Source organism: Macrosteles quadrilineatus, unplaced genomic scaffold, assembly GCF_028750875.1.
Source record: "Macrosteles quadrilineatus isolate MER2022 unplaced genomic scaffold, UCM_ALF_1.0 Scaffold_5__1_contigs__length_97177068, whole genome shotgun sequence".
Taxonomy (NCBI): Eukaryota; Metazoa; Arthropoda; class Insecta; order Hemiptera; family Cicadellidae; genus Macrosteles; species Macrosteles quadrilineatus.
Genome location: NW_026542598.1, coordinates 18,959,485 through 19,536,200, shown reverse-complemented (window position 1 = coordinate 19,536,200; position 576,716 = coordinate 18,959,485). Strand labels below are relative to the sequence as shown.

Genomic DNA, 576,716 nt, shown 5'->3' with positions numbered 1-576,716 from the left:
ATGTTGGATGTGCCGACTCGAAACTTCTAAAACGATAAAAATCACTACTGAATTGTTTCCTTTTTTATACATGAACAATAACACAATGTTAAGGAAATAGAGGCTACTTAACAGTATTTTTAACCCAAATATGGTTGGACGAAGAGGGTGGTGTAAATTAAATGCATTTTATTGTTGCCATTTTAATGATCCTTTGATTTATGCTAGGACTATTGTTTAAATGTTCAACAATCAATGACTACTTGAACCAGTTTCTAACCAAAGTTTCTGCCTTTTATCAGGACCAAACCCGTGACCATCACCTAAGAGAACAACATATTTAAGTAGATCCAAACCTTAGTGGGCTCCCAACCATTTGGATCGAGAGCTATAGCTGGAAGCAATTGGGATGAGTGGAATTTGAACCATAATTTCCAAGGAAGAAATCTGCTGGCTAAGAGACGATCTCAATTCAGTTTTATTGAGTTTAATTAATCTTTAACGAGTATATTCAACATCAGGTCAATTTAATGATTATGCCAAGTTGATCCTTCTTGTCAATGTGGTTTAGGACATACGTTTTTAAAATTTAATTAAACTACATACAGGTCAAAGGAAATTTCCCCAAATTACAAATTCATTTATTGAAGACAAGTTGCGTTCAATGACATAGGTTGTTCAAATGTTGTCTTCTCTTTGCGTTCTGAACACAACCCTTATCAGAGAAAATTCTTCTTCAGCACAGAATGAACTTACTTATCAAATTTACATCTTAACATTACTAGCTAAAAGTTTCGTTACAGCAGATAAAATTGAAGCTATGTATCTAAGCTACTTCAATAGTGAGTACTCCAGAGCTCCGAACCATTTTCCACTCTAGCGCCTCCCAGAGCACCTCTCGACAGATGTACTTGACCACGTATGATTGATATATCGTGTGATCCAAGGTGTGGACAGGTCGCGTGATCTAACCGGAAGTGCGGTTTGCAGATGCCCGCCGGAAGCCACAGCCACACGAGTATGTTGCCTCCAGTGCCTTCTGTATCTGTAATTGCTCATTTCCTCGCTGGTAAACTCTCTTGCACTCAAGTAATGACAGGGTGCAGGTCTGGGGCAACGGTTGATGCGTTATTTCCAACTAGGATTCCTAATTTGTGAATGTTAATGAATCCTTCCCCTGGGCTCGACTGCCAAGTAGTTCCGGAACCCCCTGGCTAACGAGGTTCCGGAATAAGCATGTGGGAATTGTGTGTACTCTGGACGGGTAAACTAGATGGTTCCACGGCCAAAGCCAAAGTCAAAGCTAGTTGTCACCGATTGTCTTCGGGGACGGTCTTCGGGACGCGTCATTGAACTGACCGACGTTACAACGTTGCATCGATCAATCTTCCGGACAAGTAGCATTGTAGAATTGTTGATTTGTAGCTTGTCTCGAAAATGGATTGCAGCATCAGCAACGTCTGCTGGTATTGTAGACATTCGACGACGACGTAGTGATCTCGAAGACCGTGATTTAACAAGTAGGACTGAGTTGTAAGAGTTAAAGGAATGGAACTAGCTTGTAACTTAATTTTGGAGTAATCTTAATGCAAAACAAGTAGTGTTACTTATTGGGATAAAGTTTTCAACCTCAATTTTAACACTTAAAAAAACCATTGTTTCATTCTTACTAGACTTGAAATATCCCTATCCTGTTATGTACAAAAGGATATTTTTATCGTTCAGTTTTTAGTAGCGTATTCTATTGCCTTTGTAAAATATTTCACAAAACAATCCATATGAACGACGGGTATGTTTTTGACTTGTTCAGCAATAAAGAACGTTATCACAAAAGAACCACAATAGTTCAAGGATGTGCTATGTTATTAATTATGAAAGTAATACAGTAATAAATTTTTTGGGAGTACCTGATTTAAAAAACCCAAAAATGCATTTGGAAATTTAATTCAAATTGTTTTATGTGCGAGGCTTACACGGATAATAGCTTTGTAGAAAAATAAATTTAAATTACTTTTGCTGATTGTGGTTAATTTGACAGATATAAAATGCGGTACACCAATTATTGATATAACAATTCAGGGTGTAAATATGATTTAAAATTATTAAGGGAATAATTTGGTTATAAAATAGAATGTGTGCACAGAATAAAACCAAATCACAATATTTTATTTGCTACGAATAGTTTTTATATTCTAATTAATCTAAGGTTTCGTTTATATTTCTATCACATCGTGAGAAGATATTAAGTTTGTTTTTAATATTTAAATATAACAGTACTGATATTCTGAATACCTCTTGGAAACCTTTATTTAAAAAATATCTTACTTTATACTTTGATATCTGTATTTTGAGTTGCGTTTCAGGAAAACAATTAATTTATAATCCTCGACAAGCTCTTGCCTGTGAAATAATTAACAAGCTATGCACAGGATGCATCCCGGCAATAAGTAATTTACTAAGTGAATCTAGTTATATAAATCTAACCTGTAAAATTATTGATCGTAAAATAAAATTGCCAAACCAGTTGTTTAGTTAATTATACGGTATTGTTTAGATGTGCAAATATTTTGCAAAGTGGGGATACAAAATTATAGGTTTTTAATTTAATTCAAAATAAATATCTAGTGTTAGTCTCTGCGTGTATACAATTTTGTCTCAATGTTATTCAAGGCTCTACATGTGTTATACTGTAAAGTGTAAATCATTTTGTAAATTAAAATATTAAAATTTGGTTTCCTTTAGGAGAACCCACTTTTAATAGAATATTATTTCCAATTATAAGTTTAAGGCCAAACACAAACCGAATATGGTCCGACTTTCAATTTGATTATAGTACATTTTAAAAACAAGGAAAAGTGAATTATGAAATTATTAACTGAAAATGTACTGTCTATTTGCATCCGTATGTTGTAAAGTGTCGTGTGTATTTGCTAAAATATAGCAAATAAACTAATATAATTGTTACTCTAATAATATAACTAGTTTTAATCCCGAATAACTGAAAATAATTACTTACACCAATTTTTCTCAAAGGCTTAACTAAATAGGTCCGACGACACTTTAAAGAGTTAAATTACCTTTTTTAATGCTGGAAAGCAAAAACGTTATTAAAAAATATTCAAACTATATAGATTTTTATTTGTCCCACTATCATTGACAGACTCAATGGTTTAACAATAATTATGATAACTAAGAGAGTGAATTATAATTTTTTATAGTAATAAAAGATTGACTGCCTTTCATCATAAATCACATACAATGTAAGAAGTATAGGTTTAAATTTACATTATGATATATAATTATTTCTTGAACAGAATATTTATTTATACAGGGTGATTGGTACTCAGTGTGACAAAATTTTTTTGGTGTAAGTACAAAGTAAATGCAGTATGATGATGCATATAAAATGTTCCAAGTCTAAAAATTAGCTTCCCAAAGAATTATTTTATGTTTTTCAAAAATAACAATGTTTTTAAACTTAATACAGCTATTTCTCAATTACCTGTAAATGGATTTGAGTAGACAATGTCATTTTCGTGTTCTACATTAAATTTTGAATAAGAATAATACAAAATGACAGAGGATCAGTTGTAAAAACTCCATTGTAAATAGATTCAAAGATAAAAATTAAGATGTTTGATAAAAATGTAAAAAATATTGGTCAATTGCATTTGTTCACACCCTGTATACAAGAAAGCGTCGGAATATGTTAAAAACTGCGCCATTTTATAAGCTTTCCAACCATATGCTACACCATTGAGCTTTATGTCTGCTTATGTACGCTTTAGTGGTTTTAAGACTACAAAGCATGGTGTCTTTAACATTTAAAACATAGAAAGTCGGCATGTAATAAGCAAAAGTTGTATTTTTGTTTCAGCTTGAACAGTAAAACATTAAAAAAGTTCCCTGTTTTCTGGCATTCAAACCAATAAAACAAACAAAAAATAGCTAAACCTCAATACTGTAGCATATGGTTGGAAAGCTTATAAAATGGCGCAGTTTTTAACTTACTCCGACACATTCTTGTATACAGGGTGTGAAAAATGCAATAGACCATTGTTTTTTAAATCTTTATAAAACATCTTAATTTTTATCTTTGAATCTATTTACAATGGAGTTTTTACAACTGATCCTCTGTCATTTTGTATTATATCTTATTTAAAATTTAATGTAGAACACGAAAATGACATTATCTATTAAAATCCATGTACAGGTAATTGAGAAATCGCTGTATTAAGTTTAAAAGCATGGTTATTTTTGAAAAACATAAAATAATTTTTTGGGAAGCTAATTTTTAGACTTGGAACATTTAATATGCATCATCATACTGCATTTACTTTGTACTTACACCAAAAAAATTTTGTCACACTGAGTACCAATCACCCTGTAGTTTGGAAACATAAGATGTTTAGTTGCATTTTTCTTTGTCCACAATACCATGCATATACTGCCTACGATCACATCAACTTTTCAAAGGAGTAGCGCCTACTCCTGTACAATATAAAATAATACTTATCTTTATACAATTATTTTACAAAATTCACACCAAAAGTAACAACAATTACTCTAATTTGTATTCAGAGCAATTAACATAGTAAAATCAATTTTCCATCGTATAAATATTTATCGAAAACACAGGACGTCCGGAATATTAATACTTTACACTTGTGTTAAATATATTCTTCCTCAATTAGCGGCGTATGTAGCAAGTAATTGGTCTAAATATAATTACACAATGCAGTTCGCCAGAGCCGAGAATTTCCATACTAACAACCCCAGGTTTGGTAATTTAATATGTAATTTATAGTCGAAGACGTTTTGTTCGCAGCAACACCGTTCGACAACTTCGTACAGTAATTAGTAAAATTCCCATGCAAAAATTATTATTCATATTATTATACTTTCGTAGCTATTGTTCGATATCAAACCGAATTGCTAATCTATGTAGATTAAGGTTTGTTATACTTTGGTGTACAGATGATCAACATTTTACAGTGTTGTACAACAAAGTTATTAATAAGAATTTAGTTACATAATAAAACGCAATGTGCTATTTTACAAGGTACACGATTCCGTTTGGACAACATTTAACCTATTAACTTTCAAAAAGCATGGTACGTTAGGAAACTTACAAGAAAATTTAATTTACTTTGAGTGACGTTTTCGACAAACAGCTAATAGCAGTCTTGTAAGAAGTACAATTTGGTTACGTCACTAACAAGACTAAAAGATCGCGCCACTTATCCTACACTCATCATTCACTCATATTTGGATTAAAATATGCACATATGTAGTGGGATAATTGATGATTAATAGTTGAAGGTTTCAAGCAATATAGGGAAAGAAAGTTGTCTCGCAAATTGTATTGAAATACTTCAATATATCCCATATCCCATAGCACATATCCCATTTAATCTTGACAAAGGCATCAAACTCCCTAAGTACAGCTTCTTCTTATGATTTACAGTACCTCAAATCAAATCATGGGAGGGTGGAAAATCAAATTTCCAATCATAGAGAAGACAATCATGTAATTTTCTACTAGAATGGAATTGTTTTAAAGTGTGTTATAAATTCATAAATCTACGAGTTTTTAGGATAAGTTATTGTAATCGTTACCAGTTTATTAATTTTCCTTGTGTATTCTTTGAGGTTTGAATACTACCAGAGAATCTTAAATGTTTTATATTTTCAATTTAAACTAATATTACTGTTGAACTAAAATCCAATTCAGGTGTCATACAAAAATACTTTTTTCGTGATTACCAGGCTTAATATATTACAGTAAAACGATACCTTATTTTCCTTGGTCAAATAAATACATGTTTGAACCATCCATAGCTTAAATAAGTAAAGACTATTCTTAAAATCTTTTAAGACATATAAAGCGTATTTTGTGAGACTGAAATAAATATTCAATTGGAAACTATTAATTATTATTGATAATGCTAAATTAGTAAGCATCTTGGTGAACATGGACAAATTGCCTAAACACATATTCCTGTTTTATAAACAAATATTTTGAATACATCTAATATATTTTAACTTTAACCTTGTTCACCTTCACAGTTTAAATACATAAACGTTGCAAGTTGATCAACGGATATTTATTATTCACCAAAAATCTTTACAACTTACTCCCTTTATCCGTGTAAACGATGGTATTCAATTTTACAGATTCACTAATCGTCAGCAATTAACAATGTTTAAAGAGAAAGATCAAATTAGTCAACAATGTTGATATAACAAACGCATTTGAATAAGAGATATGATAAGCGAGTACAGTCAGTGTTTAAAGCTGCTCACCACCAGACAATAGTAATTAGTTAACATGGCCGAGGTCTATTATAAAGTGACCGAACAGTACAACAGCTGCGATGGTCGTTGCGTTATCAAGATCCTAATTATCTAGTGATAACAATCCACATTACCTTAAACTTTGTGACTTCTAGATGAGATAAGCAATAATTACATGTAATTATTTAGGGCTAATGGATAAACTAGTCAAACAGTCCAAGTTTGTAGAGTTATGCTTCGTCTGCATTAGTTTGTTTACCAACTGATGCAGTTGGGATGTCTTGATAAGTCTGATGTGGTCATTTCTTAACGGGCTTTTAATATACTTCTAATGATAAATATCGGATTAATTGCAAAACGCATTTGAGCTAATTTTTATTAGGCATAAGCTATGAGAATTGGTATTTAATTGTTGGCTATGTTAACTATTGATTGTAAACAAGCAATATGTAACCCATTTAGACATAAAGTAACCTAACCTATCCTGACTCAAAGTAGAAAATACTCATTGGAAGGTAATTGAGTTACAGTATTACGACGTTACTCGCGCTTATTTCCATTCGCACGAGATTAAAACTACCATTTTTGGTTACCAGAACAAAGCTAATAATCAACCATATACGCACTACATCAGTATAACCAATAAAATCAAGATTAAAATAAAATAATATTTTATCTATAATAATAGGAGAATTTTAGTAATATTTGGAATTTTAGTTCCTCTACAATAAGCAATATATTATAATATAATAGAACTAATTATACTTCTATTTCGGTTTCGAAAAGCACAATCACTGTTGGTAAATCAATATACATTTTTTCTAACGATTTACTTTTTAAAATAACATAACCTGTATACAATGTATACTTTAAAACAAATATTCACTAAATAATCTCTGTGTTTAAAAACTGATGAAAGTTTCCTTTCAGTTTTGATGCCCAAATAAAAAAGTGTGTATTTACTAATTACCGGTACTGAAGATATTTTTCAACAATAAACAGACAACAGTACGTCTACAGTAACTTTGACAAACCATGGAGCACATATTTCGTTGAATATTTCGTTATATAATAACAACATATTTCGTTGATATGGTAGAGTAGGAGATATCCTACTTTTCTGTGGGTAGGCTAAATGATACCACAGTTTGAGTGGTTATATGATTCTTAATCTTGGAGAATAAGAACCTTATGACCGAGAGTTCAGACATACCAGGAACTGTAAACCAATTAATTATCCTGTTTGAAAAGAGGATCTCGAATTGAACTTGTATAGCCTTATCACCACTCACCAGAGTTAGCTAAGCAATACAATGTATAATGTACAATGTATAGTTCCCCATCATTTAGTTTTTACTGTATAGTACGAAGAGATTAGCTAACCACATGTTTAAGAGTATTAAGCGCGTAATACCAAGTTATGATGGCAATTTATTTCAGAACATTTGCTTTACTTTACCGAGGAGATGAATTACGGTTACTTTCATTACAGTGAAATATATTTCTTGAGAGAAGACAAATAAATGGTCGGAGTGATTTATATTAACCTCATAACCTACAATCGACAACTTCAGATAACTTATAGGAATGGTTCAGAATAACTGGCAATTGATGTTAAGGAGACTTTTCAAATCGTATTTTTCAGTTCCTTTTTTACTAAGTAAGAATCTCTAGCTGTATTAACCACTAGATCCCGGAGAATTTTTTATATTAATATTAATCTTACATATTAAACAAAATTGTTTTTTTCTTTTCCGAGTTCGTTTGGCTCTTCTACCCGACCGATTTTCATGACTGAGGTCTCAAATTGAAGGTATGCACAAAAAGATTTACATCAAGCATCTGCATATATTTATCTCCTGTATTTCTGCACCAAAAACATAAATTTGATTTACTTTCGAATTCTTAGTTCAATGTAAGGCGTATTTCATCAGTTTAATTATACAATTCTATATATTTTGGTGAACCTTCAGTGAAATACCGGCTTTCATTTAAGCTATTAGTTATTCAAATCAGACGAGTTTCAAGCAAACGCAAGGTAAACAAACAGACTATATCAGATTAGTTCACCAGGGGTACCGATTTTGTTTACTCTCTTACAATTCAGTTTAATGAAGTATTTTCGATTACAATTATACCTCGGTTGAATACTGTACAGTACATTGCAATTTCCATTCATTATCTAAAATAATAACATTAAGTTAAATTTAATATTTAATCTTCTTATTTTGATAGATGTTTTTTAGACCATTGACAAAAAAGCTCTTCCATTGGAATAGATAAATCCAAACTTATAAATAAGAATAAATTGACATCTAGCAAAATAAATAAGGAATGTAAATTTTACTAACTCACATGATTAGCAAGTTATTGCATGTTAGAAAAAGTATATTTCAAGACTAGGGCCGAGTTGACCCTTTTTGCCCGTGTGGTTAATATATTTTTTAATAATTTTTATGTGAAGATAACGTCTCAAAAAGACTACCAGCTTGTTTTTAATTCTGCTGATGCAAATAGGCAGCTGTTTAGTATGTGATTCAATCATTTCGTCTATTAAGATTGCGTTACAATACATTATTACCATCGATATGCGAGCGATCGACAACAATTAATAGCCTAAAACCTAATAAATCAATCGATAAATAATTTCGATCGATTTGACTGCTACAATCGAATGATTTTTACTCCCTAGAGTAAAAATGCTACTTTCGACCCTCAACGCATGCATTAACTACGACTGTTTTTGCTGCAGTCTGACGAAAAATTTATTTTACTGTTAAATTAACATACAATACGTCCACTACGTAAATTAAATCCACTGATTCTTATGCAACTGTAAGAAATCCCTTGTTGCTGTATTATATGTTTTCTATATACAATAAAACTATTGGGGTCAAATTGTACAATTTTCGATGGTAGTTAAATTTTTTTATATTTAAAATGAGTATTTATTACCGTAAAATGCCCAAATAGCGTGAAAACATGACCACGTGAATCTGTAATCGATAAACATCAATAATAAAAAGTCGTTTAAACTCGTTTCAACTGGCGAACGATCCAACAATGATGTATTTATATTATTGTTACCCGCTACAAAAGTAACCGTTCGTAACCTGGGGACAGGTTGCACAATGATTGAGCAGTTAAACTATTCATAGCGGCGTGCAAAGCAGGATTTATAGCATTTAATTATGGTGGCACAGCAGATAAGTTCTCAGCAGTAAATTGTGATACGCTTGCGCGGGGCTTTTCACACGTGATCATGCGCGGTTGTGAGGAGATGTGCGCAGAACGTGTAGTAAAACTGTATAAATATTGTGTTGATTACCGTTTACTTTTGTTCTTGATATACGAATATGATAAGTGGAAATTATCAGTAGGCTATGTAAATATTAAACAATGTACCGGTAAATACAGCAAGGAAGGTTGATTTATCCGTTTTCTAATGTGTACACCCTATGTCCCTATGTTTTAAAATAATTAAAAAAATTTTTAGAAACAGAAAAATAAAAAAAAATATTTTTTTATTTATGTTTGTTACAGGCTGAAGGTGAAAATTGAAAATGAAGTAGCAAAATACATAAGGAAGGTCTACTATACTGTTAAAAAACTACAACAACAAGTCTTCCAAGTGATATTTTTAAGATTCTTTAACACACTCTCTGAACAATCTAAATAGTAGGCTACTATTGGTGTGTGTTTATTTATTTATGTTCTTACCACGAGAATAGGAATTACTTTAGGCCAAAGTATGTATGCTATAAATTTGTCAAGAAAAAATGAATAAATTATAACAAATAGCAATGCAATTTTTAATTGATCAACTACCAAACACGAAAGTTAAACAAAACTCAACGGAAAACGTCAAACCCATTTCACCGAGAGATAATTTTCCCTTATTTAATAAAGTGTTTGCTACTTTGAACAAAACCAGTAAACGCAAACCAATATATAAAAGCAACATCGCAAATTGAGGTTAACTGTAAGAAAGTACCGCTAGGTCCTTAGATTTCCTTAATAAAGAAGGATATTAATTTCAAATAGAATGGACACAACGCTCATCAACATTCGTAGAAATACCATTGACGCGGCGAGGTGAGGTTCCAGTAGCCAAATATTTGCAAGGCGGATAACATCTCCCCAAATCCGCCGCGGATAGACGTGGTCCACCGACAGATTCCAATCAACCAAAGACGTGCATTCTTTTAGAATCAGCAGTGCCGGAAACTGAAAGTAATTAATATTCGGTTCCGTCCGTCAAACTCGCATACATTATCGGCCGGCGGACACCGCTGCCGACATATGTTCGGAATTTATAGCTGGTGGGAACGACGGACGCAAATGTGTTAATTATCGTGGCTTACCGCGTGAGACGCTCGAATTTTAAATTCGATGGTCATGGTCGAGGGTTCCCAAAAAGTGAAGTGACCGTTGGTGTTTTAAGAAGCTTTGGAGGGTGTAAGTGCAAAGATGTTAGTTGTAATGCACTGAAGTATACATGCTATTCTCATTTTGAAGTAGCCTTGCCTTTTAGACTATTTATGGGAGTTTTTAAGCAAATTTTAAATTTGCATACACCATAGTAAAGCAATAAGCCACTCACTGAATGAGTTATGGTCAATCAAATTTCCTCTCTCGGTTTGTTACATAATAAAGATGTGTTTTCGTTTACATTGTCCTTCGAGTTTGACTAGGGTTGGTGTATGAAACACAAAATAGTTATAGAAAACAGCACATTCTATAGGAGACTCAATTAAAGTACGATATTTTTCTAAAACTGAATACAACACTGATACAGCAGTAAAATATAAATTGTAATTCCATCCATGACCAAAGGTTGTAGCTAGGTTTAGAATAAAAAAATAACGTTATTTATGAGCCTACGACAGAATATGCTATTGTTAATTACTTGATTTCCTTGTACACAACAACTTTTCAACCAAGAAAACTGAGAGGAAAATTAATTGGCAACTTTGCCTTCTTTGTTGCCCATCACATATTAAAGATAACTTAGAAGTAAGAATTTACAATTAAGCATACTCTGTCAGAGGGTCAAATACTGTAACTATGTTCTTTTTGTGTAAAAACCCACCACATCAGTTCCCAGTATTTAAAGTCAATGGTAGGATTCTGACAGTATTATCTTTAATTTAAATAAATGCAAGAAAGGGATATATGATTTGTTATATCCTAGATAAATTCTTTACTAAATGTAAAATTATGTTGACTTTTCCCGATGAATTAAAATATAAATTAAAATATAAAATATAAAATATAAAAATGTATTACTCATAGCCGGCAAGCAGCATTCTATAGCAATTCCAATCAGCAGACAGAAAATCAATTTTTTTCATAAATAATCTCTCGATAATCCACTAAAGATCTAATATTCTTAATTAACATTCACAAAAGTGAACTTCATTGAGTGAATATTTTGATAAACACCATCTAAATAAAAAAGAAATAGCTTTACTTCTTGTAAAACCTAAATAGCTACAGAATGGATTTAAAATGTTTCTCAGTATTGAAAATCATACCGTAGTTACTATTGTCATGAATTTATTTCGACGAAAATCTAATTATTAAGCATTCCAAAAGTCCTGCTTAAGTTTTCTTTTAGCTTTGGATGGAACAAAATTGGTCATTACAGTATTCAATTCCTACCTTTGGGTAAAACTTACTCGTATAAACGAATGCACATAACCCTCCTGAATAAGGTCGGTTATTGTTAGGAAGCTAAATCGTTATATCAAACAAGAAGAGTACCTCTATTGTCTGTGGTGGGATATACATTTTAACACAGGCAGATGTATAGTATTTAGATTTACAAAGCTCAATGCAACAGGTACGACAAACATAACGCAGTCTCAGGTCTAGACAATAAATCTAACTTTTATTTCATTTGTCCCTACATTGCACATTGTATTCCAAAATAAAGTTCTTGCGTTAGATACAATTGTATATACTACTGTTAACCTTTACACTATTTATTTAATCTATCGTTGAAAAGTAATTATTTTCCTAGTTGTTGGAAACTAGCTAAGATTGTCCCCGTCCCTAAAAAAGGTGCAAGTAATGACATTTCAAACATAGACCAATAGCTATTTTATCATCTCCAGCCAAGATATTTGAATCAATTATTTATAACAGACTTTTTTCTCATGTTAAAAAATATGTTAGTAGATATCAACACGGATTTTTTCCCAAGAGATCAATTAATTCAAATTTGTTGAGTTTTTCACAGTTCTGTTGCAATAACATTTACAATAACCAACAAGTTATTTACACTGACTTTGAAAAGGCTTTTGATAAAGTTGATAATTTATCTCTGCTATCAAAGTTAAATTATTTTGGATTAACTCCATCACTTGTAGAGTTTTTTAGTTCATATCTGTGTAAAAGAAAGCAATATGTTTGTTGTGATGGATATATCTCAGAGGAACTTGTAGTCGGATCAGGTGTTCCTCAAGGATCAAATTTAGGACCTTTGCTTTTCATTATATTTATTAATGACATACAAAATTATGTAAACAATAGTCAAGTTTTATTATATGCAGATGATTTGAAATTATTTAAAACAATTGATGATGTACATGACTGTTATGAGTTGCAGCAAGACATAGATTCCTTGATCATTTGGAGTAGGAAGCATTTAAAATTCAATGTTTCTAAGTGCTCAGTAGTTTCCTATACCAGAAAAACACCCAAATTTCAAATAATGTTTGATTATAAAATGGAAGACATAATATTGGACAGAAAGTCATCAATGAAAGATCTAGGAGTAATTTTTGATTCAAAGTTTTCATTTAATGATCATGTGATTGCATTATGTAAAGCTTCATACTCATTAATAGGATTTATCAAGAGGTCAAGTATATATTTTGAGAATCCCACATCTTTAAAGTTGTTATTCTTTTCTCTGGTTCGATCTAAACTTGAGTATGGAGCATTGATTTGGTATCCTCGTGTAAATTATCTTTCAGATATGATTGAGAACATTCAGAAGAAGTTTTTAAAATTTTTATTTTATAATGCTTTTGGATTTTATACTAATTTGATGCCATATTCTGAGTTATTAGATATTTTTGAAGTCCCTAGCCTAACAAAAAGAAGTAAATTAAATGCATTACTTTTCTTATATAAACTTTTGGATGGTAGCGTTGACAATAGTGATTTAGCTTCATGTATCAGCTTTGCTGTTCCTCGCCTCACCTCACGAAATGCAAATTCATTTTTTATACCATTTTCAAGAACTAATTTGGGCTTCTATTCACCTCTAAACAACATTTGTAGGTTATATAATTTGTCTTGCCGAGAAGTGGATATCTTAAATGATTCTTTAAGTATGTTTAGATTAAAATTAAATAGTAATGTAAATAATTTTTAATGAAAAGTGGCAATTAGTCATGTTTGCTGGTTGCATGTTGCATATTATTGTTTATTTATCAAATAAACATATAGTGCATATTTAGTGCACATACAGTGCATGTTAACATATAGTGCTTTGTTAGTGCATACAGATTTATTTATTTATCAGTAATTTATTTATTCATTTATCTATAAGTAATATAGTTATTTAAAACCAGTTTCAAACTATTTCTATTGTTAATATTTTTTATGTGCATTTATCAAAGTTGTATGCTGTTTGCTGTAGGGTAGTTGTCGTGCATGTAATTTATGTTATTGTGTATTAGTGCCTTATGTAATTGGCTGTTAAGCTGTATAAGAGCAGTTAATAAAGAATTTTGAATTTTGAATTTTAAAACACTTACTAATTCACTAGTATTCAGGTCTTCTCGTTACACACTCCATACCATAACGCGTATGATTCTCACTTGAATTCCACGTGTCCAAGCTTTTTACCCATCGTGATCGTACCCCAATCCCCGCGTTTACACATTCCACATTATCGCCATAACGCGTATGATTCTCACTCGTATTCCATATATCCATCGTACCCCAACCTCCACGTTACACATTCCACATTCACTCCATAACGCGTTATTCTTCTATCGTATTACAAGTGTCCAAGCTTTTTACCCATCGTGATCGTACTCCAACCTCCGCGTTACACATTCCACATTCACACCATAACGCGTATGATTCTCACTCGTATTCCATGTGTCCATTTACCCATCGTACCTCAACATCCGCGTTACACATTCCACATTCCCACCATAACGCGCATGATTCTCACTCGTATTCCATGTGTCCATTTACCCATCGTACCTCAACATCCGCGTTACACATTCCACATTCCCACCATAACGCGCATGATTCTCACTCGTATTCCATGTGTCCATTTACCCATCGTACCTCAACATCCGCGTTACACATTCCACATTCCCACCATAACGCGTATGATTCTCTCTCGTATTCCATGTGTCCATTTACCCATCGTACCTCAACCTCCGCGTTACACATTCCACATTCCCACCATAACGCGTATGATTCTCTCTCGTATTCCATGTGTCCATTTACCCATCGTACCTCAACATCCGCGTTACACATTCCACATTCCCACCATAACGCGTATGATTCTTGCTCGTATTCCATCTGTCCATTTACCCATCGTACTCCAACCCCCGCGTTTCACATTCCAAATTCCCACCATAACGCGTATGATTCTCACTAGTATTCCATGTATCCATTTACCCATCGTACCCCAACCTCCACGTTACACATTCCACATTCCCACCATAACGCGTATGATTCTCTCTCGTATTCCATGTGTCCATTTACCCATCATACAACAACCTCCGCTCTATAAATTCCACATTCCCACCATAACGCGTATGATTCCCACTAGTATTCCATGTATCCATTTACCCATCGTACCCCAACCTCCACGTTACACATTCCACATTCCCACCATAACGCGTATGATTCTTGCTCGTATTCCATCTGTCCATTTACCCATCGTACTCCAACCCCCGCGTTTCACATTCCAAATTCCCACCATAACGCGTATGATTCTCACTCGTATTCCATGTGTCCATTTACCCATCGTACCCCAACCTCCGCGTTACACATTCCACATTCCCACCGTAACGCGTATGACTCGATGCGTTAATGGCCACAGCAGGATGGATGGCAGCTCTGTATCTTACATCGGTCTCGTCACGTGAAGTCCCAAACATTCGTTCCAGGGATTTAGCCTCGCCGGCTACGTGGTAATTAACGACTTTCCCTTATCTAAGGGATCTAACGCCATTTGCATTTTGCGTGTTCCACTACCATATTGGAGCACTTCGCTTCCGTTGGCGCGGAATTAAAACCGAACGTAAAACCGGGTATAAATTGTGAATGTAAACACTCGGGGACGATTCATTATCTGGTGTAATTGCGGGTAGTAATTATTTCGGCTCATCACCAAACAAAGCGACTACGGTGTTTAGGCTAAATGACGGAGGAGCTGCTCTTGACGGCGACTTGACACGCCAGCTCGATATCTGAATACTGTGATTTGATTTAGCCGCGAAATGTGAAAACCTGCTGTGGTTACAGAGACTTGAGCCATCGCATGTTTATGAGCTGGCGTTGTTGGTTTTAATAACAATAGTGTTTAGTTTTATGGTCTTTTGTTCTCGCTGTTTACCCAAAGAGCAATGACATTTGAGGAGGTTCATGGAGAAATTTATTAGATTACACCAGGAAGCGGATTTTAAGACGATTGAGAGTGAAAATTTTGATTCCGTATAACATGTAGGTTTATTCACGTCCTTAATATCGTCTCGGGTTATGAACACGTACCTATTCAAAAGTTAGTTTTTATCTCAAGTAGAAAGGTTAATGTTTGGAAGTAGATATTGATCGCTTTGCGTGTTCCAGCAAAAAAGTACCACAATATTTCCATTATTGAACTCATGGCAAGACATTTAGTTTTGATAATTAAATTGACTAAACCAAATAAAAGCGTATAAACATAATTATACTATCAAGTGTTGTTTTTTTTTATAATAGTTCGTAGGTGTGTAGGAGCACAGAAAACGAACTACTGTAGGAGTTGTCTACACTATATTTCCGCAGGGAGCATGGAAAATCAACTACAGTTTTTAAACATTACAAAATTGGCTACATGAGATTCTTAACTTTATTCACATAGTTTATAGTATAGTTGATCATATTCCAAGGTTGAAGATTACTTTAACGCGCGGTTTGTTTAGGATTTCCCCATTAAAATGGTAAATAGTAAATAATAGTAAATAGTAAAACTTCTCTTATTTACAGTACTAAATTAGAATATAAAAATATCAAGACCCATTATTTTAAATGATCTATATAATTTTCCCTTCTTTTTTAATTTAATTACTACTTTTAATATTTGATTTATTTATTTATCAAGGCTCAAAATATGTAATTAATAGAATATATCTGGAAAAAACTTTCTCGATAATATTGTAAGTTTATTTAAAACTAGCTGTACCCGTTTAACTTCTTAATTTTCAAGATGAGCTCGTTCGCATGGCTTGATCACGTCCTGGTTGAAGTTCGTTCGCTACGCTCACTCACCTTTAGGTTGGAGCTCGTTCGCTGCGCTCACTTGCTTTCAGGTTAACTCGTTCGCTATGCTAACTCGCCTCCAGGTTGAAGTTCTTTCGCTACGCTCACTCACCTTTTGGTTGCAAATTAGCTGTGTCATAAATTTAAAAAAATAATAGTGCTGCACCCTGTTGGTAATCCTTGTAACTTTAATGCTATTGAACATCATAGAACAGAATATATATATATATAGATATAATACTCGTTTTCAGATTTTAACCGCGTCAAATATGCGAGAATACAATATAGTGACGTCATAACGTTTATGATGACGGATGCGTAGCAGCAGTTAGGTTGCAGTACTGTAGTTCTTAAATATAACCTTTTTTTATTATGGATAGTTATTCAAAATTCAACTGAAATTCAAAGGTTAAAAGCTTTAACAATTTTAAAACGCTCTTTAAATTTTGTACGGCCAAATATTTGTCCAAGTTGAATATACACATTATCTTTTGAGCAACAATGGGCTCTAACGACTTGATAGCCAAGTTATTCGACACTGCATTTTCCATTCCAGGAGTACAAGCATCTATAAATAATCGGAAATGAAGTCAGGATGGACTTAATTTCCGGCAGAGTAATTTACATGTGAGCTTATGCATAAATTTTCCGCGCCACGCCGCCACAGCACGCGCGCTCTCGTGGTTTGCGAGATGCCCGCTAGATCGTAGCACTGACCAGCCCATTGTGTTCAACCTTGTTAACATTATGGTCAAGTGTCTAGTTTAGTGAACTCATAATAATACTAAAAATACAAAAGTCCTAGTTATCAGGTTTATCTATAATTTTAAGCTTAACCAAGCCTATAAAAATAATTAGGAAACATGTAAACACTTTTAAGTTAAATTTTCTGAACAATTAAATATACTTTTTATATGTTGAGTTTTCTCTAGGAGTTATCTTACCATGATTTTTATATTTGACTATAATTTACATTTTATATGATTAAATTATCTGTGTGATTAGCCAATTGGTTACTATATCTATCTCTGAGGGCCAAGATCTCTTGTGGACCCAAATGGCATTTGTCATTGGGCTATAAATTTATTTAATAATAATTCGACATAAAATGCAATTCTAAATTAAAATTAAAAAGGAGACATTTAGCTATAGTATTATAAACTTCTTGATCAGCATTGTACGTTTTATTAAAAATACGGAAAGTAAATGAAAGATAGGTCTAATAAAATATAGTTGAGTGACGTCATTTGCTAAAAGGGACTGATTATGATTGGAGTGTTGATTCGAAATCAATCATCAATTACAATCTTATATGTATATTTACCGTCTTGTGAATTTACAGCATAATTGTAAATGTAAGCTTTAAGTGTTTAATGGAGACGTATCTATAATTTACTTTCCGCTTTAGTATAACAAAATTTAAATCAAACTATACCAAGTTTAAGACTGTACATGTGCACCTTCCAAGTTATGGTATCCTTTTAAATAGGGATAATTCGTATTGAACTCTCCCCTAAACGTATTATCGTTGCAAGAGCTCCAAAGTACATGTGCTCAGATAAAAAGGAAATATAATCCGAAGTACAGCATATAGCATAAAGTAAACATACAGATAAAAAAGTGTATAGAGTATAAAATTCTAACACTTGTAAATTAGTATACAACTAATCATGGTAATATATTATAAAGTAAAAATAAAGATTAAAATTAGTACAGAGTATAAAATACTAACATCAATAAATTGCTATAAAACAAATCAAACTAGATAAAGTAAAAATTCTGATTAAAATTAGTACAGAATATAAAATACAGTACTGACAACAATGATTTAGTACAAAACACAGAATATTACATAAAGATACAGATTAAAATTAGTACTGAGTATCACATACTAACAGCAATAAATTAGTACAAAACACAACGTATAGGTTTAACTAATAAAACAATCATGCCTTAGTAGGACGAAGCCACAGTATTTAAAATGAATAATGGTGTTTATGTATCTGACTTTCTATTTACTAAGATTATCTCATATTTGTTGACAACCCTTCTTGTACATGCAGCGTTAAACAAATGTTTTTATTTTGAATGAAGAGCTATGTGTTTAAATATTTTTAATTTGAAACACTTTCAATTGAAAATGTATTCTAATAATAATAACCATTAAAATTCGAAAACGAAAATCTGAAGTAAAACAACAACAAAAAAACTGTTGTACAATTCGGTAAGGATATGCCAGCTTGCTATGCATTTATTGGAAAAAGTCATACAAACAGATAAGACATCATTGACAACTTTTATCTTGTATACTGTGTGAATGGTAACATCGCCTTTTGATCAAATGGTCTTCGGTTCGATCCTGAGTAAAATAAGAAGTTTTTTGAGGGTGTGAAACTGGGCATATCTGCCCTTGATCATATATATAGGGCTTATAAAATTGTCCTGGTTTATGATACAGCTGGTTTTTGTCAGTTGCAAAGCTACATAAGGCATCTCACTTCACTTCTACATTCATCCTTCACTTATATTATTTAGGTTAAAATACACACATATTGCGTCCTTATCTTAACTGGTAATAACACTAATAATAATATTAATAACTACATTTCAAAATACTAATTCTGTACATTCGGTAGAAAACCCCAGTCTGACTGAGCTAAGAAATATTTAAACGGTCTGTTATCCACTTACAGTTGGTAAAAAGTGTAGTAATTGATTAGGTACCAAAATAAAATCAATTAGTTTGATAACTAATATCAATTATAACTTAAGAAACTTAAGAGTTGGACAAGAGTCAGATTGTAACAATATAATAGTGGAAGTTCGGTTTGAGACAACACCTTTGTTTTTGGAATGGATTTTGAACGGGGTATTTTTTATAACTACTGAATGTGTTAGGCAAATCTATTTTTATGGTAAATAATTAAATTCATCGCAAATTAGTACTGTTATTCACCTCATGATAAAAGTAAAGTGATAACTGTCTCAAACAAACTTTAATCTTGAAAAAGTAAAATGGTATGGTATTGTTCGTTTTGCTACAAATATAGTTTCGAAACCATTAAAATGCACGATTTGCGCACAGGATCCCTAGTTATAGTTTAAAACAATGCTTTCAAAACACATTTATTTCCTTACTATTGTTTTCGTGATTATAACTGAATACGTATTGAACATTGGAAATTCTGGAATGAAAGCTAACTTTTTCCATTTAGACAATTTGAGAGATTTGACTCTTAAAAAGTGTCGCTGGGAAATATTTTTTTATTACTACCTCGTCTTACCATAAACTTGAAGACGAACTTTTTCAATATTTGAAGGGGAAAATTTGCAAATTAGTGCAAAAATAAATCAAAAGGTTAAAAATGTAAATTTTTAAGTAGCGTAAATATATATTACTTTTTCCGTACGCCAAATGTTTATTATTTCACACGTTGGATTGTTATTTATAATCACTATGCATTCATTTATTGTTATTTAAATGTCATATTATTATTACCTATTCGATGTATTGTTGATGACATTTTAATTTGTTGTATAGTTTCTAAGTCATCCATCTTATTGTCTTGAAGTGCTACATAATCTTAAAATCAATTATTAACCATGACTGAATGTTGTTAATGTAAATGGCATTGCCGTGGGAAATAAAATAAAAATATAAAAGATTGTAAGTGGTGATCGATTTTGACTGGTCACTCCAATCATCTTTTTTGTACTTTAGGTAATTTAGTAACACGTACGATTATGATCATAAAGTTATACAAAAAAATATGTACTGTAGGCCTATGTTAGGTCCTTGCATAAAACGATAAATGAATAAAAAGCAGAGCTTTAAAATTTGAAAACTTCTGTTTTCTGTTCTGTTCTGCTGTAAGCTTAAGTACAACTGTCTAGACTGAAGTAGGAAATAAAAAATAAAATAATAATATAGGAAAAGACGGTATAAATTGTTAAAAAATGTTTATAACTGAGCTTACCCATGTCTTTAAACGGTATTAACAAAATACGCTAGCTCACGGAAGAAATTTAAATTTGTTGAGCTTAACATTCATGACAACCTCATCAGATAATAAATAAACAAAATGTTAGAAACTGTTTTGAGCAATGTGTTTTAAATTACAGGCAAAGTTTGTAAGTTCAGAAACAAACCGATAAAGCTTTAGAAACATACAGGAATTTGTAATGTTTAGTTGGTATAATTTACCCAGACATGTGTATTCGTACAACATGAACACTTTTATATTTTAAAACTATTTAGATGTAGGCTGATTAAAATATTTTAAAATTTTTTCTAAAAATAGAAAACACTTTCTGATGGCTCCACAATGACGAGAAATTAATATTTAGTCTATTTACTTATTTCCATAACGTATCGATAGTAATATCAATACTATAAATCAAAGAATCTAAATATTTTAAACTCATAAACATTTTAATTTTACTTGTTATTAAATGAACAGTTTATCATCAGTAAACGACTTGCTATTTTTAGTGCGAGTTATTAGACATAAAACAAATACACATCCAGAAAAAATAAATCGGTTAAGAATTACTGTAAAGATATCAAATATGATTGATTCCAGACTAACAGACTTTCGTTAAACCATAACGTTTTGCAAAGCGAGATGACAACTAAAAATTTCAATGATTTAAATATCAACAGTCAAAATGTCAAGCATAGTTTATAAATTATACGTTTTTTAATGTAATCAATCATTTGTGTAATATGCGTCTATAATACCTTCATGCTCAATAAAAATAAAGACTGCTTCTCAATAAATATGCCTACAGTTTAGGTGTTGTTGCAGGTTTACAGTGTATATTAATGTCGAACAAATCTTGGAATCCGGATGACCGAGAAAACCTGAAATTTATCCTTGATATTATTGTAAATATAAAAGAAAGCTTTATCAAAAGAATATAAATATAACAAAAAGTGCAATATATAACATACAATATACAATAACAAAGTAATACATAAATTAACATAATTACCATTTTAGCGAATTTCCCATATAGAGTATAAGCTACCGTAGGTTATGGTAAGACCTGGATCCGGGACCGATTTACTATTAGTTTCAATGATCCCAGAGGCTGAAGTTATGATACATTCAAATTCATATAAAAATATGAAAGTGTGAGTGTGTCCATTAGCACGATGATAACTCGATTAAAAATTATCTGATTTTGATGTACGTAGGTAAAAACGTGTAAACTTTCGTCTATTTATACGAGTTCACGATCTAGCATGATCAGACTATGGGAACAGTGTTATACAAGGAGGAAATTGGGGATAAAATTGGGTTTTTCCATTTTTTTATCCTGAAAATTGTAGTCATAGTAAGAAAATGTAGGTTTGTTAAAAAACATGAAACTATTTTGCAATTTATTTCCAAACTGTAGAGATTGGTAATAGGCTGTAAATAATTTATTATTTTGAAGCGTGTAGTTTGCTTAATAGTGACGGAAAACATTCTATTCAACCTCCCATGTTATTTTTGCGGAGAAAAATAAAGTATTACAGTTTGCTTGTTTATAGATATATTTTTATTAAATTAGGCAATGTTATTAATTTCATACAAAGTCATTAATATATCGCTTAAAAAACACATTACTACCTTCCCTGTAGCACCAATATAATACTCGTATAGCCTATGTATGTCTTATACAGTTCTGATGTAGCATTATACCCTTTAAAGCTACTGTTTTAGGGCTTTAATATGTCAAGTTTAAGGAAAAACTTAAGTGAAAAACCAATCAAATGGAAATATGGTCCGCAGTTCTGCTGCTGTGAGGATAGTTATTTAATCAAATCAATTGAGTTTCGTCTGTAACAACATGTTTAAGTGATGTCTTACCTTATTCTAATTGTAAATATTTATAATACTGCTGTAAACATTGTTCATTTATTTATATTTTTTATCCTACTATCTATATATATTATAATTTCTAAAGTGGTTTTATTTTGTCGGTAGACCATAACTTTCTTATTTTTTTTACCAAATTTTATAAAATGAGGTATCATTTTAAGGCTCTTTTTACCCACTACATGGGGAAAATATACAAATAACTCATTTTACAATAGTGTTTTGAAAAACGATCTATTATATCATTCTGCAAGTAACTCATCATCATTTCTCAATTATTTCTACATATAACTCCTGATATGAAATCAGATTATTCAATTAAAAGAAGATTAAACAAGAACAACTCAAGCAGTAAGTATTCACCGCATGGATTCATTACCTTTTCTTTATACGGTATAGAAGAACTCCACCTTCAAACATCACATCTGATCTTTTCTTTAATACAGGTTTCAATGAATGTTGTGTCGAATTTGTTATTGACAGGAAACTATTTATATAGGTTACGTCTATAAGTTTTGATTTGGTTCTTTACCAAGGGACGTAGAACGCTCTGTTGTATCAATCAGAGTTTTTTTTACTCATTTGGCTCTTTAGGTTCGATTCCTCATAAACCCGTGCTAAAAAGAACTCTATTATCATGGAAACCTAAGCATGGTCCAAGATTGGTTGTAGCTCACTTGGGCACCTACACTATCAAAGCGAAGTTGGCTGACTCCGGTGAAACTGTCATACTACGCAATAGTCCGTAATACTTTCAAACTGACTAAGAAGGAATTTCCCTTAAAAGTTACCTTTGCCATGACTTTACATGAGGCATGTGGACAGACACTAACGAAGGAAGGATGCACATGCCAGACCCTGTTTTTTAATATTAAGTTTGTGTGGCTTTGTCAAAGGTGCGCTTTTCAGTGAAGACTATGTAAAAACTAAGCCATCAAAAGAAAAATCCGTACTTTCCTGTTAAAGGGAACATTCATTATTAACGATGATTTCTTTTCGATGTATCGATATTTTATTTCTTTATTCGATATAGGTATTGATATTTGCAAATTGAAACTTATCAGCTGACAAATACGATAAATAAATATTGTTCAGTATCAACAAACAATAACAAAATATTATATTTAATGAAACTGTTCAAAACTAACCTGACCAACCAAACTTGCTGTAACATTTCAAAATTCCGTTTGATAGCCTATTTCCCATATGCATTTTCTGTTATCAAACGGAATTTTTAAACGGTAACTTAAGCCTACAGCAAGTTTGGTTAGTAATGTTAGTTTAGAATAGTTTAATTTCTTAATCCAATATATGCTATTATTTTTGCCTAATCAAGATTAATTCTTAATCCTATTCTCTAATACGAGGTATAACTCAATAACTCGGTAATTGAACCAAGTATAACTTAGTAGTATAACAAGTATAACATTTAAATGCGTTTGAAGATATTACAACAGATGGAATATGGATCGTAAAGGAAAACAAAAATATCGATATATCGAAAAGAAATCATCAATAAAATGAAATTTTCCCCTTAACAGGAAAGTACCGAAAAATCGTATATGGCCATATTATTACTTCCAACATAGTGTTCAAATAGGTGTTGTAAACTGCGTCCTCCCCCATAGCAAACGCAGAGCACATGTATAACTGCAATAAGCATTTTGATACTTACTTATACGCCAACCCCGTACGAAGGACTCTGCTAGTATATTTATATTTATAAAACAGTCAAGGAGATACAGATAACATAAAAAAATAAACAAACAATTTCCATATTTTAAGTATTAGAATAGTAAACGCCAAATAAATCATTAATATATGAATCAAGTGGTAATGACTTTTGATATTCATACATTGATATATATATACATTGACATACATATGCTTTTAATATCCACGTAATTTTATAGACGAAAATAAAATTGTGAGTTTTATAAAATAAAAACTAAATTTAAAATGGCACTCATCTATTAAATATAGTAAAGTGATACTGTACATGAAAATTTGTGGTTATCATTTAAGGACACCAACCAAATAAGAAAATAGCCATTCGGAACACCAAAATTAGAGAAAGTACATTTTTAGAAAATTATTCGTATGAATGAATTCCCTAAGGGCTCTCTACCTCATAGTCGATGACCAATGGGCTAAACCTTACATGCTTTCAAGGTTTACATTATTAAATATATAGATTAAACTAGCAGAGTACCCGTCCTTCGTACGGGGTTGGAATATAAGTATAAAATGCTTATTGCAGTTATACTCAAGCTTTGCGTTTGTAATAAGGGAGGACACAGTTTAATAACATTTGCTTTTTTAAATTTACAGTATTCTATAGTATTACACATCTACCATAGCCATAATGTTCAACCACTTTAGCTAAACAATTAGATAAAAATAAGTTACAGTATTAAAGATTCGCAAAATTTCACAAATTATTCATGAAATTAAAAACATAAACAAAGTTGTAAAGAATCCAACTTTGACAGTAGTTCTCATTGCGTATCACGGTTTTTTGTTGCTGCTTAGTTCAAATTAGCTGTTTTCATAAATGCAAAAAAATATAGTGCTGCACCCTGTTGGTAAATCTTATAACTTTTTAATGCTTTTCCATATCATAGAACCAACTTTTTTTTAGTTGAAACAGCTGACTAAATTCTTTAATTCCCTTCAAATATGAATACTCATAAGGTTAACATGGGGAATTACAGAGCCACTGGGGCGGAGCCCGAAAGGATTTTTGAGATAAGAATATGCCTATATGTTAATCGGGAATGTAAGCTATCATCATGCCAAATTTCAGCCCAATCCGTCCAGTGGTTTATGCGTGATTGAACTTCAAACAAACAAACAAACAAACAAACACACAAACTTTCACATTTATAATATTAGTAAGATGAACAACAGCTGTTTGTTTATTTACTTAAAAAGGGTTTCATGGTGTTTTATTGGCCATGTGAAATTTACGAGTGGTTTAGTAAGAGGGTTATGTTTAGTTAAAAAACGCAATTTTGTAGAAAAAAGGCAGTTTTGTAGAATTTTCCTCATAGTTTCTTTGTATTTTATATATTAAGCTTACTAGGTTTTAGGCTTGACTAAAATTTAAATCATTAGAGAAAAAAAATGTTATGTACCTATTAACGATATTAAATAATTTATTTTATTCCTTCAGTATGTTGTTAGATTTTTTTAAATCTAATGATAAGTTTATCTTTTCAAATTCCATCAACGAGTTAAAGTATTTTTAGACATGCATCAGCTCGCTTGTATGGTTGCCTAAATAATTTGAATCCCTAGGAATTTAAAGAAATAGCTACATTGCGGCCATTCAAAATAAATTACTGTTTGTGCTCGTTATATGCACGAGATTTTTCCTACCTCTGTAATAATCTTCTTTGTTTGAAGTTCATTGTTGGTGGTGGTGAGTTAATGTTGTTCAAAGGTTTATTGCGGAAATTTTCCATCAAGATGGTAAAAAACAAAAAAAAAAAAAAAAAAAAAACAACTCACAACAATGGCAACATTGATTTGGCTGCTATACAGTGTATATTTTTTGACTGCTACCCTCTGTAGTGTATTCTAGCTTAGGTTGGACGTTTGTGTATTGTTGGTTGTAATGTGTTAGTTAAGTTTTTTTTTCACCTGAGGACGGGATCAGATTCCAGACCCCGAAACGTTGTGTATTGCTTTTTACCATCGTGATGCAAAATGTCCGCAATAAACCTTTTAACAGTAATAATTGTATTATAACACACAAATTAACTTTTTAGTTGTACATAAAATCCCATTTAGGTTAGCTTTTTAGTTAATAATATTTGCTTGTTAGAATTATTGTCGTTAACTTACCGGCTCCGTGGCTGTGGTGGCGTAAAACGTCAACAGTGAAATCAGCTGATTTTGTGATTAACCGGACTATACTATGGCTAAGTGACCAGAGCGGAAATAAATTAGCTATTTTGCGTACTGTTAACAATGTGTGAAGGTGTGGTAATGTGTTCATTTTCATGCAGTGTTAGGAAATAGTTATTTGTGTAACTAGTGGTGAAAGTGGCACTTTGCTGCACACGAGAGCAACGTTTACGCACGAGCCGCAGGCGAGTGCGGAATAATCCCGAGTGCAGCAAAGGCCTTTTTCACTCGTGTTACACATTATATGTTTCCTACAGTCACTATAAAGCATATAAATAATTAGTCTTTCAAACACTATACAACACTTTTTTAGGTTCAGCTGGCAACACAAATGGTGCCCTAGAGAAAGTAGTACCCGCGGTCCGTATCACTCCGCTATTTTTCTTCGGCAAGAAATGTGCTCAGCGTTTTGAGAATATAGTTCCGTATGTTTTAGTAATTTGAAGTGGTTTCCGCGCCAAAAAAATGCTTTAAAGGTATTTTCTTGTTTATTAAGATCGTAGGAATGTTTTAAAAACGTTTAAAAGAAAAGTCCAGAAAGTTAAGAAATACCGAAACTATAAACACGAAATGACAGGTTAAATCGTAGTTATAATAGTCAATCAGCTGCTAAAAGAATTATTATCTTTAAGTGTTGCCAACCTATTTCCAAGCGTACACGGATTACGTGCATAATAAAACCACGCTGTTTTGTGTTGTTTGGTTGAAATCCTGATGTGCGGCAAAGTATAAACCGTACGGCAAAGTAAAAACCGTACGGCAAAGTATAAATATGCAGCAATTAGCAGCTTTCTGTACTATAAACAGTACAGGGAAGCCAACTTTGTCGGGTGACTGTAGGAAAATTATTATTACTTTACTAACAAGGTAAAACAAGTGTTTTTTTCGTAAATATAAATAAATGTGTCATTATTTAATACAGCAGATCAAAAGAACAGCGTTATTCTCTTTCGCGTACTCCTCCATGGGTATAGCAGCTCGTGTATATACAAGAATATTGCTTATAAATTATTATAGTGGTCTTAATAAATTTATAAATTTACAACTTCAATAAATAACAAGGTTCTCTCTGAGTTTCTGATATACTTACATTGACCTTATTTCTCTGTGCACTATAACAGATCATCATTTATTTTATCAGAGAAGACAATTGGTTCATATATAGATCTATGGGGAACACTACGATGGGTGATACTATTTTCAGGTCCAGCTTCAACAAAATCTTACGGGTAAACCATAAATGACCATTAATATCCATTCCAACCATGCAATTTATTTGAGCCCAACATATCAGCATAGCTAACTCAGTCAAATGTAATACAAGTACTGTACACCGAATCCATATGATGGTTGTTAAAATGAAGAGGGTCTGTTTCATAAAAGTACTAATATTATAAGCTAGTAATATAAGCTTATAAAACTGTATTTTATAAGTTAGTAATTTTCTGTTTCATAAAAAAATGTACAAACTAATAAAATATGATACTGATAGCCTTCATTTTACTACATCTCAATAGAAGATACACGATACAAGTAAAACTTCTATGAGTCAAATAAGGCTTATAATATAGGCTATTACTCAAAATGTTTGGGTTATGATATTAGTTTTTATTGTTTTTAAAACAAAATTTGTGTCAACACTAGTATTATAACTGGTATTTTGGAGCAGTAAACTTATAACTTGTTTTACAAGCTTATATTTTTATGAAACACAATACTAGTATTATAATATTCTAATATCGGGTAAAGACGTATTTTACAAGCTTACATCCTTTTATGAAACAGGCCGGGTTATAACACCAAGTTTGGTGAAGCAAAGTTATGTTCCAATGTATGAACTACCTAATAAACTGTATTTTTATATTACAGTAAGTATTTTGGCTTAAAGTAAGTTTAAAACTGTTCATACTATTGATCAAGCTGAATGTTTCTCTTTGTAATTCTTACTATATGACATACATACATATATTTATAAGGGGTTTCTTGTAAAATTTTATAAGGAAATCTTAACGATCATAAATTAATTTTTAAGTAATTTAGCAAACAGATTCGTAGTAAGGAAATTGACTAACAGTGCATTAACTAAAGCTTTTGCATGAAAAACTTTAAAAAGCATGATATGCAATTGTTTTAGATAATATATAAAACTGTATTGCAAATCTTGACAGTTTGTAAATGCTCAAACAATTGTGCATTTAAAGGGTTTACTTCAAAATGTGTCTCTACAATCACACAATTGCGAGGAAAATTGCACAAATGTCGATAATTCTAGAAATGCATTTTGGTCAAACTAAATAAAACTATAATGGAATCATCCAACAGTTTCCTCAGACTTACCTTACTTTTGCACTTACAATTTTTATTTGTTTTATCATATATTTGTGCAACTTGAAATGATTATTTAAATTAACTAAAAATTGCTACCATTTATAATTTAACGGTTGCAATTACGGGAAAAGGACAAAGGTTTTTATTCGATAACGGTTTTTAGATAGTTGAAATGTAATCACTTCTAATAATTACGTTGCAAAAAGTCGCTTACAGATCGTTCATAAGGTGGTTAGTAGTTCGATTATTTTTTAAATAATAGCGTGGTACAACCGGTTGAATACAATGCTTATGGACATAATTTAAAATACAAGTTTGTAACAGTTCCATGCATAACACCCTCGTTGCGTAACTGCAAGTCCCCACCCTCCAACACTTACATTTATGACTCTAACACTGCAGCCTAGGTGCAAGGCGCGACACATTATGTATTGTCCAATAAATAGCAAAGAAAGCAATTAGGCTACAAAATATTAGCCCGATTACGATCTGAGTAGCCTTTTTTCAAAACGTCCCGTAGCACAGATTCGTTTATACGTCACGAGCATGAAAACACTTCCAGCACGCTCGAAACCAACCAATCAGATGCGAATAAAGTCAACGGCACCGCCCCCCGTAACCATAGTAATCTGCTGGCTGCTTATTAAATGTACAGTCTGTGCCGAGAAAACTGGCCCCCACTTACGGCGATTTATCGTAATTATTACAGCCGGCCGTCGAGTTGTAATTGCACCGGAGCATCCGATATTCACACCATTCTTATCGTATCACCTCCATAATGAATTTTTTGTGGACTGTTTGCTTATTTGACAAATCTTCTAATATTAATAGACAAGCATGTTTCTTTAAAACCTTTTTTCTCAGCTCGTGTGCATCGCAGGGAAAACTATGATTACTGTTGGAAATATATTTTCCTGTAGATGTGCAGAACCCGTTCATAAATTAAAATAGGCTCAAAAAAAAAAAAAAAAACACAAAAAGATTAATTAAAATCTAAAAAAATAACATGAACCTTATGGGTTGCCATGCTGGTGACAAAATAACAACGCAATATAATCAGATAATCAAAACAAATCGAAAAAATTCCAATCGCATGTTTTTTTTTTACAGTGTAGGGTGAAATAGAGAAGACTGTACATCACATATTTTTGGTCGAGTTTTCGACCACTGTACGACCTTTAGTTTAATATAATAACATACCTGTAACCTCTCATTAAATTGAATATTGAGTCTTTTACAAATCGAAAACAGCTCAAATTTCGTTAACCTGATATGGCTTGTTTTGCCACACTTCATGTACAGAGTGAATAAAAAGTCAAGACCCCCCATCTAATATTTTTCTAAGCATATTCAGATGTATCCTTTTGATGGTCGTGCGATCTTAGAAAGATCATTTTTGATTTGAAAATTTTGAATGTCCCCAAAAAATGGGGGATTTTGGGGGCAATTAAAAATTTTTAAATGTAAACCCACTTCACGTGACACCTCATTTGGAAGTGTTTACAAGAACATAATGAATACCATTCTTTATGTTTGTGTAAACACTATAAAAATATGTGTCACTTGAATGAGGTTTACATGTAGAGTTTTTGAGTTTCCCCCAAATTCTCCATTTTAGGGGGAAACTCAAAAATTTCAAAATCATAAAATGTAACCTCCTGCTAAGTTTGCACGGACATCACAAGGATAACTCTTTATACTTAAATATTTACTTGGAAAAATATTAGATGGGGGTCTTGACTTTTTATTCACCCTGAATATCTGCGAAATAAAATTGTAGTATCTTTTGTATCTTGTCTGGTTTAAGGAAGGTGATTAAAATATATCCTTCAGTCTATCATCACCAAGGGATGTTTATACACAATTTTCGCTACTCAGTTTTCCCAGTTACATTGTAAACAACCATGTAAAATACATGCACAACAGAGTGTGTTGATGAGCTTTAGTCTATTCATAGGGCAATTGACCGATTGATTAGCTATTCCGTCCTTCTACGACTCTTTAGTCAACCGATGAGCTACTTAGTAGGCCTAGATTGTTTTTGTGATAGTTTATAATTTTGGTTTTTGACAGATAATCGGAGATGGATAATTTCTCAATTACCAATGCCTAAAAGGAGTGGAAATTCCAATTTGTATAACGTTGAATAACATTTGTCCACCAAACGATAACGCATTACTTGAAATATATTTACTGAACAAAGCGATTGTTTCTATCTAAATTTCTAAAAGATGTAATGCACTCTAAAAGCTTAGGAAATTCTTGGAGAACTTTGATATGTTAATCACTCTCTAGTTTGTTAAATCATATATTAAGAGTCTCATTCACTGCCGAAGACACTTCGAAAGTAAGCATTTGTTCAGTGTTGGCCAAATACCCATCCAAGTGATCTTGTATGCAAGACTGAGCTTATTTCAGGCCTGTCATGTTGTCAGTCATGTGTTGGCATTGGTTTGTTAGTGAAGAAATGCCGGCGCCTTTACACATCGTGGACTGCATATTGTTGTCTAATGTTGTCAAGGAATTAGCTTGTTTAGACGTTGAGGTTCAATTTGAGTCTGTCTTCATTTTTATCTGAACGTTCTCTTTGACTGAGAAAAAGTCTGAAACAAGTAAAGGTTGTCTGCTCGATGTTATACAGTACGAGTTTTAGTTTTTAACAAATCACTCTGTGACCTATTGGTAATTAGAGCAGAGTCTATACAAAATATGTCTTGAACATGTTTCAAGACCAACCATCATATACCATCGTTAGATGACGAAAGTTACTTTTATATTATCTTTTTTTCTTGTAGACTTTGGCCACAAACGATTATTTGGTATGTCGTCATCAACCTATAGAGTAATCCGTTTATATTATCTCCTTTGTTTGCTTATCAATCAATTGTAAACTTTGGTCAGAAAGGTTTCTTTGGTATGTCTTCATCAACCTATAGAGTTATTCGTGTATATAGCAGCTGGATATTATGGAAATACCTTTAATTCAAGAGCAACCAGGTAGAAAAATGAATTGAGTTTCCATTTTTAAATCATAGGTTTATTAAACAACAAACTATGTTCAATGGAACAACAGATAGAATGTCCATTCCTATTCTATTCCTTTATAATATACCAACGTTTTGCTCACACCAAACTGTTTGTACAACTTAACTGTGAACCATAGCATTTCATCAACTATTATAGTATGGAAAACTAAAAGAGAATCATAACTTTAATAGGAACACACTTTCTGTAAGAAAACAGCACTTGACGGTGAGACAGTGGTTTGTATTCATTGGACGGAGGAAGAGTTTTGTAGTAGTTTCCAGAAAGGAAGAACTCCCCAAACAACGCGGATTGCCTTCAACTTATTGCGAAATTGCTATTTAAACATTGAAAGAGCTAATATTTATTTTTAAAGTACGTGTGCAGTCTCGACAAAATTAATAAAGATATAAAACATAGAATTTTCATATGTTTAAAAAGTTCGATCCATGCACTGCGCAGTTATGCAAAAAAGGCTTTTTCAACAACGCCTCATAACGTTATCACGCCTATATCAACTTCGGAAAATGTTTAGGCGTTTGGTTTAACGGAAATCGTCCCCTTGGATGTTTAGACAAATAAACATCCCAACAAAATGAAGTGGATCGATTTTGACCTAACTACCTCTGCCGGGCCTCGGCCACCATCAGACACTACATGCCCGGTAGCTGCTTAGTGCTTGCCAATCACCAGCCATGCTCAGAGGTGGTCCTCACGATGTTAGCATCAATGCTGACCTTTTAGCATTCCTATCTAACGTCACTCACAGCACTCACTGCACGACTACAGACTTGAGCACGGTCATGGGATCTGCCATCACAATCAGCTGTCTACAGCTCCGAACATATGATCGGGCAGTTCATTATTTGTTGGGTTGGAAGTCCTAAGGATAAGTTGTTCCAAAACTTTAAACCTAATATTATGGTACATAATATTTATATGAAGTAAACACACCTTATTGTACTTATTGTTAGGTGAAGATGAGTGAAGGGTGTTGCGGAATTAAGATGAAAGCTTAGTTAGTGACCAAGATTGGCTGTTTACTTAGCCAGGACTATTTATCAAAGTCTCAATAATTAGAAAGTATACTTATTTTGTAATAAAGATTGGGAAATTAAACTTTCCACGACGTATTTTGGAGATCTATCGGATAATCTCTGATTTTTCGTGGATATTTAATGTTTATGTGCTGCTTCAGCCAGGATGATCAGTTTAGTATTGAAATAAAGACGTAATGGAAGCTGTGAATAGAAAGATTTGTTGGGTAAAGCTAAAAGTCTTCAAAATTAGTTCACGTACTAATTCCTTAAACGTAGTACATTCTTTTACTATAAAGTTTAAATAACGATACAATCAATTGCATGGAATTAAAGCTTAACTTGAACTAATGAGATGGGGCTGCTATAAAACAACAAACTCCAATGAATGTATCATAAGTACCCTCTAGGGACTTGGTGTTAAATTATCAAACGTTGTTTGAAACTGGTCCCAACTGTCCTTCATATTAGACGGTGCCAAAGCTACACAAGGCATCTCACTCCACTCTGCCTCCATGTTTCGACCAGATTTGAGGTAAATAAGCACTGTTTTTCTCCATCCAATTGGTAGTAGTAATATTATCAATAACAATAAGCCAGATCATTTCTAGTATATTTTTCATCACGATTACAAGATAACAAAACCAAAAGTCAACTCTATCTATTATAAGATCCGCAGTATCCTACAATCATCTAGAGGTCTATAGTTTGAAAGTATGTTAACTGTGGAGGTCTATAGCATCGTCACCCGACGGTACCAGGAGGTGTTGCCTGGATATCTCGCCTGGATCCTCCTCCTCATTTAATTACTAAGCATCACGTGTTTCCATGCACTGGTATTTACCGATCTATAGTTTATGGATGATTCATGCTGAGCATAGCAGTGTTCCCATGCCGGCGGCGTGCTCGCCTAACTGATGTTCCTTATTGCTATCTACATCTCACACCCACAGTAATAAGCCATTCTTTATTTTAAGAACGAGATGACTGGTTGTACGTGAGTGCAGTTACTGCGCACACCTGCGATCTTGGATTAGATCTGGCAAAGTTTGATCCGGTTTAAAGTGTAACATTAAATATGAATTGGAGATCAACTGGACATTATCTCACTATTTATAATTAGGACACGGCACACTGTTGCTCGTATTTTAAAGTGGAGGTTAAGTGGGTAGGGTATTTACATTAGTTGCATAGTTGCAATGATGCATTGAGTAATTTTCGTTAACTCAGAATTTTATTTTAACTGCTCAAAAATCATAAGACTATTAGAATGATGGAAAACAAGCATACCTTATTCTCCATAATAAGGGATGCTTATTTTTGTGGGTTCGGATCCTGGTCACTGCCGCAAACATTCTATCAGTGTTTCACCTTCATACTGTACTGGCTCACCCCTTGCTTTGTTGGATACGTTCCACGCACATAGTCTATGTGGACAGGAAAATGCAAAGTTAAAAGAGGTAGCTAACCTCTTAAAAAAAGGTTGATATGGAATAATAATTTAAGGTTCTGTTCTGTGTGGTCCTTAATTATTTTAGCTGTATTAACAGTTTTATTTGAAAATCTTTTGAAGCATCGTAAAATGGCTATATCATAGTATTTGCAACTATCCCTGCATGGAACAAGTTTATCAAATTAAATTCTCAATCTAGTTATGGATGGTATGTTAACGTGGAAAGAACATAAACTATTTAGGTAATAAACTTATTATGCCTTTACTCTAGACTAGCTGCTACTCTGGGGTGGAACAGAACCATTCAAAGTGGAAAATTCATAGTAGCCACACATAAGTCTGCTAGGCTCACTCGTGAGGGAAACTTGAATTCCCGTTTCTCCCTTATCCCTTCCAGCTACCTGGCCCACCTCTGTGGATTTCGTTACCCTAACTCAGCCATAAGAAATCGTGGCTTTCGGCCAGTGCCCGCTCATTGGATTAGTAACAACGATGTAAAGAACTGCGTCTACTGAGTTGTTTCTATCGTTGATTAGTAATCGACGGTAATCAGTAAATTACTGGTTGAATCCCGAGAAAGTATACTGTATATATTTTTGAAACTTAAATTAAACCAAGTTATCATTCATCGTAGAGGTTTCAATAAATACACCTGGCTAATGATGGGATAATTTCCTTAAATTGGACTTAACAAGACTATTTTCTTAATTTCCCAAAGTTTTACCTCGAGGTTGAAAAAAGCAACGTAGAATATTTCGGCAATGAGTTGCACATCAAACTCCCTTATAGTCCACAATGAGTGTTTATATAAATATAAAGTACAGGTTTTTGTGACGATTGGCAAGTTAAGTATTATGACAAATAGTTCTCTGGTCCAATCTGCTGTCTTATGAAGACTGAGTAATTTCTTTGAAAGAACGCTGAAATAAAGCCTTTCAAATCCTCCCCCATTTTATGCTGCATTAAGTTATAGTAGTCTACAGAGTAACTAATGAAATAGTCACTGTAACGTGCTGTAAGGTTCATATATACGTGTGTCTACAGTCTACATGTATACCAAAATGATTTAGAAAGTTCAGAAAAGTCCATACTTCAGACGGTTTTAATATATGACAAAGCCTGACAAGTATTATTGGGATTTATTTTGTTTTGCAGTAATACTAGTACATATAATTACAGTTTTTACTCAAATCTCTAGGATCGTATGATTTATTCTGAATATTGAAAACATTTTATTTTTTGCTGTAAAGATACTCACTAAATGTGTTTTCCTCAACTACCTAACTAACAGCCACCAATCATATATCTATACCTTGCACGGCTGTAGGCTGTACCAAACCCTTGTTAACAGCGTAGCTTTGTAGCTTATCTGAACGACTTCGAACCCTGAAGGCCGCTTACGCCTCACCTTATCTAACCTCACATCTATGTAGATTATATTGTAGGGGAATAAAAATAACCAGCTTACAAGGGCTTCGTATAAGACTTCGTAGCTGAAGGTTGTTTTCCTATTCGATGATGAATCCGATTTTTTTTGTTTATTTCCCTATAGGGGACCATTAGTATACTTTTGCTAACGTAACAAGAGTGTTTGCATAGGATATTATTTTATGTTGTCACACGTTTCTTCATAACAAGCGTTTACCATAATTGCGTTTCAAGATAAGGATATTTTACGAATTGATAAAACCACATAGGAAAACTGTTAATTATTGGAGGAAGGACCCCCCCCCCCAAAAAAGTTAAACAGTATAACATGTTGATATATAAAAATTATGGTGAATTTGTGGTCAAGATTCTTTTTTGGTAAATCAACACATTTTTATGGTCTACGCAAAAGGAAAACGAAATTTTCTTTTTCTTTTAATATAATAACTAAATCGAGGCTGTAAAAATATAAGGTTTTTTTAAAAACTGAGATGTGTTGTATTTTCAGTATAAACGTTAATCTCTTTCACAAGTTAAAGGTAATAAATTTGTTTATCTTTTCTAAATATCCTGTACTCGTCTTGGACATTTCTGTACAGGACCATAAAATGGCATGCAACACGAACAAAGATTTACAATGCAGATTTTTCTCCATATGTGTCTTGTATATATACTGTCCATATCCTGTACGTCTTATATACGTCTTATGTATGTCCTGTACAGGTAGATCATTACAGCGGGGTTGACAGCGACAGCAGTATCAGATGTAGATGGGACACTGACACAGCTCTATGTTACTTTCCATATGTCTCTTGCACATATACTGTACATATCATGTACGTCTTATATACGTTTTATGTGTGTTCTGTACAGGTAGATCATTACAGCGAGGTTGACAGCGACGGCGGCATCCGATGTAGATGGGACACTGACACAGCTCTATGTTACTTTCCATATATCTCTTGCACATGTACTGTACATATCCTGTACGCCTTAAATTTGTCTTATGTATGTCCTGTACAGTTAGATCATTACAGCGAGGTTGACAGCGACAGCATTATCAGATGTAGATGGACACTGCCACAGCTCTATGTTACTTTCCATATGTCTCTTGCACATATACTGTACATATCATGTACGTCTTATATACGTCTTGTGTATGTTCTGTACAGGTAGATCATTACAGCGAGGTTGACAGCGACAGCATTATCAGATGTAGATGGGACACTGCCACAGCTCTATGTTACTTTCCATATGTCCCTTGCGCATTTACTGTACATGTCATGTACGTCTTGTATACGTCTTATGTATGTTCTGTACAGGTAGATCATTACAGCGAGGTTGACAGCGACAGCAGTATCAGATGTAGATGGGACACTGACACAGCTCTATGTTACTCTCCATATGTCTCTTGCACATATACTGTACATATCATGTACGTCTTATATACGTCTTATGTATGTCCTGTACAGGTAGATCATTACAGCGAGGTTGACAGCGACAGCAGTATCAGATGTAGATGGGACACTGACACAGCTGTATGTTGCTAACCACTCACGACACTTCTAATGACCATCACGACACAACGAGACGGCCTCAGGGTTGGCCTCATAAGGCTCCAGCCACCTCTCGAGGCTGGTAACCTAGTAAACTATATCTGGACATAAACACGTTTCAGTGGAGAGCTGTATAGCATTGGACAATAACATTATAAATCGTTAAAATTAGACATCTGTTTTTGCTTAATGTCTTTAAATTCAGTCAGAAATGAAAGTAACTTCAAATGTTAATAGTGCAACATCAAGAGTTGTAAGAGTTTTGGTTGTACACATCCCGCCTAGGAATATTATATTGTTTTTAAATGAGTTTTTTTTTAAATTGTTTAACTTAAATTACAAGACAAATCAATAGTAATCAAAGTAATTCATTGTATTGTGACATTTCTGAGAAATCAAATGAATATAAAAGTAGGCCTGCAAATCATGTTGATATGCCGTGAAATAATCAAATTGATAAGGTAAAGTGACGTGTTAAGGCAAACATTGTCCACCCCACCAACTTTTCAAAAGAATACCAACTAAAATTCTAGACTTCTTCTAGACTATCTTTCTAGACTTTCAAATGCAACGTGATAACTGTAGACCGTTAACTGTATTGTTGTCAATGGTGCAAGTGCGTCGACGTATTTCACGATTACCCGATGGAGAAAGGACTTGCTTGAGATCAGTTGTCCCTTCACATTGGTTGTGCCACAGCAATTCTGTATACAGTCCTAAGTGAAGCGGTTTTTTTATTCTACTCGATATCGAACGAAAATTGTTTGTATTTAATTTTTGGAAATAACTATACGTAACAAACAAGTTAAATGGGGTTGTTATCACTAAAGCTTTATTGTGGTCTCAGCACAATTGAATTATTCTCAATTACATTATTTAAACAATGTATTTATTATTAAAGAATTTACTTTTAAGATCATTAAATAGTCTAGTCATAAATCCTTATAAAGATACTGATCTTAACTTACTTATATATATTATTAATCATATCAAGAGAGACTGAATATAATATAAGTTTTAAAAAGATACAACACGATTACAACCAAAATGATCTACTTATTGCAAACAATTACAATACAAAGGCAGATAATATTTATATGTTTTCAAACATTTAGCTTGCACAATTAATCGTCAGATCATATATGTATATAGTTATTTGTGCAACTAGTGAGAAAAGTGAGCAATTGACTCACTCGAGAGAAACCCTTTTAACTCACGAGCCGTAGGCGAGTGAGGAATGGTTTCTTGAGTGAGGCAATTGTACTTTGAACTCGAGTTGCACATTATACTTTTCCTACAGTTACCATAAAACTAATAAATTTGTGAAGAAACATAACCTATTTTTACACAGAAGTGAACTTTTAATATAACACTAGTGTACATGTTGCTCGAATTCGAGCAATTACAAAGTATTACATGAGTTATTTCAGATTGAATAACAGTCATATTTACAATGAATTTAAAAGAGTCAACTCAAATATTACCGTTGTGTAACTCAGACCCTGTTTATCTTCGTTATTGATAAACCTAAAGCATTCCGGACGGTTCTCTCCTTCTCAAAATGCCTCGCTGTACAGGCAACACAGGTCATTAATAGAGGGCCAATTGAGAACGAAAAGTCGTTTTGGGGTAGTGTAAGGGCGCATTTGTAACCAAATAGTTGAAGTTGTCCAGGTTCATGTTCAGACTGTTTAGCTGATGAGAAGCCTATTACGCGCCACTGTTCTGTAGTTGCGGTCGTTAGCACGATTGCGCCTCCTGTCTATGTTTCGTTGTCGTTGCGTCGGAGACATTTAAAAGAAATAAACAACAAATAATAAACAAATTATAGCTACACAAAACAACGATAAATGCACAAATTTAAGTTACAATCATGCTAACACAATCCATCATAGTGACACAAAACAACGATAAATACACAAATTTTAGGATACAACCATACTAACACGATCCGTCTTGGGGGTTATGTTTACACAAACTCAAATAGTAAATAAATCTACTCAATGTGTTTCATTGAATTGAAAAGTAAATAACAGCAATAAAATTATACAGCTGATCAAAATGTAAACAATTAAGTTCTTCATAAGGATAACATGGGAACTTTTAAAGCCACTGGGGCAGAGCCCAAGGGACTTTTTCAAAAATGTAAGGTCAGTTTGCAAATCTACGCGACACGCTCTTTCCAATGAGACGTCAATTGATAAAATCGGTTAAGAAATGGCGGAGGAGTTCAACCGACAAACTTTCGTGTAGCGTATTAATTATATAGATTTAATGTGAAGTGACAAATACAACAGTACAACAGCTGACCAGCTGATTTACAGCCACTGCTACCAACGTATTTCGCGCGCATACGACGTTGCCTGCATGTTACGCGCTCACTATTTCGTGCCTTCACGTTGCAAATCTGGAGTGAGACAAAGTAATTAGAGTGAGACAATGTTAACATTGTCTCACTGATGAGCGAATTGGTCACTTTGCTTTCTCAAATCAGTGAGAGAACATGTACATTGTTAGGTTACTGTAGGAAAAAATAATTACTAAATATAACAAACCAGAAATAAAGATTTCATACATAAAAAATATATTTTTTCCTACTGTTACCTAACAATGTACATGTTCTCTCACTGATTTGAGAAAGCAAAGTGGCCAATTCGCTCATCAGTGAGACAATGTTAACATTGTCTCACTCTAATTACTTTGTCTCACTCCAGATTATTAACGTGAAGGCACGAAATAGTGAGCGCGTAACATGCAGACAAGGTCGTATGCGCGCGAAAGAAGACATTTAAATCAAACTTTAATTCGTTATTATCATTTATAAATTTATTAACCTTTGAGATAGGTACCCCACTTAAAGTTGAGTGAAGGATGTAGGCTAGACTGGATTGAGATTATCTGTGCAACTTTGGTACTAAGTTCAGCTTTTTTATTAGCAAGGACCATTTAACGGCGCAACTATACCTAAACCTCAACATTCAAAGTTAAAGCTAACTTTTGACTATGAATATAGTCTCCGTATTGTACGTTAAAAAGTTACACCATTTTTAGCTTCGGGTTAGGGGGGAAGGGGGGTGTTCAGCTTGAAAAAATTGTAGGGTTTTATGGTTTTCATTAAATATTTCAGAAAACCACGTTGCTTTAGCTTATAATAAGTAACATACAAAAATTATCCACGATGGATTTCAAACAAGAATCATCATCTTCATGATCTTGTTAAAGTGGATAGTTATAGAGTTATAAAAGCTATAAGATTTAAATTTTTTTCCATTTTAACGCTTTAAAAGCCCCAGAGATAATTAAATATAATAATAAGAAATATAAAAAAGATTAACAATAATTAAAGAGTTACAAATTTGGATCAAAGTCACTGGACATAATATTTGCGTAATTATTCAGTAATACGCTACCTTCCTGGGGGACGGCTTGCTAGGAGTCAGAAGAAAATATCAGATAGAACATTTTAAAACTCAAATGTAATTTGATTAGAGGGAAATTTAGTTCGATAATAAAAAATATTGAAGAGGGATCCTCTTTATTGTGCTAAAGTAAAACTTATTAACAGTTTCAAAAGAATTTCACATTTTACACACGAGAACACACGAACTGCATAAAACCAAGAGTGGAATGAATATTTTACAGGTCGTGTGTATTTAATTAACATTTTTATTAAACATGCAAATATTGCAGGCGATACGCATATCTAGGTACGCCGGACTTGTAATTATGTTTTTCGATGACGTTGTTAACTGGGATATTTAATTGTGGTGAAGATAAGATTAAAAACTGAACTAAAGTGTCATAATTAGTCATATTAGGCCATAAATTATAGGCGAGGTTTAACGATACAGTGGGTTTTCGTAATAGCTTTCCAGACATTTAAGTATGCAGGACGAAACAGTATGTGTTATTATAATGATAGATAGATAGTAGTGTTTGACGTTTCGAACTCAAAGCTGTTACGCGAAATTTATAATCATTTAAGGGATTTCTTCTAAATTATTATTTATAAATTAGCAGATGTTTTGTCCCTTTTGCTGGTACAAAGTTGTTCTCTAGTATTAATTAGATTTGATAGAATATACTGAATCTCATTTATAATCTTTTGTTTGTTTGCTTACCATAACACTTTTCTACTGTGTTTCTATCAAACAATTTAAGTTATTAAGTGTTTTGTCTCTTCTCATCCCGATGGATTGTTATCTTGTATTTTTATTAAATAATTTGTTTCGTGTTTTTCATTTTTCCTAACATAGTTATCTCGTCTGTAAATAGTGTAAATCTAAGTTTTTCTTAAACAATTACTTTCGAAATAACTCTTCATTTCTTTAAATATCCTTATAAGAACAACACACTCAATACAATAATTACCACTTACTGTTGTACCCGTGCTTTGCAAAGGGAAGAGGACACGAAATAGAAACATTTCGATCTTTACATTTGTTGTATAAAATAGTCACACATCCGTCAGACTTTTAAAAACAAAATTGAATTTTTATGGCCTTCATTGAAGCATGGGATAAGAAGGATGGGACGGATATATCTCCCTCCCCGAAATATTTTATATTTTATACGCTAACATAAATACTATTAGCTTGAGCATATTTTACAGCTCAAATTTGTATTTGTATTAAAATACGTTTTTAGGCTTTAAATTCCAAATTTTTTTCTGAGGGGGGGGGGGTGGATCCCCGTTGGTAATCTCCCCCCCTCCCCCCCCGAAATGAAATCCTGGGACCGCTACTGATTTAATTTAAATGAAAAATTTTTAGGGCAATCTTCTTCTTACTAAATCACAAACCCTTACTCACTTAGAAACACTAAAATTAGCTGTTATAAGCTTTATAAATGTTGTTGTGCCTTATAAATAGTCTTTTCCTACAGTCACCCGACAAAGTTGGCTTCCTTGTACTGTTTATAGTACAGAAAACTGCTAATTGCTGCATATTTATACTTTGTCGTACGGTTTATACTTTGGCGCACATCAGGATTCCAACGAAACAACACAAAACAGCGTGGTTCTAATTATGCACGTAATCCGTGTACGCTTGGAAATAGGTTGACAACACTGAGCAGTTGATTGACTATTATAACTACGATTTAACCTGCCATTTAGTGTTTATAGTTTATGTTCCCTTTTCGGTATTTCTGAACTTTCTGGACTTTTCTTTTAAACGTTTTAAAAACATTCCTAAGATCTGAATAAACAAGAAAATACCTTTAAAGCATTTTTTAGGCGCGAAACCCACTGCAAATTACAAAAATATACGGAAATATTTTATCAAGTCGCGGAGCACATTGCTTGCCGAGGAAAGAATAGCGGAGTGATACGAACCGGGGACTACTTTCTCTAGGGCACCTATTTGTGTTGCCAGCTGAACCTAAAAACGTGTTGTATAGTGTTTGAAAGACTAATTATTTATATGCTTTATAGTGACTGTAGGAAAAATATAATGTGTAACACGAGTGCAAAAGGCCTATGCTCACTAGTTACACAAACAACTATTTCCTACAGTCACCCGACAAAGTGAGCTTCCTTGCACTGATAGTACAGAAAGCTGCTAATTGCTGCATTTACTTACTTTGACGCACACTTTTTACTTTATTAGTATTCCAACCAAACAACACAAAACAGCTTGATTGTATTATGCACGTAATCCGCTTGGAAATAGGTTTGCAACACTTGATAATACGACTACAATCTGTTGGTGTAGCGTTTCCCATTTCGTTTAATGTGTTGTACAGTGTTTGAAACATTAATCATTTATATGCTTTATAGTACCTGTGTTTATGGTAACTGTAGGGAAAATATATTGTGTAAGGAGAGTGCAAACCGCCTTTGCTGCACTCGAGAAACTGTCCACGCCCTATAAAAACTTGTAAATTATCAATTGAGCTCATATAAGTAGTCAATGTCCATAAGAATTTATTCTTAATGAAATAATAAAGCCATTTTCTTCTTTATACCCTAGTACGTATTATCTTTGTATTATTTAATTTACAAATAAAATTGATAATTATAGACGGCAGACAAAAGTAATATGATTATCAAAACATTATAGACTAAAAAATGTTAAGTAATACATCTATAATAATACATAATATTATTATAATAAATGCACCTCTGATTCTATTCTACAATTATATCAACGAAAAACATTATATACAAACAAGTTTTTGTAATAAGGTCCATTGCCTTTGTATTTTTACACTTACCATTGATTTGGTAATATAATGACAGATATTTCATTGACTTTAGAAACAAAAGAACACTGTGTACAGTTTTGTTTTATTATAGATATTTTGCTTGGCTTAACTTAATCAGCGGTGTATCAAAACACAAACAACAAATTTATCGAAATACATGAGAATAAATGTGAAATGCAAGCAATGATAAGATAAAATGAGATTATTTTGCATTACCATTTCATAATTAAATATAGTTATACATATACCACAGAGTTTAGAAAACAAAAATCAATTGCGGTAACATTTATTTATTTATGATATTCTCTAATTAAATTTAAGTGTAGTAAAACACAATTACCAAATACTACCTAAATATAAGAAAGCAATTTGAAGTGCAAATTAAGTGGAAGTTAATTCAATACATGTTAAGCAGTTCGAATTTATAAAAAAAACAACAAATTCAAATAATATATCTACATATCATAATTTTTACTTTGTTTCCATGAAACTACATCAATAACCCATTATTTTCACAGCTTCTATACTTGACACTTTAAAAAAACTAAAGCAGAGCCTAGGTTGATACAGCAATGGTTATAAAATCTTTTTTTTATTTCTATAATCATACACATAGTTTTAGAATAAGTTATCTATGACAAAGCTTTAGATTAAATAAACCTACTACATAGATGTGTAAAATAGTATATTTAGTTTCTTTGGGTCAACTGTTTTTGGCAGTTCTTCTTGTTTACATTGAAATGTCAAAGCAAATGTTAACATTGTGAGTGTTCTCTTTGCAGTCATGGAGACCAATCAATATTTACTTTTAAAATTCTCACCTCAGAACTTAAAAAAAACAACTACCTTAGTTTTTAAGACTTTTAGATGTTTAAGGGGGGTGGTCCTATTACCATACTTGGTATGGAACCTATATTTTTGTAAAATTTATGCCCAGTCGGTCCATTTCTTTACGATATTGAGTAACACACATACAGACACTATTCGATTTTTATATAATATACATAGATATATATTTTTTCAGATACCGTACTGTATTACAATTTATGTTCATTACCAAGTCACTACTTTATTAAAACTGAAATTTTCCTCGGATTGGCAATGAAAAACATTTCACAACATTTATAAGTGCATTTGCGCCAGGTATAGTTCTTATTTTAAGCTAATTAGTTGCCTAGACATCTACGAAATTTTCGTCAATTCGTAGTATTCACATTTTTCTTCAACTAACACGATTTCATAGATAGATTTTCTATTTTACCTACATATAGTTCACGTCATAAAACCTACCACGTCGTAGATAACGTGGAAGGTCGCAACAAACGACTCGGAGACGATGTAAACAGCTGGACCAACAAGCTAGTATATCAGCTGATCAATTAGATGTTCACTGGTTAACTTAGTGTCCCACACTCGTACAGTGTGTATATAACGCGCGGACACTTAGCACAGCCATTGTTCCACCGCTATCAATAATACAATCGAATAAATATTAAACAGTCGTATGAAGCGGAGCAGCGAGAGAGATACGGTGCTCCGTAAACGTTTAATAATACCTCCGCGGGCTACCGTCGCGGACATTTGAATTTCAAAACCGGAAAGCGCCGCGCTGTCTGCTCGCGTTGTTTAAAACTCGGACCGATCACAGATCGAATTCAATGAAAAAACCACGTTCGAATTTTAAACAGGTCGATAAAAAGGTGGAGTCGCCCCGGGCTGAGATCTCAGATACAGCCTTTATTGTCTCGTCCAGTGTTTGCTTAATGCGACTCGAAACATGATTTTTCAAATTCCTTTCAAATTAGTGAGCCGAGTGGGTGAAGCCCATCTGTTTCTCTGTTATTTTATATGTCCAGATAAAGAAACAAATGTTAACGTCTGTGGGGTATGTGGACGAGGCGGTCCATCTTGTCCGGCCACTCTCGCCACTCGCTGTGGGAAGTGATGGTGTTACATGGTGACGTGTCGGGTGACTGTTTACGTCACGCGTGTTCTACGAGAGGAATAGTGTTTCGGTGTATTTTGTAAACAATTTTTGTTCACATGCGAACGTATGTTTTCATGAACTTAAGACTACTGTTTTAGTTTCTGATCAAATCAGTAAAAACTGTAATCAAATCAAATATACCATGCATCTTCTAAATCAAATATAGAAACTGATCTATTTGATAACCGTGAGAGGAAAACTAGTACATGTTATAAGTAGCTTGACAGTTATGATCAGTTTTATGATCTAATAAAAGCTTGACAGTTGTCGAACAAAAATATTTGAATTTGAATTACAGTAGTTTTAAATACGTATAAAGTTAAAAGATTCTAAGAACGTTTTTACAGGCCGAATCTGCTTTCTATAATATCGTAGAAACGATACACTATCACTATATTTATGAAGACTCTAGTCTCTACCACTTATACATACTTTTCAATGTTTGTACAATATATTAAAAAAATATTCCTAGGGTTAAGTGGAAAAAAACAGTGGGTGGTTTACGTAACATTTCAGTTACAGTATTAGGAAAACAATTATAATAATAATTAGTTTCAAATTAGTGCTATCAAAGAGTAATTTATCTAAATCTTATGTTTGCTTTACCAACCATTTATTCTAATTTATTTTTTTCCTTTTATTGTTTGTAGACAAAAAGTTGTGTTTGCCCAATTCTGTCAATATATTACCCAGAATGACCCGATGTGGGTCCGAAACAATCACAAATCCCACAGACCAGACCCGAAACGTCATCTGCAGCCAACATCCGGGCCGTATTTCACGTGGAAACACCATTTCTCAGAATCTCCCGATCACGGCTAAAGTGTTATGTTAAATAAGTACGAAATTATACGGCCCTTTTCAGGTATTTGGTTGGGTGAATGGGGCAGTCCTAGGCGCCCGGTGGTAATGGATAGATCATTCATAAGTCCGGATTGACAGCTCCTAATGGCTACCAGCAGCGGGTCACTCCGGACAAAAAACTGAATAATGGACGTCACTCTGGAGAAAAGATATAATTATTTCTGTTCCGGATCAGCTTTATGCTAATAGCGATGCTGCGAGGGCAACGCCGTATTTGGACGTCCATCGGTTTAGAGTGACATCGTTTAATCCTCAAACCTTGGAAGTCTGCCAGCGGATTAGGAGAATAGCTCACAAGTCAATTTGGCCGATGAAAAATCACGTGTATCGATTGAGCTCATGGAGAAGGTATGGGAGCTTATTTACAAGTCTATTTAGTCTAGGAATAGTCACATACATTTAGCATTTAGTCAACAACAGTGAACAATCAGGTAGAAGATATTAGGCTGAGGCTCGTTGACAAGACAATTAGATTAGACTAATGAACAATATGAATAATCACTTTAGAGTAGCCTATTGATCTACGTTCTATGTAAATTTAAGCAATGAATTATGTAAACAATGTGCAGAATGCATTGAACTTGGCCAAAAGACAATTCGTGTACAACAATGTACAACAATCACGTGTAGACGGTACTGTATTGATGTCGGTCCCAATCATTGTGGCCAATGAAAAATAGTCTAGAATATAGAAGTTTTATAAACTTTACAATAGAGAAAATTGCACCAACACAGAACCACTGAATTTGTAATCTGACATGAAGTAGTAATCGTAAATCAGATATCAAATTAGGAAAGAGAGGACAAACGTAATATTACAGGCCCAATATTGAAGCGTATGAATTGCTTACGTTAACGAATATTTAATTATCAATAATTATCAATTAGTTGAAATGGGGACACCTAGGTGCGTATTTTAACCCAAATATGAGTTAAGGATGAGTGTAGAATGGAGGGAGATAATCTGTATGGTTTTCTTACTGTTGTTTCATTGGTCAGGGCCATTAATGTATTATTTACTGTAGGGGGGCACTGTAACCACTCGGCTACTCAGCAATTCTAATAAAAATGCCTAATCTACTTAATCATCTCGGAAATTAGTATTTCTCCTATTTCAATTTAGTATAGTACCAACAGTATGTTTTTGAAGTAACATATCTGTGACACCTATAACAAAATTTGTTGCCTATACTTGTTATCTAACCGTCGATTACCTTTGTCACATCCCTCTTAAATCTTGCCATTACATCCCCAATATTTTCCGCAACCCGTAACAGAGCATACCTGGGATCTAATTATCCCGCCACACGGGGTCTCGTTTGCGGCTGTTTCCAATTTAAAGACAAAGCTGGCTTATTGGAGAGACATCCCGTTCAATCGTAAAACAGCGAACTTATGTCCTATTAGAGACGGTGCGGTCCAGCGTCACTTGGGAAAACAATGGACGAACGATAATATATGTCCAGGTCGCATTGGCAGGACACGGGTCGAGCGACATAAGTTAAGAGTTTAATAGTGACAGGTAGCAAGGGTCTCGTAAAATTGAAATATTCGGCACAGCAGGTGTCTAAGGGACTGTCTGAGGGTGACAAATTGAAAAGTGCCTGGCGCCGTCCGCCCCGCCCGGAACATAGGTGGGCGAGTTTCGCATGTTTCCAAACAAGCTCTATTATTGCTAAACCACTTCTGTCACGGCTCCCCAGTCTTCTTTCTGTTCGCGAATTTTGTTTATGTGCCAAAAACTCACCCTCTTTCTTCCCCTGCGCCGACGTTGACGTTGGTACAAGGTTGCCGACAAGGGGTGTCTTGGAGGTAAAGGGTAAGATGGGTGGTCTGTTGGAATGACCGTGGGATTTCACAGGGCGTTGAGCTTTTTACCTAAAAAAAACCACACTTTTCTGCTGCAATCTTTTGAATATGATTATCTATTCAAGCCGTTTGCTTAATCGTTTCGCAAAATTTTTCAATGCCACAGTATTTTAATCTTGTAGTCTAATTATATTCATTTTGCATCACCTTTTTATCTGCATCAAATACAAAAACAGTGTCGTCATACTACATGACAGTTTAAGGCCGGAATGTAGGAAATTGAATAGCTAATTTGTGTATCAAGGGGTCACGGATAAAAAATTGTAATGGTTTCAAATTTTGGATTTTGGTCGATGTTATAGGCGCCACCGTCGGCCGAAAGTGTCACTACAAGCACTAGCGCTCGCAGGTGAGATTCGACAAACTAACACCCCGAGCTCAGGTTTTAAAGTGTAGTGTTAACGGGGTTATGCACTTTACTCGGGAACTGGAAGAGAAAAAAGCTTAATTTTTTATTAATTTTAAGGTAGAAATTTTGTGCACATTTTAACATGTGTGTAAAATTTACATTGTGCTATCTCACAAAGACTATATCACATACAATAGACTCTATTATCCATGGCTATATTCTATGTAGAAATGCTCGATGCATTATTAAAAGCAATATAGCGCAGCCTCTTGGATGCACGGGTCGACATTCATTCCAAACGGTCCAGCTGTAACAGATTTGTTTATTTAAGTAGTACAATCATAGTTGTATGAGCTATTCACGAAATTCTTTCAAAACTCAATTCATCTCTTATTAATACTACGATAACAAATTTAATGTAAAAGATGCGTTGGTTTACAATAAGTTGTTCTCTTAATAACTTAATAACTCTTAATAACTCTTGTTGTAGTGTGATGATTTGAATAGTTGGTCCATTCAAACATACATAAAAGTCAGAAGCACACTCTATTCTAGGTTCAATACAACTATGTTCACACTTATTCTAAAACTGACTCCCAACAAACACAGATGTTAGCCTGTCTAGCCATAGTCCACTATAGCAGATATAACATTTTACAACATTTTCGACATTGTTTATCATTTATTATATTTATCCAACTCATTCACATTGTAAGTCAACTAAAGACGTGCACATTTGAAGGAAAACAAGATGTAAATGTAAATTTCCGATTCCCCTAATTTGCATAGCAGCTGCCTGGCGACTTCCCAAACTTGGCTTTAGGCTATCAACTACGGCCGAGAGCCTGCTTATTCCCTGTTAATTGTCTCATTTATTGGCGTCTGCGTTTATTTGTACTGACGCAAAATTTATTTAAAGACTACCTTCTTAGTCTCGTTGCAGCAAAATAAAACGGTAGGATTCCAGAAGGATGAGAACTCGTTATGTTTACTTCTAGAGTCAATAATTGTAATATCCTGGTTGGAGTATGGATATTTTGATTGCTGATCTATAATAAATGTTCAAATGAATGTGGAAATCCAAAAATAACATGGTTTATGCTTTGTAATAATTTTAAAAACTTTTTGCCAATGAATAGAAAAATGATACATCAAATAAATATTGACATCTTTATCAAATATATAGTGTTATGAGAAATTTTAAATATTTTTAAATGGTTTCTAGATTAAAATGAAATTAAAAAAATTATGAATGCACAATCAAATTCCCAGTTAATTATAATTGTTATTCAATTCATACATAATTTGGCACGTTTCTTTTGACTAGTTTGATTTTAGTTGTCCGGGATGAAATCAACTTAATCACTTGCAAAAACTTACAAAACGGGTTGAAATTTGATCTATCGACTGCGGATAGTGCGATATGGAATGTTGTAATATATATGGAAAACCAAAAGCAGCATGTAATTCTGTTATAATTATAACAGTCTAGCAAATAGGAAATAAAAGCTTAAGTATATACACAGATATACTGTCTTTAATATCAACTGTATCAGTTGTTGGTCCGACGTCAAAGTAATAATACGCATATACTTAAGTATATACTTTCTATTTGTCTGTTGTTTTTTTGTGGTGTTTTTTTTTGTTGTGTTGTATATCCTGCTATAAATCTGTTGTAAATTTGTATACCACTAGCAAGTAAAACTTTTTTTGTAAAGGGATAAAGGATTTTTTTTGCCTATAAATGGATCTAGATCCAAGCTCAGGCTACGTAACTATCCAAAGCAAACCTTTTTGTTTTAGAGCATCAACTCTAGTAGAAAATACATATGTCAAAAATTTACCCCGTTCGGGACAAGGAGCATTCGAGGCCGAATCGGGAACCTATTCGGTTCCAGGTTCCAGGCAGTATCAACGATTTGAGTAATTTAATAAATCAATGCGAGTTTATAAACTGTTTTGTGCCGAAATCTTATCAAATGTCATTATGATTCTTTCAAGACGTCATATGTACTTAATTGCTTTTGAAACACTCTACATGTATGAATCTCACTCTCACTCAAGCGGTGTGGCATTAATTTCTATATAAACTTATTCAAACGTTCCCCCAATCATTTACCCAGAAACAGATCAATTAACAAACCCAGATAACTTCATCTCTCGAGAGGCTCCAGTGTAGAATTATCATGCAAGTGACGCCGAGAGACATTCAGTTCCCACAGAACTTGTTAGGGGCTGTTTTACGAGGCCCTCCGAGGGTTTCTTCCCTTGTTTTAACGATGAATGTGGGAGCTTTTGTCCTACGTTTTATGTGACGTACATTTTAAACAAGCTCCGGACATCAAATAAATTATTAGCGTCAGCCTAACTGCCTTATAAATAAGCGGAGGAGACAAATGTCAAGAATCGTACCAATTTAGTGCCTGCCTCGCTGTGCTGTGGCCCTCGGATGCTGGGAAACTGGCGTGTCGAGTCATTGATCAAATATTTAGTTTTCGTCAATCCAATTTTAAGTGTTTCTAAGCAATTTATCATTAAAATTATAATTAGTCTATTATGATACATTTTTTAGTTTTAAAAGAAGTATTTAAACTGATTCTTGCTTTCTCAAATGTATATGAATATTAACATTGTTGTTTTTCTGGATCACGAAAGATATCTGTACTGTTATAAAATTGAGGTGGTGTCTGTTTAACGACTACCACGACTAAAATACTAAACCGATACAGACAAAATTAAAAACACCAATAGTCCACATATCTAGGAATGTCATAGGCCTATTCACTTCCCTGAGTTCCTCTCGGGCTACGCTCCTTGGATGTCCAAAGTTTTGAGGTGAGATTTTCAAAAGTAAATATTAATTGGTCTCCATGGGAGCATAAGAAAATTCACAACCTTTGTTTTCCTTTGTATTGACATTTCAACGTAAACAATCAGAGCTGTTGAATGCTTATTTGACAATTTCAGACAGCTGATCCAAACAAATAAAATCGAATATTTTACACAATTATTTCTAAAGCTATGTCATTGATTATGAAATTAAAGAAATATTCTATAACCGTAAGTTATGACAATTATGTTATTGGTACATTTTAATGTTAAGAGTAAGATAATTCAATGTAGGTCATACTTTTTTGTATAACTTTGTTGGCTTTTTGTTTATAAATTCGAACTACTTAACAAGTGTTGGGATTATGCGGTATATTAGATCTTCCTGTTGCGAAGCACGGGTACAGAATCTAGTAATAAATAAAGCTTTAAATACCTTATTCTGTCTTCTGTCTTGGATCCTGCGTTCGTTCCATCACATTGTTGACCCAACGCTCTAATTTTATGAGAACTAGACAAAACAAACCTATTTACAGATTAATTAATTATTGATGACGGTATACACGGTTCAAGCATAATACAAACAAAACAAGAAAATAATTTTCCGATAACCATTACTAACCACATTACAGTAATGATAAGCCTGATCTGTTCATTTTTGGTAAACATTTCCATAAAAGAAAACTGTAAGTGAAGAACAATAGGTTGAAAACCATCAATCTGCTAGAATTGGCTGTAAGATCTATGCTTAATAAATAGTATCTTTTACCTAATGTAACTTGATTTTTTTCCACTTCTGCATATGTTTGATATTTGTATCCTGAGCTATATATTTTTAAATAAAATGAGCTAGAGTTAAAAATGACCAAACATGTTCTGAATATTTATAAAAATACTAAGCACCATATAACTGGTGAGCTTTGGAAGAATCACAAAGTAAGAAATGCCGAGTTAATCAATTGTTTGTTAATTTAAATACATATATTATGCGTGCTCAAATAATATAAAATATTGATTAATATACTAAAATTTGTGTATGTCACTTACAGGGAATTGTTCGTTCTAGATCGAATTGTTTCAAATGTATCTAGTTTTCTATTGTAAGTAAACTTTTGTTAACGCTTAAAGTATGCATATTTTGCCTAGTTATGCAGGATTGAATAAATTAATAAATGGATTAATTATTCAATGAAAGTTATGCACTACTTCGTTATTAACTATTTTATAGCTACATACCAGTTTGCGCAAGATGTGGTCAAATGTATTTAGATCATCTTTACTTTTGTATAGGTACGTGCGTTAAATTGTTCATTAAAATAGTGCTATCATCCTACTTTTAAGGGTATCTTTTAGCAGCATTTTTGTATCTAAAAAGGTAAAAAACTTATTATTTTAAAATTTTACCCTTTAACTATTTTTTCAAAACCATAACATTTACCGCTGTTTTCAAAAATGAGTTTCAAAGGTAAAAATAAAGTACACATACCACTTTTACATTAAGTTGATTATGCTGTTCTCTATGGTTATAATCTGATTATTTTCTTCGGACACCAAAATATAAATCAGATCTGCGTTGTTCGGAAAACATAAACTTCTTACAGGATCTCATAAAACAAGTTGAACTTAACACTACTTTAACCGTCATAATTTTGTAACTTGCTAATGACCTGTTTCTGGTGAAATTAAATTGCCAAGGATGGAGAGAAGTATTTAAAGTTAGATTAGACTATGTAATTGAGTCATCTATTTATCAGTTGGAGCCATCGTCACTTCTTATCAGTGGTTTCCTGGACAGATGTTCAACTTGGGACTGTTGCGCGCGCGTTTCCTTCATTTAGGTTTTGGTTTTATAGTTGGATTAACTTTAGGTACGGTTTAATCTCAAGTGTGGAGTTAAGTTTAGGACAAGGCGGTTTTTCTTATACTGAACATATTTTGCATTACTTACAAATAAGTCGTTTGGAAAGTTCAAACATGATGTTGACACGAGACAATATACTTGGGTCAACAATAATTTCTGAAATCATTGATCTAATCAGAGGTTATATCTGGAGGAAGCCCTCGTTCATAACAAAATTAAATTCATTGTCAGTAATTTTGAGAACAGGGAAAGTTGTTTAACGTCGTTTTTTTTATTTGACTTTTGGACTGAAAGACTCAAATTAAGTTAAATACTATTGTAAGACAGCTAGAAATGCACACAAATAAACCTGTTGAATGCAGTCTAACAATTTATTGTATAATTAATATGATACTTATCTTATATATTAACAAACTTTGCAAAACTTATGACAGCTAGCCAACTGGCCCGAATTACCCGAGGGTTGTACCAAAAGAAAGGTTATCGGTCCTATATGTGCAGGTTTTATTTGCATTTTGAAAATATTCATGTTAATTGGTTTAAAAATGGGAATTTAACTTTTCTTACGGAGATTTTAAAATGGGGCCAAATTTTAAGCTTACAACAGCCACCCTGACCACTACTGGACCGATTTACACGCGGTTTGTAGCAAAATATTTATGTTAATTGGGTCAAAAATGGAAATTCAACTTTTCATGTGGAGATTTATCATAGGGCTAGTTCTACATATTAATAGACAAGCATGTTTTGAAAACCTTATTTCTCTGCTCTTGTGCATCGCAGGGAAAATCTACACATACATACTGTTAGAAAGCTTGTCTGTAGATGTGCAGAATCACTTTATAAATTAAAATAGGCTAAAAAAGCATTAAAATTAATTTAAATTTTGGTGATTAACATAGGCCCTCTGGGTTGCCACGTTGGCGACGGAATAACAACAAAATATAAACATAAAATCAAAACAAATGGATGAAATTACAATCGTTTTATTTACAGCGTGGGGCGAAAATAGAGAAGTTTGCACAATTACATACTTTTGGTCGAGTTTTCGACCACGCGGCGAGCTCTAGTATATTGTAAAATGCAGTACATAATATACAACCACATCTGTAAAATATAACATGTATATCTCTACTATACCGTAGCTTAGTCGTTTTCACGCTCTGATAGACTTAATATGCAATTGAATTGCAACTGATAATTTTGACATTTTAAAGTAAAAACACTTTTTGTTATTTTTAATTAAAACCAATGTTAATATCATACGATTTTTCTCGATGTATAATTGGATGAAAGTAGTTGAGAAATCACCTTAATGTTTTATTCAAATGATATTGCCACTGTCACCTAAGAGAAATATTCTACTCAATCTTAAAAGGTTAAGCTAAGACTTTAATCTTTTAAAAGCACTTGGTACGGATTATGTTTTAATAAGGTAACGCCAGTTTTTATAATACCAACCAGTTATACAAAAGTTAGAATAATATCTATTAGTAATTACCGGTTTCACCTATACTGGGAGTTATCAACAATTTTGGTTGATTTCCAACAGATTTGCCTGTTATGTTGGAAGCGGAAGTTGACTAATCTAATGAATATATACTGTGATGCCCGTTGAAGTCTTTTTTGTTAATAATAGTACATTATTTAAACAAAATCTTTCATCACACGGGTAAAAAGTGCCTGTTTAGCCCTTGCCCATTTTCTTACAACAAACTTCACCTCGGGTCGAAAAGAGTCACTTTGGACCCCAGCGATGAAATATACTGTTCGGTGGTGTTTCTTAAATATTTATATTTACAATATTACCTCGTAGAAAAAAGTACATTTTTAGTTACGTCAAGGACAAACGGATGTATAAAACCTATTTACATACATCGTTACTTTTACAATGTTAATTTAGTTTTCTCATAACAAACCTAACTTAAATGATTTTTTTTATTTTTATATTAAGTAAATTTTCTTTTCTATGGATTTGAACAATTTTTGGTCTTTGTCTCAAATACAGACTCAATTTTATTATTACAGTTTTCTAACCCCTCATCTCCTTTACAAATATCAAAGAATTCGAACCACATTTAAGTTTCTAATGTGTCTTGAGGTGGGTGGGGGAAAAAGTATCCTTAATTATACATGGAGGAACATGGGAATTTGTGCCTGAATAACTCAGTTCAGTCCAGTTCACGTCTTGTAAAATCAGCTGATCGTTAATGTTATTTGTAAGCCTATAACACAAGTAACATTAACACTGAACTGAAGTAGCTCTCTTTGAACTGAAGAGTTTGTATTGAGTTATCAAGGGCTATTTTAGCATCCACACGAATTACGTTATAGCTCATACTCTTCATCTCCATAAAGTCTGACAAAACGCTTCCTATACAACACGACCGATACTGATTAAGAAATTAAAATATCTCACTTATAACTTCCGAAACACCTCATCATCCGGGAAACTCATTAAGAAAACGGTTTACATTTAACGAATAATTTCCTGACGCTCGTTGTCCAATTAATATTTTATAGGCTCGTGTCTAATGGTGGACGCTATGGAATATTTTAAAGCGGGAAACAACCACGCCCCTCCGGTGCATTTTTATGAAAGGTGGACATGAAAACATCATTACCGGACTGGCGGGGGTTTTGGAGGGAAATAAGGGCGAAACAGAGGGTAATTAGTAGAAGTCGTCGCGGATCAGATAGTACGATGTATGCGACGTTCGCTAATTCTGACCCCTCTCCTTGTATAAATTGGCGGACTATCAGCCAGCAATCGGCAGTCGAGGAGTTAACAAGAACAAGGGGATTTCTGAAGGCGATAAATTTAGACTAGACCCTTAGTGGGGTTGTCCTCAATGTAAGACTTATTGTGGGTAGAGTGAGCTAAGTCGAGGACAGATACATTGAGGGAACAAATAGAAGGACGTGCAATGAAAAGAAACAGGTAAAAGTCACGCAAGTGTGGTCAGACAAATTATCTGTGATAGAAATCATACGTCATGGAAAGCAATTGAAATTTGTATTAAATTGAATACAATAAAATATAACTCCTCATCAGATAATGTTTTGATAAAATAAACAAATGGTAAACCATTTCCTAATATGAGGTCAATAAATATTTCAAAGAAAAGTTTTCATTTTGTACATAGTTGTTTTACACATTTCACTGTAGGATTGAATTAAAGCATAGACTAAGGCACTATTAGAGCCACACGATGCGATCATATCACGTTTAACCTCACGATGAGAAATTCATTTTTGACAAGACCAACTTCCACAGATTCACAGTTTATAAAGAAAGCTCTGTGCCTTGTGATGTTGATGGTAATGGTATCATCTGATGAACGGTAAACTAAATCTTACTTCTGACTATGCATATTAAAATAAACAGCTCATACTGTGGACCATGTTTTGCCAGATTTTACTAGAAGGAAAATTGTTAGCCGAGCTTCTCAAAGAGTGTGCCATAACTTCAGTCATATTTCTCCTTTCGTTTTTATATTATGATAGTGGTAAAGGAAACTGTTACCATTTTACTCTGAATACTGAGCTTATATCGGTTAATAGAATCCGAGGAATATTTTTGTTTTTTGTCCCTAATATTTTACCTTACCGGTATTGTTTTGATAATTTGTGAGCGTTTGATAAGGCTCAAACGTTTTATTTTAATCAAATAAAACAAGATTTTTAACATATCTATTCAACCTTTTCTACAATTAAGTAATTGCTCAAATGTTTTGTTAACAGTGGAAACATGTTAACATGTTTAATTTTTTACGGGTTTAAATTCCATAGGAATAGTGGAATTGTATCTATTATTAATCTGTTTAAGCTTCTTTAGTTTGATAACAACTTTAATGCAAATTAAGAATCGTTCCATCCGAATTTTTAGTTAGCTTTACAAGATAATACATAGAATTTAAGACTTAATGCTCACAATCAGTACATCTATTTTGCAACAGTTATAAATGTTCTGTAATCTACCTTCAGTTATAACTGAACAAAGAAAAATTTCCATAACTATGTTAGTACGAATTGTGTACTTTATTTCTTTTAGAATTTATTTTGTAGTTATGTTTAGTCATAATTTAACCCGTGTTTAACCTTCCATGCCAAAAATTAAATGTCTGAATGTACAATAATTTTTTTTTCTAACTACTGTAATAGGTACCACTGAATTGTGGATACCGGGATAGACAAGACATCCTCATCTTCATGGAACAGCTGAGGCCAATGTTTTATTCAAAGAACACAGTCGAATGAGTTACTCACAGAATGAACTACTGTCAAAATTATATTTTAACTTTTATTTCTTATACTGTGATAGTTATAGATTAATAGTTAATACTTTAATACTTTCTTATGAAATGGCGACCATTCTAATTATTTTTAACCAAGTATGAATGGAGATGAGTGTAGAGTGAGTGGCACGATCTTGTAGTCTTGTTAGTGACTAATAAAACAAAACACACTTTGGCTCAGAACAAAATGTATTTTAAGTATGTGTTGGTTAAAAAGGGTGGCGTATACATAAAGCATATAGCCTACGTGAAATGCACTTATGTATGCGGTAGGGCTCATTATACATTGTTTATCGTCAGAAAAAAATTAAAAAAAATTACCCTGATATATCGGGGTAGACAACCTTCTGTATACAGCTGAAAATACAAAGATAAACAACAGCTGAAGGCATCAACATTAGTAAAAACTCGGACCATTGAAAAAAATAAACTGAACACGAAACCATCGGTTTAATATCCGACAAAGGTTTAGTGAAATTGTATATTTAAAATAATAAACATATTTTGGTATGATACACAGAAAATATATATACTGTATATGCTGCTTTTTAATAATTTTGAAAAATCTGAGCAATAGAATATATTTATCACAGAAATTATTCTATTGTCAGTTTAGCGATGCGTCATGATAAAAATATATTTTACACTAGTATTACATAAAACGTACTGTGTATTCTAGTTGATGTATTTACTGTTTACTGTAGTGCCCTATTGGTGCAATGAAGGAAAGTCTGCATTATCTGATGCCGCGACCTAACCAAGCTTGACTTGGACTTTCATATGCGTCTCGAAATGTGGGAAAGGTCACATATGTAAGGAAAAATTTAATTGCACGAGAGAAACATTTTTGTTACGCAAGAATTTCTAGTCTCATGATTAGACTTGCATTGCGTATGGCGATATAATAAATTTAAGATTAATTAAAATAAATGTTACATACATTGTACATCAAAGGATGTCAACAATTTTAGTTTTTGAAAATTAGACGGTCTTTATTCAAAGTAATAATGGTACTACCGTACTTAATTCGAAGATTATGTACTCTTCATAAAAATAAATGTCGAATAAAAAAATACTATCCTGTAGTAATGTATTAGGTTTGCTACATTACTAACGTGTTTACCCACAAGATTTATTTAAAATTATCTTAAACCCATGTTACACACCTATACCACACTTACCACACACTTATACTGTTTTAACCAGGTGATAAATATACAGGGTGTCCTGGAACTCTCTACCAAAATCTTAGAGCATTGTTCCTGAGTAAGAAATATGTATAAATACCATATTTAAATTGTCCGGAAGTCCTAAGTTACTTACATAGGCTCAATTTTTTATTTTTCATTTGTTTTTAAGAATGGTTAAACATACGAAATTGAAACTTTGCACAAACATTTATAACTATAACTAGACAAAGCTAGAAAAAATTTAGAAAATGTTTCAAATTCATAAAACAAAATGGCGTCAATTTAACATTTTGTTTCTTAAATTAATCAAAAACCGTTGGTTTTACAAAGGTTTTACAAAAGTAACTTTTTTAAGTTAATTTCATTAGAAATCAGTTGACCCCTTATCTTTTAAGATTAGACGAATATTGACTGAGATATTGCAGATTTAGTGATACGTGATCGCTTCCAGTATGCGCTGTAACTAACCTACAGCGATCACGTATCACTAAATCTGCAATATCTCAGTCAATATTCGTCTAATCTTAAAATATAAGGGGTCAACTGATTTGTAATGAAAATAACTTAAAAAAGTTACTTCTGTAAAACCTTTGTAAAACCAACGGTTTTTGATTTATTTAAGAAACAAAATGTTAAATTGACGCCATTTTGTTTTATGAATTTGAAACATTTTCTAAATTTTTTCTAGCTTTGTCTAGTTATAGTTATAAATGTTTGTGCAAAGTTTCAATTTCGTATGTTTAACCATTCTTTAGAAAAATAAATAAGTAAAAAACAAAATGTTGGCTGTGTAAGTAGCTTAGGAATTTAAATATGGTATTTAGATATGTGTCTTACAATGGTCAATAATTTTGGTAGAGAGTCCGGGACACCCTGTATATAAATGTCATTTGCCTATTGGGTATGATGATGATTGGAGTGTCCAATCGAAATGGATCAACACCACTATCTTTCATGTGTATTTACCGTGCTATTGAAACAGCATTAGTGTTAAAATATGTTTTGAAGTGTTTTATTTTATAGTTTAAAACCTTTTAGACGTATTTATACAGGGTGTCCATAAAAAACGTTTCAGGACTTTGGGAAATGGATCCCCATACTAAAAGGAAGAAAAAAGTTTATGGGAAGGTATGTCCGAAAATGTATATTTACCCAGATATCCGCCATTTTGTTTTTTATACAAAAATATTTTTATCTGTGAAGTTTTTTATTCGATGATTATGAAATTTGGTAAACATATTAACATACACAAAACCTATAATAGAAAAAATAATAAATTTGTTCCGATTGTAAATTTCAAAATGGTGGCCATTTGAATTTTTCTAACTTAAATAACTCAAAAACGGCTAATTCTATGAAAAAATTTCAAGAATACTTTTATTTAGCATTTTTAATTGCCTATCAATCAGTACCAAGATCGAAAAGATCGGACAAAAGATAACTGAAATATTAAGTTTTTTCTGTAAAAATAAGGCAAAAATTAAGGGTTCCCCGACTAACTTTGCCTTATTTTTACAGAAAAAACGTAATATTTCAGTTATCTTTTGTCCGATCTTTTCGATCTTGGTACTGATTGATAGGCAATTAAAAATGCTAAATAAAAGTATTCTTAAAATTCTTTCATAGAATTAGCCGTTTTTGAGTTATTTAAGTTAGAAAAATTCAAATGGCCGCCATTTTGAAATTTACAATCGGAACAAATTTATTATTTTTTCTATAACAGGTCTTGTGTATGGTAACATGTTTACCAAATTTCATAATCATCGAATAAAAAACTTTACAGATAAAAATATTTTTGTATAAAAAACAAAATGGCGGATATCTGGGTAAATATGCATTTTCGGACATACCTTCCCATAAACTTTTTTCTTCCTTTTATTATCGGGATCCATTTCTCAAAGTCCTGAAACGTTTTTTATGGACACCCTGTATACTTTCCGTTAGTTGAATAATACGTGATATGATGATTAAGAAGTCATTTATTTATATCTAACAAAACACATTTTAAAAGGGTTAATTATTTCCCTTGAGTATTTATTTGAGCCGGCGGGAATCTGTTGTAGACCATTGGAGTATTTTTTAGAGTATTTGAACAGTTAATTTTGTCTTAGAAAGCCTTAAAAGAGTTTAATGTAATCCTGTGTAATACAATACTTTTTTTAATTCCCAAAATATTATAGAATTTTTGTATTATCAACTTCTATAAAAACAATAGTGCTGTGGATTAATTTATAATTATATTTGTCTACTGTAACAATATATTTGTATTTTCTACAAGGACAACAAATAGTATTTTAGTTAGTTAAATATAACAAAATAGTATATTCATTCATGAATAATCACCACAATTAACTATAAAAACCATAACAATATCACGATAAATATCGTTGTACTTTTATTGTATGCGCAAATATCAACGAATAACAGAAAGACGTAGAACAAATAAATCAACGCAGTATCATACAAATAGTAACAAACTAGCATAAATATGAGTAATTCATAATAAATTTATGGAGTAAGACTGTTAAGCTGTTAAGCTAATACGTTAAGAGGGGGAAAAGAAGACTTAACAAACTAAAAATATAAACAGATAAAATAAATATGAACCAGCAATAGAGTATTTTTTGTATAAGACAGGAAGGAAAAAGGGTAATGCAGGTTCATTTGTAAGAAATCGCCAAACAAACTCCCAAGTAAAGACGGTCGCTACGTATAAAATGATGTAAATGATGATGACACTACGCATACGTTAAATGACAGGAACTTTTGGGAAAAGAAAGACATTTAATGATAAGCTGTATATGCTATACAAATATATATTGACAAATGTTTGAATAATTTATCTATCGTCCGATATCTCCGATGAGCAGAGATGAGCGGGAAGTAGGCAGGGACCACGCAGTACAGGGAGCTGTACTCTATGCAGAACACGTAGTCACCATTGTCTCTGGGCGTAATGAATGAAACGTCTTAAGTTTGGCGGATCAATTAATGCATGTGGCAACTCCCGCCGTCCTGTAGACATACTGATGACCGAGGTTAGCTGCCAAGGAACGAAGGAAGAGGGAGGAGCTACTTCGCTCAACATGTGACAGCGAAAACGTATCAATTGGAACTTTTGGATACAATCTAGCATATAAAATTGCTGAAGTTGGCGAAATCGTTACAGGATTTTTACACTGTGTGGGTGGATCTAGTTGTCACTTGTCGTGACCTTGACATTTCAGTGGGTGATGAGCACACTGATGGTGATAGAAATTTGGTCTTCTTCAGCTGGAGCAGTTGGATGGGGTAGGTTTTGACAGTCCTACTATCAACTGTTACAAAACAGGCGTTTTCTTACATGTCAGTGACCGTTATTGGTTGGAGGGTTTTTTTGTTGTTGTGGATATACTGTAGTAGGATGTTGAGATTGAGAAGGCTTGATCATATGGTAAAGTTGGGTTGGAAGAATATCTTGGGGTATTCCTGAAATTCGTACACGGTTCAAGTTCTTCAGGTTGCCGTGGCTGGGCAAGACTCTGAGTGGTGGTATGGAAAGTGAGTGTCGCCATTGTTCCTAAAACTTACAAGTACAGTTTATTAGAGCATGGCTCATCAAAGATATTGTTGAGTCAGCCTGAATAATGAAATTATTGTACAAGATCATTTCCATCAGCCATCAGTCATATTCTGCCGCCACTACATCCCACTTCGATTCAACTATATAGTCTGATTATGTCACCTATGATTCCAGACACTAGATTCCATTTTCATACATCTTCCTTTATATTTCTTACAATATTCTCCTTGTTAGTCTTCATTTTCATATTTATTCCACTAACACGTGTGCAGACAAAATGGTTTGGAAACCATTCAACGTTATTTGTGTTTCAAAGGAAAAGATCTTCCATTGAAAACAATATGCTTGTAGTTTTATTATAAAACGAGCTCACATGTTCCTGAACAAGTTGGTGTAGTTTGTAGAAAGTTCTTAGCCATAAGAAAGCGGTGTGTTAGGTAAAAGGAAAATATGTTTCAAGAGTGATATCCCTTTATCAGTTACAAAAAATAGTGCCATTAATGAAAAAAAGAGATTAAACATCAAAATTAAGAATATAAAAATATGTTAAATGTTTTATTTTAAATATATTTACCAAATATTATCAATAAAACCTCTTTGAAGTAATATATTTTTTCTCTATTATATTTTTGATCGAAATGACTTAAGACCGATACAGTACATATACATCATTAGGCACAACAAGAACATCCTGGTTTTGATTATTTTAATACTTTAGTTTTTTTTGAAAATTGACTCTGTGCTTAGGTGGTACGATATTGGCGCACTTCCCCTATTAGTTAAACAAATGTAATTCAAAGCATTATTGTAAATACTGTACCAGAATATGATTTAATTTTTTTAGTATAGTTTAGAACTTAACTTCTAATTCCTAAATTTATGTCGTTCTTCTTTACTACATGTCTTAACATACACAATAATATGCAAACATCGTATTAGGTACATTATATGGTCTTAATTTATTTAAATTTTCTAACTATGAAATCTATTATTAACAACGTATTCCTATCTAGTAGAATTCTAAAGTGGTATTCTATTTGCAGTTAATGTGATGATGAACCCGTTGATCCTTATTACAACCATTATGACACGAAAGAAAATTGGATGCACATTGGATTTTGAAACAGAAACTAATCCCATCAAACCTTAAAAAAAGAAAATCAAATCTATATTTAAATATATTTTAAACATGTACAAACAATCCACGTTAACCTCGGTATTGTTAATCAAATGTGTGCATCAACATGTTTGTCAGGGGGATGGGGTGGGAGGGTAGAGGGTTAGATTTAATCTCAGTTATCAACCGCGATAGCCAGTGTTATCAGTAGTTTGTTTATCCACAACGACTGCATAGCTAGTCTGTTGTTTTCATTATGAACTCCTATTTCAATCGATTACCGGAGAGGATTTTAAATTTTACAAACAACTGATTGAATTGATATAACTGATACAACCTTTGGAGAGACAAAATTAATGCTGTTTTGACAACGTAATTATTATAAAAATCATGTTCTCGGAACGTTCATCCTTGTGAGAGTAAAAGACTGTGCTAAGTTTGCATTCTTCATTATTCCATCGGTCTTGGTTAGGTCCAACGATTCAATATTGTAATTTATATAGGCTAAACTCACAGCTCGACAGTGTTAGAATAATTCCACGTATCACCATAGGCCTTATGTGTGTTAGAGGGGACGATGTCGAAGTTGGACAACGTTAAACGTGGACTACGTTAAAAGCAGACACCGCCTCAATCAGACAACGATAAAAGCAGACAACGACGAACATGGACACATTCAAATGTGTCCAAGCTTAACGTTGCACGCAAACGACGAACCTGGACACATTTATAAGTTGTCCAGGGGTGGCGTTGCACGACACGACGAATCTGGACACATTCAAATGTGTCCAAGTTTAACGTTGCAAGCAAACGACGAGCCTGGACAAGTTTTAAGTTGTCCAGGGTTGTCGTTTGCGTGCAACGTTACCCGTGGACACATTCAAATGTGTCCAAGTTTAACGTTGCATGCAAACGACGAACCTGGACAAGTTTTTAAGTTGTCCAGGGGTGGCGTTGCACGACAAGACGAATCTGGACACATTCAAATGTGTCCAAGGGTAACGTTGCACGCAAACGACAACCCTGGAAACTTAATCTGTCCAACTTTAACGTTGTCCGCGTGTGTCGTTGTCCAAGTTCGGCGCGGTCCCGTGTTAGAGGTGGCTATGGTATCACAGATGATGCAGAATTACGATATAATTATCTGGGACAAAGTTGGACGGAAAAAATAACCAAACCGAAGAACTAAAAATTGAATTTAAATATAATACCGGGACACATTTACACATTTCATTCAAATTAATTTAAGTAAATTTGAGCAATATTTAATTTTTCTCAATATAAGCCACTAAAAGCACGATTCCTCATCCACCCAAGAAGTGATGAAAGTATAGCAATTCTCTTGCCTATAAAATTACGATGAAGAAAACCGATGTAAGATTCTTAGAAAAGAATGACAAAATTAATTATTAACATTTTATAGAATTTACAAAATCGATTAAATAATTTATATGCCATGCAAAGTTTTATTTTGGACAGAAATCTTACAGCCATGAATCTACGTAAAAATAATAAGATGAAAAGTCGCCAAAACGTTGTCTGCAGATAGCCTCTCAACACGGGAGGACAACAGTCTTGGTACACTCTCGAATCATAAAAACGGAACGATGGAGTTAAGGTTGTTAGAAATCGTACACTCCCTGGAAAAAATAGGATTCAGTTTATTTGGACAAGCGAACTTTGACTCAAGTAGAGTTAAGAAAAATCTTTCCCCAAGCAGTAGCAAACAGTATTGAAGTAGGATATTGAACTTCTTAAATATTGTAGATATGCCGGAGATGAAAGCTTCCTCACCCAAAATCAACTCACTTTCGACCTAAGGCCATTTTACCCTTCCCTTCCTGGTTTTTTATTACTTCTGTGCCCAAAATCCCTACAGCTACCGATTTTATAGGCTCCTTCCAGAATCCAAATTGTTCGTCAGCTTCTGGCCAGAGTATTCAAGTCGAAGCTAATTGTATACGTGCCCAACGTGTCAATACCATAAGCGGCCATTATTATGAGGAATGACTACCAACCCAGACCACCGTGATTCTGGGAAGCGCATCTCCCGGGAAATATAATGAATGCGAGGCAGACGATGTGGAGGATCACTCGGTGAATGCTAAGCCAGGCATTCTGGGAAGCGAGAGAGTAGAGAGTGGAGAAGCTGCTTGATTACTGAACACCTGGGGACCCGCTCGCCTCTCTGCACGTTCGATCTGTTAACAAAGATATCGTTAATTGTAGACCGGCTACAATGTCCCGCCCCTCGCCGCCTAAAAATAACGTTCGAGCAATCGTAATTGGACGTAGATTAACGAACGGCAAACATGAGGCGATCCGTGAGAGATTGAAACTTTGTGCTAAACTAGCGGCTTTCTCCAACAAATATGAGAGAATTTGCAAAAGATGATCCAAGATGCAAGATGATGAGATGGATGCAAGTGACGATGATTTGGTGATGATTGTTGAAAGTGATGAACTATATGCTTCTCCAGCGGGCCATCCGCGAGGGATCGAAAGACTGTGCTATAACTTCTACATGCTCCATAGACAGTTGGTGATCATCGAGAGATTGAAACTTTAACGATTGAACTAAACATCCATATTCTTTATCACGCATGCGTTGAGTGGTTGATACTAAAGTTTGAAATCTTTGTACGATAGACTAGGTGCAATGTAAACAAAAAATTCCGTGATAAGAAAGAAATTGAATATTTTGAAACAGATATGGGCGAGGGATGAGTGTAGAGCGAAATGTGATGCCTTGTGTAGCGTTTTCACTAACTAGCGGCTTCATTATAAGATTTAGTCATCATTTATTTAACGTCCAATGATCGTGGACAGCTAGGTCTGAGTTGGATACAGTTCCAAACCATGGAAAAGCTACTGACTTTTCTCATGAAAGATCCAGCAACCCTTGGGATTGTTGGCGATAACTTTAATTACTCAACCGTGTGCTCCCACTATCTCCGCGTTCCGCCATCTCCGAACCCAAATCTGTCCCGCCATCTCCGAATGTTCATGTTCATGAGGGTCTACGTGAGATGACAAACTGCTACTCCACTAAATATTCTGTACGAGGATAGCTGCTGAATTTGATCATATACATCTACCTGCTTAATCAAACATGATATTTTTGAGAAATCGAATTTTTAATTGTGACCAACTTGATCTCTTTGACATCGAATGTAAGACTCTCCAAAACATTTGTCCGTTTCAGTTTTACTGACTTTGTTGTGCTGCTTTTTCCTTAATATGTATAAGAGATGGACGCGTAAAGAGATGGATATTGGATGAGCTCTTCTTGGACCTTGGTGTTGAATCAACGCATGTTTCTCCACCAAACAGCCAGCGGTGATTCTCAAATGGTGACTTATGAAAGATTGAATAATTTTATTTTTCAGCTTTATTCATTAACAGCTAATTTGGATATCCATGATTTCTTTTTAACCTTATATCATAAAAGAGGCAATAACCTATCAGATGTGTCTTTCTAGTTTAGAATATATCTTTTTTTTTAGTCAATTTCAATGTATAAATTATAACTACGTGAAAGACTAAATATAACATCAACTGAAAATCAAGCTAAGCAAACAGTTGTTGAACCTCAGCAGTTTCTCATTTTATACTGTACTAAAATTCGTCCGACCCAACGTAAACGACTTAAAACCACTTTACTGTAAAGGGTGTTGACGGCTTGTAGAGGATAAACAGTGTCACATTTAGACAAATATTTTGTTCCAAAATGTTTAAAAATAATAGCCTACCAATTTTTGTAATCTACATTGTCAATGTTGTAAAACCTTCATGTAACTCAAACATCCTGAACTATGAATTTCTGCTGGAATGTATTCAAATGTTTTTTAAACCTATCTGTTATTTTGAAATCAAATATGTTAACAATCTAGATTTTCGTGTTCCGAACATAATATTAATACAACCTCTCACAAAATAATGTACAAATAGTTGCAGACACAGCATAAATGTATACAACCTTCGTGTACGGTTTGCGCGGTGTCCACTGTCAGTCTCGACATCATTAATCCCATCGCACGTAATGAACGGCAGTTTCGTGAGTTCCCGGGACGTTTATTTATTGGGACACTGGTAAATTGGATGGGACACATCGGAGCGACGCAGAGCGCCGACTCAGGAGAGGGAGAAAAAGATCGCTTAGAAGGGAAAACGATTTATCTAAGAGCTGTGACAATGGTACATATGTCTTGTGTTCTTTTGTTTTGGCGAGCGACAGATATATTGAGGCGCGCGGGGAGGGTGCGGTATAGGGTAGTACGTGCTATCTACCCATAAATATTTAATTTAAATACGGGTATTCCAGGTACAATGGCTTGTAGCAATCTGTTTGCAATAATTGCGCGCATATTGTATAGACTAGACGTGTATTTATGGGGAATTCCCTGGGATCGTTAACGTGCCAACAGAAGTAGTTCTACAAGGTGTGGATGTTAGCGTGGTTGATGTACTCGGTAGGTGGATACTCTACGTAAACATTGAATAATCATGGTGTATACCTAGTGCGAATATGCGCTTACAATAGATTCTCATACAACATTGAAGGTATTTCCGTTGAACTGATAACTTATTTGGGTCAATCAATAAATAAATTTAGGATTGCTATTTAAACCAGGTTGTTTATAAACTGAACAACAGAGTTGGTGTAGAGCGGAGTGAGATAACTTAAATACTTAGAGAGATCAGATATTCCTTAATCCTTTGGTCCTCTAGTCCAGGACTAATTTTTAAAGGCTAAAAAAATTGGCTAAAGCTTCAAACCACCGAAAGCTACTGATTCTTATCAAGATGGCAAACTTGTGATTTCCAAACCAGTACCACAACCAATCATGGTACAGTGCATAGGTATAATTTTAAAACGTTACAGCGTGTAGTAGACCCTGGTAAGAAATCACTCCTTCAGTCTTGTGGATCAAATGCTAATGGTTACTTACCGTTTTCATAGCCATATTTATTGATTAACTCCATTTTATTAGTTTTTTTACCTTCATAATTTTCATTAACCGTGTTGTTGTTGTTGTTGCCTGACAAATAACATGTAAATGCAACGATACTCGTTAATACCACTATAATGCCGATCTCTGATTACGGTAATAAAATAACACTTAACGCATAACTATGAAAAAGACATGCAGATTAACACCTTTAGTTATAGATAGTCACCTGCAATATGGACACTCTCTTTCAATTTTGTATCAAAAATCATCATAGAGCCGCGCCGACTTAAAATACGTGAGCTTGCCTAATACAAAAGTTTACTTTATTGAAATTATTTCATTCTTTTTAGAGCGTTTGAAGTCGGTTGTATTTTTTTACAAAAATAAATTATATGGTGCAAAGGAAGTGTGTGTTCACATTTTTAAGGAAACGAGTTTGGAAGTTTTCAATATTTTCAGGTTTCACACTTCATATAGAACTTTAAATACGACTTTGGTTCAGTAAAATTTAACTTTTGATTCTTGTTACAAAATCTGTCAATGAATAACTATAGAGTTTGTACTGGGTAAAAGTTTATTGTACAAAATAATGTAACCATGCACTTTTAAACCTTTTAAAAAGGGGAATGGTAGTTTTCACTACATTCTGAAATATAAACACAAAGTTAGCCACTAAAATAAGCAATTGAAACAAATATTCAACTAAAGAAATAATCTTAACCTGCCACAATGAATTACCCAATGAAAAATACTGCAAGAAAATGTGAATAACTCAAAATTTGTACTATGTATGATAAGGGTAATTTTTCCTTTTGTTGGAAGACTCATGTGAAATTTTTCAAAATCTGAGGAGAGGTTTCAATCTGGCAATCATGGTTTTGCATATGGAATTGACGTGGCTAGAGAAATCAAGGTGGGAAAGAAGAGTGATATAAGAACCTAGAGTGTTACTTGACGTTATTGGCTTGCCCTCCACAGTCCACAAAAATGCTTTTCTTTGTTTAATACCCGCAGCTCCTAGTTGGTTCCTTGAAGAAAACGAATCAACCACCAAGACGGAACATTTACTAGAATGTTGTAGAAGATGATGATCATCTGACCACCTCTTTATCACCTCTATAGAGTTGACACTGTGTAGAGCCTTTGCTATTTCTGAAAGTTTAAAAGATATCAGAATTTGCGAATCATCAGAGTACGAATGCAGAGAACAGTAATTCAACTGCTTTCAAATCTGCTGTTAATAGAAGAAAGAGAATAGGTCCTAGGCAAGAGCCTTGAGCAACACCAACGATCCTTGGAAGAGATGACGATAATAATTGCCAGTTAACCTTTGAGTTTACACAGACAGGTAAGATAAAAACCATTTAATCGAAAATTCATCAACTAATAATACCATAATAATAAGACTTGTACACCACTTGAAAACCATTTTTAAACGTCCAGTATGTACTGTTTCGTGTTTAAATTTTGATGTTTAAGACGGTTACAAGCTCTGAAGATGTTGCATTGCAACGACACGTGTGAGATTTAAGTATAAACAATTTCAAACAGCTGATTCAAATAAATTAAATATAGTGTGTTGCACAGCTATGTTGTAGGTTTGGCTTTTGTTCTAGATCGTGTCACTGATTATGGATTTAAGTACGATTCCATAACCTATGCTGTATCAACCCCGGCTTTGTCTCCTAGTTTAGAAAGCGGAGTCTAATTGAATTTTTTACATAAAACAATAGGAAAACTACATGTTTACAGGTTTTGAACTAATTTGATATTTTGTTAACCAATTTAAACTACTAAATAGATGTTTGGATTAAGCTTCGAAATACGTATATTTTTTAAAGATATATGAATTTACACTGTTACACTGTACAAATTCAAGAGGAACTCTTACACTATTATTTGATTTTTTTGCGGTATACGGTTTAGTTATAATAATTGCAATTACTACCACTATTTTTTCAAATTTAGCTACTAGGCCTACTGATCTTTTAGCGAATTTCCCTATAGGGAAGTAGCTATTACCGTAGGTGGCATGGTAAGACCTAGGCCCAGGACCGATTTACATTTTCATTTTGGTGTCCCCAGAGGCCAATAACACCATTCGTTCAAATATATATATATGTATATAGATTTATATATATATATATATATATGTCCGTTAACGCGATAACTTGAGTAATTTTTGTCCGATTTTGTTGAAATTTGGTTTAAAGGTGTAAAGCGGGATAAACTTGAATGAGTTCGCAAACCAGCATGATCGGACCATGGGAACGCGGTTTTACTATGAAATTTGTTAATCCTTGATTTAGTTTTGTTTGTTGCGTTATTATTAATTTATTATTTAATGTTCAATTTTATATGAAGAAAAAAAAACTTAATTGGTCTTATGGGGTAAAAATTGGTTTTTCTCACTTTTGACCCTCAAAACACAAAATTTCCCAATTTCTCTTCAGACCTTTTTAAAGAGCTTAATAAAAACAAATAATTTAGTATATAAAAGTATTTTTGTTCGGTTTTTGATAACAAATGGAAATTCGCTTAGTCGGCAGATTTGCTGCGACGGGGGTATTTTTTCTATCGTTGACTTTCTGATCCTACAGTAATTATTAAGATATTTGTATTTAGGTGTATATGTATCCTACTGCAAAATAGAATGTCTTTTTGAACTGTGTTTCTTGCATGGGTTAGGCCTACGGATTGACCGCCTTTATGTTGGAAATACGTTTATTTTATCTAGCTTGCATTTCACAATTACTTTAATACATTTCGATAAGTTTTGTGTTTAATGTGTTCAATGCTACACCGCTAATAAAATTAAACCAAGGCTAATGTCATAAAATTAAGTTGTACAAGGTCGTTCTTTTGTTTCTAAAATCATTGAAATATCAGTTACTAAGTTTCCTTCAATGGTAAGTGTGTAAAATGTAAATGCAGGAATTACCTATGAATAAAGGAATTAGTTTGTTATTTTAAATGAATAAGGAATTAGTTTGTATATTATGTTGTTCGTTAATGTTTTTGTAATATCGGATAAGAGATACAATAAAATCATATATGTTTACTATGAAATTTGTTAATCCTTGATTTAGTTTTGTTTGTTGCGTTATTATTAATTTATAATTTAATGTTCAATTTTATATGAAGATTAAAAAAACTTAATTGGTCTTATTACTCATTTGCGATAAATGTCATAATTTAAAAAAAAATATTATAGATATAATTTCATTAATAATTTAAACCAAAAAGAAAAGGCACAACAATATTGCTGAATTTATATTAGCTGATGCTTGATAATGATTTATTGTGAGCGGATTTTGTTTTGAAAGATATTGATGTAGATACCGAATCAAATTTGTTTATTTAAATTTAATAATCATTAGCCCTACTGTTAAAATAAAGGATTTTCATTTCATTTCATTAGTATTGAATCTCCAGGATTGAAATCCAAAATATCCAAAATAAAGAAAACTGTGAGGAAAGAAGGCTGAAGATGAATGAAGTATATGCAAATGGTAAATTTAGTAAGGTTGTCTCATATTAGTCTATTCAAAATTTAAAATTAAAAGCCAAAATCGCAGTTTCCATTTATTACCTGAATTAAAAGCCACAAACCTTTATCAAATGAACCTTCATCTAAAACGGTTGGCGGGTGTGTATTTTATACAACAGATGCAAAGAACAAATTCTTCGCTTTCAAGTCCTCTTCCCGTTTCAAAGAACGGGTTCAGCAGCTAGTTAAAATTAAATGCTTGTTATGAACCATGTGACCTAGCAGCTGTACCATGCAGCCTGCTGGGAGTCGCAGTTGCACGTGCATCCATGCAGCCTAGTCCATTGGTTGCAGCTACAGTGGGAGGGGTTAGTGTCAGTATAGCATGCAGAGGTGAGCTATGAAGCACGGCAGCGCCGATAGACTGCAGCACCTGTGCAGGGCTGCATAGCTGCATAATGTCTGCAGATAACGCTCTACTTGGCTACATGACAGTTGTGGTAGTCGCCGTCACCTATCCTACATACCCATCCCATTCATTCAATAATTCATACAGCTGACATTAAATATGTTTAATGCATGTTTTGTGTCGATGTTTTGGTTTGGTTACGATTGTTAACATGTACGAAGACCGTGATGAGAAAGATGTAGACCCTACTACAGCGTATGGAGAGGAAATACAAGATCTTACGCACGGAATCTAGCATTGGCAAGTTAACCCTCAAGTTGGGCTAAACCAGCTAAACTTTGGGTACTTTATATTACTAAAAAGAGCAATGGTTCAATAATCCAGTATATTAAACATGGCAGCAGGTTAATTTGTTACGTCGATTTTACTTTTGTTACAGCATTAAGAAGTAAGTTAACATCGCTGAAACAGAAACATTTGGAAATATAGAACTTCAGAGATTAAAACTAACAAATGAATACGCTACTTCAAAGATTTATACATTGGGACATCCATCATTTGGTTTTTCAGATATTCTATTTGACAGATATATTTAGTGGTTTGAAATGCAGATTTGGGTACTAAACATATTAAACTATTCATACTTGTCGCAAAAATACTAAGATATCCAGATTTAATTTAAATACGCAATTAAATGAATATACAATTTAAGTATAAGTGATATTATGACTCATGTCTGACTCACTCTGGCTGACTTTTAATCCACAGTATCCCAAGTTTTTTAGCCAACGGCAAATTGACCATTCACCCACTTCTAATCAGAGAGCTTTTTGATTAATTTTTAATTTCAATTTTATACATAAAATTGTTTCTGTATATAATATAAAACTGGAAAATGATAAATTATATCTTATTTACAATTAATAACTTTGTTAATGTAAAAATTATGAATTCCACAGGCCAGAAAAAATATGTTGCATTTTAATTTTTATATTGATAAAACTTATAATCTACAACATGGTTCAGTGAGTTTAGTACGCGAATTGTTTGTTTTCAAAAAGGTTATTTTTAAATTTTCAGTTCCAAAAAAGGCTCAAGATAAAACTGCAAACTTTTCACGACAACAAACGCTATCAGGGGTTTCCATTTGAACGATTTTAAACCAAAAGATTAAAAAACCAACTATGAAATATTCCAAAATGAGTTTAAGAATACTATAGTTCCACCGATGAGAGGGTTATGTGATAATAGTGATGTGATCTATTCGAGAGCCGATTTTTGAACATGCGGAGGTAATGGAAAGCACGGTCCGCCAGCCACAGTCAAAAGCCGATTGTTCATCTGTTTTTGCTCTCTGTATTTCGCTCGAATTGTTCGACTCCCGTGTTGTTATCGTGTCTCCTTTGTCAACGTTTTAATTGACTTTTCATAAACATTTTGTTTCGGTGGTGATTGGTAATTTGGGCTGAATAGACAAGCCGTATTGCCTCTGATAATGCGGACGCTTTCCGATATTGTTTTAGTTGATTATTTTGTTGGATAAGTACTGAATGTAACAATGGTTATACAGCCCCAGTTTCAATTTCGGAGTAATTCAATAGATTGCCTAGAATTCATGATTGATTTAGGAAGCATTTTGAGGTAAATAGGATTTTCAGTTGAAAGAGTGTCATTAATTAAACTCGGTGTATAGTCAATGGTAGTTATAAACGTTTATTGAAAAGCAACGTCGTATACTGAATTTGATTGTTTTTTTAAATTTAATTGACGATTATCCCCTTATCTCTTAGTAGCTTAGTTAAATCATTTACAACAAATACAACTATATATACAGGGTATATTTCACCTTAATCTGAACCCACAAGTTCTACAACTTCTAGGGAAATTTGTGTTAATCCCTTGGCTAAAGTAAAATTTCCCTGCTAAAAATGTTCAGTTGATGAATTGTTGAAAATTTTAAGAACTTAATGCTTAAAGTATGGTGAAAAAATGTTAATACTGTATCAGCTAGCTTTAATTTAAAAAACTAAAAATAATCTTTTCGGATCTAATACTTGTTGATGACCTTTAATGATAATAAGCTTGATAATAATTAATAATAATAAGTTTTAGTTTCGTTTTACTGGTTTAACTCATAATTTGAATTAATGTGTTTATTTGCCACATAAAAATTATTCATGCTCCAAATGATATAATTGGAGTTTTTTTTTATACTAACATTAAAAATATCCAGCGGTGTATGTATATAATTTCCTATGTTAAAGGTATTAAAACCATTCTTAATATTGTACTTGGTTTTGAAATTTTCAAAGCGGTACGTTACACTATATTTTTATCAGCATTTATACTCATAAAATTGAGACGAAGCAGGTTTATTGAAACACATTACTTAGTTATTCTTGAAGTAACTGTCTAACATCAAAATGCTATCGCTATCAAGCAAGTCGAACTTTTCAGCATGAAGTACGATGAAAATTCGAAGCCGAGAGTAACAATTCCACAAGTGGCAGACAATAGACAAATTTACTGAACAATAGAACAGTGGCAAGAACAACAAACAAACAACAAACGCGGAACAAACGTAACAATCAGGGTTGTTTTATCTGTAAACGTGTGGCTGCACCCTCACAAAAGGTTGATAAGTTGGCTGTCAGGAGCAGGCCACTTGTCTCCTTCCAATATTGACAATTTTACAAGAAAATTCTATGAAAGTCTGTCTCTAGTACTGATGTCCAATAATGAGTATAGATTTGCACTTTTAAAACAACTTTGGTTTTGTATACCATAATGATTATAAAAACAAAGTAAATTACAAATGTGGAGTCCTATTCAGTGGACATGGATTTTAAGTTGGTGTTAGAATAGGAAATAATACCCCCACTACAGGAAACCTGCAGGTTAAGCAAATTTCCATTTGCCTGATTAGAAAAAAAACATTAACTTTATTGTAAACCTAGGTGTGCTGCTACAGGGAGGATAATAAAGTGTTTTTGGTAAAATATTAATGGCATATTATAAAATAAATAAGTTTTCCAAGTTTTATCAAAATGTATCTATTAACAAGCAGACGATATTTACTTATTCTCCATAAGAATAGCATGCGAATTTTCAAATTACAATCTTTTGAATTTTCTCCGTAAGCATTGGCCGTACAAAAACACTTAAATATACTAAATGGTTTGTTTTTAAAACTCTTTAAAATGGCTTAGAGCAAAATTATGAAATTTTATGATTTGAGGGTAAAAGATGGGAAAACCCATAAAACCCCCACAAAATCTCCCTTACCACGGTTCGATCATACTGGTTCTCAAACCTGTTCAAATAAATGATGGTTTACACATTTGTACCTAATTTAATCAAAATCGGATGATTTTTGCTCAAGTTATCGTGCTAATAGACACATATTATATATGAATCCAAACAGTTCGTGTTTTTGGCCTCTGGGACATCAAAACAAAAAGATAAATCAGTCTAGGGTCCGGGTCTTATCATGAGACCTAACGGGAATAGCATATTCCCTATATGGAAAATTCGCTAAAAAGGGAAATGTAACAATGAACGTGGGGTTCTATAAATGTAACGTTTCGAAACATAATGTTAATTATGGTTCAGCTTACCTATGAGATTAAAAATGTATAAAATCATGTTAGGATAGAGACCACATTTTAAGGGATCCACATTTTATGTTTATGATTTATTAATTTTCTCTTGACACACTTATAATGTGAACTAAATGTAACGAAACTTAAGAACACTACTTGTCCTCAGGTATTATTAAGTATATTTTTCAACGTAGAATCTTGCTATAAGGTAAATTACATTAAACATGTTAAAATCTATGAGTTTCTGGGCTCTTTCGTGCACTTGGTCTTAATCACACCTCAAATAAATAAATAAACGTTACAGGTACATTTAGTTTTGTTTAGTTCTTTCAAGTGTTAACACCTAGACCATCTGCACGACCTCAATAATGGTGCGGACTTGTGTGTTTAATTTTTGACAAGACAATGAATAAACGGGTAATATTATTAGCGACAACAATGGTGGATCGCCAGCTGGGCTTGGCTGCAAGTCACCCATCTCCCGCGCCACGGGCGGCGATCATCACATTGAGGCGCTAATTATGAAATGGCCAAACCTAAACAGGGACGATGAGACGCTACAAAGTGAGACGTTACTGATTTCTCTCATCTTGCAATCGTAATTTTATGGCTTTTCCTCGTAGTGTAGTGGGCGAACAATAATGAAAACAGCTGTTTTTACATGAGACGAAAGATGGGGCCCTACTTACTTACTTGAACGTTATTGGTTTCTATGTATTATGTTATGCAATCACGATCAAATGACTTAAACAAAAACAGCTGTTTTCAATACTTTACTTTTCAATAATAAGACGATGGGATGCTACATTACTAAATGATACGTTACTGATTGCTCTCTTCTATGTAATCGCAAGTATAAGACGTTACCATATCACAACAAAAACTGCATGTTTATTTTGACTAAGAAAATAAAATCTATTAAGCATATTGTCAAATTCTGGGACATACTGATGTTTCTTTCTCTTCTGTTTAGCGATGAAAATTTAAAGACGTTTTTACAACTAACGTCAACTAAAAGGCTGTTTACAATTTTAACGTCGATGAGCTAAATTGGCTCTTCGTATACTTAGGGTAATAAAGAAACCGATACAACCAAGGAGCCTTGTGTATGCGTGTTTTTTTTTTTTTTTTTTTTTTTTTTTTTTTGTAAACTTATCTTAACATAGAAAACTATCCACTTTACAAAACATACAAAACATGTGTTCACCTTCGTGTTACATTTTAAATTTACTGCAATAAATATTACATATATTTTCATAAATTGAAAAACACAAATATTTCTGAATTAATATGAATTACATGTTAAGTAAGCAAAGTAATGTTTGATGCATATTACATTTTTTAAGCAACCAGCAAAGTAGGACAGATAACTGAATACGTCAATAACCGCTATTTCCTCATGTTTAGCAATACAAGATAGAGGAAAATTATCACGGGAGCTAACTATTTAGTTTAAATATTGGTGTTAGGTGATGACAAATATAGTTTGTTATTAGGGCAAAAAATGTATTTAAATCGGGAGGAGAAATGAACTTAGCTAACCTAGTGCAATATACTATTTCGCCACGAGGGACTTGAGTTTGTAGAATGAACATCTTCCAATGTTGAATCTATGAAGTACTATTGACTATAATACGTCTCCAATTTATGTTTTTTATCGAGTGAAATCATATTTTAGGAATAAATAATGGACGCATTTTTCGCTTCACAACCCCAACAGTTTTGCACCATAGATATAGCAACAGCCATTGGTATATTTTCCAACTTTGTGTAAACATGAAGTCAACAAGCTAAACTCACTAGGACTATAATTTTATAGGACTAATTTAAAATTTAATTTATAGGACTTATAATTTTTTAATCATCAACTGTAATGATCAAATCAAATCAAATCTCCTATTGTGCCAAATTAACAATGATACATTTTACACTAGCCAGGTCAATACAAAATTACTTATACTATTACTAATTCCAATACTCAAAATAGCTACAGATTACCACATTCGATACATTTATGTTTCGAACTCCTAAAGCATATGTTAGGAACTCTTGGAAACTGTTATTTTATTTTTATTTATTTATTGGTTTGCAGTTGGGTATTTAGCAATTTAGTTTAAGCTTTTTTTACTCTTGACAGGCTTGATTCTAACCTACGAGAGAGAGTGGAAGAGAGTTAAACAGGTTAATGCCAACGTACAATGACTATTTATTTTTAAAGAATTTGTGTGTCTAGAAATCGGCAAGTTAAATTAATTGCACAATGAGTATAGATTTTTAGTAGAAAATTACCTGAAAAACACAAAGATATACACCATCATCAGACCCGATAGGCGAATGCTGATCGTACGAACGTACGATGCTGATCAAGAAGCTATTTAGAAAATTCAAAACGAGAAAAGTTTTGTTTTACTAATGCCAAATATTCGAGAATGTATATGGAAGGAAAAGTCAGTATTTGTGAATTGAAAATTTACTTCCTCCAGGACTGACGCTTTCGCAAAGATAAAATAGTCCTCACAGCCATCTTTTGAATTTTTAAAATAAATGTTGTATGCTTGTTTTCAACCTCCCAAAGTTTAGATTAAAGTTCCATATCCAGACAATTAATTATGCCTAGCTATACTTTATGGTAAATGACGGCTCTCTAAGAGCTTTAGATTTGGCTAGCCTGACACACTACTCCAGATAAAGCATACAACCATTGACTATATACCATAACATATGGCATATAGTCAATGATACAACTTACCATCCTGAAAGCACAAGATATTTTCATCATAAAAAAACTAACACCAATTAAGAAAACATCCCACCTCTCAAAAAGTTTCTTGACCTTTGATGTGCAACACTAAATATTGTGTAGCCTACTAATGGGTTATAGCTATTTACATTACAAGTGTAGTAAGAGCGTTTTTACATCACGCAGGTGAATGTTGTGCAACGAGCGGAAGCGAGTTGCATAATTCACCTAAGTGATGTTTTACACGCTCTTGCGTAACGTGTAACGTACAAGATTTTACCTGACCCGACAATATACATTAATCCACTTGCTAGGGGGGTTCCTGTGTGCATTTTATGTATAGAAAAACACCCTAAGGGATCATGTAGGTACTATGTGGGTTATCATTTTTCACCTGGGTGCCAGCTTGGCAGAGTGGGCATAACCTCAGAATCCGCCCTTTTAAAAATGGCGGCGGCATTTATTACATGAAACTCATCGGGAGCTTATATCTTGAAAACGGTAATATATAGCCAGTTACTTTTACTGCAATAAATGTTGCTTATACAATAAGGAACAACTTTTGTATTTACGAAAATTCCCTAAATATAACTATTTAGGAGTAGTTGAGCAATTTATGTAAACCTATACATTTTTACTCTGTTTGACAAACAAAATTCTAATATCTTTAAAAAAAACTGTTTTGAATTTAGCACATAACACTAATTGCTCTTTACATCTAAGGTCTAAATACCACCGCCGCAGCAGACCTGCAGAATCAGCAAACATTTACCTGGCCGTATTTCTACTAAAATATTAAAATTGACAGATTGATTTCCTATTTAAATGACATTGATTTTTAATGAATACTTAAGTTTGCTGCTTCAGGGAAGGAATTGAGGTGTTTTTTATATATTTTATTGAAACGTTGATAGCTTAGTATGAATGAAAAAAAGGTTGAAATTTGACTAAAATATATCCATAAACAAGCAAACTAAAACAGTTTATTTATTCTCCATAAGAATAACATGGGAATTTTAAATTTACTAATTTTTTTAATTATCTCCGCAACTTTTGGACATGCGTTGCTTCAATATACAAAATTATTTCTTTTATGAGCTCTACAAAATGGTTTGGTTAATTCTAAAATTTCGTGTTTTTAGGGTCGAAAATCGGAAAAATCCATTTTTACTCCATAAAACTCCCCATAAACCCCCGTTCCCATAGTCCGATCGTGCTGGTTTAATAGTCCGAACTCGTCTGAAAACGTAGGTTTACATGTTTGTGATAAATTTAATTAAAATTGGATCATTTTTGCTCGAGTTATCAAATTAAGTCGTAGTTTTGTCTTCGGATACAGATGTCGTAGTGTTGGCTTTACACTTTATGAATGGATTTTCTTCGGAAGGTTTGCAGGAATTGTGGATGCGACTTGGTTCAGTCAGAACTTCATGATATGTACTAGTTCACATTATAGCAAGCAGGCTTGGAAGTAACCTTTGCTCAGTTCTCCCAGCAATCCATATTTTAACGGGCTGTGACTTTGCCAGCAAATTTGGAACAAAGCGTGCTACCCTAAAATGTAATCCAAGTACTTTGCTAATGGACTTTGGAAAAGATGGGGAGGAAGAGATAGAATAAAGTTTGAAAAACACAGTGAAGTATCTAGTTCACATTAAAAAAAAGGAAACTCAGTGTGAAACTATGAATGATCTAAGACACTGGATATACGTACACTGTCACTGTACAACGAATACTCTTAAAGAACTGCATGCTTTGCTCGAGAAGAAATTCTGTCTAGTAGAGCTACTAGACAGCATATCTTACGTGCTTTTTATTGTACATACATCCAAATCCATTGCTTGGAAGAACACGTTTTTCAACTCGATCCTTTGAGTTTTGGATACAGTGATGGTGGTTACTCTTTGCCGCAATGCACACAAGTATATTGTGAACGGTTTAATTTTTCTGATGACTATAAAAGGGAACAGATCTAATTCCTCTTAACCCAAAAGGCTTATAATTTAGATCCAATAACTGCGCTCAAATTTTATGATCCACGAAACTAGTTCAATATCAATATAATCAGTCCAAAGCAGCCTACCACCAAGGACAATGTCAAGGTACTGGTTGTGTTAACAAGACGTCAATGCTTGGCCGATGCACCAACTTTGCCGCCGGTCCCGTTCCCGCTCCATCGCCGTTTTAATAATAAATTTTATGAATTATAATAATAGTTTCTATTACATCCGTAGATTTATTATTATTTGTAATAATAAAAATTCATTATATAGAAAGGTTTATTTTTATTTGTATATTTGTGTGCGTCATGTAATAACAAAAAATTAATTAAAAAATATTTTATATTATTTTAATAACATATATATCTGCCAGAAGCTTCTCGAATGCTTTTTGCAGTTTTTTACCTTAAATGCGAAGAAAAATTAGTGCTATGTGCCAAATTACAAAATAACAGCTTTTTTATAATTATTAGATTTTTTTTGGCAACAGAGATAAAATGTATAGGTTAAATATAAAAATTAAATAAATATGACAATTCTAATATTGTAGTAGAAATGCAGCCAGGTAAATGTTTGCTTAGTCTGCAGGTTTGCTTCGGTGGGGGTATTTTGACCTTAAATGTAAAGAGCAATAAGTTCAATGTGCAAAATTAAAAATGAACATTATTTTAAAGATAATAGAATTTTTTTCCAAACAGAGTAAAAGTATGGGTTAAATTAGCATAAATTGCCAAACTACTCCTAAATAGTTATATTAAGGGCATTTTTGTAAATACAAAAGTTGTTCCTTATTGTGTAAGCAGCATTTATTGTAATAAAAGTAACTCGCTATATATTACCATTTTCGAGATATAAGCTCCCAATGAGTTTCATGTAATAAATGCCGCCGCCATTTTTAAAATGACGGATTCTGAGGTTATGCCCACTCTGCCAAGCTGGCACCCAGGTGAAAAATGATAACCCACATAGTACCTACATGATCCCTTAGGGTGTTTTTCTATACATAAAATGCACACGGGAACCCCCCTAGCAAGTGGATTACATGGGTTTACGTACAATATTTTCCATCATTATCCATTTCACTCAACTTCTAACAGTAACGTTCTTTTACAAACAAAAGATAGGTTAGGAAAATACTTTGATGCATAACAATAACATTCAAGCGCACAGCTGATTTCTAGCGTTGAATGTCGTTGGCTCCATAGAGGTATATTTTTTAAGTTATGCACTCAATGTTATTTAAATGGGTTTCTTTACATCACCGAGTGAGTTTTTGATACTTTACATCACTCGAGAAGTAAGGAAGTTGTATACATCACGCTTGGGATAGGGAAGTTTAACATGGCGGGTTAGGTAAAAAAACAAACAACATTATTAATTTTGTAGTTCATACAGTTTATTGTACCCGAAAAGGACTGAGCTCTCCAAGCGTTGATTCCAAGCCAAATTCACAATAATACATACATAAATATGTAAAGACCCGAACCTGCTGAAGTCAACCACTACTGATCATTTGGACCTGGAGTCTCTAATTGGTACAATCTTATACCATCTGAAACACTGGGTTTCATCGTGCTTTGTTTTCGGCCTGCATGGGTGGTCATCCTGACAACCAGTCGTACCAATTATCACCTTCAATGTTGCCAACTATGCGGAGAAAAAAAGGTATTAAGTCACGTTATGGTGTCCCATTGTTTAAGGTACCAGATCTGTTTGCATAGTTTACACTGGTAGCTGCAAATGCAAGACTTCTCGGAACCCGACCGCTTCACCCGACCAAGGCTAATTAATGTTTTAATTACTTTTCGCTCGCGGTGTCTCTGAGTGATTAATTAAAGATACACGTGAGTCGCGGTTAAGTTTTATTTTAACGTTTGTTTATTTGTTGTTTTACTTAAACGTCTAAGTAAATTATCTTAAAGTATCACCATTGACTATTGGATATACAGAAGTTGTTGTATTATTAGTCAAAGGTATCACTAAAAAACTAGAGGCCAAAGTAAAATATACCAGGAGTGAAACTGATCTTCGTAGATGGAAAGTAGATGGATTTAATAAACTAATAGTCCTCATGGTACAAGAAAAATCAATGATTAGTGTAGCTGATGTCATGTATGTCAACCTACAGCATGTCAAAGAAATATGTCTCAGATAGGGTCTCAACTTAAAACCCTCCAAGGAAACCTAAACTTGGTTCCATTCACCAGGAAGAGGAAATTGGTTTCTCTTTCCAGATTGAAAATTCACACTTCTCAGGGAGTGACAAGTACTCCAATCTCATTTGGAACAAGCGACTAAACTAATTTTCAAGGCCGATTGGGTGCTCATGACACGTTCAGGAGATTTGCAGAAACCCCTTGGGGAATCAAACCCTACAAAGGCTTTGCGTGTCTTTAGGAGCGGTCCATCCCCAATTCCAGAAGACGCTCTTGGACTCCCACATCAGGACATTATAATTCAAGCTGAAGCTCATACAAGGCTGCTAAAGGTTTCAAATCTTTTGAGGGATTGCTTGTCTGGGTCAGGTCACTGCACCATTGCCAAAGCTGGGGTTGCGTTTACTTTGCTATACATGAGCTATACATGTAGCTTTCACCAAACCCTTCACTGTTGGATTCAATTCAAAGGATGAATGGAAATTTCAGGAAGGATTTCATCCAGAATCGGAGAGCTTCGTCTGGTACACAGTCGACTCCCTCCTCGATTAAAGATCAGACTTCGGAGTATACAGTCGATCACCAAGAACTCCTTTGCTAGTCTACGATATTGCACTATCTTCCAGGCATAAATATGTGCCATGTTATGTATGTTTGTTAGTATATTCATAATGTAGGTTAATAATGAAAATACCAAAGGTAAAGTAGGTAAACAACTTCATTTATTTATTATGTTCGTGTAAATTAAATCACACTCTTCGTATGAAGGAAGAAAGCCGTCCTTGTACAGCCTGATGATGGTGCCACACAGACACCGAAACTAGTTGTGTTAACAACAACGTTGGATTGCTTAATATCAGGTATTTGAACCTTTTATAATATTATTTGGCAATCCGGAGGTTAACACCTACAAGGCAGTCTTGACTCAAACTCCGCCGGCTTAGCGTAGTCTGTTTTCGTAACTGATCAATTACCATAAATAAAATGTCTCGTATTCGTGTTTGTGTCGTGTTTAAATGTTTTATTTATTATTTTCGTGTTAATTATATGATGCTCTTCGTATGAAGAAAGAAAACAGTCCTTGTACAGCCTGATGATGGTGCCACACAGGCACCGAAGCTAGTTGTTAACAACAACGTTAGATTGCTTAATAGCAGGTATTTGAACCTTTTCTAATAGGTACAACATTGCAATCTAAAAACTGTTGTGGTTTTAATAGCTAAAGATTTAAACAAAAATCAATTTATACCATACCATAATCATCCACGTTACCTTGTATGGATTAGAAACCGGGCCACTGACCAGAAAATCCATAAAAAGCAGAAAGAACAGAGTGATAAGAGAAATGTATCAGTATTAAAACCTAGATATAGTGGAACTGTCTTTTTAGGCCGAACTTATCAAAGCTAAGATGGGCTGTATGTGAGGGCGAGAAGATGCTTCACTGAAGAGTATTCCAAAGAGTAACACAAAAAATGGACGACCACTTGGAATTCTAAGAATGAAATGGATAGGCCAAGTAAAGAAAGAAATACTAATTCGGGGGTTTACTTATTCCTTATGGGAAATTACCTAATAAAACTTAAATAGAAACACATAACATTTAAAACTCTTTCTACAAAGTTCTCTTTGAGTAATAGTAATGTAGTCCATAGATCATCTACTTCAGTGTAAAACGAATTTGATTTAACTCCACTTTATTTCGTCCAAGGTAGGCACAATGAAAATGAATTCAGCAAATGACGTAACGTCGTAGCATACAAGTACTTCAAGTATTACAACACGTGTATTCAAACTACACCCACAGCTACACCGTTAACGACCACAGTTGAAAGCTGTAGAAAGGTGAGGCACTTATGAGCTCTGTAATTGCCTCGACACTTGGAAGATTGAAATCACAAGTCCAAGAAGCCACAGCCACATAAGAAGGTGAGCTTGTAGCTGTCAGCCTCGGTTTCAATTAGCTGGATTCCGGTAGCCGTGGACAACGTCTATAAAGCGGCGTGTTTATCAGTGCTTGGGTCACCAGATAGAATCTTATCACTCCACACACGGTCGTCCCATTCATTTATCGTAGCGAATTTCATTGCTCGCCCTCTGACGGTTCAGTGGAACCTGAATGAAAATGCGGGGACTGAGCGTTGGGAGTGCGTGCGGGGAAATATGTGGTTTTACCTACGGTGATCACTATCATTATTATCATAATTGTTAATTTTTAGACAGCAAAGATATTTAGGTGTGTTATGAATATGAATGCAAGACGAGTGTAGAGCCATTGACGTAAGAATGGAGCGAGATGATCTGTGCAGCTAAGTTATTGAACAAGACCAACTACTTCTTCAGACATTAGATGTATCGATGTGAACTACATGAACAAGTTGTGATGAATGAATGAGTGAACATATCTGCAAACTGCAAACAATTTACAGAGTCTTAAGTTACAGAATCGTACCGTTGACCTTTTTTGATTGGTGAGCACAATAACCACGCAATATTTGTTGCAGCTTAAATGTTTGTGTATATAATTACTATACTGTGAAGACAGGGACACAATAGTAGGCATTTTAACCAAAATATAAGTGAATTATTTGTAGGAATGTCTTTACATAGAGTATGGAATATGTATGGGAACCAATGTTTTCCGCACAAACATTTAGGACTTTTAATAAGTCAATAAGTCAAGTCATTTTGATTTTTTATAACATCTTTGATCGTCAATATCAACATTATATATTGAGCATAGGTTAAACTTCAAACTGTAGAATGTAGAGTTTTTCTATGCCCACCTGTATCACAGAAAGAACTTTAATATAAATTAACTGTAGCGCTTCATCTTGCTGAATAAATGGCCAAAAGAAAATCAGCCTAATATTTTTTGTTGTATTGAAATCGGTCGAAGCTTAATTAGAGTCTTTTATCAACTTCGCCTCGTTCATGTTCTTTCCGGCTCTGGATCTCTTAGTTCGTAGTTTCGGGTAATAATCTACACTTTCTGAACGATATTAGCCAACATTTCGAAAAAAAAAACACATCTACAGAATTTTGGAATATTTACAATCTAAACTACTTCATCATATAGTCCAAAAACCCCCGTTTACTACAAAATTTGCTTTTTTTTGCGGAAAGTAAATAAAAGTAATAAAATAAATTTTTTTTGAGAAGATGTAAACTTTGAGTATGCTGAGCGTGGAATATTACTAGTCAGGAATTTGTTAATGACAATTTGGACTACGGACGGAGCTACTAAAACTATTTTGTTTAAGAATTACTTGACTGTTCTGAAACTTTCTCACAGTACTTCACTCGTTGGAAACTCAAGCGAGTTTTCAAATCCCTAAAAAACTCGCTCACATCATCCAGCTGTGGAGTTGACAACTGCTGGGAGTTAGGACGTGTTGCTACTCCGCTACCTGAGACTGAGTCCCCGGATACATCACTCGTCCACTTTACGGGCACGGCGAGGACTCACATCACCTCATTCTATAATCCCCGTAAAATTATCTCTTAATGGCTATTCAAATTTTGCTGCGGAGCCGTTCAAAGCCGTGTAAATGGCTGGGAACACCTGTCAACCGAGCTAGCATAGCACAGCATACCACGTTGTGATACCTGAGGTATTTTTAGCATCTTCACTAGAACGGAGCATGAAGTGGAGAACCGAAGATAGATAAAGTGGACTTGGACGCATACTTTGACAATAAACGCACAAAGACACATAAGACACTTACTAAGGAATCTATTATATACTTTAGAGTGTTAATCGCATTATGTTGATAATATATAGCTCTGAAGATTGTCATTCGCTACAAGGCTTTAACGTAAGAACACTTCATTTGACATTGAGGCACGACATAACCCTGGAGACCATAATGTCAAGAAACTGTTTAGGATCCAAATAATACATGTGCCCAGTGCTGCTCGCTTATGGTTGGCACTCATGGTGCTATTATTATAATTGATTTTGACAAATTAATAGGATAATACATCAAGGGAGTGCATGCACTGGCTTGGGAACAATGATTACATGTTAACATGAATGTTTTCCAATCACTGTTGATATTGTAAAACGTACACTATTTAAATGTATTGTTGGAACTCTTAGAGCAACATAAAAATGCACAAGGTAACAGTAAACCAACAATTTACAAAAGCTAACAGAGTAGTTCAGTTAGGACTATTATTAATACACTCTGTGCCATTCTAGACTATGTGCAGTAGTATATATTTCACTGTGAATAAAGAAATAAATAATTATAAATAACTATCACCGTTGCTGCAAACCAGCATAATAGCTAATTTCTAGTTGATCTATTGTATTTTTCATCATTAGGTATATAGCAAAAGCACATCTACCCAATTAGGCTACTCACGCTTAGTATATTAATTAAAGTCCAGCTTTGTTGGAAACTTGAGATGGCACTGTTGTATTTCCGAATGTTTTGTATGTAGTGAGGTTTAGAAGTATTGTTCAACCTAGCTAGATATGCACATAAAAAAACCTTGTAAATGTTTTTTTAAATACCTGAATTTACCTACTTTACCAAAAACATAGATGAACTTAGTGGTTAGTCTTTGCCAAAACCTGAACAAAGCTCACGTTCTCAAGGTACTCCTCTACACTTGCATGGCTTTTATTGTATGGCACAATTTTTACCCAATATCTCATGAACCTCTTGACGTTCTTTCTTGAATGTAATAATAAATGATTTTTGAAAGTAGACCAAAAAGGGCAAACCAGCCCTTACAATAAATATAACACAACCAGATAAGGGATAATAATCTGTTCCTTTGAAGTTGATATGCCCCAATATAATATTTTCTAAGTGCATTAAAGCATAGATTTCTTAAAACAAAAAATTAAAAACATATCATAAATTAATCATTTTTTTCAACTATAAAAAACTTGCCATGCAGTGGAAAATCAATTTTAAAATCATAAATTAATAATATAAACATTTAATTTTTACAGATGCAGTAAATGCTCACAATTGACCTTTGTAATACTATTTTAATATTACTTTAATAAGAGATGCATAGCCACCTTAATTTCATTATATTAATCTATATTTATAAAAGAGGAACTTTACTCCAGAGCCACTGGGGCGGAGCCCTTTTGACGGATCAGCACCAGATTTCACACAAACCATCCTTGAATAATGCTTAATAATGCCTGAAAGTTTCATTACAATCTGTCGAGCGGTTTCGAAGTCCATAAAGGACATACAAACAGACAAACATACATTGGATTTGATATATATATATATATATATATATATATATATATATATAGATTAATAGCTTAGTATAAAATAAATAAACTTGCTGAGTTTTATCAAAATATATCCATAACAAAGCAAACTACAACATTTTACAATATTCTCCAAGAGAATAACATGGGAATTTTAAATTTAAAATTTTTTGAATTTTCTACGTTACCAATAACCGTACAAAAACACTTTGATATACTAAATTATTTGTTTGTTTAAGCTCTTTAAATAGGTCTAGAGATAAATTGGGAAATTTTGTGTTTTCAGTGTCAAAAATGAGAAAAACAATTTTTTACCCCATAAAACCCCTCGTAAAACCCCGTTCCCATGGTCCGATCATGCTGGTTCGGGAACTCATTCAAGTTTATCCCACCTTACACATTTCAACCGAATTTCAACAAATTGGAACAAAAAATTACTCAAGTTATCGCGTTCACGGACGTATATATAAATAAACATATATACAAATTTGAACGAATGGTGTTTTTTGGCCTCTGGGGACATAAAAATGAAAAAGTAAATCGGTCCCGGGCCTAGGTCTTACCGTGCCACTAGCTACTTCCCTATAGGGAAATTTACTAAAAGATCTAAAAAAATATTATCGGTGTGAGAAAAATTGTAACGTATTTGAAAATTGCATATAAGTTTTATAATTGGTCAGTTCATAAGTAAATCACACAGAAGACAACGTAATATTGCCAGCACTTTTGAACTCTTGGCAGCCGTTGGCCGTAGAATAATAATCTACTACGATAAATAATAAATAAAAAACACCGTTTAAAACATATCGGTGTTCGGATTGAACAAATTCGTGAACTCATGTAAAAATAATTACAAGAAGAAATTTATCTAAATAAGTATTTTTTTAGTTTAGCTGTATAATGTCTACGAAAAAATTAAATATTTATATGCATTAATTAATTTTATCGGGCGAGGCTAATACCAAAACAAATTCTACATTAAGGCCTCTCCAAGATATGTCGGTAATAGCCACTTCCATAGTGTTGACAGCGAATAGAAATTATATATATTAATAGATAATTTATTTTTTTTAAATAGCAAACCACTAATTAAAGTATGGTAAAAATAAGAACCCTAAAAGAAAAAATATGAATGAGTAGGAGATACAAATTTGAAAATAATATTCCAAATCGGAAGGACATTTTGGACATAAAAACGTCAAATATTTCTAGCCATCGACGACATTCCTATCAAAGTATCCACCTCAATGAGTTATCCGCTCCTGCCCCGGCTCCGGCTCTCCGATTCACAGAACCTCGCTAATTAATTGTAAGGATCGCCACTGTAGGTCCCCGGCTGACGAATGTCGGTGTGGCCTAATTTACTAAAAGTGTCAATTCGCTTCTGAAATTAATTCGCGATTGTATTGCTTTCTCACGCTGCCTCTATCTCTCTCTCGCTCACTCCCACATTCCAGCCGTATCTCCCATCTCTGTCTGCACCTTACCATTGTTTCTGGCTGTCTGTTATAATAAATGTAAAATACGGACCGGCGACGGCGACTCGTTTGTATAAAATATCTGTTTTACTACGAACAATACGTATTCGAATAGCCGAACTCGTGCCGATATTAGCGGCGAACCGGCCTAATTGGTAATGAATGTATGACAAACCAGCGCCCGCTTGCGTATCTGATTGCATTGTGGATTGTGATTGCAATTATTGCGTACAGGGGGCTGCCGTATATGGCTGGGACACCATTGAGCGTCGAACAATATGGCGATCTGAGTTATCAGTGGACTGCCATCGTTGTGTTGGTAGGTGATACAAAATATCTTCCGACCAGGAGTACATATTACAAAGTATTTATCTTATTTGGTGTTTCTATCGGATTAGTAAAACTATGAAAATATAAAGGAGTTAACACATTTCGCTTGTATAACCCCGGATTAGACCATACTTTAAACAAACTCCCCTATAGATCCACATGTCCCATAAAACCCATATCCCATGCAGGAGGTTTTAAAACTGGTGAGCAAATAACTGGATACGTAGATATGTATTAGCTTAAGAAATTTAAAGTTTAGCTCTGTCAGATTTATGTGGATGGTGTTTTGTTGTTTACTATTCAATTCTACTTATTCAAACAACCTTAACACTATTTTGGCTAAATGTACTGTAACACTCTATTTACAAACTAATACTTGTCTCCTGATAGTATTAACAATGAGAGGAAACTGTTCTAAAATCCATCTGAAATAAGAAGAATATTTAGTCGACACGAGTGCACTGAAGCGCAAGCGTACGTTAAAATAACTGTTACAAATATTCTACTAAACTATGTTAATCAAGAGAGAATGAGATTCTAGCACAAGTTGCCAGTTGTCATTGATGTAATAAATGGCGCTTTCTAGATTGATTTATACCAACACACCTGGAGGCGAATATGAGTGAAGGGTGTGCGATGAGTGAGTGAGATGATAGCTTTCGTAGTGACAATTGACAAACATTTTGATCGCGAGCTCTAGTGGCTTGCATAACAGTCTGAAGGTTGCCAGTCCAATCCTGAGATATCCAATCGCTTTTTGATGGTTCAAAACTGGACCCAGTTGACTCCAATAAAGATATCAACTTTTCTTTACTTTTCTTAATCTGTAACAAAGCTACACCGATAATCACAATTTATTCTAAACCATCTTGTACTTACATTATGCAAAGTACGTCACTGTACTTTATGTGATGAAGAGTTTAAGTTCAGTTGGTTCTTTAGCCAAGCTCATGAACATGTATGAGTTTTGTTCCCTAAATACAAATACTGTAAGTTACAAAATAAATTACTAAACCAATAGATACAAAAAGTGTAAGCCACATATTATTTGGTAAACCCCCGACTAAAATCCCTGGGAAGGAGTTACTCATTTTCTATAGTAATTTTCACCGTAAACCCAGCTGGCATTTGAATATTACTGCCAGACGTTTCCTCGACCCCCCTTTGGAAATCCATCCTTAGTGGCTAGGCTGGTGCTCCAGTATTATAAACGAGTACTTGAAGAGTTTAGAGGTACCACAACAAAATAAGCTAAAAATAAAAAACAATGATCCCAAGAATAAAAATTTTAATAAAACCCTCCAGGACTCGAAGGACAAAACATTCGGAATTCCAGAAGATGTCGCACGGGACGGGTCAGGACTCAGGAGTACCTGTAACCTCCAGTCTTCCTTTTGTGTTCAGACACATTCCTGGGACTGTAATGTATGCGAGGCGAAGCAACAGTGACACTTGTTCTGTTATCGATCACTGTGTTAACAACCTTTGTTAATTGGGTGCTTTAGATAACCCACAGTGGGCCTATTAACTGTTTACGGGCTGGCCGAGGCTCCAGACTTATTGTTTTATGCAGCTTCCAGTGTTCGGCTCGCAGGCGTTCCTCGTAAAATTTAATTTTTATAGTTTTTACTTTTGGTAATTTATTGTCATTAGTGTTTAATTCATCTTGGTGGGCTATTTAGTGGTGATTTATTATTTGGTAATTTTATGAAAGAGGGTCTAAAAGTAATGAGACGATTTTTCTATTTCGGCTCTATCTTCTACAAGTCTACAACGTCCTGACTTTGAATAAAGAAAATAAATGTGTTAAATCAAACGACCTCCTGTTTTTAGCAAATTTCCCATATAGGAAATAAGGTATTACCGTAGTACTCATGGTAAGACCTGGACCCGGGACCGATTTACTTTTTCGTTTTGAGGTCCCTAGAGACCAAAAACACCATCCGTTCAAATTCATATATATATATATATATATATATTTATTTATTTATTTATTTATGTGTCCCTTAGCGCGATAACTCGAGCAAAAATCATCCGATTTTGATGAAATTTGGCACAAACGTGTAAACCTGCGTTTATTCGAACGAGTTCGCAAACCAGCATGATCGGACTATGGGAACAGGTGTTAATGGGGGGTTTTATGGGGTAAAAATTGGTTTTTTCTAATTGTTTACCCTAAAAACTAAAAATTTAGCATTTTCTATCCAAACCATTTTGTAGAGATATAAAACAAACAAATAATTTAGTGTATTGAAGCGTTGTTATGCGCCTAATTGTTACGGAGAAAATTCCAAAAAACTGTAAATTTAAAATTTTCATGTTATTCTTATGGAGAATAAGTAAACTGTTGTAGTTTGCTTGTTTATGGTCATATTTTGACCAAATTTTGAACATGCATTCATTTCACACTAAACTATTTTACAAAAAGGAACCTTTTTACCCTCCCTGTTGCAGCAAACCTAAGTATTCGTTAAACTAATGTTATTTAAATAGGGAATAAATTTGATATTTTTAAAGAGACATTTTAGTGTAAATCGAATCAGTCAAATGGAAATTCGCTTAGTCTGCAGGTTTGCTGCGGCGGGGGTATTTATTTTGTGTAACCATTATAAGTTACATTTTGAATTGTCAGAGTTGTGGTATTGGTTCGTTGTATGTTGTTGATTAACTCAGTAACAGAGATATGTACGCAGATGACGTTAATAAATAAAAGCATTTCTTATATTTATACTAATGCTACAGAACTTTAAATTAGGAAGTACATTATCAAATCTCATGTTGTGTATTAGGAGGAAATATTCGGGGCTTTATTTTAAATGTGATATTTTTAAACATTATTACACAACCTGCGTATTTTCAAAAAGAGTTATGGTTACATATTTATTTATTTGAGTTTCAAAACAAAACTATTGATTACAGTTTTAGTTCGACCACCAAAGAACAAGCTTAAACAGATCAGAAGTGAAGTTCAATATTTATTATTGTTTGACTATATTTGATGCAAAATTATTAATACATGAACATAGTTTCGGGGTACTATCTAGTTCTATCAACTCGATTGTATTTTCGTCCTTTTGTATAACGCATTTAGAATATTAACATTTAATCAAAGTGTTATCTTACTGTTAGTCAAATTCAATGTGTGAAAGTGTATACTGTATTACTAACATTCCTTTATCGACATTTAGACTGATTGATTTATTGTAATTTCTCACATTTCATTCGTATCTGGTATATACCGAGTTGTGTCCCCATCTTAGAGTTCAATATAATTTCCTTACGCAAGTTCACATACCCTCGTATGTTAAATGATTCTCGTACCCTCGTCATTTTTCAGCAGTTGCCATCGAAGGCCAGATCTGTTGTACGAGTGATTGTCCAGCGAGCGAATGTCCAGTCGTGGTACTGCATCCATGTATCATAGCCACTGTGAAACTCTATACGGATGTCTGCCCCCTGATTATTAATTGTGCAGGGGCACACGTCCAGGCCTATGGCCACCAAGCTACATCACTCCAGTCTATATATTAATAACGGCAAACAGATCTAGCGCTCGCTTCTATTTGTCAATTTCTGGAATGCCATTCGTCTTTGGCTTTCATTTCTGACCACGACTCTTATGGTTAACTTGTGGCTACTGTTGAGGTGAATAAGTGCTATAGATACTGGCGTTGGAGTTGGAGTTTTGTGAAAGTGTGAATTTCAACTAAGAGCAGTCAGTAGTCATTATCCTTAATCATTATTGATTTTCCCTCAAAGGGTAGAATTACTTACTGTACAAATGTAGAGGTTGGTGAATAATTTCACCAATAACTAGGTCAAACTTAAATACTATCAAGCAATAAATACTTCAATAAACATACACGTACAGTAGTACATAAAATAACGTTTGAATTAACCAAGCGGGTGAAAATTGGATGACAGAAAGTAGAATACAGGGAGGAGGAAGAAGGAAGAAGAATAAAATAGATAGTAAAATATTACTTAATTCGTTTCTTCTACATTAATTTTTCATTTGTAGAGTATACATTTCTTCAGGGGCATTGGTTTACTTAAACAAAATAATAAAAATAAGAAATGTACATTTTAGTGCTAACATAATAATGTTAACGTTGTAAGTTACGTTACAAGGTGAATGTAAGGATACATTTTAAAGGATGCAATAATTAAGTATTTTAATACCGTGATATTTTTCTCCATTCGTAGAGCAGAGAATTTTCATTCTCAGTCGTTGATAACTTGGTTGGATTAAACATACGAATACCGAATACAACTAATCCTAAGGATAACTATGTTGTGTTGTTAGGCAAACTATGAACTCAACCATTGATTGACAGTTTCGGGCGTTTCGGCCACCCTGCGTGGTCTTCAGATATACATACATGTTATGTCAAAATGTCCCTTGTTACGTTTCTCTCAAATATGTTTTCAATATTCTTAAGAAAATCAGTGAATGGGAAAACGGAACTGGGTAAAATTTTAAGAAAATTTCACTGTGACATTATAGTTGACATATGTTTTAATAGTCCTTGGTAGATATTGGTCATTTGGATTGGTATAGCTTTATCCCCTTTTATGTTTTGGGTTTATCCTATTACACAATCGTTTACTTAAACTACTATTGGATAATCTGTTTGTTATACAGATAAATATAAATGGTATAATAAAAATGAGGTCTGCATTTGTAAAAAAAAAAACAAGAACAACATGCACTTAACAAATTTAGCAACAAAAATAGCTAGAATTAACAAAAGGCCTATTTCTGTTCAAAACCGACCCAGGGTCGTGCTCCTGAAATGGTCCTGAGGCGAGGTTTCCTGTATTTTTAAAGGTTTTATTTATTTAACTAAGATTATTTTATTTTCGACACTAATATTGAGTATTCTGAATATTAGCAAGTGCTATTTTTTCGGGGGAAATAATGACTAATTACTGCCACACACTGCAAAGTTTACTCTGCTTTTTACTTTACGCTACCCAACAACTAAATAAATAAAATAAAATATAATATTTTGTAAACTAGGTTGTACGTCCAGTAGCTATAAGGTTATGTCATTGGTAACAGAAAATTGTACAATTCAATATGTTCACTTTGTATTATTATAATTTTAAATTGAAAGGTCTAAAAATGTATCTTTTTTTAACACAAGCTGCTATAAACGTGCTTTGCAGCGGGAAGAGAATGTGACCTAGAGAGCTATTAAAGTAATTCTGATGTGTGTTTTAAAATACGGCAACTCTATGAATTAGTTTGAAAATATAAACTGATTTAAAAGTGTAAACCTTCTTACTTTCAAACTCCTACTTTTTATGTTACAGTAATAGATCCAAAAGTATATGACAACATACCTTAGTGTAGCAACAGCATCAATTGTTTCATATTGATGCTTCACGAATGACATGTTTTACCATAATTCTTCAACTTTAGTCAAGCCTCTTTACATGTAGCTTACTGCATAAATTACAAAATGAAACTTTGAGCAATATTTTACAAAACGTATACAACCTTTCTTTAAAACCAAACATAACCCTCCTAAATCTACATAAAGCATCACAAACATCTGTTTTCGAGTAAATAAACAAACCAGTTCATTGTACTGACCAGCTGTTTCAAATTAAATTAAATCATGTAAACTTTGGAAGCATGCCAGGCGTAGCCCTTTGGAAATCAGCCTATGGGGCAGAGCCCTTAGGAAATTCGTTCATATCAATACTTTTCGGCAAATCTACACACTCTAAGCTTCATTTTGATGTGCCATATGCCTATATTTTTATTTGGTAAATGACCTTAACCATTTACATAAAATTTGATTGTATCACTTTAATAATATAATAGATTGAACGGTCTAAAAATGTGATATTTTTCCTCATGGAACCGAAAGAATAAGCCTAACTAACTCTGGGAAATTTTAATCTTTTAGTATTTTTTCTCAACTCTAAATTACCACATAGTTGATTTAAAGAAACAAAATATAATAGGTCTATTTCAAAATACTAACTCTCGCATTTAGTAATTTGAACGTTATATATACCCATAGTTATAGTAAAATTCATTTGTCGCCCTAATGTTTGCATCTGCTCCGAAGAAATCTTTTAAATTCCGGGCTCATACTCCGTTAACTTCGTAGCACGAGGAAAAATTATATAAGTTTCCTATCAAACAAAACCAATCAATATTTTTTCCCGAATGGTGAAAACATATAGGCCTAGTTTACTTCTAGTTTTCTAAAAAACGTTTAACTAGATTTTCACCTTCTCCCCCGTTACACATTACAGGACGTTGTTTTAAATGGCATCACCGAGCATTGTTACCGGTCACCATAACTAAACAGGGTCGTTGTATTTTTATACAGCAACACAACTAAGCGCTGATGGATCGCCTAGAGTTCGTGCTCCGACACGCCCTCTTTATGGTTTCTGGATCGAACGCCGCCGCCCGCACCTCGATAACGTTTTCGCTCCAGGTTTCAAATATGGATTCATGGAAATTACCTTCTGCGTCGGTTTAATCTTTTTTATAGTTTATAAAAGTTAATTATAGGGTGGTATCGGTAGTATTTAGAGATCGGACGGCGGCCGAGTCGATAGCGGAACGTCGGCAACCCGTGAAATTATGGTTTACATGTGAACCATCAATAGTACTGTTAACTAGATCCACCTGCCGCGCCGCGAATATCGCTGATGACGTAAGAGGATAGAGTACCTAGAGTGGGGGACTTTTATTAATATGTTTTTAATTATAAGTAGACATTTCGAGGTAAAATGGTCAGTGTAGGTTGAATAATTAATCAGTATATTTGTCTTTTTAATGTGAAGGGGTTTCTTGAGTAGCTGAGAGGGTAATACCGTAATACTCTCCTGGTAATCAGATTGTTGGTGTTTCAATCCTGATGAAAGTAAAATTCTTTTTAATAGATCGAAACTGGACCCAGCTGTCCCAGCAATGAACCTAGCTAAGTGCGACCTCATTCATCACTAATCAAAATAAACCCCATTAGTGGGGATGGGTAGCCGAAAGATATTTCACTTCTTCCGGGGAACATTCAACTTGATGTGGTTATAGTATACAAGTCCCCGAACGTAAAACTGCCCAAACCCCAATTTTTAAGGACCTCGGTCATCCGTAATGACATCATCAAGATGGCGGCTGTAAAAGGATGCTGGGTTGCCATGAATTGGTTATAACGCCCTAATGCCTGAACCTATTTTAATGAAATTTGGCATACGAGTACTTGAATACATTATCTCGGCCCAGGTTGTCAATGGTCGAGTTTGATCAAGTCGTTTCAAAATGGTTGCCGCTAATAACTCAAATAATAAAAATGTTTCTGTGTTCTTAACTCCCTCCAGAAATCTGCAGCAATCTTTCATTTTCCTCGCAATCACATGTTGTGATGCCGTCTTTGCACTTCAGAGAATAAGAAAAGTACTCCCACCACAGCAAACCTGCAGTCTAAGTAAGTTTCTATATCCCTGATTTGATTTTCAATTAAATCAATTTCAATAACATTAAGTTTCATGAGTACCTAGGTTTGCTGCTACAGGGAGAGTAATAAAGTGAGTTTTTATTAATATATTAATAGCTTGGTTAAAATAAATATATTTGCAAAGTTTCATTAAAATGTATCAATAAACAAGCAAACTACAACAGTTTTTGTACAAATACAAATACAGATACAAATATTTAAAAAGAGAAAAATTTAAATCTAACGAAAGTAAATATTGAAATGAAAAATACATGGTAATAATGGACTAAATGGTATTAATGTAACATTTATAAAATTATATACTTCTGTTCTGAAAGTTGTTAAATCTATATTTTTTATATCCAGAAAACTTATGAAATTCCCCAAAGTTGACCCATCAGTATCGATTTGTTATGACTATTTATTATATATACTGCATTAGACTTCTCATTTCGTTATGAAATCTGAGGCACATTTTATTATTTAATTTCATAAATTGTGTATACATTTTTGAAAATGTACATAAAACATAAGTTTCAAATCCAGTTGCGTTTGCACGCGCTGATGTTGACTGATTGTGTTCGTTTTATTTCATAGTAAATTGTAGAGTTAGCACCTTACTTTTAGGCTATAATGCTAGAGAAAACGCAATAGGTCTTACATATAATAGATTGGTTAGTGTTTTTGTTAATATTAGTTAATTTTCTAAATTGAATCAAAATAAACTGTTTTAATAAAAACACACTGTTAATACATCGTAAATATTTCAGACATTCCTTGAAACTGTCTTCAGCTTACATAAAGTGTAGAGTAAACAAAAAAAGCTTATACATTAAATTTATCATTGTTTTGCTATTTTACGGAAATTCCAACGTTCGTTCTGTTTAGGTTATATACAATGAGTTTTTTTATTTACAATTTGCTTCAAACCAACTAAATAAATAACTGAAAAACTTAATTTGTTTCAACAGGATAAAAATGTATTTTTCAGCCATTTATTTTCCTTTGTTATCATAAACAAATATTAAATGACGATATATTCGGTTACGGGAATGTTTTTCTCTTATTCTCGTGTAGATTTTACAAAGCTCCATTTCAGAGGAGATAAACACTTACACTCTAGGAGATTGAGCAGTATTTATCAGAGTACATCCACCCAAAAAAGGAAAGATCCAGTTAGTCCACATCAGTGCACTAAAATTTTACCTGCAATGAAATATAATTTCAGCATTGGCTTTATCAATAATGTAAGAAGTCTGCTGGTAAAGCTAGTGTCAACAATTTTCAGTTCGTGTGGTATATCCATAGAATAAGCATCCCACTATTTATTGGATTTCCTAAAGGAACTTCAGTTATGTTCCTTTTCATTTAATGTAGAGGGCATTTTGATGTTTACAATTATTTTTTATTTCAATAATAACAAAAATACACCGACCAAATAGAGTCATTTGTTTGCAAAATGTGTCATGGTTTGTGGTATCATTACTAAATTAAATACAATTAACATTTTTATCAGAATATAGAAAACAAATTTTACATTAACATAATTTATTTTTGAGAATTGAAAGAATTTTCCAAAATTATAAGAATGTAAATGTTTAATGGAGAGTGACAAATATATTTTAAAAGTTTGTTTCATCATGATGTTCCTTACCTACCAAGTCTAAAGCCCCGCAAGAAATGGAATAAATAGTGATATATGTGGCTGTGAATTATATTGTTACAAGTACAACTGGAGAGTGTGATGCATCAAGCAGTGGGAGGACAGGTCACAGGTCCGATAATTAATATTCACAAATTACAGACTGCAGACAGCGGGGCTCCGGGCTTCTGGAGGGAGAAGAAGAGAATGCGGCGGGTACTGTGATGGCTAGAACTACTGGCACTATCAACATTTCATCAATAATTATCCATTCCAGTAAAATATGTCCAGAAATCATAATTTTGAGTTCGGTGAGTATTATACATACTAGCACAAGGTTAAAATTAAACCAGATTAGGTGAAAATAAACTTAGTCTAATCGTCAGAGTTTGCTTATGTTAATTTAGTTATGATTTTTATGGCGTATACAATGACTTTAAAAACAAAAATAACTGTAAGAGAACTTACTGTAAAGTATACAATATTTTTTGCCACATCAGTAATCAAATTATTGGTAGCTAAGCGATAAATTAGTGTTTAATAATGTTTTAAATATCGCTGTTTATTTTAAACAGTGTTAGTTAAAATGGCAATGTTCAAATAAAAAACTGATGTTGGTGATGCGTTCTAAGATTGATTATTTAGTATGTGTGTATATTGCTATGACCATCCAAACAAATTAAACTCACCCTGGTACTAATGATTGTAAGAAACCACTTAGCACTGACGTTTCAAAACACACAAACTGCATAAGCATTATTTCTAAACTAGGGCAAAGTATGCTGTAATAAATTCGTATTTCATAACACCAGAAGCAAATTTTTATGAGTTTTATAAGAAAATATTCCAATTGCCCAGGGTAATACCACTATTGTTCCAGGAAAACGTATAAAAGATTTACCGAACAAACCTATAACAATTAAACAACTCAATAATGTACTTTGGATTCAATCCCTTGACTATTTTGATTCAAAACAAAAAATCTTCACATTTTCAATCAAATAATATCAAGTTTTGGTAAGACTGTGTTTCTTATGATATTTTCAAGGCAAAAAGGACATTAATCATTTCCTATAATCATAATTAAAATTGACAGCAACCTTTCCATTTAATGATTGCATGTACGTTCAAAATGTGGTTTGTCAAAATGTAACACACATAACCACCAACGGACATTGGTAAAAAATTGGATTACAGTACCACTGAGGGTTTTGTATAATAATTTAAATTTCTGTTGTGTTAGTTACTAAGGTCATATTCACCTAATATGCTTATTAATTTTAAAACTACATATTGCTTGTAATTAGTTAACTTCAGTTAGTATAACTGAAGTAGATATGTAATCCAAATTAGTCAGTAGAAGCCAGATTTTTAATCAATGAAGCCATAGTTGAAGAGCCCTCATATTGCGAAGTTCCACTTAATCTTAAAGTTTGAAACGATGAAAATTTCTAATATTAAAATAAACATAGATAACCTTAAAGTAGAAAGCAGTAAAATGCAATACTTCAAAAGTTAATTTGTTTAAATGCAAACTTCAATGTTGAACATATTATATTAATAGCATGCAATTTGCTTTTGATTAGATATTTATTATCTAGTACCGAAAGACTGAGCCAAAAGAGCGAAAGACTGGCTCGGTGTAGTTTATTTCCATTTTAAAGCAATATAAAGGAATCTCAGGTTTTTTAAAACTAATTTTGTTTTTTATTTAGGTTTCAGTGGGATTTAAATTTATTATGATGGGAATTTTAACCTGGCAATTAACGACACATTAATTTATATTACACTCGTTGGTAAAAATCACTCGTTTATAACAGCATTAATAGCCTAGTACCGGGGGACCGAGCCATGTCTAGTTTATTTAGATTGTAAAAAGCAATATAAAGGAAACTCAAGTTTCATTTACAACTAATTTTGGCTTTTATTATTTAAGTTTTAGTGGAATTACAATTATTATGATAGGAATTTTAACCTGACAATCCAAAACACATTACTTTATTTTACTATCAATGAAAGATCACTTATCTTATCACTTATGAGCCTATACTTGCATAAACATTGTTTTGACTGTTTGTTTAGCTAATTAAAATATCTGATTGAACATTTTTGTTTAAATTCTAATGGAAATAAAATAAAAATAATATTATTAAATATTTATTTAACTGTTAAATCAAAGTTTGCTAACAATATTGCCTCAGTAATTCGGGGATTAAGTTTTGTTAGGAGAGAGAACAGTAAAATAATCCAATTTTAATCGGAACTATTTCCCCCTATATTGAGTAATCTTCAGTGTAATCTTTGCTACAGTAGCAACTGTTTTCCCCTTGTACTGTATTTTGTAATTTGCTAGTAGACTGTGGATGGCTCGTTATAAACACATGTTAGTCTTTTTCCTTGTTATTTTGTTCAACCAACATAGTTATAGCCATCAACCATCAACCATCAACCAACATATTTTTTGACTACTACCCTCGGTAGTGTATTCCAACTTAGGTTGGGCGTTTGTGTATTGTTAGTTGTAATGTGTTAGTTAAGTTTTTTCACCTGAAGACGGGATCAGATTCCAGATCCCGAAACGTTGTGTATTGTTTTTTACATTCGTGATGGAAAATGTCCGCAATAAACCTTTGAACAACATTAACTCACCATCACCAACAATGAACTTCAAACAAACAACATAGTTACTTGGCAACCCATAAGTCCAATGTTAAACATTGGTGACTTTTAATAGTTTTTTTTACATAATTAGATTTTTGAGGTTTTAACTGCATTACACATGTTTAAGGCCAGAAATAAATTATTTACAACGTCCGAAGGAAGTCGTCGAAGCCGTTACGAGATCGTTGTGCAAGGATACAAGCAAACATTGCTCATATCAGAGTATATATACCGGGGGACCGAGCAATGGCTTCATTATGGAATTTCTTTATGGAACCTGGCAATCCATTAATTAATTTTACAGTCAATGAAAGATCGCTTGTTTATAATAACCTATACTTGCAGTAACATTGTTTTGACAGTTTGTTTAGTTAATTAAAATATCTTATGGAAATTTCTTTTTTAAATTCTAATTTACATAAAATAAATATAATATTATAAATATCTTATATATTAAAACGTGACAGAGCTTTTTTATTTCACGATTCTGAATCAACCACTTGACGGATTTTCATGATTTTGTGTCAAAAGAAAGATAATTTTGAGAACTAGGGAATGTCAAAGCCTTAATTTTATTTTAGGGTTTCAGTTTTTTAGAAATTGAGTTTAAAATTTGTTAAAGTGTAGCAGCCGACGCTATTATTCTACTCTAGCTTTTGGTATAATACAAATACCATTTGCTTAACGTAACAGCTGTAAACATTAAGCGTTTTCGACTCAAATTCAGCATTTGAATGAAAATGAAATGACATACGTAGAATTGACTTATTTATAGTATGTGTAATGCTATAATCATTTATACCTTCATTAATTCGGTAAGAGGATAAGAGATTATTAAAATATACATAGTAAAATACTAGATTTTCGAATTAAATTTTGTGAGCAGTCTTTAAAATATTTAGTTTGTTTTCGTGCAATATAATTTGTTATAACTAACAGCTGGGTGAATAAAAAAAATCTATAGAACTATGAGGTTGGTTTATTTACTCTGTGGTTTTGTCATTGATTATAGCATTGACTTTTGGATACTGAAGTAATGATAGTAAAAGATTATAGGAAATAAGTAAGATTCTCTTTCTCTGCTCACGAGTCTTCAAAAGATAGCTTATGAAAATGATTTTGCTACTCGACTTTTTGAGGAAAGGTTGGGAAAATAACAATGAGCACATGTTTTAATTCTTCTTGGCAGTCTTTTCTTTACTATACATTTTGAACTGCTTAAACTACGCTTGAATTAGTAATAAACTCACTATCCACAGTTTTAATGGACTACTCGATTCCCGTACGTAGGACGGGCTAACAGCTCGTTTATTTTAATTTTAAATTAAAATTTGCTAACAATTATTTGCTTCAGTAATTCGGGGATAGGAGAGAGCCAAGTAAAATAATCACTTTTGGTCGGAACTATTTCCCCATATTTCAAGTAATCTTCAGTGTAACCATAGACTAACCAACACAAGTAGACTTGTCATCCCATTGTAAATTTTGAAGCTCGTTTTTCATGTCTAGTTCATGTACGCCACACTGGGCGCTAGTGTCGACGAAATTTTGTTTCTTTTATTTTAGGGTTAATTTCTTGATTTGTGCTTTACTGTTTGGTTAAATAACTAGGGGACAATTTATTGTTTATGATTAGATCGTATTATTTGGTTAAACGAGGTTTTAAATGACTGTATTAATGGGAAACAAATTGTAAACAAAACACGACCTCAACATAAACCGTATAGAACTAACAATAAAATTGTCTTCCGCTGTTCCATTAGGATGAGAAATCTACTAAGGGAGTATGTTTTATCTATGGTGTAACCTTGGTTTAATGACAACTGATGTTTTCCTCTAGTACTGTATATTGTAATTTGCTAGTATATTGCGGATGGCTTATTATAAACATATGTTACAAGTCTTTTCTCTTTTGTTTACTTATCCCTTGTTATTTTGTTCAACATGGTTACTTGGCAACCCATAAGGCCAACGTTAAACAATTTTTACTTTCAATTCAATTTTTTACGTAATTAGATTTTTGTTAACAGTTTTAACTGCAATAAATACGTTTCCAGTTCAGTTATAAATTATCTACATAATTTGAAGGAAATCGTCGAAGCCGTTGTCGAGATCTATATGCAAGCATACATACATACAAGCATACAATCATACATACAAGCAAACATTGCCCATATAAGAGTTTAGGATATGGGATATAGAGTTTTGAATTTAGCTGTTAAGCACGTGTACGATACGATGTTTAATCTTGCCCAAAAATAAAGAGTTTGATAGACCTATTGTATAAGAAAATCAAATAGTCTGCACTAGTCTACCTGGCTATCATTGTTTCTGTTACCTCCTACATCATCGTTAACTTACATTGTTAATAAAATCACAATATCGTTAAGTTGTCAAAGAAAATATAAGCAAGGTAAAACATTTGACATGTCAATTTAAGGCCATAAATAACAAATAACACCGGGTTTAGAACCGGCTACGTCTCGATTAGTTTCGTATGTTATATTTGTTTCGTGCAGCTTATATTTTGCATCTCACGGCTAACGATTTTAATTTAGTTTCGCGCGTGAAAGTAGCGTTTATGACTTAGTCTATTGCCGAATTAAAAGTATGGTACCGGTAAGTTTAATTCGGCTTATCATTTGTAAATGATTGACTAGAAAAGTGTGTGTTTTGTATGTATGTGTCAAATGTAAACAAACACTTTTATAGTCCATCATTTACAGGATACACAGTAAGATTATTCTTTGATAAAAGTACATTAGGTTAATATTATACCGGATTCAATGAAGCTGAGCTCCTATTTTGAATATAGGTATCTAACTAGGCCAAAAACTTCTCTATTTTCACCCCACACTGTAAATAAAACATGTGATTGGAACTTGTTTTGATTTTCTGTTTATATTTCTTTGTTATTTTGTCACCAGCATGGCAACCCATAAGGTTGCAAAAGTTTTTTAGGATATAAGATAATGGCGGTTTTACGTATAACAATGACGGCAATGACTAAAAAATAAATAAAGATTGGCATCAAAAAGTGGCGGTAGCTTCATAACAAAAACATAAAAATACATGTCAAAAACCTTTGCTTATTGGGCAATTTTCGTATTATTTTTTTCGTATTAATATCTTTAGTATGGCTCGTCAGGTGTGCCAACCCACTCCCGATCTGTCAGCCAATTTGCTGCAGTCGTTGGGAAAATATTCAGAGCCATGAGAGTTCCCGCCCATCCCCGCAACTCGCCTTATTAATATTCTTATCGCATTTTCGACATACTTCATGAGCCAATATACACACAGAACCGAAAACAGCCTGAAGCGGCTCGCTCGACGTTGCCAACGTTTACGGACAAAAACTCGCACGCATATTAAAAGGCGATAAAATTAATGCGCGGACGTTACCGGCGGCGAATCGTTACCGCAACAACACTCACTTAACTGGTATTTATTGAGGGAGGCGATGAACCGCGATTACACGGTCCCTACAACGTACTAGAGGGTAGTTACACGATCGAGTCTATAGCTGCGAGTACCAGGGTTGTCATTGGTAGAGGCTAGTTGAGATTCTGTCCTTGGTACGTACCAAGAGGTGCTGACCACGGCCAAGGCTAGCTGGGAATACACGCCTCTGGAACTTGACTGAGGGTTGTTCTTTGGCCAAAGCTAGTTGCTATTCATTTGCATCGCTATCACTACATAATTCAAAAGCATATTATTCTATATGGTTAGCACTTCTTGACCAGATATGGCCAGATACATTTTTACATGTTATTATACTCAGTAAATGAAAGTTGTGGAGGCTTTTCTTAGCCCAGGATACATTTTTAGCTTGTATTTTTGATTGCTGTGTTGACAAAATTATCTAGTGACTTAAAACCGTTCTAATAGACAGATTAATTTTCATCACAGTTTCATGCAATAGAAGGAATTGTAAGGTCTAAAAGAAGTATAGTTAACTCCGACAGGATTCAATATAAATATAAAGGGTGCCACGAGGTACTATAACAAAATTAAAATATTACTATCAATTTCTCAGCTATTTATTCGTAATGCCTAGTTTCTTCTGTAGTAAGGAATTTGAAGTCACAAACATTATCATCGCAAATCGCTGCCCGAAGGGACTGCGTTTTCTCTCTAATTTTTCAGGGTGGCATACTTTCGTCTTATATTAGCAGTCTTTTCAGATTCATTGAACCCATCATAGTGAGATCATTCCTATGTGAAATGAACCTCTCGCACTAGAACAGCTTGGACTGAGGTGAACGTGCGTAATTACTTATTGAAGTTTAAAATAGGAGAATGACAAACGATCCGTCTAGAAGCAGCTAGCGTTGTGAAACCTAATAAAATAAACAAAGGGCCACTGAGTAAATTGCTGCCATTCGACGACTCTTCCTAGTGGATCTAATATGGCAATATACCATTATGTTAAAGAAAACACTGCGTATGTTGTTATGGTAGCCTACTAAGTACTTATTATTCTAGCCTGTGTTGTGAAAATAATATCTGTCAATATCCAGTTGGTCAACTGCACAGTGTTAAACAAAATTGTTAGTGGTAGTGCCTTTGGAATTTGGTCCAGTAAAGTATAAAAGGATTCTCTATTCAGGTCCGTACCTTTACTATTTAAGTATCTGTTGTGAGATTATGTTAGGCATTATTAAAATATATAAAAAGATAAATGACAAATCTGAAGGATTCCTTTACAATACAAGTTTATTAATAATGAACGAATGGGGTACAAATACAGGGTTGCCATCTTTTGTTTAGCTCAGAACAGAACAATGAGTTTACAAATACAATAATTCAATTACAGATATTCTCAGGGAGGGGAATTCGGCTGACTCAAAATATCTTCAAATATTTATAAATAGGTATTCAATAACATATGCCGATTATTAAAAATGGGGATTGTTAATTTGTATTGCACTTAGGCCTGGATAGGTAGGTAAATAGTCCAACAATGAATTGAATAGGTGTTAAAAGTTACCTAAGGTTGAATTTAGTTATCTTTTGTTCAAATTATTTTTCTGAATTTATTCTTTATGATATAGAGATATAGTTTTTTAATTGTTATTTGGGTTGATCAGATTAAAAATAAAATATATCTTTGATAAGTTAAATTTCTTCAAGTAGGATAGGCCTAATATTCACAAAATGGAGAGTTCTCATCAGGTTTGTTCTTCACAGTGGCAAGGCAAGTTAACTTAATAAAAATCTTGATGTGACAAAATTAAAATAAAAAGTATATAAAGGCTACTCTTGTTGCTAGTGTTAATTACTTTTATATCACTTTTACTTTTAAAATATTTAATTTAGGGATTATACCCTCACTGAGTAAATTTAAGGTGTGTAAGCTGCCATGTCTAAGAGAAGGATTTTTTTAAATTTCACACAAGAGGTTCATTTGTTCATTGTTGTAGCCAGCTGTCTTCTTTCTTGATAGGTACAGTAAAATCACTTTCACTTATATTTTAGGATTTTGGAAAATTATTTATTGTTGAGGTTTTAGGATAAATTTATACTATCTATATATTAATTTGAAACTGTTTTTCTTTGTAACAGCTAATTTGAGAGAACGGCTGGGTGTAGAAACTCGGTAGGGGTCTCTAAAGAAAGGTCTTGGTCTGTAGATGAGCCATCAAAAGAGAAACGAGGTAAATTCCCTTGGGGCTCTGGCCCAGAGGCCTTTTTAAGTTCCCTCTTCAGATTTGTTTACATTACGACCATATGCATACATTTACACTACTTTTGAATGAAACAGCTGTTAATATTTAAATTGTGATTTACTAAATTTGTCAAAATGAAGTATTTTTTCTGATTTTAAAATCGATTTTCTTCTGAATCGTGCCATGTTTTGCAATATAATGTTCTATTACCAAATCAGTGGAAAATCCTAATATCACAGTAACTCTTAAAAATATGTCTTATGGAGTTAACTTATATCAATTGTATGGGCTGGTTTCTGCCTTTTTTACCACTTCTTGGAGAATGCACGTAGACGATATTCTTTGGCGTAATTCATCTGTAGTAGACGATACTTGGTTGGTGTAATTTTTAAAATTACCATGGAAAAAAGTGAGAAATACTGGACAATTTGATATACTAAAAATAAAACTGAATTAACACTGTGCTACATTTCTTGAGCAATAATTGAAAGAGCCGATTTGCAAACAATGGAAACAGGAAAGTCATAGAACACAACCAAGTACAGTAGAAGAAATAGAAATAATGTTTTTCCCCCATTTATAATCGTTATTATAGACAACCTAATGCGGCTATGAGTGTAGAACTTAGAATAGAACTTAGTGTAGAACTTATATCTAACTGCTGTGTACATCTTGAGTATTTCCATAATCTTTGAGTCGACTCTTATCAAGTCATCGGAAATTATGACTGTTATTCGTTTTAAAATAACGCCTGTAATGCTTCGCAATTGCTCGAATTCGAGCAACAGGTACACTAGTATTAATAATCTTGGAAAAAGTGTTTTTGCAACTATGGACTACACATTACAAAGTTACACGCTTTTATTAACAATAACGTTTGTTGGATATATACATATTTTAAAATTTGATGATGGTTTCTGAGGGGTGATTAAAGGATAATATAATTTATATTTACAATACATTTTCTGAGGTTTTAGTTGGCTGAATGGCAAATTTTGGTACAATCAAAGAAAGAAAAATATATAACTAAAATGAATGAATGTAATGAATAGGCTATAATTGACATGTAACATTGCACATGAATACAAATAGGCTAGTGCCTTTGATTTTGATTTGTGAATTTAGGGTTTGTTTTAAGACATCAATTTAATTAAGTAGTTCCACTGAAGTTTGCGTTGAACTCATGTTAAAACACTATTTTCAAATTCATCTGTTTGGGAAGTTTACAGTGTTGAAAGTACTCGAACCCCAAGTTTTATCAAAAAGTAAATTTTTCTAATGAGAGTTAACGGGAGGCGAAAGCTACAATATTAGCCCTATTTATTAAATAGAATACGTGCACGTGGTCGCGGACACATGATGCAAACACCCTAGAGTTAACATGTCAACAATCGCCTGATTGACAATGCTTTCATGCACTTTGTTGTGTATCGTTGCATGCAAGCTGGGAGCTAAAACAGTAGTAGCCCCACTAGAGAGAAAAAATCATCAATCCATTAAATTGATAGAAAGACATAAAACCACATCCGTACAAATGATGAAATAATGAATTGTGGAGTGAACACAAGGGCTATTTTGTCCCTACAATCACTGGATATTAAATATTATTATCCAGTCAATATTACTTTTTTTTCATGTGACGATGCATTCCATACTGGTGCAACTAGTACGCTACACCAGTATGGAATGCATCGTCACATGCAAAAAAGGTTGACATTGCAACCAATGACATGGCTCGGCTTGTAACTGGGTGTTTGAAACCAACCCCAGTACGAGTACACAAACTCTATCATATCATAGGGATCGCCTCTCCATCAATCCGACGTTATGTCGCTGCCGACGTAAAAAGGACTAAGCAAGAGACGGACCCTCTTCACCCATTACACGGCCACCAACCTGCAGAGCGACGGCTTCGATCCAGAAAGAGCTTTCTATCACAGACACGAGTTCTGGATGGATCACTCCACTCTCAAGCAATCGGGTGGCAAGGTGGGAGGCCACGTTGACTAACCCTCCCATACCAGCCAGGGAGGAACTGGCTCCTGGTGGAGGCCTTCATTACACGGTGTGGAAGACCCTAAATCGAATTAGGGTCGAGGTACCAAAATGCAAGACAAACATGCAGAAGTGGGGTCTCTTACCAGATGAAGAAAACATCTTGTGTGCGTGTGGTGCTGTTCGTTCAGGATCCTGGCCATCTGCTGATCTGTCCATGCCTAGACCAGTCTTGCACATTAGATGATCTTTTACAAGCGAATGACAAAGCCATATCGGTAGCTAATTTTTGGAAAAGCGAAGTCTGATTTCCGGACACGGAAAGTAAGTACCTAAGTAATATCATAGATAAAACATACTCCTGTATGTTTTATCTATGGTAATATTAATTCATATTCAAGAAGAAAAACTAAATCGAACATGTTATTAGTAAATGATCGACAGACATAGATTCCAGTTACATGTTTATGTTTAAATCCCCCTTCAATACGGTATTAGAAATAAGCTTTTACGCTACTGTACTTACTAGTGAGTTGACCGATATCAATCTAATGGTGTAATTTATTGAAGTTTCGGTATCATAGGAATTTTGTTTAAGAGAATTTTGTTTTAACATTTTCCAACGTGTCTGTCTTGCTGAATTCCATACTGGTCTGTCTACAGACCGAGGAGTTTGAAAGTGATGTCTGCTCTGAAAAAGCTTGCGTCATAAGATAAGCATAACCTATAAGCCAGTGTCCATATAATGTGTTTTGTTTTGTGGATAATTTAGTTGTTAATTCGAAACTTGTGCCTTATGAAATAAAGTGAAGGACAAGCGTTGTTGTACTTTAAGTCTGTCGTTATGGAATTTTAATAAATTTGAATGGAATAAGTCATAAACAAACATTTTAGAAAAGTGAGTGATCAGATTGTCAACAAATCAGGAAGAACCATGCCTGTTCCTTGCAGCACAAAGTGTGGTAAAAATGCGATTTTAAAGGTTTGTTAATGCATATTAATCTTATATATTTAATACAATCCAGTCTTGGTATAACTTTGGTAGGTAAATGTCTATAACTTTAACCTAGAAACCTTGTCAAAGGTAATGGTTTTCTGGGTAGCTTACCTGGTTTGGTTTAGCTGGTAGTCTGGAGGTTATAGGCTAGTGCTCGCCTTCAAAGCCTACAAATTTAGAGACCTACAAACTGCTTAGAAATGTTCAAACTTAACTTATGTTCTGTATAACCTGTATTCTTGAGCTTATTAGCTTTTAACTAGGCCTACAGCCTCAAATGTTCTAAAATACTTTTTACTAAATTGAATCCATTGAACATTAAAGTAGACCTATCGATTCAATCAATCAATCAGGTACCGGTACCAAACTTAGCCTAAGCAATCTTCAATATTGTTTGAAGCCTAACAATCGATAGGCCCAAAATACAATGGAGTTGGCTGTTAAAGTTTTGGCAAGATGTAAACAAAACTTTGATATCCCTCCTTAAAACACTTTCAAGATGAAGGAAGAGAAGTAGATTGCCAGCAATATTGACTTTTAAGTTAATTATAATAATTCGTTATAAAACAAGTCCAATTGATAGCTCAGTTGTAAATATCGCTAAGTTAGGTACTTTCGTATTAGGCCTATACAGAGGCCACTTATTTTAGAAGGATTTTTTTACTGGAGACCAAAAATAACGGAACTTAATTGAAAAGAACATAGCCTTCTTTAATTGAATTACTGTCCAAACTTGACATCATTACGATTAGCGGCCTTTGAGGTCTGCCTCCCAGAAGGCAGCGATGTCGGCGAGGATTGAGTTGAATGCGTCACCGTCGCTAGCTGCCACATGTACTCCGCCAAGTAGGTATACTTAGCTCCGGTCAACGTCCTGACCCAAGCCTACTTGGAGGGGATTTGGTGGGCGAAAGTATGACTCATCTGGTATCGTTTGATTCATAACAAAACGAGGAAAGTTCTACAAACATATTTACAGTACGGTAACTCAACCTAACATAACCGCCGCAGCGCTCTGTATAAGGGTGGCCTCCGCATAATACGAAAGTTCCTATCGCTAAGATAAATTACTGTGGAAAAATCAGACTTAAACTAAACTAAAGTTCTTTAAAAATACTGTATGTAACTTAACTTACAGAGGCCCAAGACTGGTGATGCTATGTGCAAGGAGTGTTTCTTCTGGGCTTTTGAAACTGAAATACATCACACTATTGTGGAGGGAAAGCTTTTCCAAAAGGGTCAAACTGTTGCCATCGCAGCTTCTGGCGGCAAGGATTCCACCGTTTTGGCTTACGTCTTGAAAACATTAAACGAAAAACACCAATATGGTCTTAACTTGGTGTTGTTGTCTGTGGATGAAGGAATCACAGGTAAGCCTTAAGTTAAGTTTATTTAAGACTTACAGTCTGTTTTGTCTCAACCAGGCTACTTCATAGGCCTATAAGGGGCTTACGACAACCATAACCGTTCCCTTCAGCTCTGTTATTGTGGTGTGGAAATGTACCTAGGCCTACTTTTGAACAAGGAAACAACCACACTCGTCCGGTAAACACCTATTTTCAACACTAGTAACGTAATATACTAGGTATTACAGACCAAGGGATAAAATTAACTGCTTTTAACATAACGCCCCTGCAAAAAAGTGATTAGGTGGGAACTTTTAACAACTTGTTGATTGGTCTTTTTATTATTCCATTTTGAGTTTGCACCTCTACAACCCTTACAATATTGTCAAGTCCAGGAAATGTTTTCACTATTCACCTCATGGTGTAGCCTAGCCTACTTCATTGGTGGCATATTGTCTTCTTTGACTAAAACAACCTCACTTTCTTTGATATTACTGTCTTTGAATTTCCATTTGTGCCTCTGTTGAAGAGTATGAAGGAAGATAGTACTCCTTTTGCAATCTAGTCCAAAATGAATTTTTCATTTAATCATTTGTTGAATGAGCCTCCATCTCTTGTTGTAGTTGATATGTCCAGCATCCAATTTTTCCAGGATAGACACTTCATTTTCGAGAGAGAGCCTTTGATTGAAGCTCTCTTGTTTTGGAGAAGCCTAATTTCTGCAATAATTGTTTGTTAAATTTTAAATAAAAATTAAAACTTAAAACTGTGATGAACTGTAATGAATGAACTGTAGTGAAATCCAATGGCTCGAAGGACCATGAACGTTTGTTTTGTGGTGAATTGAACTTCTTTAAATAATTATTTGATAAAAAAAAATGTACATACTAATATTAATATATATTTAATTAAATGAAAAACACTGTGATGTAAACAAAAAATGTGTATTGAATTATTGAAACTGTTTACAAAATTAATAATGAATATAACATGTGTTAACTAATAACATCTGTTAAACAAAGTACAAGAGAAAAAATGTATTTACAGACCAAGGGATAAAATTAACTGCTTGTAACACAATTTCATAAAAGATTAGGTTCAACCATAAATGATAATTAAATATAGACCGTCAGCTGTGCTGCGGTTACCATAGGTTCTGGTGCATACCGCTGTGAGCGCCATGTAGTTACGGTGTACACGATACGTAACTTCATGGCGCTCCCAGCGGTGTGCGCCAGAACCTATGGTAACCATGGTAACCGCAGCACGGCTGACAGTCTATATTTCAATTCTTTTTGTCTATGGTTCAACCTTTGACTATTCAATAGTCAATGGATCCTTCCACCAACTCGAGTTCCATCTTTTCCCTCCACCAAAATATTTTTGAGACTTATTGTGTCAAGATGTTTGCGAGAATAGAAAAATCATGAAATTGTCCTTAAATTTGTATTAGTCATGGATGTGAAATGCACGCTGGACTTTTCAGCTTTTTAAAACTAAACAACTTCTAGATAACTGCAATATTTTTGAAATTGTAGAATTCTTCCGTATCAAAAAAGCCAAATAAACTTTTTAATACTTAGGTTATAGAGATGACAGCTTGGACACAGTTAAACAAAATAGAGACGACTATGAGATGCCATTGAAGATTCTGTCTTACGAAGAGCTGTACGGTTGGACGATGGATAAAATAGTTGCTCAGGTGAGTAATGTATGATAAAGAGTAGCATGTCTATTTTATTTTTTGGCGTCTTAGGCTCCATTGTTGGGCTAACAGACAGTGTTTTACATACGCATGATTATTATCCTTTTGCGTATTTACTCATTAATTTTTGCGAATAACAAACAATGTTGTTTTGCAATGGAAACCAGATATCTCCCAAAAACAGCTGCGGTAAGGTAAAACAAATTTTTTTCTATGTTATTAGCCTACTTATATAAAAGTAGGCTAAACAACTTGTGATTTTTCTATGTAGGGAATTAATTGAACTTAATAATAGTAGGGTCATTTAGTGTCTGGATTAATATTGTAAATTGCAAATCAAGTTTACTAAAAAAATAATTTTTTTTGTAATCTTTTTTAATTTATTTTAATTTAATTTTAGACTTTGATGACCTACCCAAGAAGAATACCTGTTTTACTTATAATATATGCTTATATCTATTTTCCGTAACCAAAGTCGTAGGCTACTTGTTGTTGGTTGTGTTCACATTGTTTCCAGATTTCCTGATCCGTTGCTTCCTCACCAATCTTCCCAATCCCATCTCCGACCTAGTCCTGCCAACTTGATTACCAGCGTAAACATTTCCTCACCATAAAATTTTAATGTTGGTTCTAAATTTTCCAGATTGGTCGTAAGAACAATTGCACGTTCTGTGGTGTGTTCAGACGCCAGGCACTAGACCGTGGGGCTGCTCTGTTAGGTGTGGACTCAGTAGCCACTGGTCACAACGCTGATGACCTGGCAGAGACTGTCCTCATGAACATTCTGAGAGGAGACATCGCTCGGCTCCAGAGGTGCACGGCCATCATAACTGTGAGTTCATCATTGACTTTGTTTAGGATTAGGGGTGTGCGATGCATCGAAATTCCGAATTATTGGTGTGCTCTACCTCAGCTCAGAAATCTCAACTCGGGCCTCAGTAGCTACAATAGACTCCCTCTTATCCGGACTCCTCGGGATCGAGGCCAGTCCGGATAACGGGTTCCTCGGTTAAACTGACGTCCCCAAAAACTCTTTTAAACGGCCAGTTAACTGTGATATTCGACTTAAATTTAGAAGAGCATTGTACCATAGACTAAGCAACACAAGTAGACTCCTCATCCCATTGTAAATTTTGAAGCTTGTTTTTTGTGTCTAGTTCATGTACGTCCACACTGATCGCTGGGGTAGACAACATTTTGTTTCTATTATTTTAGGGTTATTTTCATGATTTATGCTTTACTATTTGGTTATATAACTAGGAGACCAGTTATTGTGTATGATGAAATCGTTTTATTTAGTTAAATTATGTTTTAAATGACTGAAATAACAAGAAAAAAATTGTAAACAAAACATAACCTATACAGTTGGACGTACAGAACAAACAATAAAATTAGCTTCAGCTGTTCCATAAGGATGACAAATCTACTAAGGGAGTATGATTTATCTATGATTGTACTTAGACACGTGATCACTAGTCTCAAATCTTTCCCACGAGAACAGTTGTTTCAGTACTGCCCACTTCCTGCCGATCTAGTCCGGTTAAACCAATGTGCTGATAAAAATTGTCCGGTTAAAGAGATGTCATTTCCGCCAAGTGTAGTCCGGTTAAACCGATGTCCGGTAAAAAAGATTTCCGGATAAGAGGGTGTTTACTGTATGTTTTTCATCTGAAGAAGGTTCCTAACTCCTTAGATTCAAATTTATGACTCTATCGTTTTAATTTTCTTCTAAAAATTCATTTGTATGTGTATTAAATGCTTTAGAAAAAAGCGTATTTAGAGGTATTTACCAGAATAATTCCCACTTAAAATTTGACTATTACCAAAAATTTAAAACGACACAAGCCTACATAAATTAGAAATGAATAAATGAACATAAATATATTTTCAATCGGTGAAGAACCAAGCCGACAATGACGGAGATCCTAAACCGTTGCATTAGCGTGCGGCGGACAGGTAGAGCACACCCTTAACAAGTGTTTGGATCAGGCGAAATAGTACATCTTTTTGTTGTGAAGCACGGGTCCAGCAGCTAGTAATTAATAATAATAAACTAATAAATAAATAATAAAATATTTCTTGATCCTATTTACTTACGGGTTTATAACGTAGTTCACTTTTCCGGAGTCAACTTATTTCCCTTTAGTTTAATGAGCTGCAGACAAGCCATGTCAGGCTTTTGCAGCATGGTGTAAAATGATATGTAAAAACGTGTGTTCAATTTGTTTCAAATAAATAAATAAATAAATAACTACTTTATCATCATGTTGTGATGTGATCATCTCTCTTTTATCTACCCACCTTACAACCATGATTGTTCCAACATTGACAACCTCCTGTTCGCCAGCTTGTAACTCTTTCTGCAATTCAGACATACCAATTCGCACCCATCTTACTGTACCACAAGCATTAGTTTTGTTCAAATGCAAATTCATAAACAGATCAGAACTACTATACTAATTACTGTATTATCAACGTACTAACAATGACGCGAGATTATCATCTCAACGAGACAAAAACAACTATCAAGCCCGACCTTTGATACTGCAGAACACGTGGCGTAGACGTAGTTCCAGAAAGATACACTTGAGTGCAGCACCAAATGGTCTGTCAACTCTCAGGGTCAATGTCAATGCTGAGTACGTCAAAACCGTCTAAACTCGAGCTTCGTGGTTAACGCCACAAGGGTGTTGCACGTGATATTCCGTGCGTCGCAATTAGCGTCTACAGAATACCACCACGGAATAACACGTGTGTCGCGGTTAAGAGGTTATTTAGCTTTCTGTGTAGCTTTTTAAGTCAAGCCAAGGTTGATGAGTTGGTGTAGTATGTAGAAAGTAGTACACACCAAAGCTATTGGTTGCTATCGGCTGCTACAAACCCACAATAATCCTGATATGTTTACATACTAATAGTCTAGATAGTTCCCTGGCTTACTAGTTCCCTAGTAGGCCTACTAGTGTTAGTTGTTAGTTTTCCCCACCAACACATCTTGGAGTCAAAAACTCACTTAATGGGTGCAATGGTTTAAACGTGCTAAATTATCTTGATAGTCCTAGATAAATACTGTTCTTAAAAGCATAATTAATTATTCTAATGTCATTTCTAACCAAATTTAACTATTTGTAATTAATGCCTTGCTTAAGAGAAATTCAACATTTAAATGAGAGAAACAATCAATTTTCGTGTTTGAAAATATTTGATAATACAGGGTTATTCAAAATGAATGACCCAGTTTTAACGCTTTATAAGTTTTAAACTATTAAACTTACCACTATAAAATACACATCAAACGAAAAAGCAACTCAAAGAGTTTACGCCTTCCAAAGACACATCATTTAACAAAATCGATCCAACAGAACTGTAGATTTAACTGTACAAAGTTAAAAAGTAATCTCCAACTTTCTTTACCACTAGAAATTTGGAGGATACTTGACGTTTTTGCAAATAACTTTTAAATGGTGAGGAAATCGACCAAAGTGGAAGGTATTATTCCGAAAGAGAATAAAATTTCCTACAATCTACTATTAGGCATTTTTTGAAAATACTCAAGAAAGGTACCAAAAATTGCCTCAACATGAAAAAAATTTAAAATCCCCGTCTTCAATGTAGACAATAAACATAGCAAACATTAAATTTCACACTTTTTTATTTTAAGCCAAATTTAGGCTACATTTATTGAGTATTTTCAAGATATGTGTAATAGTATATTGTAGGGAATTTTATTCTCTTTCGGAATATTACCTTCCACTTTGGTCGATTTCCTCACCATTTAAAAGTTATTTGCAAAAACGTCAAGTAACCTCCAAATTTCTAGTGGTAAAAAAAGTTGGAGATTTATTTTTAACTTTGTACAATTAAATCTACAGTTCTGTTGGATCGATTTTGTTAAATGATGTGTCTTTGGAAGGCATAAACTCTTTGAGTTGCTTTTTCGTTTGATGTGTATTTTATAGCGGTAAGTTTAATAGTATAAAAATTATAAAGCATTAAAAATGGGTCCATCATTTAGAATAACCCCGTAAATTCAAATCAGCTATGTAAGCTGATTAAATTACATATTATTTAAATAAGCTAGTAAGTTATTTAAATAAGTTAGTAACGTATTATTTTAATAAGTTACTAACTTATTATTTAAAAAATAATAATACTCTTTTAGTTCATCAGTTTTAGGCCACTAGGAATGAAAATTTGTGTTTGGTAAATAGTTTCTTTATTTTAAACTTATGATTCTATAATTTTTTTTACAAAATCTTCTGTGCAATGGCACCTACCAATCCTAAGCTTTTGCTGTAGATACTACAAAGTAAATATGCAGCAATCTGTTGTTGCTGTAAATAGTTGTCACACATTTTGCTCACATTAGTTTTCATTTGTGCAAGGTCTTCATTCAGTTGGTCAGTTATACTATCTAACTTCTGGCGCATGTCCTTGGTTTGTTGATTTCCATTTTGAAGTTGATCTTGATCATACCCCATCTCCATTGTTTGATCGTAGACTTGTACTGGAATCTGTTCATTTGTCTCTTGTTGGACTAGTATATCATTTTGGTTATATCCTGTGGACATAGTTTGATCGGAGCTTTTCACAGGTATACCATGATCCAAAGGGTGAATGCGGTTAGATTTGTAACCTGTATTCATTCTTCGATTGTTGCCATGTACGGGTGTCTGATGACTTGGAGCATAATTTTGGGTATGACTGTATCCTGCATCCATCATTTGATCATCGTTATGTAAAGTGTACGGACTATTATGGTCTCTACTGTATCCTACACTGATGTACAGCACAAGAAACAAAATACTAGAAAAAAATAAATGTTGAACCATTGCACTATTGAATGATTTTTGCATTGCTGCAGTTGTAACACTGTAATTTGACAGTTTTCAGCAATGTATTCGAAACAATAACTCATAAAATGACAGTTATTAATCTAAGCTCCATTACTCCCATTGTATCATGAGTAATTACTTGTGGCTGCATTGATTATTGTTTACTTTTATTGCTAGTCATCTTCATAAGAATTTATGCTTGGCTAATGCAAATAATTAACACGTACCAGAATAGTATAAGGGTGAAAAAACATTTCCGGGACAATCACTGTTCTTGTTCGAGAAATTAATTAAGTCTGCTTTCAACTATTTGTTTTTAATTGAAAACAGGGCAAAATACTCTGTTCTTTGTAACTGGGTATCTTATTTTGAAAATCAAAATATAACTTCCAGAATTGTAGCGCCGGTCGCACATCCTCAGTATGGTCTTGATCCACTCAAAAATCTGTTTGTTCTAATTTGATGTTAAACAATAAACTTTAGTTGCTTATATTATTTATTGAAACAATGTATCCTAATGTGTAAACATGAGTATTACACCATAAATAATCTGTAAAATGATATGTAACGCTATAAAACTTGGTCTCCACACGTTTAGTCGCGCTGTTTGCAAGGTTCGTAATTTAAGTTTCTAGCCATTTTATGGCAGGTCGATCGCCAGTTACTTGTCGATTGTGAGTGGGATGTTAGTGAGGTCCATATTGTGTGAGCTCAAAATTTAGCTATTTACCGGTAAGTACTAATTAAAAAAATACTTTAATAAACAGGTGGGGTTTTTTTAATGGTTTTATACTGTAGCATCAGTCACGAAAAGTAAAGCTACAATGATTAACAGTCAAATCTCAAAGTCTTCTCTCTACACCAAAAACAAATTCTATAAACGGAAGTCATAAATTATTTTTGGAACTGTCCCAAATAAGTTTTTCCACCCATTCAGTTTTTTAAATCCGTGTTATAACCTGTGTAAATCTGTGTTTTGTTAAAAAGAAGTTAGGCTATTTAAAAAAGTATTTTCATTTGAAACTAAGTTTATTTCATTTGTAAGTTTAGAATATGAATATTAGAATAGTGTGCTCATACAATAGAATAACAGTAGCTTTTGGCTTTGGTTTAACTTATATACACTACATAGGCTATGCTATTGTCTAAACGTTATTACGTAGTAGTCTACTCATACATTAGAGTAGAAGTAGCCTAGGGCTTCAGTTTACATACCCTACATGACATTATGAAGTACTTTAACACTTGGATTTAGATGGACTGTGAAAACTCCGGCATATCCTCTCTTTAATGTTTAATCAATTAATCATCCTAGTTCTGACATCACAGAGAAGTTACTTTTAGGGGAGTTATTTCTCTTTGTTCACGTAAATGAAATGTTTTCTCCTGCAGTATCCAAATTCCATGGTACATCTGGTTCACGTAAATGAGATGTCTACTTGCAGTATCTTAAGTCAATGGTTTAGTGAATGATTTCATATTGTTAAGTTCATAATTTTTCCTTGCGTGAATGTAATGATGAACCATTTCAGGCAAGTGAAGGAGCTATCCCTAGGGTGAAACCATTGAAGTACACTTATGAAAAGGAAATAGTAATGTACGCCTACTTCAAGAAGCTAGTGTACTTCTCAACAGAGTGTGTGTTTGCGCCTAACGCCTATAGGGGACATGCCAGAGCGTTCCTAAAGGATTTAGAAATGATTCGGCCTTCCGCTATAATGGACATAATACATTCTGGTGAGTGTAGGAACTAAGTAAAAAATATTCTTTCAAAATATGTTGGCTAGTTAAGCACACTATTAAAGTAGGCTACTAGTAAATTGTTTACTTGAGTTACTGTGCACAGGATATAGAGAATATGTTATAGTAAAGTAGTGATGTGTCAAAACAAAACCGAATCTCAAATCTCAAAACCATCAAAACTTAGGAAAAGTTTCGGTTTCGAGATTCGATCACCAAGTTTCGAGATTCAAAAGATTCAAAATTGAAGATTTTGGCAGTTTTATTTTTGACCAGCTCTCAGAGTTTTACAAACCAGATTTGTGTAAACTGACACATCAACTGAGAGTCTCGTCCTCCAACACGTTCTAATCAATTTCATTGTCCATCTCCATCTAACATTGCAAAATTACCATGGTATTAACTTATCATTTCATAAAAAAAAACATAGGCTACAAAAATATATAAACAGTTGATTTGGTTGACCACATTTGTCTAACAAATAGTAATTAATTGCCAGACTCCTTCTGCCGCCTTTGGTGCGATTTGTAGCAAGCTTTGTGATACTAATAATATGATACTATACAAGTGATTTTCTGATCCTCTCATTCCAAGATGCTGGTATTTCTCACACAACCTCGTCTGTCTCGTTACCAAACGATCGGCACTCAAAACAATGGAGTGTCTTGGAGCGAGATTGCACGACCCTCAAATGGTTAATCCACACATGCCACTTCAAACCTCAATTTTTCAAACTTAGTATGGTTGGTAATTGATTGATATAGTAAAGCAGTTAACTTTGATAATGGAGGTGGTTGATAACTCTTAAAAACTAAGTTTCCATATAGTCAGTTCATTATTTGGTACTTATAGGTTAATTTGACTGGAAAATATTGTTTGTAACATTTTGCTCAATCCCACTTTTTGAAGTTAAAAGATGACTCAAGGTCAGGTTATCAAAACCAGTGGAAGGGCGATGACCCCCAGTCAGTCTGACAATGTTGCAGGTTAAAACTATTTTCTCCTTGCCAAGAGTTTTGGTTTTCTCAGGTTCTAGTCAACCAAAGTCTAGTTACCTCAGGTTCCTGTTAACCCAAGTTCTTGATATATTATCTGTAAGCATCTAATGTTTGCCAATGTCACAGGTATAAAGATCTTTTTCATTCCTTACCGTTCCTGTTAACCTAGTTTCTAATTAAATAAGCTGTGGTTTTCAATGTGGCTCTGTGTACCTTACACAAAATAAATTTACAACATATCCGTATGTTGCAGGAGAGAGGTTGGCTGTGAGAGAGGGAGTAAAACTGCCAGACAGAGGTACATGTACGAGGTGTGGGTTTGTCTCCAGTCAGCCTGTGTGTAAGGCTTGTACGCTGCTGGAGGGCCTCAACAAGGGGATGCCCAAGCTCGGGATTGGCAAGAGCAGCCTCGCCAAGCGGATGATTAATGTCAAGACTGTTACTACTGACTTTTAGAAAACACTGATGGTCAACGCTAGGAATTTAGAGTCTCAAATACATATATTAAGAAATCAATCTACTGTGGAAATCGGTGAGCACAATCATTTTCTTTGTTTTGAATCAACTGTAAAACTTAAAACCTTCTCACAGAGATCATCTTCCACAATCTCAACAACATGTTTGAGTACCTGTTTCTTACGATCACGGCAACATAATGATAGTCTCCGTCTCCAGTGAGTGTAATATAATTGTGAGAATCTCATCCTAAACAATCCCCCAGTAGTTTATTTAAATCATGATATGCAAACAATTTCCCTGAATGATGCCAAAGTTTTGTATTTGGGAAATTCCTTATCAGCTACAATTACTATGTTTTACTATCCTAAGGAGCACACAGGCATAAGTGGATATGAGAAGAGAATAAACATTCAAATAGCTGGATTTTGAATCTATAGTACCTATATTTAATTACTACTGAAGATGGCATTTATCCGTGCACGCTCAAGTTTTATGTATCAGACGAAGCCATGCATATGAGAGTAATTTTCACATTTGTATGTGACAAAACAGAGGACAGTAATGACTGGAGCAAAATATACTCAGATACAGAATAACAGACAAAAAAAAATTACAACAAATCCAGAGAATCAATAAAGAAACTGATAGTAAAGGAATAACTATTTCTAAATTGTACTGCAGCAAGAACACCTTCTTTATTTTGTATACTGTGTGATCATGTTCCTAAGTAAATACCACTTGTACATATAGTGTTTTAACCCGGATTTTATTTCAGACCTGTGACTATATTGTAAAAATAATGTTTTGCAGGAAGATTGAATTGGAAATCAGTTATTTATTCAAGCCTATCCAATATAGTTATTCAAAAATTTTTGTTGGCCATCCCAAGTGTAAGTAAAACATTGTTCACATTACTATAATTTTAATTTTTATATCATATATGGGCACTCATTGGTTAAAAAAAGTGGTAGAAACTACCACAATTATGTCTGTGATACAGTAAAAATTGGTTTGTTTTTCTGTAAATATGTATAAAGTGTATAATTGTAAGTTTTTTCCTTATTAATAAATAATCTTGTATAACTGTAACTTTGTTTGATTTAAAACACGAAAAAAAAAAAGTTACATGCTGTACGTAAATGTCTCCTTTTTTCTTGCTGATAATGAGTTGAATTATTTCTAATCAAGAATCAAGAATCAAGAATTTTTATTCATCGTTAACGCTATGTACAACACATGCAATGGATGAACGTCATAATAGTAGCCTAAAGTTTACAGGCAATAAGGCTAAATAAATATAGACAATAAAATATAAACAAGTGCAGAGTACATGCAAAAAGTATCACAGTCATCTTAAAAATAAAATACTGAAGTTTATAAAAAAAAAACATAGGTATGCAAAGACTAGAGCAAACATGAAAACAGGTACAATGTGTATACAATAAATGCAGTGTGTTTAAAATAAGTTAGAAAAAAACATAGCAGGGGCAAGAAAAGAGTATAAAATTTAAAGACAATACTAACAAACAGACAGATAAACAACTTATAAAACAACTCAGCCCTTGGCTATATCAACAGACAGACAGAATTTAAAATTGAATATCAACAGGCAATACAAAGAATTCATCGAGCTTGTAAAATGGCCTTGCAACCAACCAATTGTAAACAGACAACTTAAACTTAGTGAAAGATACATTATGTGCAGAAACAGGCAACTTATTAAATAGATTAATGTACATAGTGCGATGCTGGGATTGTGATTTACTCAAACGAACATAAGGCTGATTGAGTGAGGACATGCTTCTAGTGCAATAACCATGCACACTACTTCTGAGTGGATACTCATGCAGATGTTGCTTAACATGCAACAGGCAAACATAAATATACTGGTTAATCACTGTCAAAATTCCTTCGCTGACAAAGAGTGGTTTACAGTGTGCTTTAAAAGCTGAGTGTGTGATTATACGCATCGCCTTTTTTTGTAAGCGCAAGACTTTATCAATACTGTGGCCATTCCCCCACAGACGAATGCCATAAGAAATTATTCCATTAAACAAAGCATAATACACATTTTTCAGGTACACTTTAGGGATCAGCTTCTTTAAATGCCACAAAAGAGAAATCACTCTAGATAGTCTGGTACAAACATTCTGTATGTGAGAATCCCATGTAAGTTTGGTGTCAACAGTAATACCTAAGAGCTTAACGACAGAATCTACAACTACATCAGATTGAACATCAAACTGGCACAAGGAAAAACATATTTGTTGAGTTTTATTGGTATTCAAAAGGAGGCCATTTGCTTCAAACCAGATTGTGCCATCTGCCATCACATCAGACATAATGTTACAGAGCTCAGCAATATTGTTACCTGAACAGAAAAAGGTAGTGTCATCAGCAAATATGACTTTGTTACAACTAATATTTACAGGAAGGTCATTAATTAAAACAAGGAACAGAAAAGGGCCCAGAACCGATCCCTGGGGTACACCACTTTTGACTACCGTTACCTCTGAGAGACTGTACCTCTATTAATGTACAGGGTGCGGCAAAAAAACCGATCTATTTTCTCCACAACACTGTTTTCGTCTGAGGGTGGGGGCTCGTTGTAAAGCCTATACAATGCCGTTTTTTGTAGTCATAGAACAGTAGTCGCCTGAGCTACGCTCGGTTGTTTTTGAGCTGTTTTTTTAAGTAATGAATCAGTCATTGCAACTCAGTGGCGGTTCCGTGCTTTTATTCTATTAGGTCGACATAGAGAGGTTCCGTTGTGATTTTCTGTATGGATAATTAACAAAATTTTTACAGATTATTATTCTAATTAATCTGTTGGGGTAAAAATTAACCTCAAAATTTGTGTAACTGAGCGGTCAGACATGGTTGGGCAGCCGCTTGTTGTCCGGCGGGCCTACGAGGACTGTCTTCCACAGCAGCACGAACTCTATTCAATGTTAGTCGTCTGGCATCTGATCTGACTTTGGGCGGCCTGTCAGCTTCATTTTCAACGCAGAAGCCGTTTTTATAAAGTTAGTAACCATTATTGTGCTACGCAACGGAACTTCTCCATGTCGCCTTACTTAAAAGAATGCATGAAACCGCTGAGTTGCCATGAATGAATTCAATACTTTTTAAAATGGGCTCCATAACAACAGCACGTAGCTCAGGCGACCACTGCTCTATGACTACAAAAAATGGCATTGTGTAGGCTTTTCAACGAGCCTACTCCCACCACTCTCAGACGACCTGTCGCTGAACAGTGCCCTGCAGGAAATAGATTGGTTGTTTTGCCCCATCCTGTATTAAACTGTCTGTGTTTATATTTAGACTATATTTTTAAATAAGTGTACTACTATTCCACACTATTCTTATCAATACTCTAAGTTAAATTACTGTCCATCCGTCCATCCTGTAAAAACCACTTGAACAGTTGAGCTATAATTTGATACGACAGCTTCTTCCAGTAAGTAAGCTTGTCAATGTATACTCAATAAAAAATTACTGATATAGAAAGTACATTCTGATCTAAAATCAGTGGTGACAATAACTGTCTTTCAACATTAGCTCTTCTAAATTTTTATTTTCTGTACTCAAAACATTGACTATTAACGCTCGATCATACTTTATGACAAAGCTTCAGGTGAAGTTATCACAAATATAACAAAAACAAAACAGGAGAATTAATCACACAATAATTCTGAAACATTTAATTCCATATTTTCATTTGCTAACAGTAATTATAATTTGATACTTCAAATAATAATAACAATTTCATAGATCAATTTAAATAATTTACATTACAATAGTCTAGTAAGTTTAACTATTGGAATACATGAGTGCACCATTTGCATTTCATTGCCTCACAAAAGGGACATTAAAGCTCATTCTTAAACAATTACACTGTTGATCCCATGTAGTGAGATGCTAGTGACAGAAGAAGCTGAGGTTTTATAACCTCTGGGTCCTTCATGTCACTAGCTTCTATATTGCTGAGAAGTAGTATTTACAGTCAAACTTGGTTTTGTCTCAGGTTTTCTGTTTTGTTTAAACGTTCTTTGGTAATTATTGTTACTCTATGTATCAGAAGCATTGCCAAAACTGTGTTAAAAGGGGATTACAGTACATAGAATTTAGGGGAATACCGTTGGGGGTATGAATTACACTTAGGGAGGTTTACCTCAGAAAGTTTAGGATGATGAGTAAAAAGAGCATTGAAAATGTAGTCAAGGCATTACAAACAGGTTTACCGACAGTAAACCCTTATTAATCCCCACCCTGTTACTAAAAATTTTCCTTAGTAGGGTTAGCCATTTGATTGTGGTTTTAAATATTTTATACAGCTAAGATAGGAATGCGGCAATATTTATTATGAAATGTTGATAAATTTACTACTATTGTTTTTGGTTCAGTACACTATTCACATTTTTTCTGTACAATTTGTTTCATCACATGAAGAAGTACGGTACTCAAATAGTGTGTGATACTACAGATTTTCTATACTATTTCTTACTCTTACTCCTGTGGCCACAATGTCCAAGTGGATTTTGGCCTCGCCAACAATATTTTTTCACTACAGTATTAGATTTATTTAATCTCATTCAGACTTTCAAGTGTTCACTGTATTAAAACTTTGTTATTAAAATAAGGAAACACTTTATTTTATGGTTATGATATTTTGTAGTTTGTAGTAACCCAAACCCCTCTTTTGGCAATGCTACCAATTTTTTAGTTTTTGCACAGGGAAGTAAAATTCAGAGGATACAAGCTTATGGGACAACTGTGCGCTTTTAGCTCTGGTATGGTTGGGGAGAAATGTACTAGTACTGAGCTAGGAAGAGCCCGAACGGTGATGGCCTAATAGTATATTTGTACAGCTGTTGAAGCGCACAGGGTCTTCCTACCGCGTGATAGCTGTAGTAAGTACGTGATGGGGAAGGGGTGAAAGGAAAGCAGAAGAGGAGGACGAATATAATTTGCTCTAGAAACCAACACAAATGGTACTAGACATACCTAAGTGTACCATTGAATGTTTCCTCTGTATCTTACTTCTCTGTGGTTTTTGTAAACATGAACATATTATTATAAAATAAATTTCACTTATTTCTTTCTCATTGCATAAAAAATTAAAATAGTTTAATACAGATATGCCATCTTTCTGATACCGACTGTAAACGAAATTAATGTCTGTAAAATGTAAATTACCAAACACACTTTGGAACAAGGATATTCTTATCTTGTAAAGTAACTACCATATCTCAAGCAATATAGATACTTTATGTAACAATAAAACATAGAGAAAGTGCAGTACAATTACATCTTCAAATGTCTCTGTTTATTACAGAGTAATCAGTAAACCTGTGCAAATCTCTGATGATAAATTATCTAATAACCTCTACAATAACTTACAAAATAAGGAACATTATAATATAAAGTACATACGTATGGACAATACAACTAATGTATGTTCTTAAGCATAGAGTCTCAGTTCAAATGAAAATGTTTTGTTAAGATGAACAGTTACTGTTTGGAATTCAAGTCTAATGTATGATTTTGATTTGCATCCAAATAAGTTGTTATTCGAGTTTTAAAGTCAAAAGTTTCGAGCGGAAAAGCGGTATTACTCTTGAAGTAAAGTTACTAAACTGAATTGCTCTAGACACCACTTAAGTGTACCATTGAATGTTTCCTCTCTATCTTACTTCTCGGTTTTTGTAAACATGAACATAATTATAGTATAAAATAAATTTCACTTATTTCTTTCTCATTAGAAAAAAAAATTTAAATAGTTTTATACAGATATATCATCTTTATGATACCGACTGTAAACAAAATTAATGTCTGTTTCCAAACACACTTTGGTAGCATAAAGAATTGGCCTTTTAAAAAATTGACGTTTTGTTCTCTGATAAAGTTTTATCAATGATACTGACCTTAATTCAAATCACTAAGCAGTTTTAATCTTTGAAAACTCTTATGAAAGTATCGAGTAGTCGGTTCTAACTAAATTTTATTCTGCTCTTACATATTTTCATTATAAAACACTTTCAAATCCTAATATACATCTGAACATAATCAACTGTAAAATGATTGTAAATAGTGGTATTATATTATACAGTGCTGAAGAGATGAACAAAAGTTCAATAACATTAAAACTGTTCTCTTTACTAGGTTATATACTTCAAACTAATATTTCGATGATTTTAATCAAATATATTTATGGCAAATGAATATTTAAAATTGGTCTGAGACTATGTCACCGTGTGGTCTTCTTCTACTCTAAAGGGTCTTGACTAGATGACAGTCAAAGATAATCTTGTAGACACGCAACAAGTATTGCACAACAGAGAAAAATCAATCTTAACATTAAGTTGTCATCATTGCGTGCTTTCAAGTTTCTCCGATTTAAGATCTGTACCATTTTTGAATATGGTTTGGTGATTTTATAACTTATCTGAAATTTGGTTGGAGTGCAATTCAAACTTTGTATTTTATTTTGGAAACTGATTGTCAATTGAGAATCTTTTCATACATTCTGTTATAAATTTTGAGTTTTGTGATACATTTTGAAACATGCAGTTGTTGTGGATTTTTTATAATTTCAAGCTTTCAAATATTGTGAAGTAAACGTTACAGTTACCTATTTGAGTTGTAGCTTGGTTGGAAAGCAAAGAGCTTAACCATTGACACATGACAATGTGTTCAGCTATGAATTACTGTTTATTTCTTATACAGCAGTTAGCAGTAGCAATTTGACAGGCTCATTCCACTGTTATATTTGAGTACAAAATTTATTTTTTTTTATTTTATTTAACACTAATACCGAAACCCTACCTAGGCTGACGTTAACCGAAACCCCCGGTCTGTGAGACCCCATTTGAAAAATAATGGACCCCGCTTACATACACACAAACCGAAACCTTCGGCCTGTGAGACCCCGCTTTAAAATACACTAACGCTGGGCGTCTGAGACGGGCATGTTATGAAAAGACATCCTGTCAAGGTCACGGCACCCATGCAAAATGAACAAACAGTATATCAATTGGTAGGGGAGGAAAAGGGGGGAAGGTATTGGGGGAATGGAATCTCCCAAGTAAACAGTGTTGCCATAATACGTTCGTGAAAATTCCCGTGGGCTTGTCAGACCAGGGTTTCGGTATTAGTGTTAAGTATTAGTGTTAAGTGTCTACTTCAGTATTAAGTTTATTAAGTTAGCAGCAGAAAGTAAGATTACTGAATAAGAAAATAAAATTCCGTTTTATTGAGATTTGATGTTTTATTATGACAATAATTTGTAATTATGACCCAAAAAATTATTGTAAATTTCAAGTCTAACTTGACGTAATAAAAAATCACTCTTTCAAAAATAGTATGATACTCTTATTTATAAGTATATAATAAGAGATAGGCAAAGTCAGTTAGATAATTATGATCATATACCGTAACCACTTATTGAGAAGATTGAGCTCTGAAGTAGTATAAATCTCTATTTCGTTTGAATAAGCTATTAATTAATCCAAAATTGTCTTAAAGTTACCCTAAAAATTCAAATGTACAATTTACCTGCTGTTCTATTGGAATGCAGTAGGTGTAAAACACTTTTTAAAGTAGTTCAAAGGTAAAGTATTCAATTCCTGTTTGAACATTGTGATTATTGAATTATACAAAGCAACCAGTTGGAATCAAACGCTTATGTGTTCAAAACTTTAAAGATAGTCATTTTAACTGTATCTAAGTACTTAAATCCTATACAGGTAATCAATAAAACTATAGTAAATAAATGCTAACTTTTCTGTTATTAAAAACAAATTGATATTTAAAATATTAGCAGGAATATTCATATATAAAATGTACTGCGTCGATGAATCACTTCATGGAAGTGGCTAAAGTTATTTTCTCTGAAGTAAAATAGTCTATTTTAGTAAATTCCTCAAGGTATCGAACTGCAATAGGTATATTTTGATTAAATTAATAGTCGTATAAAAAATAAAACTGAGCTATATATTTTAATGTAGCATCCAGTAACGTGTAAACAACTTATTCGTTAAAGGCAACATTATCAACCTGTCTTAGATCACAATCTTGTTAAAATATCAAAGTACACATCGAGTGTCGCGGATCGATTCAACCAATCAATAGAGGTCGGGAGAGAGAAGTGATATTTTTTATGTTACGGTAGCGGAATCGGGATAGTTTCCTTTGATAGTGCGATGGGGAGCACGAAGACGGTAAGCCCAGTGGTCTTGTCGAGGATGATATAGGGATCAAATTTCTAGCCAGACTTTTACGCCTCAGTATTTTCTGATTATCGGCATTTATAGTGTTGTTCCCAAACCTCAGAACATCTGGCGTTTTGTCAGCTTGGTTCACTTTATCCCTTACCAAGATATTTTCTTTCCCCTCGTGTTCGGACCCGTACAGTATCCCGTCACAAGACATGCTGGATCGGACCAGGTCCGGAGCAGTCTTGTACTGGTCACGCCTGGCTTGTGGGTACGAGGCCAGTTTTCTCCTGGTGAGGAATCCTCTTGTCATGTAGCCATCTTCCTTGCTCAGTTGACACTGCAGCGTCACCAGGGTGGAGGAGTTGAACTGAGACGTGGAGGGTTGTTTCGGAGGGTAGAACGTCGGCCCCTCAAACTGCACCTTGTCCAAGGAGTGCCGCTGTCACACCTCCTGTAGAAACTTGAGTGGACATACACCTTGGCGGTTGTCTCCGTTCCTGATCACCACCATTCCGTCCAGCTCCTCCCCGATTTGAATCACAATCTGGAATGTTTAATGGATTAATGATTGTCAAATAGTATTCACATTTGTTACACTAAAAGGAAGACTTTCATGGTCACACTTGAGACTTAACTAATATCGTAGTCTTTAAGGTAAAACTGTGTCAATCACAGGTAACTTGGGAAAATGTTTCCACCTGGTTTCCACCGGATGCAGTTGGCCATCTTTTGAGCAGTACGGAACACTCGGGAACACTACATCATGTACGGAATGTTACATATGAACCGGCCATTACACCACACTACAGCAGTAGTGCTCCATGCTGCTCTACTAGGCTGAAATGTTGTCTTCTAATTTGACACAGTATTACTCTAAATATCACAATATGGTACGTGTTATTAGTAACGAACAATTATTGAAAATAGATTATAAATCTAACAAATTAGAATTATGCTGATGATGTGAAATTAAAGCTTGGAAAGTTATAATGTGTTGTGCTATTCCTGCAGCCATAAGGCTTTTACACTGAAATTGTTACCGAATTAAAAGTTCTCTAGTGGCTTGTGGAATTGAAATTCAGTCTTCGAGTGTTCGATATGGCAATTCAGTAGCTTTTTGATGATCCTTTATCAGTGGACTGAAATACAGCAAATGCTTCTTGCTGAAGAAACAGCAGACCTTTGTTGGTTACAAAGCTACCTACACAATCATTTATGCCATTCTCATCATCAGGGTAGCGCTATAAACAAAAAGCTATCAGAGCTGTAAGCTCAAAGAACAATAACATTTGTTTTGGTTTTGTTCGACCCACCTGATCCCTGAGTAACGTCAGTCCGTTGTCACCATCGGAGACTTGCAGGTTGTGCGTGACCTGAAGTGGCTTCTCACCTACGCCCAGCTTGGTCACATATTTGGAGGGAAAGTAACCAATCCTGCCCAGACACTTGCCTTTCCACCAATCCTGGTCTGACGTGTCTATAACTGTTACTTTGTAACCGGCTCTGCGAAAACAAATATATTGTGATACTACTTACACATGTTACACTCAACTCTATTAAGTTCTTCTACAGGTGAATGACATAAAATAAGTGAATATCCAGACAATAATTTTGGGTAAACAGATACAATTTCCGATTGTCAAAAAGGTAATACTACTTGTTGATCTGATTAGAGATATAAGTAGCACAATATTTCTGGATTGTGCAAATGAAAAAAAATAAACAAAGCCTATGAAACAGTTAGCATGATATCATGAACTGAAAACACATTTTATACAAAAATCCTATCAGAGAAACCCATTATTAAAACGAAAATCAGGGTTAGGGAGATATGTGGATACGCATTTCATGCTTCTAAACTGACAATTTTACCTGAACTATATACCTAATTATACACAACTCTTAAATAAAAAAAAATGTTCTTTTTGATGAAATGTTAACCAAGATAATTTGATTTTTGAATTATAAACCAAAATAAGAAACTCCTGATTTTGTTGTTGATTGAACAAAGAAAGTTAGAGATTTTTATCCCAACCATCAAGTAAAAAAACACTACAGTACCGTATACACAGGTATGCATCAGTACCGGTATACCTATCGTAAAAATTCTTGTATTACATTTTTAAAGTTTTTAATGATATAGGCCATCATTCCATACTATGAACATTTTATCCTTTCTGTTTGTACTTTCTGTTTGGGTCCATCCTTAACTGTATTACTAAAAAGCTATGTTTACACTAGCATGTAGCAGTGGAGCCACTAAATCGCGACAGTTTTAGTGTCATACGCCACTAGAGTAGAGGCTTACACACAAAAGTGATAGTTCTAGCCATGCAGGGGCATTAAAAGGGATTAATGGCGTACTTTTGCATTTCAATCTTTATATTTAGGGACTTTGTAATCCCATAAGCAGGGAAAAAGTTCAAACAATCTGAGAAATCGGTCGATCTCGGCCGGCTTCCATCTCTCTTCCTTCTTTTTACCTTCTACCTTTTCTGTCATTTCTAACTGAGGTACATTCTTCTGCTTACTCGGATTCTTAACCTTTCCCTTTGATTCTTTTATTCATAACACTGTGTATTTATTCTGACCAGTATCGAATTCATCACTATCAGTTCCTCCATCACCTGTCCAGCTTCGGTTTCTGCCATGACACCGTAACAAACATTTCATTTCTTTGAATTTAATTTGTTATATAAACATTCACAAAGATATATACTTATCAACACAGAGATCCGGCTAGTTAATACAAGTGACACAGGTGCTAGACGTCAGCCTCCGTCACTAGCACTGGTGCTGTGGTTTACACGGGCCACAGGAAGTGATGCGTCAGTACAGATGGTGGATCATTGCTACTGACGCCACTATTTATGTCAAACATATATTAGTTGCGTCACTCCTGATGGAGCACCACTCCAGTACTCCACTAACAATGGTGCATCATTTATGGTTTACACGGTATATTTTTGGCGTCACTATGAAGCCAGTAAACACAGTGCTACATGCTAGTGTAAACCTAGCTTAACGGACAGGTAAACAGGTCTGAGGTATTTCAAAACTGTCAGCCAAACAGAGAATTTATACTCTTGACCAACAAGTGTACTATGTTTTATAACCTTCATCCATGTGGTGTTGGTTTGTAGATTGTATTGTAATACACCTTTATCATTATTGTTAATGATCATTTTAATCCATAAAAATAATTCTACACTTTGAAATATTTTCGGCTAGCCTCATGTACGGAAACTAATTTGAGCATCTCTTTAATCTCACTTACTTGAGATCAAGTTCATCTGCATGCCGAGACTTGAAGTTGTATAACACGACGTACAAGTTGGTCGGCAACAGACGATGTGGCTTCTGAAACAACATTACATTGTATTAATTAATTCAGCTCAACGTAAAGCTGGGTTTTCCTAGGCGCGTAGTCGGCCAGCGGAGAGAGGAACGCGGAGAGCGGACTCAGCTTGTCTTAGGTAATTTAATGTTACTGTTTTCCTAGCAGCGGAGCGGAATGCCATGTTAATTTCAATTCCGCTCTCCGCTGGCCGACTACGCGCCTAGGAAAACCCAGCTTAAGAGATGAGTTTGTTTCAACATATAACACGCTGTAAACATAGCTGTCTTTGTAGCTTAGAACTTTCTTGCTTGAAGACCAGTCTTTATGTACAATCATGGTTGAATATTAGGTGTATTAATAATACTGTCCACGTTGAATTTTAAAACCAGCACCAGCACTCTGGAAATGTGTAGTTTTGATTTATGCAGCAAATGAGGTGAACTAGCGCTACTGATTTAGTCCCGCGCAGAGCGGGGTTAGTATCAGTATTATGATAGCGCTATCTAAATTTTTGTTCTGTATTCCTACCGTGTTAATGTTTTTTGTGTTCGTGTTGTCCATGTTTAATTGTGTTTTTGACGAGTTGCAAGTTTTGAAAATGTTGTCTTCGCAACAAAACATGTTAGCTGATGAACATTATTAATCGGTGGACTATTTGACGGTATTTAAAAACCTATTATTGTCTTAACAATATAGTCCAGGAGCCAGAAACATGAATTTTGAACGCATTAACCTTAAACCACTTGGCCTTTGATTCTATATTGTCTATTGTACTAAGATCACTGATTTACCCAAAGCTGAAATATGATATTGCAGCCATCAACTGTTGTTGGGTATTGCTTGGACGGTTGTTGTAAGTGAAGGTTTGCTTGAATGTCATTCTTGATGGCCAATATATCAGCCTTTGTAGTTTACTGGGTTCAGTGTTGGCCATTATTGCTATGGCAATGTCAGATTAAAATGTAATAGTAACACATCCCCATTACATCATTGAAAAACTAGCTCTTCAAATCCCTCCATGACGCTTCTAATTGGGTTTCAGACATGAAAAGGCTTTTCTATGTGTTAAAAAGTCACATGAATTCAAATTGTACCTCAAGTATTGCATTCGCCTCTTTGAAAATTAATGAATTCACAAAATTCCCTTTCTTTTGCTTCTTTGGTCAGATATTGTATGTTTTTATGATTAATTATCGTGAATATATGGAGTTCTCCTGTACATTTCAACCCACAGTTCACAACTACCATGCACAACTCTATGTATATTATGTTATTCGCTAAGTTGATTGTTGACTGACCGGTGACGGGCAAGGCGATGTACTTGCTGATGATAATGATTTCTCATTGTCGTCTGGTAGTTCTACACTGCTCATCCTCATATTACGAGCTGACAGCAGTCTCCGATTGTGGACTGGACTGGACGGAGCTGCAAGTTGAAAAATAATCAAAATGCGTCACAATTATTACAAATATATAGGTTTATTGAATGAATATGTGGTTATAACAACTCCAGGGTCAAACACATGATTCATTAAAGCCTATGGTATAATGGTATTCAAGTTTAAAATCGACCTTTAGGTTCAAAACCCTTCTTGGTCGTCACAAAAACCAAATCACCTGACAAAACACCCTTTATAGAGTCAAAGCTAATTTTTTTGCTTAAATAGTAGTTCAATCAATTAGTTGAGTTATTTCAAACAAAATAAACTATAATTTGATTACATTTCAGCAGTTCAAACTAAAAACCAAAGTAAATGTAGAGGCAAATATTCAGACAAAAAACTAGTCCTTAAATATATAAAGGCAAAATTCTAATCCAAATTACCGAACCATTAAAATATGCATGAGGATCTAGAATATTGACATAAATGAGAATGGTGTAACTAATATAAAAATATGTTCAACTATGAAAACAATGATCCTTTTTGAAGATGGTCACGCTGAAGACTGCTCACTACTGCACCTACACATCAAAACATAAGTCACACAAACATAAAATTGAGTGGTACTCCAAACAACACAGTATGAAGTTGTGATAAATTGTTCTACATTTCAAAAACAAAACAGTACTAAAATTGACTTAGGAATGAATAATGAATATCCTCATTTTACTAAATGGGGAACATAAGAAGAATGTTAAATTTATGATTTTTGTACAGTGAAGAACTATTTTGTGTCGGTGACAAATATTGTTTACTACTGTATTTGTTTGGGTTGAAATATTGATGATTTAATATTGTATATATAGTAATAGTTTTTAATGTTTTTAGTATTTTTTTAAAGCCTTGTATTTTTTTGAATATAGGTAGATTTTAAGTTCACACCCTTACTTCAGTTACTGGTACTGGAAAAAAAAACTAATTTATACAATGGTTTTGATTTTGGTAGCTGTTAAATAAAGCATTCAACATCTTTATCAATATTTAAACTTAAACATTTTACTATTGTGAAAGTAGTGTTTTTTTTTAATTGTAAAATCTATATGATTTTGTTGGCAGCTATGGCAATGTTTGCAACCACTTCCATGTGAATTTAAAAAGTAGTCTGTACATTGTTGGAAACTAATAATGTTACGTTCATCGTTTTTACACCGGCGAATCTAAAACTTCCTTTCTTTAAAAAAATCATCAACTGATACTGAAGTTTTTGAAAATGACTACTAGTGGTTCTGAGTATTTTTAAGTTGGCAGTTTTTAGATATTACTAGAGGTTCTGTAATAACATGTTCAAATACAGGTGGATTAGAAAGTGTTTTCTAATTTTTCACTATCCATCACTATTCTGAAATAATATTTAATGAAAATATTTATTAGGTGGGGTATCGTTTTATGACATTTTCAGTTTGAAACTATTTAGAGTTGTACTTTACTAGTAATATTTTTACTTTAATAAATATATAAAGCTATGAGTTCAATATTTCTTTATTGTAATTTAACAATTTTTATATGTGAAGATTTATACTAGAAGATGGTCTAAAATTGAAAATCAATGATCAAAAAGTGTGAGGCTAAGGTTTACCTACTAAAACTATATAATGTGGAAACTAAGCACTCAGAATGTCTAGTTGATTGTGTTTGTATTCTAGTTTAGTTTGTTTCGTACTTGACCAGCAATGACTGCTATGAACAAAGATGGGTCTGCGTCTGCGTCTTCCCATGCAGAAGCCATCTTGAGGATATGTGTCACTTTCAGCATCAAACAATGATACTGCACATCATACCAACATAAAAAGCATTAGGCTCTCATGCTGGTTAACTTGCTACCAATGTTAAAAACATATGTTGATTAAAACTCATTTTAACAATGTTCGATAACCTGGAAATCCAAAATTTGTTGATTAGATTCATAAAATTATACACTGTAAACGATTTCCCTTTTGATGGAAATGTTCCAAAGAAAAACACTGGAAAGCACACTAATAATTGAGCTTTCTTTGTTTTAATACTTATATCCAATTATATCCAAGTGTTTTATCACTGCCAACGGGGATGCAGAAGTCAATTTTGGCAAAATGGAAAGTTGACCATTTAAAAGAAAATTCTAAAAAATATTATCTATGTAGAAGTTTGTCTGCCTCTTTCTCCTCCTCAGGCCCCAAGAAATGCTGAAATGCACAATTGTATCACACCATTTATGACAAAGTTGACATCTTTTGTTTGACAACATAAATGTGCATGCAAATCATTCACTCTGATCCTCTGATATACAACAATATTAATTTAAGCACAGCAAAGAGCATGTTGATAGGTTGTCCCAATGTGCCAAATCCATGCAGATTCCTGGAAATTTGAAATTAAAATAAAACAATGCTGTGTTAAAATTCAACAGTCAATCTTGGTTATAAGTTTATGCGATGAATCTTTTACAAAAATTGTCGTAAAACAGACAAATAAAAGAAACTGTAACTTCCTAAAAAGTATTAAATGGTAAAACAACTTACAACTATCAAATATCAAATAACAAATGGATTGTTAAATCATAAATACTCACCTCAAAAATCATATTGGAGTTTTCACTGAAAAATTTTCCCTACGGAATTATAAAATTTACCTCCTGATTGTATACAAATAATTAGGTAAATACTAAACTTAATGATTATGTACATTATATGACTATCATGGTGAAAAAAATGGCTAAATATACAAATGAGCATACTTTTGCTATTGTTCTTTTCTTTCCAAAAGTGAGTTAATTAAGAAGTTTATGTGCATTGTATAAAATGAGGAGTGTTTGGGTGGTGACTACTGTACAGCAAAAAACCACCTCAAGTGAGGACAAAAACTTTTAGTTTGAGAACATGTTTCTACCACTCCATCACTAACACATAAATGTACAATAAAAGTACAATGGTTATGATAAAAAATATCCTAAAAAAGCTGTGAGAGTTTACTGGATAGACATTAAAAAAATGTAAAATTCAAAATTAAATACATATAGATACACAAAGAAAAGAATTACTCCAAAAGTTTAAACTTGTTTAGCTTCTGGTCCACTCGAATAATAAACCCCTAAAAGCATCTATAATAGTGTGGAGGGGGGGATAAGTTTTTTTAGTTAAAGGGCCACTTATAAAATATGAATCAATAAAATAATTAAGGACATTTTTTTGTTAATGCTTTCATATCCCTTTGATATTATATGTGTATGAGTTTGTGACGACTCTTCGAGACTCTTAAAGAGGTTCCTCTTTAAACAAACTTGGTATTCAGCTTGGAAATGAACCTTTTGGTTTGAAACTGTTTAATTAATAAACAGAGTATTAAAGGTCATTTTAAATATTCATTTCACAAACAATTGTTTCTTATCTGCTTCCCCAAGTGAGCTGGTTTAGTGCTATGTAGACAGGGTAGTGTTATGTAGATAGTTATGTTACATTGTAAGCGAGATGATGACGAGTGGCTGGAGGTAGGGCCCCCATTGGCCGATGCTGATGGTGGGGGGCCCCCGCGGCGCCTCTGTACCACCTCACTACTCTCGGGGGAGTCAAGAGACAGACTTTTCATGCGGAGATTCAACTTCTGCCTCCGTGGACTGTGAGGGGCTGTGGAACAATCACACTACTTACTACGCAAGCCACTCAAAACCGCCTTGCGTTTGCTGCAAGGTTGCGGAAAAGGATTATACTAGCATTTCAGTAATTGGTAGACATTTTGAAGTTGAACTAGCTAATTGCATTTCTTTGCATGTTATTGGACAAACTTCTACTACAGGGTTTTTAAAGGTTTTTTTCATATTTTGAACCTGTAAGTGGTAGGATACAATATAAGTTATGTCAATTTTTAAATCGGTGTAGAACGATTTTGCTAAACACTCTACCCTAGTTAGATGTGTTGTTTGTATGAAAAAATAGTACAAGAAGAAAAATATATTCTCTGATATTAATCATAGGAAACAGTTTCTGGAAAAGCTGTTTGCAAACCTATAAGATGAAATAAATATGCCTAATAAAGGTTTTAGGAAACAACAGTCTTAATGTAAAAAAAACACATTTTTGAAAAATTTAATAAACCATTAAACTAGGCCTATGTAATTCAAAAGTGGGTTACAATATTACAAATAATTTTTAAGCTAACCAATTATACTTTTATAAATTTTACTAGGTTTTTTTATTTATCTAAGTCAAAACAATATACGTTGAAAATATGAATCAAAGGGCAAATGACGCAGCTTTGTTCACAAATGAATCACATGTTTTTAGTTCTATAGTTTACAGATTTACTGGAGTGGGAAGGCAAAATAAAGCATTCTTTGAGCAAATACAACCAAGAGGCAAACATGCAAGCACAAACGATTACACAAACTGGTTAACATACAAAATGATGAATTTTCAAGGTTCATAAAAAAATGCACTTCCAATTGCGCCAAAGCAAAAACTTTATCAACACCCGATAAAACCGTTTCAAAATCTACTTACGTAAAAATAATATCAAGTTGATTATAAACCTGCGATATATTCCTTATTTGGCCAGTATTATTTGTGCTGTTTTTCTTCTTCAAGACAAATCCAACGCTTCTTTTACCACTATCTGTTACAATTATGATGAACAGTTCAACATTCAATACAACTACATGTACTTCTGTGTTTAAAGTTCATTTTTGGTGATTGTAAAGTTGGATTGTTTGAAAGATTATTGTGAACACTTTCCAAGTATAGATAGAGAGATTTCATGTCATAATAAAATATGATACCATCTTCAGCTAAGAATAAGCTGAAAATATAACAAGATTAGTATCCGCCCAGCCAAACCTAAAAAATCCCAAAATAAATACCTCACAGAGAACTGCAGTAGTCATAACAAGAAACAACCAATCCCAAAAGAAAATAACAATTATTGTAATGATTACCGGTGTGATATGCTATGGGCCCAAGATATGATTGTGCCCCTCCTCAACCACTTCCCCAAACGCTTCTCTTTGGGGTAGATTATCTTCCTTGCACCCCCAACAAACCTTAATCCTCTTGAGGAAGCTCCTAGGTCCGGGCCCACCGGGCCATTTTATTAAAACGGCCCTGAGGAGGGTAAATGAACAATGTACATATCTGTACCAAGAAACTAGCTCAAGCAAGATTCACCATAACGCTACCCTCATATTTAGCAGATGTGTCCATTATGTTACCTACCACCATTATTTGTACTATTAGTTCCTAGTGTTTTATATAATGAATTTTTCCCTTGTTTAGACTATACTATCCAACTATATGTGTGGCTTTTCTCTTGTGTTCACCACCTTGGTTGAGTTGTGTTCTACAATTGTTATGCTTTAGGTACTTTCTTATGCTAGGGACCATATTCCAGATCCCAAAACTCCACAAAAATATTTTTTACCAACCGTAATGGAAAATGTGCACAGTAATCAATCAAATGACAATCCGACTCTTGTTGATGTGTAAGGTTAGACACCAATGTGACCTAGGGGAGTCTATTCTAGGGGCTCTACGCTAGTCTAGGGGTGACTACAGACCAGTCTGTATGATAGGAGAGTTCATTTGGGGCTCCGTTGGTGTCGTGGCACTGCTGTATGTCCCAGATATCGTCGAACCTATTGTAATTCTATGTTAGTAAACAACAATGGCACTTCACTACCTCATTTGGCCCAATTTACAGCATTGCCACATAAGGAAATATTCACATAAAGAGCACTCTAAACTACTAACTTGCAGCATAGATAGTTATGGTAACAATGATATCATTCAACATTTTCATACTCTTCACTTTTAAACAAACTATGAGTTTTAAAATGTGCCCTTAGATTCTTGGGTGTCTTAAAAAAAAATAAGTTAGATTGTGTATGTTCCCATATCTCAGTAAATATAAGTAAAGTAATAAATTAACAAACTCAATAAAACAACTGGCTTATTACCTTCAAATAAGTTTTCTTTTGCTAAGATTGACTACAATGTAATTCTCTTTCCACATATTGGGCAGTCAAATATTTTCCAGACCAAACTAATAAATTACAAAATGCATTAATTATTTTATAAAATAAAATAAAATCTATACCAGGATTATATTTTTTATACAACTAGGTATAACTTATTGAAAATTATTAAAAAATCTTAGAAAAATAAACAGTTGAACTATAAATTGTATCGTGATCAATATTGTATTCCTAAGCCATTGACTTATTATACATATATAATTATTTCACACACTATTAAAAAATATCACTGTGTTAAAGCAAATGGTAATTAGAATTTTTATTAAAGTTAAGAAAGTAGACAACATATTCAGGAGGATATTAAAAGGATGTGTCAAAGGATCTCAGTTTAAGCATGATTCAGTACCTAATTGAGAATATCTCAAAATTGGTTACCAATTCATGGTAGCAAAAATGTTATACCCTAACTCAACCACTATTAGGATCTAGTGAATCTTGATATACTTAACAAATTTGGCACTACACACTAATTTGTAAAAAGCTTTTTATTAATCATGACTTTAAGGCACATTAACATGCAAGCTTACATGCATTACAAAGGTTAACTAAATGATGTAAATATATTTTTGAAAAAGGTTTTAGTCATAACCAATCCTTAATTATTCTGCAAACAAAATATTAAAAAGAGATAAACATAGGTTATTTTTGTGTCTTTCTTCTTTTTAATCATTTATGTAGTGCAATTATAATTATAGAATTTAGTCGTAGTTAGATATTAATTTGATTAAACTCGTTCTTTTAAACCAATAATTTACCGGATGGATTTTTACTTTTGTTAGGCTTAATTTTGATTTTCATACATGTGTATGAGATTCAAAATCAATCGAAATTATCATCTCCTAGATCAATTTTATATTCATTGCTCTTGAAATTTTTACTGCATAATCCATTAAAAAAATCATCATAAAAAATCACCTAATTAAAAATAAATCAGGCATGTAGAAATAGCATTATACCATTAAAACAGCATTAAGCTTTCAAGAAAAATGCGTTTAATAGAACACAACTGTATAGATCTAACTTCGTCAACTGCTATGTCACATACAGGATATTGAAGCATGCAAAATAGATAAAAGGCAAATATTCCTGTTGTAGCAAACCTTAAAATCTAATTTACACCAACATTGATAACCATAAGCTCAATTAATAATTAGGTTGGCCGCTTTGAGAAATCACAACGGTGTGTTTTTTTATTTATTTAATTTACGATAAAATAAGGAAGTTGCCAATGTTTGGAAAATCACACAAAAATGTACATTAAATGTATGAATTAGAATTTGAGACAACGTACTGCATTTAGCTTTTTAACTATCTCGGTAAAAACAAAATCACAGAAATAGTGCTAGAGTAGAAACTTGTTGTTCTCTTTAAGCTGAAATCAATATTAGTTTTTAATACCAATTTTTAGTTATATCTATTCTACCTCCCCTTAGAATAGTTTTGAGTTTATTATTTAATATATAGCTGATGTGTTGTTTATATTAGTGCTGATAACATGATATATAGCGAGAAATGTATATTACTCAAAGGTAAAGTAAAACAAAAATTTAAAAAAATCAAAGATAATGTAATGTTTTGTCTATTACGTGGTTTGTCTATTAGGCTACTACATCTATTTACGTAGGCCTATTAAGTTATTTGTGAAGTAGTGAATTGTTAGTTTATTTGAAGAGGGAGTAAACAAAAATAAGATCTATCGGCGAACTTAAAGTGATCTACTCGTAAAATGTATTTGAAGGAAAAATCAAATTGAAAATCACAACATCAAAGAACAAATTGTTAATCAATTGTTTAGTCACATTGTCAAATATAAAAAGAGTAGTGAAAATGGATGGAAATACACATTGTTAAAAAAAGGTGGCAAAGCGAAAAATAAAAATTACCTGGTTTCAGTAAACAGCTTAAAATAGCTAAAATTTTTAGGATAAACAATTTTCATAAAAAAATTAAAATACCCTAGTCGATATAATTTTTTTAAGTGCGGTGAAAGAATGCATAAAAATGGAATATTTTATTTCCTTTTATAAAACATCGGGATGTAAAAAAAAAAAACTCTTAAAACCCCCTTTTATGTTATCAACCTATCAACATAATTTGCTGCTTTTAATATAACACATGAAACTAAGCCTTTATTTGGAATAAATGTAATTATATGTAAAATCTGCGCCATTTGTATTGTTTCTGAAATTCTAATGATCTGAAAATGATATTAGTGATTCAGATATGAAATACTAAAATACCATTCAATTACATTAAAAAACTAATAAATAGTATAAAGAGTGTGTATCAATAATTGTTATTGATGATTCTTAATAAAGCAATTCTCTAAATCAATATGATTGACCTTTGGTCCAACAATTGTTTAGACCTACTTTAAACATAGCCAAATAAATTAGGCTACTTTAAATAATACGAGGAAATACGAGGGACCTCCTTGTGAAATAAAAATGCATTTTATCAAAACAAAATATACTGTTATTTAACAATAACTAATATAAACTTAGTTGTATTATAGTACATATACATTTTGCAAACATTTAGTACGATTTTCAGTTCATGTATATGTTTTTATTTTCAATTTAGAAGGTGGAATAAATTAAGTTTAATCGTCTTAAAAACTAGTTCTGTAGCTAAACCAGTTTCAGTAATGGATTTTTAGTAACAAACAGTTTTTTAAATATATATTTAGAATTGTAAAACAACGTACAACACAATATTTAAATACACGGTATTGTATTATAGTCTTTAAAATGAATTATTGTTACAATGAACATAATTTGTTTGATGAAACAGTTTATTCCGAAAAAATAAGGTTAAGCTCAAGTAGAATGTACTCGTATATAAATAACCGTGAAAACAATATACATGATAATTTTCACTCGATAATGTTTTGGCGATTGATACAAGTTATTAAATACTTTATTTCATTGATAAAACAACTTAATGCAGGTTTTTGACAAAATCTTTGTGTGGAACAAAGTAAAAAAAGTAATCGCCAAAAATACATTTTTATAAAGAGGGTAAAAACGATTTAACTCCCCGTCTAAAAGAAGATCATACTTATACATCTTTAAAATACAATAGCATACATAACGGAAGGCATTTCGGAATTTTACTAAATTAATAATACAAAGTAGGAATATGAAGATACTGAGCAATTGGGAATGCACTCTAGAAAATCTCCAACATAGCGGGCGAGACTAGAAACCATCTATATGAAAACCAAATGGAGCATATCATTTTTCAAAACAAAATTAACCGTTTAAAATACGTATGTAGAGCTTAAAAAGAAAATCTGTAAAGAACTTACATATCGATGCAGCATAATCTTTAACTGTTGATAAATACATATTTTAAAGAAGTGTAACTTTCTGCAGGTACTTATAAAACAACGTCTAGCAAATTCTTAGGTCAACCTTCCACCATTTATCATATAAATTTATTAAAATAAAATAAATATTCCATGGCACATAAGGAAATATGTATACAAAAATCTATATACAGCGTATGCCCTTAAGAATAACACAGTAGCAGTTGTAGTATCATATAATGTTTCAATGAGAGCTTCAAAATGAAAAAAAAAAAAGATTTTTGAACAAAACCGGTAGATCTCTTCATCTTAGATTCAATCCCATGATTTAAAAATCCTAATTGTAATTTTTTATATTATTTTACATATGATATAATTGTTTATACGAAAAAGCAACCGGCAAAAATAACACAATTATCATCGTGTACAAAATATTACATATATCATCGATTTTTATTTGAGCCTTTTTTGGAGTTGGATGGTGAGGGCATCCCGTCGAGGTTCCCGTTTTCTTGACTTCCTCCAAGAACCAAGGGTTGACCAAAGGGGCGGGTCCCAGGAGCGTACTGGGGAGGTTCTGGAAACCATTATTGGGAGAAAACTTAGAAACTTAACGGAGAAACAAATGTAAAGAAACAAAATCAAAACAATAAAACTCCCTCACACATATGTATCTTTAAAACCCGGACCTGTTAATTTCTTGTTATAATTTGAAAATAAAATCTTTTAAGATTTTAGCTGATTCTGCAATGATACAAAATAAATGGTCTAAATGATTTTTAAAAGCAAATTAAGTTACTTTAAATAAAATCGAAAGTCTTGCTTGATAGTTTTTTAATGATTTTTGCTCCCTCCATATAAATTTAGCGCAACCATTACTGGTAAATTTATTGGTATTTGCTTGAATTAGAATATGTCTTTTAAAATTATGTAACATGGTAAATTATTTTGTATCAATTAGTATTTGTTATCTTGGAATTTGTTGTCTTGAGCAAAAATCGCACTGGCATTAACAAAATTGAAAGATAGTTGCTTTTTACAACACATTACTTTATAACATTGATGACATTATTGCTTTATAACATAAAAATAATGTTGATATATTGTATTGGAGTGTAACAAATAATATTATTGACACCTACTCTTAATTTGTTTGATCAACCATGTTTAGCATTTTATATTTTATAAAGCAGTATTGACCTAGCCGTCATTTTTTGTAACTCCCACAATTTTTGCTGCGAGACTACAAAAACCCAAAGAACATAAAATAGAAAAAATACAATAATTTTGGATATGTCAAAAAAGCAAAGTTAATTTTATCTCCGAAGTTTAAATAATGTAGTGCATCAATGTAATACTCTAATTTAATATAACATCCTGAGTTAAGATAACACTGTCGCTTTGAATAGGTGAAAAGTGAGTATATTTTCAATTTGATGAACGCATCATACAAAATTCGACATAAAATAAGAATAAAATAACAGTTTATGCCATTAGCACTTGTTAAATAGTTAAATAACTTTCGTAAAAGGATCAAATCCGTAATTTTTTTAATGCTATATAATGTTTTACCGGAAATTGAATTAACTGTAGTATTCAGTACATGGTCTAAGTGAATTAAAGAAATATGAGTACAACTATTCTCAACATGCCTCTCTCTATTTCATTAATTATTAGCTCATTTTAAGCGTAATATTTTTTAATACAGAATTCGATTCGACAAATCAATTTAGAAAATTCTCCTTCGAACTTTATAACAATAGTAACTAAGTACAAAAATCAACTTTACAGCTACATTAAATTTAGTTGATACATTTTTAAACTATTGTAATTTCTTATACATAAAATACAATCTAACATGTATAATGTACAAACAAACATATAAAAGCAACAACACATAATTTCTGTCATAACAGAACACAGACAAACGGGTAGAGTGAGAGTTTAGTTGTGACAACGTTTGAAAACAATATCATGAGAGAAGAAATGTTAGGTATTAATATTGGAAATTATTAGATGGTATGAAGGGCATACTGATCCTTAAGTTGTTAATTGATTAAAGTCAGGTCAGAAAACAAAGAATAGAGATGTGTGGCTTGCATTCGCATTCTTTTAAGTTTGAAGTCTACTATGTAACTCCTCAATGTTTGAAGAAATCAGTTTACCAGCGTTACTAATAAAGCAAATTAGTTTTTGTTTGAAAATATCAATCAAATATGATTTTTGCACAAAACAAAAGCAAGGATGTATTAGACTTTCAACGATTAAAGGTGTGTTGGCCTTGGCGCCCCGCTATTTCTGTAAATTAACTAACTATAAAAAACGGGGAAAAGTATTTTTTCACTATGATATCTTTAGTCCCTAAATTGTTGCACCGTTTGGTCAAATCTACACTGCCTGGCGGTAATAGTCTTGAATATGTTGATTAGTGAGATATATTTTTATATTTTTAAAAGCAAATGTTATTTTAAAATTATTAAATGTTATTTTTTGGCAGTGAAAAATTAAAATAAAACAACCTATCCAATATATATTTGTAACTCTTTATTGTTGAATATATGACATAATTTTGCAAAAGGGAGTAAAAAGCTACAAAACCGTAATACAGAAACAATCAAATGATAACAATAATTTTAAATTGGTTTGTTCATTGTAACTAAATTTTGCTTTTAAAATTTTACTTTAATAGTAAACACAAAATAAATTAATACAAGGAGGTTTTTGAAATTATATGTCCGAGAAACTTTTGAACTAGTAAAACTTTGAATGTAGAGATTATTATATCATGAGCAGTTTAGACTAGAACCCCAAATGCAAAGAACCGTTTGATTCAAACTTCGTGCTGAATTTGATAAATATTTGTTTATACCTTACAATTCATACTGAAACAGTAAAAAATATCGATTCCAAACTCAAACCAGCTGAAAGACTGCTTCAGCATCTAGAGCATGAAATCGACATCTCTACTCCGTTGCACTGTAAGGTAGAAACAAACGTCAACAATGTGTTGAAGTGAATGTTCGTCGATGTACGCTGTTAATCTAAATTCTCACTGGCAAGCAAACCACTCTCAGATTTGACATTCAGGTGTATAGTACAGTGTTTCTAGCAAGGGTGGATCCACCAAAGGGGAGGTAAATGCCTACTTTCGGGTAGTGAGATAGAGCGGCCGTGTGATGACCTATTGCCAAACACCGAAAAACTGCGAACTCCTCCAAACAACCGTCGTTTTCGACCTGCTTCGTTGGTTGGCTGAAGTGGCATCGGCACCCCATAATCTAGGAACCATGGACTACATGTTACATCCGAACCATTGCTTAAGAATACACTCTAGATTTGTAGTATTCCGATACAAACTGCAAAGTTTGTATGCAAATTGACATGTTTCACTCATATTTTTGAAATTGATGTTGAGTGATTCGTCTCAAGATACCAAAGATGTAATGTTTCAAATAGTTAAAATAGTTATTCTTGACTCTAATACAGGTCTACTTATGATGTACTACAAAGGTATAAAACATCTTATTTTGAGCTTACTACACAAATTACCATAGTTGAATGCCTATTATCATTGACTAATGGATTCATTGTCAAAGCTATTTTTCATAGCAAATTGAAAACAAAGATACTGCATTTAATTAGAGTTCGTCTTAAACAAAATAAATGGGTTATATGTAGTGTTGCATGAGTAACATATACAATATCTTTTGACTTTTTTATACGAATGAATATACCATTTTTAAACTTCGGTTTGTGAACTTATAATTCATAATTGACCAAATATTTATAAACTTTCCAACTTGTTTATAAATGTAATGTTATTGGGGTTTTACACTAATCATGTGTTAGTAATCTCGTTTTATAAATGAGAAAATGAATCAATTACAGGAAACTACTTTTCTGAGAGTTAGTTATTAACGTTTGAGTTAATAATAGTTATTAATATTTCGATAAATAATGTATTTACAGTAAAACTTAAAATATAAAAAGTGTTTATATAGGCTAGTGTATTTCTGTTCTATATTAATAAAGTGTTGTTGAAGATGAAACCAAAGCACACAATATATTACATGACAGACATTACTTCTTTCTACAGACGTATTTACATTGGTATATGTTAGTTGAAAAGATTCATTCTGAAGATCACATAGAGGTAAAATAATTTATTACAACAGTTTACTAGATATATAATAAAATCTGTACATGTTAATTTGGTTTAAAACTATCATGATTGAAAGTGATAGACATTCATTTTATGAGACATTAGGCTTCAAATAATTGAATTGAAATCAATTAAATTTGCAAGATGGTGTCTTTTGGTTTATGAACAAAAAACTCCTTAACTGTAACACAGTTAACGGATTATACAATACACAATCAAATGCTTTAAATCAATTATGAGAAGATCCTATTAGTCTTTTGTAATTAAAATAATTTAACTTCTCTACTTACTAAACTTAGACCTACTCTCTTTAACAATCAAAATTGTATTTTTGAACTATATAACTGTAACTGTATTAGAATCGTGATCTCATGTAATAAATGTATCGATTAGTACTAAAACTGTAACTGGTTCAGAAAATGAAATAAAATAAAAGTACTAAATAAATGAAGGAAATGATATATGGGTCATAGGGAGTGTGACTAATTTGAGGAAGTTTTAAAATATTTAATAAGAAATTAAGATTTCTAAACATATTAAAGAAACAGCCACGTTACACACAAGTTATCCCTAAACCGTTATGGTGTATATAGTTGTTTCGTAGTACTCTTTTGCCTGTGTGATGACCTACATCATTCGTCTGGTTGCACCTTTATAATTTTCTTTATTACTTCTTGCTTACTTATTCTCAAAACAAAAGGTTTTGTACATTTAATAAATTTGTAAGATGGATCCAAAACAGCATTTATCTTATTTTGTTACCACACCAGAACATCACTTACCGAGGTATTCAACTATTTGATCCATTCACAAAGTATTTGTGTTTGTACATTTCAATAGTTTAGACAACAGGATAGTTATGTAGGAAAATATAAGGTGTAAAACTATAACAAATATATTTTGGTAAACATTAATACAATTTGTTTGGTGAAGCTCTATGTGAGATGTTTATAAGAAAGACAAATTTACAGCTAATGACCTCAAATTTACTATAACACTCGTTTAGGAGTTACAGCCTATGGAGAAATGACTTCCGGTGTACATTTTACATCATGTAGCTCATAAACAAGTAGGTTTATAGCGAAAATGCGAAGAGTAAATAAGTCTTAAAATTGCATCCACATTCCATAAAGACCATAAAATACACAGTTTTCCACTTTTCAAGTTTGCCACCATTTTTGAAATAATAGAATTAATATTTTTAACGAATTTTAGGATCTTTTTGGAATGTGGATGCAATTTTAAGACTTATTTACTCTCCGCATTTTCGCTATAAACCTACTTGTTTGGGAGCTACATGATGTAAAATGTACACCGGAAGTCATTTTTCCATAGGCTGTAACTCCTAAAAGAGTGGGTTTATCGAAAAAATGTCAAGTATAAAAAAGTTTTTTAATTGCATGTTCTACCTGAAAACATGATAAAATATAGGGTGTTCCATAAGAAATTTCAAAGTTGACCGCCATATTGGAAAATGGCGGCCATTTACAAAAATGTTATTTAATTATTGTTGAACTTCTTTAAAAACAAGAGAATGTTCCCCATTTAAAGTTTGCTGTAAAATCATTAGTTACTGAGATCCCAATGGTGGCACACTTAGGGGGGGGTTATGTTCCTGGGTAAGAAACATAACAAAATATCATATTTAAACTGTCCGGAAGTCCTTAGTTACTCACACAGCCACCATTTTGTTTTTTTCAGTTATTATTTTTTTCTAAAGAGTGGTTAAATATACGAAATGGAAACTTTGCACAAACATTTATGACAACTAGACAAAGCTACAAAAAAATTATGAAGATTTTTCAAATTCATAAATCAAAATTGCGGCCATTTAAAATTTTCTTTCTTAAATAACTCAAAAACCATTGATTAAAAAAAATTAAATGGCTGCCATTTTGTTTTATGAGTTTGAAAAATCGTGATAATTTTTTGGTAGCTTTGTCTAGTTGTCATAAATGTTTGTGCAAAGTTTCCATTTCGTATGTTTAACCATTCTTTAGAAAAAAATTATGAACTTAAAAAAACAAAATGGCGGCTGTGTGAGTAACTAAGAACTTCCGGACAGTTTAAATATGATATTTAGTTATGTTTCTTACACAGGAGCAATGCCCTAAAATATTGGTAGAGAGTTCCGGGACCTCCCGTATATGTATATATATATATATATTTTAAATTCTATCTACTTTAGGGTTATTAAAATATATGCCGCACTTGCACTTAATATATTTAAGGTAGATTAAAGTGTAGGTGATATATCTACTGGTATATAACTATAGGTAGAGTGAATTCAAAACATGAATACAAGATTTGTTTACATTTTACATACTACTTTATCTAACCTATTGATAAACTAATATTGTTACATAAAAGCATAATTAATCAGTGCGGTTGTTTAGTTTAATACATGTAAATACATTGTATTGTTTTGCACAGTTTTGAGTTCACTCAAACCATATCACATACATGGAATGTGTGATTGTGGTTGATGTTCTATTTTGTTGAAGGTGTTATCTATAGTCTACTCTACACATTTATGTACCTGAATATCTTAAATAGTGTCTCACTGAAAAAAACAAATTCAAATAAATATTTTCGTACCAATAAACTGTTTAAACCACATACTTATCATTATAATTTCACATAGAAAAGTATACAAAAACTATCGTAGATTCTTTCTCATAAATTAACTTCAAAGAAAATACACAGTTTTTATTATTTTTACTTTTATTGGGAAAAATAGCGAATGAAGGTGATCAGTTCAAGGTACATCTGTTTCGTAGAATGATTAAGCTAAACACATGTTTAAATAGTCGTTGGTGCCCAAAAGCTTTAGGTAATTAGGCATCAAGTAAATCCAGATCAAGAAATAGCGTTAAGTTATCTGAAATTGTGAATATATCAGTCGATATTACAACAAACTGCAAATCCGCAAAACGGGTTTGGTCCCAGTTTCACCGCTAAATATTTATAAGCCTCCTTTATTTGGTATTGTATCGACTCATCCCTTGTTTTTGATTGATACTTCCCACAAGCCTGGAACCAATTTTGTAAGGTGAGATTAAGATTTTAAAAGCCCCAACCTCATAAGCAAATAACAAATATTTCAAAATGTTTCGGTTCATAAGTATTAAGAAGGGTGATATATGAAATTAACTCCTAAAAATAAGTAAACGTTTTGGATTTCGTTAAACTTGTGCGCAAAATCCTATCTATTGCTATGTACTTTCATATATCTACTGTTATGTAACTTTTGTCATAAAAATCAAAGTTTACACACCAGAATATTAAATAAGACGTAAATTTTTAAACTGTTCCATATGGATGTTAACGAGTTTTCAAGAATCGTAAAATTAATGAATACACACCTAGTTAAAAACAAAACCTACATTTCAAATTTTTATTCGCTTTTTACATTGACGATTGTTGCATTCGGTGAAGAGGTCTCCCAAGAACTAAAAATAAGAACTAAATGTCAAAGGATATTAAACGATTCACTAGGTACGCTAGTTCTAAGCTAGAGCAACGTCAATGGCTGTAATTTTTGGAGCTAATAGAATTTGATAGGAGCTGATAGTTTAGAATTTGAGCTAGTATTTGTAAAATAACATATGGAGTGGGTCGAAGGGAATTTGATTATACAGGGATGGCTATCAGATAAAAGTGCGATTTGGCTGCATATTTGCGAAATTTATATCATATCAAAATTATTACAGTCGTGATTATGAAATGCAGCTGTCTAATTAAAATAATATTATAGTCGTTAAGGTATTTTAGAATTTAGTTAAAATTATCATTGTTAAAAAAAACCTTCAATTGCCCCTTTTTTGTCCTTTTATGAGAACTACATAAATTTTTTTTACCCTACCCGAATTTTTCGCCGGTAAACTCCATTGAATATAACTCGCTTGTCGCTAAAATGAAGATAATATCGATAGTTGTTTTTGTGTATATTTTTTGTGAAGAATATATTAATGAGATAGTTTAATAGTTGGTTATTGGTTTAATTTATGAGAAAACCCACCCCCTTGATAACTATATATTGTAGGTATAAGAAAGTAACAGATGAAGCCACTAGAAAAACAAAAGTATTCAGAAATTCTTACAATTTAATTAAACACCCAAGAGAATTCATACTTTGAAATTATATAGGTAAAACAGTAAAAATAACAGTATAGGTTAAATATTACGACTTGTTTAAAGTGAGAGTATTCTGTCTTGAAATTGATAATAACTTTTATTTAAATAATGTCTTGTGCATGGAAATGCAATTATATAATACATGGCCATACACATTTAAAGTTTTTACCGTCCCAAGTAATAACTGTATCAAACAAGTTTTTAAGATAAATAAAACTAATAGTTACAACGATAACAACCCATGTAAAAAACTATAGTTCGGCCGCTTAGAAAACGACCTCCTCCAGCATTGGTTTACCATTAGCGCGCAGGTCGTTTTCTAAGCGGCCGAGCTATAGCAATGTTGCATTTTTATTAGTCTCAAGGGACTGAATAATTAGAATTGCAATCTTTGACAAGTCATTCAAACAGCACTTTTTATTCAATATTTAGAGGGCCCACGCATTTTTACATTTTACTTGATATTTGTTCAAAAATGCTGCAAAATTAGACATTCGCATAATGTATATGTTTTATTTCCATGAATATGTCCTATTCCTGTGTACAGTTTTGCCTGGACCTAAATCGTAAAAAAATTCGCAACTAATTGATTTTTAATTAAGCATTTTAAAGAATAAAAAATTAATTAAAAACAAAACTATAACAATAATAGAAATGTACTTATGAAAAATATATATAATATTAATAGGGAAGCTCATCTCTAAAATCTAAAGTTCAACCAACCTAATATTATTATTTTATAATAATTTTTACCATAAAGAATCACTTATGCGATTGAAAAGAGTAAAATAAAAAAAAACAAATTTTAAGTACATTAAAAACGGTTTTCGCAGATTAAGTCTAATTACTTGTAAATCAATGTAACATATTATAATAATAACATGTATTCTCATTACATACATGTTATTAACTCACGATAAAATATTTAACTCTAGATAGTTTGAGTTCTAGTCTATATCATGTTTTTTATAACAGGAAACATGTTAGTAACAACAAATGCTGTCCAGAGAACATTCTTAAAACAGTACGAAGTAAATATAAAAATGAAACTGTAAAATAAATCACATTCACATAGAAATAGTCCAAGCGGACTCGCAGGCATGAATCGCACACAAGTGAACTGTACAACATTGAGAACAGTCAAATGTCCCATGCTAGAAATAAAAACACGTAGTTATGAAGTATGAAAAACAACAAGTCAAGACCTGGAAAAGTAGAAATTCAGCAACCTGTAAAGAAAACATGCATATAAAGCGAATGAGTTGCAAGCCACGATGCATAACCTGGAACACAATACATTCTGGCACACCTGTGCTGCAAAAAAACAGTTCGAATGAAAATAAAACACTCAAAAGTCAGATTGAGCATTTATTCAGCAGTAAATGAAACAGGATAAGCATAGAGTAAGGTGAAGTATTTTCAATATAGTTTAAATGTCACGTTTTGTTTTACAAAGCTACTATTTTGGTGACTGCTGTACAAATGTCACTGTGATAATACCAGGTATAAAAAGGTTTTGTACAACACCAATTTTTTTCAGCATGAACATCCTTTACATATAGGTCAAAGTTAGTGTGTCAAATGTAAATGTAGTCATTTATATTTCCAAACAGAGGAAACGTTTCTTAAATTTATGATCACTTTTTATACAGTACATTATTTTGGTTTTATCTGATATTAAGACATTTTATGCTTTTTCTCATAAATATTTACATAAATATACTAGATTCTAATTGTTTTCGTAGGCATGTTTGAAATTTTTTGTATTTTACTTATTGAGGATACCTTATATATCCTGCTATAAAAATGTTAATTTAAAGTTGTCACATATTTGGAATTCTCCTATATATTTTGTTTGAAGCCACCCAGAATAGTTAATTAATGTAAGTACTAAAAGTACCATGAATTACCTAAATAAAATTTTACCATTACAGTAGTAGTAAAGTTCAATTCTCAACGGCCAAAAATTTTGAAATTACAATATAAGTCATAATTAATTGCAAAATTCATAAATAACAGTTGTTCTTGCTTTCACGTAATATTTGCCATCTCCCTCTGCTTCAAAAATTCGGTGTACTTTTAACAAACAATAATTTGTCATGAAATATGACTAATTATATGACCACAGATAATTTTCTAGTAAAAAGGTTCAGTTACGTTTTACTAATTCTCTCTGGTTTATTTCAACATAATACAAGAAAGTATTTCACACCAATTGTATTGCTGTTCCATATAACAAATACACCCTACACAATGTTAATTTTAGTTGTGTGTGATCAGGTAAATTTGTGGATGTGTAGAGATTTGTAAAGTACATTACGATTGGCCAACCTGGGCTGGACGCTTTACTGGAGTGTAAATAATTTACTAAATTATCGTAGAGTTTAATCAGACAGCTGTGGCATGTTAGTGTTAAATTGTGTGCGATCAGATAAAATTAGTGGATGTGCAGAGATTTGTAAAGTACAGTATGATTGGCAGACCTGAGCTGGAAGCGTGGGGGGTGGGCCCCACAGTGAGGGTGGAGGCGCCCCGTAGCATGAGCGGGGGCCCCTGTTGGACCCGCCGGGCGGGGGGGTTACGAGTCGAAGATATCTCCGTAGCCTGTTTGAGCACCTGGTACACGGCGTCCACTTCGCCGGGAGATGCTTGTTCTGAAGAAGCTGGCAGGCGCACACACACACAAACACATGCGATAACTTACAAACCTTACAAGCTGAACATAAGAGGATCCTCACCAAGTTTGGTTGGATACGAAATTACAATAAAACATTGTCGCAATAGCAATATGAATAATGTTTGGTGGGGATGAAGAGTGATTGTCAAAATTACATAGTTGTAATTCTTCACATACGTCTATGAATTAGGAGTTTCATAGACTCATTTGGACTGAAAATTTCTTCAGCCTTATAAAAAAAGTAAACTTGTAACAAATATTTCTATAATTGTTTGCAATTTTTGACGTTAAACTTTTGAACACAAATAAAAATTGATCCTTGTGTTCAGGCTATGAAAAACATCTCAATTTGTAAACTATTTCCTGAATAGGTTCTCCAATCAAAAGTTTCTATTTTTATACAGGGCTTTTAGACCCAACGAAAAATTCGGTATTAAAATGAAGCGTTTTGATCTCTAGTTCCAAAATATAGAAATTCAGTTTGCTTAAAAATCAAAATGATAGAAAATAGGATTTATTTTTTTACCATCCTTCTAGCGTTGTCATAATTCTAAGAGTATTTGTATTAAATATGTCTAAACATCTTTTCAAAAGTAAGGAAATGTTTTACTATTGATAAAAAATCACCTATACTCAAGCTACGGTAAAATTCCATAATTTTCCCAATGATATCCTTTGTTTGACCTCGACAAAAATAAATTACACTATCAAATACCATATAATATAAAAACCTAGGAACCTGGGGATCAAAAGTCAAAATCGGACAAAACACATTTAGACAAATCAAATGGTTAGTGTTTGAATGTGTTGGGACCACCAACGCACATCCTCTTATGTTGATGTGATGATGAAATGAGATGTTATTTACATTATTTGATGATGTGATGTCAGACAAACACGGCAGACAACAAACAAAGTGTGACAAGCCTCACACGTTAGTGACAGACCACAACAACCAGCAAACAGGGACATCTGGGTATTGCAGATTCGACAGATGTTTGCGATAGACAAACTAGAAGTTGGGATTTAAGTTCATCTATGGTCTTAAACATTATGCTGGCTTAAAATATACAGGATGAATAAAAAGTCAAGACCCCCCCTCTAATATTTTTCCAAGTAAATATTCAGAGATATCCTTTTGGTGGTCGAGCAATCTTAGCAGGAAGTTTCATTTTATCATTTTGAAATTGTAGAGTGTCCCCCCAAAAGGGGGGATTTGGGGGGCAACTCAAATATTTTAAATGTAAATCCCCTTCAAGTGACACCTCATTTTGAAGTGTTTACAAAAACTTAAAGAATGGTGAAAACTAGAGGTCGCTATCTCTTCTCTATCCAAAATGGTAGCCCGTCAAATGTTGTGGAAAATCAACGGTAAAATTGTTAATATTGGCTGCCATTTTGGATAGAGAAGAGATAGCGAGCTCTGGTTTTCACCATTCTTTAAGTTTTTGTAAACACTTCAAAATGAGGTGTCACTTGAAGGGGATTTACATTTAAAATTTTTGAGTGTCCCCCAAAAGGCCCCGATTCGGGGGACAACTAAAAATGTTTCAATAGAAACCCCTATCAAGTGACACCTCATTTTGAAGTGTTTAATCAAACTTAAAGAATGGTGAAAACCAGAGCTCGCTATCTCTTCTCTATCCAAAATGACAGCCAATATTAACAATTTTACCATTGATTTTCCACAACATTTGACAGGCTACCATTTTGGATAGAGAATGGATAGCGACCTCTAGTTTTCACCATTCTTCAAGTTTTTGTAAACACTTCAAAATGAGGTGTCACTCGAAGGGGGTTTACATTTAAAATATTTGAGTTGCCCCCCAAATCCCCCCTTTTGGGGGGACACTCAACAATTTCAAAATGATAAAATGAAACTTCCTGCTAAGATTGTTTCACCACCAAAAGGATATCTCTGTATATTTACTTGGAAAAATATTAGAGGGGGGGTCTTGACTTTTTATTCACCCTGTATAGAGGGCTCAGCACGGTAACTGCGTTAATCCACATTAAACAAATTGGCATTTTGGTCACTTGTATTAAAATGAAAAACAGCTAATTTTTCAACATCGTACTTTTCTACTACTTTTCCCACTGCTGGCTCTCTACTTTGCTCACTCTGAATTGAAACTGAAAAAAACAATATTTCCCAAGTTTATTTTACTTTACAGTATTAATAATCTAAAGTAAATCATCTTTATGTTTAACATATTAATCCTAACAAAAATGTTTATTCAACAAATTATGGGTTTGGGATCATTCTGTTTTCGACTATTTGTTGAATACATTATATGGAATCATCGTTCTACTAAATTGCCTTTTAAGTATAACTGTAGAATTGAATGTCGTATCCATGTGCAAATTGTCAAGCTTCGTTTGTAATTTTTTCTCGTTTAGTGCCACTTTGCTCACAAGTAGCATGAATAAGAAATTGTTTTTAATTCGAGATATGGCTGTAGTGTTGGTTGAAAAGAAGGGCAAGTGACCGTGGTTTTTAGATAGCAACGGGAGGTTTTTGTATTCATAAATTCATCCGTTATTCCAATATGCAATTGACTTGTGAGGAGTTTTTATTTATAAAGTGTATTTTTTACCACTCTTCGATTATTGTATTGCACTTTTCATTTCGTTCAAGATTCATGTTCGCGGATGGCTATCAGTTATACAACTATGATTGAATAATAAATTGGAAAATACATTTAATCGCATAAGGAGTACTCCTTAGGTATTTACATTAACATGGCTATTGAACAACAGATTAATTACAACCTGATACCTACAAACAACTGCCACTTTCCATTCTCTTCTACCAACAGTTCTGCCACTAGGTTAATAAAAAAATTTGTGCTAAACCCATTATATTTTAATTTAATTACGTAGGTATACGGGGTGTTTCAAAATGACTCACCCGGTTTCAACGCTTTATAACTTTTATACTATTAAACTTACCGCTATAAAATACGCATCAAACGAAAAAGCAACTCAAAGAGTTTATGCCTACCGAAGACACATTATTTAATAAAATTGATCCAGCAGAACTGTAGATTTAATTGTACAAAGTTAAAAAGTAATCTCCAACTTTTTTTAACACTAGAAATTTGGAGGTTACTTGACATTTTGCAAATAACTTTTAAATGGTGAGGAAATCGACCAAAGTGGAAGGTAATATTCCGAAAGGGAATAAAATTTCCTACAATGTACTATTATGCATTTTTTGAAAATACTCAAGAAAGGTACCAAAAATTGCTTAAGAATGAAAAAAATTGAAAATCCCTGTCTTCAATGTAGACAATAGACATAGCAAACATTAAATTTCACACTTTTTTATTTTAAGGCAAATTAAGTATTTTAAAGAAATGCATAATTGTAGATAGTAGGAAATTTTTTTCTCTTTCGGAATATTACCTTCCACTTTGGTCGATTTCCTCACCATTTAAAAGTTATTTGCAAAAACGTCAAGTAACCTCCAAATTTCTAGTGTTAAAAAAAGTTGGAGATTACTTTTTAACTTTGTACAATTAAATCTACAGTTCTGCTGGATCGATTTTATTAAATAATGTGTCTTTGGTAGGCATAAACTCTTTTTAAAGTCCTCGCCCACTATACGATTTCGGTCGTACGACACTGTGTCGGAACGACAACATTTCCACAGTGAACCATTGGATCTTATGAGAGCTCGCCCACTGTACGATAATCTCACGACTACGACAAACTGTCGTGAAGCAGTCGTCCACTGCCACTGTGATCCACGACTGTCGTACGACTGTTTTACTCGCAGTGGCGTACACAATCAAATGGGCGCCCGCCCACTATACGATTTTTATCGTATGTCGTGCGTTCTCCCCAGTAGTCTTATATATAATTTTTGCAATTAACTCATACTTAGTCATTATTATAGTTGTTATATCACTTTGCGTATTTCTTATCGTGAATAAATATTTTTTACTATTCATTCATACTTTTTTATTATAATGTTTGATAAATATTTAAATTAAAAATAATTATAATAATCAAACTAAATAAGTTTAAAACTGAATTTTTTTAGATTTTTAATTAGTTTAATTTTTATATTAAAATTATCACTTGGTTTTATTTTTCAACCACTATTTTGCGTAATTTTGATCTTCCTATTTATTTTTTACAATTTGTTCATATTTTTCTTTTTATTATGTTTAAATACTGCATCACTTATGAGTAAATATACCAAAATAAAAATTGAAAAAAATGCGAGTTTGGCTATTATTTATTATTGTATAATCTCAATTATTAATTATATTGTGTAAAAAAGTTTCACTAAAACCTATAAATATAATTTTTTGTAGATTATATTGATAAAATTAAATCATTAATATTTAAAAACTAATCCAAAAAGTTTTAACATACATACTTTTTACCAGACTATCCCATAACCCTATGATAGTTATGGTAAATTTAAAAACTTGTAAAATGCATGGACTAATATAATTTGAAAATTTCTTTAAATACATTAACTTTAAAAAATAATTTGCACATAAAAATAAATCTTTCTTTAATGCTGTAGGCCTACATTGGCCACTATCGCTTAATCTACGCCACAGAAGCCACATTGCAACAACACGTAACGGAATCATTGTTTTACTATTTGATACAAAACCACCGTTTTAAGATATTGCGCAACACACCCACACCTCACTCTTCCAGGGCTACCAAGCAACTGGCCATTTATCCGACAAAGTGTCGTAAAGTGGGCGAGGACCACACATACAATAAGAATATCGTACGACACAGTGTCGTACGACCGAAATCGTATAGTGGGCGAGAGGCCTTTGAGTTGCTTTTTCGTTTGATGTGTATTTTATAGCGGTAAGTTTAATAGTATAAAAGTTATAAAGCGTTAAAACCGGGTGAGTCATTTTGAAACACCCGGTATATTGTGTAGCTTATTAATAAGTATTGCATGAAAATAACATGAACATTGTATAAGTTTGCCAGGCTGTCACATACGAGTTACCAATTCAATTCTATTTTATTAGACATGTTAAGAAGATTTATTGAGGTATCATAGGTATCAACATTTATGATGGCAATAGAAACAGCAAACCTTACAAGTTGAGTTTCTTTTTTTTTCAAGTTGTATTATATAATGATCCTTATAACTTACAATTCTTTGGTGCATTATCCTTTAATTTTGTATGTTTAAACTCTTTTTTTACAGTTTTGCCTCTTTAAGAATACTCGTGCCAGAAAATATTATTGTGCTTGACACAGTTTGCAAAGATCTGTTTTTTTATTTCTTGAATAATCAAAAAATATTGTTAGGTATCATACTAAAATTCTATACTTTACATTTCTTGCTACCTTTTTTCTATAATTTACGATTGAGGGGTTTTATAAAGAAATATTTTCCATTACTTTATCTGTATGTTCGAACATATCAACCCTTACAGCTTTGATTAATCCATCTGTGTAAATTATTTTCTGCTGAGCTGGGTGTATTGGATAAATTCTCTAATAGTGTGTTAATTTCTCTAATAGTGTGTTAATTTTAAACAACAAAAACAGTTTGTTTACTATGGTAGATAATTTTCTACCATAGCAAACAAACTGGTTTTGTTCATATGAAGACTTATACATTTAAAGACCTAGGTCAGGTATTTTACCCCGTGGTTGACACAATTTGTGTGAGTTGTGAGTGTGTAGCCATGTCATCATGTAAACGACTACATAGCTTCAACATCTATAAACTTATTTTTTGTTGTCGCTTTTACAATTCTTTTGCCAATGGATTTGATTATATTTTCTATCTACCTTATGAATTATATTATGAGAAACTACTTAAGACTGAACTTTAAATACATCATAATGAACACTATTACTATTATGAGTTAAACTAAAAGATCTCAGAAACTTTTTTTATCGACAGATAGGGATTTTGATGGAATATCAAGGAATCTAGCATGTTTGACTATAAACACAAACATGTTATTTTAGCTCACAGTTTCTCTGAGAGTTGCAGATTAATGTTTGCAGTTCCATCTCCTGTTACTTTCTTATACTGATTCTAGTGACTATAACAATCATTGAACTGTTACAAGTTTTAGTTACTAACATACTCTTAGCTTTGTATATTGTATTTATTCAACCCCCATGTAATCAACTAAGTATTAGTTGGATTGTTTGTAGCTTGTTTGCATGCTAAGAGCTCAGGAACCATGTAAGGGAAGCGTAGTGTTAAGAAGCGTCGGATGCACTCTTGTCTTGTATCGTGCAACTCTGTTGTGTTACGGGTTATGCTTTACTACATAATTCGCTGCGATCTAGAAACGCTTGGCTGGTTATCTGATTGATTTTCACAATTCATGAGTTTAAGTGGAATGAGAGTTTTTTTAACGTTTCAACATTTTCATGTAGGTGAAAATTGTCTACCTCTGTTCCCTTCTACTTAAATGCAAAAGTAGTAATGTTCTTTGGTAACGTGTGATTTTTAGCCCTTCTGTATTTCGGGAAAACACTACTTTTAATCTACTTAAATCTGTAAGTTCCAATTTTTAGGGTTTCTTTAATTACAATAACAAATCCGTATGGTTAGATTCAGTGCGTAAACACCTATCTAAAAAAAGATTCAAGACTAATATTTGTTTATCCTTTTTATTTAACCTATCCTAGATACATTAATAGTTAGTTTTAATCGATATCATTTTCATAAAAAAAAACATTACCACTGCATAAAAGCTTGAAATTGGCCACAATTAAACCATGAACAACCAAACTAAATGACGTTTAACGAGAATAATGAGCATCGTACTACACAGTTCGGAGAATAGTGATAACCAATCAGTTGGCTTCTTCTATCCACATGTAAGACACACATTGGCCGACTAACATTCTAGCTTGGACGAGTACAGAAGCGATTAGCCAAGTTTTTGTTTGTGGTACCTAAACTCCTGGAAGGGGGGTTTTTCCACGTGACGCTACGAGTGGAGGGGGAGCCCCCCTGGGTTACCCCCGCTGGACTGACCGAGGACCTTCCTGGTCTATTGGCCACCAGCGTAACAGCTGGCAACATACAGACTCATCAGGAGTCGGTGGGCTTAGAGTCCGATAAACTAATAGGTTTGTAATCATAATGAAATTAATGTAAACATTTGTCACCTGAAGAAAAAACTTGAGTTTGATTAAATACAGCTAAATAATGTATGTTTGGTAGTAATCTTAAAATAACGTATACAGATTACACTTCTAAAATGTAACAGTTTGAGTAGGCTAAGCCTGTCGAATCTTTATCTTAAATGTATGACCGTGTTTTTGAACTGGTTAAAATACTGGACAACGTTTTGTATGCGATGAAGCAACCCATTTTCAGAGAAAGCTACAGTTTTAGGTAAGTGGAATTTTCAATAATTTGGTTGAATTGGAGCTTGTCCTGATGATGAATTCCTGCAACGCATCTAAATTTTTGGAAAGTTACGCCAGTATTGTAGCCAGTTCAAAAACAATGTCGTCCTCCTCAGGTCAAGATTTGGATACTTTGACCGTGGAGGCCTACCAGAGGTTTAACTGTAGTAGTTTAATTGAAGAAGTCAATCAAATGTTCAATATATCACTGACGTTGTATATAAACTTCAATTGAATAAATACTTGTTAGAATAGATGATGAACGGGTATAATCGATTAATGAAAAATGGAATGAAAGAGTCCCTACTTTATCATGACTTTTATGAATATTTTCCTACGTCTGCACTATTAGATCCTGGAACTTGTTCATGGACTACTTATACGATCATGTTAGATGTGCTATCGGTTATGTAAGACCTACCTTCTTCCTCCTGCGCAGGTGTGACTCTGGTTTCAATCTCTGATGTGGACTTCTGCCGTCGTAACAGCCTGGATTTGGCTTGACAACGCCCAACCTTTTCCTGACAGTCTAGATGAACATTCAGTTTGCACACTCTACACTTCAAGCCTTGTCTTGTGTGTCCTGTACATCCATGTACTCATTAACAATAGGCAATGCTCAAAACGTAGCCCTTTAACACGTTAATGTCGATATATTGACCATAATGAGCAACGTACTGAAGCATAAACTGCACTTGCATTAAACTGAGCATAATTCACCACGGGTAAGACGTATAATAGACATAATGTGTGTTGCAACATTATGCTAGTAGGTCTAATGGCATTAGGCGTGGCTTAGGACATTGTCTATAAATACAAGATTGAAGGTGTTAGCTCATACTTTTCTTTACATTTCTTAAAATCGATGATTTACAAATAATAACTTTAACTTTGCAGGTTTTATTGACAGTTAATTGTTTGTAAATGTACTTGTATTTTGAATGTTGGCGTAGATTTCTTCACAATGCATTACATTACTTGTTCAGGTCAATTAAGAGATATATTCATATATTTACCAAACAACGCAAAGAATATGGTGACAATGAAATTATATGTTATCAAATACCGTGTAACAGGTTACCTTACCATTGATATTTTTCTATAAACGACATAAGATAAAACGTTCATGCCGTCATTCCACTTCTTATGTCAAAATAAACAACTAATTTAACTTCTATTCTTTCAACCTAAACTGCATATCTCGATTGAAGGATTTTGTGGTACAATACCTCTTAAAACTTGAGAGCACACGTCACAAGGGGTTATTTTCTTGTAAGTGTACTCCTGGAACTGGTGTGCTGCAGACTCTAATCCTAGGTTTAGTCCACTATCTCTTCCGTTTTTCCTGTTTAGAAATAACACAATTACCAACAAATAATCAACTTTTGTTTTATTATCTTTTCTTTTAATGTAATACGGGTTGAGTCAGCATGTTAACTCATTGTATGATCAAACTAATTAGGATAAAAATACTCTAAGTTTGACTTTAGCATTGTTAGGAAATTAATGTCACTAACACTACTAATGATATTATAATTTACATTAAAGTAAATCTTTATTTTCTAACGTATATTTTTTACTTTAAAATAAACATTTTTCATTTCTTGTTGGAATTTAACAAATTTCTAACATTAAATTTAATTTTTGTAAATATGACTTTATGCTTCACGCTGCTTAAACGTTTACTATAGTTATTTGTGCAACTAGTGAGCAAAGTGAGCAATTGACTCACTCGAGAGAAATCCTTACTCACGAGACATAGGCGAGTGAGGAATGGTTCCTCGAGTGAGGCAACGACTGCACTTTGCGCTCGAGTTGCACATTATATTTTTCCTACAGTTACAATAAAACAAATAAATTAGTAAAGAAACGTGACATATTTTTACACAGAAGTGAACTTTTAATATGAATTTAATGATCAACACGATCAACAACAGTACAACAGGTGACCAGCTGATTTACAGCCAGTGCTGCCTACGTATTTTGCGCGCATACGACCTTGTCTGCATGTTACGCGCTCACTATTTCGTGCCTTCACGTTGCAAATCTGGAGTGAGACAAAGTAATTAGAGTGAGACAATGTTAACATTGTCTCACTGATGAGCAAATTGGCCACTTTGCTTTCTCAAATCAGTGAGAGAACATGTACATTGTTAGGTAACTGTAGGAAAAATATTGTTTTCTTTAGTTAGCTACATCCTATATAAAGACAAAACTACATGAAAGTAACATAAGCTACACAAACTATTTATTACACTGTAGTAATACTTCCTTGATAAAACTAGCCCTTATAGAGACTAAAAATTAAAAAAAATACAGTTTATTTACAAGCTAACGACAATACCTGGTCCAGATAGTCCCATCACTGGATCATGGGCATAGCACAGTGGAGAAGATAGTTGAAGTAATACAAACTGACTATACTTATGTTGTAGTGTGGTGAAGAAACGTGATAAAAAACAAAACTGTGAACTGTTCAATGTGATTACTGTGTTTAGGAAATAAGTGAGAAAAACATCAGGGGTGCAAGAATATCGTTTAGAAATGTAACTATCACATGAGATTATAACAATTATACTCCGGAAACGATAATTTACGTTGTAAAATTAATAACCAGTTGTTGCTGATCAAATACTGTAGAAACATAAAATCAAATTTTAATAATTAAAAATGTTTCCTGTAATGTTACATTCAATGTTAAAAATATCATGTTTCCTATTAATTAAAACCATTTTCAAAATGTATTAGGATTTCTTATAGAAAAGTGTTAGAATAGGACCTTGTAAATTTAAGATGGAATGGTATAGATAAAATTAACAAATAAAAATACATTAAGTTAAATAAAAGCAAAGCATATTAAAATAATATGATACATGTGATCAACGATAAGCCACAAAATAGACAACTGTTAAATACATGTAAGCAAGAAGTATATACATAGCGTTGACAAAACCGTACTAAACATCACCACACAGACTGCAAAACCCTTAAGAAGCGGGTGCAGCAAGTAACCAGCAAAACCTGACTCAAGTACAACAATCGGATATTTACCTCATCGCAATGATGGTGGAAACCGCGTGGTACATTTGGTTCTTTCTGTTATGGAATCGCAGAGTCGAAGCGTTTGAGAGAGAAAATATAAAAGGATTTAGGTAAAGGGGTGAAAGAGTTGCTCAGTGGAATGGACGAGGGTGGTGGAAAAACAAAAAATTAAAACAAAAACGACAATGGAGAGAAAGGAGAAAGATAAGAGGAAAGAGAGAAAAACACTGATTAGTAAACATCAAGAAAAAAACTAACTACGTAAAAAATAACTACACATTAAGTCGAAAGGCAAATGCATTAACATTTTTAAATATGTGAGTAAAAGGTTATGCTGCTTTTAAATAAAAAAGTAAACGATGATACATATTTTCCATGAAAATATTAAAATATGAACACAAAGCGCTTGTGATCAGATAAAAATGATAAAAAAATACATCTAGATCGTAATTTAATGGCTTGAAAGGAGTCTTTTTCTGTCATCTCCTAGGTGGAGAATGGGAGTGTTAATTATCATTTATAATTTAAAATATAAATTTCAAGAGTAATCTTGTAAATTAAAAATTAATGGAATGTTTTTATAGATTTTGAATTAACATTATAAATAGCAATTAAATCATTTTCAGAAATGTAATGTATGTAACTAGTTGTTTTAATTAATTGATTTTGCCCAATTATTATAACTTACTCACACGGTACAAACAAACTATGTAAAAGGATAAGACATTTTTACGTTATTTTTTGATAGTTCAGCAATAGATTTTCAAGTGGCGTTTTTACCAATCCCAATTTCAAAAGTTGTAAGTAGAGACTATGTGCAAAATATTGGTGCATAATTAACTTATTTTTGTACTCAATGGCGTAACAAAACCACAGTAAAATCGGATCCAGCCTTTTTTCGTTTGGTTCAAAGATGAATCACAAGAAGAAAATCAATATTAAAAGGTTTTGAGACCCCCTTATACAATCTAAATCACAAGATCTACTATAGTTTGGGGTCCCTAGGAAACACTTATTTGTATCAAAACTAATTTTATTCTACAAAAAATCTTAAGAAGAGTGTATACAAGCTTAATGGCTGCCGATTTCCAACTTGGATTTGAAAATTGTGTGTTTTCAGTGTTACGCCACTGAAAGTACAAACGCCTGAAAGCTTAGCTACATAGCTTGACATCCAGGCCTAACTAATTGTACTCTAAAGCAATCCATTGGTTTATTATTCATTCCTCTAGCAATGCACTACATGTGAAATCCAGTTTTAAGACTCCCAGAATATTCACTATTTAAAAAATAAACATTGTGTAATCAACTAACTAGATAACACTCCCCAGTGTGTTAAACGTAACCCCCTACTTTATAAAATGGTTTACATTGCTAGTGTCTAAACAAAATTCGTCAGTTTTTACCATATTGATCTTTTTACAGGAATATCAGCAAATCTCCATGGCCTAAAAAAAATGTTGCCTATATTTCTGTTGAACATAATGTTGAAATTTTAAATGAACAGTGAGGATAAATATTTAAAATATGCTATTTAAGTGCTTTATAACCTATTAATACATTAACCTCAAATAAATATTTAGTAATAATAAAAGAATAAAAAATAAATATATTGGTCACCTACATAGTTTTCTACCTTATAATACAACGTACTGTTTGGAATATACGAGAATTGAGCAAAAAAGAAGAAAATATATTTTAAATTTAAAACGCGTTATTTACGTTATTTTTCCTGTAATTGGCTTTAAAAATTTAAAAAATATCACAGTAAAACACAAATAATACTAGTTTCTGTTAGATGAATATAAAATTATGAAAACAATTGATTAACAAATACAGTTAAATCCTACAATTATGATAGCTATTATTTAATGAATCGTTACGTTTATTTTTACTCAGAAAAAAATTTAACTTTAGATATTTCCGAAAACACATGTACATTTTCTGAAATCAATATTTTTGAAACTCAAGACATTATAATTATAGTTTTGTAATTAAATATGTTTACCAGTTAACATTAAAATGGACAGTTTTCATTTGAAGGATTATTTGATAAATAATCAGTATTAGTACATATGATGCATACATCATGTATTAAGATAATGAATTATCTTAGATTTACCAAGCAAATATGTTATGTGTATACAATTATTATCAATGTTCTGACATATTAAAAATATATATATAGCGACGACTGATTTTTCTAGAAAGTATGTTTAATTGGGAAAAATATCAACCTCGATTTTACAATCGTTTATTTTAAAATACAATGTTAATACCGTTAATAAATCAAACTATTTTCCCTAAATGTTACTGCGTAATTTTTAGCTGATGCAAACAATTATTTATTATAAATCTGATAAATAAATTTAATGGGTTTAATAATGTTTTTTCGGTTACAAAATCTTTTTGTAAGTCTACGTAAGAAAAACCAACTTTTCTTCAGTAATTGTAACAAATTGTTTATTTCATGCAATGGTGTCTAAGGCTTTCCTTTTGCAAAAAAAAATTGTAAAAAACTGTTCAACAAAATTAAGTCCCTAAATTGGAAAATTCCCCAATAAAAATAATGTTTGAAAAGAAACACATTTTACATAATTATACAGATATTTACATTTTTACAATGTACTTTCAATATTCTATTTTATACTAGAAAGCTGAAATTGAGTTGCAAATGAGTTTAATAGTAAAATATGCATATAAATATTGCAATTATAAAATAGCAGCATTATAAACAGCCATTGGCTACGAATTTGGAAACGACTAAAGCTTAATACACCTAAAGTAAAACTAAAGTTAAGTATAATTACTCTACTTACTTTTCTCCCTCCTTAGGCGAGGTTCCATTGGACGGACCACTCGTGGTTTTTAAGCTTTTAAAAGCTTTCAACCATTTCGACTTCATACTTCCGGTCGAGGACGAAGACATTTTCCGGTCCCTACCACTCGCGCCTTCCGCCGAGTCGAGTTTGGACGCAAACAGTTCTTTCTGGAAAGAACAAAACAACTGTTATTTTAGTAAATCTAAAACAGGCAATGGATTTACTTTTCTTAGAAAAATTGTAAGTAATAACAGCGTTTATTGATTATTGGACTTTATTTATACATTTACAAAAATATTGTTTACAATTTTATACATTATTTGTATACTGCTGAAAATTGTTTGGAAAGTATTTTAACACAAGAATAATAGAGATAACAAGTTTAATAGAGATAAGCCTTAGGGTTTGATATCTGAAAAAATTGAAATTGAAATTAATGACATATAACAAAAGCTGATACCGTACTGAAAATCAAAGGGGTTAATAAACTACGCATAAATAAAAAAATAGCAAAAGTATGTAATTAAACGGACATATTTTTACAGCTTGTGGTATAAGATTCATTATATAACTACAGCTAGAAAGGTATTAAGGTTTATTGCAACAATAGTATGATAATATTAATGGATACATACTAAAATAAGTATGATGTATTCATCGTACTTATTTAATCAATGTTAACGTAAATTATTTAATATTATTTAATCATTTAACGTTTTTTTTTCATATAAATGTGTAATGTCATATTTAACATTACACTTTCATATGGAACAAAACGTTAATAATTGATGTTGTGAAGTGTAATAGCATTGAGCATACAAGTATAATTAAGTTTATACTCAATGGTAGCAGTATTGCCAATAAAAGGAAGCGAAAATAATAACAATAAAGGCCTCCTTCAGTATGTTGGCTGCAAAACTGATGCAGCATCAAGATTGTCTATCTGTTCTGTTCAGGCGTTCATCAAGTCTATTCCAAATTACCTTGTATGGTTTGGGTTACTTATTAAGTATATCAGATTAGGTTTTGGCTCCAAACACTGGGCAATGTATCATTTTTAAACTCCATTTCTGGCAAATAAGTTTTTATAAGTTTAAATGCACTTAATATAGCATGTTTTAAAAGTTTGCGCAAGCACAACAAAATAGATTTTAACTAAACAAAATAATTATTTCTGTTAAAACTGTTCAATTTGGTTAATTTTTGTATATGCATTGTTGATGTTTAATAGTTTAAATGGTCAAGTTTAACTTAATTGTCGTGGTTTTCTCTTATTTAAGTAATTTTGTAAAACCACAATTAAACAATAAGTTCCCTTATATCAAAGATGTTATAGTGCTACAAATTATCGCAGGGTATGTTGGTATTTATAAGGGCTATGACTATTTTTTACTCTATTTTTTACCTTTTAAGATCGTGTAAGGCGTGTGACCTGTGGGCTAAAACTACTTAATGAATTGAGAAAATTATTTTAGTGCACAGTATCGGATTTTACGCTAACTTAGAAATTTCTCTAAGGTTGAATACCCCTATGAATGGATGGCTGTAAAATTCCCAATTTTAGGGATGGAACTCAATAGTTTCGAAAAATTTAGCTACCTATTACAAGCTTTTTATCTGACAAAATAGGTTATGTATGTAATAGCTACTTGAAGATAAAATTTATCAGTTAACAAACTAGTTACACCAATAATCCGGTTTTATGCAGTAAAGCCAACTTTATTCAGTGACGCGATAAGTGATATTACAATCATTAATTTATTTGGGAACCTTTTTCAACGAGGGAGTTGATAAGATTAAATTTACATTTCCACTGCAATGACTTCTGATTTTATCCATAATACGCCTTTGATATTTACCGTATACATCTTAAAATCCAAGTAAAAAGTAGCTGAATTGTTAAGAAGGACAATTCGATGAAAAATTATATAAACCCCAAAATAAACCCCTAAAGTAAAAAAAAATTATATTGATATCACATTATATGAACAATTATTTAAATAAGATATTCCGTACTTTCACAATTGAAACACGATATAAAGAACTACTTCGATAATTCTGTTGGTTCAGTTTGGCAACACTGGATATAATAACACGCTATCAGGATGGATACTGTCAGACATCACGCAAACTGATGATAAGCGTGACATGTTGACCACGTGACTGCCACGACCTTCCAGGCACTAACGTCGCCATCTTGCCGTAACTTTCAAATAGACTCTTCCTTCCTCACTAGACATAGCTAGGTTGTCATGTGCCATGTTATTGACAACCGTCCTATTGTATATAGCACGGTCTTGGCAAATATGCCACACATACTGAAGTTAACAACTGATTGTGGTTGGGTTAATTGACATGAACGTGTTAAGAGTCTAAAATGATTCTTCCAACTTGTTGATCTTGAAAATTAAAACTGATTGTTACAGTAGTTATTTTTGTAAAGTTTTAGTTTTATTATTCAATATGATGTAAGGTTAGGGCGATAAGATATCTTGTGGTAAGCGTGACTATTAAATTAATTTAGAAATATGCTTTTTAAGGACGTTTAACTAATTATGGTTAAGTAATAAATTATCGGTTGAAATCTCACTTACCAAGTGTAAACGGATCTGTAACCAACCCATTACGAAATTCACAAATTCACAGCCTTAAAATCACTAACCGATAACACTTAAACCGTAAAATAATCAAATCTCTTAAACTTTTATATCACGAAAATACGAATTTTGTTAAATATCCGTTTGGGAAACGGAATTCGATCCGCTACCGACGAAAAAAGGCACCCGCTCTACTACCAAGGTCTACTCCAATCTAAATCGGCTACATTAAAAATTAAAGTCTGGAACGATATGTTGAGTGCATGGTAACGACGTATCGACTGCCCGGGCGACCGAAGGAGCGCCTGCGCGGGGTGGTGCGGCTCATAGTGGGTTTGAAATTCTATTACACATTAAAAATACCATAAATGGGGCAAACTATTCCAATTTCATTTGAAAACACCCTGTAAATTGCTAGCTACCACCTAAGTTGAGATGGATCAGATTTTCCCCATGATGAGTTAGGGAGTTCCCTTGCTGTCAATCATTAATTCGCGCACCAAATGTAGGTCAGAACAGGGGTGTCGTAACTGCAGCTACACTGCATTATCGTTCATGTTGAGATGCAACGGGGAATTGTTGTAAATATGAAATGAGTGGGTAACCGGTGGATTAGCTTTTTTTTTATCTCAGACCGATTGCTGCATTTTTTAAATATTTTAGGGCGTCATTATGAATATTATTTCAATATTAGGATGCTGAAATTCGCGACGGAAATTGATAAGACGGATAGAAAATTAATTAGTTTAACACCTACTTTAAATATTAAGATGAAAAAAATATTTAGGTATATTAAGATTAATAACTTTCTGAATTCATGAATAATATCTAAAATGAATTGAAATAGCACTTTTGAAATAACTATTTTTATGTATTTTTTATGTAATATGTATTTTAATTCTGTAAACGTACATTCAATTGATCAATTCATTGAATGCATAAAAAATGTCTCGTATTTTTTTTTATTTTGGAAGTAAACACGCTTTTGCATACTCCTAGCTGTACAAGGGGTTAAAATATAATTGTGGCTCGTTCCTTTTTATAGTATTTCATGAATTTTTGTATTTTTCAAGAGGCAGCATGCACATGAAATACTCCGCCAAAAATTCTACATAATGCATACCGTACTGAAAAATGTATTTAATTTATTGTTGGCAACTTTAACTCCAAATTTTACCTCAATTATTTTTTACTTGTTACCAAACATTTCATATACAGATAAAAATAACATTGAAAAAGGTTGGAAAATTATACCTTATTGGTAAACTGTAAAAATTTGTAGTTTATAACAATCGGTTTACATGAACGGTGATCTGTTTATCAGATGATTATTTAAACACTTACCCTATTGAAATATCTTAATCTACACACATTGGGTACACTTGAGGAGAATTGTAATAAAATATAATAGAAGCACATGCCATTGGCTTCTGTCCGTTTGGTTAACTTCTAAGAAACACAAGGCATCACAAAATAAGAAGTATCATAGCAAATGCCTTCCGAAAAAGGTATAATACATGGGAAGTGCTAGAAGAAGTACACTGTCTTTCTTCTAACGGAAGCACCAGAAGAGTAGGTATTTTATTGATCGAAAGAGAAACAAACAAAGGCATAAATCTCGATCCAGCAATTCGATTTGAAACAAACCTAAATCAACCTAATGAAGTGAATGAGGAAAAGAAAAAAAAATATGAATCTACCTTTGAATGTTTCAAGGAAAATTTCAAAAATGTCGAAAATTGAGGTGATTGGATTGTTTATTGGTTTCAGAGGAACATTATCAAAATTTTTTGTGAACTTTTAGAAACAATATTATTTGGACAGATCCTTTTAGAAAATTATTATCCATGAAACATTAAGAGGTCCATTGACTATAATGAGAAATCATTTATGAGAAATCATTTACATGGCAAACATCACAATTAATCAGTCTTATAGCTGTTATGATCATTCAATATTTTAAGTGTACATTTTCTTTAGTGTCATTGGTAACTTTATTTTTTTATGGCAGACGTATTTATTTTTATTAATAAGTTATTTTCTCTAGTATATTAATAGTTAACTTTACCTGTGCTCTGACTGCCGCGAGGTGTATCTGTGCTGTCCGCAGGTCGAACCTCTTTATGCTGATGTCTTCTTGTAGCTCGTTCACCTTGTTGTACAGCTGAGACTCCAAACTCCTGCGTCACATACTAACTATGTTATTTGAGAGTTGATAATTAGTACAATATTGATTGTACGACAAGAACGGACAATTACATGACTGCATCAAATTGTCGCTCAGCGAGATCATTGTTTTATTTCAGGATTTTTTGCTTCTTTTTAACTACAATCTGTGGGGGTGGGGGTTCTTTTGTAATGTAAGAGTATTAGAGTATAAGTAGTATAGTATAAGAGTAGTATAGTAGTATAGTATTAGAGTATGTAATATAAGAGTATATTGTAATGTAATGTAAATCATTTTGGCTGTAATTGTGTACTTATCTATTGTTATTAATATATGGCTGCCTGTAAACATTTAAGACTAGCTGAACCAAAGAAAAAGGATCATTATTCTCTGTGTTCAGTTTCTCTATATTTAGTTTGTTATTACTATTATTATTATTTTTTTGTTACTAAAGGTATAGACTTCAGTTTGACAATGTAAGGATTGACCCCTGACACATTTAGGAATATTTTGGTGTTTAGACCGCTTTCCCATAGTTAGTATTCTCATATAAAATTTCACTGCCTATATAGGATTCCCATAGTAATTTTGTTGTGGATTCGTAAAAAGATCGTGACAGTTTAAAATGAATAATGGGTATTGGTAACATTTTATATTAATTTATTAGTAACTGAAAGACTTAATTTCTCCATTTACTTCAGAAACACTGGCTAAAATATTACAAATTACACTGAGTTAGTTTAACATCCTCTTAAATAATAGCACAAGAAAACTTTGACTTGGTCTAACAGTAAAAGAAAATTATTAAGAACAATAATCATCCGATAAATAAGAACAAATTTTACTTTGAGAGGTAATTAGGTTTATTTGTACAAAATGCACGTATTATCAAATCACAACTATAATGATCGCCCCACACAAACAAAAGGTGACGGAACCGTTTTTTGTACTATTGATTCCATTTGAAGCACTTACAAAATGGTAAAATATATCGTTAATGAGTGGATGTTAAATGGAGAAGCAAACGCGGAGCCTCAAAGGAACAGAGCTCAATTAATTGATGTTTACTTGTACTTCGCATCACTTAAACCCTGAGGATGAGAAGTGTGTATTACAGAGATAAGCTGTCTGCTACAATGTACTCTTGTGAGTGTAACCCACAAGAAGAACCCCTAATATGTAAGAGGGTTATTGTTGGTATGTTAAATTTTGCCTTTTTATAAAATACTAGAGGTTGTCCAGTGGTCGAAAACTCTACCAAACATGTAATTTACAGGCTTCTCTATTTTCACCCCAAGCTGTAAATAAAACGTGTGTTTGGAATTTGTTCTATTTGTTTTGATTTTCTGTTTATATTTCGTTGTCATTTCGGTACCGGCATAGCAACCCATACGGCCTATATTAATTTTTAAAAATTTAAAAATCATTTTTTGTCCTTATTTTTTGAGTCTATTTTAATTTATTAAGGCATTCTGCACATATACAGGGAAATATCTTTTTAACAGCATGCGTAGATTTTGCCAGCGATGCAAATGAGCTGAAAAAGGGGGTTTACAAGAAACATGTTAACCTATTTATATATAGGATATACTCGTACACAATATGCATTGTCCGACATTGAAGTTTTAAACGAAAATAATTAACACTAATATTAATATTACAGTGTTACGATGTAATATTATAGTTTCGGTTATTATGTTACGTATTTCAAAAAAATCTACCTTATAAAGTTCAACTTTTTCGAGCTCCTTATTGTTGGAGGCCTCTATTTATCTTGAATTTGCCGTCCACATGGCCCTTAGGCCTGTGCGGAGAACGTAAGAAAAGCAAGGGGCAGACTGGTAGGCCACAATACAATCATGAAACTGATACATTATAAATGAGTGCTCTATAACGCGATCCCACGGCGGCTCTACCTTATCTTTACAGTTATAGAGACTCATATCACTCTAAACTAGTTTAATGCCCAATCATGAATATGGCTAAACTATAGAACATCGTTAATCCAAAGCTTAGGCTGTAACATACACTATTCTTCTTCATAGTCAATAATCTATTAATTTGAAACTGTTTTTCTTTGTCATAGCTATTTTGAGAGAACGGCTGGGTGTAGAAACTCGGTAGAGGTGTCTAAAGAAAGGTCTTGGTCTGTAGATGAGCCATCAAAAGAGAAACATGGTGAATTCCCTTGGGGCTCTGCCCCAGAGGCCTTTAAATTCCCATCCCATGTTATTCTTATGGAGGAAAATGGGGTTTTTGTCACAGCTAATTTGAGAGAACGGCTGGGCGTAGAAACTTGGTAGGGGTCTCTAAAGAAAGGTCTTGGTCTGTAGATGAGCCATCAAAAGAGGAACGAGGTAAATTCCCATGGGGCTCTGCCCCAGAAGCCTTTAAAGTTGCCTCTTCAGATTTGTTTACATTACGACCATATGCATAATTCTACCCTACTTTTTAATGAAACAGCTGTTAATATTTAAATTGTGATTTATTGAATTTGTCAAAATGAAGTAGCCTACAGTATTTGCAATGGGGTTTTCTGATTTTAAATTGGATTTTCTTCTGCATCGTGTCATGTTTTGCAATATAATGTTCTATTACCAAATCAGTGGAAAATCCTAATATCACAGTAACTCTTGATATTCTTTGGCGTATTGCATCTGTAGACGAAACTTGGGTTGGTAAAATTATTACAATGGAAAAAAACGAGAAATCCTGGACAATTTGATATAGGCTAAAAATAAAACTGAATTAACAATATGCTACATTTCTTTGAGCAATCATTGAAATAACCGATTTGCAAACAATGGAAACATATAAAAAGTCATAGAACACAACTAAGTAGAAGAAAAGAAATAATGTTTTTTTTTTCATTTTTAATTGTTATTATAGACAACCTAATGCACAACCTATAAGAGGGAAAAATTTGTAGAAACACTAAAAAATCAGCTTTTTGAGAAAAGATAAGATATTTATAAAAGATTTTGATTATATCTAACTGTTGTGTAGATCGTGAGTATTTCCATAATCTTCGTGAGTCGCCTGTAATGCTTCGCAATTGCTCGAATTCGAGCAACAGGTACACTAGTACTGCTATGAATCATCAAGACAATGCTAGCAGACCTTTGTATCTACTATTAGACCCTCACCTCTGCTGTATCCTGACCATGGTGTCCAAGGCGTCTTGCAGCTGCTTGATCTGTGTCTCCAGCTCCACCGCCTCCACTCTCAGAGCCTCGTACCTCGACCTCACCTGGATGGAGGCTAACCTATCTACCACCACCTCGTTCTTCAGAGGCGCTGGTGCGTTTAGGTCCTAGAATATCCAATAACACAAGCTATTGAAAAGATTTATTGAAATGGGTTGTTTAGAATTTGCCAAGTTCACACCCTATATGTAGAGTAAATAATCCGCATGTTTCATCTCGGCCTTTAAGGTACGTAACGCACTCTCTACAAATATGACTGGTGTAGGGAGCTTGAAATAAGTATGTTAAGACGTAAGTTTTTTGCTCAAGATATTCAGATTATTGAAAAAAGTTGTTTGTTTCTAGGTTGGAGAGATATTTTATGCTATAGAAATACCTTTTATTCAAGGGTAAAAATAACTTTCTTGAAATAAATCTGCTTAAAGTCTGGCATAAGACCCTCTTCAGACTTCCAATAATATCAGAAACTGATTAAAATGTAGCTTGAGTGCCGTTGCATATCCCTCTTTTCCTCCTGCCACTTAGATACTGTATAATTGAGCAGAATATCATATATAACCCAGCTAACTATTATGAATCTATGTAGAACAATCAGAGAGCCATTTTATGACATAGAGGTACAGTACTAACATTGATTGGTGGTCCGTCGGCCATCGAAGGGTCGGCCTGAGTGTCTTGCTGGGGAGGTTGAGGGGGAGTGAAGACTCTCAGACGGTGAGAGGGATGGGCCTGGGGAGGTAGGGGAGCTAGGGACCTCACGAAATGTGCTAGATCCGTAGTGGGGGAAACTGCTCTGCACTGATTGGACAGAACTTCGTAGCGTCTTGACTGCTCCGTCGCCTACAGGACAAAGAACCATGAGTAGAATACAGTACTTTTGATTGTTAAATATAAACATTCCATACTTATATTGAAGATGTAGTTAGGTTTAGAATATAAAAGATCGTAGTTGAATTGAACCACCGATAGAGTGCTGATGTAAATTACTGATTTATTGTAGAATATATACCCCAATTGTTAACCATACAAATATAAAAGAACAGCGTATGACTAAGTACAGCATATTTTTTATCTAACATCAACAAAAACCTAGAGAACTCTCTTTTTTTATTTAAACTGAAGTAATAGATTTTGAAAACGAACTATTTTTTAACATCTGATTCCTTCGTTTTTACTTTACCTTACTTAAATCGAACACCTTACATTCAGTGTTACTTTTAATTAGGGCATGAAAATTGCTTAGTCATCCGACTAAGCTTAGTGTTTAGACCGACTAGTTCATATAGACTTAGTTTTACAAGAGGAAATGTTTGGGTGGCCTTCTAAACGAACTTTATAAAATTTGATATAAAGCTCACTTCTTAAAGTCTCTTTTTGAAATATAAAAACTTAAATTTTATACTTAGCCATACATTTGCTAAGTGCACAATTTTGTTCTTTATATCGAATTTATGTTAATCATAAATTAGTTTATAAACGGAAATGCTTAGCAATAAATCGACCGTGGAATGTTCGCACTGCCTGAATGTCCACTACACTACTTAGATATAAATACAAATGTTTATTAGAAACTATGCCCATTTTATTCTTTGTCAATAATCATATGAGGGAGACATCAGTTAACTTGACATCTTTGACATACGAAACCTAATAAAAAAGTTGTCTAAACACTTTCAGTATTATTATTTTCAAAATTATTGCTAGTTCTATAGCAAGGACAAAGTGTTATAAAGTCATACCCTGCTGGATATAACTTCAGCTCCCTGTTGTAGTGAGTCGGATAGCGTCGTGCACAGATCCGAGTACACCTCTTCTAGCTCCTGCAACATTGAAACAAAGCTAACAGCAATGACAATACAGATTCAAAATCATAAACATACAGTACTTACATCAAAATGGTCAAATATCCTTTTAAACTATTTTAAGATTAAAACTATAATCAAATCAAAGTCTTGCTAAAACACGTAGTTAAGAACGAAATTTTAAAGTGAAACTTGTCATACACTAATAACCTACGAAAATCAACGTTAAAATATTTTGGAGCGAAAATAGTTAGTTCCTCTTTGAAAAATCTTGAGGCTAAATTAGCAACGTCGCAAGGAAACGTCTTTTAAGAACGGAAGGGCCTTAATAGTGCCTGAGGAGCGACGTTAGCGTGTAAAGGGTTTAAGCAACATCATTATTCAAATTTGATGTTGATATTGCGGTTGTAAAGAGGTTAGTCATTAGGACAAAGGGTAACCCCGAGCACGACTTTCAAACTCATTCAGTTTTTTACGTTGACAAAGAATACCACGTTTAAACTACAAAGAGCTGCGAGCGACCGGCTTGACATCTGGGAAATTGACTTCCTTTAGATAACATTTTATCAGTGGGTTGTTTCAATTTTACCTCCAGAACCGCTTTTAGATGGTAACTGCTTCATTTGAATTCGAAACAACCAACTTGACTCGAGTTCAAAAGACTATTTTGTAAATGCCAAGAGCAGTTTTACGTCCAAACATTGTTGACGGTGTTAAAATATACCTTTCAACGAAATACTTTTGGTGCTGCACTTACATTAAAAATGTTTAAGGTTTAAATGTTAGAACAATCCTTTTATGATATTTCATAAAATACTCAAAACTAAATATAATTTTAGTATCAAGTAAAAGTTCGAGTGTTTTACCAGCTCGTTTTGCAGTTATTAGTATTTTAAGCAGTACAAAAATTAATTTTTTGTAGGGCTGTAAATATTTTAGCTGATAAGTCAAATCTATACATAAATATCAAAAACCTAGGTTTGGTTGCATAAAATCTGTTTACAAACAGGTAGCGTAAAGTAACTTCTCCATATTACAGGATAGGAGAGTTTGACGCAGTGATGTGGTGCAGTAGGTAGCTTGTTTCTAATTAAGTACATGTTTACCAACCATAAGACATGCTTGCTTACACATAACATTCCCACTATGCGTGATACTTCATTAACTACACAAGGCTTACATTAAACTCGATTGTAAGTCAGTAGTACAGTATCAGTAAACCAATAGCCAAGTATTACTTTAATAACAGTCATTATCTATCTATCTATATATTAATAGGCAAGCATGTTTCTTTAAAACCTTTTTTCTCAGGTCGTGTGCATCGCAGAGAAAATCTACGCATACTGTTGGAAAGATATTTTCCTGTAGATGTGCAGAATGCCTCTAAAAATTAAAATAGGCTAACAAATAAGCACAAAAGATTAATTTGAAAACTTCAAAAAATTAACATGGAGCATATGGGTTGCCATGATGGTGACGAAATAACAACAAAATGTAAACAGAAAATCAAAACAAATGGAAGAAATTCAAATCACATGTGTTATTTACAGTGTGGGGAGAAAATAGAGAAGTCTGTACATTAATTATTTTTGGTCGAGTTTCGACCACAGGACGACCACTAGTATTTATTAATTAAGCTTGAAAAGAAACGAATCTGACCATTGTTGTACGAGTAGTACCTTTGACTATCAAAACAATCTTCAGTATCGAATAGTCAATGGTAGTACATGAGTAGGTTTGTAAGTAAATTGTTATAAATATAAATTTGTGTCCAGTATTAATTTACAGTTAGAATTTTTTTATGACTGTTTAAACACTTAACTTAATTACTGTTTACTGAAACATGTAAATTATATTTTTTTTAGAGTAAGTAAGTTTTATATGAAAAAAGTATCATCCAGTTTTTTTAACAAAGGGCAAAATTTCTTGGTCCATACCATAAAAATTAAAAAAAATCAACCGACTACCACACAATTTTGCAGAAAAACCAATGTATTTGACTCCATTAATCCGACAACAAGTGAGAGCTCTGACAGAGAAGCAAGAATTAAGAGGCAAAAGAAACCTCAAATAACCACCACTTCTGTTCTGGATGTATTGGCTTGCCCAAGTATTCTGAAGGAATAATCTGTAACCTCAAAAAAGGTTGCAGACGTAGTTAGATCTCAAACCTCAGGAATAATTGACAAAAGTTTAAAGGGACTGAAGAAATTGAGGAGGGCAAAACAACCGGAAAGTGAATTCCGGTTTATTCTAATTTTTGTTTATAGTATTTTTCTTACGGTTAGTGTTTTGACCACAACACGTTTCGGGAAATAAGGGAACCCCTTCGTTTCTTTGACATCTTTTGGTTGGTTTGTTCTTATTCAGAATACAAATTTACAGTATATAGTAGCAACAAATTTGTTATTCAGCAATGGACGTAGTAACAAAATTTACCCTACCTGCAGCAGCAATGGTAGCGTCTCTTGGCTGTAGGTGTCGACCATGCCGTTGGTGGCGTGAAGCTGTGTGACGTAGTTATTGTGCGCGTCGAGATAGGCGGCCAAGGTAGCGGTGTTGGAGGGTGACGCCATGTGGCCCAGGTACGACGCCTTGTAGTCCTGACGAGCCTGTAGCACAACAACAATATACAACAACTGACACTGGCTATGACGTAGTTATTGTGCGCGTCGAGATAGGCGGCCAAGGTAGCGGTGTTGGAGGGTGATGCCATGTGGCCAAGGTACGACGCCTTGTAGTCCTGACGAGCCTGTAGCACAACAACAATATACAACAACTGACACTGGCTATGACGTAGTTATTGTGCGCGTCGAGATAGGCGGCCAAGGTAGCGGTGTTGGAGGGTGACGCCATGTGGCCCAGGTACGACGCCTTGTAGTCCTGACGAGCCTGTAGCACAACAACAAAGTAGAACAACTGATACAATCACTTATTGCTTCAACACGTTTTGATCTAGTAGTGGAATCATTTTATGAGAAATTATGACCTTACTCCAACAATATTGCAACAGAAGAATATTTTTCTAATGATAGTTTTAATATTAGGTTTTTTATAAGTGTCTTTAATAATTCCTAATAATAGATCACCATCAATATTGTTTTGGCAACATGCCCACAAATCAAAATTGGCCACCGTACATATTTGCTAAAATAAAGTTTTGGATAAAATATATATTTTGGCATTCTTATTGGCAGCCATTTTGAATTTTCGGGCCTACGATTGATGGCAACTTTTGAGGGTTTATCACACACTCCTAGCTATAACAAAAATAATCGTTGTGTTGCAATTTTGTTGGAGCTCAACACTAAAATTAATTGTCACACACTATAATCGTGTGAAAACGTTAACGATGCTTATTGAAGATCATGCACAATAAAGTCATGGATTAACATAATTGAAAGCGATGATATTGATAATACAAAACTCAATTAAAATTTGAAAATGTAAGATTGGTCTTCATTAAAATACACCACCAATTTCCTTGATTGAGACAAATCATGTAAAAAAGTATTGTATAAAACTTGAACTTTAATATTTGTCTTTTACCTATATTAACTGCTATATATTGGGTATGAGTCTAGGTTATACTACAAACGAAGTTTATTTATTAGTTTTGTTACCCTGTTAAGAAAACCGAATTTTTTACTAATATTATTTCTCAAACCGAATTCGTTTTGTGCCTATACACAGGAGGTTCTCAGAAGAGTCCGCACGAATAACTTTAACAGTTGATCGAACTCTTCCAATGTTAAACCCAGTCAAGATCCAATGTCACAAAACCAGCTTAAGGAATATATTCTAAGAATACTTTCCTTTACGTTCAACTTTGTGGAAGTATAAGATACAATTATAAATCAAGCCTTAGGTACAAGCTTTAAGTTTTGGAATTAATTTATAACACTTTACCTAATCATATGGCCTAGATATTCTTTGAATGAAACCTTACCTCCTTGTACGATTAAACCAAAGATTTTTCCGCCATGTCAAAATTATGTTGTTGGAAAATAATTTCACGTTTTCGATGTGCAGTTTTTACCAACCTAAATTATAACCAACCATTCAGTTTTAACTAAGTTAGTTCAAATATAAGTGGAGAAGAAGTTTAAATTGAGTCTGTTTGTTATTTTGGATGTACAAAGAAAAACAGACTCAGTTCCAATGCTTTCCTTTTACGTTAAATTGACTGGCAACATCAAATTTCGCTAAAAGCATCTATTGTTACCTAACTAGAAAACATCCATTATGTAGTGTTTGAAAGTTTACTTCCTGCAAACTGTTGCTTGTTGCTACAAGGATCCGTTTATGCTTACTCGTATTCAACGATTCAAACAATTTTTAACGTCAAATGAGCCAATTATAACTATAAATTAATAAAGGATGATATTCTAATTTTCTGTAAAATTAAGAATGATAAACAATTGGAGTTGAAGACCATTTTTGGTAAGATATTGGTATGATAGATGTAGTACAGTACTTTAAATATTTAATCAATTTATTTTCAATATTTACAAACATTTCTTAAAAGTTCAAAACAAAATACATGCGTTTGAATTTATTATTGGGCAAATTCTTATTTATCCTAATAATTCACAATCAATCGAAGTAGAATGCGGTTAAAAAGTGTTATGAAGAAACTAGGAGAAATATTTGTTATGCTCTTAATCATTGGCACAAAGGTATGTAATATTGTTTACATCTCCAAGAATATATTGGTAATACTACCAAAATACATTTTATGATTTTTCTTATTTTGCTTTCTAAAGGTATTTACCATTTTGTTGTTATTTATTGAAGAAGTAAAAAAAAAACTGTATAGTATATGAAAACAGTTTATAATTTTAATTTATAATTTAAGTTCAGTAAGCCAGTCGATCTCATGTTTGAACAAAACACTAGGTTTAAAGAACCTTAAACAACTTAAAACTTACAAATTGACAATTCGATAATGAATAACATATATATATATATATATATATATATATCAATTTAAAGATTTACTACTTATATTTAGCACTGACATGAAGACTTAGGTGAAATAAGTACAAAGCTTTGTTTTTCAAACATCAACATTAAGTAGTTAAGGTATAGGCATGAGATTTATATAAATAACATTTTAAATGTTTAAAGCGAGAATACGTTTAAACTATTATCCACGCAATCAATATTTTAACACTAAAAAAAAGAAAATAAACAGTGTAGCATTGAAAATTAAACATAAAACCTCAAATATACAGAGAAATTAAACTGTACATATTTACAATGTGAAATAGCAAGGGATGGCGGATGTGGATTGAGCGTGGTTTTAAATAGAATCAGTTATGGTTAAGGTTGAGTAGTTGTGGCCAAGGTAGGGATGTTGTGGTTGTACACAATGGAATAGAATTTCTCTGGACTCTACAACTCAAATTTTTGGCAAAATCGTATACATAGGATTACAATTTTGCGTTATCTTTCTATGTAAATTTCAATAACCCAATTTGTGGTTTCTTAAATTATGAATAACATTTATCATATTCACACTTTTGAAGGTTTTTAAAGAATAAGAAAAATATAATATTACAGTAGAAACAAAATTTTAAGTATAACCCATTCGAGGGCTGTTCAAAGTCACCTTTTTCTACTGTTAATCCAGATAATATTTCCGCCAAAGTCTTAAGTAGAACAGGATGTAGCTTTGACTTTATAATAACTTGAGAAATTTGTTGCAAAAGTTATCAAGTTGACGATGTTCAACGATTCAACATAATTGAAAACTAATCCTCTCAGAATAAACTTAACTATCACTAAAGCAACAAAACAAGGTATTACCTAAGTGTTTGTGCTCACCATTTAAAATATAAATTATATTACTTTGACTATCCAGTGATATAACAAATCCAATGATATTAAGAACTATACGTCTTATTTTGTATTACAATTTAAATGGCTTATTTACATTTTGAATGCACTTACAATTGCATTAGAAAATGTTATCCATCCTATTCAAAAGGCCTCTATGAAGTCCTTTAGGTAGATTAAATTACTCATTTTATGGCCTTAATTTTTATTTCATAAGTTCTGGTAAGTAGCTAGATTTTTACTTACAAAATAATATTCATTGATGGTTGTTATTAGCGTAACATTTGAACCGGATCATTTCGAAAGAATATCTGTATACTTTAAACCCATAACTGGATTGCACCAATGAATCAGCAGCCCTCCTCATTAGTTTCTCTTATGTGACAGAAAATGTTTTACAATTTAGTGCTGAATGAATATTATAAAATTAAGAATAATATAAGTTTATGAATATTATAAAATGCGCCTCTCGACACTTTTGATGCATCTAAACTCAAACTGTAAATGTATATAATATACGTGACCATATATCGATAGCAGGGCTATATAGCCCCGTATCGATAGAGTCACAACAACACTCGCCAATATCTAAACTGATCTCATGATAAGTTTACCTTGGCTAGTTTCTCTTCAGCTTTGTTGACTACAAGCTCAAACGACTCCCGGTGGGCGAAGACCTTCCTCGCCTGGACCTTGCGGTGGAAGGATCGCTCTAGGAGGGGTCGAGAAACCTGACGGCCGAACACAGAGGCGATGTCGCTGTGAGCCTGGGAGTCTACCTCCACCTCTTGTAGCAGGGTCTCCCAGGTGTGAAATAGTGAACTGGGACAGGCCGGACTGCCAAGGAAAATTAATATGAACAATAAGATAAAAAAAAGTTGAAAATGTAGAAAAAATATGTAGTTTCACGAGTAAATAGGGCTTTACAGATAAATGTTGGTATTCGACTTGAAAAAGCATGTGCCGTCACATGGATATTGGTATTTTTATGTAGATGACTAACCAACCTGTAGCCTAAAGTATCACTAGATTTTATTGTGCTCTGTTATATATATCTGCACTATCACCTTGGGATTAAATTGTTGTTCACAAACCTATATATTATAATGTAAAATCATTCTCATATTAATACAATAGTAAATATATTTTCTTAACATCTTAGATAGCACCAAACTAATATCCTCAGATGAACGATTTGTGTGTTTGCATTTAAGCTTACCAAGACTTCTTAAGTGTTTAATAATCCTGACATAAGTCAAAACATCTTTTTAATGTGCTTAAAATCCCAATGAAAGATAACCAACATGTTCAGGGGGATTAATATACTGATGTAAGTCAAACCTTTATTTTCTGGGTGTTAGTATCCTGATACAAGCTAACCTTAATTTTCAGGATGTTAATATTCTGATAAAAGTTTACTTTTATATTCAGATTGTTAATATCCTGGTACAAGTTAGCCTCCATTTTCAGGGTGTTACTGTCCTGACACAAGTTAACCTCTGTTTTCAAGATGTTAATATTCTGATACAAGTTTACCTTCCTTTTCAGATTGTTAATATCCTGTTACAAGATAGCCTTCCTTTTCAGGATGTTTATATTCTGATACAAGTTAACTTTCATTTGCTGGGTGTTAATATTCTGATACAAGTTAATTTTCATTTGCTGGGTGTAAATATTCTGATACAAGTTAACATTCATTTGCTGGGTGTTAGTATCCTCAAACAAGTTAACTTTCATTTTCAGGATGTTAATATTCTTATACAAGTTTACCTTCATGTCAGATTGTTAATATCCTGATACAAGATAACATTCATTTTCAGTTTTTTTTATATCCTAAAGCAAGTCAAATTAAATTTGCGGTATGTTAAATAATTTAGTTCGAGTAAACTTTTATTTTTCAGAGTGATTAATACAGTACTGACACAATTTTTTTACATTTTTTATTTACCATTGGCAAAACAACTTACAGCGAAAATACATTTAAAAGAAATAAACAAAAATAAAGATATAAAGTTAACCGACATTTCCAGGCTGCAATAATCATATGCAATTTAACCTTAATTTTGAGTTTGTTTAATCTCCTAACCTTGGTTTTGGCAGTTTTAGGGTGATTACAACCCTGATAATTGTCACCTCTACTCACCGTTCTTTCCTAAGTTCTGCGTTTTTCTTCCTAAAGTTAGCGACCAATAGCTGCAGTTCTTCCGCGTGTTGTTCATACATCTGCGATAGCTCTTGTGTGAAGTCAGACACTGAAACAGACAACATAACTTATCAGTTTCAATTTTAAACCGAGATATCGTTTACTTTATATGTAGTCAAGCTATTGGATAATTTTGTTTAGTCGAAATTTGTTTGACCTATGGTCAAATTTAAAGTACTGTCATGGTATTATTATTGGCAGAAGATGTACTCACTACAGAATAATCAAAAGGCATATGTATATAGTCACAACTACCCAAAATTAAAATGTAGTTTGCCTTTTAGTGGACGGAGATCCTCATTTACTTTTCCTTCAAATGAAAATAATGTTCTCCTCCCATGAGAAAAATATATTTTTTCTAGATAAGAGAAACTAGCAACTGAAAGTGGGCTACGAACCACTGGGTCACAGCAGGATATCTGAAATCCTGAACTCAGGTCTTCAGGATACCTTCTATTAATATCAAAAGCTCAGTTTTAAAAAAAACCTGGTATTTTCAATCGGCCAGTTATTTTTCCAGTTATAAATGTTAATCATTGGTTGGTATTATTTTTACTATTAAAATATTAAAAATTAAATATAAATTTGTTGTCCATAAAAATATCATGAAATAATTAATTGAGTTTAAAGTAGACGTTTACAAAAGCACTTGAACCTTTTATTGAGATTTTATTATTATTAAAAATCACGTTGATGAAAGATACTAGTAAGTGATAATATTAACTAAACCAGCGCCCATTTGCCTAATCAAATCACTAAATATGATTGACTAGCACCTTCTTCTCCTTGCATTGTTTACCAATTGATGTCGTGTACTCTTTTAAAAATATTTTCATTGGATTCAAAAACTGTTTAAACATTAGATGTTTTTTAATATCGCTTGCATTATTAATATTTTTATTCCGTTCCTTGAAGTACAATATATATAGTATATAATTTGAAGGAACGCGATTTTTAATATTCAACAAGTCTCATGAAAAATAACTAGACAATTACAATTGAGGTAGAACAAACACATTTTAAAACCTCTTCCCATAGTCTGTTGACTTTCCTGAAAAAAAAGAGTTCCATCATATTCAAAACTTTGTTAAACATAAGAGACTTCAAGAGAAACTAATTATAAAATAATGGAAACCAAATATTTATTTTAACACGACGGAGACAGTGGACCTAACAAAACAGTGTGGAGCGGTATCTCATTTTACTTTAGTAACGATGTGATTTCAAAGAACAGTGTATATATTTGGATATCACAGATTAATTCAGATGCATTACTATGCATTTTTTTACTATCTTATTTGTGAAGTAAGTTCATACTACTATAGTTTTATAATATTATATCGTGTTATAATATTTTTCAATTACATTATGTTTTATTGTACGTGAATTTGCTTAAAGGTATATTGTAAAATTGTACATTGTAAAAATTGTTATCATAAAAAGTTTAAATTGCTTATGAAAAAAAAACTGTTACGATATTTGACCAAAGAAATAGTGAAGTAAGATCTTTCATTGCCTGTAGCACAATTATACATTCTGCATGACTTAAGACTACAACGTTTACTAGGAATACCATTAGGAAACAGGAAAACAAACAATGTTAGGAAATGTAAATTTAGAAACTTAAAATCAAAGTAGCCTAGCCTATATATTTTTTAAGTTACAGGATCTACGTGTTTCGAAGGCGAAATGAAAACTGTCTGAACGAGATTATTAAACAAGCCATAATCTGAGATTAGTTGTTTTGAAAACAAACTCCCTTGTTGAAAATCACTGAATTGTATACTGAAATAGTTGTACATTCATCGACAAACATTGTGTCCAAAATAGTTATGACGAATTAACTATGAACCTTGTAAAAATATACTATGTTGTGAGCTGCAGTTTTAAGTTTCTTAATGACTTACTTTATTTAGAGAGTATTGAATGCCAAATCATTTATGTAGGAATATCTCTCCCCTTCATATTGACACTTCATTCGATAAATCAATTACAAGAAATGAATAATGTTTTAATCTTTATTGTATATTCTCTATTTAGGACCCTGACTATTACTTTGCACTAGGAACAAGAAGCGAATCTAACAGAGATGCTTGACTTATGGTTGGTCATCTGATTCCCAGCAGGGCTTTCCTCCACCACAGCAATCTAATAAATTGTAACTTTATTGCTATCTATTTTTCATGTTACTGAACTTACATTAAACAGCAATGTCCCAGCTATCCTAAACATTAACACTAGGTTATAGCTATAATAAATTATGGTGTTCATCAAACCTATTTTCCATTCCACTAATTGTATACTTTGTTTTGAAAATTTTGAGTGGATAAATGGTTTTTCGGATTGAAACGAGGAACACAAGATCAAGGTAAAAGAATAGACCTAGTCTAAAGCGAGATAACATGTATGTTATTGTCAAATGAAACTAAATTTATGAATAATGCTTGATCAACAAATGAGCCTTAAAATTATGTTTTAAAAAGTACCTAATATCAAAAACTGAGTTTATTTTTTGTATCACCGGTTAGTTCCTCCAGAATACTTTCTACAAACATTTAAAATGATCACATGAAGCTTGGAGCATGAACTGAAAAGAAACCAAATTAGTTGTTCGCTAAGCAATGTTTTAAATATATAAAACAGTATTGTCAATATTACCTAAATAAAATACTTTAAAAAATATGAAATTGATAACGCTAAGATGAAAATCTTATTCCTCGTATAGAAAATTCAATACAATAGCTTCAAATCGTTTTACATATTAAGAGAACAGATTGGTAGACAGCATCATAAAATATTAAAAGGCATCAACTAAAACGAGCTGACGGATTAAGACTTAGATTAATATCCCTTCCAGTTGCATTACACGGTATTAAACTTGACATTGAATAAGAGATATACATTTCCAATTAAGCGTTGCATTGTAGATGAAGAGTTATATCAAATTCTGATATAATAGTTCATACGCTTGTGATAATGAAAATCATATTCTAATGTTTTATTGTGATGAATTTCCTTAAAAATGACTTTCAAAGGCAATAAAAACAAATGCAAAAACCAATGTGTACATCGTTTCAATTTGATAAAAAATAGATAGGCTAACCTTATGGAAGACTTTTTTGTTATTGTGAAACATTTAAATTTCAGATGGCCACAAGATTTTACTATTTTAATATAAAAAAATCTATTTATCTTAAAAATTTAAGAATTTTAAATTCCTAAAATGAATAGATTTCTAAAACTAATTTAAAATAGCTAAGAAAGTTTAAAATATTATTAGCCAGTGCACATTTTCCTAACTCTAATACTACTGCCGTAATGGTTTTTATTTTTGGATTTTAACCGCAATTTATAATAGATCTAAGCTACTAGACTCAATTACTTTTCTTAAGCATCTGGTTGTTTCCATTTAGGTAGTTGGCGTTGTGCCACATATCTAAATACAAACTTAAATTACATCCAGGAATCTAAACGCAAAATTCAATTACTTTGTATTACTCTTCAGTAACTGCATTATTACTTTACCCCTCCTCGTATTCTAAGTCCTAATAGTTCTCTCTAGTATACATTCTAGTCTCATGACTAAACTCTACAAATTTAGCGATACAAATCCGGTTCAAAATTTCTCTTCAAGAACATTGAAAATCACCTAACCTATGGGAATACATTTAAAGTTAAACACACTTATTGGTGTGAGAGATGTGAAGCAGTTGTACACATAAGGAATGTCTCCTACACCTCGGAGCTGAATGATTAATACACCCTCATCCTCAGGGGGCCAGCCTCCTCAATTATTCATCTCTGAGTTGACATAAGATGCTCTAATGCTTTGTTTTGCCTGTGAACAACGAAGCTTTCCAGTTGCTTTAACATTTACCTTCTAAAAATTGCCAATTAAATGAGGTATGGGAGTAGTTTAACCAAATTTTGAATTTGGGATGAATGTAGAATAGAGCAATATGAGTTGTGTTTATTTATTTAATATAATTTTCTTTAGCTGGCATTATCATTGACCTTTTAGATGCCAGGTAGACATTCCGACCGAGGATCATATGTATGATCGACGTTCTATCAGAATGATCATTCTGATAGAACGTCTGATCTACTATGGATCGAGCTGATCTATTAGTAGAGTGCTGGAATTCGGTGCCTGAGGTCCCAGGCTCGAATACTGCCAAAATAACAATGGATTTGATCAAAGTGATAACGCTGCAACCCCTAGGTCTAGCCTAAAATGAGAAAAACAATACTGGACTCCTCCTATCGTCCTAGGACAAAAATGTATGATCTACATACAAATTAAGTTACTGTCAAAATGCTGTCTATATCTGTATTATAATGACTTTTAGTAATAGGGCCCATATGGATGGCAGGAGCAGCACGATGAATTTGAAATTACTACAGAAACGTTGGTAGCAGTGCCACAGCACAACAAAGCAAGATATACTGACCAAAAGGACGAGATATATTGGTGCTGTTTTGACCCGGAATGTGGCTTGAACATATTGCAAACCTTATCTCCATCTTGGGGCAAATGTGACGTTATTGTTTACAATATTCCGCTTGGGGCACTCTGTTTTATTAAACGGAACTTTGTCAACAATTGGTATTGATTAGAAAGTCAATAGTTTGATTAACTTTTTATTAGTATTCCATTTAATTTTGTGGTTCGGATGATATATGTTAGATTGTCTGATTATAAGTTCGTTTATTTCTTTAACGTTTGCAAGTTACTTTAATTTAATATATACCAAAAGTTTCAAAATGACGACGTTTTTGCGAAAAATAAATTTATAATGCACGGACCCAAACAATTAAGAACAGACAGGGACTCACACCCAGTACCCTAAGGGCCACAAGGCAGAATGCGGGAACCTTTAGGAGTTCCAACCTTCGGAATGAATTCGTTAAAATTTATCTTACTAATATTATAAATGTGAAAGTTTGTGTGTTTGTTTGTTTGTTTGTTTGAAGGTCAATCACGCTTTAACCACTGGACGGATTGGGCTGAAATTTGGCATGATTATAGCTCATATTCCCGATTAACATATAGGCATATTCTTATCTCAAAAATCCTTTCGGGCTCCGCCCCAGTGGCTCTGTAGTTTCCCATGTTAACTTTATGAGTATTCATATTTAAAGGGAATTAAAGAATTTAGTCAGCTGTTTCAACTAAAAAAGTTGGTTCTATGATATGCAAAAGTATTAAAAAGTTATAAGATTTACCAACAGGGTGCAGCACTATTATTTTTTGCATTTATGAAATCACCTAATTTGAACCAGGCAGCAACAAAAAACTGTGATAGGCAATGGAGAACTGTCAAAGTAGGATTGTTTACAGTTATGTTCATGTTTTTAATTGCATGAAAAATTGAAAGAAGCAAATTTTATCAAACTGTATTCTCCCCCATTGCAAACGCTAAGTTGGAGTATAACTGCAATAAGCATTTTACTATATGCCAACCCCGTACGAAGGACGGGTACTCTGCTAGTTTGCTCATAAATCTAAGTTTGGAGTGGACTTGTTAGTGTTAGTCTAACAAATAATACTCATAAACAAGGTGACAACTTAAGAAAAAATGCAGTAGAGAAGGCTTACACAACATTAACGCAACGGCGTAGTACCAACAGAAACGTATGTGACTGTTTCACACCCATTAGCTCTGTTGACGACTTCAGTTGATTGTTCCATACACACACGCGTTCTGCCTTTTTTATTTCATTTTAAAATACTACAAGAAGTGCTCACGCTTAATTTATCTGAAATCACTCATAGTTAACTCACAAATTAACTCACAAAAGTTTTATATTTTATGGAATATTTTTGTATTTGTTGACGAGCTATGTTTTTCAGGTAACCATCCATATGAACACATTTCAAATTGCTACACCAATTATCTAATTAACATTTAATTCTTACTAATGCATACAAATATTGACTTATGTTTTATTATGATTCTTAGCTCTTTATAGTTATTCTAAGAATATTGGGTTATGCAAGGATACAAACAAATTATTGTGCAATTATCCACTAAAAGCTTCTTTAAGTTACAGTCGCAATGCTACAGTTGACACAGAAGACCTTTAAGTAATCAATATTTCAGCTGTCAACTGATAGACGTACTCTGTAATGTAATTTAATCGGAAGATTAGACATTTCTGCTTAATGAACACTCAACACGCTTTGGGGTAAGCACGAGGGTGTATAGTTAATTTAAATTACCTCAATGTGTGGTACTCGTGTGAATTTGTCGTTTGTCATCATGTCTGACACAAGATGTTTGATTTGTATAGTTCAACTCTCAAATGATACATTCAACAAACAAGTTTTTTTTATATTACGTGTAAAACATGTTCCATTTCAAAGTGGAGTTTAACTGGCCTAAAAGTATTTAAATTACAATCTTCGAATGGTAAAGTTGTTGCAATAGACAGTGATATAATGGTTATATTACTGAGGATTACTATTATATGTCTTCCCAAATTTTTTTTTATCACATAATCAATATTTACGTTTAAGTGTTGATAAAATTGTGCTTTAGCGGATGTATAAATTAGTATAAACAACTATAACCCCACTGCAATCACATACATAATAGCATCTGTAGTAATATATCTTGTAATAATATACACATAGCTCGTTAATTAATTTTACTTCGGATGAGAGAACAATGCAGCTTTCAACAAAGGCTGTAATAAGATACTGGCGTTCGCATACAACTCTTTTAAATAACTTCTTGATCAGCATTGTAGACCTACGTGTCATTAAATTTACGGAAATTAAATAAATTTTCGTATATTTACCGTCTTTTGAGTAACAGTATAAGCGTAAATATATGTTTTTAAGTGTTACAGACATTTATTTATTTTATTTTCTTTCCGTAACTCTTTTAATACACTTTTAGGTAGGTATAAATATTCAGCAGAAAACTATTGCTAATTTCAACCCACTCCAATTTTTTTGTAATAATTTCGTAGTCTATAGTTAGTAATAATTTCCACGTAAGCTTGTTTATCTGGTTTTCAAAGAAACGTTAAACAAGGGTTAAAACCGTTTTTTATGTTTTCTTGAAATATATAAAGGTGTTGAAATTGGGAAACTCTTTGAAAAAAAAATGAACCTTATTGTATTGTTTACTATAATAACAACCACCTTTTGGAAACAATAAGTATCTTCTAGGAAACGTCTTCCAAAATGGGAACACTTTTATAAAAAATTAATTGCATTTCCAAACAAAGAAGCAACGTGATATCTTAGATAAAGGAAACAAATTGTGGAAAACGGAGATACTTGCTCTGAACCAAACAACAATTTATCTTAGTGTCTGCTATTGTTTCCTTTATGCATTGTGACAGCAGAACACCTGCTAAATGTTATCCCTTACATCTACATTTTATCACCTCAACCTTTTTTTGATTTTTCATAGACTAAGTTTTTGGGTTGTTATAGAAACAAATAAGCATGAAAAGTACCTGCAGTCAAGTAATACATGGTCAAATATTATATAATAATAAATATAAATACATGGTAAAATAACTGTAATAAAACTCGATACTGTTTAGCAAAATAAACTATACAATTAGAAAAACATCATACAGCCTAATTTTCGTCACAACATTTCAATATAAGATTTCTATTTGAATGCAAAAGTTTTACCTTTTTTCCTTGTTAACTTTATTGAAGGACTACGCTTTTGAACATTAAACGGTAACTTAAATATATGTAAAGATTGAGGTTAAGGATTCAAAATACAACGTAAGAACAACTGTTTCTTTGGCCGTTTTGTTAATTTTGCAAATTTTAGAACCATTATCTGATATCAATGTAATTTAAAGTTATCGTTGTATTGTGATACGTCAAAAGGTTTATGTATGTTCAATGCAACAACATAGTGACCTAGTTTTATCAACATGAAACACACCTGGCATTTTCATTTCACAATAGTATTTTACGAACCATGCAAAGCCGAGCTTGGGGATGTAATTGAGTACCAGAATTAATAGTTTACCTCTTTGTTAGACAATGTTTTTATTTATTTTTTGACTTTAATACTACAAAAGGTGTGTCCCAAGTAATTAAACATTTAACAAGAGATCCATAAAAATAAATAATCACTACAATTCGGATTTAATAATGAGTAAAGCAATAATTATATGTCATTAGATTAACTAAAAAACATATCAACTTTAATAATTTGTAGAATCTTGGAAGAGTGTTTTTTGTGCAGCATCTTAATAAATATTTTCCAAATTAAATTAATATATGTTGAATATGCAATGTCGCACATAATATATATTTTCAATATATGTTCAATATCATATTGCAGATTCTCTTGATATAAATAAAATAAATTCCAAATTGATTAATGAAAATATTCAATGAAAGCAGTGACTGATTGAGAGTGCTGTGGGACAATTAATTATGTCAACAGAAGCTCTGTGTTGCTGTGATGCATTTTGTTTTCACTCCATCAATATAACGAACCATTATAAAATATTCAGTTACGCTTAATTTAGGGGTTTAAACGTAATACAAAAGGCTAATTCAATGTTTTGGATTATGTTACATGACTTTCGTCAACAAATATTAGAAACCAACTTGTTCCCAAAAGGTTTCACAGTGTTAGACTTGATGGATTCTATAGTGAACATTTAGATTTTTGAGTATGCTTTATTACTTTGTTTAAAGTCAAAGCGCCTGGCACAAACCGCCTTAGAAATAGTAGATTTGGGTATATTTGTCCTACAAAAAAGAAGAAAAAATTTAAAACTTTTGTTGGTTATCTTTATGCATCAATTGGACCTCGCCAAGTTTTATTTTTTTACTTGGCGAGGTCAAGCTGTTATTATTTATTTAATTTATATATGTGAATGTCAATCGACATGGTTCATGTAACGTGTATTTAATGTGATATGATTATAATTAATGTTGTGTATAATTTGCTGTATTATGTCATTGAGTTATTTTGTACCAGTGCTGTACAAGTTACCTAATACAGATCTACTACTTTTTAAAAGAGAACTGTATGCATAGTACGAGACCTGCATCATAGACTATTAAGTCTCTATCTTAGCCGAAAAAAACACTGATTATAGTCAAGGCATATCGAATCCCACTCATCTTTCATACTTTAAGATACGCCTCAGTTGTGTTATATCTCATACAGATGACATAGTAGTATACTAAATAAATTAAAGCAATGATAATATACTATATTTCTGCCTGAGAGGGTGAACCTAATAAAAAACACAAATCTTAAAAAACTATTATAAGCCATGCAATTAATTAAATACGAACTATCCAACAGTAAGAGATACTTTTAAAAAGAAATTCGCATTTTATATTAAAAGCAAAATATTCGAAGGAAAATAAAAACAAAACAGTCAATTTCATCATTTTTTATGGACATGATTGTTAAACTTTTGTGTGTGATTGGCTGTTTTTTATACTAGTAAACATCTCTTTAGAGTAATCCGGGCCTCTTAATCACTCTACAGTGGAAATACAAAGTAACATTTAAGCTTTATTTAAAGACTGAAGAATAATATCTTGTCTTCGTTTACATTCTGTGACAGAATGATTTCTTTTACCTCCTAGGTGAGAAATATCATTGAGGTTAAAGTATGTCAATACACTTTGACAACACCCCATGTATCGTCAGTTCATCACCACAACCATCCATCATGATCCGTCTTGTTAGAGAGCCATCAAATGTTGAACTAGTTTCATGATAGACGTGTAGTTGTTGGAGTGGACTGATTGTTAGTTGCACTGATGAACGAAGTTCATGGCGGTTGTCTTTGTTGGTAATGTCAAATACGTAACAATTCTTTAAATGGATTACCTGAAGATTCTCAATTTCTCAAGCTACAGATTTTGTTAAAGCTGATGGATAAATAGCTTAAGGGAAATGTATTGAGGTTAGAGGAATTATTTAGATGTAAAGAAACTTAAAATAAGTAACAATATTGCAATAGATTACCTTAAATTGCCCATGTTTGTTATATGTTCATTTTTTAACATAACTATGATTGAGGGATGATTTTTAATCCATATTATTTGCTTCGTCACTGTTAATTTAATTTTAATGCCAACTTGTTTTAGAACTATCCCTATTTAACGTAAATTCTGCGAATAGTTAAGGGTAAATGTTACAATTTGTTTTATTATTTGGTTATAAAGAGAAACAAGCTAGAGTGAGGGAAAGTTTACTGTCGTTAAATTTGTAGTAATTTGATGAATGAATAATAGATGACAGTTTAGTTAAAAGTTGTCCTATTTTAAAACTGCCTTTAACTAATCCTTAAGGATGTAAATCCAGGCGTATGCTTGATATGTGTTTGTTTGTTAAATATATAGTAAAAAAACTAATGATTAGTAAAATATGCCTACTAGCATAACTGTTAATAGCAATTAAAATATAAATTATAGGGGAATTCACTATTCACATGTTTAATGAATACAAGATATCCCATCTAAATTTGATAAGCTATTTGGGAAAAGAATTTAAAAATAAGTATCATTGTTTTAAAGATTAGAAATAATCCGAGTGAAAATGTGTTACCAACTCCAGCAGATGATTTAGGTCTTATCTTTGAGAGTTTATAAAACATTGACAGCTATTAAATGATAACACTGATAACACGTACATTACAAAATGATTGAAGTATAATTAAGCTCTCGTGACGTGTCAACCGTTTGAGCTTCATTGGTTTTTTAGTATTAATCAATACACACAAACTGTACATCTGTTTTCCTCCTCTAATATAGTCAACTCTTTAAATATTCAAAACTCAATTACTTCAATTAAATTTCATAGCCTCTTCTGTATACTAAAATAAAAACAATTCTACCATGAGTTGACCTTGATTGTATGACCCCCCCCCCTCTCAAATGATCGTAAACACCTCTGTTGTAATGTCAAAGGCTTGGACAGCTGATTGGACCTTGTCTTGTAAACAAAAGCTAGTTTGGCAGCCTGATTGCAAACGTTGTTGTACTAAATTAACTTAATTTAGACGTTGCCAATATAAATCTTTGACAAATAAAAAATAGTAGTTTACGCAACGATTGCGTTAAGTTAGTCTTTACGACACGAGTAGAAAAATTTAGGCACGAGCCTTGGCGAGTGCCTTAAAAACTTCTACGAGTGTCGTAAAGACTATTAACGCGAGTTTTGTACACTACTTTACCTACGACAGTTTTTTAAGTACTAACAATCTGGTTTTTAATTACTAACAATCATTACTCATAATTTCTTAGAGAGGTTATGTTTTCGTTGATTGTCATTGCCACTGAAAGTGATGCAACGACTTATTGTATAATCAGCTGATTTCATGTAATTACGTGTTTGTAAAATTTCGTTAAATAATACGTTACTATTTTTTTTGCAGGCAATAGCTTCTTCTAGCAGCATTCTCCCCATAAATATTGTATCTGGTACAGTTAGGGAAATATTGCATATTTATTTGGACAACTGAACAATATAGTGAAACAGTTAATTTACAGTTGGATCTCAGCATCGAATATGTCGTCCACAACGAGTTGGGTGAAACAACGGTTAAGAGGTTTTCAAAATAAACCAGAAGCTCATTTTTATTTAACAATCTAACCTTATTTTGTTTCGTCCATTTAATGAATTGCTGGTATATAATTTCATACATTTGTTCCGATTTTGGTGGCAAAAGATTAGCACAAACAGTTTGTGCTCTCATTTCCATCTCGTCAACTTCACTTTCACTAAAACTGAAATTTTTAAATCAGTTTAATCTACCTTCCTTTAACCACCAACTTAGGTTAAAATTACGCGAGTATCAACAGGAACATTGAACAAGACGGACCAACAATTAAAATTGTCAACTGATCAGCTGATTAGTTAACGTTTGAAACATTTTAATTTTACTTATTTTCTCTCAATTATTGAATCTCATTGGTCCGTTACCCATGTTTATATGAGAAAAACTATGCTGATATGAAAGTAAACAGCTGTTAAGTTAAACTTTTCAATTCTAAGAACTGAACTGAAATGGCTACTTTAAAAAACGGTCGTAGGTAAAATAGGTTTCATAACACTTTAAACAATTTACAGCCCCGTATATTGGACATCAGGGCTTACTAGTTAATTATCCATGCTCTGATCTTGTTAAAGCCTCATAACGTTGTTTACAGCAAGGTTAAGTTAATTACAACTTACGTTGCTTGTTTTTTGGGTAATTAATAGCCAAGTATTTAAGAGTTGGGCCTGACAGAACTTTTAATTACATAGTTCGTTTTGTTTTGTTTTTATTATGGGTAATATTCCAACAGTTTGTTAAAAACCGTATCTCATTGTTCTACAAGTGTAAACATTTAGTTTTAAGCAAAGGAGCCAAAGCTAAGAATAATTACTTGATAAATCTTTGTCATAGAAATCCTTCTATTTTCTTATCTGTAGAACATAATTTGTAAAATAAAATGGTTTGTAATATCAAACTATTTTAAAATAATCTAATCTCATAATTACAACATAAGAGCGCTCATTTACAGTTTTAGGGTAAATTTGGGATTAAGGGTTTCAAGTTTTCTGCGAATTCATGTTTATTACAAGCTTGCTTAAGTATTCGTTTAAATAATTCTATAAATATTCACAAAGCAAAACAAGATAAATTTAAAACGTTACACAACGCAAGTGTTTTGCAGCGTTTTTAACTCCAGACGAAACTAAATAAAGCATTTCATGTTTTGGCACGTGCGGAGTAACCATATTTAAACACATTGTCCGTATCAGTTTTCTCCAAAATATAAATTTAAATGTATATTGTAGAATTTAAAACTAATCTATTTTAAGAAATTGCAGTATTTATATTCAGGGTTGTGTATGCAAACATATGTTTAAATTAATTATTAATAATTTTAATTGACGACACGATATTAAAATTGATTAATCATATAGTTGTTTTTATGACTTAACCCTCTATGGTGTTATGGCCATTGTGTAGAAAACAGGCCTACTCATCGCCCAATCCTTTGACCTGAGGTAATGAACAAATTCCTCTGCACCTCATGGTCTCTTTATGGTACGTTATCCTCTAACTTGAGCATCATAATTGCACTTCAGATGGAAATTATGTTGTCCTTCAAAGTTATTTGATACCCTGACTTGCAGGTCAAGGTATAGGCCGTGGTTTTCAAGTATTCTTCTGGAAAAAAGTGACATTCCGGCTTCCAAAAGCACCCCCTCTTCCTTTAAACATTGACTGCAATTACTAACAGTAGTGGAAGCTGGATTAAACCTTTTGATCACCTTTTAGTGTCTCTGATTTGTAACGTGAAATTTCCAACATTTAACTATTATTACAACACAAATGCCTTCTGGAAGTTAATATCCAATCGATTGTATTCGAGGAATTGATCTGCAACCTCAACCTCAAATTGAGTTGCTGATCGATTCCTTATTTATATCAATTTATTTTTATATTTTTAATCCTATCCTTATTTATGTATTTTTATCAATGAAGGTAAGTAAGGGGTCCGGTGTAGGACTCTTCTTTCATTCAAACATCTATGGAGTATGACTCTGACACACCCGTGGCCGTGGGGGGGGGTCGTTCTAATATATCTACATCCCTGGATGTTGAAGTTATACACTAAATAGTACAATGTATAACGAGTATATATATATATGTTTTAAGTCCATTTATTAGAAACACTAGGAGAACGGAAAAGGACCAATACAGTTTTGTTTGGATTGAAGTAAATTCATTTGTATTTTTTTTTAGTTCGAGGAAGTAAATAATGGGATAGGATGAAATAACAACGTATTAGTTGGATAAAATTAAAATAATTGATTAAATCCTCAAATTCATTAAAAGTATGAAATCATGGTATTTTTTAAATCTATGTTAAGGGGATTCAAAAAGGAACTCAAGTAACTAAAATGTAACTAACAACTAACTACGCATCCAACTAACAACTAACTAATCAACTCTGTTTTTACTAACTTACATCTCATTACATTACCTGCCCTGAATCGTAATTAATTAAACACATCCAAACTTGATTAAACTTTAGTGAAAGACTGGGGTTGACAGTAGGGAGTTTACTGATTAAAATTCTTTGAATTAGTTTACTTTCAGGTTGGTGTTTTTCTATTTATAAGTTTGGTAAAAACCACTATTGTTAGGAATTCCGAAACATTTAAATTACCTGAGTCCCAAATAATTTATTATATAATTTTATCTTTATTTGTCATAAAATTATTTAAATCCCTCTTATTATAAAATAACTAGAGGATATCCTATCGCTGGTAAAAAAAAATAACATGTGAAATGTTACAAAGTAATAGTATAAGACCGTTGTAATTAAACTATGCAGCTCGGTCTTATTGTAGTCAATCTTGCATTGACAAAATTCTTTACTTTCACTATCTTTGGTAATAATCTACACCAAATGAAGGAAAAAACTCAGATTATATTAATAGCGAGATTGTAAAAACGTCAAAGCAGCTGTGCTCCATAAATAAAAAAATACACCAACGAGTAAACTTGATTATAAAAAATACTATTCTCAGAGATATTAATTTGAATCTAGTAGTTTTTCGTACTCTTTGAAGAGGTCCGAGTGCATATACTACTTAAGGCAGCACACTATTTATTTGTTAACGCCAAAATCATCTAATTTACAAAAATTATATGCGTGAAATATGTGGGATACCAATCAGTACCATGTACATAACAAATAATCTTACACATAGTGTTACATGGAAATAAATAAACAAATACTTTAAACAAACTATTGGTAAAAAAATCGTCTAAACGTACCTCGTCAGACAAACTTTAACAAGTAGTACCAACACTTGCTACATATTTATTTTTTGGCAGTTTCTACTTGATGTGCGGTCAGAATAAATAAATAAAAACATTTTACACGAAACACAAAAACGAATAATGATAGGCCTACCAATTAAAATGTGTGTAGATAAAATTAGTTGCTTGTGATTTTAATTGACAAGTACAATAGTAAATCTAGCATAAATCTAGACTTAGGGTTACCTCATCACTACATATAATGAGTTGGTAAAACCGTCTCCCAATGATGACCCTGTTTCTGATGATCAAAAATGGCGTTGTGGTAGGGCAATTAGGCCAGTTAAGATCTACGGTAAGATACATAACGTATGAATTAAGAAGCAAATAAATAAAATAATTTACCTGACCCGACAATATATAGGGGGTTACGTATACTATTTTTTATTATACATTTCATTTATCTTCTAACAGTAAAGTTCTTTTACAATCAAAAGCTACGTTAGGAAAATTATTTGCATAACGATACAATTCAAGCACTCAGCTGATTTCTAGCGTTGAACGTCGTTGGCTCCATAGAGGTATATTCTTTTAAGTTGAGCATTCAATGTTATTTAAATGGGTTTCATTACTTCACTAATAATAGATGCAGCTATGTAACTATGATTGAAGTCATTTAGCCTTTATGTTTTCATTATATTCTTTGACAGTAAATGGTGTATTAATATTTGAATTGAATGAGGGTGTTTCTATTACAAATCTAAAAAGTACACACATTTGGCTATAAATAAATAGTTTTTTACAGTAACTTTACTTCATTCGTGAAGTAAAGAAGCTGTTTACATCACTCTTGGGATAGGGAAGTTTAACATGGTGGGTTGGGTAAAATAATAAATAGCCTTGAATACCAATAATTTGATTACTATCACTTAAGGATAAAATAAGTTATCGTTGTTTAAGGTTGTAAATTAATGAAAACCCCTTATGAGCATGTTTATTTTCGAGATTTGTTTGGATTGAGGATAATTTCTTGTCCCGACACTATGACATTTCAATAGCAGAACGTATATATACCGTTAAATTTTACATAGTTGTAGATAATTTTGAAAATCGAATTTTAATTACACATTACACTCCATGGAGGAAATTACACAATACTTCATTATGATAAAATTTTGTTAAAAAAAATTTCGTGTACTATACATAATATTTATATTAATAACATGTTGGAGATGGAAGGAGTAAACACAAGTGTGATTAATTGTAAACGTCCAGCTGTGAGCGGATCACGCGTTGGCTGCATTTGTCATTTATCATTACGTTGACATAAGATTCATCATTTCCATTGTTTTTTTAAACTTGCTCAGGCATGTTGATATAATATGTGTTAGGAGATTATTCGACAAAGTTGTTCAATTCCAAACTGTTTGTTGTACAATTCGTTGGGTGTTTTGTGTTGTTAGCAAAGATGTTAGTGTCTTGCACTTCGGAGAGGTACAGGTTTCAATTATCAATTATTTAAGATGGGGACGCCACTATGCGCGTATTTTAACCCAAATATGAGTGAAGGATGAGTGTAGGATGAGTGACGCGATCTTGTAATCTTGTTAGTGACTAAGGCCGACATGTTCCTTAGAAACAGCTGTTAATTAATAGCCCATACAGCTAATGGCAACTAAGGGACCTACAGTTTATTGTGGAATCCGAACCACATTTTTTTCCTCGTAATTAACGTATTGGTCTAATTATTAGGATAGTACTGCGGATAGTCATATTACTCACTAGCGCGGACGTTAATCCACACCAGGGAGCATCGCATCCACAGTGCATTCCTATAAATATTCACAATTCGTTCAATGACCAAATATATATAAAGAGTTGGTCTTCATAAGGTTAACAGAGTTTGCGATTATGCAATACAATTAATTGTCCTCCAGTGTGAAGGGTGCGTACATGATAATACCGCTCACTTATAAAACAATACCTTATTGACTTATACGTTGAAGAAGTTAGGCGAATCGAAGGAAATTAATATACATTAATTGGAAATATTTACAAAAAGTAACTATGCAACTAACAGTTAGGTTACGAAATTTCGGATCATCTCCAGTAATAAAAAAATGCAGAACTAGGATTCCATAGAAGAGAAAATGAGATAGCTTATAATAATGTTCGTATTTTAGATTCTTGAATTGTAAAATAGAATCCGCTCCAAGAAAATCTCACCCATAGGACCTATATTCTTTAAAATCAATCAATAAAATAAAAGTTGAATGACGATGTACTTTCCATTGCTTAGACACCGAAAATCAACCTGAATTAAGTCTCTGATAAAGTTTATGAACACAATTTTCGTGAAGGTCGGAAGATAACCACTCAATGTGACAGGCTATCGAGGAAGAATGATAGTGGCCCTGTTGTTACCATGTATAATACCAACCTTACCTCTGAGATTGGGTGTGAACCATCTGACAAAAATAACACTGTCTATTCTATAGGAACAACAATTTAAAAGCACCTCAAAAGTCAGCCCCCAGCAGAATCCTCCTAAAAGTGTATTTCAAATTGTGTAAAGATGTTCTCTGGGAATTAGGGTATATATTATAGTATTTATTGTACTTGGGAAAGACACAGGGAAAGTAATCTGGTAGAGTTATGAATTATTTTAACGATTCACATTTCGTTAATGTACAATTAAGTTATTTATAAAAATACTTAAAATTCGACTGATGTAAAAAATCCTCCCGTCAACTAAATTATTTAAAATATTGTATGTGTCATATCTAGGAATAAGATGTACGACTCGAATGCTCCCTTTATAGGTGGAATATAAGCGAAACATCAGTTAAAACGTTTAATTACGACGTTTAAACGACTTAACTTTAAAAGTTTGTTTGCAGCATGGTTTTCATCACATCATTGTTATTTTGAACAACTGTCTGTCACAGAGATATTAGCGCAGCATATTAGATTTGAATCTAGATTTTTCACGTCTGCGTTTAGACCAACCGTACAGCTTATCGTTAACTGTGGGCAATCTAAAAAAACAAGAGTGTTTTGGGCTATTTCTAAATATTATATTTATTGAGGTAAACCATGATAAAAAAATACACGTTCCAGTTTAACAGAAATCATATCATGTGATAATATCGTGATAATGATAATATCGTTTAATCGTCGATAAAGTTAATTTGCGAACAACATCTATTTCCACTGTGCATTTTTTCAGAATCAAGAACAACTAACTACAATCAAAACAACAATGTAACAATGAGTCCCAATTAAAATTAACAATAGATTGCTAATCTCAATATAATTACTAGTTAGGCAACCCTATCAATTTTATAACAGTTGTACACAATATCAACCCTACCTCATCACATTTTATAATGTAGATTTTTTATTTTAAAGTATAATAAATAATGAATCAGCTGATATTCTTGCCACAATATAACTTCTTTTTGTCTTAGGACCAATAATTAAAGTATAATGATTACTTCTGCACCAGACGTCATCTTTTAAAAGAGTTTATTTGAAGCTAAATGACCAAATAGTGGCTCGTACCTTAAATTTTCTACTCAGGTCGTTAACACTATCTTCGCGAGTTGCATACACAACTTTACGTACGACCACGTTTTAATTACTACAAATTACTTCTCATAACTTCTAACAGAGGTTATGTTTTCGTTTGTAACTTCTCATTGCCACTGACAGTGATGCAACGTAACATTGTACCAAACACTAATTGCACCACTCAACAATTAAATTGGCCTGAACAGGTGATTAGTTGAAGTCCAAATCAATACAATTTTACTTCTTCTCTCTCAATCCTTGAACCTCATTGGTCCGTTACCCGCGATGCAATGAATGAAACTATGATGTTATGAAAGTAAACAATGCACTTTCCACATAACTTAAGTATCCGGTTCTTACAGGTTTAAAGCATTGCATTACTTACTGATTACATTGTCCATTGTAACTAGTTGAGCGACCTGATATACAATATTACCATTCAAAGCATCAACCTTAAATACCTAGAGATACGTCAGAAGCCTGTGTGGCTGATTGGGTCTTGTCTTGTCATAAAAGGCTAGTTACCGTGACGTGCATTCACCGCCAACGCTGTATTCAACATAGTGTAGAGGCTACATCAATCTAAACTAAATCTATTCATCTTGTCATATTCATGAAGATTAATCTACTTTTAATAAAATTGCTGAAGGTCAATAGCAACTCTTAAGATTATAATTAAATGATTAACTTAATAAATATCCTCGATCTTCCGAATGGTATTACCTCAATGATTCTGATTACATTGCTTTTGCATTAAATGAAATAGTTTCTTAAGAGAATAATTAAAGATTAGGTAAAAAATTACATTAATTAATTAGTTACTAGCATGTTATTCGATTAAGGCTAGGATTATACTAGGACGCTGGCGTCCGAGAGGCCAGCGTCCGGGACGCTTGCGGGGCATTAAATCAAATGGGGGCGATTATACTATGGATGCTGGCTGGCGTCGGATGCTAAAAAAGCCACCGGACGCTCGAAGCTATTACCGTAGGTGGCATGGTAAGACCTAGGCCCGGGACCGACTAAACATTGAAATAAATTGGCAGTCCGAGAGGCTAGCATCCCAACACAAATCACGTCATTTATCGGCTCGAGGTGGGACGCTAGCCTCTCAGATGCCAGCATCCCGGACGCCAGCGTCCTAGTATAATCCTAGCCTAAGGTATGGATAAGAGCTAGGGCATTTGCTTGGACAAGATTAAATTTAAATTGTTATTCCTGATACAATAAACTGTAATCGATTTGTTAAAAAACAATAGAATTCTTTATTACAGCCACTTATTGGGAATGTATAGGAACTGAGTTTCACTTAAAGGAATACTACTAGAATCAAACTATGTAAGTTTGGCTTTTCAGATGATGTGATGTATGAACATTTGTTTTGGATTCGTAACAATTAGAAATGGTTGGCATTACACAATGTGTTGTTTGCACTGTATTTAGGTTCATAGATATTGTTCATTACGTAGTTAATTTAACATTATAGGTCTATATGGATTATGCCATGTAAACGTTGTTAATGCTATTTAGCTATGGTTAAACCAAGTGAATTCTTTACCATCTATACAATGTGGTACAAGCAATAGTCAATTTTAAAATAGGGATCATTTTAATAATCATCAACCCTGTGTCTGTGTGTGAAGTCTCAAAACTATTTTGCTTAATCTACCGTTTTAGACTTTAATCTTTATTTACGAAAAACAGAATTTTGTTTAACTTGTATACTACTATACTGAAACTCGGTCATCTATACTTATAAAAGGCAAAGCCCTCACTGACTCACTGGCTCACTGACACACTCACTCATCACTAATTCTCCCACTTCCCATTTACCTAGGAGGCTGAAATTTGGTACATTGATTCTTTAGGCATTAAATAGGAAAACTAAGGTGTTTTTATTCTGATCGGACTCTCGGGCTCCGCCCCAGTGGCTCTGGAATTTCCCATGTTAGCCTTATGATTTTTCATATTTAAAAGGAATTAATGAATCTTAACAGCTGTTTCAATTAAACAAGTTGGTTCTGTTCTATGATGTTCAATAGCATTAAAGTTACAAGGATTACCAACAGGGTGCAGCACTATTATTTATTTTAATTTATGACAACAGCTAATTTGCAACCAAAAGGTGAGTGAGCGTAGCGAACGAACTTCAACCTGGAGACGAGTTAGCGTAGCGAACGAGCTAACCTGAAGGCAAGTGAGCGCAGCGAACGAGCTCCAACCTAAAGGTGAGTGAGCGTAGCGAACGAACTTCAACCAGGACGTGATTGAGCCATGCGAACGAGATCATCTTGAAAATTAAGAAGTTAAACGGGGCAAAGCCCGCGGGTACAGCTAGTTACAATATAAAATACAGTAAAATCATAATACTACAATTGAAGCTAAAATAGAACATGAGCATAAGGAGATGCAAAAGCAATGAAATTAGTTTTACTTTAGCTCCTATTATAAGGACTAAGTTAATGAATTAAGTGAGCTCTGAACTTGATTAAAACCTAATAACCAGCTTAGCGACAGAGCGGATTGTATCTTATCAACACCTTACTTAGTTTTTGATCAGAGGTAGTTAATAGTAAAAACACCTGTTTAATGGAAACATTTTCGTAAACAATATTCGTTACATTCAAGGTGTTAAATTCTTATATTTTTAAATCCAAGCAAATGTTTGACAAAACATTATGAATTAATTGTGAATTGCTGCATTTAAAACGTTGGCCATCATGTCTCCAATCCAACGACGGGGTAGCCTATTTTGAATGTATTTTTGTTTAGTTATATTATAGTTTGTTACGGGATTTTATTTTACATATCATGGAATGATTCCTTAACTCGGTTTGTATTTTGACATTGCTTTCATACCACATGGTTCTTATATTACAGAGAGGTTCTTATATTAGAGTTTATGGTTATTTATAGTTATTTGAATGAGATGGCCTATCAGTAATAACTCCCAGCTACATTAAATTTTATTCTGAACTAAAGTAAAATATATTTTAAATAGATTTGCTTTACGTAACCTTTTTTTTTGCAATTATATGTAAAAAAGTCACCATCCAAATAATAAATGTATACGAATAGTTAAAAACAAATCATTTACTTTATATCTTTTCTACACTAGCATTTAAATTCTTGTAAGATTATAACCAATCCCCATATTTTGTGCACCATCTTTTCGCAAGTAACCTAAAGAAAGACACAATTGAATGACATAGCTTATGATAAAGGTTGTTCAGTAATGGATTTCAAAAGTTGTATCAAACGCAATTTTGCTCAGAGTATTTTAATCTATATTAAAGTCACGTACCTTGTCATATCACGTATCTCGTTTCAGTTTTACAATATGTTTTTAAAATGAAGACTAAAAGATCAATGAACTGAGTTGCGTATTTAACATATGTTATTCGCGGTTGTCTGTGAGTGGCATGTAACATTGTAGTTGACGTTTGTGGTTTATGTTGCTTGAACAGAAACAATTATAGTGAATTACAGAAAATGTTGCATCAACATAAATATGAATACTCTATAAACACAAAGTTGCAATAAATATCAACATTTATAAGTTTAGTCACCGCGATACTGTCCTTTTACATTAAGAGAAGAAACTACTTAATTTGTTCTAAAAAAAAAAACTGGTTTCCTTAATTATTGACCGTATCCTTTAGTCTGATCGTTGAACTTTCTTATTACTACTGTAGTTGTTATGTTCTTGTATTTATTATATCGTAATACTTCTTTCTGTTCCTTTTTTAGAGTAAATCTTTTGTTAGTTACTCGTTATTACATGTTAAGATATTTACTATTAGTCTTATATTTGTCAACTAGAATACACAACGAATGGTCATTGTAATAACCAACGTCAAACCATAAAATTTGTTACCCGTCATTGCTACCACGAGTATGTTTGAAAAAAAAATATTTATTTTAATAATCAGTAGTTGTCTTTTGTTAGTATTTGAATAAAAGGCACTGAAGGTATGATTTATGTACTTTATGTTTGTTTGCGTTGTGCGTTGATGTTACTATACGTAATCAGTAAACTTAGAAGGCAAAGTGGAAGACTGCAACACGTTGTTGTAAAAAAAAAAAAAAAAAAAAAAAAAACACAACTAACGAGAAAGACAAACAGCTCAATATCCTCAAAGACAGGCTTTTACAGTTTTCTCAGACAAATTTACGTAAGACGTGCAACGCATTTACATGTGTTACGCTTTATGTGAACCAATACCGGAAAGGAAAACAAGCTTTTAACCTGTATTAAAACTGACGCAATATTAGGAAAAACAAACTTTCGTCTAGTATCCGGGCATTTATAATAAATAATTGGGAGAAACATTTTGTGTTTAAGATTAAACTAATTAAAACTGTTCAAATAAGGAAATCTACATATGATTTTTATGAAACAATTACAATTGAAAGTGATAAATTAATTTTAAAAGATAATTATATACAAACGAAGGTTGCTGATATTTTTAATTTATACGTTGGAATCAATCATTTTGTTTTATTTAAAATAATATTCCCTCAATTTTTTTTACATCTTTGACTAGATAAAAATAAATAGAATACATTGCTCAGCCTATCTCTACAAATTACAATCTGTAAAACAATACCTAAGTTATTTTATATATGATATTTAGAATTTGAATCGAAGTTTTAAAAAAATTACTCCCTTGCCTTAGCGAAATTTCTAGAGGTCTAATAACCCTTGACGCTGCACGTCCTTAACACGAAAAGTTCATTAAGCAACAGTTGCCCTCAAAGTAAAAAGAAGGAGGTTTTGAAGAAATTAGCTGACACATTTTTGTTAACCGCCTGTCAAAAGCCTTTGAACGTTCTTTTTATACTCCAAAAAATTAAACTGACAATCTAGAAATATCTATGTACGAGATTTTTTTAGAAGATCAAAGTATAATAACACCTGTGCTAGATCCAAAGTTATTTTCATATTGAAAATAATAAATTAATAAAAAAAAAATCGTTAAGACGTGTTTATATTACAAAATAATTTGTATTATTATTTTGCTTTATCAATGTTCTGTCTTTCTTTACGGTACCTGACAAATGCCAATAAGATGATTTATTTCACATTTGTTTTATTTAACATGTAATATTATCTAACTTACATGTGGGCCTATAACAATACAAACAGATTTAATAATAATATTTAATAATACCTAGAATATAAAAAATAAGAATATACACACACAATACAATATTCTTTTAAAACTTTATCACCATCTACTTCATATTACAAATTACAAGTATTGATTCAAACTGATATTATTTCAATCTTACTACATGTTTTCTTGACTATAATTCAGTAGAAGAACAGTAGGTATATTATGCAAAATGTAAGTCAGTAGTTACATTGAATTTGCACGCCAAAAACATATCCCATTCATATGAGCCGTCTGTAGCCAGTTTTTTTTCCTAAAGAGGACCCAGTAAAATGATCCTCCAACTAAAGAATGGACATCTACTGACGGTGGAGATATGGTTTTATAGTTTGAAAATTATGAAATAGTAAAAATAGTTTCATGCAAGGAATAATTAAATGAATTTATGGTTAGTAAACGAGGCAATAGAATGTCTATACTAGGGGCCACGAGAGTCTACAGTTGGCGGCAGCCAATACCAAGACTGGACTAGCGCGACGTTGCAACATTACCAGTTCACTAATTAAAATATATAGTAAACAATCTTTTCAAATCAGCTGTTATTATTAGATTTGGCAACACCGCACTGTCCTCATTGGCTCCTTCGAAGTCACGTGCTAAATAGGCTCCTCCCTCAATTTCAGACTCTCGTGGACCGTACTGTAATTGTGTGTTTGTAGGTATATTAAGTATTAACAGCCTGGTATAATAAGACAAACTTGATGCGTGGAAAAGACATTTTATGTACATTTGTCTTAGCATAATCATCATGTACATGTTTCATAATTCGAATTCTCCGTAGGAAACAGGTAATCGTTATAAATACCCAATGCTCCTGTACAATTCTGTAGCAAGCATGGCCATTGTTCATGGATGAACAGATAAACATGTCCGAGTTCGGGGAAAATCCATCAATCTTCAATTGTCACTTTCACTTGTCGTCCATCATTTTCAATCTCTGTCTCGATCAAGCCAGATTCAATTGTGAAACTGATATAAAAATACATGTGAAAGGCATTTTAACTTCTTCTACATGAGGAAGGTATAATAAATTATACTCAGAGACAAATGCAAGCACAGCATTCCCTGATATGTGATTTCCTTGATGAAGAATTTCTAAAACATTAGCTTATGCTAAAAATACTCACATTCTGTTGTTTTTGCACAAATGTTGCGATTCATGTAATACTGTATAAGGTGAATATATCTTTTATAATTTGTTTTTGTAATGTTAATAAATTTAATATTCTTTCTTATATTCTCTAAGTTTTTAACAGAAGAGGTTTTAGGCAAAAACTATATACAAAATAAATAAATATTAATTAAATTATCATATTATAATTTTAAGATTATCCCTAATATAATTACGTTAAAAATCATAATTAAATTATGAAATTAATATAACAACCCTGCAACTTCTTATAATTTTGAAAAAAAAACTATATAACTCCAAAAAACATTTTTAGAGTCTTCCATGCTTAAGAAGATTCTACCTTAAAAATTGAAAATAAACATAAAGATTTATTTTTACATATATTCAGGTTTCCTTCAGCGAGTTAGTCTAGTGGTAGAGCGCCGGACTTGGGTCCCTGAGGTCCAGGGCTTAAGTCTTGCCAAATCAAAAATGGATTTTATCAAAATTATAATTTCCTTTGATTTGGCAAGTATTATAATACTGCAAGCAGGTCTAGCCTAAAGTAAGGTGAAAAACGATTCCGGGCTCGTGTCTAAAGTCCTAGTACAAAATTTCAAAACATGATGTTTGAATGGAGATAAACCAATAATAAGTCTAATCGAGCACTTTGTGATCCTGTTTATTCCTGTACTATAATGTACTTTGTGATTTAAGAATGATACTATTTACATACTTGCAAGTATGATACTATTTACATACTTACCAAGTAGGCCTAAAAAAATATTTTTACTCTATAACAAAAATAATACCCCCGCCGCAGCAAACCTGCCGTCTTAGCGAATTTCCATTTGGCTGAATTGATTTTCAATTGATCTATTTAAATAACATTAGGTTTAACGAGTACCTTAGCTACGAGTAGGTTTGCTGCTACAAGGAAACTAATAAAGTGTGTGTTTTAAGTAAAATAATTATTGCTTAGTATAAAATGAATATATTTGCCAAGTTTGATCAAAAGATATCCATAAACAAGCAAACTACAACATTTTACAATATTCTCCATAAGAATAACATGGGAATTTTAAATTGACCATTTTTTTAGTTTTCTCCGTAACCAATAACCGTACAAAAACACTTTGATATACTGAATTGTTTGTTTTTTTAAGCTCTTTAAGATGGTTTAGAGGAAAATTGGAAAATTTTGTGTTTTGAGGGTCAAAAGTGAGAAAAACCAATTTTTACCCCATAAAACCCCCCCATAAAACCCTGTTCCCATGGTCCGATCATGCTGGATCGCGAACTCATTCAAGTTTATCCCGCCTTACACCTTTAAACCAAATTTCATCAAAATCGGATAAAAATTACTCAAGTTATCGTATTCACGGACACATATATATATATATATATATATATATATATATATATATATATATATATATATATATATACTAGCTGACCCGGCGAACTTCGTATCGCCTAAGTTATAGGTTTCCCCTAAGACAGACCGATGGAAAGAAAGTACCGTTACGTTTAATTTTCAAGATGATCTCGTTCGCATCGCTCAATCACGTCCTGGTTGAAGTTCGTTCGCTACGCTCACTCACCTTTGGGTTGAGCTCGTTCGCTACGCTCACTCACCTTTAGGTTGGAGCTCGTTCGCTGCGCTCACTTGCCTTCAGGTTAGCTCGTTTGCTACGCTTACTCGCCTCCAGGTTGAAGTTCGTTCGCTACGCTCACTCACCTTTTGGTTGCAAATTAGCTGTTGTCATAAATGTAAAAGAAATAATAGTGCTGCACCCTGTTGGTAATCCTTTTAACTTTAATGCTATTGAACATCATAGAACAGAACCAACTTGTTTAATTGAAACAGCTGTTAAGATTCATTAATTCCATTTCTCATAAGGTTAACATGGGAAACTCCAGAGCCACTGGGGCGGAGCCCTTTTAAGAATTTCGAAACGGGAAATAGTTTACGTCCGATTCGCATACCTGCAGAATTTACACACCAAATTTCATAACGATCGGTGAAGTCGTTCCGGAGGAGTTTGCAGACAAACACTGTGACACGAGAATTTTATATATTAGATATATATATATATACATATATAAAAATTTGAACGAATGGTGTTTTTGGCCTCTGGGGACATCAAAATGAAAAAGTATATCGGTCCCGGGCCTAAGTGTTACCATGAGACCTACGGTAATAGCTACTTCCCTATAGGGAAATTCGCTAAAACTAACCAAATTAACAACATAAAATACTTGATCACAAAAAACTTGACTATATTAAATTAGAAATACATTGCACTAAACAATCCTCTTGGGACCATTTTAAGGCTTGTAATTTAAATAAAATTACCTCAGTTTCATTGAACTATAAAGTTGCTTCATACTTTCAATACATTTATTATTCTAGTTTTGTCAATGAGAAACTTAACTAAGAAACTGCATACGATGTGGGACATTTTTGCATGCATGAGCTAGCAATTAATTTTGCGAAGAGCAAGATCGATCTTTACTAAACAATATTGATAACACATTTTGTTTGCACAGCTTGATTGGACCCTTCATTAATACAAGGATCTTGCAGACTTACGTTCAGCAAGTACAGCTGGTGGTGTAAAAGTACCACCTCTCGCTATACAGTCCAAGCATACAGTATAATTACTAATAGTGTCACTGTAAAAATAGTTAAAACTAGGTGTATTTTGATTCATTGAAAACAAATTCATCTGTTATTGCATGTTTATGAATATTTCAACGTCCATAAGCTACAATATTGTTAAATAAACTAACTTGCATGAAATCATTGACTTCAAATATCGTAATTAAACTACTATATGCTGTTGTTAAATATAAGCCTGCTTTTGCATACGGTTGATGTCCAGAAACTTGATGGACTAGTCTTGTATTTTGACATGGTTAAACAAACAGTTGTTAGGCTGTAACAGTATTCTACACCGGCATGCTTTTTTATGCCAAGTATTTTGTTATTGATTACATTTTTAACGTATTCACGGTATTATCAATTATTACCATCAATTAATTGAGAGGGTAGACTGTAAATAGGAAAGATAATTTTGAAGCTGATTTGACTTTAAACTTTGACCTTAAACCTTCATAGCCACATCAGCTGTTCCAACCTTTGTTGTGTCAGCTGGTCTCGACAAGGAGACTGCTGTGGCTAAAGTTGTGGTATTGCCGAGCTGAGCAAAGCAGCTGTAGTTGCCATATTGTAGGAAAGGTTAATTCAAGTTTACTAGCAGTTCATAATTCTTGATTGAAAGTGAATTTCTAACCTCAATGACCTTGTTTTTAAATTATGTCATATGACAAATATTTTGTTAGATAGCAATTTTATGAATACCTGTATCTGAATAGAGGCTTACTGTAGCAACCCATAATTATTAGGCTAATAGTAGTTTCTTCAGCATTCAATTTGACTCTCCTTAAACTTGTATCAGGATAATTTGAATAGTTTTATAAAAAATATGGTAACAGTTTTTTTTTAATTTACCAAAAAATAAGTCACTGAAAGTTTAAAGAATGTTTGTTTTTCTAAGAGAGCATACCACTATTTTATCAATACTAATAACCGTGTAAATAAATTACAAATTTATAATATTAATTGCTTTAAACCTTTTTAAATCACAAGGAAGTATAGCATTAGAAGTAAATGATACCAAATTTTGTGAAATTGACCAAAAATTTGTGAAAAATATATAAAATGTAAATTTACTAAATGTCTAAGCAAAATACGTTGTTATGGTTGTAAGAGTCAAATTTTCCCCGAACGTGGTTCGTGTTTTTTATTATGTTGTTCTGTTCAAAACCTTACGTGATCAAAATACATTTAAATTCTAATATACGTGATCAAGTTACTAGTGTTCACTTGAAACAAATAAACAACAAAAGTTTATGAACTCAAAGAATACAAATATATTACATTCCATGAGACAATTATGTTTATGACTTTCATATTACTATGAAATACATTTTTAACACTCCTAATACCGCGCACTCTTCCTACGTACAATTTAAGATGTTTAATTAACAATTGATTAAATACAAACTTGTTACTATTCTTAGACTACTGTATACTATTATTTTTGCAATAACTTAGAGGTTAATTAGTTATTTTTTTGGTATAGGTAACATTTTATTCAATTATACCAAAGAGAACATTCTGAACATTCCAAAAATATTCGTTTAGAGGAGGTCCAACAAAGGTAATATGCGTACTTGGATGCATATTTGGATATGCGTCAAACATTTTTTCCAGGAATTACCAAGATAAAACTTCTACTTCATACAGAACGTTTTTGCTTCCTTGAAAATTACATTATTGTGTTATAATATTTGACTAAATCACTGACCATCTTCGTTCGCAAACTTTGAACCACCCAAAATAAATTTTAAATTAACTTAAAAAAAAAAAACTCCTGATGACATGATAAGTGGATAAAAAAAATGTTCTACGAAAACAGTTTCTTAATAACAAATTTTCATTGTATCACACTATTATTCGCTTATATTTTTCACTTTAAAGAAAGACTATTGTACGGCTTATTTAAGTCAATGATTTTTTAAGGTCGTGTGTATACTATCCGTATTAAAAGTTTAAATTTAAAATTTACTAACCAAATGTTTCTCGTTTCCTCATTTCTCTTGGAAGGTTCGCCGGGGTTGATGTGAAGAGTTAATGATCCTTGACCAATGTTCCCAGAAAGAGACGTCGAGTGCTCAAGTCGACGACCGTATTCTCATTAAGCTTCATCTACATTATAAAGTCAATGGATACGTAGACACGTATAGATTACATAATGACGGCGAAGTTGGTTGAAATTACTAACACGTTTTCATTGATGTATCTTATGGTTAAGTTTCGTAGTAATTTACCAAGAGTAAACACTTTATTTTACCTCATTAAAGTACGAATCTATATTAGCTATATGTATATGATTTTAAAGGGATACAAATAACAAATACTAGAAACAGTTCATATGCTTATGTGGTTGGATATTGAATTACAGTAGTAATAATCACACAACCAACCTATATTGGATTCATTGGTTTGATATATCAAAGCTTTATTAATGCACTTTGCCATAAAAATGAGTTTTCAAGTACAGTAATTTAATAATCTGCTCATTATGGGCCACACTGTAAAAACTAAATTAAACTGTATACCATACTAGAGATTCGTTTTAGGTCCTTTTTCGAAGTCAGTTTTAATATTTACTTTGTTAAATCCTTATAGCCTACTTTATATTGCACAAGAGAGATAGTGTTAAAACGTAACTACAATCGAATGAATAGCTTACGTTGACATTATTATTTAAATATTTGGCCTCTTATTAAAAACAATAAAAAATATTTATCAAAATTTTTCTTTAAGAAGCAATCAATTTTAGAGCTTGGATAAATACATTATTAAGGTGTAAATGTGCAATGGTAAACAACTTTCAGTACTTACATGCATTGTTGATTCATCCAAGAGCTTAGCGCTGTAACGCGTTAATGTCTAATAGACTTCTCGGGTTGACAACATGAATGTAGTTTGCAAGGATAAACATTTCATAAGTAAATAAAGAAAACACGAAATTCTATTGGAAAAATAATATTCGGCTGCGTGGAAAGTTAGTTGTTGAGCTGTTACAAAGTCTAGATACTAGCAGAAAAATATAATACTAATCACGTCTTAGGTTAATTTTGCTTTAATAATAATTTACATACTAAGAAACTTTGATAGGTATTCAAGATTTTAAAAATGCATATACAAGAAACAACTAACTATAAACATCAGTTAAAATGTTGCAAAAACTGTGAATTACACTTTGGAAGTGACATTATCAATCCACAGGAAGTTCTTCTGGTGGCAAAAGATAGCATGACAGTTGAGAACTTGACATAAATAACTCTGAGACCGCAATAAATCCTGCAGACCCCCAACCATCTTCAAAAGTGATAATGTTCCCGGTGTTTGTCGCTTTATGGTCCTAACGAAATGTACACTGCAACGTTGATTAGTTATGAAAGTTTGTTTTATTTGAATATAAAAGGTTAAGTCTCCTTTAACGCTGAAATTGCGACGACGTTAACCTCAAAGTTCTATGTGTAGAGCAATTGGACAACTGAACAGCTGACTGTTGGGTTCAGAGAATGAACTGTACTGACAAATGTTTACATGCAGCACCCAGACATGAACCTATACAGCTGTTTTGGTTTGATGGTCTATCGCCCTCCGACCACAGAAAACATACAACTATAACCCCGACTGAGCCACCAATTCACTTAGATCTTAGAGCTTTTGTTGTTACCTGTAGATTGTGGGTTTGTGCATTATTGTATAACGTCACCTTGTCCCTTGCCAGTTTGACATTTTAAGAAATGGTGGTTGCCTTTGGTAAAAAATAATGAAAAATAAAATAAAATCTTCAAAACACTGTAATTTGCATCTATACAAAAAACTAAATTTGAATTAAATACCTGCTACCTCTTGGTCATACACTCCATTGCAGTTTTATCCACAGGCTACTAAATTTAATATTATGATTAGTAATATAAAAATAGGTATATACAAAAGATTTTGACATTCGTACATAATGATTTTTCACAATTCATTTATTTTACTATATACACGAAATGGTGTAAAGGTAACGTGTATTGTTATGAATAAATGTGGCTAACTGATACTTCGAGTGTGCTCAGTAAATGAGTAGGCCTATAATATAGATTATTCCGAACATTATTAAAACTGTACATAAACTATCGTGGAAATCCTTAATCATACCACATTTCGTTAGCAATTAATTAAACATTTTAGGAACCAATTACAATATTTTTTTGTTAGCTTTACAAAATTAAACTATACTTAACCGGTTTAACATTTTAAAATCATGTTACAGTTTATTAAACCTTTATATTTATTTGAAATTCTAAATACGATTTAAAAAGGTTTTACTTATATCCGAAAAACCTAAATCGTAAAATTATCAAATGTAAATAGACACACACATTGTGTAAGAGACATCAGCAGTCACTGGCAGAACCATTTCCTTTCATCAGCGGTGCATGGGAAGTGAATGTTTGATATTTAATCAACTAATGCTCCGAGGTTTCTTCTAACATAAAGGTAAACCACGTAGAGCTTGGAATCACTGAACATCTTTTATTTTGTGGACCTGACAAAAATTTTTGTATGAGCTTACTAAAAAAAATTATTGAGTGACATGTTACTTTATTGTAGATGTTAGCCTCCAGATTGCCAAATAATATAAAAAAGGTTTAAATACCTGGACACATATTTAAACCTTTTCAATGAAAGTATACTGTATTTTACAGCAATATACTTTTAAATTTAACTAAGTGTGTATAATTCCTGATTAATATAATGCAAGTGTATAACGAATATACCGTATTCTTCATAGTTACTTGTGCGCCTACAATAAAAGATTCAAGTGATATTATTAAAGTTGTTTCATATTTTAAAATTGTTTATCATACTTTATATAAACTGCAAGTACAACAAACTGTATTTTATAAATTTGTTCTATCAACTGTTTTAATTAAAATCCATACTTTAATTAGTTATTGGTAAAACCAATTAGTAATTTCGCAAAGGCCAAACTTATGTAACACTTATTAAACTAAGCTGCCTACTCAAGATACTTTGTAAATACAGGGTGAGTCTTCTAAGCTGTTCCAAACAGATTACAGACGAACAGCTTGACATACAGAGATGAAACAAATTTTTTCCCCACCAATTCATACCCAAGGAACAATGTAAAAATATTTTTATCATTTTTAAAATACAGGGCGTTCAAGAAACTGGGGGTCATGGGTTCGAATCTCAGAGATTTCAAATGTAAACATATGTCATATTATGCATCATTTTAAAGCGCTAGACTAGACAAACAATTTAGTGAAAACAGAACTCATTTATCTTTGTCCGTTTCAAAATGGCGGCCATTTTTATAGAAAATATTGATACTTACAGAATATTCTGTATCTTGAAAACAACTAAACTTATTTTCGTTCTGTTTGAAAATTCTTAATCCTCGTAGGTTCAGCTTTAACTTGATATACGACAAGTCAACATTTTAAAAACTAAATATTTTTTCTATGATTTTAATTTTTTTTTTAAGTTGGTAGCCTTGTAAATAAAAGTTTTTAAATGGCAACATATGTAATATTGTGTAACATTTTTAAGGTCTTGTAAAAACAAACAACTTTTAAATTTAAACCTACCCCCTATCTTTGGTCGTTTTCCTTTAATTAACCCAAAACTCCAATCACCCATATAAAACTCATGTTAAACGCACAGTATCATGGGAATAGTGTATCTGCATCCACTAATCTTCAGTACTGCACGTTTAGCATGGGTTTTATATGGGCAATTGGAGTTTTTGGTTAATTACAAGAAAACGATCAAAGATAGACGGTAGGTTTAAATTTAAAAGTTGTTTGTTTTTACAAGACCTTAAAAATTATACACAATTTTACATATGTTGCCATTTAAAAATTTTCATTTACAAGGCTACCAACTTAAAAAAAAATTAAAATCATAGACAAAATATTTAGTTTTTAAAATGTTGACTTGTTGTATATCAAATTAAAGCTGAACCTACGAGGATTAAGAATTTTCAAACAGAACGAAAATAAGTTTAGTGGTTTAAAAAAAAAGGGTATTCTGTAAGTATCAATATTTTCTATAAAAATGGCCGCCATTTTGAAACGGACAAAGATAAATGAGTTCTGTTTTCACTAAATTGTTTGTCTAGTCTAGAGCTTTAAAATAATGCATAATATGACATATGTTTACATTTGAAAACTCTGAGATTCGAACCCATGACCCCCAGTTTCTTGAACACCCTGTATTTAAAAAATGATAAAACTATTTTTACGTTGTTCCTTGGGTATAAATTAGTGGGGAAAAATTTTGTTTCATCTCTGTATGTCAAGCCATTTGTCTGTAATCTGTTTAGGACAGCTTAGAAGATTCACCCTGTATATTTTTACAATGAAATTACTGGATGATATAGTGTTCACTTACGTTAACAGTAATTCCCCGACTTGACGTTTACTGAAGATGCATTAAATATGCTCTGAAGTTCTGCCAAACTTAGAAAGTCAAGTTGTTTGTAGTATTTATAACTTATGACAGGTGAGGTGTGGCAGCACTTCATGCTTCAGACATTTTCCCCAAAAGTACTTCCATCAACCATAAGTTTCCAACTTAAAGGTCGAAGTTTGCCACAATTAATTTTAAAAGCATTTTCAGTTTTGTACCCTTTACAAAACAGTTTTTATGACAAAATAATTTAAATAGTATGTATTCAAACTAAAAATAATGTATTTAAAGCTCAAAAAGATCAAATTAACTGGTGTATGTGTATATATAGATATAGAAAACGAGAAGTAATTAATGTGATTGAGTAAAAAATATTGATTTAATAACAATTATAAATGAACACATCAATCATAAAACGGTAGAAATTGATACTGCTATGTATTCTCAGAATTCTAAATTCATTTGTACACTGTATTTATTACATTGCATTCAAAGTAAGCAATGCACATATAGCAAAATACTTAAATAGCTACTAATCAATAAAACTTTTAAAAGTTTGTTTTTGAAACAAATGCAGGATAATGCTGTTTTTATCTTTTACTAAATGTTAGAAAATATACCTAGGTGACACTCAAATTAAACTACACAAAATCATTGATTATTTACTTTTGAAATCCGAAAAATGTGGATTTAAATACCTAATAACTTTGAAAATCTCCTGCCCTTGTAACATCAAGCACAATAAAACTTTTAAAATTTGATTTAATGTTTTCCTTATATGTATTGATATTTTGTATTTCCATTAGTAAAAATGAATTTAAAAAGGTGCATATCGTCATGTGTTTTAAGGTTTATTATATTCTAAATACCAAAGGCTTAAATAAACTATGATGGTATTCAATTATAAAAGTGCAGAGCCTATTTTTACTAACACGGTTATTACAAGGCCTAATATACTTTTAATATATACACATTTAATTAAAGATACCAGATAAGTATACACATAACATACTTGAGCGAAACTCGTAGTACAATATGGTTCCCTTTAGTTGATCAGAATTAAATCACACTAAAAACAAGTGAAACGACCGAAAATAATGTAAATAATTTTTATTATCAAAACAGGAGTTACTAAAATGTAGAAATGCTTGCTTTAAGATTGTGAGTAAATATTAATACATTTACTGATTTATTGTGCTAATAATAAATGAGCAACAAACGATTAATGAATTAAGCTTAAACATAAAATCCAGTTTCAGATCGAACCCTTGTACAAATCAGCGAAGTATATTTAACCCTAAATGTCAATATTATCTTTGTTTCTGTTACCAATCTATGTTCCTTTTATGTTTCGACTTTCAATTTCCTAATGGATATGGCCAATCAGTAACGAAAATAGATGACACGTTGGGTTTAAAAGGCCAATTTCGCAGTGAAGAGCAACTCTGCTCATGCAGCCCTAATTCAATAGGACTTTAATTGATTTCAATTTGATTTTAATGGATATCCGTTTAGTATTCCCCGTGTCAGTACAGTATTTTTATTATGACAACGATAAAAAAATATTGAAAATTGCCTTAAGATAGTGAAACAGGTGATTGCAAATATTTTTGTGTTTACAGTTTTGAAAGGTTCATCTCGAATCCTAAAACCTACAATAATTTTATTTTCTTAAAATTCTTTATTTGAAACTGCAAGCTACATGAGTATGAGCAATTGAAATAAACAATAAATAAGTAAAGCATACTAACCCACCAATTATAAATAACATTCGTAATAATAAACGTGGTTAGTGAACGAGTGTTATGTTGATATGATTCAATACAGATGCATCACAATGGATCTAGTTAAAAACTCGGTCATGTTTTGCAAGAGTTCTGCACCACAAAAAGGTTTCAGAAATCAAACTGGGATTTCTCGGAAGATTACATTATGCAAATATATTCCCAACCTCACGTTGGACAAGGTTCACAGCTCTCACACAATCGGAATTTATTTCAATTCTCGCTCGATTCTTGGTAGTGTTATATTAATTCAACGTAATAGTAGCCATGAGTCTATTCACCATAGTTCAACTAATACATGTTTTAATTTGTCATTATAATTATAGGTAAGCGTGCCAAGACGCCATTTGGATCCTAGCTATAAGCTATAAGCTTGTATGTATACCTATTTAAAAAAAATTGATACATCTTTTAGATAAAAACGTTCTTACATAAACAATAAGTCTCCAATAAGAGTCATACGAGATTATAAATATAAAAATTACCACACCTGTTTAGTATTATCTTTAGCTGAACAGTAATAAATTATTTCTGAATACTTCTTTCTACTATATGTAGCGAACTATTGAACATTTTTCATGCAGATTAGCTAAGTCCTGAACGATTATAATGTTCACCTCCCTTATATATACGATCGGGAAACTAACCTTAACAGTCATTTTACTTTATTTACATCTTGACATCAAGGGCTAGGTCGGGAATGTGTTTTAATTAGTCGTCTTTGAAACATATGGCAAAGTATCCTGATACAAATTTTATACAAAAACACAAAACAAAATTCTCCGACAGATAATTTACCACTGTTGGTTTTAAAACACCAAACGTCAAGCCAGACAGTCGGAAATGTAAACATTAAAAGACCGAGTCTGTAATAAATCCGTCCGGACACGAGACTGCTGCAGCTATTAACTTCCGCAGCTGTTAACTCGCTCAACTGTTAGTTGTACAACTGTTAAGTGCAGCTGTTAATTCGTACGGGCCACATACAATCACTGTTGCAGAGGTTAAAATCACTAGACCGTTATTTGTGCAGTTGATATCTGCCGTAAAAGAAAGGAAACATTATATTATAAGGTTGATTAATGGAAATAAAATTAAGTGTGCCCGTTTCAACATATAATCTAGTTTGAATTATGGTTAAAAATCTATTTGAAACCTTTAGCACAGTTATTCTGAGTTTTGCCGTTCACCGTTTCAATGACTGGGACGGTGGCGTCTTCCTGTAATACAGGAGGTCACGAATTGTGGATATTTATAGGTATGCACTGTGGATGCGATATTCCCTGGTGTGAATGAACGTGCGCACTAGTGAGTACTACGACTATCCACAGTACTATCCTGATAATTAGACCAATTCGTATATACCAAGGCAATAATGTGGTTTAGATTTCACTATAAACTGTAGGTCCCTTAGTTGCAATTAGCTGTATGGGCTATTAACAGCTGTGTCTAAGGAACATGTCGGCCTTAGTTACTAACAAGACTGCAAGACTTTGCTTAAAATTCCTTCTTTGTATGACCATTATTTCAATGAAAAGTATGTAAGTATTAAAGTATTAATGTGATTCAAGTACATTTAAAAGGGATTTTTTTCTTTCTTGGATATTCTTTGTTGTGTAGGAAACATTGTGCATGTTACAAAATTAAACTCAATTTCACACACAAGTTGTAAACTGTTTAATGTCTACAACAGGTCAGGAACTTTGGTCAAAATAAGGATATCTTATTTGAAACTAAGAGTTAATATCCAATCAATTCTCCAACTATAGTGGCCAACAGTGTATTATGATTAGCAACTTACATAAGGAAAAAACATGGTAGCAAAGTGTTTATTTTATTAAAATTTTTTCCAATCACGATTAAAAATATTTATATTTTTTCGTCATATTATGTTTATTTCAAAATAGGCCTACATATTTTACTGTAACATCTTACGTAGTAAAATTACTTTGATTGTCTTTCTCAGCAACCCAACGTATGTATTATACGCATAGATATTATATTCTCGATAATTGGGGTATTCTACTGACTTGAGTGGCTACAAATGTAGTTTTCGTTATAAGTAACCAAGATGGATGCGTTGAAATAAACCAAGGGAACAGATTATTAAGTTATTAGATCCACTGGATTTTTTCTATTCTTTAGATAGGATTCATCATGTGTAGGTTTTCGATGGCGTACTTATAGGTTTTCACATTTATTGCGGAAATTTGTTCTATGATGGTATTTGCTATTTCTGCTATTCACTTAAGCTGTCCTTGAACCTTTTAACTTAAACTAAAGGTTGGTATATAGTTTTTACTCATTAGTCTACGGGGACGACGTGTACTAGTTTTAAAATCGTTTTTATGTCAAGATATAGCTCAAAGAGTTTCTGGGTGAAAAGTCTTAAATAATATGATGCACTATTTACCATATACAGTTTATACGACAGGAACTGGAATATACGAGAGTGACCACAGGCGGTTTGTGGTACGTGTGGTCAACACCTTTGATAACTTCCGGTAAGTTCCCATAGACCGGAAATGAACAATACGACGGTAAACAACAGGACTAGTCAAAGATTGGAAACCATTAAAACTCTTTTTGATGCAAATTAACCATATTCCTTCATCATAAAAAATCAGTAACCAACAAAACAATGATTCCGCTGAACAATCAATTAGTCAAAAGATAAACTGATTACTTTGTAAAGTAAATCGTTATGATTTAATGGAAATTTACATTAACGCTTTTAAGCTTTAAATCTGATTAAGGGAAATTCATTTACATTTTTTTATTTATCAATTAATCAATTAAATCTAAATGGATTATTCTGGTGCACAAATTGGAAATGATTACGATTATGTCGTGTAAATAAGTTTATAATGTTAACAACAATAATCATAGGTAGTTAACTTACTATTTTTAGTAATTGAAATTTTTGATAAACATTCGATATTTACCTAATTAGTAAGTAATTGATTATTTAATTACGGTTATTGTTTTTTTAAGCTGATTATATTATTGTATTTTTAAATAGTTTTAATTTCTATAATTAAAACTGTTAACTTCCATTACTGAAAAAAGTCAGTCCATTCTGATATACTGTCCATTCTGATATACTCTGAGTATTAAACTCAAATATATTCAGGGTGTCCGGTCATAAGTGTTAAAAGTTTATCTGTTAAACTAAATAATAATGGTGATTGAGTAACACCTATTTGAGGTACCCAACTAAAACGGCAAGAGAATAAAAGATAAATTATGATTTCTTTACAAATAGTGATCGTTTTATGACAAAAAAACTTATATTTCTATGTTAGAAAGACATTAAAATAAAGTTCATTCTTGAAATCTTCACCCGATTTACAATCAGAATTAATACATAAACATGTTATATTAGTATATAAAGTAAAGTCATCATGGCTTAAAGATCCCTTATATCAACAATAATAATAACTAATTTACAATTCACATATTTTATCAACCTGTTGGTTTGCTAAACTAGTTTAAAATATATGTCTAATATAAGTTCGAGCACAACAAATTACTTTTAAATACAATACAATAAATTACTTTTAATGTGATATAACACTACTAGCATTTTTTTATAAAAAGAATCCAAACAGTCAATCATGAAAATTGAATAACGTGATAGAAAAATACAACGTCACTTCAATCAAATCAATCAGTTATTGAATGAGTGATATGAAGCAATTTATAAACGGAAGTCCGATTAATTCGACAAATCGTGTTTATAAACGCTCAACAAATATTGAACCATTCTGGGTTTATAAACCAATATTCTGCTGGAGAAGCACAGATAGACACATACATCATGCACCATTTCCCACTCGGCTTTGAGCTTTGTTGGCAAAAAATAACTTGATTAGAGTTACTATTTGGATTGACGGATGAAAGTGAGATGAAACAGAATATGTAGGGAAACGCAAAGTAATAATTGGGGAGGATTAGTAGTCTCATTTTTTTAACTGTTCGTTTATAGTTTTTCAAGTTTTATGATTTGTTTCTTAAAAAGACTTTATCTAGGCATTGACCGATTTCTTACGTATTTAAGCTTATTATAAATAAAGGGTATTTTTGAATGTAACGAGATGATCTGAATGGCATGGTTACTGTCTAACATCGGGGCTTACCTGAGTCAGTAGCCATTTTCGTTAATAGCCCAATGATCAACTAAAGCTGGATTCAGTTTCAAATCAACAAAAAGCAACATTTTAAAGCTATGAGTATCAAAGCCAATGAAGCCAAGTAAATTCTCAAATTATTCTGAGAGAAATTATAGTTGGCGCAACTCTCAAGTTTGGTGTTATAGGCTATTTAAAAAATAGTTCTTATTGATATGAGTATTACTTATATAATCAATCTGTTTAGTAAAACTGCATACAAATAGCTCATTTTTATATCATCAATGAAATCAATCTCACCAGACGTATGAGTGAGTGCATGCGTATTTATAATTTAATAAATTTATCAAAAATCTTTTAAGACATACAAGTTCTATTCGCCATTCCAATTTGGGAGTTTTAACATTTGTAATGCTATCCAAGCCCCTCCCCACAAGACATTTCTTGTTCAATCATTCCGAATTGCAGATCAAGAAATATTAGAAAGGTTTAAACGCTTTTCAAGTTCAGAGTACATTCTGGGAATATTTAGGGTACTAATTTTTCCTTTTGACCTACCAATTTTCTTCAATGTACAGGGCAAAGGGGGTAAAGTACTAGTGCCGTAATATAACGAGAAGTTTTTGAAAATTTATCAATATAAAAACAACTTCAATTTGTATTTATAGAGTATTATACAAGATACACGATAAAACGTCTGGCAACTACCTACAGTGCCCAAGTCAGGGGAAAGTTAAATTAGAGTTTATGATAAAACTCTATCTTGCACAGTTTGTTGAATTTTGACATTTATCAAAACCAACAGCAAATAATTAACTTGAGTTTTATATAATAGATCCAACTCATCTTTTCTTCTTGTCTAAAGAATATTTTTTTTATCAAATTTTCAATTTTTTAAACAGGATCAAAAGTTTATTTACTCATTTTGTTTATTTTTAATTGCTATTTAAAACATATTACAAAACATGTTTTGTAATATATGGTATGGTTTTGTAATATGTAACCTACACTACAGTGCAGGTTGATAACGTAATTTTAAATCTTGACTTTTGCACGTTTCCTTAATAATCAAAGTAGTAAATAAAAGTAACAATGCTGTACTTCAATAGTCACAAATAAACTGGTCAAAATGTAGATCTTTTAATAACACGATTGCGTTATCAAAATCCGTTAAACAAATGTTGCACTTGCCAGTTGCAGTGCACAAATATTTTATTTTTTACATGTACACTTACGTCAAAGGGGTTCAATGGTAGGGGAAAGTCAACGAGTCAACCTGATATCATTTTATCTATGTTCCAATGTGATTTGTCAAAATTCCGCTAGCGCTTTGTAATCATGCCAGTGGATAGAAGTATTTTGTTTTGTTTCTTATTACGTATAAAACTTTTTTTTCCTCTTTCATATTAAAGTACAGAATGACTCACTCCCACGCACGGGTTCTGCCATGTGGGATTCATTTCGTATAGTTCAAGTACTCAGTTATATTCTTATGGTAATCTGATATTGTATTTTGTTAAAACTGTAAAAATGATTATTTTTTACGAAATAAAGACATTTTGATTTGATTTGGTTTATCCAAGAATTTTTTATACAATAAGAAAGGTGTGTATTCCATAAAACACGTAAATACCGTAAAGCCATTTTGTGCCAATTGTACCAGTGTTTGATTGTAAAGTAGAATGAACAGTTATTTCATGTTAATGAGATTTCATTCACTGAGGGAGAACTAAGCCAAACCAACACGCTAACTTGTTTCTACGATCAACAGGATCTCCTCGGACGCCTTGTTGCAACAGTTTCCTAGCTATGAATAGCAATATTCCCACGTCTATGCGCAGTTATGTGGGAAAATATTCTTCTTAAATTAAAAATTCTTTACTACTAACACAAACAATGTCGCAATTTCCATTCAAATTAATCTGTAGTTAAACGCTGGTTGGCGAGAAATGGAGTTCGATACTTGTACGATCGTAGTAGCATTGTTACTAACCACCAAAAAGCTTCTTTTTTTATTAAGTCAGTAACGTTCTGACTGGCAAGAACTATAACTGCTCAGCTATGAATTATTTTGATCTGCTCTTACAAAATGTAAGCACCTAAGAATTTCGAGTAACGAATTCCATAATAACGATATGACATACAGCCTAATTATGATGATCTGACGTTTCAAAGAAATCATCCTAAATAACGCCCAAACTAGTCCAAGTAGCACATAGAACCACCACTAAAACAATTAAACCCACACTGAATCTAGATCACTTTTGTAAAAGTGGCATAGAGAGTTACTCATACAGCAGCTCCGAAAGAGTAAAAAGGTTCCTTTACACAGTCTCAAGTGACATTTACAGACGAGGGCTTTTTATTTTATTTTTCCATCCCTTCATCATCGTATTTATTTTTAGTAATTCGTTAGTAAATTTAACACAACAATCTCTGTTTATTACTTCAAACACAATGCTTTCCGAAGGTGTATTAATTTAAACATATCGTACTTCGTAGATGTGTTTGACAAAACATTGTTATGAAATTAGTCAATGCTGTTTTTCCAACTTACATAGAGCTTTATGGTGTACAAAATAGTTGAATCGTTATGCTAGTCATATTTTGTACTAGCTTGTACCCGCGGCTTCACATGCTATGGTATAACCATTATACAGCAAAAGTAATAAACAGAGTATTACAATCTAAATCAAAACAGGTCTCCAATAAACTTAAATATAAAAACTCATAATACACAACATCTGTTGACCGTTATTGCGTTAGTCACTGCGATCGCGGAACGTCGAAACTAATTTCGGGATCAACAGTTCCGTCGGCACAAACTATAAAACGTCCTTGGCCTTTCCTCTAATCTTTTAGTTCAATATTAGTGTATAATATTTGCGGTGAAAGACTTAACGTTTTTTAACAGTCGTAATTTTCCTTTGGGTAAGTAATACAATACAACCCAAATGAATAATAATGCCCAATAGTATTCATATGAATGTCCTTTTCCTTTGTACTGATTTTTTTGTAATTTGCTACTGTACTGTAGAGGGGCTTCACAAGCACATGTTACAATTCAATTGTTTACATATTCGTAAAACTGCTATATCTACTAGAAAGCCCATATTAAGACTAATGTTAAAATATTAAAATTTTATTTTAAGTTTTAACGAAAAACTGATTTGTCCAGAACAAAGCCAAGCATTGATATTGTTTTTAGCCTAAAACTAAGATATTTCTAACAATTCGGGGGAAATCATAGGAGCCGTTTTTAAATCATTGTGCGTAAACGTTACTTCTATTATAGTATAGATACTCAATATGTTAACATGGGCCACTGCAGTAGATTCCAGCCAACGCATTGACGGCGTTAGTCGAAATCACACGACACATTTAACTAGCATTAGATAAAACACACTGTTTAGCATGTTACTAATTTATTTTGAATGTGTTAAAACTACTTCAAATGGCTACTAACTACTTGTTTGTGACCATTTAAAAATAACGTTATAAATGAGTTATAGATTTGATAAAAAGTTAAGCACAATCAATTCATTCAACATTAATGAGAGAGAACAAAGTGTTTTAATGAAATAAGAACTTTTGATTCGTTAAACCGTCACTCGCTACCATTAACTACAATGGGATAGCGAATATCCGTACAAAACATTGTGGAGTTAGTTTCACCATTGTATTGTATAACAAGCGCAATAATGACGTATTATACCGTACCAGAAATACATTGTTAGCTACGTCAATATTATTCTCCAAACCAAGTTATGATAGTGAGGCACAGAAAGGATTTACCATTCACTTCAAGCTATAATATATTTTTTCTGTTAATTGTTCATCAGGAATAAGTATTCTCAGTAGCCTATTGTGTTTTTATTGTGTTATTTATGTATAACTGAATTGTTTATTGTTCCATTTTAAGATTCTATTGCAAATACCTGTTCGTTTGTGTTTTTCAATTTCTTAATCTGTCTCATTGTACGTTTTAATACAAACAACATTCCACAACTTAACGCTTTCTCATATAATTTCTCTCCCGTATTTCTCTCCCGTACATATGTAGTGTTTTTCAAGTGACTTCTATAAAAACAATATTTAAAAGAGTGTTAAAGTTTCTGATAAAAATTATGCAGTACTACAGGAATAATTTCAGTCTAATGTAACTCTAGTTTTATGTACATTTCTTTATTTTGTATACTTTTGGGTTAAGCAAGAGGGAGTCCAAATTTATTCATCTTACAAAAATCACAAAATAGTGGAAACCATTATGAATTTGGTATATTCGTATTACTGTTTTAAGCACAAATAGTAAACAGATTGTCGACGAATTAGGTCAACTCAATGTGGAAGTAAGCTATTTGGACTACGAAATAAGACAAATATTTGTTTTGCGTGATCAACTTTCCAAATATAAGTTAAGTCAAAGACACAAACCTTATACATCATTCATTGACTTATTAGCTTGAAGTTTATTGAATATTTTCTCGTTTCGAGTAACAATATAATTACTACATAATGACCTATATAATTTCTCCCTGTAGGAATATAATTATGTTAAAACATTAGGCTATAATAAATTAGTTTCAAAATACAAAATAATATCAAAATATGTTTTTTTTTATTTAAAGACTGAGGAATCAAAATCGTCACGTAGTACTATTGAAAACTTTAGTTTAGTGTTTCAGCTTTATAGTAAGGATTGCTCAAGTAGTTGATATAAAACGTTAATTAATTAACTTGAATAGTAAAGTTACAAAAAAGCCTTAATTAAACAAAGTTAGCAATAATACTGTCAGGTAACTTGGTAGCCTATATACAGTTCAATATCAAATCATGTTAAAAGCCTGTATCAATTAACTACATTGCCACGGGACACTTGTTGTATTCCCCCAGGATATCCATCACTATGATAATGTGCATGGATCATGCAAGCTTGTTTAAATATATACATTAATTAACTAAATCAAGCATTGAATACCTACTAATATTGTTCTACAAACAACGGAATCATGCAATGGGTTATACAGGGTGGCTGAAACGTAACTTGCACCCCACCTTAACTTTTCAACCATTTGAGATATTTGAAATCGGTTTGCGGCAACCTTCTTAGATATGAGGGGCTACAATAACTATGGTAAATTTTGAAAATTTTGCCCTTATGGGTAGCGGGGGTGGGGGGTAGCTCAAAATTTTCAAATGGCAAGTATAGTCGAGTTTGGTATCAATATACAGGTCTTGACGAAACAAAACAATTGACATAAAGAAAACGAAAATCGGCCCACTAATAACAAAATGGCGCCCTAAAACGTATCAAATCCAAATAACCATGAGGGTGGCTGAAAATTAACTTGCACCCCCCTTTTCCTATTTAACTATTTGAGATATTTGAAATCAGTTTGCGGCAACCTGTTTCGATATGAAAGGCTACAATAATGATGGTATATTTTAAAAATTTTGCCTTTAGGGGTAGTGGCAGTTAGGGGTAGCTTAAAATTTTCAAACATGAAGTATGGTCGAGTTTGGTATCATTTTATAGGTCTTGATATAACTAAACAATAAACGTAAAGAAAATAGAAATTAGACCATTAATAACAAAATGGCAGCTAAAAATGATTAAGACAATGATTATGAAAAGTAATTTTTTTAACTGCCATTTTGTTTTTAGTGGTCCGATTTAAATTTTCTTTATGTTAATTGTTTAGTTTGGTCAAGACCTGTAAAATGATACCAAACTCGACCATACTTCCTGTTTGAAAATTTTAAGCTACCCCCAACCCCCACAGTTATTTGGATTTGATACGTTTTAGGGCTCCATTTTGTTATTAGTGGGCCAATTTTTGTTTTCTTTATGTCAATTGTTTTGTTTCGTCAAGACCTGTAAAATGATACCAAACTCGACTATACTTGTAGTTTGAAAATTTTGAGCTACCCCCTACCCCCGCTACCCCTAAGGGCAAATTTTTCAAAATTAAGCATAATTATTGTAACCCCTCATATCTAAGAAGGTTGCCGCAAACCGACTTCAAATATCTCAAATGGTTGAAAAGTTAAGGTGGGGTGCAAGTTACTTTTCAGCCACCCTGTATACATCATACCACTCCGTATTAAATCAAAATTTAATACTATAAATCCATATGACATTTACGGAAGAGTTATGTAGCATTTACCCGTTGTGAATCAATTTAGAATTTTCTAGTTATAGTCGGTAGTCTTTTGACATTTTATATTTTTCTCTTTGATGTGGGGTTTTAGAACATTGTATTTAGTTCAACGACTTGTACAGCGTTCTTTAATAGCCTTCTTTATAGTTTACAAAAAACAATACAAAACAAATATCTATGATTTGGTAATTGCTGTTTGTTTATTTTTCTTATGATCCATACACCTATACACACTTTTTTTATTATGGATTCTTAATAATGTTGTTAACCGTTAATTATAGTTTTATTAGTTATAGCTTAATTATGTTTATCGCCAATAATAGTCATAAAACGTGCAGTATTTATACGTTTAACATCATATGTTTATGTTTCACATTGTTGCAAGAATCAAACTTTCTTTTAATTGCACCAAAGCAGTAAGTTAGACGGTGATTTACAGTCACTGCCCAACAATGGCCGGCGCCAGGCTAAGTGGTGTCCTCTGCTTCTATTCACTACAAGTCAAGTAACATGTTGAAAGACTTTAATTTGTAATTTTACTATATAATTAATGCAAACAACAAATTAGTTGTAACGAAACACTATTTAATTGATTGGAATATAGTACAAAGAATCATAACGTATGATAGAATTAGTTGTAGGTTACGAATTTATGAATCGCTATAATTGAGTAATTCTGTACATAGTTTATTTTGTATAGAAGGCAGAAAGTTATTTAAAGAAATTGTATATGTCCCTGTTAATCACACAATAGTAGGCCTACATATGTGAACATATGCTAAATATGTACAGTTAATTATACGAGTTATGTATGTTTTAGTAGGAGACCAAAATGCACAGTTTTATTTTGGCTTGGCTTCATAAAATATTAAGAACAGTGCTGTCCGAAGATTATACGAAATAGAAATACCTAAGCATGCGAAATATATTAATATGCAAGTATAAAATCTTATATTATCACAATACAGTTATAATAATTAAAATGTGCTGAAATGTCATTAAGATTTTTTAAAACAAGTGTTTATAGGTTAAAATATAGTAAAATATAATGGTTGAGTAAAAACGTCCTCACATTGTTTAATTGTTTGTTGTTGGGGGAAAGATAGGGAAACCACGTGTGTATGTATGTACAATAAATCAACTTTGTTAACTTGAACAAAAGTGTATCTAAAATGTTTTAAGTAACGATCTTAACTTAATAAGAAAAATCTGAATTCGATTTGTATGATCAATGTTTCATTTATTTTATTAACTGCATTTTGCGGTCTAAAACGTATTTTATTTTAAACAAATATTTTCTAAACTTCTCAACAATTAAATTCAGGAATTTATTTTACAATTGGCATTCGAAAACGAAAGATTCAATTTAAAGATTTAACCTTGTCTAGTTTGTTAGGTATACAACTCTTATTTTAAAGCAATTACTTCAATTTACACAACGTTTTTTCGTCTGTGATCGAATAAGAAAAGCGAAAGACAAATTGTTAAGTATAGATACAAAGATTATTTTCTATAAAATAGTTTCCAAACCCATTAAATAAAATAAATTAAATTAAAATTTACAAGAATGCCCGTCTTTGTGTAGTGTACTATTCTTGAGCCCGTAAACTTAAGAAAAGTTCAAGCCGTGAAAAAAATATATTCCGTTATCCTTATGAATATGGTGATTAATCAAAAGTCGAAACCAAGGTAATGCGATCGAGTCAGGTCTTTCCTGCTTTTGCTATATTATTTGCCAACAGTTTTTATATTTTATCGTTTCCTTTATTCATTCAAACAACACCATTCAACAGTACCATTACCATTGTACGTTCGTAACAGTTCACTATATGATCTTTTAAAGGTATTTTAACAGTATTATATTATGCTGCAACAGTGTAAAACGTAAATTAAGATTTCTCTGATTATCATTAACAATGCTACTGTGTGGATGTAACCAATAATATATTTTAAAATAGAGTTTTCATATTTGAATTTTTCTGAATTAATTCAAGACATACTGTACCATGGTTATTAATTATTAATTATTGTATTGCTAATTAAATTGTGTGCTTGTAAAAATGCGCTAAATTACTTTTACTGCTAAACCAAATATCTATGATGATGTTTATAGTATACATTTGGTTAAATATGCTGCAATATCCAACCCCTTTTAAAATAAGTAAGGGATTTGTCGTTATCAGTTTCTTCAGACTTTACTAATGCATGTGAGACAAACAGCTCATAAACACTAAGAGCATTTTCACAACAAACCCCACCTCGTGCTGCAAATATCTGTTTTACGACTCAGGTTTACGTGAAAACCATTGTCTTTAGTCACGGAAATGCCTTCGAAACTACAGCGTATTTGCAATATACTATTGATCTAAAGATAAACGATTAGCTCCAAAGATGTTCGCTTGAAATGTAAGTAGTTCAAAGATACCCATACAATGCTTCATACTTTTGAATGTGTTGGAGTTTTGAAATTTTTATGAGAAAGAAAAAAAAAGACAAAAGACTTTATATAAATGAATTTGTCATAGGCTACTTTTTGGGTGAATTTATTGAGGTATGTAAATCACTCTTTATGGCGTATATTTTTAACCGACTTCCCCACTACCAACAAAAGGAGGAGGTTCTCAATTTGTTTGTGGCGATGTTTTTTTTTTTCTATGTATGTTCACCAATTTCTCTGTGATTCTTTTACCGATCAGTGTGGTTCCACCACCAAAATAACCAGGAGAGTTTCTATTTGGTACCTTATATATTATGTTTAAGTATAATATTTGTTTCGGTGAAAAATTCTGAAAACCTTAAATATTCAACATTTATTTTGTTTACATTTGTGCAGATTGTTTACATTTGTGCAGAGAAGGCAATAAATAATAATAACATTCCTACAGCTGTTAGTTGAAACCATTTAAATGAAGCTACAGACAATTATTCTTCATGAAACAGTTGCTTTATATTGATCAATAAACTATTTCTTGCCATGGAGCCTAAATGAATTACATTGAGAAAAATGCATTTTGTTTGGGTTACTATAAAAAATGTATTTTAACGTTTGACCTGATTTGTGTATACAGTAATTCTGTTTTTAGTATTGAATATTCTGACTTACAAAAACATATATGTTTCAGTGAATAGCTGCATGATATTGGCAAATAAAGGTGTATTGCGAAAACCAAAGCATTCGTAAAACAGGTCTAAATATAAATTAAATGCAATTATTCCTTACACGACCTAAGAAGTGTGACAGTGCATAATCGCCAATTGTCTTAAAAGTGTTAAATATTTTAATTACTAAACATGCATTTGCAGATGGGGAATGTTTATTGATATTCTCTACCCAGTTACTATATCATATCAATACTATTATGCCTGCTTCGGAAAGTCCTAGAGGAAGATGATTTGCAATTTCGACTAGGCTATATCTTGATCAAACAAAACCACCTACATGGCTTGCACCACTTTTAGCTGAACCAATCTTTCATATACATATTTCATTTGCAGATGTGGAATGTTTATTAATATTCTCTACCCAGTTACTATAACATATCAATACTATTATGCCTGCTTCGGAAAGTCCTAGAGGAAGATGATTTGCAATTTCAACTAGGCTATATCTTGAGCAAACAAAACCCCCTTCAACTTACACCACTTTTAGCTGAACCAATCTTTCATACAATATTTTCCAAAGGTACTATACGTGTTAACGACCAATTTTCCACTTTTGGGAGATTTTTTAGTGCTGGTAGTTGAGGAATAACTTTCATATTGTTCCAAAAGGCTTGAGGCGTTACTGTATTTCTTTTTACACGGTCTAAGTACACAGATTGCAGGAAACGATAATGTCTGACATTTCAATGTATTTAGAAAAGACAATTAGTTTTTCACTAGGCCTAATGTAATGGACAACTCTTTCTTTCTTAAGGAATATCTAAAAATGTTTATTTTCATACCCATTGATTATGTAACCTGAACAGGTGACTCAAGCAGTTTTAAAATAATGATTGTTCTGTGGAACTTTTGATTGTGTCAAACAGTTTTGCTTATCAAAAATCCTCAAGTAATTAATATATAACAAATTATACAGTCACTAAAAATCATGAAATAATTTATTTTTGTAAAAAATACAACCGACTTCAAACGCTCTAAAAAGAATGAAATAATTTCAATAAAGTAAACTATTGTATTTGGCAAGCTCACGTATTTCAAGTCGGCGCGGCTCAAACTGCAAATATGATTGAAATTAAATATTGTGTGTGTATTTTGAAAATCAATAAGCTGGATAACATAAATATATAAAAAACACACTGAACTGTTTTGTTTATATATTAAAGGAAATATTTTCTTGTATTATATGTTTACTTCAGAATAAATGCATTATGAAAATAACACACACAAATGTTCTATATGAATAGGAAAATAATTTAGTTTGATATTATGATAGGGAAAAGAAGCTAGTTTAGTATTAAAACGTTACTTTTCCAAGTTAGAAACATTTAAATGCGTTATATAATTTTTAAAGATACTCGTTAATACCACTATAATGCCGATCTCTGATTACGGTAATAAAATAACACTTAGCATAGCTATGAAAAAGACATGCAGATTAACACCTTTAGTTATAGATAGTCACCTGCAATATGGACACCCTCTTTCAATTCTGTATCAAAAATCATCATAGAGTCGCGCCGACTTAAAATACGTGAGCTTGCCTAATACAAAAGTTTACTTTATTGAAATTATTTCATTCTTTTTAGAGCGTTTGAAGTCGGTTGTATTTTTTACAAAAATAAATTATTAATCAAATAATTTAATTTATTGTAAGTTCATTTGTTTTATTCTCCTGATAAAAAAAAACCAATCGTCGAAAATTTAGCCAAAAATGACATTGCATGATTTATTTTGTCTCGGAAAGGTTTCAGCCCTATATAGAAGCACAATTTGTGCACGGGTCTTCTCGTTGTTTTATAATATTGTACTCACAATTGTGGAAAGGAATTTCCATTCACCTGCAACAAAAATATCAAATACATTAAGTTGTATTGTAATATTTAAATAAATTTGTCAGTTTAATTAAGTAGCTTTATCAGTACCAATCGTTTTAGTTCTACTAACTTGGGACAGCCCCTATGCAGGGTGGTCTGTATGTGGCTTGTAAGTGCAAATCACATGTAAGCGTCAAACACACAAAGCTTTACTTCTCTTACAATCAAACTTGTAAGCTAACTTGGATAAAACACAAATTAACAACATTAGCAATATTAACATAGGTTTTACATTTTTCGTAGGGAAAGGCTTTGATGAAATTAAATATATTATTTAATCGCTTAAAATCTAAACATATTTTATTTAGTTGCAAACTTAATTTGTAAGAAATATTACAAATAAAGATTCATACATAACACCAATATAACAGGCACTAGTATAACCAACCATTAAAGAGGTTATTTCAATGTATTATTTTAAAACATTTGTGTGTTGAAAGTACTAAAACTTGCAAAAAAATTCAAAGAGATGAAAAACATAGAGAGGAATTCAGAGTCAACAGTTTTTGTAGTGACTACTCAAGTTTTTGTGCGATAATCCAGGAACATTTCCAAATGCTTCAGGAAGTTAGTAATTGAACATTCTTTACGATTGTTAATTAGAATTGATGGCAGGAGTTAACCAACATTCTTTTCCATTTCAAAAGTAAAAAGAAAAACTTAGCTGAATCTGTTTTTATCGGTTTTTTTCATTCCTCTATCATTTACGTACATTTAATCAAATAACCTATCTTACTAAAATTATAAATCTGAAAGTTTTTGAATTGTGCGTGTGTGTGTGTGTTTGTGTGTTGCTCAATCACGCATAAACTAGTGGACGGATTGGGCTGAAATTTGGCATGATGATAGCTCATATTCCCGATTAACATGTAGGCATATTCTTAACTCAAAAATCCTTTCGGGCTCCAGTGGCTCTGTAATTCCCCGTGTTAACCTTGTGAGAATTCATTTTAAAGGGAATTAAAGAATTTAGTCAGTTGTTTCAACTTTACAAGTTGATTCCATAATATTCAATATCATTAAAAAGTTATAAGGTTTCCCAACAACAGGGTGCAGCACTATTATTATTTAGTTTTTGCATATATGACAACAGCTAATTAAGCTACAACTAACTAAGCTAACTAAGCTGCAACACAAAGCTGTGATACACAATGAGAGTTGTCAAAGTAGATTGTTTACAGTTAGGTTTTATTTTTTAATTTAATCTACCTACTGATTTAATGAATAGTTTGTGATATTGTGCGAATGTTTGATAGTTTATTTTTGCCTATTGTTTAATTAGGTGCAGTGGGTAGAACATTAAGGCAATGGTAGATGTGTTATTCTATATCACACCGTAAATTTATGAACCAAATTGTATCAAACTGAGTCCTCTCCCCATTGCAAACGCAAAGATTGAGTATAATAAGCATTTTATACTTTATATGCCAACCCCGTACGAAGGACGGGTGCTCTGCTAGTGTATCATAAAATTCACGTTGTAGAAATAAAATACTGAATTTAAAACATGAATTTTTACCTATATATGATACAACGTATATTCAAATTGGGGATTCTAATAAGTCCAGAAAGTCTTCCATTGACTTATAAGATTGATAACACAAACTATGAAATGCCCTATGAATATGCTTGGTTCATTAAAAGTTGTTTAATTGTTGACAACATTGCTGGCTCTCTTATAATGGGTTAAACTTGTTGCCGGCAAAGCTTGTTAGTCTTTCGCTTCTCCAAGTTTGTTATTTATTGGCAATTCAGGCTCTCTTGATTTTACTGAAAGGTTTTCTAGTTACAAAGCAACAGATGATTTAATTTAACTTTTAAAAATCTGTGGCGTTATTCCTGGTTTTTCTTATAGTAAATTTTGAGGGGGCCGTCTCTACACTGGCTAATAAGGTTTACCATTAATTACTCACTGTATCTAACATAAAAATAGGTTAAAGTAATTATTATACTTAAAAAATTATAGATATTAATCTTACCTAAGAAAAAATTGGATTTGATAATTATATACATCAGTTTTGTCAATGAAAATAACAATTACATTTTCGTCCTTGGGCACTAACAAAACTTGGCTCCGAATATTTTAGTTTAAAATCATGTCTTTTAAATTTTTCCAGGGCTTAGTCAAGAAACGGTGGACGCCAACAATAAATAAGAATAATTCGGCTTTTCAGTAGGATATGTTTGCATTTTTTATCTCCTTTTAAGCTATGTTTGAAAATGCGCTTTTAAAAGACTAACTATTTAGTCATATAGCGAGGGTTGCCATTTAAGCTTGAAATTGTAAGAATAAAGATTTATGAAGTTCTATAACAAAGATAATACAAAGATAATGTTTATGGTGAATGGATGGTATGTTTCCGCAAACATTCGGGATCGTTAAGTTGTTCTTTCAGACACGTATTTTGAACATATGGTTCTTGCTACTTTTTGTCAACAGTCTTATAAAACCAATAGTCATACAATCGTCGTCTTGTAAAATCACGTCAAATTGATGTGATAAGAATACCTTAACGACTATGACAGAGACTTTATATTTTAATTTAGATGGCTAATGCAATTTTAATCGAATAAAGCCAAACATTAAGCTGTATGTGATTTCACACTTTAACAGATTTAACAGTTTTGTTAAATCTGACATTAATTTACTACTCGCATTACCAATCACAAAAAAAAATCCTTAACCGAGTTTCTTAAAAAAAGATTATTAGAGTATTCAAGGGTACAGTCGTCATAACCCTTTTACTGTATATAAAAATAATAGTAAAAAATGCGTGATTGTATCTCCTAGTTATGTAACTGTAGTCAAATTTCTTACAAACAAAAAACAATCCTTAAAAGTAGTTAAATAATTTTAAGGAAAGGAAGACTTTTGACTTAGAGTCAGTTTACCTCAATAAGAAACGAATAATTTTGTAATTTATTCTATGATACTGTATATATATACATTTAGACCCACAGACACTAGGTTTATTCCACGTATCACCTACTTCACAGAGCTCATTGTCATTTGTTAGCATCGAAATTTGAACACGAGTCTATAGAACATAAGTCCCGTGCTCTAGCCGTTAGATAAGTCACGCCCCAAATAGTTGCAAAGTTTGTTCACAGTAATATAAGAGCGATTTGTCTAACATGTGATGAAGCGTACATATTCATGACGTGATTTTAAGTTTAAGTTATGGGTACGCAAGCTACGGACTCAAACGTATTCATATAATGTCAATTCACCATTATGAAACCTACAATAGGTAGATAAAATCCATCAAAAACACCTTCTAAAAACATAAGTAGCCTACTTATATCTTATTTGGGTCTTTGTATTATTGTTTTACAGAAATTAATATTGTAAGTAATTGCAAAATGTTTTAAAACTTTTAGTAACGAAGACCATAGAATTGACCACAGAAAATTAAATATTGTCTCTGTTTCTACGGTTTGTAAATAAATAAAAGTCTAGTCCCAGTTCATTACCAAATGTCCAGTGAGTCGGTTACAGTGAAACCCTTTTAGTAAGGCACACGAGCCCACCATCACAGTTTATTTGAATTAAAATTGTTTGTATATTAATACACAAATTTAAATCGTCATTTTCAATATGTTTTATAATTCGACAACTGTATCGCAAACCTGCACAGATAAAAATTCTTAAAACAACATAGTTCTAATGTATACAAAATAAAATCAAAACAATAGAAGATTTGTACTGTAAATATATAGGAATTTTCTTATTGTTACTTCTTCTTACTTCCTCTACTCCTCTACTCTACTTCCTTAACTTTTGTAAACATATTGGATGGACGAAAAATAACATTACTAACGGAGCGTTAAATTAATAGAGTCCCGCAGCATTGCTGGCATGTTACGTCAGCACGGAGTTGGGAAACCATTTGTTCATTACACCCCTTTTTTACACAAAAAGGAACGTTTACGTTATCCTAGGTTTTGTTTGTACAAAGATCATGAGGCGTAAACTATCGTTTTTTTTCTTTGTTTGGAATTTCGGCCATGATGGTATTTTAAGAATGAAAAATAGTCAAGTCAAGACCGATGCAAGTACTTCCTCCTCTAATTAGGAATTTACTTATAGTACATCAAAGAGTTTCCTGAAACATGAAGTGTTAAAAAAAGAATTTGACAAATACTTGACGATGCAAATACTGTCATATCTATGATAAAGAGTGTAAATAGCTAAGATGAATTGAAAGTAGTATGCTCGTTTAGTGCTTTGTTATGGATCATACGTGAAAAAATACTTGTTTACTTGTTATGGAGTATTAAAAATCTATAACAATAAGCTACTTTTAGTTTTTACATTGAAATTTTTTGTTTCAAAAGCTTTTCATAAAAGGACGTAGAATCGTATAAAACCTAAATTTGAGCTATAACTATTTCAGCAAATTAAAAGGTTAAATTCTTCTTTAAGTTTTGTTATTTGCTGGTAAAACTAAATTCCTTTACAAGAGTTGGGAAAGAATCTCAGTAAACTAATCAAATAAAATAAAGTATTCAGGAATGTTTTTAACTTAAACTTTGAATACCACGATCAGATTCTGGCCTATACATACTTTTAATATTTAGTTTTTCTTTACATTTATAATTATTACTATTGGTTTTGTTTGTAAAACTATCAATATGATATTTAGGACATTTTTATTTACGCTGCAAAGTCCCGTTACACCTCTTTGGAACATTGATTTAAAAGACAAAATTTTATAATACCTATGAAACTCAACTTTCAGAACAGAATGTCACAAGTGATTGTAGAATTTCAATATTGCTTTGATGTTTTATTTGAAACTAGCAGAGTACTCGTCCTTCGTACTGCTTTGGTTGATGTATGTTGTGCTTTTTTTGCCTTTACGGCATGTCCTTGCTTTGAATTTGCAACAGGGAGAGGACGCAGAAGAGGAGAATTTGATTCTTGAAATTTACTCTATGAAATAGTTACACATCTTTCACAGATACTAGAAACAAAATAAAAATATGATGCTAATTTTATTTCAATTCAATTAAGTGGTAGAAACTTATTAAATTAGAGAATTTCCTTTTAAAATAACCTAATTGTATGTTTTTGTGAAACATGTAAAGAGCACACAGTACATTTTAATTTTATTTTATTTTTTAACTAGGCCAAGTCATATTCGTCATATTTAGCCTATTGTCCAAAAAGGTCATCAGTGAACGAGCAACTCATAGAGTGCACTGCTGTCAAAACTAATTTTATCCTTGAGATTTATTTACTGAGATAGTTGATGTAACATAACATTTGTTACAGGTTACAATAGTATGACTTAGATATAATTGGCTCATTTAGCATTAATCAGTATTTTTCATTTGCCTGTGACTCAATTAAACTACGTTTATTTTGATTCTAAATGTAAAGTATTACTACGAAAATGTATATCAAAGTAAACAATGCGCATTATACATTATTTATTTATTATTATATTATAAAAATAGTTTTTAATTAGGTATAAAACCATGGTTTTCGAAAAGTGGGATAAATTTCGATAATTTTCTAAAAAATAAAACCTAATTGTTGTGTTATTTTTGTGTTATTAATAATATGTATTGTTTTTAATGTTATGAAACTTTCTACAAAACCCAACTGGTGGATTCTACTATAGAAATATGGTCAACCTAGACTCCGACTGATGATGGACCTTCGGGTCCGAAATTAATTTCGGATTAACAAAATAGGATTGCTAAGGTAAGACCTTACTATCAATTAATTATTAATATCAATCCCGATTACATTAATTGTGTAATTACTATTTTACAAAAAATAATAAGTTATAGATTCGTTGTTATATTTCATAAAGAATAATGCTACAAAAATAGCCTGTTCCTGACTATACCATTTTTTCCTCTTATCAGATTTAGACTACAAAGAAGTGGACACTGGACAGTCCAATAACTGTAAGATCATTGGTTCACGAATCCATTGTTATCCCTGACCTCATCCGCACCAACGAATTTGTTGTTCCAGTTATTGAAAACGCCTGAGATAACAATATCCAAAATATATTTGTATTGATTTATTAACAATAGATGTTTTGTTTTTATCCATAGGAGCATTGACATTGAATGGACCACCAGAATACTTATCATCCTTTTGTAAAAACTAAAGCTTATTTCGATGTGTTTTTCATTTATAGTAACACTCGATTGCGTTGGATAGATATCGAGTCCAAGTTTTCAAGGCGTGCTTTATTTTGAGTTGTTATGTTATAAAAGGTGGATAGTTTGCAATTATATAATTAGTGTATGTAATAGTCAGTTAGTTTGCGCAGTAACGTAAAAAGCAGAACAATATTTAAGCGGTTCATTGGCGTTACTGGCCTTATACACATTTTGATGCCCTATTTTTTTCTAATACGTGTAAAAACTACAATTATATAAATAAGGTTTCGTAAATAAATTTACAAAGAACCTTTGGTTATTAATGATCAACTTTCTGTTTTACATACTGAGCGATTAAAATTCCGCCTCAATGTGATCGTGACATATTCCAAAACTTTAAAGTTGTTTCATTTGTTTACGATGTGATATAATTGTAAAAAAAAACTTGAAATATAAATCATCATTTAACTTTAAAATGCTGCAATAGACAAATCAACTATTTTACCAACCATAAGTAGATTTCATAAAGTCAAAACTCCAAACTAGACCATACTCAATCAGAAATACCATAATAAATTTGTCCATGTGTACAGAAATGAAACAGAACCGAATTCGCTTTCATCTTCTGCCAATCAAACAAAAATATAAAAGATGCAATTACATAACTAAAGAAAACAACAAATTGTATAAAAATAAAACTTGTATTTGTACTAAATGCTTGATTAAATAACTGACCATCATCCCTTAGCTATTAAAACTCTACCCAATACAATATTTGAACAAATATTATAACAAAAATAATATTTCTCATTTTGTTTTTAATATGGTTGGGCTAAAGATATTTGGACACTGTAAAATCTAAAAACCACAATAGAGATTACAAGCCAATCTTCCGCTGTGGTAACAAAGATCACATAAACGGGACAAGGCACTTTACTTGGCTGTCTGCTATTGTTGTAGGTTGTATCTGCGTTAATAAACAAATCCTTACCAAACGTCACCATGAAGAATACCGATTAAACATAAATTGCTGAAACGGTTGTAAAAGATGTGTTTGCAAATAAAAGCTGGACAAACATTGTTCGAACTCTTGAAAAGTACATATATATTATGTTGATGTATTTAGTTTTAAAAGTATTTATAAAAAAATATTTATAAAATATGAATATAATAATATATAATATATACGAGCTGGTGGCCCGTCCTACGTACGGGAATCGAGTTGTCAACTAAAACGGAATAATTCAGAACATCTAGTTTACACGCATAGACACAAATTCTGACAGTTTTAATGGGGAAGATCACCTTTATAAACAAATGTAACGTGACCACTTATTTATTCCATTCGAATATAGACCTAAAATATGGCGATATGCATTTTAAATCCGACAATTTTACCATAAAACAGCATTTGTGTCGATTTGAAAAATCTTGAAGTGAGATTGGCGACCGAGTCACACTGCTTTTGAGTAGAGTAGCTACATGTCACCTCTAATTGCATTCTGTACTACTTATGTACTTACCGTACCTTATCTTACCTCCGTGACAACTGAAACTTTTATGAGGATTCTGTTCTATCACCTGCCTCTTCAAAATTTAGATCCCAGTCTGTGGATGCATTTCATAACTTGATATTTCCCATCTATCGTGTGGTACTCCTTGGAATATACTTTTTAAAAGTTTTTGCAGAGCCTGTCCATCCAAGCTTTACCTACTTTTGGAAAGCATCCCTATATTTGGGTGTTAACACATTTCTCTTAGCTCTCTGTTCTTTTTTATCTCGACCTCCGGGCCGTTATCTTGAACTGGTCTGTATATTTTCTCTGCACTTTATTATCTAACCCAGCATTAAGGTTTTTCGGTTCTTTGGTCAGTGCCCAAGTTTCTGAATCATCAGTAGGCTACTACAGATATAGTTGGTATGATATGAGTCGACTTTGGTTTCTGCTGCAGTATATTTGACAGTTTTATAGAGACCTACTACACCGATTGACGCTTTCATTACTAACCAAAATTTTAGTATGTCGACATACTCACATTCAAACATACAGAAATTGAAGTATGAACATGTAAACCACTTATATTTTAAACAATTAAGCGATAAACTGCTGAAAAAAATATTTCTCAAATATGAGTTGAAATTTGCAATGCACAAACTAAATACTTACACAGATTTCATTTACGACAAAACTTGATTAAACGCAATTGTTCGAGATGTTTAGTTCAAAATAACACCCTGATAACGCAGATTCTTCGCCGTAGGGGAAAACTACCTACATTTTAAAGTGAAATAGTATGTAGGCAAACACCAACGAACAATATTTTTGTAAACAAACAACTCGTAACATAAACATTCCAATGACAGTTATAAACCAGCTGCTAGTTAAACCAGCATTGAAAATACTTTAAATTGCTAGCGTCGGCTGCTAGACTTTTAAAAAATTAAAACTTAATTTCTAAAAAACTGAAACCCTAAACTAAAATTATGGCTTCGACATTCCCTAGTTCTCAAAATTATCTTTCTTTCAACACAAAAATCATGAAAATCCGTCAAGTGGTTGATTCAGAATCGTGAAATAAAAAAACCCTGTTTCGTTTTAATATTATAGATTATACATAAATAATATATATAAAATATAAAATATTGTAAAATATTTATGAAACATAAATGCTAAGCCGAGTTTAGAAAAATCTGAATAAAACGGACGTGGTTGCTTTTATCATACAAATTAAGGCTGATGTGGGCACCTCGTGAGACTTGGTGAGGTTCTGACGTTGATGTCTTTTTATATCATGTTTTGACGCATTAAATTTATATCTTGGTAATCATTAATTAATTATTAACTACCCCATAACCTCAAGGTTCAAAGGGTGAACCATATTTTATTTCATACTTTTAGAGCGTTCGTATTATATGGGTTGTTTTTGGCTACTGTTAAAGCGTACTTTGCCTAAGTGATTTTAGTGTGGTGAAACACAAAGTATTCCAATATAAATATAATTACACAGCAGATTAAAAGCATGGTGTCTCTGGTCAAAGAGATAGAAACGGCATATCCACGGCCTCCCCTACACAGCACTTTCAATGCAAGATTTCAAGATCAATTAGTCTTTTGAATTGATCAATAGATAAAATTAATTACTTTTTAAAGTAAACAGTTTTGATTTATATTTAGAGAAATAATTTATTGGCATTTACATGGACGCTCTCAGCTTTTAATCAGCTTAAGTGCAAATTGTGTACATTGTTCACTAGCCGATCAATCAATCAGATCTAAACAGATTATTCTAGCAGACAGAACGAAAATTACAAATCGTAATTTGATTATGCGGTGTAAATAAGTTTTAAAATGTTAATAGTAATTATTGTTTAAAATTATAAACTTTCTTTTTTTCTAATTTAAAGAGTTAATAATCATATATTTACCTAAATATTAGGTGGTCGGTTGCGTATCCATTGTTAATTTGATTCAGCTGTTTGTATTGTAGTATTTAAAATGAGTTTATACATTTTTATAAATATTCTTATAAACTACCATTAAATAATCTTCTTTCACTATAAATATTCAAGAGACGAATGTGAATGGACGAGGATCTAGTAATTAGTTATCAAATATTATGTTATTTATATGTTTTATGGAAAAAAAAACAATGAGGATAAAAATTAAAAAAATTAAATCTAAGAATCAAGTGGCATGTTTAATAATACAAAATGGCAACTTATTTAAGATGTAGCGTGGATTTTATATTAGGGAAAGTTGAATGACCCCCGAAATAGTACTTGGTACCTTCATATGCCACCGAAAGGTGCAGTTCATATTTTCAATATTGACCACAGGACGTGTATGGATGCATATCAGATTCATTGATGCAGATAAAACTGTCAACACAGACTTGATATTTTACTTATATTTATTTTCTTCTATGTGATAAAGACCTGTAAGTCGACAGGTGAAGATGATAATAAAAAGCATTTGTTTATTTTGTACGTCATTCATTAGAAAATGTTTCACAATGTTGTTTTCTAGTATTAGAATACATCTTTTTGTATTAAACGTTTTGTATCAGACAAAAATAAATGTATACAAATTACACTAGAGTTTTGATAAGGTATATTATATAGTCAATCAGTTTAAAGTGAACCAAGATCATAGGTCTCCTTAATTTTTACATAAGTAAGACAAATTGGCCCTTCACTGAGGGTCCAAGGATAAGAATTTCACATATGATCATTGATCATCACTACTATGTAAATCGATGGGATAATAGCAAACTTAAGTTTAGGAGAATACAGCCAAAATAACGTCTGGTTCGAATAACAGTTACACAAAATATCCAAAATATTGCAAATAGACCTTTTTTTTGTAAAGTACCAAATCAAATAAACTGTAGCTCTAAAAGAGTAAGTAGGCGAGTAAAGACCAATTTCCGTCACAGAGTAAGAAGTGACATTTACAGACTTGGTTCTTTTGATTATTTTTCTTGTACTGTATTATCCAGTTCAATTTTGTAATTTGTTACTAAACATTACAATAAAAAATAGTATTACTTTCGAAAAACTGTGTTTTTTATAAATATTGTAATGTACAATGGTTTGGTTTTTTTTAAGAGGTTGAAGCCCCCTTTTAGCCCTAAATTTGCCCGTCAACATAATTCTCAAAGGCCCATGGGTAGAATAATTAAAATTTAATAAATAAAATATCATATACATCTTAATTTCAATTTAAAGTTTCCTGAAGATTTTTGTAAAATCCAAATTCCGATTATTCAATGCATGTTTAATTAGGTAGTTTTGAATAGCCTTGTTGAAAAAAATGGCGTTCATATTTTATGAAACAAAATATAACAAAAATTCGAACAATGGTAGGATAGTAATTTAAATAGTTCATGTTTTCAATAGTCAAGTCTTATATTTAAAAGTCTCATATAACCATAGTATAAACTATTGGCGGGTTCATATAAAACACTCTATTATTTTATTGTAAAAACAAACAAAAATAATATGTAGCATTTGTATTTTGGTTTGTTGTAATGTATTTTACTCACCGTTAAATACTAAGGGGGTACCCACAGCACAACATTTTGTGAGCATTGCCATAAATTAGAAGACATCTCAAGGTAGGACCTTCTGTTTTCAAAAAATAGTGAAATAGCCTACACTCTTAGTTTTAAATCTGTTTCCATAAAAAGTTTTGTTTAAATTATTAGGCCAGACAAAGTTTTTTTAGCTAGGGGGAAAACACTCAAAAATTCATGCATTTAAAATTAGCCTAGGCTAGACTTAAATAAACTCACAAAGACAAGGCTAGGCCAAACCAAATCAAAACAAGGCTAGGCAGGGACTCTCCACTCTCCAATTTTAACCATTCCAACCAAAGTCTCCCCTTACCTTACTTTCATTGTATGACCCTACCCTAAAAAAAAAAAAAAAAAAAAAAATGACAAAGACGGAAGAACTGTCTACTCAAAATGAAAATTTGACCCAATCCAAAAATGACCAAGCACCGCTGGATCTTTTAGAAAATAAGACTTACTGTAAAATATGTAACTGCATAGTATATGATGATGACAAAGCAGTAGAATGCGACTGCTCAGACTGGTTCCATATAAGATGTGCTCATATCACGACAAGACAATACAAAGCAATGATGGACGAGGAATACCTAATGACATGGACATGCAAATCCTGCCTAAAACTAAAACGAAGAGAACTCGCCTCTCGATCCAACCCAATACCACTGGACACATCTAGGCCAATCAAGGACGCAACCGATCAACAGGACCTGATCAACACCTACAAGAACAAAGTCAAAGAATATGAAAAAATTATTGACCTGCTAATGGAAGACCTCAATGAACTAAAGGAAAACTTTAAGGACAAAACAAAAGAAAATGAGAAACTGGCTGAAATTATAGCAAAGAAGATTGAAATCATCCAAAAACTCGAAGCAACCATATACAGCATCATAAAGAAAAATAATGAAAACCTTGAAGGTCACCTACTGGACGATCAAGCCACAACCACAATAAATAGACCTAATGACAGCAATTCAAAAAAGCCTAGGCCTATTTCAAAAGAAGAGATTGCCTCAGAGTCTACAACAAAAATAATCCAAAATCAAAATACAACAACCAATGACGAGAAATATAAAAAAGAATTAATGCCCCCACCACATACTCAACATCCTACCTCATTGAGCACAAACTCAAAACTCGCTCAAGATAATAGGCCGAGTCCTAAACACACACCTAACACAAGAGAAGTTAAAACCGAGCCTGATGCTCTAATAATCAGTGACTCCACTCTTAAAAGAGCCGTCACTGCCATCAAATGCTCCGACACTCATGTAATTCATTATAGAATTATGCCGGGAGGAAAAATTGCTGATCTAAGCAGATTCCTGTGCCACCAAAATAAACTCCCTAATAAAGTTATAATTAATATGGGATCAAACAATGTCCAGCTAGCCCCAACGCCAAATCATGTAATGAGACCCCTCTGGTACACAATCGAATCCCTTCAAAAAATCCATACTAAAACTAAATGGCATGTGCACAGTATATTGTACAGGAAGGATGTTCGAGACTGCTACATCGACCAAATAAATGATGCCCTTAGATTCATGTGCGAACAACTACATGTAAATTTTGTAGATATAACTAGCTCATTCGGGGAAACCCTCTACTCACGAGATGGAATCCATCCAAATACAATTGGAGACAAAGCCTTGAGTGAATCTTTGGAGCTTACACTCCGGGATGACCAAACTACGAATCAAACCCGAGCAACTACAAAAACTTGTCCAAGAATGAGTAGGCCTACAACACCTGCCAGTACCAAAAATCACAAAACAACTGAAAGCCACGTAACGACTGAAGATGAACCTCCAACTGAAAATCAACCAGCGGACCAACTAGTGATCAGGGACAAACCAAGCCTAGCGACTGAGGAGTCCCTTGTGACTCTGGATCTGACAGAGACTGAGGATACACTGGCAACTGCAGACTTGGCTAAAAACAGAGACCAAACTACCAAAATCCTTAACAATAGTCCAAAATCAAAAAACCCCCAAGCCTAATTGCCACAAGTGATAAAGCCCATCTTCCGTATTCGAAAAACAGCAATCAACCTATAAAAAATCCTGAAAATAAAAACCCCAGCCTTAAAATTTATCACCTAAATATCCAAAGAGGACTTCACAAAAAAATTGAAAAATTATTATTTGAAATTCATGAAATAAATCCAGATATACTAATAATATCAGAACATGGCCTAACAAATGAAGAACTAAAAACAACAAATATACCTAATTATATTTTATCCTCTGATTTCTCCAGACAGACTCATAAATGGGGTGGAGTAGCAATTTATATCAAAGAAACGATGAAACACAAGCAAATTCATGAAATAAATATTCAGGATTTCACCGAAGAATTAACAATTGAAATTGCAGCTATCGAATTAGTAAAAGAACAAACTATTATTATAGGAGGATACAGATCACCTAGTGGCAATTTAAATACATTTTTTAATAGACTTTCCGATTTTTTATCAAACTTCACGCATAAGAACAAAAAAGTTATATTTATGGGAGATATAAACATTGACTACCTCAAAAAAACAAACCCTGACACAATAGAATTCTTAAATATACTAACGGAACATAACCTGAAACCTATTGAGGTTGAACCTACCAGAATAACGTCCACATCTGAGACATGTATTGATTGGTGCTGTACAAATGTTAACCTATCAAAACTTAAAGTATCATCTATCTGGAACTCAATTTCTGACCATCAGGCTTTAAAGTGTATAGTGGAAGCAGTTAAGATGAAAACTAACCCCCCCCCCCATCAAAAGACTAACCAGAAAAATAACAACTTCAAAATTGGATGAGCTAAAAGTATCACTTGGAAATCAAGACTGGTCATACATATATACAACTCTGGATGTGAATAAAAAATATAACTACCTAGTGAAAACTATCCAAGGAAAAATAGAAGAAATCATGCCCAAAACCTACAGAGCCTATAATAACAAAAACAATAAAAACATTTTTTGGAATGACAAGCTTGTAAAATTGAGATCTACTTTACGTCAGGCAGAACAAAAATATTTATTGACGAATAAAGATGAAGACAAGGAACTACACAAAAGGCTGAAAAGATACTATGACTTGGAAATTAAATTTCAAAAAAGTAACTCAATAATTGACAAAATAAAGAATGCCCCCAATAAAAATAAAGAACTTTGGACAACCATAAATAGAGAAAGGAATCCCAATAAAAAACAAAACGAAGGGATAAAATTAATAGATGAAGACCAACTTATCAGCGACCCTACCAAGATATGTAAATTATTCAACACTCACTTCATCACTCTTGGCAAGAAAAAACCTACAGAGACCCTAAATACTGATTTTGACAACCTACCGGACATGACACTACCCAAACCAGACTCTCTATCAGAATTCAAAACCATAACCAAGAAAGAGCTTGAACAAATGATATCTAAGCTACCCCCTAAAAATTCCTCAGGGATAGATGAGATAACAAACAAAATGGTAAAGCATTGCAAAAATCAGATAGTTGAACCACTTTTAAATGTAATAAATGCATCAATTAGACAAGCAACAGTACCAGACCTAGCCAAAATAGCCTTAGTCTATCCAAAATTCAAGAAAGGAGAGAAAACAAATATATCAAACTATAGACCAATATCTATCCTTCCAACACTGTCTAAATACATAGAAAAAAGCATACATACCCAATTGATGAACTTCCTAGAAAATAATAATAAAATTTCTCAATCACAGCATGGATTTCGGAACGGTAAATCCACCAACACTGCATTAGCAACCCTTTGTGACAAAATAACTGATATATGGGAAAATAAATCTCAAGCAACCGGTATCTTCTTGGACATAGAAAAAGCATTCGACAGCTTGGACAGAAAAATTCTTATAAAAAAACTTCAACAACTTAATATCACTCATAAAGCATTAGATTGGATACAAGACTATTTAACTAACAGGAAGCAACAAGTCGAAATAGAATACACAAAGAACTACTATGAAATTAAATACAGGTCTAAACTTCAGACAACCAATCAAGGAATTCCACAGGGCTCCATACTGGGCCCCCTACTTTTCTTAACATACATAAATTCTTTTCCCACCAATTTTACAGAAGACAGTGCCTGTATAATGTTTGCTGACGACACAACAATCATCACACCAACAGATGGAAAAAACGTAGAACTTCAAAAATCCAAAACAAACGAAACCCTACAAATCTCTACAGCTACTTGCAACGAAATAAACTTAACAATAAATAAACAGAAAACAATAGTAATAAACTTCAAACCTACAAACCATAACAATGAAAATTCAACTGCAGATGAACACTCACAAACTAACACTAAATTTCTTGGAATAATATTGGACAAAAACCTAACATGGCATGATCACCTTCTAAAACTGGGTGGAAAGCTGTCACAAGTTGTATATGCATTAAGAAGAATTAGAAGACTAACAAACAAAGAAATCACTATAACTGCTTATCATGCAATTTTTTCATCACATATCAGATATGGCATAATAGCCTGGGGCTCTGCAAATGAAATCCACATCGAGAAAATAATAACCTCACAGAAGAAAGCGATTCGGATAATAGAACAAATCGATCAAGATGAACCACAAGCCCACTGCAAACCTCTTTTTATCAAAAACCAAATCCTAACTGTAATCTCCCTTTACCTTTTTGAAACTATTACCTCAATCAAATTAAATCCTCCCCAACTCAGAACCCAATGTCACAACTACAATATCAGAAACAAAACAAATCTAGACTTAGGGTACCATAGGCTAAACAAAACCAGCAAAACTCCAAACAACATGGGGATCAAAATGTTTAATCTCTTGCCAAAGAAACTCAAAGAAATAAATGAAAATAAAGCCTTTAAAAAACAACTCAAACAATACCTTATTGAACGTCCATATTATAAATTAACTGAATTCATCAACGAACACAAATATAACCTAAACAATAAATAGGAAAGCAATGCTCAATTACACTCTCACACACATACACTATTACAAGAAATTGACGATTCCCCTGTCTACAAGGACGGCGGAGAAGACATCGATGGTAAATGGTAAATGGTAAATGGTAGTGAGTGTTTAAGTAGCAGGTCTAGTGCTGTGTTAGTTTCAATGATGATGCATTTTACAATACCAGGTCAAATTACTACCTATGCCAAATTTTAAATTCTTTCTTCTTAACTTCAAACAAGTACTTGCAATAGAAAGAAACGTATTCCTTTAAAGTAATTTTAACCAAAGACATGTTTTATTTGTATATAATTCACCTGTTTGTTATTGTTTTTTTTTTTTTTTTTTTTTTTTTTTGTATTTTGAAGTTGAGGAACACTCACGTCACCTTACAAAGAGATATACAATAATCCATGAAATAGTTTTAACTATTATTCCCTGAAGTAAAATGCAATGAACAATGGACACTGTTTATTGCATTGAGTATTGTATGGACACATGTATGGGAACTGTATGGACAATGGACAATGGATACTTTTAAATTATAAAATGCAGTATGGTAGCCAAAATGGTACAAAAACTAGGAGTTATTATCCTCAATAAAAACTATAACACGATATTGTACTACCTTACCTCAACGTGAAGTTAAGTAGCAATTTGGCTTACGAAATAAGACAAATGTTTGTTTTGCGTGATCAGCGCCCTAAATATGCCTCAGACTAAACCTCAAATCTTAAGACTTCTTAGCTTGAATTGTATTAGATTCTGTCTTGTCACTCGTCCCAAACATATTATTTCCTTTAGGAAAAATAATATTTATTTGGTAAATTAGTTTCGCTACAAAAACTAGTGTCAGATTACGATAATTTTAAAATGTAATAGTTGAATGTAGTAGTGTAATAGTTGGAAACTTTGTAAAATTATCTCTTATATTAATACAATAATGGAACTAATAAAGCCACGTAACCTCGTATGTACAGTTCAATAAACAATAATTTTAAAAGCCTGAGGCAATTAAATAAATTGCCACGGACCCTTTTGTTGTATTCCCCCAGGATATCGGTCACTGTGATAGCATGCTAACTTGTTTAACTGTATGAATTTACACAATAACATTATTACTCAATGAAATATTTAAACGAAATAAGAAGTGTTTCTTAAGCTGGACACCATAAAATCGAACAACCACAGTAGATATCAGGTTATAAAAGTCACATAAACTAGACAATGCACTTTCTCCTAACCATTCTACTATTTTGGAAGATTTGATTTGTTATTTAAAAAACAAAAAACTACTCTTGAGTAGTGATTGAACAATAAGTAATACAAGTTGGTTGGTTACAATTTAAAAGTAGGTGGCACTATAACGTTGTATATAATTTTATTTCATTTCAATAATACAAAAACAGAAACGATTTATAAAACATTTATGCAAAGCTAGGTATATGAAAAATCTAAATGAAGCATACATGGTCGCTTTTATCATGTAAATGAATGCTGATGTGTGGACCTCATGAGACGACAGGGTGCTGTTGATGTGTTCATATCTTATGTTTTAGATGCTATTTATCCTTTGGTAATAATTAAATCTTAAAGATCTAATTTTAACAGATGTTAGAATTTAAGCAAAATTAATGCAAAAAAGCTTTTAAATACAGGGTGTCCCGAATCTCTGTACCAATTGCATTGCTATTGTTGTTGGGTATGGCGTATTGCGTTTGCATTGTTTGTAAGGCATTGTTCCTGAGTAAAAAACATATATAAATATCATATTTAAATTGTCCGGAAGTCCTTAGTTACTCAAATAGCCGCCATTTTGTTATTTCCACTTATTAATTGTTTTCTGAAAAATAGTTAACATACGAAATTGAAACTCTGCACAAACATTTATGACAACTACACAACGCACCAAAGGAATTATGACAATTATTTTATGACTCCAGCGGTCACGTATCACTAAAGCTGCTATATCTAAAATTAAGGTTTCAATTGATTTGTTATTAAATTGCTTTAAGAAATTTATTCTTTTAAAATATTTGTAAAATCAATGGTTTTTTTGTCATAGTTCTTTTGTAGCTTTGTCTAGTAGTGATAAATGTTTGTGCAAAGTTTCAATTTCGTATGGTTAACCGATTTTCAGAAATAAATTAATAAGTAAAAAAACAAAATGGCGGCTATGTGACTGACTAAGGACTTCCGGACAATTTAAATACGATATTTAGATGTATCTCTTACCCAGGAACATTGTCCTAAAATATTGGTAGAGAGTTCCGGGACATTCTGTATTTCTAAACCTATACTGCAAATATTTAGCGTCAACATAGTACTAACAATAATAAGGCTAATTGAGTATGTATTCAATGTATTATACTAATGAAGACCCAATGTTATTTATTGATGGAAAATTCAGGGTTTGACCCGCTCTAACCACTAGTAGGAACATTTAAATTGCTTATTACCTTAACACTTTAAAGTAAAATATATGAAATACATTAAAAGCATGTGCAGGAGTCTAAGTTGGCAGAGGATGTAAACACTAAATATTTTTATCTTTTATTTTTAGGCTATGAAAATAAATATGAGTATACATCTGTTAATAATTTTTAACGATAATAATCTGACATATGTTTACTTTAAATCATTTTTTTTTTGCACCAGCCCTATATCATTTTCATCATGTTGAAGAGTTAACCCATGGTACCTGGCCGGAGATATTGAAGGGGCATAGCTAAGTGGCTGTCCCTGCCGCCCTCTCTGCATATTTAACACTTTCAATGCTGATGCCAGGTACTTTTGGCGGAAGGTTAACCTCATATTTTCAAACCTTCCTAAAACTAGTACAATATCCTAGAAAAAAAAAAAACAACCAATGCTAGGTGAAAATAAAAATATTCTGAGAGTGTCAAATATGGTTTAGATCTGTTGGTAGCTTTTGGTAAGTTCTCACACGGAAATGAACAATGGTCATAACAATGGTCAATGGTAGGAATACCCTAAGATGGGAATCATGAATACATGTTTATTTACGTCTAATTAACCAAAAACGTAGATAACGAAAACGTTTGAATGGAATCAGTAGTCATTTAAACGAAATTCCGTTAAACAATTTAGTTAATTTAAAAGTAGTGTTGATTGCTTTCTCGAGTAAGCCATCAACATTTACTGTACAGTATTTAGGGAAAGAAGTGCAAATTAAACGGACGTGATCCGCTATTAATCGGATTAAGGTTAATTGGGTAAGTGTAACATTATTTATTTGCTACCCAATCAATAAACCTGAAGCTGCTTATTCAAGCAAATAAGTCGAAAACAATAAATCAAACTTTAATTATTTTAAATAAATCGCTGGAAAGCTGTAACACCAATCGCGGTTTACGAGTATTTACTTATCTTGAATACGGTGAAAATTATACCTATACCTACATTAGAAAAAGGTAATAATAAAATTATTTTAATTATATAAAAATTAAAACATTGAAGTGCTTTAATATTTTTTTAAAGGACTAAAAGTTTACTAAATGTATGCTGTAAACTAATATGGCTCGTAGAAAAATAAATAAAAACTATTGTGTTTCAATAGTATCTGAGGCATTTAAGGTAATGTTATACAATACTGTATATTTTCACACTATACTTGGTATTCATTATAAAAAAGTTATATTTAGGATTTGAAAACTATGAACTGTTCCCCGGACATAGAAGACAAAGATAGAATATTCCTACAATTTTCGTTCTTACAAAATAATTAGAATCTAAGAAATAAAAAAAAACCTTGTCCTTAAAAAAATAACAGCACTAGTTAAATTACTTTTTTTTACTTTAAATTTTGTAAAAACGAGCCTCCTATATTCCAGCTGCCATAACACGAATATACTAGAGGAAAAGCGAATGTTACTTGTATAAATAAATCTGCATACTTAGTAATATTAAATGACATCTTGTCCATGCTATGTCGCCTATTTTGAAAATCTAAAGCCGAAAGGCCACAGGAAATAGACGTCTACGGCTTGATATATTATCGAAAAAGGCAACAAATATTTTCAATATCGGCTACAAGACATGTAGGCCTATGAATGCATATCAAATTTTTTGATAATGCCATAACTGTCAACACAGACTTGGTATTTTACTTACATTTATTTTATTCCCTGTTATAAGTAATGCTAAATCTATATTCAAACATAATTGGTTTATATTTGTTTGTAACTCGTCAAAAACGTGATTTTTCACATTGTAATTTTACTTCTTAGAATTACTATTGGTATTTACGTAAAACAATTTATATAGTTCCTAACAAAATATACTTGGTGCTTCCAAATTTTCTGAACATATTTTGTGGACCTGTTCCTTGGGCTGAGACAAACATAAAATGTCATATAAGTATCGGTCTAAATTGCCTAGATTTCTGTTTGTCGGTCTGTTTGTGATTCTTAAGAATTATTTTATATTTTGGCATTTTTGAAGATATAAATTACAGAATGGGCATAAATGTATAGTGTAGAAGGTAAAAAGAGCTTACAAATTCCTTCCAAAATCTCAAGCCATTTTTAAATATGCGGCCGTTTGAAATCTTTAATGCTCTGTAAAATAACCAATTATAAACAGAATTGTAGTCATATTAAATTACGTAACCGAATGTAGGAAAAAACTTAAAAACTATATTAATAAAATTGACCAACCCACTTCACAAAGTATGACGGTTTTACTGCCTCGAGTCCATGAATCTCTCAACCTCTTATCTCATAACCTTCTCATATCTCTTAACCTCATAAAATAACTAAAGAAAAAGAAGGTTCACATAAAGCGATCATCATTGCGTGATATCATTGAAAAGCGCTTAAACTTGTATTGCGTACAACTTAAACAAGTTTAACTTGAAGTACGTTATTGTAACTTGTCTCCACAAAATATTATACAAGACAAATCTATAAGTTAGTCTGATAAACAACTACAGCGCCCAAGTTAAGGGAAGGTTAATTTAGAGTCTGATAAAAACTCCATCCCACACAGTTTGTTGAGTTTCGACGTTTATAAAAGCCAACTGGAAATAATTAACTGGAACCAGATATGAAAGGCCCAACTCAACTTTTCTCCTTATTTCAAAAAATTTTTGTTTTAGTTTTTTTTTGTCATAAGTTTTCTAATTTGTATTTACAGTAGACTCTTGATAATTCGAAATTGGTGGGCCAAGCATATAAATTTGAATTATCAAGAGTTTTGAATTATCAAGAGTTCGATTTATCGGGAGAAAAATAAACCATTCGAATTACAGAGAGTTCATTTGTTTAAAACATACAAAGGTACAGCACGTTACAATAAAACATCATACCGTATTTTAGTACACAATCAACGGCTTATTTTTCAGTTACAGTAGTTGCAAAGAAATCTGTTATTTAGCGCTATATATTTCGCCAATAGCTGAACTATCAGCTGTCGACAACTACATTTGTGCTCAAGGAGATGTCGCGCAATCTAGAGATCGGATTGCCAACTTATAAAAAACAAGTCAGCGAACTAACTCAGACTACTGCTCTAACTAAACAAACATCAAAACGTCCAACACTAGCCTACCATGGGAACAGGATGTACTGTACTGTATAGTTTCCTGTTATAACAGGAAGAGATCACTTCGAATTATAGAGTGTTTTGCCGACTAAACTTCGAATTACTGCGTGACTTTGATTTATAGAGTGTTTTTTCCACGAAACTTCGAATTACAGCATGACTTCGAATTATAGAGTGTTGACCGACGAAACTTCGAATTACTAAGTTACTTCGAATTATAGAGTGTTTTTCCGACAAAACTTCGAATTACTGCGTGTTACAAATTGACCTGCCCTCTATTTGGACTTTGAAATACCGAGTGTATCAAAATGCATGGTAAAAATTTGAATTATTGAGAGATTCTCTAGGGACTGAGCCTTCATTTTGAATTATCGAAAGTTTTGAACTATCAAGTGTTTGAATTACCAAGAGTGGACTGTACTTATTTCACTTATTTTCAAATTTTAAAGGAAAATATCCATTAAGCACAATATCTTAATGCAGTGTTTGACATAACACTAAACCTAGTACATACATCCTAGTGCATTCACTTGTATTTTTGTTCTTAATAGAAAAGCATTTAGTCATTAATAAGAGGGCTTTTATTAAGTTGATGCCTACATTACCAACTGATTGTGAACGAGCAAAGTTTGTTAATTAGAAACAATTCGAATATAGTGAGTTATTTGGTCTGATGATGAATTCTATAGGTTGTGTTAGTAGCTCACGCCATCGTGCAGTAAACGTACAGACAAAATGTGGACCTCACACGAACTTTAACTGAATCACTTAATAAAGTTGAATGTACGCAATATCGGACTAAACGTTAGGACCGCTTATACATCACGTAAATGCTAATTTGAACACAACCGCAAATAACAAAAGCTTTGCTTGAAATTCATTAAAACATTGTAACAGCTGTATAAATGCAATGTCGTAGATTTAAATTTTGTTTACCTAACCCGCCATGTTAAACTTCCCTATCCTAAGCGTGATGTATACAACTTCCTTACTCCTCGAGTGATGTAAAGTATCAAAAACTCACTCGGTGATGTAAAGAAACCCATTTAAATAACATTGAGTGCTTAACTTAAAAAATATAACTCTATGGAGCCAATGACGTTCAACGCTAGAAATCAGCTGTGCGCTTGAATGTTATTGTTATGCTTTAAAGTATTTTCCTACCTAACCTAGGTTTTGTTAGTAAAAGAATGTTACTGATAGAAGATGAGTTAAATGGATAATGAAAAATATTGTACGTAAACCCATGTATATTGTTGGGTCAGGTAAAATCTTGTACGTTACACGTTACGCAACAGCGTGTTTACATCACTTAGGTGAATTATGCAACTCGCTTCCGCTCGTTGCACAACATTCACCTGCGTGATGTAAAAACGCTCTTACTACACTTGTAAGTTAAATAGCTATTACGTTGGTGAATGGAATGTTAAGTCCAATTATCATTATATAAGATTTTTGAAATTGGAGGCCTATACCATCTAACTACCACATGTTATACAATATCAATATTTTTTCAAACACGTTTTACAGTATAGCTGTTTACGTTGTAGGAATTAAATATAGTGGTTTAGTTATTTTCTGTTTATTTTAATGTGATCATTGTGGACCATTTTAGCGTATAGTTTTCCATGATTGGTCGAATATTAAATTACTCGATACTACAAATTTTGCTCATTATATGTAATCAAAAGTTGCCTTCGACTAAATTTTATAAAAGTTATAGGAAATGCTAGAAATTGATTTTGTTTAAATTCTTCAATGACAGTTTCGTATTTGTCTGTTGCACCGCTCTATTAGTTTATGAATAATAATTGAACTTATGATTCATTTCATAAGTCTAATTAATCTTATGTAAATTTGACTTAAGTCTGTTCAAGAAAAACTTTTCACAAGAGGTTTCTATGAGATTAAGTAATCTGCAGATTCATTAATATACTATAAAAATACGGTTTGTGAAAAAGGTTTGCGTTGATTAAATCAGGGCTTCTGTTGTAAAATTGAATAAACGGTCTTATTGATGAAACTTTATGCAAGAAGAAATGCACGATGATATCACGCTATCTTGCAGTTATTTATGATCAACAGTGTCTTCCTGAGACGCGTGAATGCAACAGTTTCACAGCTAAGAAACGAAATATCCCATTGTTTATAACCACTTATAATGGTTATGTGATAAAATAGTTCTTCAGTTAGCAACTCAGAGTTTTTCTTCATGAAATCGCAGCTTATGGTGATACACCTTTTGTGTGTATTTAAAGATTAACATGTTGAGTATACCATAATAGATTGCCAGGACCATTAACATTTCTTGATTAAAATCCCTTTGACCAACCAAAGCTCGGGTCAAGTTTCTGTCTGAGCTAACTATATTGAAGCTAATACAAAGGGGCCTTCTGATGATTTGGTGAACATTTAGCTACGACAGTTTGAACTTTTTCAAAAATGTAAACACTTTTATTGTCGGGGAACATATTCATAAATAGCAATACCATTTACACCCTAACTGTGTTCAAACGAAGTTTTGGGTCTAAATAATGCCCCAATTATGCCAGAAATTGGTTCGTAGTATAGAATGATGTGACTAACAATTGAATCTCATTATTTTATCTTAGAATAGTGCTAAAAAATTGCAAACATTTTAAAAATCTGTTTTATTCTTTAGTTGTCATTATGTATAAAGGTGATACGTTTAAAAAATATATCTTTATAAATGAAAAACAAGGTTTTCAGCCTCTTTTACCCGTTAATTTGCCAGTCCATAAACTTTGATTGAACAAAAATGAATGTCGAACATTTTAACGTTGGTAGGATAATATAATTTACTATTCAAGGGGTAACTTTTTCAATATACACGAGTTATATTAAAAAGTCCTAAGATATTGTCACCGGAGTCGTATGAAGTTCATCACTAATTAGTCGTAAAAAGGGAAAATAGAAAATGTGTAATATTGTTACTTTTTATTTTGTATACTAACGAATAAAATGGGACTAGTGTCTGTGTGGGGTACTCTCTAATTGTTATGTTGGTTTCAATAACGACGTATTTCCCTATACCAAGAATATATTGTTAGATACGTCAATTTTCTTTCTTCGAAATGAGTTTTAATAGGATACAATTCCAACAAGAAATAATTATAAATAATTAATAAGAAATAATTATAAATAATTAATAAGAAATAATTATAAATAATTAATAAGAAATAATTATAAATAATTAATAAGAAATAATTATAAATAATTAATAAAACCTTTTCGAACTATTTTAAGTCAACGGAACTGTTTCATTTGTATTTATTTACGAACATGTTATTGTAAATTCTTTAGGGACATTTACCTTATTTTTTAAAGAGGTATACAATAAACGATGCGTTTTTAACAACCCTCTGCAGTAGTTAACTATTGTCCGTTGTAACAATTAAAACAGTAGACACTTTTAAAGTAATACAATTCAATAGGCTATATAAATGGCAGCAAAATAGCTTCGGATTATCATTCAATAAAAAAAGAATAACAGATTATTGTTGTATTAGCTTACCTCATCGCGAAGGTAAGGAGCAATTTGGCTTACGAAATGAGACAAATGTTTCTTTTGCGTGATCAGCACCTTAAATATGTCTAACACACACACCTGAAGACTTCTAGTTAGACATACCCATTTAATTACGTTTGTGGCAAATATTTATTGTATATAACAAATACAAAACAGAATAATATCAAAATATTCAAAATATATATTTAAAAAAATAATCATATCCCAATGTCGGTGTTAATTTAATACGAGTTAATTGCAAAAACAACAGATGTTGGTGCGAGAAATGTTGAATGAACGGTTTGTCAAATCATATTGAATGTTGCTCAACCCACGACATGTGATCGTAAACTGTCTGCACAATATGTGAGCCAATCACGAACTTTCCCTCCAAATTGACTACGGTAGCCTCTAACTTAAAACGAACACAGTCCGTCTCTATGTATATCAGAATGAGGTTTCTACATCAACTATTTTTTTTATTTTTATTACTGGCCTATAAACTGTACACAAAGATTGTTTATAATATTTTAGTTTGTATATTAATGTGTTTATTGTTTTATGTTTTCTTGGAAGTGTAGCTTAGCATGTACTTGTCCTGGATATTGGTAACTATTCATTTATTATTATGGTAATAGTTAATCGTTTACAAGTTTGTAGTTAGCAACGATGCAAGTCATAAAAATGTATTATTATTCACATGTTTAACATTACATATGTTGTTCAGGTTGTACTTTATTATCACTCATCGGAGTTCCTTTATATTGTGGCAAAGTGGTAAACAGATAGTCAGTGATTTACAATCACTACCCAGACTTGACTGGCGCCAGGCAATGTAGTTCCACGTTTTAATTCAATATAGCTTTTAAAACTAAAGCTGCCACACATTCTAAAACTTAAATTAGTAAATGTGTCTTATGCTATGTAGTAATTAAGCTTTTGCAACTATAAACTACTTAATAATTATAAGACAAAAGTGTAATTTAATAGTAGATGTAGTGTTGTCACAGAATCATGAAACACTACCAATGAATAATGTTGTTTATTCAGTACAGTACGTAGGAGACCAACTTTCACCTTCAACAAACATTGAATAAGGCGATGCACATACTGCATGAGTACATATGTGCCTATATACTAAACATATACAGTTATCATCGGATTTATGCATGTTTTAAACTAACCGTAACCTCGTACAAAATTGTGCGACTTTACCTAATGAATATTAAGAGTAGCGGCACTCCTCGCAATTTTACGAAACTATAAACTAAAATTATCAAAAGGGTAAAGCTTTTAATATGATGGAAGTAACTGGTAATTTCTATCATACATTAGCAAAATCTGTTTCAAGTTTAGTTGATTAAATTTCTGTGATCAAAAGCCAATTTGCAGTGTATAAAGTACAGTGCCATAAAGGCTGCAGTAAATTGTTGTTCTGTGTTGTAAAGAAGCATAATATTGGCGTTATTAAATCCCTTTTTTTGCCATATAACACATTACTAGAGCTGCCACGAGTGTGCAGTATATTAAAATTTAATAAAAAAGCTATACAACAGTACAAAAGTGTATAGTTAGACATTGAAAAATATTTTTAAAGGTTAGGATAGTATCTGTGGTTTTAGTAACATAATTTAATGATTGGAGTTATAGATAGTTATGTGTTGAGGGTAAACAGTTTAGTTTTGTGCCGTAATTAGGCATTCTTTAACTTAATTTAAATATTTTGTATCTATGTGTTAACTTCATGTTGCAGGATGTTTGTATACTGGGTGTTTTTTATACGTGTATAAAATGCAACTCAAATTCTAAGTATATTGAGTAACTGTTAGGGACAAAACAAGTTTAGAAGAGGTCAACCCCTGCCACATTACTCCTTTACCGATCAGCTAAAATGCATTCTTGCATTGTTTTTTTATATGTTTTTTTTACAAGGTTTAGTGTTATAAGTAATAATTTATTGTAAGTAAGATTCAGCATTATGTTTTCGCAAGCTCAAATATATATATGGTAGCAGAATCCATTTTATCAAATATTTTTCACGTTAAGACGGGATTGCATTTAAGCTTATTTGTGAGATCTCCCTAAAATTTAACTATGGCTAACAACAATATTGTAAATATGAATTACAGATTTGTCCAAAAACGTGCATTGATATTAAACATAAGTTGCGTTTAGGAAAATCTATGTTGATTCTTATTCACAATTCTAACCCTTCTTAGAGACTTTCAACAACCCTAATTCCTCAAGACATCAATGCAACAATGCATCTAATATATCAGCATATTATGCTGATCGCTAATTGAGTACATAAAGTGCTAAAACGTATTTTTTTTTAAATTATGAAAAATGCCTTACATTATCACGTTTTTATCAACCATAATCAAAAATGCAATATGTAGCTACAATGGATGTTAACTGGAAGGCTTTTGAGGTTTTTGTTTTTAGCCTTAAAAAATTACTACTATTTTAAAATAACAATTTTGTATTTATCTTAAGTTATAAAAGGGACTTTGATTTGATTTGGTAGTTACAGTATCCAACCTCTTTAAGACTTACCATCGATTTACACAACGTACCATATTTGCCTCCGGTGAAATAAAAAAGGAAAAGATAAAATACTAAGCTTTTGATTGTAAATCAAAACATTACTCGATAACATTATACTATAACAACGTAATTGTGTAGTAATACTTTTCCTGAGTTAGTAAACTGCGGAAAAGCACTAGCCGTGAAAAAGATATTCCATTATTCTAATGAATATGGTGATTATTCAAAAGTTAAAAACCAATTTAAAGGCTAATGCGATTGAGCTGGCTCCTCCCTGCAATTGTTATGTTTGTGAACAACGTTTTCATTTTACAGCATCCTTTATTATATCAATTTTAACCATTTACGCACGTATCCAGAATAATTCTAAATGTGACTGTGTGCTTATAACAGTGTTCTATTTATATTTCAAAACCATCTTTACATTTGTGTATTTTGCTTCGGCTAACTAAAATCTATACTAACATTTAATTGACTGATTAAAAAAAAAACTACAAGTACTAATTAAAGTACCATTACAAGAATGTACAACAGGAAAACTTGGGGGTATAAGGATAAGGTTGGTCCGCTAATGCATCTTAAGACAGAAAACCATAAATAATGGTTTAGCTATTAAAAGTATGTTAAAATATTTGAAACTGTTAGTAATTTGTTTTAATGACAACCCGTATCCAAATAGGAAGGATATATCGTTATCAGTTTCTTCAGACTTTAGACATGAGACAAACAGCTCATAAACACTGAAAGCATTTTCACAACAAACCCCACCTCGCGCTGTACACATCTGTTTTACGACTCAGGTTTACGAGAAAACCATTGTCTTTAGTCACGGAAATGCCTTCGAAACTACATGTATGTGCAATAATCTTATAATAAAAGTACTGTCAATATATTATGTACAATGGACATTTCTTAAAACTTTTCGTATTTTATGTTACCTCTTTACAAAATTAAAGTATTTTTTATGTTTTATAGCAACGAATATAATGTAAAATAAATCAAGCCCGGATTTTGTAATGAAATATTTTCTCATTAGAGGAGGTTAAATAAAATATTCAAAGACTCGTTGGTTCCTTAATAATTTGATTACCTTTTCGTTTCTAACCTATGTATATTTATGATGAGCTATTATCAGTTAAGGACGTCTAAAAACAAAAAATCTCCTTAAAAAAATTAACGATCTTTTATGATATTGTGTATGTACAGCACGGCTTATCAAATTGTATTTCTATTTTCTTTCTCATGTGAAATGTATTGAATTAATATCACTATGTCTGTATAAAGTTTTACTATTATGAATTATACAATCCACGTAATATTTAAAGACCTAAGGAATTTAATTTTTTTGAAAAAGTTTACATCCAGGTATACATTTAAAATTTATACCTTTAAAGTTAAGCAACCAATAAATGTCTTACTCCTTTACAAGAAAAACTAGTATAGAATTTATGTTAAAATGAATTATTTGTAAGTACTTACAATCATTCTAAATACAATTTTCCATTTACCTGTAACAGAAAAAAACAAATAAGCTAAGTTGCCTTGTAAAATATAACCAGTTTATCTAATACGTTTATCGGTAAAACGACCGTGTTTTGTTCTGTTAACTTGGGACAATTACCATGTATGCTGATCTGTAAATGGCTTGTGCAGTTGTAACAGAGCAAATTACTTATGAAACTCAAACACACAAAGCTTTCACTTCTCTTACAGCTGTAGTTGTAAGCATTGACATTGCGAATAACACCCTCTACAGTTTAAACTCAACCATCAAACATTGACAAATTTAATTTAAAAATTATAATATTTAAAATCTGTTTTCTTTTTCTTTAACTAGTCTCATGTTTAATTAAAATATTATTTACTCGTATTTAGCTTAAATTTTCATAACTCATAATATTATGCATTCACATTTATACTTTATTGAGCGGAGCGAGCGAAGCGAGCGAAGCGAGCGAAGCTCTTATACGTCGACTTTTATGCATTTCGTAATACGCAAACTCCTCCTAGACGGCTGAATCAATCGTTTTCAAATTTTGCATGGTGATAAAGACCATATCGGTGAGTGCCAACATCTATATGGCGTTAAAAAAGTCTCTCAGGAATCCGTAGAAAAATTAAACTGAAAATCACATTTTTTAACATTAGTCTTATGGGTTGCTAGGTAACCATGTTGGCTGAATTAAATAACAAGTAAAAAGTAAACAAAAGATTTGAAGTTTTAGCATGTGCTCATAATAAGCCAACTACCCACAGTATACTAGGAAATTACAAATACAGTACAAAAGGAAAAACATCACTTGTTAATATTGAGCAAAGATTATACTTAAGATTACTCGATACATTGTAGTCAAGGGTAGCAGTGCGAAGTCTAGGATCTGTTTATGACGAATACATTAAGGTATCTGCAATCCTAAAATGCTATGGGAAGGGAAGGAAACAGGTCCGTGACGTAGGAAGTAGTGAAGGAAGTAGTATAGGCAATCATAAAATGCTATGGGAATAGAGGGAAACAGGTCCGTGAAGTAGGAAGTGATGAAGGAAGTAGTAAATGCGAGCAGTCCGGAGTGTGGGGACTGTTTATGACGATAAGATTAGGGTATCTGCAATCCTAAAATGCTATGGGAAGGGAGGAAAACAGGTCCGCGACGTAGGAAGTGGTGAAGGAAGTAGTCTAGGCGAGTTGTCCGGAGTGTTGGAAATGTTTATGACAATTAGATTAAGGTATCAGCAAACCTAAAATGCTACGGGAAGGGAGGAAAACAGGTCCGCGACGTAGGAAGTGATGAAGGAAGTAGTCAAGGTGAGCTGTCCGGAGTGTGGGGACTGTTTATGACGATTAGATTAAGGTATTTGCAATTCTAAAATGCTATGGAAAGGGAGGAAAATAGGTCCGCGACGTAGGAAGTGGTGAAGGAAGTAGTCTAGGCGAGTTGTCCGGAGTGTTTGAAATGTTTATGACAATTAGATTATGGTATCAGCAAACCTAAAATGCTACGGGAAGGGAGGAAAACAGGTCCGCAACGTAGGAAGTGATGAAGGAAGTAGTCAAGGTGAGCTGTCCGGAGTGTGGGAACTGTTTATGACGATTAGATTAAGGTATTTGCAATCCTAAAATGCTATGGGAAGAGAGGGAAACAGATCCGCGACGTAGGAACAGGCGAAAGAAGTAGTAAGGTGAGCAGTGTGGAGTGTGGGAACTGGAAACCGTTTGTAGCAGTTTTAATGTATCCGCAATGCTGAAATGCTATGAGAAGGGATGGAAGCATGCCCAAGACATAGGAAATTGTGAAGGAAGTAGTAAGGTGAGCAGTGTGGAGTGTGGGAACTGGAAACCGTTTGTAGCAGTTTTAATGTATCTGCAATGCTGAAATGCTATGAGAAGGGATGGAAGCATGCCCAAGACATAGGAAATTGTGAAGGAAGTAGTAAGGTGAGCAGTGTGGAGTGTGGGAACTGGAAACCGTTTGTAGCAGTTTTAATGTATCTGCAATGCTGAAATGCTATGAGAAGGGATGGAAGTATGCCCAAGACATGGGAAATTGTGAAAGAAGTAGTAAAGTCTAGCAGTACGGACAGTGGGGATGTTTGTTGCAATTAGATTAACGTATCTAAAATACTAAAATGCTATGGAAAGCGATGAATACAGGTCCACGACGTAAGTGGTGAAGGAAGTAGTAAAGGCTGGCAGTGCAGAGCGGGGGAACCGTTTGAGCAGATGGATAAATGAATTTGTAATACTTAAATGCTATGAGAAAGGAAGGAAACAGGCCAATGACGTAGTAAATGGTGAAGGAAGTAGTAAGGCTAACAGCGCAGAGTGTGGGAACTGTCTTTGGCAATTAAATTAATGTATCTGCAATCCTAAAATGCTATGGGAAGAGAGGGAAACAGGTCCACGACGTAGGGTGTGGTGAAGGAAGTAGTAAAGGTGAGCAGTGTTGAGTTTGGGAATGGATTAATGTATCTGCAATGCTAAAATGCTACGGGAAGAGACTGTAGACTCTAATATGTTAAAATGATTACGAAGCACAAATCGATACATATTTTCGATACATGCAATCGTTTACAATCGAAATTTACAACTGAGTTGACAACAGCTGATTTTAACTCCATAGAGGCTAAAAACGATTGTTACTCCCTAAATATTAAAAATGCTACTTTAGACCCGCAGCGCATGCATGAAAAAATACTGTTTTTACTGCAGTAAGACAAAAACAATATAATATGAACCCTTGATGACTCCGCTCAATTTTGTGGATGCCTCTGCGAACGCCACCTAGTAAATAGTAATACTTTTTTAATTACTTTTAAATGCAAAGTTATGTGTAACAAAATATCCAAAAGAAGTCATTTAATTAACGCCTCATATCATATAGTCCATGGTCTAAAGTCTAGACAACCAAAACTTTTTGGGTTGCCAAATGTCCCACGATTAGCTTACATTGTTGTTTTTAATAGATTTGTTGTATTATCTTTGAAAATTACAATTAAAAACAACAGAAAACTTATTCTACTTATAATCAGTATTTTAACTACATTTTCAAATTGGGGCTTTAACTTATTTTGTTCTCAGCGACTAAAATGTTAAAATAAATTGTGGGGACCCCCCTTTCTACTGGAAATAGACCACACTTCCAACACCACAAACACATTGCCTATTACTATGGAAGAAGGGGTGGGTGACGGCAAAGCTGCTTGCCGCTCAAGGCACTATTCACCCTAAATCCGGACCTGAATTTACTCATGTTTGTTTGTGCAAGTCACTATCTTCTATTTATATTTTGACAGGAAATAAAAAGTATCTTAAATGAATTAAAGGCTACACTGGACGACCTAAGTAGGCATGATTATTAGAAATTGTAGAAGTGTATACATATTTATTTCACTACAAACTATAAACAAATTATTCAAAAAATTCTAATAAAATTAAACTTGGGTTTGAAATAACAGGTTAATGTGTGGCATTCTCAAATTTTAAAATAAATAAAAGTGACTTGATGTATGTTTATATTTATACATGTTAGTCTGGTTCATCCATTGTCTATGGAATGGTTACTTTACAAGTCTTTGTATAGTGACATCAGAGTAAGAAGTAGTGTCCAATAAGCAGTAATAAAGATGTCGTTCGTTACTCTGCCGCATGTCTTGTCTTCGTCTTTCCATGCTAAAACATCTAGCCATCCATTGAAGAATATTCAAAAATAAAATATTCCTATATCTAATAATCCTAATAAACATAATTGGTTAATCTATTCATATCTTTATCTCCTCATTATCTAACTACTAATTGAAATTATAAATCTATTTTCAGAAGCTAACATGAAGGATCATAAAAACAACAGTTTTTTATCAGTTTTTTATCAACCTGTCCTTGAATAACAATAAATAAATTTATAGTAAAGGGAGAATTTCAATGCATATTAAGTTATCCGCATTACTAAACCCAACATTTCGTTTTCTACATAGCTTCATCGTAGCTAACTCCAAACTACGCAACTCCAAAATTCTATGGTGCATTATCATTGGTGGTTAGCGATATTTGACCACGAGTCTTAAGAACGTAGGACCAGTGCTCTAAACCTTAAACCAGCTGGGTTTTGAATTATCGTAAAGTTAGTTCAGTCACAGTCACATCGATTTGTCAATTATAATAAAGCCTGCATATTCATGGCGTGACTTTGACGTGAATGTAAACGTTATGTATGCACATGTGGTACGCTAATTTTTAGTACTTATACTTTTTTAGTATAAGCTATTGCAAACAATAGTTTAAACTGCTATCCATAGATGAATAATAAATACTTAAATTAATCAGGCAAATTTCTTAGCACCTAAGTAAGTAAATACACCTTATTTTAATGTCGAAACTATAGTATAATACAAATCAATACTAAAATACCCCCGCCGCAGCAAACCTGCAGACTTAGCGAATTTCCATTTGCCTGATTGGATTTAAACTAAAATGTCTCCTTAAAAATATCACATTTATTCCCTATTTAAACAGAATTAGTTTAATGAGTACCTACTTAGGTTTGCTGCAACAGGGAGGGTAAACAAGTTTTTTTTATGTAAAATATTAAAAGGTACTGCGGTTTAGTAAGAAATTCATGTATTTTCCAAATTTGATCAAAATATGTTCATAAACAAGCAAACTACAACAGTTGACTTATTCTCCATAAGACTAACATGGGAATTTTAAAATTACAATTTTTTGAATTTTCTCCGTAACAATTAGGCGCATAATAACGCTTCAATATACTAAATTATTTGTTTTATTAAGCTCTACAAAATGGTTTAAAAAGAAATTGTGAAATTTTGTGTTTTTAGGGTCAAAAATGGGAAAAACCTATTTTTACCCCATTAAACCCCCATAAACCCCCGTTCCCATAGTCTGATCATGCTGGTTCGCGAACTCATTCAAGTTTATCCCGCCTTACACCTTCAAACCAAATTTGATCAATTTGATATATATATATATATATAGATATATAAAAATTTGAACGAATGGTGTTTTTGGCCTCTGGGGACATCATAATGAAAAAGTAAATCGGTCCCGGGCTTAGGTCTTACCATGAGACCTACGGTAATAGCTACTTCCCTATAGGGAAATTCGCTAAAAACCTGCAAAAATTCGTCAACAAGACTTAAAATTAACCACGTAAAACAAACTATGTCTGAGTTTTTACGTTTCAATAAAGCAAATGAATTTAAGTCTAGTTTCAGTTCATTAAGTAACGTCCAGTGAGGTGGATACAGTGAAACCCTTTCAGTCCTCACCGCTGTTGTATTTCAATCAATACTGTTTGTTTATTTTAAGTCTTAAATTTAAAAGTTCACTTTTTATTTCGTAATTTTTTAAGATAGTAGTGCAAGAAATTTTGTACGTATCAGTATAATTTGTAATATAATTCTATTACACAAACATAACACAACGTTTTTCTAATACAAACATTTCTTCTATTAAGATCTGCAAATACATTATTCCACTTATTCAGACAACCTAAGAATGCTTATTTGATCCATAGTACATGAGTATTGTATTGGGACCGTCTAAGTATTCTCAAGTTAAACCCCAATTTAAAACAAATCCAATACACTGTATAAATGTAGTATAATGTAGGCTATTACATCTTTCCTTAACAGATTAATTGTCATCGGAATATAGCGTTGTTTAAGCATCTACTCCCAAGATTAGATTTTGGTGGCATTTTTGAGGGATTTAGTAAACATTTTACGAATGCATAAAACATTTTCAAATGAAGTGTTATATTGATGGAACCCTGCAGCATTGCTGAAATGTTATATTAGCCCGAAGTCAGGACATCAATCCAGTTCGTTACAAAAAACTGTGGAAATATTCTCCTTAGTTTTGTTGATAGTAACATTATTTGAATAGTATTCATGTTTGGAACAAGGTACGCATTTCTTCATGTAAGAAACATACATGTTTATCAACAAAACTCAAATGTTTCCCTTGAAAATTATTTATTAAAAGTATACCTTCAATATAATAATTTGTGCCAGTGCTAAAACTGTATAAAACTATGTTAGAATCAAACTGAAGTGAAAGAAGTATGTTAGATTTAAGGATTTAGTATGAATTATCAATAAATTACTGTCCTTCTTAATAAATAGTATTAAATATCATTAAAATAGCGTTTGTTTAATCTTTAAAATTTTGTGTTGCAAAAAAGAAATAGTTTAAAACTTAAGATTGCACTAAATGTTTCATTGCAGTGAATGTTGAAATTCTTTAAGAAGTTTTGTTCCCATGCTGGTATAACCAAATTTCTTTCCTTGAGTTTGGAAGGAATCTCACTAAGCTCAAAGGAAATCGCATATTTTTCTGTTCTAGTTCAACTTTACATTCCAAAACCGGCTTCCAATACATACAATTGTTAGTACTGTCTAATATTTAAGAATTACAATAATATTATTACAAAATATTTGTATGTGTAATATTGGTAGTATGTTACACATTTTAATTTAAGCTGCAAAGTTCCGTTGTACTTTATTTTGTCTTTTATAGGAGGCACAAAATGAAATAAAAAATCTCAAACTCAAATGTCCAAAACACGAAGTAGAGGGTTTGTAGCATTTCAATATTGCTTTGATGTTTTAGCTGGTATGTCCAGCACAGGTGTATTTGTTCTTTTTTCGTATCAATGAGAACCGATTTTAAGCTATCTTCATAACTTGTACCTTATAACAATATCCAGTAACAATTGTAACAAGGAAATGAACAATGATACGACCCTGTATAGTTGTCCTAAACTGTCTTGCCGATTTTTTATAGTGATCAAATTGAAGAAACCTACACTAAAATTTCCCGATGGCCTTATGATTTCAAACCAAATACTACAAATGTAAACGGTATATGCTAAAGAAATGTTGTATAAACATTCCCAGAATCTTACTAAAAATAATGGTAATATGTTCGTGATGACATCCGTTGTGTGACTTGTCGGTTTCTATGTTAAAAAGAAGGATACAGTAAAATGCCCAAATACTACGGAATCATTGGTTCACGAGGCCATTGTTATTCTATTCGTGATCTCGACCGCACCAGCGAATCCCTTGTTACTGTTATTGAAAACATCCAAAATATAACACTATCGATTTATTTACAATACATGTACTGTCTGTGCTGGAAGTAGGCTGCTAGTAACAATATGATTGTTTTGACGTGCATTTTAAGTAAGAATTGAGAGCTTCGAATATTTCAATCATTCTCGATTGTTTGAGCTTTCAATTTCAGTACGTCTTTATACTTTTTTTAATCGCGGCCGCAGCAAAAATGCAGACTAATTCAATTTGTTCAATTTGGCTACTTTCAATTTGTCTTATTTATTAGGATTTTAATTAAAATATTGTCATAAACTAGTCAAATCTATTTCCTATTTCAATGTCATTAGATTTAACGAGTGCTTACTTAGGTTTGCTACTACAGGGAATAGATTAAATGTGTTTTTACATATTAAGTATAGGATGAAATAATTAAATTTGCCAAATTTGATAAAAATATATTCATAAATAAGAAAACAACTTCGATTTTCATTATCTCCATTAGAAAAACATTAAAATTTTTAATTAACATTATCTTTTAATTTTCTCAATTTTTTACATCAATGCTTCAATGTACAAACTTTATTCATTTTACTCGATGGATGTAATTAAAATTGGGCATTTCCATGTTTTAGGCCTAAGTAAAAAATAAAAAACACATTTTTTTAAACTTCAGTTTGAATAGTAAGATTAAATACAATGATGATATAAACTATACCATACCTAGACGATATCGGACGTAAATACACTTATGGTCTTTCTTTATCCATGAGCTATACAGAGTGAAGCAGAATTAAATTAATAACGGAACAATGTTTGAACTACAGTAATAAACCAATCAGATAAAGGCATACTGATTCCTTATGTCATTTATATCCTTATAACCTTTTTGGTTTTTATTTTAGAATCTACAATCTTCAAGAACCTGGCAATCATAAGATAAACCAACATTTACAATTTTGACAATTTCGATTCACAAATACTGATTCCGCACCAACCCGCCTTAGCAAGACAAATCTACTTTCTTAAAATTCAAATTTTAAGATTTAAAATAACCTAAATATTCTTGATGTATAAAAACTTGAACAGCAAATTTAAAATTATACCACATTTTTTTAATGGTTTATATTTCTGTATTTAAATACTCAGCGATTTAAAAGTACTTTTAATAAACTCACGATTGATTGTTAAACTTAAAACTAATCTTATCATGGCCAAATGTCTTCCAAACTAAGTAAATATGACATTATTTTACTGTCATTAAAAATTAGCAAATGTATGACCCTCTATCATACTCCATCAGAAATAATCCGATAACGTAAAGTTAAAAGTATATATTTGGTTTCCCTTCAGGCAGAGAGGATTGCTTTATTTTTTATGTATTGGAAAATAAAGCAGAACCAAGTTTCCATCCATCGGCTGTCAATCAAACAAAAACCATCACTACTCGTTCTCTTCTTTTAGCTGGAAATCTGCTTTGAAATGTAATCTATTTTCATCGATTCCATCTAGTTTTTCTTTTATTTATATGAATATATCTTATATTACCATTTAAATCCCTTATCCTCCGCGCATCTAAAATGCTAATACGCCGTTGATGAGTTCTACCCAAAGAGACAAAGAAAAGAACTACAATCGGATCGTCCCTCTCAACCTAGATTCTAACACACGTATCATACAGACTCTTCTGTACAGAGACGGGATAAATAGTGAAAATACTACTTACATACTTGGCTCAATACCAATATAACCTATGTGTTTTATTTGTAGAATACTTAACGGGCAGTAACATGATATAACTTGTGTTCGATCGAAATGATTGTTTAAATAATTCATTTTATTCCCTTTAATATCCACATTATGATATTTTTTTATGAAGTAAAAAGCTAATCTTAATTAAATTAAATGTAACTTTCATTAAATCAATTTGTTTTTTCAATAAGTGATATGATGTGATTCCAATACGAGAGCCAAATTAACTCAACCATCAACAAATCATGTTTATAAACACACTACAAATATTGATTTATTCTGGGTTTATAAACCAATATTCTGCTGGAGAAACAGAAGTGCAGTCTATCTGATATTCGCCATTTCCCACTCAGATTTGAGCTTTGTTTGGTTTTCACAAATAAGTGGATTAGACTTGTTCAGGATTTATGGACGATTGAAAAACATGTGAAAAATACTTTTCTTAGGAAAACTGTATGTAATGCTACCAATCGTTACTACTAATGAATAATAAAAGACAAGTCAAGTATTAACAATGAATTTGTATTATTGTGCGTTTATGTTTTCCTCGATAAACAAGGAATGGAATAATCATATTAATGACACAGTGTCTCACTGTACTCATTTAATGTTAATAAATAGAAGGTGTATTTAGAAATAATTTAAAATAATTGTTTATAATTTTAACTGACTTAGAAAAGTGGATTCTTTAGCCAGAACCATTAGTTACAAGTCCAATAATCGATAATAACTAAAAAAAAAACTCGATCCAATGTAACATAAATAAAAAACTATTTTTAATATAGAACTGTCAACCTTTTAAACTAATGCGTGAGCATTATTTGTAATTAGCTACTTGTCGTCTGTTGTTTAGTAATGAAATGTTAAGTAATTATAAACATTTTTATGATTCTCATTAAAAAAATGTAAAGTCACTTCTTATATTGCTTGTATTAAAAATCAAAATTAAGAATGAGAAATGCTGCTTTATAACACAAACTCCCTTATTATTGGCATGATGAATCCACACGTTACAGCTATATACACATAATTTTGTGGCTGTTCCTTGTAGCTATGTTTTGCATAGGAATTCACAACTTCCAGTAATGGACAAATAGCACAAAGTCAAATTTTAAACATTTAGCATGAGGATTTAAATTTTTATACCAAAACACCTATTTTGGTTTATTATTTGCTTTATTGTTTTTCTCTCAGCAGTTCCATTATTTGAAATATAAAATATTTTATGTCCTGCTTAGATAATGTCCTGCTCAAACATTCAGAATAGTATTGATGTAAAATTGAAAATGTTAAAAAGGTTTCCGATTTCAGAGTACATTGTGGAGCAATTTCTCATTTACCAATTTTTGTATTGATTTGGTTTTCACAAAAGCCCAGGTTGGTCTTAGTAGAGTAAATAGGTCTCATAATCTATTTGATTATTAATTGTATTAATAAGATTATGAAATTCATTAAGTCACAATACAAAGTATCCCATCAAATTCAAGAATAAAACATTTTAATTGTTTTCATTTTTTAACACAAAATAGTTAATAAGTGTTTTGGACTAGTCTCAACTAAAAGTGAAATCTCTAATTTGTGTCCACAAAGTATCAAAAGTTGAACGAAAATACGTCAGACAAACAACTACAGCCTCCAAGTTGGAGGAAGGTTAATGTAGAGTCTCTGATAAAAACTCCATCTGCACAGTTTGGCGAGTTTCGACATTTATCAAAACCAGCAGCAAATAATTAACTGAGCCCGATAAGAGAGGTCCACCGACAACCTTCCTTACTATTTGTAGAATATATATTTAATTTTCCAACGAAATTCCAAACTTTCGAACTGGGTCAAATGTAGGAGTATAATTATTTTGTTCTATTTTCATTAGAAAACATCCACAATTGCTTTGTGCATTTTGCTAACCAAATACTGAATCTTGCTTTCTAAATGAATTGTCTTTAGTGAAGAAACCTATTGCAATGCTGTACAATGAAGGTTAAAAACATTAACAGTAATAATAAAAAAATAGAAATATTTATTACTGTCAAGTCTGTTCTCTTTGCAGTATGGCAGTGCGATAAGTCTAATAAATTTATGTAATTATAATAAGAAAAATAAAATAGATTTATTAGCCGTTTTACCACGTTTCATGTTCTTTGCCCATACAAACACGTTTGACCCATTTATTACGTTACTTTATTTACATAATATCAGGTTAAATACCCAATTCCGCAATTTTAACATGAACGGAAAACATTTAATTAATACAACATCACACTTAAATTAGTGTATTATTTGCAGCTGGTTGTCATATTATTACAGACTATTGATTTTGCCATATAACAAGCTTAAACTTGAATGAATCAATGAACTATAAAAATACGCTTAGTAAATGTTGAGGTAGTTATAATTTTCACAGTAATGTATTTTATTAATAAGTAAGCTAGTTTTATTGTCCTAAAGCACATTAGTATCAATATTCGATAAAGCCCAAGCAAAGTTTGTTAATTAGAAACAATTCGAATATAGTGAGTTATTTGGTCTGATGATGAATTCTGTAGGTTGTGTTAGTAGCTCACGCCATCGTGCAGTAAACGTACAGACAAAATGTGAACCTCACACGAACTTTCACTGAATCACTTAATACAGTTGAATGTACGCAATATCGGACTAAACGTTAGGACTGCTTATACATCACGTACATGCTAATTTGAACCCTACAGTTGTTTACATAAATAACAACATTTGCTTGCAGTATGTCTAAATATGACGTACCAGCTTTATTACTGCATTGTTGATAATGTTAATTGTGTTAGCAAACATTTCGTTGTACAATTAAAAATATATCTAATAAATTATTTTGGTAAAGTAGAGTTTTAGGACTATTTACATTTATATAAAACCATAGTTTAAAATAACAATGAGAATAAAATAGTAATATATTATTGCGGTAGAGTTTTTCGTTTCACTGTCCATATTAAGGTCAAATTTGTGAATAATAAAATGGTTTTGATTCTTTGAGGGTTAGTTTAGCTAGTATTGTAATATATTGAAAATTCAACCAGCAACACAATGTTGGGGCAAAGAATATTGAATGAGCGGTTTGCTGTGCAGGAATTTATATATACCCAACTAGTGTATTAGTAGTAGTAGTTATATCGATGATTAGCTCTATACCGATTTAGTAGTTAGTTATATAACTCACGACAAATGATCGTAAACTGTCTGCATAATATGTGAGCCAATCATGAACTTTCTCTCCAAATTTATTACAGTAGCCTCACACTTAAGATCAACACAGAATCTGTTTCTTTGCATACCATAATGCTGCTAAGAAACACATTTAAAAACAAAAAACCTTTTAAATTTGCCGATTGTACAGATTAATTGTTCGCCCTACATCATAAAATACAGAGTGCTCAAATTTTTAAGCTAGCCGCCATATCGGAAATGGTGGCCATTTGTAAAAACTATATTTTAATGGCATAAAATGTAGTTGAAGAGTTGATTATTCCTCTAAATATAATAGTTCCTGAGAAACTAATGGTGACACAGTTAAGATGTGCTCCCCTATACATTGATTGCAAACTGTTATTGTAAAGAATATTAAAAATATACATTTCAAACCTAGACTTTGCAAAACATGATAAATAGTGTACTGATTGGATGGAAGCTCTACATTTATAATGCTATTATGTGGGGATAATGAAAATAAGTTATATAACAAGACTTTATATTTATACTCCTATAAATTGGCAAAAGAAAGAAAATAACAAATATTTTACAAAAGTGGTCAATTTTGACAGGTTACACTCATCATCATCAGTTTACATTGGGTCAATCAATCACCAACTATGTTAACAAATGAACTTCTTGCTTGAATATTATAACTTTCCAATTGGAAAATCTATTATCCAACTTGAATAGCAAAATAACATAATTAAACTATTATGTTGGGAAACTATTATTATGTTGGTGAGTAGGTGGCTCAGTCGGTAGCGTTGCGGACTTCGGGCCCAAGGCAGAAGTGTCGTGGGTTCGGATCCTGGTCACTGCCACTAACTTTTATCAGTACAGTTCACCCTTGTACTGTACCGGCTCACCCCTTGCTTTGCTGGATACATTCCACGCACAGATCTGTAGTCTATGTGGACGAGCAAATGCAAGGTTAAAAGAGGCCGCCAACCTCTTTTATTAAACAGAGTTATCTATGAAACTATAAGGTAACTTGGTATACACAGTTCAATAAACAATCATGTTAAAAGCCTGAGGCAATTAATTACTTTGCCACGGGACACTTGTTGTATTCCCATGGGATATCGGTCCCTACGATAGCTTAGATAGCTCATGCAAACTTGTTTAACTATGCCCATTAATTAATTCAATCAAGTATTGAATAGATACAGTTGTTGTTCTGCGCACGACAAAACCAAGCAAAGGATTATAAAAATTATATAACTATATATAAAATAACATCCATAACTACTGTATATGATAATAATATTTACATGAATGTTAAATAGAATATTTTATTCTACCCGTATCTAATTTGAATAAATCTTTTGAGACAGTACATTTTGGGGTTTGATCCTCGACGTGAAGCTTACATTTATGTGTGTGGTTTTTTTTACCGTAAGAAGTGTATACATAGATTTGCATGAATTTCTCTTGGATGCTGTTAACTATATAAATTCAAATTAATTATAAAATAGAAAACTTACTACACATTGTTGTCTGCTGTATAACAAAGAACAATATGACATGAAATTTTACAAGTTTGTATAAACCTCAATTTATGATTATTGTTAAATAGGTGCTTTCTTATATTGTTAATAGAAAATTTTATGGCTGTTAAAGATATTATAGCACTTGATTTTCCAAATTGAATTTCTTCCAATATTTCTCAACTTGTTGAGGAATTGTTCCTCTTGATCCAATGAGTAGTCCATATAATTCAAATTTTGGTATTTTATATTTTTCCGAGTAATAAGGGAAAGTTTTTGTATAAATACTGTATTCACTTTTTCTTCATGGACTTCATTTGGTTGTTTTCATTTGTCTCAAGACGTATTGTTGGGTCAATAACGAGACCGAAATCTTTCCCCTTGTCTATAACAATAAACTTAACACTAAACAATAACAATAAACAATTACTCTTTGTTCGTATTGATTCATAGGTGAGAAGTTCTTTAACAACAATAAAAGGCATAAAACTGCATAATTCACACGTTAACAAGTTGGTAGAGTATTATAACTTTGTATCACTCCTCAGAGTGGAATGTATGTTATATTGTGGCAAAGCTGTAAACAGATAGTCAATGATTTACAATCACTACCCAGACTTGACTGGCGCCAGGCAATATAGTTCCACTGTTTTAATTCACCAAATTAAATATACTACATTTGTTTTATACTTTGTAATTAAAAGCATTGTCAACCAAGAACTAAGTTGAAATTAATTTGAAGATGTCATTTGATATCACGACCATGAAATATTACTGTTTACTTTGTCAAGTAGGTTCATGGAAGGCAAAGTTACACTATCAATAAACATTACTAAGACAAGTCACATACTTCATACGTACACTTATGCTAAACATACGTTGTAAACTATCATACTTGTGTCTGGTCTAATAATAATCCATGATACAACCATTTTTGCCTGCATACATTTGTGTTAAGTAATATTGTACATACGGTACAAATAAAAAAAACTTTAAAATATAAAAGGGGAAATCTTATTATCTCCCAATTAAGGTAGTGCTTACAATTGTTTACTAAAATTAAACAACACGTCAGTTGTCAAGCTAATTGATTGTGTGAAAAACCATTAATATAGGATATATTGATTGTAGTTCGGTGGTGTAGAGAAATACATTATCGCTTTCCTTAAGATAATTATCTCTAACTTTTGAGGGAACCATATTTCCTTATCTAGAAAGACGTTATCGAGCAGTTGTAGTGTAAAATGTTGAACATTTATATGCTAATCAAGCATTTATTTTATTATCATCATCGTTTGAGATGAGATTTCACGTGAGAGTTACGAGATAAATGTGTAGTGGATGTGCCGGGGATTGAACCCGTCCCTCCCGCACCGAAGTCCGAGACGCTAACCACTAGGCTAGCAACACAACCAATCTTAACACACATATGAGTGAAGGACGAGTGTAAAATGAAGTGTGAGGATGGCTTGTGTATCTTTGTTAGTATGACCAGCTGTTTCGTCAGTGGAGACCATATTTTAAAAGCCTAATGATCATAGACAGCTGGGTCCAGTTTCGAACTATCAAAAAGCTAACACAATTTTCTCAGCATCGAAGCGGCGACCTTATGATAACTAGGCGAGCACTACAACCACTAACAGCTATATATACAAACTGTGATGTGTATGGTTACACGTTTAACAAAATGAATTTATCACTTTAGGATGTTGCCTTTATTTTTGGGACATAATTTTATGAGCAAAATAATGTTTAACACGCCAGACTCAAAATTGGTATCACCAAACCAACTTCATTAACACTACCCTAACCAACAACCTACTTCAAGTTAAATAGGTACTAACCACAAACTGCAGGAAACTATATTACGGTACCTATTTGCCCGTCAACCATAGCTGATATTCAAAATGTATATCCGTACTTTGTTGATTATGTGGATGAAAGTATTATGATGTTCAGTTTTGGCCAAGACATTTATTTGTATATTCCAAAGAAAGATTTTTTTTTATTTAGTAATGACTGATTTTGTATTTTTTACAATAATTAGGTGAACATTAGCGGGATCGGGTAGTGTCATTTTCAAAGCTCTTAAAATAATCAAGTTTCTAAATTAAATGTACAGCTTTAATGTTTTATAATCAGCTTCGATCAACGCATTGCATAATTTTTCTGTAAACAAAGAAGAAAAAGAAAATGCAACTCTTTGTGAATAGATAAAACAGATTTTTTCTTAAGTAAAAATATCTGTTTTAAAATATAGGTGGAAAAGTTGTCATCTCTATGAAAGTCAAAATATTACTGATTACAAATTCATTAAAATGTACGTCTTCTTGTAATAATACGTTTTCTTAAGTAATCAAAACTGTTGTAAAGCACAATCAGTGAAAAATATATTCCATTATCCTAATGAATATGGAAATTAATCAAAAGTTTAAAACCAATTTAAAAGCTAATGCGAGTCCGCTCTTTCTTGCTATCACTATATTTGCGGACAACTTTTTAAATTTTATTATGTGCTTTATTCATTTCATTTCATTTCATTTCAATATCTTTATTCAACAATTGTACATTGTACATCGAATAGTGTCAGATTCCTAACCTAGTAAATAAAGTTATAAGCTAAAATTACAATTTATATAATACTAAGAAACTAAAAATAAAATCAGGTTAATTGGGGAAACACCTCTTTAATGGAGTAGGGAGCGATTTCTATGAGATAATTTTTTAATTTGTTTTTAAATTTGATTGTGTTGCCAATGGGTTTTAAATGATTTGGAAGAAACCGTAAAAATCTTCTTCCGGCACAGGTGGGCTTTTTATTTGAAAATAAAAGATGGTTGCGACTATTTTCTCTTAGGGCTTTTCCTCTTGTATTGTAGCATAATTGTGCGTTATCTGATATCCTTTCTTTCGCTAAGAGAGCAGTTTCAAAAATGTATTGGGCAAACACAGTTAATATTTTAAAATTTTTGAAATGAATTTTAACACATTCATCATTTTTTAGTCCCATCATTGTTCTTAATGCCCTTTGCTGTAATTTTAAGATTCGATTAAGATTTTTCTTAGTTGTAGCTCCATATAAAGATATACCGTATGAAATGTGGCTATGGACAAGAGAATGATATATTGTTTTCATAGTATTGATATTACATAGATATGACATCTTTTTCAAAGCAAATATCCCTGAATTTATCTTTGAGCAAACATGATTGACGTGGTCCTGCCAGGATAGATGTTTATCAACTTTTAAACCTAAAAAATCTATTTTTTCTACTTGTTTGATTTCATCGGAATCCAAAATAATCAACGGTTCTATTTTGTTTTTACATTGCTTAGTTGAAAATGATATAAAATTAGTTTTACTTTTGTTTATTTTGAGATTGTTGGATAGTAAGTAATTTTTAATATTTGCAAGTTCTATAAAGGTATTTATTTCGATATGTTCTACTGTTTTTCCTGTAATTTTTAAGTTAATGTCATCAGCATATAAACACATATTTCCACAAGGTACACACGACAGAACATTTGGAATCTTATCAATGTAGCAAAGGAATAAAACAGGGCCTAGTATTGAACCCTGAGGGACACCAAAGTGATTAAGTTTTATTTCTGATCTGTTTTTTACCAGCCAATTATTTTTATTAGACATGATTTCAACGTATTGCTTTCTTTCCGATAAATATGATTTGAACCACGCCAAAATGTGACCTCTTACTCCCATATCTTCTAGTTTGAGTATCAGAGTTTGGTGACATACCCTATCAAAAGCCTTCGTAAGGTCCATTGATATTCCTATAACATTTTCGTGGCTATCAATTGAATTTATTATACTCTCAAAAAAACTTGAAGCAGCTGTAATTGTTGATCTGCCTGAGCGAAAACCATGTTGGCCACTAAATAGAAGGTTGTTATTTTCTATAAAAGACACTAGCCTAATTTTCATTGCCTTTTCAAATAATTTTGAAATAACTGGCAAAAGTGATATTGGTCGATAGTTTTCTACGCACTGAGGGTCCCCCTTTTTGAAAATAAAACCAATAAAATCCAATAAAACCAATAAAATCAATAAAACCTTCCACCAACGTTTACATTACTACTGCCTTTGAAACTGTGCTGCTGATATAAATGTATTATGTATTAATATTATTCCAAACCGTGTTTACATTTTTTTATATTTTGCTCCGGGATTCTATAATTCACACTAGTAATTTGATTAGCACTGGCAAGGGGACTTCGTAAATTTGCAGTACTATATTATATTTATATATTAATATAGATTTCCATCTTTTTTCGAATCCAATGGACATTTCTGCTAACGTTACATTATTACCGGTTGAACTGTGCTTAAAATGGTACTGAAATGATTAGAGAGGAGAGAATATAATTTATCTTTAGGCTTGAGTAGTATCAAATAGGAATGTTAATAGATTTTACCTTGAACTTATTCTTTGTAATCTTGATTTGTCTTGTGTTAGATAGATATTAAGATTTATAGTGAAAAGAGAGGGGAAATGCTTGGAACTTGTTAGATACTTTGATAGAGAAATATTACAAAATAATTAAGAGTAAAAATGATTGAGCACAACAGTTGTATACTTCTTCAACATTAACACAGCACATTTTTAAATAAACGGTATCAGCAAACTGACACATACTTTCTCCCATTAGCTTATCAACAACCGGGAAAATAACATAAGTTACAATAACTTTTGACCGTAATCTATATATAAAGCCAAAAGTACCCATGAACTTTTGAGAAAACTACAAGTCACACCCCCATAAACCATATACTTAAAATGTTCGTCATGACGAGAAACCTTGCGCAAAACCCTATAAGGTTGTAATTGCTTTCCAAAGGGAACTTTCCATTTACCGAATGTTAAAAATACCTCAGCTGTTATTATTTGTTTGTATTACTGTATTCTGTTTTGTTTATTTCAGCTTAACTTAACCAATCAATAGTTTTATTAATACTTATGTAGTAAAACGGGGTGGAGCCCGTGGGTAACAGCCAGTTTTTATTAATATTCAAAAACCCAAAACATATGTTAGAGCCAGACCAAAGGCAAAACTATTTGAATATTAAAAACTATTATGTTTTGTAGACAAATGAATGGCAAAATGTATTTAAAAACAATAGAATACTTAACAGGTACAATTTAGTTGCAAAAATCGTGCCTTTGTGGCACAAAACTCTACTGATAACCTTCAAACGAAGCAATTGAGTTGAATTCTTTCAGGCCTGATAATGGTTTTATATAATAACCAAAACTAGTTGTCTAGCCATAAACGATGGATTTTTCAGAACAGGTATTTAAACTCAGCGACAAAGCTGGAATGTGCTAAACATAAATATTATGAATCTGTAAATATTATTTATATTATTATGAATATTATTTAGTGTACCTTTTAAAGCATACAGTTTGGTAAAATTCCTTGGTCAATGATAATAATGGAACGTTAGTAGAATTGTTTAAATAATTCAGTATTCAAATCATTTCATGTATAACACAGTTTCTGATTATTATCGGGATCAAATTAAACGTCTTGGCAACCCAGTTTGTAAGGGGTGTTATGTTAAAACAGTCGGAGAGCATACATTTTAGATAGATCTATAAATGCATTAAAGAAAACTAACTATCCAAGTAGATCCAATGATAATCAAAATGTTAACGTAAATCAAAACATATAGTTAATTAATCTTGGAACATTGACAGCTTCAATACAAAAAGTGGTAAGTTTCTACAGACTTTACTAATGCATGTGAGACAAACAGCTCATAAACACTGAAAGCATTTTCACAACAAACCCCACCTCGCGCTGTAAACATCTGTTTTACGACTCAGGTTTACGAGAAAACCATTGTCTTTAGTCACGGAAATGCCTTCGAAACTACAGCGTTTTTGCAATAGATTATAGAAGATTAACTATAAAAAGTTCAAAAGATGTTTGTTTGAAATGTAAGTTATCCACGGATATTAGACTGGTTAAGTTTGAATAATTGTTTATGATACAGTTATGTTGAGTTTTAAAAAAAGAAGCCTTTTTGCATTACTGGAACTGTACAATCAAATAAATGTGTAAGGACCTAACGAACATAGAGAAAATGAAATTATTTGGGAAACATTATAAAGTAAAAATAAATAAATAGATATCATCCTCAATAACAAGGACAATTTTTGTCGTATTTGTGAAACACAATTGTGTTTCTTTTGGCAAGCCCTACAAAATGAGGGATCACTCAATAGGGGTTGCTATTTGAAAATAAGAAGTCACCCTTTACCCCCTACTCTGTTAGGGGGGTTAAATTTTTTTTTGTGTGTAAACAGTTGCCGAACCTTTGTTAAGAATCAATGCTACAAACAGAACATTTTTATCTATTTCGGTTTAAAAAATACTGAATTGTTTAAATACTTAATTTACACACTATATAATTGATATTTATGAGTCTATTTTACGAGCCAGCATGGTCTGACTATAGGTATGGGGTTTATTGGGATTTTAAAGGGTAATAATTGGGGTTTCCCAAATTTTTACCCTAAAAATAAAACATTTTGCAATTTATTTCCAAACTATATTGCAAAGCAAGAAAACAAATAATGTAGTATATGATATTTTTCATGTACTTTTAAGGAGAAAAATGGTAAATTTAAAATTCCAATGTTATTCTTACGGAGAAAAAGAAAACTGCTGTAGTTTGCTTGTCTATAGATTTATTTCAATTTAATTTGGTAAATTTGTTTATTTAATACTAAGCTATCAACATTTCAATTAAAAACACACCTCAATACCTTCCCTGTAGCAGCAAACCTAGTTACTCATTAAAATTAATGTTTTTTTAATAGGAAATAAATCTGACTTTTGTTGTGTAGTGAGAAATAAAGAAGATCCGTGGGTCTATTTCCCATCTGTCAATCAAGCAAATACCATCACTGGCTGCTCTATTTCTCTTTCTTATTCTGAAACTAGTTGATAAGTTCAATTTATATATATATATATATATATATATATATATTCTATCGAGGCATTTTAACTTTTATTGCTGTGAATAATATCTTTATGCATTGATATTACAATAGTATTTACAGAAGAATTGTAAATGCAGACCTGCTAGATAATCAATTGAACATTAAGTTTTTAAGATCACAACCACAATCGGATTGTCGATCTCGACCTAGATCCATTGTATGACGCATTTATCATATGGATATTTCAAATTTACTGTTTATACTGTAGATGTAACTAAATGTTACTTGTACAATATTTTATTTAGCCTATAAAGTTATCACTGACGTTGAGTAGAAACTATTTTTTTTTAATTAAAACTTGTATTCGTATTCTAGATAGATAATGATCCTTAAACTATTTGAAACCTGTATTTTGTTTTGTTTTGACGAAATGAGAAATCTCATCTTAAACTGGGCACTGTAAAATCGAACCACCACAATAGAGATCACAAGCCAATCTTCCGTTCTCGTTAGAAAGGCCACATAAACGGGACAAGGCACTTCCCTTGGCTGTCTACTACGTCTGGGAGCTTTTAACAAAACGATTTTGTAATTTTCTTCCAACGTAACAAAGAGTGATGATATAACATAATACTTATACAATAATAGTCTGAAGATTGTTTGTGGAAAGTGCTAAAAACAAAATAGAAATAGTTTATACAACATTTATGCTAAGCCTGGTATATGAAAAAGATGAATAAAAAAGACGTGGTTGCTTTTATCATGCAAATGAAAGCTGATGTCGGGACTTCATGAGACTTGGAGAGGTGCTGATGTTGATGTGTTTCATTTATCTTTTTTACATGACGCATTCTTTTTTTACCTTGGTAATAAATGAGTAATATTTAACAATCACTTACTTCAATAGCTTAATCGCAAAAAATAGAATAAATTAGAATTTAATATTTCTTATTGCCTAAAACTGCACGAGTCTCAACGGCTGGTGTCAAAGGGTCAGTTATTTTTGGGCCTTGTTCATAAGAAAAGTGTAATTGGTAAGGGTTAACATTATTGTACCGGAAATGGCTAAGTAGATTGCCTATTTTTGTTGTTTTGTGTTTTAAGTATCACCCTTATATTCTTTGTTGTCCAAGGAGGCTAGACACGAGCCCGGAATAGTTTTTCACATTACTTCAGGCTAGACCTAAGGGTTACGGCATTATCACTTAGATAAAATCCATTGGTATTTGGCGGGATTTGAACCCGGTACCCCAGGAACCGGAGTCTCGCGCCCTAACCACTAGACCAGCTCGCTCCCCCATCAAACTTATATAAAACTAGTCCTATCGACTACGCTTTGCTACGGACTATCTGAAAGTTTTATAAAAAGGGTGAAATCTTGTATCTCCATCTTAATCACTTAACGACGGATAGTTTAAAAATGAATACAGATTGAGTGTAGAATAGGATGTATAATTTATATCGGATATTATTAGCCGTTACTATTTATTAAAAGCCCAATCAAGAAAAGGTAGGTCTAGTTGCATAAGCAAAATCTTAACATAAATCAAAACATATATTTAATTGATCTAGGAATATCGACAGCTTTTACAATACTATAAAACGCTGCTGATATCTTCCAAGATTGATCATTCATTATGTTAAACATGACAGATTCCCTATTTTAATTACATAAAGTTAATAGAGTTAAATTTGATCAACATGTCCCATAATCAAGCAAACTACAACATATTACGTATTATTCATACAAGTATAATTTAAATTAAAAAATTAGAGATTGTATTTTATTTTTCTTCATTAGCTTTAAGCATGCAACAACGCTTCAATGTACTTAATTATTTTTACATTTTAAGCTCTACAAAATGGCTGAGGGAGGAAATTGCAAAATTGTATGTTTCCATGGTCAAAAATGATAAAACCATTTTTACCCTATAACACTCCCCATAAATCTTCGATCCCATAGTCCGATCGTGGTAGTTCGTGAACTTGTTATAAAATAAACGTAGGCTTACAAGATGTTTCCATATTTAATCAAAATCTGATAATATCTACTCTAATTATCGTGATAACGGACACCTATATAGATATATGAATTCGAAGAAATTGTACTTTTGGCCTCTGGGGATATCAAACCACTCCCAGTTCCTAGGTTCTACCATAACCTAAGGTTCATCATATTTCAGGGTTAAACTGAGGTACCTGGCCAGAGAGATTGAAGGGGTATAGTAAAGTGGCTGTCTCTGCCGCCCTCTCTGCATATTTAACACTTTCAATGCGTCATGTCTACTTTTTTGTGGTTTTTGAGCCATGTTTGTGTAAGTTATAAAAAAAAAACTCCGTTAAACGAAAAAGGTATATACGATAGCTCCGAAAACACGCTTAACTTGTTTAGAGCATATCAAATTAAACCATTATTCTCTATATGTTGATATTAGTATATCATACTTATGCTTAAAATTTTAAGTTTAAGGATTACTTATTGGCCGAAGTGGAACAATTCCTATACAAGTCCAGCAAATTTGGAAGAAATTCACTTTAGAAAATCTCAATATGTTGATATTAGTATATCATACTTATGCTTAAAATTTGAAGCTTATGGATTACTTATTGGCTTAAGAGGAACAATTCATAAACAAGGCCAGCAGTTTTGTAGGAAATTCAATTTGGAAAATCCAGTGTTATATCTAATATCTTACACAACCATAACATTTTTTATTAACATAACACTATAAGAAAACTCCTTTATACGAATAATCATAATAATCGTACATACGATCAATGATTAGTTTACTATAGAATAAAGATTAGAAGAAAAGTAAATTTTGGAAAACAAAATGTACGCTAAATGAATCTTGGTATTGTTCTGTATGTCATACATTTTTCATTAGAAATATATTTGTTTACTATGCATAAGTTTAATGATAACATTTTTCTTAAGTAAACCAACCCAATTTTGCATCTTATGAATATGGATGGTCTGTTCAAAACAAAGACTAATTGCTTAACAACTTTCGCATTTTGAATAAACCACTTGAATTTATGCTTTTAGTAAATAAATCAAGTAAGTATTATTTTACAGACGTATAGTTAAAACAATATTTATACTTCATTATACTAGTTTTATCCTGTCATCTTTTGAGATCGAAAATCTTTATTTACCGTCCCAATTTTACGAGTTTTTTCTACACACAGGATATATGAAGCAGAAATTAGCAAAATACCTGATTTGAGGTGCTACAGACATATAATCGACCCAACCCTTGAACTTTCATCTTTCTTCTCATGAGTCACACATCATACAAGACCGAGATGGAAACCCACAATATGAAAACAATGTGATCCAAAAGCCTTAGAACTTCTAAACTTGACTCCGAGGCTGCAGCACATGTCAATCCCGAATTTTAACCGGATTGGTTGTAAATAAAAGTTAAGTTATGTAACTTGTGTTATGTCATATAACTTGTGTTATGTAACTTATGTTACTTTGTTAGTAACTTGTGTTGGATACAGTATAATCAGGTTTTGAAGCTTAAGTCTTGATCCCTATTTATTGTATTAAACATTTGGATGTGGTTTTTGAAGCAATATTTGTAGATATTTTAGTCTCATAAAAAGTGCATGAATATTGATGCAAGGTTATTCAATATTAAATAATTAATTTGTGTTGTCAACTGAATATAATACTGGACCTCTAGCCCACAACAAAACACCACCAACAAAAAGATTCCTCTGCTGGCTTCCATCACAATTTATCATACATTCTCGAGAATAAGAACTCGCAAGTGAACAATTCTCTCTTATAAAATGTCTGGACTGAATTCTTTACAGAAACTTAAAAATAAACCAAATTTACGGAAGTATTAATTAGATTTACAATATATAAATTCTTTATCTTTGCCAGTAGAATTTGTAATGTATTAATATTACATACTCATTACACATCATTTAAATTAAATGTAGTGTTGTTTTTTTTTGTTTTTTTTGCCGAATATATTGTGGTCTAAAGAGTTTGATTAATAACATTTAAGCATTCATCCAACTCTAACGTTGTTTCATATAATGAGCAAAGTACCATTACAGTAAGTTAAAACAGAAAATGTTCAGGCAGTAATTGAGGTAAACGTTTTAATCTTCTATTCGGACAAAATAAGAAAATGAGTTTCACAAGATGTACCTTTGTGATGCAAATACTTGTAAGTCAGGGAACAAGCCCTCTTGGGACTTAAGTCTTACTTTCATATTGATGTGGCCAAACTTTAAGAAACCTTCCGAGTTTATAAAATTATATCAACTGAAATAATCCTTTCGTCCATCGAACCTGAGGTTTTCGGAACCAGACAATTGTTTGAGCTTGATTTTCTATCGATATAACATGGTATTTTTTCAACTAAATTTAGGTTTCCATAAATCTTTATTTTACTAAGAAGCGTTTAGTAAAGGTAATAGGACGAGTTTTAATGGAAACTACTTAAAAGCCTTCAACTCTGTCCATTAACTATGTAAGCTATTTTGTAAAGTAAATCAAAGTTGTGACAAAGTTTGTAAGACTTTTCTTGAAAATGTTCAAACAATAAATGTGGTGAATCTTAGATTTGAAACTGCACTCCGTCAGTTTACTAACAACTACTACTTAACCTAAAACATAGGATTTAGTATTCAATATACAGGGTGTCCTATAAGTACACAACCAAACTCCGGGATATTGTTCTATGGGTCAAAATAAAGAAAAAATCAAATAAAACTTGTTTTTATCGCTTTGTTAACCAGATTTGTAATTTCCAATACCCATTCATAGAACCATTCCCCGGAGTTTGGCTGTTAACTTACGGGACACCATGTATTCCCATATTCTTGTTTCAGAAAACAAATAAAGCAAATGAAAATCGTAAATGATTTTCATTAGTAAGACTACCTTTTACGTTATTTACAAATAGCCTACATCGATCTTTTTGTTTATTAGTAGTGCAAAAGTTTTCATTCTAAGGTTGCTAAAATTATTTTTTTTTTTTTAAGTAGACCAAACATATGAATATGTGTAGCACATAGCAGTCAATATAAGAGTAGCTCTTGGGAGTTCAGTTTCTGGGATTGGCTGGAAAGAATAATCGCATTAATGGATTGAATATAAGAGAGACTTTACTCTTACTTTTCTTCTTCTCGAAGTATCCAGAGTAGTATCCTTATCTAAATGAACGGTGAAATCGTATTATCACCATACATGTGATTTAACGTCGAACAGTAAAAGCTCTTGGTAGTAATAATATTTATTTAGTTCAGTAAGCGTAATGAATATTACTGCACTATGTAAGGTGATAATTTGTTTAAGGCATCCTAGTTCATCCATGCTGTGTTCGTTATACGGTACCTGATTCATATTAACTCGAATACATTACCACATCTAATTAGTAGAGTAAATATTTTTTATAAATTTTGTGGGTGATTTAGATGTTCTTTTAGAAGTAGTAGGCCTATGTATTTAAATTTGTACGTGTCCATCTAAAAACCGTAAGGATGACAAATTAAAATAAAAACATGCTGATACAATGTAACATTTCTTTAATTATGTATATGGTGTTACAAATATGTGTATGCACAATGACTTATGAAGTTACTATTATGTTTTCCGTGGTTTTTTACGTTGTCTAGTGCAGCACATTTTAAGCGCAATTGCCAAATAAAACCCCACTATTTCATTTAAATGTTTCAAGAACATCAAGGTTCAGTGTTACAAACTTGTTCTTAGGACTGTGTCAATAATTTAAGGGTGTAACAATAAGGAATGGGATTGAAAATTGTTGAGTTACTGTGTTCAAATTATAAGCAAGAGGTGAAATTCTTATGGGCCGACATTTTTATATAATTAATTTACAAACCACTAAAGGACTCATGATAAACAGTAACTCCTTAACAATCATGATTGATGTAAAGATACAATGGTTAAAGAGGTTTTACTCATTCCTATATATGAATATTGTATGTTAAAAAAAATCTGGAAGCAATTTTTCAAACTACATCCACAAAACGTTGTAAGCTAATATTTTATTCACCAAACAATAATCCTCCCAATCATGACAATATATCATTGACTTTTACTTCTTCTTTATGAAGAACATAACTGACTTCAGTGCGTAAATGGGATCAAATCTAAAGGAGAATGTAGACATTCCCCAAGTATTGGTCTCCTTTATTGGTTTGGTCCGAGCACCATTAAAAGTATTTTGCGTTTAAGCTTTGCATTTAATCTAAACAAGTGAAGTGACAAAACTTTGTATAATTTACAGTTTTTTCAACAAATAATTAAATTGTTTAGTCTGTAAACGTATTGTAAATAATTGATTTCAGATTCTAAATAATAGATTGGACGGTTTTAAACCATACGTTCATTAATGTTCGGTTATTAATTATTTATACATTATACTTTATACTTTATACTTTTCTTTGAAATTGCGACCATACAAAGTAGGTATTTTAAGCCAAGTATGAATGGAGATGAGTGTATGATGAGTGGCGCGATCTTGTAGTCTTGTTAGTGACTAAGGCCGACATATTCCTTAGACACAGCTGTTAATTAATAGCCCATACAGCTAATGGCTACTAAGGGACCTACAGTTTATAGTAGAATCCGAACCACTTTTTTCCTTGGTATATACGAATTGGTCTAATTATCAGGATAGTACTGCGGATAGTCGTAGTACTCACCCGTGCGGACGTTAATCCACACCAGAGAGTATCGCATCCACAGTGCATGCGTATAAATATCCACAATTCGAGACCTCCTAGTAGCTGGATTACAGGACGACGCCACCCGTGACGCCGTGTTATTTACCAGAAAGAAGAGTTTTTACAGAAATAGCCACGTTTTCACAATGCCATAGACTAAAACAGACAAAGGCACATTCCCCTTATTAAGTGATATTTGTGCTCTGCATTATAGTCAGTTCCGTTTCCCCACTTCAGAATGAAGGAGTCAATATATTGATTCGAGGCTAATTTATTGCATGTTAAAATTAGACGCAATTAGTTTCCCACAGGAGACAGCCAGTATGCTGCTATAAGCCTCATGCTTAGAAATATGATTGCTTTAAATTTCCTCTCTTTTGGAAGTGTATCTTTCGAGTTCAAAACCTTCAACTTGTATTTTAGGCATCGGTGCACGTACGAACGTAGAGATATTTGATTGAAAACGTATGATTGAGTAAAACTATATGGTTACAAAATCATACCCCTCCGTAATTATGTTTTATTGAAGGCAGTAACAGCTTCCCTCCCGTCCAAAAAGGTCCAAGCAATCTAAGGGTGGTGATATAGAAAAAAACTGTTTGGCATTTTCTTGAACTATTACACGTTTATAATTATTGAGAATATTTACTGAAAGTTGGCAATAAAACAAAATAATCGCTTTAGCTTCAACAGTGTAGATTGGAAGATCCGTGTTGGATAACACGGGATACACGTCCCCGCCTTGGCAGATAAAGATTGGATTTAGTTTACATCGTGGAATCATGACCGAGCTACGTAATTCGCTTTTTATTTTTAACTGTGCAGCCAGTTTGCGAAACGTGTCTATTGTTTACATAATTATAAGCGTTAAATTCCTTTTTTTTTAATGTACCTACAAACCCTTAGTTTTGGCCAATAACTTTTGGTACCGTAGCCAAAGTATACCATAATGTATTGGTAATAATTTGGTAATAATAATTTGGCCAATTGGTACATCTATACAAAAATATATTGGCCAAAACTAAGGTTTTGTAGGTACATTTTAAGTAATAAAATTGACTTTTGAGTTTGTGAGTTAAAATAGTTTGATACCATCCATACTTTCACATATGTTAATAATAATAATTTGCTAAACAATTATTTTACCCAAAGTGATTTTGACAAGTAACTATACATTCACAGTATATCGTCAAATAGTAAAAGGAGTATTTGAATTTCTTATAACTCATAATAGAAGCTCAACCCATTTTGTTGGTAATAATATGATTTTATTTTATAACTAGCTGTAACCCGCGGGCTTTGCCCCGTTTAACTTCTTAATTTTCAAGATTATCTCGTTCGCATGGCACAATCACGTCCTGGTTGAAGGTTGTTCGCTACGCTCACTCACCTTTAGGTTGGAGCTCGTTGCTACGCTCACTCACCTTTAGGTTGGAGCTCGTTCGCTGCGCTCACTTGCCTTCAGGTTAGCTCGTTCGCTACGCTAACTCGCCTCCAGGTTGAAGTTCTTTCGCTACGCTCACACCTTTTGGTTGCAAATTAGCTGTTGTCATAAATGAAAAAGAAATAATAGTGCTGCACTCTTTTGGTAATCCTTGTAACTTTAATGCTATTGAACATCATAGAACAGAACCAACTTGTTTAATTGAAACAGCTGTTAAGATTAAATAATTCCATTTCTCATAAGGTTAACATGGGAAACTATTCTATGTATTACTAGATGCACTCATATCGTGAAATAAACGCTATGCATGAACAAAAGCGCTGTGTTAGTGCTACTAACAGTTTCAATCTAAAATAGATTTAAATAGAATTCCAAAAAGATATGAAAAAAATCGAATATTTATTTTTTACTTACCTTGCCGTAAAAGTGAATAAGAACACAATGTATTCTTTAGTTAAACACTTGATCCCATGTTTGTGTAACACGGATGATGCAAAACCTTGCACGTGCAATTCAAAACCTCTCACGAGCAATATAAAACCGAACGTCGCCAATTCTTTGTCTCAAAGTCCATGTTGTTGAAAGGCTTTGCTCGCATTCTTATCCCAAAGTAAAACCACGCCAACTCCCATTGCCAAACTCCATCTTCAACATTTTGCTCTTTCTCGTCATATCAACTTTCTCAATTTGGATTCAATTTCTCCGGGATTACTTTTACAAAAACACAAGTATCAAACAACTAGCAAAGAGATCTTTTCCGAACAAATTTAAACTATTATTTCACGGATTGTACAGTATCTTACTGTGTACCACTTTCCAATTCAAAACAACACATGAAAACATTTTAAAGTTATGATATGCATGGCTCTTCCAAAAAATAGGAAACATGGAAAATGAAAAAAGTTTGAAATATAGAAATGTGTTCAACAGTAATAACATATTATTTTATTCAGAAGTAACCTCGTCATCTATAAAGTTTATGCTTTTGGGACGTTTGATGTATCCAGTCACCTTACGGATATTTTTGGAGAATACTTTTGGAACACAAATATAAAATCTTGATAACTCTTGATTAAATAGAAAATATCAAACTATGATAGTAAATATGCCTAGCGGTTATCAAAACCTGTGGTGTAAAGAATATACTATATGCCAACATTACCTAGTACAAGTGATAGCATTGCAAACACTGACCAATGACCAGAGTAAAGCATTTTGAGTTTACCTGTTCGGACGAGTTTGAACGTGACGGCGTTGTGGTTCTTCAACTGATCGTTGAGAGAAGGATGTGACAGGTCTCTCAGTGTTCCCTCACCAGCAGCCGCCATCTTTACGTTTCTGTCGTACTGCTCCTGCTTCTGGAGGAACTTCTTCTGCGACTGCGAACTGTTCTTATCCTTCTTGGGCTTAGGGGGGATTTTGGGGGATCTACTTGGAGAAGGCGGGCCACCTGGTGTCGGACAAGACGGCGATCCTGCAACGAAATTCTGTATCACTTCCAGGATCTTGATCAGGTTTTACATTCCATAAGAATTTATATTTGAATTCATATTGGTAATACAGATTGTAACTATATTCATACAGATTTTTTATCTTAAATTCGTGTTTCGGTCCGGTAAATTAAAAGCGAGATTTTGTGTTTACTATTTATTTTTTGTTTTTCGAATGAATTCAAACTTTCTAACAATAACAAACTATATTAAGCGGCATCCAGGTAAACCTTACAACTAGCGAGTAAAAATTAATTTTTGAAATTTTACCCTGAAACAAGATTTTTTTAAACTTCTACACTTCAAAATCACTAAAAATTACACTTCAAAATATGTACACTAAAGATCAATACACTTTAAGTTAACCAGGCCCCAAAATTAACACCTAAATATCCTTCAGATTTTACAATAAGATGAGGATGAAAAGTTTACCTTCATTATCCAAATACTATGGTAACACCTTTGACATTAAAAAAAAACCACAATTTTTTACAGACTGAATAACCTTTTTTACTATGAATGAAAAACGTATATATAATAGAAGTAATAAATAATTATATAAATTCGTTTAGTGTTTTTTTTAATTCCCGAGATGAAATGAATGGATTATTATTAGTTTTTGAAGTTTTTCTGGTTTTGTATTCAGAAATCTTTCCTTCACTAACCATCCAATGTCAGCTGGGCAGTTGGTCGTTCATAGTGCTGCTAAAAGTTCAGTAGAAGATTAATTGAATTAAGCTAATAGATTATTATTAATGGATTATCCATCCAGTAAGTTCATAGACATGTGCTCAAAAAGGTAACTGTACATTTATATTTTACATGTATATGTCACAATTTTGCCATGTATAGAATATACTTCGTTCAATGAAATAATGAAAAGATATAATTATATTTTATATTATTCACAACTGTAATTAAACTATCATTAGATTAAAGGTATTAAAAAGAAGTTATAACTTCTTATGAAGAAGTTATGACTAACTATAATTATGATTATAGTCAATACAATTACTATGCATACTTTGTGCTCCTTGTTAACCGGATTCCACCTATGGTTGGAATAGTCTGAACAATGACAGGCTCGGATCACAGCTCGTTATGACAGTTATGTCAAGCAAATGATTGCATCACAAGCTCAGCTAAGCTTTGCTTTCCGTTCAACAATCAGCAATATTGATAACATATGAAGTTTCTTTACTTAAAATTGCAATTAGTTAACTATCAACAAATTTTAAAAGGCTACCGTACATGGTTTATGCTTTAATACATGACTAAGATAAGAATGTTGGGTGACCGATTGGTTGTTACTATACAGAAAACCGACCAAATCTGATTCATGTTTTTATTGAATATTGCATGTCTGTGTTGATTCGAATTCACAACATAAGCTGTGTACTATTTAAATTTGTTTTACTTTTAAGCTAACCTTGAACAGTAAAAAAAGAATAACATATTGCATTTCAAGAAATGTAATCATTGTGAGTTACCTTAATAATGTCACAGACAGAATAATACTTAGTTACTACCTTCCCTAACCTAAATACGTTTTTAAGCAAATGAATAGTTTTTTTTTTATATTTTGTTGGCCTAACTATATTTACCTATATGTAAAACTTTTTAATTTCTTCTCTAGATGCATAAGATAAATAATATTTTGCATTTTAGAAAACTAACAAGATTTTTAACGTTTAATTTTGAGAAAAAAACAGTAATATTTAGTGATGTGGTATTGGCATTACTGCAGTTCTTATTTTTCAGCAAAATAAAAGCCTTTTGTAACTTGAACTATGCTTATCTATAAATGACTTTAATAGTACTTAAAATAAGTAGAATTTTCATTTTAAAAATACGTTGATTTTTTTAACACTAATATTTTACAACAATCAATTATGATGACTTATGACTAACGCATGTACACTTTACAACAAAAAGACATGTTTTGAAAGAAAATCACATCCTGTGCTACCACTATCGTTCAATAATCATTTAATTAAAACTAGTTCATTATATGTTAGAACGATTCGGTTAATCATCTGGTAATTAATCAAGAACATCCCTGCAGCACGGGAGGTTTATAAATCCATTAGTATAGTAGTATCCGTTGATTATTATCCTACTCAGAACTGACAGTATTACGAAACGATCATATCACGGAGTGCAAACAAATAATGTCTTCTTTCCCCTTAGATAATACAGAATAAAGAGTCTTTGTTAGTACATAAAAAAGTGATTTACAGAATAACCCGTTTATCACAGTCACCAACTAAACTTATTTACTTCAGAATAGTATAGGTTAATAACAGTAGCATTCACTAAATAAGCTATAAAGAGTACATCAAATAAAATGGAGCAAAATATTTATTCGGTATGTGGACACTTATACATATTAGAAGGTTTATCGTTACTTCACTTACGTGAATTTTGTTGTAGACTGTTTATATTTGTAGTTTTTTTAAACTATGATTTTTAACTAAATAGTTCGGGTGGATGACTTTTTCATTAATCTTATTTTACAATTTCTTCGGTTTCAGGGATCAAGTTAAGTATCAAAACATACTTTATTCTCGAAAAATATTCAGAAACACAAAGAACAGTAATGAAACCAAAGGATGGAAATGCTGAATACGTACCCCTAAGTAAATAACTTCAAACATCAATTTCGAAAAGCTTGAACGTTACCTTACTTGGCCTCAAGGCTTTTACCTTCATACCACTATAAAATAAGGTTCCCCTAAACAATAAGGTACTCCGCGCTATCTTCCTCTATCTATTTTGTTTCAAACTGTTCCCCAGTCCACATAGGCCTACACTGATCTGTTCTAACCTTCAATTAGATTATACACATTAGGTATCGTTTTAAAATAGTTTTAGCCAACTTGCACACAACTACCCAATTAAGAAGTATTTACTTTACAATATGACCCATCTTATTCAAATACTGTAGCAAAAATGAAAAAGTTCACTTTTTTCTTAACCATCTTTACTTACAAGACTTTAATTACATTTTTATTATTTAAAAAAAAGTTGAATGGAAGAATTACTTTTTTCAAACAAGATATGAATCTTACACATTAATATTACTTTATGATGGCTGAATTTTTAACCTAGTGTCGATTATGTAATTTAACTCGAGTATTTTAAAGCACATATTAAAACACTAAAAATAATGTTATACTTGACTGTAAAAATTGTTTCCAACTATCATAGATTTTTATCATAATAATTGTAAAGATTTAAAAATTACTAAATATTTAGGTGATAATATAGGTTACTAATCGTAGGTAAGACAGAAATATTTAATCAAAGATCTAGTTTCACGTTTCATCAAGCAGATGATATATGAACGCTCTGTTGAACATTATTGGTGGAAAGTTTACATTTCTGCATGGCAATTACACATTTTCAACTATATTTTGAACTATATATTGAAACTAAATTTTGAACTCAATTAAGTTGTAATTGAATACATGCTATAAGAATAAATAGAACGTCAAAATAGCTTGTAGTTGATAACTAGAACAAAAATGCTATGCGATTTTAATATCTTGTTGAACAGATATAGATAGACTGTTCAATTAACCCAGATAGATATTTGTTTAACTCTTTAAGCCTTATTAAACAGTTACTTTCAATTATTCATATGTTTATTTTAAAATATAAGTAAGAGCAAATTCGTATCTCAAATAGCTATAACTAATTAAAACAAATAAATCCTAAACAAATATAATCAAATTATTTATTTCAACAAATCGTGAACGTATTTGTACAGATTCTATTTTCCACGAAATAAAGTTCCAACAATAATATAAGATAATCAAAAGGCCACGAGAAGGCATTTTATTTTGGATACACATTAGTTTTAAAAGTAATATCAGAACGCAAATCTAAGTCATGTCAAGACTTTGAAAAAAAAAACATGATAGGCCAAGGGAGATGTAAACAAACAACATAATTAGTTATAAAAGTTTATCTAAAGTCAAAGTTAACAATTCAAGCTTATTATTTACAAAATAAGCGATGGCTAACGTATCTTTACCCAATGACCATTTTTTATGGGATCGCTAAAATATTTAGATGATGATGTTATTGAAATAATGTAAGCACAAAATATTTCTTAAAATTTTACATACCAGTATCAGTGGTTTATTACCGTTATATTATAAAGGTAAATAGATGTCAAATTATGTTTTGGTCTTGGACGAAATTTTGATGGCAACTAACTGCGACAAATTTTAAGAAACATCCTCTCCACCCAATAATTATTATGTACGTATTATCAAAGTATGCAAAATGCTACGCTATTTTACACACTTCGTATAAACAGAATTTACAATTGTGAATAAGCAAATAGGGTTAAATATAAATGATATTGCAGCCTATAAATCTCATACAAGCTCTATATCAGGACTAGGATTATAAGTCCATTAGTGCTGGACATTCGTGCTTATTGCAGCATTGCAATCGAGTTACATTGCAATAGTCTGGCCTCTATCTTTAGACCAGGTTGTAGTCGAATCAAACTACGAGGATGTTATATTATTTTAACTTTTTTAGTATTCTCAGATCGATCCGGAATGAAAAATTGCATTATAAGTCAAATTTTTTAATCCCGAGTGAATACAACCATACAACCATGAAAGTAATATGTAAAACACCTTATAGGTTTTAATATTCATTTGATTTAATTTTACCATTCAGGGATTGTTCTAAGATTGCTCATTTCATCTTAAATAACCTTTTATAATCTTAAATATCAAAAATAACCTTTATTCAATGATCAATAATGGTTTGCATTTTCAAGCCGATTTTTTTACAGTAGTATGATGTTTTGATTGATTTATTTTTACATATCACTAAGAAGTATTAATAAATAAAGTATTTTGATGTAAGAATATTCATGATATCTCAAATTCTACTTTGAATTAAAAAAAACAATAGTAGTTTTAAAATTGTATTTTTACATCAAATATGTTTAATTAATATAAATTGTAATATATACGTATAAAGGTTCAATAGGATACTATGTAAATTTAATCTACAAAAATAGCATCTACAAAAGAATTATCTTCCCTAACAACTAACAGCTTTATATAGTAAAGGTTTTTATTTTATATAGTTATTTTTGTACTTCGTAATTAGGGTGAAATTAAGTTCAATTTTAATACCAATTTAATATGTTCAGCAAAACGAATAGCAGTATTGCATTATATCAACGATAAACTATCGGTAAATGGTTAAAAATATTGATTACTTAAGATGTATTACATTGGATATTATATCAAGCTCTAATGGTTCAATTTTCTTACTATATTTTAAAAAGGTCTTAGTGTAATTGAAAACTGATGCTTTAAGCTATCATATTGGTTTTAATTTATATTGTATCGTAGAGGAATAAAAATAGTTTTTATCCAGAAAATTGATTGCATATAAAAAATTTTCTCCTTTTATCAAGACCTAGATTACCGGCTAACAATGATGTATATCAACCCAGTAAGAGTTGTTGGTTCTATTTGTAGCACACGTAGAGGTCAAGCGTAAGCATGGCTAGGCACTCTTACTAATGACCTTTTTGAGGCTTCACAGAAGTTGATGAGACGAGACAAGGTACACTGTGAGTACGTTGAAGTTACTCATCCCGTACCTTTACCTTTCCCAAGGTGTTTCGCATTCACAAATGTTTTACACATAATTTAGTCTACAAAACCTATGTTTTGGGTCATAATTATTTATTGCCTATAATTCTGTTTACCGCTTTATTTCTTGAAATATTTCTACAAATTATTGGCAAATTGATACGTTAGAAATTATTTTTGTTGAATGTATTTCCTTTAACAACCCCTTTTTTGGAATTTAAACCCTTATAATATTTACCAGGTGTTTCTAAGAAACAAAATAATTAATTTGAACAGAAAAAATTAATTTTTTTTAGGAAGGAACTGCAAAAGACAAATATGCCCTTTATCCTAACACAGAAGGTTATTACGTTATACCACAGTTCTTTAGATACGAATACATGCACCAATCATGTTTTTTAACTTGAATAGTGAATTAAGGTTCATAACTCTCATGAAAATATGAACACTGAGAGCTATTAATTCCTAGAGATAAGTTTGTTTGAAATTCTAGTGTACAGAGAAAACTATCAGAAGAACAAAGATCAAATTAAAGTTAACTTCGTAGTTTGTGGAGTTTTCTAATTGACATCGAAATTCAATACCTCCAAGCTGTGCTTCCTATTGATGACCCTTTATTGTTTGAGATCAAATTATCTTCAAGAGTCTATTTTACAACCCTTAACGAGATGCTTTATCGTCGATGCATAAAATCTTCTTAGAAAATTAATCCTATTCTGGGCTGATTTGTTATAGTTCTTCTTAGTCGTTGGATTATTACAATCGATAAACTTTACTTTAATAAAAGTTACCATACAATAGCTTGGATCGTAAGTATCTATAATTCTATTTAGTAACTTAGTTTTTTTTTTAGTCTTCAACGTAACGTATAAAATCTTATAAAATCTCTGGGCCAGAAGAGAGATAATACACAACATTAGTGCTTTAATTAAAACTTATTAAGTAAATGTGTTTAATGAATAATATAGACATGCCAAACTAGGTTACAAGTAGAATATGTGTTCAAAAGGTTGTAATTTTGCAATTAGCCTTGTAATAACCGTGCATGTACTATTGATACTAAGTGGAATACGGAATAAAATTAATTTAACAACTTCTATTACTATTTGCATATATGGTATAGTTAATGTATTGAATACAATTTTTTTCTCTAAACATTTTCCAAGACATCATTTTTCATCGCTGTTTTAATGTTACAATTAGCTTGAAACACCATAACGAAATTACAATAGCTGGATATGATTCTCTTGTTGTCTGTAATCATTTCAGACCAGAATACGAAGGACCCCATCAGGAGGCAAGACGACCACGTGAGCCTGTTCTCTTATTCAGCAGGTCATTTTCTAAATGGAAGTGGAAAAAGACGGTCATTTTGAGGTAGCTTTTATTGATGCTGGGTTCATCTCGAAGGTACTATGTTATTCAGTTTCCATACCTTGTTTCTACCTGCACCGATATCAAATTTATACGGCTCTCCATAGAAGAAGGTCTCATATGCATAAGCAGTCTTCAAAAATTATTCATAAAATGACTTATTACTCGAATTCGATCTCAAAATACAGGTTCTAGTAATATTTTGCCGAAAAAGGTTGGTGATGGTGGAATTTAAACTCGAACAATTTCAAATTGGCACGCTAAAACATTATAACGACCCAAACATTACACAAACTTAACACTACAATTTTTTTTCTTAGTAAATAACATATAAAGAATAATTCTATATGATCAAATTATTTTCTAATGCTAAGTTAGAATGTCTATATAAGCACGTATACACAGTGCAAGACTTCAAATGATACCAAACCCATAGTGTTACATATGCACGTAGAATGAAATGGTCATAATAAGCTATACTCATTAGCTATTCTCATCATATCTGATCATTATGATCCTGGTAGTTGTTCATGATCAAATTAAACGTAAAACTGACGTGTCAAATATACTATTTAACGACTTCCCTTGTTATGTTACACAAATTACCTAACAGACAACGCAACTACTTAAATAAAATCAACAGCTTAAATCGATAAAAAAAACAGCTCGATTGCGATATCTGTTGTAGAGTTCATTTTAATATTTTGAGCAATTTATTTAGTTAAATGATTCACCATTTAATTGTTAATATTTCTGGAAAACTATATAGTTTATTTTATTTTAATAAAAATTAGTTAAAATATAAGCAACCTGTAACTCGAAAATAAAATACTTTTATACCATTTGTACTTTTTTTATTAAAAATCCATGGTCATCGTCATACAAAAGTTCCTAGCCATATGTGGAAATAAAACTAATTCTCGTATTTTGTATGAAATTACCGAACGTATACTAAAACCATACCTTATATGCAATGAAAATACGTCCGTTTTTTATTTGTAAACGAGAATGAGTCTATTTATCTAATTCTGTAAACCAAAGTAAGAGAATCCCCGGTTGGCAATATGTTTTTGTTTAGGCTCAAGTTGAGGTAAGGAATGGATTTCCCCTGAGAGTAATTAAAATGAATAATGCGCTGAAGTTTATTAGCGTAGCTTTTTTCAACATGTGTACATTACGTGGTTTGTATGGTAAATACGCATTTCCATTTGGAACAGCCGAAAATTTATTTACAAGATAGTTTATTAAGTAAGCTATGTAAAACATAAAGTTATTCGGTACTTTCCTGTTAAAGTGAACATTCATTACTATCGATGATTTATTTTCGGTATATCGATATTTTATTTTTTTATTTGCTATATTGATATGAACAAATTGAATCTTATCAGCTGACAACTACGATAAATAAATATTGTTCAGTATCAACAAACAATAAAAAAATTATATTGAAATTAAATTGTTTTAAACTAACCTAACTAACCAAACTAACCTAACTAACCAAACTTGCTGTAACATTTTAAAATTCCGTTTGATAGCTTATTCCCCATATGCCTTTTGTGTCATCAAACTTTCATTTCTTAGTCCAATATATAGGCTATTATTTTTGCCTAAACAATATTAGTTCTTTATCCTATTCCCTAATACGAGCTATAACTCAATAACACGGTTATTGAACCTGTAGTAAAGTGATTATTTAGTTTGAAGTATAACAGAAGATATTTTAGTTCATTTATACAATAGCCTACAATAATAGCCAAATCTGGTCTTTGAACCTTCAGCTCCCATCCCCATTCTGGAGACGAAAGGACGGACAGTCGACTAGAGAACGCAGTTATGAAAGCATATCATAAGTAGTTTTATTGAGTACGGGTATAATAGAACCAAGTATAACAACGGTATAACTTAGACATGTTTGATATGTATGTATGTCTGTCTATATGTAATTTAAATGCGTTTGAAGGATATTAAAACAGGTGGAATGTGGAAAACAAACATATCAATATATCGAAAAGAAATCATCTATAATAATGAATGTTCCTCTTAACAGGAAAGTACCAATTATTCTTATTGTGAAAAAAAATAAAAGCTTAAAGTATTTTTTCACAGTAAAATAATTATCTTTGACTAAAATAGTGACTTAATCTAAAATATCGACTTTATCTACAATATAGTCCACTGTCGTGAATTTTGTTCATGGAGAAGAGGGAAAATATTTTAAATATTGACGCAAAATACTTTAAGTCTAAGAACATAGTTTGTAATCTGCTAAGAATCATTCGGAGAAATTAATGATAAGTTTTACGTAAACTAGGGGAAACTGTTAAAACCTTGTCATTATCTTTTTAGTCCCTCAAAAGTTGAAAGCGTGCTTAGTGCTTTAACTCCATTTTTAATTTCATTTCTCAGTTCTGAAGACTTTATAGTTAAGCTCTTCTCAGTAAAACATCCGTAAACAAGTAAAGCAGGGGTTTTAAGCTGTTATCTCGTGCATATTAAAAATTCTGTGTTACATATTTATGTATTTATAACATTATTTAGGTAGGCTTGCACTGAATGCTTAAATGAAATGAAATATTATGTTCTAAAGTATTAGAAATGTAATTACCGCACTGCTACGGCTTTTAATATTTAAAAGCTGCACACACGTTTTTAATAATCTACCTAATTTGTAGTATTAATAAAGGTTCACGAAATTGCAAACTTACCAAGGAGTTGTTTTTAAACATGAAACAAGTGATCTTCAACTCTAGTTTTATCTTATTTCATGTAAAATATATTTATATGTAATGAAGTTTAAACAATTAGTTGAAAAGATTACCTTTATAAGTCCAATGCTGCATGTAAAATACAAAATATTAGAAATTTCTATGATAATGCAGTACATATATTTACACAAACTTACATAAGAAAAATCTAACTATAATGGAATACACATATTACAATATAAAGACTCTACAACTGGATGACTTGCTTTAGTAAAACTAAATATATTTCAGAAGCGTAGAACTTTAATACTTTTAAGATGTAGACAGACCCCCTTCTGGTTTACATTTCATTATTTTCGTCTACGTCTATAGCGTGTTTCATAGAGGTTTATAGGAGGTACAAAGGCTTTTTTTGTAAAGAGTTCCAAACCCATTTGATTTGTGGATGTCTCGTGAATCAAACCCGTTCCTCCCACACCAAAGTCCGAAACTCTAAACAACCCACTAGCAACCCGCTAGCAACCCACTAGCAACCCACGAGCAACCCACTAGCAACCCACCAGCAACCCACTAGCAACCCACTAGCAACACACTAACAACACACTACACTAGCAACCCACTAGCAACACACTAGCAACCCACTAGCAACACACTAGCAACACACTAGCAACACACTAGCAACCCACTAGCAACACACTAGCAACCCACTAGAAACCCACTAGCAACACACTAGCAACCCACTAGCAACACACTAGCACCACACTAGCACCACACTAGCAACGCACTAGCAACACACTAGCAACCCACTAGCAACACACTACTAGCAACCCACTAGCAACACACTAGCAACCCACTAGCAACACACTAGCAACACACTAGCAACACACTAGCAACACACTAGCAACACACTAGCAACACACTAGCAACACACTAGCAACACACTAGCAACACACTAGCAACACACTAGCAACACACTAGCAACACACTAGCAACACACTAGCAACACACTAGCAACACACTAGCAACACACTAGCAACCCACTAGCAACACACTAGCAACACACTAGCAACACACTAGCAACACACTAGCAACACACTAGCAACCCACTAGCAACACACTAACAACCCACTAGCAACACACTAGCAACCCACTAGCATCCCGCCCACAAATATGTAACATCGAAAGAAATACCCACAGCAAACTTTCATTAAACCCCGATTTTATTATTGCATCTTATACTAATCTTGGACTAAAAATGTAATTCTTGTTAATCATCTCGATGAATAATTACATTGATTTATTCTTATGTAATAAAGTTAGTTATGTATCATAAAACCATTCTTATGTAATAAAGTTAAAATCAAAAAGGTTTCACAAATGTTCAACTGTTGGTAAAAGGTCAATCGGTGTGGTCCATTAGTACCGAATCCATTAGTACCGAAAGCAAAATAAATCCAATAGTGCCGAATGCAATAGTGCCGAACTCGTTCGATGCTGTTGGACGATTTAAAACTTCTTTCGGCACTGTTAGACGCTATTAAAAACAATTCGGCACTAATGGATTTAAAACTGTTCGGGTTCCAATAGTACCGAACTGTATATCCTTTTCAAAATCGAGTGCAATAGCACCGAATCCAACAGTGCCGAATCAGGTTTTTGGTGTCAAATTGTCAAATATCACGTTCGACGTTGCTGGATTTTAAAATCCAACAGCACCGAAAGAGATGTTTGGGTTTCAGAGCCGAAAGAATGCGGCAACAGTCCATTAGTGTCGAACAATAGAACATTCTCCCCCTTTTCAAATGGGAGGAGTGAGGAGGGGTGATCAAAACAACATGGCGTCGGTATAACAATATGGCGGCGGTGTGAACGAGCCCGATAACATGGACAGCATTGTTGAAAATAAAACGTACAGTACGCCGGTGTGAAAGGCCTTTACTGAATTGGCCGCAAGGGCGGTATAGAACCAGCGAGCAAGGAATACTGTACCAGTATAGAGTGGCAATGTGGTGCGCGGACTGAAGCTGACCGTCAAACCCCGGAACCACTGGTAGAGACATACGGCGCGCCGGCGGCGATGAGTCACCCTAGTAGTGAGCGTCTTACTGAGTCTAGTTGTGTTTCTATTGCACGTTTTATTATCTAAAGTAATAAAACGTTGTATTGGTACATTATTAAAGATAATGAACACTTCCCAAAACAAGACCCTGGAACGAAATCATTTTGTTTTGTTAACTAAGACTAGTAGCACAAAATATTTCACTGTGCGGCTTTACCTATATAGTAAATTTGTTTCGTGAAAAATTCACGAATACCAAATTTAGAAACCTCGTAACTAAAACAATTACGTTTTAAGGCCAGTCGATCTATTCTACTTTGTTTTCCACGTATTTGTATTAGAATAATGTTTTACATGAATTATGTTATATTTATTTTTATTGAAAGGATAATATTAAATTCATGAATGATATCATCTTAACAATTAAAAATTTAGATAGGAAAATAAAACTTAACTAGTGTACATGTTGCTCGAAATCGAGCAATTGCAAAAAAGTAAAGGGGTTATAACAAATAACTTATTTAAAAACAAATGTCACATTTTTTAAAGAGGTTGGCGGCCTCTTTTAACCTTGCATTTGCCTGTCCACATAGACTACAGATCTGTGCGTGGAACGTATCCAGCAAAGCAAGGGGTGAGCCGGTACAGTACAGAGGTGAACTGTACTAAGTTTGTGGCAGTGACCAGGATACGAACCACGACACTACTGCCTTGGGCCCGAAGTCCGCGACGCTACCAACTGAGCCACCGACTCACCATTCCGATGAGTTTAAATTTCCGATGAATTTTCAATGAATTTGCAATGAATTTTCAATGAATTTTGTTTGAATTTCCGATGAGTTTACACAAATATTGCATAACTAATGGAAATATTCACATTATCACTTTTAAATGATATTTTTTTCAACAAAGGTATATTTTTTTATTTGGCATTTGAGAGTATGGTTAACAGAAGATATAAAACACGATAACTTTTTTTTAACTGAAGTTCTATGTTTAGAAAATTCAAATTAAAGAACAATTCGCTTTCTAAACTGTGAATTTTTGGATTGCCTAAGAAAGATGTATTAATGGTTGATTTTATCTTTAGTGATGGATTGATTCCGAATCGTCAATAACCATTGTTACTCAATAACTTGTTGTTTATCAATAACTATTGTTAACAACTGGAGAAAATGCCTTTATTAATCAACAAAAATTTTAATGTAGCATGCAATTAAAGTAATTAATTTAAATCCGGCTCCCGCGCAGCGATGGCCAGCGGCCGGCGTCTGAGTTCGGTGGAGAATTTAACTTCTTACTTTACACCTGCCTGAGGGCTAACCTAAAGGTTCTAAAAAAAAATGTAAATGTAAAAAATGAAATTAGGTTCATTTTGAACAACTTTCTCGCTGACGAAAATTCCCTCACCAAAAAATTAAAAACTTATCAGCAGACCAACTTTTTTATGTCCCAAATTTTACACAACCTTGTTTTGCTACATATTTATATATTTTTCAAAAGGGTTAAAATTTAAATTTACATAATTCGAAAACAATATTACTAAGGTGATATATTTTTATTTAATACCTCAAAATTTCAGAATTTTATCTCCACTTTAAGTGGTCGTTTTGACGGTGTTAATGAATCACGGCGAATTAAAAATATTGTGGTCGCCGCGGGCAGTGGAGCTGTCAATTGCACCTCTGCTTAACACAGAAGGTGGCTTCAGCACATGTGTCCCCTACTGTTTAAAGGATAGGGATTGCCACTCTAGTATAGCACGTATGCCTAGCCTAGATCCAGAGAACTCCGCTAGGGGCAGCAGTGTCCGGGACGATTCTACTGGGCGTCACCCCTGGGCAGTGGTGGAGGTGGCAACGATGGCCGCGTATGCATTCTTGAAACTTCATTGGGTGTAGATCAGCCAACCAAAAACCAGTCGGATTGAGTTGTGGGAGAAGATTGGTGGGGGTTCTATTGTTCGGCTGTCAAGGATTTTGTTGGCAAAATCGTGCAACAGCGCCGAAAGAAAGATTCAAACGTCCAATAGAGCCGAAACAATTTAAAGCGTTGGGATTCGGCACTGTTGGATTTATTTTGATTTCGGAGCTAATGGAATGATTCTAAATTCGGTACTCTTACTCATTTTTAGTTTTCGTTCGGTGGTATTGGATTTTAAAATACATCTTTCGGCTCTGTTACACAAACATCTCTTTCGGCGCTATTGGAATTTAAAATGCAACAGCGTCGAACGTGAAATTTGGCAAATTTTGACTAAAAACATGATTCGGCACTATTGGATTCGGTGCTATGGCACCTTCTCAGGTCAATCCCTACAGCATAACAAAGATGCTGATATAACGGCTTCTACAAAGTGTTTGAAAAGTCTCTAAAGAACCTTAGTATTACGTCATTTTACCAAGAATTCGTGTCTATCGACTATACTTGGTTGGAGTTTTCTTATGACGTAAGAAGTAATCTATAAGACCACATTAAAATCTTTAATCAATGTACATTAATGAAAACATGACTGATCTAAGGATAAATTTAACAGACCACGTACCATATATATACAGTAAAAATTTAGAAACAAAAAAATAATGGTGAAAAAATATGATAGTTTACTCTTTGTTGGCAAATGCTACATAAAATTTTGCAGTAAAAAATTGAATTAAACCCAAAAAATTTAAATTGTTCTATTGAATACACGTAAACTGAAACTATTACTTTTTAGAAATAGATGACAATAAATATTCAAATATCATTGTTAGGAGGAAATTTCAATTGTATTCTTGTATTTTTAGGTTTAGCGATTTACTTTTAGGAAGGAAATTTAAGTTATATTTTAAATACATAAAAATACTTTTTTTACATTTGCGATAAAAATCTTTACTTTGTATATGAAAGTTTTTTTTGTTTTCCCCAGATTAGTTCCTCTTCTGTGAAAATGCAGTAATAATTTTACTATTATTACAAACGTTAGTTTTTATATGTTTGACATATATTTCCGGGTATATTTACCAAAGCAAAGCTAAAGAATGCCATCCTTTACCCAGTTTCACCCAGACTTGACAAAGAGTTAACAACCCCTCAACCCCTACGTCGCCTAAGGCAACTGACGACAGCCTCCTTCGCAAACGCTGAAGTTTGCTTTCTGTGGTTTCCCTCGTAATTCTTTTAGTTGTTTGAAAAGATAAATAATGTTACCGAAAACCCTCAAATTTTCAAACTAAAGCGAGTTATTTAAGTAGGGTAATCAGGTTGGGGCGATTTAACATGTTTAGGCCTAAACGTGTGTGAGATTGAACTCAATTAATAGAATTTTGTTAGTTTGCTTAATGATTAATATTAGCATAGGATATTTAGAATGTTTTTACTTAAACTTTTAATGGTTGAATGAAACCGTCATTTAGCAATTAATCGAATGAAATGTCAATAACAGTATATTCTCAATGATCACCCTCTGTTATGCCGTTCTATTTGGAATAATTTTGTGTTACATTTTCCAATCGATTATTTATCAAGTTACAGTTGTGCCTTTGTTTCATGGTATAGGTAGTTTTAATTATGCCACAATATGCACATGAAACTTAATTCTAACCAAGCTATCAATGTAATCATTCTTCTAACTATACTGGGCATATTGGCTTTCAAATTAATTATGTAATATGACCGTACGACCTAAATTGATTTAAGACACGTTAATTGAAATACCGTACAGGGTTTTAATTACCAATGGCACACGAAACAGATATTTAGTATGGTTTTAATGAGAGATTTGTTTCACGAACGTAATTTTAACAGAGCATGCATTTTTAGATCATATTGAAACTGTATGTTACAAAATTGTTTTTATTTCAGAACGTATTTAATTTGGCAGCCGAAACTTTACTGATAATTTTAAAGATGTATACTTCATGTGCACATGATACAAGGAACTTCAATTTTAGCGAATTTCCCTATAGGGAAGTAGCTATTACCATAGGTGGCACGGTAAGACCTAGACCCGGGACCGATTTACTTTTTCATTTTGATGTCCCCAGAGGCCAAAAACACTATTCGTTCAAATTTTTATATATGTATATATATATATAGACTTACATATATATATATACGTCCGTGAACGCGATAACTTGAGTAATTTTTGTCCGATTTTGATGAAATTTGGTTTAAAGGTGTAAAGCGGGATAAACTTGAATGAGTTCGCGAACCAGCACGATCGGACCATGGGAACGGGGCTTTACGGGGGGTTTTATGGGGTAAAAATTGGTTTTTCTCACTTTTGACCCTCAAAACACAAAATTTCCCAATTTCTCTTTAGACCTTTTTAAAGAGCTTAAAAAACAAATAATTTAGTATATAAAAGTATTTTTGTTCGATTATTAGTAACGGAGAAAATTAAAAAAATTGTAAATTTAAAATTCCCATGTTATTCTTATGGAGAATATTGTCAAATGTTGTAGTTTGCTTGTTTATGAATATATTTTGATCAAACTTGGCAAATTTATTTATTTTGTACTAAGCTATCAATATTTTACTCAAAACACACTTTATTAGTTTCCTTGTAGCAGCAAACCTAGGTACTCGTTAAACCTAAGTTATTAAAATATATTTAACTGGAAATCAATTCAGACAAATGGAAATTCGCTTAGTCGGCAGGTTTGCTGCGGCGGGGGTATTTACTTCTAAAAAGACTTTTGCCATAACTTTGCATTTACAAGAATACTTTTCAATAAGTTTTAAACCATGAATGTTAAACATTATCTCTTGATTTAAGTAAAATGTTAAGATTTATAAAATGTCATTAATATTGTTTTCTAGGTATCAACCCTGTGTAGGTAACAAATTCCCTTCTACTCGACTCTCAAGCCAATATGATGCAACCTCATAGGTTAAGGTGGATACAAAGTTTACACATTCTCCTCACATACGAAAGTTTTTCTTATGAAACTTGACCAATACAAGTTACAGCCTTGGTCTTCACGGATGTTTGGCGCGTTCATCTCGTTTCGTAGTTTTGCAGTTAATAGTTTGTAGGTCAACAAATAAAAAGTTGGTAAAAAAATTATTGAAGTAAATGTGTTACAAAGGATTATTGTAATGGTTTGGGTTCAAGATTCAAAAGTTCAAATTTTTATAGGTATGTTAATGAATGCATTAACCTTCAGTAATTATGGAAATGGATGTACACCATCCTGGATGAACGGTTAATGCATTTTGCATTCAAAATGTTCTTCCATTAAATTAACTGTATGTCACGTCATATCCGTCTATCCAAAAAAAACTTGAGTGTTTTAAAGTGTTTGTGGACTGTTTGAAAAAAAAACTCAGTCAACCGTAAGATTCTCTTGCCGCATTTCGTATTAACGGAACGAACAATTAATTCATTACCTCTCCTGTCTGGCCAACCAAATATAGTATTAGTATGTACTGATTGTTTGAAAGTTCTTCCTGTGCATCCTATAAAGGGATCTAATTCTATGACAACAATACTTTTAAAAATAATAAAATCAAATTATTCAATCATCTGTTATTTTTTTAAACACCTGATTGACGTATAACAGATGATTTTAGATATATTTATACAATGTAATAGTAATATTAGCATTGTTAAAATGGAGAAAAGTGGACATGCATTACGAAAAGAACACAATTCTCTGTTATTATTGAAAAATAATAACATCATTCTTCATAATAGTATTATTCTTAACAAATAAGGTATCATTGAAAACTACATAAAATTTACTAACTTTTAAACTCTTGTAATTATTTTGTAAAGTTAACGGATTTCGTGGAATTAGGTCAATCCATTCGAGGAAACACTACTTTCCGTTGGCTTCTAAAATGAAATTTACTTAACACAACAATCAGTTGTTGATCAGTTATGCTTGTTGACACGAAGACTCTTTTGCAGATTACTTTTTATATTTATTTAACAAACTTCGCTCTCGATATATTCAGTTTAGTTTTCAAGACACTTATATCGGCAAGATATAGCATTGCACCTTTGAATAGTTTTAAAAGGAAATTAAACATTTAAATATTCATGTTATTTGCCTCCTGAATAGAAATTCTATTCGAAATAAATATTTAATATTGCCTTTTACTGTCGCTAATCCTTATACTTCAGTTAACTTAAGTATTCAGTCCGTTCATCGGATTTGTGCAGTGGCATTCTTCCGCTAACAGTATAAGTTTTGATCCGTCTGGCCAAACGTGTTTTAGATATTTCGTAGATTAGTAGATATGTCTGAGTGCATGGTTATTTTAACAATGACTATGACAAGTATTCAACAAAGAAAACGTTAAATTTGACTATAAGGTATCGTAATCCTCAAAACTATGGTCATTCAATTTCAAGGATTGGCCATTGTGAAATATGACATAACTAAACTTATTTTCCATCAAACCATTGCAAGGCTTATGGTGATTCGAAAATGTGCGTGTACTGTACTATCCAAAATGGGACAAATTATCTATTTTTGAAGTATTTAATAAAGTATTTAATACAGTAACAAAAACATCAAACTGTAATTTACCTCGGCGGCTGTTCTGATGACTCTGGTCTACCGGTGGTCGGGACAACGTCAATTCCACTAAATCTTCGGCAGGGAAAATGACGTACATTCTTCGACGCACAACATGGCGCCGCCCCCGATGCCCCCGCCCTCAGGTCACCGCGCCAGTCCCTCTGTAGCGGCCTGTAACAATACAACATGAATACAACAACTGTAAATGACGTACATTCTTCGACGCACAACATGGCGCCGCCCCCGATGCCCCCGCCCTCAGGTCACCGCGCCAGTCCCTCTGTAGCGGCCTGTAACAATACAACATGAATACAACAACTGTAAATGACGTACATTCTTCGACGCACAACATGGCGCCGCCCCCGATGCCCCCGCCCTCAGGTCACCGCGGCAGTCCCTCTGTAGCGGCCTGTAACAAAACAACATGAATATAACAACTGCAAATGACGTAAAGTCTTTGACGCACAACATGGCGCCGCCCCCGATGCCCCCGCCCTCAGCACACCGTGGCCGATCCTCTATAGCCGTAGCAGTTTGTAACAATACTGCTTGCACAAGCTTTTTTGTAACTACAATAATATCTGTTAGGAATTTTGTATTGTTCTTTTACACCCGCGTTACAATAAATATATACACGTTATGAAAGGGTGGTTGGTTTGTTTCTTAGCTATGATTCATCTGCCAATTTAAAATATTTCCAACGTTCATGATTGCATTAAATGATAAGGCTACATTTATTTAATTACTTTATTCAGGTTTAGTTTGTTCTTCTGTTCAATTTTTAACACTAGACAGCTTTGCGAAAAGAACAAATTGATGGTCGTTACAGGAAACTATTAACTTGGGGTGTAAATAAATGAAGAAAGTGGTTTTGACACAAAGCAGTAAAACGTCAGGTCTGAAGCTGATTGGTGGTGACCTTTGTTGCACAACTTTACGATATCCATTTACAGAAACTTGAAAACCTACTTCTGGAGAAGTAGCTTGGTTCAATCTAGTTACTGGTACACCGTCTTGAAGCAGTTCTACTGTTTCCTATTATTCCTTAAATTCAGAAGCTTATGTATAGTATGTTTTCCTTATATAAATTTACTAACAGAAGTGGAAATAGTAATCTTGTCCAAATTTTAAAATCGGAAGCCTATTTGATTAACGCTTAATTTTACGTTTGAGAGCACTTAAATTGACCAAATGTTTCTTTATCGATTAAAGTTTAAATGGGAAATAAAATCTGTCTAACCCCCGTTATATCTTTGTCAATATTCTGGGAATCGAACCAGTCTTTCTTGGAGTAAATGTCGATCGTTAGCTAGCATCAACAAGTCAAAATTATTACACTACTAGTGTCCCTGTCGCTCGAATTCGAGCAATTGCTAAATATTGCAGGCGTTATTTTAAAACGAATATCAACCAAGTCAGCAAATATTTGTATCAAACTGTTAAATTAACAAACTTATTGACTGTTTACAATTAACATTACTAGTCTACCTGTTGCTCGAATTCGAGCAATTGCGAAGCATTACAGGCGACTCAAATGGAAATACTCACAATCTACACAACAGTTAGATATAATCAAAATCTTTTGTAAACATCTTATCTTTTTTCAAAAAGCTGATCTTGTTTTTTTAGTGTTTTCTACAAATTTTTCCCTCTCATAGCCGCATTAGGTTGTCTATGATAACGATTATAAATATAAAAAAAACATTATTTCCATTTCTTCTACTTGGTTGTGTTCTATGACTTTTTCTATGTTTCCATTGTTTGCAAATCGGTTATTTCAATGATTGCTCATGAAATGTAGAACAGTGTTAATTCAGTTTTATTTTTAGCCTATATCAAATTGTCCAGGATTTCTCGCTCTTTTCCATTCTAATAGGCTAATTACACTTACCCAAGTTTTCTACAGATGCAATATGCCAACGAATATCACCTACGTACAATCTCCAAGAAGTGGTAAAAAAGGCTGAAACCAGAAACCAACCCATAAAATAGATATAAGTTAGATTTTAGGATTTTCCACTGATTTGGTAATAGAACATTATATTGCAAAACATGACACGATGCAGAAGAAAATCCATTTTAAAATCAGAAAAACCCATTGCAAATACTGTATTTCATTTTGATAAATTAAATGAATCACAATTTAAATATTAACAGCTGTTTCATTAAAAAGTAGTGTAGAATTATGCATATGGTCGTATTGTAAACAAATCTGAAGAGGCAACTTTAAAGGCTTCTGGGGCAGAGCCCCAAGGGAATTTACCTCGTTCCTCTTTTGATGGCTCATCTACAGACCAAGACCTTTCTTTAGAGACCCCTACCAAGTTTTTACGCCCAGGCGTTCTCTCAAATTAGCTGTGACAAAAACCCCGTTTTTCTCCATAAGAATAACATGGGATGGGAATTCAAAGGCCACTGGGGCAGAGCCCCAAGGGAATTCGCCATGTTTCTCTTTTGATGGCTCATCTACAGACCAAGACCTTTCTTTAGACACCTCTACCGAGTTTCTACGCCCAGCCGTTCTCTCAAAATAGCTGTGACAAAGAAAAACAGTTTCAAATTAATATATAGATATGTTATTCTTCTCACTTTTGATTTCTGACAACAGCTGGAGTTTCATAACAATTTTTGTTTCCAATGTTAATCTTATGGAAAAATACGAAACTTAAAAGGGCTCCAGGGCCTCACTCTCTCATTATTTCCCTAAAAAGAAAGTTTCCTGCACAACTTCACGTTACGCTCTTTCCAATGACACCAAAAACATGACAATCGGTTTAGTAGTTTCGGAGGAGTACTTGTCACAAAAAATCCGCTTGCGTATTAAATAAGTACTATTAATATATAGATAGATAACTAATATAGTGTCATATTATTTTTTTAATTGGTTAAGGTACCAGATAAAAACATAAACAACCTGAGTTCTACATAAATTGGACTAAAACTGAACCTATAACTACTGTCTTCAATTGATCTATGAAGGTAAATATATTGACAAGGGAATATGTTAGATCTATGATTTGGTGACGTATGCTATTCGGTGGTGTATTTGCTAATCTATCTTGATATAATTTTGTTATTACAAAGGTTTTGCCATATACCATGGTACTTCATCTGACAGTATAAAAAAACAGTATTACCACTTATTCACAGAAGAGGACATGGAACCAAAACTTGGACAATCGCTTTATTAAAGGAAATGCCCAATTTGGCACTCATTTTAGTGTGGTGTAGTTAAGACACAGAAGTAGGAGAACTTACTTCAACCTCTCCATTCAGTTCGGTTTCCATAATACCACAGGTAACAGGATTATTATAAAGTAACAAATAACCAATAGAAGTTTGTAAATCAAGGAGTTGGGAAAATTTTACTTAATAGCATAATCCCTACTCATCCTTCTATGTGGTTAAACTTAACATTCATAAGTATTCAGGTAACTTTAGTGCATTTACCGCATATGGACATTCTTCTGGAAGCAGCTAGAAAATAGTTGGTATATTTCTTAATTACATTTTAAATGTTTTATCAAGTTTTCCCAGGGCTTCATTTACACTATGCTATAGTTTAACGGAAAACTTCGTCCGTTTCTCTACCTATTTCAGGATTCCAATGAATTCCTACATATAACTCCTCCTTCTTTGCCAACAAAGATACGATTTTACTTTAAATCGTGGTATTTTGCAAACATTGAATATTTTAAACTTCTCAACGTTTATTTAAGCAACTTAGTATATATGAAACGTGTAATGGACATAAATAAAATTCGGTCTCGTTTCGTAAAGTACAATTCTCTAAATTTTTTGTAAAATTTGCATTGTCAATAATATTATAAACAACATAGGTTACTGCTTCCCTCATTATTATGCTTTTATTATTCAGTGACCCATGTGACAGTAGCTTTCATAAATAACACCAAGTCGCGTGTGTAATGTATCGACCTACTGCGTCGCCCGCCGTGCGTACAGTTACAGACCACTAGACAAAACATACAACGACATTCAGTAATTTACTGACCACTAGACTAAACATACAACGACATTCAGTAATTTACTGACCTGACCACTAGATAAAACATGCAACGACATTCAGTAACTGACCTGACCACTAGACAAAACATACAACGACATTCAGTAACTGACCTGACCACTAGACAAAACATACAACGACATTCAGTAACTGACCTGACCACTAGACAAAACATACAACGACATTCAGTAACTGACCTGACCACTAGACAAAACATACAACGACATTCAGTAATTTACTGACCTGACCACTAGATAAAACATGCAACGACATTCAGTAACTGACCTGACCACTAGACAAAACATACAACGACATTCAGTAACTGACCTGACCACTAGACAAAACATAGAACGACATTCAGTAACTGACCTGACCACTAGACAAAACATACAACGACATTCAGTAACTGACCTGACCACTAGACAAAACATACAACGACATTCAGTAATTTACTGACCTGACCACTAGATAAAACATGCAACGACATTCAGTAACTGACCTGACCACTAGATAAAACATACAACGACATTCAGTAATTTACTGACCTGACCACTAGACAAAACATACAACGACATTCAGTAACTGACCTGACCACTAGATAAAACATACAACGACATTCAGTAATTTACTGACCTGACCACTAGACAAAACATACAACGACATTCAGTAACTGACCTGACCACTAGACAAAACATACAACGACATTCAGTAACTGACCTGACCACTAGACAAAACATACAACGACATTCAGTAACTGACCTGACCACTAGACAAAACATACAACGACATTCAGTAATTTACTGACCAGACCACTAGACAAAACATACAACGACATTCAGTAATTTACTGACCTGACCACTAGACAAAACATACAACGACATTCAGTAATTTACTGACCTGACCACTAGACACGTACATTAAGTAAGATTCAGTAATTTGTTGACCAGACCAATTAACATGTAAATTAAGTAAGATTCAGTAATTCGTTGAAAAGACCAATAGACATGTACAATCAGTAACATTCAGTAATTTACTGACCAAACCTCTTGATATGTACATTAAGTAAGATTCAGTAATTTGTTGACCAGACCAATAGACATGTACAATCAGTAACATTCAGTAATTTACTGACCAAACCTCTTGATATGTACATTAAGTAAGATTCAGTAATTTGTTCACCAGACCAATAGACATGTACAATCAGTAACATTCAGTAATTTACTGACCAGATCCCTAGACACGTACATTAAGTAAGATTCAGTAATTTGTTGACCAGACCAATTAACATGTAAATTAAGTAAGATTCAGTAATTCGTTGACCAGACCAATAGACATGTACAATCAGTAACATTCAGTAATTTACTGACCAAACCTCTTGATATGTACATTAAGTAAGATTCAGTAATTTGTTGACCAGACCAATAGACATGTACAATCAGTAACATTTAGTAATTGTTGACCAGACCTCTAGATATGTACATTGAGTAAGATTCAGTAATTTGTTGACCAGACCAGTAACATTTAGTAATTGTTGACCAGACCTCTAGACATGTACATTAAGTAAGATTCAGTAATTTGTTGACCAGACCAATAGACATGTACAATTAGTAACATTCAGTAACTTTTTTACCGGACCACCAATAATAAAATGAAACTGCTTGCCCTGGTATGTCTAATTTTTACCATAGGGTTAACTTTGTGTTGAAGGCTCTGCCACCTTTGGGGTCAATATCATCCAACGTGACCAGTATTGTTGGTTGTGTAGGTAAGAATGATTTTGTAATTTCATAAAGGATTCCATCATTTTTGCGGGATAATTACTGTACTTATTGGTTTCGCTGGTTCACACTAAGTTATTTTCTATGCCTTGTCCTATTATTGTTATCAAACTAAAACGTTATTACTCTGAAAACTTAAATCCCACGCTCATATTCTTCCATTTTCTTTAAGTATTTGTCATGACAGTAATTGAAAACGAATTAAAAGGTTCTATTGTAGCAGGGTACCTATTTGATTCTGGGTCCCTGTTACTGTGGGTGTTAGACGACCAATGTTTATATGGAATATTTTTTGATTTGCATGACATACAATAATTTTCATTTCGGTTTGTCATTTAAGTAAAACAAAACATGTTTTCAACTAATCTATTAAGAAGCCTATTCTTGGGTTGGGTAATGGTATCAAAGTATTGGATAAAAACTGGTAAATTATGCCCACAGTGACACATAAACTAAACTGATGCAGCTGGCAAGTCTAACGTCTTTTTATCATGTAATAATAAAATAAAATAATAATATACTTTTGGCGTTGTATTTTCCTCCTCCAAATACTTTATCATTGCAAAGAAGCCATATTAGTGAATCCCACTAAAAGAGAACGGGGACAAAATGGAGCAGTTTGGCTTCTGCCACTGGTATGGCATCACTAAACTTGAGTGCGAGTGTGATTCTGGTGAGATGATTGTATTATAGAAATAGAACTTTGCAGACATTAGATACGCTCAAGCAAATTGTAGAATGTATATATTTTAGTAAAACTTTTATTTTATTTATTTATTCATATATTCTATAGACATAAACTTCCACTGCAAACTTAAATAGTTGTGTTACATTTATTTTATAAAAGATATTAACTACAGATAATGTTCTTTTGGAATATTATCTTTATAATGCAAATACCCTTGTGTATTAAAAACATATCGTATTAAAATATACCAATTTAACCAAAATAAACCAATTTTGCCAAACTGTGTTATCGACTTTAATTTTAGGATCAATGAAATTGCTTAACTTAATTACAGGTAAAAACTTATTTATAACACATTTATGTAATTGTATATCATACCTCTATTTTATGTTCTTCTTCCTATTTACTTCTAGATACATACCACATGAATCTCATTTATACACATATAAGATTTAAATAACACAAATGATATCTTTTTTGATAAATTTATAAAATGCTTACCCTACTATAGCATGAATATTTGTATACGTGTGCAAACAAACTCATCCTTGTAGCTAGACACGCGGACAAAGAGATTACATTAAATTTGCGAGATTATGAACTCTTCTCCTACGCAGTTGTATAAACAATAATAAATATAAACTTGCTTCTCTTTGCTCTTCCTTCCTGAGACAAAAATGTTCTATAAAGGAGGTGAATATACATGTTTAAAATTAAATGTAAGGGTTTATAAGTGTTTATGCATATATGAATTCTTTAAAGACATCTCCCAGTATTATTCGGTTTATTTACACTTATTCTGTATAATAAAGGATAATATTCTATAGAAACAGTTCTAATTGGGTCTGATGATAACTAGAGTGACTGGTAGGATGCGATTACGGGTCGCCGGAAGACTGCCCCCCGGAAAACTACCCCCCAAACAGGTTCCTACGTCATATTGACGTCAGAGACCGGGGGGGTAGTTTTCCAGTCACGGACACTCAAATTTAGTTGTCAAACAGTTCTAATCTAACCTAACCTAACCAACCAAATTTGCTGTAACATTTCGAAATTCTGTTTTATATTTACCGGTACCACATGACTTTTCTATTATCAAATGGAATTACTCGAATTAAAATTAAAATTAAATAGCATGATTTGTCTAGGGGGGGTATTCCAGTCGCGGACACGGCTTCCATATTGGTTAACTGGCAGATTTTGTGACGTCACGTTACACCTGGGGGGGTAGTTTTCCGGGGGATAGTATTCCGCATCCCCGCGATTACCATTGTAACAGCTGTTATACAGGGTGTTCAAAACAGGTGGACATAAATTACGTAGTGATTCCTCGGGTAAAAATGAAGAGAAAATCAGTACAGTATAACATATTTCCAAACCCGCTTCGTTAAAACCAGATATCTGCAATTTTATATTTTTTATAAACATTTTTATGTTTTTTTTCCACTGATTTTAAACAGTCAATGAATCAGTAATCAATAAAAACTTTTTTGAAATGCTTGTGCATTTACAGTTTATAGTTCTCACTTTAAACCATATTTCTGAACAAATGTACTTTTTTTACAAAAAATAATAAACTTTGGAGGTTAATCTTGTGAAATGTACATCGTTATGTCCTGGCATTATTATGCAATCTTCATGACAACTATAATATTGTGCTACGAAAATGTAATTTATTTTGACGTGAAGCTATGAAAGACATATGATATGCAAGGTAATAAGACATCAAGAACATGTCAGGGTGGATTATTTGTCTTGGTTTTTGATAATGTCAGTAATAATTTACGAAATATCTCGAAATTATATAACATCTACGTTTTCTGGATAGTACTTTATTGGTACAAGGCTTGCATTTTTAGGTTATAATAAAAAAAAAGTTTCAACTCGACGTACATGCAAACCTTAGTTTATTTATCTGTTTGTTTATCAAGGACAATTCCAACATTACAATGTGTTATCACAAGGTGGTGGAAAGTATAATTTACAGTCTAGATAACAAGATACTGACAAAATGGAAGTGAATATGAAAAGGCTAAATTCAGGTAACTCAGGTGTCAATAGAGACTTGACTAAGAAGTTGACAAAACAACAAAAGGTTTCAATGATCGGTTGACAAGGATAGATAACAAATTAAATGAAGATAACAAAGATTAACAACCTATGCTACTTAACAACAGTTATAAACTATGGACATCTGATAACTTAACAGCAAATGAAACAAACATAGAACAGTGCGACTAAACAACGGTAAACAATAAACTACAGAGATACATAGCAGTGATACACAAGATGAATGTGTATAACAAATGACTAGACGGAAGAAAACAATCAATGAGTTGCTTTGATTTAAATTTATTTTAAAAGCAAAGGAGTCTATCGTGGAAGCTGACGCTTATTTGAACTACCTGATCATCATACTATGTTCATGTCTTCCTGTGTTATATTGGAATGGTTACACTTGGTGGAAAATGACCATAGGAGAGATATGTACAGTCACGGCCGGTGATATTTCTTATTTTAAGTCCCTTTTTTACATTATAAGACGCTAGGTTCTCCCTTAAAATTACATTACACATTACTTCAGGCTATGCCTTGAGGTTCGTAGCATTAAGACATAGCTAAATGCCATTTGCGTTTGTTGGGTATCAAACCCATGACCTGGGGGATCGAAACCCAGTGCCACTTATTCTCTACCACTAGACCAGCTCCATTCCTAACAAATTAAGCCTCTAGCTAAATGAAAGCTACGTCAATACATATTATGTTATTCGACTATTAGCTGTATTACATACATGTGGTCTATACAAGTCCCAACATGTCCAGACCAGTTATATCAAGTAGGTTGTGTACCACGTGACACACGGTCGCGTGACCCCTTGTTATCGACCAACAGTGTGCCAGCGCGGGAAATGTTTATTTTATGAGCCTCACTGCATACATTTGACTTAGGTTACACTTTAAAAGTTTTCCTCATTTTTCATATACCCATAACAAACATGTTTACTGAACTCGTGAATGTTATTGGGGTTGTTGCTGTATTATATTCCCTGTTGTTTCATTTAGGCCTGTAGAACAAATTGTGGACTTTCGTTAGTTGTCTCCAAGTCCTTTAAAAATAAACGGTTAGATAAGGTTAGTGTAGAGGTTCTTATTATTTCATGTATGTTTTTATTTTACTTGTTTTAGAGGGTAGACATAGATTAACTATCCTAACCCAACCTGACGATACTACTCCTGGAGGTACCTAACATAGTTGGACCCTAATTAGTAGTACTGTAAGTTAATAGTCCTTTCTACACAAGTTAAACTTTTTGTAATTACAACCATTTGCAAACGACCGTTGCAAACTCTACATTGTTAGAAGTCAAGCTTAAGTAAATTGCGAAAACTGTAAGCGTTTAAATATATATACATATATATATATATATATATATATTTATTTATTTTCCTGTCACCTCTTGAGTTTTGTGGCTGGAACTTGAAGACTAACAGCTATTGAAAATACAATTTCAAAAAAATCCATAACAATATAAATATCATAATAAAAAATGTTTACCATTTTACTGTAAAATGTAATTTATATGCACCAGCTTACAGCTTCAGACGTCACTGTCTGAAATAATTGAATTTAACTTGTGTAAAACAGACGGTTTGTGATACTATTCGGAGAAAAATATTTCAGATGAGGAAAACTTTTTGTATTTTTACACTTCAGCTAACGGTGGTTACAAAAACGGCCGTTGATAATCATTACAGTAATGTCACTATTGGTTACGATCACGGGTCGGTGAGCACGCAAACTCCATGAATATACAGATGCAATATCAACACAATTGTACCAACTTTACAGAGTGTTGTTGTTTCATCAATTGTGATAGCTAGATATGCCACGGATATCCTCCTTTAGTAAAATAACGTCAAATAAATATGCAGAAAAGATATATTTAAGGACAGTTTATTGAAAACCGTAAAACACATTTATGGGCTTTTTATCATTGACCTAAATAAGAAAATCAACATGATGAATATTGACGATCTGTTTTTAGTTTCATAATTGAGGTGTGTAAAGATGATTTTAATTTTTTGTATGGTAAATTACCTCTATTGTTAACGGTGAACAACAATACCACCATTAGTATCTTAGAAACCTTTCAATTATAAACCATAAATTTATAACTTTTCCTTTTTTTTACAGTAGTTAAAATAGCGCCCCCATATTTTTAAAATCAGCTACCGATGGGAAATTAAAAACTTATTGTTTAATCATTCCATGAACTGAGGTAAGTGTTTTTGTTGGTGTTTTAAGGAACGGAAAGTAAGATTAAAAGATCCTTTGTTGTTGAGCTCAACATTTCCGATTCCGGAGCTGGTTCTCTATTTATTATTTAATTACTAGCATTTCGATCAACTTAGAGAATTGTATTTAGTTACAATGACTGTTATTAAAGGTTTAACTGACATATTTTGAACTTGAGATCCAATCCGGGTTCGTCGATTTAAGTTTAAGATTAATGTAATTAAAATAACCTTTTAGTGAGCCAAACTAGAACTATATTATAAAATAGAGTATTCTTTAATTAGCCTGTTACTGAATTTGTTTTATGCTGTCTAAACGTGCTTTATTGTTATAGTTAGTCCTTATTGTGAACAAATTAAATTAATTAAAACCCTAGTAATCTCGGTTAAATATTGGTCAACGTCTCTAAAAAAAATCCCGAATTTGTGAAAGGGATTACAAAATAATGCAGTCGTAGAGATATAATTTAATTTTACTTAATGTTGTTTATTATACATATTGAATTAAACGTGCGGTAACTTAAAAATTCGTTTGTGTTGTTTGTTCAGTCAGAAAATCGAAAGTGAGTGGGATTTACAGTCAGCTGTGATAATTAGATTACTAACAAGACACACGAAGGCATGGCGTGATACAAAACTAGATCTCCATTAGGATAGCGTGAGGCGACCGAGTTTTCCACTAGGAGATGTCTCTTTTGTCTCTGTGGGGTTTGGGAAAAATCTTACTTTATTTAAATTTATGTGTTGTTCAAACACACTGTTGTTCAAGCATTCAAAACATAATTACCAATCTATGAAAAATTTCACACATAAAAATGTGCTAATGTAATTCCTTTCTTACAATGGACATTAAGGTTGATTAAGGGAATCCCCTTATCAAAATGCAATACTGTATATGGAAGTTAAAATCACTGAAATTGTAAGTTAGTTGTCCTGTTCAAAATAAAGTCTTTTTTATCCCTGCCCTCTAGTTAAACTGCACACCAACAACGATGTGAAGACATAAACTGTAAAAGATTTAATCAGTTTTTATGTAGTTATTTAACCTTACTGTATTGCAATTCGAATTAAAATAAAACGCTGTTATCCAACAATAAATGTTATTAGGGTACTTAATATATCATCACAAACTACACACACACACAAATGCACACAGATTAAATCGAACAAAGGCTTGATACATTTTTACATGTAATTTTATCACTGTCAGGATCACTAAAATGCTTTCATAAATACCTGTTATTTCCGGGTAGGTTGTTTACTTTGGTTGTTTGGTCACCTGGTTGACAAAAGCCTCGAGTTTGTATTGATCATTTGTTAATAATTCACTCTAATTCCGGTTCTTGTCTTCTGATAATCAACTTAAAGACTGTCAATTGAAAGGCTTCGTCTAATTGATATCAGTGATTTGATTTCTGACAGTAATTTAAGTATGAGGGACGTTGGACTTGTATTTGATTTAAGGAAATCTAGATTATTATTTCACTAAACCATAAAAAAAAACTCAAGGAATGTACCTAATTATACTCCATACTTCATAAAAATGCATTACATTCTTTAAATATAGCTGACCACGTCATAATTTTGTATGTGTTTAACGATGACTAAAAACTTAATAATAAAAATAGGATGATGCTTGTCAAGTTTTGTTATACCGATTACGTTTGGAAAAATTATGTAAAATGTCGCATTGATATCATATTAATGTAACTTGGGAATTTAAACAGATGTGCAGTGGAATAACTCAGTGCGGAGTGAACTTTTGTTTACAAATTATTAGCTACTCAACGTAAAAACTGTTCCAGTGCGCTGCACAGGCTTTTGCACAGACAGACCAGTTTATAAACGTGAAATTCGATTGAAGTAGCTCTTATTACCAAGAAATGAAGGGTTGTTAAAACTTTATCTTGTTAAATTTAGCTATTCAGTATTTTCAGTTTAATGGTTCATTACTTATATTGTATGATAAAAATACTATTAATTGCAAGGTACAAGAAATGACAAGTATAAAATCATAGACACAAGGATAATGTATACAGTTTACATCACTGCTTCATTCATAGCTCAATTTCTCCAGCATTTATCAACCAAAAATTTTTAAGTAGGCTATTAGAACATTTGTTGAAAGCTCAATTATAAGGTTAAAATATATTTTAACACAAGGTTTTAACTGTCTACTGAATTCCCGTACGTAGGACGGGCTAACACCTCGTTTTAATTATTTCAGTTTCATATTTTAAAAATCCGTCAAAATACTCAAAATATGGGCTTTTAAAGTCGATAACTTAATTAATATTTTTTTGTCAAACAAAATTTCGTAAATTTACTCCTCATCCCTACCTAAACAATGTAAATATTTTGATTACCCTATAACAAAGAGACCCGCCGTTGGTTACAGTCATGAAGGGTGCTCAGTATATAGGTCAACCGTTGAGGGGTGAAGTCAATACCACCTGTAGAACAATTCCCGGCCAACAACAACATAGTCCAGCCAACATCAACAACTTTTAATAGGCCATTAAACCCTGAATAAATCTACATTTATAACTTGAACAGAACCGTAACCTCTGAACGATTGATGACGCATTTCGACCAGTGATTGTACGTCTTAGTTGTCACTTGATTACAACTAGTTACATGAAACTGATTACATCTCAATTAATTACAAACACGACCTAATGTTGCTACAGGCCTATTGTCATTTGAGTATATGTGGTAATTAATTTGATTTCAGATTAAGTTGCCTTTAGACTAAAAGCTAATGAAGTCAAGGTATAAAAAAGTACTGGCGACTGTTTATTTTCATATAGCACATCCACAACAAATTGATAGTTAAAATTTACTGACAGACATACTAAATATATTCGGATAAAAAACACATAAACTTTAAAAGTAGGTAGCTGCAAAGAAAATAAAAGCTCGTAAGCTACGTAGGGATCGAGTCCCTAAATTTAGAGAAATTTCCTAATTGAGTAATGGAGAGATTATTTTATTTCACTCATAAAAGAGCATCTTCAGGAGCTAAATAGGTATAACACAATGTATGAGATTTTTTTCATAAATAGCTCTCAGTTTATACTACATACAACATTAATGTACGTTTATCTTAAATTTTTTCTCGGATTCGTCGAAGGGATCACCATCAGATGTAAATAATCTAAAGCTCAGACAGAAATCCAAGAATAGTCACGTATCTAACAACCATTTGTATAATTCCAACCAAGTTATTTAAACTGCTTTCAACTAAGAAATATGTTTCAACGTTACCTACTAATTGGGCCTACGCCTTACAACATATTTTTTTGTTTACTTGTCAATTATTTTCAGTTATATATTTGAAAGCCTCTAACTACAATAGCATGTATGATCCATTATACAGGGTGTTGAAAATGTCTGGAACCAACATTATATCTGGTGAGTGGTTAAAGAAAAACAACTGATATTTTGTGTACGGATATACTATGGTTTTACCTATCTTTTGGTGCCTTATGGAATTTTTTACCACTTATAGGGAACGTCCTGTGGAGGATGCAGTAAAAAGTTTTAATGGAAGCATATGGTAAATGATACATAATTTTAAAGGCCATTGTTTTCTGAGTAAGGAGCCGCAAGTTTCATCTCAAAAGGACCACCTTAGCGAAAATGGCGACTGTTTGAAGTTTAAAAACCCACTTATAGGGAACGTCCTGTGGAGGATGCAGTAAAAAGCTTTAATGGAAGCTTATGGTAAATGATACATCAATTTAAAGGCCATATTTTTCTGAGTAAGGAGCCGCAAGTTTCATCTCAAAAGGACCACCCTAGCAAAAATGGCGACTGTTTGAAGTTTTTGAAAATAATTGAAAGCTTAATTGGTATTTCTGTTAAAAATAAGTTAAGTAAAACAACACAAACAATTAAGTTAAATGTTGTTTTTTTTTTCAGTCATTTTTCAGTTCACCACTTGATAAACTACTGTACTTCGTAACTGGCTTGTAATAGCATTTAAAGGAAACAAATACGGACCATTTAAATAGCAATGTTTTTAAATTTCAAATAGTCGCCATTTTTGCTAGGGTGGTCCTTTTGAGATGAATCTTGTGGCTCCTTACTCAGAAGAAAATGGCTTTTAAAATGATGTATCATTTACCATAGGCTTCCATTAAAACTTTTTACTGCATCCTCCACAGGACGTTCCCTATAAGTGGTAAAAAATTTCATAAGGCACCAAAAGATAGGTAAAACCATAGTATATGCGTACACAAAATATCAGTTGTTTTTCTTTAACCACTCACCAGATATAATGTTGGTTCCAGACATTTTCAACACCCTGTATATAATCAGACTGATGCAAAAGTACCATTGTAACTAGTATGTTGTTGAATTCTGGTAAAAAATAGCAATACTTAGTTTCTACAACCAGAAATATTTACAATCCATTTGTCATTGAATAAATTATGTCTACTTGTACAAAGAAATGCTCCTTTTCCAAACTGGAAAAGGCATGAATACTTCATCGTCGTTGAGTAATAAATAAGTGTGGGCGGAGCGCGCTAAGGTAATAAACATAGGCCTATTTCGGCAACTCTTGACTGGAAGCCCACAGTTGTTTACGTTAGTTAAAATACGCTTCACTACAGAGCCGGATATTTTCTTAACCTTGGTTCTGTTTAAAGTCTACCCATCACCGAAAATGTAACACATCGTCGTGTGTTTAAAATGTAACAAAATAATCCTACTTTTTCGTCTGCATGTATTTTTTATTTGAAGTAGTTTGGTTGTGAAATTTCAAGTTGAACCAAATATTGTTATTGATTAGGTATCAGAACACATTTGACAAAGAGTAATGGAAATCTATATGATGTATTTAACTAGTACTTTTTGATAGTTTGAAAGTTGACCTTGCTTTTTTAAGACTTTTATAGTAAAATGTGGAATTCTAGTGGAATTTTGATAAAAACATCCACGCAGTAATACAGCTGGTCTCAGTGGTAGCCATATTGGATTTTAGTCCCATAAGAGCAATGTTAAATTTGACGGAACATACCATCATTTGAAGCAGCATGCCTGTTTTATTTTTAAAGATATAGTTTTGAAAATGTATAATTTGGTTTATAACATAGAATACTAGGGCATGAGGAAATTATATTTCAAATATTTCTTTTTGTCTTTTCTTAATAAATTATTTCATTAAAGGCTTAATTAATGATCATTAACTTATTAAGTGGAGGAAAAAGGACACAACTAAAATCCTCACTCCCTAGAGGACCACTAAACCTTAATTTTAACACCTCAATCATTATTTTATCACAAACAGGTTTTTTTTTAAATTGTGTTACAAAGTTAACATTGCTCCTATGGGACAAAAATCCCATATGGCTACCACTGATGAAGACTCTTAAGTCATGGTACTGGCCCCACACTCACCTTTCAATTTTATTCGGATGAACTGGTATAGCTATAGTTCTTATCTGAAATAGTGGTACAGTTATATCGTTATTTTTACACCATATCTTCTGTATAAGTGTTGTACAATAAGTGTTCTATAATAGAAATGTTAAGAGAGCCAAATGTTTTAAAGCAAAACATTTCAAATCGTTTGAGGATTTAGTCAAGAGTATTATGGATGTTTTAAATGCATATTGGGTGTCACTATTAATTACTACGACGTGTCACTTATATGATGTTGATAAACAGTCTAAAACAATAGTTTATCACTACAATTCACATAAGCCAATTCTTTACAACACCAAAACCGTTAATACCCTTGTCATTATGTTTAATGATATTTAATTCGTTTGAGAGAATTGTTTATAGTCAAATGTATTTTTTCATGTTTATGCTACCACAGAGTACATATTCTTGATCTTTTTAATCCATAAATTTTATTTTTGCTCCGAATATCATTCAAATACATCAAGTAACAATAGGCTTATGCTTATCGTAGCTATACGAAGAGCAATTTATATTTGAGATGTTATTTTTATTTATTTAAATACGGTGTTGTTAAAATGTAGTATTTTTATAGTTCAGCTAAGGGTAAGTCATAGTTTCTTACGAATAAGAATATAATTATCAAATAGCGTATAATCCTTTCTCATTTAAAATAAATTAAAAGTTGAGCACTACACTCAAAGTTTACAAATATAACGTATTTTAGTAATATTTCCAGTTGTTAAGGTTTTGGTATAATTAATCATAACACAACAACTTTACTAATACCAGTGGCTTGAGTGTATTAACGCACTGACAACGTTCCAGAGTTACAGTGTATTTGCAAAATGTAACATTCTCAGTAATATTTCAAGCTAGGGAGGGGTGACTAATTCTAACACAACAAATGAACTATTGTCAGCGGTTGCCAAAGGTTGCACTTCAGCTGTTACACCATCGTGGTCACTCGCCAAATATCATCTGTTCCGTCACTTAACAGCTGATTACAGCTCAGCTGTCTTTCTGATAACAATAACACACAGATGGCATTGTAATTGTTAAAACACAAGAAAATTTACAAATATTATATGCTCTAAAACGTAACATTGGAAGAGTAATTGCAAATCAAATTTATAAACCAAAGATGTTAAAGAAATAACACTGAGGCATAAACAAATTTAACCCACTGTACTTAAAACCGCTGCACTGTATTTAAGCTATAACTCAAACAAACATTATACAAGAAGTATGTTAAAGATGTACCATCATTTATCCATACTGATTGGGGATAAAACAAATTGTGCGGCTGACAAACTGACAAAAAGGCAAGAGCCCTTTTTCCCGATCCCAAGAACAAGTTAACAAGTCAAACCCCCAGAGTAAATGTCAGCGCATTCATGCTGGATTAGCAACACACCTGATAAATGTGGGCCGGCTTTTTGTGAGGAAAGCTGTAAATATGGAATATGATTTTACGTCTTCCAACAACGTGTCTGTAAGAATTATGAACCTCATCTTTCTTGACTTGACAAAATTAAGTGCTAAAACAACCAATAACATAAGCAGGTCCAACCTTTACACATGTGTTATAAAAAGACAATGTTATCACAAACATTAGGCTGTGCATTATCTAAATTATGTTTCCCTCCAATGACATTGATGGAAGTGTTGCGTGTATTAGGGGGGGAGGGGGTATTTGGGTCAATACTGAGGGGGGGTGCCACCTGTAGAGTATAATCCTACTCAACGCTAATGATTTTTGCACCAGTTGCATATAAACACGGACGTTGCTTTAAACTTTCCTGTTTGCAAATGTTATGTTTAGATAGGTACTAAAGTATTTTACTGGGTTTTAGTATTATTGAATTTTAAATCAATGGAAGTGTAGTCTTAATTGGTTTACTTTTTCTTAAATTTAATGACATTGTGTTATTTTTACTAAATTTTGTCATTGGTATTCAGTCCAAAAATATATATATACCTTTACAAATTTGTTTCGTGTATTTTTTTATGTCAAGTTTTTATGGTTTTACTATTTCAATTGGGGTTTTTCTGATTATATAATTTATTTTTCATTTAATTTTTTGTTTCATTTCGTATTAGGAATACCACTTACCCTATTGAAGGTAAGTCACTGGGGGTAAGTGTATTTTTGTTAAGTGTATTTACCTTTTTATTTACTGCCATACAAATTTACAAAATAATCAGATTTGATGTAAGGATATATTCGCATGATGAACATATTATTTAAAATGTTATGGATAGAAAAGCACCTACCCAATACTGATTGTGGTTAGTATATCTAACGAATTGATTCAGCGTTTGATTTCCCTACAGTCAGTTGAAGTGGAGTGACTGACGGATCAGGTTGGTAACCATGTTTGAACGGTTGTTTTCCTGATTTATAATTAACCACGTTCGTCAACCACTGCAGTTGTTTGTTTGGCAATGTTTTGACCCAGAAAAACAAAGCCCGCATTGAACTCTAAAATTTGTAGCCGTTTGATGTTGAAATATTCTAAAGTAATTGTTTATTTTATCCTTGGTTTCATGCGATACATTATCACTTACCAATCTGAATAGGACATTACTTTAAAACAATATTTCTCTATAAACTACAGACTTTGACTAATAGAGAAAATGTCATAGCATAAATTACAGAATTATATATAAATTACAAAATAGTTTAACTAATTTTGTCTGGTTTCAAAAAAATTTAAATTTTTTTTTCAAACATTGCATTTACCAGTTTATTTAGGTCCCAGAGGTCTTTACTTGAAATGTATTAGACAAACGAAGGGGTAAGCCGGTACGGTTCAAGTAGCAGTACCGGGTCGCGATCACGTCATTGCTACCCCTAATTATCCATCTGTCGCAATTGGTCTTATGTGATCGTTGGTCTGTCGAGCTACCGGCTAAGTCCCCGACTCACCACGGATTAACTCAATTACTAAGATTTAACCTTTCAATACGTAGCCTAACATAGTATACTGAAAGTCCAATATACATTACTACAAAACCGATAGTGGTATATGAGATTGGTGCTTCTTAAGTATTTGTTTCAAGCGACATCACATAAATCTCACCAAAACAAAGTTTGGTGTTTTTTTTAGATTATGGCTCTTAAGTTTAACTCCTCTGGTTTTTAAAAAATAACTGAATAAGTAATCAAATATCAAAAGTTTACCGGAACCAATAGTTAGTTAGTAATGTAGGTTTACCGTTGCTATTTTCGGTCGTTAGAATGAATGACATGGGATCAATTTCACCAATTAACAAAACTACGTTACACCCATCAAACCGAACGATCCATTTCACTTTATTACACCAATCGGTCAATTGAAACTTTTTCATTCAGGGAAAGTTCGTTTATTTCATTCTTGTATTTGATGATCGATTGAAAATGTGTGCATATCTTCAATAGATTTTTTAATGTAAGGTGCTATGACGATTTTTTTGGGGTCTTGTGATTGATTTGTGGTGGTTAGGTCTTATTATTGACATTATTTATTACCTAAACAAAAAGCTGATCAAATATAGTGCCTCATTAGTTCACTTTAAAATATTTAACACCAATATTTTATATTAGTTTTAGATTTGAGCTATAAAATATCTATATTATACGATTTCGTTACTCATTTCTAAGTGTAAGGTTGTGTCGATAGCTAAATTTTTGTTCTTTCCTATTACTTGTATATTTTTCTTTTTCCATAATAATATTTACTCTTAATTAGTTGCAACGTTTTGGAGGCATGAACAGCTTACAAATTACAATTTTAGTTTTTCTAAGGATTTAAAATGTATTTGTGTTTACAAAATGTGTAATTGCATAAAAGCACGTTATGTACCAATAAAAAGGCTAAGAATAAGAAGGTCAAAATGGCATCAGTGAACGTATTTAGAACAAGTTAGTATAGTAAACAGTGAAGATATACATCTAAAATATTTTCCACGATGGTTCTGGTATGTTACATTTAAGGGCATGACAGGAGTGACAGGATAATAGCATATTGACAGAATATCGGTGATATGGAACAGGAACAGTCTGGTTTTGTAACTAAGCTTCTATCAATATAATTGATTTATAGTAAATTACTTACGATCCTATATCAGGTACCTAATAAAGATGCATAAAGGAATAAACATAACACACCCATATATTGGGTGGTGGGTTTTGGAAAATATTTGAGCTATTTGCCATCATGACTTATTATTCACCTAAATATATTTCTTAGGGTCGTTGAGTTTATATATAAAATTAGGTCACTGTCAAAGTTCATTTTTTTCTCTTAGTTTTAAACTCTATAATGGTTGATATGTTATAAGAATGCTTAATTGTTAAAGTCATCCTCACTGTTTGGGTGGTCCAAAGTTGGAATGTACCAGTGACATTAGTAACTGTCCAGTACACTCCGTCGAACACTTAACTCAACTACATTCATTTTATAAAAATAGCCAAAGCCACAACACACGTAGCACAAGGTGCCTACTTTAATTTAAGATTATCGGTTTTGATGGAAATAATTGTGAATGTAAATTTGAAACTGTTACTCAACTTTGTCGACTTTTAGCTTTATCTTAGGTTTATGCAGGTACACTTGTTATCATTTTGCAAAATCTAAAGACTATTTCATGTGCGTTCCATGTTAGTAACATATCAGTATGTTTATGTTGACGAAATGTTTTTCTTTCATTTTAGTTTTTATTAGATTTATTTGTTTACAGTTTGACTTTAATATTCCTGAACACCCTATTGTTTACAAGGTAGTTTTATAATGTTAAAATTTTGTAGTATAAGCTGAATAAAATTACACAAATAGGAAAATACAAAAGGCCCTTTACATATACCGGTGACATAAAGTTACAACCAGCTGATAAATCTGTAAGGTGTTTATCTAAAATTTTCCTAGCTTATCTATTAGTAAAAAAATGAAAACACATCAGATAATTGTTTAAGTCGCAAAAATATACAATATGTTATGAAAACATCTAGTTGCGAGAGATACAGTGGACAGTGTCTTGGATTGTGTCACAACAGAGGCTCAAGTGTAAACAATAAACAACCTCAACATCAGCTGTTGTCTGGGCAACTCTATACCTCTATACTCCCAGTCCAGTCCAGTGCAGTCCAAATTAGATTGGAATGTGTTGACTACACCATTGATTAAAAAAAGTAAACGTAATTGAATTGAATTAACAAAAAAAGAATGCACTGTATATTTCTTATTTTGGTAGGATATAATTCGTGACGTGGTGAGCAAATCCAATCTGAAATAAAGACTCATTGTACACTATAGCATCATTAATGGTACTTAAACTATCATACAATTAAAAACTAAGGTAAAAATAATACTTCAGACCTTATAAAACTCTACGGGTTGCTCTTTAACGTATGTTATTTTTGTTTGCAAAATTACCTACTGCTGTTCCATAAGAAAAATGTGTTAATTAAATTTATTGGTTTCAATGTGGTGATTGGTTTTGTTTTAAGCCCATTCAATTAAGTAATTAAATAACTTACGTCATCAATCCATAAATTGCTGTGGAGTACGCGTTTCAACCATCAGGTCATCCTCAGCTCCACTGTCACTAGGTTGAATCTGTTTCTATGTTGCTTTGTAGCAACAGCGTCGATAAATTAAATAAATAGTCCAAACACATTTTACATTTATCACACACTCACGACACGTACGAAACATTTAGGTAACGAAATACTATGATATAACACCGTGCGCTATATATTTAATATATCGACGCTGTTGCTACAAAGCAACATAGAAACAGATTCAACCTAGTGACAGTGGAGCTGAGGATGACCTGATGGTTGAAACGCGTACTCCACAGCAAATTTATGGATTGATGACGTAAGTTATTTAATTATTTGATAACTCAATCCGTTGTGCTACAATCTCAACATTATCCATTCAATTAAGATTTCCCTAATGAAATTTTATTTATTTTAAATTTAATTCAACTCAATATGCAATTATTTCTTTCTCAATAAATTGTTGAGAATTGTATGGGCATATTCATGTAACAAGTTCATTGAAATGATTCAATTAGCTGTCAAACAATTACGTAATAGTGTATTTCAAAATACTAAGAAATCTCTACGTTCTGGCTATGACCACATAAAATATAATTCTCAGGACTGTTTTACATTGTGGCCAAAGTCCTGTACCATTTCCCTGTAATCCAGACAGATACTCCCCACGTATTGCTATGAGTGACGTAAGCTTTAGCAGCAGAGTATATCCCTCATACGTGACGTACATTCTAAACCACAACATTACACTTCAGAGTCCTTACACCACTGTTGAACTGGAGTGTACTTTATATGGAATCTCTACGTTCTGGCTATGACCACATAAAATACATTTCTCAGGACTGTTTTACATTGTAACCAAAGTCCTGCACCATTTCCCTGTAATCCAGACAGATACTCTCCACGTATTGCTATGAGTGACGTAAGCTTTAGCAGCAGAGTATATCCCTCATACGTGACGTACATTCTAAACCAACTCCCCACGTATTGCTATGGGTGACGTAAGCTTTTGTGTTTTATTTAGCTTTATTTAAAATACTATTTTCTGCCGAAATGTGATGGGTAGTACCATTGACTATATTCCTCAGTACCTAGTACACATCTCCACAATCATGCGAAGATTATTTTAGAGCATTTAAAGTTGAAACTCTATATTTCCCCAGCAAAAACACTTCCCTTTTCTCATCAGCAATGATTTCCAGTTACCCATTTCGCAATTCTTCAAATCTACCCATTCCCCGACATTCCACTTCTTTCTTTCAAAGAAACTTTCATTACAATTCCATAAAACTATTTAATTGTGTTCCACCTCGAGAAAAGGCCGAAGATCTAAAAAAGTATAAATTTAAATTGCACTATTAACATCTTGAATCCTTTGTCTACAAAGCGAGTCAAGCGACCTGTAGATGTTACATAATCAATAAAGGAAGAAGACTGCTGAAAACGTTTACAAGTTTTACGTAATGCCATATTTGGGAGCTTTAAACAACAATATTTTCTCGAGAAGTCTGATCTAATACGCTAATGGTTAGTTCTGATGTATCGTTTGAGCTGCTCTAATGTATTCGTATTTTTCCAGTATACCATGTACCATGTAGTTTGCTCTTAGCAATACACAAGTATAATTTGTTTCAATTAAAAACTCAAATAAAAACTTGCCATTTTATATGACAGTCACATCAAATCTTTTGTAGATATATTTTATTTGTGTTTAGCTCGAGATAGCTTATAACATTTTAAGATATAAATTGCCGCTATTAAATGGTTATACTGATATAGGTAGATACGACGAGTGCAAGACTTTGGCACACGTATGAAAAAGTAACCTAAACAAGTTTTGTTTTGAAATCCATACTGAAAACTTCCATTTCAAAGCGTGTAAATAATCTACGACCACGATTTAAAACATTTAAAACTGTACTAGCATCGTATTTGTTTAACTAAAGAAGGCTATTGACTGTCTTTAACTTTAAACATTCTCCGTATTACAAAACTATGTTTAAAGTTGCTGAAGAATTATAGAAAAATTATTGCCGGTGAAGGGTTAGCCTTTGTATAATTTTCTTGGTTTGTATCATTATTATTTTTAAAATGTAATCATACACATATACTAATAAAGCTGACGTGTGAAACCCGATAGCTGATGTGAGTTTACAATGGAACTTCTTAACTAACTCCGTGTTCTAAGCGAAAACAGTAGAAAAATAAACAGAAATTGAGTAATTAATACAGACCATTTCAGCTGAAATTAATGTAATTTACTTCCTGAAAGCCCTAAGATGATTCGAAGGAAAAGAATTAGGGCTTATAATAAAAGTAGTCATTAAACAAACGTTTTACTCCACAGTCCATTACGCAAATTACTCCATTGTTTTTTCAATGGATGATAAGCCTAGCTTTCCCAACATTTTTTTTTAAAGGGTTGGTTTAAAATTAAAGTCCAAATTACCAAAAGTTTAAAATAATATTTTACTGATATTTGACGTAATCTTTTGCGAATTGCTTGAACAGTATAGTTTTAATGATTAACAATAGTTTTAAATTCATGTTTCTGAAGTTTGTTTGATTTCTGTAACATTTATTTTACTTGCATTAGGTAGTACCTTGTGTTTATTTGTCAAAATAATTATTTTTTAAGCTTATACCATATTATTAATCTGTGATATTCGTTCTTGCACAAATTTCAATCTTTTGGGGGATGTTTGCTATACATGCAAGTGTTTTATTCATCGAAAAATTAGACGGAAATGTAACTCGCCTTTTGGCCTTAGAATCTTTAAGAGCAATGGATACAACTCTTATAAGTCAAAAGGTTATTCTAGGAGTTTAAATCATTCTTCTGGCGCTATATCCAAGTTATGCCGTTCAGGCTACCGATAGACAACATGTGTAGAAGAGCGAACCGACATTAAATAGTGATACTGGTTAAATAACTTGGTGGTAAAGCAAATACTATCACTACAATCAAATAAACAAATTATGAATAAACACATGTGTTGTTGTCGTGCATAAAAATTGTGTTACTATCATAGTTGTTGCCAAATAGAAGACAGTTGTTAGTTTATCACGGTTACCCGCCAAATTTGATTCGTTCCATCCCTCAATCAGCAGTTGATTCACTTTTGTTCATTATTACTCACAATTGTAACCTCATTATTCCACGCAATGAAGCGTTAGTTTAATTAGTGTGAGTATCATGTATAGGAATATTTGCAACTGTCAATAATTCTCATGCGTTGTAAGTTTAATTGCGGAGACAATTGTTGGAACAACAAACCTAAAATGCTTAGTAAAATATTTTGTATTCAATAGCCAAAGATAAAATATATTTATGGAGTTGAACAATATTTTTCCTGTAGGTGACGGAACCGTATGAGTAGAACCGTATTCTGTATGAGCTGTGTTGTACATTTTCACCACCTGCCTCACTTGACGCGTTCCACCATAGCCAACTAATACACAACCTGTGTACTAGATAAGGTTATGGTTCCACACCCATGCCAAAGGGGTGTAGGCACATGGACCAGACTGTAATCCTCTTAATCACGGTAGGTTGACCTGTCAGTTCTAGGTTGGTGTCGAACGCTTCCGCACCATACCGTGCGTAGCCGAACTGTTCGCGGCAAATTGTTAGCTCTATCGCCGTCACTGTCAAAACGTATCGTTTGTAGGTTAAATTTAAATTTAATTAAACTGTCATAGCCTAACCAAACGAACCAAACGTGCTGACAATGAAAAATCTAATGATGAGTTACTAATCAAAAAATAGTTCTGTTCATAAAATAAAATTACAAATGCCTAAAATTATTTTTTATAATTTTTAAATTATAAAATCAAACTATCATAACCTAACCAAACCAACCAAACTTGCTGATGATGACAAAATCGAATAAAGGTTTACTAATCGAAAAATAGTTCTGATCATAAATGCCTTAAATTCGAACAAAAGATGAACTGTACAGTTAAGAAGTAATCGCATTCTAAGCGAAATCTTTGACAAAAAGTTAACGCCTCCGGTGGGATTCAGAATTCTCGATTCCCCACCCCTCCACTGGTGTCCACTAGCCTCAGACCATAAATCAAGGGATTAACCCAAACAAAGATCTGGGCCGCTGTCCGTCTCCCATGCCAAAGACCCATGTGGAACTGGGCTTTATGTGGTACATCAGCTTACATCGACGAGCAATTGCAAGGTCGAAAGAGAATATAAATCTTCCAAACTGCTTGCTGAAGTACTGGAAAGTCTGTAACAGTTTTGTACTTCTATCAATTCCAAACTACCATCAATGCCATTAATTCTGCCTACAAATGAAACAAAAACCAATGGCACTTGTTTGTATTAATGCCGTTTGATCGACAAACCATTCAAAAGAGTCCCCCGGGGAGTTCGTATGGCTCTGAGTTTTGTACAACCAATCTATCAAACTGAAGGTACTGTTTGCACTGTTGTTTCGCTAACTGTTATAATGAACGTCACAGTTTGTACACGAATGTAACCGTTTGTTTTACGACAGTTCGCTCAGTGGTCCGTGTTTCAATTTAGATTAAACATCAACAGTTTCGCATAACCATCTCAGTTCGATGCGGTGTTTTATTTGCAGTTTTTCCCCTTCAATAATCAAACCATCCGTTATATTTGGCCAAAATAAGCTCCAGCAATTTTTGTATCGTGTATGGCAAATTAAAACTACTATTTCTGTTGAAAATTCTCTGAATGTTTTATGTTGATTCATTAATCTAAAAAATAAAACGAATCGTGAATAAGACTTTCCGACTTCATTTTAACGTTCAAATATTGAGCCAACAAAAGAGTTTGATGGTGTAAAAATATTATTTTTTTTCTATTATATGCTTGAACTTTTAAATCCTTACACTCTAAGATTAACGTATTGTAAACGATTACATCTTACATTTCTCCTCTAATCATCATAGTATAATAACAGAAAAAGTTAGGCTAACTAGTATTTTAATAAGAGTACACTTTATGATTGAACTAAGTTCAATTTTAATATTAACCGTTGACAGCTAGTCCAGGTACAGATCACATGTCTTCATCACTAGTCAAAATACTGTCTTGACACAAAATATACCATTTTTAAGAAAATGATCGCTTTAAACTTAACATAAAACAGTTTGAAAAAGGTATCTTGGGAGCTGTATTCACCAAGCGTCGTGAAATTTTCATTATGAGATAGCTTTTAAATAATAAAAACTATATTAGTATTCCATTTCATCTGTAATTGAATTTTTAAAATCCCACTCAACAATTACCAATAGCAAGCATTCACCTGAATCTAGTAAAGCAATAATTAATTACCTTCCTTCCTGTGTTGGGTAATAACTGCGGATTCAGCTTCATGGTGAATAATTAAGGCCTTTACGTATCATCCACCATTCAGAATAACTTGTTTGGAATGTTGATCAAATATCTTCAAAATTTAATTTAAAAAGTTTTTCTTGAGTCTATTAATTAAATTTCCAAACTTTAACCAGTTTTTTTTTTTTACATTTCTAGAATCGTTACGGAAGTTAAGACTTTACAATGTAGAACAACAAAGGATACATTTTTTTTTACTTTGTAAAATAAGTAGCCTAATTTCATTCAAATTAATATGAATAGATTCAGGTGAATAGATAGGTGTTCGAATAGGTCATAATGCAATAGACTCATATTCATATAATTTTCTCGATAGATTTAATTCTAATATTTCATCCAAGAGTAGGCCTATATGTAGCAATTCAAACAGTATCTTTAATAATTCACTCAATAGGGATTTTTGATAGAGGTTCTTTCACGCTTGTTTGCTTTAGATTTGTCTTAGAATGTGTTCCTTGCTGTTTTTTACGTCAAATTACAGTATAGCTTTAATGATCCAACGAACGTGTTATGACTTAATATGAGTCAATTTAGGTGAAACAATCACATAACTAATTATCGATCGTTTAGGTTATTGTATTTATTTGGGTTTGGTGTATTTTACAACACACGTTAAGGTTAAAGAACCATATTATATAACCTAAAATCCGATTGTTTTTACCGTATGACCGTTCCAATGTGATTCACCAGTTCGTGTCAATTACTTATACAAGACCGTTGAAAGTTGTGTTACTGCAAGAATCAAATAGGTGTCAGGTACGAACCATCAAAACTAGATACTCCTGCGCAAAGTTTTAAAGTATATGAATCAAAATCGAGATGATCAGTGTCAAGAAGAAATACGATACGGCCGACGTTCTTCAGACAAATATCAAGAAATCGAGGCAAACTTGTGAAATCAACTTTGTAGACCTGACTCAAATCTAATCTCAAGTTTCCCGACAAGAAACAAGACTTTTCATAACTTCACTGATCTTATTCATGTTTTTGAAGTTTTCTTATAAGTTCTTTAATTAATCAGAGTGTATGCAAAAAAAATTTATTTACTTTAATTTATTTTAGCGAATAAATTTACATCTAGACGTTAAGCAGAAATAGAAAAAATATTTTACCAATAAATACGTTTTAAAGGTCGTAGCATTATTTTCTTTGCTCAATGCACAGGCTTACAATTTAGTTCTACACATTAATTTAGTGTGCATTTTATAATTTATAGTTTCAATTGGTCTTCTATGATTTTTTACATAATTCAGTACAATTAAAGAAAACTGACATTGTAATACCACAAGAATAAAGTAATTTTTATATCACCCAACTTCCAAAGTGGCTTCCAAATGTAATTTTCAGATTTTATGAAAATATCAGTTGTGATTAAAGCTCATCTAGTAACAGTGTGGTGACAAGTAGGAAATTTTGAACGTGACAATTAATTAAAGTTTTATTTTTTTTTTTATAACAATCTTAAGCATAAAATTCACAGATGCAAGTAAACACAATTTTCTCTGTGTCAGAACACCATAACAGATGATCCTCGGTGTGAGAGCAATCTCGTTCACATGGACGGAGTAAAGGGAATATTTACTTGATTTGTTTACTTTATTTACTTAGTCTCTCCATTATTCAAATTATTGTATTGTTACAGCTTTGTTTTTATTTGAAAAGTACAATTGGTTTGTCTATGATGGTACCTTAATGAAGACATTTAATAATATTTATTTTTTATTGAAAACACAAATTACTTAAAAAATAACCAAAAAAATAAATAAACATATTCCACAGGACACCACCACAGCTTGATATTTTTTAATTTTTAGCGAATTTCCCTATAGGGAAGTAGCTATTACCGTAGGTCTCATGGTAAGACTTAGGCCCGGGACCGATTTACTTTTTCATTTTAATGTCCCCAGAGGCCAAAAACACCATTCGTTCAAATTTTTATATATGTATATATATATAGGTATATATATATATATAGATTTATATATATATATATATATGTGTCCGTGAACACGATAACTTGAGTAATTTTTATCCGATTTTGATGAAATTTGGTTTGAAGGTGTAAGGCGGGATAAACTTGAATGAGTTCGCGATCCAGCATGATCAGACCATGGGAACAGGGTTTTATGGGGGGTTTTATGGGGTAAAAATTGGTTTTTCTCACTTTTTACCCTCAAAACACAAAATTTCCCAATTTTTCTCTAAACCTTCTTAAAGAGCTTAAAAAAACAAACAATTCAGTATATCAAAGTGTTTTTGTACGGTTATTGGTTACGGAGAAAACTAAAAAAATGGGAAATTTAAAATTCCCATGTTATTCTTATGGAGAATATTGTAAAATGTTGTAGTTTGCTTGTTTATGGATATATTTTGATCAAACTTGGCAAATTTATTTACTTTATAGTAAGCTATCAGTATTTTACTAAAAACACACTACTTTATTAGTTTCCTTGTAGCAGCAAACCTAGGTACTCGTTAAACCTAATAATGTTATTTAAATAGATCAATTGAAAATCAATTCGGCCAAATGGAAATTCGCTTAGACGGCAGGTTTGCTGCGGCGGGGGTATTTTAATACATTATCGTGATTCACACGTTGGCCTCAACTCCACTAAGAGACTCAACTCCATGGAAGACGGCAATGTGTGGCACGTCATCGTGATATTTTTATGTTTATGTTTAGGATTAACAAGAAGAAACTTGTTGCCACTGATTGGATGTTACACAAGTAGCTAAAAATGAAAAGGATTCTTTGAATAGCTTGGACACGTCAGGAATATTACAGTGATTACTGTCGCCGACATGATTATTGCGTTTCAATACGATATTCAGGTCGAACAGTTTTGCTGCGAGGGCAGTAATTGGATTCGCACGTGGATAGTTCTGCATCTTTTCAAAGAGGTTAACGACCAATTTGCTGGTTAACTCAGAGTGACCTAAATACGTTATGACACTAGAATAGCTAATTCATAAAGTAGGCCTAGCAATGGGATTAGATGGAAAACGTATTCGCACCATAAAATAGAGTTGTGGGGTTCAATGGGTTCATTGTTACAGAACAACTTAATCTGCCCGAGATTTAATAAATAGACGTTGTAAGACTAAATGTATTATTATACAATATTAAATTTTTATTGGAAACGAGTTGTTGGCCTGTCCTACGTACGGGAATCGAGCAGTCTATTAAAACTATATGGTTATATCAATATGTTATTCCTAATTCAAGCTTTTTTTAAGCAGTTCAAAATTTATTGTAAAGAAAAGGCTGTCGAGATGAATTAAAACTTGTGATCGCTGTTACTTTCCCAACCTTTCCTCAAAAAGTCGAGTAGTAAAACCATTTCCAAAAGCTTTCTTTTGAAGACTCGTGAGCTTTGATTCGTATACAGCAATGATTATAGAATCTTACTAAATTCATTTAAGCAATGACAAAATCACAGAGTAAACTGACCGGTGGGGCAAACGGGAGGGACTAAGGCTAACATATCTTGTAGTGTCAGCGTTCGCCGCTAGAACTGCTAAGTTGAAAAAATTTAATTTTTTTTTTAAATTTTAGTTGTAAAATTAACTTTTTAACTATAAAATATTGTTTAAAATTATTAAATTAATTTTTAATTTTTAAAATTAAACTGTCATAACATAACCTAACCAACCAGACTTGCTGATAATAACAAAAACTATATAAGATACAAATCTAATTAATGATTACAGTACTTTTAATTTTTAATTAATTATACAATTAATTTTAAAATTTAGTATTATAAAATTAAACTGTTATAACCTAACCTAACCAACCAAACTTGCTGATATGAAAAATTTGTTGACAAAAAGTTTGTGTTGCCAGCGGGATTCGAACCCGGGACCTCTTGAACATCAATCCGAAACGCTACCACCTATGCCACGAACGCCGCTGAAATCACATCGTTTCGTTACGGTAATCGTGTTGCCTCAAGAGAAGACATTAGCCACTAGAGAAATGACGTCACTACACCTTAGCCTTAGTCCCTCCCGTGTGCCCATTCCGTAAACCGACCTCATAGTTCAATAAAATATTTTTATATTCAACCAGCTGTTATTTACAACAAATTATATTTCACTAAAGCCCCGTTCACACGGGGCGAGTTTACAAGCTACACGCCAGCGTGTAAGAAGCCGGCGAGTTGGCGAGTGCGCTTGTATTCGTTCACACGGAGCTTGTCCACTCGCCAACTCGCAGACGTGTGGAAAGACGCCGGCGAGTCGGCGAGTGCGCTTGTAGTCGTTCACACGATGCTTTTTCCACTCGCTCAGTAGTTGGCTTGAACCAAATCCTCCAACATCTTTGAGTAACAAGCACACAAGCACAAGCAACTGTGTTCACACTGGGCTACTTTACACGCCTACTCGCTCAAAAGCTGGCGAGTTGGCGTGTAAAGTAGCGGCAGCGTCAACTTTTTCCAAAGCTTTTTTACAAGCAGCTTTTGAGCGAGTACGTCGTTCACACTGAGCTAGTTTACTAGCTGCGTGTAAAAAATCCGGCTTGTAGCTTGTAAACTCGCCCCGTGTGAACGGGGCTTAAAACAAACTAAAGATTTTAAAGACTGTTCAAAAAAATAAGTTAGAACATCTAGTATTTTAGTATGTATATTTAAATTATCTCTCATCCTCTTACCGAATAAATGAACGTATCAATGATTATAGCATTACACATAGTATAAATCAGTCAACCCCAAGCATGTCATTTAATTTTCATCCAAATGCTGAATTTGTGTCGAATGTTTACAGCTGTTATGTTAAGCAAATAATATTATACGAAAAGCTGGAGTAAAATGCTGGCGTCGGCTGCTAGACTTTTTAAAATTTTCAACTAAATTTCTAAAAAACTGAAACCCTTAACTAAAATTATGGCTTCGACATTCCCTAGTTCTCAAAATTATCTTTCTTTCAAGACAAAACTCATGAAAATCCGTCAAGCGGTTGATTCAGAATCGTGAAATTAAAAAAATACCCCCGCCGCAGCAAACCTGCAGACTAAGCAAATTTCCATTTGCCTGCTGGATTTACACTAAAATGTCTCCTTAAAAATATCACATTTATTCCCTATTTAAATAGAATCAGTTTAACACATACTTAGGTTTGCTGCAACAGGGAGGTTAAAAGTGTTTTTTTTTTATGTAAAATGTTAATAGTTAGTAAGAAATTAAAATATTTTCCACATTTGGGCAAAATATGTTCATAAACAAGCAAACTACAACAGTTTACTTATTCTCCATAAGAATAACATGGGAATTTTAAATTAACAATTTCTCCGTAACCATTAGGCGCATTATAACGCTTCAATATACTAAATTATTTGTTTTTTTAAGCTCTACAAAATAGTTTGGAAAACAATTACAAAATGTTATGTTTTTTGGGTCAAAAATTGGAAAAACCCATTTTTACCCCATAAAAGCCCCCATAAACCCCCGTTCCCATGGTCCGATCATGCTGGTTCGCGAACTCGTTCGAATAAACGTAGGTTTGTACCAACACGTTTGTACCAAATTTCATCAAAATCGGATCATTTTTGCTCGAGTTATCGCGCTAACGGACATATATATATATATGAATTTGAACGGATGGTGTTTTTGGCCTCTAGGGACCTCAAAACGAAAAAAAAATCGGTCCCGGGTCCAGGTCTTACCATGAGTACTACGGTAATAGCTTATTCCCTATATGGGAAATTCGCTAAAATCTGTCACGTTTTAATATTATAGATAGATTTGTTTTCATAATACTGTCCGGAAAAGAGGACTTTTTTCTACAAATCGTCCGAAAAATCATCGTTATTCGTTTTCGGGGAAGTTCAAATAGGGAAAATAAAAAAAACATATGGTAAATTTTTCTGTTCGCTAACTTCAAAAATGTTATCAGCACGTTATGGAAACGCTGCTAATCGAACGATATTTTAAGTTATGTTTATAAACAACAGAATAATACCAAGCTCGGCTGCGCCTCTCCGGTAAGACACTATTGCTTACCAAAAAGAGCAACTTTCGCTACTAGTGATGAAAACTACTATTAATAGATTAACTGCTATAAGTTCTCGATAAAGCTTAATAATTTATAGGAGCAATAATCGTCCCGATATTGTCGAAAGCCTTAATTTAATAACTTCCAATGACTACGGCAGCATTGTTAACGACGCGCTCCAACAAACTCTTGTGTTTTGTCAAATGCATTCGGAATATATTACAATTTATCTTGGATAATCCCATTTGATAAATGTTATTTACAAGACAATTTTTTTGCTGCATATCAATGTAGATATTTCGGTGATCCACTTTAATTGATGAGAATACATTGATGAGAGTACGACTTGAGTAGCTCTTTATCATTTTGATCTTTCCTCGAAATACAGTACTTAAGGTTTCTACACACTTAGACTTAATTAATTCAGAATACTATACATGTCACAGTGTTAATTATGTTCCTTCAGTAAAGACTAGTTAGCAGTTTGGTTGATGATATATTTATCTTTGATAGTGACGTACTCGCTGGCCATAATTAGCTGGTGGTTTCAATCATACTGGTGTCTAATCATCCCCACATACAGACCACGAAATGCAACCTCATTTGGTTGGTAATCAATATGTTAATATAAATCACACTAGTAAGCTAGTGGGTTTAGCTAAAACCCACAAGCTGCAGAAAAGAAATCAATTAGGAGTAACTTAGGTCCAATTAAAATGTTAGTTTTTGATACTCCAAGTTTAAAAGTTGTAGTCGAATTGAAAAGTCATTTTGAACTAGGTCGACACTTCCCGATTTTATTTATGAAGATATCTAAAGTCAAAATAAAATAATCTGATTCTAAATTTAAAACACTTAATTGTACACTCAACGTATTACGTAATAAAATAATCCAGTCTACTGATCTTTATGTCTACCTCACTACAAGGTTAGCTGAACACGGTAACGTCTTTGGCTAATAATCCAAGTATTGCTGGTACAAACCGTAAGTTAGCATTATCTTCTTATTAATTGCAATCACTACTAAATTACCCTGCCACTTATATCGTTAACGGGTTTTCAATGACTTTCTAACATCACAGCGAAGATTAGGAACCTATAGTGACGGACTACGAACATAAACAAATCTTGAGCGAACCACTGAAATCCAATTTTGGTAAAAAATTTAAACTTATAAAAGTGTCTGTGTATATTCACAATTCATAGTTGTAATACTTTTAGGCTGACCAGATTGGTTTGAAATCAAGAAACTTGTCGATTAATTGGATTTGTATAATTGGCACTTCTGTCTCAGCATGCAATCTAACTTGAAGCATGCGTTTAAACTTTGATCGAGACCAAATACGTACTTTTTGTTGGAACTTAGCGTAATCAATTGGTGGAGATCCATTGAGATGTTTTGGATAGTTTTTGATGTGGATAAAATATATTGTTGTCAATATATTTTAATTTAACCAAATTGTAAATTTTGTTGAAACGTTTTTGACCTGCACTAGTGCCCAGCAATCGATTTACGCTATTTGAACTATTTTAAATGGATAACTAAAAATAGTTTTACATAATGTATCAGGCAAAGATTATAATTTGAACTTTGCTTAGGAACATAAGGTAATAAAGTGAATCAAAACTAGAATGAAGACTAGAGATTTTATGACAGCCTATATACCTTATCTCTGACTTTTCAGAGATTCCTTATAGAGATGAGCACTATTAACCTAGATACGAAAATACCAAGGTATGATATAAGAATATTTTATTTCTGTCATAAAAGACAAGGATTTAACTAAAAAATTTTTAATACTATTTTATCGGTGAAAAAATGCTTTCACTACTTTATTTAGTGTAACTTAAAGCTATGGTAGTCTTTTAAAAGTTACTAATTTTATAAATAGGCCTACCGTCCTAAAGTGAGAATGTATTGTTCCTTAAGTGAGACCAACTGCTAACAGTTGTCCTCACTTCACCTTTTCCCTAATAACCAATAATGATAATAGTTGTTTTGAGTTTTGCAAAAGCAATGTTTAGTTAACTACAGTGTGGGAAATGTTCCCTCCAAGAGTAATGCGAATGAGAGTCAAGAGGGAAATGCGTTCAACATTTCGTCACTAATGGAGTTCGATAAGGATCGTTACCCTTTGAAATGCCTCACTCGCAGACCACACACATTTGTAAACTGCAGTGCTTTGATTCTGCATTATTTCTTTTTTTACTAAACATTGCAAACTTATTCAACCATCAATGGCAGGAGTGGTCTCGATTTTCTATATGAAAAATCATTATATAACCCAATCTTTGCTAAGTACAAGACTGGACTTTTTAAATAACCTATTCGTAAATTTCCTATTTTAGGATACTTATGAACCATAAGTTATTGTTTACGAAATATATGGATTCGAATACGAAAAAAGTAAATTTTCAATAACTATGTTATGTTAGAGGTAAAGTTTAAATTATTTTCAATTCCTGTTGATGATCCTCAGATGATAAAAAACATAACGAACCATAGTTTCTTCATATTTATAGTCACTACACATCTTGATAAAATAGTATATTTCGTACCTAGGGCCGAAAATGAGGTTTTGCCGGCTCGAGATAGTTTTTAAGTTCGAGACGAAGTCGAGAACTTAAATCGATCGAGAGCTGCAAAACCATTTCGGTCCGTGGTACGAACGCTCTTTTTCACCACACTATACCCTATTACCACTATTCACAACTATAATAATGCACACTGATAGTCAACACAACTACAACTTTAAGGTTATGTGAATAAATAATTTGAGGAATCAGCAAAAATAAAAATAAATAGTTGCTAGGCAACGGTGACAATAACACAATTCTATTGCAATTTTATGGATTTTGATTGTGTATTTAAAATGCATTCATGTTTTAAGTAAGTAAGCGGACAGCTGATTTTGCGGCCCCGGCCTGTAAAAACCTGCTCGGTCCCCAAATTACGATGACAGCTGGCATGGCCAGCAAAACGTAACTTTCAGCCACCAATTAACGTATGTAATACAGCCAAAAACATCATAGTGTGGTGAAAAAGATTCTGTCTTTGTTCTAAACTGACAGCAGAATATGTAATTTAAATACAAACTGAATACGAATTTAAAAACCAAGTACAAAAATAAATATGAATTATAAGGTAAACGAAAATATCTGGGTTGACACTCATTATACAACAAAACTGGACAGATGTTGATTTTAAAAAAATGAGTCAGAATATATTGCAGAGACCGATTTTAACTAGTTTGATGAAAATAATTTAAACTTAAATCCATTTATATCTATAGTTATGGCAACTAGCTGTTACCCATGGGCCTTACCCCGTTTGACTTCATAAGTATTAATAAAACTATTGATTGGTTAAATCGAGCTGAAATAAACAAAACAGAATACAGAACACAAACAAATAATCACATGGAAAGAATAACATACAAATAAGTACAGCTGAGGTATTTTTAACATTAGGTATATGGAAAGTTCCCTTTATAAAGCAATTACATCCTTTAAGGACAATTTATGAAAGAATGGACAGTTTTGCGCAAGGTTTCTCATCAGGACGAACATTTTAAGTATATGGTTTATGGGGGTGTGACTTTTAGTTTTCTCAAAAGTTCATGGGTACTTTTGGCCTTATATATAGATGAGCATGATTTTCACCCTTGCATTAACAAATTCAGTGTAAAAGTGTTCTGCGAAAATATTTATAAAACCTCTGAGAGGAAGTTAGTTTTATTTTGTATTAAAATAATTTCTTGCTCAGTTTGGATATTCTAAAATTATATTTGGTATAACGCTATATAGAACATTAATATTTTGCAAAGAAAAAGAGAACTTTCAAGTGCATACATATTTGAAGCAAATTTGAATACATTACACCATTGTTTATCGAATATAAATAAAGACTATAAATACCATTCTACACGCAAAAACATTTGAACTATAATCATGAGTATTACCAGCAAAGTGAGCTTTTAATGAAGGGCTTTCATTGTTTTCATTGGTGTTATTTGCTAATTACAATCACAAATTTTGTAGTTGGATATGTCAAAGCTTTTATACTTTCCAGCTTAGCTGATTACCTTTGTTCATTCACATGTTTACACAATTGTCACTGGGATTAACACTAACTCAAACATTCATAAATTTGTTTACGTTTTAGAAAATCTATTGACATAAAAACTAGCTTAAAAGAATAAATGGCTTAAGTTAAGAGTTTATATTCAAGAGTATAACCCTACGGTTAAGTTAACTATTTATCCAATGCACAGTATAAAGCAACACTTTTTGCACCAAAAATACTAGAATTAAAACTGCATGAATACATTTTTATTTATTTGTTACGCTTAAAAATAAATAATTATGTTTAAGAAATCTTATTCCTAAGCCTATTCCTTTGTAAACCGTTTTATATTAATGCTAAAAACCATTAAAAATAATATTTCGTCTAGAATTATTTCCTCACTATGTTATTTTGTCATACACAAAAGATTGACCAACAATTGAAGAACTCTGTGATGCTGACCTTTTAAACAGCTTAAAATGTAAAGACACTTTTAATGAGGGGCTTCTACGGTGAGATATTCAAGTAATGTGTATGAAGTCGTTCAAGCTAGAAAAGATGGTATTTTAAGTTTTCGTCACTTCGTCTCTTAATGTACTGAATAATTTGGTAATATTGCTGTTGAACTGATATTGTCAAAGTTACTCTAGCCTTGCCTTATTCACTATCATGCCAGATTTTCAAAAACGTCAGAATACGCTATCGCATCTTATAAAAACTAAACTTTTTTTATTCAAATAAATAAATTGCATAAAAACTACTATATTGTTATTATATGTTCGGGTAATGTATAGCCTATAAAAAGTTATTGTTAGGCGTATTGGTTACATTACTAAGATCATTATCATTGACAAGTGAACAGCAAAAAAAAAGAGGAATTTAAAGCTTTTTTGTTGTAAGAAGTAATTGATATTGTTTTATTGAAGCAACATTGTCTATTGTTTATTTTAATTTTAGTTCTATTATTTGACATGACCAATGCAAATTTTGTATCTGTTATTTTTGTTCAATAAATGAGTTATGAGTTATGAGTTATAAATTTATTCACTATGCACTGAAATACCAACTCTTGATTTAGAACATTTACCTGTAACAGAATCATGTAACATTTTACAAATCACATTTTTACTTATACTGCTATTTGAATCCTTATTCATTTTAATGTTTTAAGATACTGTAGGATGGTAAATGGTTACACAGTTACAGTATTCATTCCCAAGAATTAAAAGGGGCCAAGTGAAACTTCATTCATTTCTTATATGAAGGTCACAATATATTTTTTTATGTTAAAACTAACAGTTTACTTCATTAGATTTGACTGGTAAGACATTTTTAATAACAATATTTAGCTATGGTTAACACAAAAAATTATAAGAAACTATACATTGGAAGCAAGGCTGATGAAGGTCCTACATGTTTGTTAGATACAACGCATAAACACTACTCTCTGCTTAAAACACAAAAGGCAGGACCAGTTTTTCTGTGATTGTATATAGTTTCGACGAACAAATAAATGTTTGAAATCGAATCAATTTAAGTCTGATTATAATACATTTGTTTGGTGATTAGTATTTTTAAGGTTATTCATGTTTTTGGATTTTCAAAAGTTTTCCTCCATTTCAAGAAACTCTCATTGATTTCCCGGAATATCATTATGAATTTTTACTATATTTTAATGTGATATCGTAGTTAACATTTTAAGAAACTATAAATATCGATATTTTCCTACCTTACTTCATCTTTACTTAATTGATCAGGGCATTACCATTTTTAATGACAGTTTCCTAACAAACAAACAAACCATCGGTTCACAAAAATTTCCTCCAACTTATTTTATCAATTAATTACACTTTGGAGTTTGAAAAGAATAATTTAATTCTTTAAAATTTGACTCCATATTTTTCATTTCAATTTCAAACAATCAGCCCAACTTCTAGCAAAGTATCTTAAGTTGAATTGTACTATGATACTAGGTGTATTTAAAAAGTTGCTCAAGGGTTTAGGGCGTTTCTAGTAGCGTCTCACTATCAGAACATCTCAAGCGTTTCCTTGAGCCTCTTTTAATTAAAAGGGCTAATATCGAGGATTCCAAGCCCTTCAGACTGCTTCTAGTGTTAGGGAATAAATTTTAATTACCAATTACAACTCTCTAAAATATGTATAATAATTCAATTTTAAAATTATTACAAAAAATAATAGGTGTTTTAAGTATGTTTCATCCAATATATTAAACATGATCTTCATATTTACTGTATATACTAACCAAGAAATATTTTTTACTGAGTAATAACCATAACCATAAAAAAGAAATTTGTTATCCTGAATCAAATTAAACAGAAGCGTTGGAAATGATCATATCTAACTAGCAAGTTATGAGTTGAACTTTAATAATTAGTAATTCTGTTAACTATTGTCTACAACTGTAATTGTGTTGGAGTTACGATCTACACAAAACATTATTAAATTCATATTCTTATGAAAAAGATAATTAACAAGTATTACAATTAACTTTTAACAATTCTTTCAAAATTAATTGCTGAATCGTAGAACTAAATCTTATTGATTCATAATATTTTAAACACTTTATGTTTACATGATTTCTTTATTATTTTATTTCTAAATATGTTATATTTAATAGAATTACCATAGTTGTGTTTAGTTGAATATTTTTAATGTATGGCCCACAATAATTTTATTATGTTAGATCAACCAATTTTTTTAAGGATAAACATAGTAACCTATTTTTTTACAAAATCTAAGATATGTGATCTTGCCTTTTTTACAAAACATGAGATTTATCGTAACTCACTCGTGAAATGTATTTTATTTTGGTGTTTTTCACAAGGGATTTTTTTTCTTGGTAAATAGTTAAAATCTTAGTTGAGTGACAAACCATCATCAACCTCTCGTAAGCTTTATAAATCAACTACCTCAATGATAATTGATTCAAATAGGTTACGGAAACTAAGTCCCAGATCTATCCTCTCATGATCGAATCGACAGCTTCTTTCGATTTCAAGGCAATCGGATTCCCACTGGGCTTTCATTTTCCGATTTTAGCTATTTATTTGCTTGGATATTTTTAGGAAATATTTAACGTTTTGGGATATTTAAGAGCAATTACATATTTCTGCTCTGTACTCCATATTATGAGGTAAGGTGTTGACTGGTGTCCGTGTTACGGTCGTGCTCTATTTTTACTCCGCGGTAAATTCAAATAACACCCTCTCAATGCGTTATCAATGTTTTATTCAACTTGTAATTCCGAGAATTTAAAATTTAGAGATAGTTACCTAATCGTTTAATTAATCGTTGCAATATCTATCTCTTTGGCATTATTTTTTCAATATTTCGTTCAGTATCAATCCGCAGAGATTGATACTGTGTTTCCTTTACTTTGATTCTCACTAGACAATTGGGAGGGGGGTAGGCAACACTCTAATATTGTTTGGTAATCAATGGCTTATTAAAGTATTCGTATTAGTATTTTCCAACGAACTGGTGTAAAAAATATTAATATAAAAACTATTCCGCGAAGTCATGAGGAAGCGTGTATATGAGTTATGTTGGAGCTAGTGTTTTGTCGTCTGACCTAGATAATTTTACAGCGTTCCTTCATACCTTTAGCCTGTAACATTTTAGCTTGTATTTGCTGTTACATACACAGTGTGTTTAGCTGTACAAACAAAGTTGGTCTAATATGTTTGTGTTACGTTGATGTTCAGTTCTTGTTTAGGCTTTTGAAAGAGACTCACCTATAGCAATTTATGACGGATAAAACATTGGTGTTAAATAATTCTAGAACAATCCATCAGTAATTCTAACCTTACGGAAAACACAAAAAGGAAACAATTTCTTACTTCAAAATTCTTGAAATCAAAAAAAGTTTAAAGATTTATAGTCATTAATAACTATGATGTTCATAGATTATATTTTTATCAATATTTTTTATGTTTTTGTATCAATACCAGTATTTTTGTAAAGACTCTCACAATCCCATATAGTTTTTTTCGTGAATATTGTGTGTATTCAATAGTCCCACCACACAGGTAACAAACATAAAAAAAACTAGATACAAATTAAAAAATTTACAACAAAAGTAAAAAAGTTGTAGTTGATATAAAAATAAGTACCGATAGCATCATTGCTACGTATATCCAAGAGGACTATTTTTTTATTGCGGCTGTGTTAAATGAGCAAGACGATCTCTGCTAACATCGCTTACTTCGTGTCATCGTGTATATTCACTTTGGCCGACGTCCAGGCTATTGTGCTTCCAAGGCCTATCATCTCAACAAGAAATATAAAATATCAGGAGTTGTCTGAGGAGTAATTATTAGCATTGAATTTATATAATGGCTTATATTTATGGTACACAGTCAATGTTATTAGATATATATTCTTCTTACATTTTCATTGAACATCTGTCACTCTATTGAAATTCACTTGATGGAAGGCTAGTCAACAATAAGGAAGATTACAGTATTGATAATCCCTGAATAAACAAACATAATAATAAATACCTTGAGTTTCAATTTTTTTTTAAAGGTAAAATGTAAGGTAAGCTAGGAATTCTGTTTGCTTTTTAAATCTTTTTGCGCAGTTAATATCAGTCAAAAATAAAACTTATACTTAATACTTTAATATGAAATGGTGACCATACAAAGTAGGTATTTTAAGCCAAGTATGAATGGAGATGAGTGAAGGATGAGTGGCGCGATCTTGTAGTCTTGATAGTGACTATGATATACTCTCAAATTATAATTAATGATTTAAAAAAGAACAGTTACTATACTTGGCCAAAGTGTTTAGTTGCTTCAAAAACGCAATGAAAAATACTCACAGAAATAAATTAGGTATCTTTATTTCTATTGGTCTACACAACACAAAGTCAATTCATCAAAAATTCCATAAACATAACTGATGGTACAATTAACTACAAATAACAGTAAGATTAAGTAAAGAAGTTAACTATCACAGAGTTTCCTGAAAAATCTCCTATGTAAAAAAGGAGTAAAAAATAAAGGGCTCGAAGAAATAAGTCGGGTCTATTTTATATAAGTCGCTGTCTATTGAGAAATCTTACGTAGTTAATTTGGTAGGAGTTTCCTGTTTTTGCGAATCGGTGCTGTGAAAGTCAGTCTTATATATCTCTCTTGTGTTTTAGCTATGAAATTTAATATGTTTCTGTCAATGAAATCATTAATGTCTAATGGGTTATTTAGCTTTGTGCACTTTCACTTGCAACGAACCTTCCTTAATCTAACACTGTGCGACTACGGTCTTTGTAAGATAAACGTATTTATTTCCCGTCATTTACAGGTTCAATAAAACATCTGATAGTAGTATCATATTGCTGAGTGTAATGTATGCTGACCTATTTAGAGGGTGTTATATTTCTCAGCCGTTGAGCAAAAACATCGAGAGCAAAATTCGTATGTGGATTTTAGTACGCCGATTATCGACTAGTTTAAATTGATTTCTCATTACATTGAGAATAGGCCTACATCAATTTAGTGGGAGTTTTATTCAAACCCTGATAAGATCGGATTTACGTTATAACAGATGCGTATCACTATCACAGTTCTAAACCGTGACTACTCGCCAGCACACCACGGAAATCATAAGTTAGAGATACTTTTGATAAACAACAGTGACTTAAAGAGCGGATAAAATTATATATTTAGAAGTGGAGTGTTATATCATAAAGGTGTCTTTAAAATTGATATAGCAGTAAATGTTTTAAACGTTATTTTGTAAATAATCGTTCAATGCGTTGGCGTTTATCATGGATGAAACATTTGTATAACGTTAAGCTTAAAGATTGAAACACTATAGGGTAATTTGATTTTTGATACAACAATTCGTATTATTGTATTTAAAAAAATATTAAATCACCAGCAATCAAAATGTAGGCCTATTATAAGACTCGTTTATCACACTGAGTGATGTAAAGTAGAAATAATTTTAGGTATGAGAAAGTATGTATGATGAAGCTGGTGTTTAGTCTGGCCTGGATAATTCTATAGCTGTTCTTCGTACTTTGGTAATTTTAGCCATGTATACAGAGTTGTGTTGTTCGCTTTCTTGTTCCTGCAGTGTACACACTAAGTAATTTGACTAAATAGAACAACACAGTTAGTCTAGTTTTTGTAGTTGGGAAATGATAAAACGTATTTCTTTCTTACACATGTTAGTAGACCACAAGGAATAATATAGTTGATCTACTTTTGGTGTTTTGTTATTGGTATAACAACAGTCAATGCACAGTTAACATCTTGTTCTTGATCTGGTAAGCTTAAACAAACGAAATAAATTAAACAACTATTAGTCTTGTTATGGTATTTCTTTGATGATACAATACTGACCTATGTCCAGTCAATTCTATTGTGTATGTGACTTATATACTTTACAATGTAATTGAAGGGAAGAATAAGGTTAGTTTAGTGTGGATTTTTTCTGATACAAAACCGGTAACCATCATATTGTTCCTACATGCCTATACATAATATACCTTGAATTTAAGAGATCAATAAAGTTAGTCCGTCTGTGGCGTTTCCTTTATGATACAACAATGATCTATGCCCAGTCAACCGTTCTATTGTTCTTGGAGGCTAATGCAAACTCTCGTGTTACTAAAGAGGAACAATACAGTTAGTCTAGTTGAAGTGTTCCGTTGCTGATAGAACAATAGTCTATACACAGTCAACCGATCTTATGTTCTTGTTGGTCACACAAAGTCATGTATCTTAACATTACAGATAGGCTACTTGTAGCGTTTCTTTGCTAAAACAAAAACTATCAATGCTCAATCACCATTCCATTGTGTTTGTAGGCTTAAACAAACTGTCGTGCTATTAAAGGGAACAATACAATTAGTCTAGTTGTGTTTTGTTGCTGATTCAACAATGGAAACTGCACAGTCAACTGTTCTGTTGAACTTTTAGCCAATAGCCGTTCTTTTACGTTATGTGTCTATTTAATGTTTTCCCTTGAGACTTATTATGTAGGCTATTTGATGAGGAATCCAAAAACGTGAAAGCATTTACATTTTACTTCCCTGTAACGTTTAACAGAATATGGTAAATCCCACATCAACGCTTTGTTTATTCAGATGTTATGTTACAATAAGCTATTACAAGAAATAATGGCTCACACATTTGTCTTAAAATCTGGCACGTTGCCCGCACCTTGTTTACATAGTTATTGCCATTTTATAGTTTTCTTGTCTTGATTGAACTTTGCACCTTGGCTTAAATGCGTACTAAGCTTTCAACTCAAATTTTCTGAATAAATTAAAAAATTTTATAAAAAAATCCATTCCAAAAGATCCTATAATAATAAGCTTTCTCAATGAGCTTTATTTTTTAATTAAATTAAATTTTATATTTACAACCAACTAGATAGCTCCAGACTATTAGAAATGTCCCTATTATATTTTTGGTTGTCTTGTAAGTATAATTATAAAACAATCAATAATATTATTAAAATAAAACTTTACAAACAACACAAATACAAATTTTAAACATCTTTGGTTCCTGTAGTTTCACTATGAGTAGTATTCCAGCTTACTGCATAGCATTTAACATTCTTAAGTTAAGCATTTTAAGTTCTTGCTCTAGTTTTAAGTCGATTGTGCTAAATATAAATTCTTACATTGGCATTGTGAACATTATCAAAACAAAAAAGGTATTATGCTTTTTTATGTTTGTTGTAATCAAACTCAGGGGAATAAATGAAATTACTTTAGAACGGCAATAACTGAAAGCATTGATGTTAAATAGAGCAGTCAAAACTCAATATAACGGCCAGTGGCTTTGTGAAAGAAAACTGGAAATTGTTTTCTTCGCTTTGGAGTGTTCTTCATATCAACGCTTAGGAAGCTATAAGTTTCATGTAACTATTTCGTTTTTAGTTAAGTTGTTCTATTGTTTGCCATAATGTGTTTAAGCTTTCCAGGCTACCAAGATCTGTTTACTTATTGCAATCCTTTGGTAAATTTTAGATTTTTTTTACAATAAATATATTTAAATAAATTGTAATGTGTACTTAACCTCATGCTTGTACAATATTTAACTAATTCCAAAAGCAAAAAATATTTACTAATACAGCCATTTAATATTCTTTCTCTTTCATAGTCTAGCACGTTTTTTTTTAGTGTTAGCTTTGACTATCCAATAGTTAATGGTATTAGTGAGTCAGATATATTTACTTTAAGTCATATATTTACTTTAATATTTATATAGGGTAGTTAAATAACACATAGATTTTGAGAAATATGTGACTTTCAACCCCTAAAACATTAAGGTTGCGTGAAGGAAGTCAATCCTAATATCGAGCTCACAACGACGACTTATGCTATACTAATCAATGTAAATTTGTGACAAATTTCGTTTATATTATATTTCCCTCAATATAGTTTCAACCCATTGAGATAAAGTGTTCATCGAAACCCCTTAAAATTAAGTTATTTTTTCAACCGTATATTCATGATTATAAACATAAGTAGAGGTATCTGGAAAATTATATAATTCTTATCGCAACATCCTTTAGCTGTGGCATCTAAGCAAAGTTTCTGTCTTTGCTAGTAACATCCTCTACAAAAGCTACGTACTCAGAGAAAGGATGGCAATGGGTTGTGACAGAGACAGGAATAGTTAACGTTCCAAATTAAATGTCAAGAGAGGTGAGATTAGGGCGTAGATTAAACCACAAAATTGCAGCGCTTTGTGGTCAGAAAGGGTTAATGTTACAACTGAGTGATATGGAGATATTGTGGTCAGGTTTATGAAAAGCTCTGTTGGTCAGCCTAATAATGAATACAAACTTTATACCTTTATTATTGATCAAAAATGAAAGGGTACAGCTAAAAGACAATATTACATAAAAAATTAGGCTAGGTAATTTTTTGAGTAAATAAAAAGATTTTACACGATCCTGCCAATGTAAACTAGATTTTCAGAAAGGATGTAAGCAATACTTCGGACAGGACAAATTTAGTTTGTGAATCGACATTGTTTCAAATTTAATGTTTATTAAGTTCCTCAAACTGGAAAGTCAGATTAATTTACATCTTAAATTAATACATTAATTAGACACAGTTAAAATACTTATCTATCAGCATGGGTGTTATAATGTGATGTCAATAACAAAAATGCATTCCAAATGATTCTGTTATACTACATTCAGTTGTACGCTTCTTAAAAGAGAACATGCAACTAAGATGGCCTCATTTTAACATGGTATCGGTATCTTCTTAAAAAATCACAACTAGAAGGTACATACCTACATGCGTAATAGGCCATCAGGCTACTAAATGGGCTCTCAAGCCTTACTGAGCCTTTCGTGATTGCACTGGCCAACCCATCTCTACTGCCTCCACGACCCCATACACTACGTGACGGGTTCTGCAACCTTTTACTGTTTTTAGTTTGAAACCGTTTTGTTTTACTTTTACCAGTAAGTGCTTGAACTAAGTCAAACTGTTATCCTCGTATGAATGCTGTTTTTTTTTTTATAGAATTCATACAGTTATAATTTAACAGTTATGATCAGTTTAAAAGTCAGTAAAATTTGTTGATTATCGTATTAATGAATTAGTATTTTCAACTATCCCAGCACTTGATGATTGCTCATTGTCAACGAAATAAAACGATTTTATATGAAAAAATCCATAGTTTTGTAAAAGTAAACTCGTAAAAATATTAAATAATGATAAAACAATAATATATAGCAATCCCGCTTTTAAACAATTACAACCGTTGCCTTTTAAGCAAATAGGTCAATTCCAAGCAATGGCACACTTCCATTTTATTTCATGAACAAAACTGCTCTTTACCTGTCAAATTACACAGCCGTCAAACCCAAGATTAATCTGCATATTCCCCCATTGCACTGGACAGTAACTTCCGCTAACGTCAAAGTTATCCTAAATATGTGTCCTAAATGAGTGACTTAACATGTATTTTCCCTTGATATAGTCGAAAGACATGTTTTGCCAATTATTATTTGCATTTAGTATTGGCATTTTGTTCAAAAAATTAAATTTTATCTACATAATACATTGCACTGTCGAAGATATTTAAGAATACTATGATAAATACAGATACGTCTCTTACCTTAAAAAGATAAGAATATATAATCCCTTCGTTGGGATACTGGTAACCTTTTATTACGTTATGTTCATAGCGTTTACAATTAAGGAATACTAGTGACCGCATAAACGATTTACTTGGACATCACATAACACAACAGGCGAGTCTGCGTAGTATGGAAGCTCTTTGGACCTCTTCCAGACCTTTGTACCAACAAGTTATTAACCACTTACCCAAGCAACAAGAGCTGGATATTTCATCTACTTAAAGACGAAATATTGTACTTTCTACACGTCTGCGAGGCAAACACCGTTGCACACTTATTTGTTTGGAGGAAGTAAAACTTTATTTACGATCACTGCTTTGCTTGTTTCTCGCCAAGCCTACTGCTAGTCTTATTACTTCTGGATTTTTTTAAACACATAAATATGTTTTAAGATGTTCAGTAGTCTGTGCTACACTAAGAATACGTAGTCATCTAAATATATAAAAGGCAAAGCCCTCACTGACTGACTGACTCACTCACTCACTCACTCATCACTAATTCTCCCACTTCCCATTTACCTAGGAGGCTGAAATTCAGTACACCGATTCTTTGGGCATTAAATAGGAAAACTAAGTAGTTTTTATTCTGATCGGGCTTTCGGGCTCCGCCCCAGTGGCTCTGAAGTTTCCCATGTTAACCTTATGATTTTTCATATTTAAAAGGAATTAATGGATCCTAACATAGCTGTTTCAATTAAACAAGTTGGTTCTGTTCTATGATGTTCAATAGCATGAAAGTTATAAGGATTACCAACAGGGTGCACTATTATTTTTTTCAATTTATGACTACAGCCAATTTGAAACCAAAAGGTGAGTGAGCGTAGCGAACGAACTTCAACCTGGAAGCGAGTTAGCGTAGCGAACGAGCTAACCTGAAGGCAAGTGAGCGGAGCGAACGAGCTCCAACCTAAAGGTGAGTGAGCGTAGCGAACGAACTTCAACCAGGACGTGATTGAGCCATGCGAACGAGCTCACTTGTGAAGTTAAACGGGGCAAAGCCCGCGGGTACAGCTAGTAGATTATAATTATCGAATGTATTTTTAAATTTTCGCAACTAAGGGAGTTTTCTAATACGGTGTGATTTCTCCTGGTCTTAAATACATTTTCCTCTTTCCTTGATTGGGAACTACAGCTTAAGTTGAGGTCGAATTCCCTCTGAACACAACATGATGCTGAAGGAAGAAATTGAATGTTTGAACAGCTATCTGTCGCAATGTTGAAATTGTTTTAAGAGACTACTACCATTGACTTTATACATAAAGTCAATGCTACTACATAATTACATTTGTAAACTATCTGCTGTAACCGTGCTTCGCAACGGGAAGAGAAATCAGTTTCTTAATCATTGCAATAGATTTACAATAAATATTCATTATGTTTTGGATTAAATAATCCTACCACATAGTTGTGTGAAATATATTTAATTTCTTTGGACCAGCTGTCTGAAATTGTGAAATGAGCATTTGGCAGTTCTGATTGTTTACATTTAAATGTCAACACAAAGGTAAACATTGTGATTTTTCTCATGCTTCCATGGAGACCAATTAATGTTTACTTGTGAAAACCTCAACTCAAATTTCTGGACATTCAAGGGGCGTAGCCCGAGAGGAACTCAGGGAAGTGAATAGGCCTATGACATTCCTAGTTATGTGAACCATTTTTGTGCTTAACTTTGGCTTAATCGGTGTAATGTTTTAGTCGTGACAGCCAGGGCTAGAGATCGTGACAGCTGCCAAAACAGACAGACAGACACCACATCAATTTTATAATAGTATAGATAACTACTGGGAAAAACATTAATCTAATGCATTCATAAATAACAATAATCTTATGAATTGATTTTAAGTTTTTACAAAATTGCAGTTTATGAAAACTCTTTTATCTGGCAGCTATAGGTGTATATTTTGTAAACATCAATCAGGAATGAATGGTGTTACCGTCAGTATCGACTGTATCAATCAATCTGTTATTTGATTGACAAGTACATGCACAGATGTTGAAGTCCATGTGAACATCGGTTCATCTCCCTCTTTACAGGGTTATAAGATCAATAAAAAAAAGCTTTTATTATTATTAATATACAAGCGTATATTGTTCATTGCAAAAATGTAAATGTATATAATATGTATGAAATACTATATAAAGCAAACCTTTGGTTCTGAGCCGTCGATGTACAAACATAGTTTTCTCTTTACTTGTCAAAGACAGAAAGTCTTGAGACCTAAAAGGGTTTGATATTATATTTACAGCATCAAAGGTTAAATTTCTTTTCTACTAAGCAACATTCTCTGAAGGCCCAGTCCATTTTCTTTTTTTGAATTGCCACTATAAAATTGTTTTCAAGTTGAATACTTAAGCTCTTAAAGGTTTTGTTTATTTTTACACTTCAAAGGTTTTATGGATTTCTAAATTTAACACATATCCTAGATACTAAAGATCAAAACATGTAAACCCATGTATTTATGTTAGTTTGAATTAATTTAAATTCTGTATGCTCATCAGAAACAGGTTAGTGTAATTCGTAATTTGTTTTATAATCTAGGAAAATTATATTGATTTAATATTTTATTCAAACTATTTTGACTTTCGCATAAGGTCTTTACTGTGCTTAGGCAATTGCCGTACAAGTTTATTACATACTAAGTAATTATCCATGATTCACACAATGATTATAGGTTTTTAATCATTTGCTCTTGATTATTTCGTTAGGCAGAGAAATTTTAAAAGTGTTCAGGTAATTACAAGTTTCGCAAGTGTTCGTATCAGCTCAAATAAAATGGTAACACAAAGAAAAACAAAACAAAGTAATTATTAAGTCGTATCTTCTCAGATTGATTGGTCCCAACTTTATTCTTTGTTTTACATAAATTATTTGTTTCATAGTCTTCACCTGAAGACAGTACTAGATTTGTAAGATCCAAAACTTTGACAAACCTAGTTTATAGTTTGCAATGGAAATTAGATTATTTAATTTTTTATCCAGAAACTATTTGTAAGATAAATAATTGTGTACATATATATTAAGCTTGACTTAAAACAATAACAAAACATGATCAATAAAGGTAAATGCATTCATTCCAACTTCTAACTCTCCAGTTAAGCTTGCTTTAACATTTTAAAAGCGTCGTTCGAGATTCTAGTTTAGCTTCGATTATTTGCTCGTCCTCTTCTGTAAACGTTAACAGAACAACATTCATTATTAACCATTCAAACTCTTGTATAAAATTCAGAAACTCTTCGACGTTTCTATCTTTTTTATTTGTGACTAAATAAATGTTTGAAGAAATGCAGTTTAATTTGCAATTTTGTATCTAGTACCTAACTCATGCCTCAATACTATATCAACTTGACGAGAATAATGTATTTATTAAGAAACTGTACATCGTTGAAAATATATACTCTAGTATCATTGATTATAGAAGCACAATTGAAGCGTACACCTTTACCAAATATGCTCGTACTTATTTATTCAGTTATCTGATATCATTCATTAATTACTCCTGTTATATTAATATGATAGGCAGGCCAAGCTAAATAATTACTTATGGTTTGTTCTCTTTGTTTGGAAGGGGACTAATTAAAAAAAAACTATTCTTGTAATAAGCTTACTAGAAATAAAATATCAAAAAATTAATATGTTTATGGCATATTCCAGACTAGTGTATCTGTGTAATGAGTTCGTTGCCCCGACACTCATCTCATGATTTAGGGAAAACCTACATCCATTCGTGCGTTCACGTACCGGTAATAATAATACGTTTAGGTTAGTACTTAACAGAACTAGACAGGAAAATATATATTTCTTGGTATCAAGATAGGTTTCTGGCTTTAATATTGGAAACGATTTAATTTGCTTTTGCGGGATTCATTTTGTTAGTCTAAGCCCCAAAAGCCATCATTTTAAACTTAAGGCGAATCTAGTATAGCAAAATGCACATATGTAACAATTACATTAAACCCTTCCTTACCAATTCATCTAATTTAAACGTTTTTTTTTTCTTTATACCTTTAGTAAACTTTCTATGCTCAATATTAGGATGCGTTTTACTTTAGTGGATGAGACAATAAATGTTGCCTTAGGAGGCCATAAAAATTTAAGTGGGTTGTCGTTGTTATAATGAAAACATTTAGAGTTTAAGGGTTGGTTTTTTTATTGATATTTAAGTATCTATAGAGAGGAGCTCTCCAGAAGATCACAATGTTTTTTTATTATTCTTTTCGTTAACTTGACTTTCCTTGTTTCCCTTATGACATTCAATGTAACTATGACTAAATTTGAGAAGTAAAATTAAATTATTTTCTTTTATACTAAAGGCAAGGGGACATTGACGTGTATTTTTACGCAAAAGCATATTTACAATCAAGCGTTATCATCCTTAAACCACAATAATAATGTAAATAGAATATTTTGTTACTTAACCTGTTTTGTTACAATGTGAACAATATCAACAGCGAAAAACCACTTTACTAAACAAGAAACAAAACTTAGCGAAGTCTCTAAAGAACATTGAAGTTAGGAAACGTCTGTAAAAGAAGAAAACCCTCAAGCGTTTTGTTTCTACTTCCTTTACGCACGCTGTTATGTAATATGCAATAAACAGTAATTTTCTGTTATAAGTGAATCCTTATCCTTCCAGCTAATTACAATATGGATTCGTTGAATAATACAAATTTATGTACATTAATTATTTATTATTTCTTGTAAATTAATAGCTAAATTTACACGGTTACATTTACGGTTAAATTTGTGGGTTGCATTGTACAAAATCTTGAATTATAGGTTGTTTTAAAAGGGCCAATACTCCCACGCCAGTGTGAAAAATTGCATTTGATTCCAGTGCAGTAGGACTATTTGACTGCAAAATGGTCCCTGTAAAGATTTCGAGTTTTCATTTTACTTTCCTCTTTTAATAGTATATCGTGTAATAGGCCTATTCCTTTTGATTTAATCCGGTTGAGTGTTGACTACTACATCGAAATGTTTCGATCGTTCTCTTCATTTGATCCAGTAGGTACGTTCTAATAACCCTTTCCAGTATTTTTCTTTTTCCTTTAAATCCTCAATAATTGAATTTTTCTGGTTTTTGGCATTCATCTACATCTTAATTTCATCGGTGTTCCTCTGCAATATATTGTCTACCAAGTTTCCTTTGTCCTTTGTCTACCAAGTCTTTCTTTCCTCAATCTGAGCTATCCTCAATGTAACCCAATTCATTAATTGATTTTGTTTTTACCAATTCTTTTCATTTTTTCACTTTTAGTTCAGGTACATTATTATTATTTTCTAACATTTCTATTTTTTTACATGATATGATAGTGGTTTCAGATAGAGGTATGGTAGTGGTAGGTTTAAGAATGCCCACTAGGGCACACTGATAATCTCGCCCTCATACATTAACAGGCTCTTTACGCTTAAACTGATATTATCAATTAGGGTAGAAGCTACTAGCGTAATACATGCTCGAAGCTGATACAATTCGTATAAAGCCACATTCACAAGCATAGACGAATCTACATCACATAGAGGTGCTTGAGAGAGGAAATCAACGTTTGCATTGACAGCACCCTTGGCTCTATTTGATCATTTGCATCTTGGAGGAAAAACAGCTAATACGTATCTGAGTTTAAAATTCAGCAGAAATTATATTTATTTTACATTTAGTAATAGCTATTTACCTTACAAGTGTAGTAAGAGCGTTTTTAATTCACGCAGGTGAATGTTCATAATTTACCTAAGTGATGTAAACACGCTCTTGCGTAACGTGTAACGTACAAGATTTTACCTGACCCGAAAATATACAGGAGGCTACGAACAATATTTTTAATTATCCATTTCACTCATCTTCTAACAGTGAACGTTCATTTACAAACAAAAGCTAGGTTAGGGAAATTCTTCAAAACATAACAATAAAATTCAACAGAGCTGATTTCTAGCGTTGAACGTCGTTGGCTCCATAGAGGTATATTTTTTATGTTATCCACTCAATGTTATTTAAATGGGTTTCATTACCACACCGGGTGAGTTTTTTTCAACTTTACATCACTCGAGAAGTAAGGAAGTTGTATACATCACGCTTGGGATAGGGAAGTTTAACATGCCGGGTTAGGTAAAAGAATATATATGATGAACTGTACCTCGACTTATATTTAATGTCAGTGATCACAATAGTATGGCAATCTTTTTACTTATCTTGTTTGTTTTGTTTTATATAGTGTTGTAACTACTTTAACTTAAAAAGCATGATGCTAGTTATTTCAGAGATGGATACCAAGTGAAACATGTAATAATCTTGTGAAAAAATATACCAAGAACAAAGAAAATTACACAATCTGGAACAGGTTCGCTAGTGGGGCTTTCACCGGGTTTCAGCTAATTTACAAAAGATAAATTAATTTCTAATAAATAATGTACATTTCATGTGTATTTTATTATCTAAAATTTAATATCACATGTGAAAATAAGAAATGAGTAATACTTTTCTCGTTGAGGATGTGAAGATTTTGTTTGGCAGGGATTAGCACGCGTTGCATCACACAGTACAATAAATCGGCTTAAGGTTGAAAGCAGCTCGGAACATTGTAAAGAGTTTACACGAGGTTTAAATTACGTTACTGTGAAATGGAATCTATTTTAAAAATTTGCACGTGTAATTAGTATTGTACTGAAACACTTTATTTCAGCTAAGAGTTAAAAACAACTAAAGAACTACTGAAAAATCTGGCCAATAAGTTTTTTCGTCAAACTGCGCCAAAAAAGCCGTTACTAATGCATGCGTCCCGAATCTAAAGTAGCATTTTTACTCTCTAGGGAGTAAAAATCATTTTTAGTCTCTAGGAGTAAAAATCAGCTATTGTAAACAGTTGTAAATTTTGATTGTGGCAATCGTATCGATCAAAATTATTTATCGATTGATTTATTAGGGAAAGTTTTAGCCTATTGTTGTCGATTATTCTACATATCGATAATTTAATAACACAATCGTAATGGATGAAATAATTGAATCACTTACTAAACAGCTGCTTGTTTGCATTAGCAGAATTGAAAAACACGCTGGAAGTCGTTTTTGATAGGTTATCTTTACATGCAAATTACTTCGTTTTCTAGCTTTGTTTTTGTTAATTAATGATGCACTATGACGAAAAATATTGTTTACCACACGGACAAAAAGAGTCACTTTAGGCCCTAGTGATGAAATATGCTTATAAATGCATATGTATTGCTTAAAATACGTTATAAACACTAGTGGTCTGGTCCTTAGACATTGGCTAACATAATGTGGTTAACCATATACACCTAACATTAACAACCATCTGAAATTGATGAATTGCATATCAAGTTATTAATGTAGTAAATTTTCCGTTTTATCTAATTTAATGAACATTCCTATGTAAATTAACGCGGACAAAAACCATAAATCATTTTCAAGATGAATAATGAGCTCTATAGAAGAGACGGTGTGGAAAATTGGTTTTGTTGAGACGAAGTTAATACATTTTTGACAGATTTTTCTGAACTCAATATTACATCAAGCAGTTCTCTTGTAGTTTAACTACAAGCACCGTGTTCGTGGCAATTATCCATTGCAATCAATAAATATGTTCATTCTTGACTTAGTAGTAAGATAGCCAATATTACATACTGCGTAGTATTTTCGTTTTTAGTATTTTTATGCTTATCAATGAAATTTTCGTAATTAATTGTTGTAAGTTTTTAATCGTTGCATTCGAAAAAGTTTTTTACAACTTCTTTTGATAAGCATTATTTCTTGAATTGTTAAGTTGTTTTGATAATTTATATACATAAGCAACTCATGTTGACTTCCTAAATAAATAAGATTAATACATCTACTGTATATTTGTAAGCATACTGTGAAATCTAAATAATAAATGTTTGGTTCTTAAGTAAAAGTACTCAGTTTAAAAAATTGCAATTGTGTTAAGTTCACACTTCTCAGACTCCCGCCAACATTGAGTGTGACGTTCCCGCCAAAAATAGATCCGTGTGACACACCGCCAATCAACATGACAACCTGCCTAATAACCCTTCAAATGCAATTTACCGCTTGGTGATGAATAATAAAACACTCCTTACATTGCCTCCGAGTGAACGAACTAAACAAGTTGATATTAACTGTTTATGATTGGTGATGCTAGAAAGTCAATTATTCGAAATGAAATCAGAACGTGTAAAAATATGCTGAAATCGTCAGAGTTATCTAAGATCTCATTGTTGTCGCAATTAAGGTGCTATGCTACGTTTTTATGCATTAGACTTTAGACATCCCATCTATGTGGATCAGCTGTCGCCAATTTTTTTACTAAAAAAGAATGTAGTTGTGTGAGCCAGTCACAGATTGCGCTAGTGTCTAAAAACTCTATTTTGTACCTTATATTTTTTTACTGACATAGTTGCTGGGTCAAAACAGTTGCTATAGCTCATAATAAGTCATTCCATCAGTTTGACTTGGTAAAAACCATCGTGTAATCGGCAGAAATCAGTAATTTAGATCAGCGCAATCTGTAGGTGGCTCACATCAACTAAGACAAATTTTATTAAAAATCTGGCTACAACTTTAACATGGGGATGGAATGTCTCTGTTAATTATTACTTTACCCTAAAACATCTATGGTAAAAAAAAATTAAAACCGTCTTATCATTGATGGAAAATTGTTTTAAATTTAGTCGAATAGTCTCCAACATTGTACACAGGTTTTCAGGATACAAAAAGTAACGTTAAACTGTTTGTACAGAACTGTGATGTATTTAGTTTCCTTTAAGCATGAGGGTTCTTAGGATTTTACTTTGTGTAACACCATGTGTATAATTTTTATGCGAAACCCACAAACAAAACAGCAAAATATAAGAACAGTATTCATTGCCATGCTTTATGATTAATTCTATCAAAATTAAATTTCAAACCGTTGATAAAGTAGTCCACGTTTGAAAAATAATATGAATATTAGAATTAGACCTTTCACATCGTCCCAAAATAGTTTTGTCATTTCTAGTTCTCAGAACTTTTCTCTCATTACAATTTATGAAATCCATATTTGTCCTGGTAAAATTCAATTTTATTCATTTAGATGACTTGTGCATCATTCTTATCTGCTATAGAAATGTCCTTCAAAGAAGGAAAAGAAGCTCGTAATTTATAACTTGTCCTCAATATCGTTTCTTTCGTCGCTATATTCAGCATATTAATATCTCTCGGCAAGGAATTGATTAAATCTTCACTTATTCGCTTTATTCTCTTACAAAACTTTACAAGTCCTTTTTCCATTCATGAAATTGTAATATGAATTTAGTTATTTATTGAATTTAAGTTATTTAAAAAAAGTCTTAGAGATTAATAATTATTTCATTCTAATCTAAAAACGTGTTCGATATACAAATAGGTTTTCTTCTCTATAACTTCTTGTATTACGTAACGAAGGATACACTAGCGTACTTACAAACAAATTTGTAGATTTTCATTAATAATATTTTGTTTAATAAGCTATTGTTGGTTTTATCCGAGGTTTTAAATTTAATAGGACTGTTCTAAAAAAACAAAACCTCAAATTACTTTGGGAAAACCTAACAATTTTAATGTTAGATTTTATTTCAATCAGAAGGTTACCAGTTCAATCCTCAGAAAAAGGCAAACGCTTTTAAATAATTACTTGACCCAGCTCTTTTGGCTTTTAATAAATGGACCTGGCTTAAGCACCAGCTGATGTCAATCAGCAATAAAAGTGTTATATCATGCATTCAACAATCGTGTCATTCGCCTATTATTGTGCCAGAATCGTATAAATCCAATTTAATGTTAGATTTTTACGTTTAATTGACGAACTGTTATATTGACTGTTGACATATTGAATACCACAAGGTATTTCATATCAGGACAACATTCGTATTTTCGTAAATGTAAAAATCGTCAACTTTGTATGACGTAGTTTCCATCATAAGTCTCAAATTCCAATAGGCCTACCTTTCACTGCAATATGAGTTCTCCACTCACCTAGAACACACAAAAACATTCAACTAATTAAATTATAATTGTAAACTCATAAGTAGGTAGTTTTTGGGCGTTTACGCACGGCTTGAAACGTAAGTGTTTCAGAACGTCCAGTTGAATTTTCCCATCGATTGGTGGTGTTTTCGGGTCGTTTGGTTAGTTTGGTAGGTGGTACAATATGAACAATAATTTGATCTAATTTAACATATCCAATAAATTGAGGGTAAATGTTGTATGTTTATATTGTTTTAGTTTAAGATATATTTAGTTTTAATAATTGTGTATAATTTGAGTGATAAAATTGACAAATGTAATCGTCGGCGAGTTGGTGTAGTGGATATCACTTCGGACTTCCAACCTGGTGGTCCAGGTTCGATTCTTCAATTTGTTAAGGTGGGTAAATTAATATAATTTATTTTTTATTGATTAATTAAATGTGTTTTATTGGGATTGAATGAATGTATTAGTTATGTAATATAAACCATTATTTATTTATCACAATATTTTAATACATTGGTCAAATACTAAATAATTTTGTTTTTATCAATCCATGAGTTTTTAGATGATGGAAAGCCTAACCACTTTACAAAAACCTTATTGTCCTTTTTCTTGATAACTTTTTCAACTAGGTAAACATCACTATGCTTTACCTTTGTCAATTCCTCTTGATAAAATCCTCCAGATATTGGTTGGTTTTCTGCATCAACCAATTTATAAGTGACTGGTTCTGTTGGTTGAACTTGAATAATACGAAATATTTCAGTTGAATAATTTGGAGTGTAACCTTTTTCAAATTCACTTTTATACTTACTTATACGTACATAATCATCAATATCAAATTTTTGTTTTATTTTATATTTTGGACGTTTATATGCATAAACTGTTTGAAGTAATTCATTTTCATGTTTCTGAGTAACATCGCAGGGTTTCATTTTAATAGTAGAATGTTTTCTTGTATTGTAGATCTTCATCAAATCTTGAAGTATGTTAATCCAGTTGTAATTACCATTTATTGTAAATTGTTTCCACATTATGTTTTTCAAAGTGCGATTAAATCTTTCAACAACACTAGCTTTTAAGTTGCTGAAGGTAGAATAATGATTTATGTTGTATTTTATCATTAACTTTTTGAACGTATCATTGTAAAATTCAGTGCCCAAATCAGATTGGATATTTTTAGGAATTCTACCTTGCTTGAATACATTCTCCATAGCTAAAGTGATTTCCTTACCTGTTTTGGTTTTGAGAGGTTGTGCCCATGCATATTTGGAAAATACATCAATTATGGATATAATATATTTAAAACCTTTATTAAATTTAGAATATTTAGTCATGTCAATTAAATCACACTGCCAGTGATTATCATATCCCTTAACAACTACCTTCCGTCGTATAAAATTTTTTCTCACTGGTTTGTGTAGTTCATTAGCAATATCTTCTTTGATACTCATCTTTATGATTTAATAAATAACACCACTATCCTTAAGTTCAGAAATAATATTGATTATTTCGTTGTTATGACTGTTATTGCCAGCTGCTTCTGATGCTTTTAGTATTCGCAGTCTTTCTACTATTTCATTTACATCATCATAATGCACATAGTCTGGAGCACAAGGGTAAGTATCAAGTTTCATATATGATGTTTTTAAGCCACTACCTTTTTTGAACAAACTTTTTATAAAATTTCGATATTTTAATGTATTTGTTACTTGAATCTTCTCACCATCGTTGTATCTGACTAAGTGAGCATTTGTGAGTAGTAAGATGTCTTTATATGACTGTAAATCACTTTTTGTGATAAACGATTTATTTGGTTTCTTTTTAAAAATTAATTCTAATAATCCTCTGGTAGGCTTAAAACTTGAGTTATTAATTGTTATAACATTTTCTGATGGTGAATATCTGATTTTACTGTTTCCAATCATCCAGTCACCATCTTCTCCTAAATATACTCCATATGTATGATCCATTTCATTTTTTACATTTTTAGCAGATTTTTCTAGATAGTCATTGAATGATTCATCACTTTCACTTTCAGACTCTGATTCCCCTGATATTTGTTCAACACTAGGAGCTAAGCTTTCTTTATCAACATCATCATCATTGTAGTTTTCTAGCGGTAATAAAGGTCTAGTTTCACTATCAGCTTCTTTAGATTTAAAAAATAAATTTTTCTTTTTCTTTTTTTCATTTTTTTCTTTGATATTTTTTACTATTTCAGTAATTGGTTCGACAATTGGTTTGAACTTCTTTTTAAATATTTCTTCATCGTCAATAGTACCTCTTTTTAAAGCTAAATATTTTTTTCTAACCGCATTGCTGGTTTTAATTAACTCTCTCTTAAGGTCCATACTCATCTAAAGTTGAATACAAACTGTGGGATCTTTTTATTTTTATTCTATTATAATGAATTTGTCAAAACCGTTGCGATATCTACCATTTTTTAAATCGCTTTCCTTATCAATTACTAAAAAACCATACTTCTTGTTCCAACATGTTTGACAAATTTTTTGAAACTCTATAAATGTCATGTCAGGGTTTACATGGTTGTTAAATATATGTTTAAGGTTATTACTATCTTGCTTGAAAATAACTAACATATTTGCATTATCTCTTATTAACTGTTTTGGTACTCGGGTATATGATTGACAAAGATAAAAACAGTCAACATCTTTATGTCTTCCCATACTAAAGAATGCACTTACGTTGTTTTGTTTATCACATATAATATCATCAAATATAAATATTGAATTTTTCTTAGCATCACATGGTCTAATTACTTCTTCGTTTTCAGAATATTTGTAATAACTAATACCTTTTACTTTGTTTAAAACATTTTCCAAAAATTTATATTTTGGCTGATATAATGATTTTGAATAAATGTAAATGTTTTCAAACCTTAATCCGTTTGGGTCAGTAATTAGACTTAATAATACAGCAGTTTTACCACAAGATGATGGTCCAGCTAATATACACCTTATCGAGTTAGGGAGAAGTTTGCTATGTTTTTGTCTGGAAGATATCTGTTTCCAATCAAAACTTTCTATATTAATTTTTTGTTTTTGTTTTAATACTTTCATTTTTAATTTGTAAATTATAGCAACCTTCTTGTTCAAAGTCTTGTTATAAAATGATGAAAAAGTATGAAATTGCTAACTTAAGTTAACTTAATGATGGTGAGGTATTAAATAAAAAGTAATATAAAACAAATTCTTTTATTTCCACATTGTCCTGTTTTCCATTCTATAATATAACAATTTCATTCTTTTAACAGCAAGTTTTACAGAATTAATTTTTGAACTACCAAAACTATTAAAAAACATTTTTGTAATATGATTGTCTTCATCCCTGTCAGATTGATGATTGAGGTTGTAGATAAAGTCGACAGTTTCTTGACCTGAAGAACGGTGTTTTAAGTATAAAAGTACACATTTTCCACAAACATCAGACAAGTCACTCTGTACTCTTATGTGGTTATAGTTCCATGTTGTGCAATAGGTTTCAAGGAATAAAAAGATCTTGTAAGGAGGAGGTAGTCCGTAGCTATCAAAATATTCTCCATGATGGAATCTGTCAATAAACACAGCAACCCAATGATTTCCTGTATTGAAAATATATGAACTTGGATATTTGATAAAACGATGTATATTTACTCTTGTATCAAATATTCCATTGAAATGATGAGCTATGTGAGGATCTCCGGAGATAAAGAGTTCTAGTTCTGCTGCATACATGATCGACAATGCTCCTTCTTAGGAGGTGGTCCGTCGATGTGGTCCTCGTTTTCAGGTTTGTTGTGGTGATCGGTGCAATAGATGAGATCCCTTAGTTTACTCCGTGTGCAGCTCGGTAGAAAGTCCCACACATACTGGAGGTCGGGCAGTGGCACGTGATGTACTATGTACTCTTTTGGAAGATATGATATTTCCGGTATGCGTAGATTTGATAATGATGGATTTCCATATTCATCACGTTTATTGAATTTACCAATTATTTCACCAATTTTGCTTATAATATTTTCTTCTGTTTGTAAAAGTGTCGACTTTTTTAACACATTATCCGCATACCAGTTTAGAAGCAATCGAACATTTTCACTAGCGCATTGATCAGTTTTTCGTAAATGATAAAAGCATTTTCTGAAGCGTGTTTGTTTTCGTAACTCATTTATTCGTGGACAAAAAATCGTGTCCATATCAAACACATGTTTATTCTTGTCTGCTAAAATACCTTTGATAACGGTTTGTTTTTCCGATCCTTTGACGTAAATGGAGTCATAGTTTTCTAAAATCTTATTAAAAACATTCTTCATTTCGTGGTAGGGGACGTATCCATCGTTCCAGTCCATTCCGTGATAGAAGTTTTTCACCCATGATGCGACCTTTTGCTGTGTTTCAGGTAGAACTGACAGAGGGTATGGAGGCTTGAAAACCAATGACTGCACCTTGCTTCCGGAAGATGAGAGAAACGCCGCTTCCTTTATGATGAATTCATTTCGAAATCCTCGAAAACCTTGAATATCACAAATCACCTTTCTGTCTGACATCTTGTTAACGACTGGAATAAAACTGATCTGACTAAGGAAAAATAATTGTTTTTATACTCATAACCCTATGACCTTATGAGCTAATAAGGTTGATCTTATGAGCTCATAACCTCTTGACCCTATGATTGTATAATTTTGTGACATCCTATACCAACCTTTTAACAATACTTGTCATCGGGTTATATTCTATGACCCTGTCGTGAAGGATCATGCAATAAGCTGTAGTGTTTGCTGGCATGGTATTTTTTGATTCAAATTCCAGCCTTATGTCAACGGGGCCAGATTTGATTGATTCATTTTGTCTTGTACAATCAATAACTATTAAGGGAGCGTACTTGATGTAGTCACTAAATGAAAATAATGGTTCACCTTTTTTAAAATAGTAGTTTTCTTGGAATTTGATGTACATTTCATAAAGAATTGCTAGTTGGTTTCTTGATGGATCTAGGTTCATATCATCATACGGGTAACATTCAGAATTCAAATAGAGTTTAACATTTGAAATATCACAAATATCAAAGTGACTCATGTGTTTTTTAATATTGTTTGTACGATCTGTCTGAAATGCTAATATGACATATCTAGGTTTTTCTAATTGTGTAGACGTTTTTACACTCCATGTGTGTCTGCTTGATGCGGGAAGTAGAGGATATTCGTAAAGTTCCCAAGTTCTAAAATTAACATAAACCGATTGATTTTTGTCTATAATCTTCAATAAAGATATCTTCTCACTGTCTGATGGATATACGTAAGGTACTCTCCACTGAATCTTCTTAATATTTATATCTACTGTTGGATCGATGCTTGTAGCAGTAGTACCAGTACCTGTAGTGGTAGTTTCCCCAAATACAGCATTCATATCTGTCCTTGATCTTATTAATATTAGTTCTTGTTTCACGTTAAGTATAATTTTATTATAGTCTTCAGCAAACCCTAACAATGTTTTCAAAGGAATGCAGACATTAAAGTAGTATGTACCCTTTTTTGAATCATCTTCTTTAAGAGACAATAAGCCATCTTTTTCATTAGTCCAACCTGCATTAGTTAACATTTTTACATCACTTTCGCTGAATGAAAGGTAGCCTTTTATCGTACTTGTTATACCAACATTCTTTACTCTATCTATTTCCACACCTCCAATTTCATATCTTATTTCATCAAATAAAAATAAAAATCCATTATTGATAAATTTAGTATTTTTAGCTGTAACTTCACCTTCTATGTAAAGAGTACTATTACAAGGATAAGTATATATATCTTGGTGCTGAATTGGAATTCTAATTTCATCATTATTTTTAAAGGATGAATTAGCATAAGGTAGATGAGAATGAACTTCAATTTTATTAATTGATTCGTCAAAATAAATTTTATCTTTTACTTGTAATATATTACCAGCCATTTTTAATTTTAAATCCTAGTGATAGTAAAAAGTCTCTATTAATCTTAGTTAAAGAGCTTTTCTTTGCCGGAGAACCTTTCTTCACGGAAGTCGGTGTAGTAATGCCACTGACCTTCATGTAAGACATGTTTTTGATAGGAAGATAAATCATTGGCATGGTTACAAACGTTTAAGATGCAGTGTTACTGTGATGCTCTCGTCACGGAAATTGATAGGTTTTCCGTTTTGATCCGTAATTTTAAGGGATAAATGATCTATTGACCTTGTATTAATTGGGAGGTAGATAATATTAGCTGGTGTTTCAACAATTTTAAAACCAGGAGGTACAGTGGGGAAAAATGTATGAATCACGTGACTTGGCTTACCATTTACAAATGAGGATGTTACAATATTACATTCGATATTTATAGTATTAACCTTAAGTATGTTTACAGTCTCATCTGAAATATGACTTTGAAATTTACTCAACTTTCTTTTTTTGAAACCTAGTAGTGGTCCAATAGAATCGGTAGGAGTGAAATCAATATCCTTTGAACATTTTATTTCACTTTTTAGTGTATTATTATTTGATTGAATTGTAATAAGTACATTATGTTTTATATTGTATGCACTTTTAAAAGTAGGAGTACCTTCAATATCTGTTTCTGTTTCACCTCTTTTATCATTAAATATTTTTCTCAAATACTTTTGTATATCTGCAATTTCATATGAGCCAGTGGGTATTTTTATACCAACTTGAGAACCCTCATTATCAACATAATAAAACTTATTACATCCCTCTTCAACATTTGGAATTGAATTAAAAGTTTCAAAATTAATAAGCCCTAAAACATATTCATGCTCATTTTCCAATTCAATCTTTGGGAAAATTTCACAACTCAAGACAGAACCTTTACCAGTTAATACAAATAGGTGTGACATGTTGTCAGGTTGATGGACTAATAAAAACTAAGATCATTATTAAGTAATATTTAATTATATTCACAAAGAAACTTCAAACATAAATGTCCACAAATTTCAGTATTATAGTTTTGTTCTCTGTTATAATTATATAAAATTATACAATTTTTTAAATATTTAATAACTTCTAATGGTGGTTTTAAATTACCAAAACTATCGTAGTATTTAACTTGTAGTCCAGTCTTACGTAGAGCAACCCAATGGGTTCCAGGTCCATCATCCATGTCTAAATTAATGATAAGTGCTTCTTTTTCCCATGGAAACGCAGGTAGCATGTCCTTGCTAAACACACCTCTAAAGTTCGGAATTTTCAATAATTTAGCATATTTTTCAATGTCGAAGTTGCTCAGTGCGGTTGGTCTAAAAAAATTCCCATTCCTTGCTTGTATGGTCTCAAGTATAACCCCTTTCCTTTGTGAATTTGCACATCATTTACATTTTCCTTCTTAGCCTTTTTTACTTCATTTATAGCTTTATATACGGAAGCTGCTCCTCCAGCTAGACTTCCTATCGCGGACAAGCCTGCAAATAATGGTAGTAGAAATGGAAGAGCACCTCCTGTCTTTGGGATTGGGATAATTCTAGGTTTCTTAATATCCTCCTTTCTACCACCCGTAACTGCCTTTCTAGCGGCTTTCAAAGCTGCAGGGACTAACACTTTTAATTCTTTAGTTTTGCTTTTCTTGAGAACATTTTTAGCCGCCATTATGGCATCCCTGAGATGTTTTTTCTTTTGCACTCTTACATTTTTCTTTCTGATATTTTTCACACACTTGTTTGTGGTTTTACTACTTTTTACTCTCCTCATTCCTGCACCCAATTTCACCTTAGCCTTCATTGCGTTTGTAACAGCAAAAGCAGCTATTCTTTCACCCCTCTTAGCGTCTGGAGCTGACACTCTAGTCCAAGCTTTCTCTGCCAATAGCTTATCAGCAATATGTCGACTTTTTAGATCCTTACTCTGTGCGTAAGCAATATCGTGTTCCTTACAGTAATTGTCGAGCGGATTAATCCCCTCGTCTTTTCTTGCTAATCGTTTCTCTAACTTTGTGCCAGGCCCACAAAATCTATAACCAGGGATATGAGCTTCAAATGGTAGGTTATTAATCAATTTATTTAATAGACTACCTCCTCGTTTAAAGTCTAATACCATACTGACAATGATATCTCAGTTGCTGTTCAATTTATCCACCCTATCCCAGAAATCGTCTTTATCATCATCCTCAGTCAATTTAGATGTTTTCAATTGTTTGATTTCTGATCTTAAATTATTTAGCTCACCCACCATCATATTAATTACGTCAGATATTGACTTACTCGATCTATCTCTTGACCTTGCACTTGCACCTGATGTTGGTGAAGGGTAGAATACTTGAAGTTTTTCATTAATACGGGAAATTTCAGAACTTATTTGGTTTTTAAAAGTTGTTAGCTGTTTATTAATTACTGGTGCATTTTCATCATTATTTAAATTTACAATTAGTTTTATATTTGTCCCTTTTAAATCAATCATACCGTTTTCGTCTGGCTTTATAAACCCTTTAATCAATTCCTTTATTATCACATTAACTAAGGTTGTATTATTACTTCTAACTGTTTCATCTACATACCCTTTATTTGCTGCATCATGTATGTCTGTAGGCTTTTTCACATTCCGTATGTTTACATTATTTATATTTATTTCTTTTTTATCATTTATATAGATGTATTTGCTTAACATCATATTAGCCTGCCTTAAATTAATTGGAGAATCATCATGTGAAGCTTCATTTGTATAAACCTTAAATTTTTTTAGATTTACTTCATCATTTTCCAGTTTTATAAACATATTGAGTTTTTTACTAATAACATTATCCAGTTTTATGAGCTCCTTATCAAAATATGATTTACTTACAGCATGTAAACTGTCAATAGGATCTTTTATAATTTTAAAATTAATTAATTTATAGTTCTTACAATTAATTTCATTTGTACTAAATGTTAAACATTTTGTGCTTATTTCTTGAGCAATATATTTTTCAATAAATTGTTTAGACACCACATCAGATAATTCCTCAGGCTCACTTATGTTTGTAATTTTCAACTTTTTAGCATTAAAGCTACCATTATTCTTTGTTAAACAGTTTGTTTCTAAAAATCCTAACGTCACTGCATCATCCTTACTAATAGGATTAGAAATATTTTTAATAATATTCTTTTTACAGTCAATAGTGTGTGTTTTAAAATTGAACCTAACACAATCTTCTAAACTTTTACTTATATTATTTTCTAGATATTTTTTAGTTACAGCACTAGTATCTGATTCTGGATCACCAACATTAGTTAACTTTCTTTTTTTCAAGTTAACCTCTTTTTCTTCTAAAATAAGACAGTTAGACTTTATATAGTTTATAGTTGCAGCATCATTAGAATCAATTGATTCTCCGACATTTGTAAGACGTTTGTTTTCAATGTCATAGTTATTATTAGATGTAAGCTTAAATCCTACACCAGGTAGACCTGGATTTGCCCTTTCTTTACTAGTGTAACCCAAATAACCTCCAAATTTGTCAATACTTAACTTCATTGTCACTTTAAAATCTCAACACTGACTAAAGTAAAATGACAAACCTCATTATAATAAATAAGAATTTCTTATCTTATCATCATTATTAAAATTATTTTTGTTCTGTTATCTTAACTGATCTAAAAAATAAAACATTCGATTTTTTATTTCTGAGATACTGGATTATTTCATTTAATGACTTAAAAATAAAAGTATTTGAATGTTTTCCTTCTTTATTATTTATTAATCCAGAATAATATTTTTTGCTATAAAAATCAAAATGCTTTAGTTGGTTTTTACCATCGAATGAATTGAATATAAAAGATCTACGGATATCATTTCTCCATTCTGGAAAATCAGCAACTACTAATCTATCCATTTCAGGTAGATTAGATTCAACATTTAATTTTATATATTTCATAGGATATATTTCATTATTAAAATATAAGTGGAGAACAAATGAGTTAAGCAGCCAAAACTCATCTAACATTGCTCCTGTGATTTCTTCCCATTCTTTAAGCAAGTTGTAATTTGAAATTATAAATCCTTCTTTTTTCTTTTCTTCAATTCCAAAATACTTACTGTACAAAGATAAAGTTGGCAATGCACTTTTTAAAAATTGAATAGTATACATACACTGAGCCCTATTGTTTACTAATTCAAAAGGTCTCCCTCTACCTCTTAATGGTAAAGATTTTGGTACTTTGTTAGAAAATTTTACATTATAACTTATATCAAGTGCACATTTTGTAAATGAAATGGCAGATTTATAAAGAGTTATAGGCGACCTTATAGGTATAGTTGATTCAGTTATCATGAAACATTTGCTAACATTTGGAATTTCAGTCACATACTTTAACATATCATAATAAACATTTGCATAGGTAATGCTCGCATGATTATTTATCAATGGAAGTACATGATATTTTCTTTTAAATATTGTTGATATAGGTCGAAATCTAGAGATCATGTTGTAATTATTTCTAACTGTACCTCTGTACATATATTGGTTATAAATAACTAACTCTAGAGGTACATTATGTTTATCACAAGATGAAATAAAATCAAGCCATAAATGTTTATTGTATATTTTATCAGAGACTATCATGACAATAACTATTGGAGGTAGCATTTTACTTGTTACTTTTTTATGTCTCCAACACCTTCTATTAAATAATTGATTTTTTTGATGACAATAATTGCCACAAAATCGGGATTTTTCCTTTATGTATTTTGTACAAAGATTGGACATAGTTTGTTTTCTTTTATTATAAGGATTGTTCTTATAAACAATCACATCATCATGCTCTGTCTCATTCATAAGAAATGTTTTCTATAACCTTCGTTGTTGAATTCTCTTTACCAACTAAACTATTTTAAACATATTTAAATATTTAAAGGAAAATAATAATGAAACATATAGTGCGTATAGTATTCTTTATTTCCACCACCAAAAGAATCAAAAAGTATACATGTATGTAAAATGTTGTAGTTTATATGTATTTAACATTAAAAATATTACAATTTTAAAAATATGATAATACATTTATAAAAAGAACAGGTTGTTGAGATTAATACAGCATCATTTAAATGGTGTTTACATAAAACTATACATTTATATGTTTTGTCATTCAAATAACATATTAAAGTTATAAAAAAGCTTCTTTATAATACTATAATTTCATTTAGTTCCTGTTCTGACCTTGATTTATCATCTACATCATCATCAACATCATCATCATCATGATCATCATCAACATCATCATTATAAGCATCATCACCGACATTGGCCTCTATTGATTCATTATCGTCATCCGACAAGTCAAGCTCGATTGTTTCGAGCGGACTGTGGATTCCTGTTGACCCAAACCCACTTCGAGCTCGCTTGCTCTGACTGAGAGTATCAGTGAGCGACCATTTGATTTTTTCCACTTTGGAAATCACTAACTGCGCGATTCGCATGTTATCACAAACTTCAAAAATGCGGTCTCCTAAATTTAGTAAAATAACTGAAATTTTACCACGATAGTCTGAATCTATCGTCCCGGGCGCATTCAACACGGTCACACCATGAAGAAGAGCTAGCCCCGATCTAGGTCTAATTTGTCCCTCATAGCCTGGAGGGATTTCAATTTCTATCCCCGTTGAAATTACTTCTCTACGAGAGGGGTAAATATGTACTTTGTTACACGGACCGGGTAGATGTGCGTGCAAGTCCATCCCACTGCTGCCAGTGGTCGCATAGCTTGGAATCGTCACGAGCTCCTCATACACGTCGTGTAACGGTGCTTTCCGTATTTTGATAACAACTCTTTGATGATCTGTAAATTAAAAACAAAAAGAAAAACCTTTATATGTTATATTGAAATAACATATTTTTTAAACAGGAGTAACAAATGTATCAGTGTCTACATAAAGTAACTGTGATTCGTTTATGTGATACTCTGTATCTGAAAAAGAAAAGAAAAAATGAAAATAGTACTATAGAAGCTTTTTTATTTAACATCTTATCAAAATTTATATTAATTAATTTTCATTCTTTTATTCTTCAACTCCTCATGGATCTCTTTTTTACGTTTTCTATCTGAAACAAGCCAGTGATGTCCATAGGGTAACGTGTGAATATTATCACTTAAAACTACTCTTTTGTCATCAAAGGATGATAGAGCTAGTTTGTTTAAGTTAATTGAATATATCAAATGCTTATAACTTCGTATCAAATTCATACTTTTGAATAAATTTACATTTTTAAATAAAGCTGCTTCAAAATCACTAAACTTTATTTCATTTTCAATTACATATTTTTTTATTCCTTTAGCCTTTTTAATACAGTCTAAATTAGATGAAACCAATGAGTACAATTTACTTCTCAAACCGAGATACTTTTTAAGAGGAATGCCACCAAACTCATCTTTCATGTAGCCTATTTGTTTTTTCCTAATTTCTGAAAAACATGGATGATTTACATCATAATTACTTGTATCAAACAAATGCAAGTTCTCCTTAATTTTTAAATACACATCATCACATAATATATCATAAATAAAGCTATCTGTATCCATATAACAAAGACTGAGATTTTCAGCTCCAAAAATCATAGGGAATTGTGTATAGTGGTAGTCATACATCAGTTTTTTACTAAGTTCAAGAACTGTGAGACCAATATAGATTGGTTTATTAAATGTTACTTTAGTTTTACCTAAATGGACACCAATTAGTTCATTAGTAAATATTGTTCTATCAATAAAGTTTGGTTTTGATATTAATCTTTCTAGTTTTCTAGTATTGTTACAAACAAGCTGCATATTCAACCTATTTCTAAGGTTTTCCATTGTTTTACCATAATAACTATTATTCATCAATTTAAAATATTCGCGTTCAAAATTATTTTTTGCAGCAGCTCTCAATTCAGTATTTTTTGCAATGTATTTATTCAACCAATTACTTTGCTGAAACTTTATAGCTCTATGAATGGTTTTTAACACTAGACCATTTTGAATAGCCTGTTTTAATGTTTGTATATGAATAACATAATGATACTTATTTTCTAATGTACAAAGAAGTTTTTCAAATCTACCTTTCTGAGGTTTTTTCTTTTGTGCACAGAATGGTAAGTCAGAATGTCTTTCATGTAAACTAGATGGATATAAAATATCTACCTCGAGTATATAGCCTATATCATCTGTTTCTTGTGTATTTAAAATGGTTGATTGCAAGACCTTCAATTCATCATTAGTACACCATTTAAACCCTTTATATGGAATACGCTGACTCATCGCGTATCCATATAAATTATTGACATCTAAATAAATAAGGTAGTTTGACTTATCTGTATTACATTGTACTGCTTCATTACTTTTCAAATTATCTTTGGAATTATCTATCGGGCATTCAAAACCATTACTCAAGTACTTATTTTTAGCTTCACTAAATCTCTTAACACATTGGGTAATTCCACCACGAATGCCACGTTCTAATAGCAGAAACATTTCATAATCCGTAACTAGTTCTAATGTTACATCAGTAAGTTTTAAACAGGCATCCCATGATAACCCAGGAGCAGTATAGTACCAACATGCATCTAAGCCATAGTGATTTTTACACACAGCTCTAAAGTTTTCGAATACATCAGTTAATATAAGTACATCGGTCTTAAGATATAAATCTGAATAGGAACCTAAATCTGATATGTTAAAAGTATTCCAAACAGTCTGTGCATGTAAATAGTCATCGGTAGTGATATTTGAGTTGTTCAAAGAACTATAAAAATGTTCAATACTTGGTAGAGAAGTTTCGTTTAGTATCTCCCAATTGGATACATACTCATAAGGGAAAACCCCTTTACGAGTAACTAAGTCAATATTATCAAGACCAAAATAATTAGTAGTCTCTTTAAATTGAGATTTACTTAAGTTTTTAGCTAGAGAATCAAGACTGCTACTCATGAATCTAAAACTGTCAATAAAACGTAATTCGAATTTAGAACTTACTTTTTTACTTAGACTGATATATTTTTCTTCTGTTGAAGGTATGACTTTTATATCAAGATCATCTATAGCTAAATTTTGACAGATAAAGTGCAAGTCATACGAAGAAAGGTTATGCATTATTACCGGTACAAAATTAGGTAGCTGGTATAAAAGGTTACATTGATTATGAGCAGCTCCTCTATATAATCCACTTAGTGGGTCATGGTCTTTAACTTTTATTTCATCTAATTCAAAGTCATGTTCACATATGTGACATGATGTAGCTAAATTAAAACTTTGAACCTCATTTTCCGTTAAATCACACATTGGAAGTTTATTGTCATAGATACTTTTAATTTTGAGGGCTTCATCCTTTAACATTTCTATAAATACCCTACCAGCATTTTCTCCTCTATAGAGTACAGGTTCAGTTTTTATACCTAGTGTATTTACAATGAAAAAACTAAAGCTCATTGGTACATGCTTTCTTTCTTTGATTGTACTTGAATAATTTTTAGTTTTTCTTTTTTTATCACAATCTTTAAGTGCTTCACAAGTTAAATTTTGACAATTTTCACATGGAGTTTCCTTATGTAATATTGCTTCAAAATCTGCATAGATTACAAAAGGAATCTGTTGTTTATGTTTAAAATTAGAAAACTTCAATTCGTTATTTGTTTCATCAGGCATTTCAACTTTAACTGGACTGTGAGAAGAACAAATGAGCTTATGTCTTTCATAAACAGATTTAGACGTAAAGTGTACAAGACAACTTTTACAAATGTATATCCTACCATGGTGTTTAGTCATTTGATTTGATACCAAGCGTTCGAAATCTTTAATATATGCATAGTGAGTTGTTTCTTCATTCTTGAGTAACAAAAGATCACGATGGTCTTCTTTTTGTTGTTTATTAATTTTGATCGGGTACACATAGTGTTCTTTACTATTTTTCTTTTTCTCTAACCCGAAGATATTAATTGATATATTATTAACCTTTTCAAACTTAGGTATATTGTTTATTGTTACCGGGTAAGGAATCACATTCCAGTTATAGCGATTTTCCATTTCTTCATTATTAATATATTTACTAATTCTCTGAGGATTTCGATCAATGAATTTAGAATAGACCGCATATTTAAAACACATAGAGTCTTGATTTTGAACATTTATTACAGCTCTTTTAGCAGCTATATCCGCTGGCAGGGTGATGAATTTGCGTCCACGTAGTGGATTATATTTATTTATTCTTAGCTCTAATCCTGTGATTTTGCTTAGAGACCAACCTGACCCCCTTCCCATAAATGAGTTTTCCTCTTCAATTAACTTTTCAAAAGCATCATTACAAAACAAATCAAGATCAGTAGAAGTAAATATTGCTGTGTTTTTGGTCTTAAACACCAATTCTTTATACTCATTTTCTTCTAGGTTTTCTTTAACATAAATTGCTTTAACAATAATGTTACATTTAATTGACTTGCATTCAGATACTTTGTCTTGAAATTTTTCAATCATAAAAGGTTTACAAAATTCAAAAAAATCTTGATAGTCCAAAAACCCTAAGCCATTTTTCATATAATATGTTTGAAGACGACATTTTGCAGCAGACTCAATCAGAACTATAGGATCATAACCATAAAGGTTTTTTAAATGTTCAGCATCTTTTAAATGAGTATCACTTTCTCTATACCATATGTCGCATACTTTACACTTTTTTAACTTTATTGTAGATAGAAATTTTTCCATTTTGATATATGGATAAATCTATATATGGTAAATGTCTAACTATCTGGAATTGATATAACTATGATTCACTGACCCTAACTAACTGAAATTAACTGTGACTCACTGACCATTGTTCTTCTGCGTAATTTTCCGTTTTAATTCTGCAAGCCGCTTTGTCTCATCAATGCTGAGGTCCGCCCCAGCGCTCACGATGTTAACAGCCGACTCGTAGTCGCCGAATTTGCTCCTGATGGTGGCGAGCTTAGAGCAGTATGGTAGCCGGACTCTGAACGTGATATCATCCTTCTTCTTGATCTGTAAAAATAAATAAATAAAGACAACACAAATCTTTGTAAAACAATTTGTATAATATTATTTTAATTATACTATATTATTTATGTTGCATAGTGTTATGTTATGTAGTATTTATTGTATTATGTCCTATAATATTTATTGTGTTATGTTATATAACATTTATTTTATCATACGCAATCCTTTTAGTATCTTTGTTTATATAGTAAAAACTATAAAATAAATGCCTGTTATTATCTTCCAAAAGATACATTTTAAAACAATAATTAAAAATATATGTATATTTATAAAACTGTCACTAGTTTTACAAATACTTTTTATTTATTTATTTATTTAATTTAAACATGTATTTATAAATTTATTAAAATTAAGAGAATATATCAAATTTAGATTATTTAGATTAATATTTTAAGATATCCACTTAAAATCCTTATAAACCTTTATAATGCAAGTCAAAATTTATGAGCTTATTATAATAAACAGTTTTCACAATTATAATATCAAATAAAAAATTAAAAATTATTTTCAAACATGGTACACATTTAAAACTGAGTTTTAAACCAAACAAATGAAAAATAAATTAATATATAAAGAAATTTATTACAGCATTATAAAACATAAGTACTTTAAAAATATTAAACAAATTGTTTTACCTCAATATTTCCTTGAGGGAAGACACTTTTCAAAACGATGTGAAGATCTTCTATAGTCTCTAACCCGCCGTCTTCGACGAGACTGACGTCCCAGGTGCTCGGGGTGGTTAGCGCTGATGTTGATGCCATGACTGACAAGAGACAAAGATTTGGAGGTTATATACCATCCGCCTATCTGTTAATTAGCAAACAACTTGCGGTTATCGCGTGCAGAGAGGGCAGTGTAATCATCTTTACGTAAGCAACAAGTGACCTCGTGGAACCGGTCATTCACACAGTCACGCGGACTGAGCACATGTTCTCATTATTTCTAGAAGGTTATAGATAATGATAACTCTAGATAACTAACAATCAAAATTCAAAAACTACACGCAACAATTTTACTTCACATCCTCCAAAGATATAATCATCATTAATTAAAGTAATATTGCGTTTGAATAATATTATGATGAAAACAGGAATTGTTAATGAGCACGCAACTTACTTAATTAACAACTACTAATGATTCCGCAACTCTCTCAGCCGCTTTCACCTGTGCGCAACACTGATTTCACCTGTGCGCAACACTGATTTCACCTCTGTGTACTGCGCGCTCACGCTAACATTAAGACATGCAACCATGTATGTGTGTTTCAAGCACATATCACACTCGCCCTTTAAGAATATATTTGATCCAAAACAATTTAATATATATAATATTTTCAATATTATAAAATAGTTTTATCAACAAATATAACTAACAAAATATCCAACCATACTTAACAATCCACCAAACTAACCAAACGACCCGAAAACACCACCAATCGATGGGAAAATTCAACTGGACGTTCTGAAACACTTACGTTTCAAGCCGTGCGTAAACGCCCAAAAACTACCTACTCTCATAGAAAATATTTTAACTCAAACATACAAGGGCTGTGTTGTTAAGGTCTCATCTGGATAAGAAAACAGTTTAATCAAGTGCTCCTGCCAGATGATTCCAGTGAGAGGAACATCTATTATTCGCAGGGTTAATTCCTTAAGGAGGTAGCGCCACCCGATTGTTTTCCTGGCGCGTTTCCACAGCTCTTCTTTAGCGATTGAAGTTGTAAAGTGGATGATAAACAAGGTTATTACAGCGGAAACTGTGAAACGTTTGTTTTACTACTGAAAATATCTGTCATTTTCATTTTCGTGAAGTAAGATTAACTTGTTTATAGATGTTGCATTGAAATAGTATAGGTTTAAAGTATATTTTGATTATTTTACATGTACCTTTCTGCCTTCTATGAAGCAAAGGTAATGGACAAATGAAGTGAAGATTTTACTTAAGATATTTATAGTACCTAAGAAAACCAACCTTGGGGTTTTGCAGTATCAAGAATAATAGCGTTTTTGTATTTTGACATTAGGCTTTGCCAGATGTCTTAAAAGGATGAAAGTATAGATTTGGAAATGTAATATTATTTTATTGGTCAGAAAGGCTCTGAAAAAGTAGCTGCAATGTACATTTAGTTTAGGTACAGTTTTTACATGGGTCTTTTTTAGTTCGTACAGCCATAAAACTTACTAATAACTGACTAATCCATTCAAATATTTTTAGAAACTATTGTAAATGAATGACGGTAGGAGTTACAGATGAAAAAATGAAAGGCAACTTATGGAAATTCGTTTCTGAAGTATATTGTGCCATTTTGATTCTCTCAATCTCCGGTTGGATTTGACGATAACTGAAAGTATGATTGAAATCTGACATCACTGTAGCACTTTTTATATGTATTTAGTTTTTTGTAAATAGTTATAAGTGTGGATATACATAACCAATGGATATAATAGAATAGAAATCATATAATAATAAATAATAGTAAAGAAATAATAGATATAATCAATTAAAAGCGTTGACGTGAAGGTTTGTTTTATTTGTATTATTGTTTTTTTTATTTGATTGCGATAGTTTGGTCTAAAGTTGGCTTAAGGTGTTTTTATTCTCTATTCTTTGTTTACATCATAAAGTGTAACTTCTAAAAGTAAACTAACTATAGATTTAATATATTTTCATAGACTTTGCTGGAAGCTCATATACTCCAATAAAATTTTTTTTTTATATTTGGAAACAACAGGCTGCAAAATTACTGATTTTTTCGAATGAAGTTAGGAAATTAAAAGCGAAATCCTAAATCACTTCCATACATCCGCTTCCCGTGGCCGATATTCACTTTGGATCTGCTCCAACTTTCAACTGCTCTCATCCGCTTTTATACTTTTCCGAAATGTGGAAAACACAATAGGAAAAATATTGAAAATTGTAACCGCTTTAAAAAAATTATTCGTGTTTAGTATTAGTGTAATTACGGCATGGGACTTTTTATGAATTCAGCAGTCAAATAATATAATATTGACCATTGAGCATGAGAATCTACTGAAAGCTGAAATGTTAATATGGATATTTTTTTACACTGTGAGTAAAAACGTATGTAAGCTCAAGAAAGTCCTTCCACTAGACCAGCTCGCTTCTATCTTGGCACTATTGCTTTCTTATACTGTGACAATGACCTTTTAACGTTATATTTCTTGGCAATATGTATTAAGAAATCGCTTTAGTGTGTATGGTTTACAATACATTGAAGATGATTGCCTGTTGGAATGACAACCTCACCTACAATGAGACTTCTACAGGGTGAGTCAGACCACCCGTGCACATACTTTAACGGGATATACAGCCGCTTGTGCAACTCACTAACTCACTGATCGGGTATAAAAATGTTTACCCTTTCCTAGAATAGTTAGGGATCTGAAATTTTTGTAGAGGTCCGTCTTGGTTCCAAAACCACCTGGAATAATCTGGGTCTGTCAGACGTTTAGTCTGGCATAAGCGTTTTTCGACTATCACACTCCTTCACCCCTACTTCTAAAATGTGTAAAATGTCTTGGATTTTTTATCTTTTATTACTTATCGGACATTATTTTTGAACTGTTAATGACCTATTGAAATAAAAGTGCCTAAAGTGACATTTTAAAATTGTAACCCACTAAAAAAAAAACCTTTAAATGACGGATTTTAAAATAAAAGCGTTCGTTTTTCAACGCTTGTTGGACCAAACCTATGCTTGTGGTCTGATTCGCCCTGTATATTGAAATGTCAAACATTTGGCTGCTACTGCTAATCTATGAACTATTTTGAACAAACCTAGTAAAACTTATCCATCTCAAATACTCTATAGTAAAAACAACATAAGAAGATCAGTAATGAGTTTAGTAGTTCCTTCGAGGCATATATGAGAATATAATTCATGCATATATGAGAATTAGAAAAAACATTTCATTAGATTTTTGTTAAAAATAAAGATTTCAATAGTGAGAACTGCCGCCATTAAGAGGACCGCTCCCGCCAAAAATAACTACAGTTGACACATCGCTCATCGCCGTGACAACCTACCTAATGAGCATTCAAAGCTATTTATCAATTGGTTATGGACCTTGACCTATTCTGATTTGTTATTGTCTACACCAGGGGCATTTTGTAAAAAAGATGTACTATTACTTTAAAGTATGGAGGTACCTTACGATCACACCTGATTTTTTTAAGGTAATAACCTGAAAGAATAACAAACAAATAGCCTAAGAACAGCTGGGGTATTTTTAACATTAGGTATATGGTAAGTTCCCTTTAGAAAGGAATTACGACCTTAAAGGGCAATTTATGAAATAATGAATAGTTTTGCGCAAAGTTTCTCGTCATGAAGAACATTTTAAGTATATCGTTTATGGGGGTGTGACTTGTAGTTTTTTCAAAAGTGCGTGGGTACTTTAGGATTTTTATATGGATTAAATTTAGATTTTTGTCAATTTATACCGTATCAGGAAAAAGGTTTTAACATTCTTGCATTTTTCAATTCATAATTTATTTGCGAAAAGTCGAATTCCCATCCCAAACAAAATCATGGTCCAAAGTTTATAGGTTAAATCTTGGTCATACTGACATTGCTTGAAACACAATTTCCGGCATTTCTCTAAACGGGTTACCTGAGTAGTTAAAGTTGAATGATGGCGAGTACTCAATAACTTTACACACAGCGAAACAAATTTACAAATCATATTCTGACATTGAAAATGGCCTGGCCTTTTTAAGTACTTAGCCTAAAACACTTTCATAGCAATAATGAAATAACAAAGATTTAATACGAATCACACCTCGATGTCAGCTGTCAGACGCCATGAATCGTTCACAAAGCAGTTTTCTGATAATTCACCTCACATTTAATTGAACAAATAAGTTTTTATTTGTGTTCGAAATGTTCGTCACTAATAGGCATTTAATACTACGTAAGTAGTTTCTACCTTGGTCTTAAGAGCCCATTGGGGTTTTATAATCTTAATCTTAATCAAAAGCTTGTTCTTCATTAAATCCCAAAGATAACTTTGTGACCTTAGTTCCAACTTAAAAATTATTCTCTACAAGTATCAGTTAAAATAGGAAACAAAACGAAAACAGTTTTATCAAGTTCAGTTTAAAGTTCACCCTTGTACCGGTTTACCCTTTACTTAGCTAGATACGTTTCATTCACAGGCCTCTGTAGCTCACGTCAACGGTTATATGTAAGGTAAAAGAGTCCACTGACCTCTTAAAAAGGATTTTTTATTCAGAAGCATCAATTCCACTCATATTTGGGTTAAAATACGCACATAGTCCCCAAACTCAAATAATATTGATAAGATAATTTTTAAGTCTCTATAGTAAACCTAAGTGATTAAATAACTTACGTCATCAATCCATAAATTGCTGTGGAGCAAATTGTAAATTGTAAATAGTAAATTGTGCTCCACAGCAATTTATGGATTGATGACGTAAGTTATTTAATTATTTGATAACTCATCCGTTGTGCTACAATCTCAACATTATAAACCTAAGTGTCTCGAGAATTAACGACTAGACGAGCCACTAGAGACGCACACAACTTTTTAACAGTTTGGAAACGTGATAAAGAATGTGCGTGTGTGAAGTCAGCAAACAGGTTGTTTTGCAGAATATGAAGTATAATTATATGCACACGCTTTAGTTAATAGGACTTAATTCAGAAAAACCTGTGAATGGCCTCAACTTGCGTTTCATTACTAACTGCTAGAATTAATACTTTAACCATATCAATGTTACTCTACTACTATCCCAAAACATAACATCATATCTAAGTTGTATACGTGGACCGAATACGTTTTATTGAGGTTATTTGAAGTAAACATTTTTCTTATTTAAAGAAAATGTGGAAGTTTGTAATAAACGGACGCCCGGTTGACATCTACACCGACTTTCCGCCTCAATTATCGCCCACTTCAACTCTCCTTTGGGATCTTTATTTCTGAGATTCTCTAGTTTCATTTATTGTAAAAGGCATTCCATCTGTGAAGTTCTCCGTAAGTATCTTTAAGGTAGGTTGGATTGTGAACCAAAATAAGGAAAAATTAAATTGACACTGATGAAGAAAAGTTCATGATTGACATCATCTCAAATACTATGTTTAAATGATTATTCGATCTTAATAAGCTATCTTTGTGCATTGTGTAAAATAGATGTTTTGCTATTTGAAACAAATACTTCATACTATATTGATATTCAAAGATTATAATAAGTCATGGCTACCCTCGGTGAAGAGTTATGTTTGAATAGTTGCCAAGACGGCGTCATATTGTCTAGGCTGGGCTGTCCTCAACACTATTATTTACGTTCTGTCTGGAGATACAACACTTTGTAGCACCGGAGAACATCAGAGACTGTCTTAAAATGTATAGTTAGTAGGTTGTGTAATATGTTGACTAATTGTTATAAGCAAAATTATTATTTGATGTACGAAAGCGTTAAGAGTAAACATAATTGTTTTGTACAATTTTTGTATTCAATTTCTATATTTCCCAATCAAATGTTAGCATTTAAGGGTGCTAATTTCATCTCAACCACTTTAACTGTATCATAAAGTATATATTTCAAAAACTGGATGTCCAAATTCGTCTGTTTTTTGGGACTATGTGAACTTTCATTTGTTTCTATTAGGCACAAATTTGAAATATGACAGTCAACTTTACAATTAATTGCAAACCTCAGTTTTTGTACTAAATTCGGATTCTTAATAACGTTTTAGATGCTTTATGCAGTGACATAGTGTTTTTAACCAAAGACTTCCTCTATCTGTCTAATATAAATACTCTTTAGACCTGCACTTAACAGAAATTTCAGTAACTTCAGCTTGAAAATTGATTGTTTATGAGAAGTATAAGTAATGACTAAAATATGTAACTTAGTTGAAATGTTCGATTTGTTAGGCTTAAACATTTATGTATAATCAAAAACTTAATCATACGGTAAGGGTCTATATAAAAATATGTTTTTATACTATTTTTAACTACTAATGGTGACCAAGGAAAATATATTACAGAGTAAAAACATGTCACAAAATACACTATATTGATGTTTCTAGAAACTTTCAAGTTAGGATCTGAGTAATCCTTAAAAGTGATTATTTATTTACCAAAGCTTTCAGAGCGGACTTATTTATTCTTGTTCTACCTTGCCGTAGGAACCTTTTCATCTTTATGGCTAGATTTTGGGCCAGCTTAAAAATGTATGACTCGCAGCTTAATTTCCCAGACCTCACATTTGTTCAAGATTAGGTTTAATAAATTTCGTCATTTTACAATAATGTTTTTGTAAGTTATTTCATCTAACACCATTTACGTGTATTTTTTGCCAGGGTTGAATTTATATTTTATACTGTTGCCAAAGTGAAAACAAAAAAACAAAAATTTTTAGCTGTAGCTCAGCAATTGCTTTTCTAAAGTGCCAACAAATATAATGAACACACGAGATCAATTGAGTGTGGGTTGAGACGTTGCTCTAGGTACTCAAGTTAAGTCATACTCCACATGGTGTATACACTTTGTTTTCCAGACGAAAAATAATATTAACCAGTGGTATCAACAAAATAAAGATTATTTTAAAGCACAGGATAGTTACTGCCAGCACCGTCCTGTTTGGACTCAAAGATAAGATAAGATTACCTGGTTATGTTCTTAAGAAATGGTGAATCTAAACAAGAAGAAGAAAACAAATTTAGAAAAGCCTATGGTATAATCTCGGTAATAAAGAGTGATAAATCGAATCCATTTAAAAAATCTGTGCTGTTAAATTTGCCACTTTTAAAATCTTTACCATTTAATTATAGGGTACAAGTGGTTGAGTGGTTAGAGCAAAAACGCCTATCTTGGAGTTCACATTCATGTCCAACCAATTACCAATGGATTTTAGCTATGGCTCAAAAACTAAAATTCCACGTTTACTTATCAATAAAAGAAACAAAAAATGTGCCTCAGGAAGGAAGAATCTTCTCTTTAATTGACAACTTCCCCGCTGAAATCCATCCTACCTTTTTTTAAATTTAATATAAAAATAATGTCAAGAACTAACTTGTTACGACGTACAAGATCTTTCAAGCTGAGCATGTGTTGTGAAAGCTAATTTGAAGATGTAAGTCGAGCCAGAATATTGTTATATTCTTACGAGATCCTGATGAAGCTTTATTCCTTCTCCCTAGAGGACAGGCCAGAGCTTAGAATGACATTTGCAAATACATTTCTACCTGAGACAACCACGATTTTAACCATACACATGCATTTTGTTAACAGTGTGAATTCCTAACATCTATTTTTGTAATTATAGAAAAATGGAACTTATTTGGATATTTTAGAAATGTAATGTGCTTGATGGAATATATTTATATCACAAATACCTCTTGCTTAGAAAGTTTTCAAAGATTCAATCTCAATTATAAAGTATGGTAATCTACTTTTTATCTATTTTTCAGTGTCTAGTAAAAGCAAACGACATGCGAACCTCAATTCGGTATAGTACTTGAGTGGTAAATTTAAAATGTGACTATTGGGTAGTAAAGTAACGTTGTTGGATATTATATTGAAACGTTGAATGTTCTTTTAACCAGTGATTTTACTAACAAATCACTTTATTTATTTCTTAGTCATTAATAACTTCTAGATACTTTAAAAATAATCAATGTTGCAAAAAAAGTATGCACTGTTTTGCAGCAGTTGGTACCTTCCAATCTTACTAATATTATAAATGTGAAAGTTTGTGTGTTTGTTTGTTTGTTTGTTTGTTTGTTTGTTTGAAGTTCAATCACGCATAAACCAATGGACGGATTGGGCTGAAATTTGACATGATGATAGCTTACATTCCCGATTAACATATAGGCATATTCTTATCTCAAAAATCCTTTCGGGCTCCGCCCCAGTGGCTCTGTGATTCCCCATGTTAACCTTATGAGTATTCATATTTAAAGGGAATTAAAGAGTTTAGTCAGCTGTTTCAACTAAAAAAGTTGGTTCTATGATATGGAAAAGCATTAAAAAGTTATAAAATTTACCAACAGGGTGCAGCACTATATTTTTTTGCATTAATGAAAACAGCTAATTTGAACTAAGCAGCAACATAAAACTGTGATTTGCAATGAGAACTGTCAAAGTAGGATTGTTTACAGTTATGTTTATGTTTTTCATTTCATGAATCATTTTTGATATTTTGCGAATTGTTGATAATTTATTTTTCTCTATTGTTTAGGTGAAGTGGTAGAACATTATGGCTATGGTAGATGTGTAATACTATAAAATACTGTAAATTTAAAAAAGCAAATATTATCAAACTGTGTCCTCCCTTATTGCAAACGCAAAGCTTGAGTATAACTGCAAATAAGCATTTTATACTTATATTCCAACCCCGTACGAAGGACGGGTACTCTGCTAGTCTTTTATATATGTTAATTTCAATGTTTCTATAGTATTATAGGAGATCAAGTTCAAGTATATTCTTTCCCATGAGATATTTAAAAAGAATTCCGTCGACTTTCTCGTAGACTGCTCCACGAGGCGTTGAGATCACTTGTTTCTTTACCTAATTGAATCAGCTGAGGCATGATATTTTTCTTCTTATTCTATTTACTTTGAGTCGAGACTCTGATTTAATATTTTATTTTAAGGTAAAAATTGCAAAAGTTATTCACAAATTATTTTCTTGGTGTGTTTAAAAAACGTTATTGAACTTCCTATTATTCCACATAAATGCCTTCTCTTGAATATGAAAAAGTGAATTACATTGCAGCTAGAGTTGTTTTGAGAGATTGCCAACTTTGGGAGGGGATGGTCTAGACGAAGAAACATTATATTGTCTGGTAGACTAGTTAGATAGGGTCGTAGTTATTTAATCGTTTATGGATTTGTTCAATAGTAAATGAAGTGACTATTTTTACCCCTTCCTTAATCTCCTCTTTATATTCGTCTGAAATTAAATGGTAATAAGTATGTTGACTTTCATAAATAAATAGTTTGACTTTCTTCAACTTGACACCCCAGGTTCAATTCAACCACGGTTCAATACTCTTTTTAAATGTTCAGTGTGTTCATTTTTCTTACTTTTAATCATTTTATGTTCATAGAATAGAATTTGTTTTATTCTATTTAACTTTTAGGGAGATTATTTCTTTAATTTGTTCTTAATACACTGCATTTACTTCCATTTAAAATAGTATTACAATTTACCTACGTATCAAACTAACCTTAATGTCTTCTCAAGTATTGCCTGTGGCTTCTAGCTAGGTGAAAGATAGGCGTTTCTCTTTCCTCTCATAATTTTTGATTTGCCTCCAACAAAGAAAAATAAATCTAAATTTCGTTTTAAGGTCTTGGAATTAAAAGTGTTCTAACAGTTGGACACAATTTACTTTTTGATTTTTCAAGATGAGTTTTGGGTTAGTTTAAAGACTCGATGGGTATATATATTTTTTTACACAGTGTTTTAAACTCAAACCATATGTAAGAGATACCCTCATTTTTGTATTGATATCAATGTCAGTTACTTGAGGGAAAATAATTATTTTGTTAATATAACTGTGTATTCACATCCATATTAATTTAACACCCTTTAATTTGTTTCTAATTCTCAAAGTTTATTAACATTTTTTGGTTGCAATCGTAGTAAATAAATGTCTAACAAACGTAAGATTGTACTTATAAAGACACATTTTAGCTGTATAGAATTCTTATCGATAAAAATGTATCATAACACCTTAACAGTTTTAGAAAACAGTTGGTTGAACATGTGAGGATAAAATAATCTATGTATCCGTCTCCAGATATTTGACACAATGTTGTTTCGCTCCTCACTGAAGCGAAATATTGCATCTCACCTCTCTACTTTAGATGCGACGTTTTCCTATTTCTGATACACCACATACAACTTCTACGATCACTATCATGGTGTCAGCCAAAAATGTAAAATATTCAGTTTTACAGTTTCCCAGTTGCTACCTTTTTCATATTTGAAGACAATAAAGCTTAAGATGTATGAGAATTTAGGTTATAATTAAGCTTATAAAACAATCGTACAGAACTATAACAAAACAAATTAGTGTTCATATTTGAGAGGTGAGTAAGCTGTTTTGGGTTTTTTTTATATCAAAATATATTGAAATACCCCCGCCGCAGCAAACCTGCCAACATAACATTAGGTTTAACGAGTACCTAGGTTTGCTGCTACAAGGAAACTAATAAAGTGTGTTTTTGAGTAAAATATTGATAGCTTAGTACAAAATAAATAAATTTGCCAAGTTTGATCAAAATATATCCATAAAGAAGCAAACTACAACATTTGACAATATTCTCCTTAATAATAACGTGGGAATTTAAAATTTACAATTTTTTTTAATTTTCTCCGTTACTAATAATCGAACAAAAATACTTTTATATACTAAGTTATTTGTTTTTTTTAAGCTCTTTAAAAAGGTCTTAAGAGAAATCGGGAAATTTTGTGTTTTGAGGGTCAAAAGTGAGAAAAAACCATTTTTACCTCATAAAACCCCCCGTAAAGCCCCGTTCCCATGGTCTGATCGTGCTGGTTCGCGAACTCATCCAAGTTTATCCCGCTTTACACCTTTAAACCAAATTTCATCAAAATCGGACAAAAATTACTCAAGTTATCGCGTTCACGGACGTATATATATATATATATAAGTCTATATATATATACATATATAAAAATTTGAACGAATGGTGTTTTTGGCCTCTGGGGACATCAAAATGAAAAAGTAAATTGGTCCCGGGTCTAGGTCTTACCGTGCCACCTACGGTAATAGCTACTTCCCTATAAGGAAATTCGCTAAAAATAAATGGAGAACATGGATTCATGTCGGAGCTGATGATAAAGTGAGGAGTTGTGTATCTGACAATTTCTCTCGGTCGAAGTTCAAATATCAAGTTCTTTCAAATCTCTGGAATATTAATTGCTTACGAATTATTTACAGACCATGTTGTAGGCCAGAATTACCTTTTCGTTTTTTTTTTCAAGAACATTTCATTGAGTAGTGAATCAGTAACGGATAAAATAGTATCACACATGATCAAAAGTATAAAGTAGAAGGAATTACAAATACAAATAATTATAGGTTAACATGAATTTTACAGTTATAGTAATACCACTCACAAGAATTAATAGTTCGTTTACCAATCGATAAAAAACTGTTGTATTGTTATGTTATGCCTTTTTAAATCCTACTTTGAGTACTTATCGCAAAAAAAATATTACAATGTCTCTTAATAATACGCTAAGTGATACAGTTATACGATTGTCCTTGTTTTTTTCCTTTTTCATTTATTAGGATGTTTTTTGAACACACAAGTTTCACCAAGCCAAAGCCACTAAACAATCGAATTTTTAGTTTTTTTTTAATATAGAGGGAGTATTACAAATCAATGGAGACAAGATGGAGGCGTCACTACTTAAACCCTACTTTATTAAATTTACCGCTAAACGCATGTTTGATCCTGCCAATTTCTAAGGACACTTAAGGATTATTAGTAGTCTTTATCGAGCTTAGTGCAATCAATACATGGACACCAAACACTTGTTTAGCCCATAACGTTTTATATGATTAGATATTAGTTTATTTTAAAGTTGTGCACAAGTACTTCATACAAGTTTACAAAGTACTCCCATATGAGATTAGGTCACAACCAAGGCGAATACTAATAAATACTAGAATACTAATATTTCAAAATGACCTACCCAGATTGTAGTTTCGAGTTTTAGTATTTTTAACTAAATAAGACCATGCAAGCAAGTTTCCCAATTGTCAGTGAACTTCAAATAAAGGAGTAATCTATTCTTTCAACAAAACATAAGGTAATTAACTGTTTGGAGCCTTGTTTTTTCAAAGAGATACATAAAACGATGTCACTCGTTTGAGTTTAAAACGATGTCAATTAAGTGAACTATTTAAATTCCTATTTGACATATTGTGCCAAAGACAATGGTTTCCTACGCTCTGATGCCAGGTGCTGTATCGTACTGCCCAACGCTGCCAACAATGAACCTTGGCAAGTCTTTCAGTACCGACTTCTCTGGGTTCACCCTTGGATTGATTAGTCACTTATTTTATATGGTTACAACATGTTCGATATCGATGTTTTGGCTAATTTTGTCTGAAAAGTGAGCATTGCGTAAGCGGCGATTAAACGTTAATATCTAAATGAACTTGGTCTATGGTAAATGCATCATTGAGGAGGCTTTGGAGCAAGATCATTCAGCATAGATTTGCAAAGTAAAATTGATCAAGTTCTGGAAAACTGATTGTTTCAATCCTACGCTCTACTTCAAATGTTGTATTCACCCCATTCTTTCACAAATGTATTTAATTGTCAACACATGACTAGATTGACATCAACCAGTTGTGGACGGTATATCATAAAACGTGACTTCCAGAACTTGCATTTACCCATCTGCTTTACACTAAACACCCCTAACATTCAAAACTGCGAACATATCTTAGTGCAATCCGTATCTGCTAATCGTAAGATTTATTGCATTAAATTACATAATTGGAAGATCCTTAAGCTACATATACATTGTGGTTCCTCACATTAAAATACAATTAATGCATTTTAAACTTTTTAAGTCATTAATTGTACCCCCACGGAAACTGAGTGAGTCGGTGGCTCAGTTGGTAGCGTCGCGGACTTCGGGCCCAAGGCAGCAGTGTCGTGGGTTCGGATCCTGGTCACTGCCACAAACTTTTATCAGTACAGTTCACCTTTGTACTGTACCGGCTCACCCCTTGCTTTGCTGGATACGTTCCACGCACAGATCTGTAGTCTATGTGGACGGGCAAATGCAAGGTTAAAAGAGGCTGCTAACCTCTTTAAAAAAAAAAAAAAAACTTTTTAGGCATAACATATCCTGCATCTTTTCGTGGTACATTATGTGCCTTTCAGTTAAGTTAGGCAGTTTTCCCAAGGTTTCTGGCAATGGAGCTTGGTTGTCAAAGTTAGTTTGTATCAATCAATAGACAGCTTACCGCAATCCAATTGTTCGCTTACGCAAGGGTGTCGAGCGCTCACAGACTCAGAGCCGCTTAGCCTTTGATGTACGTTTAGAACTAAATGGTGAAGACTGAGTGAAATACCCAGGTCATAGTTGAAATCTCGAAATGGTAGAGGCTGTATCTGTTGGTCAACTATAAGCAAATTTATAACAACGTTGAATTTGATTTTTAATTGTGGAGTCAAAAGCTCTTTGGCGATTGAAATTAACCAATAGCCCGATGTTAAGTTAATAAAGTAGATTCGTGTCTGAATATTGGGGGTGAATATTCTTTTCCTTAGCTAAAATATGCCTTGTTAAGTGATTTTAGTGATAAATTGTGCATACATTTGTACTCGATCGATCTTGGTTTTCTACGTGTAGTTAAATGACATAAACAGCCATACCCTTAAGATTTTTCGCTTGAATCATTAGTTAATAATTGTTTCTTAAAAACTTAAAGAACGAATAAGATAATAAACTAGTTAAAAAACTACACATTTATTACAATTCTAGGCAAGTAGAGATGGTGTCGTGATGCGACAGATATAATGCAGAGACTCATAATATTTGTCTAGAGCACCCATTATCAGGCCAAATAAAATTAACTTGGAAAACGATAAACTATCGAATTAAACAGGTCAAACCGTTTTAATGAGTCAATCATTTAGACAGCTACGCACATTCAGTTACATATTTTGAGCTGAACATTAGTGTAGGGTGAATATATCGATGTAAAACTACCTGTGTAGTTGTTGTACTGACTTATATCAGCTGTTTATTTAGTAATTAAAGTTTATTAAAAGTCACTTGATCAAGGGCAAAACACGCATCAGCGGCACTGTCCCCAATCGGTTCTGGAGACTCTTCATACAGGGGACCGTGACAGCTGTGACTGAACCTGTTAAAGAATTTACCTAACCAGCCATGTTAAACTTCCCTATCCCAAGCGTGATGTATACAACTTCCTTACTTCTCGAGTGATGTAAACTATCAAAGACTCACTCGGTGATGTAATGAAACCCATTTAAATAACATTGAGTGATTAACTTAAAAAATATACCTCTATGGAGCCAACGACGTTCAACGCTAGAAATCAGCTGTGCTCTTGAATTTTATTGTTATGTTTCGAAGAATTTTCCTAACCTAGCTTTTGTTTGTAAATGAACATTACTGTTAGACGATGAGTGAAATGGATAATGATTAATATTGTTCGTAACCTCCTGTATATTGTCGGGTCAGGTAAAATCTTGTACGTTACACGTTACGCAAGAGCGTGTTTACATCACTTAGGTAAATTATGCAACTCACTTCCGCTCGTTGCACAACCTTCACTTGCGTGATGTAAAAACGCTCTTACTACACTTGTAAGGTAAATAGCTATTACACCCCTAATCTGAATTCAAAGAAAATAAGTTTACTACACTGTGTAGTAAAGAAAGTGTTTTGTTTCTAAAGTAAAAAATAGATGTGTAACTATTTCATACAGCAGACTAAAGAACAGCATTATTCTTTCGCGTTCTCCCCTCGTTGCGAAGCACAGTTATAGCAGCTCGCTTTATACTTGCACTGGTTACCTATTTACATGCACAACAATTAACGTGCTCAAAATTTATAGTTTGGGAATACGTTTTAAGCATTTCAACCTACCTATGGGTTAATTCATAAAACTGAGACTACTTCCCCGTACATTTTTTTTTAATATTTTTTAATATTGACAATTCGAATTTTTACTCCATCTGGGCACAGTTCCGGAAAGAACCAACAATATACCACCAGATGAAATATCAGTTCCATATAAAATATCGATTCAAATATTTCAGTAGTAATATTTAATGTAAAAAAAATATTTTTTTTAAGGGTCTTTCAAGTAGAGTACCAACCGCCACTCATTTACAGTGCGCTGCTGCTGCGTTTATGTTAGATTGGTGTAGTTCAGTAGTTAAGGTTGAATTGTGAAACTTATAAAAAGAGAGGACAGTACGAATGAAATTGATTTTTTAATTTATCTCCTAATCAAATTACATATCAACATTGGTTTTTATAAATTGTTAGCTTATTTGTTAATACACTAACCTTACCTAGCCACCACAGCACAGTGTAAAGTCATCTCCTTGAAAAACATCCAATGGATATTTATATTACGTTAAAACTATATGCAATACGAACAAAAACTAATACTTTTTAAGCATCCGATATTATATCGTAGGTTTCTGCGCAACTGTACCCCCAACATCCAATCAGATCCAGAGAAGAGATTTAATTTAAATCATAACACTAATTTTAAACTAACATTGGTTCGTCAACTATTACATATTTCTGAATACATATACTAAGAGAGCTATTATACCAATCAATAGTGTTTAAGTAAATCATTTTAATTCAAGCAACGTTGATGCCAAAGACATAACTTTAACACAAATTTATAACATGAATGTCGATTCAACAACCTGGTAGTGAATAAAAGTTGGAAAACCACAGACAAGTGGAGATGGTGTCGTGATGCGACATTTGTGACAGATGTAATGCAGAGACAAGCTCGTCCCTCATGTCCCTGAGGTTACGTGCAGAATATACTTGAACACATTAGCTGCAACTTATTACAACAACCATGCAGTTGGAATTAACAAAAAAATTTTCCAACGTATTCAAATTTTGATATACAATTAATGTAGATAAAACTTTAGTACTTTGATGTAATGGTAATTTTCTAAAGTAACATCAAACTAATATTTTAGTTTTACAGTATTTGTTATATGAACAAGAACTGTTGTTGGTTAACGAACTTGAATTATGTTAAAAGTATTCAACAGAATTGAACCTACCCCTACGTTAGTAACCATGTGTGTTTTAAATTTATTTGTGTAAACGTCTTAGTGTGATTATTGAAGTATTCCAATACGAGAACACAGAACTGAAATGTAAATTAGCTGTACTGAATGGTAACTGTTATGATGTGTGATATACCTCTGCTCAATGAAAGAGCCATTAAGTTTCTCTCAGCCAATGATTTCTACAATGTCGTCAATAAAACTACACCACCTGTGGGCGTCTTGTTTGATCCCATCGTTTGAATTTATTACCACGTTGGACCTATTAATGCAACTAGGATAATCTTTCTCATTCGAGGGGTCTGGCTAGAAAAGTAGTCATCAAGTAAACGTTTATTATCACATTTACAAACCCAATGATTTGGCAATGAGACAACGCTGTTACTGTAGTAGTTTCTGTCACCATTATAAACGTACACAGCGTTATATATTATCTCCAGCTCCAGCATAACGATCTGAGAAGTGTCTCTCTCAATGATGTGGCCCGGTGACGTCACCAAGTCTACGCTGTTACTGTAGAAGTTTCTGTCCCTATTATAACCATACAGATATATTTCTCTCTGTGACCTGTCTCTCTCAATGATGTGGCCCGGTGACGTCACCAAGTCTACGCTGTTACTGTAGAAGTTTCTGTCCCTATTATAACCATACAGATATATTCTCTCTGTGACCTGTCTCTCTCAATGATGTGGCCCGGTGACGTCACCAAGTCTACGCTGTTGCTGTAGAAGTTTCTGTCCCTATTATAACCATACAGATATATTCTCTCTGTGACCTGTCTCTCTCAATGATGTGGCCCGGTGACGTCACCAAGTCTACGCTGTTACTGTAGAAGTTTCTGTCCCTATTATAACCATACAGATATATTTCTCTCTGTGACCTGTCTCTCTCAATGATGTGGCCCGGTGACGTCACCAAGTCTACGCTGTTACTGTAGAAGTTTCTGTCCCTATTATAACCATACAGATATATTTCTCTCTGTGACCTGTCTCTCTCAATGATGTGGCCCGGTGACATCACCAAGTCTACGCTGTTACTGTGGGAGTTTCTGTCCCTATTATAACCAAACACATATATTTTCTCCAGCTACATTAACGATCTGAGAAGTGTCTCTCAATGATGTGGCCCGGTGACGTTACCAAGTCTACGCTGTTACTGTGGGAGTATCTGTCCCTATTATAACCAAACACATATATTTTCTCCAGCTACATTAACGATCTGAGAAGTGTCTCTCAATGATGTGGCCCGGTGACGTTACCAAGTCTACGCTGTTACTGTGGGAGTATCTGTCCCTATTATAACCAAACACATATATTTTCTCCAGCTACATTAACGATCTGAGAAGTGTCTCTCAATGATGTGGCCCGGTGACGTTACCAAGTCTACGCTGTTACTGTGGGAGTATCTGTCCCTATTATAACCAAACACATATATTTTCTCCAGCTACATTAACGATCTGAGAAGTGTCTCTCAATAATGAGGTCCAGGTGACGTTACCAAGTCTACGCTGTTACTGTGGGAGTATCTGTCCCCATTATAACCAAACACATATATTTTATCCAGCTACATTAACGATCTGAGAAGTGTCTCTCAATGATGAGGTCCAGGTGACGTTACCAAGTCTACTCTGTTACTGTGGGAGTATCTGTCCCTATTATAACCAAACACATATATTTTCTCCAGCTACATTAACGATCTGAGAAGTGTCTCTCAATGATGAGGTCCAGGTGACGTTACCAAGTCTACGCTGTTACTGTGGGAGTATCTGTCCCCATTATAACCAAACACATATATTTTATCCAGCTACATTAACGATCTGAGAAGTGTCTCTCAATGATGAGGTCCAGGTGACGTTACCAAGTCTACTCTGTTACTGTGGGAGTATCTGTCCCCATTATAACCAAACACATATATTTTATCCAGCTACATTAACGATCTGAGAAGTGTCTCTCAATGATGAGGTCCAGGTGACGTTACCAAGTCTACTCTGTTACTGTGGGAGTATCTGTCCCTATTATAACCAAACACATATATTATCTCCAGCTACATTAACGATCTGTGAAGTGTCTCTCTCAATGATGTGGCCCGGTGAAGTCACCAAGTCTACGCTGTTACTGTGGGAGTATCTGTCCCTATTATAACCAAACACATATATTTTATCCAGCTACATTAACGATCTGTGAAGTGTCTCTCTCAATGGTGTGGCCCGGTGACGTCACCAAGTCTACGCTGTTACTGTGGGAGTATCTGTCCCCATTATAACCAAACACATATATTTTATCCAGCTACATTAACGATCTGTGAAGTGTATCTCTCAATGGTGTGGCCCGGTGACGTCACCAAGTCTACGCTGTTACTGTGGGAGTATCTGTCCCCATTATAACCAAACACATATATTTTATCCAGCTACATTAACGATCTGTGAAGTGTCTCTCTCAATGGTGTGGCCCAGTGACGTCACCAAGTCTACGCTGTTACTGTGGGAGTATCTGTCCCCATTATAACCAAACACATATATTTTATCCAGCTACATTAACGATCTGTGAAGTGTATCTCTCAATGGTGTGGCCCGGTGACGTCACCAAGTCTACGCTGTTACTGTGGGAGTATCTGTCCCCATTATAACCAAACACATATATTTTATCCAGCTACATTAACGATCTGTGAAGTGTCTCTCTCAATGGTGTGGCCCGGTGACGTCACCAAGTCTACGCTGTTACTGTGGGAGTATCTGTCCCCATTATAACCAAACACATATATTTTATCCAGCTACATTAACGATCTGTGAAGTGTATCTCTCAATGGTGTGGCCCGGTGACGTCATTAAGTCTACGCTGTTACTGTGGGAGTATCTGTCCCCATTATAACCAAACACATATATTTTATCCAGCTACATTAACGATCCGTGAAGTGTCTCTCTCAATGGTGTGGCCCGGTGACGTCACCAAGTCTACGCTGTTACTGTGGGAGTATCTGTCCCCATTATAACCAAACACATATATTTTATCCAGCTACATTAACGATCTGTGAAGTGTATCTCTCAATGGTGTGGCCCGGTGACGTCACCAAGTCTACGCTGTTACTGTGGGAGTATCTGTCCCCATTATAACCAAACACATATATTCTCTCCAGCTACATTAACGATCTGAGAAGTGTCTCTCTCAATGATGTGGCCCGGTGACGTCACCAAGTCTACGCTGTTACTGTGGGAGTATCTGTCCCCATTATAACCAAACACATATATTCTCTCCAGCTACATTAACGATCTGAGAAGTGTCTCTCTCAATGATGTGGCCCGGTGACGTCACCAAGTCTACGCTGTTACTGTGGGAGTATCTGTCCCCATTATAACCAAACACATATATTCTCTCCAGCTACATTAACGATCTGAGAAGTGTCTCTCTCAATGATGTGGCCCGGTGACGTCACCAAGTCTACGCTGTTACTGTGGGCGTCTCCGTTACCATCCAAAACAAGCATCACTTGGCGAGCTGCCATCGAGTATCAGTCTTCTTATTTATAAAGTAGTCCATCTCTTTGCGTCACTTGCATATTTCAGTTTCCTACTTCCACGGTCGCGCGGAATCGTTTTCGGCTACAGGTTCTCTTTGGTAGATTTTACGATGATTATTAAAAATTATGTGAGTTGTTAGAACCATTAACTACAATAAGACTACTGAATTTGGTAAATGAAGATAATACCTTAGTTTGTGAAATATTTTGACCCATTCTCTTGTTTTTAAAAAAGAATTTGTCTTAAAAAATAATTTTATCTTTTTTATTCATAACTCGTGTAGTTTATATTTTCCCCCATTTAATATTAGCGTATCAAAGGAAGGTTATCATAGACAATGTAAAGGTAATATTTCGATGATATTCTACACCAACCATACAAACGGATATTGTAAAAACCTTTATCTGAATCTATACTTAGCTAATAACAACATTTTCAAACTCTTTACTAGAATGGATTTCTTGTAACTGATATATTTCTAGGGCTTATAAATTAACAATGTTGCCGTCATTCTCAGAATAAAATAATAATAGGGTTTCACCAAAATCCTTTGAAGATGGGCTAAAGGGATGACTGAACCTTCAGTTTATGTAACTACCACCAGTATAATCATAAACCATTTTATATATTCATATAGCAATAATTATACAGAAAACATGATAACAAATTTAAACAAATGGTGTCTAATTTAGTGTAGCCCTAATTTATCATTATAAGGAGGATCAAACTAGTTAAATCCTTAGCTAGGATAATACCTTATTTCAACCAACAAATTTTCAAACGAATTTGGGATGGCATAAATATTTCAAGGAAAAAGCTATAGAAAGCCTGGACAATTTAATATACTAAAAGGATATTTGAACTAACTCTGTGCTGCATTTCATGAACAATCGTTAAAAAGAGCCGATTTTCAAACTACGGAAACATAGGACATTTATAGAACTCCACCAAGTTGAAGAAATAGGAATAATGTAGTTCAAAATAACGCCTGTAATACTTCGCAATTACTCGAATTTGAGCAACAGGTACACTAGTCTATATATAATGCATAAATTACATACACAATAAATACCAATACACTGTTAAATAGTACTGTATTTAATAGAAGACTTTTTAATACCTTGAATCGTAGTTTAAATTTGTAAAAAGATATTTAAAAAGAAACTTTGGAAAAATACGCTTTCTTCCCAACGTCTTATAACACGACGTGGTACACGGAACTAAACGTAAATAATAAACTATCCTATATTTATTATGTTTTTTAATTTATCAAATTAATATTTTTGTTACAGCAAGATGGTTCAATAAAGAGTAAGTGGCGACACAGCAGTGTTGAGGCGTGTAATCTGCAAGTGTACAAGCCAATATCCCGTGTTAGCTTGGCCATAACTCTGCTAACGGCATATCCACCCTAACAGAGCCATTAAAGTCCTCGGCTCCTGTATAATGACGTTTAACTTGATGGAACCTTCTTAAAGTGGTGAATTTATAATATGTTGCGAACATTTCGTACTCAACAGATAATTCTGTAGAAAGGTTGCATAAGTGTTTACTACAGTGTTTTGAACTGTCACTAAGTCTTCTGTATTCTAAAATTTGAAGAAAATGTTCTTTAACTAAAAATAAGGAAGAATAATATTGACTATAATAGATAACAGAATTGATGAATTCAATTTTGTGAAATTGATCAACAACTGTTTGTGACTAATGTGCATCTCATTCTCCAATCATTTGACCGTCCTTTCATCACTCTGAATACGAAAATACCTCACTTTTGCTCAGCTGGACTACTTTCTTGGAATATCCGATCAATTAAAATGTATAATTTTTCCCGTTTTTTCAAGAATATTATTTTTTCTGTCCTAAATAAATAAATTCCTCGTTATGATCAACAGGAGCACTGACGTATTATTTCATAACGATAAATAAAGAACAAGTGTTATTAGTTTAAGGAGGAAATTTTATCAACAAAGTTATTAATAGTTTACTTTGTAAACGAACTATAAAACCAATCTTTGATAACCTTAAAGGCAATTAGTAGAATATGAAGTATTCTTATGTACAACAAAAACGCTTTGGGTGATTATTTTATCGTGATGAGATGGATCGATACATACTCGTCAAGTAAATCCCAGGTCAGGACTAGTAGTGAAATATACTAATATTGCCAATTATGTTTGCATGGTAACAAAGTATCCTTAGCTCTATAGTGAAATATTGTGATCGCTATCAATTGAACCAAACTACAGGGTATTCTCATCAATGGGATTGTTTTTAGTGAATGATCTTCGCTAGAAATCTTATCTCAACCAGTAACAAAGCTATTCAAATCCTCCATTGTAGCATTGCCTGTACTAGAACAAATTAGACATTATATACCAGCTGTAGCCAAATAATTGAATAGGTAGCAGAATGCGGCCCAGTCTAGAATGTTATCATTTGTCTCAGTTTGTATGTTTTGTTTTTTAACTGGGAAAGTTGCTATGGTATAAACTGTGATGTGGTTTAAAATAAAGTTCTCACCGTTTTTTGGTCAAAAAGTTTAGATATTAATAATGAATAAGTAACTTACATCAGTGTACTTGCTCTATCCAAATACAGTGACTTTCACCCCAGAAGTGGCCAAGACTTTACCATGAGAATGGAATGTCTAGCTACGTATGGTCATAAAGCAATACACCTTGCAATCATTTGTATCCTAAAATTCTTCAACACACAATTTTATCTTCGTAAATCCTAATTACATTAAAATATCTTTACACGAATGGCAGGTTAAGCAGGTAATGTAACGGTATGTTTTGGTGAGAATTTGTGGGGTGCAGGCTGGGTGGGAGGGTGGAATGGTGGTAGTTTACCACACGCCTCTGATCAACATACTGTACTGCGATATGCTTCATCAACACTCATGGTGTATTTATGCAGCTGTAACTGCTCATCAATATACTGTCAGCATCAAAACAAGTTAATTCCCGCGATTGTCAATTGGTGCAAGATGTGAACTAATCGATCGTAATTTGATCTTCTTTATAGTGTTTCTTTTTTATTCGGCCGCTGATGCTCATTCTCCACTATATTTTTGTTCCATAGAAGGTAGGCAACATATGTCTTTACTGCATTTCCAGATGAAGATGAGTAAGATGAATGGCCAAGATGGTGGCTAAATTTTCAACGAGCACCTGTGGTGTCCGACCGAACTCAAAGTTGTTCTCAAACTACCATGAATTTCATTTGATATTACCACATTCAATTTAAGATACAGTATGCACCTAATACTGACTTATTATCCAAAAAATGTTTGGTCGATATTAATCTGAATTCCGTTCATCTATGTTTTGTTTTGTTTTTATATTTGAGGGGTTGTCAAATATTTACCACCAAAATCCCATGTTTGCAAATGTATCCAGTCGTTACAATCGTTAGAAGCATTCTATTACATGGTTTAAGCACATTTCTCCAAATTACTAATAATATATAGTTGTTGCTACGCCAGTTCAAGTTCACTAGATACGTCTATGTGTGTAATACATTAGACGCCATTATCTGACCTCGATGTGGTCCTGTTAGCTACAGACACATGTCTCAACCCCTGGGAACCAACCAATGTGTCTCCCACCATTTTTTACGTCCAATAAATGCCAAGACATTTATAACGATTTCACTCCTTTTTCCATTTTTGTAATGTTATAAATCTATTAAATCTGTATCATAGTCCCATCAGATATAGTGACGAAATTCTTATATGTTTTCGAGAATGTAAAGTAATAGCTTTTAAGTGTGATTTATTATTTACAAATGAAGACTGGTTCATGTCACACATTTATTACAAACCTCCAAGAATTCTGGATATTACAGCAACAGAACAGTTCAAATAAAAGTGTCTACCATTATCTGTCTTTTCCCAAAAAACTTCAAAGTTTTTGATTTTTAATTGGAGTTGAATAAAATGAATAAAACTGCTATAACATTAACAAAATATTAGTAAATATACTATAGACCTTTCTGATGATTCTTAACATCGTAAAATATTATTTAATAAAAATTTCACATGAATGAACGTGTTAATATTCATTTTAGTTTTGACCAAATTTCGAATTGAAAATGAAGCATAATTTTATTCTGACGGTTGCGCATCGATCTCTATTATTACTACTTAGAGATCGATGGGGTTATGTGATATATAAATATGCATTGGAAGGTTAATCTTTCGTTTACTCGTCTAGTTAAATTAAACTTATCTTTATTGCTTCTTTTTGTTTTTTATATATTATAAATCAAATTAAATATTATAATTTATTCGTATATATTTTTTTACAATTTAAAGTACCCAATATTGTACACGACAAAGCCCTTAAGGTTTAAATAGCGCTACTAATATCGGTTTGCTGTTACCGGTTGAACGGTATGCTAGGTTTATGAGGTATGGACGAAATAAAATAACGTACTCAATTGAGGAATTTAATTACTTAGAATTTTTTACGTTTGACATATATTTGCAATAACAATACTCCCTTTGTGCCTTTATAAATCTTGTTTGAGCGTTATTTTATATCCACGTCAAGGCAAATTTTCCATCCTGGCTGAAAATGAAATATGTTTCTACAGGTTTCCTCTAGAGACCTAATAATGTAAACAAAATATTCTACAACATCTCATCCTACTCACTTTGGATCGAATGACGTGCCCATGTTTTACAATGTATCTAAAAAATATTTTTGAAATGTATTTGATTTTTTATCTAAAAAAAAATATAATAACAATGAGATTTTAATTTATTGTTTTCATTCGACATGATTACATTATCTATACTGTATAATATGAAAATTGTTTACAGCTTTCAAAATAACAAGTTAATATCAGTCCGCTTCTTTCGAGCTAAAAAGACACCGCAACTATTACGTTATTAACAACTTATTTATACCTCCAACGTCGGTTTCCCATTTATGTATTATGTATATGGTTGTTATTTGTGTTAGAAATCTGGTTTTAGGATGTTATATCCGTTTTTAAAGAATTATTGCAGATATTTTCTATATCTGGTCGCCAAATAAAATCTTCAAGACGTTTTGGAATTCGGAAGGACTATGTATTTACTTGGGAAGGATACTACAACTTGATCTTTATGTCCTATCTTTACATCCTAGGACGCTAGGATCTAGTTCGAACCCGTTTACTTATTACTTCAGACTAGGCCTTGTCGTGACAATTCCATTGGTGATTGGTGGAATTCGAACCCGGATCTCAGGAACCGAAGCCCCGCACACTTTAAACCAGCTCGCTCCCAAGAACGTAATGATTGAATTTGAGATTAACAGATTAACACTCACTAGACAAAGCCGGGTTAAACAACCACTAAAAAGGGTAAGGACATTAAAATAAAAATAAAAATTGAAATGAAAACTAAATCCCCCACCCACAGCAAACCTGCAGACTAAGTGAATTTCTATTTGCTAGATTAATTTTTCACAAAAATATCTCCTTAAAAAGGTCATATTTATTGCTTATTCGAAAAACACTAGTTTTTCTGCTAGAGGGTAGGCAGTTAAGTGTACTTTTAGTGAAATGTTAATCGTTTAGAACTAATAAGCCATAAAGAAGAAATCTACAACAATTTATTCTCCATAAAATTACACGAGAATATTAAATTTACAGTTTTTTTCCTCCTAACAATAAAGCGCATAACAGAGCTTCAACATACAAAATTATATGTTTTAACCTCTACAAAAGAGTTTTAAAATAAATTGCAAATTGGTATGTTCCAGGGTCAAAGTTATAAAACTAATTTTTTACCCCGAAGCCCCCACTAAATCCCCGTTCCCATAGTCCGTTCATGCTTGTTTGCGAACTCGTTTGAAAAAAATGTCGGTTTACCCGTAAATACCAAATTTAACTAAATAATTTCATGGTCAGCATTGTACGTGTTACAAAATATAAAATAAAAATCTCTGTCTAATAAGACTAAAAACACATTTTTAAGCTCAGTTTAAGTGTTGTTAGACTTTTTTCCTTACTAAATTTCCCCTAAATCAGATCATTTTTACTCGAGATATTGTACTATTCATATACTGTATCTATGAATAGCACACACTTACATACCCTAAGTTTTAACTGAAGGAAAAAGTATTTACCACAAGAAACTCATAGTCCAAAGCTGGCATACTATCGTTAATTATGATTTTAATCTAAGTAAATCAACATCTTATGCGCTATAAAGGCAGAAGTGTGTATATTAGCTCACCTCCATCAATAAGCTGTTAGTAGACATATTACTCAGCCTAACGCAGAGGTATTGGCATTTATATATGTAGATTGCCGGTAAGCATTCCATCTCGTTCAATATCACCGGAGCAGCATTTAAATATTAGATTCACTACGGCTGCAAAACTTCTTGGCTTTACTGAAGCACTATATTTACTAATGAATTATTTTACTCTCGCTATCAACGAATTGGTTTGATAATGTAAAGATACGATAAAATCTGTTTTATAAATTTGCAAATGAAAACGTGCACTATTGAGTACACAAGTCTTTTTTTCTACAGTGCTATTTTATTTTCTGTTTTACTAAACAAACCTCGTATTTCTAATAGATATTGAAGAAATATTTAAATATCCAATCGAAAATTACCTGTATAAAAGTAAACGTATTTACTATCAACCTAAAAATCTCGACATGTTTATTAATTTAAACATACAATTTATAAACGCAACATACACCCAGTTATCCTTGATTTGGTGACTATAATTACTACGATTTAGATCACGTGTTTCTTAAACTAAATAAGCGTTACTGAGTTTTTTGTACAATTGTATACCATTCAAAATAGTTCAGTATTGTTATATAATCGCCTTCGAGACTTATGTAAAAATATAAATGTTGTTAAAATCATAAAGATAAGGATGCACAAACGAATTTTACTTTCAAACTCAATTTATACTAGCAGCAAGGGCTATAAATTGATACCATTGTCCAAATAAAACAGCCCTTGCCAAATAGATTTCCTTCAAAACAACCGGCCGTGGTTCTCATATTTATGTGTTTAGTTCAGCCGCATTTATTCTGCATTCGCAGCGCTGAGAGACTTCTTTACTCGGTATTGTCTAGCATTCAAATTAAACCTAAATTACATATTTTCTACAGATTGTGTTGGGAAATCATGGATCAATTGATACAATTATTTACAGATTCTTTTAGTTTTACGTAAGTGATAAAACATAATAATAGCTGAGATAAGACTATGAGAAGTTAATCCTTCTAATAACAAAAAAAAAAACATAAAAATATCCTTCCCTGACATCATATTCTTTGGTAAAAAGCATCAGATAATATTGAGGAACATAACCAAAAAAAATTCATACGAAAAAGATAATCACAAAATGTAGTTGTGGAGGATAAATTCCTTTGTAGACTTATCATTTTTATCTGCTCTAAGCTATATTAAGCTGATCTTATAAATATAGTGTTTGACTTTTGACAAAGATTTAAGTTGTTTTTTTAACAAGTAATATAGAATGCAATACAGCCTAGTATATATCACAAACCAGAAAACATCCTGTGACAAAAACATACATGTAAAATACATGAAAACTCCTCAATACGTAAATTTCTCAAACAGTATTAATCTATTATGACACGCAATCGTCGCTATGTTTTTGTGTTCCTAAAAAGATAATTGTTGTAATTCAATTTTTTATCGGTATAAAATGACGCAAGCAGAACAATAGCGGTCGGCCAAGTTTGAGACCAAAGCGGGTTTATTTGTGGCGCAGTGGACCGATGATGCCCAATCGGAAAATCGCGCCAACCGGCGACAATCGCTTAGATTAGATCAGCAACGGAGCCAACCCTCGACAATGAGGCAATTGTCACCACCAGTCTCACATCTTCATAGCCTCGGCGCCTCACAGATATCCACAGCATCACATAGTCTCATAGAACCAACCATCGACAATGAGGCAATTGTCACCACCAGTCTCACATCTTCATAGCCTCGGCACCTCACAGATAACCACAGCATCGCATAGTCTCATAGAATCAACCCTCGACAATGAGGCAATTGTCACCACCAGTCTCACATCTTCATAGCCTCGGCGCCTCACAGATAACCACAGCATCACATAGTCTCATAGAGCCAACCCTCGACAATGAGGCAATTGTCACCACCAGTCTCACATCTTCATAGCCTCGGCGCCTCACAGATAACCACAGCATCACATAGTCTCATAGAATCAACCCTCGACAATGAGGCAATTGTCACCACCAGTCTCACATCTTCATAGCCTCGGCACCTCACAGATAACCACAGCATCACATAGTCTCATAGAGCACACCCTCGACAATGAGACAATTGTCAACACCAGTCTCACATCTTCATAGCCTCGGTGCCTCACAGTTAACCACAGCATCACATAGTCTCATAGAGCACACCCTCGACAATGAGACAATTGTCAACACCAGTCTCACATCTTCATAGCCTCGGTGCCTCACAGTTAACCAAAGCATCACATAGTCTCATTGAGATAACCTCCGACAATGAGGTAATTAATTGTCACCACCAGTCTCACATCTTCATAGCCTCGGCACCTCACAGATAACCACAGCATCACATAGTCTCATAGAGCACACCCTCGACAATGAGACAATTGTCAACACCAGTCTCACAGCTTCATAGCCTCGGCACCTCACAGATAACCACAGCATCACATAGTCTCATAGAGCCAACCATCGACAATGAGGCAATTGTACCACCAGTCTCACAATTCATAGCCTCGGCGCCTCACAGATAACCACAGCATCACATAGTCTCATAGAACCAAAAATCGATTGCCTCATTGTCACCACCAATGAAACAGCAAAACATAGTCGAACAGAGCTAACCCTTGACAATGAGACAATTTTCATAGCAATCCTCATGGCTTCATGACATCAACGTCTCATAATAACGCATCACATAGCCTCACAATTCAATGAGGCAATTTGCAATCAATCAATTGGCAATCATTACACCTCAAAGTCGCACAGCCTCATAGCCTCATCTCGTCTCACAGTTCATGGCCTAAAAGTTTCAGAGCCTCAAGCATTACAATATCTTTTCGGAGCGAAAATGTCAAATTTGCAATTTTGATAATCAATACTCTACGGAAAATTCTGATCTTTTTTACGTTAAAATATAAGGAATGAGGTGAAATCGCAATCAACTAAACAGGGAATTTAACGGGGAGGAAATGGAGCGTTAGTTGGTTAAGCACTGCAAACTATACTACACGAATAGCTAAGAGGCAAGGTACGTCAAACCAGCAGAAACATTTTCAAATGTCTCACTATTAATAAGAAAAGAGAAAGCCAAATATATTTCATGCCGTAAAAATAACCATCTGGAGGGGGACTCCCGTTTTCTATTTTTACTCGCATGAATGGACTATCCTGTTTGGATTTATGCTGAAAGTTTTATTTTTCAACTTGACAATAGTGTAATAAAACTCTCACAGTTTACTTAAGCTTATTGAATACAGCACATAGATATTGTTCAAATTGGTAAGGTTATTTGATAAAATCTAAGGAGAAATTGACGTTTTTACTTTAATCTTAACAAACACCACAAAACTTAACTTAAGTATGCATCATCCCTCCCCCCGCAAAAACAGGTCGGCAATTTAAACCTGTGGTGACAACAGCTGATGGTTTTTAAGTTTTTTACAACATAATATATAACCACGTCGGGCGTTCAAGGCACCGGTATAAACAAAAAAATTTGCAAGATGTTCGTCAAAAAACTGATTGAATCAGATTGACTCATTCCCTTGAAAAAAAACCGATTCCCTAGTTAAATTTTCTAGCTAGTTGATTGGTAGATATTTTTAAGCATCACTAATGCCTGATTTCAGAAAAAAACCCTGGCTTTAAAAACTACACGTTTCCCTACTTTTAATAACTTAACATTTCCTTACTATTTTTCATTAATTTGTTTTAAAATTACACACATGCTGTTGTGTCCTTGTCAATATTTGTTTATTTACATAAATAGCAGTGCTACTATCTTATTTGTTACAATGAAGAAAGGTTTTATTTCATTGTTTTATACCTATACAACAATTTCAGTATCCCACTGGTACGCACTGGTTCTCAACCACTATGCAGGCTTATTTCCTGTCGGCTGATTAGGTACAAAATTGCTTTCTTTGAACCTTTGCATTGTTTAAGTTAGTGAAAACTTATTTTCAGTTCATTTTTATTTTGTGCGTTTTACAAATTTTCACTGATTGTTTCTCTAGAAGTAGGTCCTATGCTTTTTAGTTTGTTTTTCTTTTTAGATAAATTACACTTGTATTTTATTTAACAGTCGTATTTAAGATAATAGGGTAGATATATTATTTTATGGATTAAATATATCAAATTTATAAAAAAATTATCCCAGTTGAATAGACAGAGTGAGCTAATGGCATTTTTGTCTCTCAGTGTTTAATAAATTAATTAAATACTAAAATTATGATAAGTTAATCTTTTAGTTTAGCTTCGTTAAACGCGTATAATGGAACACAACATTTGGCAACAGCGCATTCTGTCCAAGCCTCAATTGAATTACGTTATTTTTTATTCTAAAACTTCCTACGACTTCAACATGGGAATGGAATAAATTTTCTAAATCTATCCAATGCGAAACGTTTTTGTTCACCCCATTCCATGCATTTGATACATACATACACTTTTAATACACTGTCGTGAGATTTAAGATTACGAAGTTCGATTAAGTCTGATGATTTGACCCACTGAAGCTAAATTCCATGAACGTATATTGGTATTAGGGCGCTGAATACTCTACAAGCCCGGTAGATGTATTTTAGTACGCAATTTAGCAGCTTCAAAGCCTTGTGGTTATTGCCTAATGCCTATCAAACATTTCTCAAACACTCCAATATTCTTCCGAACATGATTTTGAGTAAATGCTACATATACGTCATTGTAATATTCTATTGGCATTACCACACTATGATGTGTTTAGCTGTTTAGGTTAATTGGTGGCTGAAAGTTACGTTTTGCTGGCCATGCCACCTGTCATCGTCATTTGGGGACCGAGCAGGTTTTTACATCCCTAGGGTCACAAAATCAGCTCCCCGCTTACTTTCTTAAAACATGAATGCATAAATACACAATCAGTATCCAATAGCATTGCAGTAGAATTGCTTTATTGTCACCGCTGCCTAGCAACTGTTTATTATTATTTTTGATAATTTCTCAAATTATTTCTTCACATAACCTAAAGCTGTAGTTGTGTTGACTATCAGTGTGCATTATTATTGTGGTGAATTGAGGTAATAGGTTATAGTGTGGTGAAAAATAAAGGTTCTTACCACGGACCAAAATGGTTTTGCGGCCCTGTTACGAAATATACTATTACATGGTTCCCATTAGTACGGACGTTGATCAATTAAAACCGCTATTTAACAGTATAAAAAAAAATTATAATAGCATTATTTAACAGCATTTACTATTGACCCGTCATTCAATAGTCATAACTAGTAGCTTACCAATTGGCATACAGCTAGCTGAGAATGCATCTCAGTAATTAACTCAGTTTTGTTGTTCAGTTTGCAGTTTTTCAGTAGCTTACTGATTTTTACAAGTACTCCAAGCTTTCTCCTGTAAAAGGAGTTTTTTATGCAAGGGGGTACCAAATATATCGGAAACAACACTACTTTTCTTCGTGTTTATTTTATTTTATTACAATTTCCATTCATTGCCAAACTTAAAATCACAATTACTGTATTTCGTATTTGTGAGGGTTTCATGAACTGTCCTCGTGGAGGCTGAAATTAATATTTAGCATACTTTGGTTATATTATACGTTTTTACCACTATTTCATTAATATTGGGAATATCAGGGTGGGGAAAATTACTAATGTTGTCAATGTTGCCTTTTTAAACAGACTAACGTTTAAACAAACCTTTTATAATTCATAAACTCCTAAATAGCGTTGATACAGAGGGTACGTTTACGACATCCATCTTGGTTAATGATCATACATTCTCAAGAGGAGTGAGTGGTTATTGATAAGACAAAGTATGGTGATAAGCTGGTGATAAGCGCTAACGTGAACAGCACACCTGGTGACAATATATCGCTCAGAAAAGACGATAAGCCCTTAGGAAATATCAGCTGATTGATACAAGAGTGACAATCTTAAACGATTGGGTAGAATAAAGTGATGAAAATTACGTTACCCTTTTTAATTGTCTAGGCAATCGAGGTTGAAAGGGGGCTGGCTTGAGAACCAGATGCCATTCAGCTTTGGGCTATCAATTGATGATTATGACTAACGTAATTTCAACTTTAAATAGTAGCAAGATTCGGACCAAATAATGAAAAGTGTACACAAACAAACTCAAGTTAAAAGATACAGCACTGACACAATCTTATAAAGAAAAAGACCATGCATTGAACGTCTGAAATACGTAATTAATGCCCATGGTGTGAAAAAAACTCAGACATATAAAAATGAGAATGTTTCTTAGCACGGAATAGTAGTGCAGATAAATACCTCATTCTGGAATAAATTTGTGTATTTTGAACTAGCAATTTGTTATATATATTTCTGAACTTGTCTTTTTTTATTTCTGGGAGTTTTCAAATAGTATAGTTTTTTTTATATCCACCGAGAAAAATTGTGGTTGCGACTTAATTACTTCAACTCAACCGCTTCAAATTGTTGTTTTTCATAACTAATATTCAACAAATGCTCATCACGAACGCTTGAATGCTGCTTGTGGATTGATTGTTTTCAGCGGTAAATGGCTTATTACGGGAGAGCTTAAGTTTTAATCACAGTGAAATTGGTTACTTAAAATAACGATATAGAAATATTGAATATTTCTTCTTGTAATAGATATTGTTTTGTGATAGGAAATTAGTCATGATTGCTTATGACAAAAGTTTAAAAGTTAAATTATCATTAAGTAAATAAAGATATGTTACTGGAGTAAAAGATTGCTACTGTTATATTATTTAGTTTAAACAGTAAATTTGGAATAAAAACTTACATTTATTTATTTTATTGTTTCATGAAATATGTCAATCCACTGTTTCCCCCCTGTGTCCCTTAAAATGTATAACTTATAATTAACATATATTTAAAACGTAGTACTGTAAAATGTGAACATATTTTATACCCAAATCATATTTTATTGAATTAATTCGCTTTTTATTGGAGCTAGGTTTAACTTTTACAGTGAAATACAATAGTTTAGCAAGTGAACGTTTTACTAAAACTATTAAAATGAACTAAGAATTAAGAAAAGTATTGTAGTTACTTAAAAATATGTAAAATATATAAATATATATAAGTGTATATTATTTTAGAATTAACATAAATTTCTTCTTGTTTTTGTGAACTATTTCAGTGTTTAACGTAGAATAAAGAAATAACTGGGATCAAACGGATTTTCGTTGCAAATAGAAGCAATCTAAATTTATAGAACTGTTGTTCTAGTAATTAAGGGTGTGACGGTGAAGCTACAAATCAAAAATTGATCTGCTGAAATGGATGGAGACTAAAAGGATTTGTGCCTAGCCAAATGTTGTAGTTAGCCAAATGTTGATTTGAAATAAGTGTTCTGTAAATTTTAAATGGTAAACTTAAACTTTTACAAAATACTTTTTTACATAATTCTGATCATGTTTTAGTTCATTGATTATAACTTCCGTGTCCTGTCCCTTTTACTGTTGCATATTTTATTCCGACATTTCCTTAATAAATCTATAGGCCTACCTATTGGGTTAGAAGTTGAAATTTAACATCCGATGACCATCCCGATTATATAAATTAACATTTTATGGTACATTGGATATTTTCTTGAACCTACGAAAAAAGCATAAAAAGTTAGTTAAAAAAAGACTAGTGTGGTTCAGTTATATTATATCTATGAGCGAAGAGCAGTCCAAACAGCTAGTAGTTACTTATAAATACTATAGCCTATGATAAATTTGGATGTATTAAGTTTGGTACGAATCTTATCTGTAGGCCTATATAAACTTTAAATCCAAAAGTAAGATAATAATTATTTAAAGACCTCAAATTTACAGTTAAAAACTATTGAAATTAATTGGATTTTTACTACAAAAATTAAAAAGTAAAAAACGCATCAATATGTGTTAGTTCGCAGAAGGCCGACCCGCTAACTTTGTACTTAAGTTGGCCGGAGCGTTGAATATTTTAATAGAAGCCGAGGTTTAGAGTTGGCGCTACAGGCAGTGGATGTATTTATAGCTATCACGAGGCCCTCGGTACGCTGCCTCCTGCAAGGCGTAAAACACCTCTCGAGATCACAATCACAATCACTAACAGCTCAAAAAACCTTGCGGGATAACAATCTCAATATCTGAGACTCCTGATATAATCACGATCACTAAGTATGAAAAACGCTTTCCGAGATCACGATCACGACCACCAAGGGAATGAAAAACACTTTTCGAGATCTCAATTACAATCACTGGCAGCTAAGTTCTTCACATGTAAAGGTAAATAAAACACCTTTTACACAATCATATCCACTGAGTGATTAAAGCACATTTCGAGATCACAATCACAATCACTCAGTGAGTAAAACACCTTTCGAGGTCACAATCACAATCACTGAGTGAGTAAAACACCTTTTGAAATCACAACCACAATCACTGAGTGAGTAAAACACCTTTCGAGAACACAATCACAATCACTGAGTGTGGAAAACACATTTTAGATCACAACCCAATCACTGAGTGAGTAAATCCCCTTTCGAGATCACAATCACAATCACTGAGTGGGGAAAACACCTTTTGAGATCACAATCACAATCACTGAGTGAGTAAAACACCTTTCGAGATCACAATCACAATCACTGAGTGAGTAAAACACCTTTCGAGATCACAATCACAATCGCTTAGTGAGTAAAACACCTTTCGAGATCACAATCACAATCGCATAGTGAGTAAAACACCTTTTGAGATCACAATCAAAAACGCCTTCTGAGATCTCAATCACAACTAGGTATTTTAAGAATATTTCTTTAGCAAAGTCTAATATTAATTGTAAAAATTTTCAAATTTGCTATGATATTGTTTTGAATTGTAGTCATAAACTTATTTTAGACCGTGATTGTTTACATCAAAATCCAATTATTTTCGTTCAATCAAACCTAACCAAACGGTGATTTGAAAACTTAGCAACTTTACTGAAGTCAGTATGTAAACAATAGTTTTAGTTTATGACATTTCCCTCAAGTTTTAGATATTTTACGCTTCTTTTATAGTTTTTTTTGAGAGTCTAATCAATCACTAATTAAATTATTCCACGGAAAATGTTTATAAATGCTCACCTAAATGTCACTGAGAAGCTGCCTTGGTGGTTTTGAAGTTCCAAACACAAGCACTCACTTCACTCAACGATCGCCACTTAGGACGCCACTACATGGTGCCGCGCCGCGACACGTCGAGCGCCGGCCATCTACTGAGCGTCGCGACGGACGAGGGGAGAGCGTCGTGGGGTGGGTGGAGGCGTCGCTACCCCTACCTGTTCTGACTTTGTTGTAACTAGCCAATGGATGTTAGGGGAAGTTATCGGATCGGCCGATGAGTGAGTATGGAGATTTTTCTTAATCATAAATGTGCCTGTTGGTACTGTTTTATGATATTTTGTGTGTTTACTTCATTGTCATATTTGTGGTTTTGTGGTTCAAACTTTGGCATTGTTAAAATCCTATATTTGACCGCTTGTTAGACAGCATCATTGATCAAAAGCCAAGTGACAAGTGGTTTCTGGATCACAAATTGTCCCTGATCATGATAAAACCAGCAAAACTTTTAATTTGAAGGCGAGAACTGTATATATTTGGCTACCCAGAAAATGTAAATTTTAGTGGTCAGTAAATATGAATAAAATATATAAAAACCTAGGTATAAAACCCAACCAGCCGTACCGGTCATCATCAGGTCCAACCTTAGAGTGATTTTAACATAAGAGTTTAAATACCTATATCGAATAATGTGGAAAGACCAATTGTATCCTATGGAAGCATTAAAACATAACAAATAGGCAACTTTAAAAATACGCCTCATAATTGTCTAAAATAACAAGTAACTCATGTAGATTTTCACAAACTATACACATTTTGGAGTTTATTTTTTTAATATACCCTCCACATTCGATGCCAGATGCCCTCCAACAGATGCCCCATAAAGTACACTCCGGTTCAACAGTGGTGTAAGGACTCTGAAGTGTAATGGTGTGGTTTAGAATGTACGTCACGTATGAGGGATATACTCTGCTGCTAAAGCTTACGTCACTCATAGCAATACGTGGGGAGTATCTGTCTGGATTACAGGGAAATGGTACAGGACTTTGGCCACAATGTAAAATAGTCCTGAGTAATGTATTTTATTGTGGTCATAGCCAGAACGTAGAGATTCCATATAAAGTACACTCCAGTTCAACAGTGGTGTAAGACTCTGGAGTGTAATGTTGTGGTTTAGAATGTACGTCACGTATGAGGGATATGCTCTGCTGCTAAAGCTTACGTCACTCATAGCAATACGTGGGGAGTATCTGTCTGGATTACAGGGAAATGGTACAGGACTTTGGCCACAATGTAAAACAGTCCTGAGAAATGTATTTTATGTGGTCATAGCCAGAACGTAGAGATTCCATATAAAGTACACTCCAGTTCAACAGTGGTGTAAGGACTCTGAAGTGTAATGTTGTGGTTTAGCATGTACGTCACGTATGAGGGATATACTCTGCTGCTAAAGCTTACGTCACTCATAGCAATACGTGGGGAATCTGTCTGGATTACAGGGAAATGGTACAGGACTTTGGCCACAATGTAAAACAGTCCTGAGAAATGTATTTTATGTGGTCTTGCCAGATTTAAGGAAAAAAACTCATCATTGTTCAATGATCTTTCTGTATATACAAAAACGAAACACACAACCCAACCACTTATTAATTAATTGTAAGGACTCACAACTTTCCGTGTTCAAAATCATCATAGCACCGGTTCACGTGTGTTAATATAAAATAATTGATACCGTAAGCAATATTGAATGACTGTAGTAAAATCTCTAATTGGTTATCGTGGGGGGGATCACTCCCTAGTCAACTTCTAGTTAAATTTTTTATAGATTTTCATATATACCAAAGATTTCTTTGGCAAATATTCTGTCTTACCATATCTATTTAAATATTTAATGAATAAACAACAAACAAAGTCCAGATTTATCAATCATCCCAACCTTCGAGTTGATGTCGAGCACGCTTAATGTAAACTCAATTCAATACACATTTTTTACAAGCAACCCGACCAAAACAATGGTTTGTATAAATCAAGGGAAAAGTAATGTCAACACAAAATGAGTGTGCTAATACATCTCTACATTGCATAGAGTACCAAAAACAGCCCATGGTTAGCAATTACAAAATCATGACCTGTTTCCAAGTGTGTTTGCATTATGGTTATGCTCTACAATGGCTGCACTGAATATTGAATAACTGGTATTCATAATTTTACAGCTGACAGTTCCTGACAGACGTCCACTTGATTTAATGAGCTATTGCGAATTCTATTCATCCTTGGCTATTTGCAATACCCAGGCATAGCAAATGCAATCTATGTTGGAACACACTTATGCATTCACTTCTATATTTTTAGAGAAAATGGTGGATTCTGATACGTTTGTCGTTAGTAACTGAAAACTACAATGTTTTGAAATTATTTTGATGGTTTGCAACTACTGCTCTCAGTATTTATTTAGTGTCAAATTATATTCAATTGATTTACTACAAAGTGGAGACATCTTGGTGTGCAATATACAAATATGACTTATAAAAAGCTCAACCAGGCCTACTAATTTAAACCATCTCGTAACCAAAATCAACAAATCAGAACTCACAATGATTAACTATGAACTCACGGCTGATAGAGTGAAAGATGAGAAGTGAGATCCTTGTGGCTCAGGATCAGCTTTTTGCTTGGTTAGGACTATCATTATAAAATCTATAATAGCCGCAGCTAGTTTGAGATGTTAAAAAGTTTCATTTTATCATTTTACCATCTAGTTGACTTAACTTAGGATTGAAATAGTTATTTGTGTAACTAGTGGTAAAAGTGGCACTTTGCTGCACACGAGAGCAATGTTTACGCACGAGCCGCAGGCGAGTGCGTAATGATCTCGAGTGCAGCAAAGGCCTTTTTCACTCGTGTTACACATTATATTTTTCCTGCAGTCACTATAAAGCATATAAATAATTAGTCTTTCAAACACTATACAACCCATTTTTAGGTTCAGCTGGCATCACAAATAGGTGCCCTAGAGAAAGTAGTACCCGCGGTCCGTATCACTCCGCTATTTTTCCTCGGCAAGAAATGTGCTCCGCATTTTGAGAATATAGTTCCGTATGTTTTTGTAATTTGAAGTGGTTTCCGTGCCTAGAAAAATGCTTTAAAGGTATTTTCTTGTTTATTAAGATCGTAGGAATGTTTTAAAAACGTTTAAAAGAAAAGTCCAGAAAGTTCAGAAATAACGAAACTATAAACACGAAATGACAGGTTAAATCGTAGTTATAATAGTCAATCAGCTGCTCATAGTATTATTATCTTTAAGTGTTGCCAACCTATTTCCAAGCGTACAGGGATTACGTGCATAATAGAACCACGCTGTTTTGTGTTGTTTCGTTGGAATCCTGATGTGCGGCAAAGTATAAACCGTACGGCAAAGTATAAACCGTATGGCAAAGTATAAATATGCAGCAATTAGCAGCTTTCTGTACTATAAACAGTACAAGGAAGCCAACTTTGTCGGGTGACTGTAGGAAAATTAATTTCTAAATTTTACTTTGGGCTCATGTAAGTTTAAAAAGATTGTCCCTCCTACAACCATTGATAGCAACTAATCTTTTATAGATTGAAAATGTTATCAAGACTTTTTTTGTAAATATAGGCAAATTTAATCATCGCCTTACCTTACCTTACTCTCTGGCGCTACAGCCCACGATAAGCCTTGGCCTCCATCACAATTTGTCTTCAATCTTCTCTATTTCTTGCTCTATGTCTCCAATTCCAATTCTCAAAATTCTCAAATCCTCTTCAACATCCTGCAACCATTTTTCCCTTGGACAACCTCTCTTTCTTGTTTTATGTATTTTACCATCTAGTAATTTTTGAAGCATTCTTTCAATCCCAATCTCACTACGTGACCGAGGACCGAGCCATCTTAGGCTCATTGATTTTATCACCCTAACTATATCCTACAAGATTCCTGGATCTTGAATAATCCTTGGATTAGATCATACAGCTCATTATTTCTTATTCTATATTGTTCCCCTTCTTTTACCGGACCACAGATTCGTGTTATTCAACACCTATCCTCCTGTATCTCCAAACTCTTTTTCACATGTTACAATTTACTTAACATCATTGGCAAGTAAACCCCAATGAAAATCCGCTTCTATCGAATAGCAGTATAGGCATCCGGTGTTGAAAAATTTACAATAAGCCTGTACTTATTGTCTACTAGCAGAGTACCCGTCCTTCTTACAGGGTTGGTGTTTAAGTATAAAATGCTTATTACAGTTATACTCGTGCTTTGCGTTTGATATGGGAGAGGGCACGTTTTAAGAAAATTTGGTTTACTAATATTTACGGTATACTATGGTATAGCACATCTACCATAGCCATAATGTAGAGCTATACATTCCATCCCCAATCTAGAGTTGTTGCCAGTTTTTAAAATCAAAATGGACGTAGTTTAAGTCAGCCGCCGACAGATTGTGCTGATGAAAATTACTGATTTTGACGTACGTTTGGAATGTTTAACAGGTTTAGCTAAGTTAAGCTTTAGCATCTTTTACTGTCACGAAAACTAGCCTACCTCATTAGCGAAAAATAAGGTTTGAGATAGATATTTTAGACACTAAATCATTCTGTGACTGGCCCAACTACTTTCTTTTTTATAAAAAAAATGGTGAGTAAGCCAGTCACAGAATGTTCTATTATCCAATTAGTCAATGTTCACTAAACATAGCCTACTATTACTTACATAATAAAGATGTACCCATCATTCTTATAGATCACTAGCAAACCCGTCGTGGCTTCGCTCACCAAAGTTTAAATTAAAAAGTTAAATGTTCAACCTGAGTAGGGGGGCACTTCTTGATTTTTAATTCATTTAACCATCAAAAATCTGTTATGCATTAAACCACTTTTTTAGGCCACAAAAATAATGTAAATATTTTTATTTTATGTAATAAAATATAACCAGCTGTTCCATTAATTAATAGTGCAGATTCAAAAGTATTCATGTGTTCAAATGTAAACAAATATTTTCACCGTAAGTAAAACCATAGACAAAAATTTGTCTATGGTAAAACATGGTAACTTTAAAAGCCACTGGGGCAGAGCCCTGATGGAATTTCTTGAAAACGCTTCTTGGGTACACCTAGGGGTTGATTGGAACCTCCTTGCTAATTCCTGAATGTTTATGACTAGTAGTTTTTGAAGTATAGTGATCAGTAAGTGAGTGGTATTTGACTGGTATAAGTATAGAAGATATAAACACAATTAATTTTCAAATAAATAGTAAAGTCTTACCTTAGCAATCCTTATTATGGTGGTCCGATATTAATTTCAAACCCGTAGGTTCATCATCAGTCGGAAGTTTAGGTAAATCACTACACTAATCATAACTAATCATAAACTACCTAAACTTCCGACTGATGATGAACCTACGGGTTTGAAATTAATATCGGACCACCATAATAAGGATTGCTAAGGTAAGACTTTACTATTTATTTGATTATATAAGCAATCCAGAGGCTGAAATGATAGATTAATTTTCAAATATACTTTTCACACTCGTATATTAAATAGGGACGGTATAAATCATACGCCCAAACAAATTACGTAACTAGTCCGAAATTAAACGTGTTTGTATATTTAAATATTTAAATATACAAACGTAAAACAACGTAAATATACAAACGTACAAACGTAAATATACGTGTTTGTATATTTAAATTAATCAAAGCGTCAAGTTCGTCCGTTACGAATTTTAGTTTAATATTCGGGTTAGCAAAGTTATTTGTTTAAAGGTCGTCAATCCATACTGGTCCTTTTTTAATATAGATTTTTAATGTACGGTTTATTTGAGGTTTTTTAAATAAAATTATTGCTTTTAGTTTGTAACCCGCTTAAAAGTATGTTTACAATACCTACAAACTATTGCTTTATTAAAGAACCATGTTGAATTCCTAAAATGTGTCCTACAACATGATAGATATTTAGTCTTCAAATTTATTTACTCTCCGAATTAAGGTTACTCAGACGTAAACAGACATGCAACACAGATAAAAAAGGCTTCACATTTACCAGCTATTGGATGCAAAGTCCACTTCCACAATACAAAGTCCTAGACATTTCATCCCTACGTTTAATTTGTGGCCAAGTTTAAATCAAAATATCGTAGTTGATGTGAGCCACCGATAGATTGCACTGATCTAAATTAACCAAATTCTGTAGAATACACGAACTATTTTACGAAGTTATCAAACTTTTTAACTTCAAGCTAGGAAGGCTTAGGAACTTTTTTGCTCCTATGGGGATGTCTTATTGTGACTGTTAAGGCCCAATCGATATCTTAACCTCATTTCATCAACTTATCAAAAACAGTGACTATAGCACCTGTTATGACCCATCAACTTGGTCAGCAACATAGGTAAGGTAGTCCGAAACGAGTGCCGTAAGAATGCACATGTAGTGAAATATTGTTAATAATGTCACTCATCTGTTTCTCCTTCTGTTTTACTGTTGTATGGTCTATTTATTTTGTTGTTGTTGTTAAATAGTCTATTTATATTGTTTTTGTTGTAATTGATCTATACTAGTGTCCCTGTTGCTCGAATTCGAGCAATTGCTAAGTATTACAGGCGTTATTTAAAAACAAATTTCAGCCAAGTCAGCAAGTTTGTAGCAAACTGTTAAATTAGTAAACTTATTGACTGTTTACAATTAACATATGCTCTTCTTCTTACTTGTGATTAGTGACAACAGCTGGAGTTTCATAACAATTTTTGTTTCCAATGTTAATCTTACGGAGAAATACGAAACTTTAAAGGGCTCCAGGGCCTCACTCTCACATCATTTCCCTAAAAAGAAAGTTTCCTACACAACTTCACGTTACGCTCTTTCCAATGACACCAAAAACATGACAATCGGTTCATTAGTTTCGGAGGAGTAATTGTCACAAAACATCTGCTTGCGTATTAAATAAGTAATATACAGGGTGTTTTTTTAAAAACTTGCATCTTTATTTATGTAAAAACCGCAATAGATAGAAATATGCAGTTTGCGGGAATCATCTATTGACGTAGGGGGACCAATTGTTTTGAATTCAACGTTACATTCACATTCCCCCCCTTTCCCCCCCTGCCCCCAACTTAATTTTTTTAAATAGCAAGGTACCCCTTGTGACATATTAAATAAAAGAGCATGAAAAAAGAAAATGTTTGATGAAAAAAAATTGAAAATCGGTTCATAAATTTGTGAGATATTCCCCCCCTCACCCCCCCGGAACTTATTTTTTTTTAATAGCAAAGTACCCCTTGTGACATATCAAATGAAAGAGCATGAAAAAAGAAAAATTTTGGTGAAATTTATTTTTCATTTGATATGTCACAAGGGCGGGTACCTTGCTATTAAAAAACAAGTTATGGGTAGGGGAAAAGGGGGGTGATTATCTCACAAATTCATGAGCCGATTTTAAATTTTTTTTTCACCAAAAATTTTCTTTTTTCATGCTCTTTCATTTGATATGTCACAAGGGGTACTTTGCTATTAAAAAAAAATTAACTTCCGGGGGGGTGAGGGGGGGAATATCTCACAAATTTATGAACCGATTTTCAATTTTTTTCATCAAACATTTTCTTTTTTATGCTCTTTTATTTGATATGTCACAAGGGGTACCTTGCTATTTAAAAAAAATAAGTTGGGGGCAGGGGGGAAAGGGGGGGAATGTGAATGTAATGTTGAATTCAAAACAATTGGTCCCCCTACGTCAATAGATGATTCCCGCAAACTGCATATTTCTATCTATTGCGGTTTTTACATAAATAAAGATGCAAGTTTTTAAAAAAACACCCTGTATAGATTGTCTTGTTCAAAATGGTTTGTCATGTAGTTTTTGTTGTTAATAGTCTATTTTATGATTGTTTTTGTTGTTAAATTGTCTATTTATATTGTTTTTCGTGCAACATGCCTGTATAGCTGTCACGTCCTGTAAATCATTATATTTATTAATCAAAACTGTATTGTTATCGCATTTTATATTATTATATTTCATGTTATTTACTAGTATTTCATATTATTATATTTCATATTATTTATTAGTATTTCATATTTTTTTAAATATTTAATTATTGATCGCACTATAACTATCAATCTCAACTCAACTCTCCTGTAAAATGGCGTTTTCCGTGTATGTAATAAATAAATAAATAACATAGAGTTTTAGACACTAGCGCATTCTGTGACTGGCTCACACATACTTAAGTTGGTGACACTGGTATTGGTGGGTTTATGAATACTAGAATGTCTACTTCAGGTCAAACCCATGACGGAAGGAAAAACCAATGCAAATGTTTTTCCCTGACTATGTTGTTGTATTAATAGTCAAAGCTATTAGACAAACCGTGCTAATTCAGTCTCTTCAAAAATGTGTCTTTTGCAATGTAAACCAATTTAGCCAGCTGATCACCTATTTTGTTTTCGTTTTCTGTGTTTCATAAAAAAAAAAACAAATGTTGTAGACATGTTTCTGTTATAACCGACCAAATTCTAAAACATTACATTAGCATTACGATGAACCAACAACACCATTTATGGGTGAAACTATTTCAAAATTATTACAATGTGGTTTAGTTTATTAATGCTCTGTTTCATTTCAGAATATTCTGTTTCCATGTGTCTAGGTAAGTACCAATTTGTTTTACTCTGAACATTAAGCTATCAATGTTAACTATTGTTAAACACGTATTTAACCTAAATCCGGCTGCACTTTACTTGACGTCCTACACTCATTCGATTGTTTTTTCGATTCGATATTTTCATTCGATTGTTTCATTCGATATATCGATATATATGGTGGAGGCCTTCATTACACGGTGTGGAAGACCCTAAATCGAATTAGGGTCGAGGTACCAAAATGCAAGACAAACATGCGGAAATGGGGTCTCTTACCAGACGAAGAAAACATCTTGTGCGCGTGTGGTGCTGTTCAGGATCCTGGCCATCTGCTGATCTGCCCACGCCTAGACCAGTCTTGCACATTAGATGATCTTTTACATGCGAATGACAAAGCCATATCGGTAGCTAATTTTTTTGGAAAAGCGAAGTCTGATTTCCGGACACGGAAAGTAAGTATGGTAAACGGATTTAGACACTATAATTCGATTATTCCTTCAACATTTATTTATCATGCTATATTCGATAGTTTTCCAATGACGTTTTCCACCAGCCCAATGCCTTTTAGGTAGGCGTTGCATACAGCACTGTTGCTTCCTCCACAGATACCTCGCACCTTGCTTATAGTTTTATGCATGAACTTCTGAATCTCACTGGTTATATTGGCTAGTTCATTCTTGATTTCGCGTGTCCCGAAGGAGGACCGTGTTTTGCGGGGGTCTAAAGCAAGCTGTAATCAAAACCAAATAAAAGACTATAAAAAGACTTATATAGTATTGACAATAATGTTGTAGCTTATTACGTTTTTTAAATAGTCCTATTGCTAGTGTCATTTTCCCCATCCAGTATAGATTTTTACATAATACAAAAGTTTGATATAGTTTACTACAACTAAAAAATTCTTAAATGGATGCGTTAGGTAGTTTAGGCTACTATTTTACTCATAAAACTAATTACGAGTTAAACCTAACCTTTACAGAGAGAAGAGTTGCCAGTGTACTTTAAAAAGTTGTCGTTGTTATTTGGTACTTGCCAAATATTGCCAAACAATAAGCAACATGCTATGTGTCTTTTATCATAGACTTCTAATTATACAATAAACATTGCATCCATATCTAGTTATATTATATCCTAGCTGGATAAATCTCTAAAACAGTGTGTTGTTTTTAAAACTATATTCCCCCCCCCTTAGTTTTCAATGATGATATCAATTTATAAAAGCTTAATATGACAATTAAAATTACATATTCTATTGTTTACAATCAGCCTTTCTTTAATTTGGCTTGGTTACAAGAAGTATATGGACAACCCTTAATAACAAAAGAACACTCATTTCATTAAAAGATCTAGGTTACAGCTTAAATAATGGAACAGGGGAACAGGGCATCTAATGTTAACCTATGGCCAACGCTTTTAGTGTGCAGAAAATTAGTGAACAAAAGTTTGACCAAATCAACCAAAATTATGTAATATAAAGAATAAGAATAAATCATAGTTAACAATCGAGGCAAAGTTGGGTTTAGGCTGCAATGTGAACGAAATAACATTTATTACACAATCTACACTCTCAATATCAGTTTAGTACAGAATCCAGTTAATAGTATCGATAAAGTTAATTTTTGTGATTTCATCAACCCGTTTCTCTATTTTATTAAATACAGTTTACATTTAATCTAAATTTTACCGAAATGTTTGGTTCAGTAACGTACCTGATGCATCAGTGTATCAATTAGACGTTCCAACAAGTACAGCCCTTTAGGTACAGCTTCACATATGATGCTTCGTTTTCCTTTACACCTCTTCTCAACTTGCATCTCAATTCTTCTAACGAAGTCCTTGGCTTCTACGCTGATGATATGTACCATGTCACGCAAGAGTTCCTTTTCAAAACCTGACTCTTTGGACAATTCGTTAGTTTCATACCTGTCGGGTAGTTCTGAAGAGGATGGTTCGTCAGTTTCATAGCTGTCGGGTAGTTCTGAAGAGGATGATTCGTCAGTTTCATAGCTGTCGGGTAGTTCTGGATAAGATGATTCGTCAGTTTCATAGCTGTCGGGTAGTTCTGGAGAGGATGATTTGTCAAATTCATAGCTTTCGGGTTGATATGCCGGGAGTGATTCGTCGATTTCATAGCTGTCGAATTGTTCTGGAGGTGTTTTTCTGCTGTAGGAGGGATAAGCTTCATGTTGTTCGTAATCGTAGTCATGATCATAGTCATCACTCTCTCTTGGCCACCATGATTGTGTGTTGACAAATGCCAAAATTGTAAAAAAGACGGAAATATATGTGAACATTGCTATGATTATAATATGGTAAAATTAAATTTAACTTTTATAGTAGGTTACCTTTGTACATAAACAGTCACGCCAGATAGCACGATCAGGACAAATACACGTTATTTTATTGCTTTGAACCGATCGATTGTCATTAATTTTAAATTACTATTAGGTTCTGTTTTCATTTGTAACGCTCGACTAACTTTTAATTGAGTCGACTGTGTTATTGCAAAGCATGTAAAACTATTTGCGATAGTTAATATGTTTATCACGCTAATTAGCAATGTTCATGAGCGATGATTATTTTTACTGTAGAAAACACACAATAAATTAGAATGGTTTTTATTATTAACTTTACATTATATTTTACCAAAAGAATTTGTAAAGTTCATTATAGTATTTGTAAAATACTTTTTCAAACAGTTGAAAATATCCAAATTATTTAATTTCCTCCGTGTTTTAAAAAATATATCTATTCGTAAAACAATTCATTTTTTTTTTCATGAAACACCTTGATGTATTATTATTGACTTTCGACATTGTCTGATTTGTTCGTCATAAGGTATTTGCTTGTAAAAACAATCAATACCTTATCGTAAAGTCTCTCAGAAACTAAAATCACATCCCGCGATAAAGTCAACTTCAATTTAAAGAGATTAACAACGGTCGCACGTAACGTGAAATGATCCTACAGAGCCGAAACAGAATTGGATTTATTTAAGAACCCATCCATTCTCCACCAACCTAAAAGTTAATTGTGTTAAATATGTGTATTGAACGTTAAGTATTATTTGGTAGGCTGTCTCTAAATATAATAGTCATACGACTAAAACCAATTCTTGTTCTACGAAAAGCTTCACATAGCCTTGATATCACTTTTCAAATTTTCAAATATGATTTCGTAACATTAAGACAAATCAACTGGTATAGTTCTAGAAATTTTGATTGTGTTTGGCTACAAGCACTGTTGGTAGGTAGTTTAATCTTTACTTTTACCTACAGCTCATTCTGATAACATTATCTTTTGTCAAAGAGAGCAAGTTAAGTCTAAACTTTAGAATCAAACCTTCACTACATATTTACAGGACTTGACGTCAACAATGAAACAGACTATTATGGCAAAGATGATGATATTATTCCTCCTCAAAATTCACACTATCCCAGGGACTATTCAAGCTCCAATGAAGACATGGTACCTGCAGCCACATTTTTACATACGCCCGTTTTGGATCTAAAATGGCCAAACGCTACTGTACCGTATGTTTTTCATCATAACATGAGTAAGATATTTTACAGTTTTATATTTTATTTTATAGTCTAAATAGAAATTCTGAATACAGCGACTGGATCGAGGGGTCTAAACTATCCTGCATATGTAACGGAAATCACAAAGAATTTCTACTCATTTAAGATTATCTTGTCTAAAGATGAACGAAATGTTAAAATACAGGTCAATTGAGGAACCATTTTATTTTGCTAAACAAACGCCCATAGTCCAGTCAAGGAATGAGGTGTAGAGTGCGTGAGCAGGTAACTAAGCGATTCCTTCAGAAAATTGTTCAGGGGGCTTAGGGTGTTAACATACCAAAAGTCCTGACTCCTAGGTGGTGAGCCAGGGGGTGGGGGGGGGGAAAGGGGGGGGGGAGAAAGGTACGCATTTTGGGTTTTTTGATTATATCTCGAAAACTATCAACTTTTTGTATACTATAATAAATTATAAAATTGAAGAAGATTAAATTTTCTACAAGAAAAGTATATAATGTGTTAATTTTGGTTCAACAGATTACGAGTTATAACTTATTTAATTAATATCTTATTAAAATACTCCTTCCATAAGAAACACATGTAAATTAGTATGTGAAATGGGGCGAATCCTATCCGCCCAAAGGAAATATAACTGATATTCTGGAAATCTTGACAAAATTTCCAGTAATTTGACACTTTAATCATTAAAATTGATCCAAAATTAAGGCGAGGGCGAGGTAACAAAATGTCGAGTTTTGGTGTTTTTTTTATTGGAAATATAAAAAAACCTCAAATCATCCCGTTTTTAAACGCTCACCCTCGCTTTAATTTTTGACAAAATTTCACGATTAAAGTGTCAAATTACTGGAAATTTTGTCAAGATTTCCAGAATATCAGTTATATTTCCTTTGGGCGGATAGGATTCGCCCCATTTCACATACTAATTTACATGTGTTTCTTATGGAAGGAGTATTTTAATAAGATATTAATTAAATAAGTTATAACTCGTAATCTGTTGAACCAAAATAAACATATTATATACTTTTCTTGTAGAAAATTTAATCTTCTTCAATTTTATAATTTACTATAGTATACAAAAAGTTGATAGTTTTCGAGATATAATCAAAAAACCCAAAATGCTTACCTTTCTCCCCCCTTTTTCCCCCCTCCACCCCCTGGCTCACCACCTAGGAGGCAGGACTTTTGGTATGTTAACACCCTAAGCCCCCTGAACAAGTTTCTGAAGGAATCGCTTAGTTACCTGCTCACGCACTCTACACCTACTTTTGGATCATTCATTGACTGGACTACCAGGTTATTTACACTTTGTGTTTGCAGTTAGTATTACGAATCGTCAGCTGAAATTGTTTGCTTGTAATCAGCTATTGGCAGAAACAAATGTCATCTGCACCAGTTAACAAGCTGTGTTTAACGAGCTTTCATCACACTCGACGTGAATTTGAGATTTTTCACTTCTTTAGAAATTATGGTATTGCTAGAGTGTCACAGTTATCCAAATACAGTAAATTGTTTCCTCACCTCAACATTTGTTGTAGATAAATGAACATTCGGCTTAAGGATAGCTTTGAACCACGAGGTCATTACTGTTACTTCATAGTTTAAAGATTTGACTTTTAGATACTGAAGTAGTTATTCCACTAGTGTATACGTTGCTCGAATTCGAGCAATTGCAAAGTATTACAGGAGTTATTTCAAAACGAATAACAGTCATATTTACAATGAGTTTAAAAGAGTCAACTCAAAGATTAGGTACCGGTGTGTAATTCAGACCATGTTTATCTTCGTTATTGATAAACCTTAAGCATTCCGGCCGGTTTTCTCCTTCTCAAAATGCCTCACTGTACAGGCAACACAGGTCATTGATAGAGGGCCAATTGAGAACAAAAAGTCGTTTTGGGGTAGTGTTAAGGCGTATTTATAACTTAATAGTTGAGATTGTCCAGGGTCAGGTGCTGACTTGATGAGTTAAGCCTATTACGCGCCACTGTTCTGTAGCTGCGGTCGTTATCACGATTACGTCTCCTGTCTATGTTTCGTTGTCGTCACGTCGTAGGCATTTAAAAAAATACAACAAATAAACAAATTATAGCTACACAAAACAACGATAAATGCACAAATTTAAGATACAACCATACTTACACGATCCGTCTTGGGGGTTATGTTTACACAAACTCAAATACTGTAGTAAATAAATGTACTCAATGACGACATTGAATTGAAAAATAAATAACAGCAATTAAATTATACAGCTGATCAAAATGTAAACAATTATTGTGTTCTCCATAAGGATAACATGGGAACTTTCAAAAGCCAATGGGGCAGAGGCCAAGGGACTTTTTCAAAAATGTAAGGCCAGTTTGCAAATCTACGCGACACGCTCTTTCCAATGAGACGTCAATGGATAAAATCAGTTAAGAAATGGCGGAGGAGTTCAACCGACAAAGTTTCATGTAGCGTATTAATTATATAGATTTACTAGCTGACCCGGCGAACTTCGTATCGCCTAAGTTATAGGTTTCCCCTAAGACAGACCGATGGAAAGAAAGTACCGTTACGTTTAATTTTCAAGATGATCTCGTTCGCATCGCTCAATCACGTCCTGGTTGAAGTTCGTTCGCTGCGCTCACTTGCCTTCAGGTTAGCTCGTTCGCTTCGCTCACTCGCCTCTCTCGTTCGCATCGCTCAATCACGTCCTGGTTGAAGTTCCTTCGCTACGCTCACTCACCTTTGGGTTGGAGCTCGTTCGCTACGCTCACTCACCTTTTGGTTGCAAATTAGCTGTTGTCATAAATGTAAAAGAAATAACAGTGCTGCACCCTGTTGGTAATCCTTGTAACTTTAATGCTATTGAACATCATAGAACAGAACCAACTTGTTTAATTGAAACAGCTGTTAAAATTCATTAATTCCATTTCTCATAAGGTTAACATGGGAAACTCCAGAGCCACTGGGGCGGAGCCCTTTTAAGAATTTCGAAACGGGAAATCTTCCCGTAGTTTACGTCCGATTCGCATACCTACAGAATTTACACACCAAATTTCATAACGATCGGTGAAGTCGTTCCGGAGGAGTTTGCAGACAAACACTGTGACACGAGAATTTTATATATTAGATATGGACATAATTGAATTAACCACTCACAGACTGTGCTACAGACAAAATTATAATTTTCTATCTCATTCAGTTCATAGCATGTCTTTTTACGCCTGGATAGCTTCAAATATTAGCGGATTCAGACAAATCAATAATAAAACCAGCAATCCGTCGGTACTCAACCTAATTACATTATTGGCTACAACCTTGACATGGCAGATTGTCTAAAGTCAAAGCAAATAGAACTGGTGGATCTAGTTTTAAAAAGGCCAGCTGGTATTATTTAACCCCTATTATCGATAGTAAAAGCTGAAAGCTATTGGAGCACGGCTGATCTATTGTATGAAGTTGACGATTTGATTAAAATTTTGATGTAAACCATGTAAATTATTTTCTTCTCCCGTTTAACTCTGCAGAAGTGATTCCATACCCCCCCTCACCCCCTCAGCACCAGCCCCCCCCCCTGGTTAATGAACTTTGACGAGTTTTCTGACGTAAGCAGTGATGCATCAGCACAATACATTTACACCAATCTACCTTCCAGTTGCAATCGCTTTCACTGATTAAATTAGAGTGCATGGACTACATGGATTAAGCCTTCCTCGGATGTAGGGATAGGCTACCTTAGAGAATTTTGTTTCTGGTTAGGTGAATCGGGCGAATCGGGTTTTTTCTCTCTCTATAATCAAAACATAACGTAAAAGTTTCACACGGAGATTTAATAGTGTATAATAATTCGCTTTCATTCGAGGCGATATCATTCACTTTCTAATCCCAATTTATTTTCTTTAAATTTTATCTTTTTTCATTGTGTGGTTGAATAGTTTGGTTGAAAAATAGTAGCTTGCGTATATTTAAACGTTTTTATTTCGCTGAAATTTTAAATCATGCCGTAACATGAATAGACTAAAATACATTATTTGATATTCAATTAATGTGTGTTTCACTTTATAGGAGACTCGGACCGCAAACAGACCGTCAAAGCCATGAAGGAGTTCCACAAACACAGTTGTATAAAGTTTATTGAGTGGACGGGAGAACCTGATTATATTGTAATTGAATATTCAATCCGGTTTGTATAGAAACAGTGTGTAATTTATATTTTATATACCTGGGCTATGTACTTGAATACTATTATGATAATATGAAGCACGTAAAGGATTGTCTAAACAAAAACTATAGATAACAATCATTATTCATTGTGCCAGTAATTCTGTTGTGTATGGCTTGCTGTGTAGTTTTGTGTTGGTATGTGTATCAATTTTACCTGATAAAACTAATTGTTCTTTAATTGCCTCTTGTGGGTTTCGTTTGTAGTCAATTGGTTAGTTTTCATTGGCTGTACGGAAGAGTATCAATGTAGAATGCTTAGTAATGAATATTGTTTAGGACTTAAGATAAATTTTTAGGTTCAAAGTTGGTTAATTACGGTGTGGTGCGGTTAGGTTGATGCAAGTCTCTGTTTCTTGGCTTGAGGCAAGAGATTGCATGCGGGATTGATCCGAAGTTGTAGAGTAATTTGACAGTAAAGACAAGCTCTTTATGCATCGCCTAATCCACGTCTGGTTACCGGACGCCTAATCCACGTCTGGTTACCGGACGCGTATCCTCTGTGTTCTAACATATCTTGACCTAACCTTGTATTGTATTGCCAGAGGTGAATGTTCGTCCCACGTAGGTAGACAGGGAGGACCACAACCCCTGTACCTCAGTCCTCGGTATGCTCGTAGTGTAGGAGTGGCCATGCAACTTCACACATGAACATGTGGTATGCCTTTCTAACATATCTTGACCTAACCTTGTATTGTATTGCCAGAGGTGAATGTTCGTCCCACGTAGGTAGACCACAACCCCTGTACCTCAGTCCTCGGTGTGCTCGTAGTGTATGGGGTGGCCATGCTACTTCACACATGAACATGTGGTATGCCTTTCTAACATATCTTGACCTAACCTTGTGTTGTATTGCCAGAGGTGAATGTTCATCCCACGTAGGTAGACAGGGAGGACCACAACCTCTGTACCTCAGTCCTCGGTGTGCTCGCAGTGTAGGGGTGGCCATGCATGAGATGCTTCACACACTGGGCTTTACACATGAACATATGCGGCCAGACAGGGACAAGTACGTGTACATCAACTACTCCAACATCGACTACGGTTAGAGCATAGCCAAAACATAATATGTTATAGATTTACAATCTATACACGAATCGTAGGGTATTCAGTCCCAGGGCCTACTGGCTAAGAATTGGTCCCAAAAAAATTTAGAGTTGTTGATAGTGTGACCAGTCGACACATAAATCCACATTAGTCCTGGGACTCACTGCCCGATACTTGAAAATGAGATAAACTTGAGATACCGCAATCAAACCAACATATGTAACATCACCTTTGATTTAAAATCAATTCATTTTTTAAGGTATCTTGTTTTATTTTGGTAATTTTTATAGCAGAGATACTGGGTGCACCAGTGTATAAAAAAACTAAATCAATGATACAAGTTAATTAGATATAAATAATTCAACCAAACCCAAAATAGCTTTGCGTGGAATCAAATACAAGTACATGTAATGATTATTGGTTAAGTTGTATTGATACATGATTTTTAATTTAATGAATATGTTTTTCTGTTACAGCTTATTGGAAAAATTTTGAAATTGATTCGAATGTCAAATTGGACGATTTTGGAGCTTCGTATGATTTCAGCAGCCTAATGCATTACCGACTCTGTGCCATGAGCAATAATTCTTTACCAACAATCATTGCTAAGGTAAGAATGATTCAACTAAAAATATTGGTGATTACTGGGATTTGAACCCAGGTTTCTCTGGTGGATGTTTCGATTTCTAATCAATAGACCAGCAGGGCTCTAGTCTACACCACACTCAACGTTTACCGTGGAGTACAGTGCCAAGAGCCCATAAACCCTGTATTTCAAATGGGAGTTTCAACTAGGCTATAGGAGACGTCCTAAAAACATCGGAACCCCGAAACGCTCTTCTATTGTCTTTGCTACTAATTTTGCTATACCGAAGTCAATTCAACATTAAGTTACTCAAGTCAAGTCAAAACCCCAATCCATCTCAGTAATGAAGATCAAAAGGCAAAGAAATTAGCGAAATTTACTTTATTTCGCGCCTTTCACAAGAGTGTTGAGGACAGTAGTTAGTTGACGCAACTAGCGTGGCAATAAATATATTTACAGAGTGATTTTGATAGCACGACTACAGTAACTCATATTTATTTTTAAGACGTTTTCTGCACGGAAGGTATAGAAAAACACTGGTGAATTTGTATAGATCATTTTTGTACCTGGCGCTCAGACCTGTTACTGGGGGCGCTGGGTCACTGGTAACAGTATGGATTGAAGTTATATGTTTTTTTTCAAGAAGCACATAAGAGTAAAACTTACCCCTCAAATACGTGTAATTATTAATAAATCTTGTTTGTGTTGGTTGTACAGCTATATTTGAGGACTAATCAAGCCAATCAGGCCAAATCAGAAAGGTTGGTTAAAGATTTTTGATTCCTTTTAAACATATAACAAAATTTTTATTTTATTTTTTTATTAAAAAAAATTGTTGTGTTTACCCACAGATCAAGCCTAGAACAAAACTCATTGGACAAAGAATTGGTTTCAGCGAGCAAGACATAATCAAACTCAACAGATTTTATAATTGTTCCTTGAAAGCGAACAATGCGAAGGTGGTACTGGCAGAAAGTGAAAGCATTTTACAAACACATGACTGTGATAAAAACTGTGACTGCTCCTCTAGAGATGGATCGGAATCCAACGCTTATCCTCATTCATGTGTTTTGAAAATTATACTCATAGTTTATACATATAAACAATTATTTCCTTATACCTCTGTTGTAAATATATTCATTTTCCTGTAAAAATAAGCACTAAGTATTGGAAACAGCAATCTATGGAACTTAACCATGCAGCAAAAACAAGGGTACCTATTTGCAATTTTGCCATACAAAGATGATTTAAGATGGTAATAATATTCGGTGGTTAACAATTGCTTTGTTGTAAATCATGTCTGATGTTGTTATAATCAAAGACAGCTCATTGCTTCATTCATCATACATTTGGTGTGTATTCATCACAGTACGCTTATTCCACAACCGTGATCGAGAGTACATCGTGATCATCTCTAGTGATCGCGATGAGTATGTACATGAGTATGTACATAGTAATGATAACCCCCTTGGTGAAAGTAAAACCCTATATTTTTTTAATCTTAGCCAAATTCAATATTATAAATTGATTAAAAACACTTAAAAATAAGCAATAAAGTACGATTAAGCCACAGATTGAGCTATGCCTTTTTGGTAATTCTGAGCAATTACTTGGTCAACCCCAATTTTTTTCATATTTTACTACGGTCATCGGGAGGTTCTCAGAAAGCAAGAAACATATAATTCAAGTTCCGCAAGGTAAAGTTAGGTTAGGTTAGGTTAAGTTAGGTTATTCTAACCTAACCTAACGTAACGGTACTGTTACAATTGGCCTTAGAGATGTATTTGAGACTAAAACAAACATAATAAGTTAACATTTCCTCATCTTCACTTAAAACCGTAAAACTAAGTAACGTGTTTTCACACCCGTCACATAGAAAAGGATTGTCGGAGGAACCACTAGCCATAGTCATAACGGTAGGCCTACTGTCACAACTGGCCTTCCGCGCGTCTCCCGCAAGCCACTGTTATCGCTTGGACTTTGAACCTTCTTATCGCTCTGCAACCTGTACGATGGCCTTGCGGGCCTTGAATTATATGTTTCTTGCTTTCTGAGAACCTCCTGATGACCGTAGTAAAATATGAAAAAAATTGGGGTTGACCAAGTAATTGCTCAGAATTACCGCCTTTTTTAACCATTGGTTGGGGGCGCAATTGTTTTCTGTTGATATAAAGAACACACTACTATTCTCTCTTCCATATCCTTACCTCATTGCAAAGAACGGGCAAATCCAATAACTTTCATAAATTCTGTAAGAAAAATATGACATAAAACCAAAGAGATTATAAGAAATGAAAAAAGTAAACTACGCAGCTGCGTAGCCTGACTAAAACCGGCCAAGTTTGACAAGTTTAATGGTACGGAAAAAGGTTTTGGTTTGTCAGCTGTAGCTGTGGTAGCACGACCTTCTAGTCGGAGGGGGAGGTACAGATGTCGCGCATGCGCACAAGCTGTCACTGTTGTTATTTTCAAAGTAGCAGTAGCAGTTTTGAGAACCTATTGCGTTACTTCGCGTTCCCGGTCACTACACCTTGTAACGTTGTAACCGTTAACGGAGTTGCCACGCCTCACTCATTTCACTCAGTTTGACAGATATTTTGGGTTGTAAGTTTTGTTTTTGTTTCCTTTCACGTTTCACAACCTAACTTAGAACTTCGAGTTAAAGTTTGCACTACCGGTAACTTAAACCAAGGATGTGGATGAGTTATGTTAACTTCAATTAATTTTTAATATGGAATGTAAAACCTGTAATAAACTATTTTCTTCGGCGTATTCACTAAAAATATATTGCGAAGGTGACCAGAATTAGGACATTTTCGCCATAATAGACTCAGTGACCACTCTCTTTTCTAGATGAACTAAAATAATTTTAGATTATCATATTTACTAAAAGCCATTTAGAAATTATCATAATTACAACCACCCCTTCTTCTTTAGAGAGATTAGAATAATAAATGACAAAGCTTTCCATAATACTAACAATAACAATGTGTAGAAGAGTGGCTATGGGTATAACAGCTAGTGTGGTACGTGTAATACATCTAAAGCACAACAACTTTTAAATAGGCTAAATGCCGCCTTTTAGCCAACGATAACCGAGCCTAGTATTTTAGTTGGTATTTTAAATCTTATTTGTGTAGGTAGGCCTATTTATACCTACTCTTACTTTAGATAAGAATGCGGATATGTCTCTTAGCCATAATTTCTAGCCTAGTTTTTGGCTAGGCCTCTATTTGACCTAGGCCTACATTTTTAACATTCACGCAGATTAACGGATAGCTTTAAAGTAATAAAGGGTGTAAAAATGTATACCAACACGTCCTAATTAAAATTAGTAATATAAAAAACGAAAATAATAATAAAATCCACCATTAAATGGTTAGCAATATAATTCTAGCCTAGCCCTAGCTAGAAAGAAAGAGACCTATGCTTCACGGATTTAGTGCCAGTGCCAATGGTTTGGATTGGAGAACTTTACTACTTTTGGTTTTTAACCCCTAACCCTGCAAACAGCTATAACGGTTACACGGTGGCCGTGGAACGGAACCAAAAGTTAACTGTGCAAATAACAGTGACAGCAGAGCAGTGCTTGTGCGCATGCGCGACAGCTGCACCTCCCCCTTCGACTAGAAGGTCGTGTGGTAGCTGTGAGCACAAGCGCAGCCAGCCAGAGCAGCCAGAATGTTGTTCTTGTTCGTTGTTCATGTCGTCTGCCTCTGCTATTGTTATTAAAAATGAGTGAGGTTGAGGGTAGCTTGAAATCTACTAATTTGAACAAGTCTGGGTTATTTTTAATAGGGATTAGTGGTAAATATCAAAAGATTATTCAAATTAGTTCTTTGATTCATTTTAAAACATTATAGCATGGCTTGACAAGGAAGTGTACAGGTTGAATGTTTTAGGTTAGGCCTACTTTACTTATTATTCTATTATTTATTTTCAACCAGAAATATTTTGGGTTGGTTAGGATAATTTCATTCAACCATAACAGAATCAGGTAAATATTATAGCATGGCTTGACAAGGAAGTGTACAGGTTGAATGTTTTAGGTTAGGCCTACTTTACTTATTATTCTATTATTTATTTTCAACCAGAAATATTTTGGGTTGGTTAGGATAATTTCATTCAACCATAACAGAATCAAATTGGTTTGGGTAGTAGGCCTACATAAATTATTAATTCACTTAAAGACACTTGAGAGGACATGATAAAATTATCTACCACTACAATAGGCTAGAATTCCATCTCGGAATAATATAACTAGCCTAGAGCCTAATCATATTATCCTGATAGCCTACGTTTTAAATCTGTATAATTCTTTTTAAGGCTGTTTAAATTTTAAACAAATAAAGAATTGCAACCAAAAGGAGATTTTCTCTTGATAATTGTGAGTGCTTTCGTGTAAAATGGTTTAACCAGCTTTCAATTAAACATTAAGTAAGCTATTAGTTACTTGTATGCAGCGTTCACATCTATATGGGTGTCACAGGTGGAGCAGCTGTTGCACTCACTGTTTTATGCGCTCCATTCGTGTCACCAGCTCTAAGAAGAATATGTCTACCATATGTACCAGCTACTACAGTGCAGGTTGAAAATGTTTTGTCGGCTCTTAGGGGCAGGAGTGGACATCTTGTAGATATAGGAAGCGGGGATGGCCGCATTGTAAGTAGGTATAAATATACGCACAATATTATACAACAGAGGACACAATAAAAAATATTAGGGCCTACAAGTTTAATTGAGTAGGTTACAAGTGAAAACCCACTTGAACAACTTCTCTGTTTCTAGCTTACATTAACTTAAGAATGTGTCTAGAAATATAGGGGTATTCCTTAATTAACATACAAATGTTAACAGTACTATTGATCAAATAGCATTGAAAGTGATGACATAGAAAGATCAAAGATAAAAAGACCATTATTTATATCTGACGATTGAAAATTAATTTTGGCCTAGGTAATCGCCAGAAATCGTAGACCTAGGCCTGACCGACTTCAGTGCTCTCTGTCGATGGCTCAAATCAACTACATCAATCATTGTTATTATAAAACTAGCTACATATTGACATAATCATGAGATCGCTACTTCTATCAATAGTCCAAGGTTTTATTTATTTTGCTGAAAGATTGTTAATTGCTCATTTCTTAATCATCAATGTCTTAGTGTTACCTATCACAGATTTAAGATTTACAAAAATGTTAACATCACTTTGAAAAACTGTTATATTTTGGAATTATTTTCACATGTGTGTAATTTAGATTCTAAGGGGGGAATAAAGTGGTTTTTGCAAGATAGACCAGACTAGGCCAACCCCTAGAACCAGCCACACTCAAATTTCTTCTTCTTCTCAACGAAGGATTTATCGTGATACGGTTGAAATAATTTCAGGTTGATATTCTTCGCATCTGTTCAAATCGGGATTCTCCCAAGACTTATTCTATCGTCCGCAACGACAGGGCTTAGAACTCTGATAAGAAGTTTCATGGAACTAACCAACGATTATGAAAATAATTTAAACGTAATTATGTGTACCAGGTGAATGGAATGGTGGTAATTTCAAATGAATAAATTAAAACCAGACTAAACTATTGCTACTGCTATTTACTAGCGGGCAGGAGCTTGTGGGTCTAAGATAAAGTCGGTGAAATATACGTTACCAAATTTAGATATTTCAAATCGGAATTTTAAAAACTGAAAGTTAGGGCATGTTCTGCCACAAAGATGGAATCCTCAAATAGCCTATGTGAAGTTCAGCTGAGGGCTTGGTGTAATGACCCTTTGTGGAGAAGAACGTCCCAACCTCTTCATGCAAACACTTAAGCTGATCGACGGCTGGTAAATGGATATTTCTTGCTTTATCACACCTCAGGGGCCTTACCATTAAGTCCAATTATATGCATTAGGCCTGCTTTTTACTGTACCTAGTCTAGTTTAAGTTGTTCTTGTTTTTTACACTTAAGTTACTACTATTTTTTATTTGGCCTTGTAACATCAGATTTTATATGTGAAGGTACTAGCAGCGGCGGCATCTGGGTTCAAAGCTGATGGTGTGGAGCTAAATCCATGGCTGGTTTTCTACTCTCGCCTATCTGCACTCAAGGCTGGACTCTCTAGCAAAACATCGTTTCATCGAAAAGATCTGTGGAGGTTTTCGTTAAGGCCGTATAACAACATTGTTATATTTGGTGTAGAAGAAATGGTAAACCCCTTTTTACATTTAAACCGATATTGTGTTAGCTTATGTCGGATATTGTGGCAGGAAGTTTCAAGAGTTAAATTTTAACAAAGGTGCAATATTTAGTCAATGAATTATACTCACCATTATTTGACTGATTAAGAAATTAAGAGGCTACTGATAATGATGCTGGTTAGACAACCTATGATTGCAGTAGGGTGGGAAATGGTTTCAAAACATAAGCAGTTTCAAAGAGACGTAGGAATTGGCTAACTCAGGAACTCGCTAACTCAGTCGTGTGGCAGAACTGGCTAACTCTGGAACTGGTTAACCGTCTCAGTCAGGAATTGGCTAACTCCGGAACCCGCTAACTCGATTTTGTCTCGCGGCGGAATTCGCTAACTCTGGAAGTCGCTAACCCGGCCGCGCCCACTGCTCGGAGCGTTGCCAACCTTGTACGACAAAATAATCGTACACTGCCGTATTTCAAAATGTCAGTGTCTATAAAGATACAGTAAATGTTATTGTTTTTTGTTATCAATTCCACTTTTAACAGATAACTAGCCCAAAGTAATTAAAAGACAATTAAAAAATCATGAAAAAGTGTTTTTTATTAAACTGTACAATGGCCAGTTAAATGTTTATGATTTCGATCTTAAATATAAATGCCATCAGTATAAAAGAAAATAATAGAATATGAAAAATATTCAAAATTTAGTTTAATTGGTAATAAATAATTAAACCTCTACGAAATTAAGCTAAAATACACGCAAGTTCTTAAAAACGGAAAACAGATTTAATTGTAATGTCGTAATAAACCAAAACCATTAATTAATACAGTCATCAACCATCGTAACTTTCATAATTAATTCATAGATTTTAAATTAAATGTTCGTCGTTGAACCGTCCAACTTACGTGTACAAATATGATGACATAGACTAAGTTTTTATCCAGGCCTAATAGTTTGAACCAAAGCATTGTAGGCCTACTAGTAAATAGTTGCCTAATTCTAAAATGTGTTGAATTTTTTAGCAATAATGTTACATGTTTTAAAACGGTGTTTAGATTGTACACCTAAGCACCACTAGTAAAAAATAGGAGAAGATATAATATTCATATAATAAAACGTGACAGGGTTATTTTAATTCACGATTTTTAATAAACTAATTGACGGATTTTCCTGATTTGAGTGTTGGGTTTCCTTTATATTGCTTTCACAAACGATATAAACTATACCAAGCCATTGCTCGGTTCACCGTTCCCCAGTACTGAGCTACACAATAGACAATAGCTTTGTTTTTGGATAAGATAGAACCAGCCTGGAAAAAAACTCCAGACTTTTAAAAAGTAAGCCTACTGAAAGACGTAAAATTAATATTAATTCAACAAAATTAAGAGGATGACCCGGGTTCTACACTAATAGCCTACGATAAAAGAAATTTACAAGTTGTATTTATGCATAGACTAACTTTTAATGCAATCCATGAAACATTAGGCCTACCACTTTATAATGTATTGATAAATATTTATTTAAATTCAATAGCTCTATTTAAAAATACATAACCACTACAATGTAATTCTGTAATGACGTTTAACGTGTAAATTTTATTATGATTTATGATTTAAGGTTACTACAAGCCCAGTATATAAAATACGAACTCAAAAATTTTATTTGCAGAAGTTCACAAAATGGTATTTATTCGAATAAAAGAAACAAATGGCGGACTACGAAAATAGATATTTCATAACATGTAATAGATCCAAATTAAATGTGCATTTTTATCTTTTTCATACCAATAAGCTACTATTTAAGTAAGAAACCCACATATAAAACATACTCCCTTATATTAGTACATTTCTCATCCTTATGGATGATCTGAAGACAGTTGTATTGTTAGTTCTGTCTGGTGCACTGTCTTTAGAGGTCATGTTTTGTTTACAATTGTTTCTTGTTTTCAGTAATTTAAAACCTCGTTTAACCAACACATCCCCTAGTTATATAACCAAACAGTAAGGAACAAATCATGAAGTTAACTATTAAATAATAGAAACACAATTTTGTCGACACTAGCGATCAGTGTCACCGGACATGAACTAGACACGAAAAACGAGCTTCAAAGTTTACAATGGGATGTAAAGTTTACTTGTGTTGGTTAGTCTATGGTAAGACTATAATGCATTTTCCACCCTAATAATCATTAGAACTTCTCTGTGGTTAAACATACTTCTAAATATATTTATTTTATCGACTACGTTGCTCTTACTCCTAATTAATCGTAGGATACGACATTATGGTGGCGATACGATATAGGTACTACACTTTCGGCAACACTGGCCAAAAATATTCGTGCTTGGCTCCCATTGGATGGCCCGCGAGGCTTCTGATTGGGAGTTAGCGAGTTTCGCCGAGGGACCGAGTTAGCGACTTCCGTACGAGGACGGAATTCGCTAACCCGGCTCTAGAGCGGGTTAGCGGGTTCCGGAGTTAGCCAATTCCGAAACCGAACAAGTTAGCGAGTTCCTCTTGACATCGACCAAATTTGAAGATAGGGCATTTAACATGGGGTTAGCGAGTTCCAGAGTTAGCCAATTCCGCGGACCCGTTTCAAACAATACCGCTAAAGAGAAATTAAATAAATCAATAAACTGGGTATCACTAAATTTACAAATATGATTTTTTTAAATACAGCAACACATACCCAGGTTGGTTCCTGAGCCATAAGCAGCAGTGTAGAAGGAGTTGTTTGACGTTTGTCGCTTTGTTGTTTCATTGGTCAAAATAATTGATTAAAAACCCAATGATTCAAGGACCCCTGGGTCCAATTTCAAACCATAAAAATTACTGACTTTTGGTAATGTTCTCTTTGATAGTTTAATGCACTGGTAGATACATACCAATAGACTGATTCCAATACCAAAATTATCATTTGGTATCGTAATACCACAAAATACAGCACTATATAGGCTTAGTGTAATATGTAGCATAAGAGCAAAGTTCCCAACAGGTAATATCGCCAAATGCAGGGAAACATTTACGATGTAAGGAATTTTTTAGCTGTCCTGCACCATATCACTTGCGATTACTAATTTATATCAAAAGAATCTCATGCAACTGTAGACGTTTTTTATTTATTTATTATTATAATAGAATAGAGCTCTAGCTAATCGACCTTCATTCACGATTTACTGAATATCATTGAGGCTGTAACAGTAGCCTATGAACAGTTGCAGCCAACATAAACTGGAATTTAACGTTTACCTGTACATACAAAATTTACAGTGCATTTGATGGCTGTTTGTAAATTAAGGCTCTAGTCACGACCAAGTAAGCTAGTTCAAATCTGACACCAGCTGTGTTTCTTTACTAGTCTACCATATGATTATTTGTAGCTGGTTCTTACCCTTATGTGATGATGAGGGTTGCCGTAGTCCAAACCAACATGAGATAACATTTATTCTGCCACCAAGTGTGAATTATGTATTTCAATTGTATGGGATTCAATTTATGCAGATTATTAGGTGACAGTTAGCTGCAAAACATTTTAAAAGGGATTGAACACCTTGCCACAGAAAGCTGATCACCGAATAAAATCTATTGCAGAAGCGTAAATTTTCCCTGCACCGATTAGGAAATTAATAGGCTACTGATTATGATGCTGGATAGACAACCTATGATTGCAGTAGGGGGGGAAATGGTTTCAAAACATAAGCAGTTTCAAACAATACCGCTAAAGAGAAATTAAATAAATCAATAACTAGGTATCAAATTTACAAATATGATTTTTTTAATACAGCGACACATACCCAGGTTGGTTCCTGAGCCATATGCAGCAGTTTTGAAGGAGTTGTATGACCTTTGTCGCTTTGTTGTTTTGTTGGTCAGGATAATTTATTAAAAACCTAATGATCCTGATGATTGGTTTCAGCTGCTAGGACGAAACCAATTTTTGCTAAGCTCTAGTTAGAATACCAGTGGGGAAGCAAAAAACTCACCTTTGGTGTAGTGTTCAAACTAGCTCCCTTGGTCGCGACTGGAGCTCGTTTAAGGTTGTAATTTATGGACAAACTTCATACAAGCTAAACTTATTACATTAACTATAATTCAGAATGATTTTCACTAATCGTCTTTTTTAGATGGTTGAACTAGAACAAAAGATGAATGAAGAAGTGAGCAAAGATGCTCATGTGGTGGCTTGCAGGTTTCCACTTCCCAACCGAACCCCAGACCAAACCATCGGATCAGGAGTTGACACTGTCTGGCTGTATAGGTTCAGGTAGTTGAACATTTGTTATCAGCAGGTTGCCACAATGGAACTTCACAATACCTGGTTTCTCAAAAGTAGGTACTTACAGAACTTAAATAGTAAAGTAAGCAGGCACTGTCCATGTTTCAAGATGCAATCTACCAAAAATGCCCATCAATTAAATGAGCAGCTGAGATTAATTTGCTGACTTTATCAAATGAAAAGTTTTGTAATTGATATACCGTAACTCAAACAGAGTGAAATAGTCAATTAAGCCATTATAAGTGAATATTATGCCAATTTGTTAGGCCTTTACAGGGTCTTAAAATATAGTTGTAGATAATCGTTTTAACAGTTATAAAATGTTCCTGTCGACAAATTGTATTTAGTAGAATTATCAATGTAGTTGTTATGAATAAAAGTTTCATAGCTTAGACTGTATTTAATATTTCCTTAGCGCCGTTCCCAATTTATGGAGTTTTGAAAGTGCACAATTATTAGTTATTTCTATGAAAATTTGATTTATTACAAGTTATTTTTCAAATTTGTTGATACAACATTTTTTTTTACTTGAGATCAAATACAAGCCTTGGCAAAAATGTGCATGTAAAGGGGTTGAAAATTCCAATATTGCACAGTTATGGACATACAATTGAACTCCAATTGTCCGAAACGCTTACATCAAACAGCTGTGATCGCGGCCAAATCCTGACCATCTCTCGCGGTTGTTTGGACATCATCGTAGTCTTCCCCAGTCACAGAAAAATTATTATCTTCCGTAATTGTTGCAATAAATTGAATATATTCTGAGGTCCTATGGACATCATGATTGTCTCCCTCAATCATGGAAACAGAATCATCATATACCGTAAGCGCCGCAATATCTTGAATATCTCCCGTGGTCGTGTAGACATCATAATCATCTCCCGAGGCCATGAAAACTTCATCACCATCTTCTCGTGGGAAAATATTGAATATCTGTTCTGAGGGGGAGATGCCTTATACCACTTGGTCAATGATAAAACCAAACCTAAAGGTCTACTGCTCTAACAAACAATTTTAAACCAAAAGCCTTGTAGTTAAAAGCGTGACTTATATTGGATAAATAAAACAGTGAATCTTGATATTACTGTCAAATTTTATTTGGAACTTATCTTAAAATCTACTTTTCTACTTAATACAACAGTTAAATTAATTTATATAAATCTATCACACATCCTTAAACTAATAAGCTATTGAAAGTCTCACTTTCAATTTCTCAATAGTTTTGTACATTTTACACTACAGTATATCACAGTTAACTAATTCATTTATAAATATATAAGTTACCTTTCCTTTACTGATAAGTGGAATAAATTTTTGACTAGGGAATTATTTTTCTAATTTAGTGCAAATATACATGTAATTTGGCTGAACATTGTTTTAATTGGTACATATATCACCTAAACTTTTCTCTTAATATTTATTTTGATTGTGAGAAATAGAACCATTGGCTATAAATAAACTCTATGGTTTACTAGGCTCTTGTCCAGAAACGTTTTACAGATTACTTCAGGCTAGGCCTAGGTTGCGGTATTACCACGTGGCTAAAACAACTGTTGATTGGTGGGAGTTGTGACCCTGTTTGATGTGTGTGTTGACTGTAGCCCTGCACTCTTCTTTTTTCCCCTAAGACGCTAGGCACGGGCCAAGAATTGTGTTTTATATTACTTCAGGCTAGACCTAGAGGTTACGGCATTAACACTTCGATAAAATCCGTTGGTGACATGGCATGATTTGAACCCGGGGCCTCAGGGACTGAAATCCTGCGCTCTACCTTTAGACCAGCTTGATCCCAAATTTGCCATCTGGTACAGTACCAGCTGTAATATAATATAATATATTGAGTTGTACAAATATATTATAACACATTTATGTTATTAATGGTTTAAATACCTGCATTCAGTAATCCAAAATGTTGCTTGCAGCAACTATAGTTTCAATTCACAGGGAATCATCTTCAGGCCGTACAAGGCGTCGTTATTCATCTCCGTATACGAAGGTCATCTTAATAAATAAGCACGTAGAACACGAAACACACAACGAAAACGCACATTGATTGACGGACATTTAACATTAAAAATACCGAGTACTCGGAGACACGAGACAGGTGACGCGACAGGGTAGAAGTTGTAGCTCGAACTGGTGGTCAGCGGTCAACATGGATGACGTCAGCCATTGTCTCCTTATCACTGCCGGCTCGCATTCATTCCTTCTCTCCTCCTCACAGAGTTTTTAATGTTAAATGTCCGTCAATCAATGTGCGTTTTTGTTGTGTGTTTTGTGTTCTATGTACTTATTTATTAAATGACAACCTTCATATACGGAGATGAATAACGACGCCTTGTACGCCCCGAAGATGATTCCCTGTGAATTGAAACTATAGTTGCCACAAGCAACATTTTGGATTACTGAATGCAGGTATTTAAACCATTATAAATATTCAAACGTAATCCGGAGGCTAACTGCTCTTGAAAATGAAATAACACATTTATGTCATGATTTCACCACCATTTAACAAGTAAGGCTGCCTCCTTGTCAATGGGAGGTTTTGTTTTGTTGTTTTTGTTTTGTTTTGGGAGGTTGTGTCAATGGGAGTTCAGTTAAAATATTTGCACATGATTTCATCAATAACGATTAGATTATCAAAACTTTATATTACTTTAATACAAATTAGTAAAAGTTTTTCAGCTATTCTAATTCTTGCCTTTTAACAGGCATATTCTAAAAAGTTCTATTCGTCTAATCAATCATACAAAGTTTTTTTTTTAAATTCCACTTTACATATAAGTAGTCACAGTTAAATTTTATGTTACATTAGCTTCAACATTCTAAACTGACACATATTTAGTGACAAAATTCAACTCGCTTTTTTGTCAATGTACCTCAACTGTACATATGTAACTTATATACAATTTTAATATAATACAAGCAAGAAAACGCACAATTTTCAGCTGTCAGATACAAAGAACTGAGCGATAAGGTTGATGCCTCCCGCCAGTGGGATGGCGAGGTTCAGGAAGAGGGAGAAACAAGATAGTTTGCCAGCCTGCTTCTGTCCAGCCAGTCGCAACAGGCACGGCAACGTAAAAACATGGAAGAACCCACTTAGTGCTCCTGTGAATCTGCAATGTAAGATCAGTGAGTTTTTCAGTATTTCAACATCATGAAGCCAGTACAAGCCATGAGTCAGACGAAGGTATAAGTTTGGGTTTACCTTAAACCAATCAAACTCCTTCAGACTCTATTCAATCAATTCACTTGTAGATTTACTGTGTTACTTTAGTTCTGTTAACTGACTTATCAGTTTTCTATGGTTAGGTGTGGGATAGTTATACCACTGGTATGAATGTAGGTGGATTCAGGGCCGTTCGAAGGGGGGGGGCAAGCTGCCCCAGGCTCCGTGGCTGAGGGGGCGCCGCCCAGCAACTATTTGTAATAACATAGTACTAAAATATGCAAATGCGACTGACTATTACTGCTGGGGGGGGAGGGGGCGCCAAGACCATGTTTGCTCCGGGCGCCGCCAACCCTAGGGACGACCCTAGGGTGGATTTGACAGAAATCAGCAATTTACTTCAGCACTCTGTTAGTGTTTCATAAACTGTGTTCCTTTTGATTCTAAAACTGACTACAACCATGGATAAACATACTCCCTTGGTAGATTTCTCATCCTTATAGAACAGCTGAAGCCATTTTTTTTTTTTTTTTTTTTTTAGTTCTGTACAATGCATTTTAGAGGTTGTGTTTTGGTAAAAATTTTCTTATTGTTATTTCAGTCATTTAAAACCTCGTTTAAACAAATAAAACGATCTAATAATAATGATTAACTCATCCCCTAGTTATATAACCAAACAGTAAAGTACAAATCATGAAATTAACCCTAAAATAATAGAAACAAAATGTCGTCGACACTAGTGATCAGTCTCACCGTTGATGAACTAGACACGAAAACGAGCTTCAAAATTTACAATGAGATGAGAATTCTACTTGTGCTGGTTAGTTTTTGGTATAACTTTCATTGGGAATGGAATGTCTGGTTCTATTAATAGATAAACCAATCCATAGTAAACTGTTTTATACATCACATATCACTTTTCCATTGTATTTGTTTAAAACTGTAATACAAAATATAGATAAAGATTTAAAAAATTTACAAATTGAAAAAAATTTACCTTGCTCAGACAGTTAACAAACAAATAACGTTTAATTTTCATGCACTAACAATCATGTTATATTCATCTATATCCTTGCTAACAACTATTTAAAAACTGATTCTTCTAGCACTGTTTGAAGGTTGAACTACTTTAGGCCTACACACGCTAAAAGTACCAATGCACATGTAATGTCTGGTGGTGATACGTTTCAATTAATATCTTCTGTTGAGTCAAACTTTTTAAAGTTTAGGCCAGAGATGACCAAACAAGAGGGAACTAATGTACCTATCTCCAGGTATTAGTCCCGTAAACCTATATTACAAACAGCCTACCAACTGGAGGTACCTAAGTTTCTTCTTGGGGTACAGTAGAACTCCGCTAATCTCTGACCTCGGCCAGTCCCACTCTTCAGTAAATCCAACCGTGCCATTTCCGTGACAATGTTATCATGGTAATATCATGGCTATTTGCAATGGACGAGTGACGATTGTTACCGTCTCTCGCATTAATTATCATCCTTTGCTATCGTGGCTAAATATTGAACGTCTCCCACGGTTATGAGAAAATTATTATTGTCTTCCACGATCAATGAATGTCAGTTAAGCAATTTATTTGGCCATTTAATATGCTACTCGGATAAACCGACCTTCTCTCTGTATGGTCCAGTAGGTAACAGATTTGCAGGGTTCTACTGCAGTTGGATTTCATAACATATATCCTTTTCCTACAGATGGTCCTTTTCAAGGTTCAACTACTTGGTATGTGAACCAACTGAAAAATTAGTTATTACTAACCTTCTTTAGAACACAGTGAACTTACTTAGCATCAGTGCCCTTACAGAGATATTCAAATTTATTTATGTTTGTTATATTATGTACTAGATATTTCTGAACAGTGCTAGTAGAAACCATGCAAGTCAATGTACCTAACAGTATCATATCTTAATAATTATAGAGGCTGATGACGGAAAACTCCAAACATAAATGGTATTCTATTAAAAATATTTAGCATAAAAAGTAGGCCTATGCATAATCTGCAAGTATACTGATTTTACCTGATGATAGTTCCGATCTTTGGTAGAAACACCGCAAAAAGAACACAAACAATGACAACGACTGCGTTGAACGCTATGACATGCAGTCTGCTGGGGAAGGGCTTGGCGAAGAATGCAGTCATGACTTGGTAGCGCAACATGAAGCTGATTAGAGGATATACAGTGACCAGCTGAAAGAACAGGAACACCCGAGCGACCAGAGTGCCGACGTCCCAGCTGGCGAAGTTGTTTAGCAGGTTCTGTAATAAATTGGATATTGAAGTTATAAATGGATAAGCTGAAGAAATTTTTTTATTAAAAATAATATATTTGAATGAGCCTACAGTATATAACATCTACAACAGTCAAAACTAAATTATGGCGGTTATACTGTATTTTCTCAAGAGGAAGGAAAACTAATGGTAATTAGGCTTCTAACTTATTCAGATTCGGTTCACATTATCCCATCGATCATGTTGCTATAATAAAATGTTCTGGCAAAGTTTGCATTGTTTAAAACGTTGTTCTATTCTACATAAATCAGTAATTGACATCACAACACTATGTTTGTTGGTCAATTCAATTTAACTATGTATGAACTAGAAGAAATGCAATTGTGTCATTCTTCCCTTAAAAAAAGATAGAATCTGTCACTTGACTGTGAAATAGTTACTGTTTACAATGGATGTAATATATACACAAAAAATAGTTAGTTTTTTAAAATGAATTATATTTTTGCACCAAGCATATGTCATTTCATAATCATTTTAAATTTATAAAGTAGAATACTGATCTCATTTTTTGGAGATTACTTACATCTGCAATACATGATTTACGAAGAGGGAATGAAGCGTAAAACAATATTCCAATGACGAGGTATGTCCCCATACCAAGACTGTACGCTATCGCTAGATCTCTGGTCTGTAACATAAAAGTCCTGTATGATATATATTTAAAACTATAGTTTTCATATGATCTAACCCTCTCAGTAGAACAGAAAAAGTAAGTTTAAAGATCTGAAAAGTGCCTAATGATGACATATTCTAGAACTGTACTTTTAATTACAATTTGTTTAAACAGTCACCGCTAACTCGGTCCCACCCTCATAATTATCTGTAGACATTTGTACATATTTAAAATGTCAAAATATAAACTAAAATTCTATAATAAACATTTACTACTAGAATATAAAACTAAAACTACTCACATTGTTTTTCTGGTTCCTATTACTTCTCATTATGGTTATGACGATATTTTGCAAAAAATATGACATGGCCAGCATCCCTGATGTGGCAAAGAAGGAGGTCTTGAAAAGTTTGGCGTAGTTCGGACTTGAGGGGTCTGACAGATCGAGGTTCCATCCGGAGTTAAAGGCCTTCACCATCACAAACACCATGAGATACATGAGGGACAGTGTTCCTGCAGACAGACATGGCTTGTAAAGTCATCTGTTGGTGGGATCTGTTGATTCTAATGTTTGAATATTCTTTAATTCAAAATAAAGCTCAGTCAGTCCCACACTTTTAGTCGGAAAGCAGAGGTCAGCTGTTTTTCAGATAAACAACACTTCCTACATAATACAGATCTCTCTTTATAAATGTGAAATTCCGATCAACCCACAGGTCAAACCATAGCACCTAGAAGCATGAGATTTTGCATACATATTCCTCTCATAGCGTAGGCAGACAATAAGAAGCGATTTTACCGAATTCCCAATAGGCCCCACCCCACAGAAGGTCAAAGTTAGCATAGAGTCAATTTAGGAAGAATAATTTGTTTTGGGTTTTTGTTTACATTTGTCTGCAATTTATTTAATCATCAGTTGTTTAAATTAGGCTAAGTTTACTAAGGTTATTTTGGACCATATAAACATCATAGTTGTGTGTCAGTGAAATTGACCTAACTTACCGTGGCATTTTAGTTTTATCAACTTCTAATATGTGTGAGTGTTGAAGTAAGTAGAATTTGTCTTAGTTTTTTATTGCATTTTAATTTTTAAGAACTTATGATATAGTTTTAGCGAATTTCCCATATAGGGAATAAGCTATTACCGTAGTACTCATGGTAAGACCTGGACGCGGGACCGATTTATTTTTTCGTTTTGAGGTCCCTAGAGGCCAAAAACACCATCCGTTCAAATTCATATATATATATATATGTGTCCGTCAGCACGATAACTCGAGCAAAAATGATCCGATTTTGATGAAATTTGGTACAAACGTGTAAACGTACGTTTATTCGAACGAGTTCGCGATCCAGCATGATCGGACCATGGGAACGGGGGTTTACGGGGGGTTTTATGGGGTAAAAATAGGTTTTTCCCATTTTTGACCCAAAAAACATAAAATTTAGCAATTTCTTTCCAAACCATTTTGTAGAGCTTAAAAAAACAAATAACTTAGTATATTGAAGCGTTATTATGCGCCTAATTGTTACGGAGAAAATTCCAAAAAATTGTAAATTTAAAATTTCCATGTTATTCTTATGGAGAATAAGTAAACTGTTGTAGTTTACTTGTTTGTGAACATATTTTGATCAAATTTGGAAAATGTTTTTATTTCTTACGTAACTATTCACATTAAAAAAAAAAAAAAAAAACAGTTTTACCCTCCCTGATGCAGCAAACCTAAGTACTTGTTAAACTAATTCTATTTAAATCAAGAATAAATGTTATATTTTTAAGTAGACATTTCAGTGTAAATCCAATCAGTCAAATGGAAATTCGCTTAGTCTGCAGGTTTGCTGCGGCAGGGGTATTGTTAATATTTTTGTAGTTGTTGAAACCGTGTATGGACACTGAGGTTTTAAATCTTTATGGCGAGTTCGTTCCACACAATATCATTCACATCAGAGGAGATGGTGCATGTTTATTTAATTCACCCTCATTCATAATTCACGTTACATACACTAATTGTGCGCGATCAATTGTTGAACATGTTGTGAGGAACTGGGACTACTTCTCAATCTTATCCCACGACAATGGGGGGAATAATTACCTTAATTCTAGGGAATACTTCTATGAAGTTTCTAAGCCATTAAACCTTGGTGGGTTGTGTAAGCTGGTAGCGGCTTCACAACTATTCACATTTGTTTTCGAGGTTTATCGGAATGATGAATTATAGGTCAAGTTTGGTGATGAACGTCAGATTCACACAAACCCTGTCAGGCAGGCACTTTGTCGTTTTAGAGCCACTAAAGAGCCCGTTTCTCCCAATTGTCAGTCCAAGGCGTAAACGGCGTAGTAGATGCACAGACAAACAAAGTAAAAAACAGGTAAAGAACGCAAGCAAAAAGTATGAACAAACATCCTGAAAGACATTCGCTAAAAATTCAATGGATGGTGAAAAATCTATCAGCAACGACATATAATCCGAAAATATACTATGAAGGAGATAGCTCAGTGGCGATAGGTAATTTATCAAAAATTTCAACAAATTTGAAAGTTTCCGTAGCACGGGTATTCCGCTAGTTACTAATAGGTAAACAAACACATACTTTGGCAGATTCTCCCTCAGGTGTATGGCCAATAATTAATTAGCTTGTAAATTATTACTGAACATTTTTTTAGATTCCTTGCTTACCTTAGTGGTACATAGGAAACAGGCTTCCTCAATGGTGTGCTTGGAGTTTGGTTTGAGCTTACTTAGTTACTTGGTGAGCAAGGGATTCCCAACATTTCTGATGTGCTTCACCAGCTCCAATTAGAAAATAAGTACAACTTTAAGAAAGAAGTACAGCCACAGAAAGAGCTCAAGTTTAACAAGTGCCATAGAATTTGTCTATTCATATACAGTATATGAAATGTATGGGTATATATACATGGAAAATATATACAATATATGGGTGACCATGGTGCCCTAGATCTGAGAGGCTTACTAATAAGTCATACAAGTTTGTTAAGAACAATCTTAAACCTGTATCATCCAATGTCGACCTCCGCTCACTAGAGCCTAGAGCTTGCTATAAGTATACAAACCGTTGTTAACAACTATCCAACTCACCTAATGAGTTGAACTTTGTGAAGAACGTGACGGATTTGAAGCTCAGCAGTGGACCGACCAGCAACGCAAGGTATATTGGTACTGATAAGTTGAGGCTCCACCACTTCTGGAATGTTGTTTGCTCGTCGCTTATAGTAACGTTAGTAGCAACAGCCTCAGGGAAGCATCTCACTGAAAACAGTAAAGGTTAAAGGCGCTCAAACTCTAAACAAAGTGTTAAGTAAATATTTGAAATCCCTTCCGTGAATATGTTCCATAAATTCTCCCAAATCCAATGTTTAAATTGTTCATTCCACAACCTTTAGGCTATGGCCACACGGGCGTTTTTTCACGCAAGAACGCAGCGTGAAAAAACGCAAGAATTATGGGCAGCATTAAATGTAATGAGGTATGCCACACGGAGTGTGTTTTCACGCAGATTAGGCGCGTATTCAAAATCGACCGCCGCGGGCCCGCAGAAGAATGGACTGGGGTGCATTTTTGATGCTTGTTTTCACGCTCTGTCCCTGGCCACATGGGCGGGAGCAACACGCAGCTTTGATCAAGTAGTTCTAGCAAGTTAAAATAAAGTTAAATGTATCTAATTTTTTCCAGGATAGCGTAAAAAATTTTTGGGTCTAGCCAATTATACATTAGGATCTTAAACATAGGTCGACCTTACTGGGCCACTTAATAATTTGTTACTAAAAGGAAAGGCATTTAGTTGGACTAAATGAAAATCTTGTCATAAAAATATTTATATTATATTTATTTTTTATACTAAATGTCAAAATAAAATAATTTTTGTGTTGTTTTCGTATCGAAATTAATATATTAAATTTATTTTTTATACTAAATGTAAATAATTAAATGAAAGGTTAACAAAATAAAATAATTTAGTATTGTTTTCGTACCGAAATCACCATTCATATTTTTTGTTCACTAGTCAAAAACAAGGTTATTATTCCGGCCATGAGGAAGATATATAACATAATTACGTGAATTCGTCAATCAACTGCGGGTTCCCACGGCTTTTTGCCGCTCCTGCCGCAACCTGCGTGAAAATAAGCTAAATTTTTCCGCGTGAAAAAAACGCACGTGTGGCATACAACAGCGGGAATTCAAGCAGCGTGAAAATAAGCTACATTTTACCGCGTGAAAAAACGCCCGTGTGGCTGTAGCCTTAGGAGTAGGCTACTCAAAGAATACAAATTAAATAATGATTAAAATTAAACCAAATCTTTACAAAGAAAGAGCTTTACTACCAAATAGTTCCAAATGGTTAGTTTGTTGCAAAATGTTGACAGAAGATATAATTTTTGTATTTTAAAAGTTTAAAATAGTTTCACAGTCATGCTGGAAAACAATGAGCAGAAGAATGGACAAAGATTTTGTATAGTGAATGAATGGTATGCTATTATTTCCGTATCAACTACTGTGTTAAATTTTTGAACGTACCTGTGCCGTTGATGGTAGATTGGTCAAAACCTCCACTAATTTCAGCTGGAATAAACAATCACAAAATTAGATGTCATAGGTTTTATTTTAAATTTTTTATTAGAATACAGAATATAGGTACTGAACATTGTGTTAAACAGTACGGTATTTCAGGACAAATGAATTTGAAATATTCATCTACCGTACAAGTAAACTTCAACATCATTTCTGGCTTTAAACACAATATCTACTACTATTCTTCAATTTTTCCAGTACAATAATTATTGCTTGAGGAAATTCCCTTTAAGTTAAATAATCCTTGAGCTGTCATTTATTACAGTTGGTCAAATGAACCTTTCACTCAAAGCCGCTTTTTCTCAGCATTGTGAAGGAGATGTTATTTTTGTTATAGTTGCAGATAAAGTAACTTATGCATGTTTACTTAATTATCTTTAAAAGTTAATGACATATGACTATAAAGTCATATGGTTCTTAATTATTATTATGTTGTTTTTTGTAAACAATGTTTCAGTAAACAAACTTACTTGTATCTCATTAAATAGAATTCTTCTATAAAGATCTTGTTTTATTTTAAAACAAGAAACTTAAGGATAAAGAAAGACAATGTTCTCCATTCAGAGAGGTTAATACAGACAACATTGATTATGATAATGATGAGATGAATAATCAAGACTTACCAATGAACATAAAACCACCAAAGCCACTGTTAGTTACCAGTGGTAGTGAAATGACAAAGAAGTGGAATTTATGGCGGAAACAATTTCAGTGGTATACTACTGCTGTCAATTTGAAGAAGAGGACAGTAGAGAAACAGTTAACTTTAACAAAGTCCGAGGGCCTTTAAGAAACTATACAACATACATACAGCCCATAGAGTAATAGACAGTTCTCAACATACTGTAAATGAAGTCAACGATGAAGTAGAGGAAGTTAGTCATTAGGATCCAGTAGACTATGAGAGCTCCAGCCAACACAATGTAGGAGAATATCTTGGAAAGAATTTCAGCCTTACGACCCAACAGATGGCGAGTCAGCTCGGATATCTCTCCTCCTGGCGGCCCTGCAATATGATGATACATGTTAAGATTAGATTGAAAACAGGTAAATCAAAGTCTGTGCATAAAAAAAGTCTTTTTGATTAGTACAGTATGTCAATAAACGCGTTCCTCTGATAATTTGACCTTTTTGCTGTTCCGGTTCCATAGGTGACGGATTAGCAAGGTTCTACTGTAGCTGTATTTTCTGTCAGAAAAAGTTGAGTGTATTGCTAAAACACAGGCAAACATAAAGATAAATATTTTCTTTAGTGTTTAAACAAACATCAATATTTTCAAGAATGAATCAATGATTCATCCAGTGTGTTCTCGTTAGGTTCTTGCTTTATCTTTTTGGGTTCTGTTATATGATTATCTAAGAATGTGGTTAAATCAAATCAAACTTTTGAGGTAGTGCAATAAGTTTTGTGGCCATGCATAGGGAGCACTAAAAGACCTGCTGTACGCTTGTTTTACTCTCTCAGCTTAGCATTCACAGTTAGATTTTGTTATTTAGACTCATTGCTGAAGACGTACATTGATTTTCACTAGTGTACATGCTGCTCGAATTCGATCAATTGCAAAGTACTACAGTATTTCAAAACGAATAACGGTCATATTTAAAATGAGTTTAAAAGATTCAACTCAAAGAATACCGCTGTGAACTCAGACCATGTGTATCTTCGTTAATGATAAACCTAAAGCATTCCGTCCGATTTTCTCCTTCTCAAAATACCTCGCTGTAAAGGCAACATAGACCATTGATAGAGGGTCAAATTGAGAACGAAAAGTCGTTTTGGGGTAGTTTTAGGGTGCATTTGTAACCTAATACTGTAGTTGATATTGTCCAGGGTCAGGTGCTGACTGTGATGAGTTAAGCCTATTACGCGCCACTGTTCTGTAGCTGCGGTCGTTATCACGATTACGCATCCTTTCTATGTTTCGTTATCGCACGTCGGAGGCATTTAAAAGAAAAAAACAACAAATAAACAAATTGTAGCTACACAAAACAACGATAAATGCACAAATTTAAGTTACAATCATGCTAACACAATCCGTCATAGCGACACAAAACACTGATAAATACACAAATTTAAGATACAACCATACTAACACGATCCGTCTTGGGGGTTATGTTTACACAAACTCAAATAGTAAATAAATGTACTCAATGCGTTTCATTGAATTGAAAAATAAATAACAGCAATTAAATTATACAGCTGATCAAAATGTAAACAATTATGCTCTTCATAAGAATAACATGGGAACTTTAAAAGCCACTGGGGCAGAACCCAAGGGACTTTTTCACCAATGTAAGGCCAGTTTGCAAATCTACGCGACACGCTCTATCCAATGAGACGTCAATGGATAAAATCGGTTAAGAAATGGCGGAGTAGTTCAACCGACAAAGTTTCATGTCGCGTATTAATTATATAGATTCTAAAACTAACTTGAGCATTAACGTGGTTTGGCCACCAGCTGTTACACTCCTCTGTATGAGGACTCTTCTCTTGTGTGACCTGGTAGTGAATGTGTTAAGGGAATGAGATGTCTACTTTTATCATTAGTTAAAGGTTGTAAAAAACATTAACAACTACAAATAATATCTGTAGACTATCTTACCGTAAGCAGCCTGTGTGGACACCACGCAGTGTGCTGTGTAGCAGCACAATGTTGCCATCCCCATCACCAGCAATATCCCCATGGCAAACCCTGCTCTCTCTAGCCCCCAGGGCATGGTCAACAGGGAGGTCCCCACCATGGTGTTCCATAGTACGAATCTGAACATACCAACACATTATGAACATGTGCAAAACCATCCCCATCACCAGCACTAACCCCATGGCAAACCCAGCTCTCTCTAGCCCCCAGGAAATAGTCAACAGTGCAGTGAGGTCCCCACAATGGTTTTCTATAGTACGAATCTGAACATACCAACACATTATGAACATGTGCAAAACCATCACCAGCACTAACCCCCTGGCAAACCCTGCTCTCGCTAGCCCCCAGGAAATAGTCAACAGTGAGGTCCCCACCATGGAGTTCCATAGTACAAATCTGAACATACCAACACATTAGGAACAGGTGTACCACTGAACTTTTATCAGTCAGTGTACCAGTCCGCACAAAGTAGTTTGTTTAGGCCGGCCTGGATATTAAATGTCTCAAGTCGTGTAAAACTCTGTGTAGTATGTGTGGAAGTGTGACGACTTGTGTTTTAACAACAATTAATGAAAACATACGATTTGACAACGGGACTGTAAGACTTGAAACTAAGTTGAACTAAGTTGGAACTAAGTTGAAACTAAGTCATCCTGAAAAAAAACTACTAGGATTGGTGACGTGAAAAGGTATCTAACCTATTTATTAGTGTTTCAAGCTCATTACAGAGCGCCATCTGCAGAGCAGTTAAATGATAAATACCCCCACCGCAGAAACCTGCAAAATAAGTGAATTTCCATTGACCTGGCTGAATTATTTCTACTAGAATATTCCCTTGAAATTGACAAATTTATTTCCTATTTAAATAACATTAATTTTAATGATTGATTGGGTTTGCTGCTACAGGGAAGGTATTGAGGTGTGTTTTTATTTTCTTTTATTAAAATGTTGATAATTTAGCATGAAATAAACAAAGTTGCCAAATTTGATTAAAATATACTGTATTCATGAACAAGCAAACTGCAAAAGTTTATTTATACTCCATAAGAATAACATGGGAATTTTAAATTTAGAATTTTTTCAATTATCTCCGTAATTGTTAGGCATGCAACAACGCTTCAATATACAAAATTATTCCTTTTCTAAGCTCTACAAAATGGTTTGGAAAGAAATTGTGAAATTTTGTGTTTTAAGGGTCAAAAATGGGGAAAAACAATTTTTACATGCTGGTTCACAAACGCATTTGAATAAATGTAGATTCACACATTTGTACCAAATTCCATCAAAATATGATCTTTTTGCTAAAGTTATCGCGCTAACGGACACACAAATATATATATATATATATATATATATATATATATATGAATTTTAACGCAGAGTGTTTTAGGGCTCTGGGGACCTCAAAACAAAAAAGTAAATCGATCCCGGGTCAGCCGGGTCTAGGTCTTACCATAAGACCTACGGTAATCGGTAATGGCTAATTCCCTATATGGGTAAAATGTATATAATATTGTGTAACGGAATCGTATCTCAAAATTTCGGGGCTTTGAAGGCAATAATATTGTGATCATTCATACACGTTTGAGTAGGGAGGTTTGATTAATGTGTTCCAGAAAAGAATAATTTAAAAAAATTGAAAAAACCATGTTTGTTTTTTGGATATTGTTTTACTTTAAATTTAATCCAAAATGTCCTTCATTCATCCATTGTTGGTTCAGTCCTTAGGACACCTGTAGTTTGATATTGACATTTGTTGAGAAGGATCTATCTACTCGGGAATAGCCTACTTAAGAGTTTAAAATTAATTTGGTGGGTAATTGGCTCAGTATTATTTATCACTCTAACCGTTCTGAATCAAACTATTCTCTAATTGGAAACCAACTCATACACGTAGGTACACAACAACGTCAAAAATATCCATAATCGATGTGCTGTTATGAATCGGATACAAAATAATAACTCAAGGGCTAGACGAAGTCAATGTTCCTATTATCGGGCAGGGAGTCTTGTAGTGGGAGCATCAACCCCAAATAAAACCGTCTGGGGTTTGGGTTTGGTAGAGAGTGAGAGAGGGTATGGAGTACGATATCAGGAAGTACACAGACAGGGAGTATGCGCGGCCCGCTATATCGGGATGTTGACGTTACAGCCACAGCCAGATGAATCGCTTCCCGCTTGCGCTTGTCGTCGCCATAGCAACAGGAGGCATTGACCTTGCCACCGCAATCATACTAGCCGTTTCATAAACTACGGCTGATAACAAATATACATGTGATAAGTTTTAACCAAGTGCTACGGCGTTCAAGTGAGTTTCTTAGCTGAAGTTTATCGGTTTAGAAACACTTGCAACTTGTGAAATAACACAAAAACGTAATATGTAGATAGATGTTTTCAGGACGGCATGGCGTCGCTTTTCCCCGCCCTGGCGGGAAATCCTTGTACCAACCATTTGCCGACTGTGCCTCGGCGGCCGCAGGCGCCTTTACAGGTAATTTTGCCATTAATTTCTGTTTGCTTATTACAATAACTTAAAAAAATTACCCATGTAATAAAACTGGAAATTTTTTGTTACGTGTTTTATAACATTTTGCAAAAAGTGCTGATGTGCAGGAATTTTTCTATTGGTTAAATAGTTCATGTATCTCATCAGATATTATCGATGGTAAAATTTGAAATATAAAACTGTAATCGTAGTTACATAAAATTAAATTTGTATTCCAAATGAAAATTCTTAAAAGATTTTTATGCATGCATTTGTTTTTCAATCAGTTCAAGAATAAAATAAAATTTTAATTTCAAATTCTATAATTTTATTTTTGACAAATGTTTACTTGTTAAACAGCACTCTAGATAGGGGTTGGTCTACGAAAAGGTCAAGAAGTCCATTCCCAGTTTTTTTAGTTAATGAAATACAATGAATAGTTTAAAAATCTATGTAGCCTATAAATGTATCTTTCCTTATTAAGAAATTTTGTTTACTAAAACACGAGGTTAACAAAGCACAAATATTATAAAATTATGTCATTTTAATTCACTTTTCAAAAATGTAAGTACCTAACCTGCTATTACCAGACAATTAATAAAACAACAATACAGTATATTGAACCATATTTATATGAATCCAAACAATTGTCCTCGAATGCAATCTTAGAGAAATTATTGACAATTGCAGCTGCCATGTTATGCATATTTTGAAACCTTTACCTTGGTGTGACAAAAATGTTAGATTTTAAATGTAACTTATTTAAAATAACAAAATAATCTTGAAAATTTGTTCGCAAGTTAAAGATTGAATGACCTAAAAAGTGGTACAGATTTAGACGGTCTTTACAATTACAGAGTTACATTAGAGATGAGGACAGGTCGCGGATGTCAAGGGCGGACATTGACCCCAGACCTTAATCCCCTCCCTCCCCTCCCCCCTTAACCACCCGCTCCCGCTCACACAGACACTCTCGCTTTCGTTCGATCCCCCGACCCCCTCAACCCTCAACACCGTCGGTCGTTGCCTTCCGCTCCATCATTCAGACTTTTGACTTTTTACATTGCGCCTTCTTTTCTGTCTATGCAAATCACCCAAGAGCAGTCGATTCAGAGTTGGTTGCTAATTAAAAATCTTCACAAAGTGTTTCGTGGAATGGGGTATTGTTTCTGCAAAATTGAAATCGATCACTTTGGAAACTCCAGATTGAAATTTTGAAATCGGGATACCATTGGGTTGATTGTTGAAAGAATGTATTGTAGATGTAGTAATTGAGAAGTATAAAGTCTATTTTCTTTATCGAATGAGTGTCCTTGAGTTGTATAACCATATACCCAATCGCCGAGGACCTTTGCGAAATTTGCCTGCAATTAGAAGGTGTCAGATTTTCAAATCCCTGTGACGCTGTGTAGAATGACGCTGTTGGTTGCTTTCGTAAATACCGTTAAAACGTGATGATATAATTTTCTTGCATTGCATTTGTAATAGTATATTTCGTTGGGCCGAAAATGAATTTTGCCAACTCGAGATAGGTTTTATCTTTATCTTTAGCTCGACTTCGCCTCGAACTTAAAAACTGGCTCGACATTGACCTGGGTCGATACCAGTTCCACCCGCACTACCCCTGCATACTTCCCCTGATAACAAGTACTACCAGACATACCCAGACGTAAACGGGGAAGTGGGACGTGGGTCGACAAAGTGTGTCAGACGGGACATTGACCTGGGTCGATACCAGTACCACCCGCACTACCCCTTCATACCTCCCCTGATAACAAGTACTACCAGACATACCCAGACGCGAACGGGGAAGTGGGATGTGGGTCGACAAAGTGTGTCAGACGGGACATTGACCTGTGTCGATACCAGTACCACCCGCACTACCCCTACATACCTCCCCTGATAACAAGTACTGCCAGACATACCCAGACGTGAACGGGGAAGTGCGATGTGGGTCGACAAAGTGTGTCAGACGGGACATTGACCTGGGTCGATACCAGTACCACCCGCACTACCCTTGCATACTTCCCCTGATAACAAGTACTGCCAGACATACCCAGACGTGAACGGGGAAGTGGGATGTGGGTCGACAAAGTGTGTCAGACGGAACATTGACCTGGGTCGATACAAGTACCACCCGCACTACCCTTGCATACTTACCCTGATAACAAGTACTACCAGACATACCCAGACGTGAACGGGGAAGTGGGATGTGGGTCGACAAAGTGTGTCAGACGGAACATTGACCTGGGTCGATACCAGTACCACCCGCACTACCCCTGCATACCTCCCCTGATAACAAGTACTACCAGACATACCCAGACGTGAAGGGGGAAGTGGGATGTGGGTCGACAAAGTGTGTCAGACGGAACATTGACCTGGGTCGATACCAGTACCACCCGCACTACCCCTACATACCTCCCCTGATAACAAGTACTACCAGACATACCCAGACGTGAACGGGGAAGTGGGATGCGGGTAGACAAAGTGTGTCAGACGGAACATTGACCTGGGTCGATACCAGTACCACCCGCACTACCCCTACATACCTCCCCTGATAACAAGTACTACCAGACATACCCAGACGTGAACGGGGAAGTGGGATGTGGGTCGACAAAGTGTGTCAGACGGAACATTGACCTGGGTCGATACCAGTACCACCCGCACTACCCCTGCATACCTCTCCTGATAACAAGTACTACCAGACATACCCAGACGTGAACGGGGAAGTGGGATGTGGGTCGACAAAGTGTGTCAGACGGAACATTGACCTGGGTCGATACCAGTACCACCCGCACTACCCCTGCATACTTCCCCTGATAACAAGTACTACCAGACATACCCAGACGTGAACGGGGAAGTGGGATGTGGGTCGACAAAGTGTGTCAGACGGAACATTGACCTGGGTCGATACCAGTACCACCCGCACTACCCCTACATACCTCCCCTGATAACAAGTACTACCAGACATACCCAGACGTGAACGGGGAAGTGGGATGTGGGTAGACAAAGTGTGTCAGACGGAACATTGACCTGGGTCGATACCAGTACCACCCGCACTACCCCTACATACCTCCCCTGATAACAAGTACTACCAGACATACCCAGACGTGAACGGGGAAGTGGGATGTGGGTAGACAAAGTGTGTCAGACGGAACATTGACCTGGGTCGATACCAGTACCACCCGCACTACCCCTGCATACCTCTCCTGATAACAAGTACTACCAGACATACCCAGACGTGAACGGGGAAGTGGGATGTGGGTCGACAAAGTGTGTCAGACGGAACATTGACCTGGGTCGATAACAGTACCAACCACACTACCCCCGCATACCTCCCCTGATAACAAGTACTACCAGACATACCCAGACGTGAACGGGGAAGTGGGATGTGGGTCGACAAAGTGTGTCAGACGGAACATTGACCTGGGTCGATAACAGTACCACCCGCACTACCCCTGCATACCTCTCCTGATAACAAGTACTACCAGACATACCGAGACGTGAACGGGGAAGTGGGATGTGGGTCGACAAAGTGTGTCAGACGGAACACTGACCTGGGTCGATAACAGTACCAACCACACTACCCCTGCATACCTCTCCTGATAACAAGTACTACCAGACATACCCAGACGTGAACGGGGAAGTGGGATGTGGGTCGACAAAGTGTGTCAGACGGAACATTGACCTGGGTCGATACCAGTACCACCCGCACTACCCCTGCATACCTCTCCTGATAACAAGTACTACCAGACATACCCAGACGTGAACGGGGAAGTGGGATGTGGGTCGACAAAGTGTGTCAGACGGAACATTGACCTGGGTCGATACCAGTACCAACCACACTACCCCCGCATACCTCCCCTGATAACAAGTACTACCAGACATACCCAGACGTGAACGGGGAAGTGGGATGTGGGTCGACAAAGTGTGTCAGACGGAACATTGACCTGGGTCGATAACAGTACCACCCGCACTACCCCTGCATACCTCTCCTGATAACAAGTACTACCAGACATACCCAGACGTGAACGGGGAAGTGGGATGTGGGTCGACAAAGTGTGTCAGACGGAACATTGACCTGGGTCGATAACAGTACCAACCACACTACCCTCGCATACCTCTCCTGATAACAAGTACTACCAGACATACCCAGACGTGAACGGGGAAGTGGGATGTGGGTCGACAAAGTGTGTCAGACGGAACATTGACCTGGGTCGATACCAGTACCACCCGCACTACCCCTGCATACCTGCCCTGATAACAAGGAGTTTATTATTATGCGTTACACTTACACGATATGTTCGGCACGCTATTGCTAAATTACGCGGATTTACATACATAGTATGTTGCAGTAACCTATAAAAATAGTATACTATGTTTCAAGCCTATTATAAGTATGAAATAATGAAACTGTTAGTTTGAACCCATGGATGTAATATTAATGGTGCTGTTTAGCAAGAAGTAATTTTTTTATGGTAATTAAAATAGGGTTATTACAGTGGGAAACGGACAGATTAGCACAAGTCATAAAACTGTCAATCCCTCGGCCGAAGAATTCGTCGGGGTAGGACTGAGGGGCGCAGAGCTACCTTGCGCTCCTCGGTCCTACTCGTGCAAGGAACTAATCCCCTTCTTACAAGGGTTGATAAAAAATGCTTGGGTCGACCATGCAAGTAAATCCCTAGTTGGGGCCTCACTGACTACAGCATTGATTCAGGCATATTTTTCTATGCTAGTGTTAGTAACAACAAACTAATTTTTGGTATCAACAAATTACCAGGACGTACACTTTCACTTTAAAAAATCCAGTGTTGGTTACCAACTTTCTTTATAATGGTTTAAATTTAAATTGTAATATTAAAGCTGATTCTTCAGTTGAATGTTGAACCACATTCAGACTGTAACCAAGAGATAGTTTTTCTTCAAATGTTGTGTAATTTAATTTCTTATCGAGGTTTGCAATAACATGTGATTAGGGCAATAAATTCTAGGGTATTTGAAAATTACACTTGTTATCAAGGGTTGTTATCAATGTTCCACTGTATACTGTGCGTATAATATTTATCTTAGAATATACAATTGATTTTAAATATCCTCATTCTTATGATCCAACATCTACGTCAATCAGTGCATCATAATTTCTAGTTTGTACCCTGAATGTGGTATGTGAGACAAGTGGATTCAATTGGAGTTTTACCCAATAGATTTATCTCATCAGATCGCTATGCTATCGTATTTATAATTGCATATTAGTGTTTGTGATGTAGTTACGGCTTCAACTGAGGGAAGATATTCGAGGTATTTACTTACATTGTGACAAGGCTACTCTGCTTGTTGGAATCTGGTAGAATCGGAGGAGCGCCCTCCTGGTCTGATACCTGGAATGATATTTAGATGTTACTATTGATTTTAAAATAAAAGCAACTACCTACTTAGCACTCAGAGCACAAACAAAGTAAACCTACAGGCTATAAATCTACCTCGAGAGACATATCTCCTTCACTGCTTCACTTTCGTTATTCTGTGGCTGTAAAGTTCACAACTTGACGCCTGTCGCAAAAATCCGGTACAACTAGACGGCAACCATTCTAGTCGAGATGGAAACAAGATTCTGGTTTTATAATAGCGCATTGGCAATGCGAAAAAAAACCTGATACTATTAGGTTTGGCCATCGATGTATTGCCTGTTGTAGTTTTGCCGCTAGTTGGGAGATCACAAGTGAAATAATCCACCGTTTAGTCTTCTTTCGAGTATCATCACCCATGGAACACGTCGCTGGGTTGGCTATATATCGATTGAATTATGCTTTCAACAATCGATCATGTTAGGCTATAAAAATCCATTGTTTGACCAGTGTTTAGACTGTTCTCTCTAGTCTCGAAAAACGTTAAAATGAAAACAACGATATAATTGCTTTCCCGGTTGGCTGAAGAAGATTATACGGGAAAAGCCTATTAAAACGTAATATTACTGTCAACCACTACTATTACATAGTCATTAAATTCATGATAACGACAACACTATCTCGGAAAGATTTTTAAATGCCTCAAAGAGCCTATGGTTTGTAAACAAACTGCTTTGCGTTTAGTTTTACTTAGAAACGATTATCATATTCAAGCGTATTTGATTCACGAACTAAACACCAGATACAAGTTTTTGTATGGCCACTCTATCGTATTGAACGGCAATATTCTATTCCTCTATATGCTTACAAAGATTTAATACAGAAAACACGTAAAAATGGCACATAAAACCCTCCAACTTATTACCCACCTTGTTAATAGTTATGCTGAGAAGTTTCTCCTGTTTCTTGCACTCCATACTTCCACATGAATGAAGTTATAACGGCTAGTACGTTGATTACATTTTACACTATCAATTAGCTTCTCATATATCACGAAATAATCTGTTTGAAATATTTGGAGATAACCATCCATAGGTCAACCACGGATCTGTTAGTTTATTTATTGTTAGATTAAAATTCAGTTGGTGTTAAGTGTTGGCGTATATTAGTAATATGAGATAAAATTGTGAACAAATTTCTAACGTAAAATCGTGAAAATGTGAAGGAAATGTGGTGGTTTGTCAATTTTAATGTTATAAGTTGTAAAACTTGCAAAATGTACCGTATTTAGAAAAATAATAATATTTGTATGATACTCGTATGGTGTAGCAAAATTGTAACACCTTGTGTATTATTTCTTGACAGTTATATAAATAATCACAAATAAACACTTAGTCGATAAATAATTAGCTTAATAGTCATTGACGAATTTTTGTGACTTAAGTACATCAATCTATACCAAAACGAGCGTTTTGATAATGTTCACTTGAATGCTTGTAATAGTACATTAAAATCGGAATAATTAAACTATTTATCTGTACTTTACTATGATAAATGCAAGACCCTCAACAACAACAAATGATGATCCCTGAGATTGGTTATGGGCTTAATTCGTGATGTAGTAACACTTCGGCCCAGTAACATTTCGGCCAAACTCAAATTTCTTAGAAAAATAGTATCACTTCGTCCCACTCGCTTTTACAGATGATTAAATAAGCTAATGGAGTAACATTTCGGCCCGACGAAAAATTGACAAGGGTTGAGGAACGCAGTTCAGGTAGTAAGAGGTACATGACCTGTATACTTTGCAACCACCCTCTGATGGAATGTCGCCCAACCGTCACCCCTTGCATCCTCTGACCTCACATGACGGAGAATCGGTGGAATCTTACCTAACCTAACCTAACCTAACCTAACCTTTCAAATATTTTGTTGGGACGAAGTGTTACTAGTGGGCAGGTAGAGAGTTGGACCGTAGGCCACATCTGAGGGTTTCGGGCCGAAATGTTACTGGGCCGAAGTGTTACTTGGGCCGAAGTGTTACGACACGTAATTCGTTGGCAGCATACAGTATTTGGCTCCCTCGTCAAAGTTTAATAATTCTTCATTGTGACATATAGCGTAAAATTAAGTAATAATTTTATAAAACCAGTCCTAAGCCCAAACCCCAATGTGTGAGAGGGCAAAATACCCCCGCCGCAGCAAATCTGCAGACTAAGCGAATTTCAACTTGTCTGATTAAATTTGTACTAAAATATTTCCATAAGACATATTTATTCTAAATTTAAATAACATTAGATTTAACGAGTACTTAGGTTTGCTGCTACGGGGAAGTAAAACGTGTTTTTTACGATACTTCAATAGTATAGGATGAAATAAATAAATTTGCCAAATTTTATCAATATACATCCATAAACAAGTAAACTACAACAGTTTTCATTTTCTCCAAAAGAATAACATGGGAATTAAAAATTACACTTTTTTTGAATTTTTTCTGCCACCGTTAGGCATACAACGGTGCTTCAATATACTAAATTATTTCTTTTTTTAAGCTCTACAAAATGGTTTAGGAAGAAATTGCAGAACTTTTTGTTTTTAGGGTCAAAAATGGTAAAAACCCATTTTTACCCCATAAAACCCCGTACCCATGGTCCGATTATGCTGGTCTACGAACTCGTTCGAATAAACGTAGGTTTACACGTTTGTACCAAATTTCATCAAAATCGGATCATTTTTGCTCGAGTTATCGCGCTAACGGACACATATATAAATATATATATATATATATATATGAATTTGAATGGATGGTGTTTTTGACCTCTGGAGACCTCAAAACGAAAAAGTAAATCGGTCCCGGGTCCAGGTCTTACCATGAGACCTACGGTAATAGCTTATTCCCTATATGGGAAATTCGCTAAAAGCTGCCACGATTCTGATTACAGTATGAGTTTTAAGTGTAGATAGCTCTATAGGCTAATACAATATTCACATACATAATAGGTACGTTATTATGTTATCATGTTACGTATATTGTTCACCTTGGCCATCTGTAAACACGCAAATGTGTAAAATGCTGTTTATCGAATATAAAATAAATAAATAAACACGTTCCACCGATTGTCTATGTAGCCGATTGGTTACAGCGCTCGACATCAAATCTGATGGTCGCTGGTTCGATCCTAACCAGAGTCTATTATGGGCCCAGTTGTAGTTAGTCATTGAGCTAACAAATTGATGCTTTCTAACAGAAAGTCGAAAGTATTTATTCAGTACAAGACTAGGTTTTGAACATTTACCTTTAAAAAACCTTACAAAATTCCATTGGCGTAGAAAACCACCATAGAGAACTGTATAAAATGTTTAGGTACAAGCGTCAAAGTTCTGTAAATTCAAAGTTGTCCGAAACTGAGCCAAAGTGTGACAAGGACATTAAATGTCTGAATATTTATAAGACTTTTCAAATACACAGTTGAACAATGTAACTATTCCATCAAGATCAATTAATGCCAAAAAATAAATCAATAAACACAAACTATAAACAAAACAAAACCAGACATACCATAATCTCTGCTCACTGTTGACGATTTGGGACCAGACTGAATTCGGGTAAGGGGGGACAAACATCCATCACACCAATTATCGACAAACGATGGAAGCTAAGGTCAATCAGAGCATAGAGTTGGTCCAACAACAGCAAAGATTGCATGAGATGGACTAACAATTTGATGAACCAGGGCAGAAGTCAAACTAGAGTACGTCGCGCCATGGTCAATGTCGGGAAAAGACGCCATATTATAAACATTCCCGGGCATAAACTAGCCAACAATGTCGAAGCAAGTAGAAACTACTTCACGAAATTGACAATGTTTAATTTTAAAAAAATTAGGATATAATTTAGCGTTAGATATGGTTGGGCAAAGGGAATAAACTGGCCTAAATTGGAAAGGTAAAACGAAACAAATGAGGGAAATACTTGTAGAACAACGGAATGGTAAAAAGAACATGATAATAAATAACGAATTGCCCTAACCTTAATTCCTTCTCTGTGGGTTGGGTAGAGTCCTATATTTTTAAGCTCAATTTAATTTCTTTGCACACCCCTCTTATCCCAACTCCGCGCAGTGGTCACTTCGGGTCTCTCGCGGCGCATGTCCAACTCCAACTCCGCGCGATGTTTATATGTTCCAAAGACTACAATAGGCCTACACAATCTTTAACCTAACCTAACCTGTCACATGAATAAAGTAGTTATGAACAAATAAAAGTGTACCATTACTTTTTGGGAATTGGATTATACACTAAGTGACCACCGCCCGGAATTGGAATGGATCCTTTGGGGGCAATAAAACTATTTCTCATTCAAAATCTGACCATCGCGCTGAGTTGGGCTATACCCGGCTTGACGTCGAGTGTATTCAAGTTAGTAGAACTCCGCCGGAACAATCTGAGACTAAAAAAAAAATCTCCCAGTCTATGATCCCCCTAAGACGAGAAAGGGACTTATCATTCTCATTACCACAATATATCATCAGGCACTAAGACGCTCGAAGCCGTATCTAACATTTCACAAAGTTAAAACTACTATTGTGCGTACCTATTCTACACCATACTCACCAGTGATTCAGTGTTTGCTCTGATGAAGTAGTCGAACTCATGCGGAGGGTTGAGGGAAATCTTCCTCAAAGGAGGTCTGAAACACAAACCATTCTAAATTATCAATCCGTCTTTTTATCCTTTACTTCAGGCTGGATTAATCTCGATACAGTACATGAAGATTTTACGTTGCTAAAATGAGGCATGCCGCATGATCAATATTATTAAACATTTTAGATCAGAATTTCCTAGACTCATTGTTGTTATCTGCAATCATTTCAGCAACGAATTTAGAAGTTTCAGATGAGTGTTCATGGATGGCCTAGATTATTTATTTGCCACCCAGCTTTCTCTCTCAAACACCCAGTTGCAGTTTGACTTACTAGCAGTAAGACAATATGAGTAAGACAATAGCATTCAAATAATATTAGAATAAACTTACGGAGTGATTCTGTCTAGAATCGGCATCGAAAATGTTTAACTCTTTCTTAATTTTGAAGTAAACTCCGTTGATATTATGTTACTTTAGTGTAAACAAGCACCCTCGAAAACATATGGTATTAGAAATTATAATTTGCGCTACCTATTAAAAGTAAAGTAGAGAAGTACAAAAGGTAAATTGTTACATTGATTTTAAAAGGCCCCTTACACTGTACCATCATTATATTTTTATAGAGCACACATACGGCGTTACTTTTATTCAAATATGAGTGTAAGATGAGTAAATTGACTTGTGTAGCTTTGTTACTGATTAGATCAGCTGTTTCCTTTTCCAGCACCATTTATTTAGTCCTAAGACCAACTAAGTCAACTAAAAAAGCTAATGATTTTTCTCATGATTGGACCGGCAAACATTAAGACTAGACTTTATGCATATATGTATGCAAACTACAACCAAACATACACGTGGGTTAGAGTAACCATTTTCCTGTTGTGTGAAGCAAGCACTTGCAATTACTGTATTTAATTATCCTTCCAACCGATATATCAATCACAGTTCTTTTTCATTTACCTGTTGACAATGCACCGATTATAAATCGGTTTAGCTATGATATCTTAGAGTAAAAAAATTGGTTACAGCCAGTCAATATGGAAGTTCTACTTCAGTATCCAAAATAAATTCCATAACAGCCATACACAACCTTACAACCTAAACAATCATAACCCATTTTCCAGAATTGAAACATAAGTCGTGTTTGTTGCCGTATACTGTGGCTTTGAGAACTCGATGGGTTGCGTTAGCGATAGTTGAGAACATAATTTTGATGCTTTTTAGTACATCTGAGTTAAATATAACCATGAAGTAACGTTTCATCTAGGTTATGAATTAACGGTGATTTTCAATTCCATGGTGTAATCTATCCTCATATATCCTACTACCTAACTACGATACAATATAAAGTACCTAAGTACGATACAATATATCAAATTATGCAGGAAATCTTCTGATTGGTCCCTTTGTATTCGTTACACCAAGTAAATACCTATCTTACGAAACTTTGGGTACAACACTGGAATGTTTGCTGTTTAACAATACAAAACACGTTACATTTGTGTGTCCATCTTAATCTTGTTCATTAAGAAACATCTAGCTTCACATTGATAACACACATTTGTATTTTAAGTACATCGAAACAAGTTTTCTTTAGGAATATATAATATCTATGATTGTTTAGATAAATAATTGTTTTAGATTACAGGATAATTGTCAATAGCACGCTTTGTTTGAGAATGATTACACGACCTAGACGAACCTTACTGAACATTACGACAATTTCAAAGTGATTTCTATTTGTTATCTAAGAAATGCATTTTACAACTAACTGTCCCACTAAATGTGTGTTGAATGATTATACATATTTCCAATCTAGCTTAAGTTTGAAACGCTTTTTAAGTTCATTGACTTGTGAAATATAGTAGATTATATATTTTAACAATTTAATAAAATATTGGGACAAACAATAATTTCCTTCTCGTTAGCATGGCAAGATTTGTATTATTTTGTTTATTATATTCACCTTAAGTATAAATAACTTAGATTATATTTGTATTTTTAAATTGTATATTTGCACACGTTTTTGTATAACTTTTTGTAGTAACATAAGAGTCACAAATGAAATATGCCTCTACCAAATTCACAAATTCAACATGTTGTGTTTTAACTAAAGCACTTTTAATTGTGGACAAAATAAAAAAACGTATGATTGTAATACAAACAATTAAGCTGAACTAATCTGAATTAATTACTGTAAGCCTACATGGTCAAATTAAATAACCTAGTTTTAAATCCCGATAGGCCTAAGGCCAACTCTAAAACACACAAAACATATAATTTTTAATTAAACACAAAAAATTCAGTGCCTCATAGTTGTAACTCAACATTAATAGTAATTAAATAAATAAAACAGCATACGAAATCAAAATGCAATTACAGCATGCATAGTGTGACAGAGAAAAGGAAGAAAAGATCAGAATACATAAATGTTCTTTTCAAGAAAATGTTCAAGAACAATATGTTTAAGCATGGATTAAAGGAGTAGTGTCTACTCCTTTAACAGATAGGCCAATGGCTAAATCTCAAACATAGCACACATACGTATTACAACATCTTTTAAATTTTAGAAATCTATATCAAACCTTTGACAAGAGATACGCCCGATACCGAAAAATAGACACTTCATGTTGGATTTGTAGTGTTTCCCCTATCATATCAACTATTAAAGTGTGCATATGCAACTAAACAAAGAGATAAAATGCAATGTTAACAGTATCACACACTATTGGATCGTTAAACGAGGTAATCTCTGTGTAAATTACTAGCGGCAGCTGATTTATACAGACAGCATCTCCACTACAGTATAGTATTCTAAACCAATTATAACAGTCAGCAGTAAAAGTCATGAAAACACGTTAAACACATAATGAACATAGACCTCTAGAGAGTATGTTTTATCTATGCCTTTAACTAGCAAGAGCACCCAAAAGAAAAAATGGTGATTTTTTTGTTAAGAAATGCTGCTAAAAGAAGAAGGACTCGCAAAATGCAGTTTATGGTGCATGCATGAATATATCCAATACAAGAAGAGCAAAATAATAGGCTATTCATGCCAAAAAAAAGTATAAGATTCAGTAAAACTCGCGTGTTCATCTACATCAATAAATGTCTTAGTCTGTTCTAAATAGGGTACAGTCTAAAATCTAGCATTTATTTAACAAAGACTAAAAACCACATGAGGAAAAAATTGTGATTAATTTTTAATCTTCAAAAATAATTTAGGATCTCGAATTTCTAACGCGATTTGCTGATAAAAAATGTTCGATATTGAAACACCCATGAAAATACGCACAAACAAAATTCCTCCAAACACAAAATCCTCCCGAAACAAACCATTATTTTCATATCCATTTTACCTTCGCCTCTGGTACTTTTTGGACGGTGGAGGGGGAGAGATGGATTTGGGCTTCACGAAGATCTCATCACAGCTACTGACTTCGGATATCCTAAACACGCCGTCAATCCTGCACACAGGTCTTCGTGAGCTCTCTGAAGATTCTCACAAAGTCTTCAATTGTGAAGATCCATATCAGATATCTGTTGATGGTTTATTTAATACTATGCATATGAGGGTCTAGATGTACCAACCGGCCTCCACATTGTTAACTTTAGGGATGTTTAGGTCTTGAAGCCAGCTTAAAATACTCATATTCATTTAATCTACTGACTGATAAGTTCACCCTGTTTGACGTTTCTTATGTTACCCCCTACTATTTACCGTACTTGATTTTACCTTAGCCTACAGATATGCTAGCACGAAGCACGTTAAATTTTTACCAGTTTCAGAAGAAAAAAAAGTTAAGTTGAGCAACGTAGCTCAAAGTATAATCATAGTAAACATCAAAGTTAATGGTATTATCTAACGGTCATGTCGGATATTTGAAAAACCAATTTTATCAACAGATGTAACACTATTTGGCCTTGCTCTAAATTGTACAAGTCCGTCACAATATTGTTTTGCATTCATAGTCTGGGTCAGTGCCATCCTAGATTCCAGATGTTTTTCCCTTGTAACAGTTTCAGGGTTCATTGCCATAGAAGTTTCATCTACTTGATCGGAAATAAAAATAATGACCTAATGACACACTTCAAACCGCAATGCAGAAGTGCGAATTTTATCCTCTTTTATCAACGAAAAACTTCTACGCAATCGGCTTTTTATTATGATCAACAATGTGAAATATAATTTCGGCTGCCTGACACCGTTGCTTTGCTGAGCAAAGATTTTGAGCCCTTATTAATAACAACTATGAATTTTCCAATGGGAAAATTGAAAACGTAATTTTTATTAAAAATAGCTTGACAAGTATTTGGAAATTTTGGACCAAACAGGTCTTTGAAATCCAAACAGGTCTTTGAAATAAAATTTAATAGTATATTTCACTACTAGAAAGACTGTCAAGCCCCGAAATGGGACTTTCGTCACGAGTGTTGAACGATACTTTTTTATCACGATGAAAAAAAAAACTACTTCATCAAACTTAAAAAAATCAAAACTTAACATTGTTGAGGTCAGGCAAAGTATTGTTTGCGTATTGTAATGTTTATGTAGCGAAAGTTATCTTTATGTTAGAAAAAGTCAGCTGATCACTATTTTTTTTTTTTTTTTTTTTTTGTATGGAAATTGACGATTGACAAATTTCGGTCGGGCTGACGATCGTGCAGATTTTGGTCGTGCTGACGTCCTCAGCTGTATGGAAATGGGCTATTTTCGAGTACAGAGTGATGAAAAATATTTTAAAGTAGGAAATAAAGCCCAACTGAGCACCCTGAAATAATTATTGTATTTTGTAGAAGTAAATACGGAATAATAAACTTATAGTAATGCAATAAATACAGCAATGCTGAGTAAGTTTTGTTACTAAAAATTACCAATACAGACCCATACCACTGAAAGCTTATCAAGTCGTGAATAAGTAGGCCAAATAAAAACATGTTACAACTTTGGATGGTCTCAAAGTTACTTAATTGCGATTAAATTAACAGCTGACTCTGACATAGTTATCTTTTAGAGAATGCAGAACGAATAATCATGTTATTTGACCATAGGTTATCGTCAGTTGTTTATTCCATTGTAGCACTTCATTTTTTTTTATTTAACCAGGTTAAGTGTTTTTTCTTAGCCCAGATTTAATTTAGATTTGTATATGTAAAGCATTTAAAAGTGGCCTGGTTTCATAAAGATAACTTTGATTAACTTCTGGAACTTTTCGTTAACATTTTTCATTAACATCATGCTGTTAAAGGTACATATTCAGACGTTGATGTACGTAATACAGTAAAACCAAAAACCGATAGCTAATAAATAACTTCTCAGTTTCTTTCCTATATTTTACAACCGAATTTGATTTTGGTGTTCAGGTGTTGGTATCACGATCGTAATGAAAGTACCTATTTTAATTGGCGAAAAGGATCATCTGAGTTGTTTACTTGACAAATACTGTAGTGTAAATTTAAAAAAATATAAATTTATCAAACAATTTGTTTTAAACTAAAGTATATCTATGAGTGTACAGTAATGAATTATCTAAATACATTTATCTAAATTACACATTACTTGCTTCAATTAAGACTGGTTTTAAAATAAAGTTGCATTTGATATAGTTTATTTTGTACCTTTCAATGAAAAATCAATAACCCAAAATGTTATAGTAATGTGTTCAATAAGTCTAAACACATATGTTTATGATTTGCATGACTTGGTGGACGTTACGTACAACTAACTTCACTTCACACAGTGAAATGCAATTAGTAATCGCCATTAACCTAATTTTACAAATGGGTTTCCAATCAAATGTTTTGTAAAACAAACTATGTAACAACACAGAAAAGTAAGGTGTTCCTTTCTTCTATGTGGTAAAGGATTACAACCGGTGAAATCCCACGTGTAGTGGGAAACCGGTTTCCTCCGCGCTGTTCTGTGCTACTTTTGGATTCCTACTGTATGTACATAACACATTTAATATAAGGTACTGTATATGACAATAGTTTAAACTACCTTAACGTACTACAATCTATCACTTATGTTTACACTCTAAGTTGTATAGAAACGTTATACAGTACACACTACGTCTGTTGTATTACAAAAGTCATAATAATTACAGGTATTTAGGTACTTACCCTCCATAACTGTTAGTCCTGCTGATATCCGATGACAGGAGGGGTTGTGACTCCTCCGACTTGGACCTAGCTCTAGCCATGGTCTCTGGGTCTGGTCCTTTGGCCAACAAACTGAACTACACTGACCTAGCGCTTCACAGTACTGCGACGGTGACGGTGCGTCTTCGCGTCGCCTAGCCTGCGATGTGTACGTTATATAACAGCCCCTCCTGTCTTCCTTCAGGGTCGCCACTCGCCAGTCGACGATGTGCTGCTGGAAATATTGATGAATTGGTGTCATACACGTTGAACGCTGAGCTGCAGCGCTGACCGTCGACTGAAGATAAAACGTTTCCAACGGATTTTGTCCGCTGCTATCTCGGACGATAATGCAGGTTACTTTGAGCGCGTGATTTAAATTGTATGATAGTAAATTAGGTTGGAGTCACTAAAAGATATACGATTTTGACTGGTATCTCTACGAATATGTTTGTTTTGAACATTTCTGTTGGATTTGGTACTTTTACTGACTGGCGCAGAGTTTTTTCGTTTGGGAAACTATGATTTTGACACAAAAACGTTGTTCTTATAATGTAACTTAATGTTTCAGATGAATTTTATTACTTTGTGTTCAAATACCTGAATCTTTTATAGATGCACTAATTAGTCTGCCAATATAAAAAATATTAATTTTTACATTTTAACAATGGCCATCAGAGTTCGATGACAATGGCCTGGTTTTATAAAGATAACTTTGATTTAACTTCTGGAAATGTAGCTTAGGAGAAAATTTCTTTGCCGCATTTTAGGCAATTGATTTATTGATTAAATATACTGGACGTAGATCCAAGGAAAATTGTGTTTTATTATGTGAATCGGTTTCAATAAAAATATAAAGAAACAACTCCAAAAAACCAACTAAAAATTACTTTTTCATAAGGATTGCTATGAGGAGTATTGCTTTAAATCCACTAAAATAGTGAAGATCTCCGCCAATAAATATTAGGCATACTTCAATTAAGTAATAGTCATAGTAATTAATACAGTAATTAAGTAATAGTATTAATAATATTTCACTACCGGCCTTCACGCTGTTCTGTATGTGTAGTCTCCTGACCCCGGTAATCTTGCATGTATCTTTCATCCATCTTGCATGTATCTTGCATGCATCTTTTAAATGCAATCCTTTATGTATCGGCTTTTATCATCGGTGAAATATATATATATATATAAATAAAAAAAAATTTAAGAAAACTTCCAATACCTACTGTTAAATACAGTATTGCCTTCTCCCAAAAAGCTAATGACCCCAAAACTACAAAACTCTGTCAGTTGTACTAATCAATAAGTACCGTGGACATTTGATCGGAAGCCCTATGAGAAGGGAAACAGGATACTGAACAGCAGCGGGAAGGATAAAGAATTAAGAAATTTACTATGTGTGATTAAACTAGCTGTGCAGTTATAAATTCATACTGAAGAAAAGTATCTTAAATATGTTCAAAACATCGTGTTCGTAGCTTTAAGTGCGATCTTCAACAATGAAACAACAACAATGAACAATGGATGTTTCAAGCTGAAACATTTGAAACCCGAGACGTCCCGCCCGGCGACACCAGTGCCATCTGTGCGCGCGCCGCTTAACCTCTGCCCGTGACGCAGTGTTGTCTTTGAACGACCTTGAAAGTTATCGCTCTCGCTCAAAAAGGCAGTTGAACTCTTTGCCTCACCGCAACAGGATGGCGTTGAAATCCGTGGAAGTGCCTACAAAAGTGTTCGACGGCCAGAAACCGGGAACTAGCGGTTTGAGAAAAGCCGTGAAGGTGTTTCAACAACAACACTACACCGAGAATTTCGTACAATCTATTTTATCAGCTGTTGGGCCTCAGCTGGTCGGTTCTACATTAGTCGTAGGTGGGGATGGCCGATACTTTGGTAAACAGGCGGTGGATATCATCATCAAAATCAGTGCAGCCAATGGTGTAAGTACATGAGATGTGTACTCAATTAGACTACTTAATGATTAGCCGTTATCTAAATTACCTCATCCGATGACGCAGGATAAACACCATTTAAGCTAGGCTAGCAATGTTTTCGGGCGTGACGCTTTTTAGGTTATAAACAAATACACTGTAATTGTTTGCATTTAAGCTATCGGATTTTGAGTTTATTTTAATAAGCATTAATTACCTTAGTCTCAAAACAATAAGCTACTACGCATCACAAATATTAATTAAGTATTTTTTTCTCATCTACTAAATAAAGCATTATTATTTTCAGAACAAATAAATATATCTAACTAGTGTAACTTAGGTAGGTACCACATAAGAGTAGAAGTTACCTTACCTTTAACTATTGTTCAGGTAATAATTTATTTTCAATATAGGCCGATCATTTTTGAGAACGAACAACACACCACAAACCCATCTACTGTAATTAATTATGGTGCCATCACTATTTAAGCTTAATATCTAATACAGTTAGGTATTTTGTAATAAAACCCCTAAATAACCCCTAAAAAAATTTACTAAACAACTTGATGCCTCAACAGAATCATAGTTAAACATATTATACACTTTACTTATACTTTTCAATGAAATGGCGACCATACAAAGTAGGTATTTTAAGCCAAATATGAATGGAGATGAGTGTAGTAAAGTATGCGACCATTGCAGCTGTTGGCTCCTCTTTAACCGCTTGAATACTATAGTAATATCAACAATCACAGATAGCTCAGAGGTAAAGCAAGAGGTTCATAAGTTGAAGGTATCCAGTTCGAGTTCGAGACCTGTCCGGGTATAACAAATTTTTTCTAATTGTTTTTCCAAAAATTGTTTTTATGAACTAACTGGCCCGACAGACATCGTCCTGTCCTAATGTGGTTTTATGTCAATGCTCGTTCATTTTCAAGATGAACTCGTTCGCATGGCTCAATCACGTCCTGGTTGAAGTTCGTTTCCTACGCTCACTCACCTTTAGGTTGGAGCTCGTTCGCTGCGCTCACTTGTCTTCAGGTTAGCTCGTTCGCTACGCTAACTCGCCTAAAGGTTTGAAGTTCGTTCGCTACGCTCACTCACCTTCTAGTTGCAAATTAGCTGTTGTTATAAATTTATAAAATAAGAGTGCTGCACCCTGTTGGTAAACCTATTAACTTTTTAATGCTATTGAACATTGCAGAATCAAATTGTTTAGTTAAACCAGATGTTTAGATTCTTTTATTCTTATATATGAGTAGGTACTCATAAGGTTAACATGGGAAACTCCAGAGCGACTGGGGCAGAGCCCTTTTGACGAATCTGCACCAAACTTCACACAAACCATCCTTGAATAATGCTTAATAATGCCTGAAAGTTTCATTACAATCTGTCGAGCGGTTTCAGAGTCCATAAAGGACAAACAAACATACATATCGGATTTTACCTAGAAAGAAAAGATTTACGGTAATCAAAATACTCAAAACTGATAAATGTGCTTTTCGGCCTAAATCATTATTATTTTGTTTTTTATGTATTTATTAATATATTTATTTTGTGATCTGTCAGCAGATATCCGTATAATATTCAGTTTTAGAATTTCTTAAGATATTGTAAATCTAATAATCTGTTGAAAGTTGAAATTGATGACATTTTAACTTCTTCACAATAATACGTGAAGGCGATTTCTACGAAACACTACTCCACCGTTAATAATGGACGAATTTTTACAAAGGATGTGTCAAAATGAAGTATTTTTTGTGTAGACACCCCTTTCAACAATTTCTGTAATAAATCCCTCAGGCTTTGCCCAACATGCCATCAAAATCCCAATATATTTATTATGAAGAAAATATTATGGTTACTTAAACAAACGATTATTTTTTAATAATTACAGCTGTTCGTAGTAAATTCATGGTACACGCAAAAGCGTTCGTTTTCAGTTTTGATAACTGAAATGGAGTGAGCGTTTGTTTTCAGAGTGAGTTTAGTTCATTTATAGTTTCGATGACTGGTGTGGAGTGATTGATTATTTATCTTTGAGCTGACTCTTTTAAGTCATTGAAAACTATGACTGTTTTGAAATAACGCATGCAACATTTTGCAATTGCTCGAATTCGAGCAACAGGTGCACTAGTTATAAATAATGTCTGGATATTGATCAGATATCTTAAATATCCAAATGAAATGTTTATAAGATACTCTATAGATACCTATGTGCTGTCAGTATACTGACATTGATTTTGTTTTGAGTACCTTTACTGTGTTTAATATGACTATAGAAATCATAATAAAGTGGCCAAGTTTTTTTTGATACCAACAGTGTTTTTTATCTTACAAATTTCTTTGGCTAGCTGTTTTATAATAAAAAATAACTGAGCTATTACCGGTAACTTGACAGGAACAAGGCAAGCAAATATCTTACTTGATGAATACTCGTTAAACCAAACATAGTGTTAGCATTGTTTTAACATTCCTAATTAATAAAAAAATAATCAATTGTCCTTCTAAGTATTTGTTTTTATTTTCCTTCTGTTAACACTACTGACAACTACAACTAAGCTACTAAACCTAAGATGGACCTTCACAACTTTATCTTTAGCAGGCTATCTTGGTGACCTAGGAGTATATTTAAATAATCATTGAGTTATTTTCTCTTTTTATCATTGCTAAGGACCATTTTTATCTTTGGGACTCAAAAGTCAAAGTTCATGGTGTATAGTTTCAGTGTTTTGATGAATAATTGTCATTGAAATACTTACTTTACACTGGCTATGCTTTGCATAAAAAGCTGCATACACAGTAAAATGTTATAACTGATTCTTGTACACTTTTTACCTTTATTGTATTATGAACCTGTATTACGTATTAGGCTACATGGTTCCAATATATCTTTGTGCTTAATGTGCTCATGTAGGTTATTGTGCCCATGTAGGTTAATGTGCCCAGATTATAGGCTAAGTTTAGATTATACAAAATTATATTTCAACGTTTAACATGATGTACAACACATTTGCCATTACCGTTATCCTATAATCATGCACCAGTATTAATTGGTTAGTATCAACACTTTTCCCAGCTAACTTTATAGTGCTACAGAAAAAAATGTCATGACCAATAATTATCCATTCCCTGTCAAATGTGCTGCCATAAATTTATCTCCTCATCGATCTTTTGACAGTCAAAGATTTAATTGCTATGAACACCATGTAAACATGCAGGACCAAACCAACAATGAACACCATTTATGGATTTTACTTGGTTTGGCAGTTATGAGCTAAGGTACTCTTGACTTTATACTACAAAAAGGCAGAACTGTATATACACTTCCTGCTACCGATTGCCTCATGATGTTGGATTCAGCGAGCACAGAGTGGATTGCATAAGGTTATGGAAACTCTCAAACAGTTTAATTTCCACAACAGAAGCATTGAGTTAAAGGATGTATCCTAAAATTAAATATCCTTTTTATAGGAAAAACATTAGTACATCTATCTATATTATTAAGTTAATGCGCTACATGAAACTTGGTGAAAAAAGACTTTTTGTTTTAAGATTATATACACCCACATATTATATAGGTACCAAAATGTTCGTCTAGGTGTGTAGATTTGCAAACTGACCTTATATTTTTGTAAAAGTCCCTTGGGCTCTGCCCCAGTGGCTTTTAATGTTCCCATGCTATCCTTATGAAGGACATATTTGTTTACATTATGATCAGCTGGATACAATTTATTTACATTAATTGCTCTTTTTTTTAACACTCCGAAGTAGACATCCCAACTATTTCATAACCAGCTGGAGAAATGTTATATTCACTGAATGGCTGACACTCACAGAACTGCTGAATTTCTCCTTTAGATTTTGATGCACTAAAGATCTTTTATTGTTTGCAGGTGGCCAGACTGGTTATCGGCCAGAATGGTATCCTGTCAACTCCAGCCGTCTCTTGTCTGATCCGCAAGTTGAACGTGGCCGGAGGGATTGTATTGACGGCCAGTCACAATCCTGGCGGACCTGACAATGACTTTGGCATCAAGTTTAACTGCTCCAACGGAGGTTGGTATTTAGCCTCCATTCAGTTCATAGTGTTAGAGGGGTTGTTTAAAAACTGGCTCACTATCTAGCTACAGATAAATTTATAATATAAGCTAGGTATATGGTTTATAAGAATCATGCTGCACCTAAAGCTACCTACACAAAAAGGCAGGAACTATGAACATGCTGCAATCCTAACATAGTTTAAATAATTGTTTAACCATTTGAGCTCAATCAAAGAAAAGGGTAAACCCAGTGCTACCAACTCATCAATGATAAAGGTGCTGGTGCTTAGTGAATGATGAAGTTGGTGATTGTTGAATTTGAATGTTTGAGATGACTGCATTAATCTGCATGAATACAGCTTATTTATTTAAAAGACATTTTTTTTCAGGACCGGCACCAGATGCAGTCACCAACCATATTTATGAGCTTACGAAGGTGATCAAGTCTTACTCTTTAGTCCCAGATCTCTCCTGTCCCATTGATAAGTTGGGGACTCAGAAATTCAAGGTGAGATTCAAATGTAGTTGGAGTTGCTTCTAATTGTATACAACCAGAAATATTGTCTGTTAGCATGGTTAAACAAAAGGGACGGAGTGGTACAATCAGTGGCGGGTATAGAATATTTTTTTGGGGGGCCAGGATTAGTTTAAGGTTAGGTCAAAGTAGACACACCATGATACTTTCTTTATCTTAGTTTTGCTTCGGTAATTTGTTCTAAATGTGACCTTTACGTTACCAAGAACACGCTGTATCATTATATTGTTCCGTTAAATCATAAACATGAAGGTACCAAACTTATAACAGGGTTTATGTAAATTTTATTTTTATCTTTAAATTTATAAAATTTAATAGTTTTTTAGTAAGCTAAGCTAATCAAACAGCTAGTGAAGTGGGAGAGCGCGAAACAAAACAGACAAGTTCTTCTCTAAATAAGTTTATTAAGGTCAGGATTGGAGGCAATTTACATCCAAGTACCATGAGTCCAAGAGATGTATGCTCCCCCCCCCCTCCCTTCTTTGCAAGGGAATTTTTCTGTTCCAAAGTGCCTCCAACAAACCTAAAACCTCTGGCTGCTCTGTATATCTATAAGGTTGAATCAAATTCATTAGAATAATAGAAACTCAACTTATTCAAACCATTTAAATGTTCTGGTTTCAGGTTGATGATAGAGATTTTGTTGTAGACATAATTGACTGTGTAGAAGATTACTTGCAGTTAATGAAAGAAATATTTGATTTTAACAAGTTAAAGAAATTAATTCAAGGAAGTGATGGCCGACCACCTTTCAAACTGCTGATCAACTCCATGCATGGAGGTGAGTCTAGATTCTAACTGGTTCCCTAGCATTGACAGATTACAGTATCTGGTAACTTAGAGCCCAACATTTCCATAGACTAATACATTTTATAATACTATTTTTAAAGAGCCCTATCATTTAAGAAGTTGTTAAATTCTTCACTTTTTGTAAATGAATACTTCAATTGTATGAGATTTATCATAGCCAAGAAATGTGACATAGTCTTTAGGACTTTGAAAGCAACTTCAAAGAGGGAAGCAGTTTACTGTTACAGTAGTAGATACTACAATAGACTACCTACTGGCCAGCCTTGATTTATGTTCAACCAAAAAAAGCGTCAAAAAGATTTAGTTCGCTCGGGAATTTAGTTTCCTTAGATTAGTTTGTGAGTTTACTCGTTTATGGTGTGCATAATGGCTCCTAATTGTCTTGGTAGCCGAGTGATGCTTGCCTTCATATCTTTCAAAGCAAGATTGGTACAGGATCCAGATGCTATTGGACTATCAATTTTTAATGCTATCTAAGAAAATGTTGGACTGTTCCCTTACAAAATATGCAAAAAATCCAGTTAAGATGACTAACACTGATATGTATTCTCATCAATGAAATGTTTAATTAATCTATTGAGCAGTAAAATTAAAGTGTATTGATATAGTTTTAGTTGCTCATTCTCAGGTCTATTTTTGCAGTGACTGGCCCATACGTCCAACGGATATTCGTAGAGGAGCTTGGCGCACCCAAGAACAACACAATCAACACAACGCCTCTGGAGGATTTCGGAGGTCACCACCCTGACCCTAACTTGACCTACGCTGCGGATCTGGTTCAGGCTCTGCAAGAAGGGGATTATGATTTTGGAGCAGCCTTTGATGGTGATGGGGTAAGCTTTCTTACGAATATAGTGAAGTATCAATTTGATATCTGATATTTTTATCAATTCACTAACAGATCAGAGTTTATGTCATTCATTGTTGACATGAAGAGATCTTATAGTCTTTCGGAATGTAAGTTTAAAGCTAACCACAGCACTCTATAATACAAATTTAAATATGAATCAACATGCATGATTGTATAAGGTCAACAGACAACAACAGATCAAATTGTTATCATGAACAGATATAATTTGATATTGCAGGTAAACACTCTTATATAAGAAAGATAATGATGTTTGATTAGTGATTTGTCAATTCATTCAGAATATTACGTGTTATATGAATTATTGTTGGAAATGTGAAGTGTTTTTAAAAATTTAGAAAGGAATTAAGTTTAACTTTTATATGCTTTTATTCCACACTTATTGATAAACATTTGATACATGAATACGAATGAGGAACAGATGTGTAATTACATACCGGTATTTGTTATAGGCATTTAAAAAAGATATAAGGCAAGCTTTGAGTTTATTTTGAAATTGGAACACATAGTTTGGTTTTTAAGTACCGGTAGTTTAGTTTGAAAAAAAGTAATTTTAAGCATTTAAAGAAATATTACACCGATTACCAGCTAATGTTGATTTAAAAAAAACTGGATTTCTTTCAGTCTTTATAAGATTAATATGCATATATACAGTGCATTAAAAATTCATCCACACTCAACTCTAATTCATCAAAAATAGTAGCCTGTTAAAATTTTTCAGACTACATATTATTGGAAAACTACAGTATATGGTTACTCTTGAGTAAATATACAATCAAGAAGTTTCATTTTCTAAAAATGCTAGAGCTACACAAGTTTATTTAAAGTGTTAGAGTCCCCAAAAATGAAAGATTTCTTGAACATCTCTAAAAGTTTTTAAATGTTAATGTTAATAAAAACAAAGCTTTATTGTGAGGTATATTCCAACTAAATCCAGTAAAAAGTGATTATTTACAGGATCGTAACATGGTTCTGGGACACAAGGCCTTCTTTGTGACTCCAAGTGACTCGTTGGCTGTGCTGGCTGCTCATCTGGAGTGTATTCCATACTTTCAAAGGACAGGGGTTAAGGGTTACGCCAGGAGCATGCCTACTGGAGCAGCTGTGGATAGGTGCGCTGGTTAATCAACTCATCATTTATGTTTTTACACAAAAAATACTGTCTGTTAAAAGACATTTTTATTTATATGGATTACCAATTGATTGTATTTTAATCCATCTTGGGAATCAGCAGTGTGGGTTTAACGCAAACAGATTGTTGAGGGGTTAAAAGATCTGGTTTCAAATACAGATTACCACACTATTTTTATCGTTAAAAATAAAAATTAAACCACGTAAGTTTGTTGTAAAGTTTTTTTTTTACTTAAAACGCTTTAAGACATCCATATAAAATCAATTGTGGGAGATCACCTCAATAATATACAGAAATCTGACTGGGTCTTATTATTGACAGGAATAGTTTACTAGCAACTTAAACATCCTGGTGTCTCTTGAGTTTAATTAGACATAGTTATCCGGTGTCCGGTGTTGGAATACTTTCAACAGACTTCCAGTTAAAGTGTGCAATTCGTGACCAAAACCGCTGAAAGAGAGACTCCACCTGGCTTATTTAGAAGAGTGTTTTTCCTCTGAAAGAACTGTTTAGTTATCCAATCATGGACTCAAAACAATCACCCATGCATTATCTTTGCCGGTCACATAAGAATTGTAATTTATTGGTAAATACTGCACATACCTGTCCTTCGGCGAATGAAAAGTATTGTGAAAAGAGTTGTCCAGATAATATGGCGAAGGATTGCTATTTGTTTATAAGGTAATAAGTACCGGTAAGGAGTTAGGCCTACTACATAAATTTCAACTAAAACTATATTGTTTTTCCTTGTATCTAGAGTGGCTGCAGTCAACAACAAGGAGTTGTTTGAGGTTCCAACAGGGTGGAAGTACTTTGGAAACTTGATGGATGCAGGTCGTTTGTCCCTCTGTGGGGAGGAGAGTTTTGGGTATGTAGGCTATAACGATGAAGTTATACTATTATCAAGCTTTTATCAAACCAAAATCCATTTCACATTAAGATGAAAACTGTATCCTACTAATATTATGTGAGAAAGTTTTGATGTATGGATGGATGTTTGTGACGAGTAAACGTGAAAAATACTAAAACGGCAGGGTTGAAATTTTACACAAAAGTAAATTTTGCACCTATTTAACACATAGGCCTCCTATTCATGTCCTCAAACTGCTCTCGGGCTCCGCCCCAGTGACTCTGCAGTTTCCCATGTTAACCTTATGAGTTTTAAAACCTTATGACATTATGATAACCTATGTTAACCTTATGTTAACCTTATGACATTTAAAAGAAATTAAAGAATTTTGTCAGCTGTTTCAACTACACAAGTTGGCTCTATGATATTCAATAGCATTAAAAATTTATAAGGTTTGCCAAAAGGGTGCAGCAATATTACTTTGTTTGCATTTATGACAACAGCTAATTTTAACCAAGCAGCAACAAAAATCTGTGATACACTATGAGAACTTTATTTTTTTCTATTGTTGAGGTGCAGTGGTAGAACATTAATTAATCATGGCTATGGTAGATGTGCTTTACTATGACTATGGCATACCGTAATTTTTAAGAATCAACCCGTGTCCTTTCCCAATACAAACTCAAAGCACGAGTATAACTGCAAAATGCCAACCCCTTACGAAGAACGGGTACTCTGCTAGTAATTACCATAAATCACAGGTAAACCTACTAGGCTTATAAAATTCTAAACTTGAATGAGTAAATAAGAGTCTACCCTTTATTTTACCAGTCTCAAATATACTGTTAGGTATTATCATTTATCCCATGGGGGATTAATTCTAGACCCACATTTTTCTGTGAAAATCTCTAGACTCTTACACGTGCAAATTTTCATTTGGATGTCATTTATTCAAAGGGTTTGACTGTTCCCTTCAAAAAATGTATCAGTGGCAATTACATAGAAAATCACAAATAAATAAATATAGTTATTGTTGCACAGTACCGGGTCGGATCACATCAGGGAGAAGGATGGCATCTGGGCAGTATTGGCTTGGTTGTCAGTCATCTCACATCTGGGCAAACCTGTGGACCAAATACTGCAGCAGCACTGGGCCAAGTTCGGCAGAAACTTCTTTACAAGGTATTGTTGACAATTGAGTCCACACATACATTGTGGTTTGATTCTGTTGATACTTATGCTCTCTGGAGTTGATTATCGATCATTTAATTTTTGGTGAACAAAGATCGTTACCACATGGATTCAGCAGCAGGCATTCATAGTACGATGGTTGTAAGGAAGAAATAACATTGCTAAGTAGGCTATCAATTTGTTACTATACATGTCAGGTTATGATTCAATAAATGTCAGTATGACAAAGGAAGAGGCGATACTTTAAGCCCCCCATACACTATCGAACATGCCACCCGACCTGACAACCTGACCTGACGACGGACCCATCATCCAACCTGACTTATGTCGGGTGTTTCCCACACACTGTCGAGCATGTCACCCAACAAGTCAGGTGAAATATTAGTTCTGAGATGGATTTTGAGACGACTGTTAGCTGTTTCAGGGGGATTTTCTGCGATGATTTTAGGGATTTTTAGAGCCTATGGAACTAGGCTCTTAAATTTTCAATTTTATTTTTAACGAACTTTAAATCACACTCTGGATACAGTTCCTTGCACTTTTCCATCAGGATATGGAAAAATGGGACGGTTATCACGCACAACTCGCTAAATACAAGTTAACTGGAAACTGTGGCTAGTCGGTCCAACATGTCAGGCGGACTGCTCGAGTCGGGTGGTGCTACCGGACCGAGCATCCGACCTGACATATCCGTCGAGCATGTCGGGTCGGAACCCACACACTGTCCAATATGTTCGACAAGACGTCGGATCCCGACATGTCCGTCCAACATGTTGGATAGTGTATGGGGGGCTTTAGCACAACGTTGTAAAGAACTACTGGATTGCATTCTCAGTGGTACTGCAGGCACTGTTTTCAGTCTAGCTTCGCCCATACTCATGATTGGCAGAAGCTGACGCAGCCATTATAAAAAAAATAAATAAATAAAAGCCATTATAATTGTAGCAGGGTGGAAGAATGTTTTAAGCTTAAGGGAAGAAATAGTTGGAAGACATGGGCCAAGATTGGGTGATATTGAATTAATTGAATGATTGAGCGTGCTGAATCTGCTACCAAACTAATTTACTCTAAAAACTAGAAGTGTGTTGGAGACAAGAGGGACGGAGATCTTTTACCCAGATAAGAAATCTTGCCTAGCCAGCTTTGTATTAAGTATTTGATTTATACTAATTGTCTAATTTCATTACAAGTATCCCTCCGAACTACCTAGAGAACTGATAGTTTATAATCCATACGGTTTCCATTTTATAATCTGTGGAATCATACAAACAACCCGCCCATCCCGGCATCGTATCGTCAAAAGCTACAAAACGTTCTTTTCTTTTCCTTGAGGGTTTTAATTCAATATTAGCGTAGTGTATTGTTTTGCAGTAAAAGACTACGTTTTTGAATAGTCGTATTTATCCCTTGCTTAGTAATACACCCCAAAGTGTATTTATAATCAATGCTAAATAGTATTTGTTGGGATGTTCTTTTCTTTTGTACGGTATTTAGTAATTTGCTCTTCTGTACTGTAGATGGTTTGTTACAAGCATATTTTACAATTCATTTATTTACATGTTCTTAAAACTGCCATAGCGACTTGACAATCCATAAGACTAATGCTAAAAATATTGAAATTTAATTTTAAGTTTTTAACGAAAACCGAATTTTTGCAGAACAGAGCCTAGAAGGGATATTTTTTTTAGCCTAAAACTAAGATATTTCCAACAAATTGGAGGAAATCATAGGAGCTGTTTTTAAATCATTGTGCGCAAACATTTCTCATATTATAGTATAGATAACACCAAAACAACAAATAATTCCTCGTTCATCAGGTTTAATGATATTTTTAGAAAAATACCGACTGAACCAAACTTTTCAAATAATGTTATGCTAGTGCTAGTCCTTTGAAGAGCGTGTTTTTACAGTATATTAAATCAAATCAACAAGAACTCAACACAATAGCGTAAACTATAAGTCAACCCAGAGTTATATTTTGTAGGTACGACTACGAGAACTGTGAGTCAGACCCTTGTGAGAAGATGATCGCCGAGTTGGAAACCAAGGTGACAGCTGCAGGGTTTGTAGGGACAGTCCTGAGCTCTGGTGGCAAGAGCTACAAGGTGAAGTCTGCTGACAACTTCCAGTACACGGACCCCATCGATCACAGTGTCGCCAGCAAACAGGTACAAACATGTTTAGTCTGTATCATGTTTATATTAACAACAGGTTGAAGTACCGGTGATACTGTCAGGGTATCTTATTGACTGAAAAATCACTGGTGTATAACCTAAAGGTTAATAGGCTAGGCATATTAGGAATATAAGTGACAGTTAGCAGAAAGCTTAGGTTCAGTCCTAATCATCACTTTTCTTTATGTTTTTTGGGTCGCTGAACACGAATATGAGGTTTGCTGACGGATATTTTGCCTGGAACATTGGTTATTTTGTGAAAAACCTTAGAATTTGGGCACTTTTTTTGGTTTTTCGGGCAAATCTCGGTAAGTATGGGTTTTTGAGAAAATCCTGCTTTTTAAAATTATAGATGACAAAATTTACTACAAGTTTCCTATATAATGTTTTTTTCTACGACGAACCGTTTCGTCACTAGAGCACACTAAAAAAGGCCAGAAGTACAAAAAATTAAAAACACTGCTAAATGCTGCTGTTTTACATTACGTTTCCATGGAAACAACCCATGTTACGATAATTTGAACTATTTATTCATGATAACAAACTGAAACACACTTAAAAATACCCCCGCCGCAGCAAACCTGCAGACTAAGCGAATTTCCATTTCCCTGATTGGATTTACACTAAAATGTCTCCTTAGAAATATCACATTTATTCCCTATTTAAATAAAAGTTTAACGAGTATTTAGGTTTGCTGCAACAGGGAGGGTAAAAAGGTTTTTTTTGTAAAATGTAATAATTTAGTATGAAATGAATGCATTTTCCAAATTTGATCAAAATATGTTCATAAACAAGCAAACTACAACAGTTTACTTAGTCTCCATAAGAATAACATAGGCATTTTAAATTTAGTGATTTTTAGAATTTTCTCCGTAACCATTAGGCACATAATAACGCTTCAATATTTAAGCTCTACAAAATGGTTTGGAAAGAAATTGTAAACTTTTGTGTTTTTAGGGTCAATAATGGGAATAACCTATTTTTACCCCATAAAACCCCCCTTAAATACCTGTTCCCATAGTCCGATCATGCTGGTTCGCGAACTCGTTCGAATAGACGTAGGTTTACACGTTTGTCCCAATTTTCATCAAAATCGGATGATTTTTGCTCGAGTTCTCGCCCTAACGGACACATATATGAATTTGAACGGATGGTGTTTTTGGTCTCTAGGGGCCTCAAAACGAAAAAGTAAATCGGTCCCGGGTCCAGGTCTTACCATGAGTACTACGGTAATAGCTTATTCCCTACAGGGAAATTTCACTAATAAACTAACTAGTGTGTCTTCTGACCACAAAACTCCACCTGAAAGAAAGACCCGTCTTTTAGGATTAAATTGTGGAAAATGGAGACAATCTTTCTTTTTATAATGTTAATAACCTCATGAATAGGTTGGTTGGTAGGATCATGTAATTCACTCTCTTCGGGTTGAAGGTTGGCATTCCATCCATTTTTTTTATCGGCCCAAGATGAACTATAAACTTAAAATTTAGCAATTTCTTTCCATACCATTTTGTAGAGCTTAAAAAAACAAATAATTTAGTATATTAAAGCGTTGTTATGCGCCTAATGGTTACGGAGAAAATTCCAAAAATCAGTAAATTTAAAATGCCCATGTTATTCTTAATTCTTCTTCTAAGTAAACTGTTGTAGTTTGCTTGTTTATGAACATATTTTGATCAAATTTGGAAAATGCATTCATTTCATACTAAATTATTACATTTAAAAAAAAAAACCTTTTTACCCTCCCTGTTGCAGCAAACCTAAATACTCGTTAAACTTTTATTTAAATAGGGAATAAATGTGATATTTCTAAGGAGACATTTTAGTGTAAATCCAATCAGGGAAATGGAAATTCGCTTAGTCTGCAGGTTTGCTGCGGCAGGGGTATTTTTAAGTGTGTTTCAATTTGTTATCATGAATAAATAGTTAAAATTATCGTAACATGGGTTGTTTCCATGGAAACGTAATGTAAAACGGCAGCATTTAGCAATGTTTTTAATTTTTTGTACTTCTGGCCTTTTTTAGTGTGCTCTAGTGGCGAAACGGTTTGTCGTAGAAAAAAACATTATATAGGAAACTTGTAGTAAATTTTGTCATCTTTAATTTTACAAAGCACGATTTTCTCAAAAACCCATACTTACCGAGATTTATCCGAAAAACCAAAAAAAGTGCCCAAATTTTAAGGTTTTTCACCAAATAACCAATGTTCCGGGCAAAATATCTGTCAGCAAACCTCATATTCGTGTTCAGCGACCCAAAAAACATAAAGAAAAGTGATGATTAGGACTGTACCTAAACTTTCTGCTAACTTTCCTAATATGCCTAGACTATAATTGTCCAGTTGAATATTAAGTTATTGTAAATTGTCTTCGCAATACTTGGCATTGTGAAAAAATATACACACACACAAAAATGCACACTGTGATTTAACCATTTGACAGCAACCAATGTTATTTTATTATTTGATTATATGGCCGATTTTTTAATGTTTTTGTTTTGGAAGTGAAGCTTGATCAGCTGTGAGAAAGTTTGGATTAGGCTAAGTTAGGTCAAATGGTTATTGACTTTAAAAAAAGAGCCGTATTAGTTGTCTGATATGTCAAGAACTAGAGGTAAGCAGAGTTTGAGATATGGCATATTCTATTATTCGGTAATTTGAGCTTGGTGCAACACCAAAAACGTCATGGACTGTCGTACAGTATACTTTTGTCACAGCTAAATTCATTATGATTTAATCAATATGTGAATATTTTTTATTAGTTTAGTTTTCGGTAGTCCCGTTTAGATTTTTTAGGGACATAACTATGTATTGATAGATTTGATATTTATATTGAATGAATACTGTACCCATTTTAATTGGTCACGAAATATTATAACATATTTACTACAAAAGGCCAAAATGTCAAGTGTAGCTCATGGAGCCATACTCTAAACCCTCCCCCTTCCCTAAGTTAAAATATACATCACTGAAAATGATTTTACAACTTTGACTTTAGTAAAAACTCATTACTTTTAGGGTATCCGGGTGATCTTTGAGGACGGCTCTCGCCTTATCTATCGCCTCAGCGGCACAGGTAGCTCTGGGGCGACTGTACGTCTGTACGCGGAGAGCTACGAGTCCGATCCCGCGGCACTGTCACTGGACGCTTCAGTAGCTCTGCGGCCTCTGATACAGGTGGCACTGGAACTGTCTAAACTGCCGCAGTTCACTGGAAGAGACACACCCACCGTCATAACATAAATATCAAAACACAAAAATAATTAAATTCAGCTCAAAGCTGCTCACCTGTTAAGTTTACTTAATTTTTAAGTCTATTGAAGATTTTATTTTTATACTGCACACGTTCTCTCAGGATGTAGCACAAAACTTCAAGTGTGTTTTAATTGTCTGTGTATTTTATTTGAATGCTCTCTAATGTTGTAAAATTACCTTAAAACGTTTAAATATTACACAAAACCTCATCATCTATTTGCCTGCTTGAGTAGAAAGATGTCTTAAGAGTGTATTTTATGGTTAAACAACAATTAATTGAAACATAACCTCAATTTATGTGTAGGCCTACTTAAGATTTTCCAAATCTGGGAATCTTGTTAATAGTATACTGTATGGTGTATTTTACTAACTTTTAACAAATACAGCTAGTAGTAGTAGTTTCAGTTTACAAGAACCAAATTTGTTAATTTTTTATTGTTTTCCTTTGGTTTTATATATTGATCAAATCTAATTGAAGCCTCTAAAAATAATAAGGTTGAAATATAATTAGTTAGTCCATCGATAATGTTTAGAATATCAGAATGTAAATAGACATGTAAATTGTTTTCAAGAATATATTAAACATTTGTAAATCATATTTTTCATTTTACCATACAAAAATGGATGTGCATGTTTGTCAATAGTGTGAATAAAATTGAATATATTTTTGTAATAAAACTTAACAAACATACTACGTTTACATGAACAATAGACTGTCTTTAAATAGCTTAAAGATTGTTTTTTATTCATTTATGTTGTTTCCAAATCTTTGCCCAAGAACCTGAATGCAGTGGCGGGTCGTAATGGTTAATGCTTATCGAAAGTGAATCGATTTAATTCAAAGTTTTCTTCTGTGGCTCGGTGTCTAAGCCTGATGCATGTAAGCGTAGTAGATTCGTTTCCAGTGTGTTTGCACAGAGAATTGCAAAGTGTAAATATGCGTGACAGACGGATTGCCGAGTAAATGTTTACTTCGATTTTTCTGTACTACTCTTCTAAATAAATGTTATCTGAGAACAAATGTAGCACCGTAGCGACCAATTGTAACTAAATCTTCATTCATCAACATGCATTTCAAAAGATCATGACATATATTGTATCACTTTTGTTGGTTTGTCACCATGTTGGTTCTAAAAAAGAGGTGTGGTAACCTAGTTTTTAAATAGTTTTTTCATTGTTGCTTACATGCTTTTTAATGGTTTGGTTAAATATTGTATAAGATTTGGAAGGATGTCAACTTTTTGTGTCTTGCTAAAATTCAGGGTAAAATGTTGTACACATCTAACAATTTACCATTGTTTAAGGTCATTTTTTTATGTGCTCTTCCCCTAATCGTAAGCATAGTAGCACAAGTAAACCCTTCTTTTGTCAAGGAGTAAATTGATAAACTTAATCATTATCTATTTGAATTGGTTATTATGATTTATGTTGAAATTTAAACCTAAGTTAAAATAAAAAATCAATTTTTAGTGTTAAGACTATAAGATTAATAAAAAAACTCATGTGCACTATGATTAGGTTCAGATAGACCAAAACTTCTGTGCGCGCAAGGTTCACTAGTCACACTGAAAACATGCAGGTGCCGGTTATTGGCAATGCTGGGAGTAGGGTGAGTGAGTCACTCTGAGCAACAAGACATGGATGTTTTGACAAAAGTACCTCCTCCAATACCCGGTTAGTTCTGGTTGCGCAAACAGAAATTTTGGCCGAACTGAATCCCCAAATGTAAAAATACTTCAAATTAGTAATAGATTTTGCATGATTGATAGTACCCATCATCCTGTGTAAAAGTGTATGCTGTTTTACGTGAAAAATAGGAATCGATAATATATTTAGGAGAAACCCAAGAAGAAATTAGTTATTATTGTTTAATTGTTCGGGAGACCATTTAATACCTTGATGGGAGGTTCTTAGGTTTTGGTGTGTTTTCTAACAACTCACGTGGGATTTAGATTTTCGGGCCACAGGCTTATGCGAAGAAAGGAAATCTAAATGACCAAATATTTCTTTTGTAATACATGGACTGTTAGACAACTCTCACTATTTTGGCCTGAAAATTATTAAGCTTATTTTGGGCTTACTGAACCCTCTGCTAGATGTGAGTCTTGTGAGAAATATAAGCCTTGGAATTTGAATATTTGTTTTCATTTACAACTGATGTTGGGGTGGATGAAAATTAAAGGATAAGTGTTAACTCAGTAAACTATAAAATATATTAGCAATTTTGTAGAGTTTCTTAAATGTTTATAGACCCTTTTGAATGATTAAGTAAGATAAATTGAAGATATCTGTAGTGAATGAGCAACTGGTTGAATGAATTTGGACATGAATTGGTTAAGCCATTTTCCTACATCATGTAACAAAATGTGTAAAACTTGTTGATAAACAAATGCTTGGGATTTGTTTACAAGAGTTTCCATTCATTGTATATTTTTGTAGGTAGCCCACTAACTTTTGAATAATACACATATTGAGCTTGTTTGTAAATTGAATTTTATTTGTAAAATTCACTGATTTCTAGTAAAGGAGTTTGCCAACATCCAATCGTGTAAATTGTAAATACTCTAGTTGGAAACAAGGGACCTGATGTTTTTGTTAGTTCTAGTTACTGACGGCGTACACAACACAGCAGGAAAGTTATTGTTAATGTTTTGTACGCTAATGTAACGTGTTTTTGAGACCAGCGTTGACTGCCAGTTTTTGTAAACGCCACTGAGTGGAACCGTGCGGATATTGTACAGTTAGGTTAGGTTAGTGTTAGTCTGTGGAGGAAGTGGGGATATCGTTACGTTCTTGGGAATCTTCACACTTCTTTGACATAGCCTTAGGTTACCAACAGCTATTTAAATATCATAAATTCTTTGCTAAGGTAAATTAAAAGATTTTATGCTTTATCTAGATGTAGGAGCCTCTTCCATTCGATTAGTTTAGTCTAGTCTAAGTGAGAAGTGGTAGATAGGTGCGATGCACACATTTGTTAATGTTACCCAGTCAAAATACACCCAAATTGATTTGTGAGTGGTGTTTGATTGTCGTTTTATTATTGTTATGTTTGAGTTATTCAATAAATAAATTTAAATGTCTTTTGTGATTTGTTGTTGTCACTACATTATTTTTGTACCTCTTGTTCATTAGCTGAGTTCATCAGATAATAAGTCAATTTAAAAAAAAAACTAGACCTAGCTGTCCTTATGATCATTGGGCTTTATTCTTACTGGTAAAGAGATCCAATTCTCCCTATTCTTAAATTTTCAATAACCGAATAACTACATGTACTAATGCGCCAACCAGGCTGTGATTGGGAAATTATATTAATAGGATATATGATTTACTTAAATCATTAATATAGTTACACATACTGCAATTTCCCTGAAAAAGAATATATTTGAAAAAAGAAAGAAAGAAAAAGAATATATCTAAAAAATTCCATAAGGAACAATGTGCCTATGGTTTTATTTGTACAATAACATATACACATCCCAAGTAGCACACACCGTTGGCCCAACGTTGGGAAATGGTCGGCACGGTTGGGAAATGGTTGGCAGAAATTTTAACGATTTGCCAACGTTGGCCCAACGGAAACTGGTATTCGTTGGCCCTACAAAGGAAAGAATCGTTGGGCCTTCGTTGGGTTTAAGTATAAAACACACATTTTAACGAATTGATTTATTTAAAAGTACATAAATGTTATGGCAGCAGAATATAAGACAAATATTGTAAAAATTTTGGATCTATAATAAATGTAGTCAGATGATGTTGTGATACTAGATACCCATGTAGCACAGATGGTTGGGCCAACATTGGTAAATTGTGGAGCCACACAGTTGGCCAACGGTAGAAATGTCACCTCTTTAAACTGTTTTCCAACCAACCATTGTCCAACAATGGCCCAACCATCCAAAAATACTGATAAATGTGACTTATTAGCATCAGGTATCAGGTCTAAATGGCTTTTATGCTCATATTTACATATTATCATTGACCTCAGTTTCTGTAGTTGAGGAGGCATCTCATCCATAATGTCAGAGTGTGGCCAATAAAATATGAAAAATATAAGTAATCAGGTATGTTACCAAATTAAATCATTATAAATTCTGCTCATTTTGAAACATTGTGTAGTTTGGGAAAGTGGGAATTAAGTAGTTTGGTTGAGGGAATATTGGCATTTAATATTTGATTAAATATACCAGAATGACAATTGTAAATAGAAACCTAACATAATTGTTTAAGTAGATGAAAATTAAGGTTAAAATTGTTTGTTCAAGTTAAGAAGTACGAAACTTAAAGTTTGTTTTTGAAGGAAAGCACTTGGCCAGGGAAGAAAATTAAGCGATTAATATGTAACTAAAAAACGTAACTAAAAACTTACTTTAGGAAAGTGTTCCAGGTAGCTAACGCATGCATAAAACTTCACAACACATATAATTTTGCCACTCCTTACAAGGGGGCTTCTTCAAAAGAATCAAATTAATTGTGTTGAGAGAGGAATATATATTATGTGTGCTGCCAACTACCTGGAACTCTTTCCATGAGCAAGTTACTTAGTTGTACATCCACTTATTCTTCCTTAAAGGGGGATCTAAGATTGTGCAATGTGAGCATCATTTGTCGTTATTAACATAAACACCATTCTTCAACTTGAAAATTTACTTTAAAAACAAAGTCTCTTACTCTCAAAACACTTTCGTCTCAAAATTAAAAACTATCTCGAGCCGGCAAAACCTCATTTTCGGCCCAAGGTACGAAATATACTATTAAGTAGTGGCTTAGGTACGGTACTTTGAAGAACATGCCATACATATTTTCAAATTTCACGATCCGTCAGAAAATGTTCATCAGTGTTGAGGTAGAGATTCAATTTGATGAAACTTTGTCTTGGTGATCAACACTCTAGATCAACATCTAGGGTTGTCCTAGATAGTCTGTAGAGACGCCCTATTAGTTTGACAATGGCTTGTTCAGTCACACACTCCTTTTTGTTGATTGTTGGTCTGCTTGCAAAACTAACTAAACTTTGGCCACTGCCTAGACAAGGGATGCTGAACCGCAACTGGGTTAGCCTACACCAGGACAGCGAAAAAGATGATCAACATCCTGCAAATGTTTACATCCTCAACCTCCTCCAAATTCCATCCACCCCTTAGGCATATCTTCTACCCTCCCTCAAACACTTTCGATATACAGTATTTATTGTCTGCTAACTGGCCGTGTTAACAACAGAAATCTAATGACAAAAGAAGATTCATACTGTAGGCTACTTGGCGGTAGCATATATAACTTCCCTTCACAAAAGGTTGGAAACCGGCTAGAATACAATAGTAGATGAGATAAAGAACTAGAACATGGATGTGGTGAAAGATTTCACCTATATAGCTCCTTTTGTCGGTACAGGGGCTCAATAACCTTGATTTATGGACAACCCTCAGATCACCATTTAGTTAAACTATTGAATATTGAGGACATGATGAAACGAGTTTAATAGCAGTGATTAAAAATCATTTTAAAAATGGTCTCATTTAAAAATGAATGCTAATGAACTTTTAAAATGTAGGCCTACATACAATGGTCCTCTTTCACGAATATAATAAAAATACAAACTATGTATACTGTATTTTCGGAAGATGGAAAATTTGTGAGGGCTGTTAAAAGTCATCACATTATGTCCAATTAATGTTTCGTTTGACGAAGTCATTCATTCAATCTGAATATTTATTTGTATTTCTTATTCACCACCATACGATATATCCGAGAGGTAGGCCTACGGTAAATTATTAATATTCAATGAGTTCTGCGGACCCCCAAGTGCAACGTGATATTCAACAAAACTTATCAAAAGTGAAGTGATAAGGACAAGATGCGCTGTCGGTGCCGCAAATCGATATTGGAGCGCAGGGCGGTAACATTCGGTATACACTGAATCGATCCATCGAACAGCATAGACTACAATCGACCTAGACCTAACCTCAATCTGAAACACTTTCAGACGATACTGTCGAGGGGTCGAATTCCTAACCTATATGGGATTCATTTAGATATAGATCTCAACACTGAAATGTTTGTTTCAAAACAAAATACTATCGTAGTTTGTTAACATTTTTTGTTGTCCCAGCACCAGCCAGCCTTTTAAAACTGAAATGTTAATGCCAACGCCTACCTCGTTCGATAGAACCATCGTATCCGTATGTCAATCGATAGCGACTTATCGTTGTCGGATACTCGAATATTTGCCATTTGGTCAGTGTCTGATTCACGGTGAAGGGGCGAGATGCTTTGCCTCTTCCTCACACTTTTTCCGTCCTGGTCGTCCCTCCTAGTACAAGGTTAGCTTGTGTAAACTGCCTTGGAAATACAAATTATTGAATTTATGTTAGCTTACGTCCATTACCACAGAGAAAATAACCCCTCCTACAAACATCCTACATGACAACAAAGCCATGTTTACATTTTGCTTGTTTTGGGTGTTTCCCATTCTTCCAGTTTTTAGTTATTTTTTTAAGGATATTGACATCACAAGAAATGTATTGTGAAAAATTAATTATTTATCACCAATATTCAACACTCAATCCTCCAGTTTAAAAATGCATATTGTATTGACACAAACTCATAATATCCTGTTTGACTTTTAATTGAACAGGTTTATTTACTGTAAAAATAAATCACAGTTCCAGATTGGTATTTTTCATGAATTCTAAAAATCGGTTTTAATGAAACATGTAAAATAGAGATTGCAGTATTCAATTCAGCACACTGTAGCCTGTAAAGAGCCTACTGTAGCTATAGGTACAATAGATTTAAGTTACATAATGCCATTTAACTATATTATGTAACAGTGATTGAGTGTTTCATTAAATGCAGTTTATGTAAACTGTGCTATTTCACTATCTCAAAAAATGTGAAATTTTGGCTAAATTATGAAAATAATTAAATATTTTGGCTAATCAAAGACGTTTTCTATATAAGTTACTGCTGCATTTGCAGGATGATACAATGCTAAGACATCATCAGGAATTAATTTTTTAATATGCTTATTTAAAATAAGATGGCATATAATTTTCTATAGGCCTATAAATAATTTTTCTAATTATTTATTTATGATTTACCAATCTTTTTGATAGTTTATCAACCGTAAACAATGTTTTTGTTTCAGCAATGAAGACATGTGTTACAGCCGATGACTGTGTGGCTCTTTATCGTAACAGTGATGAAAACTCTTGGACTTGTCGCAACTCAGTGTGTGTGTGTTACCCAGACCCCTGTGGCAGTGAGTAATTTTGTCAATCATAGTTTAATTATTAAGCCTCGTCTCCACCAACCGAACATGTCTGCTGAACATTATTCGCGAATTTAAAAAGCGGATGAACATTCCACAAATTAGTCTGTGAACATGTTCGACAATCATTTTCAGAAGCTCACGGACTAGTTAATCTTGATAAAAGCTTATAAGAGGTTCGAACATTTTGATTTGTTCATCTTGTGTAGTACATCTACACAGCATCATCGTTACTTAGCGTGCATAGCAACATTTGCTTATGTCCACTTGTCGACCTCCTCGTTGGTGGCAGAGAAAACTGTTTAGAGGAAGAAATTAGTGCAGCTGCAGTGACCATTATCGTGCGGAACTGACATCGAGTTGCTTATTCACAAATTTTACAAGGGTGTGTAATGCGAAGATTTTGAATAACATATCACTGATTGGGCCAAATATTTTGAAATAAGATAGGCCTACTAATTTGGTATGAACTTTTTATCAAAAAACCGAAGGTGATTAACTACCACGGCTTTTTTTTACTTGTTTCCGTTCCATACTTAGTTAGATGCACTCAAATTCTCTCTTATATATTGAGCAAGAACACTCTCTTATTTCCTTTTTACCTAAAAAATACTGCAACCCACATCGGAAGCAATTTCTGCGATAGCAAGTTATAAAAAAACAACTTATGCAATAACATTATAGCTTTGTAACTGAGTAACTGACTATAAGATCAGCTGGTTCTTTGAAGATAAAGAGCCCAATGCCAAATGATCACGAACAGCTAGGTCCAGTGGCAAATCATCAAATCGTTAATGGTGTTTCTTAGTATTAGGCCTTCTGATCATTATGCAAGTTTTATAACCTCTCCGTCATTGTTTGATCTTGTGAAACATAGACAATAGCTACCCATTTCTTGAAACAAAACTCGTAAAAAAATAATAAACATTCTAATTTTCTTCAGCTGTTCTAAGCATAACAAATTCTTATTGGGAGTAGTATAATTTTAAAAACTAGCAATTATTGGTAGAGCTCTAAAATAGATTTTCCTTCCCTGCTAGATGTTCCCTTTTTTAGTATCAAATTGATTAAAAATTAATGCATGACACATGTAATGTTGTATTACACAGATTACCAACATTTTCCCAATTTTCTGGGGTAGGACCTTTGCAAAAAAAAGAAAAAATGCTAAATCATTTATCTATGTACTGCTAAATCAAATTGAATGCAACAAACTAAATTAGGGACCAAGAGTCTGCAGTTGGCGACAGCCAATACCAAGACTAGACAAGTGCGATGTTGCAGCATCACCAGTTCACTACTTTTCTACAATAATTAAAATATACTAAACAATATTTTCAAATTTTATTTAGTTATTTATTTAATTCCAAAAAATACAAATTTACATAACACATACAACTCAGCCACAAAAGCCAATATGGCTTGTCTGCAGCAATTATTCTAAAATTTTGTTATTTGTTATTGTTATTGTTATTAAATCTACTGGTATTATTAGAGTTGGAAACACCGCGCTGTCCTCATTGGCTTCTTTGAAGTCACATGGTAAATAGGCTCCTCCCTCAACTGCATAGACTCTCCGTGGACTGTATTCTAGTTTTTAGCACGGTAAAAATATCATTGTTATTCTTTGTAATGTTCCTCTTTATGTTTTAGGAATTCTGATGGCTGGAACCATCGTAATGAAGCCATGTTATAGCGATGAAGATTGTGAGATCAACGAGTTTTGCAGTACAAGAAACAATGCTTGTACCTGTAAAAGGTATACATATTAATTTATTTTCATGTTTTTTTCCAGTATTGAATTGGATAATTTATAATATGCCTAACTTACCAATAAACATTTATTTTACTCCATTGGGACTACATATTTGACCATCTTAAACATTTGACTCTGTCTAAAAGTTACTTTATATTATTTACTTTCATTTCAAAGGTTTTAAAACACTTAAAAAAATGACAGAATATTAAAAAGGGACAAATGTGAACATTTGAACATTTGTAAAAAAGGCTGGAAGTGAGGAAGTGAAGACCTCAACAAGTTATCTTTTGTTCTTAAGTTTAACAAAAACAAAATCTAAATAGTAGGCTTGAATTATTATGAAAAAGACTTTTTTAATAACAGTTTCATCAATTAAAGTTTTCACCTTGTTTTTTCCAGTGGTTACGAGTATGACCACAACAGACAATGTCTGAATTTAGAGGACCACCATTCTTTTTTTTGGTAAGTAAAGAGTAAACAGGATTTTTTACTCTTTCAAATAGTTATAAGCTGAATAAAAATACAGAACTATATTAACCTAAAATTAAAAATTCCAACCAACAAATTCATCTAGAGAATAGACAGACTTAGATAACATAGGCTACAAGTTTTTAGTTGATTTAATGTGACACACTATTAAAAAGCCTTGCTGAGGCCCATAAAGACCCCAGTAACATTATTTATCTTATTCACCGAAATCCACACGAAAACCTAGTCGATTTTTTGTCCTAAAAGTAGGCCTATGTAACACATTTTTACATGTCACAGAGCTTCTAAGTGTGTACTCTTTGTGATTGAACTCAAAAACCAGCATCACTTAAATAGTTACCGACACAGTTAGACATACTAGTGTTTCAAGTAAAATATGTTGATTGCAGGTTCCAAGTTTGATCCACCCAGAGATATGATTGTGCCTGGTTTGTTCATTCTAGGAACAGCAACGTCCATTTACTTTGGATTCAAGCTTTACTGTAATGACAGGTAAGCTGATAAATTTGTGTAGTATTCCCAGTTTAAGAACAATTAATTAATTAATCCATACTATTATAAAATTGAGGTAGTGCTGTCTGTCTGTCCTTCCGGCTGCCACGACTAAAATACTAAACCGACACAGCACAAAGATTGTCCACATACCTACCCAGATAGCAGAGAAAGCTTTCAGTTAGTTCATAATAAACTTTCAGAGGCAACCCAAGATGGTTGCAGCAACTATGCATTGCAAACATTTTAATTTGTAACACGTTTGCTGCAAGTATAAAAGTAACCCCATCTCAGACTTTCTGAAAAGTTTCACCGTGTGTTTGAAGCAAGGTTGCAAGGAATAGTTGCGAACCACTTGCAGGGAATGATTGCAGATGACTTGCAAAGATACCGTGCTGCAAACATACAATGGATGTTTTTATCAGGCTACCAAAGAATGCTTGTTAAACACTTGCATTGAATGAATGCAGATGACTTGCAAAGATATCTTGCTGCAAACATGCACTGAATGTTTTACTCAAGCTAGCAAAGAATGCTTGTAAAACACGTGCAGGGAATGAATGCAGATTACTTGCAAAGAAATCTTGCTCCAATGATGCACTGCATGTTTTTCTCGAGTTAGCAAAGAATGCTTGTAAAACACTTGCAAGTAATCTTTGTACATGACTTGCAAAGAGTACTTGCTGCAATTATGCTCTGGGTTTATTTCTCAGATTAGAAAATAATGTTAGTCAAACATTTACAGGGAATCCTTCTGCTTCGCATTTGCTTTTCAATGACGTGTACGAAGATGAATTGCAAAGATAATTTACTGTAAATATGCACTGAATGTTGAATATAAATATGAAAAGAATGTTTGTTAGATAATTACAGGAAATCTTTGTAGCTGATTTGCTAACTGCTACCAATGTGCACTAAATCTCATTGTTGAATTTAGCAAAGAATTCTTCTTGTGAATGTATCAAATATCTTCAACCTTAGCTAAATTTAATCATCATAATTTTTTTCTATAAATGTAATAGCAAAAATTTAGTCTTCAAAAGTTATTGACTAGTATCTTATTAATTATTTTATTATTATATTAAAATAAAAAATACATTTTACATAAGCCAAAATTTGTTTAAGACAGCAGAAAATATTAAAATAAGCATTCCTTTATCATAAAAAGTTTATTTAAGAATTCAAAAGCAATAATTTCTTCTCAAAATAGTCTTAACAACATAACATGTAGAATACAATTATAAAACAGAGAAAATTAATTAACGGAGGTTGAGCTAAGAGTGTATACTTGGAGCTGTTTACTCTTAAAATACAATACAAGTTTGTATAAATATGGGTACTAAAATCGTTGGTTATTAGTTGTAGAAACCATTTTAGTAGAGTGTTTTTACTTGGTATGCCACTATTTATAAGGGCAGTCAAAGAACTAAAAACTACACATTACATTAAAAAGATTGTGTATAGAAAAACATAAAATGTAATATTGTAAACAAAAATGTACGGGGGTTATTTAGGTTTTTTTCACAACACAAGAGAACATTTAACTGTTCTGAAGTTACAATTATTTCAAATTTGGTGTGATTTTCATAATACTGCAAATATGCATAGGTAAAATTCATCTTAAAAAGCATGTAAAAATATGTCAAAGATCGTGCATACTGACTGATGGATATATGAACATTATTACAATCAAAAATGTTTGTGAAAAAACTCTGAATATGTTGGACAGGCAATAAATTCACAGATTTTTTTAAAATAAATATATTTTGGGGAACTTCAATAAAGAATAAATTATAAAAAATTTAACCATAAAAAATATTAATTACTAAGGTGTTTGTCCAGCCAAGGGTGGTCACAAGGGTAGTGTTTATCCTCCAGTGCTAGCTTTGATTCCCTGAAACAGCAATACAACAATTACAATAAAATACTGTAATGTTCAAAAGTTTTAACTTTTCTGGCTCAAAAATATGTTGTATTTTATCAAAACTGCCAACAAAAATCTTATTACGTGAAAAAATTAAAAAGAAAGTCATGAGAATTTAACATAGGACCTTATGAGGTGCCACGTTGGAAACATATTAACAAAAAAACCTTAACATAGGCATAAGTTATATAATGTAATGTATGTCTATCTGCAGTCACGTTTTTGGGTACTTTCCTTTTAAAGGGAACATTCATGGTTATCGATGATTACTTTACGATTTATCGATATTTTGGGCTTCCTTTACTATCCATATTCCTTCGCTTCTGTTTGATTTATTCAAACGCATTTAAACTACGAATTGAGAACTGCTTATTTGGATTAAAAAATGAAACTATATTTCAAACTAACCCAACATACTATTGCTGTAGGCTAAGTTTAAGTTACCATTTAAAAAATCCATTTAATAAGATAAAAGGCATGTGGGAAATGGAATAGGTTACCTATCAAACGGAATTTTGAAATTTTACAGCAAGTTTTGATAAGTTAGGATAGTTTAGAACAGTTTTATTCCAACATTTTTTAATGTTTGTTGATACTGAACAATATTTTTTATCGTAGTTGTCCGCTAATATTTTTCAATTTGTCAATATCTATATATATATCATGGAATAAAAAAAATCAATAGCCTATATCGAAAATAAATCATCGATTATAATGTACGTTCCCTTGAACAGAAGAGGACCAATTCTTACAGATATTTCACTAAATAATTTATAAATAGAAAACTATTTTAAATACCACTTTTTTAAACGAATGAAGAAGTTAAAAATAATTTATAAGTATGTGGAGAGAATAAATACTTGTAAGATTTAAAACTAAAAATGCTGGACGCATGCAATAATATCTAATTTACAATTATCCTAAACTACAAATAAATAGCTATTGAACTTTTGTTATCTACTGCATGCACCCGCGTTTTTCGTTTTAAACGTTACAAGTACTTCTCTCCACATATTTATAAATTATTTGCTAATTTTTAGTTCGTTTGAAAACGTGGCATTTTAAAAAGTTTTTTTTTTTTTATTCTGGCCTATAAATTATTTTCTACTTTCTAGTTTTTAATGTAAATATATTGAATTTATTTTATAAGGCCAATACATAACGAACCCCTTCAACTCTAATTCGATGTTTTTGCTATTCTCATTGTCATAAACTTTAGAATATTCCGGCAGCAGAAACTTTACCTCTCAACCTCTACTCTTTAAACAAACTGTCAAATGAATCTATTTACAGCTTACTTAAATTGATATATTTACATTCTTCCAAAATGTAAACATTAAAAATTCGGTGGCCCATGTGGCGTAGTCCAAGGGAAATATGAAAATAAAATCATTGAATATGATGCCAAAGATTACACATGCTACGCAAAACCATCGATAATAGAGATCGATGCGCAAAACACACCCTTATCATTGCATTGTTATCCATTTGTGAGCTATGTTTCAAGTTTCAACTCTCTAGCTCATCAGAAACAGGAAGATTGTTTAAAATTGATTGCAAAATTTGTACCGTACAAGAAAACGAGCTAGTAAACATTTTAAAATTGCTGCATAGAGAAATATAATGGGTCAAGTTTAAAACAAAAGCAATTAGTTGAATACAAATCTCTATACTGTATAAAATGATTCCACATTTTATGCATCATATTCACGTCAAATTTTGAGGGTTGGGTTCTATCTCAAGGATCAGTTTATTTATGTTTTATTGGTCCATTCAAGGCATAAAAATGAGTAGGGCCTAGCTTAATTTATATTGCAATCTTTAAATGAATGTCTCTTTAGTAGACAGTTATAATAATCTAATTAGGCCAATAAAAATAAAGGGGAATCCGTACAATTATTTTTCCGTCATACTGCAGCAAAACACCTGTTTTTAACGCATGCGTTGCTGGTCTAAAGTAGTATTTTTACTCCCTATCGGTTTTAGCCCCCAATGGAGTAAATATCAGCGGTTGTTGTCAACTCAGAAGTGCATTTCTATTGTAAACTATTGCATCTGCATGTATCGAAAGTGTGTATCGATTTTTTAACCGATTGCAGTTACAGTAATTGTTGCCTTTTTGTAAATAGTTCAACATATCGATAATAATATACAACACAATCGTAATAGCAATAGGCAAGACGATTGAAACAGCTGTTGGTTTCAATTAGCAAATTAAACTTAAAACAAGCTAGAATTAGTTTTGAGAGTTTATCTTAAAATGAAAACTATTTCAGTTTTGTAACAGTTTGCTCAAACATTGGTGCAATATGACGAAAAATATATAGTTTATCACGCGGGGAAAAATGTGTCTTTTTAACCCTCGCTACTCGATTGTTAAATTTGAGCTCGGGTCGAAAGCTAGAGGAGGTCACTTACCCCCATAAATGGTTGTGGCTCTGATCCTGTAGGCTGCGCTCGGGAAGCCAGGGGTTGTGGTCAGTGGTCACTCCTGACAACGTCGCCTCCGATCGACAAAGTTTGGCCTCCTTCAGAGTTGACGCAGTGGATGGACAAAGGCAGTGGACTTGAAGAGGGTTGGTTGACTGACAGGCAATAAAACAGGCATCCCTATAGCAGCTTTCTCCGTGTCGACGAGTCCGATTTCAGATCAAAAACTGGTCACTGTATTCACACTTAACACTTATCCGCTGTATGCGCGATCCAATGACGAAAGAACCGAATTTAACTGAATGCACTGTATGCACTGTAGACGCACCATGAAAATATATTTATGTAATTGAGCTTGAGTTATATTGATGAAGCTTTAATGTCAGTAATAATGCACACTAAGAAAATACTCCTTATTGAAAACACTATGCTGTTAATAACGCTGATGTTTCGGTAAAAATGAAATTAATGTTTCAAAGAATAATATAAACAACTTGAATAACAATTTTTTTAACATGAAGAACGGCCGAGTGATGCACAACAGAGACGTTTAGACGCTGGTGCAAGACTGACCTCTCTAGTCCTCTACACACACTAGACTAGACACTATTCACCCCCGCCCGTGCCAGTCTCAGGGGTGGAGTGGAGATCACTTTTTATCAAAGTTGATCAGTCTTTAAGCAAAAAAAAAAAAAAAAACACTGTCATTATACTACAGAGTGATAGTTGATCAAGCTCTGACCAAATTCTTAAATTTTGATCAATCCTGAACAACTATATAGTTAGTTCGTCAACTAAGTCAACATTTGATCAAGAAATTATTCTTGTTCTAATATGCTGACCAAACTTGATCAAATTTGGTCTACTTTGAACCAAAATGATCAAGTTTAGACGAATCTTGATCAAACATGTTCAAATGTCGTTAATGAGTGGAAGCATCGATTGTAGGTTTTTGGCACCGATGATTAAAAACATGTAAGTTTCCCAGTCCTGTACAACACTGATCCCGGTTATCAAAACTCATGTACAACTTGATACACACAGAATCTCCGGTTCCCGACCTGGATGATGGCTAGATATTTAATTTAATTTACAGCTACTTATTATGGTATTGCGATCAATCAAATCCGTTATGTAAGCCACGCGGTTATCAATCCCACTTGGTTTTGGATATGAATACAAACGTGATCGGAAATGGTTACACAGTACTGTAATGTAATAGCATAGATAAAACAGATAAAACATACTCCCTTAGTAGATTTCTCATCCTTATGGAACAGCTGAAGTCAATTTTATTGTTAGTTCATGTACGGTTTATGTAGAGGTCGTGTTTTGTTTACAATTTGTTTCCCGTTATTACAGCCATTTAAAACCTTGTTTAAACAAATAATACGATCTAATCATAAACAATAACTTGTCCCCTAGTTATATAACCAAACAGTAAAGCACAAATCAAGAAATTAACCCTAAAATAATGGAAACAAAGTTTCATCGACACTAGCGCCTTTGTGTTACGTACATGAACTAGACACGAAAAACGTGCTTCAAAATTTACAATGGGATGAGAAGTCTACTTGTAATAGTAAACAACATTTTAAATGTAAACATATCAGTGACAGCTAGAAACAAGAATCTTGATCCAAACAGCTGTTCGAAATTTTATAGATGACGTATTCTTTTAACAGATGATTATCGCAAATGGGATTTTCCCTTTTTTGACCCTAAAAACATAAAATTTAGCAATTTCTTTCCGAACCATTTTGTAGAACTTAAAAAAAAAGAAATAGTATATTGAAGTATAATAATTGTTGTATGCCTAATGGTTACGGAAAAAATTCAAAAAAGTGTAAATTTAAAATTCCCAAGTTATTCTTATGGAGAAAAGTAAAACTGTTGTAGTTTTCCTTATGTTGTTAAAATTAGGCAAATTTTTTATTTAATCTTATACTATTGACTTTTGGTAAAAACCCATTTTTGACTTCCCTGTAGCAGCAAACCAAACCTAAGCACTCGTTAAATCTAATGTTATTTAAATTGGGAATAAATATGTCTTATTTATGGAAACGTTTTAGTAAAAATGTAATGAAACAAATTGAAATTCGCTTAGTCTTTGGCTTAGCTTAGGTTTGCTGAAGCGGGGGTATCTTTACTCAATACATAACATACAAAAATAGAGTCAAAATCTCTATAAACCATAGACAATAATACATAAATCCACGCAAACGTCTATTATGAAAAGTAAATGGAAATTCAAATCAAATATTTCTTTTTATCTACAAATTTGTGTAATGAATAAAAATGATTTTTATTAAGAAATATTTTAAACGTTTTTTGATTCTTTTGAAATGTTGTTCCTGCCGGATGCTTATTGGTGAATATTGTAATAATTTCACTTCTGCGTAAGTAGTTTTCTTTGAATAGTATTCTAAGATATGCTGGGGCAATTGGAGGGGTGATGTATTGCTTTTTAGTAAACATAGGTAGAAAACGGGACGAAAATCACACAAAATTGGAATTTTGATTGTCCGTTATTCTATATACAAAATCAGAGAGGCAGGCTGAAACTAGTTGATGGCTAAAGACTCCCATTCCTGAGAATACAATTAAACATTAGAATCATTATTGGTAGCGGTACACTCTAGTTTTCTTGGAGTTGCAGAATATTTTGTTTTACTTTAATGCTAGTGGGTAATTTTTTTTTTTTTTATTCGATTTCTAACACAGAATATAAGTTTTAGGCGTCCCAACACGTGAGCACGCAACATACAGCTTGCCAAGTGAAAATCATTCATTTTCGAAATTAAAACCGGAGGTAATACCATTAGTGCCTTATTAATTGTGATTGCGCAAGCAAAACACCGAGAAAAATTTTTAGTCGCTTAAATTCAACGGGTAATTTGGATTAAATTGTCAGCATTCTTGGAATTAAGAAAATTTCACCTTTGAACTGATGATTGTTGCTTCGATCAAGTTTGGTGTAATTTTATCCATCAGTCTGGTTCCGTGCACAGCTTGGGTGGATTTAAGTTTCGCTAGTATAATTGGAGTTCCTTCTTTTAATGAAAATACGTGTGGCTGCTGTGTATATTGATCTATATTATACAAAAACTCTCCTGGCAATTTAAATTAAATTTGTTGATTTAGCTCGTTAACATATTCATTTTTAGAGACCAAAATTGCACGGTCGCAAAGCCACTCTGGATCTTTGAAATTGGTTGACAAGTCTGGGAATACTGTACATTTTCCCAGATTGAATATTTGGTTGTAGTTTACATAAGTATGAAAAATAAAAAATCTTTTGTGGTTTGGTCAATTTCAGTTTTGCCACTCCCAATGTCCAAAGGCTGTTTAGTTTAGAGAATGTTTCTGCAACCGTTTCTTTCGGGCAAAATGTACGCATGCTCGTTAAAAGAGTTACTTTTAACCGTAGTACCATAAGATGCTTTTAGGCATGCGTGAACCTCGTTGGCAGGGATTCACAGTAAAAATAGGCCACTAAAGGTAGACCAACACCTTAAGTTTAGTCAACGATTGTTCAAATATGAAATAACGGCAATCGATATTTTTATTAGATCTTTGATCATCTAAACAACACTAAATTGTTGATTTAAAATTGAGTAAAAAAACCAAATTGTGTGAAAAAAAACTAAATTGGTTACTTAAACTGTCAGCACTTGACTTATGAAGTTTAAGTTCGGAAAATTACAAGGGCAGAAATAGATTTGACCATATCGTTGTAACATATTATATAGTGGCGCAAAAGCGAAAAATCGTTGTCACGAGCCGTTTCGAAACTAATGTGGTTTCGTTTGTACAGTATGTTACAAAATTATCTGCTGTCGATGTTTACAAATAATTCTGAGTTTAAAGTTATGAGCAAAATCATATAAAAGTGTATCTTATTTTTCTTTAATTGCATACTTTACATTACAGAGTTCTTATTATTTCAGGGATCAAATTTCTATGGTTTGTAGTAAAAATGTTTGTTCATAAATTATAAAATACAACTAACATTCAAGTCTTTACTTGACATTCACGAGAATGTCTTTTATAATGTCGATTAGACGCAATTAACCACAACCGAGCAGGGCTATCGGTACCGTATTGTAATCAACGAGCACAATATAACATTTGAATTTTTTTCGCTGATTGTAATGGTTTCAATTATCGAACACGTCTGTTTTCGCAGGAGTAGGGCCTATACAGAATAGAAAGAAAAGGTTGTTTTCAATTTGCTAAAAGTTAAAACCAGTTATATTTTACCTCAATGCATTATGCAATCATTCCTATAAAAATTAACTCACGGATATGAGCCTACAGAATTATTAAAAACCACTACAGTATTATTCTACCATTAGCTTCTAAAAATTAGCAGGTATACTGATGAAAATTTATGGGAAAACAGTTTCTAAATTTTGAACCATATCTTAATTATTTAAATAAGTAAAAAAAAAACGTTGCAAGGGCAACGGGTCACATCGAAATGATAACACAAATTAAATATATTTTGTTATAACCATAGTTACGTTACGAATAAGGAAAGTGGGCCCTATTATTGGCGATTTTGGGGTGGGTTGCCTACTTCCCGTACTACAAGGACGGGCGCGCATTGTTCCCTCTGTGACCTCAATACACAGTCCATTCTTAGAATGACGTTAGGAGCCTTGGCAGGAAAGGGGTTTCTCCCAGATTCTGTGAATCCGAGAAATTAATCGTTCGTGCTCTGCTAACCACGAAACCCTTCCAAGTTTGAAAAAGTCTTTGTAACAATAATAGTGGATAGGTATTCAATTTACTTGTAAGGAATAATTAAGAGAGTTATTGAAAAAAGCAGCGCTAATTTTTCCTTCACTTTTCAGTGGCGAACCTAAAAAAATACGTCCCATAACTTATTATATAAATTAACTACAGTTAATTTAATTGGAGTGTATATATAATACTATTGTCTTACTATTTGTTCAATACATTTGAAAGTAAAATAGTAAAGATCCAAATACAAAACACGATTCAGAATTTGTTTATTTTATTTTTTTTACAATGTTTTCACTTCTAAAATAAAACAATCATTTAACGATGAGTATATCCAAAGTTGTTCCTATCCTGCGCCTAATAAAGTCGAATGTCAGTAATGATGGTTAGTCTCTCCACAAAAGGCAGCCGTTAAATAAAAGAAAAATCCCCGTCGGCATCCATGCATTTGGTGGGTTTTTCGTTCGTTATTGAAAATATGCATTGGAAGTTTGGCGTAAACACGTTTTTTGTTTCCCGTGAAAGTCTTCTGGAGTATATTTGCCACAGGTTTGCCGAAACGATGCCTGTTGCCGCATAGCGCTACACGAACAGGTGCGGAGCCATCGTGAACTACTTGAAGCGTTTCACTTTTATCCCGCAACTGGTCGTAGCGCTAGGCGGCAACAGGCAACGTTACCGCAAACTTACAGCAAATAAGCTTCAGATGACTTTCACGGGAAGCAAAAACAAGTTTTCGCCAAACTTCCAATGCATACTTTCAATAACGAACGAAAAACACACCAAACGCATGTTTACAGAAAGCGTGCATGCTATCTGGGTAGGTATGTCATAGGACTATTCACTTCCCTGAGTTCCTCTCGGGCTACGCCCCTTGGATGTCCAAAGTTTCAAGGTAAGGTTTTCAAAAGTAAATATTAATTAGTCTCCATGGAAGCATGAGAAAATTCACAAACTTTGTTTACCTTTGCGTTGACATTTCAACGTAAACAGTCATTACTGCTAAACCCAATAAAACATCAGTGTGTTAGTTTGTGTTTGGGTGTAACATCAGCAGGACAATTACAATGTAAGTCACACTTTTTTGTAAAAATTTGGTGGCGTTTTGTTTATATAAATTTGATCTTCTTAACAAGTGTTTGGATTAGGCAGTATAGTACATCTTCCCGTTACGAAACACGGGTACATCAGCTAGTTCTCCATAAGATTTACCTTATGGTTGCCATTTTACAAAATGTATGTGTGATAAGAAGTCCGAAGTACATTTTGTCACATGTGTGGCTTCATCAGGAGCAAAGTTATGTATTTATTTATTTACATCTCTTCTTTACATTCTAAACACCTCTGATGCTCCTGATAATGCAATACATGAGCAAAATGTACATCAGGCCTCATATCACACATAATACAAAAACCTGGCAACCACAAGCACAAAGTAAACCACAAACTACTAAATATTTTATTTAACAAAAAAGAAAACAGATGATTTATTTGCATCAATTTGATCATTGACCTTTGGGCTAACGTGTGACTTAATAGAGCGCGCACATGGAACATGGAAGCTACCTCCAGCCTCAAACAAAACTAACTAAAACCAAAAGAATATTAACCCTTCCCGGACGGGTGAAATCGGGACATAAAACGGGAAAAAATTATAGGAAAAAATGAAAATTAATTTTCCTTATTTGTGTATTGTTTTACAAGTAGGCCTATACATTAAATAAACACAATGGAACACTTCATACTGTCAAAATAATTTTCTACTCGTTTTTAACTATGCGGATATATCCGCTACCCGTCCGCGGACGAGTAAAAAAGCAGCAGATATATCCGCAACCCGTCTTTGAAGATATAAACATGACAACGTTAGGCAATAAATAAAGAACAATATGTAAACAATAAATAAAGACAACTTAGTGTTCAGCGCGAAACGTCGAGGGGGGAGCGTAGGAGAGGTTGTGGGTGCGCCGGAGAGTGGGTGACGTGGGAGAGGGGTAGGAGCGGGAGAGAGGGGGGAGTGCGGGAAAGAGTGCAGCCATGGAGAGAGCAGGAAAGTGGCGCCTTGGTACCGCGAAACATCTGGTTACTGCTCAAGCACCTGCCAGTCTGTCTGAAGAGAAGGCGGATATATCCGCTTCCCATCCGCAACATCAAAAACCATAAGCGGATATATCCGCCACCCGTCCTTTATCGCCAAAGACTTAGGCGGATATATCCGTCACCCGTCCGGGAAGGGTTAAGTATAGGGATGGTTAAAAATCATCCTTTGAAGAGAAGTAAGATGATTGTGAGGTATAGTACTCAGTCCTTCTTACAGCCGACATACACAAAAACACTTTTATTAAGTCAAACAAAACAATCATACAGATTATTTCTATGATGCAACGTCTGAAAGGTTATGACTGATTTGAATCATGACAGTATTGTACAGTGTACACAGTATAACTACAGATGGTTTTGTGAATAGATTTGCATTTGTGTAGTTCAAGAGAAGGACTTTACAGTGAAAGCTGCCACAAATATTTAATGTGGCCGATAGACAAGAGGACTGGGAAACCCAACACAGAGTATGAGAGTTTGTACTGAAGGTTTTAAGTCTAAATTTATAATGTCAATTATGTCATTTTATTTTCTAACTTGTAGTTTTTGACTGCATTTTGTTTAGATGGAGAATGTGGAGGATGAGGCAGAGACCAATATTCCGAGGAAGTGACATCGAGGCAACCGTCCCTCCCACTACCTGGGTCGCATCATACAGAGGTGAGTCAATGGGTTTACGGTAATATGTTTAAATCTTTTATTATCGCCGTACATACGAATTTAAAACTGTTTTTTCTTTCATTTTATTTTTGTATGAAAAGAACAAAGGTAACTTACAGGATGTATTTTAAATGAAAAAGTTTTGAACATAGTACGAACTAAGCCTTTGACAAATAATCATAATTAGCTGTGCTTCCATTTCCTAGCAGGTCAATAAATGGCACTAATAACTGAGTTTGTATTTTAATTTCTTTGTGCAACTTGTCGAGTGGATTTTGTGGGACCCTCATGGTGTGAAGATAAAGTGAACACTGAAACATCAAATAGCACAGTATTCATGTTGTTCTATATGATTTATTTTTGTTTAACAAATTTTGTGTTAAAACTCTAAAGCTTATCTAAGGGAAAGCAGTCTAAATCCCTCAAATGATTTTGGTATGCCGAAGATCAATCTTATCCCTCTAGCACCAAAGTCTGAGACATTAACCACTAGGCTAGCCAACACCTATTTTCTAGTGGAAAAAAACTATATTATAGTTATTTGTTAATTATTGCACTTACACTTTTAAGTATACTAAGGCTGTCGAGTAAAATATCCATGTTTTGTCTAGTGGTAGATGCAAGGACCAGTCCACTGTACCCTCCCTGTCTACTGCTGCCTCTAGGACCTCCATCCTACGAGGAGGCACTCAAACACAAGGTGATCCTCAGCAGTTACCATCCTCCGGACAGCCTTCCCCAAGTGCCTCTGTGATGTGGTGACACCTTACACTTCAACACTCTTCACGACATACATGGCTGTTAGAGAGAAGCGTCATTCTTGTCTCTCTACGCTGATCTGTACGAGGATGTGCATCCAACTCTGCTGGTGAAGATGTCCAGTTCCTGCCATCTGGATCTGACTGTGCAGAGTGTTATTCTCATCCCACACATTCTTGGGTGAAGATACCCAGGGAATGGAGATTAAAGGTTCAGCTGCACTAGATACGAAAAGGATCTGACTGGAAACGGATGGAACACAGAGGGCAAATTCTGGGGCTAGTGCTACACTAGATGGGACACAGAATGGAAAATACCAGGAAAAAATTTATTTTGGGAGTATGGGTGACAAACAATACACAACAGAGTATGAATTGCATCTAACTCAAGGGTCTTTTTCCTCTCCTATCGTGTCACGATGTACTTATTTTTGTATTTAAAATGTACATCTTTATCGAGTCCAGTTTGGATACAATGTTTCTGTTAACCACTTGAGAATGCCATTTTCGGCAAAAGGTATGTAGAAAATTCAAACATTATATTTGAACTGGAGACAAGGTAAGAAATAGTTTAGTTTAAAAATGTTGATTGAATGCTCCTAACACAAAACTCTACGAGTGTCATGGCATTAATTGATCAGTCGCAAGTCATGTCCTGTCTAGTGTGACAGTTTCAATTTAATTACTCAGAGAGCTTCACCAGAAACTTTCCAGTCAGTTTCCTTTCTGTATCTTCTATTGTCTAGTGTAGCCCAAGCTTTATTGTGCAAAGTATGTTCTAATCCCAAACATTCTTGGGTGTAGACACCCAGGAAATGGAGATTTATGCTATTGCTATAAGAAAATAAAGCTGAGGTTTGTAAGAATATACTAAGGATACCAAAAGATTTCATTTTTAACGTAAGTGGTGGTTTTTGTGTGTGTTTGATGACCAGTAAAGCCTAAAGTGTTATGCAATTACAGTTTGAGATTCATCAATTTTCAAACCAGTGGCAACTGAGTTACTATATGTGACTCACTATAATGTAGGTTTGTAATTAAGTATTCAGCAGTGGTATACAAAATCGTATCTAAATTCAGCAGAGAAACGCTTGTTTTTATTTCATTTGAAGGGTCAATAATACTGATTACTGATAATCAATGATTCAAATTTTAAGTTATTTATTACCTGGCCAACATAGCTTTTTGGTAGCTTAACCATTGGTAATACTTGAGACTATTGCAGGATGTTGTTTCACAAAACTCCATAGGGTGCAAGAGTATTTCAGCCTGAATTCAGAGTCCTGCCAAAGCTTCAAGCAATGAAACATTACAATTTTATTTGTATCAACATCGATAGCCTAATTTATTAGGAATGATTAACTAAACCAGAAAGAAATTACAAGAGCAATACTTACCGTTGTTTCATACTACAAACGCACATAAAAAATCAGCACTTATGATACATTGATGAAAGTTGATTTGTTAGCATGCCAAAGCTATCTTGTCAATAAATATTGTATGGAATTTAATTGTTGGCAATTGAGTGACTTTGCTTGACATATGCTGTATAGAAGACTAATTTTTGTGACAATTACCAATGAATACAAAACCTATAAGAAGCGCTATGCCTTTGATAAAGATTCCGTCTGGGAATATTTGAAATTCGGTTAGTTCCTGTGGCAGCCGCTAGGTAGTCTATCACGAGCACACAGCCAAGTCAGCTGACAGAAAGAGAGAGTGAGACAAAGAATCAGCTTAAAGAGAGAGAGAGATAGAGTAGCGCGGCAGCCGCACAAGCGATCCTAGCGGCGGCTGCGCGAAGCTCATTTCGGTGGCAAAATTCCAGTCTGACTATTCTCCATAAGCATTTAGCTTTTTAAAGGGTTTGTATTCATTGCAATTACTCCCATCAGCTGGCTGATGGGTAATAAAAAATAGAAATAGAAATATTGTTTTTAAGATAATAAACTGTTTTCTGTCCGTAGAGCAGTCTTAGTATCATCTCAATGTGCCGACCAATATATCATGATTGAATTGCGGTGGTTTAGAAGAATATGAATTAAAAACATCTGACTTAGAAAAGTTAAGTGTAAAGCCACCATGATATGTTTGAATTAAAAATTGGTTTTATTAGTTCTTTACTCCAGATTACTATACACTGACTCCAGATTAACTCCAGGTTGGTTTCAGAATGTAGATTAATACCAATATATATTTATGTGTAAAGACATAAGAAAACCACTAAAGAATAAATAACAAATGAATGTTTATCAATTAAATTTTCTAAAACCTGAATCACATTGTTTCCTTCATTAGCTATTGTTACGGTACTAAATTCTGAAAAGGTGCCATCATGGTTGATGTAGTGGTATAGCTTTCTGCAGGAGTTTAGTGATTTTTGTATGTATCATATTAAACAGTGAGTATTGCCCAGGCAATAAGAGCAGGTAGCCTATATACTTTTTATGAAAATTTTGCTGTTATTGACAAAAGCTGAATCTGGAATTCAGAAGCATTTAATGTAGTCTATTGTATTTAAACTTTTATATAATAAGAAAAAGTGATAAAATCATATTTAGTTAAGTATGGCTAACTTTGAAATAAGCATAGTGCTGAAAATGTATCACATTGTATTTCTTAACTATTTTCCTTTTTGTAAGATTTACAAAATAAGTAAATAATATTATTCATTGTTATTCTTTAAACCTTATAATTTTAAGGAATATTATTGGAGTGATAAGTGTCCATTTAAATTTATTTTGGTTTTAATATTCTTTGTAGAAAAAAATCAGTAAGTCAAGTACGATACTTTGGAAATACTGTAATACAAAATGATTGTTTAAAACTCAAAAGCAATTTGAAGTTTTTCTATAAATTTCAACGCGATTATTCAAGACTTTTTTTCAAAGACATAATGCAATTCAAGCATATTTGTTGTAAATTTTCTAAGTTTAAATGCTTATGTACCTAACTGTACTCGTGCATTATTTTTATCTTATTAACTTACTTTTAAAATTCACACATTTTGAATTTAAAATTTTTAATAGCAATAAACAATAACCAAATGATAAAAAATTTACAATTTTTATTTACTGTGACATGCTTTTGTTTGATGATTGGAAAAATGCAATCAAGAACGCCACCAGTTTAGTATGTGGAATTTGCCAAACATTATTCTAAATATTTAAACAATGATCGTAAAATTAATTATTAACTGGCATAAACATTTAGTTATTTACAAATTGACTTTAGTTAACTCTAAAGTGTAGGATACCTACTATAGAAGGGATCAACACCCAACTTACATGTACCTTTACAAATGTGATCGCTTATAGACAAAAATCCCTAGTATTGGAGTAGGAAAAATAAGTTAGCAACCTTACTTAAAACAATATTTATTCTAATAATTTATTGTAAATATTCCTTGTTACAACATTCTAGATTTATTGTTATAAAATCTTTGACCTTTAGAATTTTGTATTTTAAATAAATGTTCTATTTACAGTTAGTGTTTTAGTTCTATTTGCCAATGGTCAAGTTCATTTCCGAACCACTGAATGTGGTGGAATGAACCTTGGGACGCCCTACAAGAGTGGTAAAGCAAGATGAGACACTCGTAATCTATTGTTACAGTTCTTGTGGTAATTTTTAAGAAAGTAGGAAACTCAATTAACAATCCTTGAATTCCAATTATTCCGTTACTTATCATCAAGCAGTCGTTTTAACACCTTAGTTTACCTGTTTATTGAGATAGTAAGCTTGGTACTCAAAAAGTTGTGAAAAAAATATTGCTATAGTTGGAAGGGTGCTTAAACCATTCAACTTTGATTCTCAAAACCACAAACTCATTATGTAACAAAAGTTATAAAAATATTTAAATTTAGACTTAATGAACTAAAGTATCAATGTTAAATTAAATAATAAAGGTATCCAATGAAATTGTCATTTGGATGAAGTGTCTAGCTAATTTAGCAAGAACTGCACAATATAATTACAAGGTTTTCTCCTGTTTTACCACAGAAACTCTGACCACTTCTGAGGATCTCAACAACATTGAAGCCCTCAGAGATACGATAGAAACACAAGTTCTCAAGGCAGATTGCTCCAATGGCATTAACAACACATTTCATATATACACATTTGACACATTTACTGCTAAAGAGGTTATCGACACTTGAAAATAAAACTGTTCAACAAAACAGGTTGCCTGTAATATCAAAGTGGGAGGTTAGTTTTGTGATAAAGTTGTGTCTGACAGATGTTTCTGTAAGATACTGAAGGATGGTAATGTTCTAAAAATACCTTGGTTGACTTGGAAGAGAATACAGTAGTTACAACAATTTTTACATTGCATGTGACAAAATTGGTTGTATAGTGACCAATTAGTTTGCTAAATTAGTACGATTGCAAAATGTTAAATCATTCATGTTTTTCCGATAAATTAGAATAATTTTACAATTAGCAAGAAACTTTTTCTCTGAAAACCACAACTATATAACGACCAAATAAGAAATTACGAAAGACAATCCAATAGTTTTTGCTAAAATGTTAATTACCTGAGTGTAAATCTATTTCAGTAATTCACTAATGATTGAAGATATTTTCACCTATTCATTTTGAACATTCTGGCACAGAGGAAGAATTACCTAATTGACCAGGGGACAGGGACACTTTGGAATTCAAGATAAAAGGATGAAAAATATTATCAAACTTAAAAAGGTTGTTTTTAACAAGTTGACATTCATGCAATGGACACATGGAAATCTTATGAAGACGAAATCATTAAAGCGTCAATACTGATTTCATAAAACTATTAAAAATATAAAAATAGTAAATTGATAAAATTACTAACAGCTTAATCCATTAAAACATAATACAATTTTTCAAAAACAAGCGTAAACGATTGTTGATCTTTTTACTTGTATAACAAATAATTTATGAAACAAATTGTTCTGTTTAAGCAAATAGAAAAGCCTATTCCAGTCAGTTGAGTATTATTATACAAAATTTTCATTTACTCTGAAGGCTGTTTTACTTGCATACATCATTTTTATTGCCAATACCAACACAAAATACACTCACTGAGGAATGTCGTAATACACTGAGGAATGCAATACATCAGTCTTTACCAACATCAACATCTTACATATATATACAGGATCATATAAACAACATGGTGAATATGTATACAACAGGAAATAAAGTATAGCGGACACGAAAAACACTGTGTACAAAAACTGAATTATAGTGTTGCACAAACTGAATGTTCACATGGAAACTAACAAGACTTGTGAAATTCAAATATGATGAATTAGATTCGAAAATAACATATCTATGTACATTTGTATTGTGGTGTCCCTAATTAAAAAACATGTAGATGAGCATATCAGTTAAATACTTAAACTAATCTTAGAATCAAGATAATACACAAAGTACTTAATGTGAATGCTAGTAGATGTTACAAACTATCTCTTTTCATTCCACTTAAAATGTGAACATTCATTTTATACAACCGTGAATAATCGATAATGTTGTATAATGGTAAAATTTAATTTACAACTAGAAAGATTTGGACAGAATAAATTTATATGAAGTTAAAAAGTTTTAAAACAATCAAGGTATTTGATTTTTATATTTAGAACATTGCACTGTTTAACAGCAATAAATATGTATAATATGTATATAAAACAAACGGTAAACTCACATCAATAACTAACCACTCCCAGGAATGTCACCTAAATTAGCAAGATTGAACTGAATATAGTGAACATTAGATATATTATAAACTTTTAATAGGATAATCATAACTACTATAAGAAATCTATGTTTATAGAATTTGAGTATGGTAAACACCTCTTTTTAATTCTTACAAATTTATCTCTGCAATTAATTTAGTTAATACTTTGTGCAGACTAAACTATTATCTAAGTATTTAAAATTTTCTATGATATTGAAACATTGCAGTTAAGTACAGTAACTCTAAAACTAAACTATTGTTACATTTACTCCCATAAACATAAAGTATGCCACATTTATTGTTTTAAAATTATTTACTAGGATAGTATTCTTCTATCCTACAGTTCATGCATTAGATTTACTAATAGTTCAGAATACTTGAAAATATACTGGAAATAGTTTAAATATATTTCATCTCATTACGTTACCAGATAGGTTGCCACAGCCTGCTTCAAACATAGAAATTGTCAAAACATGAATTGCAATTATTGTGGGACAGCATACAATACTAATTAAATTGAAGTACCCTGTCTTTTACCATTAAAATATCCTATTCATTGGCATCTTCAATTAATATTTTTAAACTTGGAAATCAAAGCTATTTTCCAATCCTAAGGTTTCTTTTTGGTAGTAGGCCATTTTAAGGATTTAAGTTTATTGGTTTAGTACATTTAAATTAGATAAACATCAAGGGAGCATCAAAGTAGTAAGACTAACATTTACATAATGGGTGTCAATATAGGCTAGGGGTGGCTCGAGCCCCTGGGCCCTTCAAATATGTGGTTCACACCCAAGTTAAACACATATTTGTTGGATCGTGCAGTAAAAACATAAAAGTTAATAATTCTCGCATTTGACTGAGAAGTGTAAGTAAGAAATGTGTAAAATCAAACATTTAGTTCCTAAATTTTAACTATTTTCCAGGGGAAGCCCCCCACCCCCCAACCCTCCTCTTTACTGGAAGTACTCCATACCCACAGACCCTCAAAACCCCCGATGGAAAAGTTAAATGGACTTAAACGTGCACACCAATAGGTACAATTATTGAAATTACCCTATTAATAAAATGGGAAACCCACTAAAAACCGGTTTACAAAAACCTTCAATTGAAGATTTATTTTTATAGACAATCCACTTGTAGCACACAAGATGTAATAACTAAAACAACTACAAAAATAAACAAAGAACATATAAAATAAAAAAAATAAAACAAAGTATTTTTAAAATAATAAAATTGATAAAGAACCTTTAGGCAGTATACTTTTGTAATATGTTTTGCTATATGCTCAGTCTCAACATTATTGCAAAATCAAAATTATTTTGATGAATCGATTGCACAAAACAATACTGCATGACCTATGTGAACTACATTAAATCACTTGAAACATAACAAATTCCATATAATATTCCATTAACAGAAGACAGCCAATGAATAGTGATGAGGTGCCACACCCCACTTTGATATGCTCTATCAAAAATACTGTATCGAATAAATCCTGTAACTCGCCCAAATAATAAATGCAAATTAATACTTAACATTAGATTATATACACCAAAATTATAGGCACAACCAATAGAACAATTACAGTACAAACTAGGACAAGAGCGCAAATCTATCGCGAGGAACGTGCTGACCCCATCAAGCTTCTAAACGAGAGAAAATCCTTTCCTTTCAACGATATTTCAATCTTAGATAAACTGGTTCACAAATAAAATGTATAACATTAGTACAAAGTCAAGGTCAAAAATTAGTAATCTTAAAATAATAGTAGTCTATACACAACATATGTGGAAGGAGTCAAAGGTCTGTCTTCTCTTATTCCTTGATAAATTACTTGCCACTGTAGGGTGCCTAACTCTGGGAACAACGCCCTCTGCTTCATTGCCAAAAAGCGATTCTTAGAACTACTCACCCATCTTGTAATAAAATTATTACTAATGATTAAACTGCTTCATGTACAAAAGAACTTGTTATATTGGTCTTTTTTTCAGTTGAGCAAGAATTAACATTTTTCAATGGTTTTTTAACGGGATACATTTTTAATTACTCTATGTCAAGTATAAAAGTTAACCGGTTGTGTGTACAAAAAATCCAATTAATATAAGCAAGAGATTAGGACAAACTGTACCAATTTAAAATCTCTCCACAAGTTTTATGTATGGACTATACAAAATATTGATCTTATTGGCATTTAAATGCATATCGATTACTAAAACGTCAAAATTTAACTGTTAAGGAAAGATATATTAATCTATGATTGGATATGGCAGACCAGTGTTTTTAACCAAAATTACAATTATTGTTTACAGAAAAATAGATTAATTCAAATTAGAAGGTCTTTATGAGGTCAGCAGTAAAAATCATTCATTACACAACACAACCATATTCGTATGTAACAACCAATGACAGTTTTGTGATCAGCTGTTACATGACAAGTAGTGTTCACATTCACCATTTACATCCCGTACATACAGAGTGATCGGCAAGATCCACCTAGGTTGTATTGTTCAGCTGGCGTTTGGACACTCGACGGATCAGGCGGCGGAAGGACGACGTCCACCTGGTGGCACGATGTAGTGACGGTCGCTGAGAGGCTGGTGTGTCTGAGCTGAACCCACTGTCCGAGGAGAAGGCGTGAGGAGCAGACGACGTGGTGCTGGCATCCGTCTGGACATAGCCTCTGTCCTCCTCTGGAAAACACATCATTCTAACAATGCTACTAGCATATAGTATAGTATCACTTCTTGAGGCATATGCAGAGTTCCCACTCACTCTTGAAAATGAAACTCAAGGTTAGTACTAGCACATTTTTTGTTAAATGTATAAGAGAGGCTATGAGTAAGACCTGAAAATTTTGAAATGTTATTGTTTTTTTTTATGTTGGACATTTTTTTAGTCTTGGGATTTAAGTGTTAGTGGGAGCCAACTGTAAATTTGGGTGATTGGATGTTAGCGATGTCACCGCTATGGTGGGAGGATCTTAAATTGGTGTTGAATTTAAAGTCACACTGAGAATCCCAGATTCCTTAATACAACCGGGATTGAAAGTTTTTAAAACAAATCAGAATCAGCCTATTTTAATTTTTAATGGTTAACTGCTAAATTTAGGTCTCAACCAATTAACGATTAACAAAATTTACAGCATTCACAGTTGGGTGGGTTACAGCATATACAAAATTGCCTCTTACCATTTGTACCCCAAGGATTTTTTATTAATTAAGTGTCTATTGATCATGGTTTCATTCTGGTTGCGGACACGGAAATCAAAATTTTTTATAGACAATTGTTTTGTGAAGACGCACACACAAACAGCAAAGATAAGTAAAAAGTAACAAAATGCCTGTTGGTAACAATAAGAGGTTTCCCTGTTACATCCCTTTTCCAGCCGTCCTACATAGCAAATTTTTACGATTGAGGTGTCATTTTAAAGCTTATGATCTAGCGCACCTGGTAATTAAGGTAATTTTCTCTAGGAATTCAGTAATTCACCCCCTCACATTTGATTTGTACCTTCAGTCTAATTTCAAAGGTCCAGTTATGCTAACCAGTTCTTTATATCCATTTGAATATGATGTAATTTAACAGCTGTTCCTTTAGTTGAATATTTAACCACAATCAAATTGTAAACAAGAGACAAACCCTTTAATTAAAATGGTTTTTTTTAATAGGATACTTTTATGACAACTGTGACCTGATTGAGGTAGGTGAATCACTCTTTTAGCGTATATAAAAACAACAAATAAAAAAAAAAATTTAAATTAGTATATCTTTTCACTTGATAGCTGTTCTAAACAAATGCTTGAAAAGGTAAATGGGTATTGCACTGTTTCATTTTTCATCGGAAACAAGTTTTGGACCCTGGAGTGCAATTTGCGCATGAGTCCCCTCATTATTATTACAATAACGGTAACTATAGTACTAAATAACGTACGATAACTAAATCCTATCACTTTCCAATACAATAAGACCTTTTAACTTGGCCTTCCTATATAAAACAAATAATATTTGTACTCGGTAAGTAAACATGTGACCCACCTCTCTCGTCCTCGCTGCTGCTGTCCGAGCCCTCATCTATATAGGAGATGTGTTTGAGAGGCAGGGGGGAGGGACAGTACTCTGAGGGGGAGGGGGGAGCCACAGATATCTCTGAGAGTCTGTCTGCTAGACCATCCGTGTCGGACCACGTAGAGCTGTGTCTGCCCTGCGCTGACCGTGACCGCTTGCGAGTGTCCACAAAACAAGAGAACAGCTTCTTACCCCCGCTCCTGCCACAACAAGAAATAGTTTAAACAGAGTTTATGAATTTTACCTAGTTGAAGACTGATTTAAAGTCAATTAGTAAATTTGTGCCAAACATACACAAGCCCTCAGGTTTGACCTCTAGAGGCTTACATCAGATATGCAACTTGAGTTTTGAGACTCGTTGGAAATATCATAATCAATTAAACTTCTGAGACATTTCAGTTATATCACCTAAAGCTATTGTATCTAATAGCTATTTAATGAAACAGAGCAGTAATATAAACGCTGATATATCCTTAAAAAACCCAGATAAAATGTGATATTCACTATATTTCTTTATCCACTGTACTTCAAAAATATTCCTTTAAAATGAGCCAGCAAAGTAAGTTCACTAAAAATAAAAAAATCAATGGTGGTTTTGGAAATATACATTAGACTTGAAGGGTGGTGCGTACCACGTGTTGCTAAGTCTTTGCAAATGATATTAGTTGATGTAGTTCTAACTAAGAAACAATAACCCTGCTAACCAAGAACTTGAGAAGAGTTGTCAGATTATCTAATTAAGTGTACTTTGTGTGTGTGTGACTTTGAATTGAAATATATGAGTGATGTTTTTTATTCAGGGACGTAATGCAATTTTTGTAATTATATTTTGATAATATACAGTTATCACTTGTTACATGGGTGTAGCCAACTAACTGTGGGGTACTCACTCGTTGTTGGCGTACTCGCCGAAGGTGGCACGAGTGTAAGCGCACACAGAACACTTGCGTCGTCTGCAGGTGGCTAGGTGCTTCATACCCTTCTTCAGCTGACTATTGAGTGTGGCACTTTGCTTGGCTACCTGCTTCAGGTCATATACCTGCAAAAACACATGAGGTGAGTAACAAATTATAGTGAAGTTATTATTTCACCAAGATCAGCTAGTTCATCACCCAGGATCATTTATTATTCCCAATGACCAGGGACAGCTGGATCTAATTTCAAATCATCTAAAGCTTCTAACTTTTCTCGGGATCAAACAGGCAACTTTATCTGAGCCCAAGCTATTATTCAATAGGCTATTTATGTAATTTTTCCCTCATCTTATGAACATAAAACTCAATTGCTTAAAAAATCATCTTTAAGGGCACACACCCCAAGGGCAAGAACTGAAGTATTTCCCACTCGATCTGTCCACTGTCCATTGTTGATGGTGGTCTCTGAGCTACTAGTAAGTACCTAATCCCATTTAAAGGCTTTTACCCTGGCCTTAAGCAAAGACAAAGTTTTAAAACCCAAACAAATTATTTAGTAATTTTACCTGGGTATGAATACATGCCACTAAGCTAGAGACTCAACAGCAGGTAGCACTGAATGAGAGCATTGCAAGATGTTGGCCACCCTCTGTACACTAAGGCATGAAGGTCATTTTGCTGAGTAAATTGGAACAAGGGGAATAGGAGATTGTGGGATTGTAATAAAGCCATGAGCCAATGGGCCGGTTGGTTCCTCTAGTTGGTACCATCATGACAACATTTTACACCGTCTCAGTTTTTGTAGTAGAGTTGCTGTGGCAGTGCTATCTCTAGTTGTATTACTAGCTGATACATACACTTATGGTATTGAAGAAGATATTGTTTGGTAGAAGAAGCTAACTTACAGTAATGAATTTATGAGGACATAAATTAACCTAATTAGAATGAGTACCTAATAAAAGACCGACCTCTTTCTCCAAGCCATGGACACTGTGTGTACTTCTGCCGCTTCTGTGACTCTTCCTTTCAATGTCTTCCAGCGCTTCCTTTAGTCTTAGATTCTGAAAAAATCACAAAATAAATTAAAACCCAATAGCTTACCTGTAAGGCACAATCCTAATTTGTATTTGAAAATCTAAATTTTTATCTAGAAATAAACAATAAATATAAGTGCTTGAAAGGTTAATAAATAACTAATCTGTAAACAGCTAACTATTTAACACTCTGTAATCCATCTTATAATTTATACAGAGGATTTATCTTTTCTTTATGCAATACAGGATACAGTACTTATAAAAAATAAAATGATACTGTTTAAAATGTACTAAGAACACAAATGATTTTAATTGTTCACTATTATTTGACATGCTAATGTGTGCATAGAGTTTTCCAATACAAAAAAGTTCTCCAAATGTAAAAAAACCTAAGGTTTTATGTTTCTTCTTTAGACCAACATCATACGATTGGCTCTGAAGCACCAGGTGACTAAAGTATGTTTACGTAACTCAAACACATCCTTGATAGAACTAGAAGCCAAGCCTAGACAACACGTACAATTAAACTCAAATATTTTAAAATTAAGAACCAAAATTTCTGAGCCTAATAATTTGAAGTCTAAGGTACGTTATATATTTCTTTAACGTCTCACCTCTCGTTCCAGAGAGTCTTTCTCAGCCACTATGGCCGTCACTTGTCGCACAACATCGTTGCGAGCTCGCTCCAACCTGCGCCTTGTGTGCTCCGACTCCTCTGCCTGCATCTTCAACTGGGAACACACAAACAGTCTTTAATTAGTGAACAAGTTAACTAGATAATTTAATTAGTTTACTCCAGTATTCATGTAAAATTACATTTCCTGCTCAAGTAAAGTAGTACTTCAGACTTTACCCTTTAAGTCTAAAATATCATGACTATTAGTAGAATATACTGGATAATGTATTTCCATCAAACTTCAATTTTATATGCTTCATCACCAGTAGTAAACATTAGATAGTTTATAAATCAACATAACCCATACAAACAACCAATCAACTCTTTAGCTATGTCCACACTTGTGCGCTTTCAATTTCGACGTACCTTTCAACTTTAATTCAATATGCATCAACAAATGCGGTATTGCAAGCGCTTTGAGGCATGCCTTTTAGCTATCGACACTCATGCCTCACGGTTTAGAATTTTTTTTAGTTGGATGAAGACGACCCTATTCTGATAGGAGGAATTGGTGCGGTATATATAGTGTTTATAAAATTTCACAAATGTAAGAATATTCGATGCGTAGAATATGGAAGAAGGAGTACTATAAAGCGCGTAATTTTCTTACTTTATTTTATTTATTTAATTCATATTTATTTATTTCTTGATTTACTACCTAGTATGTCCCACAAACATACATGCAAGTGATAATCTTCTATGAATTCTGATGTTTGTTGGATATTCATGTTGCTTCAAACAACTACAACAGGGACGACTTGTAAAAAATGTAAAGCAGTTGCAATTTGAAACGCACAGAAATCCAAGGCTGGTGGATCGTCTTGTGCTACGCTGCGCGCTATGAAATGGAGCTCCTTTGGACTCATTTTGGGCATGGCTTGACCAAGACCCCACTACACTTGACGCATGGGTTACTTGTGTCCATCTGCGTGCAGGCATGCGCTTGGCGTACACAAAAACACTCGAGTGTAGACATAGATTTTCACTAGTCAAGCATTGACTACATGGTATAAATTTTAATGTATAGAGACCCTAAAAGGGACCGATGCATTTTTAATCGTTGAATTAAAAATATGTTCACAGCATTTAAGTATAATCATTCATTGATGGTGTTGTAATTAAGTAGTCAAATCTCTTGATAAATAAATGTAAACTGCCCAATAAATACTAGTTGAGTTCCTTAGAATATCACAGGTTTGTGCAATTATTGAGCAATAACAAGATTAAATAGAGTTTAAAAACAGGTTTATAATACCTATAATAATAAAATCTTGAGCCAAGCTAACAATAAACATCATGAAATCATATTTGTAAGTAAATATTGCAATCCCTAAATAATATACTACCTGACGGTAAGCTTCATTTTTCTCCCGCTCCAATCTGTCCTTCCACTCATACATTCTGTCCTTTTCTGTCCGTATCTGAAAAAAAATAAATTTATTAGTTTTGTAAAATCGTAATTTAAGGAGGCAACATGCTATGAAAATAAAGTATATGATCATATTATGTAAATTAATGAATAAATACAATATAATTATTATGCACTGCAGAAACACAGGTAAATAAGTTTTAACTTTGTTTTAAGGAACTTCATTAGTAACAATATTGATGTGTTAATAAGAATATTTAGGTATTTTATCAAATGAAGTATTAAAACCGAGACTAGCCTACCAGTAGATCTTGGTATACAAATACCACAATAAATCTTAGAAAAAAACGCACTGTTCTTGATGAAGATATTCCCCAAAATAGCAAGATTATTATTTCATTTTTTTCGCTGAAGCACTTAACGCAAGTGATTAAAAAATAAATTGTTTATGAATCCAATAAGTAAGTGGGTAACACACAACAGTGCTCGCCTTCTGAAAAGTTGCTAGTACGATCTTAAATGGGGTTGATTTTGTAGCCAGATGCTATAAGTAATTACTAATAAGACTATCAATTAATAATGCTTTCTAACTGAAGGTAGATGTTTTCTAACAAGGCCCAGGTGTGGAAAAATTCCTTACAAAACGGAAAAAAAATTCAATGGTGTAAATACACACTAAATCGAAAAATTTTTGAAATATGTATTTCAATTCTTTATCAAACACAGAATAATGAATCTACCATGTATATTTGTATTCAAAATTTGCTATTTGTTAAAGAAAATCTGTCATCATTCCAAAAACGTAATGAATTTCACAGTTATAATACTAGAACAAGTAACCAGCTAGATATTCCGATAGTAAGATTATCAAAATCAACTAATAGCAAACAAATTCCTCCAAATACAGCTCTTAATAAGCTACCTGTATCGTTTCAAGAGCTTAGCTTTAATAAATTTGAAAATAAATTGGCTGTTTGGCTTCTCAACAAGTTTTCTTTTCAGTAAAAGAATTTTTAGGATACCAAATACCTAATGTATAGTTTATTGTTTTTTTCTCTTTTCAATTCATGTTGTAACTTATTTTCTATGAACACAATATACCTAATCCATAGAAAAATTGTATTTGTTTTGACGTTGTCTATTGTACTTTTGTTTGTATTTTATGACAATAAAGATATTCTTATTCATATAATATGCTGCGACAGGAGCAATTGCTCTTGTAGGAGTGTAGAACAATAAATCAAAGTAGTTCCCGGTAATGAAGAGTTCCGAGTAAGTACCGGGATGTCGATTGTCGGCACCAATCATCATTATAGTTCCGCCTCAAACATTAAACACGAGTAACCCAACCCAACTCATAGCATAACGAAGTAACGGAGTCGTGGTTAACTGGCGGAACTGCAGGGTAGGAAACAGGCCTACCACTATAATATGCAGGCTGTGCAACTGGAATACTCAAAGAACACCAATAACATCGATATATGTGTCATTAAAAAAAAAGATATTGTAAATGCGAAGAGTATTGAACAAGATGTATTTGCCACTTCGTTAAACACATCCAAAGAGGAGTTCAATAACATTGTATTTTTTTGCTTATGGGATTCCTAAGATAAGATGAAGAAGCACAGCAGTCTTGCCTCTAGGTCTGAGCTTCGTGAAGACGTGAATGTAATTTAAGGGAATTTTACACAAATACTGGGAAAATGTATGGTTTATTTTATACATGTTATTTAGCCTAAGACCAATTAATTAATGTTATTGTACGATGTCGGCCTATTTACAAATAACAAACCAGTTCCTTAATTAACACAAGTTTGTTCGACTTTATACAGTGAGTTAAAACACTTGCACACAAATAAATGTTGTACATTTTAGGGACTTAGCCATACCCATTTCCAAAACAGACTGAATACAAGATGTATTTAACGAATTAAATGACCTGACTATGCTTGTACACAGTAAAATTGACCAATAAATGTCTGATGTCTAATGTCCGAATTTCTCGGTTACGTTTACTGATACTTCAACTTAATACACGGCTTTTGTATTAAGAGACAAAATGCTATTACAATTATTATTATTAAACATGCAAAGTTAACCCGCCTGCAGCAGGAATGGCACAGTTTGTTGGTTATCGACCCATTTCACTGGGCCAGAGCTGGTGTCACCGCTGCTCCTATCTCTGTATTGTTAGAAAGTTACTTCCTCCAATTTACACAATCTTGGGTTTACAGGACCGCCTCTTCCTCAGCTAACAGCCTGATCCCGGTATGATTATCTTGCTTGACCGACAAACCATTCTCACTAATCAAGTAATCCGCATCAAAAGTCGTATAAATCTAAGCATAACTGGAAATGGGCTTTGGTGTAAACAATAGAACATAGCAGTATTATTATATTTTCAACATTGTATAAACAATTTGCTATAGTTTTAGTTATGGAAATGTAGTTGCTTATCTGTTTTCCATGATTTAAAGCCACCAAACAAAATTTGATTACATTTTGCACAAGTATAATCTACGTATCCAGAATTACTAAAGGCATAATCCCGTGTTAAAAGTTTGACAGGCCTTCCTCCATAGTTCTAAGGTGAGGCTTCGGAAATTAAAAAGTCAATTGGTTTACAATATGACAAACTAACTGTACAAATTTACTTCTTTTAAACGGGTTTAAATTATTAATAATTGGCCACGCAGTTTATGAAGGAAACTGTCAAATATTTTGCAAACCTAAATATTTAGCACATTTAATTATTCTATGGCAATACAGTTGATTTTAGAATATACTTAAAGATCTATCAATATTGTAGTACCAGCTGCTTTGCAGCTAAAATGTGCTTTATTAAATTCTACTTTATTTTATTGCCTTCTATGCACTAAAACGTGATTTAGTCACTGAATTTGGAAAAAAACTAACAATATTTGAAAACTAATTTTAAAAGTATTATTGCATGAGTTGAACATTTAAAATGTAAATATGGCGGAAAGGAAGAGAGTTAGAAAAAGAGATAGCGATGAGGTCTAACTAGGTTTGCATAGCTTTCATCCACAACTGTGGAAATGAGTTTGCATTTGCATTTTATCATTCTTTCCACGACCCATTTCACAAAATGGAAACATAACGCCGACGTTTCATGCTACAGGAATAATACTATCGTCCAGGGAAAAGGCATATTACGTAATATTTTCATTTATTCATAATTGTAAGTCCTTTTCATGTACACTATATTGTTTATTTAGAACCTAATTTTGAAAACCCGTTCTTTGACCTAAGATTGAGGTGTGATTAACTAAAAATAAAAAAAGCATGCTTAATATAATAAATGATTTTACAGAACGTGGTTAAACGAGTTGTCAACTTATTGCCAATCTTTAAACCAATTTTATAATTAATTGCACCGTAGTACATATCAGTTGCAAATTAAAAAGTAGACATCATGTTGAGGTAAACTCATCAGTATGTGACCGTGTATGACATTTTCTAGTGTGTGAAGTAGGCCTAAATATAAGAAAGTGTTAAGTATATTCCGCAGAACGTGTTACACTCACGTCAAAACAGCGCTAATCAAGAGATCTGAGTAGCAGACTAGAAAAAATAATATAAATAATAATAATAATAATAATAATAATAATAATATAATAAAATAACTGTAAATACAGTAATTTGATTAGAATATGGTTCAAACATTTCAAACATCGAACATAAAACCACTAAAATTGCATATTGTATGATATACAATAGATATAATACTTCTCATCATATTATCTAAATCATCGTTCCTTTCGCTGTCCTCATTTATTTTTACAGTAGCTGTCATGGTTCTGTCATTATATTAATTTCACACCAACGAAACTATAGTTAATACAGTATTCATTAATTTACTTAATATATTTCGTCCCTTAATTTATTTTAAACTAGAATTCTATGTATTCTTTTCTTGATTGTTTGCAAACCTGGAACACATTCCGATTCCCGCCACGGCCGATTCAACATACAAGCAACTAACACACAAAACAATCTGTAGGCTAATTATTATTCCTCAAACATAGATAACAAATAATACTACAACCTGTGGCTTTCTGACTGAACTCAGCGAATTGGAGAACTTGAATATTACAGAACTCAAAAGTTTTAAAGAGGTTACTCTCGAAGCCTATAGAAGACAACACTATATAGAACCATAGATAAAACATAATCTACGAGAGAACTAAGTGCATCCGTGCGTTCACACCAAGTACCAGAGTCTTCAACATCCCATCAGCTGATCATGGTCACGTGACATAGTCCATCGCACTTTCCTCGGTAGCCAATATAGATAACGACCATTGATAACAATCAGGTGCAGTGATGCCAATACACGAACCACACATTACCAGCTGAGCCAACTTGACATTTCCACTTTCGATACCTCTTTCCCACGTTAAATCTGTATCCATTTTTTTAGTTATGAACGTAGTTGAACTGAGTCTACTACAGAGTGTACTTTTGATCCTGTTCAATAAGCTAACTTTTAAACCAATCCAGGCAAACATAACCACAACATCTTTTGTCACACCAACTGTATCACGATAACACAAGGGGAGCAAATATAATTTTTACAATATTACACTACATTAGAGGCTCATTCCGATAGGGTCAATTTGGATAAAAAATTGGTTTTAGCCTGTATAAATTATATAAAATGTATACTTCAGTATCCAAAAGTAAATGAATGATTTCTACAAACATTCTCGTTGAAACCCTGTTTTTGAAAGTTGACAAAAACAAGCAGCTATAGACAACAACAAGAGCTATAGAAGTTGCGGTCGCTGGTTCAGTACCCTTCATTATTGTCACTAGACACTAGATATCCGCTAATAAGTAGTAGTACATTCTTGCCAACAATCCGTTGTGGTGTATTGGGCTGAAATGTATTGTTTTGATAAATTCTCTACATTTGTTCCTGCATCATGACATCAACATTCAAGCTGCTGACAATCCATTGTCTGCTGTTCAAATTGAAGTAAAGGATAAACCCAGAATGAATAAAATTGTGATTTATTACATATACAAAACTTATAAACCGTACAATATGCTCGAATCATGCTAACACCCATATCTCTAAAGTTAAAGTTTCAATTTAAAGAATCAACTGATTCCATTGAGACTACAGTATAATCTGTTTAGGAAACCGCGCAACATAAGACTTCTCAAACTGACTTACATAACTCAGCACGACTATTTTTGAATCTACACCACTTCAAATAATGAGTCATGATTTTTTTTAGTTTAATCAATAACTAATGAGTTCAAATTTCATGTAAAAGACTAAAACTTACGATATTTAAAATTACATAAGAAGAATGAACTGATAATTACGAATATACAGAAAATTATGAATGGACCTCAAATTACAACATAATTATTTGGGTTATAAAAGCAACTCGTTAAGTTTTCGAGATGGTGAATAAACAAAAACATCCCTTAAAACAATTGAGATTCTATGTAATTGATCGCAATTAAAATTCAAGTATCTACATTCCAAGCTGCTTGCAACTGTTACAGGAGGGAATATAAAATCCTGTTGCAAACAAAAAACAATACAACTTAGTTACACCGTTATAACTCGGAGAATATAATGCTATCGGTACAACCGTAAGTAACGAGAATGGAACTTTGAAGTACTTGTCAGATAACGGTTGGAGGGTATCCAGAAGCTATCAATCACAGAACAATGCTCCATCCAGACCCGTTGTCCTGGGAAGGGAAACAGTCCTTAGGAAAGGAGAGGAAGAGGTGGAGGAAATGGAGCGGAGGATTCGCAGAAGTTGCGGTCGCTGGTTCTGTACCCTTCATTATTGTCACTAGACACTAGATATCCGCTAATAAGTAGGCTAGAGAATGTAGCAGCCAAGCTGTGGTTACTGAACAGCTTAGTTTGTACAAGAAACCCCGTGACTAGAGAGATGTTAGGTTTCTTCTGTTAAAAGTGCTATACAACTATGGTTTGGCCCCCACCAGGTAGCGGCTGGTCTAGTGTAAGGTGTGCGATTTATGTGCTATAGACCCGATTTCAAGTCCGGTCAACCGCCCATAAAGCGAGCCGGTGGTTCACCCATGGTCCAACTAATCTAGAAAATGGAATGAGACTTCCTTCCACTAAATTGCAGGGCAATTTATTTTATTTTATTCTCCCTTAAAAACACAATTATTGTTATGTCATAAAAAAAAAAAAAAAAAAAAAAAAAAAAAAAAAACTAAACCACAATCGTCATTATGCAAAACTATTTATATTTTCTGCTCTACACCAATGTGATTTACTAAATCACCTTTGCAATATACATATACGCTCTTGAAAAACAATAACATATGTTAGAGAAAAGGACAAAGTAAGCTGTTAAAATAGCGACGTGCTTGTTAGTAAAAGGTTTTCGGATTAAGTAAGGTTCAACAAGTTAGAAGTGGGTTGAAATCTAATTAGTCCAATTCTCCAATTACAATTAAACGTAATGTACCAAATTGACCGGTGGAGAGAGGAAGGTAAAGTTGCCCATGGGATAACAAGGATCGGGAGGAACATGATGTTCAAATGGGGGGGGGGGGAGAGGGCACAAATCCATCCGTGTCGCTCAATTGTAGACCAGAAAACATTATTTTGTTTTTTTGGTTTGAAGACTCAATTTGGAGGGAAAACTTTGTTCCTAAACAAAAGTAATTTTAAAAGTACTAACACTGACGGGAAGTAACCTGGCTATGCACATAGATCCAAAAGAAGCAAGCACATCTTACAACAAAAAGTGACGATGGTTACACAAACAAACAAATAAAACAGCTGATTCAATTGTCAAAACTATTTTACTTTACTTCCAGCTGTTCTTGCAAATTAAAACCAAACCAAATAACAACTGATTGTTGTTTTATTTTATATCTGGGTTATATTTTCGTGAGTTTGGTTCTGAATGACTAGAGTAGGCCTTCTTGTTATTTGCAAATAGAATACTGTACCCAAAAAATACTGTTCAAAACTTATTTTTGAATATCATAGAACAACATCTGTCAATTACCCGATTGATGTAAAAATTGTTGATTTTGATGTGCTACGTGCTACTTGCCAAAGAAAACACACTTTAATTAAGTCCGGCAGACATCTCATTTCGACAATTAATTCCTTCGAGACCATAAAAACGTCATTTTATCACACTATATAACCTTTAACACGAATTTTTGTCTCTCTCCAACCACTTGTGACGCCTAACAGCATATTTCCCTTGTCAAGTCACCACTGAGTTCATTTCCCTCGATTTGCTGTAGTTAATGAGGTTTGAATTGCGCCAGATTGGCGAGATGAAGTGGTCACTTAGTTGCGGCAGTCGCCAGGAGACCAAATCACAGGGAAAGGTAAAACTTAATCATTTCCATATTGCAACACCAGGGGCAACTACTGCAATCCACCACTTTGACCACTTGTAGCCTTCTGTAGCTACTGTAGAGGATACACTATTGGGGTTTACTTATTCTGATTTCCTACGGTAGAACATTGATGAATTAAAATATAAATGATGTTTGTATACCACGTTCACACAACGAATTCATTAAAACCTTTAATATTACATCCAAATTTTTCCGGTGTATTAATTTGAAATAACAAACAAATGACATTAACTTTTTCAAATTAATTATTATAAAATACAGTATTCCTACCATGCATAAGGAGACACGAAAACAAAAAAATGCACTAAGAGTTAGCTTTTCAAGTTACTTTTTTCATATTCCCTTTTTATTAGTTGAACGTGCGTCAAATCATACACAATCTGCAGAAAGGAAAGGCGTAAAAGAAACAGATTGAAGACTACCAACGCTGATAGTCAATCATAAACTCAGCTTTACGGCAAAATAACACGTATATGAAGGCTTGGCTTTTGAGACACGTTCCAATATAACTCGCAATAAAAATACTCCAATATTCGAGGCAAAACGATGTTGAAATATTGAAGGGGGAATAATATGAAATCAGGTACATTACTGTTGGTGTGGAAAAGTTATAGACACTGTTTAGAAAAGTCGCTTAATAGACGATTATAAAATAACACTAAAAAGACGAGTCTAAATGTATGACTGATCAATCTTGTCGATTTAAATGTCTCATATCTCTGGTCATTATATTTATATTGTGTATTGGAATTGCATTGTATATCTTTGTATGGAAATTTAATTTTATCGTAATATAGGTGTGTTTAATGAAGAAAATTCTCAATCTGAATTCCTCATAATGTAATACAATTTATTATAATGTTACATAACGTGTTTTACGCAAAACCGATCAGTAGCAGAGATGTCTGTGGGTGAGATACATGTTTGTATAAAGCAAATTATTGAATTGCATTACATTGTATCACAATGTATTGGATTGTACTCTGTATCCTATCGCGATGTATGTAGAGCAGTACAGGAGCAGATACATGTAGGCGAGATCCTCGCACCCCACGTCCGAACCCACTGAAAGTACAACCCACATTCAATACGGGAACGTCGAACCATGGAGAGTACTCTGTACCCAATTACTTTTACAGGGTTAGCATAAAACAGTACCAAGTGTAGAAGATTACGGGAGCGTTTAGTTAACGAAATATATTAAAGTATATACAAAATTGTATACACAACATAATTAAAACTCGGCCCGTCACGGTGGAGGTAATTGTTTCAATGTAGATCCTACAAAAAGAATAAACAGGACCAAAACACGAAAAAAGAATTATTAATTAAACATTTAACTGCTTCATATACATAAGTATTTTAAATAACCTGTTATTGGTAATACAATTTGTGGACTATGAAAAGTTAAGTAAAAATACAATAACTCCTTTTCGATCATTATATAAACCATGATACAATTCGGGATAAGATGTGAACAATTTGGGAGTCCACCTTAATTGTACTGTATTATACCATTTTCTGTGTTAGATAAATGAAATACAAGATCATTCATACATTCAAATCTACAAGGGAGATGACCGCATCGTTGAACTGACTGACGGAATAATAGGCCTATATAAGCAATCCGTGTTCCGTATTTGGAGTAAGCTTTATTTTCGCCAGTTCAATAAAACGGTAATTACCAAAAGTTATGGTTCAATAGCGTAATTTACTTTAAAGCCTATATAAGTTTCAATATACAGTACGGTAGTTACAAGTAATACATCATTGAGTACGTGTATACTCAGTGTCTACGTTAATTGTGTCTGCTTATAAAGCTACAGTGGTAATTTACTATGAGGAGTATGCATCGATAGTATTGAAAAATACATTTAGAACTGTTAAAGTTACTATATGCAATGAAGCGTTCAAAAATTACCATGCAAAGGTCTGTGTATGTAGCTCAGGAGGACAAGGCCATGTATAGCATAACCCTGTTGTAGCACTGACAAACACATATATCTTGTGCCATTCCACTAGAGTTAGAAAGTGTCATAGTTTAGTATCCAACTTTGTAATGATATTGCACAAGAGTGAAGAGTCATTGATGGATTAACGTATTCGACTAGCTGAACGCTATGCACTGAAATGTTCAGGATTTGACTAGTCTATACGTGCAGCAGAATTCTGTGGTCGCTGGTGCAGACAGACAGTCACTCCCAGGTTGAAGTAATAAAATCGAATATTAGATAACAGGAAGACATCACATGTATTTAAGGACCAGACGATGTAGCCATTTTATACAAACAGAACATAGAAAGAGCCACACACATGGTAAGCTACTGTTACTGCCAACATTCAATTTCTTAGGTTCTTGACACTACGATATTTGATTTGGTATTAGGATTCTGTAGCAGGTTCAAATTTCAGTTTTGGATTAGTTAAAAATTAGGTGAATACAACAGACATCGGCAAAGATGACATCCTAGGCACATATAGAATCATCAGTGTTTCAAAATAAACATGATCAGTTTGGTAATGCATACCGGGTACAATGAGAGAAAGAAATCATATTTTGATTACATAAATGACAGCAATTATAACACGCAGTCTACGTAACATAGTACGTAGTACATTGACGCAATGAGAACTGACTGAGGTACGTCGATCTCCCAGTCACATTAGATCACTTCGCCATAGACAAGAGAGTCTAATTACTGATTATGTTAGATATCTCATCAATTACAGCACGCACGCTATCTTGCTTTATTGCTACTTGTTTTTGCACTGAGCTTCGTAATGTTGGACCAGCAACGACGGAGAGTCAATTAAATGAGAAAAAACTGTAGAGAATCTGGTTACACTGCAATAATTGCTAATTGAGCAATTAATTCGAATTACTTGGTACTAATTTTAACGGTTAATCGATTTTAATTACTGGGTGGATGTTTGATTGAAAAAGGCCTATTGCAGTAGTTCCCTACACTTATATAAAATATTGTTGAAGTAGAAATCGGAAAGTTGCCAGAGCGATCCTGAGAAAATGTGTTAGTTTTGATGGATCATAACTTGTCCCCTCAAAAAAACTGTCATTGATCATTGGGTGTTTAATGGGTCCTGGCATTGACTAGTCCTGGATACAGAGCTAAACTGCTAAACACGATATAGGAAAATAACATAGAAGTTGACGAATTTTTACATGATATTTATCTCATCCAAGAGCAGATTAACGATAAGGTGTCTGAGTGGGTTAAAATAATTCATTTGAAGGATTGAAGTGTTGGCCTCTAAATCGCTGGTTCGAACCTGAGCGAACTCAGTGCCATTAACGGGAATGAAACTGGACTCAGCTTTTCTGATCATTGGGATTGAAATAATCTGTTCTAGTTGAAAGAGCTGGTTTTATATATCAAAGCTACACCGGCACATACCATCGTTCTATCACATACTCATTTTCGCTAATTTTGTGGACACCCAGTTTATTCTCAATGTCAATTCGTGATATGATAGATAGACTATATAAAATAATTTGCAAAACAACAACAAAATACTGCAATTTTATAAGGCATAGTTGAAGTAATAAACCATGTCACAGAGATGCAATGATTGAGTTCAAAACTACATAAAGGAAAGTCTTATAAAATCCTTATGTCAGTGTAGAGTTCTTGTAAGAGAGTCAGCAGGGATTAGATGAGTAACGCGAGACCCTCTTAGAAACCATGTAAGGCCACGGCGAGGGTGCATGTAAGACATAAGTAAGAATAAGCAGAAAACTGTTATTTATAGCAACACATTGCCACATGCTGCACTAAACATAACCTGAATAATAAACTAAATCTATATGCTTAGTACAATTATTTTAAAGCCTATGCTCTTGCGGAGGGACGAATGAAACCAAAAAGGTAATTTCATTTAGGGCCCCCTACCGTTTTATTTTTAGAGTGTACTTTCAAAGATCCAGTGATGATGACCAATTTTCCTACGAAGATTATCCTACTTTTGAACGATTAACCACAATCAGATAGTTAACCAGAAAGAGACAAATCAGTTTATTAACAGGGATTTTAAATTATCTAGGCTACATTTAATGAGAACTGAAATCTGAGTTAATTGATAACTGTTTTTCGTATAAACAACAATGAACAAATGATATTTGTTTTACCCTAATAATTGACAGTTTTATTCACCTAAAAACTGCTTAAAAATACAATATTTGAGAGGCTACATTTTTTTAAATGTATGGGCAACTGAGGTTAGTAGCTAAAGAAGACTATGATGTAATTAATTGAAAATGTCTAAGTAATTGCTTTTAGAAGCCGTCAAAGATAAATTTAAGAGCCAGAGTAAATTCAATGAGCTATCCCTCACACAAACCCACAATTACGAAAAGATAGGCCTACTTATACGATCTCCCAAGTACATAATATGATACAATATTATTCACCCAAGTTATAGACACCGATTACTCCACTACATATCAAGTTTCAGTGCCTCCTACAAATGTCAGCACGATTATGAAACACGATAATGATTCAAACCAAAGCCTTTAATTTGCTCATTAATCTCTGGAGAACGTACGCATAATCTTGTAAAATTTGCATACACATTCAAGGTTGGTTCGAAATTACTAAAACACAGTCACGAGTTTTTGCCCACAATTTTGTTATTTACTCAGCTGGGCGTGGCTTTAGCCGAATTCGCGACCTTTCAGAAGGTCGGCATGGTGTAAGTCTTGTAACCCATGATTATTCAGACTCGCCTGAGCTGATACAACTTTGAAATAATAATTTTCCTCCACACGAGATGAAATTTTCAATAAGCTATATCAAGAAAGGGATTAATCATATTGCTTTTAGTGGAGGAGGTTTTCATTAAAGATTATGATTTCTTTTCCTGCAGGCTCTATCTTTTTAAGTTTTCTACGTATGTGTAACTGGAGCTTAAAGGGGCTCCGAACCGCACGTTCACTAAAATATCATATTGATAAAAACCATTGGTAAAAGAAGAAATTATAAATGGGACCCACAGGACACAGGCACTGCTCTCCTCGCACTATTTACATCTAGCACCTCAAATGAGACACCAACACACAAAAGTTGATTTGCAAGAAAAGGGTGTAGTAAATAAATTACTGTACATAATCGTCGAGGACAAAAAGATATGTTAGTGAGGTTGACTTTAACTAAGAAGTTTGCTAATATAATTTCTATTTATTGACATTTATATAGTTACATCCACTTTTAATAGAAAAAGAACGTCAATCCACCATCGATTTCTAATAATACTATAATAATTGTATTATTAGAGATCGATGCAATTCACATAATGGCAAAGAATATAAGACAAACACTCTGAACTATACAGAGGTGGTGGAACAAGAAAACTAAAAAATCTAAGATTTTCCAAGTCATGTAAACTTTAGTTTCCATTATAAATAATTAGAAACCGAGCCTTAGATTTGATTTATAATGTTTGCATTACTATCCATGGAATTGAATGGAAGGCTTGAATAAGAAAATAAGGTGTACGTTTATTTTATGCTTGATGGGATGCAGACTCGGTTGGGAAAAATTATATACAGAGAGAACATACAACACATTTTCGTTCGTTACAACACATCTCGTCTAATTTTAAGGTTTTACAATCAAATTCAATAAAATAAGTCGAATAATTGGTAGGTGAATAACAATGCCAATAAAACATCACTGGCAGAGCAGCACAGAGTTAAATCAATGACCTTCCCAGCACTGCGGCCGGGGAGTGAACACCTATGACGACTGGCACATCGCCAAAGTTATTTGACAAATAACACGTTACTGGCTGTACAAAAATATTACAGATTTTATACAGTGTATGAACAACAAGACTTAAAAATCACCTTTAGTTATACCACTGACTGAATTTTGACTTATGTTAATGCATTTAGCCGCTTTACCTTGCCAACTTGATATTTGGTCAAATAAAGTTTGTTGTGAGGCACATGCGAGTACCATAATTCTCTACTTTTCCTTAGTGAGATACCTGAATGATATAAAGCTTATCATTTCCCAAGGCTGGTTAATTAACGCTTAACTCGGGCCTATAACTTGTTTTCTCATTCAAGCCAAGGAAGGGCTTTTTCAGATTCAATTAGTTCTCCCCTAGTAAGTTACCCTGTAGTAGAAGTTAGCATTTTCCAGCTTGACCCCTGCAGAGGCTAGAGTCGTGTACGTTACTGTGATAGATGGGTGAAAGTGTGATGTTGCATCACAGTGATTGTGTCTAGTTATCATGTTGCACCTGAGGACATCGTGTAGGAAACAGACAACTTGAGAGAAGCTCAGCGTCACCCAGAACTATGACTTGGGTGAATGCAGGACTTAAGCCAGGAATAACTCAAAACCAATGATCAGGGACAAATACAATGGAGGTTAGGATTGATAAAGAAGATCATGGCCATGTATCTAATTGTTCTCATTTATGTCTTTGTACATATTTATATGTGTTCAATGTTTGTACAAATTATACCAAATCGACAATATCTCAAGCAAGAGATGGCAAACAAGAAGTTTAGCTAGCCTATGAGAAAATGACTGACGATAACGTTTCGACGTAGAAACATAGGTCTCCACTATATAATTAATTGGATCGTAAGGTATGCCTTAGATTTAATTATATACAAAAACAATCTCAGATATCCTAATTTGCATGTAATCACAGTTTGTTAATGATTGGATTAAATAATAAATATTATTGGGTTATTACTGGCTATCTCGCCAATCAAGAATTATTTTAGCTATGGGTATGCTATGACCCAGTAGATCAAAGACTACCATTGCTCTAGTTCTACCCAGCTTTATTATCCATACCCAGCTAAATTAGACTCCAATGTGTAGCATTGTTGTTGCATCCGTCGTAAAACAATTGTTTTCTAATTCGAGGAGAAGTCACTTGATTTGGAGAACACCCTCCAAACCACACTATTTAAACATTGCTTCGTTCAACCCATCTACATAGTAAACAGAGTAGACCGTCCAACCGACAGCGACGTGCAGAGGTAGCACTTGATAATCTGATTCATCGCTATAGAGCAGTTAGAGGCTGAATGAAGGAGAAAGCCTGGCGAGGTAAACGACTGCATCACGAGTCGCCTCAGTTGCATCATCGTGCATTGTCCTACATGCAACTGCAACACCGCAACCACAACACTGCGGTTAGTTAATAACGGTAATCTACTGGAGGGTTCATCCTGGACACTACTGCAACTGATACTGTATAGTGTTCAAAATTAGGCATTGGGGAGAGGGTTGTAATTTCCATATTGATTTTTTTGTCTCGGCAAAATATTAATAGTAGGTTATTTAATAGTACCTAATTTTCGTTCAAAAAACTACGGGAAACAGACTTAATCCCATTTCTTACTTGTTTGAGTCAGTAACAAAGTTATATCAAATTCATACAAAACTGACTTTGAGCCACCATAATGCAATAGTTTCCTAGACATATTTCATAAGACTCGTCGTAAAATAAAGTCTTCTTTAATAATGATTACACCGAATGAAACCAATATGATGTACAACAATGTAGGTAACTAATTCAACTTGCTACGCTTAGCAAACAGTTGATTATTATACGTACGACAATATATTAATAAGTTGAACACAAATATATGTAACAATACTCTTATTTCATTTTTTGATGTTAGCCTCCGGATTACGTTGAATATATAAATTGGTGTAAATACTTGCTTCTGTGTAATACAATAGTTGCAAAGTCACGCAACTAGTTTCAACTTAATGAAGAAGTCATCTTCAGGCGTCACAATCACTTCATCAGAAGTTCGTCAAACTGAAACTAGTTGCGTAACTTTGTAACTATTGGATTACAAAGAAGCAGGTATTTACACCAATTTCAATACTCTTATGCCTTATTTTATTTGTTCACCAAACAGTAACAAAAGAATCATAATCATGTGAAACAAAATTAATGAAAATGGCAGAAACAAAATGTATTTTTGATAAACAATGTTTATCGCTCGTTTGAACAAATGTTTAATTAACTATTCAGTACAAGACACAGTAGTTAGATAATTTTGACCAATACAAATTATCATTGAATGAAAGGAGTTCAATATCAAATTATACGGGAATTATATTTATTTAATTACTGCAAGTTCCAGCCGGCATGCTACAGTAGTGGTGTGGTGACATTGGAGCCTGTGATAGCACAGCACTGATAACGCCGGTGATAGTGGGAATAGCTCCATTCATAAGTTCAACGCACTACAACCTGTGTACACAGGCGGTATCAGTAGACTACTTCCTAGTGTCGTCATCAAGTTGAACTGATGTCACACAGAATTAACAAGTATTACATGCTTTGACATTTACTTAACTCTTATACAATGTGCAGTTGCCAATTTTCAACATTTCCCGATTAAATCTGGGTGTTTAACAGTATCGTCCAGAGTATGTCTATTAACATATTACATGAACAAACCCAACTTCAACCGCGTAACGACTTGGTTGTTTGTCTATGATCACGCACGATGGTATACCACCCACCGACAGTCTGCGTTGACAAGTGACTTTGATTGCTTTGCAAAGTGACGCACGTCAAATTATATCCAATTAGCACAACAATTAGTTCATCTAGGTAGTCTCAACCGAGGTCTTTCGTATGAGCAGAAGTATCTACTATTTATGTCTACGATGGCACGTCTGCCTTCGAAAATGAAAACTGCATTTGTGCTTTAAATTTGAACATATAGTATTTTAATTATTCATTTCTCTATGATTTTTTAAATTTGCATTCGAATAGGTTTTGATCTTCACAAAAGGATTCATAGGACCAGTATGACCAGACGAAAAGAGGAAATTAGCTGCTGTAGCGATGTCTCTAATAGAATCGATTTTACATTATGATCAATAGAGATAAGAAGAGTAATTTGTTACGTGGTTATGAGAAGTGTATATGTCGTAATAGAGAGCCAGGATTTACACGCATTCAATCAGGAGGAGAAATGGATCCATCCATTCCATTTAAGCACTCAAATGGAATTTACTTCTAATCTCCACGAAGATGTTGATAGCATAGTAGCTTTAAACTTATGCTTTCTTCTGCATACTGTAGTACCAACTGCCTGTCGAGTCAGAGGCATATCCCTTATTGGTGCATCTCCCCCTACCACAGAACAACTAAAGGTTGCCATAGCAACCACCTGTGTCCCAAAAAGTCGAACTGCAGTATTTACCTTTTCACAATCCTCCTCCAGCCTGATGGCCTTCTCCAGCTGCAAGAACAGCTCCTCTTCCTTGTCGTGAAGCTCGTTGTCCTTGGTCTCCAAGCGACGCTCCAGCTCTTGCTGCCTTCTGGCCAGACGATCCCTCTCCGCCTGCAAATGAAGTAGAAATTCTCAATGAGATGATGACCAAAAGAAGTGCTTAAATACACTGTTATTCACGTCTTTTATTCGCATCTTAAGGCTACTTCGAGATAGGAATATATCACAACACTCACAGCTTTATCAGATGGTCAAAGCTATTGGTGTTTGAATTCGAACTTGGGACCTCGGGTCCCGAAGCCTCAAGCTCTGCCACTAGATCTACTGGCTTCCATCATAAATACACTATGCCAGAAAGTCGTCCAGTGGTAACAAGTCGAGATGTGTTGGCTCTACTGCGCATAATAATTCACATATGTGTTAAATACAAATGGTGTCAATGATATTACGAAAACCACGTGTGCGATAGTAATGTTGACATTTTTTAAACCTCATTAAAATATAGAAGCTATGCACATTTTCCAACTACCAAACGAAATTCAAGGTTCTCTTCTCACGTGGTATGAAAATATCCATTAACTGACGATGACCTCATGATGTGTCCACTCTAGGTTGAAAAAGATACTTGAACATGACGCCGAGATCCAAGAACATAGGCTGGAACACTTGGTGCAGAGAGAAGCGCTTTAAACACGTCAGGGATTTATAAACACTCGTGTTGTCAAGCGTGAGAGGGAACTAGGCACTTCAGAGAAGGTGTAAAAAGCGATGGGAATAGATTGGAAGACTCTTGAGTCTTCAACACAAACAAGCACCGGTCGTGAACACCTGTTGAGCGAGTTGTTACATACGGAGTAAGGTGAAGTGTACCACAGGGAAAAGTGCTTCTTTGGTAATAAAACATGTGATGGTTCAAATCTTTAAAATTAAATAATATTAAATCTAAGGACTAACACAAATTCAATAACGGAAAAACGGACGACAGCGATAGTTCTTAAAAAACAAATCAATAACTATTTGCAGAATTAAACACCAGGCGCGCCACTTGACGGAGCGCCGGTAACGAAGTACAGAGTTGCCAAAAAAGACCACCAGGGGGTGCGTGTTGCAAAAGTATTTCGTTTCTTGTAGTGAAGGCAGTCTGAGAGAGAACGTTGAGGGAGTGAGCTGTACGTGTGCGCGGTGGATAACAGACAACGCCGACGCCATCTTGTGACGCCATGTGAGTTGAGTGCGTACTGAGTAGCGACCGTTACACGTTATATCCTCGAGTTATTCGACATAATAGAACTATCACCACTCCACATTTTAGTTATTGAACAGTAATAACAGTATCAACTACTTCTTATATAGTTTCAAAGTAGGCTTAAGTTAGTAAAGTTGTGTAGCCTAACATGTGACATTTTTTCGTTTCTTTCATCTACATTAAAACTACATAAACTATTACTGTGTGGTTTTTCATCAAAAATCCTAAAGCCGATCCACCTAAACAACAACAAAAGAAGGGGACCGTAGCAAACAACAATATTTGATTTTAAAAAGTGTATTTATATGTGGATCGGGCACAGTAGTCACAATTCACATGTATACCTCACCCGTTAAAACACTACTTAGATAAACAATTGAATTGAAAAAAAGAAAGTTTTTATTGCCCGTTAGACACATCGAATAACAACGAAATTCACTCAAACAATAGGAGAAATACTCCTAGGTTCTGCTGTATACAAAATAGTAATGTTGCTGAAGTTATGGTTGGGTGGTATTCGAGTTACATCGTTGATACATTTAAGTATTTAAAGGATTTGTTCAACTGAAACATCCTATCACAAAATTATTTATCACTTTATCAGAAAAACCCACTACAGGAGTTTCAACTGGTTTCAACACATCAAAATTTATTCCAATTTAGGGGGCACTGATTTATATAAAACAATAACAAACTGTTAACGAGTAATTAACGCAAAACAATCCACCTGGAAAGAAGTTTTCGTTTTAATTGGTAATATTTAGAGTAGTTATCGCTATTTACAGGTTTTTTAATCATTAACGCTCGACCGGGCCTAAGTATCAGACCGTGACGGGTAATTCTGCTCTGAAAATCCCCGAGTTCGCCATCAGCTGTTGAGGATTAACTGTTTATTATCATCCTAAATTTTGAATTAAGATTTTACATGAGTGTATTACCTATTATAGTTTGTTTAAATCTTCTTGCTGTAATCTCCAATACCATTGAAGGAACTCGTTGTAAATTTTATATCAGTCAATGACGCAGAAATAGTTATGAAAAATACAATAAATGTATCATATGTAAGATGTTTATATGTATACTTATATTTTAATGGATTAAATCCACATAAGCTATAACAGGGTTAGGGGCCTATACTTGCAAAAAATATTTTCTTATAGATATTCATATACATAAATATTTTCATCATACATAGATGGGATGACATCACATCTTTCAACATTTTTAATGATTTTTTTTATCTATTTAATCGAACGTAAACACGATAAATGGTAAAATAATTGCCAAACTTTAAAAACACATTAAATAATATAGTATAATAGATTCTGTCTGTTAATCATGTTAATTATACGTACTTCACCTTTTAGAAAATTCATACAGTATACAATCTAGTTAAATAAAATTTTATCATCATTAAAACAACAAATTTCTCGTCTACAATTGTAACACAATGCACTAACTAATTTAAAACTTGACTTAATTAAATTTATCGTCCGGCAAAAATATTAAAATAACACAACACTCGTCCATTCAAAAGGGACTTAAAAAAATGAACAAAAGAAAACTGAGTGACGTGATTTCGCAAAGAACGCAGGTACACATGTTTTGCGGTAATGAATTGATATAGCATATTCCGGCAACGCCTATAGCATGCACAGTCTTGGCACGCCAACTGTCATGTTACCTGTGGTGTTAGCGGCGATGGAATTGTTGACTACTCTACACTTACTCTCTGACAAACTAATACAATTTAAGAGTTGTTAATAATTGACAAATGATTATTTGGTAGGTTAATTGAATTTTTACTTATTTCTTGCCGTGGCTAATATTAATTGGACAACAATTGAACATTCAGCGTTCCCCACGTTTGAAAAATGTTACTGTATAAAAAATGCCTTGATTACAGTTTAGAACATTTTTTAATAACACATACAATATGAGTTATTTAATTAGAATGGTGCAGAGAATTATTTATTATATTTAACCCTCCTTGTTGCATATTTTATTATAAAATAGTATCGAAGTTATTCATAACATAGACTTTGTACACTTAAGTATACCATATATTGACTATCTGTATCAAATATATCATTCAAATACCCCCGTCACAGCAAACCTGTAGAATCAGCGAATTTCCATTTGGATTTTTAATTAAATCTATTTAAATAGCATTAGATTTGCTGCAACAGGGAGGTTAATAAAGTGTGTTTTAGTAAAATATAGCTTAGTATAAAATAAATAAATTTCCCAAGTTTGGTCAAAATATATCCATAAACAAGCAAACTTTAACAGTTAACTTATTCTCCATAAGAATTACATGGGAATTTTATATTTACAATTTTTGAATTTTCTCTGTTAGCAGTAACCATAAAAACACTGCCCGTTTAGTTCACAACTATAGAATGTAAGGAAACACAATTTTAAAGCATAATACTCTGATGTGTCTCAACTAAACGTGATCATAGTCGATAATCAGTATTTATCAGTTCGTACATGTGGTACAATAAATAGTGTCGACACGACACTACCTTGGTGTGTGTGTATGTGTGTGTGTGTGATGTCGTCACCCAGGTCAGACTACCAGACTGCTCAGTTGATGAACCACATTCCAGCCAATGCCGTCGTGGAGGAAAGGTCACTTCGTGTACACTTCCCACTCCTCCAGAGTCCCGCAACATCACACACAACCAACTGTAGCTAGTGTACCTCCAGTTCTGACTACTATAAATACACCTAGACATTCCATGGACCTTTGGATCCATCTACATTCTACATGAACCAATTGTATCCACTTTTCTCTATACAAAGAGCATAATGTGCCGCTCACAAAGAATTCTGCAGAATAAAACGCCAGAATGTGACGTAAAATGCTATAGTTTACAATAAGTTGTCCCATCAGTTTGGCTAAGAGGTCAAGCTAAGGGCTATGCGTATTTGACGGAAATCTGTCATTGAGCGCACTTTGTCGGTTCGGTGGCCCGTTACAGTATTACGTTAGCTTATTATAAAACTTGCTCTAGCATTAAAATAGGAATTGAATGCCTAATTCTAGTCGTGGCATGATTGGTTTTTGAAATATTAGAATGATCTTCGAAATATTACTATACGTGATGTTTGGATGATTTAGGACCTCCCGAACATCTGTGTGTGTAATGAGTAAGAGAAATCAATTATGTACTAATATCCAAGTCAAGAAAGAATCATTTCTTCAAATATACGATGAATTAATGTGTTTACCTGAATTCTTAATTATTACGTAAACTTAATTTGTTTCTATGTGTAGCCCAGGTGATCACCCAAATTGAAAAGTAAGACAGATTGATCGTATTCAATTATTTAGTCCATTAATCACTTAGCTAGAACAATAACACATAGAAGATTGTGCTGTCTGCTACATTGTGAAGTACAGTACGAGGAAGGAGGCTTTAACATTAGCATAGTTGGTTAATTACTTTGTTGGCCCACATTTACCTAATTGTGTCGGCTGCGTGACGATACCGCTAGCTCGCACCTCCAACAATGTGAGGCGCTGAATGCTGACGTAGCGTAGGAACAGAATATAATGTCCTATATTCACTGATTCATCAAAGAAGTTGTCACGTATCAAATTGTCTAATGTTTGAACGCTTCAGTAATTGAGAAAGCATGTACAAAGATTTATCAAAAATACGTGGGAGTCGACACTAACTTAAGGTTTTTGTTGATGTCTTAAGAGGTTCAACAAATATTTTATTGGATAGTCATTAAATATTAAAACAGTGTAACACCTACCAGTTATTGTGTCTTTACTGAGTTTGTATTTGCAAGTACACCACTAGGGATATACAAATTTACTGAACTGAACTGGAAATATCTCACCACAGCGTTCCCATTTTGAAATTAAAACTTGTACGTATTAGTGAAGCGGACCTAAACAGGAAGTCTTGTGACACCCAGGGTGGGAAATGGCGTTCTCACCAATAACTATGAAGATTTTGCAAGTTTAATAACGAAGCTGGGCGGGAGATAATCACAACAAGGCGAACAATGAGTAATAATTCAGTCGGAGAAGAGTGAGAAAGCTACAATAGCAGATCACACCCAAGGCTTCCGGTTGGAGCAGTAGAGCGACACCGCGACAGTGCACGACACGCTGGGTGGATCAGTGGTTATGTCAGGGGGAAATCAGGGGGTTACCGGGTATGTCCTGAGAAAATCAGTAGCTTTTTAATGGTTTAAATATGGACCCAGATGCACTTGATCATTGGGCTTTTGGTAAATGGTCCTGGCTTAAGAAGAAGCAGGTCTTGCTGAGTAACAAAGGCAAAAGACGCATCTTACTTTAACCTTTAAGTAATTAATTACTTAAAGGTTAAAATGGGCAGGATTGTGACCCCTACCACCACCTAACCAAGCAATACATCATAATATAGGTCAACCAGCAAGATGTAGATTGACCTTAAGACAACAGAATACTTGAGTGCTCAGACTACAGAGAATATAATTTTCTTCGAGCCCAAACAAACTTTGCTGGTGGATGACGATAGACTTGACAATTAATTGTATTGCAACCTGAACCATAAAATTATAAATGAGTTAACTTTGCGGGTTTTGATAGCGTCTGAGTTATTTTATCAGCCTTTGTTTTCATCTCATAGGATTTGCATACACAGTCGATTTACCAGGTACCATTATCATTAAAGGTAGTGATTTGACAACAAAACTATAAACGATCACGTGTGCGATTGCACTCATTCTCTATTCACGCAAAGGGAATTTCTTCGAAGCTAAAAGCAGATCAAAGAGGAGAGTGTACACCTAGGAGTACTTATCGGCACAACAGATAAGCACAATTATCCTTTGGTTGGTCTTCGAATGTTTTCTTCGAGGTGATAGGCAAACATCTTACGAACCTTTCCTTCTATTTGTCTTAAAAGCAATTTCAAAGGTACAACATGTATATCCCGTCACAATACGGATATATTCTCGCAATCAATATGCTTTGTTACAATGTAAGGCACAGTTAGGTAGGCATTGGTCAGCATAACGGACAGCAATGACCACTGGTCAGTATCCATCTCACGTCGGTAGCCAGTACTGCAGGACCAGGTCAAGGTCACTCTCCCCTACCTCCAGCAGCTGATGTCATCGCCATCCTCGTCCATCGCCGGCTCGCTGCTGGAGGTAGGGGACGAAGGGAGTGGCCCCTGGACAGCTATGAGGATACAAGCTGGAATTCAAACTCACTCCACTCCTGTGGGATGTAAATGTTGACTATGAAGACCTCCTTGAAATGGTTTCATGTATTTAAAATTCGTTGCAGGAAACTTTAAGATATACATTTGGAGGTGTTCAGCCGGGAATACCGGTTTGTCAAATGACATCACCAGAATGACATAATTCTGTTGCCTCACACGATATGCGGTGTTTACATTACAAAACATACAGAATAATCTCAAGGCCGATCCACGATTACTAGAAAAATACCGGTATGGATCATAAACATAAACAAATGACGTTTTTGTTTTGGCCCGAAAATAAACATGATTTAACATTGCATAAATGGAACTGCCAAAACATATGTTCAATCCTATTAGTATGGGATTCGGGCCAACAACGTCATTTGTTTATGTTTATGATCCATACCGGTATTTTTCTAGTATTCGTGGTCCGATCTATTGATAGCAACGGAACTTAACAATTTTTCAAGTTTGTAATGAAATACATGACTATAATTATTGGATGTATAAAAGATGTTTAAATTATTATATATATTAATAGTCTATAATGGGTTTAAGCAATGACGTTGAAATGTGCAAAAGCTTTATACAATAGGGTGTATAAAGCCTACAATATTTGACGTAAAGGTTCATTAATTACTCTAAATAATCTTAACTACTGTACTAGTAAATAACTCTAACGAGCAAACACGTTTTTAAATTAAACTGTAGATTTTACTATTTTGTTCTTCACCGTTAGGTAAAAGGCTGCACTTTAGTTTACGTCCTACACCCATTCCTATGAAAAATATCGATACATAGATTAATCGATATATCGATTATTTCTTTCGGTTAGTTAGTTTAGGTTAACCTAACTAACCGAACTTAATATATCGAATGAAATAATCGATATTTCGATCGATATATTCATTCGAATGAGTGTAGGTCGTAAATTAAAGTGCAGCCGGGTAAAATAATAGAGGGATACACCCTAGTATTAGTTTATACTATTAGATTGTTACTCACTATAGGTTGTTCATGTTAAATATTCTAGGTTGTTAAATAACAAAGTAACAAATAGTAAACAACACTCTGTATACAAACCGAACAAAACTGCCCGTAAGAATGTCTTCAGTTGGTCCATAAGGATGGTGAATCTAAAAGGGAGTACTGTATGTTGAATCTTAACATTAAGTAAACATAAAAAATCTCAAATGTTACCAATGGTCTTGTTACTTCACGTCGAGCTTTGGTTAGATAGGTTATTTGATAGCAATGACATCTTGGTTGAGAAACAATCCTGCTTGGATCGAACCTGCAATCTTCAGATTTAAAGGCAAACCCTATTAAGAAAATTACATATTTTAAAACATCAGGTTCTTGTAGCACATAAACCATAATCTCATAACAAACGTAAACAAATTCAACGGCGTTGGAGACTCAAAAACAAAACTTATCGCAAATTTGCAAGACCAAATATAAAATCGAGTTTAAAACAAACTGAACAGCAAAATAAAGTAAATACAAGAGTTTTCCTCAAATGCAGCTGTATCACAACCACGAGGCGAAGATAATAAAACCGACCGCGAAATGGAGGTTACAATGTTGCGAGATTACATCTGCTGGCGGCGAACTGGCAAACTCGGGATTAAAATACTCGTCCGAATAATTTGCTCTAGAAAAATTACAATGTTTTTGATAAAAATTCCTACGCTAGTAGTAGTAGTTCAACAGATGTGTTTAGAAACATCAGTAACGTTCATCTATTTCAACGTTCATCTATTGTAACGTTGTTGCAATAAAAAATAAAAACGGACTTATTTGAATTGAGCTACCGACTGGTTGCAATGATGTAAATTACTTATTTCTGTCGAATTTGCGGACTTTTTAACCAAGACGAAGTGTTAGGACAACTTATTGTAAGCTGTTGCATATTTTATGCTACGTTAACTATTACTGTAAAAAATAAAGGTATAAAATATTGTAGACACTAGCGCACTCTATGGCTGGATCTTATTTTTACCTGTTCTTTTTTAATAAAAACTAGCTGGTTCATATAGATCGGTTGTCTACTTCAGAATTCAAATGTTAACGGTAACTAGTGGCTTGTAGGGACAAAGCCCCCAAAAAACCCAACACAATATTAAGTAAAATAGTAATTACTGTAAACTAACTAATATAGAAATTATGTGTCAGAGTTTCTCTAAAAGTGGATATAGCATTGGATCACAACGTGGACTCAATAGGAAAAGCTACATGGCTAAATAGAAGTAAGATAAGTAGGCCATTGTAAACTATTAATATACTTTTTACTTTATACTTACTCTACATTTGGTGTCATGTACACCAAACCATATTTTACCACCCACAGTCCCATTTCAAAAGTTTGAAAGTCCACAGTCAGGGGTATAATAAGATCAAAATCGAAACTAAATAAACCCATAGTAATCGTGGATAATAGACGGTGCTAGATCAGTAATTTGGTCCAGTGGTTTTGTACTGACTTAGTAGCATGGATTACAAGTAATTAATCGTGAAATAGTTTAATCTTTACAACCCCCGCATCTAATGTCCCCGCATCACGTAATTCCTCACTTCCTGACATAGCCGCAGGGAAAGTCCGCTTCTTGTACTAACACTTTCTCCATGTAACCATAAGCCTGTAAACTATTTTTAATGTCCTTTTCACAGGTGGCGGCTCGCGCTTATGCAACCAGATTACATGTAACGTTGTGTAATTCTATTTGTATCGCAGAAACTGCACGTCATCCGTCATTGTGTTTGTTTGATCTCTTAACATTTTGCTGATATTGCAGATTTAAGTCCGAATTAGCGATTTAAAAGATTAGCACAAGTAATAATCACATGTTTGTGTTGCTGCTTATTTTCCATCGGTGTTTGGTAAAAGAGAAATGAAGATCTAAAAGTAAAAACTTGTTTATAGTTTACACAGACACGGCTTTGTATATTTAACATTTCTATGCATTTCGGTGCATATATAGTTTTATTATTAGTAAACTTTTTAATTTTCTGGGTATTGAAACAAAAGTTTTGCAATTTGGAAACAGACAAAACCAAACTATTACAAATTTACTACAAGTCATCAGGTAAGTACAGTAGTTCGTAACAGTTCTAGGAGCCTTCCCACAAGACAATTAAAATAAATAACAGATTCAAAAACGTCAAACAATGATATTTTACTAATTGGCTACGCAAAATATTTCTAAACAATATAAACTCACGATCACAAACACACTTAAAGTTTTGCATTGTTAAATGGTATTTTACTGTACCATGAAATGTACAATTTGTATGTAACTCATTGAACGTAACCTAACCTAACCCAACCCAACATAAAATAACCTAATCCTTCAGGCGATTTTTTGATAATTATAGCATATTAACTTGTAAAAAATAGTGCTTTTGGTGAATAACCGGAAAACCTCTAAACGTTGCATTACAACTAAAAGTAATTTTAACAGGATCCACGAAAGAAGTTCACTTCAAGGTACAGCATATTTTTATTTTTAGCAACCAATATGGATTAGGCAAGGCACGGAATGAAGCGATGTAATGCAATAAAGATGTCTGAAAGACGAAATGTAGTACAATATCATTCCTACGTGTTCTGTCACGGTAAAACACTAACGTCACGCTTCGTTTAGTTTTATTTTACATTGCAAATTCCATCCTTTAAATCATCCTACGTAAACGTTATGTTAAATTTAAATCTGTCAGTCATCGTGATTAATTCAAGCTACACGAAAATACACTACGTTCAGCTTCGTTTGTGATTTCAATTTCGACAACAAATTAATTTGCTGCTGATATGAAACGTTGGGGGGGGGGGGGGTTGTAACTTTACTTGAAACATGTCAACTCTACCTTAAACAACATTTAGTCTTACGTGATTAGGTATTGAACCCGTCCTTCAGACGTATTTAAGCGAACCAGGCAAGTGTAAAACTTGCAATGAGGAATATCCCACAACAATACTAAATTTATTTTAACATAATTACACATCCAGTTTTATAACGATATCAGTTTGTTTTTTACTCTGATTTTTAAGTAAACTAATTTTCCTCTCAGTTTTATTATGCAATTAACAACTACATACTCCTTAGATTCCAATAGATTTCAACATTATTACCTTATACATTTTTTATATGAAAGTATAAATGGAAAGATTCTTCTGAAAATATATTAACAGAAAATTCCATTTCCAGCAGAGAAAATCGTAAGATAAGACGATAGCAAACGTGACAAAGGCGTAGTCAGCACAAGGGTATATTGAACCGCCAGAACTGTACAACTGGTGTCGATAATGGTGTGGTATGGCAGTTATTGAGTCGTTCCGAACTGTAATCATTGGTCCCTTCCTGGTTGTATGTAATAACATCATACTAATAATATCCGATATTGTTTGGTAGTCCGAAACTTGACAATTCACGGCCAATATACCCTGACTCCTAACACTGCAAGTTGGGTTAGGTTAGGTTTATTTTCATAATTTGCCAAAAATCGCTTACTCAAAATACGTGGATTAAATTATATGTTTATCCATGTAGGTAGATGTTTAACTGACTAAAAAGTAGTTAAGGACTTAATAATTTTACACCCTATAGCCTACAGAATATGACCCTACGGTTCCTAAAGTTAATTCATGATCAATGGATGAAACTGCTCACTGGCTTTTGAGCAAGTACGGTAGTTACTTCATCTTCCTAATTCACAAAGTATACGTTTAATACTCAAATATTTTTTAATGAAATGGCGACCATACGAAGGTATGTATTTTAAACCAAGTATGAAGATGAATGTAGGTTGAGTTGCGCGCTCTTGTATCTTTTCAACAAACCTGACTCAAATCAACATCAAAGTAGTTAAGGGGAACTGGCTTATTTAAGGGTTACAACCGATTTCAGCTACTATAGGTACGTGCCAATCATGACCAACTTACCTTTCTACTGAGTAAACAATTTACAAGATAAACCATGTTATGGAAACCCTAAGTACTAAACCAGGACAAAAGTCTACAAATATCTGGGAGTGAAGTTAATCAATTAATCAATTAAAAAGTTATCAACAAAGAATGCAGAGGTCAAGCGTAGAGCGGGAGATGACCGGGTCAAAGGCCACCATAGAAGCGCCGCTGTGATTAAACATTCATACAAACCGACTCTTATCTCTGGTACTTGATCAATTATAGCAGCAGCTCACTTGCAGCTTGCATATACAACTTGTTAATCACCCTTTGACGACATAGAAGCAATATATTGGACGGCTATCGTTGTAAATTAAAACTACGAGTTTTTAACTCGTATATTTGTTTAATATGTGTATACAGTACATATTTCAATTCTCTAACCGGCTACCCAACGCATTTCCAGTTTTATTTAAGAGGTTTCCCAATTGCTTACGAAACTATAAAGCTATTTGTGTAAAATGATTCTTTTGCACCTTTGTGTTCCATTGATTTTTATAGGTATGACACCATCTGAGCTTTTTACCACAAAATGCTGTGCGTTGACAAAGGATGTTAATGCTCCTCCGGTTTCAGGTTTGAATCAGGATAAAGGTTTAAATTTTTCAAGAGCACCTTGGGTTTCTGGTTGAAAATATTTTCTACAATAATGAAACAAACATCTCCTTTTAATTAATTCTAGCAACATCTCTTCTATATTCAGAAAATCAATCTTTGAGACAGCCACACGCATTGGTGCACATTATATTTTAAGCTGAACATTCGTAGAAGAGACAACCGACGTGTGTAGCTTTGTAACGGACTAAGGTTAAATACTTATTAGAACCAATTATGAAAAACCTAATGATCGAGGGCAGTTCTGAACCAAGAAAAATCTACTGACTTTACAAGCGACCATCTGGTTATTAAAAGCAACTCAATGTAATATGAGCATGATATTCTCATCTATAACATATGTTAGCAGCGTTTTCAACGCTGGTCAGATATTTGGCCAGTCAAGTTCTGAATTCAATTCTTGACAACTTTCCAAGGTTTGCAATCCACTTTCGATTGGCCACGAGCTAGAGTCATTGTTGGACTAACGATGGACAGCTTGGCGACGACAGGTCCATCGTGAGCATCAAAAGTGACCAACAGTACGGGGAAAGCCCTTGACCCCGCGCTTCTTCGTGCAGCTTTCTACGAGAGGGCATCAGTTGCTCATTGTGAGCAGAGCAATGTGTGCTCACGCGTAACGAGACGGATAACGCTGCCAACTTTCGTTTAAGTACAAAAACTAATTGTGGTGATCAGCGGGATATAAAAAATCATCTTGAACTTTCAGCTTATCTAGTATCTGACCTTTTTTCAGTGGTAGGTGAAATAAACCTTTGAACCTTCCGTACGAGCAATGGATGCTGTAGCACTGAGGTGGGTAAGATGAGGCGTTGAAATGGGGAATGACAGACGATTCTTATAGTCATTGTGGCAAAAGTGTCAAACTACGAACTGCATAGGCAATGATTGCTCTTTGATGGATGTTCCTAATGAAAATTTCTATTCTTACTTAAGCTTAATAGTATGAAGATAAGCTGCAAAATAATGAGCCGGACTTGTCTTTCCAAAGAGAATACTGTATTCTCTGTTTTATCTCATATAAGATGACAGGCTAAAAATATATTTCACACAAACAGGTTGTTTACAGCTTGAATTATCTCTACAATGCTTAAAGACCCATCTGAGATGAGGCTTGTTTATTCCTAATTAAAGAACCACAACATTATTACCAAGCCATTAGTGGATATAGAGTTTTATTATCTGTCCTCCAGGACGTTTTAGGTTGCAGATTTGAATTGAGCACCGTCTTCTGTACGTAGGCTATTAAATGTATTAAACTCCAACAACCGCCCAAGTGTAGACATAATTTGAAGCAAAAAAATGTTGTTAGCTCGAATGCTAGTCATGTGTTACCTAAAAAACGGGACTACATTTCTTGTAACCCTCACTTAAGTTAGATAAATAGCCGATTATTTATACATATTTTAATATTCTTCGAACCTTCAATGTGCAATGTCTGCTTATAATTAATATACTATCACTGATACTTTAACAAAACTTAGCTTTTTTATGTTAAGTAATTAATAAACATTGTTTCTATCATACGAATATCTTCTATACAATAAAAAAGATATGAAAAATCCCCATTAAGTGAAATAATACCCTAAATAAATTAACTTGACTAAACAGTTAATGAGATTTAATTTATATTTTTAATATCTATAAACAACCCTTTAAATCCCTAGGTGGCGTATATTACAAGTTGTAATACAATGAAGTTATCGAATAGCACGATCAAATCATAAATCAGATAGTTGAGAAGTTTATCCCAAGTTTGGCCATTCATTGGTTACCATTATACACTGTAAGACGTCGATTCTCGGCCCACAAAGAGACTATCGTTGAGCTCCTACAGTCTGTGGTAGCGTGTACTCCGCTCGTAACAACTAAACACAGTACTCAGATAAACAATCTACTTTATGGCTATAGATAATATTTCTACATCGCCTTATTGTGCTGTAGTTCCATTTAATACTTTATTACCTTTTTATCACTCTGTGAAGATAAAACATTGCTTGAATCGACTATTTTATTGTAGTTTCATCGACAAAGATGTTACATTCATTGGCAGATTTGATAGAAATCGGCAATTTATATCTACTGTATACTGAAACTGGCTTTGCCTTTAACATTTCTTTTAGTCCTAGGACGCTAGGCACGAGCGCGGAATTGTTTTTCACATTAATTCAGGCTAGACCTAGGGGTTACGGCATTATCACTTAGATTAAATCCATTGGTAATTTGGGGAGATTTGAACCCGGGGCCCCAGGAACCGGAGTCCCGCGCGCTCTAACCACTACTAGTAGACCAGCTCGCTCCCCCATTGTCTTTAACATGGAACTGGGAAATATTGGACTATCAATTGGCAGAGGTCGATTCTTCTAAGACACTCAACAAACAACTATTTACTAAACGGATTTCGATCAAGTCATATGGTAGGAGTGAGATATTCAAATTCACAGACAACTTATCTTTTGCCGCTTTTAATCAGCTCGCAGTCAACTACTATAATCACAAACCTGTCTTTACAGCAGACTGTCACGGTGGGGCTCCACTCGGCGGTTATGTGGTTATTTTCTCCAAGTCGCCATCGGCTTACAATTTGAATGGGTTTGTTTCAACATCGCTAAAATCGGCTAAGTCGGATGTTCAAAAGAGGGCATTAAAGATTAAATAGCTCATTACAACAATTTTGCAAATAATTGTACCATATAATAAACATAATTTCTTTTGGATTCATTTTCTTGTGCTGATCCTTAAGCACGGCTGAGGATCCAGATTTTGGAAATAACATATGAATAGATCTGTCAGGCGAGGGGGGCGTTGTTTATATAGGTAACTCCCTCTAAGCAATACACAAATTAATGAATAAGAAAAATATTCCCACTACTATTTGGGACACATCTGCAGCAGATTTAACCAAATACAGTACAATGAGAATTAAGAATACTGCTATTAAACTCTCTCTTCTTGCTATTTGGAGTAAAGATGGGAAATACTGTTACTTTTCAGTAAAAATCAGGAGCGTTCCTTCGATTTTTGGTAATAGATTTAATAACACTATTAATTTGTCGCATATCATTTCCCCTTCCAGTACCAGTGTTATTTAACTTGTTCGTACTACGACGTTCCAATATGATTCTCAGTAAACTTTTACCAATAGTTTACTATTAATTAATAGGACGACATGGTCAGCGTTATTTCACTAGCTCGTTTTAACGCTTCAGAAGACGTTACAAAAAAATAGGGTATTCTCAGTAACCTGTTACCAAGGTAATAGGTGAATCTTCAGTAATAGTGTTATTTATCCGATTACGTCATTATAACGCCCACCACACATTCGGAGCAAAATTCTTCATCGAGGGTTTTGAGTAAAACAATGTTATCACTCAAGAATATTCTCCATTGGGAGGATAATAAACGTTTAAGTGACGCAAATAGGACCACATTCTCATACTAATCTATCTTACTAAAGGTTAAGAGCTAATAAGGAGTCGCTTATTACCATTCAACATATTTATATTCCAACAGTAATATTGACACCACTTAGAAACGCAAATACGGAAGCCACTCATTAGTACCAAAATTTGTAACGTAAATCAAACATCAAACAGTCATAAATTACTTGTAGCATGGGAAGCGGAAGTTGTAATAAATCGATCGAGTGATAGCCTGAGCCTAATGATAACGCGGACATTGTTGTTAATGAGCCGGCAAGGTCAACCTAGTGATAGTGATAATGTAGTAGTATCGTGAGTGATAAACGTGATAAACAGTGATTAGCATAATTGGCTAGACCACTTAGCGGCTCTTCCTACGGCGATTCATATTCGTTGGTAAACAATCTGACACATTCAGTAAACATTGATGACACTTAAACTGAGGAATGAAATTTCCGCTAACAATGTAATTCAAGACAAAAAGAGATAAATTAAGGCTTTATCCAACGTTCAACGTATGCAGTAAATGTTGGTGCAATTTACTCATTACCACAGCGGTGAAATAAAATAACAACGAAAATCAAACGCTCTTAACGGGCAATCCCTCAATTTTTGAGAGATATTCCGGGATAAAACATGACTCCCGCACCAATGTCCAAAACTGTAACCACTAGCAACCCGCCTCAACACACTTTACACTTATGTGACTAAGGAATGAGAATTCCGTTAAGCATATAATTAGAGATGAAATGGACAAAAATAAAATAACATAACCTTGACAATGACAGAGAAGGCACGAAATCGATTTGACAGCGCGAACATCATCTCCGTCATGCTACAAGGTCGATGACACAACTACAGAAATACACTTCATGTGGTTGGAACAGCAGAACCAGTCTCAAACAACGTCAACAATAGTCCAGGACCTGACTAGGGTTCTGTGTGCATGTCGTGTATAGAGAATTTTGCTTTTGCATTTCAATATAGGTGTCTTAGGAAGTGTTTTCCACTCGGGTGTCAAGTTCGCACCTGGTACGTTTTCGAGCTATGACGTCATCAAAATGGCGGCCATTGATTTTTTTAAATCGTGTATTTCGCAAACTATTTGTCGGATCGGAATGAACTTTTTTTTGTTTGAAAGATAATTTTAAATGCTACCTGTTTTAAATTTACACATTTGTTGTATGTTTAGTACATTCTTCGTAATTTTGCAAAAACCTATATTTTTAAATATTTTTGTGTTATTTTTGTTTGTAACGTTTTATTGATACAATTTATCAAAAACCACGAATGAAAAAAGTTGTAGAAAGTTTAAAAATCTTTACAAAAATACCAAATTCGATATGTTTTACTCAAAAGATTACGTCAAGAAACTAGATAAATCTCATAAAAACACCAATTTTGGCGCAAAAAGGCCTATTAGTCCGGCATCTAGGGCAGTTCGCAACTCTTATAAAGACAGTTTTACCATTCAATGTTGATGTATGTGTCTAAATAAGTGTTTTCAACTCGGGTGTCACGTCTGCACCCACTGCAGTTTCCGGTTATGACGTCATTAAAATGGCGGAAAGGGCTATATAAAAATAACTATATTTTACATACCATGTATCGGATCGGAATGAACATTTGTTTTTTTGAAAGATAAGTTTACATGCTATCTTTCTTACATTTACACTTTTGATGTATGTTTAGTAAATATTTCGTGATTTTTTAAAAACCTATATTTTTGAACATTTTTGTGTTATTTTTGTCGATAACGTTTTATTGATACAATATATCAGAAATAACTTAAAGACAAAGTTGTAGCACGTTAAACGAGATTTACAAAAATACCAAATTCGATATGCTTTACTCAAAGGATCACGTCAAGAAACTAGAAAAATCGTACAAAACAACCTAATTCGGCGCAAAAACCCATATAAATCCGACATCGATGGCTGTGTTCGAGTCATATATAGACAGTTTTACCATTCAATGTTGATGTATGTGTCTAAAGAAGTGTTTTTAACTCGGGTGTCACGTCTGGACCCACTGGAGTTTCCGGTTATGATGTCTTTAAAATTGCTACATGTTAAGATTTCACCAACTATTTTACTTAAAATAAGACCATTACCTTCTTTTATGCAAATGACTAATTGGAGAGTTGTTGAAGGGAACATTCTATTCTATCGTACCTTCATCTGTACTGTAAAGACATTTGGTTAAATAATTCCAAATGTGACCTATTCGTTTATGTGTGTAAAATCCACATATTTTTATTCTGTGCCAGTTTGAGCGACCACATTCGTTGTCAAGACACCCCTTATCAACAGTAGGGTTCGCGTGCTATGTCTGACTTGTCTTATCTTGGGAACAGCAACAGGTCGGGTGTTGGCAGTTTCCAACTATTGAAAAGCGAGGAAATAGGAGTTGGCAAACCAGTCAAACAAACAAGTCATACAATATGAATGTCCAGTGTACCCTCAATAAAAAAACCCGGTCTCAACAAATTAATCAGTAATGTTTCATGCGTTACATTGATGTGCTAATTCTACGACATCGTTAGATAACTAATCAATAAATTATCACCAAAACTGTTAATTTATTTTATTTTACTACGACTTAATTACCTTTAGTTATAACCAGTTATGAGATATTTGTGTGTGTTAATTTGCACTGGTAAACTTAAAAGGCATGAAATTTCAGAAGGTTTATTCAAGTGTTTAATTAGTATTTTAAGAGCATTTAGGACATTAATTTAACACTACCTTTTTAATGGTTTGTTTAGATGCTGTACCAAGAATACATCCCGAAATTGCGATGTAAAAATTCTACCAGACCCACACTAGCATCGATAATAATCCACAAATAGACAAAACTAGACACATTTTATCCCAGCGAATTTAAAACGTTTGCAAAAGAGTGTGTTTTGGAATCATTATCATATACCATGAACCATGCAACAGTCAAACTTGCAAACTAATCTACGACACTCCATCATAGTCGACTTCTCAGACTTGCTAATGTAGTTCGGTATGCTGACGGCTGACTGCTGATGCCGAACTATCCCGCAAAAACAAGTTGGTCAACAGTGTGCTGGCGTAATAACGACTATCGAGCACACGAGATAAAAGATCGAGATTTCCATCAAAAAGTTCCAACTGAGGAGTTACTACTGCGCTAAAATATCACACAATACTTTGTATCTCGTTATGTATCATGTTTCAAAAGTATTCTGGTACATTTACTGTTCCTTCATAAAATTACAGTATTTTGAGACGGTTCGAAAAAAAAACAGGTAATCAAAGTTCTCTTTCAGCCTAAAATGTTGGGGAGTGAGCTGGTCTAGTGGTTAGAATTCGGTTCCAGATGTCTCGGGTTCAAATCCCGCCAAATCACCGATGGATTTTATCCATGTGATAATGCTGCAACCTCTAGGTCAAGCCTGAAGTAATGTGAAAAACAATTTCGGGCTTGTGCCTAGCGTTCTAGGACAAAAAATGCCTTAGTTAGGCTGATGAACGTAAGTGTACCAAGATTAGTGTGGCAAGGGGTTGAAGAAGTAATGACTTTTTCCTACAGTTACCTAACAATGTACATGTTCTCTCACTGATTTGAGAAAGCAAAGTGGCCAATTCGCTCATCAGTGAGACAATGTTAACATTGTCTCACTCTAATTACTTTGTCTCGCTCCAGATTTGCAACATGAATGCACGAAATAGTGAGCGCGTAACATGCAGGCAACGTCGTATGCGCGCGAAATACGTTGGCAGCACTGGCTGTAAATCAGCTGGTCAGCTGTTGTACTGTTGTATTTGTCACTTCACGTTCATGTTATATTAAAAGTTCAGTTCCGTGTAAAAATAGGTTATGTTTCTTCACCATTTTATTTGTTTTAACTGTAGGAAAAGTATAATGTGCAACTCGAGTTCAAAGTACAATTGCCTCACTCGAGAAACCATTCCTCACTCGCCTACGGCTCGTGAGTAAGGATTTCTCTCGAGTGAGTCAATTGCTCACTTTTCTCACTAGTTGCACAAATAACTATTAAGAGAAACAAAGACAATAGACGACAGTCTTCAGTGACTTGTTTGCAATCTAAACATATCTACTTGTATTGGTGGTGTAACAGCAGTAAGAAAATGTGTTACAGCTTATGTACCTACATCTTCATTATATATCCACTGAAAATGTTACACATCAAAGGCCTAAAACAAAATAAAAATTGTGTAAACTATTAAGACCAAAGCGTAACTCATAAAAATCTCATTGGTTTCAGACTTAGGCAATTATTACAATCTTCCTAGAGATAACACCTCAAGGACACATCGAGTAATCACAATTTGTAAACGCAAGTAAATAAACAAGAGTTAAAAGGTAAATAAATAAGGTAAATTCTCTGTGCCAAACCAACAACTGTTTTACTTGCAAGATTAAACTCAGATGACAAGATTCGTTCAAAGCACAGATGCAGCGGTTATGCAGAATGCAGCAGCTCTCCAATTATTTACAGACGCCTCAGGCAAAGTTGGAACTACAAAACCGCGTTTGCTTTGCACCACTATTGTTAAACTTTACCATGCTTTACCACTCATTGGAGTTTCTTCAACGGAAATTATGTTATCGGACGCCCAATTGGACCTGGTCCAATAAAACTAATGAGATGACATGAGTTATGTTTGTACACAACAACATAACTTTGCGTTGTTATAATATTGAAAGGTATACTGCATAGAACTATACAAGGTACACAATCAATAATCGTCTTTTTCTCAGTAACTATTTGAAAAATACAAGGTCTCTTAGTTGTTATTTTGATTGACTTAGTTTCAAGGTGACGTACTATAATTATTTAACAAATCCCAGAAACTATTTCGTAGAATGGTCGTAGTTAACTGAAGATTTTTCATGATCAAGTAATTTGTAACCTTCGATTTTACCTAAAAACCAAATTTTAATCACGCCAAATCAATAATGTACGTAATTTAGCAAAACATAGTACTCAATCCAAAGAACGTATTATAAAAATGAGTTATTGTCATACTTGTGTTATACGTCTTGTATTTGCGTTAAATCTTATACGAAGAGTTCAAACGGCTGGGAGGGAACTAAAGACGGTGACACACTATCGATCTTTTCCCCGAACAAGACCCCGAACCGAGCAGGGAGAAGGGAGAAGGGAGGTCGAAGGGAGGATGTTCGATAGTGTGTCACGGGTCCGTACACCGATCAAGACGCCGAACAAGACATCAGGCCGAGCAGGGAGACGAGCGCTCTGGAGGCGGTTTTTTGGCGAAAGATCAAAGAAAAGATCGGTCCGATGTACGGTCCGATGTACGATAGTGTGTCACGGTACATTTTTGCCCCGTACATCGTCGCGAGCGCCGCACCGAGCGGCCGCCTGCGCTAGCATTGATAGTTCTGATTTAATATGGCAATTAAACTCTTTAATTGGTAAAATAAATAAATGTTGGGTAATATGTTGCCGTTATATATTATAATAATTTAAGATGTAATGTTTGTGGTTTGTTTGGTCAAGGTTGAAAGTGTAGAAACCGTTAAATCAATTATATCAATAATATTAAGGTTGAATTAAGTAATTGATGTTGACTTAAATTCTTTCAAAAATAATATAAACATTAATATTATTAAAGGCAATTAAAATTATCATTCTGTAACGTTATTTCAATTAATAAAACCAATAGAAATCAATAGATATAACTAAGCATCCTTTCTAGAATATTTTATTTTTGCGACAAGTTTTCAAAATGCGACTTTTCACGATAATTTGACCGCGCTCTCACTCGCACACACTCTCTATCTCTCTCCAAACTTCCTTTTGCCGCGCTCGGTAGAATTCGTCTGGTCTTGGTCATGTTCGGGGAAATGTTCGGAGTAAAATTTTGCTGATATTTATCTCCCTTCTCCCTTCTCCCTGCTCGGTTCGGGGTCTTGATCGGGGAAAAGATCGATAGTGTGTCACCGCCTTAACCTCTACAAAAGAATTTACCTGCTATAAGAGATTCTACTTCATAACATTGACGTATTCAGGTAGAAAGTTATGCAAACATGATTGATCAGACGGCCAAGAGAGAAGTCTCCATATCTAACGTTACACCGCGGGATTCAAAGAGGCCGCAAAACTGTCCAGTTGGATGGAATCTTTGGGGTCAGCAATAGGAGGTTTAATTTGTCAAATACGTGCCCGGCGGTTCAAAGTTCTCCCTACTCGAACATTGTCGGTATGTCACGTGCCTTGCTTTGTTTTGTCTGGGACGATGCAGCACGGCTCACAGACACGCGTGTTATGAGAGGTACATCCAGCATAACATATCAGACACCAACCATTGTCTGGAAATACGCCTTCTTGTATGTCTGGTTGTAACGGCAACAACGGAGATCAACGTCTTGTAGACAATAATAAAACGGATATTTTGTATATTTTCTTCTAAAGAACGATGTAGATTCATGTAGTAGGAAAATGTAGTAGTTGCACGATGTTTAATCGCATGACATACAGTCTTGGACAGTATTATGCGTATTTTAACCTGAGTATGAGAATAAATATGTAAGTAATTCACATCCACTCCAATTTATAGTAGCTGAGGAGTTATCTGTAGGCTACCTATGATGGACACTACATCAACTCCTGAGTCATCAGATCCCTTTATCATCTTGTAGTCTCGGAGTCGGAAGTGACCCCCGTGACCAGGGACTCCGCCCTACAACTTCCTCCGCCTTCCTTCGTCCGTCTCCACCCGAGCGATAAATCGTCGACCCTCCAACCATCAAACACAACCGAGTACTGGGTGGTCCATGACTTGCTTCGACGGTTAAACATTTACTTTTCCATCTGCCACGGTCTGGTGGAAAAGTCGATTCTAGGAGACTAACTCATCAAATTCGCGTTTAAGACATTTTAGGAGTTACCTAGAAATTCGCAATGTTCAACGTGAGAAATGTTTTAGGGTACAAATTAAATCCTCGGTAAGACGTTTGGTCTCAGATTTGTATTCAAAAGTTGCAGAAAATGTCCAATCATAAAAGCTACATTGTGGGTTACATTTTCAGGTAAATTCTAAAGGTTTATGAGTTTGCAATTATGTATTGAAACGGATAATCCATCGCCCTGCACTTACTAAGGTAGTAAATGTTGGTTCGTTGACCTTGGTGACGGAAATCTTCTAACGTTTATTTTAGTTAATATTGGATGTAGGAACCAGTCTTTTGGTCGTAAACCGTTGATTGAACGCGGTGAGTTCGATTTGTCTCAATGGAAACGAGTGATGTTTCTCAAGTAGCTGCATTATCGATGAGAACGATTCTACCTTTCTCCGGAACGGCCAATTCCTGAACACTTGTATCACTGTAATTGTTTCAATAGTCAAAGGTTAAACGAAATTCTGTCTAAAACCATTTTGACGTTTTACTCAGTTCTGTTAAACGGCTCTGTTCTTTTCCGGATTGTATACATCGCAATAACATTTTATACGCATTAAAAACTCCCATTGATTCCACATTATAACAATATATAAAGATTTGATGAACAAAATATATTTCAGTAAAATTGCTACAGTACTTCAATTCTAAACTAGTATAGAGTAACTGGGGGGAATAAAAGATACTGATACAGTATTTAAACAATTGCTA

General features: G+C 33.3%; 10 protein-coding genes across 13 annotated transcripts; 6 read left to right on the top strand and 4 right to left on the bottom strand.

The window, feature by feature from the left end:
- Positions 1 to 110,087: 110,087 nt before the first annotated feature.
- Positions 110,088 to 122,514, top strand: LOC128994306 (cytoplasmic tRNA 2-thiolation protein 1-like). Its single transcript, XM_054418746.1, has 6 exons — positions 110,088 to 110,340; positions 111,494 to 111,725; positions 113,285 to 113,403; positions 114,050 to 114,238; positions 119,771 to 119,975; positions 121,230 to 122,514. The coding sequence occupies exons 1-6, from the start codon at positions 110,293 to 110,295 to the stop codon at positions 121,430 to 121,432; spliced, it is 996 nt and encodes a 331-aa protein (XP_054274721.1). The 5' UTR covers positions 110,088 to 110,292; the 3' UTR covers positions 121,433 to 122,514.
- A 2,610-nt stretch (positions 122,515 to 125,124) lies between these two features.
- Positions 125,125 to 423,486, bottom strand: LOC128995144 (uncharacterized). The gene is made up of 23 exons (XM_054420057.1): positions 423,360 to 423,486; positions 314,369 to 314,649; positions 295,809 to 296,057; positions 185,718 to 185,826; positions 184,189 to 184,411; positions 180,178 to 180,345; positions 177,671 to 177,751; positions 176,562 to 176,771; positions 175,872 to 176,038; positions 172,627 to 172,738; positions 167,959 to 168,128; positions 165,149 to 165,193; positions 163,327 to 163,442; positions 162,519 to 162,680; positions 161,639 to 161,758; positions 154,527 to 154,706; positions 150,446 to 150,469; positions 139,958 to 140,035; positions 137,868 to 138,035; positions 134,293 to 134,420; positions 132,932 to 133,014; positions 130,968 to 131,157; positions 125,125 to 130,198 (listed from the first exon to the last, which is right to left on the bottom strand). Exons 2-23 carry the CDS (start codon positions 314,454 to 314,456, stop codon positions 130,097 to 130,099), a joined length of 2,973 nt encoding a protein of 990 aa, XP_054276032.1. The 5' UTR covers positions 314,457 to 314,649; positions 423,360 to 423,486; the 3' UTR covers positions 125,125 to 130,096.
- An 8,344-nt stretch (positions 423,487 to 431,830) lies between these two features.
- LOC128994913 (tolloid-like protein 1) lies at positions 431,831 to 442,487 on the top strand. Of its 3 annotated transcripts, XR_008490927.1 has the most exons (6): positions 431,831 to 431,998; positions 435,352 to 435,546; positions 439,580 to 439,677; positions 440,595 to 440,779; positions 441,259 to 441,392; positions 442,220 to 442,487. XR_008490927.1 is itself a non-coding variant. In XM_054419742.1 (4 exons), exons 1-4 carry the CDS (start codon positions 431,938 to 431,940, stop codon positions 440,384 to 440,386), a joined length of 480 nt encoding a protein of 159 aa, XP_054275717.1. In that variant the 5' UTR covers positions 431,831 to 431,937; the 3' UTR covers positions 440,387 to 440,432. The 3 variants fall into 3 exon arrangements, 1 of the variants encoding a protein (XP_054275717.1); XR_008490926.1 differs by lacking the exon at positions 440,595 to 440,779; XM_054419742.1 differs by lacking the exons at positions 440,595 to 440,779; positions 441,259 to 441,392; positions 442,220 to 442,487 and adding an exon at positions 440,281 to 440,432 and having other exon boundaries at positions 439,580 to 439,697.
- On the bottom strand, positions 432,475 to 434,404 carry LOC128994911 (uncharacterized). Its single transcript, XM_054419741.1, has 2 exons — positions 433,700 to 434,404; positions 432,475 to 432,720 (listed from the first exon to the last, which is right to left on the bottom strand). Exons 1-2 carry the CDS (start codon positions 434,282 to 434,284, stop codon positions 432,502 to 432,504), a joined length of 804 nt encoding a protein of 267 aa, XP_054275716.1. The 5' UTR covers positions 434,285 to 434,404; the 3' UTR covers positions 432,475 to 432,501.
- A 2,583-nt stretch (positions 442,488 to 445,070) lies between the features above and the next one.
- Positions 445,071 to 452,196, top strand: LOC128994770 (ATP synthase subunit C lysine N-methyltransferase-like). Its single transcript, XM_054419533.1, has 4 exons — positions 445,071 to 445,175; positions 445,858 to 446,030; positions 447,379 to 447,567; positions 451,679 to 452,196. The coding sequence occupies exons 1-4, from the start codon at positions 445,103 to 445,105 to the stop codon at positions 451,820 to 451,822; spliced, it is 579 nt and encodes a 192-aa protein (XP_054275508.1). The 5' UTR covers positions 445,071 to 445,102; the 3' UTR covers positions 451,823 to 452,196.
- Positions 452,197 to 454,132: 1,936 nt separating this feature from the next.
- On the bottom strand, positions 454,133 to 483,883 carry LOC128993851 (sodium-coupled neutral amino acid transporter 9 homolog). Of its 2 annotated transcripts, none has more exons than XM_054417904.1 (11): positions 483,753 to 483,883; positions 477,599 to 477,674; positions 472,950 to 473,017; positions 465,113 to 465,270; positions 463,354 to 463,515; positions 462,456 to 462,500; positions 461,019 to 461,189; positions 458,225 to 458,436; positions 457,834 to 457,938; positions 457,039 to 457,277; positions 454,133 to 454,952 (listed from the first exon to the last, which is right to left on the bottom strand). In XM_054417904.1, the coding sequence occupies exons 1-11, from the start codon at positions 483,830 to 483,832 to the stop codon at positions 454,778 to 454,780; spliced, it is 1,491 nt and encodes a 496-aa protein (XP_054273879.1). In that variant the 5' UTR covers positions 483,833 to 483,883; the 3' UTR covers positions 454,133 to 454,777. The 2 variants fall into 2 exon arrangements, with proteins under 2 accessions (XP_054273879.1, XP_054273880.1); XM_054417905.1 differs by lacking the exon at positions 483,753 to 483,883 and adding an exon at positions 478,020 to 478,121 and having other exon boundaries at positions 454,134 to 454,952.
- Positions 483,884 to 485,435: 1,552 nt separating this feature from the next.
- LOC128993850 (phosphoglucomutase-like) lies at positions 485,436 to 503,651 on the top strand. The gene is made up of 10 exons (XM_054417903.1): positions 485,436 to 485,713; positions 489,601 to 489,763; positions 490,137 to 490,255; positions 490,907 to 491,063; positions 491,735 to 491,925; positions 492,918 to 493,072; positions 493,850 to 493,960; positions 494,984 to 495,124; positions 497,118 to 497,301; positions 500,324 to 503,651. Exons 1-10 carry the CDS (start codon positions 485,471 to 485,473, stop codon positions 500,546 to 500,548), a joined length of 1,689 nt encoding a protein of 562 aa, XP_054273878.1. The 5' UTR covers positions 485,436 to 485,470; the 3' UTR covers positions 500,549 to 503,651.
- A 3,149-nt stretch (positions 503,652 to 506,800) lies between these two features.
- Positions 506,801 to 510,480, top strand: LOC128995458 (uncharacterized). Its single transcript, XM_054420477.1, has 5 exons — positions 506,801 to 506,880; positions 507,708 to 507,821; positions 509,484 to 509,589; positions 509,989 to 510,051; positions 510,468 to 510,480. Exons 1-5 carry the CDS (start codon positions 506,826 to 506,828, stop codon positions 510,478 to 510,480), a joined length of 351 nt encoding a protein of 116 aa, XP_054276452.1. The 5' UTR covers positions 506,801 to 506,825.
- Positions 510,481 to 510,490: 10 nt separating this feature from the next.
- LOC128995270 (uncharacterized) lies at positions 510,491 to 524,126 on the top strand. The gene is made up of 3 exons (XM_054420231.1): positions 510,491 to 510,570; positions 522,339 to 522,433; positions 523,045 to 524,126. Exons 1-3 carry the CDS (start codon positions 510,494 to 510,496, stop codon positions 523,185 to 523,187), a joined length of 315 nt encoding a protein of 104 aa, XP_054276206.1. The 5' UTR covers positions 510,491 to 510,493; the 3' UTR covers positions 523,188 to 524,126.
- Positions 524,127 to 526,572: 2,446 nt separating this feature from the next.
- LOC128995457 (uncharacterized) lies at positions 526,573 to 554,831 on the bottom strand. The gene is made up of 8 exons (XM_054420476.1): positions 554,694 to 554,831; positions 553,593 to 553,733; positions 536,946 to 537,020; positions 535,538 to 535,654; positions 534,858 to 534,950; positions 533,866 to 534,014; positions 532,946 to 533,175; positions 526,573 to 531,600 (listed from the first exon to the last, which is right to left on the bottom strand). The coding sequence occupies exons 1-8, from the start codon at positions 554,829 to 554,831 to the stop codon at positions 531,404 to 531,406; spliced, it is 1,140 nt and encodes a 379-aa protein (XP_054276451.1). The 3' UTR covers positions 526,573 to 531,403.
- Between the last annotated feature and the right edge of the window lie 21,885 nt (positions 554,832 to 576,716).

Excerpts from the sequence above, each read along its gene's own strand:
- LOC128994306 (XM_054418746.1), top strand. The coding sequence starts at position 110,293 with ATGCCTGTTCCTTGCAGCACAAAGTGTGGTAAAAATGCGATTTTAAAG. Across the intron at positions 110,341-111,493 it reads GTAAAAATGCGATTTTAAAG|AGGCCCAAGACTGGTGATGC; the intron begins GTTTGTTAATGC and ends CTTAACTTACAG. Across the intron at positions 114,239-119,770 it reads GGTGCACGGCCATCATAACT|GCAAGTGAAGGAGCTATCCC; the intron begins GTGAGTTCATCA and ends GAACCATTTCAG.
- LOC128995144 (XM_054420057.1), bottom strand. The coding sequence starts at position 314,456 with ATGTACGTCATTTTCCCTGCCGAAGATTTAGTGGAATTGACGTTGTCC. Across the intron at positions 168,129-172,626 it reads TCGCGGCAGTCAGAGCACAG|AAAGAACTGTTTGCGTCCAA; the intron begins GTAAAGTTAACT and ends TGTTCTTTCCAG. Across the intron at positions 133,015-134,292 it reads CATCGCCTTGCCCGTCACCG|AAGCCACATCGTCTGTTGCC; the intron begins GTCAGTCAACAA and ends ATGTTGTTTCAG.
- LOC128994913 (XM_054419742.1), top strand. The coding sequence starts at position 431,938 with ATGTGGTTTAGTTTATTAATGCTCTGTTTCATTTCAGAATATTCTGTT. Across the intron at positions 435,547-439,579 it reads TGTTTTTCATCATAACATGA|GAGACTCGGACCGCAAACAG; the intron begins GTAAGATATTTT and ends TTCACTTTATAG. Across the intron at positions 439,698-440,280 it reads GTAATTGAATATTCAATCCG|AGGTGAATGTTCGTCCCACG; the intron begins GTTTGTATAGAA and ends TTGTATTGCCAG.
- LOC128994911 (XM_054419741.1), bottom strand. The coding sequence starts at position 434,284 with ATGTTCACATATATTTCCGTCTTTTTTACAATTTTGGCATTTGTCAAC. Across the intron at positions 432,721-433,699 it reads TTGATACACTGATGCATCAG|CTTGCTTTAGACCCCCGCAA; the intron begins GTACGTTACTGA and ends TTTTGATTACAG.
- LOC128994770 (XM_054419533.1), top strand. The coding sequence starts at position 445,103 with ATGAGTGAGGTTGAGGGTAGCTTGAAATCTACTAATTTGAACAAGTCT. Across the intron at positions 445,176-445,857 it reads ATTTTTAATAGGGATTAGTG|GTGGAGCAGCTGTTGCACTC; the intron begins GTAAATATCAAA and ends TGGGTGTCACAG. Across the intron at positions 447,568-451,678 it reads TATTTGGTGTAGAAGAAATG|ATGGTTGAACTAGAACAAAA; the intron begins GTAAACCCCTTT and ends CGTCTTTTTTAG.
- LOC128993851 (XM_054417904.1), bottom strand. The coding sequence starts at position 483,832 with ATGGCTAGAGCTAGGTCCAAGTCGGAGGAGTCACAACCCCTCCTGTCA. Across the intron at positions 477,675-483,752 it reads AGGACTAACAGTTATGGAGG|ACCTCCTTTGAGGAAGATTT; the intron begins GTAAGTACCTAA and ends TTTGTGTTTCAG. Across the intron at positions 462,501-463,353 it reads CATCGTTGACTTCATTTACA|CTGAAATTAGTGGAGGTTTT; the intron begins GTATGTTGAGAA and ends TGTTTATTCCAG.
- LOC128993850 (XM_054417903.1), top strand. The coding sequence starts at position 485,471 with ATGGCGTTGAAATCCGTGGAAGTGCCTACAAAAGTGTTCGACGGCCAG. Across the intron at positions 490,256-490,906 it reads TGGGGACTCAGAAATTCAAG|GTTGATGATAGAGATTTTGT; the intron begins GTGAGATTCAAA and ends TTCTGGTTTCAG. Across the intron at positions 495,125-497,117 it reads GGCAGAAACTTCTTTACAAG|GTACGACTACGAGAACTGTG; the intron begins GTATTGTTGACA and ends TATATTTTGTAG.
- LOC128995458 (XM_054420477.1), top strand. The coding sequence starts at position 506,826 with ATGCTTTGCCTCTTCCTCACACTTTTTCCGTCCTGGTCGTCCCTCCTA. Across the intron at positions 506,881-507,707 it reads GTCGTCCCTCCTAGTACAAG|CAATGAAGACATGTGTTACA; the intron begins GTTAGCTTGTGT and ends TTTTTGTTTCAG. Across the intron at positions 507,822-509,483 it reads TTACCCAGACCCCTGTGGCA|GAATTCTGATGGCTGGAACC; the intron begins GTGAGTAATTTT and ends TTTATGTTTTAG.
- LOC128995270 (XM_054420231.1), top strand. The coding sequence starts at position 510,494 with ATGATTGTGCCTGGTTTGTTCATTCTAGGAACAGCAACGTCCATTTAC. Across the intron at positions 510,571-522,338 it reads AAGCTTTACTGTAATGACAG|ATGGAGAATGTGGAGGATGA; the intron begins GTAAGCTGATAA and ends CATTTTGTTTAG. Across the intron at positions 522,434-523,044 it reads CTGGGTCGCATCATACAGAG|TGGTAGATGCAAGGACCAGT; the intron begins GTGAGTCAATGG and ends TGTTTTGTCTAG.
- LOC128995457 (XM_054420476.1), bottom strand. The coding sequence starts at position 554,831 with ATGGCGTCGGCGTTGTCTGTTATCCACCGCGCACACGTACAGCTCACT. Across the intron at positions 534,015-534,857 it reads TCCATGGCTTGGAGAAAGAG|GTATATGACCTGAAGCAGGT; the intron begins GTCGGTCTTTTA and ends GTGTTTTTGCAG. Across the intron at positions 533,176-533,865 it reads GGCGAGTACGCCAACAACGA|GAGCGGGGGTAAGAAGCTGT; the intron begins GTGAGTACCCCA and ends TTGTTGTGGCAG.